We start from the raw sequence: 576,716 nt of genomic DNA, 5'->3' as shown, positions 1-576,716 counted from the left end.
TAAATGGAGAGATGGTTAAATCAACAGATATTATGAAATACTTACCATACAGTGATTAAAATAATGAAATTATGTAGTAATATGGGAAAAAATAAAATATGTTGGTTTTATGGCAAATAGTAGAAAACAAAATGACCTGCTTTATATTTAAAATGCAGTTATTAATACAACTTTTTACTCTTTGAACTACATTAAATGTTCCTGAAGACCATCAGAAATACGTAACACTATGATAATTCTAGATATAAATATCATTTATTATCATGATGATTTGTTAGCTGTGTCATTTGGCACATATTTTGTATGTAGTGTAAAAAGGAGTATCTCCTTCTTTAGGCTGGCCTGAGAGAAGAAGAGGACATTAGTGAGGAAGATCTTGAAGAAGAAGATGAGGATATTGAAAACACCCTTGAAGAGGAGTTTCCAAAAGATGAAGAAGAGATGAGTGAGGAAGATGAAGAACAAGAAGCCGATGCTATTGAACGCCTGAAAAGTGAACTGGGAGAAAAATTTGAAACAGAAATGAACAGTCTGCAAATGATCCAGGTTATGGTTTTTCCTCATTTTTTTTAAATAATTCAAAACATTCACATTTGAGGCTGAGCATCAGAAGTTTCTCAGGAATCTCAGTATCACAGTTAGAAGCAAGCCTAGGCAGACAAATTCATGAGACTGTTATCTCTGATTAACACAAAAAGAAGTTAGATGCAGCTTAAGTGGTAGAGTGCCAGCCTTCAGCCAAAAGCCAGGAGTTCAAACCCTAGAACTTGCATGTATGCATAAACACACACACACACACACACACACACACACACACAGAGTAACACCTAAAACACACACATACAAATTTGATTTAATGCCTTATTTCCTTGTCACATCTCAAACAAAGTGCTTATTTTAGACCTTCCTCTTCTTTGTCAGTACCACTTAACAATTATGAAAACAAGCTTGTAAACCAAGAAAAGCACGGAGGCCCCACAGGGCCAAAATCAGTTGAGCTGTCAAAACACAGCCACTTGCAGACTGAAAATGAGTTGTTTTCTATGCTGAAGTAAACACCAACAGTGCCTGTGCTGTGATTGAATGACATGAGTGTTTTTCCCACTAAATACATTAGGTTTTATGGTTTCTTTCCATCAGGATGAATTTGAGAAGGTCTTGGTACCAATCATTACTGTTAATGGAGCTCGGAAAATCCACATTGTACAATATATATTAAACATGAGGCTGAAGCCACTGGTGGAGAACCGTATAAGCATTTTTGAGAAGTGTTATCCGATAACAGGACAGCTTGCTGAGAAGATGCTCACCTACACCTACAAGTACATAAGTTCCTTTGGCTACTGGGATCCTGTAAAGGTAATTTCAGCAAATGCATGTGAAAGCCAGGTTCTTTCCTCATCTCTTTTTAAAAATTTTTGTTAACATTGAATAGCATCTTAAACTAGCTATGAAAATACTTGAGGATTTGAAATAGAATAATTCAATTTCATCTTTGCTATTGCTACGATGTAACTTGATGCAGATTCCCCCCACATACACACACATCATTTGAATTTCTTCATATCCATAGCATTTACTCCTAGCCATGATTTCATCCCAGCTTAAGAGCCATGATATTCAAGGTACTATTGACCTCTTGTCGACTCTTTTGGTCTAGTTCTTGAGGACAAGCATCTAATTATAAATACCATAGTATTTCATCCCTACTCTCTTAAGTCCGGATGGCTAATGCTTGTCTATCTATCTGATGTGGTAAAAAGGGAATCAGCACCAATTCAAAGACGTGAGATAACTTTGTCCATTCCATTGTACACCCCTACCCTAGGCTACCTTTGGTGGGTATTTTTTCCTTTCATGACTGCTGCCAGTGGTGATATGAGAGGGAATTTATTTATACAAAAATGTGGAAGAGAATCTACTGAACCACTCGACCACAGGAACCCACTTGTAGTCATCTGCTCAGGATATCATAACAAAATACCACAGCCAGTAGTATTTAACCTATGGAGATTTATTTTCTCATGGTTCTGGAGGCTGGAGATTCAGATTAAGAGTTCTCTAGGCCGCTGTCCTGGGCTTGCAGTGAGCTCCCTTCTTACAGTGTTCTTACAGGAACAACTCTTTTTTTTTTGGTGGGGGATGGGGGGGGGGGGGAGATACCAATCCTGGTGTGAACTCAGGGCTTGGGCACTGTCTCTGAGCTTTTGTGCTCAAGGCTAGTGCTCAGTCACTTTGAGACACCATTTCTGGCTTTTTGGTAGTTAATTGGAAATGAGTCTCACACACCTTCCTACCAGGGCTGTCTTTGAACCACGATCCTCAGATCTTAGCCTCCTGAGTAGCTGGGATTACAGGTGTGAGCCACCAACAGCCAGCTCGTCCTCTTCTTATGAGGACACTAGTCCCACTAGACTAGAGCCTTATCTTTGTCCTCTTTTAGCTTTAATTATCTCCTTAAAAGCATGAATGTGAAAAGGGAGACTGGAGGTGGGGACACTAGAAAGAAGGAGAGGAAAAGGACAGTGACCGGGTGACAAAGAGGATTGAAGTATATATGAAGACAGTGTACTGAAACTCACCAAACTCTATTTGGAAAGGGGAGCTGAAGGGAGGAATGTGAATATAATAGAAGGGTGAACATGTTCAACATACACTGTATGCATGTATGAAATTATCACAATATTGTTCACATATGCTATTCTAAAATAAAATAATTTTAAGGCCTTATCTCCAAATAACAGCCAATTGGAAAATTAGGGCTCCAAGCTAAATATTGTAGGGGAAAAATAAAGTCAATCTATAACAGCACTTTAAGAATGGATCTATGTACGAGGACAGATAAGCCTATAAATATATACAAGTGTCTTACAGTCCCTGGATGCAGCATTCACTAACCAAAATCTAAAGCTATGCTAAAGGGTGAAGAACTGTATTTGTTATAGCCAGAAGCCAGTTAGGAAATGTTACCCTGATTGCATCTGTATATGAAGTAATTCATACTTTTTACACATTAATATTTATAGTTTCCTTTATTATGTAAGAAAGGGTTTGTTTCTTATTTTACAATATCTTTCAAATCTATTGGAAAGAAATGGTGTATAAATTGAAAGCAACTTACAAATTCAATTGTATTGCAGCTAAGTGAAGGAGATACACTCAAACCAGTAGGAAATGCACTGAATCCAAGTTACCCTGTAATCCATCGGCAGTATATTTATTTTTTATCTAGTAAGGCAACTAAAGAAAAATTTATGAAGAATCCAATCAAATATATCCGGCAACCTAAACCAAAGGCCACTGTGCCTGTTAGGATTATGATTGTGGGGCCACCAAAATCTGGGAAAACCACAGGTAAGCATGTTTTTGTCTATGTCTTTCTTGAACATGATACTATCTCCTGAAACCTAGCACCGCTTCTCCAGAAAATCGACTAGCAAAACTGAGATGGAAAAGCAGTCATCATTAGATAGGCCAATAACTTGATGAAAAGCTGGTTAGTGATCTTTCCATTACTATAATGAAGTATCTGAGATAATGAACTTGTAGAAAACAGAGATGGCTAGGCACCTGAATCCTAGCTACCCAGGAGGCTGAGATCTGAAGACTGTAGTTTGAAGCCAGCCTAGCCATTAAAGTCGATGAGATGTTTATCTCCAATAAACTATCAAAAAAGTCAGAAGTAGAGCTGTAGCTCAAGTAGTAGAATGCTAGCCTTGAGCAAAAGAAGCTCAGGGACAGAACCCAAGCCCTGAGTTCAAGTTCCAGGACTGGCAAAGAGAGAAAGACAGATAGACTTATTTTGGCTCAGTTTCAGAGGGTTTCAGTCCATGGTCAGCTGGTTTAATTGCCCTTGGACATGTGGCTTGGCAGCAAATCATGTCAAGGAACTCATGATGGAAGACAGCTCTTCACTTTATGACTGACACACACACACAAAAAGATAGAGAAAGAAAGAAAAGGAGAGAGAGAGAGACCAGATTCCACAATCCCCTTCAAAAGCATGACCTAGTGATGTGAAACCTCCCACTGGCCCCTGCTCTTAAAGGCTCTACACCTTGCAGTAGCACCAAGAACTGGGACTAGGCCCTCAACACAGGAGCCTCTGAGCATCAATCCAGACCAGAACTGTAGCATAGAAAGAAAACAGTCAGAAACAAACCCAACTCCAAAATAGCCCAGGATCAGGTAGTTTTAGAGAAAACTTACATCAAACTTTCAAAGAATTAAAGCAAAAGGTAATTCTTCTTCTTCTTCTTCTTCTTCTTCTTCTTCTTCTTCTTCTTCTTCTTCTTCTTCTTAGTAGTAGTAGTAGTAGTAGTAGTAGTTTCCATAGCAGGAGAAAACACAGATTCCTAGTTCATTCTTTATTTTCTTTTTTTTACTAAGGGATATAATCTTTATCATCAAAAAGGAATAAAGAATACAGATCTATTTTATTGTAATTATTAACATACATTATTTATATAAATTATGGCCTTCGCTGTGACACTTCCATACATATCTATTGTGCTTGAAGCATGTCAACTCTCCCTACCTCTCTTTCTTTCATCCTGATTCCTAGGCCCCCTATTCCATTCTAGAAGTTTTGAGAGAGCCTTGCTATTGATGGCACCAACCAGAGGCTAGAAGTAACAGATGAATATGTGAAATGAAAAAGTTGTTTTATGTTTTTCAGTTGCCAAAAGACTTGTAAGTGAGTATGGCTTAAAGCGTTTGTCAATTGGAGAAGCTATGCGTGGCATATTAAACAATTTCCCCCAAACAGAGCTGGCACTTATGTTAAATTGGCATCTTCATAAAGGAATGACAGCTCCCGATGAACTGGCTATTGAAGCCTTAGACATTTCCATGATGGAAAGCGTTTGTAACACTGCGGGGTAAGTGAAAGGGGTAAAGGAGGGGGAAGAGGGAGGCACACCAGTCAAGAAGTTGTTTTTCTAAAGGATTTATTCAGGTTTAGGGATTTCACTCAGTGGAAGAGCACTTGCCTGGTAAGTGCAAGGCTCTGAGTCTGGTCCTTAGTTCTGGATTAAAAAAAACAACTAAAGGCTTCATTCTAATTCTTAAATTCTGAGCAAATGTTTTCTTTTTTTTTTTTTTTTTTTTCCTTTGTCAGTCATGGGACTTGAACTATGGGCCTGGGCACTGTCCCTCAACTCTTTAGCTTAAGGCAAGTGCTCTACCACTTGAGCCACTTCTGGTTGTTAATTGGAGATAAGAATCTTATGGACTTTCCTGCCCGAGCTAGCTTTGAACTGAGATCCTCAGACCTCAGCCTCCTGGGTAGCTAGGATTACAGGAGTGAGCCACTGGTGCCCGGTTGTTTTACTTTTCTGTCAAGGTAAAAGTTGGCTTGAAAATTCACATGTAAGATAAGCCAATGGGCAACATCACTCCTTGCAGCAACCCTGAGTGGAATGAAAACTCCTAGGCCACAGAGGAGGGTACAGCAGTTCCATTCCCAGGAGCACTTCTCACTGCCCCTTCGGAGGAGGTTGGAGGAACAGCCCTCACTTGCCCGGCTGGCTGCTCTCACTCTGGCCCAGATTTCTACCCAGGGAGCAATGTCCTTCTCTTTTTGCTACATTTGGACAACAGAGCTAAGTGCTCAGGCTTTCTTCATTTAACCCTCCACTGCCTGACCATTGCTCCTCCAGTAGAGCCTCTCGCCAAAAGCAATAGGAAAAGCTTTCCCCAGGGAAGCCTAACACTGAGCCCTCGAGCCTAAATAAATGGCCTAGAATCCCCTGGTTTAATTAAGATTATGATAGCCAGGCACTGGTGACTCATGCCTGGAATCCTAGCGACTCAAGAGGCTGGGATCTGAGAAATGCAGTTTGAAGGCATCCCAGGAAGGAAAGTCCATGAGACTCTTATCTCCAATTAATCGCCAAAAAGTGCAACTGTGGCTCAAGTGGTAGAGCACTTGTCTTGGGCAAAAAAGCTCAGGGACAGTGACCAGGCTCTGAGCTCAAGTCCCATGACTGACCTGGAAAAAAAAGTAGACTGCTCTGGAAGATGGAAGACAATGAGAGAAAAGAAATCTGGAATTTTAATTTGTATGTTTCTTTTTGTTAGTGTTGTCATTGATGGGTACCCTGTAACTGCATATCAAATGAAGCTCTTAGAAGACAGGTCAATCATTCCCATGATCATCTTTGAAATGGATGTGCCTTCCAAGGAGATTTTCAAACGATTGATCTTGGATAAAAAGAGTGAGCAAAGGTAATATGCATGATTAAAACAATGACAAAAGGCTGAGCTTCATGTGTTAACAGCCTTTCTTATTCTTCTGTTTCTCTATTAGCTTACTTTACCCATTGCACAATAGTGCACAGATTATAGCTATCAAGAATGCAAAGTACAAAAAAAATATTATTGATATTAGGAAATATTACCAAGAACAGCATCAGAACTGGTATGTGATTGATGGATTTCACAATAAGTGGTGGGTATGGAATGAAGTCCTTAAGAACATTCAGATGGTGAATACATACATGCAGACATACATGGAAAGAATAAAAGAAGGTAAGGAAATATTTGAAAAAAGTAAAATAAAATGTGACTTTATCTGGCCCATATTACCACAATTCATTAAATTTGAATGATTGTCTTGACTATCTTTATTAATATTTTAAATAATACTAACCAATTATCCCAATTATCATGGTGCTGTGACCTAAATGTTTGTGTACCCTCTACAGCTCATATGCTGAAAACTAAACTCCATGCAATAGTGGGATCTTGGGTTGGGAAGGTGACTCAGTGGTAGAATGCTTGCTCTGCAAGCCTGAGGCCCTGGGTTCGATTCCTCAGTACCACATAAGCAGAAAAAGCCAGAAGTGGCACTGTGGCTCAAATGGTAGAGTGCTAGCCTTGAGCTGAAGAGCTGAGGGACAGCACGCAGGCCCAGAGTTCAGGCCACATGACTGACAAAAAAAAAAAAAAAAAGTGGGATCTTTCCTGTAATCCTAGCTATTCAGGAGACTGAGATTTGAGGTTTAAATGGTTTAAAGCCAGCTTAGGCAGGAAAGTTTATAAGACTCTTATCTCCATAGATAGAAAACAGACAGACAGATAATTATGTTAGTAGTTATATGTTAATAATTGTTATAATAATTATATGTTAATAATAGGAATAAATAATCTCCACATATATAATAATTACATGTCAATAATAGGAAAAGCTGCTTGCATCGACAAGTTATGTATCACACCTCAAGAGCTGGTTTCTCGCCTGGGAGAATTTGGACAGTACTGCCCTGTCAGCCTGGGAGAATCCAATGAGTTAATTGACTGCTCTGGAACTGACTCCTTGGAATTTGCTGCAGAATTCAGGGGGCACTATTATAAAATGAGTTCTAAGGAAAAACTAAATGTAAGCTTTCTTCTAACTCCAAATATTTACTAAGAAAACACCTTATTTTTCTTGAAAGTCATCAGATACCAAGGGTTGTCATACCTGGGAACACCCAGCAATTCCCAGGAGCCCCATTACTGCAATCTGTGACTCTGGCCAGTGAAGAACTCAGAAACAGTCCTGAGACTGCATCTCAGAGCACATATTGAAACATAGTAGAAGTGCCTGGTTAGTGATGAACCTTTGACCTTAGCTAGCCTATCACATTGGAAGAGTCTCACACAAAGAGGGTGCTGAGCCTAAAGGGCTCAGCATACAGGAGGCATCCTTCAGGGATTCCACTCCGAATTCAGGCTACAGAAAGAAAGTGAGAGCCAATCTGTTTCCCGAGCTTTAATTTTTTTTCTATTACTAAAATTCCCTAGATACTTTATATACTTGTGCCTTAATATCTGTGGAAGATTGGTTCCAGGATTCCCCATCTTATGTAAAATGAAGTCCTGTTTGTATATGACCTGTGTATATCCTACCATATATTTTAAATCTTCTCTAGATTACTTATGACTGATACAATGTAAATATATTTAAGTGCTGTTATACTGTATTACTTAGGGGAAAGGAAAGGAAACATCTATATATGTTCAGTTCAAGACCAGTTTTGTTTTCTAAATATTTTTATTCTATTTGCTTAAATCCGAAGATACAAAACCCACTGATATGGAGGGACAACTGTTTATCCCACAGATATAGAAAGCTAATGGTAGTCCAGTTTAATAAACTACAAATACAGTTTTACTCTGATGTTGTGATGTCCATAATTGGATAATATACAATAGGCAGTAGTAAAAAATGATTACAGATGCCTCAGCATTTTACTTTCTTCCAAAGAATTAGAAATTTTTTCATTTCTTTATTAAAGGGTCTATTTATGTTTTCCTTCTTACTTATTAGTAATCACAGAAACTTAAAACTAGAAATAAGGGCCAGGCAGTAATGACTTACAACTGTAATCTTAGCCACTCAAGAGATCTGAGGATCTGAGGATCAAGGTTTGCAGCCAGCCTGGTCAGAAAATCTATTATACACACACACACACACACACACACCAACACCAACAAAAACTAGAAGTGACCTTAAAGGTAATGTATCTGCTCCACTCCCTCATCTATATAAAATGGTAACTAATGATGTTGGAGAAGTTAACTCACCTGTCATTCAGTGAGTTAATGCAACCAGTTGATGATACAGCAGGTCAAGAAGATGGGCCAGCAGATAACTGTGCACTTTCCAGTGCTTGTCACACAGTAGAAGCTCAGCAAATCAGTTTTGAATGAATGAATGGGTGAAACAAGAAATTGCCTATTAGAGAATGTTACTGCAATATGGAGGGCAATTCTCAGACAATTCGAAAGTCAGAACACTGCTCCTAAAAAGAACCAGGAGAACCCCTGTGAAATTCTGATTGGCTGTTTTCAATGGTCTTGTTCTTGTGGCTCTTTTTTCACAGAAATTTTTGGAGAACCCAGAATTATATGTGCCTCCTCTAGCACCTCACCCACTCCTGTCTGATGACATGATCCCCAAAAGACTGACAGCATCGGAGCTGAAGAGTCGGTTCCCAAAGTGTGCAGATCTCCAGGGCTACTGTCCAGTGACCTATAAGGATGGACAACAAAGGCAAGTCCTTGCCCCTCACCTAAGTGCAGAATGATAACCCCACTTGCAAGGAGTGCGTCATGCCACAAGCCTAATGTGCTCATTACCTGGGGAAATGTTTCTTCCTTGAGCTGCATAGGCAGGAAAACAAAAACCTTGTTGACATTTTGCTTACCTGTTTCTAAATGTTAATTACACAATAGGGTGTTTTGTTTTGTTTTTGGCCATTCAGATATGAAGCCCTAGTACCTGGTAATAATGAGTATGCCGTAGAATATCGAGAGCATATATACATTTGTGAGAGTGAAGAAAAACTTCAGAAATTTTTGAGGTGAGATTATGAGATCCCAGATGTCTATAAAGTATTCTCTATATTCCGTGCACCATGCTGGGAACTTAGGAAGGGGAGGAGAGTGATATATATATAAGGATATAGAGAGAAAGAGAGCATATATACTTACACATATGGTATATGTAGTATATATACTACGTATACTATATACACTACATATATATATACTACAATATGTAGTATATGTGTAGTTTGTAGCATATAGTATGCATATAATATGTATATTTACATATAGTATGTATACATAGTATATACAGTATACTATATATGGTATATACAGTATACTATATAGTATATATAGTACATATACTGTATATATAGTTGTGTGTATATTATATATACTATATGCTATACATGCACATATATGTATATATATATATATACATGGACACATATATACATACATAAACACACACATATACACACATACGATGGTGAAGAAGGACTAGTGCTTGTCCAAAGCCCAGGGCTTGGGGGTGCTATAGATTTACCTGACCACAACAGAATGTGATGAGCTTCCAGGGTGGGGAACTGCCTCCAGTTCTGGAAAAGTACAGCAGAGAGGCATGACTGAATTGTCCAAATGAGGACTAGAGAGCTTAGAAGAAGGAAAGAGGGACAGATTCCAAACAGATTCCAAACAGAGGGATCTGCAGCCCTGAGGATTAGGGAACCGCAAGAAATTCAGCCTGGCTGAATGTGATATGAAGAAGGTGAACAAACAAAGGTGAGACTGAAGGGAGTGAGCAGAGCTAGAGTGTGGAAGGCCAGTAATACCACCACACTGCTCTTGGATTTAACCATACAGGCAGGACAAATACACTGTCTGGTTTTAAGTTAGGTCAGCGGTAGAATCGAGTTTGCTGAGAAGGGTGATGAGAATGGATGAAGAGCAGGAATACCATTTACAAGCTGATAGAGTAATCCTGTTGTCCACAGGAGAGTTTAGGGAGAGACTGAAACCCTGGGGAGGTGGAAGCAGAGGGGAGACACTCTTGATAGGGACGACAGACCTACAGACTTCTGAGCCGTCAGGCCAGACAAGGACCGAGACAACTGCCAGATGAAGGCGTGAGCAGGTGGTCTTAGCAAAAGTAGTTAAGCACACTGGGGCAGGTGTGGCGCAGTAAGCCAGACAGGAAATGAAGAGCTTTCCTTTCACCAGAGATTACAGACATTACAGAGATTATAGCTGCAGGGCCAGGAGGAAGAGTAGCTGGGGGAAAAGCTTGGATGTAGAACAGAAGTGGTAGCGACCCCACCAGCAGGGGTTACAAGAAGTTATAATGGTTAAATGTTTCTTTAATCTTCCTAGATTTTAAACATTCGTAACTGATTCAATTTCACTACAAAAGTACCATACAGACCAACCAAATGTCACTGGCAGAGAGACCTTGTACAGTGGCTTAGTATTGCCAATGAGGCTTTTTGAGTTTAATTGCACATAGTGGGGAGCTGTTAGTTGCTAGAAGAGATACAAGGAAGAAGAAGTAAAGGTAGACTTCTTCTTGTTTAAGGGGGAAATATGGGCATGTTCAGATATAGAGGCATGAGAGGGAACCAAGAAAGTAGGAAATGCTGAAGATCCAAGGGAGAGAGAAAGAGAAAGTGCTATGGTAGAACCACTGGAGAGAGGGTGCCATGGGGACCCAAAGTATGATCAGGGACAGTCTTCGATGGGAGGCATATCCATGAAAAAGAAGACAGTGCGTGTGGTCCTGTTTGTGATGACAGCTGAGGTCCATAGCTAGTCCTATCCTAGCTAGGTCCATCCACTGGTCCTATAGCTAGAAAGCAATACTCAGAGAGTTTGAATTTCAAGGAGAATAAAGAAAGATTTGGGGGGCTGGGATTGTGGTTTAGTGGTGGAGTGCTTCCTAACATACATGAGGCCCTGGGTTCGATTCCTCCATATCACATAAATAAAATTTTAAAAAAAAGAAAAAAATATTTAACCCATATAGTGGAGCATACTAGTAAGCCCATCACTTGCAGAGACTGAGGCAGGAGGACAGCGAGTTTGAAGCTAGCCTGCGCTAGAGTGAGATCTTGTCTTTAAAAAAGCTATCCCCTCTCCCCCCAGTAAGTGTTGTATAGTTGCTATAAAAAATAAGACAACAATTAAACTGCATGCTGGTGGCTCACATCTATAATCCTATCTACTCGGGACTGAGACCTGAAGCTAGCTAGCTAGGATGGGAAAGTCTGCATCTCCAATTAACCAGTAAAAGTCCAGAAAAGTGGAGTTGTGGCTCAAGTAGTAAAGAGATAGCCTTGAAAAGCTAAAGGACAGTGCTCAGACCCCAAGTTCAAGCCCTAGTACACACACACATACACACAGAGAGAAAGAGAAAGAGGGAGAGAGAGACAGAGACAGAGAGAGACAGAGAGAGAGAGATAATAGATGAGTAGGGATGGCGGAGGGGTGGCTATGAACTTCTAGGAGCTCCAGTCTTCCTTCTCACTTGTATAATTTTCTCCAATGATGAGAAACAAGTGGTGAGCTTTATTGTTTGTCTATGTATATTCCCATTCCTATGCATGCAGAATGAGTATATTTGTGAGCATTCAGCTAATGAATTTTGTGTTCTTAGGTCACCAATGAACTACTGGGATCAGAAGCTTCCACAGAAACTTCCTCCATTAAAGGAACCCATATCCCTTACTAGTCTTCCTTTGCCTGGATATCTGGAACAGGTTTAATTGCATGATTTTCTGTAACACACATTATAAGAAAATGTTGTATCTTTAAAGTAGATTTTTTTTGATAGTGGTGAAGTTCAAGGCTGAGTTTTAAGTTGTATGTGCACTCTTCACCTACTTTGTTTATGGGAAGTTGTTAAAAAAATAAAATGTGAAAAGCTCCAATTTCCATAGCTAATTCCTAAATATCTGCACTAAAGCAAAGAGACAGTAGATTGCTGCAAACTTACTTATATTTGGCTTGAATATGTAATTTGGCTCCTTTTTTAAAAAAATTTAGTGTCTATAAAATTTTTCATAATTTTTTTTGTGTGAAAATACTGTACAGAGTGGTTACAATTACATGGGCAAGATAATGAGTACATTTCTTATCAAGCGTTGTAGCCTCCTTTGTTTCCCCTTCCCATCCCTTCCCATCCTCCCCCCGCCTCTCCACCCAATCCTTCCCACCCCCCTGTCCCCCCACCAAAGTTGTAATGTTCATTTTCGACATAAGGACTTGTACATCTCATTGTTGCAATGGGTCCACCTGTATCCCTATTTAAACGATTTGTTTTTCCCCTTCCCCTCCACAAATTATACCAACATCAAATACAGGGAAAGCAGGGGTTATACTGTGGGGGAGGGAATTTTTTTTCATAATTTAAAGCATGGAGCTCAGTCTCAGAGAGGTTCATTTACTGCTTAAGAGTTGAACTACAGAACCAGAACAGGTGGGCCACAAAACCCTTGTCCCAAATACAGATAAGTTATCTACCCAAGTCACATCCCATTTATCTGAATCTACCTCTTTTTTTAAAAAAATAATAAGCCTTAGGTCAAATCATAGTTACTTAGGAGGCAGAAATCAGGAAGAAGGTGGTGGTTCAAAGCCAGCTCAGGCAAAAAGTTAGAGAGACTTCAACTCAGTAAACAAGCCAAGCATGGAGGTTCATGCCTATGATCCCAGCTATGGAGAAGATTGTGGTAAGAGAATAGAGGCCCTAGGACAGTCTATACAAAAAAAAGGTGAGACCTAACTGGAAGCATAAACTAGAGCAAAAAAGGCTGGAGTTATGGCTCAAGTGAACATGCAAGTGCAAAGCCCTGAGTTGAGATTCCAGTAATACCAAAAGGAAAATTAAAGCTTATCAGTTGTCAACTTCCATTTTTTGTTTATTTTTATTTTTTATTCCATTTTAATTTTTTTATTTTTATAAAATAAATGCCTAAAGGATAATTTTATACTTTTATCACAAATTCTAACCACCTGTCCTTTCTGCTTTCCTAGAAAGTTAGCTGTCAGTCTGGTTTAATATCAAAATGCCAGGTGGAGTGCATCAAGAAGGGAGTGTTCTCATAAATCCACATTTTGTCAGGACAGCTCCTTACCTTCTTCCTTGCTCTGAGCACTTGTCTGTAGTAGTCTGTGGATTCCTACTCAGGTCGCCAAAGATCCTTAGAGTTAGAGGCAGGCTGGCCAGTCCTGAGAATGGAAACTAAGAGGAGCCAAAACAACTCAAAACCCAGCATCCCCTTTTATCTTTTTTGATGTTTTGTTATGGAAATGTCAGACATAAAAAAAGAGTTACATAATAAAGCCCAAGTGTTTATCCATCATCCAGTGGACACTGAGCCAATTTGCCCTTCATTTTTCCTAATCAAATGTAGTTTATGTTTATGACCTGTTGGCTACATGGCCATCTAACTATTTTTCTAAGCCACATCCCCAACTCTGTTTGAGGTGAAGAAACCAAACTCAGATATACATATGATTTAAATTATTCTCTATCTTCAGGGTATCGCAACTTCTCTAATTAAAGCAATGAATGCAGTAGGATGCCTGAAGCCAAAGTTCCCTTTCTTAAGTATAAGGAGATCGGCACTACTCTATATAGCATTTCACCTCAAAGGTATGTATTTTTCATGCTCTGTTGCTCAGAACTGATTTCATACTGGTTGTGGTATATGTGATAAACTGGGTTGTTAACATGGGTTGCTGATTTGGTTGGAGTGTGTGTGTTTGTGTATGTGTGTGTGTGCAAGCATATTCATGCTCACAAAATACAAGTAATTCAAAAATATCCAAACCAAGTTGCTAATGTGTTGTTGTTTGGTACTAACGGGGTATGAACTTAGGGCTTTGCATATGAGCCACACTTTAACTTCAGGTATTTTTCAGATAGGATCTCCAGCTTTTTGCTCTAGGCCAGCCTCATTATAATTCTCCTACCTCTGCCGTCTAAGTAGCTGACACTATAGGTGTGAACCAACATACTCAGCTTGTTCTTTGATTAAGGTTCTCCTTAACTTTTTGCCCAGACTAACCTGCTCCTTCCTATCTCAACCTCCCACTAGCTGGGATTATATGTATGAGCTGTGCCTTTCTAAGTTTCTGTTTTAAAAGTATAGACTAAGGACTGGGGACATGGCAAGCCCCAATTCCACAAAAATGGATGGATGGATGGACAGAAGGATGGACGGATGGATGGATGCATGCATGCATGCATGCATGGATGCATGGATGCATGGATCCAGGGAATATAACAAATAAAGTCAGCTCTCAATATTCTATGCTATGGAAAAAGATGAATACGGGCAATTTATGGTCAAATCTGCTATAGCTGGCAGTTCAATCACACAGTCATTCTTTTTCTTTGATTTAATAACTCACTAACCTAAAAGAAACCATTCATAGTTTGGTGAAATTTGCTGCAGCATTTAATCCCAAAAGTTCTGAATATATAAGAAGAAAGTATAAGAAGAAGATGGACCAGTTTATGGAGAGATGTGAACTCATAACATACCTGGGCGCCAAGATGACCAGAAAATACAAGGAACCTCAGTTTCGAGCCATTGACTTTGATCATAAGTTACAGACCTTTCTCTCTCTAAGAAATATAGACCCAGTTAATAGCTAGTTTGCTTATATTACTGCAATGTGAAGCTCAAGAACATCCAAGTGATCAAAATTGAGAGGCAGATTTGAAAACATGGCCTTCAATCAAGTACATCCTCCCTCCTGGCTCAGATTCCTTAGTTGCCAGACTTCAAATAGATGCAAAGGTTTGCCAACCAGGGAAGTGCAGTAAAGATAAACTTTAAAACAATACTCATGTGTATTATTCTTTGTCTGAACTTTGATACTTTAACAAAATAGATATTGCAATTAGAATTGCATTTAGACTACTTAAATAACTTGCTTAAAAATTTACTACTTATTTTCCCTTTTAACATTTTCAGTAGAATACTCAGCCTCTGTTAAAAAAAATTACTGATTGTTAGAAGGCTTCAAGAAATAAGATCAATATTGACATAAACAAAATGGAAATTTTTTATGAATTGTTTGTAATTTTAAAAACAAAATAACATTTCTCAATAAAATAAATGATTTTGCAGTAACTAATTCGCTGTGTCCTTTCCTTTTCTAAGTATTCACAGAAGCATGTTGTCTACACTATTTTATAATTAGAAACTATCTGGAGTTTTCAAACCACAATCCTCAGACCTTAGCTTCTGGAGTAGTAGGATTACAGGCATTAATCTGTCCCAAGTGCCTGGCTGACTAAACACTTTTTGGTCCCATTAGTTCCTCTACACTCTTTGAAGTTAAATGATCAATTTCTAGCCAATGGCAAGTTCCATTCTTTTAACATACATAAGTAAACCTGAAAATATCACTACCCTTAAAACTATTTCTGATAGCCAGCTTTCCTTGTAAGTGGCGTTTCATTCAAGATGCTTGAACTAATCTATTGGTTTACTCTCCAAAGTATACATCTCATTTGTGGATCTGTGCAGGTTTTACTGTAATCCTGTGGCAACACAAAACAAATGGGCCAGCCAAGTCCTGGAATGTGGCAGAATTCCCCCAATTCCACTTGGTCCCCTTACAAATATGAAAAAAATCTGGAAACAATTCAGGATGAAAGGTATTATGTGTGGCTTGGGATAGTTTTAATAAAAATTAGTAAAACATTCAAGAGTTGAGTTGGGCTGGTAATTATACCTCCAGTTTCAAAATCATGGATGGTATAGATGACATCTTGGGAATCTGGAAGTGGAGACAAAAATACATTATATGCATGAAACATATACAGTGAGAGGGAGAAAATGCTGAAATAAATAGTTGGAAATGGGAGATTAATTTGAGTAAAGCTTGTAGATCAAAATAAGCTTAAAATTTAACCAGTGGGTACATGGAGCCACATCAGATTGTAATTCTCCTAATTTGTACTTGGAAAGTCCTCATATACTCCAGTGTCTTGGGGCAACAATATTGAAGGCCAGGCAACTTAGAAATCCTCAACTGTCTATTGTAGACTGATGCTGAAAGTCGAAGTAATAATAATAGTGCTCATTTTAGTCTCAGCAACCATTCCAGGTGCTCCCTAAACCCATTACATAGTTGATCTTGTTTATCCCACTACAATTCCACCAAGTTGGCATCATTTTGCAGGTGAGGAAAATGAAATCTCTCAGAACCAAATCTCTCAAAACTCTGGTCTGTTGTACCAGAGTGCTCTCTTTGTCCCCTTAGACTAAGGCATTGGAAGGAGGCAGGTGTAAAAAATAGGAGGTAAAATATATCCTAGAAGATGAAGAGATAATGCCTTTAAGACTTTAGCATATGTGTTGATATATTAAAGAGGGAAGCAAGTGCAAAAAAATACATAAATACAAAAATGGTAAAGGCAAAGCATGAATACCAGAAAAAGGATAACTATAAAACATGATCTATAGAACAACATGATATACAAAAACACAATCATGAGTGCCACAAAAGTGGTAAATACAAAAAAATACAAACACAAAAGACATGATAAATTTTTTAAAGATTTTTTTTTGGGGGGGAGTCCGGTCGTGGGTCCTGAACTCTGGGCCTAGGCGCTGTCCCTCAGCTCTTCAGCTCAAGGCTAGCGCTCCACCACTTGAGCCACAGCGCCACTTCTGGCTTTTTTCTTATATGGTGCTTAGGAATCAAACCCAGGGCCTCACGCATGCAAGGCAAGCGCTCTACCACTGAGCCAACTTCCCAGCCCTTAAAGATTTTTTAAAAAGAGGAAGGAAGGGCTAGGAATGTGGCCTAGAGGCAGAGTGCTTGCCTAGCATACATAAAACCTTGGGTTCAATTCCTCAGTATAGAAAAACCCAAAAGTGGCACTATGGCTCAAGTGGTAGAGCACTAGCCTTGAGAGCAGAGAGGCTCAGGAACAGTGCCCAGGCCCTGTGTTCAAGCCCCAGGACAGAGAGAAAGGAGAGAGAGGAGAAAGAGGAGAGACAGGAACAGGGAAGAGAAAGAGGGGAGGGGGGGAGAATAAGTAGAGGTGACTTCATGGATTCCCAATTCATTCAAAACCATATATATGTATTGAAAAGAAGGAAGGAGTAGCTGGGAGCCAGAGGCTCACATCTATAATCCTAGCTAATCCTAGCTACTCAGAAGACTGAGATCTGAAAAGAGTGGCTCTAAACCAGCATAGGCAAGAAAGTCCATGAGACACTTATGTCCAATTAACCGCCAAATTAAAAAAAAAAAAAAAAAGGCCGGAGTAGAGCTGTGGCCCAGGCCCTGAATTCAAGCCCTGGAACTGGCACACACACACACACACACACACACACACCAGGGCCTTCGACTTCCTAGGCTCACCATGATCTCGAGACCTTATGACCAAAGTGGGCATCTGGAAGGGAACAGAAGTGACTTGTGTATCGCCGAGGAGCTACCTAACACGACATAAAACTCCCCAAAGGCCTGACTTACATACCAGCCACACTCACACCCTTCCCAGCTTCCCCGCAAAGGCCACACCCACCAGGGATCACCACGCCCACTCCCGCCTCCCCAGGCCCCGCCCCTAGCGGGGGGGGGGAGGGAATGCCCTCTCGAGCACGTGGTCTCGCGTCGGCGCAGGATGCTCGGTGAGGCGCGCTTCCGGCTCAGTTTTGACTGCGGTGCCGCTGGGGGCGGAAGTTGCGGGGTCGTCTGGGGCAGCGGGGCGGAGCGGGATTGGGGGCCCCGCCAGCCGGCCGGGTGGGCTGGCCGCGACCCAGGCCCACCGGGAGCCCCGAGAGGTAGGTGCGCGCGTGCCCGCGCCCGTGGGCTCGGGGCCCGCGGCTCCCCCTCCCCGCTGTTCCCTGCGGGGCTCCGGGGACCGGAGGAAGGGGCGGAGGGCGCGAGTTGTCTCGGGTCAGGAGGTCCCAGCTCCCGGGCTCCACGGACGCTGTCAGGAGCAGGCCGGGCCCTCAGGCGCAGCCCTTCAGCAAGGCCCCATGCTGCTTTCCCACACGCTCTTCACCATTTTCCTGTGTGTTCCTGCGAGTGAAATAGCCAGTAATACCCACCTTCAAGGGCGCCGTACCCCACTGTAGTGCGGGAAGGACTTCATAAAATGGCTAATCCTGTTCCCTAAGCAATTTCCCGAGGAGGAGACAGACGCTGGTGAGAGGTTTACACGCATATTGGAAATTCATCCAACCAGGTTAATCTTAGACAGGAATTAGAACCCAAGGCCAAGTGTCTAAGACAACTACAAAGTGGGTAATGGTAAAAATTCAATTAGCTACGTGAAGTGAGTTGTCAGAATTTTGTGGCTGGGATTAACTTTGTTAGACAATACTTCCTCCTTTATTCAACATTGTTTTCTTATTTCGGATTTAAGCCTCCTTGGCTCCTGAAGAAAAAAATGGCAGAAACATCAGCAGAACCTTCTGGGCAGCTTGTTGTACACTCAGACACTCACAGTGACACTGTCCTGGCCAGTTTTGAGGATCAGAGGAAGAAAGGCTTTCTTTGTGACATTACTTTAATCGTGGAGAATGTGCATTTCCGGGCCCACAAAGCCTTACTTGCTGCCAGTAGTGAATATTTCTCAATGATGTTTGCAGAAGAGGGAGAGATTGGTCAGTCCATATATATGCTGGAAGGCATGGTTGCAGACACTTTTAGTCTCCTGCTGGAATTTATCTACACTGGTTATCTCCATGCCAGTGAGAAAAGTACAGAACAAATCCTGGCTACTGCTCAATTCTTAAAAGTCTATGACTTGGTCAAGGCTTACGCAGACTTCCAGAATAATCATAGTGCCCCAAAGCCACCAACTTTGAACAGAGCTGGTACTCCAGTAGTTGTTATTTCTAATAAGAAAAATGACCCTCCAAAGCGGAAACGGGGAAGACCAAGAAAGGTCAGTAGTTTACAGGAGGGAAAATCAGAGCTGGCCGCAGAGGAAGAAATTCAGCTAAGAGTGAATAATTCCGTTCAAAATAGACAAAACTTTGTGGCTAAAGAAGAAGGCAGTGTTGTACTGAATGAGCAGATTGCAGCAAAAGAAAAGGAAGAATCTGAGCCTGTTTGTGAGCCAGGAAGAGTGGAGGAGGTGCCTGCTGAGAAAGATGAGAATCGTGACCCCAAGAACCAGGATGGGCAGGACAGCCAGAGTCGGTACAGCAAACGGAGGACTCGGAGATCTGTCAAACTTAAAGATTATAAACTTGTTGGGGATGAAGATGACCAGGGTTCAGCCAAGAGGATGTGTGGAAAGAGAAAGCGCCCCAGCGGTCCTGAGGCGCGATGTAAAGATTGTGGTAAAGTCTTTAAGTACAATCACTTTTTAGCAATCCACCAAAGGAGTCATACAGGTAATTATACTTTTGAAGCTTGGTGCAATACGTTTGGGAATTTGGCATAGTCATAGTAACAGCGTTTAATTATCATGCAACTTCTGTATGATGGACATTGTAATTGAGCATTTGTACATGCTATTGCATTAAATCCTCACAGTAATCCTGCAGGATAGATAATATTACCACCTCCATTGTACAGATGAAAAGAACTTAACTTGCCCAAATTCTGCTATTTCATGACTGCTGGGATTTAAACCCAATTAACCTGATTCCAGAACCCCCTCTTATTTAGAATTGTTGGTCAGAGTTTCATCTTGTCCACTTAGTGAGCTCTAGTCCAATTTACTCTGCTTTATAATCCATGAATATTCTTTATCTTGAACATCATATTGTTTTGCCTGACTCTCTGTGGATAACGTTATAACTCAACCCTCTAGCAATACATAATTTCATCATTTTGGTCTCTGACCCAGTGCTGGCCTATATACCCTTTTGTGGTGATGGAAATAATCTCTGCTGTGTCCTATGTAGCCATTACCTCAAAGGAATTTTGAGCACTTAACTTCTGGCTGGTGTGACTAAGTTGAATTTTTATTTACTTATTTATTTTAACTTTAAACATAACCACATGTGGCTGATGGCTCTCAAGTTGGACAGTTTAGTAGTCAGATATCCTGCCCTCCCTTGAGCCTTTTCTTAGACTGAGATTAACTTGGCTCTGCTTTGGGTCAGGTTATAGTTACCACTTATAAATCCTTTAATGTAAATTTAAGTGGTTTGTAGTTATGTCTTCTGTCATTTAGCAGCTCACTGTCCTGTGGCCCATTTCACAATGGAAATCTGTATGCTGTGTTTCTCGACATATATATTAGAATCACCTATAGAGTGTCTAAAGCTATTCCAAGTTTTTGGATTTGTCTGCAATCTTGATATTTATTTTTAATTTTTTTTATTATAAAGGTGATGTACAGAGGGGAGGTTACAATTATATAGGTCACATAAACAGAACATTTTTTTTTGGACAATGTCACCCCATCCCTTAGTCTCTCCCAGCTGATTTTGTTGGTGGTGGTGGTTGTGGGGCTTGAACTTCAGGGCCTGGGGATTGTCTGTCTCTGAGCCTGTTTGTGCTTTACCACCTGAGCCACAGGGCCACTTCTAGTTTTTGAGTGGTTAATTGGAAATAAGTGTCTCATGGGGACTTTTCTCCCTGGGCTGGCTTCAAACCATGGTCCTCAGCCTCCTAAGTAGCTGGGGTTATAGGCGTGAGCCACAGTGCCCAGCCTTTCTCCCAGTTTTTACTTCCCATCCCCACCCACAGTTGTATCGCTTTTTCAACATAGTGTCTAGTGAGTTTATTTAAACAGATCCTCGGAGTTTTCACATTCATATAGTTCAAACCAGAATTCTGGTACCCATCAGTCATCCTAGCACTTAGGAACAGAGGCAGCATTGTGAGTTTGAAGCAACCTTGGGATATATATATGAAAAAAACTGGATTGAACTTGGTACTTTGAACAAAGAAGATTCTCAAGAACTATTTTTTGAACTATTTTTTTCTGTTATTTTTGTAATAGATTTGATTTTGTATTTTATTTTGTACTATATTTTTTCAAAGGCATGTACGTAAAGAGTTCATTTGCTCTTCAACACTGGTTAAGGGACAAACAGCACATAGAATCTTCCCTTTTTGCAACCCCTGGATTCTGAAATTTTGCATTCACATGGGTATATTTTCATTCATTTGGTAGATACCAGATAAGCCATACAGGTTGGAAACTCCTGTCTTCAGTCCAAAAAACATTTCTTGAATTATTTTGTAGGTGATTTCCTCCCCTTTTATTTTCTGTTCTCTCTTACCAGCTCCTGCTGTTCAACTGTTGAACCTTCCTGAACCAGTCTCTAACTTACTTATCTTAATACCCATCTTTCCATCACTATGTGCTGTACTTGCTGTGAAATTTCTACTGATTTTTTTACTTCTAGGAACTTATTTTATAAATTTTTTGGAAGGGTGGGGGTTGAGACAGTCTCAGTGCGTTGCTCTGGCTGGCTCACACTCGCTGTATAATCCAGGCTGGCCTTAAACAACTTATGTAGTTCTGTCTCAGTCTCCAAGTGCTAGAATTACAGGTGTGCGCTAACAAGTCCAGCAGTGTTCTCTAAATTTTCTAGAATTCGAGGGCTGGGAAGGTCGCTCAGTGGTAGAGTGCTTGCCTTGCATGCATGAGGCCCTGGGTTCGATTCCTCAGCAGCACATAAGCAGAAAAAGCTGGAAGTTGTGCTGTGGCTCATGTGGTAGAGCACTAGCCTTGAGCCTTGAGCTGAGGAACAGTGCCCAGGCCCAGAGTTCAGGCCCCATGACCGACAAAAAAAATTCTAGAATTCGAATCTTACTTTTACTTCATAAGGTATATTCTGTGAGAATAGTACTGATAAAGTTTACTTTTTTTTGTGGGTCATGGGGCTTGAACTCTGCTTAGGTGCAGTCCTGGAACTATTCAGCTCAAGGCAAGCACTCTACCGCTTGAGCCACACCACCACTTGCAATTTTCTGGTGTTTAATTGGAGATAAGAGTCTCCCTGACTTTCCTGCCCGGGCTGGCTTTGAACCACAATCCTGAGATCTCAGCCTCCTGAGTAGCTAGGATTAGTGGCATGGGCCACTGGCACCCAGCTAAATTTATTACTTTTTAACCTTTTCTTCAACTTGCAGTCTGTTTTCTATGCACTGTTTTTCTTTTGTTTATCTTAACACTTAATAGTTCTACTACTAAAAGCATTCCTTGAATATTGGTTTGTTTGTTTCTCTGTTTTCTGGTACTGGGGCTTGAACTCATAACCTCCTACTCTTATGGAGATTGTTGGCTTATAGGTGGTGCTCTACCACTTGAGCCATGCCACCAGTTCCATCTTTTTAAGAGTCTTGAGGATCTGCCTGGGCTAGCTGTGGGCCATGATTTTCAGATTTTTAACCTCCTGAGTAGCTAGCATTATAGGATTGAGACACGGGTGCCCAGTGAGTGCTGATGATTTTTAAAAATCATATTTAGGGCTGGGAAGGTGGCTCAGTGGTAGAGCGCTTGCCTTGAATGCATGAGGCTCTGGGTTTGATTCCTCAGCACCACATAAGCAAAAAGAAAAAAGCCGAAAGTGGCGCTGTGGCTCAAGTAGTAGAGCACTAGCCTTGAGCTGAAGAGCTGAGGGACAGCACCCAGGCCCAGAGTTCAGGCCCCACGACCGGTCCCAAAAGAAATAAAAATAAAAATCATATTTAATCATGTGTAAGAATGAGTTACTAAAAGCTACACATTGCCCTTATTTGTCTTGATATCTGCCTCTACTACTAAAATGTTGGTAATATTTTTACAATTATATTTATATTATATAAGAATAATTTAAAGCTACTGGTAGCAAGTATAAAGAGAGCCTGTAAAACACTGACTTATTGGAGGTATTGTGGTTGGACCTGTGGACATCTATGGCTCTTCTCCCATCACCTTCAAAGAATGTGCATTTCTATTCCTCTACCTGGAGCTACTAAGCTTGGCTGCCAGTTTCTGAATAGAAAATGGGGTCTCACTTCACAGGGAGAGCTTGTAGCCCTGTGGTGGTCCCACAACGCCTAATCCAGAAACCCTCTTTTTCTTTTTTACCTTCTTCTGAGAACAATTTCCATCTTCTCTTGGGAGAGAAGCATCTCCTGGCTGTGAAATGGTTTGAGTCTGTGGTCTACCTAACTTTGAAATAGGCTGCCTTTCCCCTTCCCTCACCCCGTTTTCAGAGATTGCAGGTGCTACCAATTCTTGACCTTTTTAGAGACACAGTCTTAAGAATCAGCTCATTTCTCCTCACTGCTGGCTTTGGATTCATCTGTACCATCTTTCAGACTTTCATTACTGACATTATCTGTCCTGTTCATTAGACTTTGCATGTGTGCTTTTTAGGAGAAACTCAAATATTCTGATTTTTGTTAATCATTTACTGTTGTATATGTTAATAGGGTGGAAACAAATATACATATTGTTGCTTATACCATGCTTCTGGGGTTCTGATTCCAGGAGAGCGACCCTTCAAATGTAATGAGTGTGGAAAAGGCTTTGCTCAGAAGCACTCCCTGCAGGTCCACACCAGGATGCATACAGGCGAGCGGCCATACACCTGCACTGTGTGCAACAAGGCTCTGACCACCAAGCATTCACTACTGGAGCACATGAGCCTGCACTCAGGTAGCGGGGTTGTACCAGAGGGCTACCTGCCACTAGATTCCTGTTCCTTGGGGTGGACTTTCAGTATCTAAATGGTGTTTTCTCAGCTTGATATCATATCCCACATGGTGTCACTGGAAGACAGTACTATGCAGAGTGCAGTCAGTGCAGTTCTGAGCTCTGCACAGCACTGAGCCTTCAACTAGAAGGCTGCTACTAACTGGCTGCTGGGAGTTCAGTGCGCAAACACATTTTGCTTAATAAGAAGAGCTTAGAATGGTCTTACTATGAATTCCTCTTGGGAGCACATGACTGTCCCTTTTCTATCCAGTCTCTGCCACTTTGTATTACTGTTCACACCTTTGCCTATTTGTGTGTCTGTAGTGGATTCCTCAAAATTTGAGATATGTCAACAAATCACTTATATCATTTGTAGACAAGAGTCTGGGCCCAATTTGTTATTTATCTTATTAGCCTTCTAGTTCCCTACTATTTTCAGTGTGGTTTAAGTGTTTTATTTCTTTATTTGGCAGGACAGAAGTCTTTTACCTGTGATCAATGTGGAAAATATTTCAGCCAGAAGAGACAACTAAAGAGCCATTACCGAGTTCATACAGGTAGAATAACAATAAAGGGAGAGAAAATTTGGATTGGTGAGGAAGAAATGCAAATACATTGTTTCGAAATACATTAAGTTCATGTTGTTAGAAGATAAATATCTAGGGAAAAGAGTCCCAAAAGGCAATCAAAATTAGAAGTTGTCATGTTACTGTACACTAGCATGTGGTTTAAATTTAACCTTTGTGCCATAGTTTCAGTGCCCCACAGAACTGTTATCTTTCACAAGTGCCACCTGCCCAAGAAATGAGTCAGTTGATTTGCTGCTAAAGGTGCCTGGCAATGTCCATTGCTGTTTATACATTTGTTGACCTGGGTTACCCATTAGTGTTTTCTCCTTCCAACTGATAAAACAAATGAAAGGGGAGGGAGCTGGGAGCACTATTCCAGATCAGCTGGCGGGTCACACCATGCTTGGAGCATAAAGATCCTATTTATGAGGATTAGGAGGTCCCCAGCTCTCAGGAAACCTAGAGAAATGTTAATTGTTACCAAATTAATTTTTTTAATGTGTTGTTGTTAAAGTACCATATTTAAAGTGATTATTTTTCAGGGAAGTGCTTTAACACAAATCACTGAAGAAATGCAGGGAGAGCATATATACACTGACACTTTTTTTATTATTGCGACAAGGCCACTCATTACCGGAATGCAACCACTGCCATCGCAAATTCATGGATGTGTCTCAGCTAAAGAAACATCTACGAACACACACAGGTAACACATCACCTTGTCATTCTCCTCAGTACACTTGATGTTATCAGCAGAGTGAAGAATGAGGTTCCAAAGTCTCCTCAACCTGTACTATGGAATGTTTGTTAGAAAGTTAGTGAGAGTTCTGTAAGTACAGATTTGAAAAGCCAAGGCAGAATCAGAATACTGTCAGCATTATTCTGTGAGTACCTCCCATCTTTTTGAAGAGTGACAAAACAAACTACTTAATGAAAGCTGTCTATATGTAAAGATTTATCTCATCCCACAGACTAGTTTGAGCCACGATCTTAATTCTGTTTAACACAGCATTAAAGTGATCAAGGTAAGTTGAGGAACCAGACACAAATGTAGCATAGACACTTAGAATTCCTTGTTCTTTTTCCTGTAGCCAGCACTTAAATGCTAAATGCTTCTAGGAAATCCAGCTGCAGGGAGGAACAGGAGGTAGGAATGATTAGGACATGGCAGATCTTTTTGCTTAAGATCAGAAAAATAAAACTATAACTTTTATGCACCTTTTGTTAAAAACAAGCCTGTTAAGATTTTCTAAGAAAAGCTTTTCACTCTGGGCTGATTATTTAATGATTCTTGTCTATTTAAATTGTCTGTCAAAGTGTTTTATGGTACTTTGGACTTAATATTTTAATGCAAGTCCAAAATCCTAAATGTCCCAAAGTACCAAACTTTGAATGCTATTAAGAGTCCACAGTGGAAAATTCCACACCCAAACCTCATATGATAAATCATATTCAAAATACAAGTGCACTAGAAATTCTGTATGCAGTTACTTTCAGGTTGTGTGTATGTGGTTTATTTATGTGAATTAAATGTGTGAATTACTTCTGCATGGACATGGATCACATCCCTTAAATATCTTAATGTATATGCAAATAATCTAAATCTGAAAATCAGAGACACTTTTGGTCCCAAGTATTTCAAACAATGGACACTCAGGCTGTACTAGTTTTTCTTAAAGTTGGGAAATTATTTCATAGAACAATGATGGTGTGTGGTCTTTGTATAGATATTATCATGAATAAGTTTTATGAAATTTAATTCACCCATTTTATTTTTTGTTTTTCTTTCTTTAAAGTATTATTGCTCAGGTCCTAGAACAAACTAATTCTTTGGGGAAGTGGGCAAGGTCTAAGGGAGACAACCACATTAGTTGCACCTAATTGTAAGGCAAAGACTCTAGAAAGAAGGTAGTACTGGCTTCCATCTCTCATTCCCCATTTGCTCTGCTCTATTCTGCCTCTGTGTCCTCACCTTTAATTGCTGCTGTCTCTTTTTCCTATAACAAACTTCCTTCTAGTTCTACTACCACTTAGGCCCTGTATCTCACTTTTTGTCCTTCCCTTTTGTCTGTGTTACCTCCTGGTCCAATAATCAGCACCTTATATTTAGCCTTCTCTAGCAACTTTGCCCGCACCTCACCCTGTCTATCACTGACAAGCTTATTTTATTGTACTGTTAGCATGTAGTCATTCTGCTAGAAAAACAAAGCAAAACAAACAACAACAATGAAAAAAAACCCAGAGTCTCCATGAGTCCTGTGCATGGAATTTACAGCTCTTTCTGGCTTGGCTTATTGGTGAGCTCTGCCCCAGCCCCTCACAGTGAGTCCTTGTCCCTCATAGTCCATACCATGTATCCATTTGCAATACAAATGTTTCAGTCATACTGTTTATATGAGTGCCCTCCATGCTTCTCCAGTCTGTCCTCACACACTTCTACTATCCTGTGTGCACCCTCAGTTCAATGTTTAGGCAAACAGCCCTCTATTTGCTTCCTAAATGAACTGCAACCTCTTTTGAGGCAATCATCATCTCTTTTTCTTAGCTCTAGACTTTGTTAATAGAATATCACTGTTTCCAAATTGAATTAATTGAGCAGAATGGATCACTTAATTGAAGGCAGCAGAGAGCTAAGATATATAGCCCCCATTCGTGTGTTGGAAACTGAATTGCTGATGCAACACTGTGTTAAAGGTAGACCTTCCTGAATTGAGAAATGCCATTAGCACTAAAGTAGATTCCTGACAAAAAAAGATGGGTCTAGCCCCTTCCCTTCTCTCTCATTTGCTCTTTCCCACCATTTGCCAGGAGATGACACAGCGAAAAAGTCTTCTCTAGATGCAGATGCCTTACCTTGAACTTCCCATCTTCCAGACTCAGAAATTTTAAAACAAATTTATCTACTCTCAGGCAATGTTACACCAAAACAAATTAGACTGTAATACCCACATTCACCTTGGCTAGGAAAAAGTCTTCCCTGCTACCTCTCTCAAAGAGGTTTAGCTACAGGATATTATTCCTGGGTAGACTCCCATTATTTTAGCAATTGTCCTTAATCAGAACATTTGCAAACTTTCCTAAATATAAACCAGTTGAATTGAATGATAAATTAACATTGTTATATGTATTTCCAATATGTCTAGAATCTGACCATTTCTCACTACACCACCGAGCAAACCCAGAGTACTTGGTCTTTGAATTAGAAATCTTGGTTTTTCCATAATGCTTTCACCATCTCATATATGTTATATTTATTACCTGCTGCTCCTTTCTTATGTACAATGACTTCTAGGTTTATCTCCTCTTAGTACTTCAGGGCCTAGAATCTGACTTGGTACACAGCTTCAGAAATCCTTGTTGAAAGGATGAGTTTCTCAGCAGTAGACTAAGGCTCTCAAGAAACAATGTTACTGCTCAGATTGCTTCTTGACAACAAGTGTCAATTCAGTGGTAAATCAGCTAAAGTGAGAGTAGTTCCCAGCTCAGACTTAGAAAGCAAAGAACTAGCTCTTAACCTTTGGGGTAAAGACTATGAACTTTTGGAATTCATGATGTGAAGATTCAGATTCATTCAAGTTGTCACATACCGCTGTCATCTCTGCTTGGATGGAGCTTGGCACTGCGTACTTATCCCTTGCTGTTACCTAGCTAAGCAGAATTTTGCTGTTTTTCTCTCTCCCTCCCTCCCCCCCTCTCTTTCTACCCACCCTTCTACTCTCTCTACCCTTTCTACTTCTCTCCCCTCCCTCCCTTTCTCCTTCCCTACTTCTCTCCCTTCCTCACTTCCTCTCTCCCTCATTTTTTTATTCAGACTTCCCTTACCTTCATTAGAATCACTTAATTAGAATCACTTAATTTTGTTTCTAGATAAACATAAACAGGCTGACATATGTGTAGTATACAAATTTAACACTGAATCAGCACTTAATAATGTTAATGAGCCCATCTGAGTAGTCACTTTGATTCTTGTGAGCCTTAATCTGGTCCTGAGAAATACATTCTTTTAGCAAGGATTTCTGGAGCTGTACCAGACTATAGAGATTCTAGGCACTGAGGAGTAGATAAACCCAGAGGTTACTGTGCACAAGAAAGGAGTGGAGGCTGGGAATGTGGCTTAGTGGTAGAGTGCTTGTCTAGCATACATAAAGTCCTGGGTTCAATTCCTCAGTACCACATAAAAAAGCCAGAAGTGGAGCTGTGGCTCAAGCAGTAGGGTGCCAGCCTTGAGCAAAAGAAGCTCAGGGGCAGTGCCCAGGCCCTGAGTTCAAGCCCCAGGACTGGGGGCTTGAAATGAAAAATAAATAAAGGAGTGGTAGGTAACAAATTCAACATACAGTCTATGAGATGGTGACAGCATTGTGGAAAAGCTAAGTGGGAGAAAAGGACTAGGGATTGCTAGGGCTAGAGGTGAGAAAACCTTGCTGCTCCCTTGCTGCTAGTGGACAGCCTGGAAGGAGTGGCTTACGCTGAGCTGAGATGAACTCAAGAGATTCATCTTACAGCCAGGAGTGGGTATGGAGCAGTGGGACAGTACAGGTCTGTGACCCCTTACAGTTCAAGGGCGTCTTAGAACGGAAGTGCTTGTAACTTTTGCAGTGAAGTGATATAACTACCTCAGCTTACTCTGGCTGCTTAAGTGACTGAGTGTTAGAAAGCAAGTGGTCTTTTAGAAGAGTGCACATAGAAGGATGTAGATGAGAAATGATCACATTTTCCGTATATGTGGAAGGCATGTGAGTAATATATAAGTCACCTTGTGCACACAAGTCCTTTCTAAAGTCAAATGGGACATCTAACCAGGCTCTAAGTCAAGTGTGTATGGAAGTCATTGTTAATATCCAAGGGCAGAAAATGCAGGAATAAATACAGTTAGGTCTTTTTGTTTCCTCTGTGTAAACACTTCCTCCTTGTTTCAGTGGCAAGGACAAAACCACCCTGCTTCCTGTGTCTTGGTACTCGCAGAACCGTGCAGAGGAGCAGAGGAGCTGTTTGCTTGTGGTTCAGTGGTTCTCACTGATGCAGAGCTTGCCTTTGTTCTCTTTTCTTTTTGTGAAACAATATAGTCTCGGTATTTGGGGGAAGGAGGTTGTTTTATATTTTCCTAAATGTTGAATGTGTGTCTTTAAAGGTTTTCTCTTTTGTTTTTCAGGTGAGAAGCCATTTACCTGTGAAATTTGTGGCAAATCTTTTACAGCAAAGAGTTCTCTTCAGACCCACATCAGAATTCATCGGTAAAGTTTTGCAAGTACTTTCTTCATGTGGAGACTTCATTCAGCTCTGGTGTTCAATGGGGGTGACTTAGGTTACTCATGTAAAATCTTTTCTCCAAATTGTGACTCTGGAAGAATATTCTATATAGTTTATTATCTTCTCAATAATGAAATTTCTTATTAGGCAAAATCGGTAGTACTACTTCTAACCAGTAAAAATTTGCATTGTTGATTTCATTATTGATTTTTGCTTTGGGTTGAGAACAAGCCTAAAACTTAAATCCTCCATTTAAAAAAAACAAAAAAACATATTTTTTGACCTGGGTGGGGTTGGGCATAGCGGTAATGCTGGCATTCAAGAGGCTAAAGCAAGAAGAACAAGAGTTTGAAGCCAGACTTGGCTACATAGCAATGTAGCATATCTCAATAAAAGAAAAAATAATACTTAATGTTAATATTTTCTGAAAAAAATTTCACAAAAATCCCAAGTTGGACATAGATGTATCTAATAGCTTCACAAATAATTTAGAACTGATTAAGTTTTTGATATTGATATTAAACACATATACCTAGTTGGTCATTGCAGTCTTAAAAACTGAATGTAAGAACCAACAAAAAAAAACTATTTATGTAGTGTGTATGTAAATATTTGCTCTTATCCAAAATGAATACTATAGAATCAAAATTTTATCACACCCAACCCTGCCCACCCCTTTTTGTTTTTTTTAAAATTTTTAACCCTTTTTTAAAATTGCTAATATTAGAGACAAGTATATTGAAGTGTGACTTCCTCCTTTAGTAGGAGAATTCATGACTTGCAACTCAGCTCAGTTTTCCTTTATTCTTCCTGCAATAAACAGAAAGTAATAAATATTTTTGTTTTTAAAATAAAATGTATGTTTTCTTGTAGAGGAGAAAAGCCATACTCCTGCAGCATATGTGGCAAGTCCTTCTCTGACTCCAGTGCCAAGAGGAGACACTGCATCCTACATACAGGCAAAAAGCCTTTCTCCTGCCCTGAGTGTAGCTTACAGTTTGCTCGCCTAGACAATTTGAAGGCTCACTTGAAAATTCACAGCAAAGAGAAACAAGCATCAGATTCTAGCAGTGTTTCTGGCAGTGGTAATGCTGAAGAGGTCAGGAATCTTCTTCAGCTACAGCCATATCAGCTCTCTGCCTCAGGAGAACAGGAGATTCAGCTTCTCGTAACTGATTCTGTGCATAACATCAATTTCATGCCTGGTCCTAGCCAGGGAATCAGCATCGTGGCTGCTGAGAGTTCCCAGAACATGACCGCTGACCAGGCTGGTAATCTCACCCTGCTCACACAGCAACCAGAGCAACTGCAGAGTTTAATTCTTTCAGCTCAGCCAGAGCAAACAGAACACATTCAGAGCCTCAGTATGATTGAAAGCCAGATGGAGCCCTCACAGACAGAACCAGTACATGTGATTACACTGTCTAAAGAAACCTTGGAGCATCTTCATGCCCACCAAGAGCAAACAGAGGAGCTCCGCCTAGCAGCAAGTGCTACAGATCCTGCACAACACCTACAGCTGACCCAGGAGCCTGACCCGCTCCCCACTCACCATGTGGCCCAGCCTACACCACTTGGCCAGGAGCAGAGCTGACCTGGGAACATGTCTGACTGCTGCACTGGGTCCTTCCAAGCCAGCTATACGTCAGGCTCTCTCTTACAAAGATGTAATATCCAGAGATATTTATAATATACTGCTTTGGGGCAGTAAAGTATGTGTATGTGTGGTATGTGTATATGCATGTGTGCGCGTGTGTGCACACATGAATGTACATGTGTGGTACATAAGTGTGTGGAGAGAGAAACATGTCTTGCCTCTAGGTTTGGATTTAGCATTTCAATACTAATGAATGCTTTTCATTTTTGTCTTCTGTATCTCTTTAAGACTGGGATAGCTTTTCTTTGAGGACATTGATTTGGACTTTTAAGTATTGAATTTTCACAGCCATAAGTTATAGTCTGTTGACCTTTTCAGGTATGTTTTTAGAACAAAGGAAGACAAATATGTTGAATTAGATACCATGGTTGATTTCAGTTTTAGGCAACCCTATTGCCTGTCCAAGACAAATTAGGGCTTACTGTCACAGACAATAACATTTAGATTTGTCCTTTTAGAACTTCCACTCCCCTTAAAGAATACTTCATGGCCCTTAATCTTTGTTATATACAGGGGCTAATCAGGTCATGCTTAAAGTAGATTCAAACTCATATCAACTATATTTGTAACTCAAGATTTATTCAACAGGAAAGCCAAAAATTACTTTTATAAGTTCTGAAGTCAACTTTCCTACAAAACTTGAATTTTATATATGTATTTTAAAGGCAGATTGTGGAGATTTTTTTTTAAGTCTATGTAATTTGGAAGTGTAGAGGAGAGATGGGGCTTGGGAGGAACTGATGGCCACACTGAGGTCCTGTCACTAGGGAATGGATGATGAAGGTTAGCACAGATGGTTTTTGCATGGCTGATGTTGAGCCAGGAAGGTGGAAGTCACCATGATGCACTTTGTAGGAAGATGTTCCGTTTGCTGCAGTTTTGTCACTATTTGAGGATAGTCCATGGGTTTGACCTGAGGTGAGTGTACAGGAGGCAGAAGGTGTTGTAGTCCTTATATAGATGACACAAACTGCACTACCACTACATGAGGCACAGAATCCTGTGGAGGTACTAGATTTTCTGCAGCTGGTGGAGCAGCTGATTTCAATACCACATCTGCTTCCATCACAGACATATCCTCTGCCTTGATCTCAGGAGCAGGTGCTATATGCAGCCCCAGATCTAAGGATGGAAATAGATGCATTGTTAATGGAGGGGCTGTGACAGTTGAGGTGGGACTGACCCTTCTGAGTCTCCAACAGAGTAGATACTGGCTATAGACTAACCATGGCAGGACATCTTCCTACACTGGGTTTACTAGTGGTTACAGGCCAATCACCAGCCTGGGATTCTCATTCCATGGGAGCTAGTTTCCAACCCTCCTCACATGTTCTCAGGCACCACCTACCTAAGGACTCCTTTCTCTTTTTGTCTGCCTCTTTGGTCTCCAGCTCAGTGAGGAGAAGGTGTACACGGACTGCCAGTTCTGAGGAGGGCATGTTGAGCAGCACGTAGGCCATCAGCTTATTCAGGTTGGACAGATTGTTGATTTGGCAGAAATCTTCAGGGTACTTGTCCAGCCACATTGCAAGCAAGGAACACATGGTGCTGTGTGCAGGTGGATAGTAAGTAGAATAAGAGCCTGCTCTCTTCTTATCAAGCACCTCCACAGCCCTTATTAGGCAGTTTCCTATGCAGAGACTGCCCATCTTACGCACAGACTTGCATGTTGGGAAGAGGGAGGAGACCCATGTGAGAAGGTTCTATGGCTCCCCCATGATACCTGTTTGTGGATGCTGCTTAGCCTTATTAGGACCAGATAATATACAATTGTTTTTCCATGGGTCTTTCAGCCTACAGTCTCCTCTGCTTCCTGGGAGTCCAGAACCCCACCCACAGCTATGTTTCCAAGCCTTTAGAGAGGCCTCAGGCCCCATCACAAGTGATGTGCTTGCAGGAGTTTCCCACCTTTCAATATATTTAGCTCTAATATTTAGCCACTCTTTAAGGAGAGCCCTTCCCTTTATCTCAAATTCTACTCACTTCTTCACTTGTTCATCCTCCTCACAGTCAGGTTGGAAATAGGCATACCTACCAGAAGAGAAGAGGAAGTAATCTTTTTTTATTTTTATTTTTTTTTGCCAGACCTGGGGCTTGAACTTAGGGCCTCTGCTCTGTCTCTTAGCTTTTTTGCTCAAGGCTAGTGCTCTACCACTTGAACCACAGCGCCACTTCCGGCTTTTTCCATTTATGTGGTACTGAGGAATTAACAGAGTTTCTTGCATGCTAGGCAAGCTCTACCACTAAGCCACATTCCCAGCCTGGAAGTCATCTCTTTAATGTCCCATTTTGCTTACCAACTGTTTCTCTATCCAGGTAGGCTGGCTAAATCCTGCTTGGGAATAAATTTTGGAAGGTTGGGAGATTTATCTGCATAATTCTCTGAATTTTACACTAAGGGACTTGGAATGTGCCTCCCAAATAAATGTTTCATATGTTTCTGCAGTGAGAGCCCATATGATCCTTCCTTACAGCTCAGTAGACATAGGGCCCTCAGGCCACCTACTCTGTTGCTCTTTCTCTGTCTGCAGTTCAGTCGCCTCCTAGATTGGTTTGGGAACTGTGCTTACTGATGGCAAATGTGGTACCATAGGACTTCACATAAATGAGACCTTAGAAAGAATTCTGTTTCAAGGGAAGTAGAATATCCCCTACAGGATACCCACAGTCCTGGGCACCCCACTTCAGAGGAACAAATTGGGGACAGCACTTCTTGGTCTCATCCCACTTTTGGTTCAGAAGATGCCATTGAAACAAACAGTATAGTTATTTTTGTGTTTAGCCAGGAGGGTGGCAACATCCCCTGGGTTTGGAGATGAGGTACTCACCTTTGAAACAGAAGCTCCAACACTTGCCCTGTTGTTGTAAACCTTCTGTAAGTAAACAGGAAGGCAGGGACGAAGAAGGGATCCTCCTTCTGGTAGAGAGGTATCAGGAGGCTTACCATCTTCTCTAGCATGTCTGGCTCCACAGTACTCACCCTACGGAGCCCTTCCTGGGTTGGGATGGACTCAGTTTCATCCTGAAGTGGAACAAAGAGGTAGTTCAAAGATAGAAATGGTAGCACACTTCAGATTGACTCATTGTGATTAAGTCAAGTGAAAACCTCAGAATTACCATTAACATTCACAAGAAAACCTACAAACTCAGGAAGGTCTAATGTTGGCTGGGTTGGCACAAATAAGTTACCTGGACTGAATATACTTGCTCTGGACTCCGGTTTGTTTCATTTGGATTCCTATTGAAAAATGGCCCGAGGCGCTGGAGTCCAGGGTGAGCATTGATCCAGCGACGCCAGGCTCCAATGAGGCAGCCACACCAGGGTTTCCTGGGCATACAACAGGAGAACATCCTTCTGTCTTCAAGGTTGCTCTCCAAGTGAGCTGGCTGCTGTTGACTCTGGAATGTTGTTGCCTGGCTACCAGGATTCCATGGGGTTTGCCCCATCCTTATAGAAGGGGAGTCACTTCCCCAGGTCCCCTTATCCGAGCCCCTTCCTCACACAAGACCTCCCCAGTGGACTCATTGGCTACCGAGACCCCCACTATCTCATCACCATATGTACATATCATAGTTAACAGCACTCCTTGTCCAGTCTCAACATCCTGTCAGGCCTGGCTATAGGTAGGGTTTCAGTTAAAGGCAGATAGCCCTTTCTGTGCTCCTTGACAAGTCATTTTGAGTCTCATGGTCCCCTTGTCACCCAACCTAGTTCCTGGCCTTTATTCTAATATGTGTCTCAGTATTATTAGGTGCCTGGGTCCTTAAACACCTGTTTGATGTGTTGTTAGAAATGGCTCGGGATGTTGGGATGTTATGTAGAAATAAGGACACCAACTCCAAAGGAACTCGGCAAGGCAAAGTTTACTTCTACAGAAGGGTGCGCCATCATCTAAAAATCTGACAAGCAAACAGCAGGCAGGCTGCTACCTTTTTATCCCTAACCCAGCAGGCCTTACCTCTGCCTTGAACCTGGCTGAGGTCAGGTTCTCAATCTGTAAAAGGATGTGGTTTAATTAAGAACATGAAACTAAAAGTTAAGGAACTTATAACAGGTTATGTTAATGATAGTGCAGCAAGGAAAAGAATGTAACTAAAATGTAATCAACAAGGGCCAAGACACCTTGCCAAGCAAGAACTTTTTAGAAAAACAATTCTTAGGTGACAGAAGCAAACTACTTTGATAGAAAAGATACTTACCTAACACGAGCCCATTGGCTGGTGTCAAGTGTAGCTAATTTAAAAACTTAAAGATGGGAAAAATCAAAGGAAGTGGTTGAAAACACAATATCCTTAGATCAGACTTATAAACAGATGCAGACACATACTTTGACATGTGTCCAAAATGAATCAATACAAGTTAAAGTTGACTTTTTAGCTATATCCACATGATCATGTGATTTAATTCAATATCACATAATTGAGTTTACTTGTTTTGACATACATAATGTATATCCCAAATATGAGACGAATAGCTCTTTTTAAATTCAGTTTTATGATGTAAAAATACATTGTACACTATGTGAAGAACATTGGATGAAGAAAGTATTTCTTGCTGACAGTTGACCATTAGCTTCATTTAGTATTTTGACATACTGGTTTCTTGTGCATATCATCAAAGACACCAACACAGAGTTTTCTAGCAAGATAAACATTTCTATCTTGAGTGACATAAATGACATTTCATCACATTTTGGTTAATTTTTATTTCTAAACAAGTACACAGTTCTTCGGTAACAGGTTGAGAACAGATTAAAGATCATAATAACTAAGAGTTGTGAGTCCACTGTGATCTATATGAGGAGATTACATTGAAATACCTATATGAGGAGATTGGTTTCTCATGAAAGAAATCCTACAAACTAAGTTGGGTATGCTGATAATGTACCAAGCCTTGATTACCATCAACTTTTTCTTTTAATCTCTGATGATGTTTATTTTGATCAGCAGAATGAAGTACATGTGACCAGATTTCTTCATGTCAAAATTTCTGTTTTTTACCCTTCCTTTGTATTTAATAAGTAAGTCACTCTGCATGTCACATACTTAAGAAACAGTGTGGGAGTGGGCTGTGCGTGTATCTCAGTGGTAGAGCAAATAATATGTGCAAGGCCATATATACATAGACCTTGCACATGCTACATATTTATGTTTTTTGATTATATTCATCTCTTTACCCTTTTTTACACAAATTATTTTTTCATAGCATACCATCTTACCTTCTGTGATAACGATTTTCAGTGGTAGTATAGACTCCATTTTTTTGTTACTGAATTGGTTTGTTACTATCTCCTTGAAGAGTTTTGCTTTTTATATTAGTAATGATTATTGGTCCATAGTTTTACTTCTTGTTTTGTCAATTGGTATAACCAAATGAAGTGATCTCATAGAATCAACCGTTATGATGATTTGGATGGTTAATGTCCTTTAAGATTCCTGATGACATTTAATCCATATTGTGATCATGTTAAGTAAGGTATGAAGCTCACCAGCTACCTAAGGCTTGGGTTGTTCCAGTCCACCCTTATGCATTAGATCACATGTCTTAGTAAAAGCAGACTGAAGGCAAAAAGTAATAATAATAATTTGGATCAAGACACTCACTCCAAATAAACAGAATTGTGTTAGATATGATATTAGATTTTTCATGAAGTTTCTTAATTAACCTGGAATACAAATTTTTATTCATTGTAACTTGTGTTAAATATATTCTGTTGACTTCTAACTGATCCCTAAAAGCAATAATTTATATATTTGATAACTTCCTAGAAATGGAAACATACTATAATCTATTTTTATTTCACATCAGTTTTATTTCACATCATTTTATTTAGACACATCGGTTTTTAAAAGTAAACATGGAGCCAGTAGCTCTTACCTGTAATACTAGCCACTCAGGAAACTGAGATCTCAGAATAGAGGTTCAAAACTAGCCTGTGCAGGAAAGTTCATGATACTCTTTTGCCAGTCCTGGGGCTTGAACTCCAGGCCTGGGCACTGTCCCTGAGCTTCTTTTACTCAAGGCTAGCACTCTACCACTTGAGCCACAGTGCCACTTCTGGCTTTTTCTGTTTTATCTGGTACTGAGGAATCAACCCAGAGCTTTATGCATGCTAGGCAAGCACTCTACCACTAAGCACTCTACCATATTCCCAGCCCCTCCATGAGATTCTTATCTCTAACCACAGAAAAATCCAGGAGCTCCAGGAATGGCAAAAAAAAAAAAAAAGTGAATAACTTTTTCTACTCTTAAAAAATAATGGGGTAAATGGTGCTGTGACTCAAGTGGTGAGCACTAGTGTTGAGCTGAAGAACATGGACAACGCCCAACCCACAGTTCAAGCCCCATGACCGACAAAAAATAAAACAAAACTTGGGGGCCTTAGACACTTATTAAAATCTATAATGGTCTATAATTTGTGGTTTGTCAACAAAAGATTAAATATGTTTGGGTTATGTTTTCAAGTTTAATGTATTACTGACTTCTTGGACTGCTTTTCTCATGGAACTGGTAAGGATGTTTGACAAAACAGGAGGGATGTTAATATAGCTAAGTTAACATAATGGTGAAAAGGTAGGCTTAAAATTAATACCACTGTCACATAAGTAGTTTTCTGTTTAGACACCTTTTATTTCCATCTAAATCCAGTAAGTTCTTCTGTAGTTAAAGTAATAGAGAATTATTCAGATTTGAGAGAAGATTTATTTTTGGTAAATATCTGTTAAGCTGTAGTATATATTTTATGTATATACGTACATTATATGCATTAAAAAAGTAATATATTAGACCTGACTAGAACAAAGGTATGTTTTATGAACACTGTTATACTTTAACTATTATTTCATGTTCTTAATTTAGTCATTTAAACTGTTTAACTATTCTTTTTATTTTTTCTTATTGTATTTAACTTTTCTTTTCTTTTTGTACCAGCCCTGGGTCTTGAACTCAGGGTCTGAGCACTGTCATTAAGGTTCTTTTGCTCAAGGCTTTCACTCTACCGCTTGAGCCACAGTTTGATTTCTGGCTTTTGGGTAGTGTATTAGAGATAAGAGTTGCACGAATTTTCCTGCTTAGGCTGTCATCAAACCTCGATCCTCAGGTCTCAGACTCCTAAGTAGCTAGGATTACAAGTGCGATCCACTGGGGTCCAATTTAACTTTTTTTAAAAACACAAACTTTTGACCAGCTCTTCAAAGCCTCTTCACACACTTTGTCTGAAGGAGATGCATAGTATTAAATTAATTTTACTTGTTTTCTTTTCCTTAGGTAATTATTTTAAAATATGGTTGCATGGCTGTTTGGTTAGCTAAGGACTACTCCTTAGCTTATTTAATCTATCCATGAAGCTCTATCACTGAGATATTCCCCTAGGTGTGGACTAGGACTAGGCATGTGAAGAAATGATGTCAGTGATAGGACAAATATTTTTGAAGCATTTGTCTCACTGTGTTGCCCAGGCTGATCTTGAGCTTCTGGGCTTAAGTGATCCTCCTAACCTCAACCTCTGAGTAACTGGTACTACTGGCATATGCTAAGACATCCATCCTACATGGCTGCTTGTAAGTCAGGTTTTACCCCCTTTCAACAGTGCAGTAAGAGAAATAAAACATGAGATTATACAAAAAAATAAATGTTCTAATAGCTACATTTAAAAGTGTAAAAAAGAGGAAGGTGGGTCAGTGGTAGAGTGCTTGCCTTGCATGCATGAGGCCCTGGGTTCAGTTCCTTAGCACCACATAAACAGAAAAAGCCAGAAGTGGTGCTGTGGCTCAAGTGGTAGAACACTAGCCTTGAGCTGAAGAGCTCAGAGACAGTGCCCAGGCCTAGAGTTCAAGCCCCATGACTGACAAAAAAAACGAGAGAGAGAATGAAAAGAAAAAAAAGTGCAAAAAAGATGATATTAGTAGAATATTTGCTAAATATTCAACATGTAATTAACATAAAAATAATACTGAGATATTTTACACCCATATTAAATCCCTAAATGTTGGTATTTTTGAAAATTTTCCCATCTCCATTTGATTGTTTAGATTGATTGGACTGTAGTTGATCTGTAGATTTTGTATGATTTACAGTTGAAAACTTAGATCTGCTTATCAAGTAGCACAAACATGACTTTTTTTCAAGAACTGAAACAAGTATTTAACTTCCTACTAAAATTGGTTGAAGTTAAAATGCAGTTCCTCTGTTGCTCTGCCCACATTGCAAGTGCACATAGCCATAAGTGGCTAGTGTCTCCTTCAGTAGGCAGCACAGGCCTACCTATGTAGGGTGCCATGCAGTCCCACATAGAGCTGTAACTAGGCTATCTGGCCAGCTGTCAAAGGGGAAGCAAAAGGTGACAGCATTGCCCCTCTAGCATAGCCCCACTCCCTTTCATCCCAGCTATACGTTCTGTCCTTTGAGTGAAATCTCTTTTTCAAAGCTCAGTTGTATACCCAAAGAAAATGGACATGAAAATGCTTCCCCTAAAGTCCTTGAAAAATCATACAGCTGGTGTTATGTTTCACCATGAATTTGGGGCAGGAGGAAACAATGCAATCCTTAGATTTGCATTTGTAGTAAGAGAGCCATGACTATTATGCACACAAAACCCATTAAATGAAGGCTTACCTAATCTTCATAACAGTCCTGTGAGGTAAGTACTATTGTTATTACACCCACTTTATAGATGAGAACATCGAGGCTCACAGAGGTTTGTGTCTTTCCCAGGGCCATAATGCAAGTGGCACAGCCAGAACTGGGGCATGTGCTTTGCTGATGGTACTATGCTCTTCACCAAATGGCTATCCCTGAAAGTTGAGCATATAAACATTGTGCATAAAGCAAGCAGATATTACAATGTCTCCTACAAAAATGAATTAATTACCATTTTAATTGTACTCATTAGTACTCACTAATACTGACAGACTGATCAAAATTTGCCATATGATGACAAGTTACTACAAAGCTAAAAAATGTCTTTTCACAATTATTGAGGATATTTTATTTTATTTTTTTTAATTAATTTTATTTTATTTGTGAACATACTGTACAGAGGGGTTACAATTACATGGGCAGGATAATGCATACATTTCTTACCAAGCATTGCAGCTTCCTCCTTTGTTTACCCTTCACATCCCTTCCCAGCCTCCCCCTTCCCCCCCCAATCCCAATCCTTCTCCTTCCCTCCTCCCACCCCCCCCCCCCACGTTGTAAAGCTCGTTTTCGACATGACAACTTGTACTTCTCATTGTTGCAACAGGTCCACCTGTATCCTTAAACGACTGGTTTTTCCCCATCTCCACAAGTTATACTGACATCAAATATAGTGAAAGCAGGGGTTATACTGTGGGGGAGGGACATACAAAGCAACAAAGAGATAATCTTATAAATGCATTAGAAACACATGCATGAAAGAAAAAAAACATTAAAATACATATCTAAGGGTTCATTTTCCTAACATCACATTATCTGACCTTTTCCGCTTGACTCATACATATACTAGATATTGCAAATAAGGGAAACCATGGGACCTATGTTTCTTTGGGCTTGGCTTACTTCACTTAATATAATTTTTTCCAAGTTTTTCCATTTCCTAACAAATGGGGAAATGTCATTCTTTCTGATGGAGGCATATAATTCCGCTGTGTATATACCACATTTTCTTGATCCATTCATCTACTGGGAGGCTTCTGGGTTGGTTCCATATCTTAGCTATGGTAAATAATGCTGCAATAAACATAGTTGTGCTGGTAGCTTTAGTGTGGTCTTGTTTGTAAACATTTGGGTAAATGCCCAAAAGTGGGATTGCTGGTCATAGGGGAGTTCTATGTGAAGTCTTTTAAGGAATGAGGATATTTTATTTTTATCATTTGTGGGGCTTGAATTCAAGGCCTGGATGCTGTTCCTGAGCTCTTTTGTTCAAGGCTAGCACTCTACCACTTTGAGCCACAGCACCACTTCTGGTTAGAGTCTCATGGATTTTCCTGCCCAGGCTGGCTTCAAACTGCAATCCTCAGATCTCAGCCTCCTGAGTACCTAGAATTACAGGTGTGAACCATGGGTTCCTGGTTAGGATATTTTAATCTTAGGACGATTTTTTTCATATTAAAGCTAAGTGTTTATCCTTTTTGTTTCCAAATTTAAGACAAATCCTCACAAAGTAAAGGAAACCCCAGAGGAATGACCCTAAAAATAAAAACTCCCTCTGGTATGCCTTGGTACATAGCATGTGAGAAGGAAGGAGTAACATAGAAACAAAGCTGGGATGCCATTGTTGTAGTTCTTTTGTTGTTTGTTTGTATTCATTCTGCCAGTCCTGGGGCTTGAACTCGGGGCCTGGGCACTGTCCCTTAGCCTTTCTGTGCTCAAGACTAGAACTCTACCTCTTTAGCCACAGCTGTACTTCTGGCTTTTTCTGTTTATATGATACTGAGGAATCAAGCCCAGGGCTTCAAGCATACTAAGCAAGCACTCTACTGCTGAGCCACATTCCCATCCCCTCATTGTTGTACTTTATCTTGCTTTCAAATTCTTTACAACTAATTAAGCAGCAAAGTTAACTTTGAGTAACTTGGACATAGGACATATGCCATTCTCATTTGAAATGTGCCACGTTAGAACTTTCAAATTAAAGCTCATCCCCTCATTTCAACATGAAATGTAGGAATTTTCACATTTAGGTAACACTAGCAAGAAATAACTTTTTATGTGAGTCTGAAAAGTGATGTTATATGCAATATGAAGTGTGGAATGAGAAACTTTGAGCACAAGTAGAACAGAATTTCCTGCATCCTAAAGTATGAGTTTATTATTTTGAAATCTTACTATCTGTCATGTGACACTTCATGAATTTGTAGATGATATTCCAAAAGAAGAGCTTGGCTCTCGGTTTTAGTTCAAATTTTTATCCTGTTAGGTAAAGTGTTAAGCCAAAGCTTTCTTAGAATTAAAATCAAAATAACATTTAAAAAATCTTAGATAAGCCAGGCGCTGGTGGCTCACGCCTGTAATCCTAACTACGCAGGAGGCTGAGATCTGAGGATCGCGGTTCAAAGCCAGCCCGGGCAGGAGAGACCGTGAGACTCCTATCTCCAATAAACCACCAGAAAACCGGAAGTGGCGCTGTAGCTCAAGTGGCAGAGCGTTCGCCTTGAGCTGAAGAGCTGAGGGACAGCGCCCAGGCCCAGAGTTCAAGCCCCACGACCGACAAAAAAAAAAAAATCTTAGATAAGTTTTGTAGGATTAAGTGCCTTTTAGAAAAGTATTCCCTATAATTGTACTCAAAGAACAACAGAGATCACATACCAAACTATGAGAAAGTGTTTAAATATAACCTTTTCAGCCTTCCAGGATAGAGTCCCTTACTTTGGAGTCTGTAAAATCATGTTTTGACATATGGAAAAGGAACTGAGTAAAAAGCCACATACAGAGGGATCAGCTGGGAAGGGAAAGTAGGAAAGAAGTAATGGTACAAGTTTGGGACTCACCCACATTAAGCCAAGAGAGAAAAACAGAAGTATTTATTTCTTTATTGAGCTCAGGACCTGAGTGCTGCAACTGGTGTTTTTTGTTTTTTTGTTTTTTTTTCTTCTAAAAATTAGCATTCTACCACTTGAGTACAGCTCCACTTCCACCTTTTTAGTGGTTAACTGGAGATAATAATCCCATGGATTTTCCTGCCTGGGCTAGCTTCAAACCAAGTTCCTCGGGATCTCAGCCCCCTGGTAACTAGAATTACAGGTATGAATGACTAGCCCTGTGTCCCCCACACTAGGAATCCATCACCAAGTTGATTTCTCAAAATCTCTTTTGACTCTAGTCCATCCACCATCCTTACTGTACACAGTCTCTTAGCCTGAGATTTAACCTTTGTCCTTTAGCATCATAAAGAATGCCTTGCTAATGATACCTTTGCACTATTTATCAAAGCAGATATGAACATGTCCTTACTTGGCTTGAAAGTTCCTGCAATTTCCTGCCATACCTACTATAAAATCCCTAACCCCAATCTCTTCTTCTTCCCCAATCTCACTTCCAGCCACATGGCCCTCTAGGTTATTGCCCAACACACCACACTAAGTCCTTTACTGCCAGAAGGCTCAAGGGGAAGGTGGTTTTCAGTCTTAAAGTAGTCTGTCCCCACTGTCTGACTCATCACTACTATCCATCAGAATTAGGACAGGTCTTCTCTGACTCTCTAATCTTAATCAAGCCACTTTTACAATCTTTTATATAGGATTCTTTAAGAAAAATTATAATATGAGCTACTTATTTGATCTAACATAAACTAGCCAATGTAACTCACCACCAGTATATTTTTAGTCTCACAGAAGTATTTAATGTGGATCATGATTCAAGACTAAGAGAACTCTTGTGGACAAATAATAAACTCTTTTACCTTTAATAGAGGTCATTTTTCTTCTTTTGAGGTAATTGTTTTGAGTTTTCTAGCTTGTACATTTTTTAAGGCCAGCAGCCTAATGAATAATAGGCTCAAAACTGAAATGTTCTGAGGAAGTTGAATCACTGCCTGCCTGCATTTAGAGATGAGAAGATTGATGTGTAACTTTTGGAAGCTTCCAGGGTCACTAGTATGAGCACAGCTGGAATCCAACCAGACTTTCTGGATTCCAGACCAACCTATTCCCCCTAGCTTTAAGCTGCAGTGTATGTCTGTAATTAACATAAAAAGCTCCAAGTCAGCATGTTTTTGTTTTATTTTTTGTTAGCATCACTGAATTCATTATTGTTCTATGGTCTTTCTAAAAATAAAAAGTTTTACTATTTGTTGTTCAGAAAGCCACACAATCCTGTTTTGTTGCAACTGAAAGTCAGGCCCAATTCTGCCAAGCCTTTGTAAACAAGTGCTGTTTATTAAGTTGGAGAAGCTACTTGTCATCTGCTAAAGAAAGGGAATGGGATAGTTTTGAAAGTCTGGTGACCCACATATTGTGGACTTTATAGCATTTTTGCACTGTTTTTAAATATGGGGGTGTCTAAATATAGTCATAATTCTCCAAGTACATTTAGGGTAATGAAGTGGGAAACAACCTGTAATCCTAGATATTCAGGAGGCTGAGCTCTTAGGGTTGTGGTTCGGAACCAGCTTAGGCAGGAAATTCCATGAGACCAAAATAACTACTCGAAAAAGCTGGAAGTGGTGATGTGATTCAAGTGGTAGAGTGCTCACTTTGAGCAAAAGAAGCTCAGGGACAGTGCTTAGGCCCAGAGCTCAAGCCCCAGGACTGGTAAAATAAAAAAAGTGGGAAATGTAAGTCTGGAGGAAGAGGCAAAGAAATGGAAGAGAATGATGGGAAGGGTGACTCTGACTCTGAACAAGAAGCACTATGGACGCATAAATGGACAGGTTAATTTGTGCAACTATTTTAAGTTTTAAAAATTTCTAAGCTGAGCCGGGCGCTGGTGGCTCACGCCTGTAATCCTAGCTACTCAGGAGGCTGAGATCTGAGGATCGTGGTTCAAAGCCAGTCCTGGCAGGAAAGTCCACCAGATTCTTATCTCCAATTAAGCACCAGAAAACTGGAAGTGATGCTCAAGTGATAGAGCACTAGTCTTGAGCTGAAAACCTCAGGGACAGCACCGAAGCCCAGAGTTCAAGCCCCATGACCAACAACAACAAAAAAAGAAGTTATATAAAGGTGATGTACAGAGGGTTGCAATTACAAAAGGTAAAGAATACTGTCCTTTTTGGAATGTCACTACTAAGTTAACATGTTTAAAATATATTTTAAAGCCAAAAATAGAAATTGAGCAGTTCAGGTTATTTTTATCCTCATGTTTTTAGTTGTTTCCTTTAGTAGCCACATAAACTGAACCATTTTACTACATATAAAAAATATGGGTGTGTCTGATATTTGGTAAATTCCTTTCAAAGCCAAATGATTTGTCACACTCAAGAGCTAGAATGAGCTCCGTTGGGAGACTGCCCTAGTTTTCCTAGCCAGCCTGGATGAATTGCTGGGCCTCTCCTGGCATTTCCTCCTAATTTCCCTCCTAGCCTGCTTCTCAACACCAGACTGAGTTGTTCAGGTCTTCATCTCCCAGGGTCTCTGGGCAAAATGCAAAGTGAGAAGAAAACATAAAGGAGAGGCATAGGGCCCTGCCCTTTCTGGTCCCAGTTCTCAAGGAGGGTGCCCCTGCCTTTATTCCTTGGTAGCCCTGTTACTTCCTCTGAGCCAGAAACCGCTCTTATGCCAGTCCTTCCCTTACTCAAGTTGAATCAGTCACGTGTGCTGTGTAACCTGTGTAGGTCATGCTGTCTCTGTGGCCTTCAGTTTCCTTGCAGTTAAACAGGACGGTTGTAAACACGGACGTTAAGATAATATTCATAGTGTGACTTTCGACAAACTAGCGCTGATGTTTCATTAATATTAACCAGCTGCCGTGGACAGGGCTCTGGATTGCGGTTTCCTCGTGGGAAACGTGAAGAAGGGGATCTGAGAGGACCTCAGCTTGGACAGTTTCGTGGGTCCTGGTTCTAATTGGTTCTGGAACACGGGAACATTGAGGATGAAGCCTCTTTCCCACACACAACCTCCCATCCCGCCTTTCCTCGCAATAGTCTAACCCCGGCTCCACCCCACTTCCCTTCCTCGGCCTGCGCAGGGGAGGCAGCTGCACACCTGGCTCTCAAGCCCCAGCCTAGAAGTCCGGTCCGTGGGAAGGCGGGCCCAGTAACCCTGCAGGGGGCACCCGGGATGGGGGCGAGGTGAGGACAGTCCGGACAGTCCTGCGCCACGCTCTCGGACCCACCAGTTTCAAGAAACTCCTGTGCGCGCCCGAGCGCGCGCCCGCTGGCAGCAGAGTTGGTACGGCGAGGTGCTGGGGGTCCCCGCCTCGCCCGCGGGTGCGCGATCAGATACGGGGTGCCCCGGCTACTCAGGACCCGCGGCCTCCTTAGGCCGGACTCACTCGGCAGGCCCCGGGACGGACCCCGGGGCTCTCAGAGCCGCGCCCTTGGGCGTCACCCTGCAGAAAGGGGCGGGCCGGGACTGTGTCGAGCTGGGGGGGGGGCGGGATAATGAGATGCTAATGAGGTTCAGATAAAGCCTCCCAGGGGCTCGGGGTCCGCGTGTCGCAGCCCCACCCCGCGGGACTCCCGGGCAGGATCGCCCGGCGCTCGCCCTTCGCACCCGCGCCGCCACTCCTTCCTCCGCCCCCGGGTCCCGGGACGCCCTTCCGGCCGCACAGCCGCGCGGTAAGTGGTGCCGCGGCGCCCGCGGTGCGCTTCCCTGCCGGCCCGGCCCGGGGTGGGAGTGGGGAGCGCTTCCAGGGAAAGGCAGCCGCGGGTCCCCACGCCTGCCCTGCGCAGCCCCTCTCCGGACTGCACGGTCCCGAGTGTTGGCGTCCCCTGCTCCCACCGCCCCCGATGCGGCTACCCATCCCTTCAGCCCGCTGCACTCGTGGCACGTCCTTTGTTCTGGCATTCTACCCGGGGGCTCGTCTTTGTCCCCCGTCGTGAAAGACTCCCCCACACCCCAACCCAAGACTCCTACTCCCAAGACAGTAGGATTCTGTCTGAGGTTCTGTCCACCTTCGTCCTGGTCACTCGCCGTGGGCAACTTTAGCCTTCTCCTGGGAGACTGGCAACGGAGGGCCAGCTGGGGGTGAGGGCTCAGCCCGAGGGACCCGCCCCCAATGCCTCGCCCACCCTCCCTAACTCCCCCTGGGCAACCCCATCCCCCAGACCTTCTCAGTCCTTCCAGCCCCAGCGTGAGAAAGTCTCTACAACACCCTTCTCTTCCCCCCCACCCCCCGCCCCCACTTCGTCTGGGCCAGAGAGGAGGAGAGGGGACAAAGGAACGCCTTGTCTGGCGAGATTCCTGGGAGAGGGGGCGCACCAGCGCACAAGGAACGGGGCAGTGAGGATTGGGGTGTAAGGACTCCGGGGGGCCAGCCCAGCTACTCCTGTCTCCTCCTCTCCCCCCTATGGCCCATGGAAGCAGCGACCAGATCTTAGAGGAAGTGATTTTTTTTTTTTTAACCACACTGAGTCAGAAATAACAGTCAGGCCTCTGTCACATAGTCAGTGGCAACATCCTCTGGTTGCTTTGGAGGAGAAACCTGCGCAAGGCTGTCAAAGAGGCAAGCACCAGTACCCAGGAGGAATCTTTGCCCTTGACACCAGACACATCCCATACCCAGCGTGGGGCTGAGGCCATCAAGGGGCGTGGCACACAGAAGCTGGGGTGAGATGGGGCGGTACATATGTCTAGCAGCTGCGGTTTCCGACAGGAGCTCTCTTGCTTTCTACAGGAAAGGAAACCTTCCTGGCAGCCTGCCCTCTATACCTCTGAGAACTCCCCCAAGCGCTGCTTTCAGGGCCCAAAGAAGGCAGGCCCCCTATGCTTGGCACTCCTAATCCGAGGGTCCCTCACTCCTTGGCAATCCTTGGACAGCCAGACCAAGCTGGAGACTGGCCCTGGTTTCTTCCTGAATTTTTATTTCCAAATTTGGTGATTTAATTTTTTCACTTGAGAAAGTGATAGCCGCCATCTTCAGAGCTGATTCTGGAAGAGGAGTGGACTGGGAGCAGAAAAGCCAATCAGAGGTGGGCCCAGAACTCGCTGGGGGCAGTAGCCGCCTCTCTCTTCCCCTTCCTCCTCCCCCTACTCCCAGTCTCCTCCTTATCTCTTCTTCCCTCTTTCTCTCCCAGCAGCCACTAGGCTCTCTCTGCCCAGCTGCTTCACTTCCCAGGAGCCCTAGGGGGGCCTCCAATGGCTTCACCCACCTCTACCAACCCAGCACATGCCCACTTTGAGAGTTTCCTGCAGGCCCAGCTGTGCCAGGATGTGCTGAGCAGTTTTCAGGGACTCTGTGGGGCTCTGGGGCTGGAGCCTGGTGGGGGACTACCTCAGTACTACAAGATCAAAGCTCAGCTCAACTATTGGAGTGCCAAGTCACTATGGGCCAAGTTGGACAAGAGAGCCAGCCAGCCTGTCTACGAGCAGGGCCAGTCCTGTGCCAGCACCAAGGTAGTTACAGGAGATCTTGGAAGGGCATGGGCAGTGCGGGGAGTTGGAGGAGGGAGAAAGGATGTCATGCCCACTCTGCCCTGTGTGTTTGCAGTGCCTGGTGGTAGGTGCTGGACCTTGTGGGCTGCGGGCAGCTGTGGAGCTGGCACTGCTGGGGGCCCGCGTAGTACTGGTAGAAAAGCGTACCAAGTTCTCTCGCCACAACGTGCTCCACCTCTGGCCCTTCACCATCCATGACCTTCGGGCACTTGGTGCCAAGAAATTCTACGGGCGCTTCTGCACTGGCACTCTGGACCACATCAGTGAGTACCACATGGTGGCCAGTGGCAGGGGGAGGAGGGAGCTGCTGGACAAGCCAAGAGGCAGGATGAACAAGATTCACTTTAGCCCAGTGAGTTGAAGACATTGGTTGGTGCATGAATCCAGATGTAGTTGGACAGAATGAGCACTCAGATTACCTCCAGCTCTGGCTTGGCATACACCAGAAGTAGGGGAAGCTGGCCAGTCCTGAGTCCCTGTTTCTATGTCCTCCCCTTTCCAGGCATCCGACAGCTTCAGCTGCTCCTACTGAAGGTAGCATTACTGCTGGGGGTGGAAATTCACTGGGGTGTCACTTTTACTGGCCTCCAGCCTCCTCCAAGAAAGAGTAAGTACTTCTTTGCTCTTGGGAACCTCCACCCACTAAGGAGATCTTGGCCAGGAGATAAAAGGGGTGGGTGTGGGAGTCAGCTGAGTCTAATAGTGAGGCCTGGGCAACCCTCTCAGCTGCAGTGAACATGGAAATGGAAATAGCAAAATAGGAACATTAGAAAATAGAAGTAGTCAGGTACCGGTGGCTCATGCCTGTAATCCTAGCTACTCTGGAGGCTGAGAACCGAGGATCAAGGTTCAAAGCCAGCCCGGGCAGGAAAGTCCATGAGACTCTTATCTCCAATAAACCACTAGAAAACCAGAAGTGGTGCTGTGGCTCAAGCTGTAGAGCACTCACTTTGAACGCCCAAGCCCAGAGTTCAAGCCCCACGACCCACCCCTCCCCCCAAAAAAAGAAAGAAAAAAAGAAAAGGAAATAGGAGAATTGAGTTCCTTATCTTCCTTTTTGGCTCCTAGGAAGGTATGACTGAGTACTTTATACATTACGTGTTTTCTTTAGCTTGACTGGAGTGTAGATCCTCACTGACTGCTGTACTCTGTGCCTCTCATACTCTCCGCCCCAGGGAGTGGCTGGCGTGCCCAGCTGCAGCCCAGTCCTCCAGCCCAACTGGCCAACTATGAATTTGATGTCCTCATCTCGGCTGCAGGAGGGAAGTTTGTCCCTGAAGGTGAGTGATCACTTCCCTCCCCCACTCCTGAAAAAAAAAAAAAGCAGTGTTTTGGGCTCCTCCTGGACCTTTCTAGAAAATTATACTCCTGGTCCTCCTGCCATACCCATCTGTTCCTACCACTAGGTTTCACAGTTCGAGAAATGCGTGGCAAACTGGCCATTGGCATCACGGCCAACTTTGTGAATGGGCGTACTGTGGAAGAGACACAGGTACCGGAGATCAGCGGTGTGGCTCGGATCTACAACCAGAAATTCTTTCAGAGCCTGCTCAAAGCCACAGGTCAGGCACCCGTCTCCCTCTGAAACCTGTCCTTAGTTCAAGAAATTCCACACTTGTCCTCTTGTCTCCTGACAGCAAAGGAGAAAGACTGTCCCCTCCAGTGACTAAGCAGTCACAGTCCCACTTGGCAGGAAAATTACTGGAATCTCATATAAAATGTCTGGGTGTTTGCTTTGTGCTCCATAAAAGATGACTTAAGTTGAAAACAGAAGTGAACTTCAAGAGCATGCTCTGTTTACTTAAGCTTCACACTGCCATGTGACCATGTAGTACTCGTCTCCCAGCTGCTACCTCATCTGAGTTTCCCTCTTGGTTACAAGCCAGCAGGCCTCCTGGACCAGGGCAGATGGTCCTTTGTGTCACTAGGAATCAGGGGCTCTGTGCATGGAAGTCACTTCAGCCTAAGCTGTGATTCTAGCTCTCCCTGGTCAGCTTTGGCTGGAGTGTTTGAAAAGTGGATATATCATCAGGAGAGGACTCAACTCCTGTCCCCTGTCTTGTCTCCCCAGGCATTGATCTGGAGAACATTGTATACTACAAGGATGACACCCATTACTTTGTGATGACAGCCAAGAAGCAGTGTCTGCTGAGGCTAGGGGTGCTGCGCCAGGTAGGATCAGGGCCCAAGCAGAGAGAGGCTGGATTGGACCCCCCCCTTCCCCTCCAGCCTCTGTCCTAGCATTAACAACACCTCTGCAAGCCCTGTCCCTGCAGTTTACATGGCAGAGGAGTAATATTCTGGGCTAAACAGTTCTACAGATATGAACTTGACGAGAGTAGGGATTTTTGTTGCATTGTCTCTTGCTTCATGTTAATTCCCAGTGCATGGAATGTTTCCTAAAGTACCTAACATGTATTTGGTGAATGTGAATGAGCTACTTGTGTGCCTACAATGTGTTAAGTGCTTTACTGAAGATTAATTTGCATTTTCTGATACAATTTTTTTTTGGGGTCCGGTCGTGGGGCCTGAACTCTGGGCCTGGGCGCTGTCCCTCAGCTCTTCAGCTCAAGGCTAGCGCTTTACCACTTGAGCCACAGCGCCACTTCCAGCTTTTTTCTTTTTGCTTATGTGGTGCTGAGGAATGGAACCCAGGGCCTCAGGCATGCAAGGCAAGCGCTCTACCACTGAGCCACCTTCCTAGCCCCTTCTGATACAATTTTTATGAGTACCCAGTAAGTTAAGTATATGGTCTCCAAATGATAGACAGACTGAGGCTCTGAGCAGGCCTCAAGTGTATGACAGCAGTGAGACAGAGCTTCATGGGCAGAGAGCATGGTCTGAGGATGCGTGCTAAGGGAGGGGCTTGAACATGGGAGGCAGGCTCTGGGAATTCTATTCCCAGGTCAGCTTCCAACTGCTGCTGAGTCTGGCTAATCAACAGTTGAAAGCTGGGCTGGGCCTCATGAATGTGCAGCTGAGCATTTCCCTCTTCTCTGGGCCGTTGTATGTATGACTTCTGCACCCAAGGGAATAGGGCTGGCCCTTGGGATCCTATTCTCAGAAGTCTCAAAGGTTCTGCTCTGTAGGACTGGCCAGAGACGGATCGACTGCTAGAAAGTGCCAATGTGGTACCCGAGGCTCTGCAGCGCTTTGCCAGGGCAGCTGCTGACTTCGCCACACACGGCAAGCTCGGGAAACTCGAGTTTGCACAAGATGCCCGTGGGCGGCCTGATGTGTCTGCTTTTGACTTCACAAGTATGATGCGGGCAGACAGTTCTGCTCGTGTGCAAGAGAAGCATGGAGCCCGCCTGCTGCTGGGACTGGTGGGGGACTGCCTGGTGGAGGTGAGAGTTCCAAGAGGCACTCATGGTGGGGGGAGAAACTGCTGGCTTGTTGAGGGGAGGAGCTAAGGGCTGCATGGAGGAGGTGGCAGCTGCTTGGTGTGATGAAAGGATCTTCCCTTTCTTCCCCACTATAACCTTGCATCATTTGGGTGTGGTTGCTCCCACTGGATTCCTATTGTCTCTTTCCTGTCCTTTGACTCTATAGCCCTTCTGGCCCCTGGGCACTGGAGTGGCCCGAGGCTTCCTGGCAGCCTTCGATGCAGCCTGGATGGTGAAGCGGTGGGCAGAGGGCACTGAGCCCCTAGAGGTGTTGGCTGAACGGTGAGGCCTGAATTGGGGAACTAGTGCAGGACTTGGCACAAGGGTCAGGAAGAGGGGGCAGGGGGAATAGGGGAAACACAAAGTACAAGAAAAGGTCTGGCAGCTCTTGAGGAATGGGTGCTAACAGATACCCTCCCATTGTGCTCCTGCCCGCCACCATCACCCTCTCAGCGAAAGCCTGTACCAGCTTCTGTCACAGACATCCCCAGAAAACATGCACCGCAATGTGACCCAATATGGGCTGGACCCAGCCACTCGATACCCCAACCTGAACCTCCGGGCTGTGACCCCCAATCAGGTCAGACTCCTCTCTCCTCTCTCCTCCTCTCCCCCCAGGATTCCACTAGGCTTCCCAAGTCAGCCCCTTTCTCCAGGCCAGGCCTTCCCTCCCCAATCACTGCCCCTGGGGGCCAGTCCTACCACAGGTGGGCCCCTCCCTCATGGTCCAGGGGGCTGTGTGATCAGCTGCTTTGAGACTGAGGTTGCTGTAGGTACGAGACCTGTATGATGTGATGGCCAAGGAGCAGGTGCAGAAGAAGAGCGACAAGACAGATGCAGAGGTGTCGGCCACAGGTGGGCAGGCTTCTCCAGGGATATACAAACTACGTAACCAGCCACACACAGGTGGAGGCCATGACAGAGTAGCACACTGGAATGTTGGTTTGGTGGGGCAACGTGGGGACCTCCAGAGAAGGAAGATCCTGAATTGAGTGAGGAAGGAGATACTGTAGGCAGTGAGCGTTAGCTGGTGCCCCAGGGTGAGTGGGTCCCTGCCTCATTCCTCCACAGAGGTCCACACTCCATGCGGAAGGTGAAGGGCAGAAGGGGGGCTTGGGAACAGCACAGCCTTTCTTTCTAGGGTCAGCAGGCACCCAGGAAGAGCTCTTACACTGGTGCCAGGAGCAAACAGCTGGGTACCCAGGAGTCCATGTCACTGACTTGTCTTCTTCCTGGACTGATGGGCTAGCTCTCTGTGCCCTGGTCCACCGCCTCCAGCCTGGACTGCTGTGAGTTGGGGAGTAGCAAAGGGTCCCCCAGCAAATCATACACCTAGTGGGTCACTGCCCCTGCTCCTCCCTCTACCACATGGTAATGGACATGCCCGTGTAGGATGCCCAAGACACCCAGCTCCACTTTCCACTGCCTGACTGCCTCCTGCCCAGTGCACACAGCTTGGGAAAGACGTTGTGAGTGGCAGAGGGCCCCAATGTCAGAGAAAGTGTTCTCAATGGGGTGAAGATGCAGCAGAGAGAACAAACCTTTATGCCCTCCTCTCTCCCCCCATGGCCCCCCAGCCCCTCCCTGCTGTCTCTGCCTCTGATGGCTTTAACTCCTCCTCCTCCTTGGGCCAGTTCTTGTTTCCTATTGTCTTCTCTCCTGAATACCCCACAGGGAACCCTCAGAGCTGCAGGGGATGGGAGCTGTGGAAGTGACCACCTGGGCACTGAGGGTGGCAGAGCATGAGCTGGGCATTGCACCAGTGTTGTCTGCACAGGCAGTGGTGGCAGGCAGTGACCCGCTGGGCCTCATCGCCTATCTCAGCCATTTCCACAGTGCCTTCAAAAGCATGGACCGCAGCCCAGGTGAGCAGGAGGGTAGATGAGTAGGTTAGGTTGGGTGGGTATCTGCAAGAAGGACTGGAGTAGAGGCAGCCTCAGAGGGCTTGCCTGGGATGGTCCCTGAGGGCCACATATGACCCCTTCATCCACTCCATCATCTTGACTGCCTACAGGTCCTGTCAGACAAGTCTGTCCAGGGGCCTCCAATGCTGTCCTCTTCCTTGGCAAACTTCAGAGGACCTTACAGCGGACCCGGGCCAAGGTAGGAGTCAACTGAGGCTGGGGTACCCAGTAAGGGTGATGGTGAAGACATCCCACCGGGGGCAAGGGGAGGGCGGTGGGCCAGAGCCTTGGGCTCACAGCTCTGAGATTTGTTGCAGGAAAATGGGGAGGATGCTGGTGGCAAGAAGCCTCGTTTGCAGGTGAGAACAGACAAGACAGATGGTCTCCTCCCCCGTGCTGTCACCTCTTCTTCTATTCCTCTACCCCAGGTTCTATGGCCTTCCATCCTTCTCCCGGCCTAGTCTTACTCCCTTCTCCCTTCAGTCCTTTCTGTGTATCTGCACTCTCACTTCCTGGCTGACCCTGCCTGAGCACTTACCTCCTTAGGTAGAGGCAGAGTCTCCAAATACTGAAGAACCACATGTGCCTGAGCCCAGCGTACCTCTGACTCCCCCATCCCAACACCAGGAAGTAAGAACCAGGGTCCACTCTGTAGGCTGAGGCCTGGGGAGCACAGGGAAGGAAGGTTCCAGGGGATTATCCCTGGGACTGCCCTAGGCTCCAGCTGACTCTGTGTCTTGGGGGGGGTCTGTGCAGTCTGGTGCTGGAGACCTGTGTGCACTCTGTGGGAAACACCTCTACATCCTGGAACGCTTCTGTGCAGATGGCCATTTCTTCCACCGAAGCTGCTTCTGCTGCCACGTCTGTGAAGCCACCTTGTGGCCAGGTGGCTATGGGCAGCATCCAGATGGTGAGTGGGCTTGGGAGATTACTAGTGGGACTTTGGGCCTGGCTCTGATGTGGGGAGGGAGCAAAGAATTTGGGGGTGAGGAACAAGTGGGAGCCTGAGATAGCACTTCTCTTGAGCTTGAAGACTTTCCTGTCCCCTCAAAGCTCTAAATGTGGGATCCTAAGGAACAAAGAATCTGGTAACAGTTCAGCTACAAGTCCATTGTCCTGTGGCCTCATCCCTGGTAAAAATTCTGCCTTGGCATTGGGCTACCTATACCTGATGCCTCCTGTACACCACTGCCCCTTCCCAGGACATTTCTACTGCCTGCAGCACCTGCCGGGCCACAAAGAGGATGAAATTGACGAAATCGACGGGGGACCTAAAAGCCCAGTAAAAACTGTGTGTGTGTGTGTGTGTGTGTGTGTGTGTGTGTGTGTGTGTGTGTGTGTGTGTGTGTGTGTGTGTGTGTGTGTGTGTGTGTGTGTGTGTGTGTGTGTGGCACAGAAAGGAAATTCCAGCCAAGTAGACTTTGCCAGCAGTCGGGGTAGGTGAATGCTGTATCCAGCACAGTGTGCACTACATGGTGTTTAGTGAATGGATGCCAGAGCCTACATGGGCTCTAAAGGGGTGGCCTTGACTCCACACAGGGCGAGTCCCTAACCAGACCACATGGTGTCTTCTTCAGAAGCTTTCCACACCAGAGGAGGATAGCACATCGCCAGCCCTTCCTGTTTCAAGCCCCAAGCAGCCCACACGTAGGAGGATTCGCCTCTCCAGCCCAGAGCGTCTGCAGCTGGCCTCCCTTAACATTACTCCTGACCCAGAAACAGAGCCTCCACCCAAACCCCCACGCAGCTGCTTAGCCTTGGCCCAGAAGGCCCTTCAGAGCAGTTTTGTAGGCTGGGGTATGTCAGTCCAGGTACCACAAGGTAACTGTTCTTTGCACAGATGTGCAGGCTTGGTGTGGTGGTGGGATGGCAGTCTTGGGTTTCCTGTGAAGGAATAGAAAGGGAGATTTGGGACCTCCAAGCCATGTCTCCTTCTGGTCTGCTCAGGTGCTGAAGCCATGGATGAGGAGGAAGAGAGACTATCTTCCAATGATGAGGATGAACAGGAAGAGGAGGAGGAGGAGGAGGATGTACCTTTTGACACAAACTTGGAACAGGTAAGTAGAAAGAATCTGACCAGCTACCCTATCAAGCCAGCAGGCATCCAGCAGATACTCTCCATCCCCATTTCTAGAGAACTAAAGCTCACATTCTCTTTTGAGTCTCCTTCTTGGAAGTCCCATCAGTATTACTTCCCTCTTGCCTAAGCCTTTAAGCCTTCATCTTCTTTATCAGAGCAAACCCACACTTCCAGCCCAGGTTCTTTTTTGCCCTTTCAAACAGCTTCCCCCATTCCTACCTACCAAGGTCTAGGCCCTAGCCATGACTGGCCCAACCCTCCCATAGGCTCTGCTGACATTGGTCAAGAACTCTGGCACCATGAAGAAGTACCCAACATGGCGCCGGACTCTATTGCGCCGTGCTAAGGAGGAAGAAATGAAGAAGTTCTGCAAGGCCCAGGTGAGGCCCAGGGGTAGGCCTTTTAATCGGGTCACAGTGCTGAATCTGAGGTCAGAGCTCCTTCAGATTTCTGGGCTTTCTGTCTTGTACTTTTCAGGCCATTCAGCGGCGACTAAATGAGATTGAGGCTGCCCTGAGGGAATTGGAAGCTGAGGGCATAAAGCTGGAGCTGGCCTTGAGGAGCCAGGACAGTAAGTAGAGATGGGGGAGGGATAAGCAATGGGGCTCCTGACACTGTGTTCAGCCCCTTGAAATTCCACCACACTGTGGCCTAGAGTAGGCTCAATAGTTGGGCCATACAGCTCTGACACCCACCTTTTTCTGGATCCTGTCCCTCAAGCTATGATCCCATGACCCCAGCTTTAGGTTTTATAACCACTTCTGCTCCTCTTCCTTCTTACTAGGCTCCCCAGAGCAGCAAAAGAAATTCTGGGTAGAACAGCTGCTACAGCTTGTGCAGAGGAAAAACAGCCTGGTGGCTGAGGAGGCTGAGCTCATGATCACGTAAGATACCAAGATGGTGACAGTGGTAATGAGCAGGGCCCCAGTCTTGTGGGCACCCTGCAGAGCTGCGCCTCTTCACTCACTCACCTCCACAGGGTGCAGGAGCTGGACCTGGAGGAGAAGCAACGGCACCTGGACCAGGAGCTGCGATGCTACATGAACCGAGAAGGTAGGCAAGTGGCTTCCTGACCTTGTGCAATATGGTCCTCTGATCTATTGTACCTGAGGAAATTCAGGCGGAAACCAGAAGGTGGGGCTTTGAAACCCCCACTCTCCATTCAAATTCAGTCAGACCTGTGCTATTAGGCTTTGCTACAAGATTGCCTTCAAAAATAGTGTGGTTGCCAACTAATGCTAGAAAACCTCTAGGGTCAATAGATCTTAATTTTGCAAGTTAGTAAAGCCTGGGTTAATAAAAACACCGACTGGGATTACGTTGATCTTCCAGCCTAGAACCCTGTTCTCTTAACTTCATTTTCTCCTTTCAGAAACTCTGAAGACAGATGCTGATCGGCAGGCTGAGGACCAGGTTCTGAGGAAGCTGTTGGACGTGGTAAACCAGCGGGATGCTCTCATTCGCTTCCAGGAAGAGCGCCGGCTCAGTGAGCTGGTATCGGGGGCAGCGATCCAGGGCTAGAAGACTGTTGGCTGCCTGCAAGCAAAGCAATCTCTTCATAGGACAGTGTCACCACTTCTTACTCATCTGGACTGCCTTGGAGGAGCCCTTACTGTTTATAATAAAATGCTTCTGTCACAAGTTGGGGACAGTGGCTCATGCTTATAATCCCAGCAACCTGGGAATTGGCCATTAGGGAAGATTATGCTTTGGGTCTAACCCAGATTAAAGAAAGTTACCAAGACTCCCATCTAAACAAACAAGCCATACATAGTGGTTGGTATATAGCTGTAATTCCAGCTATCTGGAATAGATAGAAGGATCTTCAGTCTGACACTGGAGTGGAAAAAAAAATGCCAAGACCCTATCTGAAAAATAAAAAAGAGCTGAATAAATAAAAAAGAACTGGAGGCAAAGCTCAAGTGAGCAATTGCATGGCTCTGAGTTCAAACCCTCATGCCATTAAAAAAAAAAAAAAGAAAGGTTCCTACCACACATGGAATTTAGGATGCATAAAGGTGGGTGGTAGGGATGTGCAGGGACAGCAGATGTGCAGAGTCCTCCATTGTGATAACCACTTGACCTGTGCTCCCCACGATGCCTGGACAGGATAAAAAAGCAAAGCCACTAAAGTGCTACACTTTATTGTTCAACTCTGTTCTCTGCTTGCTGCCCCAGTAGCTCAGCTACTTGAGACTCTAAGCCCAATTCCTGGGTCTTCTTTGCTCTTCCCAACACATGCTGGAGTTCAGCCTGGGCCCGACATAAACCTTTGGCCTCCTGCATGTGGAAGAGGTAGACTGCGCCAGCCCCTAATATCAGTCCTACACTGGGGGTCCAGAGTAGTACAGCCACTTCACTGGTCACTTCTCCTGCCACCAGGACACTCAGCAACGTCAGGACAAGCAGCCCCAGACCAATCACATAGCCAGCAAATGTGGCCCACCAGCGAGCTTGAGCTATGCCAATCCCCAACTCTGTCCAGGCCTCCTTCAGCAGGTTGATCAATGGCAACCTCTCTGCTGGTCCTGGAACAAGACAGAACAGTGAAGCAGAAAAGGTTCATACAGTAAAGGAGCTGCCTTGAGGAAGAGAAGGATAAAGGGAAAGGGTAGAGATGACTCACCTTGGGTAGGGGTGGGGTTTTGCTGAGGGGGGCTGTGCCTCACATATAGAGTAGCCATGAGGGCCTCATGATCAGAAAGTGGAGTGCTACTGTGAGGGTCATGGCCTGTAGTGGTTTGGAGAGTCTTACAGGAGATGCAGAACCCAGAAACCACCTAGGCAAGGAAAAAAGGCAGAGAAAAGCTCCTATTGGAAGGCCTTCTTCCAAATAACCAGCTCCCAGCATCCCACACTCTCGATTTATCAGCTGCCCAAGACCAGCTGAGCCAAACAATAGATGTGCACAGGCTGATGCCAAGAAACACATGTTAGGGGAAAGACCTGACCTTGTAGAGCACGTAGTCAATACGGATGCCACAGGGAAATGGGCCTAGGTCCTGCTGGCTGACATAACAGTTCTTGGGCACCATAGTACAGCCTTCTTCAGAGCCCTAGAAGAAACAGGTGGCTAGAAAGCTCTGGGCATCCCAAGATGTGGGAGGAAGAAGAGGGAGAGAAGTGGAAGTGGGAAACAGGCAGGCACGTTCTCACCTTATAGTCCTGAGTCTCAAGGTAGGCATCATGCAGCCCCGTCCATTCCTTCAGCAGGCAGCAGCCCAAGTCTTTTGGATGCATGTTGAGGTCCCCACACAATAGAACCACATCTGCCTTCTTGGATGTGTGACTGGGGGAGCCAGGTTGGTGAGGAAGGAATTGTGCCCTCTAAGTGGAGCCTTGACCACCCCTCAGCCCCTGGGTCCCTTCCCACTTCCCATCAAGCCCAGGCTCACACACTGGATGAACTGGGCCAGTTCCCAAGCTTGAGCCACACGATGTGCTAGGTAGATGTCCTTCTCTCGACTGTACTCTGCATGGAGCTAAGTGAGACAGATGGAATTATAGCCTCCAGGGTCCTGTCTAAATCAGGGTGGGTCAGTCACCTGGCATGGTGTTTGTACAGAATGGCAAAACTTGCCCACTGCTACCTTAGGACATCCTGACCCCACACCTGACCCCCAGACAGCAGCAGCTGTGGGTCCCAGCCCTTGAATACCACTGGCTTCACTTACATGGGTCACATAGGCATTGAGCACCAGTCCATTGATATGGAGCACCAGCAGCCCCACGGCCTTCCCACAGAACCAGTCACCGTGATGGATCTGCAGGTAGGAGGAAGACACCTCACTCAGCACTGCCACTCTTCTGCCCAGTCCCTGTGCTGCCTCCTGTGCTTTGTTTTAGTTGGGGTGGAGTGGGGTGGGGGAGACTTACCATGTAGGGGTAGCCGTTGAGGGTGTAGACATGCTGGGTGATTTCCTGGATTGGGTGTTTGGAGAAGACACACAGGCCGCTGCCAATGATCCCACTGAAAGCCAAACCTGGCTCAATAAACTAGGCAATCGAGGAGAAAAATACCCAGTCCTCTTTTCCCTTGTCTCTAGTTTAATCAGCAACTTTTCTCTCTATTGCTGGAACCCAAAACAAACATCAGAACAGCTTTTGTAGGAGGATGAGGGACCAAGCAGTGAGGGAGGAATCTTCCTGCTTCAAACCCAGAGGAAGAAGAAGGAGGGTGCAGTGCGCAGGATAGGGAGAGAAAGACCAAGAGCCCTTCTGGAACAGGCTCAGGCCTGTAGGCGGCTCACCTCCGGAAGTAGTGTGCAGCTGGGTAAGTGAGAGACAACTTCTGTCTCAGGTACTGGAAGTCCTGCTCACTCCACACCTGAAGGAAGGGCGGGGATGCAGCCTAGCCTTTCCCCGCGGGGAGCTTCTCCACAGTCCTCCTCCCGCATCCTTCTCGCCCACTCCGCGCCCTCCTCCCAGCCTGGGATCCACAGCAGCACCGCACCACCCCCACCTCCTCCAGCAGAGCCAGGTCAAAGCTCTCCAAGTTCAGTAAGTCTCCCAGGCGCTCCATGCGACCAGCCCGGTGCTTGCTCAAGTAGGGAATGCCCCTAAGAAACAGAAGGAAGGGGGCAAGGGGTGACTATGGGCACCGCCGGCGCTGGGGGCCGAGGTGGGCTTTGGCGTGCACCCCGAGATCGTGGGGCCGAGGGGGGAGGGCGGCCTTCTTCCCCTGGCTGTCCCTCGGACACCACTCCCGGGGCGCACTCACCAGCAGTTGAGGTTGAAGATCCTCAGTCGCAGCGAGAAGTTGGGCTTCATTGTGGGGACGCTACGGGGCGCCGACCGATGGGCCCTCCCGCCTCCGGGCGCGAGTGGGGGCAGGCGGGCGGCGCCGCGTCCCGAGGTGGCGCACACAGGTGGCCCGGGCCCCCCGACTCCCGAGCTCCCCAAGCCCACGCGGTTCCCGCGGGGAGACTCCGGCGTTACCCTGACAACCCGCTTCTCTGGCCCAGATACTGCGGTCTGCCAATCCCGAAAGAAGATCTAGGGCGAAATCCCAGCGCGCTCCAGACCCCTGGGGTTCCCGAGAGGGCACTCGGGAGGGCGGATTCGAGTTTCTCCGTCCTGAAGCTGGTCCCTGGCCGTCGTGGCCCTCTCGCGCCCCTCTCCGGCCCCTAAATCCGGTTCAACAGCAACAAGAGCAAAGTTAGAGAGAGGCTCCGCCCACTCCGTCCACACCGCCCGCCCTTCGCCCCCGGCCACGCCCCCTGCGGGAGATGGGGCGGGGCCTCGCCGTTGCCGCGGCGACGCGCGGTGTTTGTGCTCTGGGCGGGGCGGTCTCGGAGCGCCACCATGGCCACCCCGCAGCCCTGTCGGCCCAAGCCTGTCGTTAGCCGCTTGCAGCCGCCGCCCCCACGGCCGCTGCAGGTGAAGATAGTGGGACTGTATAACTGCTCCAGCTTTCAGGTTGCGAAGATCGCGGCTGAGGTAACCAGGAAAAAGCCCCAAGTGCGGCGGCTCTGCGATCCTCCAGACTCGGGCGCGAGGACTGCGCACCCAGCCCGGGTCTGCGCGAGGACTGCGCACCCTCGCCTGCCCCGGCGTGCGGCGGGCGGGGCGGGGTGGAGGGGCCCGGGAGGACCGGACGAGCCCGGCGGGCTCCGCCGGGACCCTCCTCCGAGCGTGTGGGGCATAAATGCAGGTCCAGGACGCTTGTGTGACTCAGAGAAGGATGACCTGTAAAAGGGAGATCTGAGGAAAGGAAGCGTTCCCAACCTTCTTGGGAAAATGGTGCTCCCCACCCCCTACTCGCCAGTCCACGGTAATTTCTTAAATTGTAGATGTTTGCAATTCATGAAAAATATGGGCGAGCAGTGGAGTCAGCTGCTTTAACACCCCCCCTTCTCCCCTCAAAATGTGATTTTTGAAAATATTCATACGGAAAGGCTCTTTAAATTTTCTGAAATAGTCACTGCATTCTAACAAGTAGATGCTTCGTGGATTTAATGAATGGATAAGTGACTTCAAGATTCCAAATAGTTCTTTGCAAAACAATACATGCAGAATGGTATCAAAGGAAAATACCTGAAGAGAGTGCAGGATTTGGCCTAGTTGGTCATGCGGCTGCATTGCACCTAGAATAGGAGAAATGCGGCAACGTGTGAATGTAACAATGTTGAAATGTAAAATGTCTTTGGAATTAGCTCCAGAAATGATATCTTCACAACCATGTCTTATGTGTGGTTGTGTTCCAGATGGATACTTGGGTAATTTTGGATTGGCAACAACTTTGATACTTGTAACAAAATTGTTCCCACAAAGAATTCCTCTGAAGAAATCTCTGCCATCTTGCCCCTTCCAGAGTCTACAGAGTAAAATATTTTAATTATATCACGTTAGGAAAATGATTTTCAAAGCAGGTTAAGTTTACATCAAGACAAAGAAAACAAGTGTCAGGTATCTATGAAAAAGTGATACATGTGTCATCAAAAGATGTAGAAATTATGGACTGTTGACCAGGCAAGAGTGACTAGCAACACACATATGTAATGAGTTTGAGGAACTTTTATCTCTTAAAAAAAAACACAACAAGATCCTTTAATAAAGGCATATTTTCTATGGTTATTCCACCCTGTAGGGAAAGGATAGGCAGTTTTTTCCCCTACAAAGTCCAGGTAGCAAATACATGGTCCCTAAGCCATAAGATCTCAGTCATAATTTCAGTAGAGTTGTCCTTGTGTTGTAAAAGCAGGTACATAAGTGGGGGGTGGAGGGGTGGACCTACCAAACAAAACAAGCAAAAGCAACCATAGACATGTAAATGAATGATAGTGTTCCAATAAACTTCATTATAGACACTAAATTTGGCTTGCATATAATTTTCATATGACATCAAGTTTAATTTGATTTTCTTTTCAGCCATTTAAAAGTCTAAAAGTTAGCCAAGTACTGGTGGCTCATCCCTTTAATCCTAGCTACTCAGTAAGCTCAGAAGATTTGAGGTTCCTTGTTTAAAGCCTGTCAAGGCAGGAAAGCACATGAGACACTTATTTCCAAAAACCAGCAAAAGCAAAACACAAAAGTGGAGCTGAGAGAGAGAAAAGGAGTAGGGGAGGGAGGAAAGGAGGAATAGAGGAGAATAATGGAGGGAGTGAGGTTTATTGGGATCCATTGTATACATGTGAGGAAATAAACACCCTTTTGCACAACCAAGGTATGCTAATTTTAAAAGAGAACAAAACGTAGGAGCCCCAGTAGCCTAATGGATAAGGCATTGGCCTCCTAAAAGAGAACAAAACCAATAGGTTTTGGCATGAATTGTTAACTAGCAAGAATTTTCTCTGAGACAGACACACGTGTAACCAAAGCATACGCAATATTAAACTTACACTATAAAACTAAACTTATTTGGTATTTATTTCTCATTTTTCTAAGAGATATAACCATAATATCCTTTGGGTCATTTTCCTTACATCAGTAAAATAAAGCAATCACAAGTCAAGCATCTGTAAAGCTCCACTGCAATTTAGCAGGAGTTTAGGAAAAAGCTAGTCCTAAAAGAACATAGCAGATTGCAAAGTGACTGGCATAAACTTATTTACTCCGTTACTATGTATGGGTGGTCTACAATAGGACTGATGTGGAAGTCTACAGATACAGGAAGCCTACATACAATATAGCCCTTGCCCTCGGGAGCTTGCTACCTAAAAGGAAGAGAAAAATCAACAGAAGCCCTAGAGGGCTTGGAATGACTTGAAGCCACCTCTAGGAGCAGTAGAGAGGCTTCTCAGTCAGACTGTGTGTCCTGGGTGTGTGCTGCATGAAACTTCCCAGAGATCCTGAAAAAATTGAGGGAAATGAATGTGACTTTAAAAGAGAATTTGTTCTAAACTTAAATATTCTATTTTAAAATCTAGACTCTGAGGAACAATTATCCATCCAGATTTGAAGATCCTATATTGGTTCCTCTTCAAGAATTTGCATGGACTCAATATCTACAAGAAAAAAAAAGGGTAAAGGATATTTAGCATGTGCATGTGTAGGATACTGGCAACAGGCAGCATTTTACCGGAACGATTTACTCATTTTTTTTCTTTGAGGGAGGGGGAATGGAAGGGTCATTTTAAGGCAACTAGATTTTATTGCTCTGAAGTATGTACTTTTTTCTACTGTATTTCAATCATTTTGCTGGCTGATTTTTTAAAACAGTAATATATTTACAAGCTTTTCCTTTGAAAGGTATGTGATGAAGGTAAGTTTTAACCTCTCAGTGGCGTTAGTTAACCTTCTTTCCTCGTGTGTTACTTACACTCCTTGTGACACCAACATACTCAGGTTGCTGTGGCCTGGCCTTTGCTTAGAAAGTGTGGGTGTTGTACACCACCACAGAGATAGCAGCCAGTTTCTGTGGAGCTGTTGCCCACGGGAGCTCCATTAATCGTCACCAAGCTCTCATGGGATAGTTTGTCTCATTGAAGCTTTCTTCTCCATGTTCTCCCCTCTACCCTTGGAGAGCTCCAGACCTCAGATCCCACAGAGCTTGTCCAGTGTCAAAAATATGTTTCCTCTGGAGTGCCACCCTCATTCAACTGGCAGTACGCTCCTACCTGGAGCATGCCAAAAGAAGGATGCTAAGGGAGCATCTGGCTTACTCACATCTCCTGTTGGGGAGGATGGGATGGGATCCACCTCCTGCTTGTTCCCTATAGTTTAGTCCTGGTTTCTCTGCCTCACCCCATCTTCTCAAGGGATAATGAAATCTCCACATTCCTGATCCAAGCAATGTTGACTGTTCAGAGCTGGGTTGCACAAGGATGTCTTGTGATCCTGTGATTAAGCAGCTCATAAATAGTGTTTTATGAGACTACTTTAGTCTTTGCTTGATCATATCTATGGTGCAAGATTGAATCAAGTACTTTTTTTTTAAGTCTGATACTTTCAGAGCTATGATACATTTTTACTGAGGTTCAAAAGAGCCACAATAAACACCTGCATGTGGTATTTATTGAATGGCAGGCACTATACTAATAGCATCCACATATATACATATGTATATATATACTCACACAGATATTCTAATCCTGAAACAACTATGGTGACCAATGGTTCTGGTTTGTCTAGGCCTGAAGGATATCCTGGGAAGTGGAAATTTTAATGCTAAAACTAAGACAGTCCTGGCAAACTGGGCACAGTTTTCCTTTACATAAAACAAGGTGTCATGTCACGCACTGGTGCCTTACACCTGTAATCCTAGCTATTCAGAAGGCTGAGATCTGAGGATCAAGGCTCAAAACCAGCTGGGCAGACTGGTGTAAGGGACTCTTATCTCCAATTAACCAGTAAAAAATAGATGGAAGTTTAAGGTGTGCTTCAAGTGGTAGAGCACTAGCCTTGAGCTTAAAAGCTAAGCATGAGCATAAGCATAAGGCCCTGAATTCAAACTGCCAGTACTGATGCGTGCACGTGTGCACACATGCGCGCATGCACTCGGGCTCACACACCACACACACATACATCATTCCCTTAATTCCAGCACTAGCGGTGAAAACAGGAAGATTATACATTCCAAGGCCAGCTTGAAAGAACCTATTTTAAGAAATGAAAACAGAATTTTTCTTAATTCTTATTATCAGATTTATGCTGATATATCATCAAATGTATGATGACTACCTACCAGTCACACCTTCTCTGCCTACAAGGCAGCCATGATCATATGATTTATGCATACATCCATTCCCCTTGCAAATTCCCACTGTCCTCTTACAGGCTGACATAGATTCCATTCCCCTACTCAACACCCCTTTCAACCTAGGCTAGCTGGAGAGATTTTTGCTCTCACTTCCTCTTGCCTTTCACATGGTTCCTAAATGAGGCTTTCTAGTTCACAACTGCTGATTCTTGCCACCTATCCTTGATTCTTTTTCTTCCTCTCTCTCCCACCCTCAACTAGATATTTGTTACCTTATTCCTTTCTTCATTTTCAGGCCAGGTTTTTTGGTCTTCAGTGTAAGCCTTGTGTCTTTCATTATACATACGACTTCTTAGCACATTTGGTCTCAGTGAATGAGTTCATTGGATCCAGCTGGTCATACACTTCAGCAAAGTGCAATGCTCCCCTAAGGGAGAGCCCTAGCTCTCCTCAAAAAAAAAAAAAAAAAAAAAGGCAGCAGCACAGGTCTTATTGATAGAAAGTTCTAGAAAGTATTAGCCTCCAAATGTACCTTCTGCATTTTTCCTGACTAAAATTCCACAATCAGGTTCCCTACCACCACTGAACACTCCTGGGTGTATTGGCACATAGGCTTTATCAGTAATTCATAGAAAAGTATCAAACTGATTTTCTGACAGGAAGCAAGCTCTGAGAAAGGCCCAGGAAACAAATGATAGGATATCAGATCTCATCCGAGGAGCTGAAAATGGCACAAGATGGCAAACTTTCCCAAACTAGTATTTCAAGTGCCATCTCTACAGCATCAGTGCCAGTGTCTTCTGGGATGTTATTAGAAATGCCAAGGATTTCTGAGGCCTCATCCCACAGTCAGATGGGCTCAAGTCTGTGATCCTAATGGCCCACTCAAGTTTGAGAATGGCTGTACCAAGTTGTTGATGATTTGCTAGCACTGGATAATATAAGCTAGATTTGAGAGAAGACTTTCCCCAGTGGTCACACTTTACCCTGAGTTGGATTGGCAACATTGTGTGGATGAAAATGCCAACACAGCTTTGTTTTTCTTTTTCTTTTTGTGCTTGAACTCTGAGCCTTGCACTCTGGCTTGGCTTTTTTAATTTACCACTTGAGCCACGCGTTCACTTCTGGCTTTTTGCTGGTTAACTAGATACAAGAATCTCATGAATTTGTCTGCTTAGTTTGGCTTTGAACTGGGATCCTCAGAGCTCAACTGCCTGAGTAGTTAGGATTATAGGTGTGAGTCATGGGCACCCAGCCATACTTCTTTATGGGTTTAGGAATTAAAATGTTGGGGAAGGTGAGGTTTTTTCTTCAATGCTTCTGACTGTTCCTGAAGTTCCTGCTGGCCCATAAGAGGCAGTTCCTATGGTGATCTTTCTGTACCCAAAAATAGCAAAAAATAACATTGTCTTATACCCAAGGCCCTTTTCTCCAGCTTTTCCCAAACACACACACTCACACACACACACACACACACACACACACACACACACGTGCGCACGTGCACACACATATATACACACACATATATACACACATATACAGATATATACATTTTTTTTTTTGGGGTCTGGTTGTGGGGCCTGAACTCTGGGCCTGGGCACTGTCCCTCAGCTCTTCAGCTCAAGGCTAGCACTCTACCACTTGAGCCTCAGCGCCACTTCAGGCTTTTTTCTTTTTGCTTATGTGGTGCTAAGGAATCGAACCCAGGGCCTCATGCATGCAAGGCAAGCGCTCTACCACTGAGCCACCTTTTTCAAGAATGCACAGTAAACTTTTTCTTAGATAAAGGCAAAGATTGTGTTTTGTTTGCAAGTCAATGTAACAAGTGGCTATGCACATAATGATTTTTCCTAGCAGAGGACGACCTCAAAATTGGTATGATTATAATCTATTTTTGGTCAGTCATAGGGCTTAATATCTGAGTCTGGGCTCTGTCCCTGAGCTCTTTTGCTCAAGGCTAGCATTCTATTGCTTTGATCCACAGCATCACAGTTTTCTGGTGTTAATTGAAGATAAGAGTCTCATGGACTTTCCTGACTGGGCTGGATTTGAACCATGATCCTTAGATTTCAGTCTCCTAAGTAGCTAGATTTATAGGAGTGAGCTACCAGTGTCTGGATGATTATAATTAAGATTGCCTTTAAATCCTTTGGTACTTTCAGCGATGTTAGATTCTCAAAAACTCTTGTTTAAAAAAATTTCTCAGCTGGGCGCTGGTGGCTCACGCCTGTAATCCTACTACTCAGGAGGCTGAGATCTGAGGATCATGGTTCAAAGCCAGCCCAGCAGGAAAGTCTGTGAGCCTCTTATGTCCAATAAACCACTAGAAGACCGGAAGTAGAGCTGTGGCTCAAGCGGTAGAGTGCTCGCCTTGAGCTGAAGAGCGCAGGGACAGCACCCAAGCCCAGAGTTCAAGCCCCATGACTGACAAAAAAAAAATTCTAACAGCAGAATTTTGAGTGATGGTAAAAACTTTTTTTTTTTGGGGGGGGGTCAGTCTTGTGGCTTGAATTCAGGGCCTGGGTGCTGTCCCTGAGCTCTTTTACTCAAGGCTAGTACTCTATCACTGAGCCACAGTTCCACTTCCAGTTTTTCTGGTGGTTAACTGGAGAGAAAAGTCTCAGGGCTTTAAACTGCTATCCCCAGATCTCAGCCTCCTGAGTAGCTAGCATTAAAGACACTAGTCACCTGCACCTGGTGTAAAAGCATATTTTAAAAGGACTCTATCCTAGAGATGACAAATTGAATTAGCCTAAAGATGATTCCAAGCTCTGGTTTATGTGTTTTATCAAGTTGTTTGTTGTTGTTTTAGGTTTCTCCATTCAAAATGTCATTTTGTTTTTCCTTTTCCTATAGGAACTCAAGGGTGAAACCTGGGAATATTCTTCCCTTGTGATGTGTTTTATTAATGATCGACTCCTGGGTAATGCATTTGATTTGCAGAAATGGGCCCAAAAGATGTGGGATGTAGTTGACATTAGGCCTTCTGAATTGTATGAGGCTCTAACTTTGAATTATGCTATTAAATTCATAAAAGACACTAAGGCAAGTTGCAATAAATTTTAAAGAAAAAAATATAATGAATTTTTGATTATTTATAATGAATTAGTACTAATTGTTAATATCCTCAACCTATATATAATGTTAATATATTAAAATGTTAATATCCTTGTGTGTGTGTGTGTGTGTGTTTGTGTGTGTGTGTGTGTGTGTGTGTGTGTGTGTGTGTGTTAGGAGATTGGTCTCAGTGATCTTAATTAAAGTGTAGTTGCAAAGATTATCTTACATCAAGATTTGGCCAGGAAGTATGTAAACCAAGTATATATTAAAAAGCAAAAAACAAAATAAGTATGCCTTATAGCAGGCAGACTGCACTGGGAAAACTTCCCTGTTCAAACATTTCTATTCCCCTTTAGAGATTTATATGCATGAATTACTCATTTTTAAATATAAAGACCTCCTTGGTATAAATCTGTAACCCAGCTACTCAGGAGGCTGAAGCAGTAAGATTTCATGAACCCATGATTACAAGGCCTGGCTGGACAAAATAGTAAGACTTCACCTTAAAACATGCCCTCCCCCACACACATACACACACACACACACACACACACACACACACACACACACCTCATTAGACTGAGCTCACTGTCCATCTTAAGTACAAAAATACTTCTCTTTCTAACACCTTAGTGACAGATACTATACTAAAAGATGGAAAGATGGACAAGGTCAGTATGTGTATATGATTTATTTTTTAAACAGGTTCTTATTTTGTCACCCAAGCTAGTTTTTAAGATCTTCCTGCCTGAGCCTTCTTCGTACTGAGATTACAGGTGTGAAGTACCACTCCCCACTAAAGTGACATTTTCAAGCACAGACCTTGATAGGCTATAGCAATCTCTGTGGGAGGGGACAGTAAAAAGGCAGAGAGAATCAAACACCAAGGTAGGATGGCAGTAGAGGTAAAAAGTACTTTATACTTTCAAAGTAATTGGTAACTTTTCTAAGAAACCTTATTGCAGGAACAGCTGTTAGACCTGCTGGTAGTTAGCTCATGCCCACAGTGGCCAGTGTGCATAGAATGAGGATCTGAGCTATGTTAAACTGGGGTTTTCATTTTGGATGCCTCTTCCTAGACCTAAGCAGGGTCTCACATGACCACCTATCAGAAAGGTTACAGATGACAACTGGAGCCCGGGCACCTGTGCACGTGGAGAGCATGACTTCCTTCTCTTCCCTGTCCTTGGCCCTGCAACTCCTGTAGAAAGTGGCCTATTTTCCCACTTGGAAAGGAAATTTGCTGTCTCTGGCTAGCAAATCTGTGTTGTCTTGAAAATCCAGGCCACAAAGTGACTAAATGCATACTATTCACAGTGGATGTTTTCCCCAAAACTACTAAGAAAAGGAAAAAGAAATAGAGAAGAAGACCCAGTCTGTTTCTTTCCCATAGAGACTGCCCAGTGTTCCTTTCCACATGGAGTTGGCAAGGTAGTGGGCATCCAGGCTGTACATCTGCAATCTTGAATATATTAACATTACTCAAAACTTCATTCACAATGAAATGTTTAAAGAAAACAGTGTTAGTGCTGAGGTGTGGCCAAGTGGTAGACTGCTCCTCAGCAAGCTCAAAAGACCTAGGTCAGTCCCTCTACCCCAAATGTATAGTGAAATACAAAATTAAAAAATATAAGCTGTAAAGAGTTTAAAAATAAGCTGGATGCTGGTGGCTCCTGCCTGTAATCCTAACTACTCAGGAGACTGAGATGTGAGGACCATAATTCAAAGCCAGCCTGGGCAGGAAAGTTAATAAGGCTCTTATTTCCATTAACCATTTGAGCTGTGGCTCAAATGGTAAAACACTAGCCTTAAGCACAAAAGCTAAGAGACAGTACCTAGCCCCAGAGTTGAAGCCTCAGGACTGGGCAAAAACAAAACAAAACAAAACAAAAAAACTTGAAGCCCCTCATTAATTTTGTTGCTAAATATTATTGGTAATATCAAAATGTTATTGCTGAAAAAATTGTTTTATTTTTGATCATTTAACTTTCTTACAAGATATTGACCTGCACTGTTTTGTTTTGGGTTTCCTCCCTAATTTGAATAGCATGATTTTGTATTCTTGGATATTTGTATTGGGACTTCACCAACTGGAAGATTGGTTTTTGAGGTAAGAGGATTTTGTAAGGTTTTCTTAGTAAGTTGGAGACATCAATAACCATTGACATGTAACTATTTAATTTTGGACATTGTCATCTTTTTTTTGTAGCTCTACTGTGATATATGTCCCAAAACATGTAAAAACTTTCAGATCTTATGCACAGGACAAGCAGGGTTTTCTGAAAGGGGCGTAAGACTGCATTACAAAGATTCAATTTTTCATCGAATTGTATCAAATGGCTGGATACAAGGAGGAGGTGAGTTGCATATCTTAAATATAATTTAATTACAACATCAAATTGAAATATCCAAATTGTTGTTTAATTTTTTTATATGATCTGGAACATTCTAATGAAGGGGATGCAGACTCTAAGCATTGTACATATAAAGCAACTTTATCTCCAAAATGAGGTCATATTATAAACACTATTATCTAACCTCACTGTTTTTTAAATATGTGCTGCTTATCTTTCCATGTCAATGAACATAAACAACATGAAAACCTACAAGAAATTTTAAGTCTTCTTAGTTTTTCATATTGCTAAATCATTTTAATTTTCCATTGTTTCCCCTTCCCATCCCTTTCCATCTCCCCCCCACCCCCACTCCTCTCTTTCTTTCTTTTATTCTTTTGTGGTGCTGAGGTTTGGACTTAAGGCTATATTTATCTCACTTCTGTTTCTGGCTGACCCAAACTGTGATCCTCCTAGTAATACTTCCCAAAGTGACACACCACATCAGCTTTTTCTATTGTCTCTCTCTCTCTGTCTCTCTGTTTGTCTCTGTCTCTCTCTCTGTGTGTGTCTCTTTCTTTCTGTCTCTTTCTCTCTGTCTCTCTCTCTGTCTGTCTTTCTGCCCCAGCTTGTATTAAGCTACAGTTCTCATCTCTACCTCCAGAGTAGCTAGGAGTACAGGTAGAACAAACTATCACCTGGCTTATTTTCAATCTTCTGTTAATATAAAACAACCCTCAAAGGGAGCCAGTCTGCTTCTGCATTCTGTTTTGGTTTTGGTTTAAATAGGCCCAGAATAAGCCTTGGGAAAATACAGTTCATATTATTTGCTGGGGTTTTGTGTGTGTGTGTGCTTATTTGTTTATTTAATTGAGGTAAAATTGTAAAACAGTAAAGTGTTCAGGTCTTGGTCAGATTTCCAGACATTGAAGCAACATGTTAAAGATAATAGAAAACAAAGATAATGACAAAACAGTATTAAAAGATCTGAGACTGATGCTGATTATGGCTAAGTCACACCACTTTGGTTAAGGCACTTAGCTCTCTGAATCAAAAAAATTTTTTTTGTCATAGCATGACTACAGGAACATCACATTGAGTACTGAGTATTGAAAAGGCCCAGGGGAAATGTTCTTCTTGCAGAGGAGAATTTCCCCCAGGGCACTGAAGAGTTTGACAGCACAGGATCTAAATGTGCTTTTTGTTATTTTTGTTGGTCCTGGGGCTTAAACTCAGTGCTTGGGCTCTGTCTCTGAGCATTCTTGCTCAAGGCTAGCCTTCTACCACTTTGGACCACAGTTCCACTTCCAATTTTCTGGTAGTTAATTAGAGATAAGAGTCCCATGGACTTTCCCCACCCTGGGCTAGAATCCTCAGATCTCAGCTTCCTGAGTAGCTAGGATTATAGGTAAATATGCTTTTGTATTGTTCCTCAGATTGCTTCCAAGCATTGTTGCTTGCCCTGTAGGATAGCTATGTCCTACACAGTCCAACCTCCTCCACTCATGCCCACCACCCAGGTCTTCTGACATGTCCCTCTTTTCACTGTGTTCAATGCAAGGGCCTTCTTGCTGCTTCTCAGGTACATTCAACATAGGTGGGCCTTTGTTCTTTGTATTGGCTGGGATGTGCTCTAGCTATTTTTCCAGCTATCCTTCTCCTTTAACCCCTCATCTGACTGATTTCTTTTTTCCCCAAAGTGTATCTCAGCAAAGACTTCCCAGACAACAAATGTGGGGAAAGAAACTAACATTGAGATTTAAATCAAAGCCATGTGACTTTCAATTTGCATTGCATCACTTTTCAGCATCTCAATCTGTGGTTGGAGAGGTAGAGAGATAATATCAGATCTACAAGGCTGAGTTCAAGACGGTTGGTTATAACCACAAAAATAGCAGACAACACTGATTACAATGGTGTGGATATAAAGTCCTCAGTGGAGAATCCAATGCAGAGGACAAGAGGGGAGTTGGGGGAGGGGCAGGGCAGAATGGGGCAAAGAAGCCCGGACTGATAGGAGGTAAATTAGTAGGGCAGATTTGCCTGAGTAAAGCAAATTCTAGAATCCAACAGAATTGATGCTAGTGGAGCCTTCACCTCCACATTGCAACTTAGCCTCTGCCACTGCAGTGTTTGTCCATCCGCAGGGCTGGGTGATGCAGAGAACAGACCTAAGGCTTACCAATTCACATCTGAACAATCTTTATGAATAGTACAAATTAAATGCTCCATGCCCTTTCCCAAATAGAGACTGAAGATGGGATATCGGGGACAGGCCTGCTTCCTCTTTAGCTGTGGAGTCTTTTTATAGTAGGAGCATGCCTAAATCAAAATAAGTATGTCATATAAGCACCTAAAAAAAATTCTCATTGTGGCAGGTGCGGTGGCTCACGCCTGTAATCCTAGCTGTTCAGGAGGCTGAGATCTGAGGATCACAGTTCAAAGCCAGCCCAGGCTGGAAAGTCCATGAAACTCTTATTTCCAATAAACTACCAGAAAACCAGAAGTGGCACTGTGGCTCAAGTGACGGAGTGCTTGCCTTGAGCTGAAGAGCTGAGGGATAGCATGCAGGCCCACAAGCCCCATGACCAACAATAACAACAAAACTCTCATTGTGTCAAAAGGATTCTCATTCCCAACAGATGGTGTAAATTAAAGTATCACTGTAGATGGATTTAATTTTATTTTTTTTAACCATGTTTGGGGTCAATTCCATGACTAGGCAAGTACTTTACTACTTAACTACAGCCCAAACCCAATGTAACTATAGGAATGAAATTTGAACATGATTTTTTTTTTTTTTTTGTCTGTCTTGGGGCTTGGAATCAGGACCTGGGCACTGTTCCTGAGTTCTTTTGCTCAAGGCTAGTACTCTATCACTTTGAGCCACAGTGCCACTTCCAGTTTTCTGGTGGTTAACTGGGGATGAGTCTCACAGACTTTCCTCCCCGGGCTGGCTTTGAACCATGATCTTCATATCTCAGCCTCCTGAGTCACTTGGATTACAGACATGAGCCACCAGTGCCCAGCAAATGAGTTCTTTTTACAGAACTTTTTATTCCAAAAAGAACTGTGTGTGTGTGTGTGTGTGTGTGTGTGTGTGTGTGTGTGCCTGCTCACATGTGCGCTTGAGTACATACCAGTCCTGGGGCTTGAACTAAGGACCTAGATGTATCCCTGAGCTTTGTTTTGCTCAAGGCTAGTGCTCTGCCCCTTGAGCCACAGCTTCACTTCTAGCTTTTGTGGTTGGAGGTGTTTCACACACTTTCTTGCCCCAGCTAACTTTGAACCATGAGCTTCAGATCGCAGCCTCCTGAGTAGCTAGGATTGTAGGGATGAGCCATTGGCATCTGGCTCTTTCTCTTTCTTCTTTCCATTTCTCTGAAAAGCAAGATAGACTATGGGAAAAGTTGTAGAAAAGACAAATTATATGAACATTAAAAAATTCATAGCCATAATGATAGTTTAATATTTCATTATTTCCAAGATTTTTACCAAAATAAAAGCTACCCATATTAAAGCTACTCATGAAGAGTTAGAAGGAAAACAAAATAGAATTCTAAAAATGCAAATGATTACAAAATACAAGTGAATTTACAATAGTAATATTTTCATGGTACAGAAATTTGTGACATTGGTATAAAAGGATCATGATTGAAAGTGTCTTTCCCCTGTCATTACTAACCATTTTGGGCCTCAGAAATCTACGTATTGTTACTCCTCTCAGATATAGTAGCTGGAAGAGGAGATGATGGAGAGTCTATTTATGGACCAACATTTGAAGGTATGTATCTTTAAAGTTTGTCAGCCATTTATTAATGGATTCAAATTTGAGATGGTTCACAATTCCAAATAAAGTAAAAGTGGTAATACATAGAAAAAGAGGGAATTAAAAATGATGAGAAAAGCCATTCTGGTCAACAGCTTTATACATCCCCCCCCCCCTGCCTAATTATCTTCCTTCGTCCCTTCCTTCCTTTGTTCCTTCGTTCCTTCCTTCCTTCCTTCCCTCCCCCACTTTCTTTCTTTCTTTCTCTTCCTTCATCTCTCTGTCTCTGTCTGTCTCTGTCTCTGTCTGTCTCTGTCTCTCTCTGTCTCTGTCTGTCTCTCCCTCTCTGTCTTTCTCTGCCTCTGTCTCTCTGTCTGTCTCTGTCTCTCTGACTCTCTGTCTCTCTGTATGTCTCTCTCTCTGTCTCTCTGTCTGTCTGTCTGTGTCTCTCTCTTTCTGTTCTAGGGCTAGATCTCAGGGCCTAGGTGCTGTCCTTGAACTTTTTTCCTCAAGGCTAGTGCTCAACTACTAGAGCCACAACTCTACTTCCAGCTTTTTGGTGGTTAATTGGAGATAAGTCTCATGGACCTTCCTGCCAAGCCTAGGTTTGAACTGCAAACCTCAGATCTCAGCCTCCTATGCAGCTGGGATTACAGGAGTAAGATACTAGTGCTTGACATTAGAATTTTTAGGATCCTTTCTTTAGAAGACATTCAATGTGTTCTATCAGATAACAAAAGTGGTGTGAAAGATTATGAGGGTCATGACACAGGCCCTAACAGGAAAATGTTCCCACTAGCCAAATTTGGAGTCATTTGAGCTTTCAAAAATGTGTAATTACAATTGATTGGAACCTGACAAATATCTCAAATCCTTGAGTTCCTAATGATATTATAAAATAAAGCATAACTGGTTCCTTTGAGTGAACAATAGGAAAAGAATGCATTATTTCAAAGCCTGGCAAAATTGGGAGAGAATCAAGCAGTTTAGCTTGTCTTTCCCATGTAAATTATTCCAAACTGTAGCAAAGGGAAAACATTGCTTTACAATACTATTCTGATTAATAAGGGAAAAGGAAATCATGGGATTAGAATAGCACCTATTTTGCTGCCCATAAGGAAGTAGGATCTCACCATTTCTATATCTCTTCACTTTCCAAAGATGGAGATGGCAGCATTCTGCACCTTCTGTTGAAAGGGGCATATGGCTGGCAAAGGAATATTCTCATTGTGCTGCATCATGCAATAAAACCCACACAGGTTTTTCAAAAAATAATTTTTAATTTTTATTACCTTTAAGTGGTTGTACAAAAGGGTTTCAATTCAACATATCAGTTTATGAGTACAATGCATTTTGGTCAATGTCATGCCTTGCTAGGGTTTAGACCTGAAACTTCCTGGTATTCATTTTAATTAAACCATAAGTTAGTTATTCAAAAGAAGTTTTACCATTAGAATCCTCCCTTGTGTCTACCATATTTTAGTCAACTTGCATATGACTATCCTGTAAGTTTTCATACAGTTTATCATTTAGATTTACCTTCTGTGCATGAAGTATATGCACCCTTGTCTCTCTGACCCTCACGTCCTTCAGTTAGCATATTAAAACAAACATAGTTTAATAGAAAGTATCATGTTATGTATGCTATGGGCATTAAAGAGAGACAGAGACACTGAGAGGAGCGGCAGGCTCCCATATCCCTTTCTTCTTCTTTTTTAATATAATTTTCTTATTGTTATTAAAAAGGCAATGTACAGAGGGGTTACAGTTACTTAAGTCAGGTAATGAGTCCATTTCTTTTTGGACAGTGTCACCCCTTCCTTTGCTCTCTCCCAGCCAATATCCCTTTCAAGGACATGCCAAGGCCTAACTTCCAACAACTAGGTCCTATTTCTTAAGAACCCCATCACCGCCCAGGGCTACCACAGTCTTGAGATCAAGCCTTCAACACATGGGTTTTTAGGGGACATTTCAGGTCTAAACTATAAAAATGTCAGGGACAATGGCAGATGCTGCAGGTTAGACTTAAGAGGCATGAAAAATTCATTTTGATTGTTTTGTGGGCTAGGAATCAACCCAGGGCTTTTCAAATGCTTGGCAAGCACTTTGCCACTGAGTTACATGTGCAGCCTAACAGTCTTTTGTTGTTGGTGGTGGTCGTGGGGCTTGAACTCTGGGCCTGGATGTTGTCCCTCAGCTCTTCAGCTCAGGCTGGCTTTGAACTGCGATCCTCAGATCTCAGCCTCCTGAGTAGCTAGGATTATAAGCATGAGCCACCGGCCAGCCTGTCTTTTTTTTTTTCTGACAGTCTTTTATAATAGGAAAGACAAGGCTCCAATATAAGGAAACATTATGATACACAGGAAAATCTGTTGAGTGATTATTTGGGTAAGACAACAGGAACTTGACAGTGTTCTGTTTTCTCAGCCAGGGTAGTAGTTAAAAGGGTATTTTCCTAATAGAATTCTGTAAATAAATATCGATTTTCTATGCCATTTTGTGTATTTTTAAAAGTTAAAAAAATTAAAAGATTAAAAAAAATCTTAATGAACCAGTGGCCAAAGTGGCCAAAAGGTGAAGGAATAGCTAGTTTTCTTCTAAATTTGTGCAAAGAAAAGGATTTATCAAATGAAAACATGCAAATGATACCATTTATTCACTCACTGAACAGTGAGCTAGGTAGGTACCTAGGCACAGTGCTTGGGCCCAACAAATCAAAGACCATGTGACTGGAATTCCTACCCTGAAAGAGTTCAGTGTGTTCTTGCTAATAGATGTTTAAACAGATAGAAGCAGGTGCCTGGCCAGATCCTGTTATGAAGAAGTAGCCTTGAATGCTTGAGAAAAATCACAAAAGAACAGTGTCCTGGGCATTTTGGATTTAGTGGCACAGAGTGGGTAGATTATAAAAGAAGATGCTACAGGACTGAGGTGTGGCTCAAGTAATAGAGCTTTCATGCTTGGAGGGTCAGCCTCAGCAAGAATATGGCCTTCTGTCCTGGGAGGCTGATTTCTTTGGCAGTCTCCTCACCTAGCCCTTGAAACAAGCCTTGTGCCGCTGTTGAAGATCCGACTCCCATGTTGGGTTTGAACTGTGGTTGAAGCCTAGTGGTGTGTTCAGTGAAGCTTGTACCACCAAATTAGAAAGCACCCAGTGAGCAATCCAGTGAAGCAGCAGATTGAGCTTCCAGAGGGAAGGATGAGGGACAGAAAGAGAACAAGGCTAGGTCTCAAAAAAGCTCAAGTTCTGTTACCCTTGGTGATGGTTCATCTCTATGTGTAACTTGATTAGATTGAGATGAACCTAGGAGATGAGTAAAGCAATTCTGGGTGTATGTCTGAAGGCCTTCTTGAGAGAGGATTGACTAGGGATAAGACTTGGCTTATTGCAGGCAATAAGCAGGATCCTGATATGGGATTAAGAATGAGAAAACCTGCAAGTGCAGAATTCAATGCCTATTTCATGGCCACTAGTCTGCTCTGCTATGGGTCTCCCACCATGGTGGGAATGTAAACCAAATGAATATTGCCTCCTCCTTTTAAGTAATTTCAGAAGTTCTGTCACAGTGGTGAGAAAGCTCACACATTCACACATACACACACACACACACACACACACCACACACACATACAACACACATAAACACACAGACTTTCCTGTTATCTCCAGACCTTCCTCTGCTTCACTCTCTTCAGAGCATGAGGCCTGAGAGAAAGACTCTTCAGAGCAAATGATCTTCTCAGATCATGTTGATAGTTTGAAAGAAATATCACTGCCAAAATTGCACAACAGCTTATTGACCTTTACCTGTATTCAAACTATATACTTTTCATTACTAAATGAAAATTAGTAGGAGAAGGGAAAAGAAAGGAAGGAAGGAAGGATTTGAAAACCAAATAGAGTATATATAAAATGAGCCCGTTAACAGCTTTTTGTTACATCTTACAATCAATTGATAGCTTATAGATAATTTAATGACTAATTATTGTCTTTTCTAGATGAAAACTTTTCAATGCCTCATAGTAAACGAGGAGTGCTTGGAATGGTCAACAGAGGCCACCATACCAATGCATCACAATTCTATATCACACTTCAATCAGCTCCCTATCTGGATAGGAAATATGTGGCGTTTGGGTACGTACATTCTAGGTTTGTCCATTACCTGTGTGACAATATTGCTTGTATGGATTTGGATGAGTATTGTACATATTCTGTAAGTAGCTAAAGATAGGGTTTTCAATCAAAACTACTACAATTATAGACAAACACATTTAAAAAATAATTATAAGAATTCTATCCATAAAACACAGCCATGGGCCAGGCACTAGTAGCTCTTGCCTGTAATCCTAGCTACTCAGGAGGCTGAGATCTGAGGATCGTGGTTCAAAGCCATCCTGGGTAGGAGACTCTTATCTCCAATAAACTACTCAGAGAAGCTGGAAGTGGTGCTGTGGCTCAAGTGGTAGAGTGCTAGACTTGAGGGAAAAGATAAAAGCTCAGAGTCAGCACTCAGGCCCAGAGTTCAAGTCCCAGCATCAGCAAAACCAAAAATAACTGGGCTGGGAAGGTGGCTCAGTGGTAGAGCTCTTGCCTTGCATGCATGAAGTCCTGGGTTCGATTCCTTAGCACCACATAAGCAGAAAAAAAGCCAGAAGTGGCGCTGTGGCTCAAGTGGTAGAGTGCTAGCCTTGAGGTGAAGAGCTGAGGGACAGCACCCAGGCCCAGAGTTCAGGCCCACAACTGGACCCCCCAAAAAACAAAACCCAAACCAAAAATCACCACAGCCATGGTGATGTTTTATTTGTGAATCCATCGATCCATTTATTTAGTAATCTAGGTTGCTAACTCTACCTTTCATCTTTAGCCTTATGGTTATTATTAATTCTAAATCACTGTTAGTCCTAATATAGTATATAGTGATATAGATATAATTATAGGTAGCAGTGAAGACAGAAAGCCATTTACTGATTGTCTGGGAACATTATAAGGAGATTGTGAAAGCTCTCCATTACATGTAACTTTCCTACTAAACAACCTTAAGTATGGGAACATCTTGTATTATTATAATTATAATTATTATATTCCCAAGCTAAGTGCTAGTGGTTCATTACTATAATCACAGCTAGTTGGAAGACTGAGATTTGAGGATCTCAGACAGAAGTGGAGGTGTGACTCAAGTGGTAGAGCACCAGTCTTGATTGAAAAAACTAAGAGACAGTGCCCAGGCCCTGAGTTCTATCCACATTAACAGTGCACATGCACATGCTTGCGTGCACGCACATGCGTGCGCACACACACACACACACACACACACACACACACACACACACATACACAGAAAGGATATTAGTGAGATGATAGTGTGCATGTGGATATACTTTCCAGCACCTTGGTGTTTTATTCCTCTGTTTAATTACTGAAGCGAATATGAATATGTTTTCCCTGATAAGGTGTAAAATATTAGATCTTTTTCTGAATATATATTAGACCATTTCAGCCACTCCATAGCTTTTTCAACTCAAGAAGGAGTTTCATGCCACTGCTAATTTTACCCACAATAATTTCCTTTAGTGTAATGGCTCTAGATTGAATATATATTTATGTACATGTATATATGTATCTTATTTTTATCTTTAAGTAGCTCTACAAAAGGATTTCAATTTAACATGTCAGTTTGTAAGTACAATGCACAAGACATATTTTCATTCAAAAGGTATCTTTAGAGAAGACTTAACATTTATAGTTTCAGGCCCTAAATAATAGCTTGTCTTCAATTCCTTTATACTAAATAAACTACATTCTGATTTCAGAAACATATTCTTGAATTAATTTGCAACCAAATAACTCTTTTTCTTGAATCATTTCAATCTGGCTTCTATCATCTGAATGACAATCTTGACTCCTACCACTGCATGTTTGGTGATCCTTTGCATCTTATTAAGGTCACCCCTGCAGACCAATGCAACCATGACTACCTTAAAACATTAATGTCTCCATCTCGTTCCTCCTGCCGACATAGACAGGCTACAGTATAATGTGGCCTTGCACATCTCTCCCACTCTGGCTCCACACCCTTGCTTTAGTTAGCCATCACTTCTGCTGTCTTACAGATTCATTTAACTAGAACTCGCTTAGGCATTTGGACTGGCTAGTTTTTGTGCTCAGTATGGGGAGCATAAAGAAACAAAATTCTGTTCAGAGTGCATCAGGAAAAACAGCTCAAAAACAGGACAAAACAAAACACAAAAAGCCCAGCAACAGACTGGGCTAAACAAGTTCTGCAAAGGGTGTATTGGTAACGTTTGAGGTAGAGTTAACACAACATTCTCTAATTCCTTTAAGAAAATCACATGCTGGAGGGACTAAGGGTGAACAAATGCAGCAGAGGTCCTCACTAGACACTATGTTGAAATGAACTGTTCAGTTTGTGAATGGAAATGGGAGGGAAAAACTGGGAGACTGCAAGGGAGGAGATGTCATTGTCCACAAGGAAATGTACTCATTACCTGACTAGAAAATATGAAACAAAGCAAATATGAGTCCTTACAGGATAATCGTGGAATGGAAGAGTGCTTGGTCTTATTTTCAGTGGGTCCTGGTCTCTCCAGAAAGAGATTAGGAATTTTTGTTGTTATTACTCTTCTGGCCTCAGGGAGGCACTGAATCCTCTTTGTTGTTCTCACCCAACTATGGTCTCATTTAGCCCTGAAATCTCCAGATCAGGTTTGACTGGGCTGAAATACTTACGTGAAACCTTACAGAACCCAATTGGAGCTGCTGTAAAATCAAAACAGGCAACTAAATAATCCAGTTAAACTGCACAAAACTTAACTCTTAGGGACACTTTCCTTTCCAGTGGTAGGGCTGTGTCTTCCTAGCATCCTTTAGCATCCTCAGGGGTTTTTCAGCTAGGGAAGGCTGGGACAGGGGATTAGCAAGGGCCAGAGATACAGAAATTCTCTGTTCATCTGAGACAAGCCCTAGCTTCTAGTCCATGACTGTCTTGACTGTCAAGAGAGACCACAGCAATCCACAGAGCATGGCCTTTGTCCAGTGGCCTCATTAGGAAACGATACCAAAATATAAACTTGTAAGACTTCCAATCGTGCAGACACGTGGTAGAGAGGTAAGGGGTGTATGTTGGGGGATAGTGGCAGGGATGGTTCATTTTATCTTCAGAGGATCTCAAGGTTGGAAGAGGTCATGCAAAGCATCATGAGAAAGTAATAAAGAGTAGAGAGCTGAATAGAGAAAGTAAAGTAGAAGTTAGAGAGGATAGAAATCACAATTAGTCAAATCAGTTTTGTGAAGAATTGAGGAGATCTTGCAAAGAGGTCCTAAGGAACAGAGCGAATCTTGTATGCAAATCATTTGGTTTAGTGCCAAAGAGAGACAGGAGGGAGTAGAAGCTGGAAGAAAGTGCTAAGGCCCCAGAGCCCAGTGAGCCAAGAGTGCTGTGTGACTGGGGGTCAGTCTCCCCGAAGGGTGATAAGCCATGGAAGAATTGTAAATTGTGAGCAACATGGCCAACTTCTTTTGAAAACAACTCTAGCAGAAGTGAAGGACAAACTGAATAGGAATGAAAATGGAGGTGGTGGAAGAAGTTGAGTGGAGAGGAAAATATGGTCCAAATACTGTATATGCATGTATGAAATTAGAACAGTTAAACCTGTTGAAATGATCTTAAGAAGATGGGGAGGGGAAAATAAGAGATATGAAAGGGCAGGTAAGGTTGACCCAAGCACCAATGGCTCACAATTTACCAGCAAAAAGTCAGAAGAGGAGTTGTGGCTCTAGTGGTAGAACACTAGAATGCAAAGCTCTGAGTTCAAGCCCTAGGACTGGCACAAAGCAAAACAAAAACACATGGCTTTTTTGTCTCTCTGGCACATTGTGAACACGTTAAGGCAAGACCTAGTCTTACTTATCTTGTCCCTGATACATCACAGTGAAGATGATCACATTTTGAGTGTTCATTCAATATCTGTGAAACCTTGGGAGACTAGGCTTCTCCCTCTTTGGACAGAGGTGAAATGGGCCCATTCATCTTCTACTCTTGAGCTTCAGAATGTACCATGTTGTCCTTTGTCTTTGTCCATTTTCTGTTACTATAGGAGCACCACAGACTGACTTATTTATAAACAGTGAAGGTTTATAGGCCAGGGATCCAAGAGTAGAGTGTCAGCATCTGGTGTGGGCCTTTGTGCCCCGTCAGGGCATTCCATGCTCAGGGAGCACATGGTAGAAGACAGGAGAAAGAGCAAGACAAGCAAGAGGACGGGAGGGGGGGGGGCTAGAGCTGTCTGTCTGTCTATCTGTCTGTCTCTCTCTCTCTCTCTTTCAGAAGTCTACTTCCAATATAACTAACCCACTCCTGTGAAAATGTCCCAATCAATTGTTGTGACCTAATCACTTCTTAATTAAATTAAATTTTGAAATGACTTCAAACTGCAGCATACTGTGTCATATTTTCTGACTGCCAGAGGCACACAGACAAAGGGATAGAACATGGTCAGGGTGGGCACTGACCATGTCCTGAAAAGACACGAGATAGAAATTCTAGCCATTGCTAAAATGCAGGCATTGACTGAGTCTTATGTCTAGGCCTATTTCTGTACCTCATGTTTCTATCTTGGAATTGAAAGAACCATCAAAAGTCTACACCACTCTCAAGGAGCTATTGCTTATGATCAGCAAGTGTCTGGCAGGGGTCCAAACTTGCATAGTTTTGAGATTTTATTCATGGATTCCATGGATGTTGGTTAAACACCAGTATGTGCCAAACATTGTAATAGATGCTCAACTCTGAGCAAAAGTATGATCCCGTCTCATGGGAAAATTAAAAATTAGCCAAAGGGCTGGATGCCAGTGGCTTATGCCTGTAAATCCTAGCTACTCAGGAGGCTGAGATCTGAAGATTGCAGTTCAATGCAAGCCAGGGCAGGAAAGTCTGTGAGACTCTTATCTGCAATTAACCACCAAAAAGCTGGAAATGGAATTGTGGCTTAAGTGGTAGAGTGCTAGCCTTGACCAAAAGAGCTTAGGGACAGTGCCCAGGTCCCGAGTTCAAGCCCAGGATTCCCCCTTCCCCAGGTACAAGTGTATATACACACACACACACATACACACACAGCCAACGAATATCCAAATAAGTGTAAGGTATCATTAGTGTAAGGTATCACCCTTTGGAATTGCTCTAAAGGCATTGGGAAACTTGACCTTTGCAGGGAGACCTGGGGAATGTCTTCAAGGAGTGGGGCTGAGCTGAGAGTTGAAGGAAAGCCAGGAGGTAGCCAGGCAAGGAGTAGCTGTGGCAGGAAGCACAGAACTCTTGAGGTATCAAAGTCCGCCTGGAGCAGAGAACAAGAGGGCCACCAATGGAAGGGATTTGGGTTTCTATTATAAAATGAGGGGAGTGTTAACAGCAGGAAGGTAACAGCAGACTTATATTTGTAAAAGATCTCTAGGACTGCAATGAAGAGAATGGATGCCAAGAGGAAGGACCAGTGCTGGAGCAAATGTGGAAAGCCAGCTAGGAGCTACTGCAGCTGGCAGCCTCCAGGCAGGAGGGAACTGCAGCCTGGATGTTGGTGCTGGGTGTAGATGTGACAAAGTGGGTGGACGTGGAGCCATTTCAGATATTTATAATTAATGTTAATTTATAAACAGCTGGCTATAGCTGGCTCCAAATCTATTTGGGAAATAAGCTAAATGTAAGAATTTATGACTGACCACAAGTTTTTTTTTTCCTCCTATTTAGGCAATTGGTTGAAGGAACAGAAGTTCTTAAAAAACTAGAAGTAGTTCCAACAGAGAACGAAAGACCAATATCTACATGTAGAATAACTGACAGTGGAAATGTTTGATTTTTTATGTGAATATTTTCTACAATGGTTTATTACTTTGCATCTGATCAATTGTTTATACATCGAATTAAACCATGCTTGATAACCTCTAATTTAAAAGCTGTGGCAGACGCTGTAGGTTGATTCATTTGACATCCAGCCCCTCCCCCTTTTCCTTTCCTTGCTTCTATTTGTAGAGACTTGCAAAAGCAAAATACTTAGTATCCCAGGGTCCTTTGCATCAGGAAATGGCCATGAGACAAGAGTGGAATACCCAAGATCCTGACCCCTTCCCTTCATTCTGGGTAGAATGTAAGGTATATCAGAACTGCAGATGTCACCTTTTGGTAATAGAGGAAAGATCAGAACAACTAGGAAATCAGTCCCAACCTTTTAAGATATGGGACTAATACATCACCTTTTCCTTACTTCTGGACTTCTTATTACGTGAGACATAGCCCCTTGTGTTATGTTACTGATGGTTATTCTGTTATTCTGTTGCCCAAACTAGTGTCACCATCATCACTGTTATGGTATTTTTAAATTTTTATTTTATTGTCAAGGTGATGTACAGAGCAGTTACAGTTTCATATGGAAGGTAATGAGTACACTGCTTGTTGAACATTATTATTATTTTTAATCAAGGTCTCACAACATAGCCAGATAGGCCTCAAACTTGAAAGCCTCCTGCCTCAGTCTCTTAGGTGCTGGGATCACAAGCATTGAACACTATACCCAGGTTTTTTGTTTGTTTCTTTGTATGCTGGGGCTGAACTCAGGGTTTACATATGCTAGGCAATCATTCTACCACTGAGTGCTACATCCCCAGACCCCAAAATATTCTTAATTTAACGATGTCTCTAGTGGTCTTTAAATCTAAAATACTGTAATAGAATTGTATTGTTTGTCAGCACATTTCAACCACGGGAAACTAGATAAATAACCAAAAAGATACAATGTAATATAAAAACCAATTTGGTGTCATGTTTCATTGTTTATACATGGCATTCAGCACCATATGTCCTCCGGATGTTTGAGTTCAGTCCATGGCTCTCTGAGCCATAACAGCCATATAATAATCAGGAACTCAGATTATAGTCTCCATGACAGTGAACTCATGTGACATTACTAGAGTTGCTTGATCGGCTGGTCCTTAATAGAAGGTTCCCACACAGATGTCATCTGAGAGCTTGTCCTGGACCTCCCCAGTCAGAATCTGTAGGTGGGGATGGGTTCTGTGCTCAGTTAGTTCTTCCCCACTGATTCTTTGGACAACTGGGAAGTAGTTGTTTGGGAATCACTGCAGACAGAAGTATCTAGTTTCAGCTTCCTTGGTGATGGCAGCCAAGTGCTGCTTTTGGTGGTCCTGCTCAGCTCCTGCTCCTACCATTACCCTTGTGCCCAGCCCTATTTAGAGCCCTCTGCTCTTCTGGCCCTACACTGAAAGCAGTTTGTCTTCCATGGATCATCTATCCTTTAAGCCAGTCTTAAAGGGCATAGGTTGTGAGTTGATTTGGGGCTTGCCGAAGATAAGGATATGGATTTAAAAAAATAATTATAGATGCATGGGAAATTGCAAAAAACAGCATCAAGCTGTCCTATGTACTCCTCACCTAGTTTCTCTATTGATTGCATCTTACACAACTGTACCAAAACCTGGCAGCTTACCTGGGTACAAGTGTGCACAGGATACCCTTTTATAATGTAAAGATTTGTGTAATCAGCACACCATGAATACAGATGTTTTCCTTCACGCTAGTAATTCTCAACCACTCTTCCTCACCATCTTTAATCCTACTCACCTGGCATGTGCTTCAGTTTTTACTTTGACCTCTTTATTGCTACATACGACACTTTATTAGCACGTATTAGTTATATAAGTGGAGATTCACTGTGACATTTCCACACATGTATACAATGTATTCTGATCAACCTCACCCTGTCACATTCCCTATCAAAGCCATTTCAACCGGTTTCATTGTTCAATTTTTATATATGCAAACAACTTCAAATATAGTCATGTTCATTCATTTCTGCTGCTCATAGGCTCTCACACTGGCACCCCACTCCCCCTAACAGCGTGGTTTTTTTTTTTGCTTTCTTTTCATTTTCTTCTTTTTAATGTGCATTAATTGCACTAAGGAGGTTTCACTATGGTATTTCATATGTGTATTTCATTTTGCTCAGAATAACTCACCCTCCGGCTATCTCTACCCTCTCAACTCCCTCCTGATCAGCAGTTTTGTTGAGGCTCTTTATGCCATCTTTATACATAGTTGCAATGTATTTAGAAATCATTCACACTCCATCTTTCTTTTCCCCTCTTTCGAGTCTCACCCTTATTCCCCTAAACACTGCCATAGTTAGAATCATGTATATAAATACATGTATACACATACATATGTGTCTATGTACATATGTCAAACATAAATGGAGCAGAGCCAACTCCTCTTCTTATATTCAGAGTTCTAGGCAATATAATAATTTAGGATTTTTTTTTTGAGACAAGGATCTCACTATGTAGGCCAGGCTAGCTTTAATCTTATAGTCCTTCTGACTTAGCTTCTTGTGTGCTGGACTTACCATCACACCCAGCTGAACTCTGTCTCTTCTATGCAGCTTCTAGACCCTCTTTCTAGACATTTAGCCAGTCCTTAAGTCATATTGGGGACATCTGAAATAAGAGGGAGTGGGGCTGGTCACCAAGACTCATCAATTAATGAAGCAATCAAATCAAACCGATGCTTTGCAGGGACCATGGTTAAAGCATGTTACTAGCATTGGTCACATTTAACAAGCAGAGGAACAGTTTGAGCAGTTCTTACTGTTGATGAATTTATGTGAATGGCCTTAAGCATTTTGTCTGATACTGTGAAAGAACTGAGCTATTTGCATGTGTGTAAGAAACTGAGTCCATATCACTTTATCTAACTATGTAACAATGTAATAATGTAAAGGTAACATTCAGTTTATCTTCTTCAGGATAAAAGTCCACGGTCCCTTTGTGGTAACTTTCCACTTTCAGAGGACAGAATTTTTTCCCCCACCATGTGTCATGCAGTTTGTTTCCTTAAAAATAAATGATGGTCATGATCCAAGACAGTTAGTAGGCTATATATATTCAAATGGGTTAAAATTAGGTGTATATTACATTTGAAAGTGCAATGCTACTTATTAGTTTTCTAAATTTAGGTTTTAAATTTAAACACATATTTGCTTATGTATTTATAGATTTTTTCATAAATCTTAATGGTGGCATCAAGACATTTTTATCATATACAATGTACTTTGATCATATTCACCCTTCCATTACTGGGATATAGATATTTTAGTGAAAAAAATCTATAGGCACATTGGTTCTTATGCACATCATTTAGAAGGGTAAACAGCAATACTTCTGTTAAAACTGTATGTTTAACCATGTAGTTTGAAGAAACATTGTGATAAGGCATTCAAAACCTTATCCCAAAAACAAATGTAAAAAAAAATATATCAGAAGGCTGACTTAATATAAACAGAAAGGATTAAGATTTTTCTTAGTCTAGAAATAGGGAAAATAAATACATGTTAATAATATATATAAAATGTCAATTATGTGACAAGCTTGCCCTGATCACTGACATGGCAAAGTTAAGTCCATGTGCTATTACTACAGTAGGTCATGCAAATAAGCAAGATTTGTATCAAATATGGGTACTTTGGTGCACACGTGTAATCCCAGCATTTGGGAAGCATGTTCAAGTCCAGCCTCAGCTAAACAGAAAATTCCAGGAGTCTAGACTATTTGGGGAGCCTCTGTTTCAAAAAGCAAATCAAAACAACAAGGGGCTGGGAAGGTGGCTCAGTGGTAGTGTGCTTGGCTTGCATGCATGAGGCCCTGGGTTTGATTCCTCAGCATCACATAAGCAGAAAAAGCAGGAAATGGCACTGTGGCTCAAGTGGTAGAACGCTAGCCTTGAGCTGAAGAGCTAAGGCACAGTGCACAGGCCCAGAGTTCAGAACCCATGACTAACAAAAAAAAGAAAAGAAAGAAAAAAGAATTAGCCTCCACTGCCAACAGTGCCAGTTGTCAGTGTTTGGATTGTCTAGCAACCTCAGGGTTGTAGACTACAAGTTTTTATATTTTCTGTACATTTTTAAGCTAAACATTTATTTTAGAATCACCTTTCCTGTAGTGGTCAAATCACTTAACCTTTTTTTTTATTTTTGTTTTGATTTATAAATAGAAATAACTAAGCTATTCTCACTCTGATCCTTTCAGCAAATTTTATAAAATCAATAGCAACATAATAATTTACTACAGGGTTTCATTTGTATTAGCAAAATAATGTCTAATGTGGTGTGTGTGCCAGTACTGAAGCTTCCACTCAGGGACTTGAAGTCTCACTTGGCTTTTCTCCTCAAGACTGGCTCCCTACCACTTGAGCCACACCTGTACTTCTGGCTTTTGGCTGGCTAATTGGAGATAAGTCTCTTTTAGATTTGTCTGCCTGGCCTGATTTTGAACAGTGCTCTTCAGATCTCAGCCTCTTGAATAGTAGGATTATAGGCATGATTCACCGTGGCTCGGTTTAACTTGTAGTATACCGAAGACTGAGGCAGCCAGTAAAGGTTTCCCTTCAAAAACGTTTCCTTCAAAACTAGTCCACCGACAAGCAGAATGCCACCATTTCAACTCACTAACCTGTTATCCTGTTACGCAAATTTCACTACCACCATAGGAACTTCCAATCTACTAATCTAATTTGAAGGAATCTTTAGTACTTTAAGTCAGTTTTAATTACATTTTTAATGTTGAAAATCTAAAATAGATTTAGTTCAGTTTTATACTTGGTTGCAATCTTTTTTTTTTTTTATTCAGTGATGAGGACTGAACCCCAAGTACACTTTAGGCAAGCATTTTACCGCTGAGCTACACTTTCTATAGAAGGATAAATACGTATTTTTGAGGTGGCATTATAAATGCAGGTCCTTCCCTCCCACCCATATCCCATTCTAAGTAATCTCCCTGTTCCAAACCCAAGAAGGGGCAGAATTGAGGGAACTATTTGTAGTTGCCTTTTGTGGTTCTTACCTACAGCTATTTTTAGTAAGAGTGGACAACTGACTTTTACTCTTCCCCCTTCTGTAGTGCCCCCCCCCCCCCCCGAATCCAATACTGAGGATTGAACCCAGGGCTTTAAATTCTTGTGGTTTGCTTGTTTGACTGGTGCTCTTATCACTTGATTCACATCCTCAGCACAGCACAGCCTTTTTTGATTATTTGGGAGACAGAGTTTTATAAACTTTTCTGCCCAAGCAGGCCTTGAACCCAGGATCCTCTTGATCCAAACCTCTTGAGTACCTAAGGTTATATAGACTGAGTAAGTAGCATCTGGCTACTTATTTTTTTATAAAGTCAATTTAAGTAGCTACTATGAGTCAGATATCATGTCTGGTGCAAAGAATAATTTGGAGAGTGTCCCTATTTTTGCAGTGAAAAAGACAATTGCAATATAATGGGCTATGTAGTTAATTACAGGCAAGTGAAGGGTGCAGAAGAGCACATCAGGAGCACCTGGGGTCCAGGAGTGGAAATGAGGGCTGTTTGGGATTTTAAGGATGGCTTTCTAGAGGCAGTGACATCTTCACTGAGAGACCTGCAGGAAGAAGTAGGAGTTGGTCAGGTGCCAGAAAGGCTGAAAGAGTGGTTGAGGCAGGTGAAATCACATGATCAAGATCCTGATGCAAAAGAAAATCTATGCAGTTGGAATTAAAAGTTCAAAGAGCTCTTGTGCAGATTTCCTGAGATGGGCTAAGGACAGAGGTAAGTAGTGGGCAGTTCCAGGTACAGGAATCATGGGCAATGCAATAGTTAGCTGTGGATGCTAGAGCTGGCCTGATACAATGTTGTCGCAAGCCAGGACCATATGCCAGGAATTCCTCCTAAGTTTTAGATTCCCTTTTGTGCACACATACTTAGTTTCCCATCTCTGAATGTAAAATTTACTTAATATTTAAAAAAATTTTTTTTTATTTATGTTAGGTTTTTAAAAAGAGGTAGGCCGAGTAAGAACAGCACCACGCATGTGGTATTCAGGTAAGGGGTAGGTTTATTCAGTAGACCTGCTGGGACCAGGCAAGATTGGCACTCCACGTAGCTGGCAAAAAGGCCTGGGAAAGAGAGAGCTGGGAAAGAGAAAGAGAGAGAGCTGGGGAAAAGAGCTGAGAGAGAGCTAGAAAAGAGAGAAAATAACTAGAAAAGAGAAGAGCTAGAAAAGAGCAGAGAGAGCAGAGAGAGAAGGGAGCTGGGAAAGAAAAGGAAAGAGCTGAGAAAGCTAGAAAAACAGAGAGAGCTACTTACATATTCTTAATAATGAATCCCTTTTAATATCAGCTAGGTTAAGAGGATTTCCATTCTTTGCCATCTAGTAAGAGAGCCAAACTTTTGATTCCTAAATGTCCACTGGATTCTAGTGACATTACACTGAATTGATAAGAAGGCAGTCTCCTGTTTGGAGAGCTGTTCTGTTTAGGGGAAGGGGTTTATGGAAAGCAATTGTTTTTTTCTGTTTAAAAATTTAGAGGAAGCTTATATGACTAACAGATTCAGAAGAGCCATGCACTGTGACTTGCTGCTTTCAAGAGAAGAAATAGATAAGAAAGTGGCTCCAACAATTAATCTATCAATCAATAATGTTAATTGCAGGCAAAGTATCTAAGAGGAAATAAGCTGTGAGGGCTGACCACAAACAACCTTCTAGGACAAATGGTTCTTTTACCATTAAAGGACTCTTGAAATGTCAGGAATTTTTGGATGTCCCAACGGAGGGGGCTTCTGGCTACAAATGGGTAAAGACCAGGGTTGCCACTAAACAGCCCAAAAAGTACTAAATGGAAGAGTTAGCTAGTTTAAAAATCTCAATAGTGCCGAGTCTGACAAATATGGTAATAAACAGAACACTGCTCCTTTGAAAACTGAAAATAAAGTTTCCTTGTGGACTGGTGAGAATGGCTTAGGATGTCTTTCTTGATCTAGTTCTAGAGATTATGAGGTAGGATAAATAAATGAGGCAATAGGGAAAGGAATACTTACTTTTATAAGTATTTTAAAGGGCCAGACTCGTATATTGAAAACAAACCAGGAAGTAAAAACAATCAAAGCCGTTAAGCTCTTCTCCCTTCACCTTCCAGGGTTAGGTGTTAAATTACAGGGATATAATAAAGAGTGTGCATCTGCCTTCTTTGCAACATTAAGAAGCTGCAAACAATGGATACAGAGAGAAATTTACAGGGTCTCTCGGGCAAAAAGGAGTCCTAAAACTCACATCTATTGGCCAAGTGTTTTGGGTTAAGTCTAGATCACTTACCTCCATAAAGGTTTTCTCCCTTAAGCCAAAAAATAACGCCTTTCTGCTGCCCTTTTTTGGTGGTTTGTTTAGGGCCCAGCAACATAGACCTCACAAAAGCCATTAAATCCGTGTCATTTTATTAGGATAAATGTGTCATCAAATTTTCATGACAAAATAGCGGAAACAGATGGCCACAAACGACTTTAAAGTCTGATTTTTACCACTCGGCAGAAGCCGGCGAATATTTCGTGAGCGTGAGCATCAGAGGGCGCTCACTTACACCGAAAGCCAGAGCAGAAGCCTTACCAAGCACTGAAAAATCCAACTCTGAAACCAGGCAATCGGGGGTCTCGGTCAGGTTACAGTCCAGGGTCAGCTTCCTCGCCCGTGTGTGTGTGTGTGTGTGTCCAGGGTCAGCTTCCTCGCCCGTGGTGTGTGTGTATGTGTGTGTGTCTGTCTGTCTGTCGGTGTCTGTGTGGGCGTCGGGCCGCTTTTGACTCTGACTTCAGTAGTGGAGTTGGAACGCCGCCCGCTGCCGTGGACTGAAAACGAAATTCGGGAGGGTCAGGCTGGTAACGTGGACGGGGCGGCTCAGATTGTGGGGGCAGGAGGCTGCTTTCGGGGCCGGACGAGCAGGAACTCCTCATTACCCCGGAGTGACCCACACTAGAGTTGCTTGCAACACAACCAATGGTCTCCGACTCGATCAAGGGTCCCGCGCGGGGCCGACGGAGCACGGTGGGAAACACAGACCAAACTTTACTCGTGGCCCTGGGAGCAACTTCCGCCCGACCCACTCAGGTCCCCCAGGTCACGTGAGGCCGTGGAAGGAGAGCTGGGTGTGCCGGGAGCTCGGCGGACGTCGCTTGCCACGTCATGTGGGACGTACCAGTCAAACCGGAGTGAGGGGCTTCCCTATCCCAATCGTGAGAACACCTCAGTTGCACCGCGCGTAAGTACTGTGACAGCAGTGAGGACACTCTGTAGCGAATGGAGCCCTTCTTGCTGTACAGTCACTGTAAGGTTTCCTCTGGCCGTCACGCTTACCCCCCCCCGGAGGATTCCAATTGGTCTCTCCCTATCCCCGCCCCTTCTGCGCCGCGCCCCGCCCTCTTGCCGCGGTCGGGAACCCGTCACGTGACCTTTACGCGCTCCCGCAGGGGAGCGGAGTCTTGGCAGTGGCGCCGCGGGGGACGGTGGGGCCGACGGAAGAACCGTCGGAGCTGTTGTGCGCCGCATCTTTGTCCGGGACGCCAGTGCGGAGGACACGATGTCGGGGCTCGCTCGCCTGCTCTTCTGGGCCGCCACCTGCCTGGCTGCGTTCTGCGCGCTCTCTGTGGAGGCGAACTCCACCGTGACTCCCAACGTGACTGAACCCCCGACTCCAGCGCCCACCAAGCCTGTCAGCACCCCGGTGCCGACTCCCTCGCAGCCCACCACCGCCCCAGCACCAGGTGGGCGCCGGCCCAACGGGCTTCCTGCGCTCGCCCGCTCCGACGAGTCGCACTTTTGGGGGGGGGGGGAGCCCTGGGGGGCCGGGGCGGGTGGGGACTCCGGCAACATGGCGGCCCGCCCCGAGACCGGCGGCGTGCGGGCGCGGTGGCCAGGCGGGCGCCGAGCGGCCGGCGGGAGGCGGGGGCCGCGCCGCGCGCTCTTCCGACCCCGGGCCCCGGGGCGGTGCACGCTGGGTTGCAGTTTCCAAGCCCCCCGGTCCCGGACTCCCGGTGGGGCTGGGGAGCGGGGACGTGGCTTCCTTCCGCGGTGGCAGCCGTGGTTCAGTGCTCGGGCGAGGCGACGCGCCTCCGAAGTCGGCGGGGACGGAGAACTTCAGTGTGTGTGTGCGGGGGGGGGGGGGGGGGGGCGGGTGGCCCGTGCACCCCGGCCTCTCCCGCCGGGCGCTTCTCCGGAAGTTAGCCCCGGAGAAACAGAAACTTAACCTACGTGAGCAGCGTTCGGGTCTCTGGAACGGGGCCTAAGAAATTAAGTCGCCGGAAATGTCACCGCGTCGCTTTGGCCGACAGGTATAAGCAAGGTTGGAGCGTGCGGCTCGTGTTGTGAGCGAAAGGAAGACAGCGTGTCCTTGGCGTGTGTTTCGTGCTTACCACAGATTAGCCTTTGGTACTCGAGGCGAACCTGGAGGATGGATGGGGACGCCTAGGAAGTAGACGGAGAAACCCCGGGACAATAGGTTTAGTGGTTGTGGAGTTGGAGTGGAACCCCGAGCGGTCGGTTTCTAGCAACCCACTCAAGGAACATCTTAAACTCTTGCTGCTGAGTACGGTCAGTTGAGGCGTGTACGGTACACGCAGGTACAGCTGAAATTGACGTTCGTGACTACAGAAAAGAGAGGGAAGGGTAATTTGAGATAACTAGGTGAACTATTACTAGACGAGGACGTTTTTAAGCTGCTCAGTGTATTCTGTCACCCTTCGTTTTAGTATTTTTAATATAAAATTCGATGAAATACGTGACGAACTTAATACATCCAGCAAAATGTTAGGGTAAAATTGTAAGTACGGAAAGTAAGTTGTTACAGTATAATACTGGCAATTTCTAACCGCACTGCTTAGAATGACAGAGCAGATTATTTTTGTCTTCCCCTTATTTAGCAGTTTCCCCTCAGAATTACAGAGTGCGGTTGTTTTGTGTCTTTAACAGAAGCTTGGAAATACGAAGTTCATTGCTTTTGTGTAATTGAAGTGCAGGTAGAAGAGATCATTTTTCTTTTCTGGAAATCATAGATAAGATGCCCTAGAAAAGGTTATAAGTTCAGTTTACTGTAACAAACATTTCACTGAGCTACACTCGTGTTCAGGCTTTAAATATGATTTTTAAGTCGTGGGCATAAATTCTGAAGAACTTCTATTTTGTGAATATATATGTTTTCAATAAAGTGTTGAATGCTACTGTAGAACTAATTTTTTAGGCAAGAGGAAAGCAAATGAGACTGTACATGCATCTAGTTTCTAAGATTCTGTAAGTTGATTTCTTTGTGCAGACTTTCAGTTGTAATTGACTTCAAGTTATTTCTGGATCATTTGACTTAGAAAACAATTGATAAACTTCTTCCTAGCATCAAATAATGTATAGATGAGTGTTGCGCTTTTAAAGGTGGTTTCTAGTTGTAGAGAACCCTGCGAAGGGTGAATCATTAAGGCGAAGTATTATTGAATCTTGAGTCTTTGGGAAATTGTTTTTAGTCCTCCAGTATCAGAGTTTCAATCTAACCTGTAATCTTCATTCCTGTTTAAAAAAAAAAAAATTCCTTCCCTTTGCACATAAATTCCTGCTGGGCACCAGCAGCTCAATGCTTGTGATCTTTGCTAACAAGATGCTGAGAGCTGAGGATATTGGTTAGAAGCCAGCTGGTTCAAGAAAGTCAGATTTTTACCTTCAATTAACCACCAAAAAGCCAGAAATGGATCTGGGGCCCAAATGGTAGAGCACTAGACATGAGCTTAATAAGTTCAGGAACAGTGCCCAGGCTCTTGTGTTCAAGAATCCGTACAGAAATTTCAAAAACGCTGTGCTTCTGGGGACAGTAATTTCCCTTATATGTAGTGTTGATCTCATAATCTTTTGTGTGTGTGTGTGTATCTCAGCCTCTGAGTAGCTAGAATTACAGGTATGAGTACCTGGCTAGTATTTTTAATTTTTAAGGACACTTTAAAATGCCTCAAGAGTATGAGTGTGGTGTGTGTGGTGAGTATCTTTCAAATAGTGTTCTGAAAAAAGATTGTTTTATAGGTACCTTAGGGTACTGAGCATCTATCTGGACTCTCTGTTTTTGTACTAATAGCATCTATATATTTGTTGTTGATTAATATATTGAATATCCAGATTACTGTTTTATAAATCTTTCCAAATTCTTTTGTTTATATGCCAAAATTATAAGTATAAAATAGCAATTACTGTAATAAAAGTGTTTTGTGAGGGAAAAGTACTGATGAGCCCACTAACTCAACTTGTTTCTCAAATTTATTATTTGGTTTCATATAATTGGTATTTCTTTAAAAGTTTTTACCATTTCTCTGAATTTTTCTGCTACTGTATCATTTAACGTTTATTGTTCAAAATATAACGAGAATAAGTGCAAATGAGATACTAATTCATCATCTTCATTTGTTTCCTCCTAGAAACCTGTGAAAGCCAGAACAGCTGTGTTTCCTGTGTTAATGCTAGTATTGCTAATACTACCTGCTTTTGGATAAACTGCAAAAAATTAGGTAAGAGATTATGAATTGTTATACTGCTCTAATTTTGAAAATACAAAAACACATTCCTTATAACTTCTTAGAAACCTATTCATTCTTAAACATTTTGAAAATTTCCTTAGAGCCTTTAGGCTAGTTACATTGTTTATTTTGTAAATCCAGTACTTTAAAATGCCAATTGCTTAAACATCCCTTCCTCCCATTTTAGATTTCTTAGACTTGATAATTTAGGGAGATTTTAAGTCTTAGTAAAGTTTAAGGTGCAGTAAAATGTTAGAATTATCTGTGAAGTAGTTGCAGTTTTCTTGTTTTGTAAAGTCTTAAAGTAGTTAACTTTGAACATTTGAAGGATAAAGAGATAGGTGGAAGTAGATTGAAATGTAAGATTTTTATTAGTCATAGGATTATAGCATAAACCATTCTGTTCTCAGTGTACAGTGGTTGCATTTTTTCCTTATCAGCAAAACAGTCTTGCTTAATATAGAAAAATTCACATGTTAAATTGCCTTATTCAGTAAAAATTAAATATTTTTAGAAATTACATGAAGCGCAGAACCTCTTTAAAATTAGGATGTTAACTTGGGTTAACTCAATTTTTCATTATATAATAGTCTCTTATGTTAGGTCATAAAATAGAATTTAAAGGTGTTTGCTCCCATACATAGTGATGTATACCAGATGAATTTTGGAGATTTTTGAGTTTTCAATTTTAAGACTTGCTGCTAGGGATATGTCTCAGGTAGTAGAGCCATAAGCTATAAGCCCTGAGTTTATACTCCACTACTTGATGAGGGGGAGACTTTCTCCAAGTATGCCTGTCTAAGAAAGCTATTTTACAAGGTATAGACATCGAAATCAGGGAAATCTGGAGCATAGTTTCTACTACTGCCATGGTTACTCTTTACTAAGTTTTTTTTATTAAAGGTCTTGAGGGGGTGGAGGTATGGCTTAATTGAGCACTAGACATTGAGCTAAAGTTTCAGGTGCTGAGTTGGTATCTCAGTCCTGGACCAAAGGGGAAAAAAAAAGATTAGAACCACTTGTGCTACCCTTTTTTTTTTTTTTTTGTAGTTTTCTGGCTGGCTCTCAAATTATAATTCTGAATATTTCAGATTTTCAGTGTATTTATGTGGGTTTTTGTTGTTGTTTTATTTTGTTTTTATCTTTTTAGCTAGTCCTGTGGCTTGAACTCTGGGCCTGGGCACTGTCCCTGAGCTTTTGAGCTCAGGGCTAGATCCTTACCACTTGAGCCATAGCTTCACTTCTGGCATTTTTGTGTTTAATTGGAGGTAAGAGTGTCATACGTGTCATATGTTTCTACCCAGGCTGGCTTTGAGCCACAGTCCTAAGATCTCAGCCTCCTAAGTAGCTACGATTAAAGCTATGAGCTATTTATGTGATTTTAGAAGGATAAAATTTGGAGGATCTGTGTAATACCTCTCCAACTGTAGGCAAAACATAACAATATTTAAACAATAGTATTTGTTGGTCTTTGGACTTCTAAAGTATTTATTGGGGCTTGATTTTTTTATTTACAGATGTTTTGGAGCTTATTAAAACAAAGAGACCACCACTACTACCACCAAAAAAAACAAAAAAGTAATTGGTGCTGCTTATCTTTTTGTTTTCCTATGATAGGTAGAACCTACTGTTCAAATACTTCAGAAGTTATTAATTGTACTGTGGCAAATAGCACTGACTCTTGTTCTGGTAAGTTTAAAGCATTGTTATAATTTTTAACCTTGTTAAGAATTTGGATATGAATAGAATATTCATATTGCTAAAAGGATAGTTTGAAACTTGGTTTAGTGATTCACCTATCCTGTGAAGAAGTTCTGTAAGTGTAGATACTTTAAGTCTCCTACTTAAAAAAAACTGCAGTTTAAACTGGTCTTTATTTGTGTTTTCCTGGTCTAGACAAATGTATTCTGGTATGTTCTGTGTTACAGTACTGGTGATGCTCACATTTGAATATCCAGCATAAATAGAGTAAAAGGTTTTTGTGGGGTGTGTCCATAAACTTTGAAGATTAACCTTTGCCTAATTTAACTTTGGTTGGGCTTTCCTCATTCCAGTGTAAACTTTGTAACTAGGAATTTTCTTCTACTTTCTTTCTCCCCGGATCCTCTCTAAGTTATAAAGTTCATTTCTAACATAGTATCTTGTGAGTATCACTGTTGGATTGGTTCACCCTTTGTCTTTTGTCTCAGCATTTTGTTATCTCCTTCCCGTCCCTAAATCAGATAGATAAACATATATGTAAGACACAGGGTACCAAAATAAAAAACGGGATAAACCAAAGCGGGGAAAATGAAGGGAAAAAGAAATGACTACACATAGTACATTAGACAAAAAGAATTTTCTTTAATATTAAATCAGTATTATCCTGTGTAGAATGTATAATATGGGTTAAATGGTACATTTACAAACATTCAAAATATGCATTTTAATATATATTAGAAAACTAAAAATTATCAGACTTGAGTTCATGAAGTTACTTGGAAACCAGATTGCAATATTGAGGTCTTGCACATTCTAGGCAAGAACTTTATCACCCAAAACATTTTTAAAATATTGATTCTAAGAAAAATAAATAATGCTGTTTATTTCCTGCTATACTCATTAGAAATATGTTTAGCTATAAAGGAAACAATGTCCAGTTATGATGGCTTCCACAGTGGACAACTTCATGTAAAAGAAGTCTGATCTGTAGCAAAACTAGATGGCTACATGAACATCTACAACCTAGGCTCCTTTTAGGTTTTCGTTTACTTTCCCAGAATGACCCTGATCATAATTGTCTAAGAAGGATGTTTATGCATGTTCCAACATTCAAATGGTTTTTCTTGCATGCAAGAAAGGAAAATAAAGAGTCCCTATCGTCTTTAAGGTTTGCTTTATAGAAAGTACACCTGGCTACTTTGCTGCAAGGGAAGCTAAAAATTTGTTTCCTATGGAAAGGTAAATATCACTGTAAACCAGTGGCTCTATTTCTAAGGAAAGAGATAATTCTGTTCAGTAGGGGCAACTGTCTCTTCCAAAGGATAGTATTTATGTTGTAAAAATTGTGAAAGTAGTGTTCATGTTTGTAGATTGGGAATTCGTGTTGTAGTTTGTGATATTTTAGACTCATTAGTCTATATCTTTTATTAATAGTGCCTACTGTTACTCCAGTACCAACCAGTTCTACAGGTAAGTTCACTGATTCTTCTACTGTTCTTCAGGATTTTTAAGCCTTCTTGTTGAATAGTTTCTTAAAAGATTTAAAAGACCTTAGTTAAGTATACCAACATATTTTCAGCAATTAGCTTCTTCTGTTCTTTTTCTGTGTGTATACCTAAGTAAGTACATTTCATTTTTGTGAAACTAGATGATACAGTAATGCACTTTTAACTGTATTTTTTTTTTTTTTTGTCTTTTCTTTTTTGGTACTGGGGATCGAACCCAGGACGTTGCACTTGCTAGGCAAGTGCTTTGCCACTGAGCTACATCCCAGCCCCAGTAATGCACTTTTATATTTCTTCTTTTACTATAAGATGGTAGCAGTGCCCAGGTACTGGTGACTCACTGGTAACTGGTGACTGAGATCTGAGGATCATAGTTTAAAGCCAGCCTGCCAAAGTCTGTGAGACTTTTACTTCAATTAACCACCAAAAAGCCAGAAATGGAGCTGTGGGTCAAGTGGTAATGTGCCAGTCTTGAGCAAAAAATCCCTGGGACAGTGCCTAGACTCTTGAGTTCAAGCCCCAGGACTGGCACAAAAAAATAAGGAAAGGGGCTGGGAAGGTGGCCCAGTGGTAGAGTGCTTGCCTTGCATGCCTAAGGCCCTGGGTTCGATTCCTCAGCACCACATAAGCAGAAAAGGCTGGAAGTGGTGCTGTGGCTCAAGTGGTAGAGCGCTAGCCTTGAGCTGAAGAGCTGAGGGACAGTGCCAGGCGCAGAGTTCAGGCACCATGACTTGCAAAAAAAAAAAAATAAGGAAAGATGGTAGCACTATGCTGCCTATTGTGATATTGGTTGGACAGTAAGTTCATTCCTCTCACAAGTGATACCTTAGAGGTATTAGTTAGCTTTGGGTGATTGAGAGACTTTTTGGGTCATTATTTAAGGTTCAACATTGATTACTGATCATTTTCATTTTCATCAACAATTAGAAAATTTTCCACCACCCCCTGAATCTACTAATTCAGTAGGAAATGTAGGTACTTAAATTTTACAAATACTAAATGCATCTCTTCTTGGACAAGTTCTAGACTAGATGTTGAGGATCTAGGGAAGAAGTAAGCCAGCATTTCATTTCTATAGGAATGATGAAATCAGTGAGTACAATGTTTGGTGGAATTTGTAGGAAAGCGTGTGTTGGATGGTACAGAATATGTGATGGCAACTTGGTGCTGTTGACTGAAATGATTCTGGTAAAATGTGAGAAGAGCTTCTCAGATGGAGCAGGCTGGTCAGCACATGAGTGAGGTTAAGTGTCCTGTACAAAGGGAGAGAGCTGACAGTTACAGGTCAAAAGCATGACTGGAGGCATCTATTTGTATGCCCTGCTGATAGACTTAGATGTTATCCTGAAAGATTTTAAACATGTAGGTTATATGATCAGATGTGATTTTGGGACACCTATTGGGGTTCTAAACTCAAGATTTTGGTATGCAAGCACTCTACCACTTAAGTCAAGGCCTCAACCCTTTTGGTGTCAGTTACTTTTCAAAGAGGATCTTACATTTTTTACCCAGGGCCAGTGTTCTTACCTCCACATCCTGTGTAGCTGACATGAAGATGTGAACTTATATTTAAAGAATGCATCTCTATTGATCTATTTTTTCTTTTCATGAACATATAAATACCTCACAGCTTAGGACATTCTCTAGTATGTTTCTGACATAATTTTGTCATTCATTTTTGATAATTACACTATCCTTGGGAAGGGCTATTTGAATTAAAACCACTGCATACCTTTCTACATGAAACGAAATTCGCTGCATTGTTTCCTTAACAGTCCTTAATTTCTTGTTTTGTTTTAAGCAGAATTAATGTCATATGAACAGAGATTTGTTTTCAACTAGGAAGTGCTTATCAGTTAATAGATGTATTTTCTGCAGTCAAGACTTGGCCTTTCATTTAGCAGAACTTGATGTCCTGAGAAATCCTCAGTGACAGCCACACGTTTGTTGTTGTGTTTTGGTTTTTTTAGTTACACTGAAGATAATTGACAAACAACAAAATCCCTGAAGGAATAATGAGCCTTAAACTGTAATCCTAGCTGATCAGGAGGCTGAGATCTGAGAATTGTGTTTTGAAGCCAGTCCAGGCATGAAAGTCTGTGAGACTCTTATAAAAAGTAGTATAGTGTTTATAACACTAGTCCAAGCAAGATGGGAAAACTACACACATGTATTAATTAGTATTGTTAGCAATCATCTTTAAGTTTTTTCTTGGGTCTGTCCTAATAGAAGTCTGGCCAGTGGAAATGGAGGAGTGGTTCAAGTGGTAGACCTGTGAACAACAAAACTCAAGGTCCCGAGTTCAAGCTCCAGTACTGTCACACAAAAAATTGTCCAGAGCTTTCATTAAGCTCCTGTTGACTGTTTTTAATTGACATATACTAGTACATATTTATGGAATATAATGTGGTATTTCAAGACATGTACACAATGAGATTTCTGCCTCCTGTGTCAAACAATAGAATGTTGGTACCAAGAAGAGTTGAGATATTTATAAGCCTTATCTTCTAAGGAAACTCCAAAATGCCATACATTCTAGTTACATACTTTATACCAAAATGAACATATGTTGCCAGATTCTCTTCAACTGTCAGTTCCTTTCTTCTGAAATAGTGCAAAGACTGGATAGCAGCTTACATTTTTCATAGAATAGCACCATGGAATGAATTTTTAAACTGAGAAGCTTTCCCCCAAGAAGAGAGTTACCTACCATAGTAATCAAATCCTGATGGTGAAGCTGCAGGCCTCAACTCTGACTAACCTAATTATGTCTTAGGCATGGTAAGGAATTCCTAGCCAGCTAGTGATATGCAGCCCCTTACCATCCTACTTTTCAAGGAAAAAACAAAAAACTAATGCTCTCACAAATGTATCCAGAGGTCTTTCCTTCCTATTACTAGTATGAGATGAAGCATGTTCATTCATTTCCATGTTTTTGGCATTATACAACATAGATGAAAAGATTTATTGTCTACCCCTTTGTGAAAATTTTGCTAATCCTGAAGTGAATGGGCAAATCTTGGTGTCTATGTAATAATAAATAAGTTGTTTTTTCTTTCTTAACACCATCAGTTTTAATAGTTTTTTTTTTTGTTTTTTTTTTGGGTCCGGTCGTGGGGCCTGAACTCTGGGCCTGGGTGCTGTCCCTCAGCTCTTCAGCTCAAGGCTAGCGCTCTACTACTTGAGCCATAGCTCCACTTCGGCTTTTTTCTTTTTGCTTATGTGGTGCTGGGGAATTGAACCCAGGGCCTCAGGCATGCAAGGCAAGCGCTCTACCACTGAGCCACCTTCCCAGCCCCAGTTTTAATAGTTTTTAGAAGCAATTTTATAAGAAATTTAAAATTCCCTCTCAGTATTCTTGTCCTTCTCATGTGTCTTTTTTTTTTAAACTTTATTCAGATGGATATGTATATTTTGTCCTTAGTATATACAAAAATATTGATACTTAAAATTGTACTTGAATACTTAGTATTGTTGGTTATATCAGTGAAACATTAGTTGAAATTTGGCTTCTAATCTTAAAAATTAGAGGTATGTTAAAGTTAGTAACTATATATATATATATAATTTTTTTTTTTTTGGGTCCGGTCATGGGGCCTGAACTATGGGCCTGGGCGCTGTCCCTCAGCTCTTCATGCAGCTCAAGGCTAGCGCTCTTCCACTTGAGCCACAGCACCACTTACGGCTTTTTTTCTTTTTGCTTATGTGGTGCTGAGGAATCGAACCCAGGCCCTTATGCATGCAAGGCAAGCGCTCTACCACTGAGCCACCTTCCCAGCCCCAGTAACAATATATTTTTTTAAAGTAGATAATAGATAACTGGTAAGTTAGAGACTTAAGGTTTTTAAATACATTTTGTTTTCATTTCAGCTAAAACCACAACTCTGCCTTCCCCTTCAGCTTCTACGACAGTTGTCACATCAGGTAATTGAAGTTTTTTAAACTAGTAGTGATGTAGAATGTTTGCACATGTTGCTTTTACTATTTCAAACACTGAAACTCATTTTTTAGAAGACCAAAATAATAACAAGCTGTTAAAGCAGTAATGGTAGTTCTACTGAGAATCTTAATTTTTTTTAGTGTATAATCATATTTGAGCTGACACTTTATAGTTAAGAAATGATGTTTTCCTAAGACCTTTTTGTAAGTGCAACTTACATATAAAATTGATTTGAAACTATCAATTACTTTGAGGGCCTGGTTGTATGCTATACTATAGGCCATCACAATTTGAGTGATGATAATAGTATCATTTGTACTCAGTGAAGCCTAAAAGGCCAAGATGTGTACTTTTTTAAAAAAAAATCTGTTCCTTCAAATGTTTTGATGCTGAGGAGTCTTTTTCTATGTATTGTGATTCTTATATCTGTATTCTTGTTCTACCTACCTTTTTAGTTCCAGTAAAGCTATTTAATTGTCTTAAAAGGGACTACAAAATTGTTGTGATTGAATTTTAGTTGGGTTTCATTTGCTTTTTTGGTGTTAAGGAAATTGAACTCAGCACTTCACTCATATTAGGCAAGCACTCTACTTTTGAGCAACACCCCTAGGTGTAATAAATTTTGAAGTTGATCAGCTATACAACCACCAGAACCATTATTTGCTTAATATTTTACTTTAGAAAATGGAAGTTGGGGGCTGGGAAGGTGGCTCAGTGGTAGAGAGCTTGCCTTGCATGCTCGAGGCCCTGGGTTCAATTCCTCAGCACCACATAAGCAGAAAAAAAAGCCGGAAGTTGCACTGTGGCTCAAGTGGTAGATTGCTAGCCTTGAGCTGAAGAGCTGAGGGACAGTGTCCAGGCCCAGAGTTCAGGTCCCACGACTGGACCACCCTAAAAAAACAAAACAAAACTGAAGTTTGCTCCGTGTCAATGGCTCACAACTGAAATTCTAGCTACTCAGGAGGTTGGGATCAAGGTTTGAAGTCCCTGAGTCAGAAAAGTCTGAAACTCTTACCTCCAATTAACCACCAAAAAGCCAGAAATGGAGCGAACTAGGATTCATGTGCTATACTGCTTTGAGCAAAAAGACTAAGGGAGAGTGCCCACCCAGGCCCTCGGTTCAAGTTCCAGGATTGGCAAAAGAAAAAGGAAAAAAAGAAATTGACTTTAAATAAGAAGTGCTTTATTAAAATGGGTGCTTTTCCTTGTTCCATAGTGAGTAGTAAGCCGACATGCCAGGCAAGTACTCTAGCATTTGAACCATGCCCTCAACCCTTTTTGTTTTTGTATTTTGTGGGGTTTTGTTGTTGTTTATTTCATTTGGTGCCTGTATTGGGGCTTGAATTTCAGTTCTTGACTTTTTCACTCAATGCTGATGGTGCTTTACCACATGAGCCATACCTGTTCTTTCTCCTTTTTGCTGGGTAATTGGAAATAAGAGTCTCACCGACCTTTTCTGTCCAGGTTGGCTTTGACCCCTGATCCTCAGATCTTAGCCTTTTGAGTAGCTTGGATTACAGGCATGAGCCACCAGTGCCCAGCTTTATATTTCATTTTGACATAGTAGCTCCCTAACTGCCTGCACTAGCCTCAAATTTCACATCAAATTTAGTTCTTCTACTTCCAACTCTAGAGTGGCTGGGATTCTGCACACCATAGATGCTGCTTTCTTATAATCTTTTTGTTCTTGAATTTTTTTTTTTTTTTTGGTCCGGTCCTGGGGCCTGAACTCTGGGCCTGGGCACTGTCCCTCAGCTCTTCAGCTCAAGGCTAGTGCTCTACCACTTGAACCACAGGGCCACTTCTGGCTTTTTTCTTTTTGCTTATGTGGTGCTGAGGAATCAAACCCAGGGCCTCAGGCGTGCAAGGCAAGTGCTCTACTACTGAGCCACCTTCCCAGCCCCTTGAAATGTTTTTACTACCTGGAAAGAAATTTCAATTTTCATGTCCTTTTTCCTTATGATTTAGTGATACTTTCTCACAGTGAAAAATTAACAGACTATTTAAGATGTTTTTAATTGAGTTCTTTTGCTTGTAGAAATAATCAATTTTGAATTCTTTTTTTTTTTTTTGTTGGTCGTGGGGCTTGAACTCTGGGCCTGAGCTCAGCTGTCCCTCAGCTCTTCAGCTCAAGGCTAGCACTCTACCACTTAAGCTACAGTGTCAGTTCCGGTTTTCTGGTGGTTTATTGGAGATAAGAGGTTCACAGACTTTTCTGCCTGGGCTGGCTTTGAACCTTGATCCTCAGATCTCATCCTCCTGAGTAGCTAGGATTACAGGTGTGGGCCACTGGCGCCCAGCTTGAATTCTTAAGGATGCTTTTGTAACTTGAAAAATTAGAACTGAGTTTTTATTTACTTAGATATAGTAAAACACAAATGTCATGAATTTTTATCACAGATAACATAGGAATTAGCCAAAAGTTGTCTTGGAAAATTATTATATATTTGAAAGTTCTTTATAAATTCCTGTGTCACAATTTATATACCAGAAAAAATCCTTTTATTTTCATGTTGAAGCACTATAGTAACATTGACTACTTTGCATCTCTGAATGAGATGAATAGAATTATAAGGGTTATCTTCGGCAACTAGAGTCCTATAAGAGGAAATACTTTATAACATGGCAAAACAGATGTTCAGGTGTGTTTTGATACTGTGGTAGAGTATCATGAGAGTTAACAACTAAGAATTGTTATTTCTTTCATCATATTAGGTGCAACTAATACCACTTTGACTCCGACCTCACAACCTACTCGGAAGTCTACCTTTGACGCAGCCAGTTTCATTGGAGGAATTGTTCTTGTCTTGGGTGTGCAGGCTGTAATTTTCTTTCTCTATAAATTCTGCAAATCTAAAGAACGAAATTACCACACTCTGTAAGCAGACCCAGTAAATTAATGAGAACTGGCAATTCATTTGTGTAACTCACTGAAACCAAAATAATTACTTTTCAAGAAAGTCTCATATGGAAGATGTTTTTCCGGGATCTTTAAATTTCCAAAGGATGCATATAGGATATTTTGAAGCATCATCTTTGAAGAAAAATCAGTTAACCTTTTTGCTGAACAGGAATATTTAAAATATTCTGCATGAATCCTTGTGGCTGTGGTCTTTTTATTTTCATAGCTGCTGCTGTGGAATTATGTTTCTTCTCTTTACATGCCAAATGTCACTTTTTTAAGTGATGGAAAATGTCCTGTGCAGACAGCCTCTTCACTCTTGACAGTTTAAATTTAGTCACCTTAAAGCCTGAAAAGTTAATTTTTTTAAAAAGTCCAACTCAAGATGTAATTTAGTGACCAGAATTGAAAAGGGTGTGCCAAATGAACATCAGTGTAGGTGGGTTTTTGGCTATCATTTCAAAAGCATAATAAATTTATTAATAGTATTAAACTGTATCCTTAGAGTAAAATTTTGTGCTTTGTAAGTTATTTTTAGAAACAAGATGCCACACAGGGAATTACATTCCAGATTTAAAGAAATGAATGGAAAGGTTACAAACCATTATTGTGTATTGTCCATGCTGCAGAGCACCTTATTATCATTGAGAAAATAAGAACAGTGAGTGCCTTAAAAGACAGACTAAAGGTGGGCTGTAATGGAAAATTATGTACGATTTGTTCTTCAACATTTAAGGAAGGTCAAGATCGTCCTGAGGATGTAACTATTGATGTGAGCAGTAATAAACCTGCTTTTAGATATCATGCTATTAATATTTAATCCAAAACATAACTACTTTTTTTTTTCAGAGCTGAGAAATTTAAGCTAAGGAATTTATAAATAAGCTGAAAGCCTTCTATTGAACCTCCCAGGTTTTATTTTAGGGCTGCATAAAGAATACAGAGAAAATTGGTTATCTTTCCTTTGTACTCAAAAAGTATCCTACTACTATTGTACTTTGAAAGAATTTCTTTCAAGCTTTCTTGGAAAGTAACTTCTTTCCTGAGGCAAGGAAATAAGTTTTAGAACCATTTACTAGCTTTTTAAATGTGACAATCATTTTAAGTTTTCAGATAGCAAATATGAAACCCTAAAAATCTTAAGTTTTTTTTTTTATCATATTACTAGAGATCTTTTTAATGATGATTGCCCTGGATGAAGAGAATGGTTTTTTTTCCCTTCCTTTCTTTGGTTAAATACAATAGTCTAATCATGCATATTTTTTGTTTCTATAAGTTTTGAAAGCCTTTCAAAGTGTGGATTGTTTGTGTTTTAGTTTTAGAAGGCTGATTCTCCCTTTGCCTTTGACAACATTGGATAAATTCAGAGACTTAGTTGGAAATGGGCTTTTGCTTTTCTAGGTCATTAAAGTTGTTTTAGTTTATTTAGCCTGGAGTAAATTTAGCAGTTGGTTTTCAGTATTTTATAATTGAAAATTACAAATGGCTTTGGTTCATTTCATAAACTGAAACTTGTTTTTAGGTTGATTGTATTAAAGGTTCTTAAAATTAAGAGTTACTGTTGCTTTGTCACTTGCTGGTGCAGCTAAAGTTTGTTTTACTTGCACATTTGTACATACACCTAATTTTTCAAGTGCCTTAATTGTTTAAATCTCTGACTTCAAAGGGTTTTGGGGAATGGTAGGTTTACCTCACAGTTTTGTGTTGTCATTAGTAATATTCTAGGTACCTCACAACTTATAATGGTGCCAGGGCTGTTAGTTTTTAGTAAGTGCTATAAGATTCATTTGAGAATATATAGAATTTCCGTTCTTCACAAGGTGGCAGGTATTAGCTACAATAGTATAATTATCATTTATGTGGGTATAAATTCCTTGCCACACATTGTCAACACATGTAGCAAATTTTGTCAAAATATAACTTGTTTGAAGATTCTGTACCTTTAAGCACTGTGCTAACAGTAGGAAAGTTAGATTTTGCAAGTCTACAGATGAGCTCTTGCAACAGAACTCAGCCTTTTCCTGCCCCTTCCCCCCCTTACTTTAGCAGTGTAGTATCTTGAGCCATTAACATTTTTTGGGTTTTTTTAATCCAGAAGGTATATAAAAATGTTTTCAGATTTTTCATCTGATTTGTTCATGCAAATGTAGTTCTATCAAGTACCTTATTTTGTCTTACAGATACTTGTTGCACAGACAGATACTGCTGTACTTAGAAATTTCTATTTTAGTTCATTAAAAGCTGAAAACCAATCTGTATCATGTACCAAACTGACTTAAAATAAATCTACCTGTTTATTGAATACTTGCTCTCTTTATTGGATAAAATGTGTTGCATTTTACTGCCCTATCAGTCCATGGGGATAAATGTTCTGTTTTTATTGCTCCTCTAGACCAATCAATAATAACTTAAGAATTAGTCTATAGCGAGCAGAGGCTTATAAATGACAGAGGATGAGCGTGGCATGCTTGCATAAGTCAAGAGGTACCATTCATTGACCATTTTGTGGTCAAATTATATTTTGTATTAAAGGTTACTCAAGGGCTGGGGATCTGGATCAAATGGTAGAATGCCTGCCTAGCAAGCTCGAGGCTCTAGGTTCAAGCCCCAGTTCTATAGGAAAAAGCAAAACGTACTGCTTTGTAAGCCATATTATCTGTAAGGCTATGGTTTATAGTTTGACTTAGAAATCACAAACTTGGTTTCATATAAGCCTTTCATAATTACATAAGACAGTGCTGCTGGTTGCGTGTATCATGTCTGTACTCCTTTCTTTTTCCTCATGAGACAGATGAGATCATAGTTTTAGGTAATCCCTGGTTAAAAAAAAATTCTGGGAGAGGGAGTGGTGGGGGGATGGAATTCTGAATGACTTCTTAAAATTTAACTTAAATTTGTTTTTATCTGATTCATAAAAATGTAAAACATTAATGGAGTAAAATACACTTCTAATGCATTGTACAATGTTTAAATTAGATTAAATATATAACTTCTCAAAAACAAAAAATTCTGGACATCCAGTGTCAACAGAATAAACTAGGTGGTGGCACCTGCCCTCTCGCCTACAGTATGAAGTATAAATAGAATCACAATCTAGGCTCCCCTGGGCTAAAAAAGGGACCCTATCCCAGCAGAACAGAGAGCTAGTAGTGTGGCTTATCAAATGCCTAGCAAAAGTGAATACCTGAGTTCAACTGCCTAGTACCAACAACTTGATGCCAAGCTTAAAAACTCCATAAAACATAGTGCTATTGTTCTTTTGGTAAGAGGGGCAAAATGTTTTGTAGATGAGAAACGTTACATATTTTTAGTTGCATAGTTACCATTTCGTTTGTTCTTTTCATGTAGATGGCTCTAAGTACTTGTATTTTCCTTGGCTGTCCATCCAATAGCACTTTTCATTCAATATTTAATTAATTTGTTACTTGTTGGTACAATAGTTTTTGCATCTGCGTTTTCTAATTTATATTTTGCTTAAAATACAAGAACCAATATGTTATTTATACATGGTTTGTTTAAATACTCTTTGCTCTTGGAAGATTTCAGTTCTGAATTCAATGTTGACATATTTTGCTTTCAGTAAAAAAAATTATGCTTTGTTGGTTTGTTGTCTCCTTATCTGCATTGTGTCCTGTGACAATTCTGTTTTTATCTTCTATTCTATATACTTCTGGTTTTCCTCTGTTTTTAAAAGTGTTTTTCTCTTTGGAACTGGTTTTGAGAAAACTGATTATGATGTGCTGTGGAATATATTGTCTTGTTTCTCATGTTTGGGGATAATTGAGCTACTGGGATCTTTAGCTTTCATATTTGGAAAATTCTAGACATTATCTACAATGCTTTTTTCTTTTTTGTTCTCCTTTTGCCCTATTAAGGATTATACAGACAGCTGGGCGCTGGTGGCTTATGCTTGTAATCCTTGCTACTCAAGAGACTGAGATCTGAGGATTGTATTTCAAAGCCAGCCCAGGCAGGAAAGTCTGTGAGACCCTTATTTCCAATTAACAACCAGAAAACCGGAAGTGGTACTGTGGCTCAAGTGGTAGAGCACTAGCCTTGAGCTGAAGAGCTGAGGGACAGCGCCCAAGCCCAGAGTTCAAGCCTCACGACTGACTGACAAAAGAAAAAAAAAATTATACAGAGCCTACTAGAAGTTGATCCAGTCTACTAAGAGATTTTTTTAAAAAATCTTTCTGTTTCACACTGGACCAATCCTGTTACTGTCTTTAATACTGTCTCATTATGTTAGGACTAATTTACTATTAATGTAAAATAGTTTTTTTTCCCCCAATTTCAGGTCTTCATTTTATCTTTTGTGTTTCTATAGTCATTCTATAGGTTTATTTAGTGTAAGAGTAATAATTTTTAATATCCATATCTAGTAATGCTATCAAATAGATAGTTTCCTATTGATTTACTTTTCTGCCTAATCTGAGTTTTATTTTCTTGTTTCTTTGTGTGCTTGATAAACTTTTGTTGGGTGCCAGATATAAATTCTACTTTGTTGAGTACTGGGTATTTTTGTATTCCCGTACCTTAATCATTGTGCTGAGACAAAGTTAAGTTACTTGAAGACAATTTGATCCTTCTGGATCTTTGAAGCTTCTTGAAGCAAGAACAGAACATTTGTTCTTGGGCTGATTGTTCCCTAGCACTGAGGCAAGACCCTTCTGAGTATTCAGTGTCCCCTAGATTATGAACAGGCTCTGATCCCGGCTTTATGTGAGCACCAGGTACTGAACCTTTTCCTTGATAGCTTCCTTATGTGTGGGATTAGTACTAGTCTGCCCTGTACCAACATTATTTCCATTTTAGCTGTGTTCCTTGCTTCACAAATCTTGTCACTGTTACATCAACTATTTTGTAACTAAATTGAGAATTTAACATCTACTCTTGAATATATAATTAAAGTGAAGAAAATGTGAATGGTTAGAATGTACAAATAAATACATACTAAGAAAATGGAGAGGAATCAAATTGATAATGGCCCTTGTTTATATAAACCTAGGATCTCCCTCCACTACCTCAGGTCTTCTGTGAGGTTCTGATTAGACCTTTGGTTTGCAAGTGTGTTTCTGTTTTTTTGTTTTAGTTGTGGGGTTTGCACTCCGCCTGAGAGCTGTCCCTGAGCTCTTTTTGCTCAGGGTTGGCACTTAACCACTTTGAATCACAGCTCCACTCTGGTTTTCTAGTTAATTGGAGGTAAGAGTCTCATGGATTTTCCTGCCCAGGCTGGCTTTGTACCACAACCCTTAGATCTCAGCCTCTTGAGTAGCTAAGATTACAGTTATGAGCCACAAGTACTTGGCTTGGCCAGGATTCTTTACCTGGTAGAGTGACTATAACCTGCCTGTTGCTATAGTTTTTCATTAAGTTTTACTATTGGGGCATGGAAATACTCAGGTGCCCAGAGAATCCTATGTATCCTCTACCACTTTTGTGCACTTGTAATAAGGTCTCCCTTTGGCAATGAGAATTGATCATTCCAGCCAGTAGAGTGGTCACCTTTTGCTGCATATTGGTTCAGGTACATAAGAATCCTAACTAGCAGTCTTGTCTATTAATGGACCCTTTATGTTCCTGGGTATAATAGTTCCTGGGACCCAAACCTCCATACTCAAAGTTGAAGGGATAACAAGCATAAATATGTGAGGAACCACTCCAATGACTCATGGTTCTGAAGCCCATACCTGACTCAAAGCATATGCTTTCCTTTCAGGATAGTGTCTCCCAATTGTCTGAATAAACCTTTTAATGAGACCAGCCACTTGAGGGTAGTACATTGTGCTTTAAGGATGAGCCTCCTGCAGCATTTCTTTGTTGTAAAATTGAATCCTTGCTTAGAAGCTGTGCTGTGGGAATTAGGATGCCATGCTGTCAGTGGTATTGGCAGGAGCATATGTGTGTGTGTGGGGCTTATATCCAGAATATATATTCCCATGAAGATGGATCCATGCCATTTCATCATAAAAGAAAACCAGTGCAGGCTGGGTATGTGGCATATGCCTGCAATTTCAGCTAAATTTGAGAGGCAGATTGAGAAGGGGCATTGTGGTTTGAGGCCAGCCTAGTCAAAGTAAGTTATCTAGCCAAACCTGGTGGATTACACTGTAACCCTAGCTGTTTGATAGGCAGAGGTGAGAATCAAGATATGAGGCTAACATGGGTAACAAGCCCTCATCTGAAAAATAGCCTACAATAAAAAGGGTTAGAGGCATAATTCAAATTGTAGAAGGCCTGACTAACAAATACATGATGCAGAGTTCAAATCTCAGTACTGTCCCTTCCAAAAAAAACCACCACCAACAACAAAAACACCAATGAAATGAACCTGCCACTAGGCAGGTAATTGTTAACTTTAGCATTGGCCTCGCTTTTGTGCAGAAGAGGCACACAGCAGTAGTGTAGTCAGCCTGGAAAAGAGGGAGTCGTTGCTGTTGTGCTTCTTGTATAACTACCAAGCAGTGAAGTCACAGGGAAATGAGGGTATCTGACACCCTCAGAAGGCTGTTTTGTTGACTTGATGAATAACTGCTACTTTAGATGACTTTGTGTGTGAGTTGTGGGGCCTGAACTCTCGGCCCAGGCACTGTCCTTGAGCTCTTCAGCTCCAGGTGAACGCTCTACCACTTGAGCCACAGCGCCACTTTGGGCTTTTCTGCTTATGTGGTGCTGAGGAATCGAATCCAGGGCCTCATGGATGCAAGGCAAACACTCTACCACTGAGTCACCTTCCCAGCCCCCTTTAAATGACTTTCATTGGGCACTAGCATACACCCAACTATCATACTACCCATCTGAAGGATGCAACCAAACAAATGATCTCATAAACAATTATTAGAGTTAGAGGCATAATCCCTGCTATTTGGAAGATAAAGATAGGATTGTGATCTGAGATTAGCCCTGGCAAAAATTCAAGTCTGTATGTGGGGAAAAAAATGAGCAAAAGAACTCAGGGTGGGGCTGGGAAGGTGGCTTAGTGGTAGAGCGCTCGCCTTGCATGCTTAAGGCCCTGGGTTCAATTCCTCAGCACCACATAAGCAGAAAAAAAAGCCAGAAGTGGCGCTGTGGCTCAAGTGGTAGAGTGCTAGCCTTGAGCTGAAGAGCTGAGGGACAGCACCCAGGCCAAGAGTTCAAGCCCCATGACCGGACCCCCCCCCCCAAAAAAAAAAAAAAACAACTCAGGGTGTAGTTCAAGTTAGTACTTTGCTGAACAAGGCAAGCTCTGAGTTAAATCCCAGTATTACCAAGGAAAAACATTAACCAAAACAAGGGATTAGCATAATGAGTGATTTTTTTGATGAGAATAAATAAAACTAAAGAACATCTGGATAGTAGATTTGAGGTTTAGCAAAACCTCCATGATTTTGAGATCCAGATTTTATTTGGAGAGAGTCTGACCAAGAAGTACACCAGAACTTTCTACAGAGCGGTCTTAGCACCCTCGCCTGACAGTTGGCAGAGGGAAATTTGCAAGGTCTGGGTTAGTTCCGGCAAAACAGACATATAAGTAATACATTGCAGTGTCTTCTCAATTTGAAGTGTTTGAGTTCTTTTTGTATGTTTGTTTTTGGGACAGTGTCTTAGGCCGACCTCAGACATGTGATCCTGCCTCATACTCCTAAATGCAGAAAAACAGACATGGCACCATTCCTCAAGTTTTTGTTTTAATATCAAACTTACCAATATTCCTCTTGGCTTTTTTTTTTTTTTTTTTGCAAGGAGGTAAATAAGTTTGTATATGTATATACATTTAGATCTTTTGTCCATTTGGAATTCTTCGTGTGTGGTAGAAAAGTAAAAAATCAACTTATTTATCCTCTATAATATGAAAAGCCATTTAGTGTTTTATGGTTTGTTTTAGTTTTTTTTTTTTTTTTCTTATCCATTATGAGGCTTGAACTTCAGGCCTGAGTGCTGTTCCTGAGCTCATTCGCTCAAGGCTAGTGCTTTGAGCTACAGCACCACTTCTGGTTAATAGGAGATTAGAGTCTTACAGGGACTTTTTTTTCCCAGAGCTGGCTTCGAACTGTGATCCTTGGATCTCAGCCTACTGAGCAGCTAGAGTTACAAACATTAGCCTACCAGCGCCCAGCTGAAAAGCCATTTATATTTGTATTGGCTAGCTTTATGTCATTATACCAAATATCTGAGCTAATGAAGTTAAAAAGAGGAATTGATTTAAGCATGTCATTTTGGTGGTTGGCCATATTGCTTTTGGAGCTATGGCCAGGTAATTTACATCAAGGCAAGAGAGTATGGCAGAAGAGGATGGGTAAGTCCCTTCATGGTAGCCAGGAAGTAAAAGAGTAGGCACAAGGGGCTGGGCTCCCAAATCCTCTTTGATGTAAGTTCCTACTAATAGACCTCATCTCTTAAAATTTCCACCATTTTTCCAATAGCATCAAGAGTTGGGATTTTGGGGGACATTTAAAATCCAGACAATAATAATACATTTATGTTTGTAAATGTTTCTTTGGCTAATTCTGTTCCATTTATTTACTGTTTTAACCAGAACATATTTTCTTCTTTGAACAAAAAAATAAAGATAAAACTTAGATTGAGACTTTAGTAAAGTATGAGGTGAACTTTGTGGCATTTGTAGGAAGAACTGAAAGACTGCTAGAAGCAGATAGTGCTTTTAGTGAAATCAATCTGAAAATACTTTGTGGATGGATGTCTGTTCAACTGTAGTGGCTTTTCAGCTCAGACAACACAGCCTCCACAGCAAGGCCTTCTATCTTAGCTATCCTACCTGCAGAGTAACTCTGAGACTGAGAGTAGATGACCAGCGATGAAGGTAGCTTGTAGGAATGCAAATTAATGTTGATGGTTAAGATCTGGCACCAAACCCCCATCTCAGTTCTGCAGTACTTTCTTCCAAGATAAAAGATTCAAGGAATTTAGAGCCATTTATTCAAATAAAATTTGAAAAAGTATTACCAATCAGATCTGAATGGGATTCTAGATGGAGCTGTTTGGACTTGAAAAGCTGGAAGTTGCACATTTTCTTCCACACTGGGTTGGAAAACATCAGTCCTTTTTTTGTGCTTAATAGGTACCTGTAATATTAAGTAGATACTGATATATTTTAAAAATAATGGCAAATCTTGTTATAGCATAATAAAAGGCCACTGATATTGAGATGAAAATTATTGGTTCAGACTACGTTAGGCCTTTAATGGGCCAATTTGCACACTTTTTTTTTTTTTTGCCACATGTCATAAAAGGAACATGTCAAGAATCGATTGGGGAAATGAGAGTGAGGAAAGGAAAATTAGATGAGGTACTCAATCAAGTATATTTATGAAACACATGTACAGGCACTTAATAACGCACTTACTGGATGTTAGAAATATGAAACGGGTCCTGTCTGGGGTGTGGGAAATAATAGGAGAGGGAAGGGAGATGGCTAGGATAAAGGAGAGTGAATATGGCCCAAATACTTTGTTTGTGTGTGGAAATGGACTGGTGAAGCTTGTTGAGATTTGTTTGGGAAGCAGGGGGTGGGGGGTGGGGAGGAAGATGAGGAAGAGTGATAGAGACAGTCTGATTGAGGGATATTGTGTGCTTATATGGACATGTCAAAATGAAAGCCCTTTGTGCACTAAATGATACTAATGAAAATTGCTTGGAGGGTAATTTCTCATGTTTTTAAAAATGACATGAAATTATTTCTACTATGCTTAGGAACTCATGAGGGATGGGATTGCTGCTACTGGTGATAGATGGTTAAAAGTGAAATCCAGACGGAATGTAGCACTGGTACTGACTTCCACACCCTTTGATTGACTTGAAATTGAGAAGCTGTCATTGGGCTTATTTCAACATCTAATGTAAATTTAAAGCATAATGTCAGATTTAAGGTTTTCATTGTTTCAGGAATGTAATCAGACTTATTACTTACCGTCTTTGGTCTTTGAATCTGTCTTGTCACTTTACTACCAGTAAGATTAGTTTTCAAAAAGTGTTGGTGGGAGAATCTGGATGATGTAGAAGCAGAATTTAGGGAGTAGTGAGCTTGGGATGTAAGTCCTATAAAGTTAAAAATGTTTTAAATTAGACATCAGGTTGTAATGTTTGGAACTAGACTTAATTTATGAAAGTTAAGACCTTAAAATGGGCCTCTAATTCAACTTCATCAATTTTGAGTTAAGGTTCAAACCTTGGATTGAGATTTTTCCTGAGAGTTACATGACCATGTAAAAGTGGAGCTAGAAGGCAGACGTAGACTAAAAGTTATTAGGGATGTGGTAATTAACTGGATTGACAGGTCAGGACAAAGAGCCATCAAATTTCTCAAGTAACTGGATATTTGGCAATACCATCTGTTGGGACAGCGCCTCCTTTACCCCAAAAGGAATAGGCCTGGAGGAGGAGAGGAAGATGGTTCTGTTTGACCTGCTGAACTTGCAAGCTGGAGATCCCAGGATAAGACATCCAGTTGTCATTGGTTATACGGTCCAGAGCTTGCTTGGAGGAGTTACAAGCTGCAGGTGTAGACTTGGCAAGCAATGATTAAAGCCGTGGGAACAAAAGCAGTTAGCATCCAGAAACAATGAATCCTGAACAGCTCTGGTGTTCAGAGACTGGATACAGGAGCAGAAGCTGGAACAGGAAACTTTTTTTTTTTTTTTACACAGAGATAGCTGTGAAGGCTACCCCTTCCAGGTAGGGAAGAGAGCAGGGCTTATCATTGCTACTTAGTGGACTGTCATGGGCAGATTTAGCATCTAATTTGCCTTGGGGACTGGTAGACTGTGACATATATGTTTGTGATGAAAAAAATATGTTATAAATATGATCTCCAAGAACCACTGGAGTTACAACAATAGACACAAAAAGAATAAAGAATTGACAAGGCCAAATTTACGTCTGCAAAAGGGTGTGCCATTGGCCAAAACTCTGGCAAGCAGAGCAAGACTGCACACAGAGCAGTCAGGTTGCCCATTCCCTCCATTCCTAATGCAGCAGGCCCTGCCCCTCAGGCTCAGATTGTTAAGGCCAGGTTCACAATCTGATGGAGATTGGCTAGTGTGAATAGGGTAAGACATAAATACATAAGGCAACTTTATATTATAATATAATATTTCTTGAACAATTTGAGGTGAGCTTTATTCCATCTTGAGGAACCAGTGTAAGACAAAACCTTATGGTTCAAAAGTTCTTCCTTATCTCAAAGCAGTTCCTCTTTTCCTTAACTAGAGCCAAGCCACCAGCCCAAAGCAGGAACTTTTAAAGATGTAGGGCACACTTTGATAGAAAAGACACTGTCTTCACGCAGTGCCAATATCAGGGCTTGAACTCAGTGCCTTAGTTTTTTGCTCAAGCCTGGCACTATCACTTGAGACATAGCTCTATTTTTGGCTTTTTTAGTGGTTAAATGGAGATAAGAGTCCCACGGACTTTCCTGCCCCAGCTGTCTATGTACAGAAAGCCTTGCATTTCAGCCTCCTGAGTAGCTATGATTATAGGTGTGAGCTGCTGGCACCCTGCCTGGAACCGGAAACTGAAGCAGCAGCTAGAGGAAGAAGAGGAAACCTCAACAAGCAGTACTGTGGAAATGAGAAAAAAGAGTGTAGGTGATGTATGTAGCCATGGTTTGAATGCTGCCAAGACTGGGGCTGGGAAGGTGGCTCGGTGGTAGAGCGCTTGCCTTGCATGCATGAGGCCCTGGGTTTGATTCCTCAGCACCACATAAGCAAAAAGAAAAAAGCCGGAAGTAGCGCTGTGGCTCAAGTGGTAGAGCACTAGCCTTGAGCTGAAGAGCTGAGGGATAGCGCCCAGACCCAGAGTTCAGGCCCCACGACTGGACCCCCCCCCCCCAAAAAAAAAGAATTGGGGTGGAAGCCTGCAGTGACAAGATTTGACTGACTTCCTCCAAAGTCCCAACCCTCATATCCTCAGTCACCTGGTGTAGCTAGAAGACTGAAAGGGAGGCATGGGCTGATCCTGACAACAGGTCAAGTAACTGTTACTGATATTTGGTGAGGTTTTGGGTAGATTTCTTGTAGATCTAGTGGAACTAGTTGAGAGTGATCAGGACTTCCTTGCTGTCCACTAGCTACATTGCCAGAGAATTATTTTGATTGGTCTTTTCACAGAACTCCTTAAGTTCTCAGTACTCACGGATCATAAATACATTTTATAACATCTGAGAAATGTGGTATTTCAAAATTCCGTGGAAGACTTAATATTCTTTAAGTGATCTATTATATACACTATTGTTATTGATAGAAACCTTTTAGTACAGATGCTACCACTCCAAGGTAAACTGAAGTGGAAAATCCATTAGTCATAAGTACGATTTCTTTCATTCACATGTCATTCATTCACTCATTCATTCATTGAACAAACATTGTGGAGAACCCAGGACTAGACACTGGTTGTTGTTAGCCATTGCCTCGGTACTCCCTTCAACTCTGACTGCGCAACTCTTACGGCCAGAGTTGGGTGTGCTTACTGCCTAAGGTGCTCATCTGCCCAGATGGCTGCTCAGCCTCCTTAAGCTGACTCTGTAGCTCCTCCACACGCTGGAAAGCATCCAGCTTCACACTGCGCTCCTGGGCAAGCCGGCTTCTCATCTGAGGGGAAAGGAAAGCAGAGGTATTTTGTGGAGCTCATTTTAGTTCCCTTAGATCCTAGGGGGCTTCAAGGGCCTCCGGCTCACCTACAAAGAGCACCAGCTCTTCAGAGTCCTGGGTGAGGCAGAACTCAGGCCCAAGCTTGTCTTTTTGCAAATGTACAGCTTCAGGAAGACCAAGAACGTAACTAGAGGAGCTAACTGTATCATGGCCCGAAGCTCTTTTTTTTTTTTTTTTTTTAATGTTTGTTCACCAGAGGAGTAGAGGAAAGTTAGGGTACCCAGTTAGGGCATGTACAAAGGACCCTCAGGAACAGAAGGGCAGTTTCCAGTATAGACTTGTGTTCTCTCTCTCTCTGTCCCTGTCTCTGTGTGTGTGTGTGTGTGTGTGTGTGTGTGTGTGTGTGTGTGTCATCACTTGCAGCTCAGCATCTTAGAAGTTTCCTCCCAGGGGGCAACCTTTGGATTTCCTTGAGCAGCTTAACCCTTGCATGATTGACCCCCTAACTCTGTAGTTGGGCAGGAGACGGAAGCAAAGTGCACCTCATCAGCATAGGTCATAGATATTTTCTTTTCCTTTGAAAATGATCATTCCTAATCCTTAAAAATTATTTATAAAAGCAATACATGCTGCTGGATGCCAGTGGTTTATGCCTGTGGTCCTACCTACACAGAAGACTAAGATCTGGGGATCATGGTTTGATCATGGCCATCCTGGCCAATAAAGTCTGTGAGACTCATCTCAACAAGCAAAAAGCCGTAAGTGAAGCTATGCCTCAAGTGGTAGGGTTCCAGCTTTGAGCGAAAAAGCTAAGGGAGAGTGCCAGGCCCAATACTGGCACATGTAGACAAAGTAATCTATGGTAGATTGAATCGTGTCTCCTCAAAATTTATGCCCACTGGGAAGCTCTGTGACTTTATTTGGAAACAGGATCTTTGCACATATAATTAAGTTAGGATGAGGGCATACTGGTTTCAGGGTGGGCCTTAAATCTAACGCCTGTTGTCCCTCTAAGAGGATAGGGTAAAGATACCCTCATACCAAGGGACATATAGGGCCAAAGGCTATGGGATGACAGAGCAGAAATGGAGTTATGTAAATGCTAAGGACTGCTAGCTTTCTTTCCCCAGGAGCGCAAAGAGGGGCATGGAATAGATTTTTCCCCAATGCCTTTTGAAGGAACCAATATTGCCAAGATCTCTGACTTCTAGCCTCCTGAACTGTGACAAACCACATTTCTGTTGTGTTCAGTCATCCAATGTGTGGTAATATCTTATGACAACCTAGGGAAATGAATGTACATGCTAATCGCAACAATTCAGTCACACGTGTTTTCAATCCCTACTCCTGCCACATAGACCCAACCAGAAGGTCCCTGTACATGTGCAGCTGTGACCACAGACTGTCCTAACACATTAAAGGGGGATGCTATATGGGGGAGATGCTCTCAAAAGTAAATTTCAGTGGATTTTTCAGAGCAGCAGTGTTAGGGAAACTTGTGAATATAAATTTGGTCCTAAGTCTTCTGTGCTCCAGTACAGTACTGTGCTCCTGGGTGGGAAAACATATCACAATTTCTTGAACCAGACCAAAGTTAAGTATGAGGAATACTAGCAGGGGAAAGAAGCATGCTTACCCAGGACCTACCCTCACATCAGAGATGGGCACAAAGAACTTGATCAAAGTCATTTAACCAGTTACTACTGCCTTTTGAAGGCTTGTCTGCCTTCATAGTCCCAACAAAATTATAAACACTCATGTTTATGGAGAGCTGGGCACCTGGCCCCATTATGTGTTTATTTGAGTTACTTAATTTAATCTTCTCCTGGATCCTATGAAGTAATTATATTATTTCCATTGTACTGATGGCAAAGTGAAACACAGAAAGGCCCAAAGTCACACAGCTGGAAGGCTTGGGAGATGCACAGGCAGCCTCACTTCATAGCTCATGCTGTCAAGTGAGTTCCTCAGGCACCAGAAGCAGGCTGGGGCACTGGTGCTCTCTGAGACTAGACAGCCGTTATCTACCTCTGGAGGCCAAGGCTAGAGAAAGTTTAAGAGGCCACTGCGGCCTATGGAGCTATTGCTGGATGAGCATTATTTGGAGTAGAGAAGCCCATGGACACATGGGCTTTTAGAGCCAGAGCAGTACATTACAGAAGGTCAAATGCTAGCTGGTGGCTCATGACTACAATCCTTGCTACTCAGAAGGCTTAACTCTGAGGATCGAGGTTGGAAGCCAGCCTAGGCAGAAAAGTGCATGAGACTTTATCTCTCACTAACCAGCAAAAAGACTAGGGTGGAAGTATGGCTCAAGCAGTACAGCACCAGCTAAGGGAATAGCGTGAAGCCTCAAGTTTAAACCTCAATACCACCAGCAAATAAAGGCCAGTGGTTTTGACATACATGTGGTATTAATATTTGTTTTGAGTATCTCTAGAATATCTTCCATTAAATAAATTATTAACTAGAGAGAAGTTAGGAGAGCCTAATCTATGAACCTATTTATTTGTCTGGTGGCTTTTAGAAAAGCATATTTGATAGGACAGATATGGAATGCCAACTTTCTTTAGTGGAGTCAATCATATTTTAGTATTTGAAGGAAACATGAAATTCTAATTTTAAAGCTACTGGTTTCCTCTATTTCTACCCAAATGTTTTATTTGGCATTTTCTCAATTCATTTTGTTTTTTTACCATGGAATTCTCTACTGATTTTCATCTTGAACACTTGAAAACCAATAGTTCAATTTAATTTACTTTTCTGTCTCCTACTATTGCTAGTGAATGAATTGAGGACTTTCTTCATCCTTTGGATAAGCATGAAACACCTGTGTAAGGTTTGATTAAATTACATCCTGTGGTTAGGTTTGTTGGCGCTCAGATTAATCCAGTCCCACATTGCTAATCATCCTCTCCCTCCTCCCCCATGGGATGTAGAAATGAATTGTGTGTTCAGACCACTTTGGCCTTTCATGTTTGTCTCTGCATTTCTAGAAACACTTGAATAAAATCCCCTTATTTAGACCCCTAATAGTACTTGATCCTAGCCTCCTGAGTGGCTAGGATTACAGGTGTGAGCCATCAGTGCCCCACCTGTGCTGAATTTTCTAGAGAATCCCAGATCGAAGGTTCAAGTAGGGTGGAAACATGTTCTTCAGGGGTATCAAGGGTGCCATCACAGCTTGCTTGAGCAAACATACCAGGGTAGTCTAAATATGACCAGTGACTAGAATGAGATTGCTCCCAGAGTCCTCTGGTTGGCGCTCACTGGCATGTACCTGGTGAAGTTCGCGCTCCATTTTCTTCTGCTGCAGCTGGCACAGTTTCGAGGCCCTTGCAGCCTCTGCAGTGAGGAGCTGCCATTGCTGTTCTTTTTGCCCCACATCTTCCATGAGCTTCTCCATGCTGGATGTCCTTATGATGTCCAGCTGCTGCCGGGTGATGGCATCTTGGGTTACTCTGTATTCTAATTCCCTCAGCAGCTGAGCCTATGGCAAAGAAAGGCCAAGGAAGCCAAAGAAGGAGCTGAGCCAGGCAGGCAACACATCCACCATTCCCTTCATCCCAGGCAAGGACCAGTCTCTCTCTGCCATATTTCTGGGTTCTAGGTAACAAGCACAACTAGCCTGTCCTGTGCCAGCCTGCAGTGAGGGCTGCAGGATCTAGTCCAGCTTGGCATTATTTTGTGAGCCCTGAGGCAACAAGCCAGGGGAAAATAGAAGGAACAAGCAGACAGAAAACACCAAAGCCTGGCGGGTGATTAAATCAAATAATTTGATGTTAATATATACGTTAATTAGGCATTCACAAATAACCAGACTATCACAAACTACCTGTGGTTTACTGTGGATCTTTACCATGAGGTGTGGCAGCAGAAGGGTTTAGCTGTGGGGACGCCAAATTGTGATACATAAGCAATGAGCGCGAGGAAGGGAGCTTTGGTTTTGCTGTTTTCACTTTCAAAATGGCTGTGGGTTGATAATTTGGTTCTGTCCCAAAGTGTGTCAAATCAGACTCTAAGTACTAGAGGGCTGATTCTTAGTCATAATATTAACACTTATTCATATTTGTATGGTGACTTTAAAGTTTACCAAGTACTTTCCATGACAAATTCACCTGATAGATACTCATACAGGAATTAAGAGGTCAAAACACACAAATTGTTATTTTGTACTTTGAATCTGCCCAGCTTCCCCAGGTTGGGATATAAACCCAGGTGTTCTCACTCTAACTGTAAGACAAATATGGGAAGCCAACTTTTTCTTACTGGCTCAGTCACGTTTCATGTATTTTCATGAACATTCCTGCCCAGAGGGTTAACACAGTTATAAGAAGTTCCTACTTAAAACCTCTTTATTTTAGTGCCAACATCCATGGAGTAGTAGTGGCTTCTGAAGGTAAGACTGGATGTGGATCCTTAGGGGAGGACCTGAGACTCTCAAGACATCTCAAGACTCAGCTTGGGGTCTAATCTGCGAAGCTGGACCATGCTCCTGAGGCATAGTAGGACCAACCTCTTCTGGGACACTGAGGCAGAAGTTATCCCTAATGCTGTGTTAAATACTGCCAAATCACTTGTAATATTAATGTCTTTATTGTAAGCAACACTTCTCAATATTTAATTTCCCTTTAAATAAGCTAAGGTGTTGGGGGCCAGAGCAATTTGACTCTCTAACTGAACACTGATGTTAGATTCTTGTCTTATGTGCAGGACTAACTCCAAGTAGCTAGCTGGATGCCTTCATGTCAGGTGTATGCTTTGAGTCTTCCATGGATAGCTTGAGGAGGCCATGAAGCTACGTTGCAGTTACCTTGCAGCTATGCCTGTTACAAATAGCTTGCTTACAACCAAACCTTTTGCCATCACAAGACCTGATAAACTCTAGATGTCCCTGCAATCATTTTTACCCAGGCCAGAGGAAAGCACTTGCCCTGGTGGCCCAGCAGAAGGCCTGTGATTGATGCAAATACTTGCCTTCATTTGCATGAAGGTCTTCTGTGATTGGTATAAACACAGTCCTTAATTTGCATGAAATTCTGCTATGAAAGTTGCAAACACCCTTGGCATGTCTCCTTTCTGGTTATATAAGAAGGCTTACTTTGTGAGCTAGCTAGGAAATACACTCCTATGGTGGCTTCTAGTATTACATCATTTAGGATCCTCCTAAAAAAAAAGGGTTCTTTCATGTGATTTTTTTCTTGCTTAGTTTTGATCTTTATCATTAGCAGAGCTACTGCACTGCTAACATGAAGAGAAGATAACAGAAAAAGAAGCAAAAAGGTAGCAGCAGCTAAGGTGGTGATAATGAAGGCAGTGGCAGAGGAAGCAGCAGCAACAAGAGCTGTAGTGATAAGAAGACACTGAAAAGTTTCAGAAAGCAAGCAGGGCAGAGATGACCGGGAGCAGAGAAGAGGAGCCAGTGAGGGCTGTAAAGTTTCAGAACCCAAGGCCTGAATGAAAGCTGTAACTATTAGAAAGTACCACCTGCTATTACCTGCTGCTGTCTGCTGCTGCCACTCTATTCTTCTAGATGCTGAGGATTATAGTAGCTGCCAAGTGACAGGCCACTGGTAGTTAAACCCTAGAATGATAGGCCTCCAACCCAAGTGTCTAGTACCCTAAAGCTCTGGCTTCTAAAGCCTGGATTAGTAGGCCCTTGCTGCTCAATGGCATGAGGCCATAGGCCTTTGGATCCCCAAGTTGAGGCCTTGGGCACTCAAGGGCCCAGCACTGCTGGCACTGGACTGAAAGTGCTTCTCACTTACCCATGATTTCTATCCGTGTAGAGAAAAAGCCTACCTCCCCTGCCAAGTCAGCTGACTGATAGGACTCCCAGGCAGAAGTTGCCGCGTATAGAGAATGTGCTTGGTCTACAGAAAGCCAATATTGGAGGCAGAAGTTGAGGGCCAAAGACATCCTCTAATATGAGGATCCTCAGAAACACGCACACATGCACTCATGTGAGTGCACGCACACTCAGATGATCGTGCATATGAGTAATATTTTATCATCATAGCCAAGTATGAGTAAGGAGACAAGCCTCTTGGTCACTGCCCTTGGTTTCTGGGCTGGAAAGGAGGAGAAGGGAAGCCAGGGGCAGAGCCATCTTTTCCTGGCTCTGCTCTCAGATGGGGGTTCCTTGTGGAGCTCTGATGACTGCTCCTGGCATCTGTAGTGCCTTCGTGTGGCCATGCTCAGCTTAGCAGGCTGAGAGGGGGAGGAGGAGGCACGGAGGCTTCTCAGCTACCTGGATGCCCTGCTGCTTCCGCAGCCTCCCGCTGTCCGCCTGGGCCTTGGCCAGGGCCTGCCGGAGAGCCAGCAGTTGTTGACGAAGTAAACCCACTTCCTGTTCTGCCATGAGCTTGATGCGCAAACACTCTTTTTTACTTTGAATAGATTCCTGTAAAGAGTTCAAGCACAGGAAGGTAGGAAATGACTTTCTGTTCTATAGTCTTAGTTTCACAAGTAATATCCAAACTCCTTCATCATACATCTTTCTTTAAAGCTTCCTGTAGCCTATAGGATGGAGCTCTTGCTGGGATATTAATTAAGAATACAGTGACAGATCAGACTTTCAGAAACAAACAGTAAATGGAAGTTTCCAAACACTAACGATATATGCTTTGCTTTCACTTTTTTTTTTGAGGGGATTGTTTATTGTCTATTATATGCATATATATATATGTAAGCATATATGTACACATGCTTTCAGTTTTCTTTTTTTTTTTCTTTTATTTTTTTCCCACTCTCCCCCCTCCCCCCCACCCAATCATACCCCCCCCCCCCTCCTGCTTTCAGTTTTCTTTAAAGCAGATTTCCCACCTATTTTGTTACTTCATTTCCCTCAGACTATCATGCCTGAAATCCCCAAATAGGCAATCGTCTGACAAAGAAATCTTAAGCTCTTGGTAAATCTCTCTTTCATCTTTTCACTTCCCTTGTGTTCCATTCTCTGATCTGTTCTCCCAAGCTCTGACATTGCCTAGTGCCATAAAAAAATGGTCAACTGTGAGATTCTTCAGTAAGGCTGGCCCTGCCACCTGCCACCAGTGTGGCAGCTGCGTTCAGCTCGGCTCAGGAGCATCTCTGGGGCTCTCTCTCATTCTCACCTTCTCTGCCCTGCTCAGCTGGCCCTGGAAGCGAGCCTGCTGCACAGCTAGCCGCCAGCGGTCCAGGCTCCTCAGTTTGCATACCAGGGCTGCCAGGTGCGCATTGTCCCGCTCTAAGGCCCACAGCTGCTCCTGCCAAGAAGGATCAATTTCAGAGAAGGCCACCCCAACCCTTTTCCCAGGAAGATATACGTCAAAAGCCTGCTTTCCATGACTGTGCGGTGAGCCTCAGTTCTGCTCACTTAAAAATATCTACTCCCTTAGAGGAGAAAGCAGTTGTAACATTCAATGAACTTTCCTATGAAACTAGGAAAATTGTCAGGATGGGTGAGGTTGGGAGGAATGGGGGAGAATAATGAGAGGGGTGATATTGATCAATATGCATAAACTCATAAACTGACATATTGAAACCCCTTTGTAAAACTACTTAAAGATAATAAAAACAGACAGGGGCTGGTGGCTCAAGCCTATAATCTTAGCTACGCAGGAGGCTGAATTCTCAGGATCATGGCTTGAAGCTAGCCCAGGCAGGAAAGTCCATGAGACTCTTATCTCCAACAGCAAAAACGCTGGAAGTGGAGTTGTGGCTTAAGTGGTAGAGCACTAGCCTTGAACAAAGTAAGTCAGAGATAGCACCCAGTATCTGAGGTAAAGCCCCAGGACCAGCACAAAATAAAATTAAATAAAAATCATCTCCCCTATTACTTTCTCAGGGCCACCAAGCCTGGGTTGTTGGTTAATCAGGTAAACAGTGGGCCAAATGCTGGGATGAGCCACTGATAGCCCATTGCTAAATGAACTCACGTACTTTGGCTGGGCTTTCTTTTATTCCTTCTTCAGGCCTGGCAGAGCCCCATTTTTGCTTGAGCTCCTTCATATTGGCGATCCCTTCTGTTCTCACTTCTCTGATGAGCTCACACACTTTCTGGATCAAATTAAGCTGATTCTCATCGAGCTTCTCCTGCAAATTGCAGACTCAGGTCAAGCAAGTATCACGGGGTTGGGTGGTGTGAAGGGCAGTGGAGGAAGAGCTATTTTGCCTACCATTTGAAAGCAATGTCACATTGAAATATCCTCCAACCAGTTTTTCCAAGAAGTATTATTACATGGGATTCACCGAGTAAGCCTTGAGAATTGTCTTTAATCCATTGGGCCTCATCACTTGGCCACCTGCACATCCTTGAGCGTGCTTTGATTGGCAGCCCCAAGGTGAGTAGAACAGGGAGGACAAGTGGATCAAATAGTGGGAGGTTGCAGAGAAAACCTGCTGACTGAATTGCCCCCCTGGGCAGGGTTACTTGGGAAAGTTGAGCTGAAGGCTTTTACTGCCAGGTTGACTCAGAGCAGAATCAGTCCAGACAATACCCCATAGATGAGCTACTACCCAGGAACTCCACGAAATGCAGATAAGTGGAGGAAGGAATCAGGCAGGCTGTCTTCCTATTTAGATTCCAGCAGAAATGTTCTGTTCTGAATAGCTCATGGCTTACCATGAGACAGCTGCCATCTCAGTGCTATGGACTGAATTGTGTTTCCTCCCAAATTTACAAATTGAGACCTTGAGCCCCTGAATGACAGTGTCTGGAGATAGAAGATCTTTAGGAAGTAACTAAGGTTAAAATGCGGTCACAGGGGCAAGTTCCTATTCTAATCAGATGGTGGCATGGTAATAAGAAAACCACAAAAAGGCATCTTTCTCTTTTCTCTGCCATGTGAGGACACTGGAGAAAGGAAGCCACCTGCAAATCAGAAAGAGAGGCCTTACAAAAAACACACTGTGCTGCCACCTGCTCTCCAAATTCCAGCTTCTAGAACTGTGAGAAAATGAATTTCTGTTGTGTAAACCATTTGTCTATGGCATTTTGCTATGGTAGTCTGAGAAGATAAAGACATCCTGGGAGTACCCTTTCATCTCTAAATCAATTCCTCAGAAAAGAGGCGGGGGGGGGGGGCAGCTGGGCAGTTGGCCACACAGTGGAAGCTTCACCATCTTCTTGAGACCTTGGAGTGGGACAGGGAATCTCTATTTTGGAAGGCTTAATAGAACTACTTCTGCTTGGAGAAGTCAAGTCAGGAAACCAGGTCAGAGCTAAAAGAAACCCAAGAAGAAACCCACTTAGAAGATTGCTCAACAAATTTCAGCCCTCACTCCTCATGTTCTCCTCCAGCACCAGGTCCAGAGCATTTTGTTTTGATCTTTTAATATTTTCAAGCACTTACACTTTGCAAGTACAAAGAAATATCTCTTATTTCTGCAATGATTAGGCCAAGACAGAACATTGGTGGGTAACAAAAACTCTAGAGACCATGCTAGAACCCCCAGGGAGGTATAAATAGGTGAGAGCCCAAGTTGGGCTGGCTTTGGGGTGCATCAATAGCAAAGGAGGTGCAGGACTTGGGGAACTGTAGTCTTGTAAGAAAGTCTCTATTTCAGGACAGCTGAACCAAGCTCCCACATTCATCTGTTTGAGGCATGAAGAATCATCTATCTTCCAGTTGCTCAGACATCTAAAGAAAATGACTGGCTTCCACAGTGCTTAGGTATAAGGGAACTTGTCACTCCCATTCTGAGGTGGCTCTTGGTTAACAGGTCAACAGCTCCCTGATATAGGATGTAAAAGGCTGAAGAATGTGTTAGAGTTGGAAAAAAAAAATCATGGAAAGCTGTTTCAGTCCAGCGCGCTCTCAGGAGGTGGTACTACCTACTCCACTGGACTTTGGCAGAGCCTGGGAGCACCAGGCTGGTTCATTTGAGTGGTGGGGGTTTGGAGTAGAATGGCCTCCTCCCAACAACTACCAGATGGCAAGTGTGGGCAACTAGCAATAGAGTGTGAAAATAAACAGCTACAGTGTCCAGTGTCAGACACGAGAGAATAATGTCAACCCACTGCAAACTGTTTCTCTCTCTCTCTGAAGCAAAAACTTACAGCTGGAAAATTCTTGGGCCAAGTGCCATCTGTCACTAATTCAGCCATAGTTCTGAGAAGGCCACTGACAGGGGACACTTACTTTTATGTGTAAACAGGTCATAAACAAAGCTTGGACCAATGATTCGTATTCTTCTTGGACTTCTTTTCGACTCTGCTTTCTGAGATTCACATTCTCTTCTTCCAAGTCTGTGAGTTGGGCTCTCAGAGCAGTGATTTCCATGATCATGTCATGACTGAGCTCTGCAACCTAGCAACAGAAATACATGTATGAAAAACAATGTGGGAGCTCCCAACCGCAACTGTAAAGTAGTTCCTTATAGATGACGATCGAATCTGCCCTTCTTTTAGACTCTAATGGTGAAAATGAATATCTTGCTGCACAAATGTGGGCCAAAGAGTCTCGGGTTGGTTCGAAGCTTCCAGAACAGTTGCAAAACTGTTCTAGATGAGATGAAGAGCACATGATGAGTGGCCACAGAAGAAATGCTATTTAAGCACTTTTCAGTTGAAAGCAATTCAACTGTCTTGGCTTTCCTTAACACATCAGCCCAAATACCATTCCATTTCGGAATGTATTTAAATTGACCTTAAAAGAAAGGAAACAACTGTCACAAAATTCTCTCAAATTACAACAAACACCTCCAAACAATACAAAATAACAAAAACACCCCTCTCAAAAGGAAAGAAAAACACTCAAGAAAAAATGGCCCTAAGAAGGATTGTTTACAAGAAGTAAAAGTATATAACTTGGGTATTTCTGAATGGACTGTTAATGATGGGATTTTTACAGAGGACTCAAGTGAACGATGTTCAGAAGTCCCACTTTGTGTGTGTGTGTGTGTGTGTGTGTGTGTATGTGTGTGTGTGTGTGCTGGTCCTAAGGCTTGAACTCATGGCCTGGGCACTGGCCCTGAGATATTTTGCTCAAAGCAAGTAGTCTTCCACTTAAACCAAAGCTCCACTTATAGCTTTTTGGTGGTAAATTGGAGGTAAAACTCTCATGAACTTTCCTGTCTGGGCTGGTTTTGAACTATGATCCCCAGATCTCAGCCTCCTGAGTAGCGAGGATTACAGGCATAAGCCACTGGTACCCAGCTTCTGGAAGTCCCACTTCTGATGAACTCTGAGAGTCTGGAGGTAAGAATGGAGAAGAAAGCCTTTTTAGTAATTGACCTACCTGACCAGCATGGTCTTCGGGTGGAACTGGACTTCTTTGTAGCACCTCTAATTCCTGAGGAGAAAGCAGGACACAATTCAACTCAAACATTTGTTCCTCTAAACATATTTCAGTTCAATACAACACATAACCCAAACCTGCTTGTGTAAACAAAGCCTCGATCCTGAGATCCACAGGTCCCATCTGAAATGGAGACTATGCTTATCTTCAGGGTTTCTAGCACAACATCAACCACACCTTGCACTTCCAGGTTTCCACACAGAGACAGAGAACCCAGTTATGGAGATAAGCCTACATGAAGGCAAATCCAAGACTCATCATTGGATTTTTTTTGGCTAGTCTTTGCAAGATATGCCTTTTGTCAGATGTAAATTAATATTATACAGAGCAGCTGATGAAATCTATTTCAAAACAATGCATAACCTAGGAGAGGAGGAGAGACTCTTGGATCCTACCAGTGGGGTCTCCTTTTAAGGAGGTACCATCAGTGGTCTGACCCCTGTTATACATCCTAAAGTTTCCTCAAAAACCCTGGCTTATTTGCTAGATCGACATCTTTGTGTTTGTTAAGAGAGGGAAGATCTTCTATGTAACTTCCTCAGCAAAGAGGTCCAGCCTACCTGTTGGTGACCTCTTGCATTGCCCACTGGACCCTTCCAGAACACACTAGTGAGTACTGTTGAGGCCTTAGGCTCTGCAACAGCATATTACAACACAAGAACATAAACCAAGGGGAAGAGAAATTTGGAGTATCTTTCTTCCTCAGTTCTTGCATAGGAACGGATTCCTTTATCACCCCTGCTTAGCTTTTTTTCCCGTCTGCCCTTATGAGTGACTCCTGGCCTCTCCCTCCCCCTCTGCAGTTCCTTTCTCTCTGGACATGTACCTGCTCCTTCTGGCATAGCTTTTGCATGACATGCTGCAATACATGCTCATAACACATGGAGTAGGTCTCAAAGTTGCTGCGTTCTCTTGCCATCACATCACAACCCAGGGAAAGGAGGCAGGTCTCCAGGTGGTCTCTCCTGAAGGTGATCTGAAAGGGCAGGGGCATCATTGTCAGCAGCTCCAGCAGGATTCCTGGCAGCCTCGCCACACGAGAGCTTGGTGCTGTCCTGGCGCATATACTGGCTTTCATTTCATCTCTTGCAGTACAACATTGGCTCTGGTCTTGCAGTCGTTCCTAACTCTGCTCAGAACATTTGCAGGGCCAGAGCACAAATGGAGACTTGCCTACCATATGTCTAAATGCTTAAAGCTTATAAACCAGTTTTTTAAAAGGCCTATTAAAATGTAATGTTTCAAAATGTGGTGCATGGAAGGCCAGGTTTGAAATTATTATTCAGAGATGATTCTGAGTTCTATGCTTAAATCTGGGGAGAGCTCATTTCCCAAGTTTACATCATGATCCCCCCTTCTCTTAACCTCTGGCTGCACATCCTGTCATGAGGGCTCCCACATGCTGTGGGTGACAGAACTCCACCCACTCTTCTTCACAGCTTTCCTCCAGCCACCTCCACACATCATAGGTGTGCTCATCCAAGTAAAGTCTATGCTCATTCTGAAGAAGATGACAGGAAGGAGACTCTTGGAGACCTTGCACTTGGAGAACTCCAGGAGTGTGATCCAGAAAGAAGGCCAGGCCTTGAGTGGACAAGTCCCTGTGACTGAGGGGATTTCTTATCTTGCAGGTAGAGGCAGGACTTCAGGAGGGCCAGAGAGAGGCTCTCTGAGAGACAGGGATGTGGTAGTGGGCCCTCTCTCAGTTCTAAAGACTAGAAGACACACTTCCTCAACACTTCCATTTGCTCTCTCTGGACTGGATATGCCCTTTGGAGAGGTAGCCCTTAAGGAACAGAGGAACAGTCTACCTACCTGCCTTTGGAGAGAAACAGGAGATAGTATGTAGGAGGTAGGAGGTAGGACAGAGCTACCCCATCAGGTCATTGAAACTCAAATCACAGTACTTGTGCAAACAGATGGATAGTCTTTATATTTTTCCAACAAAAATTGATATAGGTTTATTAACAAGGAAAGATACAACATCTAATCAAGTGAAAAAAGTACATTATAGAAAAAAGGTGGTAGACAATAATCTTACTTTATAAATAAAGAGTACATGAATAGAAAAAAGGTTATGAATAAAGTGTGGGGAAGAAATATGCCAACATATTAAAAGAAGTCTTCCATGAGCAGTGAGATTCCGAGTGTATTTTCTAAAACATCATTGCTTTGGTTTAAATATGAAACATCCCCCAGAGGCTCCTATGTTGAATTTTGGGTCCCAAGCAGATGGTGTTATTTTAGGATGAGGTGGTGGAAACTTTGGAGGTAGTGCCTAGCTGGAGGAAGTGAGTCACTGGGGGTGTGCCTATGTCTTTGAGGATTTTATCTGGTCTCCATTTCTCTTTCTGCTTCCTGTCCATCTTGAGGTGAAGAAGCTTCTGTTACAGTGATGATCTGCTCAAGAATATGGGACCAAGAAACCATGCATTGAACTCGGAAGCCATAAGCCCAAATAAATCTCTCCTTTAAGTAATTCTCTCAGGTATTTTGGTTACAGTTACACAAAAGCAAATAATACAGGAAAATGGTAGCAGAGAAATAGAACTGTTGTTGTGACGAACAGATCATATGGTTCTTAAGCTTTTAGAAATCATTTTTGGAAGGACTTCGGGAGAGTTTGGAGAATTGTCCTGGAGAAAACCTAGAAGGTGGTAAGCTGAGCTTAATGGGCAATTCTGGTGGGAGCTTGGAAGACCAGAATGTTTGACAGCAATGTGTGGTCAGTTAATGACTGTGCTTATAACCATTGAACAGGAACTGTTACTGGGAACTGGACTAAAAGCCATTTAAGTTACAGATTTAAAGTAATGGACTAATTAACAAATTTCAAGACAGCACAGCCTTTAGTCTATGGTGTGGATATTGTTGGCTGCTTTTATCCAGGTTTACAGAGAGATTAGGGAACAAAAAACAGAGGAAAAAAGATTCAAAAGAAGTGTAGTTTGGCTGGAAAAAGAACTTTACAGTGCAGACTAGGAGGGCATGCTTGTTCAAAAGATTAGTGACATTAAAAAGAAATCAACTAGTTTGTACCAGGACAATAAAAAAGGGTGCCTTGAGGGCATCAGCCATCCCTCCCTCCCCATCAGGATTTAGCAGGTAAGGTTATTATTCATTTGAAAGGCTTTTCTTTGAGCAGAGAGATCCAGAACAACTTGCAAGTATTGGGCTGCCTAGGAAAGTGCTCAGTTGCAGCCTTCGCCCCAGGGGGCTGATGACTGACCACGCTGCTGACAGACCTTGGCATCAGTCATGCCATGCTAGTTTTGTGGGCATGAAGAAGGCAAAATGTTTTGGGGTCATGGAGTTTTCTACACAGATTTCAAATGAAGGCTTTGGAGACCAGACAATGTTATAGGGTGGAAGTTCCTGCAGGAAGTTCATGGAGAGGGTGAAGCATGACACTTTGAGAGAATCAAAGTGGCAACGGAGACTGTAGGATGTTGGAGATGCTAAGAAAGTGGAATATCAGCCCAGGACAGCTAAAGATGATGAGAGAGGGCCTGATGAGAGGGCCTGAGGGCTTCAAAAATTGGGCACAAAAATTGCCAGACATTAGCTGGGCTCAGGTGGCTCACGCCTGTAATCCTAGCTACTCAGGAAGCTGAGATCTGAGGATTGCGGTTCAGAGCCACCCCGGGCAGGAAAGTCCATCAGACTCTTATCTGCAATTAACCACCAGAAAACTGGAAGTCGCACTGTGGCTCAAATGGTAGAACACTTGAACTTAAGAGCTGAGGGACAGCACCCAGGCCCAGAGTTCAAGCCCCATGATGGACCAAAAAAAGAAAATTGCTAGACACAGAGATGAATAGGACTTACTGTTTTCCCTGATGTCTTTTGAATTTACTTTAGTTCCATTTGTCCAGTCTGTACCTCATTCCTCCCTTTTGTGATGGGAATGTTTACGCTGTGCCATTAACTTACTTTTGAATTTTATAGGGACAGACAGCTAAAAGACTGTCTTAAGTATCGATAAAGACTCTGGACTTAGGTTTTTGAACAATGTTGGAGCTGTTGAGACTTTGGAGACTCTTGGAAATGGACTAAAAACATTTTGTGTTATGAGACGTTGGAGCTCAGGGGTGGAATGTTATTGTTTGAATATCAAATGTCTCATAGCCTAAATCGTTAAATGCTTGGTCCTCAGCTGATGGTACTATTTTGGGTGCCAGTGAAAACTCTGGGAACTGGAAGAAGTGGGTCAACTGGGAGTGATCTTCTTTCCTTCCTTCCTTCCTTCCTTCTTTCCTTCCTTCCTTCCTTCCTTCCTTCCTTCCTTCCTTCCTTCCTTCCTTCCTTCCTTCCTTCCTTTCTCCCTTCCTCCCCCCTTCTTTTTCTCCCTTTCACACTCTTCTCCCTCTCCCCACTGTGAAGTGAGCAGCCTTCTCCTCTACTTGTTTCCATTCCCATGATGGTCTAACTTAAATACATATGGCCAAGAAAACATGAACTGTCTTTGAGCTAAAATAACTTCTTCTTGCCTTCAGTTCTTACATCAGATTATTCAGCACAAAAACCATAAAGCTAACATAATCATATTTCTACTTTATAATACAATCATAGCACACACATATCCTAGATAACTATTTAAATCAAATGCATGCATGAATTAACATTGTGTTATTTGAAAGTCTTCAATTATATCAGCATGATAGGATGCAATACTCCCCAACTTACTCTCCTTCCCTCAAGGGGACCCTTAGTGACTGAAATTAATGATTGGGACCTACCCCTCCCTAGGACACTAGGATAGTAGTTAAACAGTATTAGAACACTGTTTGTTACATTGTTAAAGAACTGCTATATAAAAGGCTCTGTTGTATACACTCTTAAAAAGTGCTTTGACTCAACATAAGACCAATTGCTATGACTGTCACTTCTCCCCAGGTGGAAGGCACTTTTGGTCCAGTAGAACTGTGGTTAGTGCAAATATAATCCTTTATGTGCATAATGGATTATCTCATGATTGGAGCAAACATGAGCACTATTGTGATTGGTATAGATGCCTTTGTCCCTGCCCCCTTCTAGCTATATAAACAGTCACTTTGTGAGTAAATTCTTGCTGTTTTGCTAGTTTTATCAGGTCCCAATGAAGTCTTTTCAGTGCTCTTGCTAGTTACATGAAGAAAAAGAAGAGAGAAGCAGTAAAAGTTCAGGAAGAAAGCTTTTCTGGTATCTGGGCAGCAGCAAAGCCAACACGTTGAGCAGTTGAGTGGCCTAGACAAAACTGACAGGAGTGGAGGGGATGGGCCGTGGCTGGCAGCAGAGAATACTGCCACCGGTCAGCATTTGTTAGTGTAGAACCTCCTCCCACTGTGGGGGCTATAGCACTTAGGGTACTGAACATTGTGTGCCATGTGCTCAGCTGTTACATGCCTCAAGTGCAAACTCCAAGGTGTGTCTATTGTCTTAGTTGTTTAAGGCCTAGCACTGACTATCACTACCCACCATCATTCACTAAGTTGCCTGAAAATATCTAACAAGAGCCTGGAATAACTGGAGGAACTTTTCACCTACCTATGATTTCTATCTGGGTGGGGGAACAAAATTCCATCTAGCTGGTTTGTACCATGGGTGGGATAAGGCAGCGTAGGGAAAGCAGGGCACCCTGTTCCCATTATTCTGACAAATGAGCACCAGGACAGCCCTGTTTAGCTGCTGACACAGGGCATAGGGAACTCAAGACCTCTCTCCCAGAAGTTGACATCCTTGAGGAGAAAAGGACTCAGCCTTAGTAATGACAATGGAACTGTCTTGGTCTGACTGTAATGAAAGCCTGAAGCCAGGAGAAGTCACAAGACCATATGGAAGCCAGCAAGGGTGTGGCTAGTGACCTCACCCGAGCCCAGCTTTGAGCCAGCCACAGTGCCTCATTCTCTATGGTCCTGGGCATGGGTGCCTGGACATTGGCGTGCCCACAGATCCCCCACTGGGTCTCTTTAGCAGGTCAGTCATGTCTCAAGTGGACACCACCACAACCCTGCTGACAGCTGCACCATTACAGCCCTCTGCTATCTTTTTAGCCAGCACTCTCTGGGTAGCTCTGTTGAGTCTTTAGAAAATGGACATGTGGGGCGGGGGGGGGGGGGGGGGCGTCTATGATCAGCTTAAGAATAGCACACAGGGCATGAAGGTGGAAGTGGGGAGTGAACACAAACTGGGGAGAACACCAAGTTAACCTCATTTCCTTTTCTAATGCTCTGCCTGAGCATCCGTGCTCGGCATGGAATGGGAAGTAAGTCTGAGGTGGGGCACATGGGATGTTGCGACTGCGAAGTGGGGGAGAGGGGCAGTGGGAGAGGCTCAGGCACTGGGCCTTCCAGAAACAGCATTTGAAGTTATCTGAGCAATCTCTGCTGGAATACAGTGGTTTCAGTTGGCACACTCTTTGGAGCTCTCAGTAATCCACTCCTGTCTTACTGTTCACTGTAAATGTCACCTCTCCTTGTGTCAGAATGCAGTAGGAATGGGCTTCATCTGATCACTTTCCTTCCAAGGCTCTGGGTGGCATGAGAGCTGAAGTCAGCCCTTGGACTCAATTCTGTGCAGTGCACAACCCCATCCTCCTCTGGGAAGACGGTCACTATTGTTAAACCTGAACTCTGACAGGTAGTGCTGGCTGGAAGAGCATCAGATTGCTCCACAGATTCTTCCAGACAACCAGACTAGGGTGGAGCATGGCAGATGCCAGACCTTATTAAGATCCTGGTTCATGGTAGAGTCCCCTATGCCAATTTGTTTACTCTAAGATCCAGACAGGCATTTGGGAATGCCTGTTTCTAAACCACTCAGCTTGCTGACAATAATTTCATAACTTTCCACTGATTCTGGGATAAAAGGCAGACCCTTGAGAATGGTACACAAGGCACTCAGCATCGAGTTTGTCCCTTTAGTATTCTTCCTTTTTTTTCTGCTATGTTCCCTTCCTAGATCACCCTGCCTTCCCTCCCCTGCTTCCCTCCATCCAGTCAGCTCCTACTTATGCTTCAAGATTTGGCCCCCACACAAAGTCTTCCAGGAAGCATGGGTGGGTCCCCCTTCTCTGAGCTCACTCTGTGCTCAGTGCCTGCTCTCGCAAAGCACTCATTCCTTTTCTGGACATTGCTGATTCACCAAACTGTCTCCACAAGTTCTTTGGAGGCAGGGATCTTGCCTCTTGCCTTTACATCTCTAATAAAAGAGCTTGAAAAGTAGGAAATCTGCAAATGTTTATTTGCTGAATGAATAGAAGATTCTTGGCATATAAGTGGCAATGGTTCTGGAATTCACAAAATAGGTTATTATAGTTAGTTTGCAATATATGGTACAAAATCAGGGAGAGATACTAGAATGACTATGAAAAGCTGGTGTTCTAGAAATTGGAGATAGAAGCAAAGATCATAAGAAGCCTGCATGGGTTCCAGAAAAGTAGCTGGGATTAACTTTGTGTTCTCAGGAAATTAAGCAGATGTAGTACCCCTGGTTTTCAGCAGGACATGGAGAAGGAAAGCCAGGAGGGCCTGGGCTGAGTGGCCGTGCAAGCTGGATGAGCTTCTGGCCTCTGGAAAGCTGAGCAGGAAGATCTGAAGCATGGGCTTGGGGCCTGTGCTCTCGCCACTGCTACTAGTGACTTAAACAAAGCTACCGAGGGAAGATTGACCTTAACTTGAAATGTGGAAAAAGCACATTGGATAACAATAATCCAGCTCTCAAGAGGTCTACAAAGGACTGGGACTATGGCTCCAATGGTAGAACATGTGCTTGACAAGCGCAAGGCCTTGTCTGTGTTCAAACTCTAATGACACTCAGAACCAAAGCAAACAACAACCAAAAAGAGGCCTAAAGGTGGACCAAACGTAGTAAGAAAGAAGCTGTTAGTAATGGCAGTGGTGGGTTTCAGGTGACAGCTGGATGAGTCAGCTATGGCACAGCTGCCAAACCCAGCACATTCATAGGCCCTAATCCAAGTGAAACATCCAAGGTCACTTTGCTGCCAAACTACCTTGAAGGTAAAGAAGGCTAACCCGGGTGGGAAGGATGCGGCTACAGAATGTGGAAGCAAATGGAGATGGCTTAGTCTGCAGAAAGGAGGGCAGCTAAGTGAGGCCAAGAGGTGCTTGTGCAGCTGACCCTGCTCAGAGGCTCTGGGTGAAGAGCCCTCCACTCCATTTTCCATTCCATGTGTCCTGCAGTGGAGCACCATCTGAAGGAGAGTGAACAATGTGTGATCTACCACCCAGAGGGGCATCTCTTTCATTTGTCTATTCCAGAATAGACGACTTGTAACGTACAGCCTTTGCCCACACTAGTGATCCTCTATTGAGCTTTTCTGATTGAATTGCCTCAGACATCTGAAGGCTTGTTTTTAAGGATTAGACTGGGATCTGTGGTGTCTCGGGGACACAAAGAATCCATGATGGAAATGGATATGAGAGGCCGAATCTAGGATAGTTTTCCAGTCCCTACAGATGACAAGAAGAGGCCACCGACAATGGAGGGGTCCAGTATACAGCAGTCCTGTGATAATGGTATGGATGACACCTATCCCTTCAAGTGTTCTCTGAATCTCAGAGATTGAGTTATATTTAATATGGGTCTGCCTTGCCTAGGAATGCCCACATTTCTTTTCTATAAGGTCTTATTCCCAGTCAGGTGTGGTAGCATAGACCTGTAATCCTAGCACTTAGGAGGCAGAGGATGGAAGATGGAGATAAGAAATCAGTCTAGCAACATAGTTTAAGTCCAGCTTGAGTTATATCGTGAGACCCTGTCTCAAAAATTAAAACAACAACAACAAAACATTCTTCAAGGTGGGGAGAGAGGGGCTGAGCTGAAGCTGAGTCACAAAATTATTGCTTTTTATTACAGGAAAAAATAAATAATATAAATTTGTCATTTGAACTATAATAAAAATGGAATCACATGGAATTTGTCCTTTCACTTCTGGTTCATTTTACTTGGTATATGTCTTCAAGGTTCACCTATGTTGTAGCTGTGTTAGCATTTCTTGTTTCTTAAGGCAGGCCACAGCAGTTTGCACAAACACTTCTGAGCATGCCCAGTCCTAAACACCCTCTTCAACTCACAGATGCAACCACTTCACCCCAGAGCACAGTGCACAGTGTCATGTTCGTGTGAAAGTAAACAAATATATGTAAGTCATTAAGCTCTGAGGAAAAAATATCCCCAGCCAAGCCTGGAAAGTCTCTACCTCATCATTAAGAACTGACCTATTTATTATAAAAGTGAAGAACATTTTCCAAAATTTAGAATAATACAAACTTGGAGACAGCAATGTGTTTTTTTTAATGAGCAGAGCTTTCCAGGAGAGTTAAACCTTTTGTATAGTGTTTGTTGTTGTTGTTTGAGAAAGAGTTTACTATGTAACCCAGGCTGGCCTCAAACTCGAATCCTGCCTCTAAATTCTGAGGGTTGGGAATACAGGCATGCACTGGCATACTGGGAAGACAGATTTTTCTTTTTAATAGTCAAGTTTTGGACATTCAAACTTGCTGAAAGCACTTACTCATAATCATAAAACTGCTATGTCCATACATCTGTGCTTACTCTCTTATCCTGCCTTTTCAACGGGTTCTTTTGCTTTAGCAAACACTTCTAGCCTAGGGTAATCATTCTTCACAACTCCAAGGATGGTGTGTATGAGGGTGTGTATATGGTAAGTACTTATCATTAAGGTAGTTGTTATGGATTCAAGTACATTTCTGGAAGGATTTACACAAAAATTATTGATGCAGCTTCTTAGTGGAGGGAACTAGGGATACTAGCATGAGGAAAATATGAAATGTTATCCTTCTATGCTATTGGCTTTTTAAATAGTGTACATTGAAAAATGTTTTCTAATTATAAGTAGTATAGGATGTTTTGATTTTCCTCTTTTGAATTTCTTTTGTTTATTTTCTTATTTTTTTCCTCTTTTGAATTTCTATACTAACAAATCAGAAACTGAAAACGATGCTAAAACCAAGTTGAAAAATTGGGAAATTTTGAAATTTGCCCACATATATTTTTAACACATATTTATAGACAGTACTATTAAATGTAATAAATGACTGCCATTGAAATTCAGCCTAAGTATTCATACCATTATGTTTAACAAATAAGGGAAGCAGTAGAAGATGCATAAAAAAAAAGAAGAAGAAGCTGGGCACTGTTGGCTCAGGCCTGTAATCCTAGCTATTCAGGAGGCTGAGATCTAAGGATCATGGTTCAAAGCCAACCTAGTCAGGAAAGCTGTAAGACTCTTATCTCTAGTTAACTAATGAACAAGCTGAAAGTGCAGCTGTGGCTCAAGTGGTAGAGTACTAGCCTTGAACACAAAAGCTCTGGAATAGTGCCCAGTCCTGAGTTCAAGCCCCAGGATTAGCACAAGAAGCAAAAGAAGCAGCGGCAGCAACAGCCAGGTGCTAGTAGTTCATGCTTGTAATCCTAGCTGCTTAGAAGGCTAGACCAGGAGGATGAGGTTGGTGGTTCAAGGCAAGATTAGCCAAAAATGTCCATGACTCCCATCTCAACAGTGGAAGTGAGGCATGATGGGGCATATCTGTCATCTTAGCTATGACAGGAAGTCTAAAGAAGGTAGATTGTGGTCTAGTACCTAGACAGAAAACACCCTATCTCAAAAATAATCAGCAGCAAAAGCACTAGAGGCATGACTCAGAGGAGGAATACCTGCCTAACAAGCCTAAGGCTCTAACTTCAAACTCGGGTATCACCAAAATAAAACAAAACGACATAATTACTAGTTTTTAACACATACCTCTGGTCCACTGTCCTGGTGATTCTCCATTAATCGCTGTATAAATTTTTCAACTATTTGTGGTCTTACAACTGAAAAGTTCTCTTTCATGACTTGATGTTTCCAAAGATCTAGGAAAAATATACCAACCCTAATATCACAAAACACATTTAAGTAGAAAATGGGCAAATATTTTTTTTGTTAGGCAAGTAATCACAGAATAGAAAGCAGTAGGAGGAAAAAGATGAGGAAAACGTACTCCAAGAGCTTGGAGTATAAAAATAGGGACAGGCTGGGAGCAGCTTCTATCAAGGCAATTTGTACTGGGGAAGCTAGGTTAGGGAGATTCGCTTGAGCTGTAAGCAAATGTCTTTGTTTTAGCTATTGCAATGTTTTGATCTTATCACCCAAACATAGAGACACTGGGTCTGAGGTAATTTCAAAACTCAGAGTCTTGTCACATGAGAGTCTGTTTCTTGTAACCAAAAGAATTGCTATACTTCCATGCATGTTATTAACCTGGGACAAGGTCAGAGAAATTGTAGAGGAAGTGGGTCTTTCACTATAAATTTTAACGAAGGAGGGATGTATTGGAACACATGCATGCATGTGTTCTTCTAAAATATTTAATGTGATGCTTAATTTTCAATCCTTGCAAATCATTTCACCATCCTAGCTCCTGATCCTGGCTTGCTCTGATTCCCATATCATCTGTCACTCTGCTAACCTGTGTTAAAATGGATGATAAAACCCAATCACGCTGGGCAGCAGTGGCCCATGCCTGTAATTCTAGCTACTTAGGAGGCTCAGATCTGAGGATTGTGGTTCAAAGCCAGCCTAGGCAGGAAAATCTAAGAGACTCTTATCTCCAATTAACTGCCAGAAAACTGGAAGTGACACTGTGGCTCAAGCGGTAGAATGCTCACTTTGAGCTGAAGAGCCGAGGGACTGTGCTCAGGACCCAGAGTTTAAGCCCCATGATCATCAACAACAAGAACAACAAACCCCATCAACAACAAGAAAAAACCAAATCACCATGGATTACTAAGTGAAATGGCAAGGTACAGAACAGTGGGTATCAAATGGCACCTTTTATGTGATATGGTATGCACAATATAGTGGGAGGGTATCCCCTCAAGCCTACCCAGTACCATTTCTCTGGAGGTTTCTGTTGTTCTCCTGTGTCATAATTCTCCTCCCCTTTCTTCTCCCCATTCACAATGATGCCATTATTTTCCTCATTTCATACTTTTTTTTCTTGAATCTACTTCTTCAGTCACTTTTTACCCCCCCCCCCCTTTTTTGCACTCTTTTGTAACAAAATTCACAGAAAGAGATGTCTACTGGCAAATGGCTTAGCTTCTCTCAAATACCTTTTCAAATCCACTCCCAGGGTTTTCACTTCCTCCAGTCTGCTGAAACTGTTTTAGCCGCACACTGATGATTTCTTCATGATGAAAGCCAGTCATCTACCAGTACAGCTTTTCACCTAATTTGTTACTCCCTCCTTTTTGAGGGACTTCCAATGGTAGGCCTTGGGATACCACTCAAACTGATTTTCTCCTCCGCTGTTTTATTTTTCTAGGATTCTTTTGCTGGCTAACCTTTTCCTTTTAAGACGTGCAAGAACCCTCTTAGTGTTCCAGGACTCAACTCTTGGCCCACCTCCTTTCTTATATATTAACACCCTTAGATATCTCATCCCATCTTACAGCAAAATACCTACCATCCAACCATGACAATCCTCCAATTTAGATCCACTTCCCACGTGAGGTTTAAAAATCATTTAAACTTGATTTTGCATAACCAAATTCATAATTTTCTCTAATTTGCTGTATAACTTTCCCTCATTTCAGCTGATAGAATTTTTATTTTTCTAATTGCTCAGGCCAAAAACCTTGGAGTCATGATCAAGTGACTCTTCTCTTTCTCCAGCCCCAATAGTATTCAACTCATTACTGCCCCCTTCCAACACAACCAGCATCTATTTGCTATTTACTCTGTTCTCAACTTTGAGCCTGCTTCCAAACTAACCTCTCCATTCACTGTTTATGTTTTCCTCTCACACTATTCTCAATATAGCAGCAGAAGAGAGCTACTAAGATAGAAGTCAGATCATGACAATCAAAATCAGGACCAGCCCCTTCCCCTTTTCATTCAGACTAAACACTCAAGTCCTCATAAGGTTACACATGACCCACACTCCCCGCCCCTGACTTTCTCTCCTATTATCCTTCCCTCACACTCTGCATGCCAGCCACTTTTGGGTGTAACTGTTCTTCAAATATGATAGGCTCAAAGCCTGGGCACTGATTTTTTCTGCTTGGAATGGTCCTCCCCAGAGCCCATCATCTCATCTTTCTCTCATCTCTTTTCCTTACCTATTCAAACATGTACACAAAATATCACTCACACAGCGAGGTCTACCCTGATGACCCTATTTTAAATTGCGATGTGCTCCCTTTAAGCTTGTACAACATCATTTTTAATCGGTTCTTTTCTTATTTCATTTATTGCCTCTAGATTATCAACACTATGGGAATAGAACTACTGCTCATGAAAGTAAAGCTATATCCCTTCAACAGTGTCTAAAATATAGTAGACTAGAACACAGAGGTACATAATACATAGTCATTAAATGATAGAATAAATTCACATGTGCATAGAGACACGATTTTTTTAATTCATGAAAATTACACAGAGATGACAGAAGAGTGTGTAAGAGGTCAATGGTGGTAATGAGGCTTCTTAGTGTATTTTTTATATCATTTTAAGTTTTAAATTACTTGAAAATATACATGTAAAAATAATACTACATTGCTAAAACAAATATGATCATTCTACTTGTATGTTCAGTATTTGAACAAGAGACTCAGTGCACAAAAGAACAAATGCCCAGCAGTGTCTGCCGAGAAATGTGGCTATGACAGACCTGGAGTCTATGCTATTTTCATGTATAATGGTATTTATTAAAGAGCCTTGGGTTGGACAGTGGAATGCCACATTTCTTCTACAATTGGCCACTTCCCATAATGTATATACAAGTGTAGTCTTGAATTTATTTTCTGGAATAAAGGTGAATAGGCATATCACCACTGTCACAGCATAATTAAAATGGAATATCCAAAGGTTCACATGTCCAATGGAAACTCACACTTCATACATCTGAAGTATGACTATAGAAGTCTAAAGAAGACTATATACTATGTATGTAAAGGGCAGGGGCTGGTTCTGATTTTGAGTGACATGATCTGACTTCTATCTTAGTAGCTCTTTTCTGCTGCTATATTGAGAATGGAGTGAGAGGAAAAATAGTGAATCAAGAGGTTGGTTTGGAAGCAATCTGTGTAAGAGAAGATGGTTGAGAACAGAGTAAATAGCAAATAGATGCTGATTATATTGGAAGTGGGCAGTTAGACTATAGAATTCTAAATTTCAACAAGATAGGAAGAAAGTTCAGACAAGAACTTGGATACCTTTTCCAGGGTGTCACTCTATCATACACTAGTGTGGGGAATCATCACTGGAGAGTTTGGAGTTTCACTCTGGGCTTAGCTAGAAGGGAAGCATTTTATCAGATGCTTCCCAGAATGCTGACTTGCCAGCATTCTCCTCACTCATGAGTTCAAGTTCGGACATGCAGCTGCAGCTGCAACCTTAGAGTGAGGAGTCAGGGGGAATGGAATTTGTCCAAGGAAAATAATTCCTGGTAAAAGAGGAGCTAGCTGTCTCCACTCTCACTCTGTGTGTGTGTGTGTGTGTGTGTGTGTGTGTGTGTGTGTGTGTGTGTGTGTGTGTGTGTGTGTGTGTGTGTGTGTGGTCATGGCTTCATTAAAATGAAGCAAAAGATTTGACAGAATTTTGGAAGTGGAAAGGAGGCAGCACCCTTCAAATTAGGATTTTACTCTGTTCCCAGATCCGTAGACTGAAGAAAATTTAAATTTCCTGTTGACCAAATCATTTCCATTCCCCTTCTCTCTGAACAGCAACCTGGCCCAGCCTCCTCCTTGAAGGAAGGACCCATTGACTCCCAGCATTTCAGTCCAACTGCTGTACTCTGGACCTGTTGTGGTCCCTGGGTACTAACCCAGGGCAGACGGAACCTGAAGGGTACAACCGCCACCACAGCTGTTCTCTGAACCAGTCAGGGCCCCTAATAAGTAGATAGGTTGAAAAGCATATGTGCACTTGTCCTGTGCGCCTGTGATTTTTCAGGACACTAATTTAGGACACTAATAATTCAGGACACTAATTCCTTAAGTTAATAGTTTATGGACCCAAGGGGAATAATGGTTTGGCACAAATAAATTTTAGGGAAATATTGTACCTCTGAGCCACTTCCCCAGTTCCAGATTATTGTATTTTCAGTTTCTTTCCTGGACAGAAGACAGTAATATACGATAGGATAGTAAAGGCTCCACGGATTAAAGTAGAGGACTCTTTAACATGATTGACTCTGTGTTTTCTGAATCTATTTTGACATAGAATAAATAAACAAATCCTTTCTCCTGAAAAAAAAAAAAACCTGAAAAAAATACAGAAGAAATCTTCCTATCTAATGTAATCAAGATTGAGTCAGTCAAAAGAAGTCAGTTAAAGCAGACAACGCTTTACAAATGACATACACTATATTGTATTTAATTTGAAAATACACAAGTTTAAGTAAGCAAGGTACTACTGGCAATGCCTGTAATCCTAGCTCCTGAGAAGGATTAAGATTTGAAGCCAGCCTAGGAGAAAAATCCTACAAGTAACCAGTAAAAAACAGAGATGATGATATGGCTCATGTGATAAAGCATCAGCCAATCAAGCTAAGTGAGCTTGAGGCCTTGAATTTAAACCCCAAAGAATAAAAAGGAAAAAAAAATACCCCATAAATTCACAAGCATTCACCAATCATCTAGGTCTTTTCTTTGCACATTCCTATTGGTTGGTATTTATACCATCTTTCATCGATAAACCATATGTTATAACATATAGCCTACAGTTTCTAGTTTTATTTGCTGTTAGAGTAAGCTTGAAGAGTATGAAAATCCAAATGCATTATTTTGTACATTTTGACAATTTTGTCCAATCTTTTCAGTCATCTTTCCCTCAACAAATTTGATTTTTTTTCTTTTCTTTTCTTTTCTTTTTTTGTCAATCATGGGGCTTGAACTCTGGGCTTGGGTGCTCTCCCTTGGTTCTTTAGCTCAAGGCGAGTGCTCTACCACTTGAGCCACAGTACCACTTGCAGTTTTCTAGTGGTTTATTGTAGATAAGAGTCTCACGGACTTTTCTGCCCGGGCTGGCTTTGAACCGTGATTCTCAGATCTCAGCCTCCTGAGTAGCTAGAATTACAGCTACTCAGCTGTAATACTACCAGCGCCCAGCTTGATACTCTTTTTTTTTTTAGCTCTAACAACTGTCCTTTTATTGAGCTTTAGGTTCTCAGCAAAACAGAGGGAAAAGTGCAGAATTTCTCTAGACCCCTGTCCTCACACCAACTCAGCCTTTACCTCTCAGCTACTTTCACTGAGAAGTGGTGACTGATGACTTGGGCTCACAGATTAACTAAGAGCAGGATAAAAGTGAAGGCACTCAGCCCCCACTGTCCTTTGATCTTGAGTATCCTCTCCTACGTTGGGCTCCAAGGAAGACAGGATTTACCAATAAGCATTTTGTAGCAAAAGGCAAAACTGCCCCAAAGAAAGAGAACAATCTAAAAGACCAGAACAGACAACCCACCAGGCACAAGTGACCAGGCTATAGTGACTTACTGACGACAATGAACCAATGTCTAACGAAGTCTGAGATAAGGGTCAATCAGGCTATACTTTGACCAAGACTGTTTTAACTATGCATATTTTTTCTCCTTTATCCCCAGTTCTTTGTCTATAAACCAAAAGTTCACTGGGTACCTATGGCTCAAACCTGTTATACTAGCTACTTAGGAGGTTAAGATCTGAGGATCATAGTTTGAAACCAGCCCCGGGTCAGGAAAGTTCATGAGACTCTTATCTCTAATTAAGCAACAAAAAGCCAAAGGTGAAGTATGGCTGAAGTGGTAGAGCACTAGCCTTGAGCAAAAATGCTCAGAGACAGGGCCCAGGCCCTGAATTCAAGCCCCAGGACATTCCCCCCCCCCCCCCCCCCCCCCCCCGCAACCCCCATGCAAAAAAAGAAACAAACAAAATCCTACCGCTCATTTTGTACCCCTGGAGATAGCTGAAGACAAATTAAAATGCTACTTTCCCTTGGCATGCTCTTGCCATGTAATGTCTCCTTTTTCTCTGCCTTTACTATGGCTCTTTACTAGACGTATAAATGCTCCAATTTCACACTGACACATGGTTAGCATTCAAAATCCCTAGTTTTTCATTGGGATTTATTGGTGTTCTGTGGCTTTGACAATTGTGTAATGACATGTATCCACCATTATAGTAGCATACAGAGAAGTTTCACCACACTAAAAATCCTTGTGCTCTGCCTATTTACCCCTCCTACCCTGACTTCTAACTCCTGGCAATCATTGATCTTTTTATTGTCTCCATTTGCCTTTTCCAGAATGTCATAGGAGGAATTATACAATATGTTTCCTTTTCGAACCGGCTTTTTTCACAAGGAATATTCATCAAGGCTCTCTTCATATCCCTTCATGAGTTGATAGTTCATGTCTTCCTTTTAAATACTGAAGAATATTCTCTTGACTAGATAGAACAACATTGGTCTATTTCAACTTGGCTCTTATAGAAATAATAGATCTCCTTTTATTTTCCTATTTCCTTGGTCTGCAAATTTTTTTTTTTTTTTTTTTTTTCAGGTAAGGGGTAGGTTTATTCAGTAGACCTGCTGGGACCAGGCAAGGTTGGCACTCCACGCGGCTGGGAAAGAGAGAGGAAAGAGCTAGAGACCTGCTGGGACCAGGCAAGGTTGGCACTCCACGTGGCTGGGAAAGAGAGAGGGAAGAGCTAGAGACCTGCTGGGACCAGGCAAGGTTGGCACTCCACGTGGCTGGGAAAGAGAGAGGGAAGAGCTAGAGCAGAGAGAGAGCTAGAAAAGAAGAGCAAGAGCTAGAAACGAACAGAGAGAGAAAGAGAGCGGTCTGCAAAATTTTTTTTAAATAAAATCACTCAAATTCAACAACTAAAAACTACATAAGCAGGTTTAGAGCAAATAATATTCAAGATATTAGGTAAACATGAAAACTCAAAGGTGGTGATTAGTGGTACTTTGCTGGCTTGTATTATCCAGGGAATAGAAATGCAGGAAACCCCTGCATCTGTAGAGAAGGGAGGTTGGGAAAACGAATGTGTAATACCTTGAGGAACTCATGTTCCACAAAGTCTACTACTGGGGAAATAGGGGTCTAGGCCACCTTCTTCTAAATGTTTTCATGTGCTTCCCTGAAGAAAAACATTTCCCACCACTCATCTTTAACATATGCACAGTACATTTTATTATATTAAGTTTCTTATATTTATACTTTTTTCTATTGTGCCAGTACTAGAGTTTGAACTCAGGGTCTGGGCACTGTCCCTGTACTCTTTGCTCAAGGCTAATGCTCTATCACTTCAGCCACAACTCCACTTCCAGCTTTTTTTGTAGTTTAGTGGAGATAAATTACTCATGGACTTTCTTGCCTGGGCTAGCTTTGAACCTTGAGCTTCAGATATTAGTCTCTGAGTAGTTAGGATTACAGTCATGAGTCACTGGACCCTAGCTTAATTGATTCTTTAAATGTATTTATAATTACTCATGTTACTATTACTAGCTAATGTCACAAAGCACGATATACTACATTTAGGATGAGGTTCGTTAACAATGAAAATGTATCCCAATCCACCTCACTAAGTTTCCTTGACATTAAAAAAATGTTTTGTTGGCTTATTATCAAATGTGAATAGATTATCCTTTCTAACTTCATAACATGGCTGACACCAGGATTAGAAAAACACCTGGACTAGTTTCTTACTCACTTCAATACACCTCAGTGTGGGGACTGTGGCATGTGATTCCTTATAATTATAATCTTGTTCCTGTCTAGCACTCTATCCCTTGAGCCATGTCTCTGGTTCCCAAATGTTCTTAATTTATTTAAGTGTTTGAAACTTTCTTCTCACATTTCTGAGATAGATGCATTCCACTTTGGAGACTATTAGACTTATAACTCCTCAAGGAAAATTGGAAAAATAATTTCAATGTCTAAATGTCTAAATGGAAGATGCCAGGACATTTCTGGACTAATGCACTGATCTCTCTGTCACAGACAGCTCAAGCTCAGCAAGTTTGTGCAGACTCCTGTGGATACCTCCCAGTGTGTTTGGGGGGTGGGAACTAGAGTTCAGCTAGCAAGAAGAAGCACCAGGAGCAGGTTAGCATGCCACATCTTTTGCTCTGGATACTCACAGATGCTATACAAGAAGAGTAAGGTCCCAGATGCAGTGGAAAGAGGGGAGGAATATTCTAGACTTCTCTTCCTTTACAAGGAACACAAAGAGCTAGTACGGTAAGTAAGGAGACAGCAAGGATTTAATGCCTTTTTCAAAGGTACCCAGCCTGTAGAGGTCTACTAACCTGGAGAAAGCTTCCTTGGCACACAATGGGTACTTAGTTGCTTGTATTAGGGACTCAGCAGAAAAGGAAACAAAGGCCTGACCATCAAGGTAGACTCAACAGACCAAAGAACAAAGCCAAAATAAAATAAAATCAGAGCCTGGTGCTGGTGGCTCAGGCTTGTAATCCTAGGTACTTAGGAGGCTGAGATCTGAGGATCACAGTTCAAAGCCAGCCCGGGCAGGAAAGACCGTGGACTCTTACCTCCAATAAAACACTCAGAAAACCAGAAGTGGTACTGTGGCTCAAGTGGTAGAGCTCTAGCCATAAACTGAAGAGCTGAGGGAAAGTGCCCAGGCCCAGAGTTTAAGCCCCACGATTGACAAAAAAAAAAAAAAATCATCAGCACTAATAAAAACCTCCTAACTTTAAAAAACATTTTAAAAACTTTAAAAAACATATCTATATCTATAATGCTATGCTGGGGATTGAAACCAGAGTCTATGCATGCTAGGCAAGCACTCTACCACTGAACCACATGCCTAGCAGCAGTTATTTTAAAAGTCTTAACAACATAAAATGCAAACAAGGGGGCTGGGAAGGTAGCTCAGTGGTAGAGTGCTTGTCTTGCATTCATGAGGCCCTGGGTTCGATTCCTCAGCACCACATAATCAGAAAAAGCCAGAAGTGGTGCTTTGGCTCAAGTGGTAGAGCACTAGCCTTGAGGTGAAGAGCTGAGGGACAGTGCCCAGGCCCAGAGTTCAGGCCCCACGACTGACAAAAAAAAAAAAAAAAGAAAAGAAAAGAAAGAAAGAAAAAGCAAACAAGAAGTTAGAACTGGTCAGCCTTCCCTAGGGGAGATAGGGTTTAAAAATGTCAATCAGAGCACCTCTATGCCTCTGTTACTGAGGCCCTTTAGAAGCACAGCTGACAAGCATCCTACCCTGCACCAGGCAGCCCAGCCATAAAACAAGTTAACTATTCCCTTCCCCCTAGAGTGTGAAAAATAAACAAAACAAATACAAGCACTTCAGCTGGTTGCACCTGCCACATGCTTCTGGATTTTCTCCACAGACTCAGAAGGGAACTGCCTGGATGCCACGAACACAGTCCAAACAATAAGAGCTTTGTCTTGTTAAGTATTCTGTAACTGGAGCTCAATGGCACTAAACTCTGATGACATTTAGAGTTGCCCATCAAGGGACTGGTTAGCTCTCTCATTGAACAGTTCTTCCCCCCTCCCTTCCCACCCCCCTCATGCCTCCCCCCACACCAGCCCTGTCCCAGTCCTGTTTATGAAACTCGGCTACTTGAAGCACTGATAAAATGACAGTATCTTTATGCAGGCAGGAAAACAATATCTTAGGCAAGGACTGAGGGTATAATTAACATTCCAGTGTCCATGGAATTTGTTTCAAAGGAAATCCGAATTTGTTTTGCTAGTAGGCAGCTTTTCTCCAGTGCAGAGATTATGAGTTTTTCTGTAGAATTATTAAGGGTTAGGAGTAGATATTTGTAGTTCACACAGAACCAGCTACAAATCTGCAGTCTAGTGCAAGGTAGGGGGAGGAGTGGGGGAGGTGTGGGAAGGAAGGGATAGTTGGAGAACAACAAAGGAGAGGGTAACAATGTTCGACAAGAAATGTACCCATTGCCTTACTCATGTAACTGTAACCCCTCCGTACTGCATCTCTACAATAAAATAAAATGTAAAAAAAAAATTAGGGCCTCTTATTCAAACAAATAGGAGAAGAAGTACTTTGGGAAGTACTATATTGTAAAGCTTTTTCTTTCTTCCAGTCTCTTGATCTGTTATGGTGTGTGTGGGGGAGGGAGATGGTATTTGTTTTGTTTTGTTAGTTTTTACTTTAGTCTTACAATCTCTTGGATGTGGGAACACTTATAGGCAAAGGAGACCCTCATCAGTACCTGTGGCATGAGTACATATGACCCAGCAGCTGCCAGATCCAGGCACAGTGTGCCTAAAATTCATATGGAAACATAATAGACCCTCAATAGCCAAAGCAATCCTGAGCAAAAGATGAATTCTGGAAGTATCACAAAACTAGACTTGAAATTATACAACAGAGTCACACTAACAAAAAGAGCATGGCACTGGCACAAAAATAGACACATAGTACAGAAAACTAAGAAATAAACTCACATCTAATTCTTGGCAAAAGTGCCCAAACTATAAATTGGAGAAAATTCAGTCTCTGAATGGTGCTAGGAAAACTGGATATCTAATATAGAAGATTGAAACTAGATCTTATCTCTCATCCTGTACAAAAATCATTCAAAATGGATCAATGACTTTAATGTAAGGCCTGTAAATTTGAGACTACTGCAGGAAAATACAGGAACTCTTTCTATGCACATGAAAGCACAGGAAAAGACTTTCAGAACAGGACTCTATAATCAGAAAATAAGAGGAAGAATCAGCCACTAGAATTGTATCAAATGAAAAAGCTTCAATACAGCAAAGGAAAGAGTTGCTCTGCAGTATGGAAGAAAATATTTGTTAGTTATTCTTCTGACAGGGGATTAGCATCCAGAATATATAAGGAACTCAAAAAATTAAATAGCAAAAGAACAATTAATAACAACCCAGTTAATAAATAGGAAAGTACACTGACTAGAGAGTTCTCAAAAGAAGTATAAATGGCCAGTAAATACATTAAAAAATATTCAACACCGTTAGCTATGAGGGAAATGCAAATCTAAACTACACTGAGATTCTATTACTTCAGTCTGAATGACTATCATTATGTAAACAAAAACAAACAAATGCTGGATAGGGTATGTGTTGGCAGAATGTGAATTAGTATAGCTACTGTATAAATCAGTATGGCAGTTCCTCAAAAAACTAAAGCTATAATTACCACATGATCGAACCTGGAATACACCTGAAGTCAGCATGCAATAGTACCTGCCATGTTTATTGTGGCACAGCTCACAATAGCCACCTCAACAATCATCTAGGTGCCTGTCAGTGGATGAATGGGTTTAAGACAATGTGGTATGAGTGGTAGGCAGGCATAAAGAAGAACAAAATCATGTCATATGGGGAAAATGGACAGAATTGGAGATTATCATAGTAAATGAAATAAGCCAGAATCTGATGAAATCTTGATTAAAGAAAAAAAAAAAAGCTGGGTGCTGGTGACTCAAACCTACTCCTAGCTACTTAGGAAGTTGAGATCTGAGGACCATAGTTTGAAGCCAGACTGGTAAAGAAAGTCCATGAGACTCTGATTTCCAATTAACTACCAAAAATCCAGAAGTGGCGTTATGGCTCAATTGGTAGAGAGCCAGCCTTGAGCAAAAAGAGATTCAGGAATCGTGCCCATGCCCTGAGGAGATGGCACCAAAAAAAAAAAAAAAAAGACATGAAAATAGAAAGTCTACTATCTGGGAAAAGAGAGGGACCTGTAAGTGGGAAGGGTTAACTGTCACCATTATTTTACAACTTAATATACACTCATAAAAATACCACTTGAGCATGCATGCATTCACACGTGTGCTCGTACACACACACACACACACACACACACACACACACACACACACCTACAGGCACATGCACTCACAGCCTTTTAAATGGAAGAGTATATATGAAAGTGTCAATAGTTATTCTCTCTAGGTCAAGGTATAAAGTGTAACTTTTCTATTACTTTTGTTTTGCTGCAACAAATGTGGAAACTTGGATTGCTTTTGCAATTACAAACACAACAAACATTCTTTTTTTTTTCTTGTCAGTCATGGAGCTTGGGATCTCAGGGCCTGGGAACTGTCCTGAGTTCTTTTTTTCAAGGCTAGTGCTCTACCAATTAGAGCCACAGTGCCACTTCTAGTTTTCTGCTGGTATATAGGAGATAAGAGTCTTGCAACCTTTCCTGACTAGGCTGGTTTTAAACCCTAATCCTCAGATCTCAGCCTCTGGAGTAGCTAGGATTACAGGTGGGATCTACCAGTGCCTGACTAATAAACATTTTCTGAAGTAATAAAATGCTTTACCTGTTGGGAGAGTGTACTCCTCATTGGACTTTTCTGTTAAGACCAGTGTCCTCTCTCTATTAACTCTTCTTAGTACCTCCTGGATCATATGGATTTCAAGATTTTCCAGAAGCTTCTGAAGCTGAAGTAAGCATAGGTTGAGAGTTATTCTCTGGATTTAGTTGTACGCCGGCCCCTCCAAAGTCCAATTCCTGCAGAAGGGCTTTAAACTCTGACTTCTCCCTCAGCCAATCTCTGGCTGGGAAATGGAAAGGGCTCATTTCTTGGGCTCCCAAGGTCTATGGGATTGGTTATACTTCTGTGGAGAACAACAATTTTTCTTCCTGGCCTGTACTCTGATTGATAAAACACAATTACCCCTCCCCCCCCGCCCCTCCTTTTTTTTTTTCGTCAGTTCTGGGGCTTGAACTCAGCCTGGGCACTGTCCCTAAGCTTTCTTGCTCAAGGCTAGCACTCTATCACTTGGAGCACAGCTCTACTTCTGTTTTTTAGGTGGTTAATTGGAAATAACAGTCGCATGGATTTTCCTGTGGGCTTTAAAATATGATCCTCAGATCTCAGCTTTCTGAGTAGCTAGGATTATAGGTGTGAGCCTGGCAATATAACCCTTTTTTACCCTTTGCTGAACTGCAATCTTCCATATCTGAAGTGATCTCATGTAGCTTTGTTTTTCCTAAGAGTCCCTAAATACTCTAAATGTAGCTGGGAATTTTCTTATTTTGAGAGCTAGGAGTTTTCTTATTTTGAGAAAAAGAGTTACAAGGAGCTGTGTTCCAGATTTTTTTTCTACATGGATACGTGTATATTTGATTTTCTGTTTAAAATAGATAGTAGTTATATTTTCTATAATTTTCCTTGTGCAGGTGCACCTCAATTGGAGGAAAAGAAGAATAATGAAAATCAAAACTTACGAAAAGAACTGAGATGCTAAGGGGGTACTTCTTTGCTTAGGCTACCATATGCCTTTAAACACTTACTTCTCCCTCTATAGCCTCTTTAATGACATACAATCCTTCCATTTACAATGAATTTCCTAGAAGAACACACACACACCCACACACACCATTTGGGTCTAGGTATAGTTTTACATGCAATGCCATAAAGCAGATTTTCAAAGGCAAATTTAAAATAGCTCTTGCATACCTGATGAGTTTTTATTTCCACTTCTGAAGCTCCTTTGGGGGGCAGAATAGATTGACTATTTATTATGAGTCCTTCAAATTCATCTTCCTTCCCCATCTGCTTGGCTAAAGCCTTCATGCTGGGGTAGAGAATATCAGTTCTATCAACAAAGAGAGAGAAAAATTAAGGAAACATATTCCTTTTCTCATTCTGAGTCTTTGACAACTATTTTAATTCATTTTCTGTGTCATCGTGTACAAAATTCCCAGCCCATTCACAGACACATCAACATCTAAATTTATCACTCAGTCAGTCAATATTCAATATTCTGACCTTTTCCCATTGCACACTTATATTAATTTCAATCTTCAAAGTAGTGACAAGAAATATGAACAATTCTCTGGTGACCAAGAATACAGACAATAATAATTTCATCAGATCGATAGTGTTTTTTTTTTGTTTTTGTTTTTGGCAGTCATGGGGCATGAACTCTGGTCCTGGACACTGTCCCTCAGCTCTTCAGCTCAAGGCAAGCACTCTATCACTTGAGCCACAGCATCACTTCTGGTTTTCTGGTGGTTTATTGGAGATAAGAGTCTCACAGACTTTTCCTGCCTGGACTGGTTTTGAACCGCAATCCTCAGATCTCAGCCTCCTGAGTAGCTAGGATTACAGGCATGAGCCACCGGTGCCTGGCAGATTGACAGTTCTGGTGCTGCCAAGATGACCCTTCTGAAGCTGCAATAGTGGGTATGGCTTAGTAAGTGCTATAAGACATGGCAGAAACATCATGCCCTTCCTGCCAGCTAAGTCATGGCAGCTGAAGTCTGCAGCCAAGTTCAGCACCATCTCCAAGACCTAAAGCCTCATCTACTTGCAAGTTATTATCTTCAGGCTGCAACAACTCATGTGCTCAGAAACTCATGCTGAGGGTATAGAAGCCAAAGAGAAGAGGAATCCCTAGTAGCTCTCCAGCCAGAGTTCCTTGGAATTATATCACCTCAAGAGCATGGCATTGGCACTGTGGGGTCACTTGATAAGCAGATTGTAGGGACAGATAGTAGACAACATAGTCCAGTGGACTCCAGCAATATCCCTACAGTTACTATAACCCAGCTTTTTCTCACAACACTGTTGGTAGAGTATTGTTGCTGCCACCCAACTTAATGGAAAAGGTTATGGCTTCCATATGTAATGAGCCTGTGGGGGCACAGGCTCAAGGGTTAAAGGCTAGGTTGCCAACTGGTGGCACTATTTTGGGAGGTTGTCCTAACTTTGGTGGTGGGGCCTCGCTGGGAGAAAGTAGGTCACTGCAGGCATGTCTTTGAAGATTATACTGGGTCTCTAGTCTGCTGCTCGATCTGCTTTCTGGCCACCATGTTGTAAGCTGCCTGTTCTGCCAGGTCCTCCTCAGCAAGATGGGTAGAGCTCTCTGAAACTGTGAGTCAAATAAATCTGTCTTCTTTTTAAGTTGTTTTGTCAGGTATTTTCTTTAATCACAGAGGCAAGAGGCTAATACAGCATCCTAGGATCCATGGATCAAATCTCACCCTTCAACAAGGGACAGAACCTGCCAACCCCCAGACTCCACTCACTAACATGAGTTTTTGCTTCTGCAACACTCACTGATAGAGCTCTGAGAACTGTTTGTAGAGGGCGATGGAGTCCATGTCCTGGCCTCGCAGCTTGAGTCTTCCCCACTGTTCCTTGAGCACTTCCAGCTGCTTCCACAGTATCAGAAAGGATCTAAGCAGGGTGAGGGACAGCACAGGATCACACTTGCCCTCCAGCAGAGCAGAGGCCTTTGGGCTGCTTTGAGCCTGATTTCTGAATCCTGGCAGTTTGGACCAATCTGGCTGAAAGCAAGATAGAAGTTAATCATTATTGATAGTGGACCAGGATGGACTAACTTTGTACATGCACCCATGCAGAACAAAACCTTTGGAGACTGAGTCTTTTCCTCAGGAGGAATGGTTTACGGGACTGTAGCACGGTAGCATCTCAAGATGCTGAATACCCTTCCTGAACAGACAGTGCATAGAAACACCAGAGATGAACCCATGAACACTAGAAATGAACTAGAAACCCATGAAATTGGTAAAAAAAAAATCTCCAATAAATAAAAAAATTTACTATAACTTCACCATGGAGTGTGGGGAAGACTTCAATCTCAACTGTGCTGAGCACTTGCCAGACTGCAGAGGCTATATAGAAAAGGCTGTTTTATTGTTATTGTTTAATTTTTAAGGCAGATGAAATGTTGGTGTGCAAGTAAGAGAGTTTTTTATGCCACATCCTATGTAGCATTAGCACAGCCCTGGTATCCACTGGGAGAGGTTATGGGCAAGATGTGGTTCTCTCATCAATCTCTTAAGAAGGTTCTTCAGTACAATAGGGCACTGGCTGAGCATGTAACTATTTGCCAAGAATACCTGTGTACTTTTGTCCTGTGTGTCTTTCCATCCAGAGGAACCCTCCATGATCATAGGGTAGCTGCTCAGAAGTACATCTTCCATTAGCAGTTGCATGCTCACCAGCTCTTCATGAGCCACCTTGCAGTCACGGTCACTAAGCCCACACAAGCACAGCTACAAACAAAGGGAAAAGAAACCCCTTCCATTTTGAGCATTTCCATGTATTCTTTATACATAATCTGAGGGAAGAAAACTAGAAACAACTGTGTTTATAAAACCCACCCTCTCAATTATGAGAACAATCCATAAGAACCAGAGTAGCATGGCTTACGTCCTCATAACCATATTAGATGGTTGACTTTGTGAAGTATGAAGTTCCAGACCCCTTACAGCAGATTTGTGTATGATGAAACACTGAACGAGAACAAGAGGCCTTGTATTCAAGCCCCAGTACTAGTACACACACACACACACACACACACACACACACACACACACACACACCAGAAAAAAACAATGCAGGAGGCATGGCTTAATGATCAGAGCACCTAATTTAGTAAGTGCAAGGCCCTGAGTTCAAAATTCAGTACTGATAAAATAGATAAGTACAAAAATAAAACAAGGCTATGGGCATGGTTCAGTGGTACAGCAATTGCCTAGCAAGTATGAGGCCCTGCATTCAAACTCCAGTTCTACCAAAAGAGAATGTGTGTGTGTGTGTGTGTGTGTGTGTGTGTGTGTGTGTGTGCGCGTGCGCACGCAATCTGAGTACTATATATAAAAATACTATTATAAATAATACTACTTATTTAATACAATGATTGATACTATTTACTTAATAAGATGATTAAAAGAAGTTAACAATTTAAAAGAATTAAAAGAAACTAACAATGACAAGTGAAAAAAATTAAAAGAAATTCTTCAATTCTTCTTATGAGTCCTGGTTAAAAAGTTCCTTTCTTGCCAGGTAGGTCAGGAGTCACATGCCTCTGAACTGCCAACATCTGCAGTTTCTGCAAGAGGCCCAGACCATGACTAGAGATTGGGGGCCTCTTCTCTAGGTCACTATGCCATGGGAACTTCAGCTGAGGCTACAACCAGGTCTCATTCATACTGAGACCTTGACTCTTCTCCACAGTAAGCAAACATGAGTCACCTCAAAACACTGAGTTTACAGCTTCATAATTAAAACATGGCATGTGTCATAAAGGACTAAGCACGGAATGGCTGGCCTGGGCACTTGGTGACACCTGCTTTGCAGCCTGAGTTCAGCTCTCTCTCCAAGAAGGGGGAAGATATACCTACCTGCATATTATACTCTAGGGTGTCTGGGATGCTACTTATAACTGGAAAGGGTCCTCCATCTTGTAAAGATGCTCTCCAAGGGAACAGTGCAAATGCCTAAAGAACCAAATGTTAGTCATGAAATGCTGTGCTGTATCCATAAGATAAAGGCATCTATCTATGAGCCGGATTTCTGCGTCCATATCCCAATACACTGTTGGATGATATATTTATTATATAAAACACTTCTGATAGTGCATCCCAATGATGTAGAGGAGAGAAGAGGAAAACTCACTTCTTTTTATTGCTTTTGCAGCAGATGCTTTCAGTGTAACTAGTCAGTATCAGTCAGCACTAATCCAACAGGACATATTTATTATTAACAAAAAGAAACCTGCTTGAATGCTTGTGGTATTAGGAACCTTAAAAAGTTGGCAATCCAATTTTAGAAATCAACTCAAGACCAATGCTACAATTTATTACAGTAGGTCCCTGCCTTCTCCATAGACAATACAAGTACCTTCCATACCTGTGAGTCTAGGGCAGCCTTTGATCCAGGAGGCCTGCCAATTCCACCCCATTCAACACTTCAAGGCCTGAGTATGGCTTCAATCAATTCCTAAAGACAGAGCTGATTTTGATAGCAAGGACACCTGCGTGCGGCTCATCCCAGGGGAGGCCCAAAGGCAGAAGGAGCAGGAGCAGGTCCAATAGCCCTGACAAGCAGGGCCCTGGCCCAACTCTGTCTTCTGGGTCTAACTGAAGACCAAATGGGCAGAGAGTCATTATTGCATAGTACAGAAGTGTGGTACATGCTTGGTGTTGATGTAGCATCAGTTAATTAATAATTTATGATAGAAAAACATCACATGGGACATTTTGATTTGAAAGCTAGCTCCACAAATTCTTTGGTACTCTATGCATCCAGAGATGGGGTTTAATTTTGCTCCCCTTTAGTGCAGCTGGATTCGGGGACTGACTTCCAGTGAATCAAGTAAGGCAGAAATGATGGGACATTACTTAGGGAAATTGAAGCAATATAGACAATGACTTCCATCCTGGAGTACTGTTCATTGGATAGTTTTGTTCTCTTGGATTGTTTGTTCTTGGAGAAGTTCTCTGCCATGCTGTGAGCAGGCTCTGTAGAGAAGTCTACCTGAAAAATCTTGGAAGTGAATCTTCTGACATCTACCAATAGCTATGTGATTAAGCTTAGAAGCTATTTCTTTCCCTGCCCTAGGATGATCATAGTCCCAGCTAACATCTTTATTGCAGCCTTATGAGGAATCCTGAGCCAGAACTACCCACATTAGCCACTTCCAGCTTCCTGATCCTCAGAAACTGTGAGAGATAATGAATGCTTATGATCTTAATCTGTTAAATATTGGAGTGCTTTGTTCTTCAACAGATAAGTTTGTGACCTGGTGCTGTCATGATTCTCCAGGAGTCTAACTCTCCCTTCCCTGAACCTTGGCCCCTTTCAAAGGTGGATAATATTCCTGCCTGGGAGCAGTAATAGTTGTCAGGATAGAATTTGATAAGCCATATGGTAACCACTGACCTAATTTATGTCTAGTAATTGTGACCATTATTTACTTAATGGAAGGGATGAAAATATTTGCGTTGCTCCCACCTGGGAGCACACAAGCTGTTGCCTGAAGCAGACTGGAGCATTTGTAGAAAAGAGCTGTCTGGGACAAACAGGTGACCTGGGTGGGAGGCAGGAGGCTCCTTGTATGACTGAAAGTTGGGGACAATCAAAACTGTATTACATTATTGAGACACTTGCAAATTTTAAACCAAATGGAAACACATTGACAAAATTCTCTACATGCCACACACCTTTTATAGGTAGAGAACACCTTTAAAACTCACCTGGAGGCCCTGGGGATCCAGTGGTGGAGGCAGGCCGAGCTGTGAAGCAAAAATGCTCTTCCTAAGGGCGTTGCTCAGTGGTGGCAACCCGTGGCACATGCCATCTGTGACAGACTGGTAGGCAGGGATGTTTCCAGCAGCTAAAAACGTTCTTAACCAAAACATGAGAGACACTGTATTTAAAGCAGTTACTGAAGTTTCTAAAACTCAAAACTGTCTTCAGAGTTACTTAGTAGCAAAATCTCATTTTGACAAGATGCTTCTTCCTCAGCCTGTCATCCACACACCCTCATGGTTCACCGCACTTAACGAAACGTTGATGCACTCTAGACTAGAAGTGCTTTGTTTATGTTTTTTATTGGTGGATATGAAACTGTACAGATGAAGGGGTTTCATCATGACACTTTTCTGGTTCAGGAGTTACCGGGGTTTGAACTGAGAGCCTTGCACTTGCTAGGCAGGTGTTCTACTGCTGAGCTATACTTCCAAGGCCATTTTTTGCAATGATTATTTTGAGATAGGTTCTTGCTTCCTGCCTGGGTATGTACCTGGACCACAATCCACATCCTCATAGCTAGGATGACAGGTATGTGACAACAGTGTCAACTTCTTTCTGTTGAGATGGAGTCTCTTGAGTATTTCTGTCTGGGCTGTCCTGGAGCCATGAAACTCCAGATGTCAGCCTGTTATGCTACCTGAATGACAGGCTGGATCCACTATTCTCAAGTATTGGTGGAAAAGGGACTGACCTTTAACCATGATCCTTTCAAGAAGCTAGGATTACAGGCATGAACTGCTATATCCAGCTTTGCCATGATACTTTTATATGTCTGTAAATGTACTTGGATCAAATTTACCTTCTTTAGACTAGCACTATTTTATAGAACTTTCTGTAATGAGGAAAACACTATCTGTACAGAGCACATGTGGCTGTTGAACACTTGAAATGTGACAACTGTGACTGAGGGACTCAGCTTTTTTTTTTTTAAATAGTTGCTTTATTTGTTTTTGTTTATGTGGTACCGAGGAATTGAACTTAGGGACTCAGAGTGCTAGACAAGCACTCTAGCCACTAAGCCACATTCCCAGCCCTGAGGGATTCAGTTTTAAATTTTATTTCGTCTAAATATTAATTTCAGTTAAATAGCTATATCTGACTACCAAGTTGAATACTACACCTGTAACTCTAGAACAAAGATTTCAAATGTTTGTTCAATTATTTTAAATCCAACAGCCAGGACAATAATTCTTGACTTTTAAAACAAGATTTGAAATTAAATAAGAGCCAGGGGTCAGAGAATGAATGGTTTGGTTTTGTTTTAAACAAAAATTGGCTTTGCGTATCAAGAGCCATAAGCCCTGAAGTCTAGAGCATGAAATTTATACCATAAGCAAATGAGAAGAATATGTACATAAGAAATTAGCTTGACTTTGTAGCAAGGAAGAGGAGAGTTCTAATGGATGCCTCAGAAAAGCTGTGACAGATGGTTAAGTTGGGGTGGGGGTCCCATAGCACAAGGGACCTATGGTCCAAATACTCCATGAGTCAGCAATTTTCCCATCAGGCTTTGTGCCAGCAGGCAGACATGTTCTGTGCTTGTGGTCTTGTGACAGACCTTGTGATATGATCTATTGTACAGCAGAGCAGGAGAAGATCTTAGGTGACTCTATAAGGCTGTTGCCCTGTGGTCTTTGATCTGTATCCTTCCAATTCTTCTCCTCCCAGGCTATGGAAATGAACTTCTCTCATCCCGGCCAACTCTCTTTAGTCCTTTCTTTTTCTTAGTGGTGACAGATTATTGAGGCTTGAACTCAGGGCCCAAGTGCTGTCCCTGGACTCTTTTACTCAGCTATCCTTCAACCATTTAAGTTGTAGCTCCATTTCTGGCTTTTTGGTGATTATTTAGAGATTAATAAGAGTCTCATGGGCTTTCCTGCCCCAGCTGGCTTTGAACTGTGATCCTCAGATCTCAATCTCCTGAGTAGCTAAGATTATGGTCATGAGCCACTGGTGCCTGGCTCAGTTCTTTCTTTTTAAACTTTGGAGAAGTCTTCAGCTACATAAGCAAAATGTTCCCTAGGGTAAACATCCCTATTTGATCAGTCTTACAGAGCTCTGAGAAGGTCCAAGGAACTTCCTTAAGCTTCCTGTGTCTTTTGATTATATAAGACTTTCCTTTGTTTGCAGATTCAGTGGTTCATAAAACGATCAAGAGGGATGACATTTATCTATCAGCTTTTTTTTTATTCTCTTACCTTCTGCCTTCTCTCAGAGTTTCCTTCTCTAGCCAGAATCAGCTGGGACTCAGACTTTGGAGCTGAAAAAGCCGTTTCTAATTCTGGTTTACCTCTTACTTGTTATACCATTCCCATCAAATATAACCTGAAGCACTCTGAAGATAAAAGGCCAGGCAAATGCAATAAAGAAAGGGCTCACAGGGGTGCAACACGGGGCTGATGTAGAAGGAGATATGGGTCAGGGTGCCCTCTGTTCCTGCAGAGTGTACTCAGATGAAGTAATCCTGGAAAAGCATTCTAGAGGAATAGAGCAGTTTCCTTGCACAGTACTAGTTTAGTCCTGCATAGCTGCAACCCAAATCCTCACCATGGGTAAGTTCCTTATGAATTCTGACCTTGGGCTTTCAGAGCCCAGAAGCCTTCTACTGAATGGTCATCTAGCTGATCAGAACCTTTATGTCCTATGTGCTTGACTAACCCAGGGAGCTATCTGGCAACAAAAGAAAATGAATTAACATTGTTATTACATTTTTGTCCTACTGAATTCACAGTTAAGAGTCCTGTGGCAAAGTAAAGAAAATGCAGAAAAGAAAGAAAACTTGAGCTCATTCAGTACAATCCCCACACTCACATTCTCCAACCACACCAAGGGTAGAAAACATAATCCAGATGCAGTACCCGAGGCCCTGGTTGAACAAATATGAGTACTATGAATTAACCAAAAGAAGTTGCTGAATTTTGACAATTAAAGAATAAGCAGAGCTAGGTGCCTGGTGACTCATAACTAGAATCCGAGCTGAGACCTGAAGGATTGAAATAGTAAAGACAGTCTGGGAAGTTAAAATGTTAAATGGATATGTGGCTAAACTGAGTAGAGTACCAGCCATAAGCAAGCATGCCAATCCAAGAATACAAAGCCCTGGTTCAAGTCCCAGTCCTGGCACCAAAAACTTAAAAAAATTGAAAATTATACAAAAGGCAGAGATGCCCAGTCCAGGCCCAACTCTCTTCTCCCATATAACATTTATTCTGGGGTCTAGAGGTATGGCTCATTAGCAGACCATTTGCTAAAAACATGAAGCCTAGAATTCAAAACTTCAGTAGGACCAAAAAAAATACCCAGAAACATTGTGAATCTTAATTCAAACTCAATCCAAATCCTATCAGAATCATAATTAATTAGCCAAATGAAACATTCTTTTTTTTTTTGCATGCACAATACTTAATATGATGGTTTTTTTGAGGTCAAGGGAATTTATAAATTTAACTCCAGGAGCCAATTCTAGCAGTTGCAGAAGTGTAGTGAAAATAAGTAAGTAAGTAAATAAATAAATAAGTGTCTTAGGGATTCTAATCTTTAGACATCTAGAATTTTTACTCTCCAAAAAACAACCTGAATATTGGAAGCAGGTAATTGTGATGCAAACTTCTGAAACTACATTTAATAAAACCAGGCATATTGAAATAGATCTCACTAAGAAAGCCTTGCAGCAGGACACAGTTGGTAGCTGGTGTTCTAGAACTGATTGTGCTTCTGACTATTTTAAGCTTATTATCTAATCTTGCCAGGAGTGGCCGCCCTAGCTGGTCACTGAACAAACACTGGCTCAGCAGAATTTGTTAGGCAGGAATAACTCTCCAGCCCTTACCGGACGAGATGCCTCACTGCTGAATCGAACTGGAGCAACATAACCTCCCTGTGGAGCAGGAGGGCCTGTGCCACCTGGGTTGGATCCTGGGGGCTCTGGAGGCTGTCAAGTGTTTTCTGCAGCTCTTGAAGCTCAGACCCTAGAAGATGGACAGCATTGTCAGACAGTGTGAAATACAGGTTTCTACAGCCCACCCAGTAATTCTTTATTGAACCCCCCCAAAGCTGACTGGTCATCTAGACAGACTTCCCTTCCTTTGTGGATGTACCAATTATGTACTTTTGCAAGATCAGCAAAGCTTTATTCAGTAGAACTGGAGATCTGACTTATCTTTCCTTCCTTCTTTCTTGCCTTGGTAAAACAAAACAAAAGAAAACAAAGCAAAACTTGCTGTGCTTATTATCATAGTAAGAACATGCTATTGAAACTCAGTTTTGAAATTTATAAGACACTATGGTCTCAAAATCGAATTAAAATGAGAAATCATAAAGGACTGGGAAAGTATACTGCTCAGGATATTTAATAGGGACTTGAAATTACATAAATTATAATCAGCATGCATTTTCATTGTCACACCAGCCCTCTCAGCCTTCCCTGCCACTGGCTCATGGACCAATTAAAGCATGTAAAAAATACATGCGTTTATATGCACACATATAAATATATATATATGTGCACACATATATTTACACACATATGCATCTTTCTAATACATTCTACTCATTTTAGGAGTAAGCATGAGAGGACACTACTTAGCTTATTTCTTGGGTACCTATTACAAGAGTAGATGCCATATAAATAAATGTCTACACAGTCAAGTTGGAAATGTAACAGGGAAAATTTTTGGAGCACTCAAGCTGTGTTGAGGAATCTGGCCTGCATCTGGACATCTATCCTGGGGATCTATCTATGTTATTTGGCCCAGAAAAGGGAGTGAATCTGACAAAATAGGAAAGCCCAGCAAAAAGTAAAAAACTCTTAAGAAACCTGAGGGGCTTACGCTCTCAGGACTACCAGAATATCAGCTGGTTAAAATGCTGACAGTCCTTCTGAAGATAGTGCTAGTCTTCTACCCAGAAAGGACATTCCTGCTATGGGAAGAAGGATGGCGAAGTTGATCACTATCCCTGCACATGTATACCAGAATTGCTGGAGTTCCTCCCCCTCCCCCTCCTCCCTCTCCTCCTCCCCCTCCTCCTCCTCTCCTTCCTCCTCCTCTCCCCCCTCCTCCTCCTCTCCCTCCTCCTCCTTCTTCTTCATCTTTTTCTTTCTTCTCCTTCTTGTTTCTTCTTCTTCTCCTTCTTGTTTCTTCTTCTTCTCCTCTTTCTCTTTTCCTCCTCCTCCTCCTCCTCTTCCTCCTCCTCCTCCTCCTCTTCCTCCTCCTCCTTCTCCTCCTCCTCCTCCTCCTCCTCATTTAGACCCAAGCAGTATTTCCCCATTTCCCCCATGTGGCCCAGTTCTGGACCTGCTCCAGCACTGGAGGAAAGCAGGGGACTGTGGGAAGGGGAAGCTCTATGGGAGAGCTTGATCAGGGTTAAAGATTGTTCTTAGTGCTTACAACAATTTCTCTTGGCTCTAGGAAGACTAAGCAATCCAGATTCATATCCATTTGCTGTTTTACACACAACAGAAAAATGGATTCCTGGATTTTTTTTCCTGACTCTCAAATCATTGGTTCTAACAGTCAATTTTTTAAAATGAGTACTCTAAATCTGATAGTCCTATTGGGCTCCAAAAAGGGTATACCAAAAGAGAAGTAGCATCAGAGAAGATGGCACAGGGACTTTAGTGATAACTTGTGAGAGGAGGGTGGTTCCTGAGCCCCAGTGGTTCAAGGCCTAGTTTTGTTTTGTCCATAAGGAATGCATGGTCAGTCCAAGTGGCAAGCAGGGAGAAATGTTTATAATTCTCTGCAATGAGGAAAATATAAAGGTACACATACTTTATGATTAAAGCCCTGAGAATGTACATGGAAATGTATTTGGGCAAGGGCTAGAAGGGAGTAAAAATACATCAAAATACTGCACTTGGTGGAGTGGTTGGGTCATGGGATCACGTCCTCTTGGTGCTGTCTGTACACTCTGAACTGCTTTTCCTCTGTTATTTACTGATTTAAAAAATTTTCATTCTGGCCATCCTTTTTGTGGGAATAGGACCCTGTAGGAGGGGAAGTGGCAGACTAGGCAGGGAGAGGCGCCCAACAGATGATTCCCAGGCATGGGGGGGCAGGCAAGGTGGAACACGAGGAAAGGGAAAGTTTTTCATACCTTTCCCCAGGAGGAAAAGAGAGATAGACAAAGAACAGAGACAGAGGAAAGGAGAAGTAGGGAAAGCTTGAAGTATGTGTATGTGTGTGTGTGTGTGAGAGAGAGACAGAGAGACAGAGAGACAGAGAGACAAAGAGAGACAGAGACAGAGAGACAAAGAGGCAGAGACAGAGACAGAGAGAGAGAGAGTGGCAGAGACAGAGACAGAGACACAAAGAGAGTAGAGTCAGGAAAGGAGAGAGAAAAGAAGACAAAGGAGAAAAAGAGACATAGAGAAAGACACAGAGACAGAAAGAGGGAGAGAAAGACCGAGGAAAGAAGAGACACAAAGGAAAGACAGAGGAGAGAAAGAGACTGAGACAGGAGAAATGGAGGGGGGGGAGGTAAAGGCAAGCTAGCTCAGTGTGATTTGCATTCTTATTCCACTCTGCTGCTTCTCATTGACTGCAGAGGGAGTTGCTGGCTTTCAGGGAAAGAGAGAACTTGCAGGGTGGACAGAATGTTTCCTTGGGCTGTAAGAGCCGCCACTTTGGCTTCTGCCTCTATCTTCCAAGGGGGAGGAGCAAAACCCAAAATCCTGAGAATACATTTTTACAATACTGGAAGCATTTAAGTCCACACCACTCATTTTCTCCACCTCCAAGTAGCTCTGACATGGCTTAAAGGAACAGACTCCTATTTCTCTCTTCTTCCTCTAGCATCAGGAACTAAGCAGCCTTTTAAAAAAAAAAAATGATTATCTTAGAGTGGAATTTTTTTCTTTCTAGTTTACTTAACCTTTTATCTCTTTTCAGCAGATCAGAGCCTGCAACAGTTTCCCCATTCTCCCCCAAGCACAAATGTCTGTCCTTACAACATGCTGAACTGTGCATGTCTAAGCACACACCTTGAAAAACCTGCATCCCACAGGGAAACCCACAGGGCTCAGGGGTTTCCAGTTGTCTAGCACCTAAACAGCAGGAAACAGTGGCTTCTAGGTCCTCACATCTGGACCCCCATCCCACAATGTCTCAACACCACACTGTTGGGCAGATGCACTGGCCACAAACAGTTGCCCTCCCTAGTGTCATGCTGAGATGGTCCCTCCTGTTTCCTCCACTATCCAATCCACTTCCCCCAAACTAGGATGCATGCTCCCAAACCACCTATCTGCAGGCTCTTCCCAGCATGCTTCTTGCTCTCAACTGCTGGAAACTTCCTCATTTGGAACCTGGCTCTGAATCTCTCGACTTCAGTCTCACACCCCAAGGACATGATGGGCACTTGTCTTGGCCACTCTCCTATTTTCTGACCTTTGTGAGAAGTCCGGTAGCCAGTAACTTCGCTAGAGCATCTTACTGTATCTTCTGAGTAACTCTCAATAGTCCCCAGGGTGGAAGTGCTTTGGTACTTTCATTTTTCATGCCAGTCTTGAAGACTTGCACGATGCCCCCTCCTCATGCCTTGCCTCAGCTAGTTATCCTTCTTCCTCCAAGCTGATCACTCAAACCCTCCCCTAGGTCCCACAAAAATGTTCAGATTCCTTCAGCATAGATAGCATAATCCAAATCGATTGGCCACTATCCCGTGTCCGCCACACAGTCGTTCATGCACTGGCCACAGAAGAACAGACTCTCATTATATCACATTTTTAAATCACTAGGTTTAATCAGACTCTCTTCTTAGACCATCTCATTCTTTAAATTCCTGGCTACTGTTATATTTTCCTATTATTGACTAACAGTTACATAACTAGTGACTTTCTGGAATAGGAACCAAATTATTAAATTAAGATCAGATTCTCTGTTTCTGATGAACTCCACTCACTACATATGAGACTATTATTTTTTTACAGTCCTGGGGCTTGAACTCAGGGCCTTAGCACTGTCCCTGAGTCTCTTTGTGCTCGAGGCTACTACTCTACCACTTAAGCCATAGATAGCACCACTTCTGTCTTTTTTCTGAGTAGTTTATTGGAGATAAGAGTCTCATGGACTTTCCTGCCCAGGCTGGCTTTGAACTGCAATCCTCAGATCTCAGCTTTTTGAGTAGTTAGAATTACAGGTATAAGCCACCAGCACCTTGCCATATGAGGCTATTACATAGTATCTTATAAATGCTATAAAATATTAATGCTATAAATGGTTAGACTTGTTTTATAATCTGGGTGCTGAGCTAGGACTCACTGATCAGCGGAGAAGACTAAAGCCTTAAACATTCTTACCACTAGGACTATCAGGTGGTATTAGCTAATGTTAACAGGGACTGCTGCAAGTTTCTTAACATTGAGTGTTTGGCTCTGAACTAGTTGCGTGAGTTCACACTGACCAGGAAGGAAAGGGAATGGAAGAAAACTAATCTTTAGTATGGCCTTGTGCATCCTGCTAGAATTCTTACATAGATTCAAATCCTGAGAACATCTCTATGAGACCGATATTGCTATCTTATTTCATGGATGGACAAACAGAAATACAGGAGTGAAGTGTTTAACATCTACTAACTGATGAGCAGAGACAGGCATTGACATGAGCCTCCTGACTCCTCGGTGCCCTTTGTGGTTTAGGCTATCCATGTGGAATCAATCAGGTAAATGTGCAGTTTGGAGACAGTATATACTGGCACTTCTCCTCTGCCCTTCTTACCACTGTCATTTATAAGGAAATACTGTAGTTCTGGCTTTCCAAGTATTAAGAACTTTATAGAATTTCAAATCAATAGAGGAGGCAGTTTTCATCATCATGAATCACTTACCAATGCCCTCAGTTCCTCCCCAATTGCCTCTCGAAGGGCTAGGACTCAGAGGGAATTCAAAGCATGCTGCACAATTGCCAAGTTTAGCAAAACTGAAAAGGTAGGCCACAATGTCATGGAGAGGGCCTATCAGCTGGAGAGTCAGCTTTAAGGCTCTAAAAGCTGCCTGTGGGGAAAAACCAACACAAGGAACTACATTTTAGGAAGTTGCTAAGAAGCAAAATAAAATATTTGAGTAGATTAGGGATAATATCTTTAAACAAGAATACAGTGGTCCCTCGGTATCTACAGGACAGTGGTTCCAGGAGCTCCACTGGTGTGATCATATGCAGATGAGCAAGCGCTTTATTTAAAATGGAGTGGTAGTTACAAGAGTCTCCTTTAAATCATCTCTATGTTACTTACAATGCCTAATGCAATGTAAATACTATGTAAATTATTGGTGTAGTGTGTTGTTTAGGGCATAATGACAAGAAACAAAATGTCTGTGTATATTTAATACAGATAAAACAATTTTTCCAAATATTTTCAGTAAGTAGTCAGTTGGGTCTATGAATGTAGAACCTGTGGTACAGATGGCTGACTGTATATAAATAAATATTTTTACAATGTATGTAGGATAATATGTGAGAGAAAAGAAAACAACAAGCCCAGTGACTCATGCCTATAATACTAACTATTCAGGAGGCTGAAATTGGAAGGACTATGATTCAAAGCCAGCCTGGGCAGAAAAGTCTTTGGAACTACATCTTCAAAATAATCAGCAAAAGCTAGGCTAGTGGCATGATTGGAGTGGTACCACCCTAGCAAGCGTGAAGTCTTGAAATCAATTCTCTCCCCACTTTCCAAAAGAAAAAAAAATCAAGCCTATTGATGAACTTACTTGTTTTAGACAAAGTCACTCCTGTGGGAATAGAGGAGGAGAAAGGCATGCGTTTCTGTTTATTTAAGGTAATGAATGGCTGTGAATTAATGGAAATGTGTTTGTGTGACCATTTGTGAATTATAAAGGCCACAAACAAGCTCACAGCAGGAACCCATATTCAGACAGCATTGTGAATACCTGAGTGAATAGGCTTAAGCAAAACATGGGCATTTATCTCTAAACAGACTCTCATTTACAAAGAAAAGTCAGATTATTGCCCAAATGCCATATTCAACCTTGCAATTCTATTTAACACATGCTTATGTATTTTATGTGTTTCTATATCTATTTTTTGTGGTTATCAATATTATTCTCTAACAGTAAGTTAAGGTTCATAGAAAAAGCCCTCAAAAATTAGTAGCTGGACATCGTGGTACACTCTGTAATCCCAGCATTTGAGAGATTGAGGCAGATGGATTATAAATTTAGGTCTAGTGAGATGGTGTCTAAAAAATAAAAATAAACATCCCCCAAATTCAGCTACTAGATGCAAGTGTAATCCTTATCTCTCATTACCTACAGACAGGGTTTTATTGAAATGTTTGGGGGACACTAAGAGTTAATAAGGAATGTCAGAAGCTCATGTTACTGTTTATAAATGATCAGAAAAAAAACAGAACTTGGGATATAATAAGGCCTGGCAGAAATTACAGAAAAACGTATTAGGAGCTATGAAATGATTTCAGTTACTAAACGTGTCCTAAAACAAACAAGAGGTGGTGTCTGTCATTGCTGTGTTTAACCAGTGAGACGCAAGAAAATAGCCAGTTTCCATTTGGACACATCCAGAAAATACAAACCTTTTCTGGCAGAGTTTTGAACATAACTAGCACTTCTGAAGGATGGGGTATGAACCACAAATTGAGGAAGACTTTTCCATCGGCTGACAACAAACTCCAGGGCCGGGGTTGAAAATGCCTGTAGCATTGGAAGAGAACACCAGTCACACCAGTTTTTCCCCAAACCAGAAGCATTGTGGGCTGCCTGAACTTAGGACACAGGCCGCAGGCTGTAGAGGCCTGTCACCACCTGCCCAGTCCTAGCCCCACAGCAGCGGGCCTCTTTTGCAGCAGCTCCCAGTTGGCCAGAGTTCATTATAAATAACCCAGCAGGAAAGGCAGTTGGGCTGATTTTAGCCTAAGCTATGTGGTAGGGATGTCCTTGAACACAGAGGGAGAGAAAGTGTGGTAAGAAAGGAAAGGAAGGACAGGACTTAGGAGTTTGCCATCCTACCTGGAGCTCCATTCTTTATTTTATATCATGTAATGCTTCTTACAATCTCAGGATGGATCTATTTTTGTTCCTGTTTCACAACTGAGGAAATTGAGGACTTAAGACATGATGCAGCTCCTGCCTACCAACTCCTAAGAAACCAATCTGGGTTCCAGACAGCAGCTCCATTTTTCTGCCAGATACCCCAGCCTCTAGGCTTCTTCTGCTTCCCTCTGTCTCCGTTGTCCAACTCCAAACACCTATCACTTTTAGACTGTCCCTGCTGCAGTTTATATACTACATGCTATCTGCTATGTCTGGAATAAGGATTGACACAAGCCCAGGTGCCTGGCCTGAGAGAGAAAGAGAGAGAGAGAGAGAGAGAGAGAGAGAGAGAGAGAGAATGTCACAAGCATTCCTATAGCCTGGTGCATGCCTCCTTGAACAACCTTCTTGACTTCACACTAACCAATACCTTGTTGTTATTTGTAGTTTTACCCCAAATAGACATACCAGTAAAAGGTACTCTGTTGGGTTTTGGCTGTTTCATACAAATGGAAACCCTCTGTGTACAACACTGCCCTTGGAGGGAGGTGACATGCTGACCTGGTTTCTGATTGTCCTAGGAGTGAGGTGGCCCAGAGCTATCGAACCTGGTTAACTGTGTTTGGCTGGGGTGTGGGTAGTGGTGGCTCACCCAGTTAACAGGGTAGGGAATTTGGCAACGAGGGACCTGATTTTTATTCCAATTCCATCATCCATATATATATATATATATATATATATATTTTTTTTTTTTTTTGGTCGGTTGTGGGGCTTTAACTCTGGGCCTGTCCCTCAGCTCTTCAGCTCAAGGCTAGCGCACTACCACTTGAACCACAGCGCTACTTCTGGTTTTCTGGTGGTTAATTGGAGATAAGAGTCTCATGGACTTTCCTGCCCGGGCTGGCTTTGTATCAGGATCCTCAGATCTCGGCCTCCTGAGAAGCTAGGATTACAGGCATGAGCCCCTGGCGTCCGGCTCATCATCCATGATTCTATGGCATTAAAAACTCTTTTGTCTCTTCATAGTTAATATGAGGGTAACAATTTCTAACTTACAGGACTGATGTGAGGAGAAAGTATTAAAGGAGCACATAAAAAAGCATTTTGCGAGTCGTGTGCTACAAGGTTTGTCATTCTGCTAATGTAGAGGTGTGTGACATTTGGAGCAGTAAAGAAGCCCAGGGTGGGCAGGAGCCAAGGGTGCACAGGGAACCTGAGAGTCATTCGTTAAGAACTGGGGCCTGACTCTCCAGACAGGATGTCCCAGAACTGAGGATCCTGTGGGAAGAGCAGAGAGCAGGACTACTTCAGGTTCACGTGGATTTTGCTGGAAGAGGCCTCACAGGAAATAGCAGAGGGAGTGTGGAGCCCTCACCCCCACAGTCGCCTGGCCACTGAGCCTGGGCTTAGGGAGATGAACCCTCTGTTTGTCCCATCCTTCCCTACGTCATTCTTCTGGCTACAACTACTGTCTATTTGCCAGTGACTCCTACATCTACATAGGTGGGCCTGGCCCCTCCTCAGCCACAGAGTTCCAACCCACTCCTTCTTAGCTGGCAGTGCCTCAGACCAGCCCTGTCAAAAAAAAAAAAAAAAAAGGCAATACTCAAGTTGCTCACCCCTTACAGCCCAATTCTGTGTTTACCATGTTAGGGTTTCACAATGCCTCAGTCCCCAGAAGCCAGGGAGCCAGGGCGATGTTTGTAGACTGTCCCTTCTCATTGCTCCTAAGGCTCTAAGGATTCTATTGTTTAAACCACTCATATTTATACCCAATTTTCATTTGATTTCCACTGTCCCCACAGGAGTCTCATTGGGAGGATCTCATCATCTAGGGGGCATTATAGAGAACTTTTGACTATCATGATGAGGAATACATTATTTCTTAGTCTTGTGGTGACTCAGATGACCCTTCTTTCTTACTGAAGTACAACACAGCTCTTCAATCTTTTACCTGAAGGCAGAGTCTTTTCAGTTCCAAATACCCACCTCCCTTTTTTAGTGCCAGTACTGAGACTTGAACCCAAGGCATCCAACACTTGCATGGCTTTTTTGTTTTTTACTCAAGGCTGACAGTCTATCACTTGAGCCAAACCTTCACTTCTTACTTTTTCCCTGTCAACTGGAGATAAGAGTCTCTTGGATTTGTTTGCCTAGGCTAGCCTTGAATCATAATCTTCAGCTCTCAGCCTCCCGAATAGCTAGGATTATAGGCTTCTGGCTCTAAGTACCCTTGACTAGAAAACATAAAACAACAACAAAACAACAATTTTCTTAATGTAAATCACTGGGCCTAAGGCTACCTTTCAAATCTCAGAGTTTTAATCAGTTAATTCTCAGCTCAGAAATAAAAGCATGGTCTTTACGGAGAACTTCATTTCTTAGCAACCACAGACTATTCCAGTCTTGAAGCAGATCAAAGCCAGCTTAATCCAATCCTGTCTCTATTTTCAGCTTGTAGTGTTTGATGGTGTCAGAAAGAGATACTGAATATAAAAAATAAAAAGGAAGTCTGAGTCTGGGCATGTGGGACTGTGGACCATAAGTGGGCTATGGTGGAACACAGACCTTGGTCTTGGAGAAGCCCTGGGAGCTATAAGGCTCTCTCCCTAGTCCATGTGTGGTTTCCTGTTCAGCAGCCACCTGCCTAGGAAGAACAGGAGCTTGATAGGAGAGTAGCTTGGTGTCAGCCTGGTCTCAGTCTTACAAGGAGACTCATTGCCACCCCTTGTGGGTAGCCTAAGAACTACCTGGCCTTGCAATTCCCTTGGCTTGTTAATATAGTCTCCCTTCTTTATTTTTCTTCAGTTACTGCCTTCTAGGCTACACCTCAACTCCTGGAACCATATCACGTCCAAAGTCTTAACTTTCCCAATTGGAAGCTCTTTGTCTTCCAGTTTGCTCACTCACTCAGTCACTCCACTACTCGCCCCTAGACTTTCCTCATCCTTAGCCCATCCTTCCTATTATCAGCCCACTCCAACCTCAATTCCTTCCTGACCCAGACTGGATCTCAGCCAAGCACTGTGAACTACGCTCTTAGTATTGAGTTCGGATTCATTGTTCTCATAACCCACCCACCTCGCACAACCCCAGCTCCAGATCCCTCCAACAACTAGAGCTTTTGGCTCTAGTTACACACTGCTGATCACAGCTGGAAGAAATCATAGCACTAATATTGACACAACAAGTAAATGACTTCCAGCCTGAGCTCTGTCACTCTGGGATTCTCCTTTCTCTCTCCTTTGATCAGCTATCGAGCCTATTTCCTTGTTCAATAATTCCAAGCCTTCTTTATGCCTAGTGCCAATTCCTGCCAGCAAATGTCAACATGGCCTGCTATTTTGTGGAAGAGTGAAAGGTCTTTGGAATGGAACTCCGTCCACTTCCTTTTGACCCATACTCTCCTTTTCCACCAAAGGCAAAGTCTGAGGGGACCACTTGGTGTAGAAACAACCAGCCAAGCAAACATGGCACTTGGGTAGAAGCACACCCTAAGGGAAACAAATGAAAGTGCAGAGAACCCCAGAAAAAGAAGCATAATAAGCTGCTGGGAGACCAGGGGAAGAAAAATCACAGCATAAGATTTCAAGTTATGAAACTGTGTGTGTGTGTCTGTGTGTGTGTGTGTGTGTGTGTGTGGTACTGGAGCTACACATCAGTCCTAAATACTGTCCCTTAGCTTTTTCACTCAAGGCTGGCACTCTGCCACATGAGCCATTTTTTCACTTCAGCATTTTGCTGATTAATTGGAGGTAAGAGTCTCATGGGCTTTCTTACCTAGGCTGGCTTCAAACCACAATCCTCAGATATCAGGCTCCTTACTGTACAGTTGAGTAGAACTAAGTCAGTTCACACTGTTGTGCATCCATCACTACTCTGCATCTCCAGAGGGCTCTGCTATCTCCTATTTATTCAAGCCAGGACTAGATCCCTCTTTCTCCCTCAGCTCCATATTACATTTGGCACCTGGCCTAGCTGATTTCATCAACTAAATATTTCTTGTCTGTACAATTTTAGGAATCTCCCAAGTGGTGTCACTGACAATCATTTTGCTCCCTTTCTCTCTGTGACCTGAAGGACAAACCCCAGACTTCTGGATCTTGTCCCATTCCTTTGTACACTGCTTTCTTCACAGATTGTGAGGACTTCTGCAAAGAAGTCATAGCCCATCACATGTCTCCGTGACTTTGCTCTCTCTCAGCTCTAGCTGAATTTCCTTCCTTGCCCATGTAGACCACAACTTATCACTCAGACCGAGGTTAAACATCTGTCTTCCTTGAAGCCTTCTTTTCTCCAGTATCTCCAATCCTTCTAATAATACTAAGCATTTCTTGGCAGGTACTTCCATTGAATATTTATTTTCTTTTGTTCTTTATCATGATGTATAGTTATTATTTATCCATTTTTTTCCTGGCTTGGCAAGGGTTATTGTTGAACAGCATGTGGTGGCACCAAACTTGTCATGTATTGTTCACATTGTGACTGGAGCCAATCAGCAGTGTCCAAGACCCTGTACTTTACTTGCCAGACCCTGCACTCACTGTGGAGCTATGTCTGCCCAGAGGAAATGGTACCTGGTTGTAATTTGCACTAAATGGCTGCATTGGATGACAGTGGCTCTGCTTGTTCCCTAGTAAGTGTTCAATTAACCATGACAATTCTGTGTACTCTGTTCCTCTGTCAGGCAATGCTATTGTTCAGAGTGCACCTGAGTGTGTTCAGTCTCCTTTGCACTCATGAAGGGAATGGAAACCTCCCATGAGGAGAATGGACTTTTGGGAAGGAGCTCCTTTTGGTTCCTCTTTGACAGAGAGTTTGGTTTGGGAGGACTCGGGAAATCTAGACATAGTAACTTCGGATTGTTAAAAAAATTAAGTTGCATCTTAGAATATTAAGCCTACAGAACTCATGGGGGCTCTTCTAGTCAAGGAATGACAGATGCATAACAGGGAGGCTATATTTCCTCCTGCCATTCTTTCACCACAGCAGACATTGCCAATCAATTACCATGCTCACACTAACTTGAGAGATCTCAGAATCCTGACTAATGAATTGTTGAAACTGACATTTAAAGTAAAGCTTATCTGTTATCTTTAAAGTAGCCTATCCCCTTATTTTATGAATGAGCTGAGGATCTCTTTCCTTCATGACCCTTATCCTTCGATTCTGCCTCTCTATCTCTAGTTAAGCACAGGGGTGACTCCCATACAATCATAAAATGGCCCCTTTTCAGAAAGTCTTCCCTTAGCAGTCCTATTTCTTGGAATTATGGTCTAGACACACCAGCACTGAAAGTGATAACACGTTCAACTTCAGACAGTTGTTTCAGTTTCCTCACTCATGAGAGGAGGATGAAGTTCAGAGATTGGAGATAAGTGATTTGCCTAAGACCTCAGGGAAATGCATGATTCCAGATATCCCAGTTACCAGCTGATGATTACGGTTTAGATTTGGTTTAATTATGTCCCTCACAAGAAGGTTTCATGTGTTGAGGTCTTGGTTCCTAAGGGGGCATCGCTGAGAGTTAGCGGAACTTTTAAAAAGTAAGGCCCAGAGAGGTTCTTCGGTGCCCTTGGAAGGGATTGTGGGAGCAATGTCTGCCTTCTTGACTTTTGGTGTCATTTTGTTCTTATATGTGCAGTCTTACTATAAGGGGGCACAGCCAAGAGGGGCCTTCTCACCGGCTGATAGTGGGACCATCCCTTTGAACCTCCAGAAATGAGCTAAATAAACCTCTTTATTAAAAATAAAGACATCCTACCTCAAGCATTTTGTTATTAAAACACTTGTGTTTTTAATAAAAAACTGGGTCTATTTTTCAATAGGCCTTCATTAGATAGGACATAGACTTTGGAGCTAGAAAGAATCTTGTACAGTACTTTCCCCAAACTTCTACAAAAGACTGAAATTCCATTTTTCACACTCTTATCAATGTATATCTTAAAAGGGACGTATTGCCGGGCGCTGGTGGCTCACGCCTGTAATCCTAGCTATTCAGGAGGCTGAGATCTGAGGATTGAGGTTCAAAGCCAGCCCGGGCAGGAAAGTCCAAGAGACTCTTATCGCCAATAAACCACTAGAAAACCGGAAATGGCGCTGTGGCTCAAGCAGTAGAGCGCTCGCCTTGAGCTGAAGAGCTGAGGGGTAGCACCCAGGCCCAGAGTTCAAGCCCCACGACCAACCAAAAATAAAAATAAAAAAATAAAAGGGATGTATTAATATGTAGAGAGTTTATAAGCAGGAGATGGGGTAGTGAAGAAACACTGAATCTGTGTCTGTCACAGCCCATCTACTGCCTGCCTATGTGGCTTGGGGCTCGGTGACACCCACTGTGATCATACTTTCTGTCCTGAGACCCTGCCCTGAAACTCTAACTAACTCCACTAACTGACCAGATGGCTCAGAAATCAAAGCTCGTTGTCTTGAATGACCATATTCCTTAGCCTCTAGGAACTATAAACATTTTCAAGACACAACAAGGAAATAGGGCAAGACATACATATTAAAAAGATTCCCTCCCTTAACCACTTTGGAAAGCAGCATGGAGGTTCCTCAAAAGACTCCACATAGAGCCACCCTATGACCGAACAATCCCACTTTTGGGCATTTACCCAAATGATCACAAACAAGACCATACTAAAGCTACCAGCACAACTATGTTTATTGCAGCATTATTTACCATAGCTAAGATATGGAACCAACCCAGATGCCCCTCAGTAGATGAATGGATCAAGAAAATGTGGTATATATACACAATGGAATTCTATGCCTCCATCAGAAAGAATGACATCGCCCATTAGTTAGGAAATGGAAAGACTTGGAAAAAATTATATTAAGTGAAGTAAGCCAGGCCCAAAGAAACATAGGTCCCATGGTTTTCCTTATTTGTAATAACTAGTATATGTCTGAGATAAGCAGAAACGGTCAGATAAGTTGATGTTAGGCGAAATGAACCCCAAGGTAAGGACTCAAATGGTTTTTCTTTCTTGCTATTGTTTCTAACATATTTATAAGATGATTTCTTTGTTGCTTTGTATGTCCCTCCCCCATGGTATAACTCCTGTTTTCACTGTATTTGATGTTGGTATAATTTGGGGAGGGGAAGGGAAAAAACAAATTGTTTAATAGGGATACAGGTGGCCCCTTGCAACAGAGATGTATAAGACGTTATGTCAAAAAATGAACTTTACAACTTTGGTGGTGGGAGGAATGTAGTTGTGTGGTGGGAGGGAAGGGATGGTAAAAGAAAAGCAAAGGAAGAGGCAACAATGCTTGATAAGAAATGTACTCATTGCCTTGCTCATGTAATTGTAACCCCTCTGTACAGTATTTTCACAATAAAAAAAAGATTCCCCTGCCTTCACATCCCTATTTGATTGCTGAAAATTACACAGATCAGAAACAAAAACAGCTCTCCTGAAGACAAATAATCCCCAAAGGCAAATGAAATCATGGTTCACTATCTGCAAAGAAGTTTTAAAGATTGATCCCAGAGGTAGATTGGGCTTACAAATGGTCACCTTGGCTGGAGGGTGGGGAAGTAATGAAATAAGACATTTTAGATGATATGTCTCTGATTCTCCCCATGAGAGAAGCTGCCATTCAGTCTCACTGAGTGCCTGTATCCACTCAAACTCTTCTGCAAAGGAGTCATGGAGGTCTGTCCTCTACGCTTCTCTCAAATGCATTCTTCCCCTAGGAAAATTCTGAAACCTAAAGTGGACCAAATTCATAGAACAGAGACCAAGCTCATAAAACCAAACCCTGCTATTTAGAAGTAGGACACCTGATAAGTAAAAACATAGGAGTGGCCTTTGTGTGGATAGTCAGTTCTTCGTCTGACTTGACTAGCCAAGGGCTTAAAGAATTCAACTTCTTTCAAACTCTAGACTTATATCAATGAGTCCATTTTCTTGCGAAATTCCAACTTTTCTGTGCCTGCTTCTTTGAATTCCTTCCTGAGGCCCTGAGGTAGAGTCAAACATTCCTCCTGTGAACCTTTACATGCCTCTTACTGACCTCTACCACATTACCTCTGAAGTTGTTTGTTACAGAGATTCCTCCATTAGACTGAGTTTATTGCTAGAGTCTATGACTTACTCACCTTTGTACCACCAGCTACATCCAAAGTACCCAGAACTAGGCAAGCACTGGACAAACAATGAACAGTAAGTATACACAAGAATGAGTGAGTGTAAGATGTAAGTGATCTGTCTATTCCCTTCATCTGTTCAGTCTATGATCTTTAAGTGTTATTGTTACTGAAATTCCAAGCTTTAAGTGAGAGAGTAAAGGAAGAGGTAAGCTCACCCTACAGGGTATTTTTGCTCCTTCTTGAAGACCATATAATGCTACCCTCACTTTTAAAGAGGTATGGTTAGTGACTACACAAGTATGCTAACTGCTTTGTCCAGGTGAGTGAATTCTAGGTAGGCCAAGATAAGAACTTTTGTGGTGTTGTGGCTCAAAGTGGTAGAGCACTAGCTTTGAGCAAAAAAGCTCAGGGATAGCTCCCAGTTTGAACCCCATGACTGACAACAACAACAACAACAACAAAAGTAATATGCTTCTTTGGGGTGGGAATGTGGCTTACTTAGTGGTAGAGTGTTTGCCTAACATGCATGAAGCCCTGGGTTTGATTCCTCAGTATCATATAAAAACAGAAGTGGTGCTAGAATGCTTGAGCCAAAGAAGCTCAGGGACAGTGCCCAGGTCCTGAGTTCAAGCCTGAATATTTCTTCTATTCTATTGAGTAGAATATTTGGAGTTAGGATAGTTCAAAATCAAACTTATTTATTTACTTAGTTTTGGTTACTTAAGATAAAGAGAAAAAAGTTACTATATGTGTGCTTGTAGTGAGCATCACACTCAAGGCCTGGTGCTCTTGTTGGCCTTTTTACTCAAAGCTAGAAATCTACCACTTGAGAGACTTCTTTAGCTTATACTTTTAAAGCCTTTGTGTAGTGAGAGTGTTTGGTGGTGCAAAACTGCACACTTTACGGCCAAGAAACAGAAAAGAGGAAAAGACTGGGATTTTAGAATCCCCTTCAAGGACATATCCCCAGTGACCAAAAGGCCTCCTACCAGGCATCGCCTCCTAAAATCCCCAAGAATGTATCTCTGGGGAGCAAACCTTTTCCACACGAACTTGGGGGACACTTAAGAGCCAAATTTTAGTAACAGTGTTTTTATACTAAAGTTACCACATCCCTTCCTGGGGTAGGGTCTAAGAGGTAGAATAACAAGCTCTGAAGGAGATTGCTCACCTTGGGTCTGCCTTGAAGTCCTCCTTAGTGTCCTTTAACCGTTTCTTTTCTTGTGGTTGTCCCACCATGAAAAAAGTATCCCTGATGGTAGGGAAATCTTCCAGCAGGGCCCTCAGACTATTACAATATGCTATGATCTGGCTCCGGAGAGCATAATGAGACATGTGGCGGTTAAAGCTGTAAGTCAGAAAGAGACAAATGATGTTCTAAAGGAGAATCCAAGTTGCTGCACCTCTCACAGAAGTTACAGGACCTTGCAGGGCTTTTCAAAAAGAATGGAGCATTTCTGATAAAAAGAAATTTTCCATTTGGCTCAGATTGGTACTGTATGAAACCAGAAGTATCAACATTTTCAAAGTATCTCCCATCTACTTGTATGTTCCCCTGTATGTCAGAAGACAGGTAACAGTTTAACTTGGATCTAGCCCAGTGGGCTGTGGTTTATTTAAGCATGAGTCACCACGATTCATTGTCTGGATTTCTTCTTTTTCCTACAAAATAACACAATTTTTACTTAATCAAATCTTACATGACATTAGAACCTTCAGATTGGAGACCCAAGGACCTAGGGTATGTGTGTATGCATGTATGTATTTATGCTGGTCCTGGGGCTTGAACTTAGAGCCTGCGCACTGTCCCTGAGCTTTTCTGCTCAAAGCTAGCACTCTACCATTTGAGCCACAGCTCTGCTTCTGGATTTTGGTGGTAGATAATTGGAGATAAGAGTCTCCTGGGCTTTTCTGCCTAGGATGGCTTTGAACCGTGATCCTCAGATCTAGCCTCCTGAGTAACTTGGATAATAGATACAAGCTGCCAACACCAGGCTGAATTATCATTTTAAAGCTGAGAGTCAATGAAACATGGATGTGTAGCAATAGCATTAAAGAAAAGGGAAAGATGGATTTATAGACTTAAGAGAATATACAACTTATCTGTTCAGATTTTTCTTAGCCTCCCTGGGAAGCATTCCTTCCTTTTGAGTGTGGGATAATACCCTTTATGAAATGTACCTTATTTATGTATTGTCTAGATTTTTGCAAAATATGGCTGGTAATCTGGCTTAAAATCAGAGAAGTCATCATATAATATTCACATCTGTTACACTTACTTCTGACAATATTCAATTATAACATCCCTTTTGACTTTTCCAATTTCATCCTGTGATAAAAGAGAATATTTTTATCAGACAGTTGGCTGTGTGGAGTATTCATCCTAGTACATGTGTACAAATGAATGGCCCACTCCTAGCAGGAAAAGGCCACGGAGCTGAGACATTGTTTTGGGGGGCACACTAATTGGGAGAAACCCTTCTGCGAGTCTTCTTTACTCATACACATCTTGCTGAGTTTACCAAAAAATGCCAGGCCCTGGCTGCTTTTTACCCAGATCATTTCTCAGGATTTTGTGTACAGAGAGCAATCTTGAGGGGTAATATCTCCCTCTAAGAAAAATAACCACTTGCTATAGAAGAGGTAAGTCCCCAAGCTCAGTGTTTTTAAACTGTGATACAAAACCATTGGGTGCATGACACAAACTCATTGAACTTGGGAGAGAAGGGAAACAGACATAAACCTGAAGCTCTTGCTATCTCCTCTGTTGTAATGAAGTTCTTTGTCTCTGACCTTGAGGTCTTATGCCATCTGCCACCATCCATAGTACAGCTAACAGGCTAACATTAACTTGCAGGTGGGCTAAAATTCTAGAGCCTTACAAAACACCATTATGTTGCTTGAAGTCTTTCAGATCTGGTAGGTGTAAGAATAATCCTGGAGGTTAGGTAAAGTATTTTTTGGCTGATATTAGTTATATGGGAGGTGGTGGATTTCATTGTTCCATCTCCACATATGTCACACTATATTTCTATCAGTTTCACCCCCTCGATCACACTCCCTGTCTTCTCCCCCTTAAAAAATAGCATTCCCCATAGGTTTCCCTAGGTAAAGAACTATTATATATATAGTTCAGTATGGGTCAATATTGTTTTGAGAACTGCTTTATTGGGAGTGGGGAAATGATGGATTTTGCCTCCACTGTTGCTCATCAATCAATAAGAAGGTCTGGCTATTTTATGTCTTATTGGTAGAACTGGATTGGGCAAATTTAAGTCCTCAGTTTCAGTCACAGGTAAAGTCAAATCTTAGAGATGATAAATCTTGCATTATAACTATCAGTACAATAATTTTAAAAACCCTGTCAGTATAATAACTTCCTCATCAAAGATGAATACTGAAACAATATGCACAAAGTTAAGCAAAGCTAACAAATTAAGGGTTTCAGCTGTATCATATTTTAAACCAATTAGACTAATGTAAGAACCTGTAAACAAGAACATGTCAGTAGTGTTTAAGAAACCAAGGTAACAGGTGACCAGTTACCTTGCCAATGTTACCAAAACTACCTGGGCTTACTCAAGACTAGGCAATATGCCAGTGCAGAAGCTGAAACTAGTCTATTCAGAAGGTGGCAAACAGAAAATTGGCCTTCATTGTATTTTAAAAAAAAAAAAAACATCAACCATAAAGCCAGGTATCAGTTGCTCACACTTGTAATCCTAGCTATTTCAGGAGGCTGAAATCTGAAGATTGTGGTGTAAAGCTGGCCTAGGCAGGAAAATCCATGATTGTTATCTCAGTTAACCAATGAAAAGCCAAAAGTGGAGCTGTGGCTCAACTGAAGAGCACCAACCTTGAGTAAAATGGCTAAGGGATAGTACCTGGCCCTGAGTTCAAGTTCTACTACTTGCACAACACACACATATACATGCACAACACACACACACACACACACACACACACACACACACACACACACACACACACACACACACACACACACCTGTAATCTACTTGAATCAACTACTGATTGAGCTCTCCCTTTTAGTTCTTTACAATATGTTTTCAATATTCTTATCCAAGTAGGTTGAAAGCCACAGATTCCAAGCTAAGAAGTTGTCTTTGCCTAAGTATAGAGGAAAAACAGAGCTTCCGGGAGCTCCTCTCTGTACTCACAGGGTTCTTTGTTTGGTCAGCCATGGTCTGCGTTCTGAGGAGGAAGGCATTGAGCATCATGTCCCGCAAGCCCACCTTCTCTAGTTGAATAGACACAAAAGCCTCTGGAGCTCTGGCAAGTGAAGAGAGAGACATTTGGATCTGAAGTGGGGTGGGGGGGCTGAGTGGACATGTATGAAGAAAACTCATATGCTGCCATTGCAGCTGGAGGGCAGAGGATTGTGTCTCCAGGGGTTTCTGATTATTCTCTGGGGTCAGTGATGGGCCACTGTGCTCCTTGGAGACTCCATTGTACAGCATATATCAGTAGTCTCTCCTTAGTCCTAAACATCACAGCCTGGCCCAGTGTGCAATCCTAGCCTTTGCCATTGGTGTAGCTAGCCTGGGATGGCCTCCCAAAAGTCTTCTTTACTAGATATGCTGACCTTGAATCTTTCATCCACACTCTGGGACTGTAAATTGAAGCCTTATGAAGGCTGGCCAAGTTAGACCAACAACATCTTGAGTCATACAGTTGCTTTGCCCATTATTTTTTATTTGAAATTTGCCATAATTAAATTACCGTGTCATTGGTATGGTCCCAACAATATATTCAGAATAATTAGAATAATTATAATTATTTGAGAATTTTTTTCTCTGTTGTGACAAAAAGAGGTCAAGACATAATAGGACATCCCTAATTCAGAGACACATCCCAATGTATATATATATTAGGTTTGAACTCAAGACCTTGAACTTGCTTGACTTTCTTGCTTACAGGTACCATTCTATCATTTCAGCCACATCTTCTGCTTTTTGCTGGTTATTTAGAGATGAAGTCTAGTGAGCTCCTAGACTGGCCTTGAATCAAGGTCCTCCAGATTTCAGCATCTTGAGTTACAGGAACATGAGCTACCGATGCCTGGTATATTCTTAGTTGACTTAAAATAAGATATGTTTGTTATTTTAAACAATTTTCCCCACTAGGCACAATACCGTTTTGTGGTCTGAAATTTTTCTGAAGAATGAGTATGGGTATCCGGGACTCTTGGCATTGGGGATGACAGCAGGTTGTCCATGCCATTCACAATTCTGGAATTCCTTCTTCTGGATGGACTAATTCCACTATGAGTCCTCAGACTTGAATTGATTTCCTAAAACATTTCAAATCAAAGCAATTGCAGTTTGTTGGGCGTATAAGTCCTTAGTGCTAGATGTAATATTATCGTATAACCACAATTGACCCCAAACATATGGAAATACTTGAGTACACAGGAAAGAGGGAAGGGAAGGAGGATAAAGAGAAAAAATGAGAAAGAAAGAGAAGAGAATGAAGAAAAAGGGAAAGGGAAGGGAAAGGAAGGGAAAGAATGGAAGAGAGGTACCACTTTGCACAACACAGGAATAGGGCCTTACATATGACTATTTCCAGAATACAATTGTTTAAAGTGCTCTGAAAAAAACACTCTCCATTCTCAAAATTGTTAGATGGATTGATCTGTATAGAGTGGTCCAAGAAATATTGCTGATAGATTTCATTGCTATATTCTTTATAAAAGAATTATTGGAAGGATAAATAAAAATCCAATGCAATAATTTATCTATAAAGGTAAGGGCCAAGGACAAGGGTATTTTTGCTGGAATTCTGTGCCTCCATCAGAAAGAATGACATCGCCCCAGTTGTTAGGAAATGGAAAGACTTGGAAAAAATTATACTAAGTGAAGTAAGCCAGGCCCGAAGAAACATAGATCTCATGGTTTCCCTTATTTGCAATAACTAGTATATGTGTAGGACAAGCAGAAAAGGCCAAAAACTATATACATATGACCATATAAGATGACGTTAAGTGAAATGAACCCCAAGACAGGGACACAAATATCTTTTTTCTTTCTTGCTATTGTTTGTAATATATTTATAATGTACCATGTGATTTTTTTTGTTTCTTTATATGTTCCTCCCCCATGGTATAACCCCTGTTTTCACTGTATTTGATGTCAGTGCCCTGCATCTTCTATATACACTTCTTTAATTCAGGGAGGGGAAGGAAAAAAATGAAATGCTTAAATAAGGATACAGGTTGACCCACTGTAACAATGAGATGTCCAAAACACTATGTTGTAAATGAACTTAAAACTTGGGGAGCTAAGGGAGTAGTTGTGGAGATGGGAGGAAAGGGATGGTAGAGGTAAAACAAAGGAGGAGGCAACAATGCTCAATAGAAAATGTGCTCATTACTTTGCTCATGTAACTGAAATCCCTCTGTACAGCATTTTTACAATTAAAAAATGTACAAAAAGAAAAGAAAAATCAAAAGGTAGTATGGTATTGATGTGGCTTACCTAGGTATAGAACAAAATAAAGAGGTAAACTGCCTGGTGGCTGGAGGGTGATGTCTCCAGAGGAGGACATTAGGTGACCACTCACATATAGAAAGGAAGCCCACTAACACAGTCTGACCTACATGGCCACCAACTGTCCTCTTTTTCATTGAAATGACACCTCCATATTATTAGCCCTACAAAATTGCCTGTTCCCATCCTGCATCTGATTCTTTGATGCATCTGAAAACCTTATATAAGGACAGAAGAGGAGAGTAAACTCTATTTTGATAAAATATTGACCATTTCCCCAGCCCTACCCCTGTCCTGAGCACACACCATACATCAACAAATAATCTTTTTGTTCATTAAAGTTTGCCCATAAGATGCTGCTACCCAAAATCTTGGGTGATAAGAGCTGAGAAGTCCTTTCACTATGTAATAAAACCGCCTCCCACTTTCTTACTTTTTCTCGTCTCTGAATTCTTTCTCTGATGATGACAAGAATCTGGAAACACTGGGTGGGTAGAATGCTCTTGCTCTCTCTCTCTTTCTCTCTCTCTCTCTCTCTTTCTCTCTCTGTCTCTCTCTCTCTTTAAGAACTTCTCCAGCCTTCACTACCAGCAACAACATGAGTTATATTTTTTTGGTTTTCCTCGGGTCTTAGCTCATAACTCTCATAGCTCTTATTGATTCCTAAGTGACTAGAATGAAGTTGGGTACAGAAGCAGGTCCCATAAAACAAAAAACAAAGCTGTCTGTCTGTCTCTGTCTGTCGCTCTGTCTCTGTCTCTCCATCTCTGTCTCTCTCACACACATCCCTAGTCTTACTATTTCACCTCCCCCTCTTTGTCTCCAGGGCAGACCCTAGAAATTGGGATTTCTCTTCTCCAGGGCAGGTCATTAAACTCTATTCTTAAATCCTCTGACCCACCTGGTCTGATAGGCGATGATGAGACCTTATTCCAGAAGGAGTCTGCTCCAGGCCTATGAGGAATTTGGACAGAAAGGCTTGCTGGTTCTCCCCATTTAGAATTGAATCACATCCTTTCTGCCTAATCAACTTCCACAGAGTTGTCCAGATGTCAGTCACTCCTATATAACAAAATCTCCATAAAAGCCCAAAGGACAAAAGGGCTCAGAGAACTTCAGGACAGCTGGGCACATGGAGGTTTGTGGAAAGGTGACAGAGAACTTATCCATGTGTGGAGAGGGCTGTACCCCAACTTCATAGGGACAATGGTTCATCAAGAATTTGTCCTGTGTATCTCTTTTCTGGGTGTTTATTTCTATCTTTTAAAGTACACTTCTAATAGACTAGTACAGGTCAATAGAGCTTTCCCTAACATCTGTGAGCCTCTCTAGCAAATTAAGTAAATCTTAGGAAGGAGTGAGAACTCCAATTTGTAGCCAGCTGGACAAAAGTTCTGGAAGCCCAGACTTGTTGAGTACATCTGAAGTGGGGCAGTCTTAGAGCTGAACTCTCATCCAATCAGATTTGACACTTTCTCCAGAGGGATGATATCAAAACTGAATTGAATTAGATGATGCCTAGATGATGCTTGCTTACTGGAAGAGAAATTCCCACATCTTTTAGGGTCACAGAAGTGATCAATGTTGAAATGTGAAAAATGTGAGTCTGTTTTCCCACAGAGATAGAGAAGAAAATGTGAGAGGGAGGGAAGAAAAGAGGAAGAGAGGGAGGGGAAGAGCAAAGAGAAGGAGAGAAAGAGGGAAAGGGGAGGGAGGGAAGGAAAGAAGGAGGTAGGAAAGGAAGGAAGGGAAGAAGCAAGGAAAGTAGGAAAGAAAGAAAGAAGGAAGGAAAGGATGGTCAATATGGCATCAGTGGTAGTTCTGACAGCATGCTTTGGCTTCTCCACCCTACTCCTGACCTTGATGTGAGCAGATGAGCCCATCCGAGGGGTGTGATAGAAGGTCGCCTGTTGAACAGCCACCATCAAAGCATTTTTCTGAGCAGTCTGGCATGCGAGGATCACTTGCATGTGTTCCACTCCTGAATGGAACAAGAGCTAAGGAAGGAAATGTGAAAGGCATTATGAAGTGCTCCATCAGGAAAGAGGTGAAGTTGAGGGTTGAGATGATCACTTAGCCATCCTGTGTGTGAACTTAACTTCCAGATACACTGGGATCACGTTACTCATCCTTTAGACTGAAGCAGGATTTCATTCCAGGAAGGCAGCCTCCAAGCCTGGGCCATTTGGTTGCTGGATGCCGTGGACGGGTTCCCCAGTGGTCAGGAGAGGTGGTGGGCTCACATGAACTTTAAAAATTTTTTAGATATACATATTGGAGCCAAAACAATCAGAATGGCAGAAGAAACAACAGCATCAGGTTTTAAAGACTCGGTAAAAGCTTCAACAAGCATACGTTGTAAAAGCCTGATGTAAAGACGGCTTATCTATATGGATTTCTTCATATTAAACAGAAGTCATTGTTGCAACCTCTGTGGCTCAAGCCAACCTAATGTGCATATCAGCAAGGCCAAGCCCTTGCTTTTATGATGAAGGAGGCTTTCTTGTAAATGAAAGCCCATTTCTTTATTTTGGTGCTGGAACTGGGGTTTGAACTCAGTGCCTCACACTTTGACTTGGCTTCTCCGCTCTAGACTCTACAGCTTGAGCCACACCTCTACTTCCAGCTTTTTGCTGGTTAATTAGAGGTCAGAGTCTCATGGGCTTTTCTGCCCAAGCTGGTTTCAAACTGTGGTCCTCAAGTCTCAGTCTTATGATTAGTTAGGATTACAGGCATGAGCCACTGGCAGCCAGCTATAGAAGCCAAATTTATGCATTAAGTATTGATCTTTTAAAGAACATGAAGGAAAACATCAGCCAACTGGTTCAGGCCAGCTTAACCCCACCCCAATCAGTGGCCACCACCCAGGGGAGGGTCTTGGGTCTGGCTATAACCCAGGCCAGCCCTCCTATAAGCTACTACCCAGGAGAGGGTCTGGCTTGTTTCAAACAATCCAATCACCAAATTGCCAAAAGGGAGGAGAAAAGGTAGGGAGAGACAATACAAAACAGCTGGTCCTCACCACATGGTAAACCATGGTTTCTGGTCCTACTGCTCACTCTTGTGAGTGGCTTTTACTTTCTCCTTACTAAATAAACTCTTTACAACTGCGCTCGTCATTCCTTGTTTTGTTTCTATACTTTCAGAGAACAAGAATCCACCACACTTGTGCATCAAACATAGAGCGAATCCATTTATTTTAACTCCATTTAAAAAATGCAAACAAGACCAAGATGGCGACGGGGCAGTAGGGAAACGCCACAGCTCTCTCCAACCAAAAAGAGAGTTCGAGTTCCAACCTTTAATATCCCCAAGAGACCGACAACAACAAAAAGACGAACACTCAGAGAAAAACCAGAGGTGGAAAATAACAAAAAAAAGAAAGAGAGGAAAAGAAGAATTTCAGAACAGAGAAGAGCGAAGACCCCTCCCCCAACCTTTACTGGTCGCGCGGCAGTGCGCCAAGCCGCCGGCCAGCCGGCCCGGCGGGGGCTGCCGGAGCCCCAGAGACACAGGGGGCTGCTTGCAGATCACCAGGTACCGGATTGCAGAACAGCGGATCGCCAGGAACAGAAAAACCTACCAGCCGGGAGTCTCCAGGAGGATCCCACCCCACCCATCACTCTCCACCGGAGCGGAGAGGCTCCATCCAGCCAAAGCCGCCCGGCACCAGCAGCGCCACAAAGGGACCTGTCCGCAGACCACCCGCCCAATCGCGATCGCAACGACCCGGCGGGGGGCCACCCAACCCAGCCTGCAACCACCCCAACTGAACTCGGACTGCAACAACAACTGACGACCTACAGGGTGAGTACCCATCAGGGGACAGGGAATCCATCAAGGGAGACCAGAGCTGGAGGGAATCCCCAGACCCTGACCTAGACTCCCTACCCCAACACCCGGACCACAGGACCCACTAAAACTGGGAACTGTTCGAGAGCTCCACCAGCCGGTGGAGCACACTCTGCTGGCCAGGCCAGAGCAAGAGCGCCCCTGGAAGGGAGCTTAAATGCTCAAGCCAGGAACAGTGCCCCTGGGTCAAGACTACCAACAGTAGAAGAAATTTGAACTGTGTCCTCCAGGCTGCATAACCAAGGTGGTATACACATTAGCACAGGCCTAACGAGCGCGCTCCAGGCTGGGGCCGGAACCAGGCCAGGGGACCGGCGCCTGAACAAAGCAAAAAGGGTCAGAAGTGGGGCTGTGGCTCAAATGGTAGGGTGCCAGCCCTGAGCTGAAGAGCTGAGGGACAGCACCCAAACCTAGAGTTCAAGCCCACAACCAGCCCAAAACAAACAAACAAAAACACATCAGGAGCCCATAGCAGACTCCAGTATTTGGGAGAGTGCATCCAGAGCATCTGATCTTCCCAAGAGCACCCGCAGGAGCAAACACAAGCAGTCTAGGCTGCTCAACCCTTCCAAAGGCGGGAATTGCTACAGCAGAGAGCTGAGAATCCTAAGTGAATAGCATCTGGAAATAGGCTCCCAACAGAATCCAGATCAGGCACAGACTCTCTCTACCAATACAGAATCAGCAACCAAGCAAAGACAGACACACCAAAACAAGATTGAAGAGCAGTCTCCTGAACCCCCATGCGAAAATCACAGAGAAAAATCACAAGGTTTACCACTACCCAGGACAGCAAGCTCACCTCAAAAGCCAGCAGCCACGCAGGGGAGAGCCCCAGTGGGAGCAAAGCAGGAATGGAAGACAAAAACTACATCCAAGGGTTGCTGGAGGCAATGACTCAAGAAATAAAGCGAGAAATGGATCAGAAATTGAAAGAGCACAAGGATGAACTATCAAAAGATATACAGGATATCAAACAAAAATTGGATGCAAAAATAGAAGCTGCACAAACCTCAGTAAGAAGTGAGATAAACGCCAAATTAGAGGTAATGCATACTGATCTCACCTCATTGAGAGGTGAGATCAGTACTCTGAGAACCAACATTGAATCCATAAAGGGATCCATTTCCACCATGCAAACCACAATAGAAGCCACGGTCAACAGAGTGAATGAAATGGAAGGTAAAGTGTCAGATACAGAAGACAGAATACACCAACTGGACCAAAAAGTGACAGATATGGAAAAATCACTCAAATTAAACCAAAGGGAAATTCAAGAGCAAGCAGATAATGCTAAAAAATTTAACCTTCGCATAATCGGAGTGGACGAAGGTGAGGAATTCCAGAGCAAGGGAATGCAACACCTATTTAACAAGATAGTCAATGAAAATTTTCCCCACCTCAAAAACGACCATCTTAACTACATCACAAAAGCTTATCGAACACCCAACAAGCAAGATCCCAGGAGAAACACTTCTAGGCACATAATAGTAACAATGATGGATCTGAATAATAAGGAAACAATCCTGCATGCAGCAAAAATGAAGAAGGAGCTATACTACAACGGGAAAAAAATTAGAATCACTGCAGATCTCTCCACACAAACAATGAATGCAAGAAAAGCCTGGGAAAGCACCATACGAGCCCTGAGAGCCAATAACTGCCAACCCAGACTGATATACCCGGCAAAGCTAGCATTCACATTCGATGGAGAACTGAAAACTTTTAATAGCAAAGAAAAACTAAATGAATACATAAACATTAAGCCAGCATTACAAAGAATTCTAAGAGGGGGGACACAACCTGAAGAAAGCAACCAGGAACTGGGACCTGCCCCAAACAGGCATTACTCAAAGTCTAACTGAGCAAGCACAGGAGGAAAGGAAAGAAGAAAAACTTAGGAAAACGGAATGGCAGGGACAACAATGCATCTCTCTATACTTTCTCTTAATATAAATGGGCTGAATTCGCCAATTAAAAGAAAACGAACTGAGGACTGGATCAGAAAACAAGACCCATCCATCTGTTGCCTTCAGGAGACCCACCTCTCAGCCAAACATACAAACAAACTCAGAGTGAAGGGGTGGAAAAGGATCTACCAATCAAATTCCCCCAATAAGAAAGCAGGTGTAGCTATCCTGATATCTGACAAAATAAACTTTTCATTAAAATCAGTACAGAAAGACAAGGATGGACACTACATATTAATAAAGGGAACAATCCAAGAGGAGGATATAACCATCATCAACTTATATGCCCCAAATATTGGTGCACCCAGATATGTTAAACAAATGCTCTCAAACTTACAGAATAAAATAGATCCCAATACGATAATACTAGGAGACTTTAACATGCCACTCTCACCAAAGGACAGGTCTACCAACCAGAGGATTGGCAAAGAAGCTACCGAATTAAGTGAGGCCATACTTCAAGCGGAATTAACTGACATCTACCGAGTATTTCACCCTAAAACAACACAGTACACATTCTTCTCAGCAGCTCATGGAACTTTCTCCAAAATAGACCATATCATAGTTCATGCAAGGAACTTAAGCAAATACAAAGGGATCGACATAATCCCCTGTATTCTATCTGACCACAGTGGAATCAAGCTAGCTCTCAATAACAAAGCATACCGCAGAAATTTCTCTAATACATGGAAATTGAACAGCACACTCCTTAACAAGGCCTGGGTAACAGAAGAGATCAGAGAAGAAATAAAGCATTTCCTAGAACTCAATGAAAATGAAAACACCTCACAAAGAAACTTGTGGGACACAGCAAAAGCAGTCCTGAGGGGCAAATTTATTGCCCTCAGTGCCCACATCAAGAGAATGGAGACAGACCAAGTAAATAATCTCATGTTGCAACTAAAACAGCTAGAAAAACAAGAAAAAATGGGACCTAAAGCTACTAGACGAAGCCAGATAACCAAATTGAGAGCAGAGATTAACCAATTAGAAAATCAGAAAACCATAACCAAAATAAACCAAACAAAAAGCTGGTTCTTTGAAAAAATAAACAAAATTGATGGCCCGTTGGCAAGATTAATTAAAAAAAGAAGAGAGGAAACCCATATTAATAGGATTAGGGATGCCACGGGAAACATCACAACACGTACCCAAGATATCCAAACAATTCTAACAGACTACTTTCAAAAGCTATACTCTCTAAAGGAAGAAAATCTGGCGGAAATGGATGCATTTTTAGAGAAATACAAGTTACCCAAACTGAGCAAAGAAGAAGTTAACCAATTAAATAAGCCAATATCCTATAATGAGATACAGGAAGCTATCAAAAGTCTTCCAACAAAAAAAAGCCCAGGACCAGATGGATTCACAGCAGAATTCTATAAGACCTTTAAAGAAGAACTAATACCCATACTCCTCAAGCTCTTCAGAGAAACAGAGAAGGAGGGAGCTATCCCAAACTCATTCTACGAAGCCAATATCACACTCATCCCCAAACCAGGCAAAGACCCAACCAAAAAGGAGAATTACAGGCCAATCTCCTTGATGAACACAGATGCAAAGATCCTTAACAAGATTCTAGCTAACAGAATCCAGAAACACATAAAAAAAATAATACACTATGATCAGGTAGGCTTCATCCCAGAGACACAGGGATGGTTTAACATACGTAAGTCAATAAATGTAATCCAGCATATCAACAGAGCCAAGGTCAAGAATCACATGATTATCGCCACAGATGCAGAAAAGGCCTTTGATAAAATTCAACATTCATTCATGCTAAAAGCTCTGGAGAAAATAGGAATAGAAGGAACATTTCTAAAAACAATAAAAGCCATTTATGACAGACCAATAGCCAATATTATACTTAATGGGGAAAAGCTACAACCAATCCTCCTAAAAACAGGAACAAGGCAAGGATGTCCACTGTCTCCACTCCTCTTCAACATAGTCCTAGAACCCTTAGCCAGGGCAATAAGGCAAGAAAAAGACATTAAAGGGATCCGCATAGGGAAAGAAGAAGTGAAACTATCCCTTTTTGCAGACGACATGATACTATACCTCCATGATCCCAAAAACTCCATCCCCAAACTTTTAGAAATCATAAGTCACTTCGGCAAAATAGCAGGATACAAAATAAACCCACAAAAATCAGTTGCCTTCCTATACACTGATAACGCACAGGAAGAGAGGGAAATAAAGGGAGCAACCCCATTCACAATAACCTCCCAAAAAATAAAATATTTAGGAATTAACCTAACCAAAGATGTAAAAGAACTATTTAATGAGAACTATAAAAAGTTAAAGAAAGAAATTGCAGAAGACACTAGGAAATGGAAAGACCTCCCATGCTCCTGGATAGGCCGACTTAATATAGTAAAGATGGTGATACTTCCAAAACTTATATACAAATTCAATGCAATTCCTATTAAAATCCCAATGACGTACATCACTGAAATACAGAAAACAGTCCAAAAATTTATATGGAACAACAAAAGACCTAGAATAGCCAAAACAATTCTAGGGGATAAAGACAATATGGGAGGGCTATCCATGCCGAACTTCAAACTCTACTACAGAGCTATAATCACAAAGACAGCATGGTACTGGCACAAAAACAGACCCGAAGACCAATGGAACAGAATAGAAGATCCAGATATAAATCCACAGGCCTACAGCCAGCTGATATTCGACTAAGGAGCCAAAGACATACAATGGAAGAAACACAGCCTCTTCAACCGCTGGTGCTGGGAAAACTGGGCAGCCACATGCAGAAAACTAAAAGTGGACCCCAGCCTATCACCATGCACCAACATCAACTCAAAATGGATTAAAGACCTTAACATTAAACCTGAATCTCTGAAACTACTGCAGGACAGAGTAGGAGAGACACTTGAACTAATAGGCACAGGAAGGAACTTCCTGAACAGAGTCCCAGGGTCACAACAAGTTGGAGAGAGACTCGACAAATGGGACTACCTTAAAATAAAAGGCTTCTGCACAGCTAAATCTATTGCAACTAAGCTAGAAAGACAACCAACTAATTGGGAAAAAATATTTACCAGCAATATATCAGACAAGGGGTTAACATCCTGTATATACAGGGAACTCAAGAAACTAATCCCTCCCAAACCTAACAAACCAATTATTAAATGGGCAAGGGAACTAAAGAGGGACTTCTCAAATGAAGAAATAAAAATGGCAAAGAAACACATGAGGAAATGTTCATCATCCCTGGTGGTGAAGGAAATGCAAATAAAGACAACCCTGAGATACCACCTTACCCCAGTCAGAATGTCCCACATCCACAAATCAGCCAACGACAAATGCTGGAGGGGATGTGGAGAAAGAGGAACCCTATTACACTGCTGGTGGGAATGTACACTTATACAACCACTTTGGAAAGCAGTCTGGAGGGTCCTTAGAAAGCTAAAGATTGACCTCCCTTACGACCCAGTCATACCACTTCTAGGCATCTACCCTGAACAACAGGAACCAATATACAAGGACACGTGCACCTCCATGTTTATTGCAGCACTGTTCGCAATAGCTAGGATATGGAAACAACCTAGGTGCCCCACCACAGATGAATGGATCCAAAAATTGTGGTATCTATACACAATGGAATATTATGCAGCCATTAGAAATGACAAAATAATGGCATTTGCAGGGAAATGGATGGAGCTAGAAGGAATCATGTTGAGCGAGGTAAGCCAAGAACGAAGAGACAAACGGTACATGGTCTCCCTCATAAGTGGATGCTAAATCCAAAAGGTTAGGTGATACGACAAAACTAACAGGACTTAAGAAACAAAGAACTCCCGCTCATCTGGTTGAACCACTACTAAATATCCTCATGCTGCTGATCACAAATATGGTATATAACATGTGAACACTGTTATATATTACAGACTGTGGTAGACAATTTGCTCCAGGGAAGTTAGAATGAACTTGTGACTTTGAAATTATGTAATCATTTAATCACAATCAAAAAAAAAAAAGAACCTCGGGGAAGGGAGGGAGGGAGGGGATGGTAGGGGGAAAACAATGGAGGGGGTAACAATGTTCAAGAGGAAGTGTACTCATAACCTCACTCATGTAACTGTAACCCTCTGTATAGTAGCTTTACAATAAAAAAAAAATGCAAACAAAATTATTTACCTTCAGGATGGCTTCTTTTGTATAGAAACTAAATTTGCCGACTTGTGTGTCATCTAACTCAGAGATGGCTAAGACAAGAGTAGTAGGAACATATCTGCAAAAAGAAGGTATAAGGGTATTTTCATCTGACATGCTACCACCTAACATGCCGATCCTATTATTTATGTGTTTACGCATTCATTTATTTATATCAGTATAGGGCTTGAACCCATGACTGCAGGGTTCAAGCACTCTACCACTGAGCTCTACCTCCAGCCCTTTTCACATTTTATTTTGAAACAAGATTTCCTTAATTTTCCTAGGCTAGTCTCAAGACTTGTGATCTCCCTGCCAGTCTACAGAGTAATTGGGATTACAGGTGTGATCCACCACACCTGGCCAAGAGAAACCCAGGCTGATGGAGGAAAAGTCATGTGACCAGATTAAAAACCTGGCAAGCACAAGTTTTATATAAGACCATATTTCACTCTCTAAATGGAAGACTTGAGAGACTTTTCAGCCCTCATTGGACATGATCTCTCTACCATTTGGGTTGTGATGATCAGTCTGTAATGTTTGCAATTCTTTTCTGTTGTTTTTCCCTGACCTTCTTTTTCTTAATCCATTTTTTAAGCATTCATTAGTTATACAGGGGCAGTTTCATTGTGACACTTCCACACATGCACACAGTATGTCTTGGCCTATCTCACTCTCCTCCTTCTACCCCCTTTCTACTTCCATCTCTTAAAAAAATTCTCAACAGGTTTCATTGTTCTATTCTCAAACATGCAAATAGACTACAGTGACTATATTCACACTCTTTGTTAACCCTCCCCATCCCACCCAAGCTTTCCTCACTTTTCAGCCATTTCCTCCTCCTCCTCCTCCTCCTCCTCCTTCTCCTCTTCTTCCTCCTCCTCCTCCTCCTGCTAGTGTGTAGTAACTGTACCATCCTCTAACCTTCTTGACCATGCATGTTCAGGATCCTTTACTAACTCCTTCCTTTGAACATCCTCTAAATGCTGTCTAATTCTTGCTCTCTCTTATGATTCCAACAATCATTCAAACATTCCTTATAGCCAGGTTCCATCTTGGGACACAGTCCTCCATCCATAACTATGAGACTTTGTCAAGTGATTTTGTTTCTTCATTTGTCAATGGGACTATCACCCACTTCAGGATAGTGAAGAATATGAACTGATAATATGCACAAACATGCTTTCCAAAATATAAGTCACCGTATTCATGTTTGGAATATGTTGTTACATGACACTCCTGAATAATAACTTTATAGCAAAGAAATGATAACTTAAGACTCCAGTTCTCTTGATCCCCAGTTAATTCAGAAGGCTCTTTTGTTTTATGGCATCTTTGGGAGGATTAATCACTATTTGATCAGAGTATACTTCATTTAAACAGCTTGTGCTAATTGGTGGATTCTTTCTGAATCAAGATAAGTCATATGTTTACAGCAGAATAAAATATCAGCTCCACAGGGAGGCCGTTAAAGAGCCAGGATCCAACTTGGCTGCCAGTTAGAGGCCCAGCCTCACCTGAGGCCCAATCATACTTCTTGCCCTGGTTTCTGTGACACATCTCTGCATCTTTACCATGCATTCTGGTTTGTGTTTGGCAAGTATGACAGGGTACAGCAGAGAACATTTTGCCTCCAAGGGACTATCTGGCAATGTCTGGAGACATCTTCAGTTGTTAGAAACAAGGGATAGGAACAGAGGTTGGGAAAGATCAAGCATCGATGATGGGGGACAGGGATGTTACTATCTAGTGGGTAGAAGCCAGGAATTCTGCTACAAGACTGCCAAAGGATAGTTACCTCTCACAACAAAGACTTGTAGAGCTCCTAGTTTTCCTAGAGCCAAGGTTAAAAAGCCTGGGGTTACTTTATTCTGTCACCCTAATAAGCAGGATGGCAGGTAGGTCTGACAGAGAGAGAACAATAAAGTGAAAAGAGCCAAATACTAGGTGTTGTACTTGCTGGAACTTTCCTCACCAGATGCCTCTTCTACATCTTATTCAAGTTGCATGTGCCTTCCCTCAAATCTTCCGACTAGAGTCCAAGGGTATCTTTTTGGTAAACCACTGCCCATCCTCCAGTTCTTGAAAATGCACTCCCATTTCTGAAAGGACTACACCCTTATGTACATGTCCCTAGCATAATCTTTAAATTCTACCCATAAAAGCATCTATGATCTAGGAGCTTGGTGCTAGTGATTGCTTGGTTGAACTGCCTGCCCTCTGTTTCCTTTGATTTAGCATTTGCTCCTGCTTCAATAAATTGTGCTCTGTTAAAACTCCTCTGTGTGTCAGCCTCTGAATTCTCTCTTTTTCACTTCTTCGTCTTCTTTTTCCTCCTCCTCTCCCTCCTCCTCCACCCCCACCCCTCCTCCTCCTCCTCCTCTTCCTCCTTCTCTTTTTCCTTCTTCTTCATTTGTGCCAGTGCCAGAACTTGAACTCAGGGCCTAGCACTCACTTAACTTTTTTTGTTCAAATTTGGCATTGTACCACTTGAGGCACACCTCTACTTTAGGCTTTTTGCAGGTTAATTAGAGATAAGAGTTTTATGGACCCTTCTGCCATGAATGGCTTCTAACTATGATTCTCAGATCTCAGCCTCCTGAATAGCTGGGATTACAGGCATAAACTACCAATGCCCAGATTTCTTTTGAGACATCAAGAACCTTTCCATTCATTGACAGTGACACTAATTCATTTCATTCTAGCCCATACTCTTTGGATCCTTTAACCCACTAAAGGAGTTGTAATCAACAGTAATCAACGTCAGCAAAATAAAGGACACTTTTCCTCTTAGGAGTTACCTTTACCTCCTTTAGGGTGGAATCAGTACTGGGAATGATCAGGAATAGAGTTGGGACCCTGGGGAGGCAGGTGAGAAGAACACTTAGGTGGGAAGGAAAGCAGAGAGACATAGAAGAAACTTGCAAAAGCTGACTCTGTATGAGGAAAAAGAAGATGGTCTCTCCTAGTAGGTTCAGGGTCAGCCGCTGGGCAGTGATGTCTTTCCAGCAATAGGGTGACCTAATGGGCCATGATAGGTTTCTTTGGGGTTGGCCTCCAATGAAAGAGTCATCAAAAAGCCTAAAGATAAAAGAAGTTGCTTATATGATACATTTGTGTTCTGTGTTATATGTGAGAAAAAAAATGCCCAGAAACCCTAAATGACTTCTTTCTGGTCTTAAGGCAAGCGAGAGACCATCCATGGTTCTTGTCTCATCAGACCAACCCTTGTCCCCTTTGCTATCTGGAAACAATGTATTCTCCCTGGGAAGTGGCAGAGCCAGTGATTTCATGTGAGTTCACTGACCTGATTTTTTTCATTTCTCAAAGTTTTTGTATTCTTAAATCTGATTATCCTTCTTAAAGTCTTATTTTCTGTCCTCTTACTGGAAAAGGAAAAAGAAAAAAAAAGAATCATGGCAGATAGAATGTAAGGAAGAGAACTTAAAAATGCAATTACACTGGCATGTCCAAAAGTGACAGAATTATCCCTGATTGCTTATTCTACCATTATTTTCATCTTAACCTCTCCCGAAGGCTCACCTGTCTACACGACCATTGTCCTCCAGCACAGAGGTTATAAACACAGGAGGTGGTTGGTCCACCTTGTCCTTGTGTGATGCAAACTCAAAGTGAACAGGTCTCAGATACAAGTGGAATTCTTCAAAACCCATTTCCCATGCCAATTCCTTATAAATCCTGAAAGAAAAAGAGGAAAAAAAAAGGCAAAGACATGTGTTGGTGTTTTCTCCTCAAAGTAAGCAGTAAGAAAACAAAAACAGATGAGTAAGTACTGAAGCAAAATCAAACAAGAGTAAGCCCAATACTATGTGAAGCAAGTGAGCCACAAAGTATAATGGATATTTAGATATTTAGGTGGCAGGCTGATTTAAAAACAAAAGAGACATACCAAGAGAAGAGTATAGAAATATTTATTAGGACATCAGTACCAGAACACAGTACAAGATACAGCAGGCCACTAGCAAGCTTTAGAAATACAACAGTGTTCACTCAGGGCCAGGAGAAGAGTTTAGGTCTTTGGTTAGGCTACTTTTGACTGGATATTCCTTGTTTTATGGAACCTATTGATTGGCTGTCTCTCCCACAAGGTTTAAAATTTTGCACATGGAAATGGCCCTCAGTTTTTTTGTGTTCTATCTAACCCATTTCCTGGTCTTGACTTGGTTCCTCATTCCATTGGGACCTTGGAATTTTGCTGTGCTTCATGTCACTTTCAATATAAAAGTCCTGCTCTCCATGACAGTTATAGACTGGTAGACAGTCACAGTAGAAGACGATGTGCTTGGGCACTTCCCTGTCTCATGTCCTTCTGGTTGGCATCTGTCCTCAGAGCTCTCAATGTTGTCTTCCAAATAAGCTTCATTGCCTTTCCTTAGAGCTCTTCACAGAAAGCCTCTCTGCCCCTCCCTGAAGAATGTCTTTTGGTCCACGATCTCCATGCTCCTGCTACATGATCATTATTTCTCAGTCTTCTTTAGGTCTCCTCATCCTTATTTCAGATAATGGTGTTTTCCAGGGTTATAGATTTGGTTTTCTTTTCATCTCCTACATCCTCTCCTAGGGGAATTCATTCACCCAAAGGATATAAAAATACCCCCCTCATGCAGGAATCTGTGACTCTTATCCTTATCTTGATTCACCTCTGCATTCCAGTTTTGAATTTGTATGACTGCCAGATGTTCCTCTGGCAGTTCAGTGTTGTGTGTCTACAATGCTTTGGCCCACTTTTGCACTCTTATTCTAACCCAGTTTTCATACTGTGGAGCTGGTACATTAAGAGTGAATTCAACTGGGACCTGTATTAGTTTGCTTTAAGAAGGTACAAGAGAAAAACAGAAAGTATTCAGTGGCTCAGATAATAAAAATTGATTATCTCACAATTCTAGAAGATGGAAGAAAGATCCAGGTGTCATCAAGATTGGCTCTTTCTCAGAGCTGTGAGGAAGAGTTTGTTCCAGACCTTTCTCATTGGCCCATGTAAGGCCATTTTCTCTCTGTGAGCTTCACAGGTGTGTGGTGTCTTCACATGGAGTCTTTTATAAAGACACCAGTCACATTGGATTAGAGGTGGTCCTAAAACTTTACCTTACATTATACCCTGAGGTACAAGGTATTCATTCTTGAATATATGAACTTTGGAGAGATGTAGTTTAGTTCATAGCATTCCTTCTTCTATTCAGAATTCCTGATCCACTTAGAACAAACTACTTCCTTTTCAGTACTCCTGAAGTGTTTTGTTCAGATGAGTAGGAAAACAGTACTACAGTGTATTATGGGTAACTCTACATTATGAGGGCTAGGATCATTAATTTCAGAGGCAATAATATTTTCACCAATAGTCTAAATTCTGCTTCTACTATTTTTTAGTTATATGACTTTGCAAAAATTACTTTTCTTTTCTGAGCCTCTATTTCCTTGCTGATAAAGTGTTTGTTTCTATATCACAAGGATACTTAGAGAATTAAATGAAATGATACATTAAATCTTCATAAAGATCCTGATCACAGCAGGCCCTTGATAATGGTTAGTGGACAACTGTACTTCCCATGTCTTCAGGGCCTCTCATGGTGACCAGAACACAGGAGCACTAGCATTCACACATGTTTGCAGCCTCTAGTTCCATATTTTTTTTTGCTAGCAAAACATGTCCACTTGAAGGCTTACCTTCATTTCTCACTTAGAACTAAAATGTTAACTATTTCCTTCCTCCCTCTCTAATTCTCCCTCCTTCATCTCCCTTTCTCCCCTTTTCTTTCCTTCTCCTGTACATGTATATACAGGATCAATGTTCTACTGTTCTCCTATTGTCTGCCATGGAATCACACAACAAGAAGGCTCTAGCCAGATGTGGGTCTATTGACCTTGGACTTCCCAGTCTCCACAATTATTTATTTATTTTTACTTTTTATTTTGCCGGTCGTGGGGCTTAAACTCAGGGCCTGGGTGCTGTCCCTGAGCTTTTTTGCTCAAGGCTAGCACTCTACTACTTTGAGCCACAGTATTCTTCTGGTTTTCTGGTGGCTGATTGGAGATAAGAATCTCATGGACTTTCCTGCTCATGCTGGCTTCGAACTGTGATCCTCAGATCTCAGCATCCTGAGTAGCTAGGATTCAAAACTCTGGTCCTTATAAATTACCCAGTCTCAAGTATTCTGTTATAGCAGTACAGATGGACTAAAATACCAGATCATGGGACATTATGATAAACAACAGGAATAAAACCTTTGCATTCAGGGAGCTTATGCTAGCAGGAAAACCCTTGTAATCCCAGCACTAGAGAGGCTGAGGTAGGAAGATTGTAAGTTCCAGGCCAAGCTGGGCTATTGCAAAACTCTGCCTCAAAAAAAACCCCAAAATTAAACAAACAAACAAACAAATATCCCCTCCCCTCTGCAACAAGAACAATGGGTCAGGAATGCTGATACCTGAGTGTAACCCAGCTCCTAATAGAGATAGGAGCATTGCAGTTTTGAAGCTAGCCTGAGGGGGAAAACATTATTAGATTATGTCAAAAACAAATCCAAGCAAACAACAACAAAAATCCAGGTTGACCGTGGTGGTACACATCTAATTGGGAGGCAACGATAAAAGCAAAAGGGGCTTCAGGGGTAAAGTGGTAGAATGGTAGAACAAATAGGAAGATTCAAGTTCAAACCCAGTACTACCAAAACAACAACAACAACAACAACAAAAGAAACAAAGAAACAAAAACAGGACCTATGCTGAATGGAAGGTGATGGAAAAAGGATGCAGCCCTGATCAGAGTAGTTAAGAGACAAGGCTTGGAGAGGGTGTTCTGCTCCAGGGCCAGAGAAGGGCCAGCCTCGAGGCTTGCAGGTAGCAGACCTGGGGTCTGTCATCTGTTCTCCCTGTCTTGCCCTAGACATAAAGTTCTAGTCTGCTCCTTCGTCCCCAACTGACCAAGCCAGATGAGCGCTCTCCACACTCATTTCTATGAGCCGGTGGCGGATGGTTAGGAGTTCCAGTAGTTTGGAGAACGTCTCCAGGAGCAGCGCATGGCAACTGCGGCCTTGTTTGTGTCCTTCCTCTGCGGCAGACTTGAGTGCAAGCCAACCTAGCTCCTCCACGAGAAAAGGGTCGTCCATCACTTTAGCTGAAAATAGCTGAAAGAAAACAAGTCGTAAAACACACACAAAAAATAAACTTCGTGTATTAAAATATGTATATACTGTCAGAGGCACAGATGTCCTGGGCTGCTTACAAGATACTAACAGGTATAAATTGCTCAGCAGGGTTCAGAGGGTTAGGTAAGCTAAACCATGCAAAAATACTTATCAGTATCACAAATGTTCTGAGCCTAAATAAATGATGAAAATAATGTGAATACAAATAGGTGTCCCTGGTTTTTTAACAGTATTTTAGTGGTTAGTAGCAAAATTGCAGATTCAACATTTTAAAGCATTTCTGCATAATGAGTATTACTAATTTATTTTCCTTTCTACCAGATCCGCATGAAGTGGACATAACAGGTACCACTATCCTTCAGCAACGAGGAAGCTAAAACAGAAGTTATGAAGCTTGAACTCAGGGTCTCTTGCTTCATGTTTTTGCTCAAGGTTGGTACTCTACCCCTTGAACTACACATCTGTTTTAGCTATTTGCTAGTTAATTAGTGATAAGAGTTTCTTAAGTTTATCTTCCAGCACTGGTTTTAAACTAAGATCCTCAGATCTCAGCTTCCTGAGTAGTGAAACCATCTTTAAGTTTTCCAAGGCCACAAGTAGTTCCTAAAAGAATTGAACTTCCCAGTTTTGAGGTCAGTCACTTTCCAGAACATTCACTTGCCTTCCCAGGGCTCCTTTACTCCCAGCTCAGCCACATGAAGTACCCATGTGTCCATTAAGGCCTCTGCACTAACAACTTCCTTGTCTTCTTATGGGCCCCTCCCAGCAAAGACCCAGCAAGAAAGCCCTCTATCTGCCTTTCCTGATTTGGTTTCCCCAAAGTGGACTAGCTCCCTTATGTCTCCACCAACCTATCAAAACATATAATTGCTATGTTCTTAAAGTCCTCTCACATGGAAACAAAGAGAGAGATTAAATTCCTGCATGTCTTCTGAAGCATTTTCTGACCTAATATCAAATATTAATCTGAATATTTAGTATTTCTAGATCCAAATTTGAACACATTTCAAAAACAATAATTAGGACTGTAGCATAAGTAGGAAACTATACAAGTATCTCAGATATTTTTACATTTTGCAAGAGAATTTCAGGTAGGTTTTTAAAATATGGCACCATAAGACAATGTGGAAAGAATTTTCAAGAAAAGGAAGTAGGATAGACATCTGGTAATTTGGAGAGATTTTAATATTGATTTGTACTTTACGTACCATATGAATGCACACACATTCCAGTGAAATAGTAAAGGAGTTAAAATAATCTAAAAATTAAATCATCCTTAAAATTAGACGAAATAACACAAATACGAAACAGCTGGAGGAAGATTCTGCATTTAGGAGGATAGAAGAAATCATAAAGGAATTGTTCAACAGATCTCACTATATGAAAACAAGAATTTTCTGTAAATAAAATAGACAAATGTAGAAAATATTTACAGAAAATGTGACAGGCCAAAACAGTTAAAGCTTTTATTTACAAAAATTTGCATAAGTAAATAGGAGTGACATTAAGACTCCAACAAATGAATAAAGGTAGAAAAAACAAGCTTCAGAAAAATTGCAGCTAGTAACAAAGCATTTGCAAAAATAATTGCATTAAGTAGCAAGAAGGTGTAAATGAAGAGCATAATGCTACCTTTTATGGGCATGCGTATATGCATATACATATATGTACATATTTATGGGTATATACATACTACACATATGCTTATACATGCTATGGGTTCACCTAATACTGCACTGCAGGCCCCAGAAGAACTGGTCCTCTTATATACCAGTGGTAGCATTTTAAGTAGGCATAACTCTTTCAGAAAGCAATTTGCCAATAGGTATGCAAGATTTAAATTTCATTTCAACCATTCTGCTTCCAAGAATCTATCAAAAAGAATCAATTCAGTATATGGAAGTATCTGTAAGCATGATGATGTATTTTTTACCATTTTTAATAATAAAGAAAAAAAGTAGAAACCATTTGGATGACCAGCAGAAGGCAACAGGTTAGGGAAGTTATACGACTCATTGTGTAAGGGAGTTTCATGGGCATGAAGGTGAGTATAAATTAGTTTGTAATGTGGAAAATATATAGTACAATACTAAATGAAAAAAGAAAACAATGCATAAAGATCTGTTTAAAGTATACATATAAAAACTCAAAATATGACAAAAATAATTATAGTGAATTTGAGTAGTTTTACTTAGGTTACATTTTGTTCTGTTCTTTTTTGAGTATGAAAATTCTCTATAGTTTCATATTATGTGAATGAATTTTTAATTAACTTATAACTAAATCAAATGTCAGTTTGGGCAGGAGTAGGAGTTCCAAGATAAACCTAAGGAGTAAATCTTTTTGGCAGTAGCCTTTGAAAGCTTCTTTGTTATATAGCAAGTGTCCACAAAGTAAGGCCAATTTGGAATCTCAGGCTAAACCTTAACAGAAGCCCAGACAGCCTCAGTTGAAAAAAAAAAGGATTAAATAGAATAATAGATATATAAATTATTTGGCTAGTTTGGACCATCAGGCATTAGAGGAAGGGTATATAAAGTCTATTGAACTTACCACCACTGACTTCTAAAATACACAAACATAATTGTACAAAAAAGGAAAATGAGGCTCAGAGAGGCCAAAATATTTGCTCAGAGTCACACAGTTAATGGCAGGTAACTTCTAACTCAAGGTTCTCTCCCCACCACCAAAATTAGCCCAAGACAAAAAGAGCAAATTGTAAGAAGAAAATACATTTATACAATATATTTAGTTAAATGTGCATTATTAAAAGATAAATAATAAACAATAAAACACTTTCACATACCTATGTAATCCCCCTATTAATTATACATTATTGTAGCATCCTTATAAACTGGAAACATTGACCAGAAAAAAAATCATATAAAAATATTGGCAAGGCTATGATTATGTTTTATCTCTGGCTAAATAAGAAGAGAGCCAAAGAGAAAAACATAACTAAACAGTATCATCTGCAAGGAATCATTCTCTTTGATGAGGATCCAAATTCCCCTGCAGAAAGAACCTACATCTTTCTGGAGCTGCATGCTGTACCAGGCCTCAGGCTTGGTTGGGTGGAGCCATAGGTCCAGGGCCAGCTGCAGGATGTGTTGTTCTAGCAAGGCAAGGCCACTGGGTGACATGGGCCTGCAGGCATGACGGGCTTCTCTGAGCAGGTGCTCAAGGGCCCTGGGGAGGAGCCCAGCCAGACCAAGGGATGGGTGGAACTCCAGCAGATAAATGTTTTTCAAAGCTTGGCTGGAAAAGGAGGCAAAACAAATAATGATGGTAAACAAGAAGAAATGCAATCTGTTTCTGAAGATATTTGAACTTTATAATTTAAAGACCAAAAAGGGGCTTGGAAGGTGGCTCAGTGGTAGAGCACTTGCTTTGCATACATGAGGCCCTGGGTTCGATTCCTCAGCACCACATAAGCAAAAAGAAAAAAAAAGCCGGAAGTGGTGCTGTGGCACAAATGGTAGAGCGCTAGCCTTGAGATGAAGAGCTGAGGGCTAGTGCCCAGGCCCAGAGTTCAGGCCCCACAACCGGACCAAAAAAAAAAAAAAAGACTAATAATAGAATTTCTTACAGGTCTAGCATCATAAACTAGTAACTCAGAGAATGTCAGAGGTTATTTAGGGATGTGGCTGGCTTACAAAATGGAAAGAAATCAATGTATAGCCTAAAAACCCAATAAGAATAAAACTATAGCTGGGCTCTGGTGGTTTATATCTGTAATCCTAGCTACTCAGGAGGCTGAGATCTGAAGATCATGGTTCAAAGCCAGCCTGGGCAATAAAGTCCACACGAATCTTATCTCCAATAAACCATCAAAAAGCTGAAAGTAGAGGTGTGGCTTGTGTGGTAGAATGCCAGCCTTGTGTGGAAAAAGCTGAGTAAAAGTATAAGATCCTTACCTCCCTTAAAATAAAAATGACAGTGATTAGACACAAACCTTTATTTCAAATAAAATGAAATCATTTTCAAAATTATTTGTGTCTAGCCGGGCACCGGTGGCTCATGCCTGTAATCCTAGCTACTCAAGAGGCTGAGATCTGAGGGTCACGGTTCAAAGCCAGCCTGGGCAGGAAAGTCCAAGAGACTCTTATCTCCAATAAACCACTAGAAAACTGGAAGTGTTATGGTTCAAGCAGTAGAGCACTCGCCTTGAGCTGAAGAGTACAGGGACAGTGTCCAAGCCCAGAGTTCAAGCCCCACAACTGACAATAAATAAATAAATTATATATATATATATATATATATATATATATATACATAGAGAGAGAGAGAGAGAGATTTGTATCTAGTTTTTCCCCAAGTTTTTTATCCTTTCTCCCACCAAAAACTATTAATAGACAAAGACAGTTTTAAAGTTCTGTATAAAAGTGCTAAGAATCTTCCTATTTGAAATAAGGAGGTTATACTTTTTAATTTAATTTTTTGTGTCTGTACTAAGGTTTGAACTTAGGGCCTAGCATTCTTGTTTAGCGTTTTTGCCCAAGGTTCGCATGCTACCACTTGAGCTACATCCCCACTTCTGAGTTTTTTGCTTGTTGTATTGGAGATAAGAGTCTTTCATATTTGCGTACCTGGGCTGGCTTCAAACCTGGATTCTCAGATCTTAGTCACTTGAGTAACTAGGATTCCAAACCTGAGCTACCGGTGCCCAACTAGAATGTTATAGTATAGAAAGAAATGAAGCTAGAAACAATATTGCTTGCCTGTGACTTACACTTTTATAAATAATGAAAAAGTCGAGGGTCTTTCTATACCTGCAAGGAACTGAAGAGCATAAATATTTCCGTTTAAATCTATGCAAATGGGGTTCTGCTTAGTGAATCTTAAAAAATAAAGCCCAAAGTCCGGACAGTAATCTCATCAAGCAAACAACGTTTATAGTGGAGACTGTGCTGACAGGTTTTACTCCCTGCATAGCCTTAGCCTGTCCTGCCAAAAACCATTTCCTGAACAGCAGACTTTTGCCATAGCACGCTGCACACACAGCTGATGTCTCAAATTCATTACAGTGAACAAATCAGTTTTGAGAAAGATTTATGGCCAAGATGCAGAGCTTTGTATAAAGAACTTCCAGGGCCCTTTTGCAAGAAATGAGGTTAGCAATTCAGCTATTAACTCCTACACTATCCTTTCCACATTCAAGATGATCCAATCAATAACCTTTGCCAGGCATTGGTGGCTCATGTCTGCAATCCTAGTTACTCAAGAGGCTCAGATCTGAGGATCATAGTCCGAAGATAGCCTTGACAGGAAAATTCACGAGAGTTTTATTTCAAATTAATCACCAAAAAAGCCAAAATTGGAGCTGAACATCAAGTAATACAGTGCCAGTCTTGAGCAAAAAAAGCTAAGCAAGAGAGCTAGGCCCTTTGCTTTGGCTAAAGAATAGCGCTTAGGCCCTGAGTTCAAGTTCTAGAACCAGCACACAAAGAGCAAAATAAAAATCAAAACAAAAAACCAAGATAATACCGTAACCTATCACAGCAGTTTCTCACATAAAGTTTGCCTTTACTGTTGGACTGAAGACCCCACAGAGCCCAGGGTCAGGGCTGTGTTCATGCTACACTCAGCTCTTAGCACATGGCCTGGTTTATGTGGGTGTTCATGTTGAATGAGGGAGAGACAATTTCTCTACCCACTTGGAGATAACAAAGAGATCTTTTTTTGGGGAGGGGGGCATCCAGTTGAGGGCCTGAACTCTGGGCCTGGGTGCTGTCCCTCAGCTATCAGATCAAGGCTCTACCACTTGAGCCACAGTGCCTCTTCTGGCTTTTTTTCTCTGCTTATGTGGTGCTGAGGAATTGAACCCAGGGCCTCATGCATGCAAGGCAAGTGCTCTACCACTGAGCCACTTTCCCAGCCCAACAAAGAGATCTTGACCTCAGGGCTACCCAGATTAACCTGAGGCTTGTCACCTGCTTCCTGTTTTCCTGTATACTCAAAGGTGGGAAGGAAAGTTAGTGGTCCTGTCAAGGGGAGGAGACAGTGTGTCATACAGCAAATGCCTTTTCTGATGGTCTCAGGAAGTTGAACTCTGCTCTTTAAAGAGGTGAGGTTATAAGACAAATCTGCAGACATCTCTTTAGCAACACTTAGTAGAAATTTCTTCTCTAAGACACTTTTAAACATTTCTAAGTTTTAGATTTTGGACTTACATGCCTTTCAAGAACAACTTTTTTAAAATCCTCATTGGATTTTTTTTTTTTGGGTCGGTTGTGGGGCTTGAACTCTGGGCCTGGGTGCTGTCCCTCAGCTCTTCAACTCAAGGCAAGTGCTCTACCACTTGAGCCACAGTCCACTTTCAGTTTTCTGGTGGTTGACTGCAGATAAGTATCTCTTGGATTTTCCTGCCCGGGCTGGCTTTGAATCATGATCCTCAGTTCTCAGCCTCCTGAGTAGCTAGGATTATAGGCATGAACCACCAGCACCCAGCTTCATTGGATTTCTTAAAGGGATGATGATTCTGTACCAAATGGCATGCTTAAAATCCAACCACCATTTTTGTTGTTGTTGTTATTTATGAAGCAAACAGAGATTCAATATTTGAGGGAATCTTTCCCTTGTGGTTTAAATTTTTTTATTGTTGTTATAAAGGTGATGTATAGAGTGGTTACAGTGTATTAGTCAAGTAAGGAGTACATTTCTTTTTGGACAATGTGACCCCTACCTTCCTTCTCTCTCAATGTTCCTCTCCTGTCCCTATGTATAAGTGTATAGTTCATTTTCAATATAGTGCCTAGTGAATACCACTTCTGCATTTATTCACCCTTTATCCCTCCATTTCTGTGCCACCCCGTATATTCCCAAAGACATATAAATGAGCAAACAAGTCAAAAAGAAAAGAAAATGAAAACAACAAAGAAAAAACCTCTTACTTCCATTTCCCGGAGTTCATTTCATCCCCTGTGGCTTTTATAGATACATGTATCACCTTTCCAAATCATTGAGAGGTACTTTAAGGGTAGTAATTAGATGTAACACTATATGTTTAAGATTAACTATGTAATGTTTAAGGACAGCACCAACTTACGAGCTGTTGTTGATGGAAATGAGTTGCTTACAAATTACGTTAAGGGGAAGTCCAAATTTATTCCGCTCATCTGGATGTTCTTCCCGCCAGAGCCTCTGGACATACTCCCGCTGATGCTCTATCTGAAGTTGTAGCATAGGCATTCAAATTAGAAGAATAAACTTTCCCATGGATGTGAGTTATGAGCCTTGACAGGAAGTCACCCCTTTGCAGTTTTTTTTTTTAATCATTCAACCCATTTTCACGCAGACATTGTTTTGAAGATTTGTTTGCTATGAGACATGCAGTCAGAGCCAAGGTTCAGCCAAGGAAATCAAAGGCATCCAATTTTAAGAAGCAAAAGAAAACTTTTTTTTCTCTCAAATAATTAGAGTAGGGAAAAAATATCTAATCAGGCAGCAACATCTTCTATCTCCTGCTTATATCATGCCTAGCTTTTCTCTAGAAAACATACCATGTAGTCATTTCTCTCAGTGTCTCAAAAGAAGTCACAAAATCTTTTTGTTTTATTTTGTGTAGTATGTGCACATGTTGTGTGTGCATATGTGTGCATGTATATATATTGGTAGTGGGGGTTGTACTCATGGTCTGTCCTTTAGCTTTCTCATTCAAGGCTGGCACTTTGCCACTTGAACCACACCTCTATTTCTAGCTTTTTGGCAGTTATTTGGAGAAAAGAGTTTCATGGATTTTCTGCCCAGGCTGTCTTTGAACTGCAATCCTCATAACTCAGCCTTCCAAGTAGCTAGGATTACAGGCATGAACCACTAGCACCTGGTATAAAATCTTTTTAATACATTAAGGTCCCAAAAGATGTATCACTGGTTCTTCCTCCACAACTGAAAAACTGCTTCACCTAATCAAAGCAGATGTTATCAATTCCTGTGGACCTTTAGCTGTGATTACAGTGGAATCCTTTTGAGATGGTAGTTACGACTGGAATTCAGCAGTGCCAGTGGACTTACAAATGAACATGCTGCCAGCATAGTGATGCACGTATGTAGTCCCAGCTACTCCAGAGACAGAAGCAGGAAAATCTTGAGTGCAAAGCCAGCTTGAACAAAGTTAGAGACACCCTTTTTCAGAACCAAACTACAAGAACAAAGTGCTGAGCACATGACTCAAATGGTAAAGTTCTTAGTAAGCATGAGACCTTGAGTTCAAACCTCAGTACCACAAAAATGCAAGAAAAAAGAGGGCTCAGAGCATGGCTCAAAACGTAAAGCATTTGCTTAGCATACATAAGGCTTTGGGTTCGATTCCCAGTATCACGAAAAACAAAATTAAAAAAGAAATGCTGCCCGGGCTGGGAAAGTGGCTCAGTGGTAGAGTGCTTGCTTGCCTTGCATGCATGAGGCCCTGTGTTCAATTCTTCAGCACCACATAAGCAGAAAAAGCTGGAAGTGGTGCTGTGGCTCAAGTGATAGAGTGCTAGCTAGCCTTGAGCTGAAGAGCTGAGGCTCAGCATTCAGGCCCCACGACAGACCAAAAGAAAAAAAAATTGCTGCCTAGAAAACCCAAATTCGTATCCAGCAATAAAAGGAGAACAGTCTTCTCATTTCTGGATCATGTTGTCCATCCTCTTTTCTGTACCTTTTTAAAGCCTGACTTACCTGATGGCTGAGGATGCCCCTCACCAGCTGCAGGTGAAGCCTCAGGCAGGCACATTCATCTTGGTAGGCCTTAATGAAATAAGGGTGGCCAAGATCAAACTTGGGGCGCCGATGCATGATGTCAGTCATCACTTGTGCTAAGGCAAGCTTCTGCTCAGGGTCCAGTGTGTGCTGGTAGGCTTCAAAGTAACTATCGAGAAGCTAAAAATAAAGTTATAGTCAGGAAACAGCAGAGGCAGCCCTGGAGCCAGCAAGGAGATGGGAGGCCTTAGCCCTGAACTATACAGGTGTTGAGTATTCCTGGAATGAGCAGATATAGCCCCAATACCAGTTGGTACAGTTAGTAAACTCACAAACCCAGGTGGGTGAGGAAAAGAATGCATACTTTGGAACCAGAAAAACTGCACTTGAGTTTGGGCTGCTTCTGTCTCCTCTTCCTCTGCTCTCACTAATAAAAGGGGACTATATAATGACTAACACAATTCTGCAATAACAGTATGTTCCAATGAAACAATGCATTCAAAGATGCTTCATCAAATGTTTACTAGTCCTAGAAATCCACCCATCTTTTCTTGTCTAGTTACTTCTCCACAATTATCACTCTTGTTAAAATGGTATACATAAGTTTCTGGGCCTAACGACTTCTTTGAGTCCTCTCTGTGAAGGCTTCCATATTTATACATAGACAGTACTTCTGTCAGCTTTATTTTGGGGATCTAGGAACTGAATCTAGTAGGGTACAGGAGAAAAATTTCCCTTCTGTAGAAGAGTTAAAGAATGAATAGCATAAAAGACTCATAAAGTGCTATATTAAAAGATGCTTTTTGTCTGAAGGCCCAATGCTAAGGCTCAAGGAAGGAGAGTATGGGTATTTTATTTATCACTTAGACTTATAGGATGTTTTCTGGGACATCTATCTAAGATCAATCTTAGTAATAAAAGGAAAACACCAGGAGGCTAAAAATTTATGCCACAGAATGCAATCCACAAGTTATATACTCACATCATAGTGTAGAGCAGAAGGTGAGGGGAAATAGTGATCACTTTGACTTGACATGATCTCCAGGGAAAGCAAAGCAAGCAGAGTTATCTAAATTATCTGTTTCCTCCACTGAGCGCAATTCTTGACTCACAATCAATTCTTAGATGGGGAAAGAAGGATGTACTCAGTAGCCCCAGGGGGAGATTAAGAAAGAAATTATTACTTCCCTGATTCATTCTAGACTAAATTGAACCCTTTGGGCTGAGCCAGGACAACTCCAGGAGCTGGCTTATGGTATTTATACTTCCTTGACTGTTTTTGGACAAGGAGCTTAATTGTTTGGTTATTTGGCAGAAGTTCATGGGGAGTTAGTGTATGTGTGTGTTGAGGGAGGGGGTGTTGTTGATGATCAGAATCCACTGATGCCCGATTGTAGAGGCTTATGCTAAATCATTTGCTCACTACTGTTGATAAAGTTGAAAGATTTAGCAAATAAAAAGATGAGAAAAGCTAGGCATGATGGGCCAAAATTGTAATTCTAGCTACTCTGGAAGTAGAGGCAGAAGGATCACAAGTTTTAGTTTAGCATGGGTAAAGGTCATGGGAACCTATCTGAAGATCCAAACAAAAATAAAACAGAAGAGCTTGAGGGGGTCCTTGAAGTGAGGGGCTTTTGTCTAATAGGTGTAAGGCTCTGGGTTCAATCCTCAGTACCACGAGGGGAAAAAAAGGACATCTAGTCAAATTTGAATTTCAGATAAATAATAAATATTTTCTTTGCTATGTCCTAGATATTGCAATATCTTATATGTCACCATAGCTGTTGAGAAGAAGAATGTGTTCTGTTTTTAAAATCAATAGGACTTTTCCAAGTTTTGGGATTAACTTTGAGAAGTCTCAGATGGACCCTTGCAAAATTTTATTATGAATTCTTTCCCAACGGGGGTGGGGCATGATCTTTCTGCTGCACAGTTTTTATGTATCATATGTTTGCTAACTGGCCCATTTCCATTTAAACTCTGGGTTGCTATTTGTGTAAGAAGTCTTTCTAAACTGTCAAATGTCACCCGTGTGTGTGAAGGGCTAACTCTCAAGGCAAAATAATATGCTGAACACATAGATAGCAAGCAGAAAAACAGCAGAGAAAATAAGGAAATAGATAAAACAGAGCATCTCAAACTTCACTGTTTGTATTATTTTTACCTCATTTTTTATATTATATCTAGGATTTAAAATCATTTTAAAATGTATTACAGGTCAAATGAAAGTGAAAAATCATAAAAATCAGTGCTTGACACAGCTTGTCACACAATTTTATTTACTGAATCCTGGAAGAACGTGGCTGTGGAGAAAAGACTTAGCGAGGTACAATGTAGGAGCTAGAACAGCAGATACGTGGCTACTCGAGCCCCTTAATCCACTTAAATTGACATTGTTTCTAATTTTTTAATTCTTCATACATAAAATGATTGTTTTAAGAATTTAAAAGAATCCAGTATGTTCGAGAAGGTTTTTAGTTATGATACCAACATATTTAACAATCAGAAACAGCTGAGGAAACTTGGCAGCGAAATCAGTACTGGGGAAAATCAATTGTACTTGGGATAGAAATCTGGCTTAGCCCTTAAATGCAGGCTCTTTGGACAGAATTTCTGACTTGCAGGCCGTATTTTATAGTTTTGGCACAAAACCCTTTTTCTATAGAGAACTTATTCTCAGCGTAGAAAAAAATGGAGATATTTTAAACAATTGTTTTAAATTAAAATACTTTCATTTACCCTTGACAGAACTAGTGATCTTCTTAGCATAGACTAGAGATACTGGTTTTCTCTCCTCTTGGCTCTTCTACTCTTCTATTGCCTGGGGTCTCCTTAGGCCTAAATATCTCTGAAATGAGGAGAGGGAATGTGTAGGGAAAGGGAGGACTGGACATGGGTGGCTGACTCCTATAATCCTAGCTACTCAGGAAGCTGAGAGCTAGCCAGCTTAGGTCAACAAATTTGAGACTCTTATCTCCAATTAATCTGTCCTTCCCTCCTCCCCCCCAAAAAAACCCTGAAGTGAAGGTTTGGCTCAAGAGGTAGAGTGCTAGTCTTGAGTGAAAAAGCCAAGCAAGAGAGCAAAACCCTGAGTTCAAGCCCCAGTATACACACACACACACACACACACACACACACACACACACACACACAGACTGATGATCTGAAATGATTAATTTACAGACTTCCAGTAGAAACTGGAAAATCAAATTATTAAAATACTAAATTAATATTTAGATACTATGGGCCTAAATCTTTCATTAACTCAGTTGATCCAAGTAAGTAAAGTTCTAATTGGCAGATCAAAATTACAAGCAAAATGTTAGAGATGAATTATCTTTGCAAAAAGGAAAGAATTTTCAGAGCTTAAGGTTTGTGACTTTTAAAGAGAGCCAGTGGTTTAAAAAATACTGGGTGAGCTATATCTCCATAGGGACAGACCACAGCATAGATGAGGTGAGTCACTTACTATTCTACTAGAAAACCAATTCAAACAAACTATCTATTTTTTTTTGTCAGTCCTAGGGCTTGAACTCAGGACCTGAGCACTGTCCCTGAGTTTCTTTTGCTCAAGGCTAGCACTCTATCACTTGAGCCACAGCACCACTTCTGGCTTTTTCTGCTTATGTGGTACTGAGGAATTGAATCCAGGGCTTCATGCATACAAGGCAAACATGCTATCTCTAAGCCCAAAGAAATCATTTTCTTCCCCACCTTTAGACCACATCATATGCACTGCACTCTGTGTTCCACCCCAGCACTCTGTAGATGAGTCTTACTTGGTAGCCACTGGCCACAGCACCGGGGCTAGCACTCAGAGCCTAGTGCTCTTGCTTGGTGTATTCACTTAAAGCTGGTGCTTTACCACTTGAATCAGATCTCCACTTCAGGATTTTTTTTTACTAGTTAATTGGAGATACAGCTCTCAAGGACTTTCCTGCTGAGGCTGGCCTCAAATCTAGATTATAAGTGTGAGCCATGTAGCTCACAGCTTTCTTGACATTTCATTATGTTCCTTACTAGAAAGCATCCTCTCTCATAAGTACAACTTTGTTCTTTGACTCTCATAATACTCTTCCTTCCTTATTTTCCTCCAGTGTATTGGCTACTTCTTGTTCCCTAATTTGTTACATAAATGCAGGGCTACTCAGGACTCATTCATACTCTCCAGAATTTCAGGCTCTTGTGTTTTATTATTGTAGCTGAACTTTTACAGTCATTCCTCAGCTCATCCTTAATACTGAGCTTCAAACCTGGAGCTCCCCACAAAATGTCCATACGTAGATTTTAGCAAACCTCATCAAGTGTTTTGTGTCCACAAGCCAATATCATCTTCCCCTCATGTCCCATGCATTCCGATTCAGTGAATGGTCTCCTCCTTCATTTACTGAAAGTTCTTTAAACTCCACCCTCACTCTCTCACTATGAGATCCAGATACAGTCTTCCAGCCCTGGCATTTCGACTTGCAAAGTGTTCTCAAGTCTGCGCCTCTTTCTCTGCTCTATCCTTACTGTAAGGTGCCTCCTAAATCTTCAGATCACTGTAAGAATAATAACTGTATTCCTTTTTTCCATGGGTTTTCTATTCTACTGCAGTCTCTATTCACACTCTGAGACAGCTGTTGAAAACAGCTATTATCATGTTTCTTGCCTGTGGAAGCTCATCTTATCTGGTTATATACTAAACTGCATAATTCTCAGGTCCTTCATAACTTACACCCAAAACACAGTTTTACCTCATTTCCAACCATATTGGCCCTGTCTACTTATGATTCTAACTGGCCATTCCATATGGAGCCTCTCCAGCTTTGTGTAATAATCTTTTTCTTTGATAGGCAACATCTATTCATCTTTTAAGAGCAAGATTAAATATCTGTGGGCTTCTAGCATTTTCTCCATTCTGACAGCCCCCAGACAAGACAAATGTTTCCCTTCACTGAAATCTATATGCCTCTCTTTAAAGGTACATCAGTTCTCAATGGCTGTTATCCAGTGAATTATATTTTTGGCTTAGGGTTGGATGAATTTACAGATTATGAATGTCTCATCATTTCTCGGTTATTTGTTTATTTGGTGCCAGTACTGGGTTTTGAACTCGGGACTTCAGGGTCTTGCTTAGCTTTTTCACTCAAGAATGACCTGGACAATTGGAGCCACACTCCTACAGGTCAATTAGAGATAGGAGTGTCGAATTGGTCTGCCCTGATTGGCTTCAAACTGTGATCCTTAGATCTCAGTTTCCTGAGTAGCTAGGATTATAGGTATGAGCCCACTTGCAGCTGGCATTTCTCAGCCTTTTTTACTATAACCAAGTATAGACTATAAAGTCTATAGACTATAGACTAGGGATCATTTTATTTCTCATTTATCTACATGTCCATAATGTCCTTAATGTCTGAAACCATGTGTGACAGAGTAAATATTTAATGTTTGCAATAACTAGCAATTAGTGATTATTGAAAGGGCTAATAATTCATGCTCAGGTAATAAAGAGCAGTACCCTTGCAGTATTTCATCTATTATTATTATTATTTTGCCAGTCCTGGGACTTGGACTCTGGGCCTGGGCACTGTCCCTGAGCTGCTTTTGCTCAAGGCTAGTGCTCCACCACTTGAGCTGCAGTGCCACTTCCGGCCTTTTCTGAGTAATTTACTGCAGATAAAAGTCTCATGGCCTTTCCTGCCTGAGCTGGCTTCAAAATGTGATCCTCAAATCACAGCCTCCTGAGGAGATAGGATGAGGTGAGCCACCAGCACCAGCTTCATTTATTATTGAGCTATGAATGTTAATGATATGGTTGGTGCTTTTGTAATTTGCTGTTTCATTGCTTTAACCTCATCCTCATAATTTCCTGCACTCAGTACCACTTGCCCACTACTTTCAAATACCCACAAGTGGCAGATTCTTTTAAAGCTAGGTTTGTCTCAACTTCTGAATAATGAATACTAATGAAATTATCATTCATTCTTACTAAAAACATATGTAAACCCCAAATCAGTACCGGGTACTGGTGGCTCATACCTGTAATCCTCGCTATTTAGGAGGCTGAGATCTGAAGACTGTGGCTTGAAACCAGCCCCAGAAGAAAAGTTTATGAGACTTTTTTGGGGGCCTTGAACTCTGGGCTTGGGCGCTGTCCCCGCACTCTTCAGCTCAAGACAAGCGTTTTACCAACTTAGCCACAGCGCCACTTCCGGCTTTCTAGTGGTTTATTGGAGATAAGAATCTCATGGACTTTCCTGCCTGGGGTTGGTTTTGAACCGAGATCCTCTGATCTCAGCCTCCTGAGTAGCTAGGATTACAGGCGTGAGCCACTGGCGCCCGGCTATCATGAGACTTTTATCACCAATTAACCAGCAGCAAACTGGAAGTAGAGCTGTAGCTCAAATGGAGTGCTAGCCTTGAGCAAAAATGATCAAGGACAGTGCCCAGGCCCGAAGGAAGGAACAAAAGAAGGAAGGAACAAAGGAAGGAAGGAAGGACGGAAAGAAGGAAGGAAGGAAGGAAGGAAGGAAGGAAGGAAGGAAGGAAGGACAGTGGTGCAGCCCTTTAACAAATTATTAATTCTACAAGAAAAAAAGTAGTATTTTGTGGTTTAAAAACATAGTAAAAGGGACTGGGAAAGTGGCTCAGTGGTAGAGAGCTTGCCTTGCATGCCTGAGGCCCTGGGTTCGATTCCTCAGCACCACATAAGCAGGAACACACACACACACACACACACACACACACACACACACACACAGAGTAAAGGCTGGGCCCCGGTGGCTCATGCCTAGCTACTCAGGAGGCTAAGATCTGAGGATCATGGTTGAAAGCCAGCTTGGGCAGGAAAGTCCATGAGACTCTTTTCTCCAGAAAACTGGAAGTGGCACTGTGGCTCAAGTGGTAGAGCACTTGCCTTGAGCCCAGAGTTTAAGCCCCATGACTGACAAAAAAAAAAAAAAAAAAGCACAGTAAAGACAGTAAAAATTATTATTCATATCCTTTTAATTATCTGAGATTATTCAAATTTGTAAAAACTTGCTTTTTTGACAGCTTCCCCTAAAATCATGTCATGAAAAAAAAAACCTTAATAAGTTTGGTAAGAAGAATTTTTAACAGGTGTTTTGTTTTCTGAAAAAAAAAAAAAAAAAAAGTACCTGGCGCTTGTTTTCTAGAAGAGCTTCTTCCCAAATCCACATGTCATCCAGCACAGCAAACCTGTCCACACTTGTGTGGGCCCATTCCCACTGGCTACTCTTTGTCTTGCTGCTGGTTTTGTGAGCTGGGAGAGAAAGGAAGCAATGATTAGAGACAGACCTTCCAAAGAAGCTGTTTCTGTTAGTGTGTGGCCCTAGGATTACAGGGCCCACGTTAGGAATAGAAATTCTGAACCAGTTGCTGGAATTTCTAAAAAAATCAACAACCCATCTACAAAAGTAGGCCTGAATCAATACTTGTTGACTTAAGTTCTTGTTTCCACTTGCTAATTTTAAATACTAATTTTAGAAATAAAACAAAAATTCAGCAGTCATGAAACCTATGCTAAAATGTCCTCAAACTTTTAACTTGGAAGGCAAAGTTTTTACTATGTTTTTGTTTTTTTTGTTTTTTTTTTTTTGGGTCCGGTCGTGGGGCCTGAACTCTGGGCCTGGGCGCTGTCCCTCAGCTCTTCAGCTCAAGACTAGAACTCTACCACTTGAGCCACAGCGCCACTTCCGGCTTTTTTCTTTTTTGCTTATATGGTGCTGAGGAATCGAACCCAGGGCCTCATGCATGCAAGGAAAGCATTCTACCACTGAGCCACCTTCCCAGCCCTTTACTATGTTTTTAAATCACACATTTCTCCTTTTCCAGAAACAGGTCCTTGGTAATTTAGCAAAAAACTCAGGTTCACTTGCTATTTCTCTTAGTGTAAGTTAAGTCCAAAACTTTCATACAAGTCTCCAAAATATTCCTCAATTATGTTAATTACTAACTTAAATCAATAAGATGAATCACTATCATTATTAGTTGAAATAGTTTCCCATTATATTTAATGTCAGTTTTCATTGCCAACATTATTACTGCCCTAAACTTTTAAGTGGCCTATTTCAGAAGAAAATATTTGAAGGCAAGCAATGTTCAGGTGTTGAAGTGTGAGTTGAATAACTCTCATGTAGATGATGGGCACTTAGCAAGAGAAAAGCTTTAATCAGGAGCTTCTCTGGCAGTGGTTGGGAAATCATTTTACAGTGGATGATCATATATTTACTAGTTCAATTAAAATACGTCCATGTGATTATATGTGTTTCAATCAAATTAAAATCTTAGCAGCTACAAATAGTTGCATGGTATCATACATTACTATGACAAAAAAAAATGATGTGCTGCATATAAGATGACCAGTAAAGCTAAAAGCTAAGAGCTGAAATTAAATATCCTGGCCTATTGGATGCCATCATTGCATGATTCAGATATTAATAATGTGGCCATGACAGGGCCTGGAGTTCAATCCCATATTAAATTAATTCTGGGATATGAAAAGTTAGTTGTCAAGCATTCTTCAAGTAACATTTTATAATAAATGAACATGAATTATCTTTAATATATTACATCCTATATATATTACAAAATATCACAAACCACTGCTAAATTTCCCTTTATATGTTTCAGTGTGTCTAGAAATTCTCCCTAAGCTCCAATCAAATGTAATACTAATGCTATCATATTATACCAAAAGAAATATTCTTACCTCATCTATTTCTAAAATTGGAAATGTAGATGCTAATACCAGAAAGAAGAAAAGACACAGATTATGGGTTACTTTATTATCCCAAGTGACGATCCCTCTCTCTGGGGCTTGTCTGGCATTTTCCTAGCCAGATCTTCTTTCATCCTGGTGGTTTCCTGTTAGAAACCCAGAGATGTCTGCTTCTAAATGCAGTTTTCTCAAGGCCAGTATCATGGAGGGGAAAAAAGCCATTCAATTCATTGCTTGCTTTGCTTTTTTAAGGGGCTCAGCATCTTATTGGGTGATGCAAGATGTCCCTGAGCCACAAATAGAGTCTAAGAGCAAGAATTCCAACTGAACCTTTAAAGAGTAGTCATAGTCTCCATCAGCAAGGGGGATGAGCCAGTAACTGAATCATATCTTTTCTAAAGTGAGTATGTGTTGAGGGAAAGGGGTGGCATGTGCTTGCTTAACTTTTTGGTGTTATTGGATATATATTTATCTGTTGGGGTAGAGAGCATTCAGTAAGGCCCTCAGGCATTTTTGTTTGGCCAGTCAATTTTTAAAAAAGCAGACTCCTATTTTTTTGTCGGTCATGGGGCCTGAACTCTGGGCCTGGGTGCTACCCCTCAGCTCTTCAGCTCAAGGTTAGCTTTCTACCACTTGAGCCACAGTGCCACTTCTGGCTTTTTCTGCTTATGTGGTGCTGAGGAATCAAACCCAGGGCCTCATGCATGCAAGGCAAGCACTCTACCACTGAGCCACCTTCCAAGCCCCATTCTTACTTTTTTCTTTCTCGATATAATAGCTAGCCACAAGCAGCAGCTCTGCCTCCAGTTCTTTCATATCCTCCAAGGCTTCCTCATACATGATATATATACCACGCTGGTCCTGGGTGTGAACACAGCCAGCTTCTATGCTGTAAGAGTCATCCTGGCTCTCCACTTCCAAGAATTCCATGAGTTGGACACCATGGGCCTGAGGAAAGAAAGTCAAGCCCAGAAGTTACTAGAAAAGGAAGAGTTATATTTTGCTAGTCTAAATGGCCCAAGCAGCAGGCTTCTACTCACACACAGTGGGCTGTCAGCACAGAGCTGACAGATGTCCAAAGTATGTGACATCACACAGGTAAGGCACATGAGTTCCATAAACATGAACTATTGAAAGCATTTTTGCTTTAATTTTATAAATTCTTCTAAAATGTATTAACACAGTTTCATGTCTTAGTATCATACTGGATTGGATAGTGTCCTCATAATCTATATCCACTTGGAAGCTGTGAATGAGAACTTATTTGGAAACAGGATCTTTGCAGAACTAGGTCAAGATCAAGTCATACTTAATAGGAGTAGACCCTAATTCAATGATCAGTGTTCTTATAAAAAGAAGGAAATGTGGATGCAGACACTTAGGAGAAAGGCTCTGTGAAGACAGAAGCAGAGCAGAATGATACAGCAGTAGGTCAAGAAGTGTCATGGACTGGCAAAGATTGTCAACAAGGGTCTAAAGCTGAAAGAAGCCAAAAGAGAGGAGAAAGGTTCCTCTCTGGAGCCTTCAGCGGAAGCATGGCATTCTCCTCTCACCAAGATGTTCTACCTAAGCATGTGAGGCCAGGCAATTGTGGACTGAACCATCTGGAGCTTGTGAACAAAATAATTAATGCCCCCCTTCCAGTTGCTCTTTCAGACATTTTGGTCCCAGCTATGCAAAAATAACTTACACAACCAAATCACTCCATGCAGGACTACACCTCAGTTACTATAATGTTTCCATACTTCCTCTTTTATTTTTCCATGGTCATGTGGAAGTCCCTCTTTCTTAAGGTTTTGTGGCTAGAGTGTTGATCTTTCAATATTATGCTTGGAGGAGTGGCAGGAAGGGGAGAGAGCAATAATTATCGGTCTGAGTAAGAACTAACAACCTTTGGAATGATTCATATATGTCTTAAGTTTGAATATTAACTGATTCCAAAATAACTATTTGCCAAAAAAGTAACTATGTAAAAACTGTTTGCCTGTTGTTGATTTTCCTCCCTACGGACTCTGCCACTACTCATTAATGTGAATTTTAGGTCTTTTGGCAATATAGACAATCTTACCTGACTATAACAGTAGTCAGCCCAAGATCCAATCCAAGTTGTTTGGTAAATGACTCAACCATTTGGCCCTAATTTTGTGTGTATGTGTGTGTGTGTGTGTGTGTGTGTGTGTGTGTGTGGTGTGTAAGTGTGCCAGTCTTGGGGCTTGAACTCAGGGTCTGGGTGCATTCCCTGAACTGATTTGCTCAAGGATAGCATTCTACCACTTGAGCCACAGCTCCACTTATAGCTTTTTAGTGGTTAGAGATAAGAGTCTCATGGACTTTCTAGACTTGGCTAGCTCTGATCTTTTAAAAAGCAAATCAAAGACATCTTTTACTCTACTTTTTATCCTAGTTCAGAAATTATAATATTATTATTTTAACTAATTGTTCTTCATTTGAACAGTATGTTATAGTTCACAAAACACTTTCATGTATGATCTGTTTATAACCTTACAACTATTCTGTTAGAGCTGAGCTTTTCTCTTGTCAAATAAACATTTATTAAATACCTACTATGTGAAAAACATATATCTAATTCTACATTTTCTTGCCACCTGAACATCTACCAAGTACAAGGTTTTCTGTGTCCTAAATTGAGATTCTGATCATCATCAGAAATGTACTCAAACTTGTATAGCATGTTACTCTACTGAACTCTCCAGGCAATTATGACAGAATCATAAGTACTTGTGTGTCTACACACACCTAAACAGGTTTGTTTGCACCACTATACCCATATAAGTAATGCGTTGTGTTTCATCATTATCAAGGCTACAGTGTTACAAAACACTTGACCATTCTCACTCCACTGTTTTTTTTTCTTTTCAGATACGACCTCTTAGCTGAACACCCTATATTATTGCTGTAGTATCTTCTGTCCATGTCCAATACAGTGGAATGACAATTAAAATGAAAGTTTGGTTGAAAACTTTTCAAGGGATCTCCTCCAGCCCCAAGGTCCTCACAGTGGTCCACAAGGCTATAGGTAAAGAGTATCCTCCATCTTCTATCCTCACTGTTTACCACTTTGCTCATGAGCTATTCTAGTTATAAGGAACTCTTCCTTGTTCCTTTAATTTGCCAGACATTGTTCTGCCTCAGGGCCTTTGCACTGGTCCTTTCTCCGTCTGGTGCTCTTCTTCCAGTTAGTCACCTGATTCACTTCCTACTTTCCTTCAGATGTTTACTCAAATAGTACCTTTCCTGTGAGGCATTCACCACTGCCTACTGCCAACAGCAATGTCCCATCTCACACCTTGGGCACTCTTTCCCTACTTGATCTTCCATAGCACCTATTACCATTTTTCTTAGTCCACAAAGATATATTATTCCATGAAAAGCAGTCCCCAAATTCAATGGACTCCTAAGTTTCTTGCTCACGCAGAGCCCACTGCGGGACCAGTTGCTATCCAGGCTGCCATCTTTATGCAGTGATCCAGGGATCCAGAATGTTTCCATCTTGTGATTGAACCACTTCTATGTGTGCCTTCCACTGCCTGAGACAGAGGAAGAAAGCCAGAAGGTGTCAGCCAGTTCCCATGTGCTTTGGACTGACACTGACACATGTCAGTTCTGCTCACAGTTCTGATTGCAGAGGCTAGGAATTCTGGGAATATCTTAGCACCAAACCACCCAACATTCTATATATGTTCCTTATTCAATTGCTTAATGTCCCTTTCTCTCTAGAAGATAAGTCCCATGATGGAGGAATTTGTTCCAGTTTTGTTCCCCAATACCTAGTATATTTACTAGAATAATTTGTGGAGTAAACGAATGAGTGAATAGATAAATGAATGAATGATAAGCTCACAGACTATGGGAGCAGGTACACAAATAGTCAAATATAGACACCTGCTGAGGACTATGATGAAGGTAGACAAGTGATGAGGTGAGGGACTTGGTTCTGCATAGAGATGTCAAGAAGGCCTTCCAGAGAGGAAACAACTCCACCCATTCAGACACCCAGGCCCTGCTCCATAGGATGGAAGTATAGAGAAAAGGAGGAGGATGAAGTCCAAGAGGCTGGCAGGGGCCAGATTGTGCTGACTTGTAAATGTCATCAAGAAGATTGGACTTTATCCTGTGAGAAACAGGAAATTTGTGATGGACTTCCAGCAAGGGAATAGCATGATTACATTTGGGCAAAGATCCCAGAGAAATGTACTAAGTCATGGAGAGAGGGAGGGGAGAGGGAGAGAGAGAGAGAGAGAGAGAGCCAGAGAGAGAGAGAGAGAGAGAGGGATTCTACTTAAAATTCTTCCCTGTTCCCCTACTACCCTTGGAACTGATCCCACAAACTCAGGAGAGCCTGGCCACTCTTCTTTGTACTTTCTCCCAACAGCCTCTTAGTTACCAGCAAACCACACCTGCACATTCGGAACTCACTACAGGCTCTGAAGCTTCCACGCCTGGGGACAAACACCCAGAAAAAGCCTACTGCCTCTCCTGTGGGACTCTTTTACCCTGCAATTTGTATTTCCTAAACTGGCAAAGTATCTGTGTCATCTTTTATTTCTTTCTGGTGTTGCTGTTCAGTGTTGTTAATATTCACCTAAGACTTTTCTCATGGGATCGAATATGCTGGGCTAAGGGAAAGCACCAAGGAAAGGGTCTTCATCTTAGAAGCTTCTCCTATGCTTGGTGCTTCCAGAGGTCTTGGTCCCACCAGCCTTGAACCTGGCCTGGTGAGATCAGCTTAATCAAACAGCATTTGTGCTGCTCTTTCTTCTACATGGGAAAGAATCACACCATCCAGGGCTGGATGCCCCCATGTAAATGATGACAAGACCACATGCATGGCAGATAGCTAAACCACCTGGTCCTACTGAAGACTGCCAGAAGGCCACTGTTTTGAATGTCTCAGTCTAGCTGCTAGGTAAGGAGGACATTGTTCTTATCATGTATGAAAGACTAGAGAAGACATAGCACATCGCCTGGAAGCGCTCCTTCTACAATCCATGGGTCAGGTTAGGATTTGCTCCTCCTCATCCCACTTTAGTTTTACTTCCTACACCCACTTCAGAACAAACAAATGGGGAGAGAGTTCTTTGGTAAGAATTGTTTTAAAATTCTATTAGTATAATAACGTATCGTAGCTGGGGTAAGATCAATATTACTAAGAGAAATATGTGTGTCTTACATACATGTTTGTTGTAAGTATCTCAGCGCTCCTCCCTAGGTCCACTGAGCCTGACTAGCAAGGATCAGGAGAGGAGGTCAAAAGGGTGAGGGAGCAGAAAGGAAGTCTATATGTAATGAGGGGACAGTGGTTTCAGGATATGTTTTAGAGAAGGAGATCCAAAAGAAGACACTTCTGTCCTGGACAGAACAGAGGGAAAGCAGGGCTCTAGGTGACTGGTGGGGAAGGTATTTCCAATATCTAGATCTGAATACAGCAGCCTCCAGCTATACATGCCTGTTAAGCTTGTTTTGCTGTTGTTAAACTTTTTCTTGCTTCTTTCTACTTTTGTTTTATTTTTTCCTCTGGGGCTTAGAAAACAAGAAAAACAGGGTTGAGGATTTAGCTCAGTGGAAGCACAGTTGCCTGGCAAATGTCCTGAGTTCAATCCTTAGCTCTGGAAAAAAATATGGGGGTGGGGGGGTAGACAAAAAGGGAACTCTAGGGGGCTGGGAAGGTGGCTCAGTGGTAGAGTGCTTGCTTTGCATGCATGAGGCCCTGGGTTCGATTCCTCAGTACCACATAAGCAGAAAAAGCCGGAAGTAGTGCTATGGCTCAAGAGCTAGAGCGCTAGCCTTGAGCTGAAGAGCTGAGGGGTAGTGTCCAGGCCCAGAGTTCAGGCCCCACAACCGACAAAAAAAAAAGGACCTCTAGAACAGCAAGAAGAACCCAAAGGAGCTTCTTCATAAGGACACATGATTCTCTGACCAGGAAAAGTGGAAGAGTCCCTATTTACTACCAAGTCAGAAATCCAAGAGCTAAAATGCTTCCCTTCCCACTGTGACCTCCAGAGCTTCTCTCAAGATGACACTGGTGAGAAAGTCATTTTTACTACTGCTTTTTTCTACTTTTTGGCAGATATTAGTCTTACAAAATTATGGGCTTCACTGGAACATTTCAGACAGACACATAATGTACCTCCATCATATTCTCCACCTCCCCCCTGTTCCCCTTTCTTCTTTTTGCCCCTTCTGCTAGTCTCCTTCCTCTTCCCATATAGCCATCTTTCTATGTCTATATCCTTGTATAAAAATCTAGATTCCACATATGAGAGAAAATGTAAATTTGATTAGTGTAAAATAATTGTACAAATTGCTTTCATTGTATTTTCATAGATGTATACAATATACTATGATCATATTCACCCCCTCTTTATACTCTTAACTCCCCTTTTTTTCTTTCTAGACAGTATTTAGTTTGTTTCCTTATCTTCATAATTATTGTTGTTGTTACTATTATTATTACAACTATTATTATTATTTGTTTAGGCCTATATTCCACATATGAACAAAATATATTTAGCCTTTTGAACTTCATTTATCTTGCTCAAAATGATGATTTCCTGTTCTATCCATTTTCTGGCAAATGGTATAACTTTATTCTTTGTGACAGAATAATGCTCTAATAGATATATTTCACATTATATATATCCCATTATATATAATATGTCCCCTTTTCTTTACCCATTCTTCATATGTTGGGTATCTAGGCTGATTATATAGTACCACAGTAACATGGGTGTGGAGCCATTTCTCTGAAATGTTGATTTACACTTCTTTGGGCATAAGGCCATGAATGGTATAGAAAGGTAATAAGGCAATTCTACTAATTTTTTGAGGAATCTGTATAACTCATTTCCAGAGTGTCTATTCCAACTTACATTTCCTGGTAACTGATTTCTAACTGATTTCTAAGAACAAAGTGGCTTGGGACATGGATAATGAAGGCAGGAAGGAGAATAGCTCACCTTGGGCTCTGTAGGTATCCTATGGACATGGTGTTGGGCTCCTAAGCCTTGAAAGGTGCTCAAGCCTTCTTTAGTCACTGTTACCCATGAATTATCTTCTACCATGGAGACCAGGTTCCCTGAACCCGGGGTGAAGCCTGAAGTATCGAGTGCCAAAGTTCTCTCAACTGATCTGAAATAGTTCAGAACTCCTAGGCATATGCGCTGTAATAGAGAAAGAATGGAGGGTTGGGAAGGTGGCTCAGTGGTAGAGCGCTTGCCTTGCATGCATGAGGCCCTGGGTTCGATTCCTCAGCACCACATAAGCAAAAAGAAAAAAGCCGGAAGTGGTGCTGTGGCACAAGTGGTAGAGTGCTAGCCTTGAGCTGAAGAGCTGAGGGGTAGCACCCAGGCCCAGAATTCAGGCCCCACGACCAGACCCCCCTCCCCCCCCACAAAAAGAAAGAATGGAATAATGTCCCTGCCTTTTGCCTTATCCTACCCAAAAGAAGAAAGCTGGATGGGAACATCCAGTAGAAAGTCAACCCTTCTGTGAAGAAAAGGATCACATCATCCCACAAAGGGGTTGATTTTATACCAAAAAAATCAGAATAAAGAGAAAAGCAAGTATTGGCCACCCATATACCTGTAGTTTCCGGATTCGCAGATAGCGCAGACACAGCAAAGACAAGTAGGCTCCTCTCATCAGGACAAAATTTCTGTCACTGGAGTCATTCCCATCATCCAAGCCCAGCAGTTGTAGGGTCGTTGCATAGTTGTACCTGTAGCATGCAGATACAAAGCACCCTTCACCTCAAAGAAGTTCAGAAAATTCACATACATCACAATGAAGTCGCTGTATTTACTATAAGGGAAATTTGTAATGGCTGCCTTGAAAAAATACCCTGACAGGAAAAAAAACACTCAATATATCTATGAAGAAATGTATCCTAGAAATTACTCTCACTAAAGACATAGTCCTGTCATATTAATTTGTTTGTCTGACCTATTTGTAGTTTTACTTTCATTTTGACTTGAACTAATTTCACTTTAAAATGTAAGCTGCATATTCTTCGGTCATTCAATTTTCTTCACACTTTTAAAATTCCATCTAATTTCTTGAGTCCTCAATAAAATGATTTAATTTTACCTTGTCTCTTTTTTCTGCTTGAGAAATCCATCAGCGTGTTGGCTAAGACTTAATTGTGCAAGACCATTTTCATTTCCTTCCATTGAAAGGTTATCATCCTTCATATTTTCATTCTATCAAAAAATAGCATTAGTTCAATTACATGAGCATATTTAATATTATTAACAAAGCAATAGTCAGTTTATCATAAAAAGTCAACTTCATGATTCAAAGTATGTTTTGATGCATTAACAGAAGAGTCTTCATCCATTCTGACTTGACACATAAAAACATAGTTTTCTATAATAAATCAAAGGGAGCATTGTATTTACTAAGCAAGACTTTGTTGTATGAAAATTCACCATTAAACAGAAGTTGGATATCCCACTCTTTACCTCTTATGATTCATTTTACAAAAAATTGATACACACTTTCTTTTTAAGACCATGTATGCTTGGAACCTTGAACCTCTCTAATCTAGTCCTAATCCACACTAAGAGGTCAATGGATTTCAAACTTCTCTCTACACATAGGCCATATAATTCAGTCATTTAAAAGTCTGGATCCTGTCTCTACATTGGTAAAATGGCATAATCATGGGAAATGATAACTTGCTGTGAGAATCCAGTGATCAGATGTATATAATATGTGCTCAAGGCACTAGCATTCTCCTCCATGAATATCAGCTCTCAATCACTCCCATAGGATCTCCTTGAAATTAATAGTTCACAATTAATTCATACAGTCATCTTTCCTGATGCTGAGAAGGATATGGTTTTGCATCCAGGGTCCAGGGGTAACAATGAAGAAGATAATGTTGCCTGTGGTCCTGTCCCAGCCCTCTCTGAAGCCTCTTTTAGTTATCTTGTTTGCAAATCCCTGGACATGCACTCTGTTCTTACAAGATAAGCTTAGGGGAATAAGACCCCCACAATAGCACTTCATGGCAATGACTATTTGGATACCTGCTCTCTGGGTTACTTATAGTATAATAGTTGGTTCTTGAAATTACAACAAGTCCTTTGGTAGAAACTTCTGCACATTTCCTAATAGTCATTTTCTTCTTTTCCTATAGTAATTGAATATTTGTCTTTGCACTTGGACACTCAGATAAAGATGACATTCCAAGCTTCTTCTACAGGTAGGTATAGCCATATGACTAAAAGAGTAGGGTACAAATACTATGCTGATGCTGTAGGAAATATCCCTGAGGAGGCAGCTTCCCCAACCTCAATTCTCTATCCTACTGTTTAGAACATGATCTGTGACAGACCATGTGGTCTGTCACATTTGTTGAAACTTTAGGGCCAACAGAGCTCTACTGTCTGAGGACTTCTTGGAGCAGCTGCCACACCAGCTCCATACCTCTCACCTCTAGTAGTTCATCTAAGTATGGGGGTTGGGGGAGAGAAGATAAATTTCCAGTTTCTTTAATTCTTTGTCGTGTTGTTTAACCATAACTTTAACTAATATAATTCCCAAGGGCCTAAAGATAGAATACCAGGTCTTATGACTGGCAGTAGGGAAGGGAAGTTTTGACAGGGCTGTCAGGAAGAATAGGTGAAAGATTATGTTGGTTATCATGAGGAAGCTCCCCATTCTGTCTAAGCTGAGATAGCTCCTGTCTGTACCAAGTCAGTGCATTTCTTTGTATGTGTAACACAACTGTAGGATAGGAACTGACATGTGGAAGTGATACAGGAAACTCTAGTTTTGAAAAATAGAAACAAATACCCCAAAGTGAAGAAAACCTGTATCAAAAAAAAGCTGTAGACTCCAACAGGGAGGCTGAGGTTTGATAATTGCTGTGAATTTCATCTCTTGGGCCTGTGGTATGTTTAGGCTGCAGGTACAATACTACCCCTTGTTCCAAAAGGAGAGTTTGAGCCACATCCTTTCTCTGATAGGACTGTGACTTTTTCAGCTATTTCTAAAATTACCCAGAATTATATAGGAAAGAACAGAAAATGATGTCAAGTTACAGTGAAAGAGATTTGAGAGAATGATTGAACAAACCACAAATGTTTTGACCAGCAGACTCTTATGAAGAGAGAAAGGGGCATAGATAGCGTGCTGGGATAGGAGGAGGAAATAGCCTAACATCCTCCAGGAAAGGAGACCCAACCACAGCTCATGAGGGGAAACTGCTTCAGAAATACAAAGCCTGGGACAGTATTCCCATCAGGAACAGAAAATGGTTCAGGTAAGCAGGTGATTAGCAAAGTTACCCAGAATCCAGAATGCCAACACCTCTTTATGGGATCTGTGGTCCTGGATAGATAAATTTTTTTATCTTTACCCTGCTTGTGGCTAGATGTTTCCCAGTATGCCCCCCCAAAATAATGTATATTGAATTATGAGATTTCCATCAACTGTAAATGTTATTTCTTTCTGGAAAGTTGGAAGAGATAGTGAGTAAGGAAGTAGAATGGGAAAAAATAATTAAAGAAAAATTGAATCTTTTATCTATTTTTCCCATCACCAGAATGTCTCTACAACTTATGCAGGCTTATCCACAGAAATATACATATACATACACAATTAGAAGTATATATACAGAACATTTTAAATGGTATAATACTGGGTGATTTTTATTTTCTTCCTTGTGCTTTTTTATTTTCATTTTTATGGTAAATTCATGCTGCTATTGTCATTAGAAAATATTTGCTTTTAAAAAGAGATTTTCTGAAACAAGTATTAGGAAGTAGAATCATGTTTTGAGGGGAAGGGGATTATGGGAGTGGATGGAGGAAGGGTGAGCAAATGTAAGCATCATATTGAATGTACATTATGTAAAAAATGAGCCATGTAACTTGAGTGTAGGACAGAAGGGGGAAATGGAGAAGAACAAGGGTAGGGGTGATGCTGATCGAGAAGCATTGTACTCATAACCTGACTTATAGAATTGTAACCCCTTTGTACAACTACTCAGTAATAATAATTTTAAATAGATTTTTTGAAGTGAGGCACAGGTGGCTTATGCTTGTAATCCTAGCTACTCAGAAGGCTGAGATCTAAGGGTAATGGTTGGGAGCCAGCCCAAGAAGGAAAGTCTATGAGATTCTTATCTCCCATTAACCACCAAAAAGCCAAAAGTGTAGCTATGGCTCAATGGTGCTAGCTATAAGCACAAAAGCTCAGGGTGAGCACTCAGGCCTTAAGTCCAAGCCATAGGACTGGCACACACACATACAAAAACAAGAAAGATTATCTGTTGAATTTCATGAAGAGTGCCAGGAAAGGGGTATTACTTATTTTCCTAAACTTCTTGTATATCAGAGTCACTAAGAAGATCAAAGAAAAGGGTTCCACCAGTGCTCCCTGATGCTGTAGCCTGGATGCAGTATTAGGAATGTGTCCACATGGTGTGACATGTTGTTAATATAGAAAAGTAAAACACAAAATATGTAGGCATGTAAGTGCATTTGAAAAGGCTGAAAGCAATAATAGAATTTATCACTAAGGATGGAATGGGGGCCAGAACTAGAGAATAGAGCAGCCAAGGAGAAATAGTTTTTCACTTATACTTGAATTTTCTACAAGGAGAAAAATGTATGTGTTATATAGCTTAAAGCTAATTTTTAATGCTTTAAAGAGAAAAATGGCAATTACATTGAAAAAACCTGGCCAAGACCACTGACTTAAGTAAGTGAACAAATTCACATGGCTAGTGAGGAGTCATATTGATGCCATGTCGAAGTGCAAGGGCCATTTTTATCTCTGTGGTATTCTTGTTTACCTCAGCTTACACACCTAGTGTAGCACGGAGGCAAACATCAGGTTAATTTAAATTAAAGGTCCTTGTACAATTAGTCTGGCTAGAATGCTTAATAAAGACTGTTAAACAAATAAGGGAAGATTGAGAAACTACCACAGACCAGGGGGTAGTGAAAGGTGGTGCTCTGGGTAGGATTATTGGAGCAGAAAGACAACTTTAATGCAACAATGGATGGAAGTGAAGTCATTTCGTTAACAGTAATGTATTAACATTGATTTCCTTAGACACGATACATGACTCACAATAATGTAAGATGTTGATAACCAGAGAAACTCGGTGAAGAATATACAGAAGGCTCTTTGTAACTATCTTTATGGCTTTTCTGTAAATCTCACACTATAATTAAACTTCTTAGTCAAAAAATGAAAACCCTAAGAGGTTACTGGTGAATAGCATCCACTGAGAAGAGCTGATCAGAAGCTGTTTTGAGCTTATGCTACAGTGAACGATTACAGTCTCTCCTAGCTGTCAAAATGGACAGTGCCATGAGATGTGCCTTCCTTCATGCAGCAGGTCCTTAATAAAGTTATTTGTCATGGGGTATTAATCGCCACCTTGCCAACTTTGGATTCAGAATGCCGAGCAGCATGCACATGCTAAAGTTTGTATTTGACTGCTACATGCTTGAAAAACAGGAATAGAGCTCTAAGATTCCTTCTCAACCCCACTCCTCCAACCTTCCATGTACCTTCTTTAATCTTAATCACATCTGATTCGTATTCAGCACTCAGAAAGACAGAAATACTTGACGGGGTCACAGATTAGCACTCAGGAAAAATGTAAAGGAATGTGGAGAAAATGTTGGCTGTTACCTCAGAATTTTCTTTCTTAAATCTAGTGCTCTTTTCTGTTCTCTGCTTAAAGGCTCTTATACCGGCTGTTCCTGTGGCCGGACAAATGCTGTATCCATACCCACCAAAAGATGCTGGCTGATCTTTAGCAGAATGTGCCTCTCCCCACCCACTGTTCTTGGCCCAGTAGCTTTCTTCATGGCACTTAGAAGTTAGAAATGCAGACTTACTTCTGATCATGTATTTATTGTACGTTGTTCCCAGGGACAAGGACTGGGTGTTTCACCCTCAAAGCCAAGAACAGTTCCATCTAAGACTCACTCAATGTGAAGGAATGAATGAGACAAAAAAAAGAGTGGTGTGTGTGTGTGTGTGTGTGTGTGTGTGTGTGAGAGAGAGAGAGAGAGAGAGAGAGAGAGAGAGAGAGAGAAAGAGAGAGAGAGAGATCTGTCTCCCTCATGTCTCACTCTGAAATCTTGAAATACACAGATTTTCTAAGTGTCTTTATAGTCTTATTTACTGTAAATAAACTTGAATATACAGTGCTCTTATTTATCTCCCCTTGGTTAATTCCAGGAAAAGCATATATGTCAAAAAAAAGTAGCCAGAGAAATGATTTTTCCTTCTTTCTTTCCCTTTTCCTTCCTTCCTTCCTTCTTTTTCTTTCTTTCTCTCTACATTTGGGCAGCCATCTTCCACACAGCTTTGATAAAGGCAGACTTGCATCCCATCATGCCTGACTTTCCATTCCCTCTGCCAGTGATAGGAAGCAGTAACAGAGATAAGAACTGTTGGCTCTCCCTGCACTGTGTACTAGTGAGAGGAAGGCAGGCCCCACCTGACTCCATTCTCATCATGGCTTCTCATGCTATTACCATAACTTGGAGTTTTATGATACTCAACACTTAGCCAAGCCATTATCTTCTCTCATTGTGAACACTCTGAAGTTCCTGGCACAGAGATCCTCTTTTCTGCCTGCTAAATGTCCATGGGCCACTGCCAAACTCACTCATCTGTTGACCTTAACACTTCTGCAAGATTCAAAGCAAGAAGCTACTTATCTGACTCTATGTTCCTTTGCCTCCCACTTTCCCCTCACTCTTAGTTCCCTCCTTTAGTCCTACTAGACCTGCAGGACTTTAAACTCCTCCTGTTCTCTCAGCCAGTGTGGGAAAAAGCTTTGTATTGATGACCACAAATAGATATAGATACAGATGCTAATATCCAAAATCTCAGGTAAAGGACTATTAGTATATCAGAATAAGAGCTGAACTGTCTAGGACCTGAGACACAGAGATGTTGTTCACAGATACCTGGATCTTACTCTTCCTTGCCCCTCCTTACTTTTCCACCAACTTCACCCATTCAGTCTGGTTCAAAAAGCAGGAGAGCCAGATGTAGTAGTATATGCTTGTAGTCCCAGCACTCAGAAGGCTGAGGCAGGAGGACTGAATGTTTGAGGGGAGGAGGAAGAGAAGGAGGAAGAAGGAGGAGAAGAAGAAGAAAGGAGGAGGAGAAGGAGAAGAAGAAGAGAGGAAGGAGAAGCAGAGAAAAGAAAAAGACAACAACGACGAAGACGAAGAGGAGGAGGAGGAGGAAGAGAAAGAGGAGGAGAAGAAGGAGGAGGAGGACGAGGAAAGAAAGGGAGAAAAAAGAAGAAAGTCAGATGTGGAGAGATGGGGGAGAATGATGACATTGATCAAGATTCATTGTACTCATAAACTGAAAATGTTGAATTAAAACCTCTTTGTACAACTACTTAAAGATAGTAAAAATAAAATAAAACTTCTCCTTGTTGACATAATAGCCTTATTATATATCAGCCCCTTTCAGGATAAAGCATAATTAGTGGTTAGTCTCAAATTAATGAGCACTTGCAACCTATCTCCCCCTTCCACTTAAAAAAGCACCAGGTTTCACTGTATTTCTACAAGAATCATCCACCCATCCAAACTGTGTCATACATAGCATCTCCTCTACTATTCCTCCTAAAATATGTTCCATATTTTCCTTTCCACTGCTGACTAAAATCCTTTTCTTACTTTAAGCCTGGCTCAATTCCTTGTTCTTTAAGATGTTTTTCCAAGTAGGACTATCCCTGTGAGGATAGTCCTACTATCTATCCTCTTTTTGTTTTGCACTTAATATTGCTTACTATAAAAATATAAATAAACCTGGCAAGATAATAGAGCTTTTAATGGGAGTATCTTGAAAAAAATTTTCCATGTGAAGTTCCAAGGATTGCACCCAGGTGTCAAGTATAACAGAAAGAGGTATTTGTTCTGTCTTTCTGCTGTACCTGATAGAGGTTGATATTGTTATAAATATTCTCCCAGATGTGGTCATAGTTGCTCTGATGTAAACCCTGGGAAGGCATGGAAGATAGGTGCTGTGAAACCAGTGTAACTGTCTTTGCAGCATGAGTCTGGAGCACTTGCATTACACGCTTGGCGTCAGAGATCTCAGAGAGAACAGAAAGGAAAGGAAATAGTTATTAGAAGCATGATTTCCTTCTCCTCAGCAAGAATTTAGTCATATACATACAGGCAAGAAGGAAGCCCTGAGTGAGACCTTATTCATTTAAAAATAAAACTGCACTCCAACATCATGAGTACCCAAATGTTCATCCATTCATCATCATAAGTATTCAAATATACATAGCATCTCTTTCAAATTTCTATGACAATCCCCATAGGTGAAATCATAAGTTAATTGACTTTAGAGCAAGCAAGTAACTTTCATTTAAATTTTTCTTTTAAAACTATTCACCCATAAAAGACTGAAATTTAATTTAATTTAAATTAGATTATAAAATTCAATGTTTTAAATTTATTTTTCTCAGTCCTAACGTTTGAACTCAGAGTTTCCCATTTGCTTGCTTGCTTGGCTGGTACTCTATCACTTGACCCATACCTCCAGCTTTGCTAGTTAATTGGAAATGGAGTCTAGCAGACTTTTCTGCCCTGGCTTCAACTTCTAATCATTTACACCTCAGCCTCTCTGAGTAACTAGGACTACAGGCATTAACCACTGATGCCTGTTTTCCAAATAAAATTTTTCATAGTGAAATAGCAAAATAAATAGGGAAGAATATTCCTTTTTTAAAAAAAGATTATTTTTAAGCAAGAATATGGTTATTTTCTTACCTTCAAGAACTTTGCTTGGAGTTGCATTAGTACATCTATTCTTCTCCATTCCTTTAGTTTAGTCAACAGTTTCTTTTGCCAAGGATCACATTTTGGCTTGATCTAGTAGACAAAGAAAGTTACAGCCTAACAGAATGGTTCTCTACAAAAGTCACAAACAAAAAGGAGCTCCTATGTACTGCCTGGCATCTGTAATGGAGTGAGGCCTTGGAAAGACTCTGCATGTGATCAAAGGTCCATGGAAGAAGACAGCAGTTCGTGTTAGTATTTGGCCTGGCTGATGTAGAAGCTCTATCTGTGAGAGGATCTGTGAGAAGGAGGCACCCTAACCTCATCAGTTTGCACACTGCACCTTACTCTTGGAGCAAAAGAAAGAGATTCCACCCACAGACTCGGATGAGGCTACATTTGATGCTTCATCTTCCATATTAACACATTGTATTTCAAAAAATAGTTCTGTGATTGTAAATACCATCAATATGCTGGTAACCCTTGGATTTCTTTTTTTTATTGTGAGAATACCGTACAGAGGAGTTACAATTACATGGGCAAGATAACGAGTACATTTCTTTTTTTTCTTTTTTTTTTTGGGTCCGGTGTGGGGCCTGAACTCTGGGCCTGGGCACTGTTCCTCAGCTCTTCAGTTCAAGGCAAGCACTCTACCATTTGAGCCACAGTGGCACTTCCGGCTTTTTTTTTTTTTCGGCTTACGTGGTGCTGAGGAATCGAACCCAGGGCCTCATGCATGCAAGGCAAGTGCTCTACCACTGAGCCACCTTCCCAGCCCTGAGTACATTTCTTAAACCCTTGAATTTCTGCCTCAGCCTTACTTTCTAGCCTGCTATATACCCAATTACTTCCTGATAACCATGTTTGGATGTCAAGGATAAAAACAGATTATTATTTTTTCTGTCAAAAAACAGAAAAATCTGGCTCTTTCTCTACTAACCACCTTAAATCCCATTGATTTCTCTCCTTTCTTTCAGTTTACTGCTCAGAAAGGATTGGATTGAGAACCAAGTTCAATACTGGTAGAACTTCCATGGCCATTCACGGACACACATGGAGTGGAGAGCAATGAGTCCTCTCTCAGTTAAGACTGAACACTTTGCCTTCCTTTTTTTTGTTAAAGGGCTGTATCAATGTGGTTTACTTAGAGCCACATTTTTTCATTCTTTTTTTGGTGATTTCACTGTTAAAATGTTACATAAGCAAATGCTAACTGCTGGCTAATGGCCAGAGTACAAAGAAGGATATGGCATGCTTCTTAGAGAAAATGTTACATGAACTTCACTTGCACCTAAGTCCTTGTGCTATTGGCCATGAGTTCAGAGTGCACAAATCAACAATCCATACATATCAAATAAGGTATCTAAACAGGTAGACACATGAAACAAGGCTCTGTATTGAAGAATGTTGTAAACAGAGATTTGTAGGAATCTAGCCCTGCATTTCCCATAGGGACAACAACTCTGTATCTGGTAAACAAGTGTCCTGATGACTTCTTTTCTCCTTCTTTCTTCCTTCCTTCCCTCCCTCCCTCCCTCCCTCCCTCCCTTCCTTCCTTCCTTCCTTTCTTTTTCTTTTTCTTTCTTTTTTTTTTTTTGCTGGTCCTGGGGCTTAAACTCAGGGCCTGGTCTATGTCCCTGAGTCTCTTTGTACTCAAGGCTAGCACTCTACCACTTGAGCTACAGCACCACTTTAGCTTTTTCTGAGTAGTTTATTGGCGTCTCATGGACTTTTCTGCCTGGGCCGGCTTTGAACCACGATCCTCAGATCTAAGACTCCTGAGTAGCTAAGGATTACAGGCATAACCTACTGGCACCCAGCTTTCTGATTACTTTCTAGAACATAAATTTCTCTAAAAATGAGAGTGTTTGTACTTAGCACTACCTAACATTAGCTCATTGAATTGATGCTCAGGTATTGCTTGTGAGTAGTGTACTTCCAGGACTGCTGTGCCTCATGCTATATGTAACCAATAAATTTTAACTAAAAAGTTCACTTTACAAAAATCAATTACATGTTTAAGTATCAGTTTTTATTCTTGCTCAGTATCTGAGAAGGGAGTCTGGACCCATAGAATGGAGATGTAGATATCCGTCTAGAGAAGTTCTAGAGAAAACAGTTTAGCATGGCTACCTCCAGCACAGAGCTGAGGGGGCAAAGTGTAGGGAGGTGCCAGCACACAGGCAAGGTTTTCTGAGCAGATTCCCCTGGGGACAGGTGGGAACCCAGTGGTCCTAGGATTTGCTAAGAGCATTGAGTAGTAAATAAGGACAGATAGACAGATACTGTCAGGTTGGCTGGCCTGGTAGGAGGGAAGTTTCTGTGATGCTGATGATATCACTGCCAGGTGACTGTCTCCAGAGCTCCCTTACCTTTATAAAGGAAATCCAGTTTGCTTTCTTTTTCAGGGCCATGGAAGGTCTTGACAAACCCAAATTCTCTGCTTTGGCTATCCCAGCGTCATAGTCTGGAAATGTTTGCATTTTTTGTTGTTCCACAAAGATACTCTGGAATTTCTGGGAAACCTAAACAAGATTAAGAAGAGAGAAGGAAAGCCCACAAAAAAAAAGTTATCACGGGTGATTTCTAAAACAGCTACTGTTTACCTTTGCAACAGCTCTGGAGTCAAACTAAGCCAAAAAGCAGGACTCTGTGAGAGTAATAGGACTGGACAGACCTGTGTGGCTCATGTTTTCAGTCAGCAAATTACCTTCACGGCATGTGTTGCTTATTCTGAAGATCTGCTCGAAGACTGGGAATATATTGACATGGTTACTTATGGGTATTCTCAGCTGAAGTCTAAAGACAAGTAAAAAGTTAATTGTCTAACCCTGGAAATCTATTCATACTTTCTTACCACAAAATAAACAAGACAAACTAAGGGTTAAGTAAATCTGCTCTCAGAAGCCCGACTAGAATGTTGCTAGAAGAGTCTGGAATGTAGGACCTGTTAAAGCTTTTTTAGTACCTTGCTGCATTCCCTTCACGCTCACTTTCAGGTTAAGGCCACAGAGTTTTCTGTGATAGAACTTCCATTTCCTCCTTCCTTCTCCACAGGGAGCCTAGTCCACTGGGCCTGTGTTGGCATCTCAATCATTGTATAAGGCCATACTGCAGCATGATTTCCTCACTATATGGTCATGGCTGTACAACAATGGAAATATTCTTTCTCTTTTTTTTCTTATTTTATTTCTTCTTTTGTGAGTTTGGAATTCAGGGATTTACACATTTGAGGTTGGTGAGCTATGACCTGAGCCATGCATATAGTTGCTGGACTATATGCATGGAGACTGAGCCTAGCAAACATTTCTGCCTGGGCTGATCTCAAACTTTGATCCTCTAATCTCAGCCTCATAAGTAGCTAGACTTACAGGTTTGAGCCACCAGTGCCTGGGTAATATCAGTGTTCTTTATGCAACTGAACTGTATACTTAAAATGACTAAAATGGTAAATATACACATACCTATGCACCAAGACCTCAACATTACTAAGCACAGTATGACTTCAACAAAGGCCTCTGGAATAAGTAACTCTGGGAATTTCAGAGCTGAGAATCCTTCCAGACAACACAGGGACTTCTGAGTCTATGCTGTCTAATGTCCCTAATTACATGTATCTATTTCATATTGAATTATGAATTAATTAAAATTAAAAAGCACAAAAAATTACTCTCACAGTTGTACTGGCTGCATTTCAAGTGTGTAACATTATAGTGTGTGGCTAGTGGTTAACATACTGCCCAGAACAGGCTCAAAACATATCCTCCAAGGTAGGAAGTTCAGTGAGACATGCTGGATGAGGGTTGGGCTATAAACTTATCTACTTACAGTGAGATAGTAAATATTTTACCCTTCATAGACTACAAAATCTCTAATGCAGCTGCTCCAACTGCCACTGTAGTGTAAAGGCAGCCATTGAGAATACATCAATGAATGAGCTTGCTCATGCTATGCTCTGAGAATTTATGTTTTCATGAAACCCATGTGTTGAAATCCTAATGCCCAAGGAGATGGTATTAGGAGATGGGGCTTCTTTTGGGAGGTATTTAGTTCTCAGAGATAGAATTTGTGGTCTGTAAAAGAAGCCCCAGAGAGACTCTTGCCCTTCTACCAAGTAAAGATATAACAAGAAGGCCATAAAGCAAACCTTCTTTGATTGTGGAATTCTCAACCTCCAGAAGCTTTTTAAGAAATAAATTATTACAAAGACACCCAATTTATGGTATTTTTGTCATAGTAGTTTAAGCAGTTTAAGACAGTTGTATTCTAATAAAATTTAATTTTGGAAAAACAGGTGGTGGTTGCAGACTGGAGATGACTGAACCTGCTCTAGAGTATCAAAGTGCTAGAAAAAACAGTGCCTAAATATAGAGACCGTATACACACACAAAGAGAGAGAGAGAGAGAGAGAGAGAGGCAGAGAGAGAAAGAGAGAAAGAAAGTGACATTGTAATATTGTAATGTTATTGATCATCTTAGGAGCACAATGAACATTTCAGATAATACATGTATAAAAATCAGAAGTCAGAGTTCAATGCTAAAGCTCCCTATTGTAACTCTTAAAAGAAAAAGGAAGAAAATGAAAGATAAAAACAACAATGGGCTAGTGAGCTTTGAGGTCAGACCATTTTGATAGAGGACATGGTGGCTTTTCTTAGTAAAGAACATTCAGAAACTTTCAGATTAGATCTGTGCCTGCTTGGATTAGCATACCTGCAAAGTTTGACTTGATAGATACCCAGAGCTAGCAAAATGTCTTGGTTGTTGAAATTCTTGGTGAAAATATGTTACTTTAAATTTAAAGTTCTCTACTCACAGTCTTACTTTTCCTTTACAACACATTTTTTTGGGGGGGTGGGGGGGTCCAGTCATGGGGCCTGAACTCTGGGCCTAGGTGCTGTCCCTCAGCTCTTCAGCTCAAGGCTAGCGCTCTACTGCTTGAGCCACAGCACCATTTCCGGCTTTTTTCTTTTTTTGCTTATGTGGTGCTGAGGAATCAAACCCAGGGCCTCATGCATGCAAAGCAAGCGCTCTACCACTGAGCCACCTTCCTAGCCTCTGCAACACATTTTACCATAGTGTTTGACAATGTATTGTTTGTTTTTGTCTTAAGGAAGTATTGTTTTTAGCAGACATTTCATGACTAATCATCACTACAAAATGTATGCTTGATTGAATGTAAAATGTTTTGGCAATCAGGAGAGCTATTGCACCACATTCTGAAAATCAGAGGCTTTCAAAGCAGGACAACCCTGTCATAAAAGTTTGTCAAATCTTGCTACATTTGTATCATTTCCTATAAACTGTATCCTCCCCTCTTCATTTTTTTTTTTTTTTTTGGTCGGTCATGGGGCTTGGACTGGGCTTGGGCGCTGTCCCTGCGCTCTTCAGCTCAAGGCGAGCGCTCTATCTCTTGAGCCACAGCGCCACTTCCTCTAGTGGTTTATTGGAGATAAGAGTCTCACAGACTTTCCTGCCGGGGCTGGTTTTGAACCGCAATCCTCAGATCTCAGCCTTGTGAGTAGCTAGGTTTAAGGCGTAAGCCACCGGCGCCCCAGCTTCCCCTCTTCTTTAAATTCTACAGAAAAACAAATCCCACAATCCCTCTGGGTTCACTATTGGAGAGTCCTATTACTCTCACGGAAATGAAGTTGCTCCTAACTGCTAATCTAGATGTCATTTAATACTGTTTGATCTTAATACTGTCAGAACAAATGTTGGCAGAATAAATATGCAATTTGATGGCAAGTGCTAGTGTTTTCTTTTACTGGCATTTGTATTTGCATTAAGAAAGAGTGTACCAAGTACCAAGGAAAAAAGCTCCATTTCCTTAGCAGAGTCCCTTAGCTCCTGCAGGTCATATGGAATGCAGAAATGGGAGAGCAGAAGCCCCAGTTGAGGTTTTAGTTCTTGAGTGTCTGTTGTGTGCTGGGGTAGATTGAAAGCAGTATGTGTCTTCTTTGGACCTGAAAAAAATCCAAATTTAAGAGCATGAATATCAATAAACACCATAGGGAAAGATGGCAGAGTATCCTTTAAGATGGCTAGAGGTAGACCCTCTTCTGTGATGGAAGCCATTGTTATCCAACCTTCTGGGCCACTACTTTATAGTCTGAGCTACACCTGGCTAGACATGGCAACAAGTCCTCCGGGCTGTGTTTTCTATGGGAGAGTGCAAAGACTCCTCACTATCCACAGCCTTCAGAGAAACACAACAGACCTACTACAGAGCAGACCTGCCCATAGTCCTTTTGATACATGAATTCTACTATTTACAAATTAACCAGCAAAGTTAAAGATGGTGAGAGTTTCAGCTTACTTTCACCTGGCCAACTCCTCTCCTTCATGAAACCTTCCTAGGTCCCCCCAATTGAAGTTGGCTGCCTCTCCAGGTGACAAGATCATACCTTGAGCTCCTGTAACACTGTACACATCCCAAGCAACAATGAACAGATTTTAAAAGGAAATTAGCTTTGAGGAGGAAATTCTTTTGGAATTGTGTGATATTAAAACTGGTAGCATATGCCTATAAATCCTAGCACTGAGAAGGCTGAGGTAGGAGGATGGGGAGTTTGAGCCCAGACTGGGATATACATAGTGAGACTTTGTATTCAAAAAGAGAAAACCAAAAAAAAGAACCCGGGAAGAAAACTTAGAAATTACTTAATCTGAAAGGTTCTTTATGGAGATGAGTAAACTGAGACTCAAGGAGATAAATATGGTCCCAGATGAAGCCACAGTAGAAAGATACTAGAACTACTGGCTTCAAGTCTTTTCCCCAGACTCTTAATTTGCTAGTTTTAAAGATGGAGTTAAAACTGTCTAAAGGAGCCTGTATATGTAGCACATGTCTGTATTCCTAGCTACTCAGGAGGCTGAGATCCAAGGATCAAGGTTCAAAGCCAATAAATCTGAGAGATTCTTATTTCAACTAACCAGCAAAAAGTCAGAAGTGGAGCTCTGGCTCCAGTAGTAGAGCACTAGCTTTGAGCAGTAAAGATAAGCAAGAGTGCAAGGTCATAAGTTTAAGTTCCAGTGCTTGGCTCACACACACACACACACACACACACACACACACACACAGAGAGAGATGGATATACACACACATACATGCACAGTATCTAAAGGAAGTGGTTATATTTTTCAGGAAATAGTAATATTAAGTTTACATGGTATTAAATTAATACTTTATTGACAAGGTATAAATTTTTGGTAAGTAGAAAGTTTCAAGAAGATCATAGGACAAAACAGCACATCCACATCACAATCCTCTTTTCTCCATATTAGCTTAGCAGAAAGAAATGGAGTTCTTACCTGAAATATTGGCATCCTTAGGGTCAGGAGGTGCAGAATCCTGGAGGTTGGGGCTGCTGTCATTGACACAGACATCCTCATTTTCCTGCTCAACTTCAGGGATTTGGTTGTCAGAGAGACTCAGCACTTTAGAGATGGGTAAGTACTGGAGGGTCTAAAGAAGAACATGACCTGATGACATCAGCCTGATTCTCATAGAGGAGGAAGGAAGGAGTGGAACCTTAGTGGTCTGCCCACTGATAAAGGTTGGAGCTTGGAGATCTACTGCTCTTATCAATTCTGTGTGACCTGAACCTTCAACACAAAATGGACAAGGCACTGTATGTCATGCTAAGAACGTGAAGAAGAATTAGACCAAAAGCACCTCCAGGAGTTCACAGGAGGACCCAGATTTATATGCAGATGTTTATACCAGCATATGACTCACTGCAAGTAGGAAGGGGATAAAGTCAGGTGATGGCCAGATTTCTGGTTTGGAGAACCCAGGGAATAGTAGTGCCACTGAGACAGGAGGGAAAAGGAGTGAGAAAAGATTTAGGTAGATGAAGAATAACGTCTTAAAACAGAAACATTATTGTGTTACTCTTTCATGTCACTCCTTCATGATCCTCCAACCCTGAACTAGGGACTCACTCTATTATTCTGTTCTTCCCTGAGTGTCTTCTTTTTGGTATGGCATCTTATTGCAGATAAAATTTATTTGCCCCTTTTCCTAAAGCCTGAGACCTAGTTACTTAGCAGCAAAGACACTGCTAGGCCTAGGACAAGTCTTTAGGACATAGATCACTAGATAATGCTGAATAAACAAGTGGATCTAAACTGAAGGGCATAAATCCTGAAGGTAATGAAAACAAGAACCAAGAACTTATAGAGTGACTATGAAGTGGAACAAACCACAAAACAAACCACACATCCTATTGTTTGTAGGACAGGTAGATTATAGACAGTCGCAATCCAAAACCAGGCAACAAGTGTGAGAAAACAACATAGCTAGCCATAGCTTGGAGGGCACCATAGCAGCACATCAGTTGTATTTCACTTACTTGAAGGTACTGGTGAATAGCCCTGAGGGAGTGTAGGTGACATACTAGCCACCTGGTGTAAATGGTCAGATCTTCCTGCGTCACTAAATGAGGAGGGTGGTTTTTTCCCATAAGGAAGTTTTCTCGAGCAACAGATAATCTTTCTGCTCTCTGAACCGCATCGTTGTATTCCTGAAGAATGTAGCTGACTTGTTTCTGTTTAACAGAGATACAACACAGACCTTGACTATTGTCAAGACTTATTCCCTGTATCATTTACTTCCAAGCATGGGGTGTTGCTGTTGGAGAGCCAAATAGTAGATTTGTGGAATCCTGAAGTTCCATATTCTCATTGATGAATATGCCCTTGATGAACAAGGGCATATTTTTAGGACTTTGAAGGAAAGATACTCCAAATATAATTATTTGTCTAAAGACGTTTAGTAATTGGAGTCAGCTTCTGAGCTTTTCTGTTTATATTAGAGAAGGCCAATCTATAAAGGAAAATCCTTGTTCTATCATGTAAAACTTCCTTCAAATCTCATTAGGAAACTTTCACCCAGTTCCAGTGGCTCACACTTGTAATCCTAGCTACTTAGGGCTGAGCTCTGAGGATTATAGTTTGAAGCCAGCCTGGTCAGGAAAGTTGGTGAGACTCTTATCTCCAATAGACTACCAAAAGAAAAAGGCAAAAGTGGAGCTGTGGCTCAAGTAGTAGAGTGCAAGCCTTGAAAAAAAGAAGCTCAGAGACAGCATCCAAGCCCTGAGTTCAAGCTCTAGGATTGGAAAAAAAGAAAGAAGAAAAAAGAACACTGGCAGAACAGGTAGTAGTTTTCTGTCTTACCAGCCTAGAAAGTGCAAGATCCTGAGTTCAAACCCCAGTGACACCAAAACAACAAAAACAAGCTTATTAATCATTTTGTTTCATTAAAAAAAAAATTAGCCTCAGGTTCTGTTCCTGGGCTTCGTACCTTGTAAAGAGGATACAGTTGTTCCATGGTCTTACTGTGCTGGCAAAACCTCCTCCACCTAAGCACGTGTAAATATTTACTCTGGACCAGCTGCATACTTCTCTCGGTGTAATACTTTAACAACAACAAAAAGAAGCATTTAGAATATAATTAAGGTAAGAAGACTTAAGAACACTAGAAATAAGAAAATACTTCCTGGAAAAAAGTGATTTTCCACATGAAGAGGATAAAATTAGTAATTCTGGCTCAAAACATCATCAATAAGTCAAATATTTTGAAAGCTTGGTGTTCTCTGGCCATGTAATATTGTAAACTTGATTGTTAGTTACTGAACAGCTTTTAGCAGTAAAATTAAGATCTATCAAATTGTCGAATGTTGAGCTTACATTTTTTTTTTCATGATATAAAAGGCTGTTTATTGGAGGTAAGAATCATGGAGTTTTCTGCCAGGGCTGGCTTTGAAACATTTCAGCCTAAGTAGCCAGGATTACAGGTATGGGCCAGCAGCACCCAACCTAGCTTTAGTGTTGTTTCAGGAAGTGTTCTCAGACAACACAGGGAAGCAGACAAACTGAAGCAGTCTCTAGACATTAACACCCTTAATGAGTATGGAGGAGTATAACTCTTAGGGGCTACAGATTTGGGAACAGTCTTTGTTGTTTCTGTAGCCTAGAGCAAAGTTTTTTTCTTTGCCAGTCCTGGGGCTTGAACTTAGGGCCTGGGCACTGTCCCTGAGCTTTTGTGCTGAAAGCTAGCACTCAATCACTTAAGCTGCAGTACCACTTCTGGCCTTTTATGTGGTGTTGAGGAATCGAACCCAGGACTTCATGCATGCTAGGTACCACTAAGCCACTTTCCTAGCCCTAGAGGAAATATTTAAAATACAGAATGAGAAGTCGGGGCTGGGAAGATGGCTGAGTGGTAGAGTGCTTGCCTCACATGCATGAGGCCCTGGGTTCAATTCCTCAGAACCACATAAACAGAAAAGGCTGGAAGTGGTACTGTGGCTTAAATGGTAGTGTGCTATCCTTGATCTGAAGGGGCTCAGGGATTGAGCTTAAAATTTTATATTAAAAGTTGAAATAAAAGCCAGGTGCTGGTGGCTCATGCCTGTAATTCTAGCTACTGAAGAGGCTGAGAACTAAGGATCTCATTCAAAGCCATCCTGGGCAGGAAAGTCTGTGAGAAACTAATCTCCAATTTACTAGGAAAAAAGCTGAAAGTGAAGCTATGCCTCAAGTGGTAGAGCAATAGCTTTGAGCAAAAAAGATTTATGGACAGTAATGCTCAGGCCATGATTTTAAGCCCCTGGAATAGCACAGAAATATATCTATATATTCATATATACATATATTCATAAGTGTATATATGTATATATACATATACACACAAATATATATATATATATATATATGTCTTTTCATACCAAAGAAATAGGATTCAGACAAAAATAAATAAACATGAGGTTTTAGTGCTAGGGATCAAAATTAGGACCTTGAGCATGCTAAATACTGCTTAGTTATACCACTAATTCCCATCACCTGAAGAAATAATGATTGAAATGTATCAAAACAATAAACCTACAGTCCTAGAGTTCAACCAAATCCAAACAAAGAATCAGAAAGAAAACCCCAACAAATGTACATTATAATAACAGTATAAATAATACATCATAACAATATAGCTCAAAATAATTAAGAGAATAGCTTAAAGATAGTCAGAGATGTTCAGGAATAGAAGGTCTGCAAGCCAGAGAATGAAGAAACACCTTTAAAGTAATGAAAGGGGAAAAAAAATACCCGCTCACAATACTGTATTGAGCAAAAAATAGCTTTCTAAAATAAAAGGAAAATATTTTTTATAGAACAACAAACACTGTGAGACCAGAACTACAAAGATCCTGTCCTGTGTCCCCTAGAAACAATGTCTCTATTCTATCTTTCCACTCAGTCTCTCTGCTGAGAACCACTGATAAGCACAAAGGAATGAAAAATGCCAGAAAAAGAGAAAGAAACAAAGAATGTCAGAAAAGAAATGATAGGGAGGGAGAATTCTAAATGAAGACAATGGCAAAAATTTGACTTGCAAATAGAATTTCAATTTCTTTTGTTTCTTTGGAGTAGTTTATGGCTAACTAGTTGTTAGAGAGCCAATTTGTGTGGCAGATGAGAGATAGCACCATAATTCTAAACATTCCAAAATGGTTTTAACAGGAGCAAGGAATTTTAATTATTTTTAATTTTAAAAATGAAATAGTATATGATTATATACATTTTAGAAAAATATATAAAAGTAGGAAGAGGAAACTCATTATCCCACCACCAAATAATAATTGTAATTCTTCTATACATTTTGGACCATTCTCTACTTCTCTTTCTCTTTTTCTCCCTCGCCCCCTCCCTACTTCTCTCCCTAGTACACATTAAATTTTAATTAATATTCCATAAAATATTTTCACGCTAAAATATGTTTAAAGGTAGATAGAATATGAAGTTTTATTGTTTCATTGTTTTCTTTGGGGTTTTTTTGGAGGGTGGGGGTCCAAAATTGATACTTGATCTTGGTACTTGATGCTGTCGCTCATTGGCTTGTGCTCTACCGTTCTAACTGTACAGCACTGTTATCACTGTTTTACTTGACTGCTTTATTGGTAGATATCTAAGTAATCTTTTTAAAGAAATTTTACTGTAATATTGCAATAATGCTATTTTTAAAAACCTATTTTTGGGGGGGGGGGGGTCCGGTCGTGGGACCTGAACTCTGGGCTTGGGTGCTGTCCCTCAGCTCTTCAGTTCAAGGCTAGCGCTCTACCACTTGAGCCACAGCGCCACTTCCGGCTTTTTTCTTTTTGCTTATGTGGTGCTGAGGAATCGAACCCAGGGCCTCATGCATGCAAGGCAAGCGCTCTGCCACTGAGCTACCTTCCCAGCCCTAAAAAACCTATTTGGTTTATAGTTATTGTCCTAAAAATATTCCCAGAACTGCTTTCCTTAAATGCTCTAGTAGCTTTGGAAGGTCAGGACTGTCATCTACATTTTTGCTACAAAATACCAGTAAAAAGTCAAGTGTTCAGTGATTTTAAACTATGATAAAGCTCTAATAAAGAACAGTATTCACAGTTTCTACACACTACTCATGTATAAAAGAATTTACCCTGGACAGAGAATATACCATGAGGCTAACTTGTTTACAGGTTTCTATTAAATTCAAATTTCACAATTACTCTTACCTGCAACAAAAGCAAAGGTAAGTTTTCAGGGGTGTACTCTCTTCTTAGGCAGCTCTCTAGCTCCCTCTGCATGACATCTGCCTGAATTACAAACGGCTTCGACTCGGGCACCTAAACACAAAGAACTAGGTTTAACATTACAAATGAAGAAACCATAAAATTTCAAATATCAGGTTTTTCCAAGGAAATCGTAGCCTGCAGTTATCTAGAATTAAGGTGTTTGTATCCTTTGTTCTCATATCCACTGCTAATAACATCAACTGCTTACAAAAAAAAAAAAGGTAAAATTAATCTTTTCTTGCTAGAAGTTTCCAAGTTAATAAAATTGAAATGGCTGGCTCTCTCACCTGTAAAATTTTCCTCAGTGTCAGTTCCCTTTCTCTTCTAAAGTAAGGAATATCCTTTGGTATTGGAACCGAACTGCAGAAAGACAGATGGAATAGAAGCTGTAATTATAGAAAGCTATAAAAACCAAATTATAGTCAGGCTCGATTAACGTGTGAGTCTTCCCAACTTCTCATTTCTGAATAAATATATCACATTCTACTGGAGTATTGTAGCCATATAAAAACCTTACTGTTCTGTCTTAATTGGCATCTTTCTTTGATATACCTGATGTTTGCCAATTTCTCTCTTCTTTGCCTCATACAGTCTTTCCTTCCACTTTGCTTTATCTCACCATTTCCTACTCCAGAAAACAGAGGGCCACAAGTGAAGACTTTTATTTTCACTGCTGGTATTCCCTTTGATTACTGTATCTCTCTGGGTTTATCAAACCTTGTCCACTCCCCCACCTTCCATATAAAATTAGGATCTTGTAATTTAGACAAGATGTTTTTCTTTTTATTGTACTTGCTGGGTTACCTGGGAGTGAAAATGTTCCTTAAACATTAAATAGAACATACTTTAAAATTATTTGAACCAAAGTTTCTGCCACAATCCTGGCAGGAAGGTATGTGACAAAAGTGTTAGCAACCTCCCAGGCCCAGATATTTGTTCTCTCTGGAAGCTGACGTCCCCAGAACAAGCTATGGGGGTCCCAGAAAGGGGTGGAATTCTGGGCCAGGAAGAAGAGAGCTCTCCACATTTGGCTTAAGCTAAACCAAGATTTGGCAGTGTTGGAAGCCCCAAGGAAAAGCATCCCTAACACAGATGTCAGCTTTTCAAGATGGGATTGGACAGCCAATGGCAAAGGAGTCACAACAAAGTTCTCCAACACATGTGACAGGTTGACTGCCTAGAGAATTTTTAAGGGGAGTGTGTAGGCAGTGAAATTTAGATAACATTTTCACATGACCCTGTCAGTCCCCACAGATGTTTTAAAATATGCTGTGAGGGCTGGGAATGTGGCTCAGTGGTGGAGTGCTTGCCTAGCATGCATGAAGCCCTGAGTTCAATTCCTCAGCACCACATACACAGAAAAGGCTGGAAGTGGTTCTGTGGCTGAAGTGGTAGAGTGCTAAACTTGAGCAAAAAGAAGCTCAGGGACAGTGCCCAGGCCCTGAGTTCAAGCCCTATGACTGACAAAACAAAACAAAATACACTGTGAGTTTGTATGCTTGCTAGAGTGCTAAACTTGAGCAAAAAGAAGCTCAGGACAGTGCCCAGGCCCTGAGTTCAAGTCCTATGACTGGCAAAACAAAACAAAACAAAACAAAATACACTGTGAGTATGTATGCTTGCTAGCAAGTGGTAAAGTTAAAATTGCTCTAGGAATCTGGAGTGTAGCTCAGTAGTTAGAACACTTGCTCAGCATGCACAAGACCCCACAACAAGACCTCAAAAAGCAAAAACAAACAAATCAACAGTAATGGCAAAAACAAAAACAAAGAAAAACAAAAACACCGTTAGATTTTTAGAAGATCCTTTAGCCACATAATCCTAAACGATTCCTTTAGACACTTGGTCAGATTTCCTCTCAGAATGCATCACATACCTCTTTCCTCACAACTTGGCTTATATGTAAAAAGCAGGAGGTAAGCCCAGGAAGGGCCTTGGAGGTAAAAACATCAGTGAAACATAGATATATACATGATATAATACTGCATCATAGCTGCAGCCTTATGGAGATAGAGAAGGAGTAACCAGCCAGAAAGAGTCTCAACTATTAGGTAGGCAGGTAGGAAAGCATAACATTTCCTTTGAGCTCTTGTCTCCTTAAGTTTGGCAGGCTGGGAGACAGGGCAGGGTCACAGGCTTGGCCATTCAACTTTCTCTCTCTCTTTCTTCTCAGTAACCTCCAAGTACCTATAAATGACCTAAAAGAAGCTGGTGAACATAAATGATGTGTACTTTAGCCCACAAAAAAGGGGTTCACTCGGATGTTCAGCAAGCATGACTCACGTGACATACACCCATTCACTTATTCATTCAGCAAGTGTTATAAATCTGTAACCATAGCAAAGAAAGAAGAAAGAAAGAAAGAAAGAGAGAGAGAGAGAGAGAGAGAGGGAGGGAGGGAGGGAGGGAGGGAGGAAGGAAGGAAGGAAGGAAGAAAGAAAGAAAGAAAGAAAGAAAAAAAGAAAGATTTTTTAGTCTAATGGGGAATAAGCATGCTTAAGTGATTTTCAGAAGTGAATAGTGAATATTTGTGTTTTCCTTGGACTCTAGAACCCAGCAAAGCACTTGGCAAACAGAAAGTGCTTAAGTGTTGGAATTGGATTATCCCAAGTGGCCGCAGTGTTTAGCATTTTGAGGGAGGATTAAAATAAGAGTATCTGTGATGGGGCTGGGAAGGTGGCTCAGTGGTAGAGCGCATGCCTTGCATGCCAAAGGCCCTGGGTTCGATTCCTCAGCACCACATAAGCAAAAAGAAAAAAAGCCGGAAGTGGCGCTGTGGCTCAAGTGGTAGAACGCTAGCCTTGAGCTGAAGAGCTGAGGGATAGCGCCCAGGCCCAGAGTTCAGGCCCCATGACCAGACCCCCCCCCCCAAAAAAAAAGAGTATCTGTGATGTCCCGTCATGTGTATGTGTTATAAAAGAGCTTTCAGAAGCCAACCTTCCTCCCTCTGTCCCTTCCTTCCTTCCTTCCTTCCTTCCTTCCTTCTCTTCCAAAAAGGGGTTTCACTATGTAACCTAGGGTGGTCTGGAGCTTGCTATATAGCCCAGATTGACCTTGAATTGGAGATCTTTCTGCTTTGGATTCCTGAGTGCTGGGATTATTAAAGTGCACCATCACATACCCAGGTATAAAGCTTTTATTTATTTATTTTTAATTCTTTTTTTTTTTTTTGGTTGGTCATGGAGCCTGAACTCTGGGCCTGGGCACTGTCCCTCAGCTCTTCAGCTCAAGGCTCTATCACTTGAGCCATACCACCACTTCCAGCTTTTTCTGCTTATGTGGTGCTGAGGAATCGAACTCAGTGCCTCATGCATGCAAGGCAAGCACTTTACCACTGAAGCTTTTATTATCATAATGTATATTCTTTGATATACATTAAGTATCAGTTGTCTTGACACTTTGACATGTAAGTTACAATAACATCAACGCTGGTCTTTGCATAGTATTTTCTAATTTTCAAAATGCTTTAACATGTATTACATCATTTGATCCTTACAACCTTATGAAGTAAGAAAAGGACATTTTTAAGTTCATTTTTCAAATAAACCTAAGTTGAAATTATGACTTTCATAGTTTTGTGATCTTTCTATCTCATCACTCAGCCCATGTTCTATTTTCAATAGCTTTTAAAACTTATTACAAAACATCCCAAGATGTTCAGAATTATCTTTGGAATAAAATACAAATTCACTTGGTTACTGTAACTTTCTCGTATCTTCTCTCCTCACCCCTCCCAAGCACCATTTTGTCTACTCAGCCCAACAGTGTTCTCATTTTGAAAGAAACAAAAAGTTAAGACACAAAGATCTGGGTTAGGAAACTCATTTAGGGGCTGAACTGGCTACCCTGACTCTAGGAACTTGGTAGTGATGAATGCAGTATTTACCTACTAATGAGCTCTTAATAGAACTTCCTTGCCCAGAAGTCATTATTTCAGTTTTTAAAAATCTCATCAAAACTTTAAGTTCAAATTGAATTAAATATTACAAGGTCTAAGATCTAGAAGATAATAATGATTCAAAGCCAGCCCAGGTAGAAAAGTCCATGAGACTCCAGCTCTAAAATAACCAGCAAAAGCCATGTTAGCTCCATGAATTAAGTGGTAGAGCACCAGCAGAGTGAGCAAGAAGGTGAGAGGTTCTGAGTTTAAACTCCAGTACATTAATAATAATAATAATAATAATGATGATGGCAATATTGTTCATAGGAAAACTGCTAGGAAGAACCAGAATATAAAACTTAAAACTTTGTATCTCTTATTATTTTACTTTTCTAATTCTACTTCCAAAAAGTAAGGTCCTATTAACAGTTTGTGATCCCTTTTTTCCACACTATTTTTAAAACAAACATGAAATTACAACACACACAGAGTAGTAAAATGAGTTCTCCCTTTTTTAAAGTATATTATGTAAAAGCGTTCTTTCCACTTTCTTTAGTTTTTTTTTTTTTTTTGTCGGTCGTGGGGCTTGAACTCTGGGCCTGGGCGCTGTCCCTCAGCTTTTCAGCTCAAGGCGAGTGCTCTACCACTTGAGCTACAGCGCCACTTACAGTTTTCTGGTGGTTTATTGGAGATAGGAGTCTCACAGTCTCTCCTGCTCGGGCTGGCTTTGAACTGCGATCCTCAGATCTCAGCCTCCTGAGTAGCTAGGATTACAGGTGTGAGCCACCAGCGCCCAGCTCCACTTTCTTTAGTAAGACATTGCCTCAATTCTTCGTGTGTCTAGAAGTACAGGATGATCTTAGAAGAGGCATATTCAGTTTGGGAAAGGCACCTGGTTTGTGGCCCTAAAACCCTAAATGTACTTGATCTCTTCTGATCTTGGAAGCTAAGTGAGATTGGACCTAATTAGTACTTGGATGCGAGAAAGAAGATCCTCAAAGAGCTGTTGTATACTGTTTTTCTGAACTGGAGACAATGTCAATTGTCCATGTAAAAACAGAAGAGGCCTGAAGGAAATCAGGGGGTGAGTGGGTGGTGAAGCTGTGGAAGACCATGGCTTCTCCCTGTCGCTCCTTACCTGTAAGCTTGGTGAGCCATTCCTGGAAGGACCCTCTGTTCTTCTATCTCAGACCTCAGCTCACTCAATTGTATAGCCAGCTCTCTCTCTAACAGCCGGGTCCTTTCTGTGGAAGTGATTTTATAAACTTTATCCATGATGAGCATTGGCTGTTTTGTCCTTATCCTTGAAAAAGAACACAAAGCTTGTGATTAACTTCCTTGGAGACTTTTACTTGGGATGTGAGACTTTTATCTTTTTCCAAGAGAAATCTCATCAACTTTGTGGAAATGTATGATTTTGTAACTTAAAGGAACAGCCAAATTAAACAGTTTTAATTATCACTGGGTAAAGAGTAGAAGAAAAGTAGGTTAGAATACATATTGATGGTGCCTTTGTGCAGCCTGTTTCATCTTCAAAAAATGTCCCTGTCCCAGCTTTGACTGGTGTTGGGGTGTTATTAAATAAGAGTACAAACTTCTTGTTCCTCCTGTCTTCCCAATTGATTGTACGGATCATACACTGAATGCTGACTGGCAGTTATTGCAGACTTCAGGGGACAAACACCACTGTGTTCAGGATCTCTTCATACACGCTAGAGTAGGGATGGAGTGTTTTAACATGATCATAACCCATGTACATTCAGACTTGGAAGAAAATTATACTAATTCAGAAGGGTTGGGAGGAGAAAAACTGGGAGAAGATGACAGAGAGGGTGACACGGTTCCAAAGAAATGTACTTGTTACCTGACATGTAACTGCAATCCCTCTGTATAACACCTTTACAATAAATTTTTTAACTATGCTTATTTAATAGTGTGTGCAATTTTGACTGCCTACATTCCACACACTCATTTTTAACACTAAGTAAAAATAGTTGGTAATTTCCTACATATATCTTCTACATCTGGTTCACAGTCAATTCAACACAATTATTAAGTACTTTGCATCGATATTCTATTTAACAACATAGAGTGCCAGTATAGCCTATGAGTGCTGGTCCCATAAGTTTAGTTGCAGGAGGTTTAGCACCTGTTTCTGGAAAAATAGGAGATATGTCACTCTTACTATTGCAGAAATTTAAAATACATAAACATTTTCTCCCCCTGACATTTCTGGGTTTTCATTGTTCCTCTCAGAGACACTTCCTTTTCTCAAGCTAATCCTCTACCTTTTTAAGGAATAATTAGGGCTGGGAAGATGGCTCAGTGGCAGAGCGCTTGCCTTGCATGCATGAGGCCCTGGGTTCGATTCCTCAGCACCACATAAGCAAAAAGAAAAAAGCCAGAAGTGGCGCTGTGGCTCAAGAAGTAGAGCCTTGAGCTGAGGAGCTGAGGGACAGTGCCCATGCCCAGAGTTCAGGCCCCACGACCGGACCTCCCTCCCCCCCCCAAAAGAAATAATTAAGTTGTAGATGTGTTTTGTACAGATTTCCTTTGGAAGCCCATTTATTCTTTTAAATAAATATTACAAATGATAATGATCATCTATGTGCAGACTAGGTTGAGAACCTGCCGAGTAATAAATCTGCCACATTTGGCACTTCTGGAGCTTAATAAATTTCACTATTATTGTTCTTAGCCAAAGTCAAATGTTGTTATGAAAGATATTTGTTACTTGGCAGTGTTCTTTCCAGTTGGGCAAACAGTTAAACATCTGCCCCTATGGCTGCATTCCAACTAGCAGCCAAGAAAGGCAGCAACAGACTGGCTGGTTCTTCTCCCTGAGGAACCATATTCTGCCTTTCCTTACCCATCACTTTCAACACTTCACAGCTCAGAATTAGGAACACTTAATCCTGAATCGTTTCTTCTGCTATGTAGTCAAGTACAGTGCACAAAAAAAGACAAGTTGCTCTTGACAACTGTACTGAAATAGATCTAACTCAAGAGGCGAGAAGGGCTGCTGAGACAAATAGTTTACTTGTGTGTTAGGGGTGGGGAAATAGGATTATATTTATTGAGTACCTACTGTGTGTTAGAACAACCAATGGGTCTAACTTCAGTCTCAGAAACTTCAGTAGTGGTTTTTTTAAAGATATATATATATATATATATGTTATATATATATGTATATGTATATATGGGGCTGGGAAGGTAGTTCAGTGGTAGAGTTCTTGCCTCGCATGTATGAGGCCCTGGGTTCAATTCCTCAGCACTATGTAAACAGAAAAAGCCAGAAGTGGTGCTGTGGCTCAAGTACTAGAGTGCTAGCCTTGAGCTGAGGAACTCAGGGACAGCTCCCAGGCCCAGAGTTTAAGCCCTACAACCAACTAAAAAAAAAGGTATATATGTTTACTATTGATTATAAAAATATTTTATGTGTTAAAGTAAAATTTTCACTCTAAAAGATACTATGGTGAGTTTGAGCAGTTTTGTAGTGTTCAGTGGGTGGGAAGTGAAGCTCAAATGGGAGTGGATGTGGAGAAAACAGACATATTCAGAAGAGCAATAATGAATAACTTTATGCCCTGTCAGGAAATGTATCACTAGAAGGAGAAAAATACAATCTAGAGCTTTTCAAGCAAGTGGGAGTGAGGGTTAAGATTTGTATTTAAAAGGCAGAACAAGAGGAGTGGAGAAGGGAAAGGAAACAGAAAGAAATATGTTAAGATATAAGGTCAGTTGAGACATTTGTTATTCCCACCAATTGCCAGGGGTGATTTGGCTGATCTGGCTGGCTGGGAGTGGGTATTCCTCTTCCCTCACTGTTCCATGGTTCTTTGGACATGGAGATCACTCAGCTATGTTCCCCTGCTAGAACCTTCAAATGATCTCTCAAATATGGTTGACATAAATTCAAATACATCAGTAATTATAGTAAGTTTTAGTAGATTAAGATTATTAAAAAAAAAAACCAGTGCAGGATCAAGTGTTTTGAAAATTCCTAAAATTTAATAATGTGACAACTGAATAAAGCCATTTTTATTTTATAGCAAATACCAGAATTTAACTGATAAGCACTCTGGTGGCCTCTGTCACTGTGAGACATTCAGCCTTGCTTATGAAGACATGCCTAGATAGCTATTCTTACAACTCCTAATCTATACATTTATGATGTCTGGTCACTGTAATTAATGTTCTTCAAGTGAATTTTTCTCCTCTTTCAAGTTACTTATCAGCTCTGTAGCAATAGGGATGCGGTTAAGCTGTTTTAACAAAAGGAACTAATCATCAGTGGCTAAAAGAACAACAACATTTTAAGTTTCTCCAGTGTAATTGTGTTCTTATAAATGGTCCTGGGGAGTAGGGCAGCTACTCAGGCATTTAAGGACTCAGGGTCCTTCCAAGTTATCTCCCAGGCATGGTTCAGAGAAGGCACCAGAAATGTTGCCTTCAGTGTGGCTGTAGATAGGTATACTGGATATTATAAATTGAAGTTTTCTTTTTTGCCCTCTTCCTTCTTCCTCTTCTCCCTCTTCCTCCTCTTTCTCCTTCTTCTTCTTGTTCTTCTTCTTTTCCTCTTCCTCTTTCTTCTCTTCCTCCTCCTCCTCTTCCTTCTTGTACTAGGGCTAGAACTCAGGGTCTTATGTTCTTACTTGGCTTTTTCACTTAAGGCTGGTGCTGTACTACTTGAGCCATATCTCCATTACTGGATTTTTCATGATTAACTGGAGAAAAGAATCTCTCAGATCTGTCAACCTGGGTTGGCTTCAAGTTGGGATCTTCAGACCCCAGCCTCCTGATTAGCTAGGATTACAGGTATGAGCTACCAACAACCCAGTACCTGCTTCTATTTCTAATTTTTGAAAATTATTTTTTCTTTAAAAAATTGAATTGCAGGCTGGGAAGGTGGCTCAGTTGTAGAGCGCTTGCCTTGCATGCTTGAGGCTCTGGGTTTGATTCCTCAGCATCACATAAGCAAAAAAAAAAAAGCCGGAAGTGACACTGTGGCTCAAGAGGTAGAGTGCTAGCCTTGAGCTGAAGAGCTGAGGGACAGTGCACAGGCCAAGTTCAGGCCCCACGACAGGACCCAAAAAAAATTAAAAAAAAAATTGGATTGCATCAAGTGTTTTTTTTTCTGCATATACAAAAATAATTGTGTTCTTCCTCACAGAATTATTACTGTGATGGATTTCACAAATTTTTAAAGGTTAATCCAAGATTTTGTTTTTGAAATAAACTCCACTTGGCCATGATTTTGTTATCTTTTCTTTAAAATGATAGCTTAAATTTCGTACTGTATTATTATGGTTTGGATCTTAAGTGTTCTCCAAAACTCCCCTCTTTTTCTCTCTCTTTCTCTCACAAACACACACACACATACACACCCCACACACACCCCATGTATACACATAATAACAGAACAAATTTTTGAAAGACCAGTTCTTTCTGAGATTAAATTAAAATTCAACATTCCTAACCTTAACTGTGGTATTAGAGTTCTGAGGTTTAAATTTGTAGCTTGGTTCATTTTTGGAAAAATTAAGACTATTTTTCATGTATTCATCAATATTTAAAATATGAATCATGTTATTAAATTTTTAAGGTACATTTTTCTTGCTAGAACTGATACATTAAAAAGCCATAAGGCTTCTCAGGAGAGTTTTAAATTTTAAGTGGGTTTCCTGTGTATTAACCTGGTTCAAGTTTGAAATAACACATACAGTGATGAAAAGTGAAATACTTTCCAATTCAACCAGAATATTTTGGATAAATGCCCTGTAAACATCAATCCTGTATTTCAGGCAAGAAATTATTCACATTCAGTACTACTTTGATAATAGGTTTTTCCAAGAAGTACCCTAAATTTAATGTACATGAACATCAAATAACAAAAAAAAACTACTTCCAAGGATTTCCAAAGTCTAAAATTCATTTTATCAAATTAACCAAGTCAGGCCAGAGGTATATTATTTTAGCTATGATTGGGAGGTCAATTTACTTCATAACTCTCTTCTAATAGACTAATATCTCCCACTTTTTACAGTTTAAACAACTGCAGTAATTTGTTGTGGTGAATAAATTTTGTAAGTGGGAATAATCTTGACCCAAATGAATTTCAAATAATGAATTACATTTTTCCTGTCTCTATAGAATTCCTTTCTTATGTCTAAACATAGCCCAGAGCAAAGTGGTCATTTGCATAATTCTGTATAAGTCAATAACAGGTCTCTGGAATAACTTTTTTGTGTATTTTCTGTTTTAGTCTAAATCATCTAATACAGCTCCTCCTCCCTCATTTCCCTCATTGTGTCATACCTACTTTTCTCTCATGCCTTTGAATATGATGTTGGCAATGGCCTGGCTGTGGATAGAATACATTTGAATCTACTAAATGTAATCATCATCTTCGGTCAACAAACCTAATGAAGAGTAATAGATCAATATGGTTACTGGACAAAAAAGATTTGTAAACTATATGTCATGATGGGGGCGTGTGCGTAGAAAACACAGACCAACTCCAAAGAACTTTGTCATCAGATAAATACAAATGCGTAGTAGACAAGAAATTTTTAGGGTATTTGTAGTTGTCATTATGCCTTTTATATCACCTATGGTTTCCATTTTATTATGTTTATATATGTCTTATCTCTCCTAACAGACTATAAACAGCTGAAAGAATACTTAATTTGTCCTTTAGTCTCTCATAGAATTTATCATAGTACCATGAGATGAATACGATAGAGATCAGTAAACATTTGCTGCATGAACAAATCAAACAGACCAATATCTAACTTAAAAAACTCTTGGCTCTCGAAATTCTCCCTCAGAATAGATCATTAAGTCAAAGATTCATTCTGAGTGCCTGTTGTCTGTGAAAGTCATCCTTGCCCTGTCCCAAACAAATAATATTGGGCTATTCTTAACCAGTGGCTGTGTAAAAATAGGTCATACATGCTTCAAAGGTGAAAAAAAAAATAGAGCAGCTAAACTGGTGCTTGAAAAGCAGTACTGACAAGGCCAGTAAGACCCTAAGATTAATATATTTCCATGAAATGTGTTGAAAAACAGATCATATTACATTTAAGATCTTAATTGGTTCTATGATTGAGTTGGGCAACATTTTATTCCATGAAATAGAATAAGCATTCCAGTTGACAGAGTAGAGGAGAAAAAGAACAAAGAAAGCAGAAACCAAAGGTGGACTGGTCATTTCAAAGTTAATCTCCTTATGTTAGGAATGTGTCTCAGAGGTAGAGTGCTTGCCTGGTATGTATGAGGCCCTGGTTTCAATTCCATCCCACAAAAACAAACAAAAAGCAAAACAAAACTCAAGTTATTTTGCTCGTAAGCCAAATAAAACAATAGACTACTGGCTAACATCAGATTTTATTTATTTCTTTGGTAAGGATTAAAGCAAAGGGTATTTTATTATCATGAATTGTCCATTAGGAAAACATGTCTATTTCATTTCCTATTACCTGAAAGGTCTGGTAATGTCTTAGTTTGGTGATTTTATAGGATGAATAACTCCTGCTTTGATATTTAGTCTATGTTGTTTGGATACCATGCAGGAGCTTAGCCCAAGGCAGTAATTTTTATATAATACATGTAATTATCAAACAAGTATTTACTGAGGCTATATTTGGGTCAAGTACTGTACTAGGTGCTTGGGCTACAGGGATGAGCAAGAAAGGACTTTGCTTTCACAAAGCATTCAGTCTACTGGGAGAGCAAATAATAAAGTGTGCTAAGTACAAATACCTGGAAGAGATGGCTATGTCAGATTTGGAAGGAGGCACTTGGGTGAGGAGAGGTAAAGGAGTGCTTTTTGTTTTGGTTTTTTTTTTCAGTATTAGGGTTTGAACTCAGGGCCTTTTGCTTGCTAGATAGATGCTCTACTGCTGAGCAATGCATCCAGCCATTTCTGGCATGGGTTATTTTTGAGAAGGGACCTCACTTCCTGCTCAGGCAAATGGCTAAATATGGTTTTACTGAAATTTTAGGCTTTCCATCATAGCTGGGATGACAGGCCTGTGCCACTACATCCACATACTTTCCATTGAGACAGAGTTTTGTGTACTTTTTTGTGTGGCTAACCTGGAATAATGCTCCTCCTGATCACAGCCTCCCCCACAGCTGGGAAAACAGGCACACACCACTGTAACCAGCTATCTAGAAGGGGTCTTGCATGCCAGGGGTGGCCTTCAACTACAATATTCCTAATCTTAGCCTCGCAAGTATCTGGAATTAGACTTGAACTACTGGTGCCAGCTAAGGAGTGCTTCTAATAGTAAATTGAGAACTAAAGAATGAACAAAGCCATGGAAAAATCTAGGCAGAATATAGCCAATAATTCACCTTTATCTTAAAATATTTTTATAGAAAGCTGATTACAACATTCATAGAACATTTTAAATCTGCCCTTTGATAAATAACTTATGATGCCCTGGAGCCTAACTCCCCTCAAAGTATGAACCAGATTGTTTCTCTGCTTATAAGCAAGTTTTATACTGTCACAGATGGATCAATTGGTTCTCTATTTTCTACTAAAATTGTACAACAGTTACACACTGGTATATACACACATGAATTTTTTTTAATGTTGTGGTAACTTATTTTGTGGTATTGGGGACTGAACACAGGGCATCATTTATCCTATGCAAGAAAGCCACACCCACAGCCCAAGGTTGCTAGTTTATTATTCTAATGATTGCCTTTGACATCTTATAGGATCTTATCATAGAGTATATACCAGTAAGAATATTCTCCATGAGACTGTTAAAAAATAAACCCAATTATTTTTTTTTTGGGGGGGGGGTGTTCGGTTGTGGGGCCTGAACTCTGGGCCTGGGTGCTGTCCCTCAGCTCTTCAGCTCAAGGCTAGCACTCTACCACTGAGCCAACTTCACAGCCCATAAACCCAATTCTTTAAGTAAACAAACTATAGATATAAAACAAACTTTGGCCTAGATATCTTCTTCCTTCTTCTTCTTATTCAGAAGTATCTTGCCATGTACATGCCCAGGGTGGCTTTGAACCATAGATCTTCCTGCTGTAGCTTCTGAGATTAGACACTTGAGCCACTTCATCTAGCTCAGACATTATTTTAAAGCTTTAACTTCATAATTTTTCTATTTTCCTTATATGATAAAATACAAAAAGAGAACTGAAAGAAAAGTTTCACTGAAATAGATAGGTTATGAAGAAACTAAGCTCAGACGCAAACTAGATCTATTTACCAAGACGTAAATGTATTTTCAGATGAGTGATAGTCAATATTATTTTGTATTTATTCTCACCTCACTTTAATTAAAAGGTGCAATGGTACTTGCAAAGAGCTTTTTTATCTCACAGATGCTATTATGCAGTAGAGAGGTTTTTCTTGTCATATGTCTAGTAGTCAGCTGTACTTATCTGAATTTCACATACAATTAAATGTTCCCAGTGTTACTGCTTTAGTAACACCTGACTAGAGTTCCAGAAAGCCCATTAGGAGGCTCATTATTTACTCTGCACCAACAATAGCAGCTGGTGCATTTTGGGCCATAATACATACTCCTTCTACCGAGCGTAACTGATTACCCTTTCCCCCCTTAGATTGATTTTTCATAACAGAAGTCAATTTTTTATTTCAGTTTTTGTATTTTGTTATGGACTAATGAGAACTACTATCTGAGCTATGGTGGCACACACCAGTTATTATATCACCTGGGAGGTTGAGGGAAGAGGGTTGTAAGTTTGAGATCAACCTGGGCTATATAGTGAGAACATATCTAAAAAAATTACTATTTTATAATTAGAATTACACTTTTTGAGTAAAACCATAAAAATCTCAAAAATAAATTTAAGGGCTTGGGGATATAGTTCAGCAGAAGGGCAGTTGCCTAGCATGCATGAGGCTTTGGGTCAACAAAACCCTCCCACCTATACCCATACACCAGTATTTTTCAAGTAAACATCCTAATCAGTTAGCATACTTTATACATCAAATATCTGCCACCTTTATCTTACACTGTTGAAAATAGCATTTCTTTGTAATATTGTTAACTTTAGCTAGACTGTGACAAGAAGTATTGCATTACCAATGATCTATGACCAAAGATAGTTGATTCAAAATTCCAACTCCCATTCTAGTATTAGAATAGTTACAGTACCTGCTGTTTCAAAACACTTGAACTTTCTGGTTTCACAGTTTCATCAAAGTTGAGACTTGCCTTTGCTAGAAAGTTCCAAATCCATTTTTCCCCTTTTCTAATTAAACAAAACCCAAACAACTCTGTTTTTCACTTAGGTGAACAAAATCAATGAAATCATGGCCCATTTCTGCTCGGCAGAGCCCAGCTGTGAGTTGCTACAGCAACTCTTGTACACTGACCATATATGGCCTGTCCAGGAAAGAAAGCCTTTGCTCCACCTACTGAAGACGCAGTGGCCCTAACTAACAGGCACTCATGAGCAAACATTTGATTTTAGTTCAGTAGCTGTGATGGAGCAACAAGAAGCCATTACCAACTCCTAGTAGTAATAAATGTCACCTCAACAACCAAAACAAACTACAAACCAAGCTGCTGTGTGTCATGTGCTTCTAAACTATGGTTTGACTCTGTGTGTGTGTGTGTGTGTGTGTGTGTGTGTACGTGTGTGTTTACCTCTCTCTTTAGAAACCTGGGATTGGAAAGGAGCCAAAGTAATTTCCCTTCAGGCACAGAGAAAAGAGAGAAGACAGAGTAAGAGAGAAAGAGCACATTCCCACTTAGTTACTTACATTCGGGGTTTTGCTTTTAGACTTCAACCCATGCAAACACATTCAAAAACATTTTTTTCTTTTATTTGGCCACTCAGAATCAAACATTCATCAAGTTTTTACTAAATGTCAACTCTTTCGCTAGTTGCTATTTATTTAAGAAACATGGAACTTACTTCCTTTATTCCTCAGGACAACTCTGTGAGGTAGGATTAGTATAATCCCTATTTTACAGAGAAATTAAGGCTCTGCAAAGTTATTTGGCTTGTACAAGCTACTGAACACTACAGTCAGAATTTGGACTCATGTCCCCTCATTCCAAAGTCTTTTTCTAGTATACTATATTAACTTTATGCAAAACACTCAATTCTTAATGTAACTATGCAAGCATTTCTAAAATAACTTAAAATATACTTTAATATATTTTTCAAATAGTCTCAGTTTCAGTGGGTCCTCTAACCCTGGGAACAGCCTCTGTGGGGCCTCTCATGCCAGCCACCAGACATAGCAAGGCCTCTAAAAACTTCACACCTCTTGTCTCCAAGAGAAACTCTTGCTGTACCCCACTCCACCCCCATTGTACCCAACCTAGTCTGTCTGTGTATCCTGAGTAGGGCACAGCAGGTGGAGCACAGTTCCAGGGGTCTGTAACTAGCCAGGCCCCAAAGCCCCAAATTACATTTCCAGATCAGTACTGTCAGATACTTACAGCTGGACTGGGGTGGGGGTGGTAGGAGTCTGCATCCACCTGGACCCAACAGCCTGTACATGCACTCCTATGTGAAGTTCCTCCTGCACAGAGTGAGGGTTGTATCTAGACAGCCCCCAAAACCCTCTGGAGCATTCCTATATAGGATGCCCCACCCTTAGCACTTGGGGTCTGCGCCTAGCTGACTATGCTTTCCCCCATGTGGTGCAATAACCCACAGAGCCAGAGGTCTATGCCCAGCCCTCAGCCCCAGAAACTTGTATGAACATCCTTTAATAGGACACAGCTTTGGTTTGTGCTTAACCAGGAGTAAAAGATCATCTGTGCATCCCAGCACAGGACAACACTGGATACAGTGGCAGAGACAACACTCAGCTGGACCCAAAAGCCTTCCCATGAATCTCTGAGGGACACCAAAGGCAAAGTGCCCATAAGAAAGCTACAGCCCATTACCACTGAACGTAATGTCCAATCTTAACGTCCTCTACAAACCCTGAACCCAGATATATAAATCACTGTGAAAGATGATAAATTCATGAACAAGCAGGAAGAATACCATTCCTAAAAACTAACAACTCAGGGGAGTACTCTCTAAGAGTGAAGAGGGAGAACAAAAGAACCATTAAAGCAATAATGAGAAAAATGGCTGATGAAATTAAAGGACACACCCACAAATACAAGAATTCAGAGAGGAAATGATGAAGAAAACCCAGGACATCTGAGTTGATATCAAGAAGACAGACACTTTGCACAACTTAATGAAGGAAATGAAAGACAAAATTAACAAGTTGAAAAACCATGAGAAATGACAAGAACTTGGAAACATGAAAGGCTTGACCTCCCTATTGCAAGGCATAGTTGAAAGCATAGACAATAGAATAAATGGAGTAGAAAACAGGGCATCAGGAGTTGAGGATAAAGCAGAGGAATTAGAACAAAAAGACATGAAAAAACACTCAGAACATAACAAAGGGACATTCTAGAATTAGCAAGAAATGGCAAAAAGATCAAAATCTATGCACAATGGAGAGAGGTGTGGGAGAAGAATTCAAAACCAAAGGCACTGAAAACCTTTATAACAAAATAACAAAAGAAAACTTCCCCAGAACCTCACCCACCCAACAGAGGTATACAGAACTCCTAGCAGACAGGATCCAAGAAGAAATACTTCTAAACATACTGTTGTGAAAACTTCAGACTTAAAAAACAAAGAATTCATCTTAAATGCAGCAAAATCAAAGAAGGAACTTTATTACAATGGAAAGATTAGAATTACTGCAGATTTTTTGACACAAACTCTGAATGCAAGGAGAGCCTGGAGTGGTATAATTCAAGCTCTGACTGACAATTGCCAAGCTAAACTAGGGTGTCCAGCAAAGCTAATATTGACAATTGATGAACTAACTAAAACTTTTCACAATACTAAAACTTTTCATGAACACTAAACTAGCACTACAAAGGATACTAAAGGGAAGCCTACTATCTGAAGAAAACCAGAGTCAAGGAAACATAGGATTGAATAAAAACATTAGCAAATGAGGAACGAAACAAGCTACAAAACAACAACAACAACAACAAAATGACAGGAAGTACAGTATGACATATTTTTTCCATAGTAACATTAAATATCAACAGGCTCAACTCCCAAACTAAAAGACATAGAACAGCAGTTTGGATCAGAAAAACAGGACCCAAACATTTGTTGTCACCAAGAAACTCACCTCACAGTCAAAGATAAATTTGAATGAAGGGATGAAAAAGATCTTTCATGTAAATGTATTCTTCAAGAAGACAGGAGTAGCCATACTGTTATCTGATGAAAGACTTACTTGTTAAAATCAGTAAAAAGAGACAAGGAAGGTCATTATATATTAATAAAGAGAATAATCCATGAAAAGGAAATCACAGTGGTTAATATCTTTTCACCAAACAATGAAGCTCCTCAATATATTAAACAAACATTCTTTAGCCTTCTAGACATGAGACATCCAACAAAATAATAATCTCTAGTCTTACCAAAGGACAGGTCAAACAAAAGATCAGCAAAGAAGAACCTCTGAATTAAATAACTCCATAACCTAAAGGGTCTTAATAGACATCTACAGAGTATTTTACCCAATAACCATGTAATTCACATTCTTCTCAGTAGCCCATGGAACCTTCTCCAAAACTGATTATATCCTAGGACACACTAGCCTGAGCAAATACAAGAGAACTGAGATAATTCTTTGCAACCTATCTGATTACAATGGAATTAAACTATATCTCAAAAACAAAACATACTACAGAAAACACTAAGCACATGGAGCCTGAACAACACACTGTTGAACAACAGGTGGATCAGTGAAAAAATAAAGGAAGAAATCAGAAAGTTCTTACAATTCAATGAAAATGAAAACACATCATACTGGAATCATTGGGATACTGCAAAAGCAGTGTTGAGAGGTAAGTTCATAGCTCTAAGCATATGCAAAAAGAAAACAAATACCACAAGTAAATAACTGCATGATGTAACTAAAGCTGCTTGAAAAACAGGAACAAACTAAACCCCAAATACTAGACAGAGATAGTAAAGATTAAGGCAGAAATCAATGAAATAGAGACTAAAAAAATTGTACATAAAATCAATGAAACAAAAAGCTAGTTCTTTGAAAAAAATCAATAAAATTGACAGTCCACTGGCTAAATTGATGAAGAAGAGACTCATATAACAAAATCAGAAATCCTAAAGAAAATATTACAACAAACATCCAAAAAATCCAAAAGAATATGAAGGACTACTTTCAAAACTTATTCTCCAATAAGTGGAAAATCTATAAGAAATGGGTAAATTCCTAGAGACATACACACTGCCTAAGGTGAACCTACAAGATGTAAACCACTTAAAAACAGTTCCATAATATGCAATGAGATTGAGGTAGTAATCAGCAGTCTTCTATCAAGGAAAAGCCCAAGTCTTGAAGGATTCACACCTCAATTCTATAAGACTTTTAAAGTTGAACTAACACTGGCACTCCTCAAACTTTTCATAAAATAGAAAAAGGATCATTTCCAAACTCATTTTATGAAGCCAGCATTACTCTCATCATAAAACCAGTTAGGTATCCAATGAAAAAAGGGAACTATAGACCCATCTCTCTGATGAACAGATGCACAGCTCCTCAAATATTAGCCAACAGAATTCAGCAAGTAATTTAAAAAATCATATATTATGAACAAGTAGATTTCATCCCAGAGCTGCAATCAACCAAGCCAAGGACACATGATTATTCCAATAGAAACAGAAAAGCCTTTAACAAAACCCAACATCCATTCTTGTTAAAAGCTTGGAGAAGCTATGAATTGAAAGAATATACCTCAAAATAACGTTATATATAACCAACAGCTAACATTATACTTAATAGTGAAAAATTAAAACCATCTCTAAAATCAGGAACAAGGCAAGGCTATCCACACTCTCCTCTTCAATACAGTTTCGGAATTCCTAGGCAGAGCAATAAAGGGCAAGAAAAAAGATATTAAAATAAGGGGTTCACATAGGGAAAGAAGAAGTCAAACATCACCATTTTCAGATGACTTGATCTTATAGCTAAAGCATCCAAAAGACCCCATCCCTAAGTTTCTCCTAGAGCTAATCAATAACTTTGGCAAAGTAACAGGATACAAAATTAACCCATAAAAATCAATAGCCTTTCTGTATATAAACAATGCATACCAGAGAGAAAAATTAGGACAACAATTCATAACAGCCTTGGGAAAAAAAAAAAAAACATTTGGGAATAAATCTAACCAAGGAAACAAAAGACCTTCACAGCAAAAACTATAAAAATTTGAAGAAACAAATCAAAGATGGAAATGGGAAGACCTTCCATGCTCATGGATAGGTGGAATATTGTGAAAATTGCTGTACTGACAAAAATTATCTACAAATTCAACATGATCCTCACCAAAATCCCAATGACATTCTTTACCGAGATAAATAATAAAAAAAAATTCATATGCTATAATAACAAAAAAAAACATGGTATTGGTGCAAAATAGACCTGAAGATCAGTGGAATAGATTAGAAGACCCAGAAATAACTTACCGTTTTTTGATATTTGATAAGGGAGCCAAAGATATACATACGTGGGGAAAAGATAGGCTCTTCAGTAATTGGTGCTGGGAAAACTGGGTATCCATATGCAGAAAACTAAAAATGGATCCCTGTTTGTCACCAGTTCAAAGCAGATAAAACACCTCAATGCCAGACCTGGAACTTCAAAATTACTGAAAGAAGGACTAGGAGAAACATTGGAACTTATAGGCATAAAGCAGAAACTTTTTGAAAAGAGTCTCAGGGCACAGTAGATAGGAGAGAAATGTGACAAATGGAATTACATCAAAATAAAAAGTTTCTGCATAGTAAAGGACATAGTTACGAAACTAGAAGACAGCCAACAGACTAGAAGAATTTTACCAGCAATATATCTGACAAAGGCCTAATATCCAAAATATACAGAAGCTCAAGAAAATAACCCCTCCCAAAGCCAATAAAGAAAACACTAAATGGGCAAAGGAGCTAAGGAGAGACTTCTCAGAAAATGTAAGAAACATATGAAGAAATGCTCAACAGCCCTGGTCATTAAGGGAATGCAAATCAAAACAACTCTGAGATTCCATCTCACCCCGGTTAGACTGGCCAACCTTGTGAATTTGAAGAACAACAAATGCTGGCAGGGATATGGGGAAAAAGGAACCCTATTGCACTGTTGGTGGGAATGTAAACTAACACAATCACTTTGCACAGTATTCTGGCTATTCCTCCAAAAACTAAACAAGGATCATCCCTACCACCCAGCCATACCACTCCTGGCATCTACCCAGAACATCACAAGCCAGGGTATCATAAAGACACTTGTACATCCATGTTCATCATTACACTATTCACAACAGCCAAGCTATAGAAACAGCCTAGATGCTCTACAATAGAAGAGTAGATCCAAAAAAATTGTGGTACTTATACATATTGGAATTGTACACAGCCATTAGAATAATATTATGCCATTTACAGGGAAATGGACCTACAACAAATCATGTTAAGTGAGGACAGCCAAGCTCAGAGATGAATGGCATAGGTATTCTCTCATGTGGAAGCTAGATCTGGGACATGATAAACTATATAGGACTCTAGACACACACAGTAAGTCCAAAGGGAAGAGAGGAAAAGAAAGGCAAAATACCTTTCTGCCTCTGATGATAGAAAATAATATCTATTGAAATGAACTCCAGAAAATGAAAATGAGTTGTTTCTCTTTTCTTTTTGTTTTGTTTGTTCATTTTTGTCTTTGGGAAGCAAGGAGGGACACTGAAATGGAAAAAAGGTGAACAAAAAAAATGCAGCAGTGGTACTCACTAGACACTATGTTGAAAATGAACTATACAACTTGTAGGTAGGGACAGGAGGGGAAACCTGGGAGAGAGTAAAGGAAGGGTAACATTGTCCAAAAAGAAATGAACACATTATCTGACTTATGAAATGGTAACCCCTCTGTATTATCACCTTTATAATAACAACTTAAAAATATTTTTTTGTGAAAAAAACTGTACAGAGGGGTTACAATTACATGGGCAAGATAATGAGTACATTTCTTATCAAGCATTGTAGCCTCCTCCTTTGTTTCCCCTTCCCATCCCTTCCAAGCCTCCCCGCCCACCCAATCCTCCCCCCATCCCCCACCAAAGTTGTAAAGTTCGTTTTCGACATGACAACTTGTACATCTCATTGTTGCAACGGGTCCACCTGTATCCTTATTTAAATGACTTGTTTTTCCCCTTTAAAAATATTTTTTAAAGAATATATTTTCACACATAACTTTGCTGGTAAGCTAAATATAGTCAACCACTTTCCTAAGTGGAAATAAAGGTACAGAAATAAAAGACTGTATTATGGTCCTGGTGGATTTTTGTTTTGTTTTAGTTAGGCTTAACTTACAGAACTAGTTTCTCTGAGGAAGGCAGATGAGGTAGAAAAAGGGTACTGTGGTAAACCTTCAGTAGAACACTGTGTGGATCATCTCCAGGACTGAGGTAAGTGAGGAAAAAACAAGCCAAAGGCACATAGACTATTTAAACCAGGAGAGAAAAATTTTATCTCTGTCATTTCATTATTTCCAAGTTCAATTCCAAGTCAATTTGCCTATTTTCAGTTACTTCTCCACTTCCAGGTATAGAAAAGCTTCTAATGTCATTTTTCATTATTAGAATGAACCACATAGTTCTTCTCCTACCCAGAAAGGAGTCCACAATTAATTTCTCCAACACAATTATGATAGTTTTCTAGGAAAACAGAAGGATTATCTTAAATGTTATTTTCTTAGCTCCTTAAGATTTTGACCTAAACATCCTTCCATTCCTGTAAGTTAGACATCCTACTCCACTGTGAATCTACCTCAAATTCTACCCCTTGTAATCATTATCTTTTAATCTGCTTTCCTACCTTCTGAGTCTTTGGGTTTCTTATAGCTTTTCTGTCTTCTAACTCTATTTTAGTTGATGACTCTCAGTTCTCTAGTGTTTCAGATGATGTGAGAAGTCAACATTATCATAAGAGATTTAACTAGTTTCCATAGGGTTTTGGAAAGACACATCGTAAGTATAAATTTATTACAAAGCATTCACATACAAAGAAATCCATTGTGACATCACTGATTTTAAAACATAAGAAATACTCATTAAATTAAAAATTGTATATAAAATAAAAACATGTCTGAATCTTTCTGGATGATGTAATTAAATAGCTAACTTCCTCTTCTTGCACTTTCTTAGAAAAATACACTATGCTTTTGGGTCCTACATATCATATTGTCAACTAATATTGATAAACATACATAACAGTAAAAGTTATAAAAGAGTATGATATATAGCTGACCAGTGTTAAAAACAAACTATATTTATAAAAGGGAATGGTAATATCAAAGGGAAGTTTCTGCAGTTGAATTACTGTCTTCTAAAAATTAAGTCAGGCCAGGTGCCGGTGGCTCACGTCTGTAACCCTTGCTACTCAGGAGGTTGAGATCTGAGGATCATGGTTCAAAGCTAGCCTGGGCAGGAAAGTCCATGAGACTCTTTATCTAGGACAAACCACCAGAAAACCAGAAGTGGTGCCATGGTTCAAGCGGTAGAGCGCTAGCCTTGAGCTGAAGAGCTCAAGCCCCACGACTGACAAAAAAAAAAAATTAAAATTAAAATTAAGTCAATATTTGTAACTGGCACATAAAACTTAGGTTAAAGGTGTCTTCATGAAATCTGAATATTTTTCTCCTCCCCCTCACCAAAAAACACAGTCCACAGCTTTAAAATAAGATAGGGAAGCAGCCCCAGGAAAATTAAGCCTAGTAAACAAAAAAGTGGAATGAAACTTGTATCTCAGATTTAACTTGAACTTAAGCATTACCAATCTAATACAATTTCTTCGACTTTATGTAAGATACCTGCAAAGTGAGCAATGCTTCTAAAACATGATGAGGTCAGAAAATTTGGTAAATGAAAATTAATTTGGAATTCTTAGTAGGTCATTAAGCATTAATTTTTAAACATGTAACTTCCTGTTTTTATAGATGCCAGAAACATAATTCAAAATTTCAGAAAGGTATATTAAAAGCATATTAGGTAATTCAAGAGGTCGCAGACAAAGTTCATTTAAGGTGAGAGTTTTGCTATTGTGTTACTGCTCCCACATGATATCATCTCTTCTCAATTTCACTTGAACATTATGAACTTGTACTGGATGAGAGCTGCTGTTTTTCTGAAAAGGGTTAGTTTCATTCAAACATTTCCTGGAGCTGTTTTTTATGTTCTTTGTTCCTTTAGGGTTGCTTTCTTCTCGATGAATACCCGAAGCTTCATTTATCTTTGAGTTTTGAACTTTTTGCTGCAGTTTTTGGACCTGGAGAGAAAAAAACAATCTAATGTTTTAGTTAAAAAAAAAAAAAGCTCTATAATGGATCACTTGGGTTGACAGTTTAAATGTTACAATAAATTAAAAAGTTCAATTTAGTCAGTTATTTATTGGACCACTTTTACATACCTAAACTGTACTAATCAAGTAAAAATAATAAAGTCTTTCCAAAGAGTTTATTGCTCTGTTTAGTAGTAAAAGCATATATACAATAATTAGGGATAGTTCAAAGTAAGATAAATGGTTAGAAAAAAGTATAAACTCCAGTACTGCCAAGAGAAAATAAAAAGTGGATTTAAAGGCTGAAGTCCAGCAAGATCAACGTGGTGTGAAGGACAGAAAAATTATTGAAGATATGAAATTCGTAAAAAACTAAAATCAGAGAAGAGAGAGAGAGAGAGAGAGAGAGAGAAAGAGAGAGAGAGAGAGACTTGTCAGGTGATAATAGCAGCAAAGCAAAGAATTGGTGCTAAGAATGAAATGTGAGTTTATACATTGTGTGTATGTGTGCATGCCTGTATTGTCTTAAAAGTATTTCTAGGGGCTGGGAAGGTGACTCAGTGGTAGAGCGCTTGCCTTGCATGCATGAGGCCCTGGGTTCGATTCCTCAGCACCACATGAGAAAAAAAAAAGCCGGAGTGGTGCTATGGCTCAAGTGGTAGAGCGCTAGCCTTGAACTGAAGAGCTGAGGGACAGCACCCAGGCCCAGAGTTCAGGCCCCACGATCGGACCCAAAAAAAAAAAAGTATTTCTAAAGTACTAGTGAATGTTGAAAAAAATTCAAAGGAAGAATTTTCTCTTTCTGAGTATGTGCTAATAACAGGATAGAATTAAAAAAAAATATTCCTATTGACTAAGTCTACCCTACTACTTAGCTTATTTCACTTACGTATAGCCTACCAGATATAGTTTTAGAGCTAATGCAGACATAGGGTGAATGCATCTTTTTGCCTAAGATGCAATTTTTTTCTTGGTGCCAGTCCTGGGACTCAGAGCCTGGGTACTGTCCCTGAGCTTTTTTATTCAAGGCTAGCACTCTACCACTTGAGCCACAGCTCTACATCTATTTTTTTGGTGAATAATTGGAAACAAGAATTTCTTGGGCTTTTCTGCCTGTATTGGATTTGAACCATGATCTTCAGTTCTCAGCTTCCTAAGTAGCTAGGACTACAGGTGCGAGCAAATGGGAGGTTGGCTAAGAGGCAATTTTTATTACAGATTAAATTTACCATGATAAAATGTTTGGAAATGTATACTGTTACAGCTATTAAGAAATACAAATCCTGACTTTCAAAATATGAGATATATATATATATATATATATATATATATATATATGCTAAGTTATAGAAACATGATTATTCTTCTATTTCTTTCAAGTTTCTCTTATGCAATCTAAAGAAAATGTATACATTGTGTAATCTTTACCCCAAAACAAACATATAAAACTTTTTACTTACTACCTCCTTAAAAGCCAGTAAAGTGAAAATGTTGCTTCAAATTTTTTCTTTATTTCTTGGCCATAAGAATTAAGGCAATCAGGGCTGGGAATGTGGCTCAGTGGTAGAGCACTTGCCTTGTATGCATGAGGCCCTGGGTTCGATTTCCCAGCACCACATAAGCAAAAAGAAAAAAGTCGGAAGTGGCGCTGTGGCTCAAGTGGTAGAGTGCTAGCCTTGAGCTGAAGAGCTGAGGGACAGCACCCAGGCCCAGAGTTCAGGCCCCACGACCGGACTCCCCACAAAAAAAAGAATTAAGGCAATAATGCTCTATATCTTTTATTACTTTTGTATAAAAGTTGGGTGTGTGTGTACATGTGCACACAGTATATTTGCATTAGCCTGCATGAATAGGCAGAGAGCCTATTTACTATAATTATGGTTTCCCTAATTCAACTATGGAGTTATTCTTGGGATAAAATATTATACCTATGATATTTCTGTTAAAATATTCAAATACTACACCACATTTAGTAATTAAGACTTCATACAAGTACAGAGTTGTCCTCAATACCCTTTCCTACTGACTATAGATAGCTGAGCACAAGTTCTTAGGAATGGAGCTCAGCAGCTTTTTTAAAGAAGGAAACTGGTTTTAGGATTGGTATGGTTTGAGGAGCCAGGTGTACTGGAGTATTATCTTAAGAGACCTGAGGACACAAGGGGCATCATTAAAGCATCTGAAGAGAGATGATAGAGAAACCAATGTTATAAAGGATGACTGGTGCTGCTAAGGCTTACTCACAATTTTTCCTAAGTCTGAATATATAAGTGAACTTCATTATTCTCTTGTAATCTTGGGAGAATTATTTCATGGGGGCAGACTTTTCTATGAGAGACCTACTTGAGTCTTCTTCTCCTTTTTTTTATTTTTGTAAAGGTGATGTATAGAGGGGTTACAGTTAACATAGGTCAGGTATTGAATACATTTCTTTTTGAACAGTGTCACCCCTCTATCTTTCTTACTATACAGACCAAACTCACATTTGAAAGGCCATACAAAGATGTAACACTGAATCCAGATATTTTTATTAAGACAATTTTTTCTTAAGCTTTCTTACACTGTCTTGATGCTTCTTCAGTTTGGAGATTTGTTCTCCTTTAATTTCCATTTTCTTGATTAGATGCTCTAGTTCACATTCTATATCATCACAGACTGAATGACTTTGAGATTCCTTCATTTGTTTCAGTAGTTCTTCACGTTCCCTATAACCGAAAAGCAAATATTAAGGCTAGGGATGTATTTCAGGGTTGGAGTGCTTGCCTAGCATGTGCAAGGCCCTGGGCTCAATGACTAGCAACACAATATCAAATCAGACCAAAATAAAACAAAAACCAATTGTTTCTTGTCTGACACATGGCTGATACTTTATATGATGCGATGATATGGCACACATTTTTAATCCTAGTTGTCTGGAGGTAAAGGAAGGAAGATCATGAGTTAAGAGGACAGCCTGGGATATGCAGAGAGGTTTCTAAAAGCAACAACAATAACAACAAAACAAATAATATTATAACAAGTAATATTATAGTTATGACAAAGTATGGGTTTGCTATAATGTTTTTTAATCATAAGTTTTAGAGTTAAGTATTCATCTTCAAGTAGTCTCTTTCTTTAGATTTGTCTAATAAAATTGATGTCAAATATAACCAGGCTCTTGTGATTTGAGAGTAAACACATTTAGAAGTTTCTTAGACTTCAGCTTCTGAACAACTTTCAAAAATTCTGAACTATTAAATAATCAATGCTAAATATCACTGGGCTCTGCGAACTCATGCCTGTAACCCTAACTACTCAGGAGACTGAGATCTGAGGATTGTGGTTCAAAGCCAGCCCAGCAGGAAAGTCGGTGAAACTCTTATCTCCAACTAACTACCAAGATGCTGAAGTAAGCACTGAGCCAAGGCTTTAACTGTAGAACACTAGCCTTGAGTCAAAAGTTCCATGAACAGTGCTCAAGCTCAGAGTTCAAGCCCCAGGACAAGCACCAAAAAAAGAAAAAAAAAAAGTTAAGCCAAGTCCTGTGGCTCACACCTGTAATCTTAGCTATTCAGGCGGCTGATTTCTGAGGATGGCAGTTTGAAGCCAGCCTGGACAACAAAGTCCATAAAATTCTTATCTCCAATAAATGATTGAAAAAAGCCAGAAGTGGTGCTATGGTTTAAGTGGTAAGCCTTGAGCAAAAGCTGCTCAGGGACGGCATCCAGATGCAGAGTTCAAATCTCAGGACCAGCACACACACACACACACAAAGTTAAATAGTTAAATGTCATAAAATGTTCTGATGTCCTTGGCTAGAAGCCTCAAAGAACTCTCTTCAATTACAACTCTAGAATTTAAGATCCTGTCAATAGAACTAGATATATATGTTTCTATAGAGGTCCAGTTCAACTATTAGGGTCAGCCAAAACACAATTGTGGAATTTCTGTTGAATCACATAGCTCTGGAATTTCTGTTGGATACATATTTAAGTGTGGTGTATAATGTCTCCCATAAAGAATCTTCCTTACTATGGATGCTTAAATATTTGACATGTGTATTAGCCAGAGTCTAAAACAAGGAATCACAGGCTTACTTGTCTAATGAAATCATCCATTTTGTTTCTTTTAAAAAAACAAAAACAAAATAACAACAACAAAAAGGAGAATCTATCTATCTATCTATCTATCTATCTATCTATCTATCTATCTATCTATCTATCTATCTATCTATCTATCTATTTATCTATCTATCTATCTTTTGGTGCCAGTCCTGGGGTTTGAACTCAGGGCCTGGGCACTGTCCCTGAGCTTTTGTCCTGAAGACTAGCACTCTACCACTTGAGATATAGCTCTATTTCCAGCTTTTTGGTAGTTAACTGAAGATAAGAGTCTCATGGACTTTCCTGCCTGAGCTGGCTTCAAACTGCACTCCTCATATATCAGCCTTCTGAGTAGCTAGGATTACAGGTGTGAGCCACCAGCAATAGGCAGGAGAATTTATTTTCAAAAGGCTTTTTATGAGTTATACTCTAAGGTCACCAGTTCCTAATGTTAGTATTATTTGTCTGTAGGTTCAGACCTTGGTAAAAGAGAAACTTTCCTGATTCAAAAAGTAGTAATTGCACACAGTAAAACAAACAAACAAAACCCCAATAACCAAACATAAGCAATATAATAAATTAACAAAAACACAACAATATGCCTAGGGATCAAAATAAGCACAAATAGCTAAGAGACTTAAGAATTATAGACAGCATTGTTGTTAAAAGAAGAAGAAAGTATATTTTATTTTCTTGTTGCTACTTGATATTTTGATAAAGAAAAAAAATACATACATATTCATTTGGTCTAGCTCATCTTCCATCGCCATTAAAATTTCAGACAAATTGTCACAAACGGAAATGGACTTTCCTGAGTCACAAGGTACAGTTTTACCCTGGGAAGCTGTTCTGGCAGGCTTGTGGAGGCGTCTTGGCTCAATCACCTGAACAGGTTTCTGATGATGTGGGCCATGGTGATACATCATCTGCAGAAGGGTTTGTATACCTGCATTCACAGAATAGCCTGCACTGGCCGACTTAAAGGGAAAAGAAATAGCTGAAAACAAATTTAAATGGCTGATGGTATTTAAATAGTACTTAACAGTAATTTAAAGCAGAATTTTTTTTATACTATTTTCATTTTTATCCTCTTACCTTTTCAGGTACAAAAGGTGGTGCTCTAAGCTTTGAATACATTTGCTGTGATGGGCTTCTTTTTAAAGTTTTCTAAAAATTGATAAGAGAAAAAGTATACAAAAACATTATTTAAAAGTATTTTTGTGATAAGAACTCTTAAAATTCAATATTAAGCAGAAGTGACTATTTGAAAACAGGCAAAAGACATGGATAAACATCTCACTGGAGAAGACATACAGATGGAAAATAAATGTGAAAAGACAGCCAGTATCATTAGGCACTTGGGAAATACAAGATAAAATTACATTGCATACCTACTAAATGGTGAAAATAAAAAACAGTGATGACATCAATGGTGGCAAAGACACAGAAAAAACTGGATCACTCATATGTTATTGGTGGGAATACAAATGGTAAATAGTCACTTTGGAAGGCAGTTTGGCAATTTCTTACAAAAGACTATGTCCTAAGTGTATGCTTGGGGATTTGTCACAGAGAAATAAAAGGTGATGCTCAGACAAAAACCTGCAAATAAATGTTCACAAGAGCTTTATTTGTACAGTCTTAAATATGAAACAACCTAAATGCCCTTTAACAAGTGAATGGTTAAACTGGTAGGTTCCTAAGATTAAATAGTATGTAGATCTACTGTAGTGAATACCTCGGCTGGATCTCCAGGGAGAAAATAAGCAGAATCAGAAATTACATACTACATGATTCCATTTATAAATTTTTTTTTATTTTGATGGTACTTGGGTTTCAACTCATTGGCCTCATGCTTGCTTGGCTCGCTTCTTGCTCAGCTGGTATTTTACCACCTGAGCCATGCCAGACTTTTGCTGGTTATTTCAGAGATGGAATCTTATAAACTTTTCTATCTAGGCTGGCTTTGAACTATAAACTTCTCAGAACAGATCAATCTCCGGAGTATCTAGATAATCATAGTCATAAGCTACCAGCACCGGGCTATAAAACATTCTTGACATTGTAAGGTATGGCTCAAGTGGTATCGTTCTAGCCATGAGCAGATAAAACCGAGCAAGAGCTTGAGGACCTGAGTTCAAACTCCAGTACTAGCAAGCACAATAGTAAAATAAAATAATCATTCTTGACATTAAAAAAAAAACTATAAAGATGATGAATAGATTAGAAGTTTCCAGGGGTCATGGAGGGGTATATGTGGCTAAAAGGTCTTGTAGTAGTGGACAAGTTCTGTATCTAGATTGCTTCGATGGCTACACACCTAATAAAACTATATAAGACTACCATGGTGTTGTCAGTTACCATTTGAACTGCAGCTTGAATTATGACCCTACTCTCAGAACCTTTCAATAGTTTCCAACTGCTTATAAAAGCTAACATGGCATTGAAAGTGAGCCATAATCTCATTCCAAGCTATATATATTTTTGTTGTTGTTGGTCGTGGGGCTTGATCTCTGTCCCTGCACTCTTCAGCTTAAGGCAAGTGCTCTACCGCTTGAGCCACAGTGGCACTTCCAGTTTTCTAGTGGTTTATTGGAGATAAGAGTCTCACGGTCTTTCCTGCCTGGGCTGGCTTTGAGCCTCAATCCTCAGATCTCAGCCTCCTGAGTAGCTAGGATTACAGGCATGAGCCATCAGCGCCTGGCCAAGCTATAATTTTAACTTTAATTTTTATTATAACCCTATAAAAATCTACGACCAAACTACTACCTACTACTGTGGTAAAACAAACCATTTTCTCAGACTGTATGCTTCCTCATCTCAGTCTATTTTGTTATACCTTCATTAAATTTTATTATACTGTGTAATATTATTTATTATTATTTCTCCAAACTTCCTACCCACCCCATTCATCAAAATGTATGATTTGAATGTGCAATTCAAGATATAGAGAAACAGTTCGGAGATAAGCAGGTTCTCAGAGGCCTCTTAATCTGATCCAACCATCAGCAACTTTACTGCTTTTTCCATCTTTTGGGGGGTTTGAACTCAGAGCCTGCACACTGTCCCTGAGCCTCTCTGTGTTCAAGTCTAGCGTTCTACCCCTTGAACCACAGCACCACTTCTCCCTTTTTTTGAGTAGTTTATTGGAGATAGTCTCACTGGCTTTCCTGCATGGGCTGGCTTTGAACTGCCATCTTCAGATGGCAGCCTCAGTCTCCTGAGTAGCTAGGATTACAGGCATGAGCCACCAGCACCCAGCTTCTCTATTTTTTTTTTTAAAACAACAACAAAACTTTATTACTTGCATACCCTATGAACTTGGGATTTGAACTGAGTACTTTTATAACATGAATTTGCTGTTACACTGTTCTTTTTCAGGAGCTACCTTTCCATTATTTCTTTTGTCTTTTCCCTGTATCATTTACAATAAGTAAGTTCAAATATTTCCACTAATTTCTCAGATAAAGGGTGCCTCCCGCCAACATACAACATGTTAATGGGTGGGGATGAAGCTCAGTGGTTAAGTGCTTGCCTGGAATGTGCTTACATAACACATATACTGACATGTACTGTCAAAAAAGAAAATTATTTGCTTCACTTGTAAATTACTTCCAGTTTTTCTAAACAGCTTAGTTTCAAAGCTCATCGTACAAATAAGATATATTTAAGGAAGGAAATAAACAAAAATACATAATAACTTGGAAGGTTTTCATCATTAGAGTTAGAAAATTCTTTAAAAGGAAAAATATACAAATTACAGCCAGAGTATTCAAAGTAATTGTTTTGGCTTTTTTCTTTCAACAGCAATTCTTATTTATAAAATGAAAGACCAGCTAAACTAGATATGGTGACATATACTTGTAATTCTAATACTTGACAAAATGAGGCAGGATCGTCAAAGTTCAAGACTGGCCTAGACTACATAGCAAAACCCTGTTTTGAAAAGAAAGAAAGAGTAGCAAAATATAGTAGCAAAAATTAAGTACAGCTAGGCATTGGTGGCTTATGCCTATAACACTAGCTACTCAGGAGGCTGGGATCTGAGGATCATGTTTCAAAGCTAGCCCACGCAGGAAAGTGTGTGAGACTCTTAACTCCAATGAATTACCAAAGAAGCAGGAAGTGAAGCTGTGGCTCAAGTGGTAGAATGCTAGCCTTGAGCAAAATAAGGTTGAGGACAGTGCCTAGGTCCTGAGTGTAAGTCACAGGACCATCACAAAAGAAAAAGAAAAAAAAAGTTAAGTATATAATGTGCCCTTATTAAACCCACCAGGTAAGCATTATAATTCTGAAATAGTATCCCTGATGCCCCAAACATATGGTATGCACATTCAGTATATGCATATGCAATGAATTCCATAACTATGAGTAAAAGGGATTAAGCTGGGCAAGGTGTCAAATAGCTGTCATCCCAGTGCTCAGAAGGTGGAGACTGGAGGATAAAGAGTTTAAAGCTAGATTGGGCTCCAAAAAGAAAAAACAAACAAACAAAAAAACAAGAACAACCTTTTTCTACATGCATATATTAAGTAAAACTGCATTCAGGATTTATTGTTATCATCATTTATTGTTCTATTTTTGTCCTCCTTTTAAATGTATCACAAAATACATTTCTTTAAGAGTTTAAAACAGCAAAATGCTTGTCTTTCTACAAAAAACTGAATTGCTTCCTAATATTTTATGAAGACAGCTACCATTATCACTTGACTCATTTCATGGCCTCTTATGAATCCCTTCAAAACCTTTATGAAAATAGGAAGGCAGAAAGATTAAAAGGATGAATAAGTGAATAGTAGAAAATAAGAAAAAGTTGTTTAGGAAAAAAGCTCTACATGTATACCTTTGATGACTTCTTCTTTTCCCTGGAGAGTTTTGAATTTGAAACTGAAGACATTAAAATTTTACTGATTTCAAGCCCAGTTTGAAGCTATAATATTAAAGAAACATAAAATTAATCAGCAACAAGTGTTTTCACATATTATGAAAGGTCAAGTGTCAGTTTATAAGTATAAAAAAGCTTTTTGAGAGACAGGTAACTCTGACAATATGCCTCTAATCTCAGCCAGCTACTTAGGAGACTAAAGTGAAAGCATTTGCATAAGTCTGTAAGTTCAAGATCTTCCTAGGCAGCAGACTGACACTTTACCTCAAAAATCAAAACAAAGCAAACGCCAAAAAAAAAAAAAAAAAAACCTCCAGCTTTGTGAGGATGAAAACTACTACTCTGTGGTGTGTATGTGTGTGTGTGTGTGTGTGTGTGTGTGTGTGTATGTGTGTGCGCACACACGCGTGCACATGTGCTGTATAAAGGTCATAGGTCTATGGTAATTTCATACTTTTTGTTTATAAAAAATATTGTATATATGACATGTAGATATATCTCAAACTGAAAATAATCTGTTGTAGAGGTTATTTCAACTAAGAATTATGCACTAGAAACAACTTTTGGAAATGCTTCCAAGTATATTAATACCTGGTTAAGAATTTCATTATTACAGCAAAACAGATGAAACTAAACATCAAGGAGAGCAGAAATTTAGCATCTAGAATACAGGGTTCAATTAAGTATAGTAAAACAGTAAAACATGTAACTCTACCAGGGTAGATTAAATAATGCTATTTACCTTAGAAGCTTTGTCTTGAAACAGTTTACGATGATGTTCTTCTTCCCTAAGCTTTTCCTCTAGATATTTAATCTTGTCCTGTAGAAGAATAAAAACTTGGGGATTTTGTTGAATGGCAACTCCTTTGCACAACTACTTAATGGTAATAAAAATATTTTGAGGGGATTATTCTATAAAAATTAGAGCCAAATAAATATTCTTTGTTCCCTTCCCAAACAGAATCCCATGGCTCTTGCTTTTTAAGAGTTGGAAAGTTAAAGCAAAGAATAAGAAAAAGAAAAAACATGTTAAAGATTTTTCTTGGCTTTCTTCCTATACTTTCTTACCTGTTATAATATAAGGAGAACAAAGCAAAAACAAAGAATGTATACACCTACAGACTTTCTTAACTTAACTTGCATCAACAAAACCGTAACAATGAAATCTTCAGGGTATTATAGGTATGGAAGGTCAAATAAGTATGGTTTTGGTCTCAATGGTCCATTCAAACAGAAAAATAACAGTGTCTACCATGTGTATGTAAGAATATAGTTCCTGAGAGAAGATGGGCCATAGACAGAAATATAAAATATAATCCTTGTTATTTAAGAGCACATAGGAAAACAAGAATAACTTACATGAAACAATAAAACAACAAAGCAGTGAATGAGATTTGACAGGGGCCATATATCCATATATATGTATATACATATATATACATGTATGTATCATATATATAAAGAATTACATCTTATATATCTATCATGTAGTTCAGAATAGGAGGATAGTATTATTTCAAAAGAAGAACTTTCTGAGTATTATATAACAACGGAAGCTTTCAAAGAAGGAAAAGAACTTTGAGGGAATCTTGTTAAATGAGGAAGGCAGGGTGGGGTAGAGAGGAAGAGAACCTAGGATAGGCATAACTTGACTGCGAATGGTAAAAGATGGTATTTTCAATATATGTTAGGCAAGTTATCTGACAAATGAAAATGTCTTGTCATCTTAGAAGTCAAAATTACAATTTCACATAAAAAAGCAAGCTCATTCATGTCATGACAGAACAGTGGTTCTATATGGAAGAATTAATATCTATATTACTCAAAGTTGTGCATGATGTTTTATAAATCTAAGATTTACTGTATATTCATATACAATGCCAGTTTGTGTGTGTGTTTGATATTAAATCAAAGATTTCTGATCATCACTTCAAAGAAATAAGTAGAAGCTTACCTCAGCAGTTTTTTGAGTTGTTGTCAATCTAATGCATTCTTTCTCTAAGACATTGAGCTTTTCAAGTTTTGCATGTAGCTTCATCTGATCTTGTTCTTTTTCCTTTTGAAGCTGGGCCTGGAAAGATTAAAAATAAAACCTGCATTTGGCAAGTGATACAAATGGATCAGAGTTTCTGAGAATTCAAAGCAATATGAATGTATATAAGAAGCATGCACATACTTGGATATACTTCAAGTGCTTACAAGCAAAAACAAGAAAATCAAATACTTTCAAGGAGAAAATATGTGCAAAAACGATGTGAGACAAAAGCATTGATAGAATAAACTCTTCTATAAGTAAGTATATAATAATTTTACCAAGGACAATTCACAAAGTGGCCAAACCCATTCACTGACATTCTAACAGAAAAGCAACTATCAGAGGATACATAAAAAGAACACAGAATACAGGAAATTATACATATGCATAACTCTGTACTGTTTTGTAATGGTGTTTATCATCACATTAATCAAAATAAGAAGAACAACTACAAAGGGACAGGAAAGAACTTTGCTAAATATTTCTAAACCTAAAATGGTTCTAAAAGATAAGTCTATTGAATAAAACAAAAAAAAACAACCAAATAATGAATCCATCCACTAATGAACAGTCTTAATGATGTATCATTTCATGTTTAGTTTCATAAAAATAGAAAAAAGTGGGACAGAATAATAATTTGAAAGTGCTAAAAGCATTCCAAACTTAATGAAAAATACTGACAGATTAAAAACTCTTGAAAATCCCAAGTGGATAAATACACAGAAACCTTAGAAACATCACTGTCAAATTGTCATTAATGGAACATCTTAAAAGCAGCCTGGAAAGTGTGACATGTTACACATAGAAGAATGACGATAAAATGCTCACTGGACACTATGAAAGCTAGGAAACAACTGAAACAAAATCATTAATGTGCTCAATTTTTAAAAAGCTTTCATTTAGAATTCTATTCTCAGTAAAAATGTCCTTGGCAAGGGCTGGGAAGGTGGCTCAGTGGTAGAGTGCTTGCCTTGCATGCATGAACTCCTAGGTTCGATTCCTCAGCACCACATACGCAGAAAAAGCTAGAAGTGGCACTGTAGTTGAGGGACAGTGAGCCCAGCCCAGAGTTCAGGCCCCATGACCGACCCCCCCAAAAAAATATATCAAAAAATATCGTTGGCAAATGATGGTGAAATAAAGACTTTTCTGGTTAGGTGCTGGTGGCCACAATCCTAGCTACTTAGGAGGCTGAGATCTAAGGATGAAGGTTTGAAGCCAGCCCAGGCTTTTCTGTAAAATTTTTATCTCCAAGTAACCAACAAAAAGCTGGAAGTGATGGTGTGGCTCAAGTAGTAAAGCGACAGACTTGAGTGAAAAAGCCAAGGGAGAGTGCAAGGCCCTGAGTTCAAGACCCCAGTTCAAGCCCCAGCAAAAAAGACTTTTCCAGATAAATGCTAAGAACTTTTAGCATACTCAGATTTTTCTTTAGACTGAAGGAAACTGGTTATCAGATGGGAAAATGAGTCCTACACACACACACACACACACACACACACACACACACACACACACACACACACAAAACAACACCACCAAAGGACTAGAAATGGTAAAAATGTGGAAACACACACACACACACACACACACACACACACACACACACACACACACACACACACACAAAACAACACCACCAAAGGACTAGAAATGGTAAAAATGTGGAAATATAAATATTTTCTTTTATTTTGGGGGGGTGGTGAGCAGTCCAGTCATGGGGCTTGAACTTAGGGCTCTTTAGTGCAAGGCTAGCACTCTACCACTTTGATTCACAGCTCCACTTTTCTTGTAGTTAGTTGGAGATAAGGTCTCATGGACTTTCCTGCCTGGGCTGGCTTTGAACCACAATTCTCAGATCTCAGTCTCCTAAATAGCTAGGATTACAGGTATAAGCCACCAGCACCCAGCATAAATATTTTCTTGCTTCTTTTCTTAAATATCTGACAATTTAAAACAAAATCAATAATAAAAGATGAGTTTCTAATATATGTAAAAGTAAAATGTACAAAAATTGTAGTAGATATGGGGATAAATAAAAGCATACTGTATGTAATAACAATCTGATATGTAAAGTATATTAATATTGTGCATAGCAGATTATGGTGAATTAATACTATGTATTTTAGTTCCTAGAGTAGTTTGTAAAAAAGAGGTCTAAATCTACTAATTGATTGTTTTTTTTATTTTTATCTTTTTTGAGACTAGGTCATCTCACAATGAATCCTTGATCTTTTTTTTTTTTTTTTTTTTTTTTGGGGGGGGGGGGGGTCCGGTTGTGGGGCCTGAACTCTGGGCCAGGGCGCTGTCCCTCAGCTCTTCAGCTCAAGGCTAGCATTCTACCACTTGAGCCACAGCGCCACTTCCGGCTTTTCTTTTTCCTGCTTATGTGGTGCTGAGGAATCGAACTCAGGGCTGCAATCATGGAAGGCAAGCGCTCTACCACTGAGCCACCAGCCTGAATCCTTGATCTTAAGATCCTCTTGTCTCAGTCTTCAGGTTGCTGAGATTATAAAGTTAAGCTACCACACTTGGTACAAGACAATAGAATTTAAAAATCACTGGAGCTGGGTGTGGTGGCCATGGCTGGTAATGGAGCTGGGTGTGGTGGCCATGGCTGGTAATGGAGCTGGGTGTGGTGGCCATGGCTGGTAATGATAGCCACTAAGAAAAGTATGGTAGGAGGATTATGACTTTCTTGGATGGGATAGGAATAGGAATGGGGTAAAACATAGCTCCAATGGCAGAGTACTAGCCTGATATTAAGAAAATTCCTCTCTACGGGGCTGGGAAGGTGGCTCAGTGGTAGAACGCTTGCCTTGCATGCCTGAGGCCCTGGGTTCGATTCTTCAGCACCACATAAGCAAAAAGAAAAAAGCTGGAAGTGGCGCTGTGGCTCAAGTAGTAGAGCGCTAGCCTTGAGCTGAAGAGCTGAGGGACAGCGCCCAGGCCCAGAGTTCAGGCCCCACAACCGGACCAAAAAAAAAAAAAGAAAATTCCTCTCTAAAAAGTCATAAAGGTTTTTCTGCATTTGTTTCTAAAATTCTCACAGTTTTGCGTTTTACACAGAAGTTTTCACATGGAATTGATTTTATGTATGGTATAAGGTAGGAATTCAGTTTTTTTTCCTCTCAGAGTTGAGCTATTTTCCAAGAATCATTTATTGAACAGTCTATTTCCTCAGTTGTCTACAATTGTATATTGAGTTTCTATACAAGAAAGATTGTTTCCAATCCTATTCCATCCCTTTATTCTAGATACTATACATGTGAATACTATATTATTTTTACTTGATAGCATTATAATTTGTTTTAATATCTACTTCAGCAAGACCCTCACCTTGTTCTTCAAAGCAGGTAAGGCTATTTATTCTTGGACCTTTGCTTTTCTGTATAAACACTAGAATCAGCTTAACCCAATAAAAGCCAGTGTTTGTATTTTTGCCCTTTTCTAAGATAATGTAAGAATATTAAAAGTATATTTATTTTTTCCTAACTTATAAGCTATTATCTAAAAGATTTTAATATTATATGTAAAATAGACAAAGAATTTTCCCTCAATATTTGTTGCTTTTTATTCCTTCTTCTACCTCTGTTCCTTTATAGAAAAGAAACCTCTAAGTATGTCCTTTCATTGTTCCCTTTTAGTAACAAATTATCTTTATCTTTTTTTTTTTTTTGGTTGGTCATGGGGCTTGAACTCTGGGCTTGGGCGCTGTCCCTGCACTCTTCAGTTCAAGGAGAGCACTCTACTGCTTGAGCCACAGTGCCACTTCTGGTATTCTAGTGATTTATTGGAGATAAGAGCCTCACAGCCTTTCCTGCCCCGGCTGGCTTTGAGTCGAGATCCTGAGATCTCAGCCTCCTGAGTAGTTAGGATTACAGGCATGAGCCACCAGCACCCGGCTATCTTTATCTTTTTTTTTGAAGATTAAACCTTGGGCTTGAATATACCTTGTTCTTGCTTTTAAATTTTCTTTTTGATTTAGAGTCTCACTAACTTTACCTGGGCTGAGCCTAATGTGCTCAGCCATTTATCTCCTGAAACTTTTTTGCTTCTGTTACTTTTAGGATAAAGTTGTGTGTTTATGCTCAGGCTAGTCTAAACTACAGCTTCCTATTTTCGATTCTCATGTCACTGGAATGACAAGTATGAACTGCCATACCAGCTATTTGTTGAGATGAAGTCTCATGAACTTTTGGCCTCAAATCATGACCCTACTCTGTCTCTACCTTTTCAATATTGAGACTTACAGATGTGAACCACTTGCCTTGTCTGCCTGGTTATCTTTGATTGATAGTTGCTCAGTGTATTGAAGAAATATTGGTAAAACTATTTTTGGGGGGGGGGGGTTGTTTTGTTTTTTGTTGGTCATGGGGCTTGAACTGTGGGCTGGGTGCTGTCCCTCAGCTTTTTAGTTCAAAGCAAGTGCTCTACCACTTGAGCCACAGTGCCACTTCCTGTAAAAATATTTTTTAAAACACTACTTATGTAAGATCACTTTAATCCAATTTCAGGGATGAAGGTTCTTTAGATCACCCTAATAACCTAAAAAAAGGACTATAGTTTGAGTTGTTTTCTTTCTGACTCACCTTTATAAAGCATCTAAAGCATAAGAGAGTTGCTAGGGTTCCTTCTCTTGATAGACCCTGTATTTTAATTTTAATTTTCTTAGCCCTAGATAGCTGTGAAAGGTAGCCCTTAGAAAAAAGGAGCCTTGAAAGGTCAGATCCAACTCCTCAGATGAAAGTCAGGTCCAACTCCCCAGACAAAGGATTTGAATTGGTGACTTTTTACTGCCTTATTTATTATCTAATGCTTTTATGTTTCCTTCTCCCTCCCTTCCATCTTCCTTTCTACTTAAAGCTGGAATATGCGAATTTTGTCATAATAAGTAATCCTCAAAAACATTAAATTATCATTCACTAGAAAATGTTTACCTGTTGTTCTAGGATCATAGTCTTTTCTCGCTCAACATTGAGAACCATTCTCTTTGTATATTCTAGTTGTTTCTCTAGAAGAGTACAACGAGACTGGGCTGCACTTAATTGTATACTTATATCTATAGATAAGAAAATAACAATCAGTCAATTAATTATCCCACATCATCAGAGATTTAGTTATGAGAAATGCACTATGCATATTCAATCACGAGCTAAAATTTCAAGGCTCCTTTTAGCTTTTAATATTGACTTTAAACATAAACTTTGCAAATACTTCATTTATTATACATAAGTGTATATTATCTTAAATGTCATTATCTTAAAAACCTACAGGGCGTAATTCTGAAAGTAGTGATTTGTGGCATGATTAATACCCCGGTTGTTCCTAGGAAACAATACCATCTACAAAAACAAGATGCAGGGAGTTCTCAAGATGGCGACGGGGCAGTAGGGAAACGCCACAGCTCTCTCCAACCAAAAAGAGAGTTCGAGTTCCAACCTTTAATCTCCCCAAGAGACCGACAACAACAAAAAGACGAACACTCAGAGAAAAACCAGAGGTGGAAAATAACAAAAAAAGAAAGAGAGGAAAAGAAGAATTTCAGAACAGAGAAGAGCGAAGACCCCTCCCCCAACCTTTACTGGCCGCGCGGCAGTGCGCCAAGCCGCCGGCCAGCCGGCCCGGCAGGGGCTGCCGGAGCCCCAGAGACACAGGGGGCTGCTTGCAGATCACCAGGTACCGGATTGCAGAACAGCGGATCGCCAGGAACAGAGAAACCTACCAGCCGGGAGTCTCCAGGAGGATCCCACCCCACCCATCACTCTCCACCGGAGCGGAGAGGCTCCATCCCGCCAAAGCCGCCCGGCACCAGCAGCGCCACAAAGGGACCTGTCGCGATCGCAACGACCCGGCGGGGGGCCGCCCAACCCAGCCCGCAACCACCCCAACTGAACTCGGACTGCAACAACAACTGACGGACTGCAACAACAACTGACGACCTACAGGGTGAGTACCCATCAGGGGACAGGGAATCCATCAAGGGAGACCAGAGCTGGAGGGAATCCCCAGACCCTGACCTAGACTCCCTACCCCAACACCCGGACCACAGGACCCACTAAAACTGGGAACTGTTCGAGAGCCCCACCAGCCGGTGGAGCACACTCTGCTGGCCAGGCCAGAGCAAGAGCGCCCCGGGAAGGGAGCTTAAATGCTCAAGCCAGGAACAGTGCCCCTGGGTCAAGACTACCAACAGTAGAAGAAATTTGAACTGTGTCCTCCAGGCTGCATAACCAAGGTGGTATACACATTAGCACAGGCGTAACAAGCGCGCTCCAGGCTGGGGCCGGAACCAGGCCAGGGGACCGGCGCCTGAACAAAGCAAAAAGGGTCAGAAGTGGGGCTGTGGTTCAAATGGTAGGGTGCCAGCCCTGAGCTGAAGAGCTGAGGGACAGCACCCAAACCTAGAGTTCAAGCCCACAACCAGCCCAAAACAAACAAAAACACATCAGGAGCCCATAGCAGACTCCAGTATTTGGGAGAGTGCATCCAGAGCATCTGATCTTCCCAAGAGCACCCGCAGGAGCAAACACAAGCAGTCTAGGCTGCTCAACCCTTCCAAAGGCGGGAATTGCTACAGCAGAGAGCTGAGAATCCTAAGTGAATAGCAGCTGGAAATAGGCTCCCAACAGAATCCAGATCAGACACAGACTCTCTCTACCAATAGAGAATCAACAACCAAGCAAAGACAGACACACCAAAACAAGATTGAAGAGCAGTCTCCTGAACCCCCATGCGAAAATCACAGAGAAAAATCACAAGGTTTACCACTACCCAGGACAGCAAGCTCACCTCAAAAGCCAGCAGCCACGCAGGGGAGAGCCCCAGTGGGAGCAAAGCAGGAATGGAAGACAAAAACTACATCCAAGGGTTGCTGGAGGCAATGACTCAAGAAATAAAGCGAGAAATGGATCAGAAATTGAAAGAGCACAAGGATGAACTATCAAAAGATATACAGGATATCAAACAAAAATTGGATGCAAAAATAGAAGCTGCACAAACCTCAGTAAGAAGTGAGATAAACGCCAAATTAGAGGTAATGCATACTGATATCACCTCATTGAGAGGTGAGATCAGTACTCTGAGAACCAACATTGAATCCATAAAGGGATCCATTTCCATCATGCAAACCACAATAGAAGCCACGGTCAACAGAGTGAATGAAATGGAAGGTAGAGTGTCAGATACAGAAGACAGAATACACCAACTGGACCAAAAAGTGACAGATATGGAAAAATCACTCAAATTAAACCAAAGGGAAATTCAAGAGCAAGCAGATAATGCTAAAAAATTTAACCTTCGCATAATCGGAGTGGACGAAGGTGAGGAATTCCAGAGCAAGGGAATGCAACACCTATTTAACAAGATAGTCAATGAAAATTTTCCCCACCTCAAAAACGACCATCTTAACTACATCACAAAAGCTTATCGAACACCCAACAAGCAAGATCCCAGGAGAAACACTTCTAGGCACATAATAGTAACAATGATGGATCTGAATAATAAGGAAACAATCCTGCATGCAGCAAAAATGAAGAAGGAGCTATACTACAACGGGAAAAAAATTAGAATCACTGCAGATCTCTCCACACAAACAATGAATGCAAGAAAAGCCTGGGAAAGCACCATACGAGCCCTGAGAGCCAATAACTGCCAACCCAGACTGATATACCCGGCAAAGCTAGCATTCACATTCGATGGAGAACTGAAAACTTTTAATAGCAAAGAAAAACTAAATGAATACATAAACATTAAGCCAGCATTACAAAGAATTCTAAGAGGGGGGACACAACCTGAAGAAAGCAACCAGGAACTGGGACCTGCCCCAAACAGGCATTACTCAAAGTCTAACTGAGCAAGCACAGGAGGAAAGGAAAGAAGAAAAACTTAGGAAAACGGAATGGCAGGGACAACAATGCATCTCTCTATACTTTCTCTTAATATAAATGGGCTGAATTCGCCAATTAAAAGAAAACGAACTGAGGACTGGATCAGAAAACAAGACCCATCCATCTGTTGCCTTCAGGAGACCCACCTCTCAGCCAAACATACAAACAAACTCAGAGTGAAGGGGTGGAAAAGGATCTACCAATCAAATTCCCCCAATAAGAAAGCAGGTGTAGCTATCCTGATATCTGACAAAATAAACTTTTCATTAAAATCAGTACAGAAAGACAAGGACGGACATTACATATTAATAAAGGGAACAATCCAAGAGGAGGATATAACCATCATCAACTTATATGCCCCAAATATCGGTGCACCCAGATATGTTAAACAAATGCTCTCAAACTTACAGAATAAAATAGATCCCAATACGATAATACTAGGAGACTTTAACACGCCACTCTCACCAAAGGACAGGTCTACCAACCAGAGGATTGGCAAAGAAGCTACCGAATTAAGTGAGGCCATACTTCAAGCGGAATTAACTGACATCTACCGAGTATTTCACCCTAAAACAACACAGTACACATTCTTCTCAGCAGCTCATGGAACTTTCTCCAAAATAGACCATATCATAGTTCATTCAAGGAACTTAAGCAAATACAAAGGGATCGACATAATCCCCTGTATCCTATCTGACCACAGTGGAATCAAGCTAGCTCTCAATAACAAAGCATACCGCAGAAATTTCTCTAATACATGGAAATTGAACAGCACACTCCTTAACAAGGCCTGGGTAACAGAAGAGATCAGAGAAGAAATAAAGCATTTCCTAGAACTCAATGAAAATGAAAACACCTCACAAAGAAACTTGTGGGACACAGCAAAAGCAGTCCTGAGGGGCAAATTTATTGCCCTCAGTGCCCACATCAAGAGAATGGAGACAGACCAAGTAAATAATCTCATGTTGCAACTAAAACAGCTAGAAAAACAAGAAAAAATGGGACCTAAAGCTACTAGACGAAGCCAGATAACCAAATTGAGAGCAGAGATTAACCAATTAGAAAATCAGAAAACCATAACCAAAATAAACCAAACAAAAAGCTGGTTCTTTGAAAAAATAAACAAAATTGATGGCCCGTTGGCAAGATTAATTAAAAAAAGAAGAGAGGAAACCCATATTAATAGGATTAGGGATGCCACGGGAAACATCACAACACGTACCCAAGATATCCAAACAATTCTAACAGACTACTTTCAAAAGCTATACTCTCTAAAGGAAGAAAATCTGGCGGAAATGGATGCATTTTTAGAGAAATACAAGTTACCCAAACTGAGCAAAGAAGAAGTTAACCAATTAAATAAGCCAATATCCTATAATGAGATACAGGAAGCTATCAAAAGTCTTCCAACAAAAAAAAGCCCAGGACCAGATGGATTCACAGCAGAATTCTATAAGACCTTTAAAGAAGAACTAATACCCATACTCCTCAAGCTCTTCAGAGAAACAGAGAAGGAGGGAGCTATCCCAAACTCATTCTACGAAGCCAATATCACACTCATCCCCAAACCAGGCAAAGACCCAACCAAAAAGGAGAATTACAGGCCAATCTCCTTGATGAACACAGATGCAAAGATCCTTAACAAGATTCTAGCTAACAGAATCCAGAAACACATAAAAAAAATAATACACTATGATCAGGTAGGCTTCATCCCAGAGACACAGGGATGGTTTAACATACGTAAGTCAATAAATGTAATCCAGCATATCAACAGAGCCAAGGTCAAGAATCACATGATTATCGCCACAGATGCAGAAAAGGCCTTTGATAAAATTCAACATTCATTCATGCTAAAAGCTCTGGAGAAAATAGGAATAGAAGGAACATTTCTAAAAACAATAAAAGCCATTTATGACAGACCAATAGCCAATATTATACTTAATGGGGAAAAGCTACAACCAATCCTCCTAAAAACAGGAACAAGGCAAGGATGTCCACTGTCTCCACTCCTCTTCAACATAGTCCTAGAACCCTTAGCCAGGGCAATAAGGCAAGAAAAAGACATTAAAGGGATCCGCATAGGGAAAGAAGAAGTGAAACTATCCCTTTTTGCAGACGACATGATACTATACCTCCACGATCCCAAAAACTCCATCCCCAAACTTTTAGAAATCATAAGTCACTTCGGCAAAATAGCAGGATACAAAATAAACCCACAAAAATCAGTTGCCTTCCTATACACTGATAACGCACAGGAAGAGAGGGAAATAAAGGGAGCAACCCCATTCACAATAACCTCCCAAAAAATAAAATATTTAGGAATTAACCTAACCAAAGATGTAAAAGAACTATTTAATGAGAACTATAAAAAGTTAAAGAAAGAAATTGCAGAAGACACTAGGAAATGGAAAGACCTCCCATGCTCCTGGATAGGCCGACTTAATATAGTAAAGATGGTGATACTTCCAAAATTAATATACAAATTCAATGCAATTCCTATTAAAATCCCAATGACGTACATCACTGAAATACAGAAAACAGTCCAAAAATTTATATGGAACAACAAAAGACCTAGAATAGCCAAAACAATTCTAGGGGATAAAGACAATATGGGAGGGCTATCCATGCCGAACTTCAAACTCTACTACAGAGCTATAATCACAAAGACAGCATGGTACTGGCACAAAAACAGACCCGAAGACCAATGGAACAGAATAGAAGATCCAGATATAAATCCACAGGCCTACAGCCAGCTGATATTCGACAAAGGAGCCAAAGACATACAATGGAAGAAACACAGCCTCTTCAACCGCTGGTGCTGGGAAAACTGGGCAGCCACATGCAGAAAACTAAAAGTGGACCCCAGCCTATCACCATGCACCAACATCAACTCAAAATGGATTAAAGACCTTAACATTAAACCTGAATCTCTGAAACTACTGCAGGACAGAGTAGGAGAGACACTTGAACTAATAGGCACAGGAAGGAACTTCCTGAACAGAGTCCCAGGGTCACAACAAGTTGGAGAGAGACTCGACAAATGGGACTACCTTAAAATAAAAAGCTTCTGCACAGCTAAATCTATCGCAACTAAGCTAGAAAGACAACCAACTAATTGGGAAAAAATATTTACCAGCAATATATCAGACAAGGGGTTAACATCCTGTATATACAGGGAACTCAAGAAACTAATCCCTCCCAAACCTAACAAACCAATTACTAAATGGGCAAGGGAACTAAAGAGGGACTTCTCAAATGAAGAAATAAAAATGGCAAAGAAACACATGAGGAAATGTTCATCATCCCTGGTGGTGAAGGAAATGCAAATAAAGACAACCCTGAGATACCACCTTACCCCAGTCAGAATGTCCCACATCCACAAATCAGCCAACGACAAATGCTGGAGGGGATGTGGAGAAAGAGGAACCCTATTACACTGCTGGTGGGAATGTACACTTATACAACCACTTTGGAAAGCAGTCTGGAGGGTCCTTAGAAAGCTAAAGATTGACCTCCCTTACGACCCAGTCATACCACTTCTAGGCATCTACCCTGAACAACAGGAACCAATATACAAGGACACGTGCACCTCCATGTTTATTGCAGCACTGTTCGCAATAGCTAGGATATGGAAACAACCTAGGTGCCCCACCACAGATGAATGGATCCAAAAATTGTGGTATCTATACACAATGGAATATTATGCAGCCATTAGAAATGACAAAATAATGGCATTTGCAGGGAAATGGATGGAGCTAGAAGGAATCATGTTGAGCGAGGTAAGCCAAGAACGAAGAGACAAACGGTACATGGTCTCCCTCATAAGTGGATGCTAAATCCAAAAGGTTAGTGATACGACAAAACTAACAGGACTTAAGAAACAAAGAACTCCCGCTCATCTGGTTGAACCACTACTAAATATCCTCATGCTGCTGATCACAAATATGGTATATAACATGTGAACACTGTTATATATTACAGACTGTGGTAGACAATTTGCTCCAGGGAAGTTAGAATGAACTTGTGACTTTGAAATTATGTAATCATTTAATCACAATCAAAAAAAAAAAAAAAAAAAAAAAAGAACCTCGGGGAAGGGAGGGAGGGAGGGGATGGTAGGGGGAAAACAATGGAGGGGGTAACAATGTTCAAGAGGAAGTGTACTCATAACCTCACTCATGTAACTGTGACCCTCTGTATAGTAGCTTTACAATAAAAAAAAAAAAAAAAAAAAAAAAAACAAGATGCAAAGTCTCTTAGCTTGGAGAATTCACAAATATGACCTCTACTATTTCCATTTTCCTCAGTTCCTGACTACTGGCCATTTGCCTAATTCTATAGGCATAAACAAACTTTATTTTTTAAATACCAGTCTTGGGGCTTGAACTCGGCCTGGATGCTGTCCCTCGGCTTCTTTGTTTGGGGGAGGGGAGGTTGGTAAGTTTTAAAAATTGTTATTATAAAGGTGATGTACAAAGGGATTAAAATTACTTAAACAGGTAAACAGTACAATTCTTTTTGGACAACGTCACTCCTTCTGTCACTCTCTCTCACTTTTTCCTTCCTGTCCCCACCCACAAGTTGTATAGTTCATTTTCCATACAGTACCATTGATGTGTTTGTTTACCCTTTATCCCTCCATTTGTGTTCCTGAACTAAAGGTTAGTGCTCTACCACTTGAGACACATCTCCACTTCTGGTGTTTTGCTGGTTAAGTGGACATAAGATGTCTCAGACTTTCTTCCCTGGGCTGGCTTTAAACTGTGATCTTCAGATCTCAATCTCTTGAGTAACATGGATTACAGGTGTGAGAGCCACTAATGCCTGGTTACAAACTATTTCTAATCATTTAACACTTTTATTTTCCCCAGCTCTTTCCTCCGGTGCCTTAGGAAAAAGCAACTCTCGTCATTTGTCATTTGTAATGTGAAACACAAACTTTAGCTTTGTTTATGTAGTCAGTATAGTGTTATAAGGAAAAGGACTATAAATTTCTAAGTAAATTATATGAGGAACTTATAGTCTAAATTGTTAAGTCTAATGTCCTTTTTGTAATTTCTACAAAAGCTTTTATTTACCTGCCTATTCTTCTAAATTAATACTTCTTCTCAAGTTAAAAAACTTCTTGTATTTATTTTTATCTTTTCATATTGTTAAATTATAATTATTGCTCTATATTTTAAAGCTTAAACATTAGCATTAACTGAAAATATTTTAATTATGAATTAAGCTGGTTTTGTTGCTTATTCTGAAAACATTCTAAACACATCTATCTAAAAGCAAATTTTATTTTACTTTCAAAAATTTATGAACTGGATGTAATAGAGATAAATTCAAAGTTATATTCATTTCCCACAAATATTAAAATGTCTGAGAACAAGTCTCAAGGTTTCAATTTACATGAGACAAAGATATTGTAATAAACTTTGGTAACCCCTCATTTGTGAGAAGTCTTGTATTTTTTACCCTTTTTCTGCTTTATCAGTTCCTGATGTGCCAGATTTCTCTTATTTGTTTCATTCTCCAAGGCCTTTTTGTATTCTGCTGCTTCTCTTGAGAGGATATTCAGATTATCTTCAGCTTGTGTTCTCTCTAGCTCTAAACGACGAATCTTTTCCTGAAGACTTTTTAAGGCTAAAATAAGAGCTGTTGAAAAATGATTTGCTTGATGTTATAAGTGAGTTTTTCAAAGATTAAAATCATACTAATACAGAATAATATTTTTAAAAAGCAGTTTATCTTTGTTAGTGTACAGAAAAATGTACAATGTATAGTCCTTATAAAAATAAAACATGGCGTGGGCCACCAGTGCCCGGATTGGACTCATAATTTTAATAAATTATTAAATCAAATTTAATTGACAAAATTAAATATATTAAGTTAATAAAATTAAATTTGATTTAATAATTTTAAGATTATCCTAAGTTTATATTTGAAAAGTTATAATGATATTTTGCAGTAATTGTATATAATGGTTTCTAAAAAGATTTTCAAGGATAATTTTGGATTTCTTCCATTTTCAAACCTAATCCTTGAATAAGAGAAAGCCCTACTTAACTCATCTAGATTGTTATCATCTAGCTTAGACCGATTCCAAATCTGGTCTTTTATTCTTCAGAGAGTATTTTTCTTTTTCTTTTTTTTGAATGAATCTGTGATATATATAGTTGGTTATATTAATATTCATCATATAGCTGAAGCTCAAACCAAAAATTTTAAATAACTTGTCTATGATCATTCTTAGAAACTTAGCAAAATAATCAAAATTGGAAGTTTTAGTAATACGAAATACACAATAACATACTTCATACTTAATTCTATATAAAAATCTTTCCTTAGTATTACCTTGGCTATTTGGACTCTGAAGCATTTTAGGAGAGATAACTTCTAAGTTCAGAGGGTAGCAACTCTGAGATGATTCATTCTGGGTGAATGGTGGAGCAAACACTCTTTCTGGAGGTTTAAGATAGCTTCCAACTACACTATGTACTAATTCAGAATCCATTATCTGTAGAAAATAAAGAAATGATACTAGAGTTCATAATTTCCTATTTGAAAAACAAAAGCATTGCATAAAAAATTCAGGTGAAACTTCAATATGGCATCATAATCATATACTATGGATTGTCACAAATTCAACTGTATTAAGCTCAGCAGTAACAGAAAAAATACTGCATAGATAGTATGTATAATTCTGCCTGACTTCTTCACAAAAAGAATGGCTCTAGGGCTTAAAAGGAAGAATTATTGTAACAAACATTTTCTTTTTCTCCTTTTTTTTTAAGGTGATGCTGGATAGAATCCAGGATTATATGCAGATTAGACAAACATTCTACCAGTAAGCAACATCTCAGGATCTTGGAAAGTATTTATTCCAAAAATAATACAGCCTTCAAATATAAGCCAACAATATAATCTAATTCTCAAATATCAATTGTTAGATGTTAATGTACTAGCTTCCTAAGGCATTTTCAAAAGTAATTTTGGCTATATGAAATTTCTGAATGTAATCCTTATTATCTAGTCCTGTTTTGTACATCAGTACATAAATCCACTAGAAGCTTGTTTTACATAAAGAGATGAAGATCCTGGGAGAAAAATAAAACTTACTCTGAAAGAAGATGAAACAAGTCCAAAAAATTCTGATGCAAAAATCTTACGTGGTTCAGGAGAGGAGTGATTCTGTGTTCAGTAAGGTGATGGTCATGCTAATTCTTTGTTAGTCTTGAGAAAAGAGAAGTCTGCAAGTAAAAACATAAGTATTTCATCACTGTATCTATAAATGAGATGGAGAGATAAATATAGAAGAAAGAAGAGCTGGAAGGAAAACATTCTTCATGTTATGACAGCAATTTCTGAAAATAATAGTAGTACCTAAACTCCAATCTCCATTCTTGCCTATCTGATCCAAGGGGCCTAGGTATATGTAATTAAAAAGCCCCAGAAATTCTTGTGGAACTTTTACATACCTGCAAGTATGAGTAAAAAGCTATTTAAAATACAGGCTTCATTTTTTTCCTGACTGAAAAAGTCTAGGGAAACTCAGGCTGTGTTAGAAACCATTTTTGACATCTTATAAACAACAAAGGAAATGATACATTATTATTATCATCATCATCATCATCCTCCTCCTCATCATCATTATTGTCAGTCGTGGGGCCTGAACTCTGGCCCTGGGCACTGTCCCTCAGCTCTTCAGCTCAAAGCCAATGCTCTACCACTGGAGCCACAGCGCCACTTCCAGCTTTTTTTGCTTATGTGGTGCTGAGGAATTGAATACTGGGCATCATGCATACAAGGCAAGCACTCTACCACTGAGCCACCTTCCCAGCCCATGGCACATCATTTTTATGGTGTATAAAATTACTATACCTTAATTGGCTGCAACCAAGGAACTACTATATAAACAAACTATAACTTCAAAAGAATGTTCTAGATGCAAAGCATTTTTTTTTCCTGTTTTGGGGAAAAATATTTTTTCTACTTTTAGCTTGAGTTTGAACTCAAGGTCTCATGATTGTTCAGCTTAATTGCTCAGCTAGCCCCTCTACCACTTGAGCCATGCCTCCAGCCTGGTTTATTTTTGCTAGTTATATTAGTGATGGAGACATTCAGACTTTTCTGCCTGGTCTGGCTATGAACTGTGAGCATATGGACCTCAGCCTCCTGAGTAGCTACGATTACAGGCATCAGCCAAATTCAGTCTTTTTGTTTTAAACCTATAGAAATAAAAGCCTATAGATGGTAGATAATTTTTTTAAATTTATCATAACTCAAGCTTCCCACATCCCAACATTTATGTAGCTAGAGAAAACAGGACTGATTTATATCTATCTAAACAAAAGCAACCTTAATGGATCGTCAAAAGGAAAATATCTCCTAGAGAGAAATAGGATATGAGAAACACTAAGTCAAAAATAGAACCATGTAATTTCATTAAAAGTACAAGGAGGTCTTAGAGGCTATCTTTTCTAGCCCTATCTTTCATTACAAACTTAATCCCTACACAGGTCATCTAAACTCTGTTCATAGTCAGAGAGACAGAGCTGTCTTCAAGTTGAATTGAAAGCTGCCTTCTCTGACTTTTAGACTGAACAGATTTGAGGAAGTATAGCTCCTATACTTATCAATGTATATGTTATACTGAATATTTACAACTATAATATCACACATTAAATTTTATAGCATCAAAAGTAGATTGCAGAAATTAGAATGCTAGATAATTCTTTGCTATTATCATTTTCATCACTGTACAGTGATTGACTGTACAGTCAATCCCCCCCCTTTTCTTTGGCCAGCCGTGGGGCTTGAACTTTGGGCTTGGGCGCTGTCCCTGAGCTCTTCAGCTCAAGGCGAGCTGCTCTACTGCTTCAGCCACAGCGCCACTTCTGGTTTTCTAGTGGTTTATTGGAGATAAGAGTCTCACTGACTTTCCAGCCCAGGCTGGCTTTGAACCGTGATTCTCAGATCTCAGCCTCCTGAGTAGCTAGGATTACAGGCATGAGCCACCAGCACCCATCCTTCAATTTCCTTTTTAAATATCTTTATATATATTATATATAGTATATATATATATATATATACTATATATATTGTCCTTTGATAATTTTAGGAATTGATTTTGCAGTTTGTGGCTTTTGCTGACTTCCATTTAGAGTGGTTGGTTTATTCATGTTTAGTGCTTTCTGGATTTTTTTGTTTTTTTGAGACAGGGTATTACTACATAACCTAGGCTGCTCTTGATTCTTCTGTTTGAGCTTTTTGAGGGCTGGGATTACAGGTATGTACAGTATGTCAGGCTTGTGATTTTTAAATTCACATTTCCTAGAATTAAGAAATTTAGTATTTAAAACATTTTTCATATGAGGATGTAGGTCACTCACAAACTGCTTTCCTAGCATGAACAAGGTCTTGGGTTTGATGCTCAGCATGGCAAACAAGAACACAGAACAAATCAAAACAAAAACCCCCTCCCTCCAAGACATAGCCACTACTTTTCTCCAGAAAAGATTTCTATTTGTTTCAGGCAAGTTCTTGGGACGATAAAAATCTAAAGTACTCAAAAATCTAAATTAAAATCCAGATAGATGTTTTGGGGGAGTGGTGGGGATTTTACATTAACATTTTGTTCTGGGGTACAGTAGAGTGTGAAATCTAACTTCAAATCAACATGAGCAAAGTAAGGACTGTGATGATTTCTCAGCACAAAAGTCTACTCCAAACAAAGTCAAGAGTGAGATGGGAGAATCACTCTGAAGAGCCAGTTATTTTCCAAAATCATTCACAGAAAATTTTACTCTTTGGAGATCCCGGCTTTTTGCTGAAATGTCCAAATGTATCATAATGCTCAGGCTCAGACTTCTCTGTCATTTGCAAACACTTCCTTCTTAGGTTCTGGGACATGAAGGATCAGAAAGCGCCTTTGGGCTAAAAGGATCTCAGGGCTCATTTATCCCAATGGAAATTGGCTTTCTCATTATAGCATCAGGGTAACTCAGCTATGCTATAAAATTTAAAACAAACAAACAAACAAAAAAACCAACCCAAGTGCTGAGAGCTCATGCCTTTAGATCTGAGGGTCATGGTTCAAAGCCAGCCCAGGCAGGAAAGTCTGTGAGATTCCTATCTCCAATGAACTAACAAAAAAAGGCAGACTCAAGTGGTATAATGTTAGTCTTGAGCACAAAAGCTTAGGGACAGGGTCCAGGCCCAAGAGTTCATGCCCCAGCACATACACAAAAATTTTTTTTTCTTTTTTTTTGCTTATGTGGTGCTGGGGAATTGAATCCAGGGCCTCATGCATGCAAGGCAAGCGCTCTACCACTGAGCTACCTTCCCAGCCCCACACAAAAAATTTTATAGAGGTTTTTTTTTTTTGTATTGTATTTTTTTTGTATTTTTTATTGTATTCTTTATCAGAAGTTTCTTTGAACATCTAATCTGCCACATTGCTTGAAACAATATTTGGCAATAGATTCATACACACATTAAAGATATTAACTGTTCTAGAAAAATCAGTTTTAGTTAGACAAACATTTTTGCTTCAAAGGGGAAAAAGTCTGTATCTTTCCATTGTAGTAACAGATTCACAATCTACTTTGTATTGTAAAACTGCTTTCATCAGAATGAATTTAATGATTATTATCTGATCAATAGTTCATTAGAGTTTGTTAGCAGGATTCAAATAATACAGTATATTGTAAACAATCTGTAGACTGAGAATAAGTATCAGACAAAATTCATATTCTAAAGTATATTATAAATTCAACTTTAAAAAATATGCAATGAGGATGGGCACTGGTAGCTCACACCTGTAATCCCAGCTCAGGAGGCTAAGATCTGAGGATCATAGTTTGAAGCCAGTCCAGGCAGTAAAAGTCTGTGAGTCTCCAATTAACCACCAAAAAGCCAGAAGTGGAGCTGTGACTCAAGCAGTAAAGTACTAGCCAGCTTTGGTCAAAAAGTTCAGGGACAGGGGCTGAGAAGGTAGCTCAGTGGTAGAGCGCTTGCCTTGTATGCATGAGGCCCTAGGTTCGATTCCTCAGCACCACATAAGCAGAAAAAAAAAGCCGGAAGTGGTGCTATGGCTCAAGTGGCAGAGCGCTAGCCCAAGTTCAGACCCCAAGACCGGACCCCCTTCCCCCCAAAAAAAGTTCAGGGACAGTGCCCAGGCTCTGAGTTCAACCCCAGGACTGGCACAAAAATAACTAAATACATAAATAAATATGTAAAATGCAATGAATTTACAAAAAGACCCATAGCCATTAAATTCTAAATTCTAAGGCATTATAATATTTCAATGACTACCATGTAAAATGTTGTATGCAATAGCAGCAAATCTCTTATTTAAATACTGATCATTTGATATTCAAAAAATGATTTTTTAACATAAGTTATAATTAACTTTAAAGCTATGTCTTGCTGGATTGGGGGAAAAATACACTATCATTTTGCATCCTGGGAAAAAATCCTAAAGTGTTTTCTCAATGTATTCCTTGTAAGATACAACAAATTAATAACTATATAGTATAAAAACCAACCAGTAACACTTTGATTAGATGATTAAAATGAACATCACTTATGATAACTAGTGGATATCATGTGTCCCTGAATATGAAACCCTGAAAAACACAGTATCATCTAGGCAGCATTACTACCAATATATTACTTGAATCTCAGCATGGGGAAATGCCACACAAGCCTCAGATGAAAAACATTCTATTTTTAATGTAGGGAGGGATGTTTTCATAGGAAATGTTGACATCAGTCAAGACCCCAGTGGCTCATACCTGTAATCCTAGCTACTCAGGAGGCTGAGATCTGAGGATTGTGGTTTGGAGCCAGCTTGGGCAAAAGACTCCATGAGACTCTTATCTCCAATAAACTACTCAGAAAATGCCAGAAGTGGCACTGAGGCTCAAGTGGTAGAGCGCTAGCCTGGAGCAAAAAGCAGCTCAAGGACAGCACCAGGCCCTGAGTTCAAGCCCCAGTCAGGCAATAAAAAGGTTGCTATCATGACAGTATGAATCCAAAAGAAATAAAAAGATACTAAGCTACTAGCTACTAAGAAGGATGAGATCTGAGGATTGCAGTTTGAAACCAGACTGGGCAGGAAAGACTGTGAGACTCTTTATCTCTAATAAATTATTTTAAAAGCTGGAAGTAGAGCAGAGTGCTAGCCCTGAGCTAGGGACAGTGCGTAGGCTCTGAGTTCAAGTCTCAGAACTGGCACCAAAAAAAAAAAAAGAATTTACATACAAAGAATACTATGGAGGACAAGGGAGAGATTGTCTAACTTTCCTTGATTGACACATGTCAGAAACAGTTTATTAGAGGAATTTAGGCAAATATGGCAGAATGGACATATATATGGATTTTAACTTCCTCTTGAAATTCCAGAATAATATTAAAACAATTTTCAAACAAAGATACAAATGTGCAAAGACAAAGGGATTGGGAGAAGTGACAACAAAACCTTGGAAAATAGGAAACAGATGTATAGTAGGTTTAGCTAGTAGGTAGTAGGCAGTAGGTAGTAAGTAGTAGGTAGCAGGTTTAGCTAGTAGGTAGTAGGTTAGCTAGTGCAAAAAAGTAGACTCCTATCTAAGTAAACCAAGTGACTTTTAAATATACTATGTAGAACCCAAACTGTCTCAAGAATTAACCATACATCTATAAGGAGTAGCTAAGGGAGTTATGTCATTAACTAGAGAAGAGATAAAAAGTAAAATTAAGAAGAATTATATGTCTATACAAGCAAAAGAAGTCCATACCCTCTTGTAGAAGATTGGAAGTTTTGTTTTGCTTCTTTTCTCTGAAAAGGAAATTATAGTATATCTCTGGAGTGGGGAACAATAACAGTTGGGTACCAAACTGAAAGCTAAAGATTCAGTTCTCAGAATATGGGTAGTCCATAGATCCAAGTGGTGATATGAGGTTCTATATCTAGAGAATATGAATAGCTCACGTTACTAAAGATGACAAGATAAGTAAGATTGGATGAAGTTGGAGTCTCTATGTTTCTAATTAATTTGAGTGAAGTTTTTTAGTACCCCACTTTTAAATATGTTGTTTAATCAATGCTCACTAGACATTAAGAAAATATGAGAGGCAGAAATCCAAACAATATGAGGTTTAACAGGAATACAAATTTTGGAAATATACGATTAATGGAGCTAACCCTAGTGAATTTGACTGGCACACAGTGAATAAATGTTGACCATAAAAGATAGACTGAAAGGCATTTGAAGGCCAAACCACAAAACCATCTGTAAATATATCACTAAGGAGTTTGTATTTTATCTAACTAAGCTTTGGGGAACAAATGAAAGGCATAAAGGGATTCCTCATTAACACTTTGATTAATGTTTTCAGCTGGCCTTGAGGTGGACAGAATGAAAAGGAAAATATTTTTGGCAGAAGGACAAACTAAAGGGTTGCTGAAAATATAGGCTTAACCTATGCTAGCTAAAATAGTCAGAAATTTAAAGACACAAGATACATCAAAAGCACTTAGTATAGAATCATGATGTTCCCCTCAAAATATATTGAAGCTAAAATTTGTAAATGCTAAGAATCACAGGTTTAGGAGACAAAAAAGGGGTAATTAAGGGCCAGGCACCAGTGGCACACCTGAAATCTAGTTACTCAGGAGGCTGAGATCTGATGATTGCGGTTCTAAGCCAGCCCAGGCAGGAAAGTCTGTGAGACTCAGATCTCCAATAAACCACCAGAAAACTGGAAGTGGCACTGTGGTTCAAATGGTAGAGCGCTCACCTTGAACTGAAGAGCTTAGGGCCAGCACCCAGGCTCAAGAGTTCAAGCCCACAATTTACCCCTCTCCCCCCCAAACAAAAAGAATGCTAAGAGGCAAATGAAGGAAGAAACACCTTAAATGGAAATCAAAGACTACAGATCAGATAAGTGGGGGAAAACACAGGAGAAAGTAGTAACAGAGGTCAAAGTGAGACCAAGTAATACTTCATGTCTAATGTTCTCTGTCCAGTGGAAATAAGAAACACATAAGGGAAGGTTTCTACTACCAACATGAGAGCTACCAACATGGGGAGCTCTATGTTTAGACTTTTGAGGAACCTCCATGCTGCTTTCCAGAGTGGTTGAACACATTTACATTCCCACCAACAGTGTACTAGCATTCCTTTTTGGCCACATCCCACCAACATCTGTTATTACAAGCTTTCTTGATAATGGCCATTCTGAGAGAGGGTTCCTCAGTGGATGAATGGATCAAGAAAATGTGGTATACATACACAACTATATATGTTATGTATATAGAATCCTACTATAATATGTCTATAAATCTACAACTTAATCCAATGGATAGTAAAAGACAAATAATTACATTTGGGCACGATTAAACAGTACTATGAGCATTTGCACAGTGAGAACAAAGGAAGATATTCTTAGGAGAGGATCACAATGGCTCAATAGCTATGACCACTTATGACCACATAAAATAAGGCTTATCGAAAGAACTCCAAGAAATAGAAACAAGAGGTTTTTTATTTCACTGTTTTCAGTTCTTTTTTTTCCTTTTGTCACTGTTTTTGATTTCTGTACCCTTTGTCTTGTATATAAGTTTATCTGATTTGAGGAGGGGAAGGAGAATCAGATATGGTGGGACAAAGGGTGAATGAATTCCACAGTGATACTCAGTAGACAGTATGTTGCAAACAAACTTTACAACTTTGAAAAGAGGCAGGGCAGGAGGGGAAAAAGTGGGAGAAAATGAGGGATGGGGAATACTGTTCAAAAAGAAATGTACTCATTACTTGAGTAATAAGTAACCCTTCTGTTTATCACTTTTGAAATAACAATTAAAATATAAAAAAAAATCATGGTGAAGAACAAAAGGATGTCCACATTTTAAATAACATGGGAGTCTTGCTAGAGCCAGGAATTTCTCTTAGGATATCTGTGGTGAAGTCCAAGACTTTGCATTTCGTACAATCCCTTTATATAACTTTTTTCCCTGCTCATAAACTATTAATATTTTCCTTTTATATTTGATGTTTTGAGATGTCACCAGGAAAAGCAATATAATAAAAATCTATTGATAACGTATTAAAAAAAAAAAAAGACTGACACAATAAGGAAGGAAAAACACACAATGGGAAAGTCAAGAGTACATCAGTAAAACTGTTCATAACTATTAATGGATTTTTTACTGAGAATGTCCCAAGCTCATTTTCTTAAATATGTCTTTAATACAATAAGTACATTGCTACATGAGTACAAGAAGTAGGTTTCTGTTTATTTACTGAGGTGCTGGGGATTAAAACCTGGGGTTTTCACATTAGGCAGGTACTCTATCATTGTGCCACATCCCCAGTCAATAAAAAAAAAAGTTTTTAAAGAATACAATGTAAGGCCAATCTTTTATATTTTATAAATTAAAACATAGCAATTAACTGTTGATGTTCACCACAATCAATCTAACTCAAGTAGTACCTAGATTCAAAGCTAACCTATCAAGTGCTGAATTTAAAATAACTAGGCTTATGAATATTTTCCTGCAACAAATTTGTATCCAGTAAGTTTTAAATTTATATTTAAGATTACTTAAATGATTAGACTTCTATCATCTTTGATGAGAAAATGCTATTTAATATAAAGAGGAAAAATCTAAAATTGTGTAATTATAGCCCATTTTTAAAAGGGACAAAGATAGACAAAGATGTAAATCTATTAGCATGTTAGACAACAGATTTTTACATTCTTATTTCTATCTTCTTATATTCTCCATAATGAACCAGAAACAAAAATAATTTATGAATATAGTTTATTCCTGACTAAATTTCTGAGGTGAAAAGACAGCTGGAGTTATAGGTTAATTATTTAAACATTTAGAACCTCATGCTTCCCACCCAAAACTCAGGAAGGACAATTATGTCCATGTCTTCTATAAATGCTTATACTCTAAAATACTACATTCTGAAAAGGGCTATTATATACTTACAGACTAATAAAAAACGTAAAATGAATTCCTTGAAACTAATTAGGCCAACAACTTTTCTGTACTTTTCTATCCAAATGTTTGTTATGGCTGATTCAGTAAATACCATCCTAACTCTGAAAAACATCATATATAACCTGATGTCTAGCTCATGCCTGTAATCCTAGCTACTCAGGAGACTGAGATAGTTTGTGAGACTCTTATCTCCAATTAATACTGAATTCAAATTAATAGAGCTGGACTTAACCAGCTTGGGCTACATAGCCAGACATCATCTCTAAAAGATAAAGAAAAGTTAACAGTACTTATTTTGCCCTACAGACTGGGCATATGCAATAGAATTAATTATAGGACTGGCCAAGGGGGAAAGGAGCTATTAATCAAGGAAAGTAAAGCTTACCTACTTAAGTACCAACGTTTATTTCAACTAGTTTACAAAGAAATAGTTCTTAAATGTTTAAGCTACTTTTCTTTTGGGCTTACTTTTTTTTTTTTTTTCTGTCTCTCTCTTTTTCCAATCCTGGTGCTTGAACTCAGGGCCTCGGCTGTCTCTGAGCCTCTCTGTGCTCAAGGATAGCACTGTACCACTTGAGCCACAGTGCCACTTCCAGTTTTTTCTGTTTATGTGGTACTAAGGAATCGAACCCAGGGCTTCATGCATGCCACGCAAGCACTCTACCACTAAGCCACATTCCCAGCCCTACTTTTCTTACTTTTAGACAAAGTATATTCAAAATAATTTAATCTTTAGGATAACATATTTAGAGCCACACACTGATACTCCTTGGGCTGTTTCCCCTTCTTCACTGTAGAGTTCCACCCTAAGAGATTTTGTTGCCTTTTTATCCCTTGCTATCTGCTTGTCTGCTTGGTTTCGGCAATATCTTCTTCCTCCCCCTCCTCCACCTCTGTCTTGGTACTGGGTTTGAACTTAGGGCCAGAAGCACTCTATCACTTGAGCCATACCCACTCCTATACCTCTTTGTCTCGTGTGTGTGTGTGTGTGTGTGTGTGTGTGTGTGTGTGTGTGTGTGTGTGTGTGTGTGTGCGCGCGCGCATGCGCGTGCGCTAGGGCTTAAATTCAGGGACTCCCATTCTCACTTAGCTTTATCTACTCAAGGCTGGCACTCTACAACTTGAGCCATACCTCCACTTCCAGCTTTTTACTGGTTGACTGGAGGTAAGAGTCTCATGGACTTTTTTTTGCTCAGGACTGCCTTCAAAACATAATCTTCAGATCTCAGCCCCCTGAGTAGCACTGATTACAGGCCTGAGCTACCAGCACCCAGCTTCTTTGTCTTTTTAAATCGAAAAGCTAACAGACTGTCTAGTTATACTTATCTTCTTGAAAAAAATATAAGTTGGGTAGTAATAAGTATTTAGGCAGAATATATATTCAAAGCTGAGATTTAAAACAATACCCCCCCAAAAAAAATAAGTCCTCAGGCCCAATAAAGACAGCCCTGCTAAGGACCATCACAGTGGTACACACTTGTAACCCTAGATAAACACCATAGGCAGAGATCAGGAGGATCTTGGTTAAAGCCAATCTGAAGCTAAAATATGTCTTGAATGAAAGACATATACTGCTACAGGAGCACAACAGACAGGTTTTTGTTTGTGTCTTTGTGGAGCAAAAAGGTAGTGAGGACCAGTGACCCTATCTTAACAAATAAACACAGAGTGGTAGAATGTACCTATAAGCCATACCAGAGGATAGCTAGAAAGATGCACAGCCTGGGTTTGCCCTGATGGGGGGAGAGGAAGCAAGAACTTACCTAAAAAATAACTGAAGCAAAATAATGCTGAGAGGTATGGCTGAAGAGGTAGAGCATTTGCCTAGAAAGCATAAGGCTGAGTTAAAATCCCAGTATACCAATTTAAATAAATAATTTTTAAAAATAGCTCAGTTACATACATGTGAATCAATACCAGAGAATATCTCTTTTTGATTGTTTTTTCAGTCTATAGTAATTAAGGAACAACAAAGTAATAAAGCTTCGCTCATTATCAAGGATTCAAATTCAGTTTTTGCCAGTCCTTGAAGCATTCACAGTTTATTTATACAGCACAGGATGCTATAGGAATACAGACTCTGGGGATTTCAGAGATGACTTCCTAGAGGAGCTAGGTCTTCAGCAAACACATTGCAAGATGAAACAGGAAAAGAAAAAACAGAGGCTATGGGTAGAGAAGACGTAGTATACAGGCTTTAGACATGTTAATAAAAGTAATGATTGTTTACATTTATTTACCACTTCTTTTGTGAATTCAATCATTAAATCCTCCTACTAATGCTATCAGGCACAATCATTCCCATTTTACAGTTGAAGAAACTATAGCACAGAAAAATTGTTCCTTTCCTAGTCAAGTGGCCAAGTAGGAGTTGGCAGCCTGACTATATAAAGCTCATGCTTTTAATCGCCACAAAAAGATGAAAGCAAGAAAGAACCTAGTTTTCAGCAATCTCATGCAAGTATTTTACAAAAACCAGTAGATTGTTATATGCCTGAGCACTGCAGAGGGGAAAGAGAAACATCTAAGGAGTTTGTATGTCAGACACAGTTCTCAGATTTTATCCTACAAATCAGAAGAGCCATTGGTCAGACGAACAGCAAGATCATGATGCCTTTGATAAAAATTTTTAAGTTAGAATGGCTAAAAACAATCATTATAAGTCAATATCTAAAAATAACATTAGAAGTCAAGGTATGAGAGGTAATAAAAACCTGAACCAAAGCAAGGTTTGCCGAAAGGAGATTGCTATGTGGTTCAGGCAGAAAAGCTTATTGAGGGAGAGGAAACTGCCTGTTAGAGTAAATTAGACTTTGCCAGAAAACCATGCAAACATACAGGTGTAAGGAACAAAGAAAAGGTTTACTGCCAGTAAAGAGACTGGCTAGACCCCTTCTCACAAGAGAGAAGTGAAAGTGCTGGCTATTGTCTCAGGTGACCTTTATAACCTTGAGATTTTGGAAATCTTGCTGCCTTATATGGTTATAGCTGCCCTAATGGCGTGCCCTCTCAGGTGACCCATATGCCCTGTAAGTTTTAGGGGCTCTTGCTGCCTTATATGGTTATAGTTATCCCAAAGAAGAGCCCTCTTGGGTAAAGAGGGTAGGAGCTGATCACTTATTGCCTTTACTAAATGGGCCCAATGTTGCCTAAGGGAAAGAGCATGCTATGAGAGAGGAGGCTATTGGGCTAACACTGCCCATCCTCAAGAGATGGAGGCGTGCAGAGGAAGAGAGGGAACTTATGGTAGAGAGAGATTATATAGGGAATGGAGGAAAGGTGTGACCTCAAAGCCTAGGGAACCTCTAGCTGTCCAAAGGAGGCGTGACCTGGGTAGTTCAGAAAGTGACCTCAGAAGATGAGGAAGTGACCTATGACTATGGGGTCCTTTGTTGACTCAGTCAGGTGATTGACAGTCAGGTGATTACTGGCAATACTAAGTGCTGTGCTTAAGGAAGAGGAGGTGGGGAGAGAGAGCTGTTCTCCCAGGCAGACCTAACAGGGACAAATTAGAGATAAGTAGGATGTTGAATTCACTGGACTTCATACCTACACAAGGAAAATCAGTGATAAGGAGAAAGGAAAAGCATCTGTAACCAAGGCAGAAAACAGGATTCAAGGAGGCTAAGTAGAAGTCTTTTCATTTCAAACATTTGTGAGGAGCTTATGGGATAACTACATAAAAACAATAGCCAATACATTGAGCTTGTTATGCCAGGCACTGGCCAAATACTCAACATATATTGAACCACTAAATTTTCAGGGCAGTTCTATGAGATATTACTATTAACTTTTTATATGAAGCAAATGAGAAGTAACTTGCCCAAGATCTGGTAGTTACTAAATAACTGAGCTAGGATCTGAATGCATGCAGCCTGCATCAGAGGATGTTCTGCCCTTAATTGAGCCATGCCAGTCACACAGATGAGAAGGATTTGGAATAATCAATATATAAAGATGGTGAAACCATGAGTATGCACTTAGATATAGTATATGCTGTCTGCCTCTCTGTGGTCCTTCAATTACTTAGATAAGAATGCCTTAAAGCGGGCTGGGAAGGTGGCTCAGTGGTAGAGTGCTTGCCTTGCATGCCTGAGGCCCTGAGTTCGATTCCTCAGCACCACATAAGCAAAAAGAAAAAGCCGGAAGTGGCGCTGTGGCTCAAGTGGTACAGCTAGCCTTGAGCTGAAGAGCTGAGGGACAGCGACCAGACCCAGAGTTCAGGCCCCACAACCGGACCCAAAAAAAAAAAAAAAGAATGCCTTAAGGATGTGTAAAGTACAGATTCCAAGGCCTCACCCAGGTCATCCAGGTCCATAGAAATAGAATGTCTGGTAGTAAGGTCAGAACATTGTCAGAACTGAGTCTTATGCAAATTAAAGTATGAAGGTCAACAAAGATGCTTGAGCAAAGAAATATATAACAAGGTGTGAGTTTGAGGTGTATACAGTAAGAACAAACAAATTCTAGCCATGTGCTTGGTGTATGCATTTGATCCTAATACTTGATAAGTAAAGGCAGGAAGATTGAGAATTTGAGGCCAGCCTTGGTGATAAGAACCATATCTGGTTTCAATTAAAAAAACAAAAAAAAAATTAAAGAGTAAACAAACTCTGGAAAGGGATGGTATATGGTATATGGTAAGTCTTCGATCAAATCTAAGCTACCTATGTATAATAAAATGCATTATACTTTTATGTACTACAAGAAAAAAATACCCAATTTAGAGAAGCTGGAACAATAGAATGACTATAAAATGCGATGAAAGATAAATAGAAGTAAACTGCCAAGAAAGAAACAAAAAGGAGATTGGCACGCTACCTATTCACCAGCTAGAATTTTATAACTAAAAGGCAAAAAAAATCATACTATTTGTAGAGTAAAAAAAAACAAACCAAAACAAAAAAATAAAAACATGTAAATTAGAAATCTTTCAAGCAGGAAATTTAAAATGGTCTCAATGGTAGCGTACACACTTCATTCGCAGATTCAAGGCCCTGGATTTAATCCTCAGCATCATAAAATAAGAGTTAGGAGGATGGCTCAATGGTAAGAGCCCCCTGTCCTATAAAGTTTGAAGCCAAAGTTCATACCCACCCCCTAAAAATAAAAACAAAATAAATGGTATTATCAGATGCTGATGGCTCACACCTAAAGTCTGAGCTATTCAGGAGGCTGAGATCTCATAGATCACAGTCTGAGGCCAGCCAGGGCAAAAAATGTTACTGGACTCTGTCTCTCAAATAACCAGAACAAAGTGTTGAATAAGTGGTTCAAGTAGTAGTGTGTCACTTTAGCGAGTTAAATTCTTGAGTTCAAGCCCAAGTACTGCAAAACAAACAACATCCTCCCACAAAAAACAAAAGGAAACCAAAACAAGACAAAACAAAATATCAGGTGTCAGGTTGGTATTAGTGTAAATACTGGCAGAAATAAATGAAAATCCTTTCTTAATTGTTATGTCATTAATCCAAGTCATTAATAATTACAAGAAAATTTAAAACTATGAATAAAAATACAAGTTTTAAAAAACTAACACAGTAATTGGAACAACACATACCAAGCTATTGTGAATGCACACTCAGAAAACAGGAAACTACTAAAACTTATAAGATTTTTTTTTCCCAGTCTTGGGACTTGAACTCAGGGCCTGGCTCTTAGTTTATTTTGTTCAAGACTAGCACTCTACCACCTGAGCCACGGTGCCACTTCCGGCTTTTTCTGTTTATGTGGTACTGAGGAATGGAACCCAGGGCTTCATGCACGCTAGGCAAGTACTCCACTACTAAGCCAAATTCCCAGCCCAAGAATTGTTTTTATACATTTATATTTATAATTGCTGTGCCATAAGCAGGCTTAACCACTTACAAAGAAGTACAGAGACAAACAAAAAGAACAAGATCAGACTGCTCATATCTGTACCTTGTAGATAAATGCTTTTACACTCTCTGGGACTTGGAGAACTCAATTGCAAAGTCCTGCATATGCTCTGGTAACTGTCCAGACACAACAGGATGAAGCACAAACTTTGTTCCTGCCAAGGATCATGATGAACAGTTTTGTCTGTCTTGTATTCCTTCCTTAACTCATATGCTATCAACCTAATATTTTCATTATATCCATAGTATTCTGGCTCTTAAGGAACAGTAATCCCTTCTTGAGATGATTATTCACTACCGTGAAAAAAAATCCTATAGCTCTTTTGTAATTTTCAAAAGATCAGTATGTTACTTAATTGAACATACTTTGTATCTTCTCCAAGGGTAGTAAGAACACTGCAAAATCACATTACCATAGTTGTTCTGGGATCTTATACAACTGCAAATTTCATTGTACATCAAGAACATCATCCACAAAAGCTCCTAGAGGATTAATACTGTCTGAGAAAATCATTGCTGGAAGTTCCCTAATTTAAATATGTGATTTGCAAATAAATCAGTTGTAGGGACAACAACTGCTAGCTTTGCCTGTTTGTAGTAATGAGTGTAGGTCCTCAGAGTTCTTCACCTACCACAGCCCTACCGAGAACAACTGATATAGAAATTTTAATTTTATCCTTGCCACTCCTGCCAGAGAACCTCTCTTCCTCAGGAAAGCTAGGTCTTACCCCATGAGGAAATGTAAGCACAGGTATTTTCTAAAATACAAAAGTGAACTAATGATTCCCACAGCTTTATCTGTAAGTTAAAATTCATTTTCATATAGCTATAAGAGAATATTGGTTTTCTAGTGCCACTGCTTTTCTAACCATAACAATAGTATTTCTACATAGATATGAAGAAAATCTCTGAATGTCTATGTGTCAATCTTAACCTGCTCAGTAATTTCTTAGAATAAAATCTATCAGCATAATTTATATTCTACATAATTAAGGTATTTAAAAAGTGGCCCACAAACCCATTATACAGTCAGACCTATTAACAAAGATATAGTGATAGAGCACAAGTGTGAGGCCCTGAGTTCAAATTATAGTATGACCAAAACAGAGAGAGAGAGAGAACAAAACAGCACAAAAACACGAGAAGGCTTTGGTGGCTCACGGCTGTAATCCCCTATAATCCTAGCTATGCAGGAGGCTGAGATCTGAGGATCTCAGTTGGAAGCCAGCTTGGGCAGAAAAGTCACAGGAGACTCTTAACCTCCAATTAACTACTCAAAACCCAGTAGTGGTGCTGTGGCTCAAGTGATAGAGGGCTAGTCTTGAGCACAAAAAGGCTCAGGGACAGCACCTAGGCATTGAGTTCAAGCCCCACAACCAAAAACAAAAAAAGAAAAGAAAAAAGGCACAAAATGAACAGTAAAAAATATTCTATTCCTGTATTGCTGATTCTAAGCTACACCCACAGCTTTCCTATTTCTGAAGATAACCACCATCAACAGTTTTTTAAAGCAGAAAAAAAACCCACCATTATTTATATAGCAAAGCACTTTTCTTTTGGCATCTTTTCTGTCATTTACATCAGTCAGCAGGAAATGCAGGAAAAAGCTCATCAGATTCTTCTTGATTACAGCACTGCTGATTCTTACCATTACAACATTAATAACTTACTATTAAAAATTAGTGTTGATGGACTGACTCTTATTACATATTTCCCTCTTCATTTTTTACAGATTTGGGCAGGACTGGATCTGTCCATAGTCTATTAAGAAATATGATGTAATGGGAAAGGGCTCTGGGTTGAACCAGAAGATATGGGTTGTTTCCTGTTTCTGACACTTATGCAGTATTGTAATCTTAGTCAATGACTTCTTTTCTCTGAGCTCTGAAAATATGAAGTATTATTTAATACACAGAAGCAGAGTAACAGCAATAGTAAACTATCTTTTTATAAATCCTTTCAAATATTAATCTCTGGCATAAACTTCTCTTCTTCTCTGTAATAATTTAACTTCCTGTATGTCTATTTCCCTAATTAATCTGGATTGTCAAGTTTCCAAACCCCCTAAAAAAGCAATGCAACCCATTTTTAAATTAATATATGTATATATATTAAACATATATATTTTCTTGACACTAAATTATTTCTGTATATTATTTACATTTTCTGAAATGATATATTTATGTAGCATCTTGTTCTTATAATGTATTTTCATGTTTCCATTCCATCTTATGAACAAACTGCACTTGTAGTTTATATTATTTTATAAGATATAATGTGGTTTAGGGGGAGGTTCTGCAGCAAGAGTCTTTGGAAATGAATCCTGTGTGATTCTGTAGTTTTTAAAGATTTTCTCTATGAGATGTAAATTACAAGATTACCTATTTCAGAATTATATATGCATATATATACAAACATACATATATACTAATAGAACTTGGTATACAAAAACTGACAAAGTTGATTATATGTTGAATATTTTAATCTCAAATATTTCAAATGTTTTGATGCTCAAAATAAGTTTTGGATTTTGGAGTTGTGAATTAGGAACATGCAAGTGGTAGTCTATGCATATTTTCCCAGATATGGAAAACTGAAATCTGAAATGCATGTAGTCCCACACACTTCAGCTAAAGAACATTCAACCCATGCTGAAATCTAAAATCTTTACATTTTAGATATTATATCCACTGATTTAATCAGTAAATTCATGCCTAATAATACTGAGAAACCACAAAAATTAAAATTCCTTTTGAATTAAGTTATATCTATTTCTCAATATACCACATTATCCTGTCTCTAACAGGTAATCTAAAAATAGTATATGAGACAACTTTTCACAAACTAAAACACTCAGTTCTCCCACAATATTCAACTTCCTTATGTTGCTAATAAACTCAGTTTTTATGCATAATGACTTCTCTATTCCCTGTCCTTGTAAATAATAGTTCTATTGAAAGTCTATCTCATTATGAAGTAAAAGGAAATATGTTCTTATCATTCTGATCATAAAGGAGTCTAGCTACACAACCCTGTCTGAATTATTCTGTAAAAGAGAAACAAACATACAAGTTTGTCATAACATTGCTCTCCTTGGTAATGAGCATTTCAAACTGATAATTCCAATTCTTATAGCAAGCTGCAGTATCTTAACTATGCTGACTTTTGACCCATATGTCTGAAGTAAACAACTGCTCTGAAAGGCTGAAGTAATCTACTGATGGACAGAGATGTTGACAGGCTTATCTGTAAAGAGACACCACTAAGCCCTCACTTTTTTTTTTTTCCAACCTAGACTTGTAGGCACAGCTGTTAAGGTCTTAATATGAGAAATAGCATATGTTGTTACATAGCACAGAGGGCAGAACAAAAAAACCTCTTTTTCCTGCCCAGCTGAGATGGAAGCTTATCAAAACACTTAGAATGTACTACAAAAACCTTAATTACTTCTCAGTGTTCCAGATCTTCATCCGTTTCCAATGTGTCAGATGCTCAAAGTGCCAAGGGCCTTCCAATGTACATCAGCAGCCAAAGTAGGAAAAGAATAGAAAAGACTGAAAACTAAGCATAGTAGTAATCCTGTAATCCCTGCACTTAAAAGGCCAAAGAGGATCACTTAAATACAAGCTAAGAGTTCAAGTCCAATCTGGAAATTTAGTGAGACTTCTTTGTTGAATAGACAAAATTGATAAAAAAAAACATCAGTAGCTTTTGTATATCAACATTGAACAGTCTGAGAAAGAGATTAGAAAAACCATCCCATTCACAAAAGCCCCCAAGTAAATAGGTTGGAATAAATTTAACTAAATAGAAGACATATACAACAAAAAGCATAATCACTTAAGAAAGAAACTGAAGACACCAAAAGATGAAAAGATCGCTCATGTTCATGGATTAGAAGAATCAATATTGTGGAAATGGCTATACTACCAAAAGTAATCTACATATTCAATGCAATCTCCATCAAAATTCCAATAACATTCCTCACAGTGGTAGAAAAATCAATCCAAAGTTAATATGAATATCCTAAAGACCTTGAATAGTTAAAGCAATCTTGAGCAAATGGAGGTATACCTAACTTTAAACTATACTACAGAATAGTAACAAAAACAGCACCATATAGGTACAAAAACAGAGTTTGACCTATGGAATAGAAGGCTCAAATAACCCAGGTAGAAACAGTTGGTTTTTGATAAAGGTGCCAAAAACATAATCTGGAAAAAAGACAACTGCTGCAACAAATAGTGTTGGGAAAACTAGACCCCACATACACAAGACTGGTCCTATATTAGTATTAATTCAAAGTATACCAAAGACCTTAATGTAAAACTGGAAACACTGAAAGTAAAAATTGTCAACTAGTACTTGAAAAGTATTAACATTCATAAACCTTTTACACATAAAAGTTTTAACAACCTTAAAAGTTTATCATATAAAAATCACTTCTAACACATTATCAAAGTCATTTTTTTAAACACATAAGGAACAGACAACATGAGCAGGTGTCTTGGTTAAGGTAACATGTCTAAAAAATTAACAAAAGCAGAATTCAGACTCAAGTCTCCAGATACTACATTAGGTATCTTTTCTGTTACTGCCTTGCTTTCCATAAAGAACGAATCCAGTGTCCCTTATCTTTGGCCTCAGATTTTTTTTAATTTTTTTTTTAATTTTTATTTTTTATTATTGTGAAAATACCATACAGAGGGGTTACACTTACATGGGCAAGATAGTGAGTACATTTCTTATCAAGCATTGTTGCCTCCTCCTTTGTTTCCCCATACCATCCCTTCCCCTCTCCACCTTCCCACACCCATAGGCTCAGATTTTTTATTAACAGATATTTTTTAATAATTTGCTTAAGCCAAAATTAAAATAAGTTTTATATTTCCTAAGGGGATATACTGATAGCTGGTGGGCCAACTAATATAACTGCCCACAGCAGTTAGATGCCAACTTAATTTTAACACTTCTTCATGGTATAAAATCCACACAGAGAAAAATACATTTGGCTGAAGATAATTCAATTTATAAATTTTCCAATAGGCATTAAAACTATTATTTTCCTGACAAACAGACCTACTATAGAGATCACAACTGAGAAAACCATAAAGTACTTTTAAAATGATACTCTAGAGGAAACTATTTTCTCCTTAAAAAGACAAAACAAAAGAAAACAAAACAAAAATGCAAACCATACATCCATAAACACTTCCTTCCATTTCTCACTCCTATCCACCAATCACCCCCAATACTTCTTAACAATGAAATAAAACATTAACAGAAGTTTTTTGAAGTTGTTAGTTTGTAACTTTTACAAAGCCACCATTTATCATTAATGTAACATTATTTTAATGTATCTATTAATTATAGTTAGTGAGTGCTTTCCTAGTGTAGTGCTTTAACAGTTTTATTTTAGCAGTATCTGAAGAATTTACTCTTCTTTGATAGCTCTTTAAAAGTAAGGAACACTCTGTATTATCTACTATCTACTAGTCATTCAATAAGCATTTGTTATTCTTTTTTGTTCATTTTTTTGCCAGTCCTGAAGCTTGAACTCAGGGCCTGGGCGCTGTCACTGAGCTTCTTCTGCTCAAAGATAGCAAGCACTCTACCACTTGAGCCACAGTGCCACTTCCAGCTCTGTTTATGTGGTACTTACTGAGGAATCAAAACCAGGGCTTCATGCCTGCTAAGCAAGCACTCTACCACTAAGCCACATTCCCAGCCCTGCATTTGTTATTCTTAATTCAATTAACCCAACAGAAATATATAAAACAAGATAAACCTAAGACTACAGTTAATCTTTACTACTGTAATGTATTTCACATGTAACATCTCTTAAAATTCGCATTAACCTAAAAACTTAGTGGTAGAGTGCTTGTCTAGTGTGCATGAAGCCCAGGGTTCAATTCCTAGGTACTACATAAACAGAAAAAGCCAGAAGTGGCATTGTGGCTCCAGTGATAGAGGGTTAGCCCTGAGCAAAAAGAAGCCCAGGGACAGTGCCTAGGTACTGAGATCAAGCCCCAGGACTGACCACAAAACACACAGACACACAGACACACAGACACACAGACACACAGACACACACACACACACACACATCAAGAACATTTTTCTCATGCTATTAGATAAACAAGATAGTGTGAGATGTTGATCACCAGTTACTATAATTACATAAAGATGTGAAGGGAATACCCCTTATAGTTGGCTCCCCCCTCAAATTAGCCTGTTAAGAGCTGGAACTGTATTTTATTCATCTTTCTTTCCTGTACTCCCAGGGCCTCAACAAAGATGAACTAAATGAATCAGTGAATAAAAAAATTAATTCTAAGAACAAGAGGAAGGGCAATGAAGACTATAAAGAAAATTATGAAGATAAATTGGTCTAAAGAAATGAAAACTGTTAGGTGCCAGTGGTTCATGCCTGTAATTCTAGTTACCCAGAAGGCTGAAATCAAGAATATCACAGATCAAACATAGCCTGGACAGAAAAGTCTGAGAGACTTCAACAATGGTCAAATAAGCAGTAAAATGCTGAGCTAGATGCATGGCTCAAATAGTAGAGCACCAGCCAAGTATGCAAGCATTTTTTTTTAATGATGTCCTAATAAGCCATTTTCCTATTCTCTTGTTTCAGTAAATTCTTTTATGAATGTGTGACTCAAAAACATGTCAATCACAGTTCAAGGCCAGCTTAGGCTACATGAGAAAATCCTATTGCTTCCCCCCTCCCCCCTCCCCCCTGCAAAAAAATCAAAACAAATAAAAATCTACTACTGTGGAAATTTCTCACACCCTATTACCATTAAGTAATTACATTACATATCTAATTTCCTTTGCTGTTTCCAGATTTCTAGGTAACTTGATTGATTTCCTATGTAAGTTTCCTACAGCAAAAGGGGAAAGATTTAAAAAAATAAACCTGGCAAGGTAATTAGTAAACTATTTAAGAGCTCAAAGTGCATTAATAAACTATCATTCTGTCTAATAAACTCATCAGAGAGACCTGTGAATATAACTCTCTCACAAACCCAAACTTAGCATTGCCAAACTAACCAGTGCCCTCTGCTCTCTCCCTCTGTAAACATTCTTATAAAACAAATGGCAATTCCTTTTCAGTCGCTTAGGCTAGAGAATTTGGAATCATATATTATTTTTTTTTTTACATCTCACCTCTAATCTGCAAAATGTGTGGGCTGTATTATCAAGACATATCCAGATTTTGGCCTCTTCTCACTGCCTCCACTGCTGTGCCTTGGTGCAAACCAGTCATCTCCTATCCAGCTTTTTGATGAGTCTGTTTCTACTCGTGCTTCCTCATAGTCTATGATCAACATATAGTCTAAGAATTAAACAGTCATTTTTAAAAAGTTATATCATTTAGATATAACTATGAAATTCTCCCAGTGTTAACTAGTATAAGCTAATAATCAAACTAATAATTAGTAATAAGTTAGATACTACCCTCTTCTACCTAAAATCTTCCAATGGCTTTCTATCTCAAGCAAATAAAATCCAAAGTCCTTTAAACTACCTACACTATCTCCTACCATTACCTCACTTCTGTGACCCTCATATTATTCTTTACTGAACTCATTGAATATTCTTGCTTTTTCTCAAATATGTAAGCATGTTCCTGCCTAGAGGCCATTGACATTTTGTCTTTTTCTTTTCTTTTTGCCAGTCCTGGGGCTTGAACTCAGGGTCTGGGCAGTCCCTGAGCTTTTGCTTAAAGTAACACTAGAGCCACAGCACCACTTCTAGCTTTTTGTTTATGTGGTACTGAAGAATTGAACCCAGAGCTTCATGCATGCTAAGGCAAGCACTCTACCACTAAGCCACATTCCCAACACACTTTGTCCTTTTCATGAATGTTCTCCCCACAGCTTTAGATGGCTTACTCCTCCTATTTCATATCTTCCCCCAAATCTTTTTTTTTTTTTTTCTTTTATTAATTCTGTTGCAGGGACTCCTCTGAAACAGTCCAATGGGTCTCTATCTAATCTTTCCCCTACTCTTTCTCCCTTCTCCTTCTCCCAACCTTTGGCTAAAGAGAAGCCCTCCACCCAGATGATTAAGATGCTAATTGCTGAGGCTGGAAGTATGGCTCTAGTGGTTCAAGGTCTGCCTTCAAAGCTTAAGGCCTTGTTGAGTTCTAGGCTCCAGTACTACCAAAAATAAATAAATAGATTAATTAAGAAGAAAAAAAGTATTAATTGCTGAATGACCTTTCTTTAGGGCCCAGAAAACTTGGTAATCCTAGTAATTCCTTTTTTCCTTCAGTTCTACAGTAAATAGCTTTTGTTACAGCAACAACAAATTAAAAACATGATTTAACTTGCAGAAAAGTGAAGTGTTTGAAAATTCTGGAGCTGGCCCTAGGAGGTTGTGGTCACTCCTTATGTTTGTGGATGAAAAAAGACAGGAAAGGATAAGTGCCTAGGAAAGCCATCAACACAGACTTTGAACACAGACTTAGCTTTGAAGGTACTTTTTGTCCAATGTCTCGTGACCCTTTTCCTCCTCAGCCTTTTGTCCCTTGTGTCCCTTCCTCAAGCTCTGAGGCAAAAGTGGTTCCTCTATCATCTCAATATCAATCAAAATCATCACTATCATCTCAATATCAAGCTCCAAAATAAACTTAGATTCCTTCCTACAGACACTCATCTTTCTAATATTGGTACCTCATTGGCAGACATGGGCATTTGATTCTGATAATAGGTTTGAACTTGTTCCTTAACTAACCGGTAACTCTTCATTTTGCTTCCCACTTAGTTTCTTCATTTAATTTATATATATAGTTTACATATTTATTTACTATTTCTCCTTAGAATGTAAGCTCTATAACAGGGATATACTGTACTCAATACTGTATCTCAACGTCCTGTTATATATTGTAGGAACTCAAAAGGATTTCAATGCCTATAGAGACTATATAATGGGTATTGCTGTTTTGGTCCTTATTTCTGTGAGATGAAAAGTAACCTGAGTTTCTAACCCTAGGCATCCTACAAAATATAACCAGTATTCTAATTGTGCGTTTAAGCACTAGTTTTTAAAAGAAGATAGGATTATATATTTTTCATTGTTGTATACAATCAATACCTAGGATGTTTAGAAATACATCCGTTTTACAATGTTGAACCATTAAAATCTAATCTGGTGTTGGGAGTGATTGATTAAAATATATTGTAAGTATGTGCGGAAATGTAATAATGAAATTCTCACCCACATAGTGTTAAGCTACAAATAATAATAACAACCAGTCAGTCCATTGATGGACTTTCAAACTCGCGTTTTCTCAAAAGTACCTTTAAAAACAATTTTTAAATAAACCATTTCATTGTTTATACATAATAAATTTGGAGCTTTTTAAAAATAGGATTCTTAAAGCTTTCCAGAATTCATACTTAGGAACACTGGGAGTACTTTTCAGTTTCAGACACAACCGATTTGGCAATCTGGGTTACGATTCCTCGTTTGAGATTATATTTGAAGGAACAAACATCCTCATACAGAGGCAAACCAAGGTGCAAAGATTGCACGGGTATTCCTCCTAATCCATCGAGCTCAGTGTCCACAGGACGGGACAACAGCAGAGGTCGCAGCACTGAGCACAAGTTTCTAAGCATTCTTCCCGTCGGGCCTTACTTAGGCCGCTCCATGGGACCTCACCTCACTACGACTACAGGCTGGGCACCCGTCCTAGTTAGTCCTTCACAAACAGGTAAGTGGAAGAAGTCCCTGGACTACGGGAAGTAACCTTGGGTGGTTTCAAAAGCTCAGAGAAAATGGAGGGAGGAAAATTCCTACCAAAACGATAGGTCACAACCCAACCTACTACGCTTACCGGACCGAAGCTTTCAGTCAACCCTTTCCAACCGTTGGAAGCTACAAGCAAGATCGCGGTGACCTCTGGGGGTTGTAGTTTCTGTCGCAAACAGAATGCGCCGGCAACACTAAAACTACATTTCCCAGAAGCCAATGCAAAGCCAATGCCTTCTTAAATCTGGGGTTTGGCATAAAGACGCTGTCCCTTCTTTTTATGCTGGTCTTAAATATAAAGTAAGTTTCTTCTAAGGGTTCCATCCTACCCTTTACCTGCCGTACCTGTCTCATGTGCCAAAACCTCAGTGTACACACTTGTCACTTTTCTAAACCCGGCCAACGACTCCAAAACGCACAAACGAAGTCTTTGGAGGCGCATGCGCTCTGCCAGCAGCTGCACATGCGCAACAGCTGGCGGGGGGGGGGGGGGGGGGGGGGGCGACCGTGCGCGCGGACTTGAGGTCTGGAGGTATCCAGTCGGAGGGCGGGGCGTTTTCCAATAGCTTTGCCTCGACATGGAAGCAGACGCGGGGCCTGGGGCGGCTCCGGGTTTGTGTCGGGCGGAGAAAGGGGAGGGGCTGGGGGGTGAGGACCCCATCTCCCCTCCCTGCTCCCGCCCTCTGGGCCGATCCCCACCGATGGGGCTGGCCGAAGGGGCGGGCTCTGCGCCTCAGGCCCCGCGGCTCAGACAGCTTCGCGGCCCAGCCGGGCGCTCGAGGACTGCCGGGCCAGCCTGTGCCCTCTGCTTTGGCTGCGGTGGGACAGTGCACAGGGGTGGAAGAAGCGGCGTCTTTCTCCGGGTCAGGAGTCCGCAGTGCTGAGGAGTCTCTCCTTCGTCGCCGCCCGCCGAAGACAGTGACTGGAGCGCCCGTGCGTCGGGCCGCAGCGGCCGGAGGCCAGCATTGGGCGAATCCTAGGCGGGTAACGGAGGCTCTGGGAGGAGCCAAGGGGGGCGGAGTCTAGTACGGGAGGAGGGGTGGGAACGCTAGGGAGGACTCGGTGGCTGCACAGACAAAAAAAAAAAAGAAACCCGAATGGCTGGAGAGCGTTCAACTGTTACCAGGCTTTTTGGGCAGAGCTCAGATTTGACAGCTCCACAACGTGAGGATATCCGCTGACCCCGCGAGACGGAAAACACTTCCCTGTGCCTCCCCGTCCAGCAAAGCCGGCGCTGGAAGATTTCAACTTTCCAACTCTGTTTTTTGTTTTTGGTTTTTCCAATCTCTGTGTTCGCGTCGGAGAGGGCGATCAGTTCGCTAGACTGATTGAAAGCATCCATTTAAAAGACTCTTCTGGTTACAGATGCCACTCGCACGTGTGTTTTCATGACGACTCGATCTCTCTGACTTTATTCTTGTATTTCTCGTGGTAAAAATTGCAAAGTGCTTTTGCGGGCATGCTGAAAGGTAACTGAAGGCTATCAAGGAAAAACTCCCGATTGTCATGGCTGAAGGAGAAAATGAAGTGAGATGGGATGGATTGTGCACTCGAGATTCAACTACTAGAGAAGCAGCACTGGAAAACATTAGACAAATCGTTTTGAGGAAAACCGAGTATCTTCGTTCGCTGAAAGAAGCAACTTACCGTTCATCAGACGGGCTTTCAAATGCTGTTTCTTTGGATGGGTTGAATAAGCTTCTTGCTCATCTGCTTATGCTTTCTAAGAGGTGTCCCTTTAAAGATGTAAGAGAGAAAAGCGAGTTTATTCTGAAGAATGTCCAGGTAAGGACGAGTATTTTAACTACAGTGAAATTTTACTTGCAATTATTTACATGATTTTTGCTTACATGGTTCTAATAAATTCACTTAAAGTGAATTCTTACTATGAATTCACCCTACATTGGGGCGTCTATAAAACATAGATTTAATTTTTATTTTTTGGCCCCGATGGAACAAGGTAAACTAAAACCTATTTTCAAATATAAATACATAATAATTGATTTTTCTAAAGTTTTAGGCAAAAAACTGCATTGCTAGGAGAAAAGTCTTTAGAAGTTATAGTTAATTGTAAGTCAGATCTTTTATGTTTCTTTTACATGTTACTAAGAGTAGCTAATGTGCTTTTCACATGGTTACAGTGTTCTGCAGAAAGTTTTCCATTTAAAGCCTCTAAAATGCTAAATGACTTTGTTTCCTAGTCAGTAAGTTATTGGCCAAACAGCTTTCTCTTGCCTTTTAAAACAAACAAAAGCCAGGATTTGTCCTACAAATGTAACCTTTTCCCACCTAAGAACTTATAATAAAAGCTTAAGTTATAAGCAAACTAAGTATCTTCAGGTTGAAAATAGGTCTACATAAGGTAGTCGAATGCTTTGATTTTAAATTCCTCCACCAGCTTTTTCTGTGTCTGCCTAAATTATTTCTTTTCTTTCTTTTTTTATATTCATACCCATTTAAATTTCAGGTGCAGTAAATTAAAAATATTACAGTTCTCCCATTTGGTCTATAAGCAGTTTATTCTGTTTTATTAGGCTATTTTAGAGGACTGTTCATAGATATGAAAATGTTCAGTGACCCTTTATGCTTGCCAATCTATGTCAATCGAAATATTATGTATGAAAACAATTTGAAACTTACCACGTAATATATATATATATATATATATATATCTGTATACAACATTTATTTATATATAAACATATATATGGGTAAATATACATGCTAAGATTGACTGTATTTTTTTATCAGTTGTGGGGATTGAACTCAGGGACTGAGTGCTGACCCTGAGCTTTTTTTTTTTTTGCTCTACCATTGTGAGCCACAGGGCCACTGCCAGTTTTTGAGTGGTTAATTAGAGATAAGAGTCTCACAGGGACTTTTCTGCCCAGGCTGGCTTCCAAATGCAATCCTTAGATCTCAGCCTCTGGAGTAGCTAGGATTATAGGCATGGGCCACCGGCACCCGGCCTGACTTTTTCTATACCGGCCAAAGTATAAAGCAATAGAAACAACTATATACCTAAAACAAAGACTCCTAAGATCTTAGGATTTTTCTTTTAACAAACACTTTGGAAATAATGATTATAATTCATTTTATGAGCAAATTAATACTTTTCTAGAGTTTGAAGATTTACCTTTTTAAGCATAATAGGTTCTTTCTTTATCAGGCCATAATCAGTATACCAACATTTTCCTTTTATAATGGGTTCATCATGCATATCAAGTACTGTTGTGAAGTGTGTAGGACCATATGGTTCATGGCATTTGAATTTGTGTCTAAGTTTTAGGGGTTGTGTGTGTGTGTGTGTGTGTGTGTGTGTGTGTGTGTGTGTGTGTGTGTGTGTCCTTTCTCTTGCTATTTTACTTCCCTTTGGCTTTTTCTTGACCTTTCCTTTATTCTGCTTATTTATATAAGAGTAAGAAGCTAGATAACCAATGTTGTTAAAAGTTACATTGAAAATAAAAGTAAGCAGACTATTGAGTCAGTATGTCAATTGATTGCAATATGAATGGTATGTAAATGGGCAGACTGGGTATTCTCCTTTATTACTAAACTGTCATAATTTTGAGCAAGACACTTGACTTTTCTTAGCTTTGATTTTTCACATCTTTAAAATGGGCAGAAGCTGTTGTGAAAATTAATTGAGATATAAAGTACCCCAGCATGTAGTGGATGATTCATTCTCCTTCTCAAGGGAAAGAAGGGACTATGTGAAATATTTGCCAACGTTTATTCACCTGGCAAAAAGATTCAAGCATTTCCTTATCCATAGTCTAATACTTTTTCATTTCCACACTTATTGTACTTTATTTCTGCTGCTGTTCTAAGAGGTACATTGCTTATATTGTTCTGCCATCACGTTTATGTGTCTCTCTCCCCTTGTGGGCTATAAATTCTCAAAAGTATTGCTTGGAACCTGGAAGCCACTAATCAATATTCAGTTAATTTGTGTTTTCCTTCTTTGTGTTTCTCATCAGTAGATAAAATTTCCGTTTTAAGGCGTTTCTATCTATACATCATCCATTTGTCTGTGCATTCGTGCAACAAATGTTTAGTGGACTCCTGGTGAATGTCTTACTAAGGATTGAGTATGAGCCGTAGCAATTTTGACTTTCTTCTGAAGAGAGACCATAAAGACGTACAAATAAAATGTTTACTTTTAAATAAGGCAAACTTTCCAGGGCTAATCATATTTAAGCAAAGCCTTGATGGCTACTTTTTTGGGGGGCGGGGGGTACCAAGTATTGCATATAGACCAAGCTGGTCTTGTACTTGAGATTCTCTTGCCTCAGCCTTCAAGTGCTGGCGTTACAGATGTGAACCACCGCACCAAGTTTAATGAATAAATTTTACCTTCACATTGAGATGTTTATATGAATCTAGATGTAGAGAATAATTGGTGTGAAACCTCATGGCAAAAGAAAACAATTGAGTTCTGAAAGTGACAGTTTGAAGATAATGTGAAACTTTAAGTTAGATCCATCTTTCTCAGTATTAAATTAGCTGTATGACTTTGGATAAGTTTCTCAATATCACCTTGACTCAGTTTTTCCATCTGAAAATGAGGGTGATGCTAATACTTCTAGCTTCACAATGTTGTTATGGGAAAGAAAGCTTGCAACGCAAAACAATGCCTAGCACATAAAAAATGATGAGCAGTGTAGGTGTTTTTACTGTTATTATTCAAGATGGCTTGTAGGCCATGCTTGGGATGGTGGATTTTATCCTAGGAATAATGAGTCCTTTGAACAAGATGTTGTCAGGATGGATAGGATTTAATAAGGATCATTCTGGAAGCAAGGTAAAAGTGCATTTCCAGGGTAAATTGTGGACATGCCATACACATCAGGAAATTTTTCCACTGGTCCATGCCAAAATGATGGGGGACTAGGATGTGATGGGGAAAATGGAAATAATGTTAGAAACTACAGGATATAGCTCTGTGTATATGTATGTGTGTGTGTGCTGGTCCTGAGGCCTGGGTATTATCTCGCAACTTTTTTGCTCAAAGCTAGCACTCTACCATGTAAGCAAAGCTCCATTTCCAGCTTTTTTTTCTTTTTTAATTTTTTTATTAATTTTTTATTGTGAAAATACCATAAAGAGGGGTTACAATTACATCAGCAAGGTAATGAGTACATTTCTTCTCAAGCATTGTTGCCTCCTCCTTTGTTTTTCCCTTACCATCCCTGTCCTCCCATCTCCACCACTACACCTTCCCTCCACACACACACACACCATCAAAGTTGTAAAGTTGGTTTTTCGACATAGCATCTTGTACATTTCATTGTTGCAATGGGACCACCTGTATCCCTATTTAAACAATTTGTTTTTTTCCCTTCCCCTCCCCAAATTATACCAACATCAAATACAGTGAAAACAGGGGCTATATAGTGGGGGAGGGACATACAATGCAACCAAAAAAATCACCTTATAATATGATAGAAACAGTAGCAAGAAAGAAAAACCACTTGAGTCCTTATCTTGGAGTTCATTTCGCCTAACATCAACTTATCTGACCTTTTCTGCTTGTCTCAGACATATACTAGTTATTATAAATAAGGGAAACCATGGGACCTATGTTTCTTTGGGCTTACTTCACTTAATATAATTTTTTGTTGGTTGTGGGGCCTGAACTCTGGGCACTGTCCCTCAGCTCTTCAGCTCAAGGCTAGTGTTCTACCACTTGAGCCACAGCACCACTTCCAGCTTTTTTCCCCTGCTCAGGTGGTGTTGAGGAATCGAACCCAGGGCCTCATGCATGCAAGACAAGCACTCTATCACTGACCCACCTTCCCAGCCTCCCCACCTTTTGCGGGGAGTGGTTAATTGGAGATAGAAGTCTCAAGAACTTTCTTGCCTTACCTTCAAACTCCAATCCTCGGGTCTCAGCCTCCTGAGTAGCCAGGATTATAGGCATGAGCCACCAGCACCTGGTGAGAATGTAGCATTTTACTTCGATTTAGGAGATGAGTAAAATAAGAGCAAGAATTGCTCTGAAGTTTCTGACTTGAACTACTTGATAAATAATACAGTCATTTCCTGTGATAGAAAAGTGGGAGAGACAAAAGAGTTCTGTTTTATACATGTTGACGTTTAAGTTGCCTACGAGATATGAGTAGAAATAGTTTCTCAAAAGATTGTCTGTGCTGTTTGTTGCGTTCTGTTATGTTTCATTTCTCCAGCCTTAACCCATCCTCCCTCCTCTGTCCATCATTCACATAGCTACAGAGCCATTTATGAAAAATGAAAATGTTACTTTACTGTGTAAAACCCTTTATAATACAATAGATCTAAAGAATGTACATCATTTTCATCACCTGACTTCCACTTACCTCCCCAGTCTCACTGCCCACTCTGCTTCCCACCACTCTGGCCTCTCTGCTCATATTCTCACATCAGCCTCACATGAGAATGCTCCACAATGCTTCCTGTTATTCATTAGTAAAGCAGAAAAAGCTGAACTGTATGCAGTTCCTGCAGTTATTCCTGTAGGCCCTTAACTGCTTGTGCTGGGTAGATTAGAGGACTATAATCAGGTAAGAGAGAATGATAGAGTCATGGTAGGATGATTCAACTCCAAATGGCTAAACTTGTAAAATATTGGCACATAGGGAAACAGCATTTTCTGTTTATACATTTGTTCTCTATTTACTGATTATATATTAGCAATATACCTACATATATTCAACATATTTTTGAGAACTATTCTGAATCAACTATTGTTCTGGGAACTAGATGATCAATAAAAAATTTTCCCCTTTTGTGTAAGGTCCTCTATTATCATAGAAGATCATTTATGCTAGATTTTTCTAGAAACTTTAATCCCCATACACTTTGTGGTGTGTGTGTGTGTGTGTGTGTGTGTGTGTGTGTGTGTGTGTGTGTGTGTGTGTGTGTGTGTGTGTGTGTGTGTGTGTGTTAGCACTGGCGTTTTAAGCTCACAGCCTGATGCTTGCTAGGTACATGCTCTATTACTTGAACTATGAACCTAGTCCTTTGTTTATGGATATTGAACGCTTTAAGCATTGTTCAAGGAAGTGGCACTGTGGCTCAAGTGGTAGAGCTTGCCTTGAGCTGAAGGGCTCAGGGACAGCACCCAGGCCAAGAGTTCAAACCTCAGGACCGATTAAAAAAAAGAAAGAAAGAAAAAGAAAAACAGAATTGTTCGAGTTGCACTTGAAATTAGAATGTCTTGTTGGTATCCAACTGGGTAATACATAGTTTTTACATCTGAAGTATTATTTCACATAATATATTTGAATGTTGTACAATTATAGGCTTAATTCATTTGTGCCAGGTTTTTATTTTTTAAATATTTTTAATCCCAATAATTTTTGGTGTGGGTGTGGGTGTGGTGGTACTGGAGTACATTACTACTTTTGCTTTTTACCTTTTTTGTTTTGCTTTCTTCAGCAGAGCAAGTGATATTTTTCTCCTCTCATAGTTGCAAGGTTGCTACAGCAGTTACATGCAGTTAAGAAGAAAAGTTTTCTTCCCATGGGTCTATCTATCAGGGAGAAAAATTTTTCCCAAAAGCCCTCCAGGAGACTTTTTTTTTATTGACAAGGACTGGGTCACATGTTCTTTTCTCAGTCATTGTCAAGGAAATTGGGATTTGTATTTTTAGTTTGGGTTAACAAGCATTAAGCCACTGGGGACCAGGAACTGCTTCCCCCACTGCTAACTAAGCAGAATTTCTACCAATGAAAAAAGGATGGAAGACAGTCAAAACTAGTGGTGTCCTTTAAAACTATACCTGTATCTAAATGAATAACACCACATGGTCTATTATAATCTGGACTTTAGTTAGAAGTATATTTAATTTATTTATAATTGGGCTATAAAATATAACTTGTAGCAGATTAGAAGCATTCTAGAAGATTTCATCTTTTTAAATGATTGCTTTATGTTGATTTCTTTATTGCTACAAGTCAAAGTCAGAGGTTTAAAGTAGTCAAACATTCACTTCTGACTTGTATGTATCGAAGTAAATATGAGAGTCCTCTTTCAATATTTACATTAAGGTTTTCTCTTCCATATTCATTATTTTCTGGCTTTTATTGATACAGTAAGAATTCAATTCCTTTCCCTCTGTGGCTTCTCTAGGAACTCAGTGCCTTCTCTGATTCCCTTGACCACTTTCTCTCCTTGCTTTTAAATTTGGGCTTTTTTTGTGTGTAGAGTATAAAAAAATTACACAGGAAATTTGTTTTCTGAAATGGTACAAATACAAATATAGACATAATCTTCTGGTTCTATCTATCCCAGCTCTTCTCTGTAATATGTAAATGCACCCTGTCCTCTTCCTTTATGAGTCTTCGGAAAAATTGAAACTAGAAAGGATGCTCTTCTTTTTTTTTTTGTTTTCATGTTTTATATATTCCTGTCACAGTGTTTCAAATGTCCTTTAGCATGCAAAAAGCATTTAGCTTTTAAAATATTTTCCTAACATGATTATCTATAAATGGCACATGGTATATTATACAAAGATGAGATGTTAAATATGTATTAAATTTCACTTTAAAGTCATGAGTTGTTCCTGACATCATGGAAGAGCCTCTGAAATGATAGTTTAAGCTTAAATAGATTTTTCCCCTGATCTTTGACACTTTAGACCTTAGAGTGCTATTATGTACAAATCATTCATGTATTAAAAGGATTCTAAAATAAGGATCTTGTCTTACTTAGGGTTATATTGATTTTTCTTTTGGAAAACCACAAGAAATTTGCTGTGTTTTTATCATTTGAATAATAATTAGCGCAACCAGTTTAAAGATTTGTTGAAACAGTAACAGAATCTTGGGGGTAATGAAAGATTCTTGATCACAAGACAAGGCAGGTAATATTTGGTATTGTGTATTCATTATAAATATTTCCATACCGCAAATGGCAGTCTTTATGTTGTAAAAATTCATGTTGCCTGAAAGGAACTATTGATAGGGGAACAAAAATTATAGAATTTGTGGGAGGACAGAGTTGATAGTATTGAAGAGCTGATGTATTGAAGAGTAAAAATGCATCAATACCAAACAAATCTTGCTACCTTTTGAATTTCTTCTATGATAGAATTTTTCAGTCTTTTCTCAGCATGATGTTACTTAAAATTTGTTAATCAAAGTTAGTGGAAAATAGTGTTTACTTTGACCCTGCTTTTCTTGCTCTTATTTATTACATTAAAAGAATGACTGTAATTGACCTTGAAGAAACTACCTAGTCATTTAATTACAGTGGCACAATATACTTTAGAAATCAGTTTGGGAGGATTTTTCTGAATATTACCATGTTTGTCTTTCTTCCTGTTGATTACTACACCTGGGTTAAACTGCTGTTGATAAAGCTATTTTTACTCACAAAGTTAGTATACAGGAGGAAGGGCTTTTATTTATTTTTATTTTTTATTGTCAGTCATGGGGCCTGAACTCTGGGCCTAAGCACTGTCCCTCGGCTCTTCAGCTCAAGGCTAGCACTCTACCACTTGAGCCATGGCACCACTTCCAGCTTTTTCTGCTTATGTGGTACTGAGGAATTGAACCCAGGGCCTCATGCATGCAAGGCAAGCACTCTACCACTGAGCCACCTTCCCAGCCTGGAGGAAGGGCTTTTAAAAGATACTTATTTTTCAAAAATGTTGTCTTTCATTGGGAATATTTTGGAAATGTCTGTAGGATGATTATTGAAATCATTTATTGAATGTTCCAAGTTGGCATTTTATTGTTGAATGGTATACTTAGTTTGTGGCACACTTTTCAAGTAAAGATTATAAGTAGAAAAAAACTAATGTGAAATTTAGCAACATAAGAATTATACATCTGCGGTTCAAAGCCAGTCCCGCTTGGAAAGTCCATGAGACTCCTATCTCCAGTAAATCACCAGAAAACCTGAAGTGGCACCCAAGTGGTATAGCCATTGCCTTGAACTGAAGAGGTCAAGGACAGAGCTCAGGCACAGAGTTCAAGCCCCTCAACCGACAAAAAAAAAACAAAACAGAGTTACATAAGTCAGGTAAAGAATTCAGTTTTTCCCTCCTGTCCCCACCCATAAGTTGTATAGTTCATTTTCAACATAATGTCTAGTGAGTACCACTGCTGTATCTGTTCACCCTTTATCACTTACTCTATTTTTAAATTAAAAAGTGAAATCAGGTCTTCTTTGAATTATTAATGATTACTTATACTATAAAATTGCTTTAAGATAACTTCCTAGGCTTCTCCACTCATACCCTCCATGCTAGGGATTGAGTCCAGGCCTTTGAACATACTAGACAAGTACTCTAACACTGAGCTATTTCCCCAGCCCTTCCTAAGCTTTTAAACTATACTAAAAGGAAACGTAATTTATGGTATGAATTTAATGACTAGTATTACACAAGTCAGTTTTCATATATAGTTATTTAATAAATTTATTTAGTAAATAATATTCATTTAGTGTTTTAACTTAAAAACTATTTAAATGGACTGTAAAAATTAACTGTATGGCCAGGATACTTTCTTAATTCTATGTATAATCAGGAAAATAATTTGAATAATAGTCTACTAAAAGTGAACACTTACTCTTTTGATATTTCAGCATTTGATAAGCATTGCACACTTGTCTTTAAATTTTACATGATTTCATTTTCTAGCAAGTTGGCAGGTGTTAGCTGTCTATAATTATAACTGAGCAATTTTTCAAATGCTATTCATAGCCTAAACACAGCAAGAAATTCTTCCAATCATGTGATTAAGAGCAGGCCTTGGAAAATAGTGGTGGAGTGATATTATGTTCAATGGTACTGAAGGGCATATTTAAGAGTTTTCTCAAAAACAAAAGATGATTTACATGATAGGGAGACAGGTTTTCTCACAGAATAAAATCTCTTAGTCATTGATAGTGGTTAACTCAAATGAAGCACCTTTGCTTAACAAGTTGATATATAGATGGAAGATAAATTATGAAATATAACCCGTCTGTATTTGGTTTTGTTGATGAGAGAGCTTCTGAGTATAAGAAATAATTGGAAATCTATTGAGATAGTATAAATTTTACAATTGAACTAATGAATTACTTCATTTAATATTTATTATACACCTACTGTATGCTAAATTCTATGCTTATATGTTCATTGGCATGGTAAAGGCTGGAAATTTCACTTCTTTTTATTATTGACTCTGTTTAAAAGACAAAAGCAGCAGCTTACATTTTCTTTCTTCCTGACTTATAGTTATCTAGTCTAACTATTCATAATCTCACTTTGACTCCCAGAGATATCATTTCAGAGTAGTTTAAAGATCATATAGGGCTTTATTTTCTAGCTGTGTACTCATAATAATAAGCCTCTATATTCTCTTTCTTCATCTGAGAATTGACATTTTATTATCCATTTTGTGATATTATCTGGCTTGTGATAGTAATAAAACATTTTGTAAACTTCAATGTATTGCGAAAAGTTCATTATAAAAAATCTTACTCTGCTTACTTATCTGCACAGTTAGGATAATAATAATAATAATAATAATAACGGCTTCACAAGACAGTTCTTAGAATTAAATGAACATGGAAAACGTAGGTGGATATAGGCCTGGTATATGGTAGTGCTCAGCAAATAGCAATGATGTTTTGTGGCTAATGAATGAAAATCAAAACTAGCCTTACTTTAAGAATGTATAGTCTCAATTTTTATGTAATCGAGTTTTATATATTCCACATTTTATATACAGACACATCAATAATTCTTATTGCCTTCTGCACATTAAATTCAGTGTTCATGCATTGGTTGGTTAATGCTAATGTCTATCTGTGTCAAAGAATGTTTCTAACCATTCACTGCCTCAGGGTAAGTGTTGGACTTTGCCCAGCAGTTTGTAGCCAGAGTTGATTGCAGATCTGTAGTTGTATCTCCATTTCCTCATTGCAGTCCAAGATTTTTCTGAGATGCCATCATGGTATCAGTGGGAAGGGATGGCAGGCAGACAGGCAGGCAGCTGAATGTCATCCAAGTGATCAAATGCACATTGAGAAGTCTGTGGCCAAGTCTGTACTTTACTGCCTGGGCAACATTTGTAGATAATTGTCAAGACCATAGGCTTTTGAGTTTGTCAGACCTAGGTTTAAGTCCTGCTTTACCAAACTCTCTAACTTTAGGCAAGTTACATAGTTACTTAAGCCTCAGAGGTTCACTCACAGCGTTGTGAGGTAGTGTAGGTTTGCTAAAACCCAGCAACCACTCTTAGTGTGTCCAGCTACTTAGTAGTTGAGCCCTCAAGTATACTGTGGCTGTAGGGTCCCCCTACAGTCTCTGGGCAACTGAGAAAGTTTTTACCTACTTTATTGGTTCTTTGGTCTAGGGGAAGTAGAACCTCTAGAAACCATAATTAAAGATTTTTAATAAATATTGTCTTAACTCCTTGGATTCCTCTTAGGTCATATTAGTCTTTTCCACTTAGCAATATTTTACTTTTTGTTGTTGTTGTTGTTGTTGTTGGTTGTAGGGCTTGAACTCTGGGCCAAGGCACTGTCTCTCAGCTCTTCAGCTCAAGGCTAGTGCTCTACCACTTGAATCACAGCATCACTTCTAGTTTTCTGGTGGTTTATTGGAGATACGAGTCTTATAGACTTTCCTGCCCAGGCTGGCTTTGAACTGCAATCCTCAGATCTCAGCCTCTGAGTAGCTAGGATTACAGGCGTGAGCCACGGGCGCCTAGCTTGCTTTCTAATGTCTTAAGTGACAAAATGTAAGGAAGCCAAATGATGGCTCGTATGTCAATGTAGTCAGGAAGAAACTGAATCTTCTGTGCCTGGTCTGTTTATGCCTGTTACTCCAAGAAAGTAATTTATTACAAAGTTGGCTTGCCTTAAAGAACTAGTGGGGACATTAGAATTGCCCTATCAGTTAACTCCTTGCTCACCCAAAGCAAAGACATTTTAAACAAAAGTTTCCATCAAACAGTTCTTTCAAATCTTGCCTGCCCAAAAAGAATACTATACTGTAGAACAAAGGGCCCAAGCAAAAGTTACTTTACCAAATAAAAACTCAAAAAATGTTTGTTACAGGAGTTGAAGATTTTGTTCCTATATTTTATTTCTCGTTTGTTTGAAATGTGTGCTTTTCTTGAGCTCCCGTGCCTGTCCTCCTTATTGTATCTAGTAGATTGGGGTGAACATAGGGTGCTAGAGAAGAAGTAACAATTGACTCTCCTGCTGACTTTCAAAATGGGTCAGTCTGTATGGGTTATACTGCTGCTATTGTTTTGAGGTTTTTTTGGTGCCAGTCCTGGGGCTTGAACTCAGGGCCAGGGTGCTATCCCTGAGCTTTTTTGCTCAAAGTTATTGCTCTACCACTTAAGCCACTTCCAGTTTTTTGTTTTGTGTTGTTTTGTTTTTGTTTTTTGTGTGGGGGAGGTCCAGTAGTGGGGGCTGAAGTCTGGGCCTGGGTGCTGTCCCTCAGCTCTTCAGCTCAAGGCTAACACTCTACCACTTGAGCCACAGTGCCACTGCCAGGTTTCTGGTGGTTAATTGGAGATAAGAGTCTCAAGGATAGCCAATCACTGGTGCCTCACGCCTGTAATCCTAGCTACTCAGGAGGCTGAGATCTGAGGATCATGGTTCAAAGCCAGCCTAAGAAAGTCTGTGAGATTCTTTTTTTTTTGGGGGGAGGGGGGTGTCCGGTTGTTGGGCCTGAACTCTGGGCCTGGGCGCTGTCCCTCAGCTCTTCAGCTCAAGGCTAGCGCTCTACTACTTGAGCCACAGCACCACTTTTGGGTTTTTTCTTTTTGCTTATGTGGTGCTAAGGAATGGAACCCAGGGCCTCTGGTATGCAAGGCAAGCACTCTACCACTGAGCCCTGCCACTTCTAGTTTTTATGGTAGTTAATGGTAAAAGAGATTCATGGACTTTTCTACCTGCGCAGGCTTTGAACTGTTGTGACCCTTGATCCTCAGATCTCAGTTTCTTCAGTAGTTAAGATTACAGGTGTAAACCACTGGTGCCCTGCTGAATATTTCTTAATATAGATAGAATAGACACAATTCAATAGTGCACCATTCTGGTAACCAAACCATTGTTCTTAGCCCTTTTCATATATTAATTTATTAAATCTCAACATTATTTAGACTTAGATTTAGTCTCATTCATCAAGGAAAATCAAGGTCCAGATAAGTTGAACAACTTAACTAAGTTAAATAACTTGATCAAGCTAGTTAAAGAAAGAGTCAGACTCAAACCATAAGGCTCAAAAGTTAGTTTCTCAACATATATAATATTATCTGAATAAAATATCTATCTGAAAATATATTACTTTTCCAAACTGTTTTATGTTAAAAGCAAAACTTAAAACCTGCTGTTTCTGGAGAAAACAAAACACTTCTTAAATGTTATTAAATTACATATCAAATTGTTATTAAAATCTTAGTCATCTTGAAATTGTATTTGAATTCTTCTGAAGTGTATAATTTGCATTACATTATCATAAATTTTAACTGGTAGCTTAGAAAATTTGTGGACTGTGTTGCTGGAAATATAGCATAGAAGGCTTACCTTTACATTAAAAAGATTGAAAGTAAGATGATTTTTTAATACACTGCCTAAAAGAAAATTTGGTATATTTCCATGAGTAATAGACTAAAGATTAGCTTTGAATGTTAAAAGAACATTCTCTTAGCTAGTTCATTGTTGTCATGACAGTACTGGCACTGCAAGTGTTGTAGTAACTCCTTGCAATGATCTTATTTTAGACCCTAACGTTCTGCAGTGCTGAAAGTCCCCTTCCCCGCCCTGCAAGTAACTCTAGTGGAAAAGTACTGGTTTAATAGCTGGCTCCTAACTTTGTAGCTGAAAGACTGCACTATTGTGGGTTTAAAAAAATTGTGTAGGAGTGTTGAGTATTTTTCCTGTGGATTATGAATGTTTGAAATTTCCCAAAATACGGTATTACATTACAAGTCAAACAGTAAGTTGTTTACAGCTTAAGAAAAGGGGCCCCAATTGTCTTTTGAGAAATCAAGCTCAGATTGTATCTTTATATTGAGCTCACATAGAAATGATTTTTCCAGTTGTATGTCTCCCATGCATACTTTAAAGTCTTTGGATTCTTTTTTACTCAGTTATTAAGAAAATTGCCATTAGAATTATTTAAAACAGTGAAGGAAAATTCTTAATATTCTTTCTATAATTTAACATGTATCTGCTTAAATTAGAGCATTTTAATACTGATTTCTTAAATTATGAACTCAACTCAGTTTTATAATGATTAAGAGATTGCCCAATTTTAGCTGGGTATCTGAAATAGCAATAGCTGAGTTTTTTTTTTTTAACTTTGTTGCCTTTATATTGTGAATTAAATTTAGAAAATATAGGGAAAATCTAGTTACATTTACTGCTGACAACTGCTAGCTAGCAATAATTACATTTACTCTTAAACACACACACACACACACACACACACACACACACACACACACACACACACACACACACACACACACACACACACACACACACACAGAACACCCTGTGTTCTATATCATTGTATTCAACCAACTGCAGGTAAAAGAAAATATTTGGGAAAAAATTTCATCTGAATTGAATATATATACCTGTTTTCTTATCATTATTCCCTAAAAAAGATATATAAGTAATCTAGAGATTATGTATGTGAAATAGCCTTTATGCAAATAATATCCATTTTATATAAGGGATTTGACCATCCATGGATTTTGGTGTCCTTGGGGATGGGGAGTCTTGGAAACCAATTTTATGTGAATAGTAAGGGACAACTGTAGTGCATCAGCCTTAGATGATTGGCATGTCCTGAATCTTGGAGTTTCAGTATCATACCAATTATTTTGTTTCTTTTTCTCAGTTTAGAAAAGTAATTTTGTAAACAAAATTTGACCTCAAGCCAGAGTTGTATTTGGCTTTCCCACCAAGCAATGAAATATTAAAAGCCTATTTTATTTTTATTCCCTTTGTGATAATTATTTAGGTAAAGAGTTGTTTAATTCTAATATCTCCAATTAATCACAGAAAAAGCAGGAAGTAGCTCTGTGGCTCAAGTGGTAGAGTGCTGGCCTTAAGCCAAAGGAGCCCAGGGACAGCACTCAGGCCCCAAGTTCAAGCCCCAGGACCAGCAAAAAATAACATACAAATTAGATGAAAATTATATAAAATAATAAATATTATAAGTATATATTTATAGAGTTTTTTCTGAACCCTATAGTACCTTGATAGTTTACCTCCTTTAATTAAGGGTAAGATGAATATACTTTTTGAAAATAAGAATTCTTTTTAAAATCTTTATTTTTTTTGTTTGACACTTCTAGCATTATAAGACATATACCTAGACACAATCTACATTGTATGGAATAAAAAAATGTATCTCTTAAGAATGCTCTTAAAAATTTTCTATGATTTAGAGGAACAAAGTTTAAGAACAAATCAAGGCTGTGGCTAGAAATGTAAAATTTGTAGTGTTGCTAATAGTGTAACTGCTGGTAGAAAGGTAGCAATTTGAACTTTAAAAATCTTAAGTCTATACATAATAATTGTACTTTAAGGAAATTATCTTTAAAAGATTTATGCATGAGTATTATTATAATTACACTATTTATTATAGAAATGCTTTATTTGTATTTTTTTAAATAAGGTCTCTCTTTTGCCTCCAACTCACTATCATCTTGCTCAAGCCTCTTGAGTGCTGGGATTACAGTGTGCATCACCACCCTAGGCCCTATATGTATTTTATGTACAAGTGGGTAGTAATGTAATGTGCAGTGACAGAGTATGATAAGTGTTTGTGAAGGACTGTTAGTAGTTACTGAAAATTGTTAAAATGTGCAAACATATATTTCACATAGAAATGACAAACATAAAATAGTCTGGTATGTATGGTTTTATAGAGAAGAGGAAAATGTATGGAATATTAGATTTTCTTGTACCAAAATATTAACCATAGTTCCTTTTGGGGTGATGAAAATATTTGCTATTTAATTTTTTATAGTAATAACAACTTAATTTTATTGAATGCTTTATACCACATATCACAGTATTTTACATATAATATTTTCAGCATTTTTGTAGGTTATATGTTCTGATGAAGAAATCATCCCTCAAATAGAACAAGTATATAAATGTGTACCTAACCACTCACTTTAAGATTAAACTAATTTTGGGTTTGTTCTTCATTTGGAAGAAGCACTGTCAGGACACTTTGGTGTTGCATTCCTTGGACCCCAGTGTTTCTAGAAGTAGGTACAACAGCTGGTGACACGTTATGAGCATGTTAGGGGGATGCCAGATCTGCAAAAACTCATTTCTGAACTATTGCCTGTTCGTATTTGGAGTGATGTAACATAATCTGGGAGAATTTATACAACTACATACTTTCTTTGAAGACCTATTTCCCTACACACTCTTAATTTTATACCTGCAAGTTCATATGGTGAGTTTTACATTTTATAGATGAGAAAACAGACTGAGAAAGGTTATTTGACTGAGATAGTGAACACTTGGGTCAAGAGGACTAGATCTGTTAACTGCTGATCTGTTTTCCTGAAGTTTCTTCCTCTTTTTTACCTTTTTGCCATGAGGCTATATTACTTTAAATATAAAACTAAATCAGTGTAGAAAAATAGAGAATTATAGTAAGTCAGAGCGAGGAAGAGCAGGATTTGTTGGGATAACAGTGTTTAATAGAGGAAATAAATTTTAATGTAACAACATTTCTTCTCAGCTTATCTGTCTATTTACATAAGCCTGCACTGCTTCTATTCCCAGCATGCCCACACTAAAGCGCCTATGACTGGCTGGAAGTAATTAATACTCTGTTTTTCTTTCCTACAGAGTAAGTTTTGGCCTCATTTTTGTTTCCTTTTTGTGGCCTCCTTTTTATCTTCCTTGTACCATCTGTCATATTATATGTGAACTTGTAGCTATAACTTTTGCCAAAGATCTTTTTCACTGCAGTGTTGTTATACCATTATAAAGATGGAAATGGCTAAAAGAAGTAATAAAAAATAGCATTGCTGGGCACACGTGGCTCACACCTGTAATTCTAGCTACTCAGGAGGCTGAGATTTGAGGGTCATTGTTCAAAGCCAGCCTGCACAGCAAAGTCCATGAGACACTTATTTCCAATGAACCACCAGAAAACCTAAAGTGCACTGAGGCTCAAAGTGGTAGAGTACTAGCCTTGAGCAAAAGGAACTCAAGGACAGCACCCAAGCCCTTAGTTCAAGCCCCACAACCAACAACAACAACAACAAAGATGGCAAGATGGCATCTACTAATATTTCTTTGGAAAGCCATTATAGTTGGCATTCAAATTCATGCATTTATGCTAAAACTTATTAAAAGATGGTAGAACTAAGATCTTGAATCTTGTCTAATTAACTACAGCCTAAACTAAAACTAATGTTCAGCCAGTATGCATTGACACAAAAATACTTGTTAAATTACTGAAGTATTTTCATACCAGTTGGCAAATTCTAGTAACTAGAAACACCACAAAAAATAATAGAAATTAATAATATGTAGTCAAGTGTGGTTTTTATTAGAAACCACACATGTACTTGGATTCTTACCTGGTCTGGTCACTGAAAATGGAGTTAGGAAGTTGTCTCAGGAGTCTTATTATTTATTTTAGATGTTGGGGATGGTGTAAAAGGTCCTTGTTTAGAAGTTAGAGACAGTGCTCATGATTTGGATAGGGAGACTAATCTGTAAACCTTCAAAAGAAGTGTCAGAGGGCTGGGAAGGTGGCTCAGTGGTAGAGTGCTTGCCTTGCATACATGAGGCTCTGGGTTCAATTCCTCAACACTACATAAGCAGAAAAAGCTGAAGTGGCGCTGTGGCTCAAGTGATAGAGCACTAGCCTTGAGCTGAAGAGCTGAGGGACAGTGCTCAGGCCCAGAATTCAGGCCCCATGACCAACAAAAAAAAAAAAAAGGAAGAAAACAAAAGAAGTGTCATTTGTGCCAGGAAAGAAGCAAGGCTTAGGTGGTAACTTACAAAGGCCAAACTTACAAGGTCAAAACCCCTTAGATACACTCCCTCTGGTAGATTTGAAAAGCTTTTAACATTTGAATTACAAAATGACAAATTTTGTACTTTAAAGCAATACACAGTTACTATCTGACTACAGCTTAGTTGGGTCCTGTACGTCAAGCCCCTTCTGAGAGAGTTTCCATAAGGCATTTGTGGAGACTGCAGTCTCATCTGAAGGCTTAAATGGGAAAGATCTATTTCCATGCCCACATGGCAAGATTTGGTTCCTTGAAGGCTGATAAATTGAGGACTTTGGTGTTGTTGGCAGTTGGCCAGAAGCTGCCCTCAGCTCCTTCCATGTGGTCCTCTCCATTTGCTCCATCAGAAAGCATGTAAGAACACCAGAGGGTACAAGCAAGAGAGAAGTTGCATTCTTATGTAACCTAATCTTGGAAGAGATATCTCACCACTTTTTACTAGAACCAAGTTGTCAAGTCCAGCCCATACTCAGGTGAAGTAGATTACTCAAGGAAAGCTTACATATCGTAGTAAATACTAGGAGGTAGAGATCTTTAGAAGCCATTTTAAAAGCAGCTTGCCTTAACAACTTGTCTTTTGGATCTATGGATTGGGAGAGAGGGATTTCCCTACATTTTGTGAGGACAGCTGCAATTTAGAGTATATGCTTAACCACCTGATGAAAAGAAGAGAGTATACTGCATCAGGGGTAGACTAAGCCTTGTCACTGACTCTTCCCCACTCTTCCAAGGAGTCTGGGTACAAAGAAGTCTCATACCACCCTAGGCACTGAGTGTGGGCTGCTTCTCCAGATCCTGCCCCCTCACTAGTTGGGGCCCACCAAGCTTCAGTAGGAAGGACTGGCCTACTCTCTAGCAGCTTCATCTTCCTCTTTCTTCACTTCTTCCACATTATCCTTCCCTCCACCCCTTATTCATTTGCAATTCTAGGAAATTTCTCATTCTTTGCACTTAAAGTGAAAACAGTATTTGTCCAGAAAGTAGGAGATGGAAAACAGCTTTCCTCATTTGATTACCTAATTAGCTGAAAATAAAATCTCACCTGTGTCTATGATTTGATATGAAAAACAAATTAGAAAAAAAAATCAAGTGGACCTGGAACCTTTGACCTTCCTGCCTCAGTGAGTACATCCATTTCTTTTCCTCCCTCTTCCCTCCTTTCCCTTCTCCCTTCTTCTTCCCTCTTAATCTCGCCTTTCCTCTGCCTTGTCTCTTCCTCTTTTTTCCCTTTTCCCTCCCTTCCCTTCTCCCCCCTCCCCTCTACCTCCCTTCCCTTCTCTTTCTCTCCTCCTTTCCTTATCCCTCCCTTTCTTATAAGATTAAATGTGTCCTCAAAGAAAAATACCTGGGGTTAGAGGCATGGCTCAGTTGGTAGAGCACCAGCCTACTAATGAACGTGTCAGATACCAAGTTCAGGTACTGGTTTGGACATAAAAAATTAATAACCCCAATATTAATATTTCTCCTTTAACCATAAGAGATATTTTCCAAGACCCCTTTTGGATAGATGGAGTATCAGATAACTCCAAGCCCCATGGAAAATATGATTTTTGCCTATACATACCAATGGCAGAGTCTAATGTACAAAAATATTAACAATAAGATTAATAGTGTTAGAATAAATATAATCATTTTCTATAATAAAAGTAATATAAATATGGTCTGTCTTCTATTAAAATGTTTTGCTGTACTGTCTTCACCCTTCTTTTAATGATGTCAGATGACACTACAAGGTCTTCATGGTGAGGTGAAGTTAGTTGATTGACAGGCATTTAATATACCAGTAGGCTATATATTATTTGAACATAAGCATTACAGTAACCAAAGCTGATCTGAATACTGAGATAGCTACTGAATGACTAAGTGAATAGTGTATATGATGTGGATACTCTGGGGAGGAAAGGAATGATTCACATCCAAGATTTCATCATGCCTGTCAGGACAGTGTGGGATTTAAAATTATAAATTGTTTATTTCTGGAATTTTCCCTCTAATGTCTTAAGGCCATGGTTGGCTATGAGTGACTAGAGCCACAGAAAGCAAAACAGTAGATAAGGGAAAAATACTGTGCACCTTTTTTGTTCATAAAAGAATGCCCTTTGTGGTGAGTAGAACTTCGGTATACTCTTTGAAACAGGTTTCTTCTGGTAGGGCTTATACTAATTTTAAAAGCTTGCAATTCTTTGATTTCTTTTAGAGATACATATTTTTTTCAAAAACTGTTTATGGAATTTCTTTTTTCCCCCGCTAGTAGATTTTTTTTTCTTTTTTTTTCTGGTCTTGGACACAGGCCCTGGCCTCCATCCCTGAGCTCTTTTGCTCAAAAGGTAGCGCTGTACCACTTGAGCTACAGAGTCTCAGGACTTTCCTGCCCTGGTTAGTTTGGACCATGATCCTCAGATCTCAGCTTCCTGAGTAGCTAGGATTACAGGTCTGAGTCACCAGCAATAGGCTATATTTATTTTCTTTCCTCTGTCCCTGTCTCTGACTCTGTCTCTGTGTCTGTCTGTCTTCTCTCCCTCTCCCCCAGTCTCTGTCTCTCTGTCTCTCCCCGTCCTCTCTCTCTTTCTCTTTTTGTTGGTCATGGGGCTTGAACTCAGGTCCTGGGTGCTGTCCCAGAGCTTTTTTGCTCAGGGCCAGTGCTTTACCACATTGAGGCACAGTGCTACTTCTGCTGGGCTAGATTTTGCATTTGTGTGGACTTTATTCCCCCCTTATCTTCATAAAAAATTTTTGCTCTAAATAATTTGTGTATCTGTCATGAGCACTAGATGGCACTCATGCCCCACTGAAATCTTGTTTATCATATTTTGCTTGTGATCCTCAAGAGAAGACATCCTGTCCAATTTAATAATACTTATTTTTTGTTTTGTTTTAGAGTGAGTTGGAGAGAAAGAAAATGATTCTAAATATCCAAACATTTGGTTGAATTTTTCCATTCATTTGGAAAATAATTGTATTAATGATAATAATATCAGTCATTTATTTCACAAATGCTTATTATTGAACAATTACCATTTTGGGGACTGTTCTAAGTACTCGTATGTATTGGTGATAGAAAAAGAGATAATCACAATTCTCATAAAGCTTGCATTTTAGTGCTTGGATTTTTAATTTTTTTTAACCAAGCACTACTTTAAGCTCTTCTAGCTATTATAAGCAAATATAGTAGGATTCAATTTCAGACACTGATATGGTCTTTGGAGTTTATTAATTTCAGTACAATACTACTTCTTTAAAAAACAAAACAACCTCTCCCAAACTGTCATCTATTATATAATGTGTATCTACCTATTTATAATTATTTTCAAATCTATTCAATTCAAATATTTCTATTTTATTTTAAAAATACTGACTAGACAAATACTTGTATTTTTACAAGATACTTGTACTTTTTAATAATTCTCTATTTATTATCTTATCTTGATAAGGTATATCGTTTCAAAAACACTGGCCATGTTTTAACACACATTTAAGCATTGTTACTGCACTATTTCTTTTTAACCCCTTGTATTACCATTTAATAATTAATTTGGATATATTGTATTGATGAGAGCTCTACTAGGATATGGTTCAATTGTATGACAAAATAAGTAGCATTATGTGCCAAAAGTTAGTTTTACTTGCTTGCTCTCTCCAAGTATCATTAACATAGAGATAGTAGTACCTCCTTTATTTTTATTTAAGCTTATAAAATAAAAACTGATTAAAGTGGACAATACACTATGAAACTGAAAAATGGTCCTGAACCCTAAAACATTTCTTAGTCTCTGTATGCATTTAATGATTTGAGGGGGAAATGGGCAAATTTACCATCCTCTGAAAAGTTATATGTAATTTAGGGAAATTAATACTCGTGTTCCTCAAGAACCAGAGTTTTATTCCAAATATACTTACCCTAAATATACTTACCCTAAACCACTGGAGAATAACTGGAAATCACCTGCAATTGAACAAAAATGTTAGGATTAATTCACACATTGAAAATCAGTAAGTAAAACTTTACTTCAGGGAACTGAGAGGAGTTCTCAACAGCTTATAATAAATGATTCTAAAGTTTATATTTTTTCTCAACTCCTAGTAAAAGAAAGTGCAAACATGGGTTCTTTTTCACTGAAAAAATTGTTTTAGATGACAAAACTAAAATAGATTAGTAATTCAAAAAAGATAATCATCATTATCTTGCCCATGTAATTGTAACTCCTCTGTACAGTATTTTCACAATAAAAAAGTGTGAAAAAAAGAAACAAAAAAAAAAAGATAATCACTTTTGTTCACCAGCAAATAGAAGAAAGTTTCTAAAGCAGATATTTATTCAGCAGATGTTGCAATTGAAGTGTTATCAAATTGAGGATTAGGGAATTTTAGGAGCCTGTGTCTGCCTTCCATTGTATGCATTAGGTAAAGCAACAAATTTTTAACAATTTTTTTAGACTTTGTCATCTTCCAAATTTCAATAACTGCTACATATAAAATTCATTTTTCTTAAACTTCAGAGAAAAAAATTAAATGATTGGAATCTGGGAGTTTTAAACCAACCAAGGGAAAATTTTGTTGATTAAACATTAGCTAATGGCTTTTGAGTTTGCTGATACTCTTGCAGTATCAGCTAAAACAAAACAAAGCCAACCCCTCTAAGCTTATCATTTATTACTTGTGTTTGGGTTTATGATGCTGGTTATAAACTGGATAGTTAAAACATGGCAGTTTACAGGTTAAAAGTTCAAGATTAGATTCCAGAATATAATGCAGAGCTGAGCACAGCAGACTTGGAGTAATTTGTATAACATGAGAAAGATACACATATTAATAAAGAAAATTGTACTAATCAGACTGCCTGTATACACATCCTGGTTCTGCCCAACTGTCTAACCTTGGGCAAGTTGTTTAACATCTTTAACATTCAGTTCGTTGGGTTTTGGATTTGTTTTGGGTGATTTCTAAGTGTTTTAATTCTTTTCTAACTGATAATAAAAGCATATAATTGTACATAATAATGTGTTTTGGCACAGTGTACACTGTTTAAATCAGGTTAAACATACCTACTTCCTCGTTGTCATTTCTTCAAGCCTTTTCAAATGTACATAATTGTTATCTGTGGTCACCATACTTTACAAAAGCACAATTTCTTGCTCTTATCTAACTGTAACTTGCTGTACCTTTCATTTCACCACACTCCCATCTTCAGTTTTACCATCAACAAAATAAAGAGTAACACCTAGAAACCCACTCTGTAGTACTGGGGTTTGAATTCAGGCCTCACACTTGCTAACCTGGAATTCTGCCACTTGAGCTACACATATAGCTATAGGTCTTTTAATGAGTCTTTAGCTAATAGCTAACAGAGTCTTTAGCTAAAGACTCATTGAAAGACTATTGCAGTGTTTCGTCAAAAATAAGACTTAGACTAGTATGATAGTAAAGGAAGAGGCTGTTTTTCTAGCATTTCATTATTATGTAACTTGCATAAACTTATTTTTTCTTAAGAGTTTGGAGAAATTAACCTTTTGGTTTTTGAATATTAGTAAATGTTTTTACCTTGCCCTGATATCATATAGTTGATTAGAAAATTAGCTTAAATCTTTTTCTCTCAGAACTGTGAAACCATGATTCCATGAATTTTAACGTGCACTTAAATGACACATTTCACTCCATCTGATGTTAATTCTTTTTTATGAAAGCTGTTTATCTTTATCCCATTATAGGAACCTTAGTTTTTCTTCAAATTTTTGTGTTAAGCCAACAGAACAGTTCAGAATAAAATACCATATACTCTTCACCTAGATTCACATATTTTTTACATCTTGTCACACTGGCTTTCTCTTCTTTTGTAACTCAAGTTACAAAACTTTACCCCTAGATATTATGTCATGAATCCTCTAAGAACAAGAACATTCTTTTTTTTTTTTTTTTTTTTGCCGGTCATGGGGCCTAAACTCTGGGCCTGGGCACTGTCCCTCAGCTCTTCAGCTCAAGGCTAGGACTCTATCCCTTGAGCCATAGAGCCACTTCTGGCTTTTTCTGCTTATGTGATGCTGAGGAATCGAACCCAGGGCCTCATGCATGCAAGGCAAGCGCTCTACCACTGAGCTACCTTCCCAGCCCCAACAAGAACATTCTTGAAGTTTAAGTTGTTTATCCACAGTGTTTTAAAATTTCATCATTACATTCTGCCATTTTATTATTAATCCCTTGCACTTGGAGCTGCCAGTATAAAGATTTGAGTCTCAAATTGTTCTGTATTTCTTTGGTTATTCCCCATTATCTCTCTTATATCTCTCCTTTTTGGTCTGTAGTTAGATAAGTGTTAGATATCCATCTTAGCTTTTTTCCAAATATCATTTCTTTTTGTTTGCATATTCTATATCATGGACAGTTCCTTGAACTTCAATATATAAATTTGCTCTTCAGCTTAGTTCTATTTAAGAACTCTTTCTCTTGGAATATTCCTTTTTCAGAGCAACCAGGTTTTTTTGTTAGGAGTATATATTTACTATTTACTATTTACTGTTTGGTTAGTCTCTTTTCCTCCCTGTGGAATTGGTTAAGATCTTGGCAGGAAAAGAATGGATGGAACACTTAAAAGGTTTGACTGAAGTGAGTTTAATAAAGGTATTTACAAAGGTACAGACAAGATTAATGGAAAACAATGGTAAACATTTTTGTTTTGTTTTTGTTTTTGGAGATAGGATGAGACTGGACTGAAAATCATTAGGTAGCCCAAGCTATCATTGAACTCAGTTCTCCTGGCCCAGCCTGCTGAGTTCTAAGGATACAGATGTGTACCACCATGCTTGTCACCATGATAAATCATTTTGAGAAAAGAGCATCTTAGTTGAATTCCTAGATTTACCAGGCAAGAGTTTGGAGTAGTTACTAGAGCCCAGTGAGATCTGTGATGAAAAACAGGCTTTCTACCTGACAGAATCTGTGGCCCACAGAAGATTATACTCTTCTTGCTCAGTATGACAGAAAAGGAATTGGGAAATAAATATTCTGACTTCCTTTCTTATCTGTTTCAGTCTGTCAGTGGTTCCCATTAGAAGAATCCAATCATAAGCTAAATAGCAAAGGAGCCCCAATGATGATGCAATACATAGAAGGGACCATTTTGAAACACAAAACAGGATTCAATAAGGCAGAGATGTTTCAGAGAGATGATAGAGAACATTTGGCATATCTATTTCATGTCTACTTCATGGTGTTTAGGAAGACAGCTTGGTGGAGTGAGGTTGTGAAATCTTTAGCACTAGCAGAAGAGAGTAGCTGCAAAAACATATTACTCTGTTTAGTCAAGATGAGTGCAATTGAGTGCAATCTATCTTTAGAAAGATCTTTATTTTTTAAGATTTGAGAACTGGAACAACAGATTTGTTTTTATGATGAGAAATCTAGAAAAGCTTTCTCTTTTAAAAATAGTGTTCATTTATGTCATTTCCACAATATTGGGTGTCTTCATGGACCTCTTTTGTTTTGCTCACATCACACATTCCTTAAAATGGAAGATTGTCTAGTTAACTTCTTTGGCTTCATGTTATTTTTGTTAAATATTAAATGCTGTCCGGTGTTCTCAGTGCTATGACATATGGCCACACCTTAATCAAATTGATCAAAATTTCCTAAGGGAAATAGTGTAAACCTGCACTTACCTGTCTACTTTCTCATTCTAAACAAGAAGAATTCACATTCTTCCTTACTCCCACTGCAGGGAAAAATATAGAAGAAAAGTACTTAAACACACACACACACACACACACACACACACACACACACACACACACACACACACACACACACACACACACACACACACACACACACACACACACACACACACACACACACACACACACACACACACACAAATCTTAGTAACTTGAAAGCAAGCAGACTCCTCTCTCAATTAGACAGCTATAGCAGAGGTTCTAGGGAAAGGAAGATTTAGACAGAAATTGTAGGATTGCATGTTTTTATGTATTTATTTTTAAGCAAAAACCAAGTTCAAGACATAACAAAGAATTCCTTTTATACCCGTCAGCATGAACACTAGAGAGAATTAATTTAAATGGGAAACCAGGACTTATAAGGTATTATATTAGTTATATATTTTTTCCTGTTACAGCCTCTCTCATGGTTTAGGGGATAATTACATTTGCATCTTACATTAGACCAAAAGGAGTTTTTTCATGTGTGTGCTAGGGATTGAACTCCAAGCCTTGTGCTCTTGCTTTTCACTCAGTGATGGCACTCTATCAAGTGAGCTATACCTCCACTTCTGGCTTCTTCTTGATACTTGGAGATAAGATTCTCACAGACTGTTCTGCCACCAACACCCTGTTAGACCAAAAGAATTCTAATCCTTGTGAAATACCTTCAGTGTGTTGGTCTCTGATGATAATTATAGATGGTATTTTATTTTAGAATAAAAAAGTATTATCATATACTAAAGCAAATGAATTTTATTTTTATGGTTTGGGTTTTCTGTCTTAAAATTAGTGGTAGTATTTTAAGACACCAAGAATATTATAATCAACTTGGTATCAGTGAGTTGTGACTGAAATTCTAGCTACTCAGGAGGCTGAGATCTGGAGGATTGAAATTCGAAGCCAACCTGGGGTAGAAAAGCCTGAGACACTCCATCTCCAAATGTATCTGCAAAAAATGAGGCTGGATTCCATCAGAAAGAATGACACCGCCCCATTTGTTAGGAATTGGAAAGACTTGGAAAAAATTATATTAAGTGAAAATTATTTTAAGGTCTGGTGGTTTCCCTTATTTGCAATAACTAGTATATGTCTAAGACAAGCAGAAAAGGTCAGAAGCTATGTAAATATGACCATATAAGATGATGCTAAGTGAAATGAACCTCAAGATAGGTACTCAAGAGGTTTTATCTTTATTGCTGTTGTTTTTAATGTATTTATAATGTACTGTGGGATTTTTTTTTTTGTTTCCTTTGTATGTTCTTCCCCCATGGTATAACCCCATTTTCATTGTATTTGATTCCAGTGCCCTCCATCTTGTATATACATTTTTCTAATTTGGGGAGGGGAAGGGAAATAACAAAATGCCGAAATAAGGATACAAGTTGTCCCATTGTAACATTGAGATGTACAAGACATTATGTTAAAATGAACTTTGCAGCTTGGGGGTGGGGGGGAACTGGGGAAGTGGGGAGGGAAGGGATGATAGGGAAAAACAAAGGAGGGGGTAATGTACTAATTACCTTACTCATGTAACTGTAACCACTTTATACAGTATCTTTACAATAAAAAATATATTTAAAAAGAGGGAAAAAAGAAAAAAAATGGGGCTGAAGGTGTGGCTCAAGTGTGCACCAGTCAAGCAACCAAGCTGAGTAAGCATGAAACCTTATGTTGAAACCCTGCTACTGGGAAAATATATGTAGATTATAATCATCGTCTCCAGAGTCCGAAAGACAAAAGGCTTTGTGATCCAAAGTCTTTTCTACACCTGTGGACACATATATTTTATTTTTTTGCCTTATAGACTTGTCCTTATTAGGATAAAAGAAAATCCAATTTTGATGTTCTTGTGTTAATCCTCCAGCCCTCTTACCTTTGAGGCTATTGAGAAAGAAGAATCACTCTGCTCTAGAGTTTCTTCCTCATGTCCCAATGATCAAATAGGAATCTATGAGGACAGCTAGTTGGTCAAGACTTTTTCTTTACACAATATACCTTTCAATTATTAAAGTTTAATCATGGAATCAAATGTGGTTCATAGTACATTATTTGCTTTTCTAAGGAAACTTGCAATTAGGAAAACTTGTATTGCTTTAATTTTAGATTTTGGCCATTTTAAAGTCATCTTTGAGATATTTCAAGCAGTAAAATGAATTTTAAACAGTAATTTTAGTTAAAGGTGTGGCTCAGTGGTAGAACATTTGCCTAGCAAATACAGTGCTCATTGTTGAAACCTTAGAACTACTAAAAAAAACTCAAAACATCTAGATTACTTAGAGTTAGTAGTTTAACCACAAATTAAATCACCATTCCTGCCTAATTATTGAAGTAACCATTTACTTACTTGCTTGTTTTGAGACAGTTCTATTATGTGTAGCCAGGAAGCCTGCAACTTACTATCTTCTTGCCTCTGCCTCCCAAGTACTGGGATTACAGGTGTGAACCATGCTAGGCCACAAATTTATTTAATTTGAAACAGCATGACAGCATGATGGAGAGATTGGGAAGGGAAGATAAGAGTAGTTATTACAAGGTTTTCCTCTTTAGACCTTGAAAGATACCTGGCATAAGTTTAACAAAGGGAAGGAAGAGCATTCCTCATTTTGTTGATTCTTTGTCTTGGTATACTTTCTAGTAACAAATCTTCTGAAGCTTATTAGTAGCTGTATGAGAAAATCAGTATGGATCTCACTTATCTATAATATAAATGAGACTAAATTATTCTATGTAGTTAAAGTAAAATTGAGCCTCCTACTTATGCTATACTAATTATAGTCGTTGATGGCCTACTTTTTCTGACCCAAAAAGGTAAGTAAGGGAAAAAATAGTCCATACTTTTTACAGATTTTTCCTTTAAAAGTGATTAATTCAGCTTGGAAGCATCACTCAAGTGGTAGAGCCACTGCATGAGTCCCTGAGTTTAAACCCCAGCAAAGAGCTTATTAGTTCATTGTCATTGTTGTTTAGTTTTACATGAGACTTTCATAGAAATTTTCATAAAACTCCATGGTACAGAATTAGTAAAAACGAAGAAATAGCTGGTTGTGATGGTGCTTACTTATAATACTAGCTATTCTGGAGGCCAAAGCAGGAGGTTTGAGGCCAGCCCAGGCAAAGATTAAAAGGAGACCTTATTTCAAAAACAGAAAGCTCAAGTAGTTGCCTCACAAGTGTGAAGAAAGGCCTAGGTTCAATCCTAGTACCATAAACAAACAACAGGAAGAAGTAATCATCTAAAGGGAAAAAAACTCGGCAAGTCCAATTATGCAGGTCATATCTCTCTATTTACTCCAATTAGATGTTTTAAAGAAAAGGTAGGGTGATATACAAATTACATTAGTTTACAAAGCTGTTAATCAGTGCTAGACTTAAGCCTGTGATCCTAGTGATTCAGGAGAGATCTGGAGGGTCTCTGAAGCCAGCCCATGTAGAAAATCTATCTCCAATGACTCTTATCTCCAACTAACCAGCAAAAACCTGAGCTGGAGGTGTGACTCAAATAGTAGAGCACTAGATATAAGCAAAAAAAGCTATCCAGGCCCTGAGTTCAATCTCTGGTATCAATCGTTTCCCTCCCTCCTACCCCAAACTATTTCTTGTGATGCTTGTCTTAAAAGTCTCCAGTTTCTATTCTATGGGAGAGGGGGGAGGAGTGGCAAACAAATTATCCCTTACAAATGTTTTATTTACTACTAAACAATAATTAACAGGGACCACACTTTTATGCTTTCAGGCTAAAAACTAAAGAGGTGATTTGTAGGAGGCCAAAGTGGGTCAAAGAGTACTGTGGTGTGGCAGAAGGGAAGTCTCTGAATGTACTACCATTGTTTCACCTCTGGTGGGGTCTACTTTCATTGTTACGGGCTAGGTCTGTCTTCCTGTGAATGGAAGAAATGTCTCAAGAATACTTTAACTTTTTAAAACAGTATGTTGTCCGTTTTTGAAAGGTCCCTAAGCAGCAGGAGGAGTATAAAAGTTGCAGTAGATTTTTTAATTCCAGAGGTCAAAACCAAAAATATGTATTAATATGACAGCTTCTTGATGTTTGATATAAAGAATGTTCTGTGGGTTGGTACAGCATTCTAGTTGATTTTACTAGCTTTTACCTGCCTGTTCATCTTTTTTATATCTATAACAGATATTTGTAGAAGTGGCCATGTTTTAGAATCAGGGAGCGGTTTCAGACTTAGAAACCAATGTTATATTAGCTTTGAACATGTACAACTGGAAAAATATTAAAAGCAAGATCGTTTGAAAATAGCCATTATAATTCTATTAAGCACCACTTTGTACCTGTTTTACTCTTATAAAGTATTACTGTTAGAACCTACGAATATATTCCAGCTAGCTTCAAAGATCCTCGATTGTTTTGATATACATCTCAACATGATTTTTTTTTTAGGGGGGGGTCCAGTCATGGGCCTGAACTTGGGCTTGGGTACTGTCCCTCAGCTCTTCAGCTCAAGGCTAGTGCTCTACCACTTGAGCCACAGCGCCACTTCCGGCTTTTTTTTTCTGCTTATGTGGTGCTGAGGAATTGAACCCAGGGCCTCATGCATGCAAGGCAAGCGCTCTACCACTGAGCCACCTTCCTAGCCCATGAAATTTTCTTGAAAAGTAAATTTTAAGCTGTGGGCCAGTAGCTCATGCCTATAATCCTAGCTACTCAGAAGGCTGAGATCTGAGGATTGCAATTTGAAGCCAGCCAAGACAAAAAAGCTATGAGACTCTTATCTCCAACTAACCACCAGGAAAAAAAAAAAAATGGAAGTGGCTTTGAGTAAAAAAGCTGAGGGACAGTGCCCAGGCACTGAGTTCAATCTATATGACAAAAAAAAAAAAAAAGTTAATTTTAAGAAATGGATGAAGTGAATTTGATGCAAGTTGCAAATAGCACAGTGAAACTCTTTTGTGTAATTATATTTATTCTAATAAAAATTTTAAAGTCAAAAATAAGAAATGGTTTCCTGAGGTTTGTTAAATGTTAAGGAGTTGCCTATAAATTTTATATATGAAATAATGTATGCAGTTACATAAATTTTAGAAATTGGTGTTTTCTCAAATATAAAGCATGTTCTCTGCTTAAATGTCCTTTCTTAAGTACCCAACCCCAGCCCTTGCTTAGGGCAACAGACTTGTAAGAAAACTAATCTTTTTTTTTTTTTAAGTGCTGGTCCTGGGATTTGGAACCCCGTCTGTATGCTATCCCTGAACTTTTTTTTTTTTTGGGGGGGGGGGTCTGGTCGTGGGGCCTGAACTCTGGGCCTGGGTGCTGTCCCTCAGCTCTTCAGCTCAAGGCTAGTGCTCTACCACTTGAGCCACAGCGCCACTTCCAGCTTTTTTCTTTTTGCTTATGTGGTGCTGAGGAATTGAACCCAGGGCCTCAGGAATGCAAGGCAAGTGCTCTACCACTGAGCCACCTTCCCAGCCCCTCCCTGAACTTTTTTGCTCAAGGCTAGCACTCTACCAGCTGAACCATACTTCTGCTCCAGCTTTTTGGTGGCTAATTGGAAATAAAAGACTCATGTATTTTCCTGCCCAGTCTGTCTTTGAACTGTGATCATCACACCATCCTTCTGAGTAACAGGCACCAGCACCCAGCTAACACTAGGCCTTTTACAGCTCAGAATTTTGTTGAAGTTATCTTCTTTTCTTGTATTTGCCAATAATCGCTGAGAGCTTAAAACCTGTCATATGAGTGAAATACCAGTTGATTAGCTTGTTTGATGATTTTGGACAAATGTAGATCAGAATTTCCTGTCTTTTTTTCTTCCTCTTGTGGGCTGTGTTGCCTCTATCTTTGAGCAATTGTACACTTGGAAAGAAAAAGAACAAAGCAAGGTCACTGGATCTGAATTACTTTTACTTCTGTGCCAAACAAAACTTTTCTCTTGTTCTGAGTTAACAGTTTTTAGCATCTTTTGGCATCTAGAGAGAGAGTTGCAGTTAGGAGAGGGAATATTGGATTTTTAGGAGAGATTTTTCTTAGCTGAACTTTCACTTCATCTGCACTGCATTCAGAGACAGCCAGTCTCTACTCTTGGGCTGAAACAATATATTCTTAGGATCCATACGATAAAACAGATTGTCCTAAAGAGAAACCCATGTGGATTACATAATCCAGAGGCTTAGAATTACTGAACTCCTTGTGTTGGGGGACCGTGAGGGGGGTGTCGGTGCAGCTAAATGATGTTTTTTAAAAGCATGTGTCAAAGGGAGCTATGTTTTAAGAAATAGGCCTTCTGTTAAAAGAATTGTAGGCCCTTGGTAAATGGATAATCCTAACCACTGTCTTTAAGTATTAGGAGTTCCTGTGGGACAGCCTTTATGAGGAAATGGACATCTGGGTTCTAGAAGCATAAATGTCTAAGCAGAAGCAGACCCCTGAATAAAAGAAACCTTTCTTTGGAGAGAGTTAGGTTTGGGGATTGTTGAATCATATAAGTCATATAATTAAAGACCCTACCTACTATGAACAGAAAAGATTTTTCCTCAATATGAAGTCTTAGTTTAGGCATCATTTCTAGATAAAATTATTATTGATATAATTCTGATTTACAAAATTAAATTCAGAAATATTGAGTCAAAATATTCTGGACCTATGGGATTCAAAAGTGTGGGTGAATTTTGCAACTGATAATGTAGCTTAATGGGGCTTACCAATAATTTATTATCCCAAGGTTCATACTATTGAAAGTAACATGGTTACTTGCTGATATGACTGTTGGTGTCCAGAGGATATTTTAAGACCATATTTTAAAAATATCTTTTGTACAGTGTCCATCTCCTCTTATTTTCTTTAGCCTACAAATAATTTTCCCCAACTTATTCTCAATAGTATATTTACTGTTTTTATTTTCATTACTCTAATACCATCATTTCTGGAAGATGAAAGATGATAACTTACCTTCTACACAAGCAGTGGGGCTGATCAACCCACTCCTAGTTCAACCTAGCCCAGAGCAATTTTCTAGTGCTCTGTCTTTGTAAAGTCCTAGTCCACAGTTAGTACCCCCAGAGCCAAAGGAAGAAATAAACCTGTTAAATTTACCTATATTTGAATTTATTTTCAAGGCATTTAAAAGCTTTTATTTATATTCCTATAGTATTCAGACTTGTTCATATTAATGATATAGGTTCCAGAAAACATTTTCAAAACTAAGCAAATATCTGTAGTTCTTGCTTCATTAAATCTCACCATTAAGAATTTTCGCCAGTCAACATTGAGTTAAACCTGAAATCCTAGCTAAGACCTGTAGATTCTCTGGTTGGTAAAAATATGCACAAGAAAAAAAGAGTGTATATATCAGTGGCTTCTTTGAGTATATAAGTATAATCACTTTTGATGAGTTTATATTTTTTATATTGGTATAAGTTAAGCACAGCAAAACCTAGTTTTATATCCAAAATTATTTAAAAACATTCTCAAATATTTGTAGAATTTGCAGATGATTACCTCTTATTTTATGTATCCAGATAGTATTTACTGAGCACTTCCAAGTGTCAAGTGCCAAACACTTTTCTGAGACAAGGAGAGAAGTCCTTGGTCCCTGTGGAATTTCCATTCTGATGTATTTGTAGTGGCCTGACTTGATGTGAAAGTATTCTTCCACATCTTTCCTATTTTGAACGTGGCCCTTCCAAAATTCAGGTACTGGCAATGTACTGTTACAGAGAATGAGGTCTTTACATGGTGATTAGTCTGTGAAGGTTGCTTTCTCAATTGGGAGATTAAAGCCCTTGAGAGGACACAGCAAGAAGAAATCACCAGGAAGCATTGCTGTGGCCCAAAGTGGTAAAGCACTAGCCTTGAACAAAAGACCTCAGAGACAGCACCCAAGCCCTGAATTCAAGCTCTATGAACGAGAGAGAGAGAAAGAGAGAGAGAGAGAGCCACCAGACCAAATGTTGGAACAACAATCTTAGTTTTACCAATATCTGGAGCTATAAGAAATAAATTTCTATTTTTGTTAGAAATGAAGTATTCATTTGTAGTAGTACAAAGTGAAGTAATACAATGGAATCTTAATGATTTGCTGTTTTTATCCTATGTTCGATTGGAGAAAAAATATTTCAGTAACTGTGATTCCCAGTCCTTGCAATTCTATTTTCCTTAGTGTTTTGCATACCTTAGAACCTTAGCTTAGAGGTAATAAAGGAGACCCAGTTTAAATATTCCTTAGGAAATTATATTTTCTCCTTCAAAGAGTGAATTCATGTAGTTAGTTACTAATATACAATGGTACAAACCGGCTGTTGGTGGCTCACACCTGTAATCCTAGCTACTCAGGAGGCTGAGATCTGAGGATCACAGTTCAAAGCCAGCCCAGGCAGGAAAGTCCCTGAGATGCGTATTTCCAGTAAACCACCAGAAAAACTGGAAGTGGTGCTGTGGCTCAAATAGTAGAGCACTTACCTTGAGCTGAAGAGCTGTGGGACAGCACACAGGCACAGAGTTCAGGCCCCATGACCAAAAAAAAAAAAAAAATCTAATCCTTTTTTTGTTAAAAAAAAAATCAAATAGTTTGATTTGTTACATTTTTACTAAAGAGCTATTGTAGTCCGATTGTTCATTGTAGTCAATGTTCAGTACATAGAGAAAAGTTTAAAAATATTTCCAATAAAATAATCTGTCTTCTTAGATAGTTCATAAAACTCTATTCTTATAAAAAATAAAGCAGTAATCAAAAATGGGGGGGAGAGAAAAAGAGGAAATAAAAATACCTTTTTTGTGGTGCTAGAGAAAACAGAAAGCCGCACAGGTGAGGAAAGTGAGCTTATATCCCTAGTCCGCATAGAAAAATATAAACCATTGTGAAGCTAATCGCTGAAATCAGTTTCTCTGTTTTTCTTTGTTTTTGTCAGAGATTTCTCTTTTGCTCCAGAAATTAGTTTACAAATTATTTATTTAGGGCTCATTATTTGTATATGTTATATTAATTATATTAATATTTGAAAAGTCATGAAAGTTGAAAACTTGTTACTATCAGAAACTACCACAGTATTTGTGGATGTGGAGAAATATGGAACCCCCTGTCATTTACTATTAGAAGTTATATTTTTTTCCTTGTCTTCTCCATGCTAGACTGGAATATAAAGACAGGAAAGTGGGTCTGGAAAGGAAAAGAAGCTAGTGATGAGTGATTTGTTGGCACTAGTATCTGTTTTATTAATTCCTTATGCTTACTAAAAGAAGATGGCCCTCTTGGAATGTTTTATGGTCAGAATAGAAAACAGAATTTGTCCTTAAGCTGGGAGATCTTGGCTAAGGATTCTGGAAGACGGTGTTATGTTTTAGGGGGTGGGAGGGAACTTGTTCTACATACTTATTTGTATAGATAGAATATTTAAAAGTTGAAGACTGTTTTAGTGTTTGCCTGCCTTTCTCAGAAAACAAAATTTCAGACTATTTCACTAATTCTTCTTTCAGTGTGTGTATACATGTGTGTGCACATGTGCGTGTGCATGTGGTGTCTATTTTTGAGACAGGGTCTTTCTATGTAGCTCAAGCTGGCCTCAAACTTGAGATCCTCCTGCCTCTACCTGAGTGCTAGGATTATAGGTATGGTGATTTACAGGCTTGTGATACCATGCCTAGTACACTTTAAATAATGTTTATGTAAGTGTATTTTTTTAATATTTAACACTTGCCATATTGTCTTTACCCTTAGAAAGATAAGTTTGTGAGTCACTGTAAACTGAAATGCAATTAAACAAAATAGCATTCTGCATTTCTTTTCTAGGTCAGGGATATGTTCACTGCTTCTAAGTCCCAAATAAATATATTTGTTGCTATTTAGTGGTGCTGTTCAGACAGATGTCTGCCTCAACTGAAAGTACAACTGGGCAGTATTTGAACAGCTCCCAGCTGGGCCACTTATTACTCTGTTTGGATGTGTTTAAATTTGGATTGATGAAATTCCTCCCTTCCATTGTGGTTAGAGCAAGGTGTAACATTTTACAAAGGCTCGTGAAAAGTGAAGAAGTAGTCAAATCAAATGCCTGATAACTTACTTATTCTTTTTTTTTTTTTTTTTTGGGTCTGGTCGTGGGGCCTGAACTCTGGGCCTGGGCGCTATCCCTCAGCTCTTCAGCTCAAAGCTAGTGCTCTACCACTTGAGCCACAGCGCCACTTCCGGCTTTTTTGTTTTTGCTTATGTGGTGCTGAGGAATCGAACCCAGGGCCTTGAGCATGCAAGGCAAGCGCTCTATCACTGAGCCACCTTCCCAGCCCCTTACTTAGTTTTTCTACTGAACCGGTCAGTATGTTAACTTCATACACAGAGTTTCAAACATCAGACTACCTTTTCTTTGTTGTATTTTATAACACATTTTTACTGAAAATTCCCTATTTTAAATTTTCTTTTAAAGCTATTATCTAGATTTCAAGTCAAGATTTCACCTTCTCTGGGTATTTATGTTTTTTTTGGCATTTAATTCCTATGATGAAATTTTCTTTCATTACTAAGTATTAAATCAGCTGTAGGTTTTTGTAGACATTCTTTAGATTACTCCTCTTTTGTAAATTTCTGAAAATTATTTCTTAGCTCCATCTCTGGCTTATTCATGCTTAATTGGAGATAAGAGTCTCATGGACTTTTCCTGCCTGGGCTGGCTTTGAACTGTGATCCTCAGATCTCAGCCTCCTGAGTAGGTAGGATTACAGGTGTGAGCCATCAGTGCCCGGCTATATTTTTCTTTTTGATTTTGTATTGTCTTTCTGTATTGTATCGTCTTTGATTTGTATTGTCTTTCTACTAAGTTCACAAAATGAATTGGAAAGTATTAACACATTTCGTGTAAATAGATTATATAAAATTGATGTTAATCCCTCTTTAAATGTTTGACAAAATTACAATGACTTTATCTGGACTTGGATATTTTATTTTGGATGAGAATTTTCTTTTTGATGGGCTGGGAAGATGGCTCAGTGGTAGAGCGCTTGCCTTACATGCTCGAGGCCCTGGGTTCAATTCCTCAGCACCACATAAGCAAAAAGAAAAAAGCTGAAGTGGTGCTGTGGCTCAAGTGGTAGAGCGCTAGCCTTGAGCTGAAGAACTGAGGGACAGCGCCCAGGCCCAGAGTTCAGGCCTCACAACCGGACCCAAAAAAAAAAAAAGAGAGAATTTTCTTTTTGTTATTGTTATTGAATCCAATATTTTATTTGGAAAATTGCATATTGTGGATTTTGGAGCATGATACTGGTGGGTAATGCCTGTATTCTTAACAGTATTCTGAGGATCACATTTCAAAGCCAGCAAGGGCAAGAAAGTCCATACGAACCATATCTTCAATTAACCAGTAAAAAGCCAGAAGTAGAGCTGTGGCTCAAGTGGTAGCACACTAGCCTTAAGCAAGACACACACACACACACACACACACACACAAAATTTACCAAGATGAGTAAGTAGGAAAAGTAAGCAGTTTAATAGGATATCCTAAGGAAAACAGCAGGCAGTACAACAGCCTGAGGAGGGCTAGTTTGTTACATAGTAGGTAGTAAGAAGCATAGCATCCTGAGGAGGAACACGTGTAGGTTTTATATCCTGGTTTGGGCTACTTGTGATGGACTGTCCTTTTTTGTAAACCTTGCTGATTGGTTGTCTGCTAATTTGGTTGTCCTTTTTTAGTGTGTGGCGTGGGGGGAGTGGGGGCAGAGGGGTGGTGTTACTCATGGGAACATTGAACACCCTTGTTTCTCACTTCCTCATTTCACCTGGCCTTTGGTATTTTGCTTGTACCAAGCCTCCTTAAATGGTGGGGAGGACTCCTCCCCATTTTCCCCCACAATAACAGAACCACTCCTGGTTAAAATTGGGTGAATCTCTCCTTTCTCCTCTCTCTTCTCTCTCCCCCCTGTCTCTCCTCTCTCCACCTTTCACCTCCCCCCTCCCCACCTATCTCTCCCCTCCCTTCCCCTCCCCTCCCCTCTCCTCTCCTCTCCTCCCCTCCCCTCCCCTCCCCTCCCCTCTTCTCTCCTCTCCTCTCCTCTCTCTCCTCTCCCCTCCTCCCCTCCCCCCTCTCCCCTCTCTCCTCTCCCTCCTCTCCCCTCTCTCCTCTCCCCTCTCCCTCTCCCCTCTTCCCTCTCCCCTTCCCTCCCCTCCCCTCTCCCCTCCCCTCCCCTCTCCAGTCCCCTCCCCTCTCCTCCCCTCTCCCCTTCCCTCCCCTCCCCTCTCCCCTCCCCTCCCCTCTCCAGTCCCCTCCCCTCCCCTCCCCTCCTCTCCTCTCCTCTCCATCTCTCCTTTGAGCTGGATAAGATTATGGAGATGTCCTTGCCTTGTGTTCATTGTTAAAGGAAAGGGTTATGGGGAAGTCCACAGAGCTACCAAAGGGTACTAATTTGAACACCAGAGAAATATGTCCGGATGCCTGGTCCAGGGGACTAAAGAAGTACTGGAGAGTAGACAGCAAGGATTGAACCCTCTTTGCAGCCTCTTGCCTTGTAACAAAGCCTGAAGGCAAAAAGAAAGAAATCTGGTTAGAAAGTTAATAAAGCCAGATCTGATGATACAGGTAGTATAGTGAGAAAGTAAGGGTCCCAAGAAGGCCAGATGACTATGGGAAGGTATTGTCTTAGGAGACCCATCCTTGGATGGCTTGTTCTCTTGAGTTCAGAGGGTTGGTAGGTTAATTTATAAATGTTAACTTGAACTAGTCTTGATTTATTAAGCCCAAAGCACCAGTCTTCCCAAGTATATAGCACAGGTTTCTAAAGCCCCCACTCCCTTTGTAGGAATTTGGCTGCTAGAAAGTCAATTTGTCTTTAGAAATTTGTAAGGATTTGGGCTATGTTATATAGAATATTGACTACCTCTAGCAACAGTTTTATTGTTGTTTTTTTACCTTTGTTTTTGTTACTGTTTTAGATCAGGGAGGAAGAAATAATTTCTCCTGTTTCTATCCTTATTCTGGTGTACTTTCAAGGTCTATTAGCAGAGGTATGAGGTAGATAGCTAAGAGGGTGTGTGTGTCCATATATATGAAGAGGCATCTGAAGTTTCCCTATGGAAATAGCTATAGAAATAACATAGCAGGCAATAGAAAAGTAAGGATACAAGTTCCTGTCCAATTGGAAGGTAGATAGTGATGCGCTTTTGCATCAAATCATCATGCTCATGAACCATTTCTTTACAACCTTTATGCTTTACATTGGGAAGGTTTGATAAGAGTGACTCCATTAGGAGAAATTTTTAAAACTTGGTCTCTACATAGTTTCTGATGATATCCACCAATTAGCCATCCTGTAGTTTGGCTTTTAATGGTCACTTTTTTCTGAGATAAGAAGCTCTTTTATTGCTCAGATGAGATGTCCTGTTTTTCTGATCTTATCCTATGTTTGAGAAGAACTGACAGACAAGTCATGTGATAATGTCAACAAAAAATTTTGGGGATTTTAAGCAACAGAAAAATTTAGAAGTGATTCTTAAACTATAGTGGCTTACTTGTCCATTTTTAAGTCTAATTTTGTCTGTTTCATAGGTAATGTTCAAGCATTTTTTTTTTTTTCATCATGGGGCTTGAACTCTGGGCCTGGGCACTATCCCTCAGCTCTTCAGCTAGCGCTCTACCACTTGAGCTACAGTGCCACTTCCAGTTTTCTGGTGGTTTATTGGAGATAGGAGTCTCACAGTCTTTCCTGCCCGGGCTGGCTTTGAACCGCGATCCTCAGATCTCAGCCTCCTGAGTAGCTAGGATTACAGGCGTGAGCCACCGGCACCCGGCATGTTCAAGCATTTTTAAAATGTTGCTCCAGTTGTTATTGTTACAAATTGTACTTCTAGAACTAGAACATTAACTTACAATACTTACCAGGATTAATGAATACAAAACAAAATTAATGAAAGCACTATTTTAGAAAGCTAACTCATTTGACAGTGAAGTACTTGCTAGTCCTTTTCCATGGTTTTGATTATAAATGTTTCAAAAAGGCTAAAACTGTAATGACAAAAAACTTAGAATAGATGTGGTTAAAATTTTGAAAAATGGGTTAGCAATTGACAAAACAAGTCTAGTTATTTCCATTGCACACAGAATTTTAATTATGATTGATGGCATTATATTAGCATGATAAAGCTCTCCTTGTTATAATTAGGAATACATGGACACAGGGCTGTAAAAGGCTATTGTCATTAACAATTTTAATTTGAAGAACATTAGCTTGGAAAAGTTTTTCCTAAGCTTTGCATTTTAGAAAATTTATATATTTGGGGCATAAATATATTTAACATACAAAGAAGACTATTGTAGTTAGCATAACAACTAAGTTGATGCTCTGTATACATACTTAATTTTTTATCTTTAGAGTAAAAATTTGGATTTTTGCCTAGATAATAAGTGTAGCAATTGATACCAGTGAAAACTCTTCGGGTGTCTTACATGTCAGGGGATGGTATTTTTGTTTGTCGGTTGTGGGGTCTGAACTCTGGGCCTGGCCACTGTCCTTCAGCTCTTTAGCTCAAGGCTAGCACTCTACCACTTGAGCCACAGCACCACTTTCCAGCTTAGGTGGTACTAAGGAATTGAACCCAAGGCTTCATGCATGCAAGGCAAGCACTCTACCACTGAGCCACCTTCCCAGCCCAGCCTTATTGTTTTTATATACAAGTGTTTGTCATGTACATATAGTGTCTGTTCTAGGTCTTATATATTCATAATTTATGACAGTCTACTAATGTCACAATTTTACTAGTTAGAGTGAATCATCTTGTTTATGTCCTTTGAGTCGATCCTATTAATATTTGCAGTTTTTTCTCTATATCCTTACAATGCTACAAAATAGTGGCATGAATTTGCTTTTGACTCATTTATTAAACATAATTTAGGAAATATAGGAAGAAGAAAGTATTGGTTTAATATCTTTTTGCTTACCTTATTCCTTCTTTTTTTCCCAATGTTTTAAGTTGCTTGCTTGCTTCCATCTTTCCTTCCTTCTTTCCTTCCTTCTTTCCTTCCTTTCTTCCTTCCTTCCTTCCTTCCTTCCAACTTCCTAATTTCCTTCCTCCCTTAAAGTTATGCCAATACTGGGGCTTGAACTCAGGACCTGAGCACTATCTCTTAACTTTTTGCTCAAGGCTAGCGCTCTACCACTTGAGCCACAGCTCCTCTTCCAGCTTTTTACTGGTTAATTGGAGATAAGAGGCTCATAAACCACAATACTCAGATCTCAGCCTCCTGTGTAGCTAGGATTACAAGCATGAGCCACCAACACATTTAGCATTTCCTTTTTGGTTTTTTAATTTTTTATTGTTAATATAAAGGTGATGTGCAGAGGGGTTACAGTTACATAAGTCAGGTAAAGAGTACATTTATTTTTGGACAATGTTTTGGACAATTTTGGACAATGTCATCCCTTCCCTCACTGTCTTCCCTTCCCTCACTGTCTTCCCTCATTGCTTTTCCTTTCCGTCTCCATCCACAAGTTGTATAATTCATTATCAAATTGGTATTGCAAGTATTCCTTTCTGTTTAAGCATGTTCTTTAACAATTCTGTTCGGGTTGATCTGCTGGTAGCAAATTATCTTTTTTTCCCCTTACCTGAGAATGTCCAGATTACCTCCTTTATTTTTTAAGGGTATTTTCACTAAATATAGAATTGTGAGTTGACAATTCTTTTCTTTCAGTACTTAAAAATGCTGTACAGCTTTCTTTTGACCTCTGTGGCTACTTATGAATAATCGTCTATCCTTCAGATTATTTTTACTCTATGGGAAGATGTCATTTCTTTTTTGCTGCTCTCAAGGTGTGTTTTCTCTATTTTTCAGAAGTGCCTCTATGTCCTTGTGTTGGGTTTATCCTGTTTGTTCACTTTTTAATTTGTAACTGAATCACTCCTCCATTTTGCTATTGAGCCTATCCATTTAGTTTGCCTCTGGTTTATTTTCAGTTTCAAAATTTCTATTTTATTCTTCTGTCTTCTATTTCTTTGCTGAGACTGTACTTGTTTTTCATTTGTTTAAAGTACTTATAAATGCTTACTGAAGAATTTTGTAATGACTACTTTAAAATAATTGTAATATCTGTCAAATTAGCTTTGGTATCTTTTTTTTTTCTCTTTCTATTCAACATAAAGTCTTCCTGATTCTTTTTTTTTTTGGTTGGTCATGGGGCTTGAACTCTGGGCCTGGGCTCTTTAGCTCAAGGCAAGCGCTCTACAACTTGAGCCACAGCACCACTTCCAGTTTTCTAGTGGTTTATTGGAGATAAGAGTCTCACGCAGTTTCCTGCCCGGGTTGGCTTTGAACTGGGATCCTCAGATCTCAGCCTCCTGAGTAGCTAGGATTACAGGCGTGAACCACCGGCGCCTGGCTCTTCCTGATTCTTTATATGATAAGAATTTTTCAGTGGACACGAACATTTTAGATATTTTGTTACAAAAGTCTGGATCTTATTTAAGTATTGTTTCATTTGGCTTTATTTTGATACTTCTCCAGCAGCAGAGGAATCCTTGGCTTTATTACTGCCAGATAGAGACCCAGGACTCTCATTTGGCTTTCTAATGTGGGGAAAACCCTTTGTTATTTCTTGGTAGGGATGCAAATTTTAGTTCTCTACTAGATCTCCACTGAGATACCTCCTTGTCTGGAAGACACAGGAGTACCTTTTTAGTGTTCCCATGACATCCCAGGGTAAGGGCAGCTTCATTACCACTGGGTAATGTTGCAAAATCCTGTATGGAGTTCTTGACTGCTTCCTGGATTTGATCTTTGGCTACATGTTTACATAATGAATGAGATGGCACAACTGAAATGATAAATTCATATGATTTTTCATATTTGACAACTAAAGTGATAGAGAAATCAAAAGATCAAACATTTACATATAACAATTTCAGTGTCCAATTTTCCCCAAACCCTTTTCCTGACACTTCTGTGCCTGATTAATTCAAAAGTATTTGTATAATAAGAAAAATATCTAATTTATATTTTCCTCAAAAGTATATTTAAGTGTAATAAGAAAAATATCTAATTTATATTTTCCTCAAAACCAAAATATTTTGGAGGTCAGGTGCTGGTGACTCAAGCCTGTAATCCTAGTTACTCAGGAGGTAAGATTTGAAGGTTGTGCTTCTAAGCCAACCTAGGCAGAAAAATCCTCAGGACTCTTATTTCCAATTAACCAGCAAACAGTTGGATGTGAAATGTGACTGAAGTGATAGAGCACCTATCTTGAGCAAAAAAAAAACTAAATGAGAGTGGGAAGCAGGAGGCCCTGAATTCAAGACCCAGTACACACACACACACACACACACACACACTAGTGTGTGTGTGTGTGTGTGTGTGTGTGTATGTATTTGTTTTATTTTGCTTTGCTTTGCTTTGGTCGGTCGTGGGGTTTAACTCTGTCCCTGAGCTCTTCAGCTCAAGGCAAGCACTCTACCACTTGAGCCTCAGCACCACTTCTGGTTTTCTGGTGATTAATTGGAAATAAAAGTCTCACAGACTTTCCTCCCCAGGCTGGCTTTGAACTGTGATCTTCAGATCTCAGCCTCCTGAGTAGCTAGGGTTGTAGATGTAAGCTACCAGCACCCTGCTCGAGAGAGTATATAATAAGAAACAATAAACTGAGAGATCTGCCAATCTGAACTGTTTCTTTTGTGAAAAAGAGTTGTTTGTTGTTTTTCATTAGTGCTACAATTGAAGACTAGCAATTCAAATAATCTCAAATGTCGTGATTTCAGATTTTTTGCTAATACTTAGTGCCAATAGTATGTTTTCCCAGTCATGGTTCTAAGTGAACTCAGCCATCCATGTTCTGTCAGTCTGCACATTAACAGTGCAGGCATACTGGTGAACTCTCAGCTATGTCCCATTCTGTGACCACAAAACTATGTTTCCCCAACTGTGTTTTCTCTCTTTTTCATCCCTTCCATTTTATATTTGACACCACAGTAATTTACTTGATTATCTTCTGCATGAACAAAATTCTATTTAGAAAAAAAGCCAACTCACCAGGTTTTTGAAAAACTGAATTGAATGCCCAAAGAACTTTTAATAGAAAGTTAATTCATGAAAGTACATTTAACTCTATTTGGGCCAACCAATTTAGAAGCTGCAAATGTTTGATTCACTTAATAATTTAATGATTTAGCCTTTTTTTTGGTTTGGTTTTTGTTCTGGGCCTGGGCCTTAAACTCAGGGCCTGTGTGCTGTCCCTGAACTTTTGTGCTCAAGGCTAGCAATATAACAACTGAACAACAATATCTAGCTTTTTCTCAATTAGTTGGAGATAATAATTTCACAGACTTTCCTGCCCAGGCTCCCTTTAAACCTTGATCCTCAGGTCTCAGCCTCCTGAGTAGGATTACAAGGTTAAACCACCAATACCCAGCTGACTTAGAGTTTTTAATACTAGTGATAGGATTTGGACCCTTTACTTGAGATGCTTTTTCTATGCTTATCAAGATAAAGATAGCCTGGGTTTCCTGGCCTGCTGTAGGAAAAATCACAAGACAGCTCTGTGATTTGCAAATTTGATGTTCTTCTCTGCAGTAGCTTTAAATTAGGCTTTAAAATAGGTTTCAGTTTGAACTGAAAATAGTAAGATATAATGACACTTTGACATTAACGGTTACTATTTGAGGGGAAAATAAAATTCTCAGTTAATAGAATGTTTTAGCATTTAGAATACCATGATTAATAAGCTTTTATGACTTAAAGGTTTTATGCAGCACATGCAATCTATAGTCTTAAGACAAATTTGTAAAGTAAGGCAAAACTCACTTTTGGTCATGTTCTTCTACCCTCTGTGGAATCAATCCCCTCCTTGCTCTCAGGTACTGAACCTAGTTGTTTCTTGCCCCAAACCTACTCTTGGAAAGGAACTGACTCTCACAATAGAGTTACATCACTCTTACATTTAATTTAAGCATGTTTAACTATTCTTTTTGTTTTTTTTTTTTGGGTCCGGTCGTGGGGCTTGAACTCTGGGCCTGGGCGCTGTCCCTCAGCTCTTCAGCTCAAGGCTTGTGTTCTACCACTTGAGCCACAGCGCCACTTCTAGCTTTTTTCTTTTTGTTTATGTGGTGCTGAGGAATCGAACCCAGGGCCTCAAGCATGCAAGGCAAGCGCTCCACCACTGAGCCACCTTCCCAGCCCCATGTTTAACTATTCTTGTTCTAATATGGTACTGAATATATTTTTAATGTAATTCTGTCCCACTCTCACTCAAGTAGCATATGCTCCCTGAATAAGTGAAATATGAAATAAACAGGAACCTGTTGTTTCCCTGTGGTATGGAGTTCTTGATTGCTTCCTGTGGTGACCAACTAATTGTGCTTTTTTTTTTTTTTTGGTCCGGTCGTGGGGCCTGAACTCTGGGCCTGGGTGCTGTCCCTCAGCTCTTCAGCTCAAGGCTAGCACTCTACCACTTGAGCCACAGTGCCACTTCTGGCTTTTTTTTTTTTGCTTATGTGGTGCTGGGGAATCGAACCCAGGGCCTCATGCATGCAAGGCAAGCGCTCTACCACTGAGCCACCTTCCCAGCCCCTAATTGTGCTTTTTAATACAAGACTTCTGAACATATGCCAATGACTCTAACTAGTACTAAAGCAATTAAAGTCATCTGTTCTAATGCTACAGGACAAAATATCTGCTTTGGGCTTACAAAGTGGTTGGTCAGTATATAGTTTTGTACCTTATAAAAGATTTTTAAGATTAATCTTACATGACTTCTTTGAATTCATTATATAGTTTAATCATTATCATAATCTATTTTGTGTTGGTATAACAAAATAACTGAGGCTGGATAACTTATTAAAGACCTTTATTTAGGTCTGGAGGTTAGATCATTGGTAGAGCACTTTCTTAGCATATGTGAAGCTCTGGATTCATCCTTCAGCATCATCACAGTATCTTTGTCATGCTTATGATTCTGTTGACTAGCAGGTACCCCTGGCTAAGGGGAAATAGAACAATTGGTAGTTGCAGAAGGGGACAAGGCATGGGATGGCTTCACATTTAACAGTCTGCTGTCATGAGAACTAATCTGGTCACAGGAAACCTGATCTACCCCTCAAAGTATTAATCCATTCATAAGGGCAAAGTCTTCATGACTTAATTCATCTCTTAAAGAAGCCAACTGCCATATTGGGAACCAGTCTTGTAGCATATTTAAATCATAGGAGTAGGGTTTTAATTTTACAAGATATTTGTTTTTTAGCAGAAGTCAATGGAATTAATATGCTTACAAAAACTATGGGCATTATTGAACATCCATATGGAAACGAAAGATGAGTAAGTATCATTCTTACTATTTTCATCCCTGACAAAGAATATGAGAGACAATTTTTATAATTTTCTTTTTTAGTAGTGTAATAGAAAATTATACTAAGCAAGAAGACATTTTAAAATTATTTGTATTGGCACATATTAATTGTACAGAATGAGGGGTTTCATAGAGTTATTTATTTATTTATTTATTGGGGTCCGGTCGTGGGGCCTGAACTCTGGGCCTAGGTGCTGTCCCTCAGCTCTTCAGCTCGAGGCTAGCACTCTACCACTTGAGCTACAGCACCACTTCTGTTTTTTTTTCTTTTTGCTTATGTGGTGCTGAGGAATCGAACCCAGGGCCTCATGCATGCAAGGCAAGCACTCTACCACTGAGCCACCTTCCCAGCCCTCATTGTGTTATTTATATACAACTGTGTTTTGTTTTGTTTTTGTTGTACTGAGATTCCAGGTGTATCCTAGCATACCTGACTTTAGCAAATTTTAAGGCCAGACCTGATTTTGTACCTGATTGTCCAAGTGAAAAATACGTTATTCCTAAGATTCTATGTTTTATTTCTGATTCTTAGTTTCTTTATCTGTAAAATGAGAATTTTCCTTTTTTTTTATTTTCTTTCCGGTCATGGGACCTGAACTCTGGGCCTGGGCGCTGTCCCTCAGCTCTTCAGCTCAAGGCTAGCACTCTACCACTTGAGCCACAGCGCCACTTCCGGCTTTTTTCTTTCTGCTTATGTGGTGCTGAGGAATCGAACCCAGGGCCTTGAGCATGCAAGGCAAGTGCTCTACCACTGAGCCACCTTCCCAGCCCCTAAAGTGAGAATTTTCATACTTAAGTATTCTGTGTTTTCTAGCCTCACCTAATTTATTTTACAATTATTTTAACTCTAAAATTCTTTAATTATTACATCATATACAAACTGTATGCTGCGTATAGTTTCATTGTTTATTTCAAGAGGATTTTAGCATCTTGGAGTATACCAGAATCTTCCCTATGAATTAATAATTGCAATGCAAAAATACCAATTAGGAGAGATTTTAAGGTTTCTAGAATCTAATGATGTGTCTAGATGAAATAAAAACACCTTTTCTGCATGCCATAAGTACAGTCTCAAAAGACAGGAAAAGAAAATTAGATTTTCAGAACCTCACTATATAATGCTTGATTTTAATGAAATTCTAATATACATTTTAATAGACAAAAATAGTGGAATATTATTGCATAATCTTAACTAACATGGTTCATACATGAGGTAAGTTGTTTTTCTGGACTTACGGCTCATTGAGAAAGGAAAGATTATGGCTTTAGAATGTTTTGTGCTTTTTTTTATGTTGTATCAGGCATATCACAAGAGTTACATTTGGACACATGTTATTGCCAAGGACCCCGTAGGAGAAAAAGAAGGCAAGAAAAAAAAATCTAAATTTCTTTCTTGAGTACTAAACTAAAGCTGAGGGAAGTTTTTAACAACTGTAAGCCTTTTTGTTAGTACTAATGGGGCAGTAAGCCTCTTTTCTGTCTCAAATTTATTTTGTTTCATTATTTTTAAAACATTTTTTAAAATGTACTAGAATTAAACTCATGTTTGCTTAGCTTGCTTGATTGGCTGGCACATTATCACTTGAACCATACCTCTAGCTGTTATTTTGGAAATAAGACTCTCTCAAACTTTTCATTTTTAGGCTGGCTTTTGAACCTCAATTCTTAGATTATCAGCCTTTTGAATAGGTTTACAGGTGTGAGCCACCAGCACCTGTCTAAAAGCATTTTTATTAAGTTAGAAAGAAAAGTATAAGTGAACATACAATACTTTAGTAATAGAGAAAGGCAGAAATTGAACCCCTTTTTAAAAAAACTATTTTTTTTAAATCTGCTGGGTGCCAGTGTCGCAGTCCTGCAGTCCTAGGAGGCTGAGATCTGAAGACCATGGTTTAAGGCAGCCCAGGCAGGAAAGTCCATGAGACACTTATCTCCAGTTAACCACCAAAAGACCAGAAGTAGAGCTATTGCTCAAGTGGTAGAGTGCCAACCCTGAGCAAAATAAGCTTAAGAGACAGTGACAAGACCTTGAGTTCAAGTGTACGCACACACACACACACACACACACACACACACACACACACACACACACACAGAGCAGAGAATAATAGCTCAACTGGAAATGGTGGTAGCAGTTCCTTCATGTATTTAATTTCAGCAGAATTGTCTGAAAGTTTACAGGAAAAGAAACTACTTATCAAGTGTTAAAACCAAAATTTAAGAAAAAAATCAGATTGTCATATCTAAATATTAAGAACCTCATCTCACAGTCAAATTGTTTAGTAGTATTTAGTAAGTTCACTTCCCTCAAATCAAAGATAAAAACAAAAGTACTAGGTCACAGCAAAAGTCATCAGTTTCTTTTTTATTCTCTTGAGGCATATGTCACACTAGCAGTGGCATCTTTACAATAAACAAACAAAAATGATGCTTAAGCTTTCTGTGACTCACAAATATTAGTCATTTGAAACTCAGATTACTTTTTCAGGCAAGTCCTAAAACTAACCCACAAACGCTGATTTTAATTGCAAAGGCTACTGAACAGCGGGCAGCGGAAATGAACATATCCATTCTACAGAATCTCCTTTTGCCTCAGGGACCAGATCTTCAGATGTAACTTGTTAGTAGAGAACTTATTTTCCTTACATGTGCAAGGCCCCTGGGTCTGATCCCCAGTACTGAATGAAAAGGAAAAGGACAGCCAATCCAATTTTTTTAATGGTAAAACCATAGTGAATAGGCTTCAGGTATAGGTCAGTGGTAGAACACTTGGCTAGCATGCTGTGAGGCCCTGTTTTATCCTCAGCACCATGGGAGGGAAAAAGAGTATTATACCAGGATTCCTCATCATTAGCACTTGATACATTGAATCACATAATTCTTTGCTATGGGGACTGTATCTTCCTACCGCCAGATGTGAAAAGCAGAAATGTATGTAGACATTGTCAAATGTCCTCTAGAGGATAAAATCAACTAGGTTCTCCTACTTGAGAATCATGGTACTATACTGATTAGATCTGAATAAATAAATCTTAAATTGATGAGTCTGTTAGTGAAGATGTATAACACGGAGAACTCTCATACATTGCTCTTAAGAATGTGAAATGGAGCCAGCCACCAGTGGTTCCAAATGTAATCCTAGCTACTGAGGAAGCTGAGATCTTCCAGATCTCAATTTGAAGCCAGCATAGGCAGAAAAGAACATGAGAATCCTACTCCAATTAACCAGCAAAATGCTGGACTAGAGGCATGGCTCAAGTAGTAGAACGCCAACTACACAAGCAGGCTAAGATCTTGAGTTCAAGAGCTGTACCAACCTATGTGTGTGTATGTATGACTGCATGTATGTATGTATATACACATACATATAGTATGTATATGCACGTACCTATTTTATATATACACATGTAATATGAATGTCTATACATATATACATATATGGAATGTGGAAAAATAGATTACATTTCCTTTAAAAAGTTAAATGTATGACTGTTATACATAATCTAGCCATTCTACTCCAAACCAAGAAAAACAAAACTATATTCACAGAAAGCTATTCAGATGCCTTTAAGAGATAATATTTTTCTGAGCTTATACTTCATTTTGTTGTTGTTGTTGGTTGAGGGGCTTGAACTCTGGGTTTGGGTGCTGTCTCTGTGCTCTTAAGCTCAAAGCGAGCACTCTACCGCTTGAGCCATAGCATCATTTCTGGTTTTTCTAGTGGTTTATTGGAGATAAGAGTCTCATAAACTTTACTGCCTGGCTGACTTTGAAGGATGATCTTCAGATCTCAGCCTCCTGAGTAGTTAGGATTACAGTGTGAGCCACTGGCGCCCAGCTTGGACTTTATTTTTAAACCCTTAAAACCTGTTTTCTTTGCTTTCTTGATATTCTTATATGATATAAACTTACAAATAGCCATTTTCTCTCAATTTTTTAAGTACACTTCCATTTTTGAAAATTAGGATGTCAGTTTAGTTTTTCCATTTTAGGTAGTGCTTTTCTCTCTCATAGACTTCACAATTACTCTTTTTCTTCTTTTAGTTTTACCATATGTCAAGGAATGAATTTAATTCCAGTTATCTTTCATGGTATTCATTGTGCATCATGAAAAAAAAATGAGGTTTGGTTTCTGTAATCAGTTCCATAAAACTTTCTCTCATCATCTTTTTTTGTTTTGTTTTGTCAGTTGTGGTGTGCACTCAAGGCCTGGTCTCTCCCTGAGCTCTTTTAATCAAGCCTAATATTTTACCACTTTGAGCCACAGCTCCACTTCTTGTTTTCGGGTGGTTAATTAAAGATAAGAGTCTCCTGGACTTTACTGCCTGGCCTGACTTTGAATCATAATCCTTAGATCTCAGCTTCCTGAGTAGCTAGGATTACAGCCATGAGCCACTAGTGCCCAGTTCTCATCTGTTAGATATTGCCTTTTCTATTCTATTTTCTTTTTCCAAGTAGATTGACATTAGGCCTTCTAATTTGCCATCCATTCTAGACTATATCTTCACATTCATTTATTTTCTAGTTTACTAATGATTTTCTCTTTAGCTATGCTAGATATTCTGCTTGTCCATTGAATTTTCTCTATCATTTTTCTTGTTCTTTACCTATACTTTCCATTTCTTTTAAAAATTGAAACATAAAGCGGTATTCTGTATGTAATAATTCTGTTTGAAACCTTTGTAGGCCTGAGTCAGGTGATTTTTATTTCATATTACATTTTATGATTATAAGCTCACATTTATTAGATTTTTTGGCTCCTTTACAGAAAATTTATATTAATTTTGGACTGAAATTTAAAAGGCAGTACCAGCCCACTTTATTTATTTATTTGTTTGTTTTTATTTTTTTGCCAGTCGTGAGGCTTGAACTCTAGGCTTGGGTGCTGTCCTTGCGCTCTTCAGCTCAAGGCGAGCGCTCTACCACTTGAGCCACAGCTCCACTTTCGGTTTTCTAGTGGTTTATTGGAGATAAGAGTCTCACAGACTTTCCTGCTGGCTTTGAACTGTGATTCTCAGATCTCAGCCTCCTGAGTAGCTAGGATTACAGGTGTGAGCCACCAGCGCCCAGCCCTCCCACTTTAAATCACTGTCCTTTCTTTCATTTATTTTTGCTTGTTTTTGTTTTAAGACCAGTGGGTAATAAGGAAATCAGTAGCCAACTCTTCACAATGTATGTTTATGAATATCCAACAAGATGTTTTTCCTCCCTCTACCCAGAATAAAATTTAAAACGAGCAGTTTTCCATTGTCTTATGTAGATGGAACATTTTTTTCTAATTCATTATTTTATTCAGTGTTTAGCCCTTTGGAGTTTGGCTTTATGATGGTGCTGGTGGTCTGCCTCCCATTTCTCAAATCCTGGAATTGGTCATCTGTTCCTTATGCTGCTTCTCTAGCTAGATTACCAGGGATCCATACATAGCTGCCAGGCTTCAGTGCCCATTACCTCCCTGATTTCTTCTGTTGATCATTTTTGTCCTCTGAGAACTTCTATTGCTTTGCTAGTCCACCCATTCTAAATTCTATTTCTTGCTTTGGTTTGTTTTTTGCAGTGCTGAGGACTGAACTCAGAGCATCACACTTCCTAGGTAAATATTGTACCATTTGTAGCCCTAGAAATTTATTTTGGTATTTTCCCAACATGAGTAGGAAGCTCTATAATGTGGGTCAGTTTTTAAGTAATCTGTGGAAGAGACATTCTTATAGGAGTATTTCTCTTTATAATTAAGGTTCTTTGGCTAATGTGCTACCTAAGATTTTTCTGCGTTTTAGAATTTTACTGATTCTTTCCTCATAATTAAATACTTTGTATCGATTTCTTTACAGCTATCAGTTTGACAATAGTCTCAATTCCCTTCTAAATTTCCTTGGACTTAGAAAGCAGATAAACAAGCTTATTAAAGTTTCTTACCAAATAGGAGTAACTTGTCTCCAAGAAAGGTAGGCCAAGTATTTTCCACTTTGGTACATAAATTCTGTGAATCTATTTTGAGTCTGACTTATACCTGCGCACTAGACTATTCTGAAACTCTCAAAAGAAAGTCAATTCTGGTATATACCTGAATATATTGACTCTATAAATAGTCAACAACTATTGATGTTTGGTTAATATTACTGAGCTTTAAAGGAAAATACTTCAAGGGGTGTGTGTATATATGTGTACACTTGTGCTAAATGGATTTACTTTAATCAAAAGAATCACATTGAATTTATGTATTATTTTTAAGTAGACAATAACATATTTATATACTAAGAAAAATCTTCAGTGTTTTCTCATGTTTTAAATCTGTGAAAATGACTTAAGTGATTATTTCTAATTTGTTGTCTTCTATATTTTTATTTTTCCTTTTATGTAAGATATTTCATTTTCTTTAAACTAAAAGATAATTTTATTTCATTAAATGTGACGTTTTGATAAACCCAAGACTATTGTTTTCTCGCTAGTGTTTTATGTACAACATCTATAATAAAATGAAAATGTATTTTAAAGTACTTACTTGGATAAGGTAGGCTGGTTGTTACTATTTCAAAGCAAGATAGACATATATCCACAAACATACTTCCCCAAATTGTCACATCTGAAACAGAATGTACTCTCAGTGTGGATCAAAGTTGACTTATAAATAAATACTCTGGGCTTGTACCTTAAAACTGCAACAACATAAGCACATCCACACATATTAAGTGTAACTATATCTAAGTTATAGTAAATAGTATGGTAAACTGTCAGTTGGTGCTTTTATATTCCTCAAACAGTGTGGTAAAATTTATAAACTTTTATGCAAGAAAGGAAAATTTTAGTAGACATTTAGGGAAAGTTAGGATAATATATCTTTAGTGAAACTTTAAAAAGAATGTTAAGTGTTATGGAAAATTTTAAAAAATTTAGAGGGAATCCACAAGGTAAATAGAATAAAAGGAAATTGGATGGAATTAACATGTATGAAGAAGGTAATAGCTAAGAAAAACTATTGCGAGTTGTTACAGAGCATTTTAAATTTTGACAAAGGCTCAGTGTGGAGCCAGTCCTGATTTCCTGAAGAGGAATGGTAAGCTAATGATTTGGGTGCAGTGAATGGTGATCCAGAAAAAAAAAAAAAATGCATGGAAAAATAATACAGGAAAAATGGGGAAGAGTGATGGGATGAGATTAAGATTTCTTCACCTTTCTCTTGAAGGGTACACAAATATTTGGGACCAACTTACTAAAATAGTAGAAAGAACATGCCTTTGAGTCAGAGTTGCTTGAGTTTTTTCCTTTACTCGGGCCTCCTGATGGCTATGTGGATTTGACCATACAGTTTTCCATTTCTGTAATGAAGTTAGCATCTACCAGAAGGATTATAATGACAGGTAAATGAAATAAAACGTATGTTAAATGTCTAACAGTGCCTGGTACCTACTAACTATAATATGTTTTAAGTGTTCTGTTGATATTATAAATCCGAAATAATAGAATATAACACATATTAATGTCTAAATTAAACATTATCCTAAAAATCATTTTCCTAACTGCTACAATATCAGTCTCCTTTTTTATCATAACAGCTTTTTGCCAGTTCTCTAAGTCAAGGTTTACTTACAGGACAAAAAACTTGAAGTAAGTTGATCATTATAGGAAATTATAAAAAGGAAAAGAAAGGAAAAAAATACTGATGTTATTCTTAAAGAATCTAAATTGGGGAGAAATGATTCCTGGCCTATAGTAGGTGCCTAATTAACATTTGATACTGTTGAATATATTGGACTAATTAGGACCATATATGAAGAAGTTTGCAAATTTAACCAATCCTTCATATATAGATACTATGTTAGAGAAACATTATTATTTGAAAAATGTCCTAAATTACTAATGTATAAGAGCCCAAAGAAAATATGAACTTGAAAAAAAAAGAAAATACTAACAATGTAGAGTATCTGTTTACCAGGTAATGTAGTCAGTTTTAAATTAACATAACAGTATCTGTGATAATTAAGGAGAAGGAATAAAGCAAAGATCTCACCTATCAATAAAATCTAAAACTAGTGTCCAAAGATTATTTCTTCTCTCCACTCTTGGCAGTCTACAGAATACTATAAAATATTGAGGGAAAATATACATACATTTTAAGTGTATGGTGGGTTTAGGAGATGGTTTATGATGACAAGTCAATCTGATCCACACAAATCATGGTGGGGGAGTGTTGCTGGGAACCAAGGCCTCACACATGCTAGATAAGCTCTCTACCAAGCTACATCTCCAGCTCTAACTTAGCATTTAAGCAGTACTTGAGGAAAAAACTAAAGATGGTTCTTGAAGATTTTCTTAGAAAATATTGAAAATGTATTTCAAATACATTATAAATTTGGTAAGGCAAATGGACAAAAAAATTAACATTTGTTTCACGGTGTTTTCTATTTATTTTGTCAGATGCTATCAATTTGAACAAACACAGATTTGCACTTAACATGACAACAGTGAAATCTGTGGCACTTCGAAGAGCTTCTGGGTCCTTAGGAAACCTTTCAAAGAATATGTACTGTGAGTGATAGGAAGAGGAAAAATGAAATGAAATTGAACTGTACACAGTTCATTCAGTTTGCTTGCTCCTATGCTTATTTTGAAAGTACATAGTTGCTTCTACTCATATTTTGCCCTTTTGGATTTGGATTGTAGCATTAATTTCAAAGTTGATCTTCCCCTTCTGATACTCCTCCATGAATGAGTTGACATACTAAATTAGCAAATTTAAAAACAGAAGAATCTTCTTATAGACATTCATACTCTTATTATCTATCTCCAGAAAGGAAAAAAACAGTGCAAATTTTTAATTAAAATTACTCTAATATTTTAATGGTAACCATGTATGTGTATGCATATGCATGTAAAAATGAAGTAAGTTATTGCCTCATTGTTAATATCTGCTAAATTTTTGTTAAGGATAGGAGATATTACCCTTTATCAGTTACTTGTAACCTGGGACAGTATATCCTGTTTTATAAGTTGCTGAGTTCTGTTCTGACACTATAATTAAAAAAAAAAAAAATTGAAGGTTGGACCTCATTGGTATCTGGAGCAGTTGAGGCCTTACTTGTTTGTCTCCTTTATGATTGGCTGAACCCTGTTGCTAAGCTTGATTTTTTGTTCTTAAGGAAAGTTAAAAGTTAAGAGAGCCCTCTTTGAATTGCATCCAGCTGCTTTTGACTGTGCTCTGCTCCTTCCCAGGTTTTTGGGTTTTTTTTAATTGTTTTTTTGTTTTCTTTTTGCATCTCTTAGATTGAGATTTTTTTAGTTTCTTTTTTAGGTTTATATTTTTAACCCTATTTGTAAATTTAGTGTGCAATATTTTAAGATTTTTAAAGTTTTAATTATGTATTTGTGGTACACAAATTAAAGTACTGTAATTTAAATATTTGAAGGTGATTGAATACTTGAAAGTTGACTGACACAAAACAAGGTTTGAATTGTAGAGTGCAAATACATTTTTTAAAACCTGCCCATTATAAGCACTAAATATGATCTGTAATCAAATATTAATAAGAATGAATCTAGAGTACTTAAAATTTTTCAGCAGAAATGAAATGTGAAATATAATAGTTAATAGATCATGTTTTTAACAATTTAAAAACTATTATTGATCATACTTGCATTTTTGTTACTAAAGGATATTAGTGATACTGTTTTGTCTCTAAAGTATATTTGAGATTAACTTTGTTGACTGGGCACCCCGTGGCTCACAGCTGTTAATCCTAACTACTCAGGAGTCTGAGATCTGCAGATTGTGGTTTGAAGCCAGCCGGGACAGGAAAGTCTGTGAGACTCTTATTTCCAATTAACTACCAGGAAAGTCAAAAGTGGAGCTGTGGCAGTGCCTGTGCCCTTAGTTCAAGCCCCAGAACCCACACAAGAAAAAAAAATAATAAAGATTAACTTTGTTGCAAGTTTTTTTGAGTAGGTCTAATTTGATATTCTTTTTAATTGTACACAAAATCTCAGGACTGGCTAGACAAAAATTCTGTTGGGATATGAGTTTGGTTTGTAATTCCATAGACCATTATGAACAGTTGTGACTCTCTTTCCACCTCTATTTAACAGTTATGGGAATAAGATTAGATTCTTCTAGTGCTCTGCAGGAACCAATAGAAATTCTTCGAGTATTCTTTATACCTTAAATCCTTACACAAGCCTTAATAAAGAGCTACAGATAGCTTAGGTTCTCCAAAATTACTCTGAGTTCTAGAGTACAGATCATAAGATGTAGATATAAAAAAGTGATATTCAAATTTATTTTTAAATTGTCAGCATAGTCTTTAAACACTAGTACCATAATTCTGATATAACATCTTAAAGTGGCATTTTATTAACAAGTGATTTCGATTAAAAATAAATTATTAAACCAATTAGAACAGTGAGGCTTATTTATAATTTAGGCAAATTTGAATCTTGAGGGCTTATGGATGGTAGTTGCAGAATTATGTGTTTCCCTATATTCATAGTGTCAAGAATATTGGATTCATACAGATAAGTAGTTTTGAATAAAACTTTCTGGTGTGTATGTAGGGGTGCACGTGCGTGTGTGCATGTGTATATGCATTCATGCTTGCATGCATGCTAAGCAAGCACACTACCAAGAAGCTACATCCCAGCTCCCAAAACTAAAAAAATAAATACCACAAACAAAAACAGCTTCCCTTGCTGTGCAGGGCACTAGTTAAACTGGCCCAGAAGCTTGAGAGAAAAATAATTAAAAGAAGTACAGATTTCAAAGAACTACTTGTGTTTTCATAAATATAAAAGTTAAACCAAAAAGTTCCCAGAATGTATAATATGCCTAAAACTAAGAATCATGATATAAGATATGCAGTCCATTCCTTTTACATTACAAAAGTTTGATACCCTTTTAGGAGCCCAGCAGATGTGACTAAGTCTCTCATGGCTTTTTTCTTTCTTTCTTTCTTCCTTCCTTCCTTCCTTCCTTCCTTTCTTTCTTTCTTTCTTTCTTTCTTTCTTTCTTTCTTTCTTTCTTTCTTTCTTTCTTTCTTTCTTTCTTTTTCTTTCTTTCTTTCTGTGTGTGTGTTCGCGCGTGTGCATGCGTGCGTGCTAGGCCTGGGCGCTGTGCCTGAGCATTTTTGCTCAAGGCTAGTGCTCTGCTACTTGAGCCATAGCTCCACAACTCGACTTTCAGCTTTTTACTAGGTTTATATATATATATACACAGCATGTGTATTCACATGCATATATGTGCACACATATATATACACATAAACATATGTACATATTTGTATACATATACACATGTGTGTTGTGTGTTTATAAACTTTGAAAACCACTGACTATGTTATATACAAAGAAGCCTGGAATAGCAGTAGAAGAACAGGTTCTGTCTAGTTTAAGGCTTATAACGCTTGGTAAAATCAGAAATAATGGTAGAATTTCAGTGTTGAAATAAAGTTTGAGAGATCATAAAGTTCAGTTCTTATTTTGAATTGGTAGAAGGAGAGGAGTACAACTTGAAGAGTTAACTAAGATTTCCAGAGGACTGGAGCACCTGCCTAAGAAGCATGAGGCCCTGAGTTCAAACTCCAAAAAACAATGAACAGGCTGGACACAGGTGACTTACACCTGTAATCCTAGCTACTCAGGAGGCTGAGTCCCCCCACAGTCCTTATAAGACTGTGGTTCAAAGCCAGTCTGGACAGGAAAGTCTGTGAGACTCTTATCTCTACTAAAAACTACCCAAAAAGCTGATAGTAAAGAAATGACTCAGGTGATAGAGTGCTAGTCTTGAGCAAAAGATGCTCAGAGATAGAGCCCAAGCCCTGAGGTTAAGCCCCAGACTTAAGAAACAAAGAACTCCCGCTCATCTGGTTGAACCACTACTAAATATCCTCATGCTGCTGATCACAAATATGGCATATAACATGTGAACACTGTTATATATTACAGACTGTGGTAGACAATTTGCTCCAGGAAAGTTAGAATGAACTTGTGACTTTGAAATTATGTAATCATTTAATCACAATCAAAAAAAAAAAGAACCTCGGGGAAGGGAGGGAGGGAGGGGATGGTAGGGGGAAAACAATGGAGGGGGTAACAATGTTCAAGAGGAAGTGTACTCATAACCTCACTCATGTAACTGTAACCCTCTGTATAGTAGCTTTACAATAAAAAAAAAAAAAAATGGGTAGTTTCCACGCTGTTGAGTTTTCCTTGCTTTTCCTTTCCCTTTCCTTTCTTGTTGCTTGATTCTTCCTTCCTTTCTTAGAATTTTTCTTTTTCCCTAGCAGAGTTGGGTAGTAAAATAATTCCCCTTAATACTCCCTAACACAATCCCAAGCTATATACTATCTCTGACTTACATGAGAGATTAAGTCTGAATCTAACATTACATTCCCATCTCAAGATATTTCTGTTTACTCAGAGAATGTAAGAAATTAAATGCATATATCTGTTATTCAGAAATATTTCTATATAATGGAATTACTGAATGCTAAAATGTTACATTATATCAAGATTTCTTTGATTTGTGAAATAATAACATTGGTATCATACATAAATTTATATCAAAATGTATTTTTAGCCAGATGAGGTGGCTTAAGCCTATAATATCAGCTTCTTGGAGAAAGATAGCAAGACAGGAGAGATATTATTTGGGGCCAACCTGAGCTAAAAGTTCAAAACCCTATCAACACAAAATGCTTAAGGGCATGGTTAGCAAGTATAAAAACCCAAGTTTAAACCCCAATACTACAAAAAAAAAAAGTATTTTTCAAATTAGAGTTTTAACAAACTAGGAAAAAATATTATCTTTTCCAGTTTCTATTGTTTAAATTTAAAAAAACACAAGAATCAGGGAAATCAGATTTTCTACAGATTACTACAAATGAAGTAATCTTGAATTTCAAATTTGAGTACATGTAAAAATTATAATTATAAATGGCAATAGCTCTTTTTTTCTCTTGAGCATGTAATTTACCTAAGCTAGTAGTGATAAGAGGGGGGAAAATACACACACACACACACACACACACACACACACACACACACACACACACACACACACACACACACACACACACACACACACACACACACACACACACACACACACACACACACACACACACACACACACACACACACACCCCCTTTTGGATAAAGCAGAAGACAAGTTTTATTGCAGCAAGGAGGATTTTGAAGAGCAGAAAAACAGAGGGGAAAGTTCAGTGAGTGGTTTGTTTTTAAAAATGTGTAACATAGTCTGCAGTTCCATAGAAGTTTCCAGATGTGGCCTTGTACTTTGTACCCAAGTTAAGAATCTACTACTTAATACCCTCTAGGAAAACAAAGATATCTCTTAAGAAGGTAAATAAAAGTATTTTAAAGGATTAGAGACCAACAACTAAAGATTTTCACAATGGAAGAGAGGGAGGTTCTTTAAGCTGTGTAATTAAAGCATATATGACAGAATTCTTTTTACCACCTCACAGTGATAATCATGAGGGTAGATGTGCATGGGAGATCAAGATAGTTGTTAGAATGCAATTAGATTTAAAATTTTAGAATGTTGTGTGAATCAAAATTATCTTTAGAATGAATAAGATTTAAAATTTTGTTATGATTAAAGATCATTAATAGGCATTTACTGCAACTTTGCAAAGACTTATTCTATGAAATGAAAATAATTTAAGAGTTTAATTCCACCAAGTATTTGGGGTCAGGATTATTTAAGTAGGCTTGGTTTTAATTGCATTAAAAGATTTTTTGAATAGTCTACCTGAGTAATTCCTTGTGTTTAAAATTATGTTATAGATTAAGCCAGTTCTTGGCTTGTCTTCACAAACAGAAGACAGAAGCGTGATGAGAATTTAAAAAATTTTTAACATATTTTCACATTTTTTAAGGTATAAATGAAATCCAGCAACTTAAAAAAAATTTTTAAAGGCTTGCAAGTTACCATAATTTGTGTATTTGTTTTACAAATTTATAAAATATTAATAGTGATCACCATTTTTTTCATGTAAAATGCTCAGTGACTGATACACAAGAGTTGGTAAGTTACTATCTCTTTTATCATTAGCTTTATCATTACCACACACTTTTAGTACACTGAATTTGCAGTGTAAAAATGACTTTCTAATTTAAAACCACTGACACTTTTTGGAATACTGCTTATTTCCAACTATGGATAGTGGCCCATATTTCTAAATCCTGTGTAAAATACTGTGTATGTTTAAAAGAAGAAACTCTGAATCACAGAAGAAAAACAGCAACAGCAAAGATTTGCCCACATTCTTGTTCCTTTAATTCTAAAAATTGAAGAAGTGAAAAAAGTACGGAGCAACTAAAAACAATTTTAAAGTTCAATGTTAAAGGGATCTTATTGTACCGAAAACATGATGTTGAAAAGGAAAAAAGTGCTTAGCAGACAAGCTATATATATAAAAACAGGAAGATATGAGCTGGAGGAGACAGATCTTGATAAAATTAGTAAGCAGAAGTTATCTTTATAAACCAGCATTTATTCTAAATGAAATGTTTTAAATGACAATAGGGTTTTATTTCCCCCCCCCCCCCCCCAAGAAAGCTTAAACCATATAAATCTAACAAAGCCCACTCCCATACTTAGCCATGTTCTCTGGCTTAAAAGCTGAAACATTGCTGGTTCCCTAACTAATTATTGAATATATTTCTGTTTCAATGTGTAAATTTAAAAGTTGATATTACTTTAACCTTTTGGAAGAAGCTTCAAGGTTTAATATAGAACTAATCTTTCTATTAAAATATTCCTATTCTTGATTATAATTTTAAAAGACCCAAAGGCTTCATGGAAGAGATACTTGGCAAAAAGACATTAATTTGAGAATTATCTCCTAAATTTCAAAACCTTGTCTATAGGAAGTGGCGTTGTGGTAGAGTGCTCACCTTGAGCTGAAGAACTCAGGGACAGCGCCCAGGCTTAGAGTTCAAGCCTCATGACTGACCAAAAACAAAAACCAAAAAACTTGTCTACAATGAAACTTGTCTCAAAAACCTTTAATTACCTTGTTTTGGACAAACAAAATTTGCTATCTTCCCTAACACTTTTCTCCTTTCTCACTGCTCTCAGACCATCCTGTTGCTTTGCCAAGATTGTCTTAACAGCCTTGCTTTTCTTTTCTCTTTTCTTTTCTTTTCCTTTCTCTCCTTTTCTTTTTTCCTTAACCGGCTTTCTAACTCATCTCCCTGCCTCTGGTTTTGCCCCCTTCTAAGAATATATTTTTTCTAAACATTAGCTGAAATTGTCACTATTATCATATAGTATCCTTAAAGAATGAAATTCATATTTCTTAATGAAGTTTGAAGATCCTTCTTTCCCTTCCTACAGTTTATCTTGTACCTAAATTTCTTCCATTAATCTTCTCCCTCTCTGCTACAGACCCAGTGAATTTATTTTGTTTTCCTCGTTTCTGTTCCTAGGCCCTTTTCACAAGCTGAGTTCTTTGGTAAGGACTGTCTCCACCCTCCCTCCCAAATCCTTCTCTGAATTTTCTTGCCAAGGCTTCTACTAATACTCTTAAGTTCCAGCTCACATGTCTCTTCCTTCAGGAAGCCTGTTTTGAACCACCATTCCAAGTCTGGACTCCCTTAATGTTTCATAGTTTTATGCCAAGACCAAGTCATTTGGCCTTCCTCTGCTTTTACCAGGGTGTTCAGCTTGTTTTTGAGGAAAAGAAGGCTGAAAGTAAGTCTGCTAAGAACAGATGCAGAGGCAGTAAATCTCACTTTGACACAGCTGAGTAAGTTGACCAAACATCAAGTTGACCAAAAAGTCAGATTTGCTATTACTTCTCTGATCAGATTCCAGGATTCTTCCAAACAAATACAATATGTTTTAATAGCAGACTTTGTAAAATATGTGCTGGCCTGAACTAATAACCTGTGGTAGATTTCCAAAACATTGTCCTTTGTAATCATTGTTCTGTGCTCAAGATGATCATCTTTTCAGCACATGGTTATTACATGCCTATAGGTGTCCTGTACTGGATACCTTCAGTACCCAGTAAAGTTCTTGGAAAAACTCAAGCGTTTTACTATGTTGAACAAAACATCTCCAGGGGGCTGGGAATGTAGCTCAGTGGTAGAGTGCTTGCCTTGAATGCATTAGGCTCTGGGTTTGGTTCCTGGGCACCACATAAGCAGAAAAAAAAAAGCCGGAAGTGGTGCTATGGCTCAAGTGGTAGCATGCTAGCCTTGAACTGAAGAGCTGAGGGACAGCGCCCAGGCCCAGAGTTCAGGCCCCACGACCGGACTTCCCCCCCCCCAAAAAAAATCTCCAGAAGTGAAGCTATGCAATGATAAATGATAACACGGAGGCCAATTGATATATGGGTTGGAACTCTTCTTGGACATTAAATATTTATTTTGTGGCAATTTTGTGTGTGTTGGAAGGTAAAGAGACTTAATTCTCCAGTACTGTTCTATGCAAGAGAGCAGAAATTAATACTCTTTGAAGTATTTAAATCAGTCTTTATGGAGACCATAAAAATTAACTGTGTTAAAAGGTGCTCAGTAAATGAGAATGTTAAAAATATTTTTCTTTTTATATAAGGTGGCATTAAAAATAGATCTCAAATTTTTTTGGGAGGAGGAGGAAATCTTCACTTAAGATTCCTAATTAATTTCAACATATCTGTAATATTTCTTTAATAAGTATCAAACTGTAAATACCAGTTAATAAATGTATGCAATTTGAAGTTTAAACTTACATTTTAATTACTTTAATTCATTGGGGTCTACTAAATGTACTTTTTTCCCTTGTCTCGCCTAGAAAATAGTAAGCACTGGAGAATAATTTTTATGTTACAAACACGAGGATAATAACTGCCGAATAACTGTTATAACTTCAGAAAAAAGAATCATAGTGCAACTTCCCTGAACCAAAGTTGTCTTTTTTTCTTGTACTTCCCTCATTTTAAAACCAGCTTTTATATCTCACAACTCTATATGCCAAGTGGTTTATGTATCCAAATTATTCAATTTCTTGGATGCTATCTCCTATTGCTGCAAATTGAATGACTTTAGTAGGTTTGTTTTGTTTGTGGTTGAGTGAGCATTTGGTTATGCTGTTTACTTCTGTGGTTTTGCTTAGTGGAAGAGAGCCTAGAAACCTCTGCAGCCTTTTTTTTTCTGTTCATTAATCCCCAACTACTTCTTGACCAATAAAAACTACATGCTGTGTTGTGCTTTTATGTATTTTTTAAAGCAGCTTATGAGAGCATACAAATTTATTTGGAGATAATAAATAAAAAGTAACTATTTTGAACCTGTGACTTTTAAAACATCATGACTGAAAAAACCAGAAGTGGTGCTTTGGCTCAAGTGGTAGAGCTCTAGCCTTGAGCTGAAGAGCTGAGGGACAGTACCTAGGCCCAGAGTTCAGGCCCCAGGACCGACAAAAATAAATAAATAAAAATCATAGCTTAAGAGTTATAAAAGTAATTTAGTGATATTGGCACCTCACTTGTAATACTAAAACCTATTTTCATTTAGTACCCCTAGTTCTGTATCTGTCCATGATGTCCCAACATTTCCCTCCTTAACCTAAGCATGTAACGCATGGGCAAACACAAAAACAAACATGGAAAAAGATCTAATTTAGCAGTTGATTAAAAAAATATAGCTATGAAAGGAAGGAAATTATATTAACATAGGACCTCACAGATTTGGGTTCTGGACCCAACAAGATTAAGTGCTCCTTTGTAACCTCATTCTCCTCAAGTTCCTCATTGATTTCAAAGAAGGGATTTTTTTTTTTCTTTTAAACAAGAGTGCTTAGGAGAGACCATTAGAATTACAAAGCCTTCACACATATTTGGGAAGAGAAAGATAATTCAGATGTTTGCCACCAAGGTTTATTATCTGTGTAGACAAGTACGTAGCTTGCCAAAAATAGATTTTTCATTGAATATAGGCCATGATCTCATACTTGTTTCTGCATTCTGCTGCCTAGTCAGAGTTGTTTGGGCATTATTGGAAAGGGAGAAGGGAAATTTCCATCGTTTATAAGATGTAAAGAGAACTCCATTCCTCTTCTTGCCGTATGGGTCATTCCAGAGATTTGTATGCCTTTGCCCCTAGGTAAATGGCCTAAGTAGAAGAGGGAGGGTTGGCCCTCATCTTACAGCATCAGCACATGCTCACATCCCGGCCCAGCCCACCAAGCCTGTTCTTGACCTCAGAATTAGCTCATCCGGCTTGTTTTTCGCCTGGGCGTGCAGGGCCCCGCTTCCCCCAGCCTCTGCGCTTAGGGGGCGGGACTCTGCGGCAACGCGGGCTGGCATTGGTGTGTGTGCCCGCCAGGGCAGTGGAGAGACAGGCCCAAGGCGGGGCCTGCCGGCTTGTTTGTCGGCGCGGCCCCGCCCCTGCCGTCCGCGCTGTCCGGAGGAGCGCTGCGGTGAAGAGCCTCGGCGTCCGGCCAGCGCTCGCTCACTCTCTCGTCTCCTCGCGCTCCGCAGCCGTCCCGCGCCGACATGCGCTTGGCCTCCGCGGCGAACGAAGCGTACACTGCCTCGCTAGCCGTCTCGGAGCTGCTGGGCTGCAAGCAGTGCGGCGGGGGCCGCGGCCAGGACGAGGTACCCGGGCGAGGGGCTGGGCGGGCGGGCGGGTTACCTGGCCGAGCCGCGGCGCTGCGCGGAGGTCGTGCCGCCCCCAGCATTCTCACGCTAACAGCGCTCGAAAACGCTCCCCGGGAGGGGGCGTCAGCGCGGCGGGCCCCGCTCCCCTTCCGGAGACCCGCAGGTAAAGGGCGGCAGGTGTTGAGCGGGAGACCCATCCTAACGCGTCGACCCTGGGCGGAAAGGGTTGAGAGGCAGCGGTCTGGGTGGTGTAAATGAAGTCCCGAAGCGTGAATAGCTCTAGAGCTGGGGTAAAACAGCCTGTGGATTTCCCCACTGGCGGCTTGTCAGAACAGATTATTCAGTCACCCTCGCCTCCAGCCCCTCGTACTTTAAAAAAGAAAAGGAAATGCATTTGAATCAGTTAAAAGATTACATTGCCTGAATAAACTGTGTTCTGCAAGCTCTATGACGTGATGCTCTGCGATTCCCTGTTCACTAAAGCATCTCTCCCTGTTGTTTCTGAACGTTCAGAAACAACTTTGTCATTTTAACATTTTATTTTTCCGAGTGCAATTACGATGCTATTTGAAAATTATTGATATGAGCTCAGTTAAAATATAAACCTTCAAAAGGCTTTCATTCGAAAAGTGATGATGAAGGGAAAAAATGAATTTCAATTGAAATCAGAATGAAATCTAAAGAAATAATTTCTCTGCAGCTTTACCTATTAAAATGACTCAGGTTTAGTAGTTATATCTTTTTATAAATGGTGTCTGTGTTATCAGTACACTGTATATTCATAAAGACTGAAATGAATCAATCTCATGTGGATTGTAGAACACCAAATATTTTTGTCTAGATTTTTACATTTGTGTATATTATTACATGTTCCTTGTTTACAGATGACAGAACAGCCTTTAAAAATCTTACAAGAGCTGAGGATGTAGCTCAGTAGAAGAGCATCTGCTTAGTATGTAGAGACTCAGCATTTGATCTCCAACATGCATAAACAAATGTCTTATACTATTGCCTGAGAAACTTACCAAAGAGAGAAAATTGAAGTAGCATAAGAGGTTATTTCTATTTTGTGTAGAAATGAGCCCCAATCATCTTGCCTAAACAGCTCTTTCATTTCTGGGTATGGTTATGTGCAGATTCCTGGTTCTTGCCTCATCTAGAATTTCTAAATATAGCCATGTAAACTAGAAGATAGACTTATTAGCGTGTACAGTGATTATAAAATATGTAGATGGTTGGTGTAGTCATTTCATTTTTAATAAATCTAACATGGGAAGATAAGTTAGGCAGTATTGTTTTACAGAAAAACTAGATATTTTACAAAAAAATGACATAATTATCTCAACTAGCAAGTTTCCATAATGCTTTTGAAAACTTTATAGGAATGGAACTCCTGAGCATAAGTGTAGAGCTTGCATAAGGCCAAGTCAGTCTTCTAAATTTTATCTATTTACTTGTTTATTTTGATGCTAGGCATTAAATCCAGGACTAGAACATGTTGGGCAAGTGCTCTACTACTGAACCACATCCCAGCCCCAATACAATACTTTTGAGTAAGTTTTTGTTTTTCTGAAATATAGTTCATAAAAATCACACCTGTAATCTTACAGGCTCACACCTGTAATCTTATCTACTCAGGAGGCTGAGATCTGAGGATCATGTTTGAAAACCAGCCCAGGCAGGAAAGTCTATGAGACTCTTCAGTTAACCACCAGAAAACCGGAAGTGGCATTGTGGCTCAAGTGGTAGAGTGCTTGCCTTGAGCTGAAATGCTCAGGGACAGCACCCAGACCAGAGTTCAAGCCCCACGACTGACCCCCTCTCCCCCCCAAAAAAGTCACAATTTCCTGAACTCCAAATACCCTGGTAGTGTTCTTGACGATTTTAGAAGTACTAGTACATTTTGCTGTAATCACGGTGTTTCTTTCTAAGGCTTCTAGATCTCATTTCTAATTAAGTTTTTTGAACATCAAAAGGCCAGTGCCCAATTATAGGCACTGTGTAACATCTTTTACTTTCTGTGTAACATCTTTTACTTTGTTGAAATGAGTTTCAAAAAGTATACATTGCTTTATAAAAGCTTTTTGGTTGGTTGGTTGGTTGGTTGACTGACTGATGTCTTTCTTTCCTCTCCCTCTCTCCCCCCCAACCCCCCCAACTCAACTTTCTCTACTCTCCTCTCCTTTTTTTTCTCCCCCTCTCTGGTGCTGGTCCTGGAGCTTGAACTCAGGGCCTAGGCCACTGTACCTGACTTTTTTTGCTCAAGGACAGCACTCTACCACTTGAGCCACAGTTCTACTTCCCTGTTTTTGGTAGTTAATTGGAAATAAGAGTCTCATGGACTTTCCTGTCTTGGCTGGTTTTAAACTGTGATTCTCAGATCTCAGCCTCCTGGGTAGCTAGGATTACATGCATGAGTCACCAGCACCAGGTGGTTGGTTGATTCTTAGGCCTGCCTGGACCTCACTGTGTATCCCAGACTGGCCTGAACTATAGACCCTTAGCCTCCCAAGTACTAGTAGGTAGGTGGTGTGTGCCACCAGCCCAAATTAATTTTTAATTTTTAAAAATAAGATTAATGGGCTAGGAAGGTGGCTCAGTGGTAGAGCGCTTGCCTTGCATGCATGAGGCCCTGGGTTCGATTCCTCAGTACCATATAAGCAAAAACAAAAAAGCCGGAAGTGGCGCTGTGGCTCAAGTGGTAGAGCACTGGCCTTGAGCTGAAGAGCTGAGGGACAGCACTCAGGCCCAGAGTTCAGGCCCCACGACTGGACCAAAAATAAATAAATAAATAAAATAAGATTAATACCAATGCTGTGATTATCAGTCCTATACATAAAACATCCAGGCAAGAGTAAAAAAAAAATACAGGTATTAAGTACAGATAAATACAATGACTCAAATGATTTACTTTATTTTCAAATAGTTATGAGCTTTATTTCATTGTGTATGTATAGAAAAATCAGTCTTTCACTTAGAGATACAGATTCATAAATGTCTTTAACATTTTGAAACAACTGATTAGAATAGTCCTTTCAGTCTGCAAATACTGATTTTTTTCCCCCCAGAACTGATATTTGAACCCAGGACGTCATACTTGCAGCCATGCTCCAGTCCTTTTGTTTCAGTTTTCATTTGTAAATAGTTTTAGTTTTTTAAAAGCTTTCAAATAGGGCTTTGAATGTTTTGCCCAAGTCAGACTCAACCTTGATCCTCATTTTTCTGCCTTGCAAGTAGCTGGGATTGCAAGCTTGTACTACATGCCCGGTCCCATATTGATTCATGTAGTGATACCATATATATATATAGTCTTTCAGTGACACTATCAGCAGCCACTAGATTTTCATATTCTGAAAATGGGTGGTTGTTATTATACACACACTGATGAGAAAACATATCAACATTTGAAGCAACCTTGTAATGGTGGCGGCTATGGTCATCTCTTTCAAAAGACAGTAATTAGCACTGTTGAAGGGAGGGGACTTTTCTTCTCATATTTAGTTTGCCTAGCCACACCCTCACAGAAAATCTGTGAGGGTTATACTGTGATTAACATTACATCTGTTTTCAAAAAGGGCATTTGCTGTTAGAAATTCTGCTTCCTGGGATTGACCAAAATTTGTTGAGTTAAATTGAGTTTCTCATCACTACAGGTGGATAAATAATTGAAGTAACCTAAATTGGAAGTTATGAAATAAATGCATATAGTATGGCTTATGATCACTCCATGAGCATAGTATCTGCTTCACAGGCTGATAACAGGGTCATTCTAAGACTGATTTTTATTTTTTTCAGGAAGATCACCAAGTATTCACTTCATGTGTAGCTAACAGAACAATACTGAAGGCTGCAGGCACTATAGTTCAGGTGGTAAAGTGTTGCTCACACTCATACAAACAACTAAAAAGTACATTGATTCTTACTGATAATATTATGGTGTGTATAATTTGTAAACTATAGTTATATAACACGAGATATTGGGAGCAGTGATACTATTGTTACTTTATTATTAAAATCATCATCCCTCTTTCACAAATTAGATCCTATAATTTAGTCAGTTGCATTTACTAAAAAGTAGAGATGTGATTTTAGCCCATACCTTACTGTTCTGTACTTTTCCCTTATTACCTAGGGAGATGGTACATAGTGGTATTTATTTTATTTTGTGCTATTAAAAAAAAAACATTTATAAAAATTCCAGTGAGAATTAGTTCAATTGGGTCACCTGTTTACTTTTCCCAGAAGTGTGTTTGTGTACAATGGAAGGCTGGTTGGAGTGACTCCACTTCCTGTCAGTATCAATCCCAGAGCTCATCCATAACATTTCAGACATAACATTTCAGATTAGCTTTTTGTCTTGTGTTGGACATGAGATTAAGCAGAAAAGATCTTGTCATGTTCTTATGTCCCTGTCATGTACACAGTCCACTAGCCTCCAAATAAGTACATTTTTGTGGTATTCGAATTGGAATAATTGTTTCTTCTTATGTCAGTCCTAGCTAACCTTTTCTGTTTAGGAATTCATCTCCCTTTCTTCCTCATCTAATCTCTTCCCTTCTGCTTTCCTCCAATTTTCTCCCCTCCCCCATACTCCACAACCTCTTCAATTTATCTGGAATATGGTTTTGGCAATACAAGTGTACAAGTGTGAGCTGAGCAAAATTGTGTTTCACCTAAAATTAGAATTAAGATGGTAAAAGGAGATTTTTGAATGCCAGGGACTCCTTTCAGTTTTGCCATTCTTCTGACACAGCTCTCTTGCTATATTGATACCTCATCAAAAAACAAATATAATCTCAACGCTAAGAGGATTGAATAATGTGTCTCTAATCCATACCAAAGAACATTTGCTTCTTTCTTTTTTGGCCTTTTGTGATTATCTATCTTTATCTTCACGTTATAGTGTTGACAGACATAGTGATATCAAAAAGAATATATTTCTAACGATAATGGAGATGCTTCTTTGATCATTGAAGGCTTGAGGAAAAGGGCCTCTGAGTTTGGCAATGTTGGTGGGTTTATAAGTATTTGAGAACTACTTATGACCACTAGGAAAGACTTGTTATGCTTGTAAGAAAAATCCCCACTTCTGGAGCAACCATATCTACCTTCTTGAGATTGTAAAATTATTTTGTAATAATTGGAGTATAAAGTATGTATTTGATATTGAAATAATTCCAGAATATTATAATTTGGCCTAATTGTTTAATACCCATGTGGTATTAATTTGGGCACATTTAAACAAATGCCACCCACAAGCTGCTAATATATTTATAGGATAAAGTCCTAGAAATGAAATTTCTAAGACCTTTTCTTTCTCTTTACAAATAACATATACATATCCTGCCCTTTTTTCTATCCCTTCCCCAAGAAAATACTGTGAAGATCTTTGAAAATATAAATATGTATATATATATTTGTATATTCCATATATAGAATTGCTTTATTCTTTGTAAGAACAGCATGCTATTTTACTTCATTGAAACAGTGCTCTTGATGATCACTTAGCTTATTTTCAAGTCTTATATTATTAGGAACAATGTTGCAGTGTTGACACTTTGAATAGAGTTGTGATTCAAGGAGTATATGACAAGTTTTGATCAATATTGCAACTGTAGAGGTATTGAAGTGTTTATATTGCTTGTGTCTTTATTAGCATATATTAGTTGTACAGGGAGTTCCATTGTTACACAGGTGTATACAATGTATCCTCTCTATCACTTTCCCTTTCCCACCCCCCTTCTTAAGGCAATTTCATCAGGTTTCTTTGTTATATTTTCTACATACAAATAAACTACATAGACCATATTCATCCTCATCATTCATCCTCTTTCTTAGCACCCACTGGTGCCCCCACCCCAATAGGAACTCATGTTACTTTCCTGTCATGCATTTTTTTAGTGTGCATTAGTTGCACAAAGGGATTTCACTATGGTAGTTCAGATATGCATATATTATGTATTGCTCAGAATAACTCCACCCCCATCAATCCTCTGTTGATTAACAACTTTCACGCTGCCTTCATACACAGTTCTGTTTCACAATGACCCTCCATCTTTCCTTTTCCTCTCCACTTATAATAAATAATCCCATATTGAGAATCATGTGTGTGTTTGTATTCTTATGTATGTGGGCATATGTATGTATATACATGTTCATGAGTATGTATGTCGTTTAGTTCTAGTTTCTACATAAGAGCAAAAACATACAATATTTGGCATTTTCCCTCTCACTGAAAAAGCACTCCCATCAGCAATGTATAAGTAATAAATGATTATTTTTCCATTCTACCCATCCTGAACAGAGCCGGTAAGGACTTCTTTTTAATCTTAAGCAGTCTTTTTGTATTCTTTTTAAAAGGTATATCTATATAATTAACTTAGATATTTCATTGTGAATGTTGAGCTTTTTTTTTTTTTTTTTTTGGTTGTGGGGCTTGAACTCTGGATCTGGGCACTGTCCCTCAGCTCTTCAGCTCAAGGCTAACGCTCTACCACTTGAGCCACAGTACCACTTCTGGTTTTCTGGTGGTTAATTGGGAGATAAGAGTCTCATGGACATTCCTGTCCAGGCTGGCTTTGAAGGATGATCCTTAGATCTCAGCCTCCCGAGTAGCTAGGATTACAGGTGTGAGCTACTGGCGCCCTGCTATGTTGAGCATTTTTAAAGCCAGTCTTTACTTTACTTTTACTTTTCTTTGAATTTTCTTTGTTATTTCCTGTAAGAACATTGGTGTTTTCTTATTGATTTGTATTTTGTTTTTTTTTGTTTTTTTTTTCTCCAGTCTTGCGGCTTGAACTCTGTCCTTGAGCTTCTTTTGCTCAAGGCTAGCACACTACCACTTGAGCCATGGCACCGCTTCTGACTTTTTCTGATTATGTGGTACTTAGGAATTGAACCCAGGGCTTCATGCATGCTAAGCAAGCACTGTACTATTAAGCCACATTCCCAGACCTATATTTTGTATTTTTTTTAATATTTAGACATTTGTTTTGTGAATTGTAAATATCTCCCAATTTTCTGTTCATATTGACTCATTTTTTTTTCACATGTGCAAGTATTTTTCATCAGATTTATCAATAGGATTCTTAGACCTACTGTTTTTTCCTAGTATTATAATTTCTTTGTTTTGTTTTGTTTTTTACATTTAGCACTGATTTGTTGTGGAATAAACTATGGCTTAGGGTTCATTTTTTTTAATGAGTGGCTATTCAGTTGTCCCTAAATCTCTTGTCAAATCCATTTTTCCCATATTTGAAGTGATACCCTTTCATAGACTAAAGTCCTAAGTATATCTTAGTTATGAAATGAGTAATAAAACCTTAAGACTGAAATGCATTTTAAGATAATTTTCAGAGATTAAAGAAATGAGAAAGGATAAATGTTGATTTATATACTTTTATACTTTTTAACCACTAAAATTTGTTTAAAAATATATACCACCCAAATTTGTTTAAAATATATATATGTGCTAGATCAGAGATTCAGCAATTAGAAAGGCTAATGGAGTCATCCTTCATATAAAAGGTTGCTAAGTTGATATATTGAACAACAGGAGCATGTTTCCTTCCACCATTTATTATAGGCTATTGATACACATACATGACTAGTGAATTTAGTGTCTCTTAATGAAGTGCTGTCATATACTATAACCATATACTAATAACCAGACTAAGAAATCACTAACCTCTAGTATAAGATTAGACATATTATAGGTTCAGTTGGCAAATATATACCCTACTTTGAATCTAAATCTTGATTTCTCCTGCTAAAAAAAATCAGTTTTGTCATGCAGACTTAATTATTTTCATCTATTCTGCTCAAAAGATTTTCATTCAATTGGAACAAATTTCTGGACCCACTGCTCCCTCTTTTTTTTCTTTAAATGGAAAACATGTGGTTCATATCATGAAGATCTTCTTGAAACAGTAGGAAAAGAATAGAAATAATATTTGCATGTAATGTGAAAAGCAGGGGGTTAATGTTTAGTTGTATAAGCTCTAGAAGTTGTTTTGTTTTTGGTGGTGGTGGTGGTGTGTGTGTGTGTGTGTCCATCCATCTGTCCATCTTGGGGCTTAAACTAAGGACCTAAGCACTGTCCTTGAGCTTTTTAGCTCAAAGCTAGTGAGTCGTGGCTCTTCTTCCAATTTTTTTGGTAGTTAATTGAAGATAAGGGTCTCATGGACTTTCCTGCCTGGGCTGGCTTTGAACTGCAGTCCTCAGATCTCAGCCTTCATAGTAGCTAGAATTAGAAGCATCAGCCACTAGTGCCTGGGCATCCAAAACCTTTTTTTTTTTTTTTTAATGAGACTAGATTAATAAGATATGACTTTGCTAAGGGAATGAGATATTGTTATGCCTTTATTTCTGAAGTACACTGTGTTGGAAAGGAAAGGATCTAACCTAGGTAGTTACTATGTTAATCATGCTACATATAAAATTCTAGATTCACTATGCCAAAAAGGGGGAAAACCATTTCTTTCAGATTTACTTGAGCTCTCTACATACATTATAGGCAAGATGCATAGCATCCCATAAATAAAAAGTTTGAAAGCAAGCCTAGACACAAATTTCTCTAAAAGTTATTTTAATCTTTCTCTTTTGCACTGAACTAGCTAATTTTTATTTCTCATATTTCTGTGCTTACTGTGAGGTGTTATTCTAGATGCAATAATGATTATACTTCCTTTTTAAGGCATCTGTGTGGAACTATGGCCTTTTCATTTCCTGACAAGATGCATGGGGATTGATATTTTGGTTGAATTTTGGATGTACAAACACATCGGTCTTATTTTGTATCACTAACAGCCCACAGGGTTGGCTGCTATGTACTGAACTTTCTGTTCTAGACTTTCTGCCAAGTACTTTATGCAAAACTCTGGTTTTAGTGAAACAGGTTTTATTGTTTTTAGTCAGAGACATATTATAAGATGTTAGCTGTGTCGTGCAAACAGAAGAGTTGGTATGTATATATAGCCATGAAAACAAATTACCACAACGGTCCTGACTTTGTTCAAGTGGTTGTTTTTCCTCCCATTCCTATATCTCAGTTCATGTTGTTTACTGCTACAGGCCTGAGATGGTGTCATTTTCTTTTCTAGGAACTTGGAATTAGAATTCCTCGACCACTAGGACACGGACCAAGCAGATTCATCCCAGAAAAGGAGGTATGTTGTTTGTGAAAGTAGACAGTGAACTGCATGCTTTTAAGGAAATGTTTTCATGACCTACATCTTGGTATTTGAATGATTATTGGTCAACAAAGTGTTTTTTTGCAGTTGATGACAGTTAATCATACTTTGGCAGTGAGTTTATGGGATTAGAAAGCTGTTGTAGACATGTTGATTTCTAGTATGTCATAATGTTTTTTAAACACCCATATTTTTAATCAAATAAAGCTGAGACTTGTTTTTGACTGATAATATTCCACCTGCTTATATTTAGATCTTGCTTAATTAGGTGTGCCTGTAAACTGAATTACTTGTTCTTGACCATCTTCACAGGCTATTTTGAACTCTAAGTCAGGTCTTTAATTCTGCATATGTAAAAGGGTTTATGCTTTGTTTTCATACAGATTGTTGCTATTAGTTAATTTTGGTTCTCTTTAAATGTAATGAAAGTGGGCACTATTATAAGAAAAAGCTTTCATGTCTGCTTGCAAGCTCTGCAAATTTGATAATCTAAATCTGCTTCTTTGTCTGGACTCTGGCCAACTCTGCAAGCAGCCGATCTTGATGGCCTTTAACATTCAGCCTTGGTTGTTTATTCCCTACTGTATAATGTGTCTTCTGTTTTGCTACAAGTTTAAATTCATAACCCCTCTCTTAAGCCAAATTTAATTTGCTTCTAAATGACACAATGCAGCTAATGCACATTATCTTTAACACCAATTTATAATTTACATAACCCTGGCTTTCTTCTCATTTATACAGATTCTCCAAGTGGGGAGAGAAGACGCACAGATGCATGCTTTATTTGCAGATTCTTTTGCTGCTTTGGGTCGTTTGGATAACATTACATTAGTGATGGTTTTCCACCCACAATATTTAGAAAGTTTCCTTAAAACTCAACACTATCTACTGCAAATGGATGGGCCATTACCCCTACATTATCGGCACTACATTGGAATAATGGTTTGTAAACATTTGATGAAAAATCCTGCATGCCTGAAATCTCTAAGAGATAGTTAATTGCTTTAAACATAGGGATAAATACTTACATTCTGACTTGTAATTGGATTCCTATAAGGAAATATCTATTTGGGCTAGAAATGTGGCTTAGTGGTAGAGTGCTTGACTAGCATGCATGAAGCCCTGGCTTCAATTCCTCAGTACCACATAGACACAAAAAGCCAGAAGTGGTGCTATTGCTCAAATGGTAAAGTGCTAGCCTTGAGCTAAAGAAGCTCAGGGACAGTGCCCAGAACTAGAAAAAAAAAAAATCGCTATTTCCTGTTTTTATAACTTTGAACTCAAGTCCAAAAAAAATTCTAACATATTTATACTATGCTGAGAGCCATTTTTATGTTCAATAAAGTTGAACATAAGACCTATCTTATTCTAAATACTTAACATGACACAAGTAGTGTTAAACCTGATCAGTTTGTAAGTTATATTCCATTTTTATGCTCGGCAACTTAATCGAATTTTCTTAAACTGAACTTCTAAAATTTTTTTTTTTTTTTTTTTTTGTCTGTCGTGGGGCTTGAACTCTGGGCCTGGGCGCTGTCCCTCAGCTCTTCAGCTCAAGGCGAGCGCTCTACCACTTGAGCTACAGCGCCACTTCCGGTTTTCTGGTGGTTTATTGGAGATAGGAGTCTCACGGTCTCTCCTGCCCGGGCTGGCTTTGAACCACGATCCTCAGATCTCAGCCTCCTGAGTAGCTAGGATTACAGGCGTGAGCCACCAGCGCCCGGCTTGAACTTCTAAAATTTGTATGTCGGTAAAATTTCTATAGTTCAGATTTATTTTTTTAACAAATATTTGTTCTTGGAATAATTCTGAAGTATTTCCTATGAAGTAGTTGGACCTTTTAGTTTCTACATGAAAACTGTATCTCTGTAGTACACAGAAAAGTTTAAAAGATACTAATTAAAAACAACTTTGATATTGAAACAGATTGGTAATACTTCAAGATTTTCATACCTATAGTTAGAATATCTTTTTGCTTTCTCTTAAGGCTGCAGCAAGACATCAGTGCTCCTACTTGGTGAACCTGCACGTAAATGATTTCCTTCATGTTGGTGGGGACCCCAAATGGCTCAATGGTCTAGAGAATGCTCCTCAAAAACTACAGAATTTGGGAGAACTCAACAAAGTATTAGCCCATAGACCTTGGCTTATTACCAAAGAACACATTGAGGTATGTAGTAATGTATCTTGAGCATCATTTAAAAATTTTTAAAGATAGGCTTACTGACAAAGTGCACATAAAGTACAGAGTTTCCATTTTTCAGCTCCCTCTCAGAGATACATTTTCCTACTATTATCAGCATCTGGGATTTTCTATGGTACATTTGTTGATCAATGTTGATTTGTTGCTATTAGGTGCATCCTTCACAATGGGTTCACTCTTCGTGTTGTAAAATTCCAGAGTTTTTACAAGTGCATGTCATCATAATATGATTGCTATAGAATATAAAGGAGCAAATAAATAGTCATATCCCTGTGCTTCCCCCTAAATGCATACAACTGCTGGTTTTTTCCCTTTCTCGAAAAAGTTTTGCTACATTTTAGAATGTCATATATTCAGATTGGCCTTTATTTATCAAAATGCATTTGATGTTCTTCCTTATTTTTTGATAACCTGAGAGAGCATTTATTTCTGTTTTACTCCAGTGTATGGATATACCATATTTTATCCATTCACCTATTAAAAGGACATCTTGATTACTGCCAGTTTTGGCCAATTATAAATAAAACTGTTACAACATTCATGGGTTAATATTTTAGTAGACAAAAGTTTTTAGCTCACTTGAGCAAATTACTGTTAGGTCTTACAATGAGCTAATTTTCAGCTTTGTAAGAAAACTGTGCCATACCTAAACTATGCCATTCCAGTCTGCATGCCAATAATGGTGAAGAAGCATTCCTTTGCCAGCATTGGTATTGGTGTTTTAAATTTTAGCCATTCTAACTGACACTGCATTGTTAGTAAAAAAATAAATAAATAAATAAAGATGCCTAACAATGTCATCTTAAACTAATTCCTTCTGGTTCTACAGTAAATGACTAATTTTTTGGTTTACTCTTTCTTTAAACATCTACAATAATAGATGATGTCAAAAGGGATATAAGTATTTTATTAATCATATTCAAATTGTATTATATTGTCAAGGAGAAATTGCACAAGATTATAATGTAACGATAAAGACTTATAGGACTTATGCCTGACTTTTTTCCCCCTTCAGGGATTTATGCTTGCTTAGGCAGGTGCTCTACTACTTGAGCTACACCTCTTGCCATTTTTGCTTGGATTATTTTTGAGATAAGGTCTCAGTTTTTTCCCCTGGGCCAATCTGGACTGTGATCCCCTTATTTACATTTCCCATGTAGGGCTGACATGTATACTACCTCACCCAACTTACTGTTGAGATGGAGCCTTGAGGAGCATTGGCAGAATGGCTCAAGTGGTAGAGTACCTGCTTAACAAATTTGAGGCCCTAAACTCAAATCTCAATACCACTACCAAAAATTAAAAACAGAGATGAATCTCATGCACTGGGCTGGCCTTGAACTGTGATTCTCCTGATATTGTCTTCCTGTGTAGCTGGGACAACCCAGTCTGACCTGTCAACACCCAACCTTAATTTATAACTTGTACATAAGTATAATTTGATGATTAAATAGTATTGAAGCCACTTCAGATTATTGAAGTTACTCTCTTACATTTTTTTGAGGAGACTTGATAACAAAACACAACATTTTACACAGTAGCTTCCACTTGAAACATATAAATATTGTTTGAGGGGCTGGGAAGGTGGCTCAGTGGCAGAGCGCTTGCCTTGCATGCATGAGGCCCTGGGTTCGAATCCTTAGCACCACATAAGCAAAAAGAAACAAGCCGGAAGTGGTGCTGTGGCTCAAGTGGTAGAGCGCTAGCCTTGAGCTGAAGAGCTGAGGGACAGTGCCCAGGCCCAGGCCCACGACCGGACCCAAAAAATAAATAAATAAATAAAAATATTGTTTGAACTAATAACAGTATAATTTGTTATCTAACATCTGAAATACAACATATTTCTTTAAAAATGGATTTTGTAACCTGATGCTAGTGGTTCAGACCTATTATCCTAGTTACTCAGGAAGCTGAGATCTGAGGATTACTGTTCAAAGCCAGCCAGGGCAGGAACACTTATCTTCAAATAACCACCAAAAAAACAGAAGTGGAGCTGTGGCTTAAGTGATAGAGTGCTGGCATTAAGCAAACAATCTTAGAGACATCATCCAGGCCCTGAGTTTAAACCACCTGGCACCAAAAAACAAATTGTACTGTTTTTAAATCAATATTCAAAAAATAAAATAAAATCCCAGCCAGGCACTGGTGCTCACACCTGTGATCCTAACTACTCAAGAGTCTCAGGTTTGAGGCTCATGACTCAAAGCCAACACTTTTACCTCCAATTTACTGCCAAAAAGTTGGAACTAGAGCTGTGGTTCAAAGTGTAGAGAACTAGCCTTGAGAACCAAAGCTCAATGCCCAGGTCCTGAGTTTAAACTCCAGGACTGGTGCACTGGCGCACACACACACATACACAAACAACTAATGTGTTATTAGCAGATGTTCTATTTACAAATATATTTTCATAAACATTTAAATTGTAGGTTCTACATATACAAAATTGTTCTACAAATTTCATGTTGAAACTCTACCTTAAGTTTTATGTGGAATCCTGTTTTCAATGGATGATAAACTCTTCATTATTGTTTGTTTTGTACTAGTGTGGTCTTAAACTCCGGGCCTCCCACTCTCACTGAGCTTTCTTGTTCATGACTGGTGTGCTACCACTGAAGCTATATTTATCTCAGATTTTAATGCCAGGGATGTCTTCAAACCCAAATCTTCCAGGTCTCAGCTTCCTGAGTAGTTAGGATTATAGGCATGAGCCAAAGATACTCAAGCTAAGCCATATAATTTTACTGATACCTCCAAGTATAAGATGTTCCTTAATTTCTTTTTCCCTCCTCCCTTTCCTAAGGAGCTTTTAAAAGCTGAGGAGCACAGCTGGTCTCTGGCAGAATTGGTGCATGCCGTAGTTCTACTCACACACTATCATTCTCTGGCCTCATTCACATTTGGTTGTGGAATCAGTCCAGAAATTCACTGTGATGGTGGCCACACGTTCAGACCTCCTTCTGTTAGTAACTACTGCATCTGTGACATTACAAATGGCAATCACAACATGGATGAGATGCAAGTCAACTCAGCAGGAAATATTACGGTAGGTGTCTATTATTATGGGACTGTAATGAGACTATAATCACAATAATTGTTACATTTTCATTTGGCTCTTAGAAAATCCACCTTGTTAAGTCAACTAGACACCTATTCATTCATTAAGGACCTGTCTACATGTTAAGGTATATACAAAGATATAAGCCCCTCAAGGAGATTGCCCAAATGTAATTTTAGGGTCAGGAACCATCAGCATGTACTTCATCAATGCCAGCTAACCTGAATGTCTACAATAGTGAGATAAGGAGAAGCTGAAAATAATGTGGTCTGTTAGTACACACTTCCTGGTGCCAAAACAACCTTTTCTGCAAAACAAACAAGTTGGCTTCTTATTTGCTCAGCTTTTAAAGATTTAGTCAGTACTGATCTGGACATTTCTCCCCTTAAAAAATTATTTGGCCAGGCACTGGTGGCTCACACCTATAATCCTAGCTACTCAGGAGTCTGAGATCTGAGGACCACGGTTCAAAGCCAGCCCGGGCAGGAAAGGTCCATGAGACTCTTATCTCCAATAAACAACTCAGAAAACCAGAAGTGGCACTGTGGCTCGAGTGGTAGAGTGCTAGCCTTGAGCTGAAGAGCACAGGGACAGCGCCCAGGCCCAGAGTTTAAGCCCCACGACCAACCAAAAAATATACATATATTTTTTTTTTTTCCAGGGCTGGGAAGGTGGCTCAGTAGTAGAGTGCTTGTCTTGCATGAATAAGGCCCTGGGTTTGATTCCTTATACCATATAAGCAGAAAAAGCGGTGCTGTGGATCAAGTGGTAGAGCACTACCCTCGAGCTGAAGAGCTGAGGGACAGCACCCAGGTCCAGATCGACAAAAAAAAAAAAATTCTTTTTCATGACTAACTTTATAGAAACATACAAAAGGCATATGGATTGTAAATTTTGTTAATGCTTTCCACCTTTGTTCTTACCATCTTGTATTTTGTTCTTTTTTTAAAACAGATAAGAATGGGGCTGGGAATGTGGCTTAGTGGTAGAGTGCTTGCCTACTATGCATGAATCTCTGGGTTCGATTCTTCAGTACCACATAAACAGAAAAAGCCAGAAGTGGTACTGTGGCTCAAGTGGTAGATTGCTAGCCTTGAGCAAAAGAAGCTCAGGAACAGTGCCTAGGCCATGATTTGAAGCCCCAGGACTGGCAAAAAAAAAAATAAAAAATGAGTTAAGAAAAGTCTTGAGCTATCTGTATGTTTATAATATATTATATATAAATGTATTAAATATAGGTATTGGTGGTGGTCCTAGAATTGGCAAATAAGTACTCTTACTCTCCAGTCACACCCATGTTTTATTATGTTTTTAAAACTTCCATTCTATGAACCATCCTAATTTTTTTTACCATATTTTTGTGTGGCTACTGACATCTCAAAAACAAATATAGAAATGCATCTACCAGAATTTTCAGTTTCATCATAAATATATGTTCCATCATGGAATTACTAAAGAGTTTAATATAGGGTATTTGGCCTGTACAAAGCATATGAAAATCACAGTACAAGTAAGTAGATTATCTTTTAATATAACATTATCCTGACAGTCATTCTGTAACAAATATTTTTCAAATATCTGTTGTATACAGTTACTGTGCTAGATTCTGGATATATTCGAATAAATTGAACAAGTCCCCCATCCTGGGGGAAAGCTGGCTCCTGACAAACTTCATACAAATAACAATTATAAGTTGTGACTGGTTCTATGCAAGATTAATTACAGGTTAAGAAGTAGGAAATAGTTGATTAGAAGAAACATGTAACCTGATACATAAAGGATCAGTCAGTAGAAGCCAGGAAAAGTTGGAAGATAGAACTAAAAACCTTCCTGGCAAAAGAAAGGAAATTTATAAAGGGGGAATTACTAATATTATATCTGAACTTTGAGAGTTGATACTTTGAGACTTACTTGTTTTATAAAGTATATATGCCATAGATTTGATCCAATGTTTAGAGTAAGGATGCAATAAAGTATAGAAGTACAAATCATTTGTCTACTTGGCTACTCTTTATGTGCCAAGACCCTTCATTGTAGATGTGATACTGCTAGTCATCACAGCAAGTAACAGCTGCTAGCCCCATTTGCAGAGGTCAGGTGGCCAACTCCAGCCATGTGAGGACAAGTTTCACTTTTAACTGGTAAATTGTATAAATGGACAGTTACTATTTTAAAGATCATTAGAGGTAGACATGTTGACAATATGTGCAGTATACAGTTGATACAAAAACTATTATATAATACAAAACTATTAAACTTTGTGTAGCTTATTTAACTAATTGAGCAACTAGAAGTTAACTTTTTAAACATTCAGAATTTTTTTTTTTTGCCAGTCCTGGGACTTGAACTCAAGGCCTAGGCACTGTCCCTGAGTTTTTTGTTGTTGTTTTTGCTCAAATAGCACTTTTTCACTTGAGCCACAGCACCATTTCCAGCTTTTACTCTTTATGTAGTACTAAGGAATCAAACCCAGGGCTTCCTGCATGCTAGGCAATCACTCTACCATTAAGCCACATTCCCAGTACATCAGATCTATTTTAATATTTAAAACAACATGAATAGTAATGGCTATTATTGACTTTTAAAGCAATTGATAAAGATCATTTTCTCTTATATTTTAAAATCAGAATATATATATATGTCTGTGTGTGTGTGTGTGTATATATATATATATATATATATATATATATATATGTGTGCGCCCAGTAGGCTAATTAGTATTCTAATTATTTATGCATGTACAATAAAATTATGAGGAAATCTATCTTTACTATATTCTGGTAGGACAATTTTTGGGGGGTGGAGAGCCTTTTACCAGTACCAGTGTTTGAACTCCCAGCCTCATGCTCTTGCTCAGCTTTCTAGCTCAAGACTGAAGCTCATCCACATCTCCAGTCCAGAATTTTGTTGGAGATGAGTTTTGTAGACCTTTCTGCCTGACTTGATCCTCCCAGTTTCAGCATCCTGAATAGCTAGGATTGCAGGTGTGAGCCACCAGCATCTGGCAAGATACAAATTCTTAAGAGACAGACTTAATAAAATTCCATTCTACAACTGCCCTGTGTAACATTGTATTTGTTCTGTCTTCAGGTAAGTGATTCCTTCTTTGAGGTCGAAGCCCTCATGGAGAAGATGAAGCAGTTACAGGAATGTCGAGATGAAGAAGAGGCAAGTCAAGAGGAGATGGCTTCACGTTTTGAAATAGAAAAGAGAGAGAGCATGTTTGTATTCTCTTCAGGTAAAAGCAACATGAACACAGTGGATATAATTTATATTGCAAACCCTTTTTAATTGAAGTAACTAATTTACTTAATTTCAGTAAGTTTTAAAACATCCATCTAAATATCTCTTTCCTTTTAGGGAGGCTACTGCATTAGGTATTCCTTCTTTGAGATAATTTTTAAAGCAGGCAACTAAGGAAAGGTTATATGGGAAAATAGCACTAGACATTAGGTTTGGTTTCTGGCATTAAAATCACTGCTAATAAGCTTTGTGAAGTAAGTCACTTAACATGTGAATGTCCCCTTTAATTCTTTTAAAACGAAGACACTGAATTAATAAGGCCTCAAAATTGTTTTGAGCTTTTCTATGATTTGGAAAAGGAGCTGTTTATTAAATTATCAATAACATTAGTCCTTTGTGCTTAACCTTTATATGCACGCCTTAGAATGTAATATGTAAACCATGTAATTTTAAAAGCTTATGAATGTTCTCTAAATATATTTTGACAAGCACGGAGAAGGAGAATGTGTTACAAACATCAAGTTTTATAGCAAAGAAAAGAAAAAATGTACAAAGAGAGTTGATTGCTAACCTATTGTTCTTAAGGGAAAGTTTTTATTTCTATTCATGCCTGAAGATGTAGAATTTTCATAAATATTGTATTTACTTAAAAACTGTAATCTTACCAGGCACTGGTAGCTCACGCCTATAATCCTAGCTACTCAGGAGGTTGAGAACTGAGGATCATGGTCCAAAGCTAGCCTGGGCAAGAAAGTCCAGTCCATGAGACTTAACCTCCAAACAACCACCAAGAAACTGGAAGTAGAGCAGGGGGTCAAAGTGGTAGAGCCATAGCCTGGAACAAAAAAGCTCAAGGACAGCACCCAGACACCTGAGTTCAAGTCCCATGGCAAAAAAAAAAAAAATACCTAATCTCATAAACTCTTCAACATAATTAAAGGAAAAAGGCTTGCAGATACCACAGGAACTTTTAGATGATAACTGGTTTTAATAGTTATTATCACTTTAAAGATTGGCCAAGGCCAGGTGAATCTGATGGAGGTGCATTGTATGCACAGCCATTTGGACAACCAGTTGTCTTGTGTAACCAATTAATGCAATAAAAAATGTGAGGTGAAAAGATTCTATTTCAAAATGTGAAGCCGTGTCTTCTTGACTTGCTTCTTTATTTAGCCAAGTGGTTGTTCAGACATTGAACTTTAAGCTTACTTATTAAGCTTTAATAAAACCAATATATTAGGGTGGGGACACAGAATGGAAGGAGGAATGAAAACATTAAAAATTCAACTATGAATGTTTTATTCATTCTGGCAGAACTTGGATTTGAACTCAGGGCGTTATGCTTACTTGGCAAGCATACCTCCCTCAGCTTGCGCCATATCTCCAGCCCTATTTGCTTTAGATTATTTTTCAGTGTCTCGCTTTTTGTCCAAAGCCAGTCTCCTATTTATGGCTGGGGCACTACCATGCCTGGATTTTTGGTTCAGGTAGAATTTTGCTAACCTTTTGCCTGGGCTGGCCTCAGACTACCACAGTCCCAGTTTCTTTCTCTGAGTAGCTAATATTACTACAAGTTTGAGCTAGCACACCCAGTATGAATGTTTATAACAAAAAAAAAAATCTGGGGCTGGGAAGGTGGCTCAGTGGTAGAGTGCTTGCCTTGCATGCATGAGGCCCTGGGTTTGATTCCTCAGCACCACATAAGCAAAAAGAAAAAAGCTGGAAGTGGCGCTGTGGCTCAAGTGGTAGAGTGCTAGCCTTGAGCTGAAGAGCTGAGGGACAGCGCCCAGGCCCAGAGTTCAGGCTCCATGACTGGACCCAAAAAAAATAAATAAATAATCTTATTTTACCGCTTCCTATTTACTGATAAGCTACTACTTGATATTGTTTTAAGCCTCCCTCATTTTCTCATTTTGATTGATAGCACTTTTTTTCCAAGAACATGTTATCCCATTTTTATATGTTAGGAGTAAAATGAATCTTAATCAGTATCCTGACTTTTAAAACCTTTCAGTGGCATTTTTTAAAAAATTATTTCAGATGATGAAGAAGTTACACCAGCAAGAGATGTGTCTCGTCACTTTGAAGATACTAGTTATGGATATAAGGATTTCTCAAGACATGGAATGCATGTTCCAACATTTCGTGTCCAGGTAAAAAGTGCAACTTGTTTATGTGCACGATTAGAAAAACTCAGATTTGAGAAAAAGTGACCTAGATTTGAAAATTGCTTCATAAGCATTATCTAAGAAGCAGGACCAGCTATGGCCTCTAGTTCCTGAAAAGAAAACTTGAAACAGTTGAACTGTAAGATTTTTGTTTCTTTGCTTAAAAAGCTAAGTTACTGTTTGAAAGGAATTTTTTTAGGCATTAGGAAGAATTAAACTTGCTGTGAAACAATAGATTAGAAATCATGAAATATAATAGGTTAGAAATCAAAGAAGTTTTTATGAAGGGAGTTAAAGTTTAAAGGATTTGGATGGTCAAAACAAAGGGTAGGTAGATTATAGCTCAGCGGTAGATGACTTGCTTAAACTTGATATTTAAGACCCTGGGTTTGGTCCTCAGCACTGCCAAAAGGTAGAGGAGGGAATAAGCAAAGGATTGTAAGAAGTAATTTGGCTTCCGTTTAGGAATCAGAGACTGGGTTGTACCTACTTCTATGTTAGTGGGAAATTAATTTAAAATTAGATGTGACTGAAATATCAAAACAGTTTGAACGAGGGTTGGAAGTTTTGACCAGAGAGATGCTTTAGAAAAAATAAACAGGGAACAACATAATACTAGGAGCTTATTAGGTTTTGTTTGAAGTAGAAGGGAGGTAAAGAGACTTTTTGTAGGGAAATGAATTAGAAGCTTCATTAATAAGGCTGAAAGGGTGGTTAGGGCTAGGAGAATGAGTGATGAGTATATTGAATTAGAAATTCACTTTTTTATTGTTGACATATATTGAGAGAAGATGTTGCTATGTCACTCAGGCTGGCCTTAAACTCTAGATCCTCCTGCCTTGTCCCCTTCCCACCACCATCGCCAGTGCTGAGATCACAAGCATGAGCTGCTGTGACTGGCTTAGAAATTCACTAAGTTTAAAAGGACTATTTGATTGGCTTCGGTGGGGGAAAATGAGAGGACTGTCAAACTAGGTCACCTCAATAGCCTGAGTGGAAAGACTTGGGGAAGCTAAAATTCAGTAGCTTATAAGTAAGAGGAAAAGACTGCCTTTATTGGTTCTTAAACTCATTGTTACAAAATATAACCTTTTACATGTTGCAGTATGGAAATGGAGATCATCATATTGGAATACAGATTGCTAGGCGCTCCAGGTGAAAGACAGTGAGTTGCAACTCCCAGCAATCTCACCACACTGCAGAGCTGGGGATACATAACTATTTGGCCACATTTTAATTATTTGTATGTGTTCTATTTCTATTATTTAGGACTATTGCTGGGAAGACCACGGCTATTCTTTGGTAAATCGACTTTATCCAGATGTGGGACAGTTGATTGATGAAAAGTTTCACATTGCTTACAATCTTACTTATAATACAATGGCAATGCACAAAGATGTTGATACCTCAATGCTTAGACGGGCTATTTGGAACTATATTCACTGCATGTTTGGAATACGGTTAGTCTGTTTATGTTTAAAAAGATACTTTCCTCTACACCTAAATTACTTGGGTGTCTGGAATGTACCCAAACACAGATAACCATCCTCTCTCCCAGGAACTTATTTTTATGCTTCTTATGCTTCACAGAACAACTTTATTGCAGCTTCAGTTTTCTCCCTCTGTTCTAGCAAGGAAGAGTGACTGGAAGGGAAAAGAAATGACAGATACCTCCAGGGAATGGGGGGGCGGCAAGTAAGATGGTCCCAGAACATAGATGAGAAGAAGCAGTTTGTCACCAAACATCTGGGTCTAATCTCTGTGATCTTCTACCTCTTGGCCCTATGGCTGTTCTCAAGATCCTTTGAAGAGTCCTAATCCCATTAATACTTCATCTAATGGAAAGCTTATGTTCTTACTGTTAGGTTTCAGTAACACGATGTTTTACAGAAAATGCAGTCAGCATACACTCACAAGTGCACACAAACCCCATGCTCTATTGCTTTCTGGTTATTTTAGCTGTAAAACCAGCTTTCACTTATCCCTCAGTTTTATCTATGACTCTGGTCAAAATATACTAGTCCTCTTTAATTTATCTAAACCGCTCAGGCCTTTAAGGCATATCTGACCAGTTTTAAACTAATTTCTACAAATGTGTGGCAGACTGTTGGTTTGAGCTTCTTAAGATAGTTGTAGTGCCGGCTTTGCCCAATACTCTTTTCCTCTGAAAACTCAATAGGCAGTGCCTGTGTGATCTGTAATGTATTGCCTTTGATTTATTGGAGATACTTGTGAGACCATGTATAAGCCAGCCCTCTGCTCCACCCACCTTCCTGCTGTTTTTCTTGTCTGACCTCAGAAACTGCTTTTTACAGTTTTATAACATAATAGTACCAATAACAAATGTAATTGCTGAATTTCTTAACTTCCTCACTGGTTTTTCAGATTTAGTTCCTCACAGTATGGTTGCCTGTTCACTGTAAATATATACTCTTGCTAAATGCCCAGTGTTATTATGTTAATATTGTCATTTTTCAGGAATTGTTTTCTTGAGTAATAGAACATTTTCTCTTCCTCTCCCAAAGTTTACCTTTATGTTTACCTACCACCCCCAGGTGAACGTTATAAAGTTGTCATTTAGGGGGATCAGCTGCACACACAGAGGGAATACAGCATATACTACTACTGTATACTATTGTAAAAAGAGAGCAGATTATACAGCAGATTAAACAGATTATCCTTCTCAACTATGTCTTTTAACAGATATGATGACTATGACTATGGTGAAATTAACCAGTTATTGGATCGTAGCTTTAAAGTTTATATCAAAACAGTTGTTTGCACTCCTGAAAAGGTTACCAAAAGAATGTATGATAGCTTCTGGAGGCAGTTCAAGCACTCTGAGAAGGTATGTACCTACTGGGGTTGTTTACTCTAGTTCAGCATTGATTCTTACTTTCCTTTACCTAATTTAGTGGCTCTCAAACCAAAGAGCATTCCAGGACAGTTGTCTCAGGTACTCCTTAGTCAGGGGAGGGAGCCTCATTTTGACAGAGTAAAAGAATAAAGGCAGGAAGGTGAGTGCAGTTCTGGCATAGCTATCACCACATAGAAGAAAGAAGACTATTTGGCAGGAGCTCCTTTCAGTCATAGTGTACAGGTAGAAATGTCTGTTCTCCTTGAAGCATTCTTATAAAAATTAATGAAAATTTGGCAGGGGGTACTGGTGTTTTGCTAAATCAATATCTAGATTGTTTTTGAAGTATAACACAAAACATCTATCCATAAAGAAATCAGGGAGTTTTCTTTTGAGAAATTAATATCCTGTTCAGCAAACCCAGACTTCTAAGCTATTTGGTGCCCCATACAAAATGTAGTTATTATATATTTGATTCATATAACCACGAATCAGATATTAAGAAAAAGTTGTCTTTGCATTGACTATGTAGACTTTTGCCATTGTTCACTATATTTACATAGCATTATAAATAATGTAGAGATGGGTTGCAATGTGCATGAGGATATTCCACAAATACTGTCTTGGAACTCCAAGAACATCCTAGAACCAGTCATCCATGGGATATTAAGAGCCAACTGTTTGTGATGTTTATTAAATGATTGGAAAAGCTGTGCTCATGAGTGTTTGTAACTCTCCTTTACCTGATGTTGTATTTTATATTCAGGTTCATGTTAATCTGCTTCTTATAGAAGCTAGGATGCAAGCAGAACTCCTTTACGCTCTGAGAGCCATTACTCGCTATATGACCTGATGCCTTTCCTCCATTAAAGATGATTCTGGAATGCTCAGCAAATATAGTCTGCAAGGGGAAGGTACCAAGCCCCAGGACCAATGGTAGATAAAAGAATTCAGAATCCATTGTGCCATGATTCCTTTAGTTTCTGCTATTCTACTGTGGAAATGCCACTGCTGGCACAAGCAGTGAGTGCTTGGCAGCTTAAGGTTTAGAGCCATGAAGAAGGGCTGCTGTTCACAGTATTTTGCTTCTTGACAGTACAAGATGCTGAATAATTGTTATAATACAGCAACTAGTAATTCTCCAAATCCTGTTGCTTTTATGTTAAATAAGATAACAAGAATTGGAGCATGCAGAGAATGGGACTTCGATAATGACTAAGATTTACACAAAGAATTTTAGAAGAACTTGGTGCTGCTATCCTGGCTGGTGGAATGAATTAGATGGCTGTTACAGTTAAGCCAGTAGTGACTCAAGTGAATACTGCTATTATCTGAGCCTACGTACAGAATTTGTGTGGTTTCCAATTAAACTTGCGTACATGAGGGTGGGGGTGCATCTAAAAAAACTATAGAATTATTACAGCTAAGACTGTTTTGATGATAACATATCATTTCTTTCATTGTAGTTTTTAAATTCAGTTATTGGATGATACTAAATTACAGAGGCATTGTTAAATTTTTCTTCAAAAAGCAATCTTAAATGAAATTGTGTGAATTGTAGAAAAACTGGCTGTGTTTTGTTAAGCTGTTTCACAAGATTCTCCAACATTGGAGCAGCTGTCTGTGGGAAATGTCACTGTGGACTGCCGTGCAGTCCCAGGTGCCATGCATCCCTGTGCTCCTCCACCGAATGGTCCCTACTTTAAAGGATGTGCAGCTCCTTAAATAATAAAAGCTGGAAAATATTTTTAGTCAGGTTATCACATTTGATTTACAAAACTGCTAGTCAGGTTATCACATTTGATTTACAAAACTGCTAACTTTGAAATACAAACAGGTTTGAAAAAAATGTATTAAGTACTTTGTATTCTGGAAGCGTGAATTTGCTTTTGAAGTCTGTCAGTATTACTGGTATTTTTCAATAAAGAATAATTTTCTCCAATTTTCTTTGTTGTCTCAATTTCTTAGTCTTAGCTTCATAATTAGTAACAATTCTGGGATTCTATTTACTTTCAGAAAAGCCAAGTAGATTCACATTAACACTGTAATCAGACAAGAGACTGCTATTAAATGACAAAAAGTCCTGAGACCATTTTGGAGAAACAAAGAAGAGTTGACCCTTTTTAGGGTCTTATAAGACGATTTATATTTTGAAAGTGACTGTTGTAGTCCCATGTCTGATCCATACCATACTCAATCAGAATATTTAGTTCCATTTTAGGGTGGAAGGGAGAGGATAGGGAAATACAACTTTGAATAGACAAGGTACTTTCAACTCAAGGATACTGTATTAGTCCATTTTCTGTAGGTGTTAGTAGAATACATAAGAATGGGTAATGAGATTTGATTTGTCTCACGGTTCTGGAGAAGATCCAGATTGGTAAAGCACATCTGATTAGGACCGCATGCTGCTTCAGCTCATTGTAGTAAAACAGAAGAGGAAGCAGGTGCCTGTGAAAGAAAAGGGGGGCCAAACTCTTGCAGTAGCCAGCTCATTCTTGTATGAAAAGTAACTCAATCATAGGATGTACCCCCATAAAACGTCCCCCCACCAAGCTGCACATCTCATCATGCCAATACATGGAACTTTCAAGGGACACAGTCAAGTCATAGTTAATAGACCCTTGAGAGAAGACTATAACCTTAGAAATACCTTCAGTATATACTTAAAGAAATGTATGTGTCTTTCTAGTTAGCTAACTGATACATACATGGTCCTACCCACTGAGTTGGCATCATGCCTATGCCTCTGTTGTCTTTCCATAGCAATACAAAGTGAGCTCAGTAAATAAGACTGCACTGGATATAATTTAGATTTTACTTATTCTTCCATTCATTATTTGCATGTTAATGGAAAATACAAAATTTCTACTACGGGATATTAGCATAAATAAAACAATTATTTAGATTGATCAATCATTGAAGCAAATTTTTAATGAGTAAAATATGTTTATATCTAAAGTAGTATGAGTGCATGTGTGGCAAGAATTCCAGGGAAAAGAAAGCCTTACACTTCTTGGTGAGATTGTAAATCAGTCTGGCCACTATGGAAACCAATCAGTATGGTATTTCCTCAAAAAGAATATAAACCTGCAGGAATGTAAATCACACAGTAGCAATATCTGCACAGCATGTATATAGTAATGCTATTCACAATAGCCAAGTGATGGAATCAGTCTATGATATATATAGACAATGTTCAGCCATAAAGAACAAAATGCCATTTGCAGGACAATGGATGGAAGTGGAGATGATCATGTTAAATAAGCCAAATACAGACTACATCTGGATTTTCTTTTTAAGATGGGAGGAGGGAAGGGAATAGAAGAGGGTAATTGAAGGATAAATATGTTCCAAAGTTCCATTATATACATACAGTATTTGAAATGTCATAAGCCCATTAAAGATGTACAAAAGAAAGACAAAAAAGGAACAGTGTGATACAAAGCTGATGTCTCAATGCTTTTCATTTTCCTGTTACTTGTTTTCTATAAACACAGGATTTTAGTGTCACTAAGTCATGTATATATGGTCATGGGGCCTAACTCTGGGTCTGGGTGCTGTCCCTCAGCTCTTCAGCTCAAGGCTAGTGCTCTACCACTTGAGCCACAGTGCCACTTCCAGCTTTTTCCGCTTATTTGGTGCTGAGGAATCAAACCCAGGGCCTCATGCATGCAAGGCAAGCACTCTACCACTAAGCCACCTTCCCAGCCCCAACTAAGTCATTCTTTAAATGGATAGCTTCCATAAAATAACTGGGGAGGGTAGTATATTCTAAAGGGCATCTAAAAATTCCTTTTTCTAAAATAACCATAAAAAGATTCCTAGTTGTTTTCAGGACTCAATTTTTTTAAGATCTGAGGGGCTTTGCATTAAAATTTAAGGAACTTTATTAGGGCAAACTTAAGTATCTCATACTTAAGAATGGATTAAGTTTCAAACATTTCTATATTCACAGTTATTGAGGTCAACTATGCAAAGGCTGATATTTCTTAAAGGCCAATTCTTAATCTTTTTTGGGGGGGTCCATCATGGGGTTGAACTCTAGGCCTAGCCACTGTCCCTGAGCTCTTCAGCTCAATGCTGCTCTACCACTTGAGCCACAGCACCACTTCAGTTAATTGGTGGTTAATTGGTGGTTAATTGGAGATAAGAGTCTCATGGACATTCCTGCCTGGGCTGGCTTTGAACCATGATCCTCAGATCTCAGCTTCTTCAGTAGCTATGATTACAGGGGTGAGCCACTGGTGATGCCCAGCAGGCCAATTCTTCTAATAATTTAGCTATTGTAGATTTTCTGCTCATGGTGACTCATACCTGTAATCCTAGCTCTTGGGAGGTGAAGAGCAGAAGGATTGAGGTTCAGGGCTAGCCTAGGCAAAAAGTGAACAGGACCTCATCTCCAATTATCTGGGTGCTATTAAAGATAGAGCCGGTTGAACATGATTAGGTCAAGAAGGCTTGATTTCATAAATGGGATTCGGGCCTGTATAAAAGATTTCTGAAGAAGTTTGCCCCTCCACCCTGTGAAGTCACTTCTCAATAGTGTTATCCCTCACCAAACACCGAAACCTTGATTTAATCTTTACCAGCCTCTCAAATTGTGAATAAATGTGTTATATGTCATTACCTAAAAGAATTTTGTTAAAGTATCTTGAACAAATAGAGACAAGATGAAAGAGTTGTACACTGTCAGAAATTCGGAAAGACAGGGATTGAATGACTTACTACAATGTTAATGTTATGTACTCAGCCCAGCCTAAAGATCCAATGCAATCCCTATGAAAATTTCAATGGCATTTTTTTTTTGCAGTAGAAAATGGCATCCTAAAATTTAAACCTCCAAAGACCTTTAAAAAGAAAGGAAGAGTCTCACAACTTTCTGATTTCAAAACATTACAAAACATGCGTAATCAAACCAAGGCAGATATAATGTGGCATAAATACAAACATAATGAGCATAATGATACACACTTGTAATCCCAGCAGTCAGGAGACTGAAACTGTTCATGAATTGGAGGCCAGTCTAGGCTATTACATAGCAAGACCCTGTCAAACTAACTGGCAAACACATAGACCAATGGAATAGAATGAAGAGCCAAAAAAATTAATCCTTATATGGTCAAGGATGCCAAGACTGCTCCGTGAGGAAAGGCAATCTCTTCAACAAATGGAATTGAGGAAAGTAGACATCCATATGCAAAAAAAAAAATCTTTCCTGAAGTCATATACTAAAATTCATCCAATGCCTTGGCAAATCATATATTTTGTAAGAATATTCATATTATAAGTATATTCTTAGAATATTTTACAAGTGACCAGCAAACAAAAGAGATGAAACAAAAAGTATGAAAAGATGTTAACTATAAGAAATTCAAATCAATGCCACAATGAGGTGTTACTTCATACCGTCTAGTTATGATACATAATAAAATGTGTTGAAAAAGACTAGAGAAACTGGAACCACTGTGTACTTTTTTTTACATAGTGGTATTGCCACCATGGAAAACAGGATGTTGGGAGATTTAGTTGTTTGGGTTTAAGGTTTTATTGTTTTGTTTTTGGTCTGTCATGGGCCTGAACTCTGGGCCTGGTCGCTGTCCCTCAGCTCTTCAGCTCAAGGCTAGTGCTCTACCATTTGAGTCACAGTGCCACTTCCGGCTTCTTTCTGTTTATGTGGTGCTGAGGAATCAAACTCAGGGCCTCATGCATGCAAGGCAAGTGCTCTACCACTGAGCCACTTTCCTAGCTCCTCCCTGAGCTGCTTTTGTTCAAGGCTTGCACAATATCACTTAAGCCACAGCACCGCTTCCAACTTTTTTCTGAGAAGTTTATTGGAGATAGTAGTATCACAGACTTTCCTGCCGAGACTGGTTTTGAACCATGAGCCTCAGATCTCAGCCTCCTGAGTAGCTAGGATTATAGCTGTGAACCACCGGTACACCTATCATGCTATGGAGATTTTGTTTTTAAATTAAAAGTTCTATGATCCAGCATTTTACGTGCTATGAGTTGAATGTTTCTCCTCAAAATTAACATGTTGAAGCACTAATGAAGTCTCTAGGAGGTAATTACGTCATTAGGGCAGAGCTCTTATGAGTGGGATTAATATCCTTAAGAGTCTCTCTCATATTCATTCATTCTCTCCCTCATTCTCCCTGCACCTTGTGAGCACTCAGCAGGAAGGCACTTCTGCAAATGAGGAAGAGGCCCTTACCAGGAACTGAATTAGCTAGTACCTTGATCTTAGACTTTACAGCCTCCAGAACTATAAGGAATAAACTTCAGTTGCTAATTCACCCAAAGTATCATGTATTTGTCATTACAGCCCAAAGTAACACTCGTGTGTGTGTGTGTGTGTGTGTGTGTGTGTGTGTGTGTGTGTGTAGAAAAGGCTATCAAGGAACTATTCAAATACCCATATTCACAGCAGCATTATCCACAATAGCTACCTGGACACAACTCAAATGTCTAACAAGAGATGAATAGACAAACAAAATGTGACAAGAGTAGAGGGAGGGAAAGATAGACAAAGGGTGGCAGGGAAGAAGAATGGAGATAGACAGATAACAACTCTGCCCTTAAAGGGAAGGAAATCCTGTCACAAGCTATAACACAGTTGAACCTTGAAGACATTAGGCTAAGTGAAATATGCCAGTTACAGAAGGACAAATACTATGTGGTTCCACTTGTGAGATCTAAAGTAGTCAAATTCATAGAACCAGAAAGTAGACTGGTGGCTGCCAGGCTGGGAAGAAGTGCAGGAGTTATTGTTTAATGAGTATAGAGTTTCTGTTTACATGAAAAATTTCTAGAGACCTATTGCAGAATAATGTGAGTTAACACTATTGAACGAAACGTACCATTGTACTACTTAAGATGTAATATATATGGAGAGAAAGTACTATTTTTTGTACTATGTATATAGTACAAAAGCAAGTAGATGATTTCAAATAGTGCATCTTGCATGAATCTAAAGGGAAAGATTTGATGTTAGAAAATAAGTATAATGCAAAAAAATAAGTATAATGCATTCAAAAAGAAAATAAGTATAATGCATTCTACCATGAGTTGATTATAAATACTGAGGGAGGAGTATGCTTTAGATGAAGACTTTGATTTTTTCCTCACTGAAAGTAAACTATATATACCTTTCTGTGGATAAAATATAAACTTACATTCTTACATATGTGGGAGAGATTAGCCCCTCAGGAGGATTAAGCTATTTCATCTTAGACTGAACCCACTCACATGTACTTATGGTTTGTGGGCTACAGTGAAGTCAGTGTCCATATGGATTGGCAGAGCCCTGACCAGTGATGAGTCCCAGATGATGCACCAGCGTGAAGTCCTATGCAGAAATGTAGGTTACTCTAATGGGCTTCTACAGCCCATCCACCCTGGGATAATAACCCCATGGTTATTTTTAAGGTGAAATATAAGCTGTTAACAGCTTTTTTCCAAGCAGAGAACTAAGCATGCTGTTATTTCTAAATCTTCATTGGACTAGTATAGGATAAAAATAGTAATCTCAATTTCTTTGTCTTTTTAAGTCCTTTATTTGAAGGGAAACATATCCCACAAAGAATGACAGGCTAATTGCCATCATAATATTATTATTTACTGAATACCTACTACAAATCATACACTGGACAACCTAAGTATTTAATATTTTGCCCTAAACTACACTGTAATAAAATAGATAATGTTCTCATTTGAAGTGTAAAGTCCAGATATTAAGTTATTTCCATAAGGCCCACATAGCTAGCAAGGGGAAAGTCTGCCATAAACCCAAGCTTAAACTCTTTTCTGATGTCATCTCTGATAGACACAGAGTAAGAATTAAAAGGACTGAGTCCAGTTATTTTATTTCAAAACAAAAGTAAAATACTCTTTCATCTATTATACTTAATAAAAATAGCTGACCCAAAGCAGAGTTTGTCTATGTATTTCTTCTAACTTAAGGACCAAAAAACTACTGGTACCTAGTCAGAAATTTTATTTGTAGATGTACTAAGAATTAGTACAGTTGTTAAAATAGTTACATATATATGGCACCTCCCTACCATTCTTCCCATGAATAAAATCTAAGTCTTTACTTACATACTTAATGTAACTAATACACTAGTACATGCTTAAATTCTAAAACTTTTAAATTAGGATTTTAAGACCACCACTAATTTATCAGAGAATAAAAAGTCTTTAACTTAAAAATGCATATATTTTCATCGTATACTCCTCATAGCAGAAAATACAACATGGATTTATTTTCCCAAAATACCTAAAAAGAGGAAATGCTTATTTCTTTTAAAATATTTAGGTTACTCACTAAAATCAGTACTTTAAAAACTTTCAATATTTGTTAATACTGAAAAAATGTTCATGTTTGTTACCACTTCTTAAGAACCAAGAAGACCTGATTTCCTGCTCTGCTGGTGATTTGCATCGTGTTAAAAAGAAGGAATAGGTAGAGGCTCCAGGAAGGTGTGGTGACTCTGAATTCGGTGTAGAAGCTGCTTTGCCACAGGTTTGAATTCGGTTTCCCAGTGGATTTTGTGATAGTTTTTTAGGTCCTGATCAGAACTGCCATCCAGTGCTAGTTCTTCATCTATATCAGAAAAATTGAAATTATAGTATTTAGAAATGGAATCCTGCTGAATAGTTTACATTTTGATGATGTGTTAAACTCATCATGAATTTAATAATACCAACAAGATGCACCTAGTATTTGGGATTCAAAGGTTCTTAGGCCAGGCAGGTGCCAGTGGTTCATGCCTATAATCCTAGCTACTCAGGAAGCTGAGACCTGAGGATGGCAGTTCAAAGCCAGCCCAAGCAAGAAAATCTGTGAGACTCTTATCTCCACTAAGCTAAAAAAACAAACAAACCTGGAAGTGGAAAGTGGACCTGTGGCTCAGGTGGTAGAATACTAGCCTTGAGCACAAAAGCTCAGAGATAACGCCTGTACCCACAATTCAAGCCCCAGGACTGGCCAAAAAATAAAAGGGATTCTGTTTTTGTTGTTGACTCTGTGTGTGTGTGTGTGTGTGTGTGTGTGTGTGTGTGTGTGTGTGTGTGTGTGTGTGTGTGTGTGTGTGTGTGTGTACACATACCTACATACATATGATAGGTATTGGTTCTCAGGCTTGAGCTTTTTTGCTTGAGGCTAACACTCTACCACTTGAACCATAATTCCACTTCCCAAATTTTGGTGGCTAATTGGAGTCTCTCAAACTTTCCTGACCAGGCTGGCTTCAAGCCACGATCCTCAGGTCTCAGCCTCCTGCTTAGCTAGGATTGCAGGTGTGAGCCACTGGTACACAGCTAAAAAGCTTTTTATTCTACCAGTCCATTTCCTTTTTTTCTGACTAGTAAGATAGGGTCTTCACAATGTTATCCAGACTGGTCTTGAATTCCTAGGCTCACAAAATCCTCCCACCTCAGCCTCCTAAGTAGGAAATGACCATATGCTGTAAAAGTAAGAAAATAAAAATAAAAAAGTCTTCTTTTTCCTTTTAGTGGTTCTGGGAAGTGAACAGGACTTCACACTTACAAGGCAGGCACTCTACCACTTAAGCCACTCTACCACCTCCTTCAACTCCCTTTTCATAGGTTATTTTTGAAGTAAGGTTTTGCTTTATGCCCAGGCCAGACAGGACTTCAATCCTACTACTTGTGCTTACTTTTCCATGTTGCTGGGATAAGAGACAGATGCACAGCCATTGTGCTTCCCCTGTAGTTGTACACTGTTACACACAACTACTAGATGAGATGGGGGTCTCTCACACTGTTTTGCCTAGGCTGGCTTTGAACCTCAATCCACTTGCCAAGTAGCTAAGATTACATGCTTGAACAACTAGACTGGATTCAAAACACTTTTAATGGTTGTTTTTTAATACCAAGTTTTGAACTCAGGGCCTCAAACTTGCTAGACTTGCTAACTTAGCAGGCACTCTACTACTTGAGCCATGCACCCAGCCCCGGTTTTGTTTGATTGTTAGTGAGATGAAGTTTTGAAGGCTTTTCGGCCTGGGCTGACTTCAAACCATGATTCTTTGGATCTCAGCCACCTGTTATAGGCATGAACCACCAGCACCTGGCAAAAAAGGCTTCATTAAAGGAGTTATTTATTGTCTTTTATTCTTTACAAATATTTTAAAACAAGACTTCTTGTTTAGGCTGTATTTTTCTGAGATGGGATTTTGCTAAACAATAGTCCAAACTAGCCTCAAACTTAAGATCTCCTCCTCTGCCTCTCAAATACTGGAATTTCAGGCATGTACTGACTACTCAGCAAAACAGATTTTAGTCTCTTAAGAAGGCAGTCATTGCCTTTAAAGGGGCGGGGGGAGAGGCTGGGAAGGTGGCTCAATGGTAGAGTGCTTGCCCTGGGTTTGATTCCTCAGCACCGCATAAGCAGAAAAAGCCGGAAGTGGCACTGTGGCTCAAGTGGTAGAGCACTAGCCTTGAGCTGAAGAGCTGAGGAACAGCACCCAGGCTCAGAGTTCAGGACCCACAACCAACCAAAAACAAATTAAAAAAAAAAGGAAAAAAAAAGCCAACTTAAGATTGACTTCTTTTTTTTGGTCCGGTCGTGGGGCCTGAACTCTGGGCCTGGGCACTGTCCCTCAGCTCTGGGCCTGGGCACTGTCCTTCAGCTCTTCAGCTCAAGGCTAGCGCTCTACCACTTGAGTCACAGCGCCACTTCCGGCTTTTTTCTTTTTGCTTATGTGGTGCTGAGGAATCGAACTCAGGGCCTCAGGCATGCAAGGCAAACGCTCTACCACTGAGCCAACTTCCCAGCCCAAGATTGACTTCTTTTAATAATTAATTGAATTTGTACACAAATTTATATCCAAAAGTTGGATTATAATTTCATTTACCAAAGGATTAATAAATAACTTCTTTATATGCATAGTAGAAAAGTTAGTTATTTCGATGACTTACAGAAAAAGGAATCAGGAAATATTTTGGGAAAGTAGGTAATCTAAATTTGACACTTAACTGAAGGGCAGGAATGTAGCTCAGTGGTAGAGCATTGGTCTAGCTTGTGAAGCCCTGAGTTATAGATCCCTAACACTATAAGAAAATAAAAACAAACCTAGCACTGCTGGCTCATGCCTATAATCCTAGCAATTCTGTAGCCTGAGATCAGAGGGTTTGAAACCAGCCTGGGCAGAAAAATCTATGAAAATCAAATATCTTTGTCTCTAATTAACCAGCAAAAAAGCTCAAAGTGAGGGTATGACTCAAGTGGCAGAATAGCAGCCTTGAGTGAAAAACTAAGGCCTAAAACCAGCACGTGTGCGCAAAAGTAAAAAAACAACAACTGCAAATTGGGAATTGAGTGTGGCTTTTAAACTATCAGAATCATATCCCCCTCCACTTCCTCCTCCTCCTGCTCTCTTCCTCTTCTTCCTCTTTTTCTTCTGTCCTGGGCTTGAACTCAAGGCCTGAGTACTATCCCTGGGCTTCTTTTACATAACTCTAGCACTCTACTACATCTTTTACATAACTCTAGCACTCTACTACATGAGCCACAGCACCACTTCTGGCTTTTTCAGTTGATGTGGTACTGAGGAATCGAACCCAAGGCCTCATGCATGCTAGACAAGCACTCTACCATTGAACCATATTCCCAGCTCCCAGAATATACTTCTTTGAAATGCCAACCAACCCTTTAAGGACGGAAATGTAGTTCAGTAGTGGAACATTTATCTAATATAAGATGCCTAGGTGCTGTCCTTGAGCTTGTTTTGCTCAAGGCCAGTGCTCTACCACTCTGAGTCACAGCTTCACTTCTGGTTTTCTTTTGGTTAATTGGAGTTAATTACACTGTCCTGCCTGGGATGGCTTTGAACCACGATCCTCAGATCTTATTAGCCTCCTGAGTAGCTGGGATTACAGATGTGAGGCACCAGCACCTGACTTTTAATTTCATTTTTTTTTTTTTTTTTTTGTCGGTCGTGGGGCTTGAACTCTGGGTCTGGGCGCTGTCCCTCAGCTCTTCAGCTCAAGGCGAGCGCTCTACCACTTGAGCTACAACGCCACTTCCGGTTTTCTGGTGGTTTATTGGAGATCGGAGTCTCACGGTCTCTCCTGCCCAGGCTGGCTTTGAACCGCGATCCTCAGATCTCAGCCTCCTGAGTAGCTAGGATTACAGGCGTGAGCCACCAGCGCCCGGCTTTAATTTCATTTTTAATGCCAGGATACTCTTGAATTCTGTGAATACCATAAACATATCTAATTCAAGCAGAAAGATGAGTGACCACTGAAGTTTCTGTTTATGGTGGGCCTCACCTCCCAACCCAGGTAACAGACTTTCGGAAGGGGCACCAGCGTGCCAGTCAGAAGATTGGCTCTGCCATTTCCTTCCTAGGTCTGTGACCTGAGACAGACTGCTTAGTGCAACCACTAAAATGACCACAAATGTTGCTACTTACATAATTTGCAAACTTTTTTTCATAGGGGCAATTAATATCCTATTATGAAATGCTACATTATTCTGCTTACATCAGATTTTCTACCCTGACTATTTGTGAACGCACCCTGTGTACTTCAGCACTCTGGGTATTAAGGTTACCACCCAAGATAAGGAAGTGTGGAATCCCAGTGTGTACCTTCCCCACCCACCCTCCCCTCACGAGCAAGTAGACAGCTCTGCAGCTCTAAGATAAGTTCCAGGCAGACCCAAACACTTCACAAACCACTCCACAAAGACACTGTAAGCAAGCAAACCTGGCTTTCCCCTCTCCCTCCAGAGATAACCAGAAGGGAGTACAGGGAAGGGAATACTATGTTTGATGACTTCAAAACTCTTCTGTTTGGCTACTGCTTCTGGATAAGAAGAGCCTGCTAGACTCTGAGTGACTTCAGATTTCTACATCATCTTCTGGTTCACCCCTCAAGATATTTTTGGGAGCACTAGAAATTGCTTAAGAAAGGAATTCCCAAGCCAGCCATTGGTAGCTCACACCAGTAATCCTAGCTACTCAGGAAGCAGAGATCTGAGGATCAAGGTTGAACTAGACCAACTGGGCAGGAAAGGCTGTGAGACTCTTATCTCCAGCAAAAAGCCAAAAGTGGAGCTGTGGTTCAAGTGGTAGAATGCTAGACTTAAGCAAAAAGTTCAGAGATAGTGCCCAGGTCCTGAGTTCAAGCTCAGGACTAACACAAAAAGAAAAGAAAGGGAAAAGAAGAAAGGAGAGAAACAGAAGAAAGAAAGCAGCTAGGGCACAGGCTCATGCCTGTAATCCTAGCTACTCAGGAGGCTGAGAGCTGAGGATCGTGGCTCAAAGCCAACATGGGCAGGAAAGTCTCTGAGACTTTTATCTCCAATTCACCACCAGAAAACCAGAAGTGGTGCTGTGGCTCAAGTGGTAGAGCATTAGCCTTGAGCTGAAGAGGTCAGGTACAGTGCCCAGGCCCAGCCCGACAACTGGCAAAAAAAAAAAAAAAAAAAGGAAGGAAGGAATTTCCTTGTTTACGCCCTTCTTTCTACTTAGGGTTTGTGCAGCCACATAATAGTTTTTTGTTTTTTGTTTTTTTTGTTTTTTGCTATAGCTTAGATGAATTTGTTGGTCTAGAATATTTTCTGGTTATTGCTGTTATTTTGCTTTTAATCTAATATTAAAACTTTCTTACCTTCCTTGAGATCCAGCTTGTTCAGAAATTAGTTAATCCATAGTCAGACCACACTCAGTCTAATGGTTAAACTAGATAATAGCCAAATAAATTATAAGTGAAATGAAGTCTGAAGTTTCTAAGAAAAGATAGTGACTATAGAAAAGGTTCCATGTTACACTGTGTATCAAAAATTTGACCTTGTACTGCAGAATAGCAAATGCTGACTCAGTTATAATTTCTACCTGTATTGTTCACAGTAAGGAATACATTTTATATTATGATTCACTGTGTCCATACACAACCTTAGAAATTTATATACACTTTTTTTTTTGCCACTCATGGGGCAATTTCAGGGCCTGGGCACTGTCCCTGAGCTTCTTTTGTGCAAGGCTAGCGCTCTACCATCTGAGCCATAGCACCACTTCTAGCTTTTTCTGTTTATGTGGTACTGAGGAATCAAACCCAGGGTTTCGTGCATGCTAGGCAAGGATTCTACTACTGAGCCACATTCCCAGCCCTACATAAAAAACAATTTTTTTAAGTCAAGCATTGCACATGAAGAAACCTACCTTTACTGCATATAACCTATACCAGGATTTTTTCCTTTGCTATCTTATCTTTAAAAGATATTGGTAATAGTCAACTAAATTGATTTCATAGCCCACAGGTGAAAAAAAAAAAAGCCCTTGATTCTTAGATGACCAACAATTCTTCAGCTTTCTTTATTCAGTGAATGCTTTCAAATACCTAGATTTGAGGTAAGGTATTATAAAGGATTGTAAGACTCAGAACACTGAATCTACCCTAACCATAATAAAATGATCTTCATTATAGTTCCAGAGTCCTACAGCACCTAGAAAAGCTTCTCCTGCTTTGCCCGCTCTCCTGGCAAGGCCAACCCACTGCTGGAGGATCTGTCGTCAACCAGGCCTTCTTGTCTAAGGCACAGGTCTGGTAACTCTGGCAGAGGCTTGATGCTGCGCTTCTCCAGCTGGAACATCAGGCCCCATGGTCCTCCTCACAGAACCCAAGTGCCAGGTCCCACGCACATCACCATGAGCCTACAATAGCCTAGTGTTCTTTATGTTCAAAACACTCAACCGCACACACCCATCTCCATTCGCCAGCTTCCTGAGGGGTACATGGTGGAGGACTAGTGTGCCAGAGCACAATAATGAGCTTGGAAGAATTGCCTACAGCATGCCAGGAACCTTTAGATCATATCCCCCCCCCCCTCCCCTTTCTCTCTCTCTCTCCCCTCCCCCACCTTGTCCTGGGGCTTGAAGCCTGAGCTTCTTGTGGTCTGGGCTAGCACTCTATCACTTGAGCCACAGCTCTGCTTTTGGTGTTTTTGGAAGTGTTTTTGGACATAAGAGTCTCAAGGACTTCTTGCCTGGCCTGGTTTCAAACCGTGATCCTTAGATCTCAGCCTCTTGAGTAGTTAGGATTACAGGTATAAGCCCAACTAGACCATATTTTTTTTATAACACCTTTCCAGAAAGAAGGTCAACATCTCAACCACGCTGAAGACCACAACCCCTTTTCCCCAGTCACTCAGCAAGAAGAAGCTAGGTAACTTTTATTACTATGCCAAATATTATGCCATTATTTCCAAAAACAGCTATCATACTCCATCGTGGGCCGATGTGATTTCATATTTTACTCTGTTCTCAAAAGATCTTGGCTATTTCTTCATTTTTATTCTGAGTTATCATTGCCAAAGAATTGAAATTCAAGTGTACTCTCCTACATTCTCATTTCTTTCCCAAGAATACTGAGTAAACATTTCATTTTCATTTTTAAAATGTTTAAATAGTTGAACAAAGGGGTTTCGACTCAACATGTCAGTGTACAACTCCATTTCACTTCATCTGTACACAGCCATGACCATGGCAGAGGTAAAGGGCAGGCCAGACACCATGGCTGACATGCATGATCCAAGCTACTTGAGAGGTAGAATTAGCAAGATTCTATCTCAACCAGTAAGATGAGCTGCAATGTGTCAGTAATCCTAGCTATACCAGAGGCTATAGGTAGGTCTGAACAAACCCTGGACAGAAAAACAATCTTTATCATAGCTGGAGGCGTGATTCAAGTGGTAGAGCTCCTACCTGGCAAGCACTAGATTCTGCATCATAAGGGTCTTAGAGAGTCTTTTATTGATAGAAAAGCCAAGAAGCAGTATAAACCATATAAACCACAAGGCCCAGTCCTCATTTTTGTTTTGTTTTTTTTTGCCAGACCTGGGGCTTGAACTCAGGGCCTGGGTACTGTCCCTGAGCTTTTGCTCAAGGATAGCACTCTACCTACCACTAGAGCCACAGCTCCACTTCCAGCTTTTTCTGTTTATGTGGTGTTAAGGAATCAAACCCAGGGCTTCATGCATGCTAGGCAAGCACTCTACCACTGAGCCACATTCCCAGCTCATAATTCTTAAGAAATCACCTCTCCCTCCCTTATTTAGCACAATTGTACAAAGGAGTTCCACTGTGGTATTTCAGCGCACACCATAACGTACTTTGATTAAGTTCACCACCTCGACTGAGAGACATCTTGGTTTGCATGAGAAATCTGTCATGTTGTACGTTTGTAACTTGTTTATTTTTATCCTTGTCACCATCTACTCAGGGTGGAGTTAGGGCCTATCAGGTAACAGAACAGCAGCTGAACACAGGCTAGATGTTTATCTTCTGATGGAAAGTCCAGACTTTGTTAGGACTCTAGGCAAATCATTTAACCCTTCTCAACGGACTTTTCTCCTCTTTCTTACATTTAGCTAATGACCTCAGAGACATCTTGTTAGGGTAGAATGAACATTTTGTTTGAAGTACAGCTGGGCATGGTGGTGCCCACTTGTAATTCTTACTCTAAGGAGGAGGCTGAGGCAGGAGGAACAGAAGTTTGAGGCCAGCTTGAGCCACATAGCAAGACATTGTCTCAAATAAATAAACCATAAATGAAAGTATACAGCTGTACTAAAACAAAGGTACCACTGTTAGCTGGATCCATAGCACGGGGAAAGTACCTAGTTTGTATGAGGCAATACCCTGTCTCTAAATAGTGGCTCAGAATAAGTGGGAAAATAAAAGTTATAAAACGGTAGTACAGGAGAAAGCACACAGGCCATAATTAATGGCTAGATAAGAACTATAGGTTTCCTGTGACTATAACCATGGTCTTTGAAAGCTTTAGAAGGGCTTGTGAGGACAGAAACACGCATGGGCATGTGTGAAGGCCAGGGGTGGCCACAAGGGAAAGTTGGGAATGGAGTCTTAGGTGTAGGCCAGCTACAAAGAAATGCCTTCAGGGTATACTGGCCCAGTGGAGAAGATGGCCCCGCCCACAGCCTTGTCTGATTGGTCCTGATGCTGTGTGGCACCACCATCCTTGTTATTTATGGCTGATTGCCTCAGCTAGGTAACAAAGGAAGCCACAGATAGCCTCTCACGGAGGCATATAAAATCTTCATGCCACTGGAGTGACTCACTGAGCCAATCACATCTTCTCCCCAAACAGGAGACACAGAAAAGTGTGCCAGCAACAGAGATGCAGAAAGACAAACACTGAGTGCACCCAGGGGGAGGCCCAAGCTGCAGAAACTATGGCCAAACAGAAGCCTAGAGAGAGAAAAAACATCTTCCACCCCAGTGGATGCAGGGCTGGGCTGGGGCTCTGTTGCTCCCTGCTTTGAGGATTCTGGCTTCTGAGAGCATCACTGGGAGCCTTTAGGTGACCTCTTGTTTCCGGACTTCCTCCTCCCCTGCAAATCTTTAAACCCCTTCATGAACCTCAGTCCTAGCTACCTATCAGCCTCACCTGAGGAACTTTTCAGACCACAGATTCTCAAGCTCACTCCTGGGCTCCTGAATTTGAACGCCTAAGCCTGGGTTAAGACAGGTGTTTTTAATTCCACGGCTGATTTTAATGCTTCCTCTCCCCCAGCCCAGAACCAGATTAAGGCAATCTGAACAGGCACTTTTTGCTTCCTGCAACCAGACAAAGCTTAATGGTCACAAAAGGGCTACAGATGTCAATCATTTACAATCATGCTTAAAACCATTCTTATTCGTACACAAAAGTGTATGTACCTGAGAAAAGCAAACTTCATAACAACCTAGCAACTCTGACTCCTTCCAACACCTTCTGAATCTTGGTTCCTATTCAAAAATGTTTTCATACAACACTTTGAAAAGCACTGTAGCCATCTTTTGAGGTCTTGCTAGATGTCAGGTGCAGTCTACTAGACTGTCAATAGCGGCTCATATACCATCCTCACAACCCTGCAGGGTAGACACCCATTATTCCTAACTTCAACATAATGAAATGTAAATCCAAAGAGTCTAAGCCCGAGGTCTAAACATATGTAAGGGATATAGGCAAAGAGGCAAACTCAACCATCTGACTACAAGCCTACTGAGTTTTCCATTATGTCCTCAGAATGCTTGCTTGTTTGGGCCTCACAATTATCTCCCCCAGGGAAAGTCAGAGCTTATCATATCCATATTTGAGATGGAAACTCAGGTTATCAAAATTTCTCTTGTCCAAATCACAAGCCAAGAGGACTTGAGCACATAGCTACTAAATCACACCGACCCTTTCTAAACAGCCTTGCCAATCCAATGCCATGGCTAGGCACTCCACTCTTAACCAAGGCAGGAAAGAAATTATCCTAAAATGAGGATACTTTTAAACGTGAGAAGTATTCCTCTTCAGTTTGTAAGCCTTTGCTTTCTACTACTTCAGGATATGGAGCCTACTAGGGTGAAAACTAGTTTCACAGCCCTTTTGCCACATGGCAATTACCATAACTACTAATTAAATCATATACATCCATTTAAAAACACGACTTGATGCAAAGTAGCATTTAACCATATTTCCTCAAAGTTATGACAGTGTCTGTATCTTTAAGCAACAAAAAGAGGTTCTTGCTGAAGTCTATTTATGCAGCTAAAAAAACTGGGAGAGGGGGTTAGTTTCCAAGTTTCCAAGGAGTTAAACATTTTTGTTGTCTCCATTGTGAATAAATAACATTCAGGCTCTTCCAGAGAATTTCCAATCATAGTAATCCTAAACATTTTATTTTTTGTTTATAGAAAAAATACCCCAATATATATACCAGTCTTTATCCAAATGGGTCACAGAACAAATTTTGCTTATCTCACTTTGATAAAAACTCACAGATTCACAGTGAAGAATCTTACCTAAAAATGATGACAACAGGGCTAAGAGAGTGTTGGTATCTTCATCTCCAAAACACGAGGAAGCATTTGTGATGTTCTCACTGAAATTCCATAGAGTCTTGCAAACTAAGCAAGCCAGCTGCCAATCATTAGGACCAAAATCTCTTAAACAGTCCACTAACCTGAGTGAGAAAAAGGCAAATTGAAATATTACTCACTTGTACTCTGTCTTTTATTTTTGTATTTTTATAGCATGATGGTTGGTTATCCTTCCACAATATGTGTGAGGTATAACGGAACAATCATTTAAAATAATTTCCTATTTCCAACTTCAAGTGGCAAAATAACTCCTGAATTATTTTGTGTTCAATAGAATCTAAATTCCCTTTTTTTGTGTGCTAGACTAGGACTTTCCAAATGTTGAAATACCTTTGCTTAATTTGAATGAACTAAGGGGTGGGTCAAAATTCTCAGGAAAAACTATATCCTCTTGACTCAGTCAGGACACTGTGCCTTAAACTTACTTTTTAATTCCACCTCCTTCTTTCAGGATGACGCGTTTGTCCTTGTCCACGGTGAGATTTAGGAGAACACCACAGGCAGAAAAGCAGATGTCCTGATGCTTAGCGTCCAGCAGTGCGATCATGAACTTGTGTACTGCGAGGACAGAGAACAAATGCGGACCAGCCAAAGCTCTGAGGCAGGGGCCCCAGATGTATCTTGTTTCCCAAATGGCATATGGGACGTGGGAGGGAGTAGCTTACAAAGCTAGAAGCCTCATTGATGGACTTCACCCATCCTTCCTAGGTCTTTATCCCTCTTCCAGCAATCGGTGTCCCAACACCTATCTCCTAAGTGCCTAGTCTTGGCTTCCCACATCTTCTGCTCCAATATTATCACCAACTCCAGCAGTTCTGTCTCCAGAGCTGCAATAGAGACTCTGGGGGTGAAAAGAAGGAACACAGGAGATATTCATCCCTATTTCGGGTTGTTCTCAAGGGCCTTTGGAACTTCTGGAAACAACTCTTCAGTACATGCTGGTGTGTGGGAGGAGAGAGTCAGTTCCTGATGTAGTCTTACCTGAAGCCTCCCAGGCCTGGCTTGCCCCGGGGGGCAAGGCACCCCGGGGATCAGTTCCCTTCACTCCTAGGAAACAGACCTGGGAACCCTTTGCCCTGTTTTCTCATCCCCCACACCAGAGGATGGAGAATTAACTTAAGGTTTAAGAGAGAGGAAAAGAGGTGAGCTCCGCCTGTGCCTGAGGGTGATGGCTGCCAGGCTCTAGCCTCGGCCCTATTGATTGGGTTGGTCAAATGAGCTCAGCAAAGGCCACATTACATGCAAATATTCTGAACACTCTGAAGAACACATTCCAAAATGTTAGCAGTTCTCGCTGGGGCAGTGGGATCATGGCAGTTTGCTGCTGGGGTCATTGATCTTAAAACTATACTTGTCGGGCTGGGAATGTGGCTCAGTGGTAGAGCACTTGCCTTGCATGCCTGAGGCCCTGGGTTCGATTCCTCGGCACCACATAAGCAGAAAAAGAAAAAAAAGCCAGAAGTGGCGCTGTGGCTCAAGTGGTATAGTGTTAACCTTGAGCTGAAGAGCTGAGGGACAGCGCCCAGGCGCAGAGTTCAAGCCCCACGACTGGACCCAAAATAAAATAAAATAGAAGATCTCAAAAAAAAAAAAAAAAAAAAAAAAACTATACTTGTCATTGTTTTGGAAGTACTGGGGTTTGAATTCAGGGCCTCACACTCTAGGCTAGCAATGATACTGCTGAGCCACACCTCTAGCCCTGTTTGTCACTGGCTATTTTTAGGACAGAGTCTTGCCTCCTGCCTGGGGTCTGCCTGAGCCATGATCTGCCTACTTCCTGAAAGTAGAAATCACAGGCACACATTACTGCATCCATTTCCCTTCTGTTTCACAGACTTTACTGTGTAGGCTGGCCTGATACCATGATCCACCCAAACTGCAGCCCCCGTGTAGCTCGGTTTGACAGGCACACACCATAGCACCCCCACACCATGATTCCCCCATTCTCTTGTAGCTAGGATGATAGGCGTGAGCCACTGGCACCTGGCCAAAATTATTACTTTGACACAAAAGATGTGAGACATATCAAAAGTATGATTAATATAAACACTTGGGTGCATGCTGCCCACCTAAGTTAAGAAATAAATTATATTCAAAGCATCATGTTGTGCCTGACAGATATATACAATTCTTATTTGTCATTAAAATTAATAAGCAAAACCTTATGGATGTGCTTTACATCTTTGACAACCCTTCCAAAAATAAATTGTCTCAGACATACAGCATTCATTTCCAAACATCCTACATATACCAGCCAGGCGTCAGTGGCTCACACCTGTAATCCTAGCAACTCAGGAGTCTGAGATCTGAGGATCAAAGCCAGTCCAGGCAGGAAAGTCTGTGAGACTCATCTCCAATAAACTGCCAGGAAACCAGAAGTGGCACTGTGGCTCAAGTGGCAGAGCACTTGCCTTGAGCTGAAGAGCTCAAGCGTAGGCCCAGAGTTCAAGTCCCACAAACGAAAGACATAAGAAAAAAAGTACACCAGTGGCATCATTCTCTCTCTATTCTCCTATCTCTAGTTTTTTGCTCCCCCTGCACATTTAGGCTTGATCCATGTTGACATACAAACATCTAATTTATTTAAATTGCCATACAACATTTCGTTACACAAGCATACATATTTATACACCAAAATACATTACACATAATTATCATCTAGTCTGGTGGACACTTAGGTCATTTCCAATTCTTGCAATTACAAGCAAAGTCTGACAGACATTCTAGTATGTGTTGGAAAATGTCTCGAGTCCATTCTCCTGGGCAGAAATAATGAATGCAGATTATTTGTTTCCATTTAACACACACACACACACACACACACACACACACACCATTCCTCTACTCAAGGCCATACAGGAGGGAGGGGAACACTGCCTGCTCTACTTCAGGATCCTGAATTCTCATACCCAGAACAGAAAGTAAAAGCCTAACTTAGGTGAAACTACTGAGCCAATTATTACTATCAAGAAGTGCGTGCTTATGAATTTGCCATTAACTTACCATTGTTATGCACAATAAAGTTGCAGACGTCATGGTCCTGGGAGAGATTTCCAAACACACGCACAGCCTCCAGGATTCCGTCCATGTTGTTGCTCACAAGAAGCTTTAAGAGCACTCGATTGGGTAAGCAGAAAAGACAGTCAGTGCCAGTTAAGTTTTAAGTGAATGAACTTGGCCTCATATTAAATACTGACAACTTAAAAATTAAAAGATGATAATAAAATGCAAACTGAAAGGAACATAAACAACAACTAGTAAACTAATTTTTCCCATATTGTAATTTCCTAGAGAGAGACTACTCTCTCAGATATTTGTGGCACAAGTCAGGGGATAGAAATATATCCAGTTATGCATGTCAGTTAATAAAATCAAGTGCTGAAGCACTCAAGGACCCACACTAACTCTGAATCTTACATTCAGCAATATAGAGCTTTTTGTCGTGGATAATGGAATTCTTCACTTGGTAGAAGGACAAATTGTTGATCGTTGCTGTCGTATTGATCACCAGCTCCTCACAGTCATCAAGTGACTTGTATTCTGAAACACAAATGATCAGGGGGTCAGGGACATAATTCAGAAGAAGAACCAATGATACCAAATATCATTAATAGGGTCAGGCAAGATCTTGACCCAGGCAAGATCCCATGCAAAGGGATCGGGAGTACTGTTCGCCACTTTATTTCCTGGGACTCTGCCCACAGGAAAATGCACCATCCCTGGCTAGGGGAGACCTCACACTAAGTTACTCAGTCCCTGAAGTCAGGAGGTCTGGATGCTAGTGGCCCATTTCTGTAATCCTAGGTACTCAGGATGCTGAGATCAGAAGACTTTCAACTCCAGGCCTGCCCCTTGTATGAAACTAGAGTTCCTCAGGTAACAAGTAGAAGGACCATTAGCCATGATGGGGACTGTCTAGCTCCTACATTTTCTGATTTAATGGTCATTCTTTAGCCTTCTTTTTCTTCATCTTTCTTTTGCTTTTCATTAAGGGAGAGAGCCTTTGTGACAAATCTCATTCTAAGAAAACTCAGTCATTTGTTAAACCACAGAAGGCATAGTAGGGCCTTCAGCCTGTGGTCCCCTCATCCTCAGCAACCAAGACACTACAAAGCACACACTTCAGAAATATGGGGGAAATCCCAAAAGGAGATGAGGCCCTAGCTGCCTTCTTTGTAGCCTGAATACATAGAAAATGGAGACATAAATTATCATGGTTTTTGATATTCCTTAGCAAGGAAATACTCTGGGAGGCTCAAGATTTTAGGACCTATGAAGGAATGTCCCCTGTCTTGGGAAAGATAAGGTAAAAGAAGAGAAAGAGGACCCCGGATATATCTCTGCTTATTTGGACCTTGACCTTGAAGTAAGAACTCTGGTGCTTCCCCTCTTCATTCTGTGGCTTTGCTTAACTTACTTAACTTCCCTGGGCTTCAGCTTTCTTGATTGTAAAGCCGAGGTGATGTCTGAATGCTTGCTGAAGAATTGCTATAAACTTTACATGTGTTCATATTCAAAAAAGGACTTAAAATAGTGCATGGCACCCAGTGTGTGTTAGGGATTTGTTGAGTAAATAGATGAAACATCTAGAAGGGCAATTCCTGGGGGAGAGGGGTACTTCAGGAGAATGATCCAATGCCAGGAAGGTCTGCAGCCTGGGTTCCCTTATTTCCCAGTTAATAACACTAGATCTAGGGCTGTACATAGGGATTTGTTGCTTTGTCTTAGAAGAATTCATTACTAGCATACATACATACATACATAGCACTAGGGGGACTCCACCTCTCCTTGGACCACACATTTGAACAGCCAGAAATGGCATCACAGTTACTGAGTAGCCATCCTGAACAACACCGGGCACTTTACATGCATTCACCTGCACTAAAGTTAATTGCGAATCAGGCTTCACATGCATTTATAAGCATTTCAGTTCACAATAGTTATTCTCTAAATGTAATCTCAGACTGCCATCAAAATATACCATGAACTAAGTGGCTTGAGAAATTAATTTTTCCCACAGTTCTGGGGATAGGAAGTCCAAATCCAGGGTGGCAGCACAGTCAAGGCCTAGCATGGGCCTGCTTCCCTGACTTCCTGATGGCCCGACCTTTCTCCCCACCATATCCTCACATACACAGACAGATGGAAACCCAGGGTGTCTTCTCGGTATGAGGGGCCCACCTTGTAACCTTGTCTAGACCCAAAGGGCCCATCTCCAAAAATGATCATACTAGGAATTAGGGACTTTGACAGATGAATTACATTCACAGTGGTATCCTGACATCCCCGTTTTATAGAAGAGAACCACGACATAGAGATGAAATAATTCGCTGGTTTTCACTAATGCGGACATCTAAATCCAGGGCTGCCTGGGCTCCACTGTCCTCCTCTTCACATAGCACCCTGTGTAGGCCAAGACTCTAATTGCTGAGCTCCCATTAGAGCTCTTTGGATGATGATCTGTTTCCAACAAGTGGAGGAATACCATCCTGCCCGCTATCACTAACTCAGGGATGTGAGGGGCTCTGCCATTTGATCTGTTGTCCAGGCACAAATTTCTGATTCTGATTCAGCACTCTTGATGAGAAAGCTTGTTCCTGACTAGATAGGTTGATCATTCTGAAAATGAGACTGGTCTTAATCAGTAAGAGTGACCAGGAGAGGTTAGTCCTGGGGTATAAGCAACTCCTCTGGGAGGATATTAGAGGTGGGGTGAAAGGATAGGACCATGGGAAACCCTGTGACTGACTGTGAGCAGTCAGGCTGACCTCAGGTTGGTGGGCACAACAGGACTGTCCCAGAGTCAAAGGCCACAAGACTTTGGAGGGTTCAGAAAGCCCTCAGCATATGAGCCCCACAAAGGGAAGATGTCAAAGGTGACTCTAGGGAGGTAAAATCTTTCAAGAGACAGAACAGACAAGAGTTCACAATCTGCCAAGACAAGGAAGGTTCAGGAGTCCTGGGCTAGCCACAGAGAACATGTTCCCCACCATCACCTGCCTTGAAGCTTGGACATTATAGACTGAAGCATCCCCAAGGGAGAAGGCCCCACACCTGCCAGAGGGATGGATGAGTTACAACCTCTGAGGGCAGCCCCACGTATATGCATGGGTTTTGTTGCTGTCATTTCCTATGTTTGACACAGGTCTTTCTATAAAGTCAAGGTTGGCCATGAATTTGAGATCCTTTAGAAGACAGGGCTTTTAGAAATAGGTATGGTTAAATGAGGCCATAAAGACAGGAATTTAATTCACTAATCCTAGTGACTTGATAAGAGGCAGAGAAACGACTAAGGGATATAGCTCAGTGATGGTGCATTTGCCTAGCTTGTGCAAGGGCCTGGATCTGATCTCCAGTACTTGGGGGTGGAGTAAAGGGGGGAGGAGGGAGAGAGAGAGAGAGTTCCTATCCCAAGGGCTCCCACAAGGAAGGACATGAGGACTTGCAGCATATTGATCTTCACCTTTTCAGCCTCCAGATGTGTGAGAAATAAATTTCAGTTGTGATCTATGTATTTTGTTGTGGCAGTCCACGCCAACTACTAATACAGGGAGAAGGATGGAACGTGAAGGACTGGGAGGTGTTCCCAGATCATTTAAGAATTGAAAGAAGAAAAAAGAAATCAACTTTAATCATGTGGATTACCCAAAGAAAAATGTAGGGTTTTTAAAACCTTTTGTGGTTAGTTTGGCCAACTTTTGCCCATGTGATTGATAGGATTGTTTTGAGTTGAAATATAATTCACTACCCATAAAATTTACCCTTTGAAAGGGCACGGTTCCATGGACTTTAGTAATGATCTACATTCTTTATTATTTGTTTTTTTTTTCTTTTTAAAGGAACCTGGGTTATATTTGAGGTGGTTGTGAAACAGAAGAGGAATTCTCCTTTATGCAGCTAAGAACGTTTGTTATAGTTGGTCAAATTGTCCTACGCCCCAGCCACAGAACTGTCTTGGGGCCCTGGGATCTTACCCAGCATAGTCAGCAGCAGTTCCACGACTTGTTGGTTGGCAGCTAGCCCGGGGCCAATGCGAGGGTGAATGGCCATATTGGCAAGCACGCGGGTCAGCTTGATGAGCACATCCTCAGCCTCCGAGGGTGGCCCCTGTGGGGGGGGCTGCCCACCTCCAGCACACGCTGGCCTGGGGGATTGCAAATCCAATTGATAGAACATCTGGAACAATGATAACAGAGTTTGGATGCTCCCTTTCTCTTTGAAAAAGTGTTCCCGAGCCTGGTTATTTTTTGCTGTCAGGTTGCCAAGAATAAAAACAATCCGAATGACTAAATCCTGCAAGAAGTGAAAGATTGAAAAAGAAGAAGAAGAAGAAAAGAGTTATAAGTGCAAAGAGGCTGGAGCAAGTACTTGGAAAGAATACAGTTACACTTAATTTATTTGTCATTTAATTGAGAGTAAAATGGAACACATCTGGCTTCTACCAATGCATACAGTGTTTGATTCCCAAGATGGGCACATATTGAAAGAGGAGATTAAATGCAGTTGGGGGAATCTGAAACAGTAACTGATTGATGTGATCAGCGAAGTCTTTTAACTTCAGATCTTCCATTTGAAATTCTGGGTGGCCTTTCTTACTATTTTTTTTTTTAATTCCCAAGAATAACTAGTTGAGTGGTCTCAATGTGTTATGTAAATTTAAATTTTGACACTAACAGATTTCTTAAGTATCCATATCTTTTCCTCAAAAGCTACTTTCTATTGAAGTATTATGTCTAAAAATCAGATATTTCCCAATAGTGGGTTGCATTACAGTAGGGTTTCTTGATTTCAACACCACTGACTTTTATAGCTTGAAAACTCTTGTTTTTTTGTTTGCTTGAGACAGGCTCCCCTTATGAAGCCCAACCTCCCAAGTGTGAGCATTAGAGGCATGACCCATCACATCTGGCTCAGCTAATTCTTTGTTGTAGATAGCTGTCTTGTGTACTATACCATCCAGGGCCTTTACCTATTGGAGTCCAGTAGCATCTCTCCAGATGTCTAAATCTCTCCTAGGGTAATAATTCCCTAGCTGAGCACGACTGTTCCATACCAACACGACATGAAAACAGCAGCAGTCAGTTTTGTTTTTTTTTTTTATCTGAGTGATGTGTACAAGACCAATCTTTGCTACAGTGTGCATCTGAGATTTTTGCATTTCTCTGTACATAATATTTCACAGTAAAATTAGTGTTTTTTGTTTTTGTTTGCTTGTTTTGCCAGTTCTGGGGCTTGAACTCTGGGCCCGGGTGCTGTCCCATAGCCTCTTTGTGTTCAGGTAAAGAATAGCACTCTACCACTTGAACCACAGTGCCACTTCCAGCTTTTTCTGAGTCATTTATTGGAGATAGAGTCTCATGGACTTTCCTGCCCAACCTGGCTTTGAACTGTGATTCTCAGATCTCAGCCTTCTGGGTAGCTAGGATTATAGGCATGAGCCAATGATTTAAAAATATTTTTTAAAACCCAAGCTGAGAGCATTTCTAAAATTAAAAACATGAAGACAATTAGGTTCTTCACTGGACAACAGAGCACAGACATGGGTTGAGATGAGTCTTACAATGGTGGATTAATTCACCTGGGAGGAGATGTTAAAGGAATATTCACTGAGAGCCACAACCCGCCTGGGTGCTGGTGTTTGTCATGCTAGGTACTGTGCCCTTTTACAGACAAGAAAGTGGGTCCCAAGAAAGCTGTTCAGGTCATATGGCGGGTGCAGGTGGAGGAGGACTTGAACCCAGGATTGCCAAGACTCTGGAGTCCTTTCTACACCAGGCTTGGCCTCCCACATAGAGTATCATTTAGCTGGTCTCCTCTTCTGGCTCTCTTGCTTGCTTGAAGAACAGCTAAGGAATTGTCTTCTTTTAAAATACAAATGTGCTACCCAAAGGAATTACCATGGACTTAAGTCTGTTGATCAGATCAATAGTCAGGAGCAGCCTCAAGGAGAGAAGGGCAAAGTACTGGGGACATTTTCATCTAGGTACAGCAGGAGCAGAGGGCCCATTGCAAGGTATTCAGTGTGGAAAGAAACTATGGAGGCTTAAGGGTAAAGGACGACTTTTAGCTTTGCCTAGGACTTCTCTGCCAATACCAACTTGTTCCTGCTTGTTCGTAAAAGAAATTTTCCCTGACACTCACTGGCATGGAAGCATCGAGGCTGCTGTGTGTGCAGCTGGGAGCCATTTGCCAACATTTACATAGGACAGAGCCTCCCACCATGGCAAGAACTGGAGCCAGGCCAAGAGAAACTGTTTTCCAGAACAGGGCATCTCGAAGCCTTCTGCCAAACAATCCAGCTAGGAAAACCTGCTCCTTACTCACCCCACACCCCAGAAAGAGCAATTGCCTAGATAATGCTTGGGTCAGGGAAGGAGTTAGGGGTGACACACATATAAACTAGGAAGAGACACAGTGTGCAGAGGAGTTAACAATGTATTTTAGGAGACAGGGCTAACCTCTGTGAAGAAATAGCCAAGACTGAACTGGTTCCCCACAGAACAAGACAGCAAAGAGGATTAGGCATTCCAGCGGAAGAGCCTGGTAGTCTGGATTCCCATAAGGGATTTAGCTTCTCTGGGCTTTTAAGAACTCACTTGCAAAAAGGGGAAAATACTGTATTGTGAGGTTGAGTGAGGAAAAAATAAAAGACAATGCTCAGGTTGTATTGTGAAATGATTCAGGCATTGCATCCAGCCTTTTTCATGCATTGTCAACAAAACGTTACTAATAGCTAATGGAACAGTCTTAGAAAAATACAGAAAAAGGGGTGCTCAGTGAGCAGAAAAGGATGAGCATAGTTATCAAGCATGAACTTAAGCTAGGTGCCAGTGGCTCATGCCTGTAATCCTCAGGAGGCTGAGATCTGAGGATCAAGATCTGAAGCCAGCCAGGAAAATCTGTGAGATTCTTATCTCCAACTAATCACCCCAAAGCTGGAAATGGAGCTGTAGTTTGAATGGTAGAACGTCACCCTTGAGTTTAAAAAAAAAAAAGCTAAAGGATAGCATCTAGGCCCTGAATTCAAGACCCAGCATACTCTCTCTCTCTTCTTTTCTCTCTCTCGCTCTCTCTCACACACACCACACACACACACACACACACACACACACACACACACACACACACACACACACACAAAATGACAAGTTCATAATTGGAAACAAAGTGCGGAAGGACTCACTAGAAGATATATTTAGGATAATCTTCCTAAGCCTTGTGGTCACCTTGTCCTTATTTGATCACATGGACTCTTCCCCAAAGAACTTGTGGCCTATAAGCCTTAAATCCAAAACAGCACACACACAGTTTATGATACTCAAATCCCATTTCACAGAAAACCAATAGTTACTTTCCCAAAGCAAAGACCCTGCCATGGGCTCTGGAAGGAGGAAAACTTGAAGGCAGTTCACCCAAGTCAGACCTAACAGAAAAGCAACTTTCCAACAGGACAGAGGATTTATAAGAACTAAGCTCCTAATGGAAAATTCTATCTCACATTTTTCCTTCCTCCCTTCCTTCCTTCCTTCCTTCCTTCCTTCCTTCCTTCCTTCCTTCCTCCCTCCCTCCCTCCTTCTTTCCTTCCTTCCTTCCTTCCTTCCTTCCTTCCTTCCTTCCTTCCTTCCTTCCTTCCTTCCTTCCTTCCTTCCTTCCTTCCTTCCTTTTACTTTCTTTCTACAAGTTCTGGGGTTTGAACTTGGGACTTCACACTTGCTAGGCAGGTATTCTACTATTTGAGCACCTCCTCCAGCCCTTTTTGTTTGGTTGTTTTTGAAACAGGGTCTAACCTAGACAGTGATCCTTCCACTTACACTCTGGCCAGAGTTGGGATAATAGGCATGTGCTACCATGCCTAGTTGGTTTCTGATGAGAAGGAGGGGCTCTAAGGCTATCCTGGAATTTTGATCCTCTGGATCTTACCTTCCCAGCTGGGATGAGCTCTGTCAGTCACCATGCTCTGTTATTGGTAGAGAGAGGAGTCTCATGAACTTTTTCTCAGACTGGACCTGAACCACATTCCAAAAGTCAGATCACCAAAATTCACATTCCTACCGGCATCAGTCTCCTAAGTAGCTGGGATTACAGGCATAATCTACCATTCCCAGCTCTGTTCATGTTTTCTGAGGACTATAAGCAAAGTTTTGTGCAAACTTTGGTGTTTTTTTCATTTAGACACCCTATACCAGACTACTTCTGGAAACTGTTCATAGTTATTAGTAATAGTAATATCATCTAACACCGAGAATGTAGCAATATGGCAGCACTGTTCTAAGGCTTTGCATGCACATATTAACTAATTCACTAAAAGGAAAGACAACTTGCACTCTGACATCTGAACACCACCATTGCCAACATCCAAAGCCAAACAGCACATCTGATGGCACTTTTAGGTTAACAGGTTTGTGACTTCACTGCATTCCCTACATTGTGGGGATTTCACTTTCACAAAAGGCAGGAAAGCCATTGGGAGTGATTTTAATTGCCTTCTGAAGGAATTTTGTAAATAGCCAACAGAACTGATCAGTTTACCCCATTCGGAAGGATGCTGGGCTATTTTGCTTTTCTCTTAGTAAACCCAGCAGACTCCTCCAGCCCTGAACCTCCTCCTTCTGCACTGTTGATCTGCCTGAGTCTGGGGACTTTTCCCTGGCTTTAGGAAGAAGCAGGTTTTCTTAGTGGTCACTGTTCTTCAGTTCTCCTCTACCCACTGTCATGTGTGGTCTAATCAGGGAAGACTAAGTGCTTACTTTTCTTTCCCTGAAAGTTCTCTCAGGCTTGTCCACATGTCTGATTCTTTGTCACATCTCTGTGGTTCCTTTGTGGTAGTGTAACTAAGCCTAAAGTGGGGGTGGGGAGGAGGAGTCTGGGCTGTAGGGCAGGAAGAGTTAACACTGTCACCATACCTCCCTCTCCCTGCCTTCAGATGGAGAAAGGAGGGGGTGGTTCCTGGCAGCAGCCGTGCCAACTGAAGGATGGCATGCGAAATCAACAAATGGAAATGGCAGATTGCACTGTTCGCAGCGCCCAGCTTCCAGCAACTGCTCTGCTCACTGTGTCTGTCCTCTTCTTCGGGGTTGGCTAAGGCCTCTTTTCTCTCTCCCTTCTCATTCTCCACAGATCTGGGGAGTGTGAAATGGCCCAAAATAGAAGAGATGGTGTTCCTTTGTTCCCTTGCATGTGCTCGCCTTGGCTCACCTGGAATTCTGAGGCAGGAGGCTGGGCAAAGGGGCTGTGCAAGGCAGGCACCTCACCCCAGGTGGCCTTGGCTTCCACTCCTGAACAAAGTGTCCCCACAGAACCCAGGCCTGGCTTGGGTATTATTATGGAGAGATGATCTATTGTTCCACAGCCTTATCCACCTCGGGTCGACAAAGTGTAATTCAGTTTAAATATCCTGAGGATTTATAGAGATTAAAACTAAGACGAGAATTTCTGATTTAGAGAGACCACCAATTTCAGAGCAGAAAAGTACATTAACATACAATTCTCCATTCCTCTATTTTTACACATCCATAAATCAACATGTACTTTTATACTGTTTTTATTCAATTGAATACAAAGTTGCACATTCACACCACAGCTATGTGGTTTTTGAAAGAACAAAATGAAGATGAATCAGGAGAGGTCCGCCCCGCCCCCAAAGGCAATCTAGCATAACCAGTGCACACTGGCTTTCTAACTTTGCTTAAAACTGAATAGCTTAGCAACAGCTACAGCCAATCAGAACTCAGACAAACAAGTTCATCTATTGTAAGAGCCCTGACCTCAAGTGAGCATGCCAGTTCTAGCCTGTGGGATCTCTGCCTGAGGTTAACAGGCTCTGCCCAGTAATCACGCATGTTACTAAGTGTTACGGCCCCACAAGCCTGAAAATAAAATTACTTTAACTGCAACGAATCAAGGAGCAGAACTCTGCTGGGCAGATTAGTTTATGCCAAGTTCTAGGAACAGCAGCAACTATTGAAGTCACACTTCATATAAGAGGTGTTGGCCTAAAGCCAACTTCACAGAAAAGACCTCATCTCTCCTCAGAGATGTGGAAACTGAGGCTTTAAGAGACTCAGTAACTCCGAAGTCACACCCTGGAGAAGAGGCAGGACTTCCAATAATCGCTTCTGAATGTGTACTCCGTTCTGAATGTGTACTCAGTTTCCAAAGTTGTCCTCAACCCCACTTCTTATTCCTAGTGACTCTCACCTTCCCACTTCTCCAGCCCTGGGACATCTCTCTTCCTCTGGATCTTGCCTTGTCTCCCCCACCTCCAATCACTCCTGAGCCCGTTCAATTCTGTCATCTCAAAATCTCCCTGAAATCCCTTCTTTCCCTGGAGAGAGGCACTGGCTATCTGGGACCTGTCTGTAGATGCTGTCAGTGAGCCTGTGATGAACAGCAACACTACTTCCTAAAGCACAGCTTAGCTCATCCCTCTGCTCAGAGATACTTCCCACCTAGGTAGGTGCCAAAGGCAGTGTCTAATTTGCCACCTGGGCCTGTAGGACCACTTTGGCATTACTTCACAGTGCTTCCCACCCAGGGCCGCCCAAAGCGAACATGTTCCTCCCCAGCTCACACACCCTTCTACCACCTTAAAATAGCTGAGGTGTGATGTTGACCACAGCAATGGATGATATCCAGATGACACAGACCCAGTAAACTCCCTCTGCAGACTCCACTTATTTAGGTAGGAGAGGCCAACCTCTACCCAGCAAAGCAAAACATTGGTGAAAGATTTTTCAAGAATGGATTAAACCTGAAGTGGTTGTAAATGGGTCTAACGTGTGAACCCTTTGTGTAGGGGGGGGGTTGGGGGTTGAACTCAAGGCCTTGCACACTAACTTGGCTTTTTTGTTCAAGGCTGGCACTCTACCACTTGAGACACACCTCTGCTTCTAGCTTTTTGCTAGTTAACTGGTGATAGGAGTCTTGGCTTCAAATCTCAATCCTTAGATCTCAGCCTCTTAAGTAGCTAATTACAGGTGTGAGCTACCAGCATTTGGCTTGAACCCTCTCTTAAACAGAAAATGAAATTCATCAGAATGTCTTCTTTAAACTTGGGTGAGAAACCTCTTGCCTCTGAGAGTTGAGCCAGGTTTTGCAATTTGCATAATATATCCGACTTCCTGCCTATCAGCAAAACTCACAGCTTAGTGATAGGTGGCTTGAAGAACAGATAAATCTGACCAACCCAGAAGACAGACTGTGCACCTCTGGGGAAAATACCATTTCACCTAAGAGCACTAAAGGTCAAGCAATTAATTGCCTAGCTATGTAGCTCTCAGATGTGGGAGGTTCAGAATTGGCTTATTTAAGAAGGTCACTTGAGAACTAGAAGAAGCTATACTGAGTTCCTCTATCCATCTATCCATGCTAGCAGCAACCATTGAGGACCTGCTCTCTGACTGTGATGACCCCTGAACAAGTACCAAGACAATGCCACAATGCCATTATGCTCAGTTCTTCTGTATGTCTCAGACATCAGTCAGGCATTGAGGTTCTGTACTGAGTTCAGGAAGAGCCAGTTCCACAAGGGCAAAGCAGCAGGAGTGAGAAAGGAGGAAACAAATCCAGGGCTTAGAGTGTGTCTGCCTGGTCAGGGGTGCGGAGCGAGGCCAAGGGGGAAATTCAGCCAAGTGCTCTTGGCATCCACTGGGAATGTGCCTTGCAGAGGGACTGGGAAAACAGCCACTGCTCCCTGCCAGAGAGGAGGCAGAGAGCAGCGGGCCAAGCTGCTATACAAAGGCACCAGGGAAGGGGTGGAGGCGCCTTCCTAACCAATCCTCTGACCCCCTGAGAAGATGGAGGGGAAAGAAAGGTCACAAGTTATCTCCAGACTGCCAAAAGACTGGGGTTGCATTAAGGATGAAGAGCTAGAAAATCAGGGTGGTATTGTGATCTGAGCTCAACATGCCGCAGGGCTGAAGGAAGCCCCTCACCCCCAGTTACCCTAAAAGAAGTTGCAATGGTATGAAGGAGGAGGGACTTTAAAAATAGCACAAGCAAGGATGGGGCTGGCAATTCCTAGTGTTTGCAAAGCTCCAGTGATGGTCCTGCCTCTGGAACAAAGAAATTCACCATATCCAAAAAAAAAAAGAAAGTGGAGCCATAGAGTTCAAGAGACAGAGGATCGATGACCATTTGCAGGAAATAAGGATCCACAGAGGATCGATGACCATTTGCAGGAAATAAGGATCCACAGAAGACCGATGACCATTTGCAGGAAATAAGGATCCACAGAGGATCGATGACCATTTGCAGGAAATAAGGATCCACAGAGGATCGATGACCATTTGCAGGAAATAAGGATCCACAGAGGATCGATGACCATTTGCAGGAAATAAGGATCCACAGAGGACCGATGACCATTTGCAGGAAATAAGGATCCACAGAGGATCGATGACCATTTGCAGGAAATAAGGATCCACAGAGGATCGATGACCATTTGCAGGAAATAAGGATCCACAGAGGATCGATGAACATTTGCTGGAAAAAAAGGATCCTCAGAGGATCGATGAACAGTTGCTGGAAATAAGGATCCTTTTTTTTTTTTTTTTTTTTTTGGACCATGTGTGACATTTTGCAAACAACAAAAAAAAAGTTGCCAGTCTTACATAAGTCTTATTTGAGGAGTTTTTAGTAGATCTCTTGCCCAGTAGATATTTACAGAAGAAATGAGGAAAATCCCTTCATGTTCTTCCAAAAAACAAACCCACACGGATTTCGCTGAGCTGCTAAAAATGTAGCAAGGCTGACGTCAGAGGCCCCTGGAAGGAAGGCCGCCCAGCCTCCTCAGCTGATAGCGAGCTGCTCTCCACTCCTCCCTGATTAAGCCCATCTGGCCGCACATTTGGTTTGTACCAAATGTAGTTTACAACATAAAGCAGACAATATGTGCATATTTCTTAAATGAGATTTGTCATTTAATTGAATTTTGGTCAGCGTTTTTTACTTAACTCTTTGAACGTTAGCTTGTAGACTGAAATGCTGTCACAGTTTGAGTTTTTGTGCCAACAGGGACTGGAGTCGTTTCTTGGGACATGGAGTTTGGACAAATGAGCTGCTTTAGATGGAAGCCAAAGAAACTTCCTGTAAAAGTCTCTTATTCTCACTATGGAAGTCCATTATAAAACTGTGAGGACCATTCTTCTTCATGGAGACTGTTGATGAGCCAGAAACCCTGATCAGTAGTAGCTAGCCATGAGCAATGGGGAAATGCAGAGGGAACCTAGAATGGAGGATGAGATTGCAAGGTCTCTGAGAGAAGATACTGAATTAAACCTCTATTGATGCACAAGTCACCTCCGCCCTGTAGACCTGACTTAGGATAGGAACTTCTCCCAGTCAATTCCAATAAGTTCTCAAACCCAAAGGCTCATGGATTTATTCTGACCCTAGAGACACACTTTCAGTATATCGAAAGTATATTTGTAACAGGTACTTAAATTCTTTTTTGCTGCCATGAATTAACTAGAAGCAAGGAGGAAAGCCTGGCATCTGCGCCTCTATTTTGTGTTTGTCATTGTTCTAAGCTGTTCTCTCCATAGCCACTCTGCAATTCCCTTGGGCTCCAGAAAAGACAGAATTGATCAGTAACATCTTTATGATTAAGGACTAAAACTACCCCTAAAGCACAGCCTTGCAGGATCAGATCGCCCCTGAATGGGGGCAGTTACCAATAATGATCAGGTTGCTCCTTGGAGCTGAAGACATCAGCTCATGGAAACCAGATTGCTTCCTTCCAGAGAAGACAGCAATAACTCCTCAGGAAGCTGAGAGAACCACAACTGGGATAATGACTAATCATGTCAAACCAGAACCTGGGACTCTTAACTATGCACATCTTTGCCCCCTGCCCCTAATTCTTCCTGTATCTAAACCTAATGCTCATGACTGTTCCTTGAAGATGGTTGGAAGAAGAACTGCAGTATCATCTTCCTGGGGTATCAAACTATATAACAATCTTCTTTCTTTGGTAGATTTCTTTCCTAATAAACTTTCCTATCACTTTCACAACACTTTGAGTCTAGCCTGAATTCTCTTGCTAGAGGCCAGGACTGAGAAGGACAGCTGTGCTATCTTTTTAGTAAACAAAACGACAAGTATCACATGCAGACTGAAGGCCCACTTTGTCGAGGGCCATGGGCAAAAGGGATTTATAAACTGTGCTAATGAACTCATCACTTTCATGTTGAATTGTCGCAAACTTGTGAAGTTTATACTGGGTATATGCTGCACTTTTTCAGAACAGGAATACTGCCTCAGCCTTCCAAGAGTTAATGTTATAGGCATGCACTATCATAACTGGTACTAGGTAGTTGTTTTAATAATAAAACTTGGTGGCTGTGTTTAACATGCCTTCTCCTGTCGTAGACAGGAAGTTTTGTGGGTCCCAAGGGCCTGTGCTCATTCCTCCTTGAATAGGGTCTCAGACAAGGTAATTTGGGGTAGAGGCTAACATACTGTTTTCTTTAGCTAAGGAATTTGTCTTTCTGGCTGGGTTACAGCTTAGTGATAGAGCACTTATCCAGCTTAAAAGCCCTTGGTTAGATCCCTAGTACTGCAAAAATCAAGAACAACCACACAAAAATAACCTTCCCCAAACTGACATCAGAGACTGTCTTGAGCTGCTGGTTACCACCCGCCACTTACTGGGGAAAATTATCTGGATACCTAGGTTGGTCTTGTCAACTTGTTTCCTACTTAGTCAGACTGAAAATGTTTTTAAAATCTCTTGAGGCTTTGTGGGAAACTCACTGCTATCAACGCTGGAGGAAAGTGTTTTAAGAAGCCACCTTAGTAACACACAGGATAGGTTTCCTAACCTGGTGCTCATTTGAATCCTCTGAGAAGTATTTTAAACATAGGTTCTTGGGCCACACCTCAGCTCTGGATCAGGATCTCCCAGGGTAGGTCCTGAGAACCTACACTTCTAAAGCTCCCCCAACCGATTCTGAAAATAAGACAAGCATGGGAACCATGGATTTAAATCAAGAAAACAATTAGAAATTGTATCACTTAAACAGATAGGTGTGGTGTCACTCCTGTAATCCCAGAACTCAGAAGGCTGAGGCAGGAAGACCTCAAGTTCAAGGCCAAAATGAGCTCCCAAGGGAAATTCTGACAAAAATAAAAACAAAAACAAACAAACTCTCATACAAAAGAAAATCTTATTGCTTTAAAACCCACAATCTGCTTTTAAAATAATGCTTTAGGGCTGGGAATGTGGCTTAGTGGTAGAGTGCTTGCCTAGCATGCATGAAGCCCTGGGTTTGATTCCTCAGTATAAATAGAAAAAGCCAGAAATGGCGCTGTAGATCAAGTGGTAGAGTGCTAGCCTTAAGCACAGAGAGGTTCAAGGACAGTGCCCAGGCCGAGTTCAAGCTCCAGGACTGGCAAAATAATAATAATAATGCTTTAAAAACTAAATAAATGCACATTTTTAGAAAATAAATCTACCCCTCATTACTGATGGACTTGCTACAGGCATATTAAATATATTCAAACAGATAGCTTCTTGTGTGTTGAAATCAGACTTGACCTTAAATAATATAAAACAATGGGAAAGTCTCTTTTGGTAGTTTCTCATCATTTCTTTCTCTTTTTCTGTCCCCCCTTTAATGGAAAACAGCAGCAGAGGGAGAGGAAATACTTTATTTTCCCCAACAGAAGTTGGCCCTGGTGCTACCTGATTCTAAGCAGGATTCCACCTTCCCACCCCCAGAACTGTGGAAGTGACTGGCCACCATTTCCTGTGCAGCTCCCTGACTGGTCTGATGAGATCACTCTAGAGCTGTGTGTGTGTGTGTGTGTGTGTGTGTGTGTGTGTGTGTGTGTGTGTGTGTGTGTGTGTGTTGGTGACATTTTATTTATCAGCATAAAGGGAGTTTTCAATTTCCTTTTTTTTTAATGCTATGTATTCCAGGCTGTCTTTGAACTCTTAATGGTCCTACCTCAGTCTCCTGAGTAGTAGGATTCTAGATGTGTACTGGCTTTTTCTTTTTCTCTCTTTCCTTTTTTTTCTCCTCACATTTTTTTTATTCTTTGTCATTTAAAAACACAGCAAAAAGATCAGGAGTTTGAGGCCAGCCTGGCCTCTATAACCAGCCTGGCCTGTAGCAAAACAAAAGAACAAAACCAAAACCAAGAACAACCATCCTTAACAACAACAAAGCCTGTTGGATTTGTCTGCCTAGGCTGGCTTCAAATCCTGATTCTCAGATCTCAGCCTCCTGAATAAGCTAGGATTATAGATGTGAGCCACTGGTGTCTGGCTACAAAAAGATTTAATTTTAACCCAAGTCTCAGTGATAGGCTGAGGCCTACTTGGAAGCATAGAGTGCGCAGTTTGTCCCAGCTGCACACAGAGTTAGCAGTGGATATGCAGAAGGACATTAGATGCTCAAAGCAGTAGCCAACGATGTCATCTGAGGGAGACTGTCACACAGAAAGTGAAATCAGATCTGGGATCCAATCACATGTCTAGGATGGATACAGATACAGAGTATTGTACATGGAAAGGACAAAAAAAAGTTGGCTTTAAAATGTTTTGTTTTTTTCTGGTGCTAGAAATTGGACTTGTGGCCTTTCCTATGTGAAACATGGTTCCACCATGTGAATATGGTTCTACCTCGTGAAACATGGCTCTACTTCCCTGGAGATACCTTAGTGATTTTTGATGCTCATGAAACATTGTAGTTTAGGGAAATGTCTTCATCTGTACTTGGACTTATCTTGCTAATATTTCTCATTGTTTAGAGCTTTTGATTTATCATATGGACCTTTGGAATACAAGTAAATACATATGATTTCATTTTCAAAGACACATTATACTTAGGTATCTGTTGACACTTTGCATAACAATATTTTTTGTTCAAGTACATGACTTTTAGTTTAATTTTATTAGATATGTAATCTGTCACAGGGAAAGTTAAACTTGCTTCTCCAAACCATGGTTACAATCAAATCCGAAAATCATCTAGGGTTCTTGTTAAAAAAAAAAATTGAAGGTTTCACCAGTGGTTCATGCCTTTAATCCTAGCTACTCAGAAAGCTGAGGCCTGGAGGATAGAGGTTCAGAGCCATCCAGGGAAGAAATGTTTGCTAGACTCTATCTCTAAAACAACAAACAAAAAACGGGTTGGAAGCATAGCTAAAGTGGTAGAAAGCCAGTCTAGAATGCACAAGTCCTAATCCAAAACTCTAGTTCTACCAATGAAAAAAAAAAAACTTAAGTAAGCTTTAGAGCTCTTTGATAGTTTTAAGTTCCTTTGGAACAGAACACACACACAAAAAAAGAGTCTAAAGGTAGAGTCTAAAGGTAGTTCCCAGGATTTAAAGGTAATGCTCTACAGGAAGTTTTACAGACCAGAGATATGGCCTTCAGTTCTTTATGATATCACTTGGTGATAGCTGTGTACATTAAGGACTCCAAAAACTTCAAAGTATATTTCTACAACACAAGTTCATCTTGTAGAAGCATTTCCTAGAGCTGAAACAAAAATTATTGTGGGAAGTATAATTCTATTTAAGCAAGTTCCTGGGGGTAGGAATTTTTGAATTACGATTCAAAAATCAAGTTCTAAACGTCAATGTCTAAGTCAATCTCAGTCAGAGTAAAATGTTTTTAAGCACTGCAGATCAATACCACCACCCCCATCAAAGTGTAGTCTGGGATTTCTGGACATTTTTTTTTTTTTCAAAGAAAAGGAAGGTAAACAAATCACACTTAACTAGCTACCTGGACCCAGGGATACAAGCTGTGGTTTCTGTTTTGCTGTTGTTTATGGCAGCTCATCCAAGTGAAAAGTATGGGGAAAATTCTCCTCATTTCCTCCTCCAAACTAGGAAGAGGAAAGTAAATACAGAAGGAAGAATACTTGAATATTGGGGGAGGGGGCATTTAATAACACTTTACAGATTCCAAAGCATTTTTACATGCTTTAAATTCTTTCTTCCAGGACCTCAAAGTCTATTCTGGTCAGAATCACTCAGGTTTCTCAAGACGAAGTCTGAGTCCCTTAGGAATGCCCAAGAGCGCGTGAGGTGACTGCCGAAAAACTGACCGCTTGCAGAACCACAAAGAAGATACTTTTACATGGATGTATGGGAGTTTTGGTTATGATTTTAGGAAGTAGTCAGGACACATAATTACCACCTTGTAGCCTGAACTCTCTCTGCTCCTCCAAAGTATTTTGGTTTTGAGGGAAATACTACAAGAGAAATCAAAGTGATTGCTGCAAACCATTAACATTTTTAGAAAATGTCTAATGCTCTGTCGAGATATAGCTCAAACTGCATGTAAAATACAATGAGTTTGCCTCTCCAAAACAAAAACAAAACCTTGTGACATTTTAATCTTTCATATAAGCAAAAGAACAGAGTCAAAATTTTATTTAGGCTAAAAATATGCCCCCTATTAAGATAAAATCAACACATTTAATATTATCTATCTCATTAAGGAGAAACTCAATGTGATAACAAAATTGACTCCAAAAACAGCTGTAGTCATGGATACACTACTTAGGTTTTGGTGCTCGGTCTCCATTCAAGTCCTTAGGGATCACTGTATATTTTTGTTTGTGTGCCCTAATCGTTAAAATGAAACCAGTGCACCCCAACTTCACCCCAGATGACTCATGTAGGTGATCTGTAGACCACCAAGAGGAACAACACTGGCAGTCTTGTCCCTCCATCCCGAAATCAGGACTGGATGCTAGGTCCTCTCCATCCCAGGCAGGAACCTCATTCTGGACCCCAGTAGCTGCCTGTTGGGCAAGCCATTTATATCCAATAACAGCTTCTACTATCACTACCAGATGAGGATTTTCACCACAATGATGATAACACATAAAATCAACCAGCAGCGGCTTGCACGGACACCAGGGCAACCACACTGAAGACGCCCAAGCGTTAAATACAAAGGGGAACTGACCTGCTTCTTCTGGTGTGTGTTTAATAGAGTCAGAAACAAGGCATAACATCTGGAGTAGCTGGCCAGGGCTGCGCAGCAGTCACGGTAAGAAGTTAGCTTGCTGCCGAAATGCCAAATGAGAAACAAAATGTTATTTTTCTACAAAATTCAAATACACAGTATGATTTAATGCGAAACTTCAAAGCACTGCCCAGTTCATGGAAAGGGATCCGGAAATACAATTCCAGCCTAGAGAGGCTGCAGAGGGGCTTGCTGTCAACTCTGAGGCTGGTGGGTGGGGAGGGAAGATAAGAGAATTCAAAATAAAAATCCTCTGTAGCTGGGGGTGTAGCTTAGTGGCAGAGAGCTTGCCTAGCACGTACAAGGCTCTGGGTTTGATTCCTGCCCAAACAATCATTCACTCAATCAATCGAACAAGCAAAGGAATAAACACTTTTTTTTTGGGGGGGGGAGTAGGGGGTCGGCACTTAGCTCAGTGGGAAAGTGCCTGCCTATCGAGCCCTGAGTCTGGTAATGGTGTTGGTGGTATCCTTTGAAAAATAGAAACTTTTAGGCTGTAATACATTTGATGCTGTAAATTTACACTATCCCATAAAGGCTCAGAAAACAGAAGCTAAGAAATTTACACACTATCCATTGGATGACAGTGAATTCCCAACTGTATCAGAAGGAAATGTAAAACTGTTTTTGTGTTCAGTGGAGCTCATAGCTTTATATGTACTTGCCTGGCAGGTGCTTTACTGCTTTTGAATTGTGTCCCAGCGGAAACTGTTCTAACATAGCGGGCTAACCACGCTACCCAAATATCAGGAGAAATGAACATTAGGGCAAACAGTTTCAAAATGTGGAGCGCAGGCAAAGAAACCAGACCTAAAGGCAATACTGACAATAAGGAGATGGCCATCACCTTTTATTAATTAGTAGACCAAAAGGTAAAACATTCCAAATAGCTTTAAAATCTGACCATGTGGCAGGCCACAAATAAGCCTCCATACATTTTCAGAGAGCTGATCTTCCTCAGCTGGGAAGATGTCTTGAACTCAGGAGCTTGAAATTAGCCTGAGCAGCATAGTGAGAAATTACTTCAAAAAATAGATAAATACATTAAAAAGCAACTAAACTAGACACTAATTTAAAAAATTAGTTTAAAATGTATCTTTAGGGCTGGGAAGGTGGCTCAGTGGTAGAGTGCTTGCGTTGCATGCATGAAGCCCTGGGTTCGATTTCTCAGCACCACATAAGCAGAAAAAGCTGGAAGTGGGGCTGAAGCTCAAGTAGTAGAGCGCTAGCCTTGAGCTGAAGCACTGTGGGACAGCGCCCAGGCCCAGAGTTCAGGCCCCATGACCAACAAAAAATTAATCAATTAATTTTAAAAATTCATACACACACATATCTTTTGAAAATTAAACATACCTATTTTATGGGTCACAAAATAAGAAAAATCTAAAAAATATTTAATCTGAATAATAACAAAAAGACTTCAAATGAAAACTTACAGGGCACAGCTAATGCAGTATTTAGAGGATTTTTTTTTTTCAATTGTGGGGCTTGAACTTAGGGCCATGGCTCTGTCCCTGAGCTCTTCTGCTCACATTGAACTATGTGCCACTTCCAGTTTTTGAATGGTTAATTGGAGATAAGAGTCTCACAGAGACTTTTCTGCCTGGGCTGGCCTCAAACCACGATCCTCAGATCTTAGCTTCCATAGTAGCGAGGATTACAGGCATGAGCCACTGGCGCCTGGCTAGAGGGAAATTTGTAGCCTTAAGAATACCAGAAAGAAGGGCTGGGAAGGTGGCTCAGTGGTAGAGCGCTTGCCTTGCATGCATGAGGCCCTGGGTTCGATTCCTCAGCACCACATAAGCCAAAAGAAAAAAGCCTGAAGTAGCGCTGTGGCTCAAGTGGTAGAGCACTAGCCTTGAACTGAAGAGCTGAGAGATAGTGCCCAGGCCCAGAGTTCAGGCCCCACGACCAGACCCCCCAAAAAATAAATAAATAAAAGAATACCAGAAAGAAAAGAGTTGAGTTTCTAACTAAAGAAGATAGAAGGAAAATATAAAATACAGAGAGCAGAAGAAAGTAATAAAGATAAGAACAGAAGGAATAAGAAAACAGACACACAATGAAGTTTATTAATAAATCTGTTGGTTCTTTGCAAAAACTAATAAAATGGGCAACTTTGGTAAGAGTTTTTAAGCGATAGAGAATGTTCATAAATAATTCAAATTAGGAATGAAAACCAGTATCAGAAGGACATGAACATAGTGATTAAAAGAATGAATTCTGAAGTCATAATGTCTGATTTGAACAGTAGCTCTCTGAATTACTTATAATCTTAGGAAAACTACTAAACTATTCTATGTCTCAGTTTCCTCACATGTCAAACAAAGATGATTCTAATCTTAAAAAGTTGTTATAAGGATTAAATGAATTAGTATTTGCAAAGTACCTAGAATAGTGCCCAGCATAGAGTAAGTATTGCACCAGTATTTAAGTAAGTAAAATAAATAAAATAGAACATAAAAATACAACAGAGGCTGGAAAGGTGGCTCAGTGCTAGAGTGCTTGCCTTGCATACATGAGGCCTTGGGTTCGATTTCTTAGCACCACATAAGCAGAAAAAGCCAGAAGTGGCGCTGTGGCTCAAGTGGTAGAGCCTTGAGCTGAAGAGCTGAGGGACAGTGGCCAGGCTCAGAGTTCAGGCCCCATGACTGACCAAAAACAAACAAAAAAAAAACAAAAAAACAACCAATAACAACAACAAAAAACCAACAGAGCTAAGTGCCGGTGGCTCATACTTGTATTTCTAGCTACTGAAAAGGGTAAGCTCTGAGGATCAAGGTTTGAAGCCAGCCCGGGCAGACTTTTAACTCTAATTAACCACCAAAAAGCTGGAAATAAAGCTGTGGCTCAAGTGATATCCTTAGCTTAAAAACTCAAGAGACAGTGCCAAGGCTCTGAGTTCAGGACAGGCACAATAGAAAAATAAAAGTACAAGAGAGGTTGAAAAGATAATATGAGAACATCTGGAATAATTAAGTTATTTAGCTCTTTTGTTGTCGTTGTTAGTCATGGCGCTTGAACTCAGGGGCCTACGGGCTGTTTCTGAGCTCTTTATTACTCAAGGCTAGCACTCTTACCACTTCGCACCACAGTGCCACTTTGGTTTTCTTGGCGATTAATTGGAGATAAGAGTCTCATGGACTTTCCTGCCCTGGCTGGCTTTGAACCATGATCCTCAAATCTGAGCCTCCTGAGTAGCTAGGATTACAGGCCTGACCTACGGGCACTGGCTTTTGTTTACTGTTTTTTAAAGACAAGGTTTCACTATGTAGCCTAGGGTTTCCTTATATTCTCCACCTGCCTGGCACAGCCTCCTGGCATGGAACATATGCTGTTTGAAAACTTAGAAAATGTTTGAAGTTCCTGCAAAAGAACAACTTTTGAAACAAAAATGCAAACTTTTGAAATATGACTAAACATACAATTATTAAAGAACATGATTAGCCAGGCATAGTGGCATGTGCCTGCAATCCGAACTACTCAGGAGGCTGGGGTAGAAGTCCAAAAAGTTTGGGGTCAGTCTGCATAGCATAGACTGGTGAAAGAAAGGAGGGAGAGAGAAGAGAGGGAGAAGGGAGGAGGGAGAGAGGAAAGGAAAGGAAAGAAACAAAGGGAAAAGAAATTAAACAGGAGCCAACAACAAAATACATAGAGAATAAAAACGCACTCATAGGTAGAGGGGAGGGAAAGTAGGAGAAAAATGAGGGAAAGAGTAACAAGTTTGACAAGAAATGTACTTCTTTCTTATGTACCTGTTACCCCTCTGTACATCACGTTAACACACACACACACACACACACACACACACACACACAACACACACACACACACACACAATAAGAATAACTTTGAAGCTGAGTGCCAGTGGCTCATACCTGTAATCCTAGCTACTCAGGAAGCTGAGATCTGAGAATCATGGTTTGAGGCCAGCCCAGGCAGAAAAGTCCCTGTGAGTCTCTTATCTCAAATAAATTACTCAAAAAAGCTGGAAGTTGGGGTAGGATTGTGGCTTTGTGGTAGAGCACTTGCCTAGCCTTCATGAAGCCCTGGGTTTGATTCTTCAGTACCACATACACAGAAAAAGCCAGAAGTGGCACTGTGGCTCAATTGGTGGAGTGCTGGGAAGTGCCCAGGCCCTGAATTCAAGCACCAGGACTGGCAAAAAGAAAGAAAGAAAAAAAAAAGAAACTGGAAGTGGTGCTGTGGCTCAAGTGGTAGAAAGATAGCCTTGAGAATAAAAAAAGCTCAGTTATAGCACCCAGGCCCTGAGTTCAAGCCTTCAAGTCTCAGGACTAGTGCACACGCACACATACACACACACACACACACACACACACACACAACACACACACACACACACACAACATTGTGTGAACTTTACCTACTTTTAAAAAATAGATACATTTACTGTAGTTTTCAAAAACTCTTCTAAGAAAACAAAAAAGTTTGAATACTTCCTAACTCATTTTATGAGGCTGGTATAAAGTTTACACTAAAACCACACAAAGACAATAGGAGAAAGAAAAGGAAAGGTCAATGTAACTATGACCAAAGATGAAAAATCCTAACAATATACTGAGTAACCAGATTTAGCCATGAAAAATTGTTCATGTAATTTGCCACAGTAATGGACTGAAAAAGTTAGTTCATATAACCAAAAGAGATCCAAGGCCAGCATATGAGATAGTAACCCTGCTTCATGACAGAGAATCACTTTCTAAATGGTATCTATAAAAATCTACAATAAATATTGTTTTTGACAAATGGCCATAAAAGTAATTTAAAGTCAGGAGAAAGCATACTCAACCTTCTCCCAATTTTGTATTAAATTGCTAATCAATGTGACTGCAAAAAAGATGGAGATAGGTGGGTATGAGTTTCACCACTGGGGAAAATAAATCTTATTTGCAGCCGGAGGATTGTGGTTTGAGGCCAGACCAGGCAGAAAAATTAGTAATGATTCCATCTCCAAAATAATCAGCAAGAAGTTGACTGGAGGTATGGCTCAAGTGGTCGAGTATCAGTGTATCAGCCCAGCAAAGGAGAGACTCTAACTTCAAACCCCAGTACAAAAACAAAAACACAACAACAACAACAAAAACCACTCACAAAACCAAAGGTTCCCAGATACAAAGTTAATAGGTAAATATTGATACTATTAAAATACATTAGTAACAAGCTGTGAAAAAATAACTCTTTTTTTTGGTGCTGGCACCAGGGCTTGAACTCAGGCCCTTGCGATTTTGCTCAGCTTTTTCACTCACAGCTGGCACTCTACTACTACTTCAGCTGCATTCCCCATCAAGCATTTTTGGTGATTAGCTGTAAGTAAGAGTCTTGAGGGCTTTTCTGCCTCAGCTTGCCTTAAACCTCATTAGATCTCCGGAGTAGCTAGTATTATAGGCAGTATTATAACCAGTGCCTGGCTGAGAAAAAATATTTTTGTAAAGATCTGCATTCATAATTGCAGCAAATACCATGTAAGATCTAGGAATTTGTCTAGAATATATGTGCAAAATCTTTATGGGGATAATTATAAAATTGTATAAAAGGGCATAAAAATTAAAAAGGCCAAGTATGGTATCCAGCAACTCGGGAATCTAAGGCAGGAGGATCTCAAGTTCAAGACCAGTCTACACTACAAATTGAGACTGTTTTAAAGAAGAAAAAGCTGGGTGCAATGGCTCAAGCCTATAATCTTAGCTACTTGAGAGGCAGAGATGTAGGCAATCACAGCTTCAGGCCAGAATTGGTCAAAAGAAGTTTGTGAGACACCATCTCAGCCAATGGCTGCAAGCTCAGTGACACGGGAAAGCATAAGCAGGGAACTCACAGCCCAGACCAGTTAAGCATGAAGCAAGACACTACCTCAAAAACAACACCACAAAAGGGGGTTAGAGGCCTAGTTCAGGTGGTAGAGCTCCTGCCTAGCAAGCACCCTTTAACGAGCAGTAAGCAAGAAATATAAATGCATAATTTAAAGACAGCTCTAAACTTTAACAACATCTTGCTTTGAGGCAACCTAGGTCTAAATGATCATTTCTTCTAGAAGAAAGTATTAGAATGATTTGTGAGTATGTGAGCCCAAGTTCAAACAATAGAACTAACTAAATCTCTTACTAACTAAATCTGACCAATGATCGATCTTGGTTAAAACTCTTACATCCTGCTTCTGAGTCTACCACAGAGTTTCCTATATGACGCTTTATCTCCAGGGAGCTGAAAAAGAAAATGGAAACAAACAATCAAACCCTCTAGGTTAGTTCACCGCTGGCCTAAGAAATAAGGTGGCTTACAAGTGTATGAATTTGGAGTTGTCATACAATCACACAGGAAATGAAATCTGTTTAAATCATGTTCTTTACCCTGGGGCCACTGGATTTAAAACATTTTCTATGACACAAAGTAAAGAGCAAAAATGAATAAGTAAATAATAAAAGAATTCCTAGTCAGTTACCCAAAGGAACTCCAAAGGGAAGCATTAGCACTTTTCTCAGGTTCCTGCATGCCCGCCATCTACCCACCTGAATATTCTGGCAATATTAGTACACACGTCCTTGTCTCCCATGTACTGGCCAAGCACCATGCAGAGCTGGGGCAGGGCGCTGACACTGAGCATCTTACTTCTCACTAGCGACGAATCGACCATGTTTCTCAGTGTAGCAGTGATCTGCGGTAAAAGCAAGTATGTGTGTCAATTTTTGAGAGTTTCTTTGTTTTTTACTCATATACATATATATTTTACTCCAATATGGTAGGTGTATAAAGGGGCATGTGTGCACGTGCATATAATGTATCCTGATGAACCTCGCCCTCTCTATCATCCTCCCCTATTCCACTCCTCTCTTCCCTAGACATGGCGCTGTTTTTTAAGCTGGAGGATATAGCCATGCCAGGCTACACACCACAGTTCACCCCATCACCCCCATAACTCCATCAGTAAATCAAACCCCTTATGATTCTCTCACAGGAGAATACATCCCCGCACAAGTAACATGAAATGAAAAGACAGAAAGCCTATTTGGGTTCAAAGGTAAAGAATGGAATAATAAATAGCCACAAATGCTGCGACCATGGGATATGTAACATTTTTCTTCTAGTCTCATTGTCTTTGGAGGAGGCAAGACTTGAGATCTTACACACTTGTGCTACTTTGGGGTTTTTTTTTTTTTTTTAATTAAACAGGAAAGCTATCAACTTTAACCTTTGTCCAAGAGAACAATTTAGAGCCAGGCACATGGTTGCTCAGGCCTGTCATCCTAGTACTGAGATGGGAGGATCCCTGTTCCAAGCCCACCTCCCTGGGCAGTCTGTGAGACTCCATTCACGGAGGAAAGTTGGTCGTCACACTGTGAGCCCAGCAGTGCCCCGGAGACTAAAGACGGGATTGCAGCTCAGGTGCGCCCCCTGGTGGGGAGCTAGATCCCATCCTAATATCAGTGCAAAACAGGGTCAATATCTGCCTGCCTAGCAAAAACAAGTCCTTTACCAGTTCTAACACGAGTACTGCTAAGAGAGAAGAGGAAGGAAGGGAAGAGAAAGGCAAAATGGGCTTTAAGATGCTTTTGAAAAAAGCAGACTAAGGAAATAATGCTGCATGAAAGAAACACGAACTTTCTGAAGGGGTCCTGGTGGCCTGTGTGTTTATACCCTGTTCTGTTTCATTCAAGACTGCAGCTCCTTCTCAGGCTCTGAACTCCACACCTGCTCCTTCCACACCTGATTGATCTCCTGTCTGTCTCTTCTCTCCATCACCACGTCCCTGCAACTTCATCTCTTCCCCAGACCCTACAGAGTCCCTGGAAGAACTTCTACAGTCTCTCTCTCATCCCCCCCAGGGCTGCTCGCTGCTGCTGCAGAGGGCTTTGGAAACCCAGCCTTCCTGCTCAAAGGCCAGTGAGATAAGACTTAGGCAAAGAATTCAAAACTGGTGTGTTGTGGACACTGACAGAAGGACCTAAGACATACAGTACAGTCTTGCCAACTTGCAGCTCTCTAAGCCTATGGGAAATGACAGGCTTTGGTTTGACCATGCCAGGCCAAAGGCTCCCGAATCTGATGTGTGAGAGGAATTGGTTATGTTTATTTGAATATCTGGCACTTCATGATTCATAACCTAGTTTTCCAGGAATGACCACCTACAAGTCTGTAGTCTCCAATAAAGGCTTGAGGTCTTGGGACCAGCAACCTAGGCTGCTCCTTCCTGAATCTGCCCCTTATGTGGAAGATGAACTTTTGCTTTGCTTTCACTTTGCTTTGCCTTAATAAACTTTCTCTTTCAAGACTAAGAACCTTCTGCGTAAAATCCAGGAAGCACAGGATTAGGAGGCAACACTCATGTAAAGCTCCTTACTCTTTTTCATTTTGCTTTGTTTTGTTTTGCTTTGCTTTTATACTAGTAGTGGGATTTGAACTCAGAGCCTGGGTCACTGTCCCTTAGATGTTTTGTTTAAAGCTGCCACTTTGCCATGTGATCTACACTTATACTTCCAACTTTTTGGTGGTTAATTGGAGATAAGAGTCTCACAGACTGTTCTGCCCAGGCTGGCTTTGAACTAGGATGCTCAGATCTCTGCATTCTGAGAAGATAGGATTACAAGCATGTGCCACCAGTGCCCAGCTTCATCCGTGTTGACATCCATCCTGCCTCTCCCATCCTACCACAGGATCATCATCACTGATTTATTATGTGTATGTACTGGTCCTGGGGCTGAATTCAATGCCTGGGCGCTGTCCTTGAGCTTTTTTGCTCAAAGCTACTGCTTTACCACTTTGAGCCACAGCTCCACTTCTAGCTTTCTGCAGTTTAATTGGAGATAAGAGTCTCGTGGACTTTCCTGTCCAGGCTGGCTTCGAACCATGATCCTCAGATCACAGCTAGGATGACAGGGGTGAGCCACTGATGCCCAGCATCATCACTGTTCTCATCCCCCTTCATGGCAAACCTCTTTAGTCTACACAGCACTTCTTCCTCCAACTACTCAGAAGCAATAAAATGTGCAAGCAAAAACTCTTCAGTGTTCAGTTACTCACTGGCTGAAGCTAGAGGGAGAAGGGGATGGAGCACGGCAGTGGGGAGGAGGAAGATGAAAAGGAGAAGGGACAAGCAAGGATTTTCTCTTTAAGAAACCTAACAACAGGCTGGGAAGGTGGCTCAGTGGTAGAGCGCTTGCCTTGCATGCCTGAGGCCCTGGGTTCGATTCCTCAGCACCACATAAGCAAAAAGAAAAAAGCCAGAAGTGGTGCTGTGGCTCAAGTGGTAGAGTGCCTTGAGCAAAAAAGCCAAGCAAGAGCACAGGCCCTGAGTTTAAACCTCAGTACCAGCATACGCGCGTGTGCACTTGCGCACGCATGCACGTGCGCGCGCGCGCGCGCACACACACACACACACACACACACACACACACACACACCTTGAATTTAAAAAGTTCAATGGGCTGGGATGTAGCTCAGTGACAAAGCACTGGCCTAGCAAGGGCAATGTCTTTGATTTAACCCCTAGTACCAAAAAAAAAAGACAAAAAGTACAATAAACAAATAAAAAGAAAATTTATTCATAACTGCTGGGCACTGGAGGCTCACACCTGTAATCCTAGCTACTCAGGAGGCTGAGATCTGAGGACTGTGTTTCAAAGCCAGCCTGGGCAGGAAAGTCCATGAAACTGATATCTTCAATGAGTCACCAGAAAAACCCAAAGTGACCCCGTAGCTTAAAGTGGTAGAGTGCTAGCCTTGAGCAAAATAGCTCAGTGATAGCACCCAGGACCAACTTGAAAAAAAAAAAAGTTCAAGGAATTGGCAGACATCTTGGTGAACCAGTACTTAATACCTTGAGACAAAAAAGTCTGGAAGAGGCTACCGGGCAGATGCAGCTATAAAGATTCCCGACCTTGTGAGCAGCCTCCAGTCTTTGGGAGCCTCTGGCAGCCAAGATGAGGGGGAGGGGTGCTGAATGCTTGGACTAATAATTTTCTCAGGGAAAAATGCAGAAAGCTGAGTGGGATGAGAGAAGGTACAAAGTAGAGAGGAAAGGCATTCATGTACCCCAAACTTGAGATGAGGAAATAGAGTCAGAAAGCCTAGGAGCTCCCAGGTGGGCTGACATTTCTTTTATTTCTCCATCATCTGGAATAGCCACAGCCAAACTCCCTGGGGCTTTGTCTCAACTGAACTGCCAATGGCAGAATGGTTCACATCTCACTGATGATGTGAAAGAAGAAATACAGCCACCAGAGACCACAGACAGTATCAAATGATTGAAAACCAAAGCCACACCATTTTCCAACCTCAGTGAAACCTTCTCCTTCTAGTAATAAAAGCAAGTTTCAGGGGTTTTTTTTTGGATTTGTGCCCAGATGAGACCACATATGTGCCCAAATCACAGCCGATGTGGTAACCCAAGAAGTTTCATATTGGCTTAACTATGATTAGTGCCATTCTGCACACATGAAATGAATGGTATCAAAAATGCCAAGGTGCTTTGTTTTTATTGGGATCTACTAAGATATATGCTATGAATGCATTATTCATTCGTAATTTTTGATAATACTCGGTACCTGGCTCCTGAGGTCTCTTTGGCACATTTCAGACCGTGGGTGTCCTATTTCAGCAGGAAATGGTGCTAGCCTCAAGCCGGATGTCCTACTTTGAGCCTCAAACACTTGCCTGCTCATTGTTCTCTTCATATTCTGCCTATATGCCAGTTACCTTAGTAAAACTAGGAGAAAGCTACTATATATTTTAACACAGAAGCAATCTTGAATGGCATATAAACTATATAGAATGCCAAAAAGAAAAGGAATGTAATGAGGGTTTATAAGATCTATCAAGGTGCTGGTGGCTCACGCCTGTAATCCTACCTACTCAGGAGGCTGAGATCTGAGGATCGGATTCAAAGCCAGCCTGGGCAGACAAGTCTGAGAGACTCAGCTCCAATTAACTGGCAAAGAAAAAAGAGAGAGCAAAAAACAAGACAACAAGAAGAACAGAAATGGAGCTACAGCTCAAATGGTAGAGTGCTAGCCTTGAGCAGAGCAAAACAAAACAAAACAAAGTCAAAAGCCTGGGACTTGAATTGAAGTCTGGCTGGCGCACACACACACACACACACACACACACACACACACACACACACACGTCCACACACACATAAGAACTATCAAGTGGTAGAACACTTGCCTAGTATGTGTGAGGCCCAGGGCTGAATCCCAGCACTACAAGAAAATTTAAAAAAAAAAAATGAGCTAACTTAATCACAGGGATTTTCACAACTATCCATTAAAGTTAGTGATATCTATTCATTGTACAATGCATAACGTCCCCAGTTCTGTGAAGAGATGAGGCTGAGCAGACAGAAGTGATGAAAACTAGGGAGACCTAGTTCCTATGCTTGATCTTCCTGTAAGGAGACATCATTAGCATAATCCACCCTTCTAGCTTCCTTATTGGTGAGTGAGGATTGCTTAAGCATCGCATCCCAGCCCTTCCTCCAGCTCTCTTCTCCCTTCCTCTTGCAGGGTGTTTTCTTCTGTCCCTCCAGGGACCAGGGACAGACAACCTGTGACTTTTGATTCAGGATTGGAAAACAAGCTGGCCCTCACCTCCTCTAACCTCAGTGACAACCTCTCCATTCCCACATCCCTTCCTAGTCCATTGTTTCCAAGTTCACCTCCCAAAGGCATTGCCTGCTTAGGGCTCTGGGTCTCCCCACGGCTTCAGATCTGTTGTCTCTGGAGAATCTGGGGCAATCATGAGTTTCCCAAAAAAGGGCAGAGAAGGGAGAAGGAAGAGCTTGGGCTCTGAATGCCTACTTTCCCATGATAACTGTGAGTGGTTAGGATTTGATTTTTTTTATTATGCTGTTTACTGAGATTTGAACTCATGGCCTCAAGAGCTCTTGGGCCACAGTTCCATGCTTAGCTTTTTATTGGTTAACTGGTGATAAGAATCGCGCACAGCCTTCTTCTTCTTCTTCTTTTGGTGGGGGAGGGGAAGATGTTGGGGCTGGCTTTGAACTGTGAGCCTCAGCTCTCAGCTTCCTGAAGTAGGTAGAATTACAGGCATGAACCACCAGTAACTGGTTAGTTTTGCTGCTGGGTTTGGCATTTCTTTATAGGAAGGACAGTTCCTGAAAATAGTTGTCTCCTTCCAGTCAACAAACACATCATTAAAATTGTTTGTGCCATGAAAAAATTAGCAAGCTTAGTAACCAATGCCATGCATTGTGACCATCCAACCTCAGGAACGGTTCACTAAGCAAAATAAACTAGACAGTACTTGTATTAACTCTATTCTTTGCGTATCTATTTCTTGGTTTTGATAACTCCTAGAGTTATGTAAGTTGTAACCATCATGAGACCTCTCTGTACTATTTTTGCAACATTTTGTGAATTTGTACTTAGTTTGAAATAAAAGCTTAAGAAAAATAAAGGGCCAGCCACAAAAGCACCCTGTATATTCCATTTGTATTATGCAGTAGAACAGGAAGAGCTTTCAGTGTGGTGAAAGAGATCAGAAAACTGGCTCTCTTTGGGGGACAGAGAAGTGGGGATTCCTGGGGAGATGTGGGGGGAAGGTTTCTGAGGTAATATGTATCTTGTGTGCCTTGATGAGGATGTCGGCCAGTCACATGACAGTGTACTTTCGTCAAACAGTGTACTTTTGCCAAACAGGCCAGATTTAAGCATTTCACTATATGCCAATTTCTACTCAGTCAAAACTGAAAGAAATCCTCACCTGCTGCCTCCTCTTCAACCCTTCAAAAGAAATATCTCCTTTTTTGTGGTTTAACTGTTAAGTCTCCAATAATCTTATTTTCCAAAAATTATAAAATCAGAATGAAGGAACAGAACTAGAACCCAGGGAGTAGGAAGACTGGCCTTCCTGAAAACTTTGAGAAACCGAGGGGAAAATGACATTGGGATAGAAGGGAGAGAGTGGGACAAGGACTTGGGTTGGGGTGAGTCTCTAGGTTGATGCTTGAAGGCTTAGAGCCAGAGAAGCAGAACAGGATGAGAGGAAAAGAACTCCAGCCAACCATGCTCTGACACAATGCGCCTAACTTCCAAAATGGCCTATTAAAAGCAGGAAGAATTAGACGTTTCTCTAAGGATTGAATTCAAAACAAGAAACAACACAAAACCTTCCAAGACAATACTTGAGTGTTTTCCTCTATGCAATCTCAAGCCATCTGCTATGAAGGAGCTTTCTATCTACACCCATTCCTTCATCTCTATTAGAATCAGTCTAAAAAAACAAAAACAAAAACAAAAAAAACGATAGCAACATCTCTCACTGCATCTGAGATCTGGACTCTCCAATCTCTCTGGCCACAAACACATTCTCCTCCCATCACTTTTCAGCTGTTTGGGCTTGATGATTTAGGATCCTCTAATCATCTTGCTGCCATTCTGATCTCATCTGGTCCTTCCTCGTATTGATCCCAATGGCTCTTACTGCCTTGAGGCCACATTCTGCTGCCTGGCATTTGAGACCCATCATCATGATACCTTCTGCCTCCCTCCCATGACTCCCTACACAGCATGAGGCCCTCAGCATCTCCCAAGACACTATTTATTCCTAAATTAAATATTCCTTTCCCACCTTGTCAGTTTCCCAAAGCCTACGCAGCCTTCAGCCTCCATCCAGCTGCAAATGCTTTCCATCCGTGAAACTCTAACAGGCAGCTGGAGGAAACAGGATGGTGCTTGCCCTAGCCAGATGTTGAAAGTTATTAGGAGGACCCCAGAAAATGCACCAAAACTATTGAGTTCTCTGAGTTGCTGTCATAAAAGATAGCCCATCATCATAACACATAGTGTGGCCTGTTTGTATGTATGTATGTGTCATAGGGCTTAAACTTAGGGCCTGGGCTTTGTCCCTGAGCTTTTTTTGCTCAAGGCTAGCAGTCCACCCTCTTTGAGCCACAGCTCCACTTCTGGTTTTCTGGTGCTTAATTGGAGATCAGAGTCTCACAGCCTTTCCTGCCTGGGCTGGCTTTGAACCTAGCTCCTCAGATTTCAGCCTCCTGAGTAGCAAGGATTATAGGTGTGAGCCATCAGTGCTGGGCTTGTTTTTTTTTAAATCTTTGTAATGTTCTCTTTCTCTCTGGCTTGAAGATATTGACTAATACAACCTCAAGTAATTTTTTTTCGTTTTTTCTTTTTTTTTGGTTGGTTGTGGGGCTTGAACTCTGGGCCTGGGCGCTGTCCCTCAGCTGTTCAGCTCAAGGCTAGCATTCTACCACTTGAGCCACAGCGCCACTTCTGGCTTTTTCTGCTTATGTGATGCTAGAGGAATCAAACCCAGGGCCTCATGCATGCAAGGCAAGCACTCTACCACTGAGCCACCTTAGCCACCAGTAATTTATTTTTTTCTAATTGAACAAGATTGCTTTTTAAAATGTCCTATGGCTGGGACTTAGCAGGTTCTGGAGGGTATAAACAAAGAATTGTGGTTCTGCCCAGGACTTGCTAGTGATACACAGTCCCAAGAACCCTCCAAATCTCTCCTTCCTGTCCTCTCTCCCTTTTCCCCTCCTTTTCATCCTTCATTTCATTCTTTTAGATCTCTCCTTCCCTCCTTCCCCCCCTCCTTCCCTTCCTTCTTTCTTTCCTTCTTCCTTCGTTGTTTTGAGTCTTGCTACATAGCCCAGGCTGGCCTCAAACTCATGATCCTCCTGCTTCAGACTCCCAAGTGATGGGATTAGAAATGTTCCATCTCAGTTGCAGCAGTTTTTATACTCTTCCCTATACTCTTTTACATTTTAACAGAAATGATGATCATTATGTAATGAGCAATAACAATTGTTAATAAGGAAAAATTTGAATCTGACTCAAAACACTGGCAGCTAGAGAATAGTATTTTCTTAAGTTTTCTTAGCCAAAACATAGCACGCCAATAGAACTATGCATCATCCATGAACACAAGAGGTTTTTACCATCTTCTTTAAAATAGATAAAGACCAAAATCCAAAATTAATAATCCTCATAAATATTTTTAAGCATCTTGAAGTCAGGGTGTAAATCTAATTCTGAACATTTTTCTAATGGCTTAGAGCACTCTGAATGCTCAATCAATCATCATTAATTGACAAGCACATTTCAAATAGCATGAGTTATTATATCAAGAATGCTATTTTTCTATATACAAATGCTATTAAGAGTAAAATCTCATCTAAAAGAGAAGATGAGAGCCAGAGCAGCTCCAGTGAAAATAATTGAACTATGAAATTTAATCTGTCGTAAAAGCAGTAATAAAACTCCAACACATAACAAGATTTTCCTTCTTGCTCTGGTCATATTAAATGTATCTAGTTTTGTTCCCTGTGTGCCATTTACATGCCCCGGGCCCGCTCTCTCCGGGGTGTCATTTGCTTCTGCTTCTTGTTGTAGGTAGAAGCGTCATAGCCTCAGCTACCAGTCATCTTAGACGATCTTAGGCCATTCTCATTTCAAAACTCTAAGCACTCAACTCTTTCGCAAAGAGTTGCAACTTTTTCATTCAGACTTGCCTTCTTCTTAGGGCAGTGGAAATAGATGTCCACAAGCTGTGTGAAGGGCTCTATAAGAGCCACGAGTTAGCTTGAAAGGGCACATGGGTGCCCAAGCACATGCTGGGCAGAGGTGGGACAGTGGCTGCCATCCTTGTTCCTTGAGGCTTGGGGCCATTGTTTTGAATGGTAACAGAAGGAGTCATTTTACATAGCTAACTGTGTGTGTGTGTGTGTGTGTGTGTGTGTGTGTATGTGTTGGTACTAGAATCTTGAACTTAAGGCCTCTGGCTCTTTCTTGGCTTTTTCACTCAAGGCTGACCTCTACCACTTGAGCCACATGTCCACTTCTGGCTTCCTGCTGATGAATTGGTGATAAGAGTCTCAGACTTTTCTGCTCCAACTGGCTTCCAACCATGATTTTCAGATCTCAGCATCAACAGGCATGAGGGATGACATGCAGCTACATAGTTAACATTTTTAAGCAAAGCACTTACCTGAACCAACAAGTGGTCCAAATTAGGCACACATGTGCCACATTGCGCAGTATGCTCATTCATTTGCTGGATCAGATTCAGCAATATTTCCACAGCACCTTTGCTGATCATTTCATTAAGGAATCTTGGATTTCCAGAAAGGAATTTGATTGTCCCCATGCAGTATAAAAAGGCTTCAGTGTTAGTTCGCAAGTCTTCACTTCTCAGTACCTCCAATAATGATTCTGTCAAAAACATGAATTACTGTGAGTGTCTAAGTTTTCTTCTAATAGCTGGAAGAGAATATATCAGAGCACTTGTATGTGAGCATCAAATATGATTTGGAAAATATGATCGTCCAAAGCTACATGCAAATGATTGTTACGGGTTACTTAATACACAAGAAAGTATTCTTTAAATTAAATGCTGTCCTCTGCCTCTTACTGATATTTTCTTACTTTGGTTACAAAAATTTTGAGTTATTAATTTAAATCATTACGGGAGTTTAAGAGTTAAATTTCAACAAACATAAGGGTATATTTGTTGCTATATTAAAGGAAAATAAATCAAGATAGGAACTTAAAAAAAAATCTCATTTGCCATAGAAAGGGATAAATGGAATATGACACTCATCCTTTCCTAAGACAACATAAGAACATCTACCCAAATGACATCCAACTACTAGAATAATCCCGGCAACTCTACTCAGGGTAATAAATAATCTCCTATTAAGTTTATCAATGTCAACATTATTGCTTGTTTTCAGTCTACAATTCTCAATTAGGTGACTCATTGACAGACATAGATTTTAGTACTGTTTGGTCTACTGATTATGAGGAGGAGGAGGAGGAGGAAGAGAGGTTGAGATAATTTATTCTGTAATCAAAAAAAAGGCAAAGTCTTTTTTCTTGTGGTGGACACTCAGAGCAGAAACATTAACTCACAGCTGTTCATTTAGGTAACTGTGTAAGCATACAAATTATTTAGGGTATGTCAAGAATTGGTATTCCTTACAATAAGTCTCCATCTATGTTGGCAGCATTTCGATGGCAAACATACAACAGAGCTGTCTCTTACATTTTAGTCATTTCTTGGACATCAAAATAAAATAATTTTTAAATTATATATATATATATATGTATATAGCATGTACACACACACTCTTCTATACTGTCTACTGAAGAAAGGCAGGGAAGATAGGAACTAAGCACTATCACCTACAGTTTTAGGGTGGTTGGGCAGAAAACAAATGGGAGTGATAGAGGGTGAGCCATATTTCTCCAAGTATATATTTTTGTCTATTTTTCTAGCATCTTCATCAATGAAGAAAAGAAATTTGACAATGTCAAAAAGTGACTGCTTTGGGCTGGGAAGGCGGCTCAGTGGTAGAGCGCTTGCCTTACATGCTTGAGGCCCTGGGTTCGATTCCTCAGCACCCATAAACAAAAAAAAAAAAGCTGGAAGTGGCGCTGTGGCTCAAGTGGTAGAGCGCTAGCCTTGAGCTGAAGAGCTGAGGGACAGCGCCCAGGCCCAGAGTTCAGGGCCACGACGGACCCAAAACAAAACAAAACAAAAAAGTGACTGCTTTGTTTTTTTTCTAATAGGAAATGCACAGTTGTGGTTGTTTTTACTATCAATCTGTAAAGCCACTTAAGCATTATAAAAGGCACCTGCATGAATTTTAGAAACAAAAACAAAAGAAAACAACAACAAAGCAACTTGTCACACTGGACTCCACATGAGGCATTAAAGTGAATGTTAGAAACAGAGGAGGGTCAAAAGTCATCCCTACAGCGTCTGCATTTCACTAGAAAATAAAATATCCCTGCTGTTGATAGCTTTTTTTTTCTCAAAGTTTTCATCGTGCTCAGGTGCAACATTCACTCTGTAGCGGCACTGCCAAGACTCACCCAGAATGTTGTCATTGTGAAACAGAGAATCGTTCTTCTCATTCCTACTAATTTTAAATATAAGCTTGCAGATATTAAGCAGATTCTTTCTACTCACTTTAAGCTGCAGAGAAAGAAAACACTTTCATTTCTATCATAGAAGGAATAAAAACATGCCATTAAAAACACATCCTATCAAAAATGCAGCAAATATATTTTTAAGTATAAGTACAAGTTCTAAAGAAACAACTTTGAAAGTTTTAGGCTACATATTTGGCAGCTATAATGTCCAGTTAACCCAATTATACTTAGTACAATAACAAGTTTTGTTTTGTTTTTTGGTGGGTTGTAAGGCTTGAACTCTGGGCTTGGGTGCTGTTCCTGCTCTCTTCAGCTCAAGGCTAGGGCTCTACCATTTGAGCCACAGTGCCACTTCCGGTTTTCTAGTGGTTTTTATTGGAGATAGGAGTCTCACAGAGTTTCCTGCCCCAGCTGGCTTTGAACCGTGATCCTCAGATCTCAGCCTCCTGAGTAGCTAGGATAACAGGCATGAGCCACCAGCGCCCAGGTAATAACAAGTATTTATTTCTTCAAAATATTGTGTGTTTGGGGTAGGGGGGCAGTTACTGGGGCTTGCACAGTGGGTCTTGCATTCCTCACATGGCTTTTGTGCTTGAGGCTGGGGCTTACCACTTGAGCCATACCTTTACTTCCAGTTTTGGGTTTTTTTTCTGATTAGTTGGAGATAAGAGTCTGTCTGATTTGTTTGCCAGAGATGGTTTCAAACCCAGATTCTCAGGTATCAGTTTCTTGCATAGCTAGGAATACAGGCATGAGCCACTAGCACCTGGTTTCAAAAATGTCTTGTTTTAGGGCTGGGAATGTGGCTTAGATATAGAGTGCTTGCCTTGTATTCATGAAGTCCTGGGTTCGATTCCTCAGTACTACATAAACAGAAAAAGCTGGAAGTGGAGCTGTGGCTCAAGTGGTAGAATGCTAACCTTGAACAAAAGAAGCTCAGAGACAGTGTCCAGGCCCTCAGTTCAAGCCCCAAGACTGGCAAAAAAAGTTTTAAACATAAAGTTATTAATTATTTTTAGAAGAGCATATGGGAAAAAAGATCAAAAGCGTGCCAGGGAGAAAGGGAATAGGACATTGCTGATTGAATTGAACAGAGTCATTGCTTGAAAACACAAAATTAAAAAAAAATGAGAAACCAAAATTCCAGAGTAAACTGATTTAGAAAAGAACCCATGGCAGAGATGGGGAGAAAATAACAATGATATCATGTTCTCCTCTGTCATTTGCATTAAAGAGAAAAGGAACACTTTGATTAGATTATACACACATGTTTATTTTTAAGGCAATTCTGGGGTGCCTTATGATAATCATTAATGTTTAAAGTTGAAAATTACTTTCTAAGTCATGCAAAAAATCCAAGTAAACACAGAGCAATAAGGAAGTATACTTTCTTTTCAAGAAAAGCATGACTTGGATGATTAGCTGAATCAACGGTCTAAATTAGCTGAAGTAATAAAATAAACACACAAAAAATTAAAATGTCCAATGTTAGATAAACCATTACATTAAGCACACATTAAGGCACAAAGGCCTATCTTGAGATCCCTAAAGAGAACATCTTTCTCATTACTGTTAGAACAATATTGTTTAAACCTCAGAAAATAAGCTGACCTAATAGGAAAAATAAGCTGGTGTGGTGGTAGTCTGCAATCCCAAAGCTCTGGAGCCTGATTCAGGAAGATCATGAGTCTGTGTGTTTGTACATCCTAGGACTTGAACTCAGGGCCTGCATGCTGTCCCTGAACTTTTGTGCTCTAGGCTGATACTCTACCACTCGAGCTACAACTCTACTTCTGGCTTTCTGGTGGTTAATTTGAGATAAAGAATTTCACAGATTTTCCTGCCTGGGATGAGTTGGAACTGTGATCCTCACAAATTAGCCTCAGGAGCAGCTAGGATTACAGGCAAAAGCTACAAGGTTACAAGTTTAAGGCCATATTTAAGCTATATTATGAGACTCCATTAAAAAAATAAACATACAAACCTAAAAATAACCCCTTCTCCCCCAAATCATGTGATCACATGTATGACATGTGATATACTTCATCCATGAATGAATACAATGACCCAGTGCCCAAGCCTTACGCATCTAGTGAAAAGTGGCAAAGAAAATGAAAATGTTTGAGGTCAGCAATACAAGCAAAAACAGAAAAACAAAAGAAAAAAGGGAACAAAGAAAGAAGAAAGAGGGCTAGGAAGGTGGCTCACTGGTAGAGTGTTTGTCTTGCAAGCATGAAGCCCTGGGTTTGATTCCTCAGCATCACATAAACAGAAAAGACCAGAAGTGGCACTGTGGCTCAAGTGGTAGAGCACTAGCTCTTCAGTTCAAGGACAGCACCCAGTACTAGAGTTCAAGCCCCATGACCAACCAAAAAAAAAAAAAAAAGGAGAAGAAGAAGAAAGAAAAAAGGAAGGGAGAGAAAGAAGAAAGCAGAATGATAGCCTATGACAGTTTATATTCCAAAGCCAATTCCTATAACTTGATGTATTGATATCACAGGCTATTGAAAGCTTCTCATAACACGATGATGAAATTATATGTAAGGACTGTAGACTGAGTCATCCAATTCTGCCCCCCTTCCTTTTGTCCCCAGGGCTCCCTGGGCCCGCGGGCACTGCCGGTCCACTGCTTCTCCCTTCTCAGCCAGGCCCAGCCTATCACATTCAGTGTGTTCCCAGGGGGAGGCAGGATTCCTGACAAAGGTTTGCATGGCAGGGTGCTTTTCTTTTTATGTTAAAAATAAGACTTTATTTGAGTTAAAGCAAGTTTGGCAAAAGTAAGAAAGGTAAGAGAGGTTGACAAAGGGTTTCTAATATTATCTCTCTGTATAATCACAGTTGACATCAGGGCTCCTCTGCTTCTGTCTCTGTGTGAAAGCAGCTAATTTTTTTTTCCCCTCTGAATATCGTGGTATTCATACCCATACCGGATGATATATGTTCATTCTTCTGAAAAAAAAAATCTTAATACAGACTGACGTATTTTTGAAAGATTTCTTTTATGGATATAAAAGTTAAAATTAAGATGGCTTTCTAGAAATCACCATGTAACCGAAAAATATGAGAAATCAGAACAATGTTCACGGAATGCTTTTAACTACAAATATTTTTAAATGTCTGAATGATAATATTAAACTAGCAGCTAAGCTAACTAATGGCAGAAAAAAAAGAGACATAGAATCATAAAAACCAAAACAATAACAAGGAAAAAAATCCTTAAAGTTCCATTTGTCTTTCCTAGTTTTTCTTTACTAGTTCTTAGGCTAGGGTCTTTTGAAAATTTACATAGAACTCCATGACCAAAACCCACCCTAAACAGGATCTTGCCTGGAATGGCTTTGGACATTCAAGAACTAGATATAAAGTTGGATTTTGATGGTTTTGAAGAGCTTCTGGTTCTGTGGCTAACCAGAAGGCCCAGCCTACTTCAGTCTGTACCCTGCAATTTAACCCAGAGCCCTGCCTTGATTTCAGCAAGGCAGCTGATGTCCCCCACAGGGCTTTTCCTCTCACATAGCTTGTTCATCTCACGTGTCTTTGATGCTAGCAGATTATTTAGGCTTTTGCCCTAAAATAGTTAAATTGTGTTCTGTATATAATTAGCTTGAATGACCTTATCAATAGCCAAGGTAATATTTTCTCTGCAAAGCATTTGTGATTTCCTGCCTTGCTCTATCTTTTCTTTCTTTCTTTTTTGACTTGGTGCAGAACAAGATGTCTAGAATCTAGCTGGTAAAGCACAGTCAATTCTTGAGCTCTAGCTCAAGGGTCTTGCCTGGGGTGGCTAGCTACACCAGGAAAGTAAAATCATTTTTTTCTGGTGGTGCTGGGGATTGAACCCAGGGCTTTATGCATTTGAGGTGAGCTCTCTACCACTGAACTATACCCCCAGCCTAAAAGCTGGTATTTCAAATACATCTTGTACTCAGAGTCATAGATCTCAGTTTCTAAGAAGGGAATGTGAACAGTTTAGGATAACAGCTAAAGAAGAAGAATGTAGCCTCCACCCAAAATTGCATGGATTATGCTGTTAGTATATTCTGTTTTATGAAAGGCTTCATTATAAAAAATAAGACACAGTGGACACTTTGACTACACTATTAGTAAGCATGCCAACGCTCTCTTTCACTGTGTGCTTTACGATATGAATTATGGAGCACTAACATAAAGCTTTGATTTTCATGACACCACATAAACAAAGCTTCATTCATTAGTTTCTGTGGCTCTCTTAGAACATTCCATAATGATTAGGGCTTATCTCTTGGTTCCAACTGTTTATGGCTGTGACAACAAAGCGTTCCACTCAAACAATGATATTTTGTTCCAGGCAGTTTCTACAGACTTTTATTTGGTGTCCGGCCTTTTCTTCTAACACTTTATTGGGCCTTCCTGTGACCACATGCAGCTGGTTTCCTCATTCACACTGGTTCATAAAGCACCTGGCCTTTGTGTCTGTGACCCAAATTAAGTTATTTCTTTAATCACATGACAGAATTGGCAGCTAGCCAACTACAGGGCAGAGACCTTGCTTGTACCATCTCAGCCTGTGACCCCAATCAAGTCACTTTAGTAACTGTTCTGAGTAGATTTAGTGTTGTTGCTTTTTTCTTTCTTTTCTTGCCTTTTATTTTTCTTTCTTACTATCACTAGGAGCAGGTGGCTCACTGGTAATCACAGCTACTGAGGAGGCTGAGATCTGAGAATTGCAGTTTGAATTCAGCCTGGGCAGGAACATGGGTGTGATTCTTTATCTCCAATAAACTACTAAGAAATCAAGAAGTAGAAGCTGTGGTTCAAGGGGTAGAGCATTAGCCTTGAGCAAAAAGAAGCTCAAGGACAATGCCCAGGGCCTGAGTTCAAACCCCACGACCAGCAGGTAAGCGCGCGCACACACACACACACACACACACACACACACACACACACACACATTATCCATTTATAAGTTTACCTGAATATTTTCTATGCACTCAGCCTTAATTCTTTAGATAAAACTCTCTAGGTAAAATTCTGGGGTGCCAGTTTATCACCTTCCATTTTTGTTCAAGATTCTAAACAAATATACTGAACTTCCAATCCTTTTCTAAAATAAATACAGATAAAGCATTCAGTAAAACATGTCTGTTCTTTGGTCTACTGGACCAGAGAAAGGAAGAACTTACTGCTAGGATAAGTTTGGCAAGTTTAAGGCTGAGTGAGTCTGAGCCAACATCTACTAGTTTGTACAATGTCTTCAGCAGAATACTTCTTCTCTTAAACTTGTGTCCAAGCAGGTTTCCTTCCTCTAAAACATGATGGAGCTGTGTACAAGCAGCACACACTGTCCCAATGTCTTCTTCTGTCAGAGCAAAGAAAGCAAAGCAACACTTGCTCATTAGGTTCCAGTTCCCAGATGTGTCAAACTCAATTTAAGTAAAAGTAGAACATAACAATAACAATAAAAACAAAACAACCCAGTATTTCCCTGGACATTAAATTCCTGAACACTATTTTCCCTTTTCATATCACTTCTATTTACTTAGTTTTGGGTTGTTTTTTTTTTTTCATCTCTTTGATCCACCTCCTACCACATTGAGTTATTTACTAATCAGGCAGTTAAGGTATCTTGAACCCACAGAGCATATTAACGAATGTGACCTGCACCTATTTTGGTTGCTGCCATCTGTCTCCACCCGTGATCTGCATGGTCTCACAGAAATATTAACATTTGCATCTTCATCTCAACTCTAGTTCCATTAGTCTAGAATGTCCTCCTTACCTTTGTTCCTATTTTTATTGTTTTGGCTCCTCAAGAAAAGAGACATAATTCCACACTCAACACCAATATTTGCCCTGTACTGGTATTTACAGTGCAGGTGTAAATGTGTGTGCTGTTCTTTGTACCCAGTACCCACAAATTGTGCCATGCTAAGGGAGTGGGGACCCTATCTTAACTATCTTTGAATCAATGGCCCAAAATGTGGCAGAACTGCTACACAATCCATAACACAACCTCATGCATACTCATTTTTTAGTATATTGAGCAATGAACATAAGCAATGAACATAATCTCCCTAGGAGAACAATGATTGTCAGTGGAAAAAAGAGGGCCCTTTTTTGTGTGGAAAGCTCAAAAAGTCCCCAAACCCAAAAAGAAAGTTTTCATTAGGAAACGGGGAGATGGAGGACATTTTCTTTCATAGTTATGAATGTGAGGAGGGCAAATTTGAAGGGTGGTCATGATGAGAGTAGGCAGGCCTGGATAAGGAAGAACACAAAAGAGGAGGATGAGGAGAATAAAAGAAGTCAAAAGGTAGGTATCCTGTGTAAAAAAATATTATCTCTGCTAGATTTCCATCACACAATTTAAAACTAGGAAACCAATCTTAAATAAATATCATAATGCGCTCTTAGAAGCCCACATGGAGGAAGTGATGCCTGCGGGGGGAAGTGACTCAGGCCATTTTTAGCTCTGTTCAACAATAACATCTAAGACAAATATTTTAAACCTCAATAGTGAGGCCACCTTCAATGCCTTTCAGTTATACACTTAAATAAATGAATTGATGGGAAATGATTTAGACCAACCTCAAATAAAGGGAAAAGACTGAAGTCTATCGTATGAAACACTTTGGTTATGTCGTTTTGGTCTTGTGTGACTGGCAGTTTCTTCACAAGTCCCAGGTCCCGGGGCTCTGGGCCGGGCAGTGGTTGCAGTCAGTGATTGATCCTCAAGATATTTTTCTACCACTTTTCCTCACAAGAGTCTGCAGCTTACTAGGCTCTATGCAAGAGTGATTGTTTTAGCTTAAAATTAAAAGAGAAAGACTCCAGGGTCAAAATTTAAACTATGGGTCAAACAAACCTATACCAGTTTATCATTGGTTTAAGAGTGTATGGCTTGACAGATAACTTGGCAATACTAAGCTCTCAATGGGCCAATAAAAGTTTGGGGAATAAGCCAGGAGCCAGTGGCTCACATCTGTAATCCTAGTTCCTCAGAAGGCTGAATTCTGAGGATCTTAGTTTGAAGCCAGACCAGGCAGGAAAGTCCATGAGACTCTTATCTCCAATTAACCTCCAAAAAGCCAGAAGTAGAGCTGTGGTTCAAGTGGTAGAGTACCAGTCTTGAGTGAAAAAGCTAAAGGAAAGCATCCAGGCCCTGAGTTCAAGCCTCTCAGTACTAGAACATACACACAAAAAAATGTCTGAGAAATAATAGAGAATAATATAATCTCAGGGCAATTTTGCTTCACAAGCTCCTTAGTAATTATCAAGGGGAAAAGAGCAACTCTGTTACAGAGGATGAGGCTGGTACATACCACCTGGCCCAAGAGATCAAAGGTCACATCTCCAGGAAGATACTAGTCAGCATCAAGGCACTGAGAAGAACTCAGAATCTTCTTGCAGATGCTGACCCAAAGGCTTAGTCCAGGTCTCACTGTGAGAGAACACCAGACAAATCAGTTAATGGGCTGCTTTGTTCAATTAAATGGCCTGAATTCTTCAAGCATATCAAGATCATGAAGGAGATGTGACAAATGATTGGAACTTGTGACCAGGATTTTGTTGTTCTATCAAGGACCTCCATGGGGGCCTTCAGACAAATGGCTCAAGTAGTAGAATACCTGACTAGCAAGTATGAAGTTCTGAGTTCAAACACCAGTACTACCAGGGAAAAGAGAGAGAGTGAGTGACTTTAAAAGAAGTCACTGGCAAAATCTAATTAAGATTTATTTAATATTGCATGATAATTTCCAGGCATGGAAGAAAATGCTCCTGTTTCTACAAAACACAGGTCAAAGCACTTAGTATATCAGTAACTTGTTCTCAAAAGGTTTAAAGAAGACAATGTGGCTGGGAAGGAGGCAGAAAGAGAGGGGAAGAGAAAAGGGAGAGAAGAATGGTAAGAAACTAGGATTGGTATTGGTATTGGAGACTCTTTTGAAACCACTCTGCAACTTTTTTGTATGCCTAAAATTATGTCAAAAGAAGTTACACCTAATCCCATGGTGCCAAGTAATCCAGCCTTGCCATCATCTGTATTTCTTAAAGTCATTTGGGAAGAAAGGACATGTAGTCATGTTCCAAACCCCACCACGGGGCCCTAACTCCTCTCTATTTGGTGTCCAAGATGGGAAGAGCACTGGTAAGACACACATTTCCTAAATAAAGAGCCAAAGCTCACCCAGCACACTAACAGAAGGAGACAATGTAGACACACACATACTCTTAGGATGTGGGGATGCAAGAGACTTTGCAGGTGATCCAGTCTCATCTGCCTGTGGCCTGGCAGGTGAAGACACTACTGCACACAGAGTGTAGGTGACTCCCCACCGCCAACACCACATTAGGAGCAGCTCCAAGACCAGAGATCCTGTCCAGGACTCCAGCATTACTCTGAGCCCAGCCCAGCAGAAGCAGGATGCCCTCAAGGATGAGCCCTTGGGAGACTCAGGAAACAGGGCTACTGCATACCTCCTGGCCTACTTGGGGCAACCCTTCTCATAGGGCATCTGCCCATACCTGCCACTGGTTTGCATATCTACACAGCATTCACGCAACATTTACCATGCGTGGGGGGGGTACTGTGTGCCAGGGTACCAAGCACTGGGTTGGGGCCTGGGGCTGGGACTTGAGCTGGTTCATGTTCAGAGCTACAAAGAGGGAGGAGAGCGGGGAGCCATTCTCTGAGCAGCTTCCCATAACCATGTAGGGCCTTCACCCCAGGCCACTTCCTAGGCTGCCAGCTAGATCAAGAAAACTGTGGGCACAGCTGTGAACCTCCAGCGTCTGCCTTGAGATCTATTTGCAGCTTCCACTTTCTAGAATATGAATGGTCTCCTTAGAGAGGTGAAAGCAGCACTTCCTCCACAAAAGGAGAGATCATTAATGTGTGTCATAAGGGGAACCATAGAAGTGGTTCTCTGGGTGGAAAGTATAACTTGATTCACTAAAATTTTTGGTTTATATGCAATATTTAACTTTGTGCATATGTACTGGCAGTGGGACTTGAACTCAAGAGACTGAGCACTGTTCCTTAACTTTTTGTACTAAAAGCTGACATGTTACCACTCAAGCCATAGCTCTACTTCTGGCTTTTTTTTGGTGGTTAATTGAAGATAAAGTCTCATAAACTTTTCTTCCAGGGCTGTCTTTGAACTGTAATCCTCAGTTCTCAGCCTCCTGAGTAGCTAGGATAACAAGCATGAGCCTCCAGCACCTAGCTATAATGTAACATTTATTATACTAATTCTTGGGTAAATAAATAGATGCCGTCTCGGTGTGTGTGTGTATGTGTGCCCGTGCGCACATGTGTGTGTATATGTATTGTATGTGTATTGTGTACACATGTGCTCACAGGTCCTGGAACTCAGGGCCTGGGCACTGTCACTAAACTTCTTTTGCTGAAGGCTAGTGCTCTACCACTTAAGCCACAGCTCCACTTCTGGCTTTTTTTTTTTTTTCTTAAGATCCTCAAAACCTCAGCCTCCTGAGTAGCTAAGCTTACAATCATGACTCACTGGCATCTAGCAACTTCATTTGTTTTTTATTCCATCCACATGATACTCAATGGAAATTAAAACTATCAGGCTAATAGAGAACATACAAATAATCACAGATTTTTTAATTTAAAATAAGAACTGTTCTCTTACCCTTTTCTAATTCATGCAAAATCGGCACAACCCTTGTATTCCAAAAGAGTTCATCAACTTCTATTTCTGCATCCTTTTCTTTCAAGTTGGCTTTTGAGACTGTGAAAGAAACCCAGAGAAGAGAAAGTGAAATGAGAGAGAAGTGACGGTGGTTATGGACAAGGGCCTTTCCTACTTATTTCTAAAATCAACAAGGTAAACAGTTACATTTTACCTGGCCTTCTGCACCCTCCACCAAGCCTAACTAACTCTAATTATAGCTACAAGTCTTTTAGCCAAAGAACCCCAAATAAAACTCAGATGTTGCAAAGAGACTAGAACTTTAAAACATGCTAGTGCTTTGTGTTCATCAGTCACAGAAACTGTTTTGAGTTTTTAAAACATATTCCACGGAAATATAGTACAGATAAACTATAGATATATAAAGAATAAAGACTTTGAACATCTTTTTATTTTTTATATTATATTTTGGCAATATTGGTGTTTGAATTCAGAACCTCATGCTTGCTAGGCAGAATTCTACCACTGAGCACCAACCACAGCCCGTTCAGATAGGTTTTGCCCAGAGATGGCCTATGAACAAGATTGCCTTACCTACACTTCTCACATGGCTGGGATCACAGGCACAACACATTGTTCCCAATTAATTTGTTCAGATGCGGTCTGGCTAACTTTTTGCCCGGGCAGACCTCAAATCTTAATCCTCTAGAGCTCTGCCTCTTGTGTAGCTGGGATTACAGGTATGAACCACCTCACCTAGACAGATACTTTCAATACTTAATGAAATTTCTTCTAAAAGGACTGGAAAAAGAGCTTGTTTTCTTGTTTGTTTTTCCAGCCAGTAAAGCATAAATTTTAATCCATGCTATTTGCCCCTGATTTCGGTAAAAGGCATCAAGTTCTCTTAAAAATATTTTAGAGTTGCTTCTTGTGGGCCTAGTATTATGTCCGTTGTTTCATGCACTACTCCGATAGTAAGCTTTGGATTTTTTTTTTTTTTCTTTTCGGAAGATTTCAACACAAAACTTGTGTTAGGGCAGAGGTCTATGAAAAGTTTCTTTTCTTTCCGTGTGTGTGTGTGGGGGGGGTGCGTTGAAGCTTGAACTCAGGACTAAAGAGCTTATTTTCTATAGCAAATAAAAAGTCTAGATTAGCCTGACACTGGCTGGTGGCTCACGCCTGTTATTTTAACTACTCAGGAGGATCTGAGGATCGCAGTTCAAAGCCAGCCTGCACAGGAAAGTTCATGAGACTCTTATCTCCAATAAACCACCAAAAAACTGGAACTGGTGCTGTGGCTCAAGTGGTAGAGCTCTCTCCTTGAGCTGAAGAGCTCAGGGACAGCACCCAGGCCCGAGTTCAAGCCTCATGACCCAAAAAACAAGTCTAGATTATATTGGGCCTGTAACATCAAAGCAAGTAATTTCCTGTGGGGTATGGGGAAAAGCCTGGGTTTTCCCCCACCCCTTTCTGTCACTGGTGCATTGTGTGACTGAGGTCTAATCTCTGGTCCTTTCTGAGCCCTGGTTTCCTCATCAGCAAAACAGAAATGAGAACATTTGCCTTCAGGGTTATGAAAACTAGAAGATATGGTCAAGGTGAAAACTAGAAGACATGGTCTAGGTGAAATGCTGTGTCTGGGATCATGCAGCTAGCAACACTCAAGTTCCATGGAGTCCTTTTCCCTGGCTGGTCACTAACTACAATGTGCCACAGCTGTGACATGAGAAGTCCATGCTGCCAGTGCAAGAAGCTTCCAGAGCAATGCTGCCAGGCATGGCACCCACTGGGTGCTGCAGCCTCTATTCTACTTTTACAGACAAGGAAAGTGAAATCCAGACTATTGAGTTATCTGTCTGAGTTTATAATGCCCTGAAACTCTTGCATTAGGTCTCTAAGATATTGTACCCACACCAATCCAGCAAACGAGTATGTGGGAAATGTAAATCAATAAACTCCTAGTCATGATTACCATTCAGAAGAAACCCAAGATCCCAAACATTGCCTATGTCCTCTGCAGGGGGCGCTACTGGCTGATGTGCAGAGGATCCTCAGCAGTGAGAAGTGAATTCCAGTTCTTCAGCCATCTCTGAAATCCATTGGAAGCTCCTGGCCTGGCAACTAGTCTCTATTAGGGGGGAAGAATCTAGCACCTCTGAAAGTGAACCAGGTACCACAAAAACATCAGACAACGTTAGAAATCATAGGGGCAACCACAGAGTTAAACACAGACAGACATATAGACACACACACACACACACACACACACACACACACATCCCGGCATATTTTTAGTTTGACCAAGAAGTCTTGTTAAGAGCAGTGTCTGGGGGCTGGGAAGGTGGCTCAGTGGTAGAGTGCTTGCCTTGCATGCCTGAGGCCCTGGGTTCGATTCCTCAGCACCACATAAGCAAAAAGAAAAAAGCCGGAAGTGGCGCTGTGGCTCAAGTGGTAGAGAGCTAGCCTTCAGCTGAAGAGCTGAGGAACAGCGCCCAGGCCCAGAGTTCAGGCCTCACTACCGGACCCCTCCCAAAAAAAAAAAAGAAAAGAAAGAGCAGTGTCTGGATCTGAACCACAGCTGTGCTGTTTGACCTTGGTCAAGTGAAGCAACAATGATCTTAAGCATTGGGATTATGGGGTGTTAATTCTTTATGTGTTCCTCTGTATCTTCTAAAACTCTTGATGAGGAAAATAAAACATCAGCTATTAAAATATGTGTGCACATATCTTACCAAATATCCATATGAGAATTTCCTTAAGAGTTAAAATAAAATTGTCTGCAACAAGAAATCCCATAAAGTCCCTTCTCAATTATCTGTATAAATAGCAGAGAGACCCATAAAGGCACATATTAAAAATTCACTTGAATTCAGAGATGTCTGAGATGAGTTGCTATTCCATCAAATGAGAAATGTTCTACGCACAGAGTGCAGCTGTTTCCCAGGAAAATCAGGGAAGCTGTATGATTCCCTCCCGGTCAACACTCACCCCAAATCTGCTTCACCTCCCCACTGTGTTCTAGAGACAGCCACACCCCGTTGCAAGTCTAGGCTTGCCTCTTAGCAGATTTCTCTGTGCCAAGAGTGTCCAGCCACACCCAGCATGGAAGCAAGAGCACTAGGACAGCCAAGGTAAGTAGGAAGGACTTGCCAACGAAGCTGTAATTAAACCGTGAAGGAATTGTGAGTAGTCTTCTGCAGATCAAAATCAGTTCCTAGCAGCATAGGCTCACAATCCTCTATTCAAAACTTTTGGGAGCAATGTCTGGACTTTATATTAAAAAAACAACACTCCAATAGAATCTTCTGGGGAGAAGAGCCTATCACCTTATATTTGTAAATATTCATACTAACAAAACAAATGATTGGTTTCCCATCAGCTCAGATCTGGTATTGCCATTCAGTAAGACTGAAAGATACTTCAACCTCTAGAGCTCTGAGATTTCAGATTGCAGATGAAAGAAAATTACAGCCCAACTCTGTCACTCTCTTGGATCAGTATTTTTAATCACTCTATCTTAACTTTGGTATATGTGTGTGTGTGTGTTATTTTAAAAATAAATGTGAATATTCAGGCACTATAAAAGCATAGTTGCTCATACTCCTAGGGAGCCAACCAATTCAAAGTATGTTCTCAAGACAAGCCAAAAGCCAAAAGATAGCAAGTAAATAATAATCAATTTAATCAACACATACTTTGACCCACTTGAATTACTAGAAATACTGACTTTAGCCCCCAAAGTCCAAATCACCATTGTGTGTGTGTGTGTGTGCGTGTGTGTGTGTGTGTGTGTGTGTGTGTGTATGTGTGTGTGTGTGTGTGTGTGTGTGTGTGTGATGGTACCAGGATTTAAACTCAGGGTCTGGGTGCTGCCCCTTAGCTTTTTTGCTCAAGGCTGGTGCTCTACTATTTGAGCCATACCTCCACTTCCCACCTTTTGCTGCTTCACTGGAGATCAAAGCCTCACAGACTTTCCTATCTGAGCTGACTTCAAACCTTGATCCTAAGATCTCAGCCTCCTAAGATTGTAAGTGTGAGCACTGGTACTAGGCCCAAATTATTTTGATCTTTTCTGTAATATGTTCCTTGATAAAGAGTGCCAGGAAAGGCTGTGATCATCAACCTGTTTATCAAGACAATGGGACAGTCCAGAAAGAGTAGACCTCAGGCAGCCTTGTAGTAGAGGGGTGAGCCAGTATCACAAAACAGCAGATTTAACACTGCCAGGCCTTTGCAAAGTTGTATCAGGCTATGGCTTTTTACCTCTTTGCCTCCACCCCATGCATCTCCTCCTTGCAATCTCCTCCTGCACCTCACCTTCATTCCAGATACTGTCTCTCATACTTGCATGTATGCATGCATACACGTATATTCATATCCATGCATGCACACACACATACACACACACACTAGTAAGGTTTGTCTCGGTCTTAGGGAAGAACTCAATATTTTAGAAAGCACTTTCATCATGATTTACAGTTTGCTAAATATAAAAACTATGATTCAACAGGAAATTGAGTAAGTCAAGAAAAAAAAAATTCTGCCTGTGTTTGAAGGTTTTGCTGTCTAAGAGGTTATATCTGTTAACTGCAGCTCTGTGTTCTGAACACAAAAGCCTGACACAATGATAGGATTGGCTGATGTTTTTAGCATGTAAATGCCAGGTCCTTAGCAACAAATGCTGTCTTGGAAATCAGAATATTAGCTTCTTCCTGAGTATTAGAAGAATTCCTAGTAGTCACAAAAAGTATTTCATTAATATTTTAAAAGACATTTAACCAAGTACTACTTTTATATTATTACTGTTGTTGTTGAGACAACGTCTTGCTACCTAGCCCAAGCTGGCCTCATGATTCTCCTGCCGCAGCCTCCCGTGTGCTGGGATTATAGATGTGCCCCATAACGTTCAACATAAAGATTATCCGTACCATAAAAAGGAAAAAATCCGAGGAATATAAAAATATTTGTGTACCCTGATTAGTTTGGTCAGATATTAACATTTTGCCATATTTTTGTTGTTCCCCTCATTATAAAGAAATAATGCAGATATAAAGCTCTCTGCATACTTCCCTCTACACTTCTCCTGTAACCCCATGGGGTTATATTATTCTCAATCAGTGGTATTTGGGATTTTACATGGTTTCACAGGTTACCATATAGATCCATAACCCAGGATTTATGCCCTTGACTTTGAAACTTTTTTTAAATCTATGTCTTTAGTCATTACAGTCAATATTACAAACACACTTTTGTTCATTTTTCTACCTGCCTTATTTTGTTGTATGAACACATTTTGTATCATTTTTCTAGTCTATAGTTTATATTATGTATTTTTCCCAACTCTACAGTATTAAGCTCCCCAAACACTATCTTTTTATAGTTAATAGAGTTTCATTTAAGGAGCAATGTTTTTGAACTCAGGTGATGAACCTTAGAGCTACTTAATGTCAAGTCTGGCAACCTTCAGAATACTTTTGCTACATAATTTCTGTAAAATTGTTAAGACCATCATCAACCCACATTTGAGGCACCAGAGCTGGCTAATGGCAAGACTGTTATGAAACCACAAAAAACGGATCAAAGTAACTGTTGACCTTTGACCCTGCTGGACATGGTTGCTGGAATTTTCTTTCACAAGCCAGCCAACAGCAGACATCTTCCTGCACAAGTTTTTCCTACCAATGTAGATGCTGCAGCTGGCGTTTTGAGAACGTGGATGGAACAGGAGCTCCTCACCTGCTTTGATTTCCAACCTGCTCAGGTCTGAGCTGCTGGGGCATGAGGACGCCCTTGTGCGCCTCTTCCCTGGCTCCCTAGGAAAAAGCAGAATTCGTGTAACGCAGCACAAAACACCAAGGCTTCTGCAGTTTTGTAAATTATGTCTGTGTGGTCCGGTTTCTGAAGAAACCACAGAGAATTGGTTTCTAAAATGAGGTTTGATGCTCTGTTATCTTGCTTTCATCAACCTTTAGTTTCCTATGGAGATTTATCTTGGGAAAACAATTCATTGGCATTTCAGTATAGGAACTATGTTTGCTAGAAAGAACAAGAATCCAATCTTTGCAAAACAGAATTGGTTAAGGATATGGACCACAAGAGGTCACTGTTAGAATAAGAAAGAGCCCTGGTGGAAGATCTCAGGCCAGGCCAGCAGCCTCTGGGAGGTGGGAAAGCTAAACTCCCCTCTACAGTCAGGAGGGAAGGAGGCGGTGCTGAATCTCCAGATATGCCCAAGGTCACACAGCCGGCTCAGTTTTGGAATTCAGGTCTCTTAATTTCCCATTCTTTCCACTACATCACAGAATGTCCTGTTTCCATTTTAAAACTTAATTAAATTATTATTTTTCCAAAAAAATATTTTCTTAGGAATATTTTAAAAGTTAAAATATAAAAAACCCTAAAGGTACATTCCAACAGTCCCGGGTGGGCGAATATTTTGTGCTCCACATAAAGAGTTGTGCTGGCTAATGGCAGGTCTTAATGCTTATGGTTTTACAGATATAGTTCATGGAAAGCCTTTCTTGGGTGGATACTTCTCTTAGAGCTGATACTTAAAAGTACTTAGTTATAAATAGCTGCATCAAATTCCAAGATTAAAAAAGCACTGGAAGAATGTGAGTGAAAATTTTACAACAAGGCTTTTTTGCTGATGTAATATATGTGCGCACTCATAAAAGTGCACCCACAAATGGCCCGGGCCTGCACTCATTGTTCCTGCTTCACTGGGGAGCAGTCAGCAACCCAGAACATGTCATAGCCCTCTCCCTTTGCCGCTGTCCTAGAGTGCAGATTCACCAAGTTTGTTTTCCCCCCATTAACATGCCCTTTTAACGTACCTGATATTTTCTCTTGTTATAAAATATGGAAAAGTCAGGCACCTGGTGGCTCATGCCTGTAATCCCAGCTACTCAGGAGGCTGAGATCTGAGGATCAAAGTTCAAAGCCAGTTTGTGCAGAAAAGTCCATGAGACTATTAGCTCCAAGTAAGCAGCACAAAGACAGAACTGGAGCTGTGGCTCAAGTGGTAGAGTGCTAGCTTTGAGCAGTAGTAAAGCCAAGTGAGAGTAAAAGGCCTTGAGCTCAAGCCCCCAGTACCAGCATAAGCAAATAACAAGATTTAAAAAAAGATAAAAATATAAACAAATAAAAATATAAGTAAAGAGATACAGTAGTATCTACTTCTCTGAAGCAATTGCTTTATTGTTGTACATAATGAAAAACAGATCTGATAGTTAGATATACCTAGCCAACCAAAGAAAGAATGTGGGGACTGGATCCTCATGAAGGAACAGGTATAAAAAAAAACTCAACCTTCTGAAAAGATAAAATACTAAAACATCAATAGGATGTTAATGTTTTAGTATTCCCCTATTCCTTGAAAATACTAGGAAGAAGAATTTTCTTTCGATGTGTAGATCTGCCCTACACAACTGCCTAAAATGTCAAGCAAGCTAATTTTTAACAAGTGGCATTTCTGAGTCACTGGTCCATTCTCCCTATAGATACATGTGTCCATCCTCACTTCCTGGAAAATGAAAATTCACAAGGATCCTTATAAGATACAAAGGCTTGGGAGTGCCCTATCCTAGCAGTTCTCAGGGAGAGCACAGGAGATGTGTCACCCCTTCTGCAAATAATTAATTGATGAATCGTAGTGGTGATGGAGTAGGTGAACACACAGACAGACATCTGGGCGCTGGGCCCACCTGCTGTGTGTCCAACTCCTAGAGAAAACTCTTACCAGCTCTGTGACTTACTTAGTTTTGGTTTCCTCATCTTATAATGAGGGCAGAGCTTCTATTTTTATGCAATGATTGGCACATTCACTTAATAAATTGTCATTAGTGTGCTTCTTTTTCTTCTTAATCACCCAACACCTATCTGAGCAGTTTAGTACTAGACCTGAACATATATGGTCTTCTCTGATCAAGTTTCAAAGCTAATCTCAGAAATTACAAAACTCTATTTTTCTTGAGGCAATGGGAATTGAACCCAGGGACTTTGTGCATTCTAGGCAAGCATTCTACTGCTCAGTTATATCCCTAGCCTGTGAACTACTTTTAAAAATAATTCACTTTTTTTGCAAATAGACTTTGGGAGAAGAGTTCAATAAAACTCAAGGGAAGCTGACAGGAGAATGATTAGCAAATGGGAGAAATGGACCACAAATGTAAGCCTTAAAAGACTAAAAATCACTCTCTGAAGAGGAGCAGCATGAAGGAAGGAAAAGGACATGAGAAGCATAACCCTTAAGGCTGGGTTCAATTGCCTAGGTCTAGCAAGACAGGCACAGAGGTTTCGGCTGGGAAGAACTGGGAACAGCTTAAATTGGGTTGAGTAATGGACTCCATTTGCTGGACAGTAAGAAACTTCATAGGCTCTGATGCTAGGAAGTAGTGGGACTTAGAGTGAAGCAACAACAACAGTAAAAGGAGAGGTAAAGGGCACCAGTCTTTTAAGAATACAGTGGATCTCTGGGCTGGGAAGGTGGCTCAGTGGTAGAGCGCTTGCCTTGCATGCCTGAGGCCCTGGGTTCGATTCCTCAGCACCACATAATGCAAAAAGAAAAAAGCCGGAAGTGGCGCTGTGGCTCAAGTGGTAGAGCGCTAGCCTTGAGCTGAAGAGCTGAGGGACAGCGCCCAGGCCCAGAGTTCAGGCCCCACTACAGGACCCCCCCCCCCCCCACACACACACACAAAGAATACAGTGGATCTCATAAGTAAAAAGTTGACAGAGTGGTGGGTAATTTCAAGCCTCCACAGAATAGGGGGATGACCTGGACAAACAGGAGGCCAGGGTTGCTGCCAATTGAAATGGGATGGTGAGGTAGGGAGGGAGAAGAACCATTTGGAGGTTCAGGCAAATTTGGCATTTACCTAGCTGAGTTTCTGATGACCTAGGGAACAGCTGCAAATATGTAGAAATTGGTAAAAGGGGTCTGTGTGAGACTAAAATGGCACAGAGGGACCAGAAGGCTGGCTCTGAGACTTGGAACTCTTTAGATGCTCATGGGTAAAGACTAGGAAGGCACAAAAGAGGCCCAAAGGAGGAGAGAAGTAATCTATGCCCTCCCATAATCCAAGCCCTGCTGGAAGAGAGGGCACTGTACACAGGAGACAGCTGTTGGGGACTGGGGAAGGTCTAGCCTGGCCTAGCCAAGCAGCAGAGTCTCCATGGAATAGTATGGCTGAAATCCCACAATAGGAATAAGTAGGAAAGAGCTACCAAGAAAAGAAAATCCCTCCTTCGCTGGAGAGGGGGAAGAGCAGCCTTACGTATACCACAGAAATCCATCTCACGGGCCTTGTAAACAAATCTTTTATCCCTTTTCCGCTCTGACAGTTCTTCAACTTGCACTAAGACCCTGCCCACATCACCCGGTGACTAAATCACTTCCTATGGTTTATGTCCTGGGGCTCCAGCCTAGAGGGCTGTACGATCGCTGCTAAGTTTTAACCTAAGCTTTGGTTTTCTGTGCATGAGGGGGTGGTAAGTAATGGCACCCCACATAAGGTTGTTGTGAGGACATCATATGCCTGCTCGCTTACTCTGAGCAAGTGTCAGCTGGGATACTTGGACTAAGGCAGCTAGAAGCACTGGTGGTTCTAGGGTGATCACAGAGCCGGTCACATGCAGTGAAGGCAGGTGGTCTTCATCCAGGTTGGACCTTCGCTCATTCTTATTAAATTCCCGTTTTACATTGGCAACCAGTTCCTGCCTGTCTGATGTTTGCAGATTTCAATTCAGTCATCTAGTATAATTGTTCTCCCCAGCTTCCCGTTCCATGTTATTAGAGATGATAATTAAATTTTGTATGATTTTTTGATGTACTAAAAATAAAACAATTCTTGAAATGAGCTCTTTTCTGAAATTCATCTTAGAGGTGGAAGAACACTCTTTTGTTAGGATATTAGCTAGGAAGTCCCAATATACAAATACTAAAAACCTAATTCTCCTGGCTTTAAATGACAGAGAGAATCTATTGGTTGATATAACCCCAAAGTGGCCACGCAGCTGGCGAGGAGGGGGGGGGTGATGGGGGGGGGGGGGGAGAAGGGGCAGGACTTTAGGCCTGGCACGATCAAAGCTCTGGCTCTGGCCTCTGCAATTCTGTTCCCTCTAGCTTTCTTTTACCTCTGTCTGTAATCAGGCTGGAGTCCTGATGAAAGTAAAATGTAGGTAGGTAGGTGCTCCCAGGCTTCCCTTCTGTAGCCCTTGAGTCTCATGGAATAAGCAAAGTCTCTTCCCGTCACTGACCAGAGTCCCACATTTCAGTCCGAACATAGAATCAAGCTCAGTAGCCAAGGCAAACTACACTCCCGGTGATGGAATTACTACTGCCCATGAATCAGTCCATTATGTTGGCAATATTGACTACTCAGACATATATACTCAAAAGAAATAAATTTATAGTTCTTTAAAGATATTCTACAAGGTATATTTTGCTATATAATTCAGGTCGGTCTTGCAATGATTATGACTATGCTTCTTTAGCTAAGATTGACCAAAACTTTGATTTGGAATTAAGAATAAAACCAAACTAATTTTCATTTTGGAAAAATTTTAAGGGGTATTTATGGTAAGGAACTGTGTAGTGTAGCTCAATGGTAGGATGCTTGCCTGGCATGCATGAAGTCTTGGTTTCTGTCCCAGCACAACAATGCTTACCAAAAAAAATTAAGTTTTGGGCTGAACTTTTCTTTGTTCTAGGAAAAAGACATTTCATCTATTGGATACAAGTCGTACAGGCGTAAATCAGATAGTAAATATCTAGCCATTGCACCCATGTAGACTCAATCACAACTACTCTGCTCTGCTATCACTAGTGCAAATGCAGCCAGATTCCATAGGCAAATGAGTGCATGTGGCTGGGTTCCAGAAACACTTGATCTGTAAAAGCAAGCCACAAACTAGATTTGACTCTTGGGGTTTAGTTTGTTGATCTTTGTCCTCTTGATATTTTCATTCCAATTTGGGAACACCACCAAAATAGTGATAGTCTTTCTTATGTCTTCATGGTTTGGAGACATAGCTTCAAGACAAATTAACACTCTTTCCTAATAACTAATCGTCAAAACAGAATCCTGCTCAAATAGGAACACACAACACAATGAATTTAAAGGATATGATTTTAAAGGAATGTTCATAAGATCAAAAATTTAAGGAAGGCCTCTAAGTTACTCATAGTGTTGGGTTATAGCCCAAGATTAAAAATACACACACACACACACACACACCCCACTATAATAATTACTTCAGCAATTAGTACTGGCTATTATCCAAGTTGTTTCGATACAAATTTGATTAGAAGTTGCTTTGTAGATAACCATGCTAGCTTAATTTAGCTAACCATAAATTTCCTTAAGGTAGAACAAAATCTACAGATTCATGTTTCCCTTAACAGTCAAAGCTCCACAGTTTGATGACACCCCAGGTGAAAGGCCTTCATAACTGCTCAGTGGGACAGCTTTGAGGAAGGACTTCAGCCCAGGGAATAATTACCGTGAGACTGAAGCCCTAGTAACTTCCATGGCCAGTTGGAGTACTGGCTTTGCCTCACACATGGCCCTTGCGCACCTGAGAGGAGGCGGTTTACATGTGTCCTAGGGGCCTCCTATGTTCCAGGCTCCCTCTTCCAAAATTGTTGAAAACCTCTGACCCCCATGCCAACCACTCATCTGTCACATGTCCCTCACCTCCATCCAGGAATACCTCCAGGAATGTGCTCAGTGGCATACAGCTTGTGATACTTCCCAACACCTTATATCAAGTCCTCCCTCTGGCTGATGCTGCTTCTGATGAAAACTAGCCCACCAGAAGCACTACAAATCAAATGTACTCTTCAGGAAAAGTCATCTGACCCTCAGAACTATGAACCCTAAGCTCTAAACCTCCTACCCCCAGCCACTCTCTTTCAGTTCTCCTTTCATTCTTCCAGCATTCAAGTAAATCCCCCAAACCTGCTACCAACCTTTTTGTGTGCATTCAAATCACATGGAGATCTCATAAAGGGGGATTCAAATTCACAGCTCTGGGTTCTGCATTTCCTAACAGAAATGTAGCAAGGGCTGATAAGCTAAAGAGCTTCTCAAGGCCGGAGTCCATTCCTATATCCCCAATAGCCTCACTCAGGGCTTTGCTGACAAGAAATGGGGAACAAGGGTAAATGATCAAATTAGATGGGCTTTTACAAACTCATTCTGCCCAATGCTCCTGTCTTTTCCATATGACAAGTTTTGCCACCACATAATCCTTAATTTCTTTCTTTCCTTTTTTTTTAGCTGTGGGGCTTGAACTCGTGGGCTTGGACACTGTCCCTGCACTCTTCAGTTCAAGGTGAGCACTCTAGCACTTGAGCCTCAGTGCTACTTCTGGTTTTCTGGTGGTTAATTGGAGATGAAAGTCTCATGGACTTTCCTGCCCAGGCAGGCTTTGAACCATGATCCTCAGATCTCAGCCTCTTGAGTAGCTAGGATTATAGGATGAGCCACCAGCACTGGGCCTTAATTTCTTTTTTAAAATTAATTTACATTAGATATTGCTTGGGGATTAGAAGATTTCATCATGACCTTTCCACATATCACCCCCACCCCCCACACGCCTCTATTACTCTTATTTATTTATTTATTTATTGCCAGTCCTAGGGCTTGAACTCTAGGCCTCGAAGATATCTCTGAGCTTCCCTTAAGAGTACTCTACCAATTGAGCCACAACTCCACTTCTGGCTTTTTTGAGTAGTCTATTGGAGATAAGAGTCTCATGGACTTTCTTGGACAGGCTGGCTTCGACCCTTAATCCTCAGACCTCAGCCTCCTAAGTAGCTATGATTATAGGCATGAGTCACTGGCACCCGGCTTAATTTCTTTTTAATATTTTTAAGTAGTTGTACAAAAGAGTCTCAGTTCAACATATCAATTATGCGCATAATACGTCTTAATTTCTTTAAAAAAATGACTTCATTGTTTTTGAAAAATGACATATTTATTATTATTTCTTAAAGACTTGGTAATATAAGTACAAAGAAGTTGTTTTAAAAGTCATCCCACATCCCACCACCCTGAAATAAACATCATTAATATGTGTTAAACATCATTCCAGATGTTTTGTATATATTAGGTGGAAAGAGAGAATGAGAAACCGGAAGGAAGATCGGAGGAGGCAGGGAGGCCAGGTGAACCAATAGATATAAATGGAATCCTGCCACACACATTATTATAATGAAAAGTGTTAAGTATATATTTTACTTGATTTGAACAGAGAAACAGAAATAGAGATGAAACTGAAGAGATTGTAGGGCTTCAGATGAATGGGTCTTCACAAGGTATTAGTTCCTAACCGATCTCGCTGAAGTTAAGAAGAAAAATAATGAAAACATTAGGATGCTGAAACCATCACTTTTTAAACCATTTCCATTTCAGTCAGTAAACACTGAAAAAATCCATTCCTTATTATGAAAATGAAGAAATTAGTATTCACGTTTCCTCCCAAGTACTGGTTTTAGTAACTTATATTCAACTGCACTGTTGAGGTTTCTTTTCCTTAGTCATCATTTTCAAGAATTGTTCAGTTTTAATTTGCTATGAAAACAAAGCCAATACCGTGATGATTTTACAATAGACTTTCATTTCTGAGCTTTGAATTCTGATTCAGTTGTCTAAAGGTGTTCTAGAAGGTGCATGACTAGTGTGTTCCTTTAGTCTTGCCTCTTTGAAAGTGTCTACCTACTACCACTTGACTGGTGATATAATTTTTGGCTATTCCTTTTTATGCTGAGGATTTCAAAGACATTACTCCACTCTCTTCTGGAATTGAGAGATATTTTAATAAAGTAGGAGGCTAGCTTGCCTTTCTCCTTTTGTATGACTTGCTTTCATGGCCTGAATGGTCTTAGGATAATTTCTTTATATGACAAAAAAGCAATCTTTTCTGTCACACGAAAATGTTGCCATCTTATAACCAGTTACCATTCTGTCCTGACATTTCTTGGTACTGATAGTTCCTGGAATTATTTGCTTTTTGACTTTAATCATGACTATCATCTGTGTGTTCATAATAGTCAGCCATGTCAAGGGTATAAGTCTCCCCTAGAGTGGGAACTTTCCGCTGACTTTACCAAACTCCTCCAACTGTGACCATCAGCCAGCCTGTTCCCAGCTAGCTGTGATACAACAAACCCCATTTGAGAGGGCTAGAGTGCTATCTAACTTCCATGTATTGTCCTAACACCCTGGAAACCAATTCTAAAACAATAGGACCCTGACTCTTTGACAGGGTAGCTGGATAGCTTGGGTTAGGATAAAAGCCAAGCAGATCACTCCAGCAAGTGTGTCTCCCTAGCTCTGGGGAGAGTGACATTGTACCTTTCTGTGCAGAAGTAAAGTGCATTGATGAAATGTCCTATATCTCTTGTGGGTCTATTCACTTCTTGACATCAGAGGGTCCTGTGCTTCCAGTATCCAGATATTCACCCCTTCCACAGTCATTGACCATGTGTGGCATACTGGGTAGTGTTCCAGTGCTAAACACTGCTGGAAACATAACATCTTAGTGTAGATTATTCCATACCAAGTTTTGTTGGACACTGTATATTTAGGTGCTTTTGATATAAGGTCTTATTTCAGAAAGTTTTCTTCTAGTACATCTTAATATTTTTCTGTTTTGTTCTTGTTAATCTGACCTCTTCGAGTCTCCATTGGTTATTGTAATATTAAATGAGATAATATGTATAATCACTCAGAAGACTGCCTGCTCCTCAATTCCATATCAGTGCTAGGAAAGATTCCCTTCAGGAATTTGAATTTCATTCTTCCATATCTCTCCCAATCTCTCTTTCACAGCTGCTTTCTTATTCATTTCTTTTTGTGTATATCTTCTGCCTGTCCTCGTTACATTTTCAATTGATTTTTATCCTACTTAATGTCATTTTCTCCTCATATGCATATTGTTTTCTTTGATCTCTTTTTTGAGAACTGCAAGTTTATTTTGATCACCTGATATGGATTTATAGTCTCTAATTTGAGTTCCTGTAACCCAAAGAAGAGCTCTTATTCCTTTTCTGTAAAATGGAAGGTTCACATTACCTATGAGACCAAAGAGAACTGTTTTAACTCTTCTCACATTGTTTTGAGGATACTGTCTTTTGTGATATATTTTCTTCATCTGTCATTTGTCATACTATTTTTTCTTTTCTTTCTCTTTTTTAGGCAATTCTGGGGTTTGAATTCAGAGCCTTGCACTTGCTAGGTAGGTGATTTACTATTTATTTAAAGGCGTATTTCCAGGTCTTCTCTGCACATTTTTTTTTTTTTTTTGCTTTAGCTATTTTCCTAACAGGATCTTGTTTGCCTTAATCACAATCCAGCCACCACTCCAGCCTGTCTTTTGTAATATTCTTTACTTATCTAAGCTGAGTCTTAGTTTAGTTTTTTGGTTTTTTTTTTGGGTCCGGTCATGGGGCCTGAACTCTGGGCCTGGGTGCTGTCCTTCAGCTCTTCAGCTCAAGGCTAGCGCTCTACCGCTTGAGCCACAGCGCCACTTCCGGCTTTTTTCTTTTTGCTTATGTGGTGCTGAGGAATCGAACCCAGGACCTCAGGCATGCAAGGCAAGTGCTCTACCACTGAGCCACCTTCCCAGTTTAGTTTTTATCCTGATATAATTTGTCTTCATTTGTTGAAGTTGAATAAGATCCACAGAAAAAGAGAACTTGGGTACTGTGGAGGTGAAGTTTTTGAATATCCAATGATAAAATCTATTTTCTTTTACTCTGAGGAGTATTATGGAATAGAGTGTTGTGACTCACTAAAAAGCCACTTTACATGATGCACTGCTTGAATTCTAATCTGTTAACCCCTTCGCCAACACACACACATATACACACAAATTTGCCAGCTCACAGGCAATAAAGAGAACATGTCACCCTCAGCTCTACCATGTCCCCCAACATTTCATAATATGTATCTTGAACTGAATTCCTGTAGGCATCCTCTCTTTCTTTTAGGCTACCCACATCCTTAGATCTCATCTCTTTCAACAGGCTACTGGATATATTCATCTGAATGGAAAACTCTCTTTTTGTAAAATCTGTTTCTTGCTCAAAGTCTGAAAAGGTATGTATCAACTCTCAGATCACCCCTTATTTTCACAGTAAAGAAAATGAACTAGACTTTTTGATTGCCACATTCCAAGTAACAAAACTTAATCTGAAATACCATGACCAGAAAAGAGAGATGGAGGAGAGAGAGAGAAAGAGAGAGAGAGAGAGAGAGAGAGAAAGAGAGAGAGAGAACAAAACACAAAGAAATGGAGGAAGAAGAGAAGGAAGGAAGAAAAAGAAAAAAAGTAAAATATGGAGAGTAGTCTGCAATGCTGAAGTGGTAGCTTGAAGCACTGGATCTAGGACTTAATAACTATTCTTGAACTGGATTGCTCTGATTGTGTATTTCAGAGCCTCCCTCTACAAGGCAGGGAAAGGGCCTCTGTCAGCTGCAAGACTACATTATCTTTGCAGCCTGGAGAAAGACCCCATTTCCCAAAGGCCTTGGGGATAGTCCCAGGGAAGATCTCAGTCAGCCTCACTTGAACTATGAGCCCAGCCCTGAACCAGCCACTAAAGCTGGGTCACCTGGCCACCCCTGGTGAGAGACAGGAGGAGGGCGGGGTCAGACAGAGCAGCGTTTACTGCACATGTGAGAGGGCTGCTTCCCTGTATAGGGAAGTTTGCCAGGAAGATAAAAAACAATCAAACCCAGTACTGCAATATAAGCTTTACTCCATGTTTTATAGTCTGGATTGGAGCCATTTCTTCTGTTTCATTGACATTTATTTCTGTTTTTCATTCTTTGCTGTTTTCATTGGGTTTCTGCAGAGTGCTTGACTTTATCATCTTTAGTCAGAAGCTCACTTCCCTCATTTTTTATTTTAACCATATTAAAGGCCCTTGTTAGTTTACAAGTAAGGCTGCACAACCTGAGTGCTCATTCTACAACCTGCAATTGGGAAGGTAGAAGAGATAAAGGAGGGAGACGAGTCTTTTTATCTCCTAGGTTAGGAAAAAGCCCCTTAGGGGGAATTAGGAAACTTGGTAGAAGGCATACAACTAAATGGAGTGGCTGAGAGACAACCCAGAGATCTTGGCTCCTGGGTTGCCCTGAGACTCCCCTCCAGGTCTTAGATCCTAACTAGGGCATGTAGAATATTCACACAGAAAGCCTTAGTGGTATTTATGCAGATGTATAAAGGGCTCATCAGATAGGACCACTGGCTGGGCGGAGATGTACATACTCCTTTTTTATTCTTTCCTTTCTCATCCTTTCTTTCCCTCCCCTCCCCTTCCCTCCTCCCCTTCCTTTCCTTTCCTGTCATTCTTTTGTGCTAACACTGGCACTTGAACTCAGGGCTCACACGCTTGCTTAGCTTTTTCACTCAAGGCTGACCATTCTACAATTTGAGCTGCACCTCCACTTCAACTTTTTACTGATTAATTAGAGATAAGAGTCTTGGGGATTTTTCTACCCAGGGTAGCTTCAAACCATGCTTCTTAGGTCTCAGCTTCCTGAGTAGCTAGGAAGTAATCCACCAGCACTCAGCTCACCCTCCTTGTTAATGTCAGTGTTACTCTTTTCAATCATGTACTACAGAGTGAGAAATAGTGACGTGCTACCAAGGAATCAACTTTCCAAACTTCAAATTGATTCCTCAGTGGACACAGGATTGAGGATGGCAGCCTCATACAAGCTGGAGAATCTCTGGGGAAGTTACCTCATCCCTAATATCTCATTTGTAATGGCACTTTGCTTAGCGAATCTTCCCCCATCGTAACTGGTGTAAAGTTAAACTTCAGGCCATGCCATGTCTTAACTATCCGTATTTTAACAGGAAGGAAAGCCCACTAGACCCCACACTGGGAGCAAGCTTGTCAGCACATCACTTACTCTGTCTCCTGTCACTGTCCTCTCCTACCTCTACCCTCCCTCTGCCAGTCCAGCTTACTGCCAAGGGCCTTAATTTTCTATTTCGGGTCTCCTGATTGAGGGGGGGGAGGGAATGTTCATTGAGGGGAGGGCTTTTACATCAAAACTGGGAATAAGCCACCGCCTAGCAGAGATCATTTCTTGGAATTATTCCTTTAAATGTTTACAAGAAACAATTATCAAGTGTCCCTGACTGATTCCCAAATGTACTTGAAGGGAGAATTGCTAAGAGTTTCCATTTTCTGGTTTGTTTTAATCCTACGGCATAAACTTTTTTTTTTCTTTCTGGTTGTTGTTGTTGGAATTCCTTCAACAAAATTCCTCATAAAGATGAAAGGAGGGGAAAGCTTGTTACTGAAAGTTAAACTTCCCAGGGTGCACCACAGACTCCATGCCAGCCGTGGCTGTGTGACATGAAAGCTGTATTTCCAAAACAAAGGGACAATCAGCAGTGCTGCCACCAACACCTCCTCCCTTTGGATAGTCGGAAAGACTATGTCCGGTCCCCTAAAAGAACCTGTTCTTTGCTGTGTGGGGGATAAAATCTTTAACTACCAAATGCCCTTGTTGTCCCTGAATGAAAAAGACGTGATGAACTCTGGCAGGGTCGGGTTGTTCTACAACATCTGAAGCTTTACAAAAATAAATAAACAAATTAAATAGCTTTTGTCTGGTTTGCCTCGTCAGCTTTCATTACTGTAAGGATGGATGCAGCAAAAGAAGTGTTTCCTTCTTTTACTCCAGGATGGAACGAAGCACAGCTTGTCCTCCTGCCCTCTATGGTTCAGGGCTGAGCTCTGTGGCCTATTCTTACTCACCCACTGGAAAAGATTCGACGGCAAAGGCTACTTTGATGGGCTCAACTCCCAGAGTCCCAATTTGAAGTTGTTCTTTTCCACTTAAGGAGACATTTCATCCCTCCCCCCACCTTTCATTTAAAAAAAATGTTTTGAATGCGAAGTGACATCACAAGGACCTCAAGGTAGCTTAATATATAAATTCTGCTAGTTGACACTCTAGGCTGTGTCAGCACACAAGGTCAGCTCAGCTAAACTAACCAGCTGCCAAACAACGACTTCAGGGAAACATTTTTGGATGTACATGTGGCTGAGCCAAAGGCAAACCCAAAAATCTCAAGTGAGAGCATAAGTACTTGGGCTTTAAAAAAAAAAAAATAGGCCATGGTATTTAATCTTGTTAAGCAAGTTTGAGCTGGGCATTTGTCCATGATGGACAATGGAGAATCCTAGAAAAAAGTATCTTTAACTGAGTGACCCTGCTTAGTCCAAGGCCTTGTGCTTATCTCAGCATCGCTACTGGCTGAGATTGGGAACCGACCTGCTCTCCCTGCTATCTTCATGCCTGCCTGTTCAGTAAGATACCAGGGAAAAGATGTATGCAGACCATAGAGAGAATGTTTGTCCTTCTTCAAGTCCTTCAAGCTGTAGGAAGCACACGTCTTGAAGAAGCCTGTAAGAAACTGCCAACATGAGGGGCTAGTGGAGGGCTGGCACAGATAGCTGAAATCTACAGATCTGCTGTGGAATTTACAATATAGTAACAATATATGCACTACCCCCAAGTATGTAGTAGGAGTTTCCAGGCCAGACAAGAGTCTCAAATAAGACACATACACAATGATCAGTCATCATTTGGGCAATGGCTGCCACAGCCTCATTGAATCTTGTTGTGACAGCCCCAAGGAGCAGTATGTTGGCAATTATTAATAAAATGGTCCCTGGGGATTACATAGAGAATGATCAAACATCTATCCAGCTGTGAAGGAAAAAATATCTCTTCTAGTCATGCATTCATTTAAAAATTGCTCCTATAAAAGGGAAATAGAACATGAATCTTCTACATACAATGGGAAAAAAACTCATAAATAACATAGTTACTCTACCAGAAAATTAAATGCAAAGTATACTGACCCTCCTCTTCTGAGATGAGATGGTATAGGTGGTGCTTCTTTGAACACTTCTTGGCCTTTGATTTCTCTGAAGCCTCCATCATAAGTTAGTTGGACAGGGTGACTTTTTAAGTGGTCAGTGGCATTTGGTTCTGTTAAATGAATCCCATTGATTTTCACCGTAGAGTTCCCCATCATAACTGCTTCTTTGTATTGTGTTATCTTCTTTGCTGTAATAACAAGAACATGTTTTCTCAAAGTATTTCTTATTTCAGGAATTAGTGCCTTCCAATGTTATTTTCTATCGTAATTTATAGAATTTTAAAGTTATTTGTTACTTATGTTTTATGGCCAAGCCTCCCTGAACACAAGACTGCACCACAATGACAAGTTTAAATCATCACTTCTGCAGCTAAAAATGAATAGGATCTTAACTCCATTGGCTTCATGTCTACTGGAAAGAAAACAGAATTTAGGGTATGGACTATTTAGTCTACCTACCTATTTCCATGTTCCCTAGTCATATCTTTTCTCATATGTTACATTGTTTCATCTTAAAATAGTTTATCAAGTGCCTCCTTGAGGTCAAACTCTGCCTTAGACACTTGGCTGAATTAGCGGCAAAACAGAGATATTTTGCCTCAAAAATAGTCCATCCTCATGGGTGTAAAAATACAACAGTAATACACCATAATAAATAAGATTTATGGTCTGCTATAACATAATAAGCATGACCAAAGAAAGCAAAAATAGCAGAGAGTAGAAAAGGGTAAAAGGAAGTAGGAAGAGGGGCAATAAGGGGTCATGGGAGCACAAGGGATGTTAATATGGAGGCTGGATGGCAAAAGAGTACCTGGGCTGGGACAGGAACAGCAGGAAAGCAGTGTGGGAGGGGAAGGGGAAAGAGGTGGTCAGAGGGGCCCAGAATGGTACGGCTGGGACTTATTTATAAAGTTTTCTAGTGAGGCCTGAGGTAAAGTTGCACGAAGACATTCTACTTCTGAAACAAAACACAATGAGTTTATAAACACAGACTCTTAGACTTAAAATACCACACTTTTATCATCAGTCAATTGACCATCGAAGTTTTGTCTGGGCTGCTACTGGATTCTATCTAGTCTGTGATAAAATATTTTGTCGAAGGAGAAGAGAAAGTAAATCTGCAGTATGGCAGGAAGGCAGGGGCTTGGGGAGTGAAATGAGCTGCATATAGGAAAATAGTATTTTGCAAGTTTTTCCAAAATGACTCAAGGTTTCTTTTTCTGTACTTATTTAGAAACCAACAAACCCATAAAAGCTAACAATAACAAAACCACCTATTGCAGACTGACCAAGTTCGCAGCTTTCAAAACACTAAACTTTAAACCTAAAGTGAGCCCAGCCCTCATTTTGATGATGAGAAAATTAAGAACTCAAAAGACTAAATGACCCATCTGAGGGCACAGAGAAAGCCAGGCCTACAAGGCAGAATGAACACACACTTCCAAACCCATCAGTTATGGGGTGGAGCAGGTATCTGAACACCACTCAGTAATGTGGGCAAGCTGCTTAACTTTTCTCTCACCTCTTCAATGGCCCATCCCTTCTCTTGTGCCCCATTCTTGGGAATAAAATAAGGATTAAATGATGTGGCCTAGCTGGGCATCAGTGGCTCACACCTGTATCCTAGCTACTCAGGAGACTGAGATCTGAGGATTATGGTTCAAAGCCAGCCCAGGCAGAAAAGTCTATGAGACTTTTATTTCTAATTAACTAAACACACACAAAAAGAGCCAGAAGTAGAGCTATGGCTCAAGTGGTAGAGTGCTAACCTTGAATGAAAAAGCTAAGGGACAGTGCTCAGGCCCTGAGTACAAACCCTAGTACCAACACACACACACACACACACACACACACACACACACACACACTTTGGAGATGTTGTCATTGTTATTGGAACTTTGTCTTCTGGTCCAGGTCCCTGTAACCACACCACTGTACACAACTGTACTACTAAATTACTCAGCACACATATTGTTTTGATTACAAAGCACTTTTAGTCTATTGCTCTTTTAGCATTTCTTTCACTCGTATTTATTAAACACTACCATGTGCCAGGTGCTGTTCTGTACACGAACAATCCTATAGAGAACAAGATGTCCTAGCCATCATAGAACTTCTAGAAGGGGAAACAGAACCATATGTTCTATTCTTCCAGCTACTGGGGTGAGCAGTGGATCATTGCTAACATAGAGCACTACCCTGGGCCCATTCAGACTCCTGATGGAGGGACATCAGTAAAATAAGCATGTATGACAAAGCTTGGTGTCAAAGCTTGTGCACATATATGTAGCACAATGTGGTAATTCTGTCATGGATGTTATGGACATGTCCAAAGGAGACAGCTACGTGCAGCACTGCCACATGGAAACACTGACCTACAGACATTTCTTTCATATCTGCTATATGCCACAACCTGTTTTAGGTTCTTGGGCTACAAGTAGAGAAGTACACATTTCCTTCTGAAATTGCTCAGTGCCGTCACGGAGACAGAGAGGGCAGACGAGAAAAGGGATGAGTGCAGTACAGTGTGGACCCAGCCAGGTAACAAGGAGGTAGAGAGTAGAGAAGATGGGAGTTGATCAGGGAAAGATGTGTGAAAGAGCTGCAGCCTGAGCAGCGGCATCTGGATGGTGAATGGGAGGCAAACAGAAGGGAATGGAGCAGAGTCCAGGTAGCTGCAAGGGCTATTTTGAAATTCTTACTGTCTAAACAAAGAAGTCCACATTTTTCACTGAGCCCAGCAAATTATACAGTGGGTCCTGTCTAAATCTTGAGGTAGAAATGTGGGTGTGGGAACTACAAGGGCTTCCACAGTGCTAGTGGCCCCCTCTGGGTAAGGGGACAGAAGGAGACGGGAGAGAAGGGCTTGGAATTCAAGGCTGGAACCAGGTACCCATAGAGCTGAGCAAGCAACAGAACTGGGACCTCACCCCTTCAACCAGGGGTGAGAAAACTACTGAACCAGCAAATCTAGCCTGCCTCATATTTTTATAAAACTAGGAACTAAAAATGGTTTTTACATTTTTGATTAAAAAAATCAGATGAAGAGCAATGATTTATGACAAGTGAAAATTACATGAAGTTCAAGATTCAGTGGCCAAAAATCAGCAATGGCTGCTTCTATTCTCTACTGCAGTGTTCAATGTGCTGGAGAGAGACTACATGCTCATAGGGGCTTAAGATGATTACAATCTGACTCTTCACAGAAAAATGGTGCTGTCTTCTATGGTTTTCCAAACTGTGTTCTCAAGAGACAGATCCTTCAGTCAAGCAGGTTTGGGAAATGTGGGTTGGACTTAAAGTAAATGGATTTCTTCCCTGGATGGTTTTTCATACCCTTTAATGTGTTTTGGAAGGCCAGGAATGGCCGGTGTTTCCATGACTGATTTAAATGCTGGATCCTTTCCCAAGGAAAATCTGTCCACATTTTGCCTACACTGTTCCGAGATTTCTCTGGAACTCAGTTTGGCAAGCATTCCTGGAGCCATGGGGTGGGGAAGGGGTTGAAAGGTGTTCAACAATGGGCTGCGAAGGTGGCTCAGTGGTAGAGTGCTTGCCTTGATGCATGAGGCCCTGGGTTCGATTCCTTAGCACCATATAAGCAAAAAGAAAAAAAGCCAGAAGTGGCACTGTGGCTCAAGTGGTAGAGCGCTAGTCTTGAGCTGAAGAGCTGAGAAACAGCGCCCAGGCCCAGAGTTCAGGCCCCACGACTTGACACCCCCCCCCCCCAAAAAAAAGGTGTTCAGCAAGGGGATGATGGCATGTGGGTTATTTCCTTCATGACCTCTTATGCTTCATGGGAGACAGAACATGCTCATTTTTCATGGCCACATCTGGTTGGATGCTCAACTTCCCTAGGCTCTGCTTGTAGCTAGCTCCAAAGGCTGCAGACAGGGAAGAGGTAAAAAGAGACACAGGGCAGTGGTGAGGAAGGAGAATGCAGACTGTGAGAAGTAGAAGAGGCCTTGATGACTGAAAGTGTGACAGGCAGGTCCTGAGGTCTCTCTGCAGCTTGAATAACAGGGAATACATTAGCCACAATATCATATCCAGTTTACAAGCAGTTCTGAATTCAAAGCCATACAACTGTGGGCCTAATTGAGATGATTGCCCCATCCTTTCCCCTTCCCCTTTTCAAACCAGAAGGTCCAAACCTGCCCCCACACCCTATGCCCGCCCTTATCTACTGACTTTCAACTACAAAGAACTTTACACTAAGGGCAAGGCTAGGCCCTTTCTCTCCAGGCATAGATGACTTTGGGGCCTTGGTGTGAACAGAACACTTTTTAGACAATAGTGCCTTGGAAATAAAATCCACACAGCTTGTACACAAATGACAGATTCCAAGGCACAGAGCGCCAGTATTTACTTTAAATTGATGTGTGCTTTTAAAACGGCAATGACTATTTTACTGCTGTTATTTCCTGTGTAGAGCCATTGGCCTTTAGGGATGTGAGTTCACTGCTAACAGGTGGATTAGAAGAACCACATTGAAGATATGTTTCACTGCATGTAGGCACGTAGGTGGCGGCTGGCCTCTGTACTGTGACTATTAATGGAGGGAGGGAGGGAACTGAGCTGGGGAAGGAGGGCCTGAGGTTGAGTGGGGGGGAGTGGGGGGGGGGCAGACATTCATCATCCAGTCACTTTCCCATCACCAGGAACTTTTTGGACTCATAGTTTAAAAAAATCTATTTATAATTTGACCCTGAACATAAACTGACAGCTGAAGTGACGTTTCTTGAAGCAATACTTACCATTATGGTGTACCCTAATATTTTCCATTATTTCTATTTTTTAAACAATGCTCATATGGTCTGCCAAATTGTTTTTTATTCTACTAACAGATCTTTCCCTGCAGCTTGGAAAACTCTGTGCATGATCCCACCCATGGCAGGCAGTCTTTAGAACATGGAGTCTCCTGGATTAAGCTCCAGACAACACTGCTGTGGCAGGAGGAAAAATCCCATTCAAGTTTATTTGTTTGTTTGCTTGGTTTTTAACAATAAAATAGGGGCTGGGAATGTGACTTAGTTGTAGAGTGCTTGCCTAGCATGCATGAAGCCCTGGGTTCCATTCCTCAATACCACATACACAGAAAAAGCTGGAAGTGGTGCTGTGGCTCAAGTGGTAGAGTGCTAGCCTTGAGCAAAAGAAGCTCAGGAACAGTGCCCAGGCCCTGAGTTCAAGCCCCAGGACTGGCAAAATAAATTAAGTAAGTAAGAAAGTAAATAAAGTTCTGTTTTAATTTACTGATTCAGATCATTGTAAATATTCAACAATAAATAAGACAGAAGGGGCTGAGGGTGGAAACCTCGCTAATGTCATTCAAAATACAACCCGATCATTTGATACTTGGCTATAAAATAAACATGGGGAGAGAAAGCAAATTTTAAATCATCACCAACCAACCAAAGGAGATGGCAGAGAGAAAGAAGAAAGAAGAAAAAGTGCTCCAGTAACTGGCTTTGGAGGGGATTGCGATGCTGGAGAGTGAGCCACACCCACTCTCTCATGTGGTGGGGGGAGGGGGCTGACACACTCGGGTTTAAAGCTTAACCCTGCTCTGGGAACTTGGCAGGAGCAGCCTGTAGTGGGGAGGAGTCCTGACCCTTAACCTGGAAGGAAAAGGAAGCTTGGAAGCAAGGCCTGGCTGCTTGGTCACAGGGTTAAGCAGCCCCATACATGGCAAGGGACCCATTCAAGTTTTGCTTATGCAGTTTCAGGAACAAGAAAGGTATTAAATCAGAGGATTAGTGTTCATGATAAGAATCTTATCATTCTCATTCATTTTTTAATTGCAATTAATTGTGTGTGTGTGTGTGTGTGTGTGTGTGCACGCGCGCTCAGGTGTGCCAGTCATGGGACTTGATCTCAGGATCTGGGGGCTGACCTTGAGCTTTTGTACTCAAGGCCTAATGCTCTACTACTTGAGCTACAGCTCTACTTTCAGTTTTTTTGTTTTTTTTTTTTTTGGATAGCTAATTGGAGATAAGAGTCTCATGAACTTTCCTGCCTGGGCTGGCTTTGAATCATAATCCTCAGATCTCAAGACTCTGGAATAGCTGGGATTATAGGTAGGAGCCAATGGCATCTGGCTCTCAAATAGACAACTTTTCAAATTCTAAACATTATTCCTTCCTGACGTATGCGAACCAAGTCTTTGGAAATATTTCTCCTAATATCCTTTTACTACACAGAAATGTTTATTTTAAATAAAACTCTGTGTTATTTAGATATTCTTTGTAAACACCTGGGGAAAATACATAAACTACATAATGCCAACTTTTACCCAACATTAACTCTTAGTTTATATGTTAAAAAAACCCCAAAGTTATGGAAAATCACATAAAAATAACTTTTGTAGCAAACTTAAGCAGCATGTCTGTCCCCAGGGTTGAAAGGACATGGCACGGCTTACACTCAGCTGGAGGAAGGGATCTGTCGGGCAGAAGAGCCCCCTGGGAGGCTGCCCGGAACAAGCGTGCCCGGGCACTGCTTATTTTTCGAATCTTTGCAGGGTCCAGTGGGGGCTTAGGCAGGCAGAGGTCCTCTTCTGTGGTGTAAGATGGTGGAGCCTTTGGTTTCTGAAAAGAGAATTTAAAAACCAAAAAGATCGGCATCAGTCTCTGCCTCTCAAGGCTCATTCACTGGAACTAACCTCCTGCTTTCAGGGGGGCACAGGGCTTTGTTTCTTTCTTTCTTTTCCTTCTGGCATCATAGTGGATCCTTAGCTCTACTAGCTCATTAGCCATCAAAATTACCAGGCATCTTTTAAAGTTCCTAAATCTACTTCCATACACTTCCATAAACACTTGAACACTCGTGAGATTATCCATATAGATAGGCCTGTCATCGTTAATTGTTTTTGTCAATTATTTGAATAGACCATTCTGCTACATTGCTTAGCCTATTTGAAAGACACAAGTTACTCAGGCTTGCAAACAAACATGAGCTTTATGAGACGATGAAATTAATATAGTCAACTAGCTTTGTAAAGTACTATGTTCAATTTAGTTCAGAAAAATATGTATTGGACACCTATATTAGCCAAGACTTATGTGAACTATGAATACCAATTTTAGATACCATAGATTCCACTAAAGTTAGGGGTTTTTTGTTTGTTTGTTTGAGATAAGGTCTCTGCAGCCTAGCCTGGCCTTGAGCTCACAGTTCTGTTTTAGCTTCCTGAGTGCTGGATTTTAAGTATGTTACCACTATGCCTCCCTTCAAAGAAGTATTTTTTAAATGATATTAAGAAATTTTAAAGCAAATAGCCTATTTGCGATAAGCCTATTAACCCTAGCCATCATGGACTGCAATCCTCATATTTAGGCTTCCTGCCATATGTGGGATGACAGGTGCATACCACCTGAGAAGCTAGGATTATAGGCATGACCCACTAGCGCCTAGCTTTTTATAATAGACAAGCATCCTTGTATTGAAGCCCAGTAAATGCTAGTTCCCTTCCTTACACACTCAGTTCACTCCCTATTATCAGATTTGGTTCTCAGTCCCTTTGAACTCTTCCCACAAATCAAGACCCTGGCCTATGACATGACTCTAAGGAGGGTACACTAATTTGTCTACACAAATACTGCCACACTTGCTCAGGGCACAGTTGCTTTACTTTGTACTCTCCCCAGTTTGTTGAAAAATAGTTATGAGTGTGACTTGCCCATGAAGCTAATAGTAACAGAAAAGCAAAGAGTATCATATAGGGAAGTAAGTACTTTATATAGTTACGAAAAACAAAATTCATAATTTCAATACTGAAGGTGCAATATAAGGTTTCCTGCACTCTGCAGCTGTGATGTGTCGTCTTCATTGATGGGATTGAGAAGGCTGAGGAGATTAGATTAGTAAAACACAGCTCTGGGCATATCAGTGAAGCTGCTTCCAGTGAGGACTCATTAAAGGAGGTGCCCTATCCCAAATGTGAACAATACAGTCCCATACCATAAGCTGGAGACCGATGGAATATAAGCAAGAAATAGAGGGAGCCCTCTAGCTCAGGCACTCTGACTCCCTGTCTCTCAGGAGCTGAGATACTTCATTCTATCATGAGTTCCTGCCAAGACATTCTTCTACAGCACCAGCCTAGAAGCCACCAAGCGTAGAAACCTCTGAAACTTTGAGCCACACAAATTCTCCCTCCTTTAGGTAGTTTTGCTCAGGTATTTTGTGTGCCACAGCAATGAATAGCTGACCAACAAAGCAGCATATAAAACAAAACAAGTTTATGAAGTTTGCCACATAATAATGTCAATATAGCAAACGGTCTATTTTACAGATACTGAAACTGTTATAAATGTGTTTGGTAGTAAATAAAAGAACTTATTAAAAGGAAAATTATGGTCTGGAGGGTTAATTTTTCCCCAAAAGACGGTAACCAAATTATCTCTGGTGAGCAATATAGTATAACTAACTGTTCCTTGACCAAAAGCATTATTTGCCTGGCACAAAATTACTGTTTATAATAAAATTCATTATGTATCTCACTAGATTGGACTATAAACTAATATGTGTAAGGCATTTTTAATTCCTCAAGAGAAAACTACAAGTCTGCAAATGTGTTTGTGTGCATGTGTGTGTGTGTGTGTGTGTGTGTGTGTGTGTCTGTGTGTCTGTGTGTGTCACTGGGAATTGAACACAGGGCTTTACATGTGTGTCTACCCCTTAAGCCATGCACTGAGCCTTACTCTTTTTTTTTTTTTTGTCAGTCATGGGGCTTGAACTCTGGGCCTGAGCGCTGCCCCTCAGCTCTTCAGCTCAAGGCTAGCCCTCTACCACTTGAGCCATAGTATCACTTCCAGTTTTCTGATGGTTAACTGTAGATAAGAGTCTCGTGGACTTTCATGCCAGGCTGGCTTTGAACCGCCATCCTCAGACCTCAACCTCCTGTGTAGCTAGGATTGTAGGCATGAGCCACCGGCGCCTGGCTGTATTTTACTTCTGAGATCAGGTCCCTAACTTAGCCTGGACTGCCATCAATTTCAAGATCTTACTGTCTCTGCCTGCTGAGTAGCTGGGATTGTACACATTATCACCATGCTCAGCTAAAACTTTATGAGATTTTTTTTTCTTATGAAGTGCAAATAATCTTAGAAATCAGAGAATGTTGTAAATAACTACTAATCTTCACTTGAGAATCTCTCCTCACGGGGTTTTCCTTCTCACTAAACAAACCAACAACTTAAGTAAAATCAAGTACACTGGGAAGGCCAGATTTTAAGACTTGATTTGGCCAATGGAACTCCAGATTCACTGAAGATACAAAGCCAGATTCATTGAAGACACATAGACCATTTTGATGCAACAAACTAGACAAGGAAGGTGTAATTCATAGTTCACTTAAAGGATTAAGCTGGCCTTGATTCATCCTAGAGCCTGAGCCCTTGACTAATCTCTGCCCTTGATTCCTCAGATCCAGAGACTGAAGGCAGGGTCTCCCCAACTCTGCATAAAGGCTGGAAAGCAATTAATGACGTTCCACTCAGAAAGTTGATAATGATGTAATTTATGAGGCAACAGAATGCACACATAGAGTATAAGACCTCTTAGAAGTCAAAAATTAAAATTCTCCTTAGACTAATTTTGTTGTTGTTGGTCATGGGGCTTGAACTCTGGGTCTGGGTGCTGTCCCTCAGCTCTCAACTCATGGCGAGTGCTCGACCACTTGAGCCACAGCGCCACTTCTGGTTTTCTGGTGGTTTATTGGAGACAAGAGCCTCACAGAGTTTTCTGCTCAGGCTGGCTTTGAACTGGGATCCTCAGATCTCAGCCTCTTGAGTAGCTAGGATTCCAAACATGAGCCACTAGTGCCCAGCTAAGATTAATTTTTTGAGGTGTCAGTTCTGTGTGCATTTCTATCACTAAAATTTTCTCCACAGATTTTCTGGATTCCCATCACCTAAAGCCTGTGACTTGCTACTGTATAGTTGCCACACCGTTCAGAAACGGAAGGAAGGAAGGAAGGAAGGAAGGAGAGGAGAAGGAAGAAACAACAATGATCCACAATGACAACATAGGGCTGGGAAGGTGGCTCAGTGGTAGAGCGCTTGCCTTGCATGCATGAGGCCCTGGGTTCGATTCCCCAGCACCACATAAGCAAAAAGAAAAAAAAGCTGGAAGTGGTGCTGTGGTTCAAGTGGTAGAGCACTAGCCTTGAGCTGAAGAGCTGAGAGAGAGTGCCCAGGCCCAGAGTTCAGGCCCCACAACCAGACCCCCCAAAAAACAAACAAACAATGACAACATAGCACGGTAGTTATTCTGGGGAGGCAGTGGTTGGGTGAGGGTAGGGTCAAAGGCTACAAATGATCTCATAGATAGTGTTATAGACTCCATTTTCTTTCTGAATTGCTGACTTCTGAGTGCTTACTTTGTAAATGCATCATGTTGCCTTTTCATGATCTGTGTCTTTTCCGCCAGTCGAAAAGTGGCTAAAAATATTAACTGGGCTTGGTCAGTTTAGGAAACAAGTGGACTGATTCGATGATGGTAAAGATAAAATACCATTTCTCTAATTATTCTCATGATCACATTTCTGTCAATGTTATCCACTAGAAAATAAGAGAACAATTATTTCTATGTATCTAAATTTGAATGCCAGTTAATAAAGCAGAGAAATAAGCCAGGCGCCAGTGGCTCATGCCTATAATCCTAGCTACTAAGGAGGCTGAGATCTGAGGATCATGGTTCAAAGCCAGCCCGGGCAGGAATGTTCCTGAGACTCTTATCTCCAATAAACCACCAGAAAACTGGAAGTGGCATTGTGGCTCAAGTGGTAGAGCGCTAGCCTTGAGCTGAAGAGCTGAGGAACAATGCCCAGGCCCAGAGTTCAAGCCCCATGACCAACAAAAACAAAAAACAAAATAAAGCAGAGAAATAGAAACTGGAATAATCACCCTTCCTATGCATCCTGTCTCACAAAGCTATGGAAGGGAATGGTCCACTAAAACATGTGTGAGTCAAGAAAGAGAAGGACCTGGGATATAGGAAAGAGGAAGAAGCCACAGAGGGGCTGGAGCTGCCTCCTGGGATGATGGCGAACCGTTCCCAGGACAAGTGGTTGGGCTGAAGTTGGAGAGCTTCCAAATGAGGTAAATTCATAGGACACCTCTGGTACCTGAACACACAAAGGCAATTTAGATTTCCAGTAAGAAAGTTGATGACTAGCTGGGAAGGTGGCTCAGTGGTAGAGTACTCGCTTTGCATGCATGAGGCCCTGGGTTCAATTCCTCAGCACCACTTAAGCAGAAAAAGCAGGAAGTGGCGCTGTGGCTCAAGTGGTAGAGCGCTAGCCTTGAGTTGAAGAGCTGAGGGACAGCATCCAGGCCCAGAGTTCAGGCCCCATGACAAAAAGAAAAAAGAAAAAAAAAGAACGTTGATGAATGAAAATCCTGAAAGCAATACAATTAACACCCTAGGGAAAAAACATTGGTGAAGGTAAGAATAAAAAGAGAGAAGCATTATTAGTTATCATCAATTCAAAGCTCAGCTATGAACAGGTTTTATATAATTACTGCCCAAAAAAACTGATCTAACCAGTTATCATCCACTTATATTGGAAAGACAGCAGTGGGGAAGAAGAAGGGTAAATGTGTGGTGACAGGAAATGAGAAGACATACAAGAGTGGGATTCCTATTGTCCTTCAAAGTCATAATTCTTCTAGCTCATAAGTCAGAGAACAGCAAGACAACGTGCTATTTAAAACCTGGACACACACACACACACACACACACACACACTGAAAAAAAATACCAAGAGACTGTGAGAATGTGTTAAAAGAAGTCAAAAGAAGAAAAAATGAAGAATTAGGGACCAGGAGACTGCTTGATTTGCTTTTTGTTTTTTTTTATAACAGGTCTCTCTCTTTCTCTCTTTCTCTCTCTCTCTCTCACACACACACATACACTTAAAGAGTACATGTACAATTTTCACAAATTTTACATATAATATGTATACATAACTGTTAAAAAAAAGGAAATAATATGTATAGAACTGTTTCAAAAACAAAAATATTGTGAATTATTTGTTTACCAAATGACTTTAAAATTCTTTATTATCAGGTAGGTGCCAGTGGCTCATGCCTATAACCCTAGCTACTCAGGAGGCTGAGATCTGAGGACCACGGTTCAAAGCCAACCTGGGCAGGAAAGTCCATAAGACTAATCTCCAATTAATCACCACAAAGCTGGAAATGGAATTGTGGCTCAAGTAGTAGAGCACAAAAGCTCATAGTTAGTGCCGAGACCCTGAGCTAAAGCCCCAGGACAAGTACATGCAAAATAATTATTATCAAGGTATAGGTAAGCTCTAGAAGTGTTTCCCGAGCTATTAGCCATTATATTTGAAAAAACATAAGAATATGCTTTCATATTAAATTATTACTCCATGTAGGCCTAGGTGATACTTTTCTTCTATGCACTTCTATGTGCCAACTGCCAGTGTTTTTGGAAGCCACTTTGCAACAGTGGTGGGGATGTGCAGTACTCACCAGCTCCAGTGGACTGAGACGAGCACTTGAGATAGGCCTGGAGTCAGGTAACTCAAAACTGGATGCATGAAGGCTGGCATGAGAGATGGTGCAGTTATTAGTTTGGGATGAATTCTACCTTTTGTTTCTAATATATGTTAGTAAACTCTAGTTGAAAAGCAAGTATTCAATACATAAACCTTAAGAAGAAAAAGCAATTTAAAATTTTACAATACATGTTTTATTGACAGTTCTTTTTATTACCTAAATATATTGAATAATTAAGTATATACAGTGATTTTTTTCAAAAGCTTTGTTCATATCATTTTATAAAGTTGGTAGAACAATCACTATTAAAATTTTTATTCTAAGGTAGCTGCTGGAACTCAAGGACTAAAATTGTTTTTAAGAATCTTGAACAAGGGCTGGGAAGGTGGCTCAGTGGTAGAGCGCTTGCCTTGCATGCCTGAGGCCCTGGGTTCGATTCCTCAGCACCACATAAGCAAAAAGAAAAAAGCCAGAAGTGGTGCTGTGGCTCAAGTGGTAGAGCACTAGCCTTGAGCTGAAGAGCTGAGGGACAGCGCCCAGGCCCAGAGTTCAGGCCCCATGACTGGACCCCCCCCCCCTCAAAAAAAAAAAAAGAATCTTGAACAAAAGTCAAACTTTAAAAAGTAACTATTGCCAGGCGCTGGTGGCTCACACCTGTAATCCTAGCTACTCAAGAGGCTGAGATCTGAGGACTGCAGATCAAAGTCAGCCTGGGCAGGAAAAGTCTGTGAGACTCTGATCTCCAATAAACTACTCAGAAAACACGAAGTAGCACTGTGGCTCAAGTGGTAGACGGCTAGCCTTGAGCTGAAGAGCTGAGGGACAACACCCAGGCCCAGAGTTCAAGCCCCACAACTGACCCTCCCCCACAAAAAAGTAGCTATTGAGGATGGTTATGATCTAGAAGCACTGTGTACATAAATACTCCTGTTCAAATAAAACCCCCTTTTACAACTACTTGATATCAATAAAAATAAAGAAGTATCTACCTTAGAAGAACAACCCTCCCAACTATCTTGAAAATCAATTAGAAAATCTATCACACCAACAAACTAAAGAAGAAAAATTTTAACCAGGTGCTGGTGGCTCATGCCTCTAATCCTAGCCTGTCCCGAGGCTGAGATCTGAGGATTGAAGTTCAAAGCCAGCCCAAGCAGAAAAGTCTGTGAGACTCTTGTCTCCAATTAACAACCAGAAAACCAGAAGTGGCACTGTGGCACACAGTGATAGAGCACTAGCCTTAAGCAAAACAAGCTCAGGGCCCATGCCCAGGCCCTGAGTTCAAGTCCCATGACCTACAAAAAAAAAAAGGGAAAAAAAGAAGAAAAATCTATGATTTTATCAATACATTATGCAAAGGAAGAAAATGAGCATTTGTAAATTCCAATACCCATTCATGGCAAAAGCTCTTAGTAAACTAGGGCTACAGTGAAACTTCTCCAACTTCAAAAAGAATATCTACAAAAATCCTACAGGTAACATCATACTTTATGATGAAAAACTTGAAACTTACTCACTAAGGTCAAGAACAAGGCAAGGATATTCCTTTCCATCATTGGTTCTTAACATCATACTAGGTATCCTAGCTAATGCACTAAGACAAGCAAAGGTATGAAAAGGTGTACAGATTGAGAATGAATGAAGAAATAAAACTATCACTGGGTGGGGTGTCATTTGCCTGTAGTCCTAGAACTTGGGCCATATAGCAAGGCCTTGTTTTAACACTCCCCCCATACCCAAAAAAAGAAAAAGAAAAAATGAAAATCATTTTTGCAAATGATATGATCATCTATGTGGAAAAATCCTAAAGAATGGACATAAACAAAACTAAGAAGCTCCTGGAATGAATAGCTGATTATAGCAGGTTACAGGATAGAAGATTAATACAAAGCCAATGCCTTCCTTATATGTCAGTAATGAGCAGCAGAAACTGAAATGAAAACACAACAGCATTTAAATTAGCTATTCCTATAAAAAGAAACACCCAGTTATAAATATGACAATATATATACTATCTATGAGGAAATTTTATGAGCCAATGGAAAAAAATCAAAGGAAAACTAAATGGACAGACATTCCATTTCCATGGATAGGAAAACTAAATGTTGTCAAAATAGGAGTTATTCCTAGCTTGATGTATAGATCCAATGCAATCTTGTCCAAAATTTTGTCAAGTTATTTTGTTGATACCAATAAACTGATTCTAAAGTTAATATGGAGACAAAAGATCCAGAATAGCCAATGTAACATTGGAGAAGAACAACAACTGTAATGATATAGTAATCAAGCACTATGATTCTGGCGAGAGAAGCAGATCAATGGAACAGAGCCCAGATAGATCCATAAAAGTCCCCGTCTTTGACAGAGGAGGAAAGACAGTACAGGTGTTCCTTGACTCACGGTGGAGTTAGGTGCCAACAAACCTATCGGAACTTAAAAATGTATTCAATCTATGTAACCTAGCTAGACCATAACTTAGTAACCCAGTTATTTGCTCTCATGATCCTGTGCCTGACTAGAAGTTATATCTTGCCAGTGCTGATCTCTAGCTCAGAAAAAGATTAGACTTCAAAATTCAATAGCCCAATTTCTACTAAACAAACATCACTTTCACATTATTGTCAAGTAAAAAAAAACACCTCATAATTGAACTACTAAGTCAGGAACTTTTCAGTGCAAAAAGATACATGCTGCTCAGACAACTGGATATATGCAAAAAATAAGGGAAGAGGGAGGAACTAGATAGACTTTACATGCTTTACAAAAAGTAGCTCAAGTCAGGCACCGGTGGCTCATGCCTGTAATCCTAGCTACTCAGGAGGCTGAGATCTGAGGATCACGGTTCAGAGCCAGCCCGGGCAGGAAAGTCTGTGAGACTCTTTTTTTTTTTTTTTAATTTTTTTTAATTGTGAAAATACCATACAGAGGGGTTACAATTACACGGGCAAGATAATGAGTACATTTCTTATCAAGCATTGTTGCTTCCTCCTTTGTTTCCTCTTCCCATCCCTTCCCATCACCCCTCCCCCCACCCCCCCAAAGTTATAAAGTTCATTTTTCAACATAATGATTTGTACATCTCATTGTTGCAATGGGTCCACCTGTATCCCTATTTAAACAATTTGTTTTTTCCTTCCCCACCACAAATTATACCAACATCAAATACAGTGAAAGCAGGGGTTATAATAAAAACCACTAGAAAACCGGAAGTGGTGCTGTGGCTCAAGTGGTAGAGCGTTTGCCTTGAGCTGAAGAGCTCAGGGACAGGGCCCAAACCCAGAGTTCAAGCCCCACAACTGACCAAAAAAAAAAAAAAGTAGCTCAAATTTATTCACAGATCTAAATGTAAGAGTGAAAACTATAAAATCTGACAAGATAACACAGGAGAAAGTCTAGATGACCTTAGATTTGGATAAGGTATGACCCATATATAGTACCAAAGGCATGATCCATGAAAGGATTGCTAAGCTAAACTTCATTAAAATTAAAAGTGTCTTCTCTGTAAGTAAAAACAACACTAACAGAAACAACCCCGTTAAAATAGCAGAAAGAATAACCATAGTCTGATAGAAAATATTTGCAAAGCATATAGGATAAAGGATTGTTATCCAAAATACCCCCAAATACTTGAGACTCGACCACAAGAAAACAAACAACCCAAAACAACCCAATTTAAAAATAAAATGGACTGCAGACCTTAACATATGCCTGACTGAAGAAGACATGCTTAAAAAAAAAAAAAAAAGCGTATGTAAAGATGCTCCAAACCGCATAGCATCAGGGAAGTGCAGATTAGAGCAAGAGATACCATTAGAATGGACCAAATCCAGAACACTGACAATGCCAAGTATGAATAAGGGGATGTAGAGGAACAGGAACTCTCGTTCATTGCCAATGGGGATATAAAATGGTATGGTCATTTTGGAAGACAATTTGGATTTTTTTTTGGTTTGTTTGTGTTTTACCACATAACCTAGAAATCATGCTCATTAGTTGTCATCCAAAAGAGCAGAAAACTTCCACCCACCTAAAAATTGGTTCATAGTTATTCATAGTATCCATGTATATGCCGCAAATCTATGTAACTGCCCAAACTTGAAAGCAAGTGAAGTACCCTTCAGTAGGTAAATGGATAGACTGTGGTATATTCAAGTAACGCAAGTGCTAAAATGAATCAAGCTGCCAGGCTATGGAAAACCATGATGGAAGCTTAAATGCATGTTACTCAATGAAAGAAGCCAATGTGAAAAGACGACATGACTCTTCCTGTATGACATCCAACATGACAAAAGTATAGAGATAGTAATAAGATCAGTGGTTGGAGAAAGGAGAACTACTAAATAGGTAGAGTAGAATGAAGGGGAGATGTAAGCTGGCGGTTAGAACACCTGAGTGTACACAAAAGGGAAGTGTCTATACCTGAAGGTGGAAGGAGGTCTGTTTTCTTGTGTTCTTGATGAGGAAGATCCAAATAGTTTCCTCTGGTCTTCCTGAGGTGTAAATGGTCGTTGGGTTTTCAGGGTTCTTAACGCATTCCGAGCTTCACTTATAATTTCTGCACTGGTCTTCAGCTTGGCCACTGAAGGTTGATAAAATGGATCCAGTTTTTCTAACTTTTTATCACTTGAAGATAGCATCTTTCCTTTTAAAGTAAAATATTCTTCAGCTAGACACGACACCCTGCAAATATATGGTACAATAAACAAACACCAACTGTTTTGTGTGTGTGTGTGTGTGTGCCAGTAGTGGGGCTTGAACTCAGGGGCTGGTCACTGTCCAGCTTTTTGCTCAAAGATGGCACACTACTACTTGAGCCACAGCTCTACTTCTGGATTTTTTTTTTCTGGTAATTAGAAGTAAAGAGATAAGATGTTGCATGGATTTACCTGTCTGGGCTGATTTTGAACTATGAACCTTAGATCTCAGCCTCCTGAATAGCTCACAGTCATAAGTCACCTGTATCTGGCTAACACCAACAGTTTTTACTCAATAGTTCAGAAAGGAGTGCTGAAACCCGTATGTATGTACCAAACAATTCCTCTATGGCAAGCTTGAAAAATATAATGAGCAATTTGTAGGTAACAATACGAGCATATATAGGGCAAAGATGAGAGAGCAGCTCTCAAATGATGGGCTGTAAAGTTGTGTCCATATTCCATTGAGAGAAAGATATGTACAGGGAACAATCAAACTCACACATGCTGGGCAAATGCTCTACCACTGAGCGCTGCTCTCAGCCCTCGTCTCATAGTCTTCAACCTATAGGAAAACACTGATGGGTATCTGTTAAAACCTTCTAAATTTTCCTTTTCTTTCCCACTGTCCTGCTCAAAACATGCTAGTGTAAGGCTAAATTTTAGATAGGGCCTACTTTGAAACCACATTTGTCTTTACTCTGAAAGGTTTAGTTCCACAGTTGTCCACATTTATGAATGAATTGATCCAAATCACCTTCATTTTGTGATCATATCCTAGATGAATGAATACCAAAGCTCAATAGCAAATGTTTCTTTGCCCACCCATTTTGCTCAGCTGAAATCACATGTAAAGAGCCATGAGGATGCAGATCCTGTTCAAGTACTATTGTAGCCTACAATCACAAACTAATTTGGAAATGGTCCAGATTTTTGCTTTGCTTTTGCTTTGTGGTTCCAGGGCTCAAACCCAGGGCTTTACACATGCCAGGCAAATAATCTACTAGTGAGCTGCATCTCCAACCCTTTTTTCAAAACTTCATTCTAATTGGTGTAATTTTTTTTTGGGGGGGGGAGTCCAGTCGTGGGGCCTGAACTCTGGGCCTAGGGGCTGTTCCTCAGCTCTTCAGCTCAAGGCTAGCAACTCCACCACTTCTGGCTTTTTTCTTTTTGTTTATGTGATGCTGAGGAATGGAACCCAGGGCCTCAGGCATACAAGGCAAGCGCTCTACCACTGAACCACCTTCCCAGCCCTCTAATTGGTATAATTTTAATACACTAAATTAGTATAAATAATGGGACTGCTAGGGGAAAGACTTCACCAACAGGAGAAATTTTAAAGCTGAAGTTTTGGGGGTTTTTTCTTCCTAGTTTGGGGAAAAGTTCAGCCATAATTTCATGAAATTTATACTTAATTGAAAATGACAATCACCTGGTGCCAGTAGCTGACACCTGCAATGCTAGCTACTCAATAGGCCAAGGTTCAAAGTCAGCCAGGTAGGCAAGTCTGTGAGAGACTTGTCTCCAATTAACTTTCAAAAAGCCAGAAGCAGAACTGGGGCTCAAGTGGTAGAGTGCTAGCTTTAAGGAATAAAGCTCAAGGACAGTGCCCAGGCCCTGAGTTCAAGCCCCAGGACCAGCACAAAAAATAAATAGCAACAAAACATTTGTCTTTTTCTTTGCTAATACTCGCCTGAACCAGATCCTTCTTGCTGAATGCAATACTGAGCTATGAGGGTATGACAGGGGAAAAGGCTGGGCACTGCACACTTGTACTAGGCAAATGAAATTCTCAGGACTCTTTCCATGACTGAATTTCTTTGGTGTTAATACAAGCATCTAAACAGGCCACTTGTAGCTCTGTGACCTTGAATAAGACCTTGAACATCTCTAAACCTGTTTCCTCCTCTATAAAACATGGACAGGGGGCTGGGAAGGTGGCTCAGTGGTAGAGTGCTTGCCTTACATGCATGAGGCCCTGGGTTCGATTCCTCAGCACCACATAAGCAGAAAAAAAAGCTGGAAGTGGCACTGTGGCTCAAGTGGTAGAGCGCTAGCCTTGAGCTGAAGAGCAGAGGGACAGCGCCCAGGCCCAGAGCTCAGGCCCCACGACCGGACCCCAAAAAAAATAAAATAAAACATGGACAGTAATAATAATACTCTCAAGATCTGTTTTGAGAATCAAACGAAATGATTCAAGCAAAGTGCTTTACCATAGTGCCTGATCCTCAGAAAACATTAACAATTCCTGCCCAAGTGATAGCTGATAAAGGATGCAGACAATTTTCTCCCATGCCTGCAAAGTGCATTTTAAAAAACAAGAAATGGCAGAAGATAATGACAGGTTAAGTGTTTCACGTATTTTGTTAAGTTTTAAATTTTAAATACAGGTGTTTTCCTCTCCGAAATCAGTGATATTTTATTAAGTATTTTATTGATATCAGCTATGCCAAATTAACACCAACAACGAATCAGATTCACAAAAACAGGATACAAAAGAAGTAAAGTGTAAAAGTTAAAAGAAATCTGAGGCAGGGTGGGAAGACCTGCTGTTACGGTAACTCGTGGCAAGTTACTCACAGATATTTTAATGTATGGTAAATATTGTCACAATGCACTTCACTGAGGTTCTACCCGCGGCATAAGAGAGCCTAGGCGCGATCGTGTGACCTCGGTCGCCGGCGTGACAAAGCCCAGTCTACCACACTCTCACGGGGCAAACACTACGGAACTGTTACATACCGGGCATGAGACTCGGGACCAGGGTCTACAAATCGCTGCCCGCACCCAACCGCACGTGGAGACCCCGCACGGCCCAGCTCTCCCGCTCCGAGCACAGGAGGGGTCCCCGGTGAACCCGCGGGGGTCGCCTCACCTCCCGCGCGGACAGTGGCACCTCACTCCTCACTCGGGGCAATGGCCGCTCCTCCAGGGGTCCAGGCCAGGGCCGAGCGCCCCAGCATCCTAACCCCGCCCGCCCCGGGCCCCCGCAGCGCTCCGGCTCTGCCCCGCTGGGCACGGTCTCCATGGTAACGTACACAAACCACCTCTTGGAGACGCCCGGGCGGCCCAGGCTGCACGGTGAGGCCACCCTGGGCAGGCGAAGGGGCCGGGGAATGAATCTGGGAGTGGGTACAAGAAAAGGGGCTTCTAACCTGACCCAGAGCACCTGTGATGAGCACTGAAGACAGGGACACCAGCCGGGATCAGCTCATCCACCCGCTTTCCGAAAGCCGCCAAGCACCCGCAGGGCTGGAACAGGTGTGGTGGGGCGGGGCGGGGCGAGGGTGCAACCCCTCCCTCTGGGCCTGCGCCAGTCCCAGTCCCGCCATCCCAACGCATGCGTAGAGGTGCCAAGGCGCCCCCCCCCCGCGGGGGGAGATGCAAGGGGAGGGGGAGGGGTGCGGGAGTGAAAGCCTAGGGCACCAAGCACAAGAGCTGGTCTTCCAAATGAGCAGTTTTCCCCAGTTCGTTAATCCTCGGCGAGATTCTCCGCACCTTGATTGAACAACTGGGGGACGACAGCTTAGGGTTTAGGAAATAGAATTTACTGGTTACAATTAAGCCTCTGGGTATCCCCAGACCCAGATCCTTAACAGCTCCGTTTCCTCTTCTGTAAAGTGGAGGGCAATATGTAATAGTGCCTCCCTAGGTCTTAAGACTGCTACACAGATTGAATGAGAAAATAAATATAAAGCAGTATGGACGTGGCAATCCATGCATATTAACTGTTATTAAGCCTCGGCATTTGTGCAACAAAGTGCATTAACCCATCTCTTAGAGAATCTCTGCCCCTGGAGGTGGGCAGCCTGTGTTCCCCCTCATAGGAGAGGAGCTCTCAGGGAAGCGTCAGAGATTGGGGTGTAGGTCCCCCGGGGTCCAGTCATTTTTGTTGGGACTGCAATGTCATAAGAACCCCCACTTATATGTTATGTCATTTGAATTCTGTTCAACAACACTTTACAGTGCTAAGTACAAGTGAGACCATAATCACTCCCCATTCAGGTTTGCACCGCATTTTATAAATATAAAGTAGTGTTGTCAACATTGGAAAAATGCCACATCCCTTGGTGATAAATATATTGTAAAGAATAATTAAATTGAAAATAGTTTTGAACACATACTACGTGCACAGTGGGAAAGGATACCTTAACTAAAGGTTATGTAAAAATTCTTCAAAATACCCAATAGGATTTTCACCATCATAGACAAAAAGAATACTTGATTAATTGTAGGATCACAAATAAAATATCCATGCTTTAGGTGGTTGAAATGTTTTCTTTGTTTCCCTCTTTTTTGTTGTTTGAAACCTTCTCTAATGACTCAACGTGAATTATCATGTATCAACAGCAATACACTGGCCACTCCATTGGACAATGTGACTGTTACCCGTTTGACATATAGGCAATATTTTAATATATAGCTAGTATTGTAAGATCACATTTTGTGAGATGTAATTCTTCTGTGTATCTTCTGTCCCCAGATGGAGAGTTAAGTAGAGCCCTAGACTTTTTTGCTTATTTTTAGATAGTTGACAGACTGATAGTATCTACGTTTCAGCCACAGCTTCAGTCCAACTTATGTTGTATTCAAAACATAACAAATATGTCAAACTTCACTTGAATTACAGGCAACTCAATCTGCATCTCCAAGGCTTAACGTCTATGACCTTCCTTCCCAGAAGAGATGCAGTTGGCTTAGGCTGAGCCTCCCCTAGTCCCTAGAGGATCTTTAAGACCCAAGAAGGCAAGGAAGAAGAAGGAGGAAAGTAAGGAGGTGAAGCACTTCCTTTCAGAGTTGACTGGCTTGGAGCTCACTGTGCTGGACCATGATGGTTCAATGAACTCATGTGGGTCTGTTCTGGGCTCTTGGTAGTTTTCAGGGAGGAGAATTTCCTGGAGACTCTTTGTTCTGGTAGATGCTTTGGACTTCTAAAAATCTAAATTTCATTCCATCTTCCACTGCCCTCTAAGATGAAACCCAAGGAAAAGTCTATACAACCTTTGCTGTCTGGCCTCTCAGCATGCAGGCTTATCCTACCCCACCCCCTGCAGCCATAGGAAATTGATGTCTGCAGGTCCACCCAAAAAGCCTTTCTCACTGGTTTGAGACGAGCTAGGGAGCACACACACACACACACACACACACACACACACACACACACACACACACACACACACACACACACACACACACCTTTTCCCCAAGGGATTCCTCATCAATCCTCACTCTCTGAGACCTTATTTTCAGCCTCAGTTGTGCTAAGGGGTGGTCTCTATAGCCTTGCCTTCATTTGGAATTGGAATTGATGATTATACAATTATCATCTCAGTTGAAACAAGTTTTAAAAAAAAAACAACTCGGACAACAAGTTATTAGTGATGGTCTTGTACCTAGAATTTGGGGCTACATTGCATCTCATAAATCCACTGAAATCTGAAGCTATCCAGATGAGTAGATCAGAAGATGTCTGCCAGACAAGTTATAACAGTTAAAAAAAAAAAAAAAAGACAAGGACAGAATGATAGGAAGCAGTTATTTGAAGCAATAAAGCTTTGTGACTTTGCTCACTGAAGGACACTGTAGGGAAAATATTTATGTTATAACAGCAATGGCCCATTAAACTGAGATGGCTGTTACTCCAGCTACATGATGGCGATTGAACAGATTTTTCCACTTGTGGGCTTTGTAATTAGAATTATATCAGAAACATGATTGTTGATGTGTTTCATATACCTTAGACAAACAACATTTATGATATGAATTTGATATTTATAAAGTATTTCAGGGTTTCCAAATGGATTTCATTCAGAACACTTTATTTCTCTTGCTTGACTTAGAGTTTATAATAAGCCTGAAAGGTTTGTTCAAGGATTATTATCCCAATTTGAAAGTGGAGCTTCAGAGAAGTTAAGTGATCTGTGTACAAGTACATGACTAATAAGAGGGTCTGAGACCTGGTGTTCTTGATACCCAAGTCCAGTGCTGTGCTGCCATTGGAGGTGAAGGCTTCCATTCCTCATAGTGAGGAGCCACCTCCCCCCACCCCAGGCTGTGTAGAACTATGGAAGAACTTCAGGCTCTCTAAAGTCACTTGAAAATACCTGTAGGATTTCTGGATTTTGAGCAAACAAGCCCAATTATGTGGGAAGTAGATTATGCAATGAGATATATATATATCTTAGTCACAAATGCAAAAATACAACAAAATGATAATATTGTAGGTGCTTTTTTTTGGGGGGGGGGAGGTCCAGTCGTGGGGCCTGAACTCTGGGCCTGGGCGCTGTCCCTCAGCTCTTCAGCTCAAGGCTAGTGCTCTACCACTTGAGCCACACCACCATGTCCGGCTTTTTTCTTTTTGTTTATGTGGTGCTGAGGAATCGAACCCAGGGCCTCATGCATGCAAGGCAAGCGCTCTACCAGTGAGCCACCTTCCCAGACCCACCCCAGTGATTTTTATGGCTATAACAAATATGTGACTTACAGGAATAAAAACCACTAATTTATCATTTAAATATTCACTTCAAGATATTCTTTCTCAATATGAAATTTCAGTGCTTTAATCATGTTTATCATATAATCCCTGTGAGAAGTTCATCAATTGATAGCCCATGAAAGCTTTGCATACAATTTTAAAAAGCACAAAAATCCCATTCGAATGCAACCTTCAATGCAAGTGGAAATTTACCGTGCAATGAAAACAACTTCCTAAGACACAGACTATGGAACTGAACTAAAACATCAGCTGAAAAAGAGACCTGAGCAGGTCACTTCTTTTTTTTTTTTTATTGTGAAAATAGTGTACAGAGGGGTTACAATTACATGGGCAAGATAATGAGTACATTTCCCATCAAGCATTGTAGCCTCTTCCTTTGTTTCCCCTTCCCATCCCTTCCCATCCTCCCCCTGCTCCCCTACCCAACCAGGTCACTTCTTATCTCTAATTCATAACCAAAAAGCTGGAAGTGAGCTGTGGCTCAAGTCATAGAGTGCCAGCCTTGAGTGACAAAAGCTAAGGGACAGCACCTAGGCCCTGAGTTCAAGCTCCAGTACCAACACACACACATTCACACAAAGAAGTGACATGAAAAGTAATGGCTGAGAGGCTTCGCTGTTACCTCTGTACTTAAAACCATTTTACTGTTAAGCACATTTTATCCCTCCCACCTCCATCAACTCTACCAGCCCACATTGCACTCTCATTCTGCTCCAAAACCATCCTCTACTCAACCAAGCAAGTGCTACAGCATTTGAACATGCCCTCTCAGCCGCATTTCTCAGGTGTTCTCAGTGTCAGCCTGTGGGCCTCCAAATTCAGTCTCAGATCCTCACATTCTGCATGAGAGCACATGTTTGCACCTTGGAAGAATGACAAGCATTTCTCTGGGGGTTATGTGCAATAGGCCCCATGTTAAGATCTTTGCTTACTTTAAATCAGTCATTTTTCTTACTCTAAGCTACTAGAATTCTCATTTTACAGGTCTAGAAATTGAGACTGAATTTCTTTTGTCTCTTTCTTTCTTTCCTTCCTTCCTTCCTTCTTTCCCCCTTCTCTTTCTTTTTCTTTCTTTTTCTTTCTTTCTCTTTCCTTTTTTCTTTTTCTTGCTTTCTTTCTTTCCTTCCTTCCTTCCTTCCTTCCTTCTTCCTCCCTTCTCTTTTTCTTTCTTTCTTTCTTTCTTTCTTTCTTTCTTTCTTTCTCTCTCTCTCTCTCTCTCTCTCTCTCTCTCTCTCTCTCTCTCTCTCTTTTTGCCAGTCTTGGGACTTGAACTTAGGGCCTGTGCACCTGTCCCTGAGCTTCTTTTGCTCAAGGCTAGCACTCTACCACTTAGCCACAGTGCCACTTCTGGCCTTTTCTCTTTATGTGGTACTGCAGAATCAAACCTAGGGCTTCATGCATGTAAGCCACATTCCCAACCCGAAATTGAATTTTTTTATCCAAGCCACACAAGTGATAAAACTGGATCTGGTATCCCAGGTCAGATCACTGGAGATCATGCTCCTACCAATAGCTCACACTCAGCTAATGTGAACAGCCATGGTTCCCTGGACACTCCCTGTGTTTCCTCTTCCACCCTGTCAATGCACACCCCACACCCTTTGTGCTTTGGCTGGTCCCAGATCCAGCATACTCAGCAACAAGGTCTACTCAGTGCTGGCCATCTGGAAGAGTTGCAAAGAGGAACTTCCCCACCCCCACTCCACCCCCCAATAGTGCACAGGAGAAAAGGGAAGAACAATGTTATCTGCCATTCGCTCTGAGGAAATGCCTCCCAGTTTCCCACTGAGTAAATTTATGGGGAATCCAGCTGACATTCACCTTTCAGTACTTTATGTAGCGATGTTCTGTGACTCAGGAGGAAGAGCAGAAGTATATTGCATGTGTGAGAAAGACAGACAGACAGAGACAGAGACAGACCAGAACTGGTGATAACTGAAGAACAAGGTCTGAAGTGGCAAGCTACAAGGCTAGGCTAGATGGGGAAGTAAAGGAGAGGAAGCGATGGCCTGAGAGGTTAGAAGGAGGCTTAAAGGGTCATACAAGGTCACCTAAGGGCACAGGGCGCATGAGGCATGTTGAGAAAGGGAAGTGAGAAGTGTAGTTAGTGGAAAGAGCCCTGGACAAGAACCCAGAAGACTTTAATTTAAATGCTCTCTCTGTGTCTCTGTCTCTTGCCCATTAGCTACAGCTGTCTTGAGAGATGTGAAAGTTGAACTAAATGGCTGTCAAAGCTCAGCTGAGCTCTAGAATACCATGAAAAGGGGATTCTAGTCAGAGAAGGAGGTGGCTCAGTTGTAGGGCTGATAATGTGCATCAAGGGGGCAGCCTGGCTCTTCTAGGAAAGCAAAGGCAGAAACCCAAGGAGGGGGGTGGCCTGCCTGCTGCTGATACCACAAGACAGTTGTACTGTGCAGATAACAGCAGTGTGTAGAAAGCCCTGTGAATGTCACCCCACAACTTGGCAGCCACAGAGAAAGCTGTGTGCCCTTATTTTCCTGGGTCATGATAACTGTGAATTGCCCCTAGAAGGAGCCCCCCCTAAGCTGTCTGGGACTTAGAACTTGTAGGGGGCTCCCCAGGGTACTTATTTGTGTCTCCTTAGCACTCTCATCTTTTTTCTTCTCTCCAAAAATGTGCTAATGTACTGCTGAGTTACTAGTCCAGGAATATATTACCTTAGCAATAGGACAAGAAGGGAAATTTAAATAGAGAAAAGAAAGGTTGAGTCTAACTACAATCACTCAAGGAATTGTAGAATTCTGTTTCAGGTTTAAATCCTCATACAGGGCTGGGAAGGTGGCTCAGTGGTAGAGAGCTTGCCTTGCATGCCTGAGGCCCTGGGTTCGATTCCTCAGCACCACATAAGCAAAAAGAAAAAAGCCAGAAGTGGCGCTGTGGCTCAAGTGGTAGAGCGCTAGCCTTGAGCTGAAGAGCTGAGGGACAGCGCCTAGGCCTAGAGTTCAGGTCCCACAACCAGACCAAAAACAAAACAAAACAAAAATCCTCATACAAAAGGAATCTCAGCAGACCTCAGATCTGGCTGAACGAATCTATTGGTAAGATCATTCAGATTCAAAGATATGAAGCACACATGTATCCAAAGAAATTTAAGTCAGTGTACCAAGAGATGTTTGCACACCCATGATTATAGCAGCACTATTCACTTAATAGCTAAGCAAATGGAATCAACCTAGGTGCCCACCAACCAATGGATGGATGAAAATACCACACACACAGATATAAATCCACAGGCCTACAGCCAGCTGATATTTGACAAAGGAGCCAAAGACATACAATGGAAGAAACACAGCCTCTTCAACCGCTGGTGCTGGGAAAACTGGGCAGCCACATGCAGAAAACTAAAAGTGGACTCCAGCCTATCACCATGCACCAACATCAACTCAAAATGGATTAAAGACCTTAACATTAAACCTGAATCTTTGAAACTACTGCAGGACAGAGTAGGAGAGACACTTGAACTAATAGGCACAGGAAGGAACTTCCTGAACAGAGTCCCAGGGTCACAACAAGTTGGAGAGAGACTCGACAAATGGGACTACCTTAAAATAAAAAGCTTCTGCACAGCTAAATCTATCGCAACTAAGCTAGAAAGACAACCAACTAATTGGGAAAAAATATTTACCAGCAATATATCAGACAAGGGGTTAACATCCTGTATATACAGGGAACTCAAGAAACTAATCCCTCCCAAACCTAACAAACCAATTACTAAATGGGCAAGGGAACTAAAGAGGGACTTCTCAAATGAAGAAATAAAAATGGCAAAGAAACACATGAGGAAATGTTCATCATCCCTGGTGGTGAAGGAAATGCAAATAAAGACAACCCTGAGATACCACCTTACCCCAGTCAGAATGTCCCACATCCACAAATCAGCCAACGACAAATGCTGGAGGGGATGTGGAGAAAGAGGAACCCTATTACACTGCTGGTGGGAATGTACACTTATACAACCACTTTGGAAAGCAGTCTGGAGGGTCCTTAGAAAGCTAAAGATTGACCTCCCTTACGACCCAGTCATACCACTTCTAGGCATCTACCCTGAACAACAGGAACCAATATACAAGGACACGTGCACCTCCATGTTTATTGCAGCACTGTTCGCAATAGCTAGGATATGGAAACAACCTAGATGCCCCACCACAGATGAATGGATCCAAAAATTGTGGTATCTATACACAATGGAATATTATGCAGCCATTAGAAATGACAAAATAATGGCATTTGCAGGGAAATGGATGGAGCTAGAAGGAATCATGTTGAGCGAGGTAAGCCAAGAACGAAGAGACAAACGGTACATGGTCTCCCTCATAAGTGGATGCTAAATCCAAAAGGTTAGGTGATACGACAAAACTAACAGGACTTAAGAAACAAAGAACTCCCGCTCATCTGGTTGAACCACTACTAAATATCCCCATGCTGCTGATCACAAACATGGTATATAACATGTGAACACTGTTATATATTACAGACTGTGGTAGACAATTTGCTCCAGGGAAGTTAGAATGAACTTGTGACTTTGAAATTATGTAATCATTTAATCACAATCAAAAAAAAAAAAGAACCTCGGGGAAGGGAGGGAGGGAGGGGATGGTAGGGGGAAAACAATGGAGGGGGTAACAATGTTCAAGAGGAAGTGTACTCATTACCTCACTCATGTAACTGTAACCCTCTGTATAGTAGCTTTACAATAAAATAAAATTAAAAAAAAATACCACACACACAGACACACACACACAGACACACACACACAAACACACACACACACACACACACACACACACACACACACACACACCCAAAACAGTACTATTGTGCCATAAAGAAGAATGAAATTAAATATTTGTAGATCAATGACTGGGGATCATCATGTTAAGTGAAATAAATCAGAATCAGAAAAGCAAATATGTTTTTTTCTCATATGAAAATTTTTATTTACATATATAGGTACATGTATGTGTATATGCATATGTATATTATATGTTTATATATGTATTTTTACCACATGAATACATATATTGTCTATGACATGAATGTGAAATGGAGACTGTTTTGGAAGGAGAACCATTGGGATGGGTGGAGAGAAGAGAGAAGGTAATGGAGGTGAATATATCTGAAGTTCATTATTGAATATATGAAAATAACATAAACTCATTTACAAAGGAGGGGTGAGGCAGGAGGGAGCATAAGGAATAATGGAGACTGGTGGTCTATACCTGTAATCTAGCTACATGGGAGACTGAGAATGACAACATTAAGGTTTGAGGCCAGCCCTGGCACAAAAATTTGCAAGACCCCTTTTCCACCCATAGCCATGTGCAATGGCACGTGCCTGCCATCCTATAAGCTACATAGGAGGCTGAGATCCGGAGGATCAAGTTTCCAGGACAATCTGGGGCAGAAAACTTAATAAGGCAAAATCATAACAGAGGTAAGCTGGATCCAAGGGGGTTTTCCTACCTTAAAAAGGCAGGAAATTAAAGTAAGACTCTATCTTAAACTATCAAGAGCTGAGCACCAGTAGTTCAAGCCTGTAATCTTAGGAGGCTGAGATATGAGGATCCAGGAATCAACCAAGGCAGGAAAGTCTGTGAGACTCTTATCTCCAATTAATTGTCAAAAAGCTGGAAATGGAACTATAGATCAAGTGTTAGGGCACCAGCCTTGAGCACAAAAGCTCAGAGACAGTGCCCAGGCCCTGCATTCAAGCCCTAGGACCAGCACACACATCCCTAAAATAACCTCCAAAAAGCAGAGCTGGTGGTATGGGTTCAATGGTAGAGGACCTGCTTACTAAGCGTATTTGAATAGCAAGCCAGAGGCCCAGAGTTCAAATCCCAGTATTTAAAAAAAAGAGGATGGGAATTTGATCATAGTATATTGTTTGTATGCTTGTATGGATATACCATAAGCCTCAGTACCAGCTGAAAAAATAAGTTATTTCATAAATAGAGTACATAATACCTTTAACAAGAATGCAAAAGTGATTGCCAAAGAAGATTAAGACCTCATGATCATCTCTGTGTAGTAGCAAAGCACTTTTCTTCATGGAGCTCAAAACATCTCATAGTTCAGAGAACTAAATACATAACACACAAGAAGCAGGAAGATCTGAAGAGGTGTGGGTTGCATGCATGGTATTCTGCCCGTGCTTGGGCACTGCGGCTCTTCAAGGAACTGGGCCGCTCAGGACACTTCTCTGTTTTTTCTTACAATTGCACATTAATATTCAATGATCTCAAAGTAAAGAAAACCTCACTCTCGACAAGGCTCATAGGTGCAGGGTTGTGACGCAAACACAGAGGAAAGATCATTTCAGGAATAAAGAACATGCTACTCCTCCCATGCAGTATGCATGAGTAAGTTTCTCGCTAAGACCTAAGAGTCAATAGTCTGGCCTGAACTATCAGAATAAAATGACTTTCCATTCTGAAAGTCATTCTGTCAAATCATTCTTTTTAGGCTTTTATGTATTTTTTTAATTTTTTTCACATTCAGACACTCAACACTACTAGGGATAACAGTTTTTATTAGCACATGAGAGCAAATAATTTTTTTCCTGTTTTCATTTTGATTTTGAGAGCTCAATTCAAATTCAGAATGTCTTGGCACAGGCAGCAAGTGTCCAAATGTCCAAAGCAACTCCCTTTCTCTCAGAAGTGAAGAGGCCCTGGCCTGGCTGGCTCCTTGCTGCAGTCCATTGGGGGCTGCAGCTGCCCCAAACCACTCTCTCCTCTTCGCCCTGCCCTCTGATGACGTGACAGGGCCACACTCTATCACCTACTGTGGCACAACCCACCACAGCCCAGTCAGTACCCATTGGAAAAGCTCGGTTCTGAGGAAGCTGCAGGATTATGTCTGTGACCAGCAGGCCTCCCAAGTGGATCCCCAGCACATACAGGTCCCCCTTCCTCCCCCTCCCCCCCCCCCTCCGCGGGGAGCCAACCTAAGATCCAGGTCAGCAAAGGGAAATTCAAAGCTTTTCTCTGAGGTCCTAGGCAGAGGCTTAAGCCTGGCTCTCCAGAACCTGGGCTAGAAGAAAGAGACGTGTCTCTGGAGGCATTTTCCAAAGCTGCCCCGCACCATCCTCCTGTCATTGTGTTTCCACTGTGTGTCACATTTCTCTTCCCTTTGCGTCAAAGTGGAAAACTGGGGAAGAGTCCAGACGCGCACAGCTATGCACCAAGGGGACACCTTGGGAGCAAGATGAGATCTTGTGGTCCTTGTTCTGTATTCGGGGTCACGGTCTCACAGACAGCCCTGGGTGCTGGGGCGCAGCTGCGTGGGCACTCATGGCCGCTCCCTCCCCACCCCACCCCTGCAGTGTGATCCAAGGTGGGGGGTGCCTGGACTCAGGATGGCAGCGCCCGCCCCAGGGTGCACGCCTGTCCTCAGCGCACGGCCTGCCGCGGGGCGGGCGCCACCACTGCCCCTCACATTTTCTAATCTCTCCATCCATGTCTTTCTCTGGCCACCAACAAACTCCCTGCTTTCCCCTCTGTCGGAATCTCTCCGGACAGACACCTGCAGGGGTCACCAGTCCCCCAGATGTGAAAGGTAGCTAGGCTCCCAGGGGTGGGGAAGGGAGGAAGCCTGGGATCCCAGGGGAGCCTTAGTCCCTGCTACCCCTTTAGAGAAGTCGGTGGTGCACGTGGGTTTCAGGAATGGCCTGCGGTTCCCTAAGATCAAGAGAAGGGAGTGGCAAGAAGCAGGGGCGACAGATCAAAGATGGGCCACCGAAAACACAAGGGCTCCGGGCACCGCACCGGAGGGAGGAGGAAAGGGCAGCCGACTCACCCAAGCTGAAGGGTGGACACATAGCCAAGGCCAGGGAGAGACCCAAGTGTCTCAGGCTACCAGAAAAGAAAGACTCGGGCAGAACTGTTGGCTTCCTCTCTAGTTCCGGCGGTAAAACGCAGCCGTGAGTTTTGGCACAGTTTTCCAGTTTGATGTAGAATTGAGACCTAGCTTTGTTGGCATGAGGGAGGGGAGAAACTGAAGTTGGGGTGACCCTCTTAGCAGGACAGACTACCGGCAAAAGTTTAAGGGCTTAAGAAGGAGCTTTGAGTCATCCCTTCCTCTCCCCTTCCTTCTCTCTTTCCCTCCCTCCTCTTCCCTGTCTCTATCCCTCCCTCTTTTCCTGTCCAGTCCTTCTCTTTCTGCTTCTTAGTTTCTCTTCTACCCTCTTCCCCTTCCTGCTTAATGAAAAATGTAGCCCAAACCGCACACTTGACTTTCTGTTCCGATCATTCATCCTTAGCTATTTCCCTAGATATATAAACCCTCCATTTTGGATTATTTTTCTCATAATATGAAGAGACATTTTCCTGCCTCTTTGATTGTTTTGCCTTTTTGAGACAAGGTCTTGCAGCTTGGAGAAGCTCTCTAGATCCTGGCCTCTAGGTTTTCATGAAGACTGGGTCTTCATACATAGGCAGGGTCCCTGGGGGAGCATTTCGGCCTCTCAAGTAGCTAAGGGTACAGCCTTGAGCTCCTGGGCCTGACTTTATACTTAACATCTTAGAGAACCATCAAACTCTTCCACAGTGGTGATCAGCAATGCATGAAGCTCTGATGTTTCCACATGACTTTGACTACTGTTATAGCAGTGGGTGTGAAATAGGATCTGAATGTCATCTTAGTTTGTATTTTCTTAGTGACTTGTGATGCTGAGCTTCTCCTCATGCAACCAAAGAGTTTTAAATTTCTATGAAGTCAGATTTGCCCTTTCTTCTCCAAGTGCTGTTTGAAATTTTGACTTTGTTTCCAAGAATCTATTACCAAATCCAAAATTATAAAGTTTTCTCCTAAAAGTTGTATAGTTTTACTCTTACAAGTAAGTCTTTGAACCATTTTGAGTTCTATATATGGTATGCGGAATGGTGAAGCTTTTTGTTTGTTTGAGGATGTTGAGAGTTGTCTCAGCTATTTGAAATAAAAGGAGAAATAACTTTGAGACAATACACTCCTAAATGTCCTAAGTGTCCTTTGTTGCAGGTCCAGGGGATCTGGAGTAGTTATTTTCAGGTAAAGAGCCTGGGATATGAGTTTCTGAGACAGTGGCTGTATGGCACTTTGTGTGACAGGCTGAAGAAACAAAGCCCTCCCCTCCTCTGCTTGGGCAGTGCCAGCAGAGGTCTGGCATGAGGGTGGGACAATGGCCTGAGCCACTGAGAAGTGGCTCTTTAACATCAAGGTCAAATTATGCTCAGGCAGGCAGCAGCAATGAGAGCCTAGGACCACTAGGGGGCGGACCAGAGACAGGTACCAAGTGGAGAAACATTAAATGGCCACTTGAGTACACAATGAAACCAGAGGGGTGTCTTTCTCTACCAGGAATAAAAAGGACTTAGAGGCCGAGGGGGTCCGTGTGTGCAAGGGTGGATGCTTAGAGACCAAAACTATTCTGTTACTTTTTGCTTGTCTTCCACCAGGAAGGAAGGCATAGCCTGGAAAAGCAAATGTTACAATTAATTTCTCTTTTCAAAAATGCAGTTAAAAAAATAAAAGAACATTCCGTTTCTAGGTTCCAGCTTTCTGTGAGAAATTCTACACCAGCTTTCAAAATTAAGCCATGTTTGCCAAAATGTAAATTATTTCAATGACTCCTTTTTTTTTTTAAGTGACTGCTTATATTTGTAACAGGGAAAGTGTGAGAAGAAAGGAGGAGTAATTTATTTGAACAAAAATTAGCTATTTTATTTATGGGAAGAGATGCCACCAAGAACCAGTATAGTTCTGTAATATTAATCTATTTCCAATTTTTCAAATGTCAGGACTACAGTTTACATTTACGCAGGCACATTTGGTGGACATTTTTCATTATGCACTAAGCAGAAAATCTGAAATTAAATGCTCAGCAAGGTTCAGACAAATGAAGAAATCCCCTCCCCCAGGCCTTCCGTTGACATAACTAGGACAATCCAATATAATAACCCTCTAAAAGGATTAATTCTGCCTAAAACCAGCTTCCGAAGAAAACCACATGGTGCTTTCTGAAACATTCTTGATAACACATCTTTATTACATGACAGCCCCTGAGCTTGGTGCTTTCTGTCTCTGAATGGCAGAGAATGACGGTGCCACCACTTGGCAATGTTGTAGTAGGGTGTGTTTCTAGTCAGGATCAACAGAAAACTTCAACAACAATACGAATTCATCAGATAAAACAGTATTAAAGATGGTGTTGTTGTTGTTGTTGTTCATGGGGCTTGAACTCTTGGCCTGGGTGCTGTCCCTGTAAGCTATCACTTGAGCCTGAGCAACCACTTCCAATTTTCTGGTGGTTAATTGACGATAAGAGTCTCATGGACTTTCCTGCCCGGACTGGCTTTGAACTGCAATCCTCAGATCTCAGCCTCCTGAGTAGCTAGGATTACAGGTGTGAGCCACTGACACCCTGATTAAAGCTGTTTTTACTTGAAAACTATTCTTTGCTTGCAATGATCTAGTGAAACTGGTCAGTATACATTGTTGAAAGAATACAAAGCAAACCCATTAGAAATAGTTGGATGTTTCAGTGGTTAGCATCATCCAAAAGAGTGAAGTTTTATGTCCATTTAATTAAAAACTTAATAAATGAAGGTTTGTAAGCCAGAAGTTTCCTTAATATCTACAGTGAAGGTGGTGGCATTAGGGTAAAATATATTTTACTCACTTAGGGAAGATAGAATCAAGAAGAATTGCTAACAAGAGGCAGGAGATGCCCCACTGAGTCAGGTGGTGAGCAGAATTGCAAATGTGGTCTTTCCTTCTGCCATGTCAAGTGCCATAATGTTGCATAATTTTTGTTATGTTTAATGAAAATGCAGTTATCTGTAAGAGGATACCAAGTCAAACCTATACATATTCCACTTTTAAAATTTTTTAGATTGAATTTGGCTGGCTTGTGATATACCTAACCACATCTACACCTAACCACATCTACTCCTAACCACAGGGTCAGGGGCCTTGGGGTGTCAAGCTATTCATTGAAAAAGCATAGGGAGAGAGACAGGAAGGGCAAGCCTCCAGAGGAACGACTTAGAGCCATCACAAAGAATGCAGTTATAGAACAGATGCTGAATTCAGCAATAGAAAACTACTTAAGTGGCAACTTTCTCATACTCTGTAACTGGACACTGTGGACACTGGTGACAACCCAACGGGAGATGCCCTGGAGATGATGATCGCTCTTGGTGTTTGTCTCGTGCTAACTGATCCTCTATGGTCGTAAACAGTTTTCCCCTTCTTCCTTGTAGAATTTCTGCTAATGGACAGCGGAATCTTCTCAGGCTAATTTAAGCCAGAAGAGGATTTATTCATGGACACAGGGAGCTTAGAAGTCTCTGGAAATAAACACACTAGCTGGGAAATAATGACTCAATGGGTTGGAACTATATCTAAACAATCCCAGAAGAGGCTCATGTCTACTGTCACTCACAACACAGAATCTATGCCTGGGACGTCACCACTCAGCTGCCTGTGAAAAGTGCCCTTCCTCCACCTTCTCTTTATTTCCTCTGTAAAGTGGATTGTACCTGGCACCTAAATCTTCACTTTGGTCCAACCTGTATTTAAGCCTTATGTAGGCGCATTGGATTGACATACCTGCAAAGGTAAGTTCTTCTTTATGATTAGTAAGCCTGCTCATAATGTAGGAAATTCCTCAAAAGAGGAAGCCACAAATGTGACAAATACCAACAACTACAAACTAAACCTTATCCCACTTGGTCCAGTTGTCCAATTTACTGCCGCATGGCCATGAGCTTTGTGGAGGCTGGCCCCATTCCCAGCTGTCTGGATTAAGCCAGCTGTAGAAATTCCCTTCCCCCTGATAGAAACTCATAATAAAAGAGGCATGTGACCCAGTTGTGACCAATGAGTCATGAAGGCATATCACTGAGGGATTTCCCAGGGAAGCTTCTTAGTTGTTTCAAAGATCTGTAAAGACACAATAAGCCCTGTGTTCAGTGTTGGTGGTGGGGAGAGGACTTAAAGCCTGGATCTGGGGCACCCATTGGAAGAGGCACCCTGCAAATGGCTGAGTAGAAAGATAGAACTGAACTGGATCCTTGGTAACATCACATGGTCACTGAATCAACTGACCTGCCTCCTTCCTATCTTGGCATTACTTCTGTGGAAGAAGACATTTCTATATCATTCAAACACGCTGACTTCAAGATTTCCTGTCACTTGCAGCCCAAAGCATCCTGTCTACTCACTCCTGTACTAGTATTGCACAGATAGCAACCTAAGATATGGCCTTCTCTTTGGGCCCGAAGAGTCTTATTTTCAGTGAAAATACAATTGCAGTAGTAGTGTGGCCATATTCACACCTTACACCTGTAACCCTAGCTACTCACGAGGCTGAGATCTGAGGGTTGCGATTTGAGGCCAGCCTAGGCCTAGAAAGTCTATGAGTCTCTTATCTCCAATTAGCCACCAGAAAGCAGAGGGGTGGCTCAAGTAGTAGAGTGCTAGCAAACAGAGCTCAGTGACAGCATCAAGGCCCTGAGTTCAAGCCCCAGGATTGGAACACACAAAAAAGGAGGGAGAGAAAGAGAGAGAGACAGAGAGAGAGAGACAGAGAGAGACAGAGACAGAGAGATACAGCAAGAGAGACAGACAGAGAGAGACAGAGACAGAAACAGAGACAGAGTCCCTGAATAGCTGCCCCTCTCAAAATTGAACCTAGCAGCCAGTTGCCAGAGACTCATGCCTGAAATCCTACCTACTCAGGAGGCTGAGATCTGAGGATTGAGGTTCAAAGCTATCCCAGACAGTAAAATCATGAAATTCTTAATGCCAATTAACTACCAGAGAGCTGGAAGTAGAACTATGGTTCAAGTGGAAGAATGTCAGCTTTTAGTGAGAAAGCTAAGGGACAGTGCCCAGGCTCTTAGTTCAAGCCCCAGGACCAAAACAAAAAAACCCTGAAGTGGACCTGGCATGTGTTGTTCCTCTCTGCAGCAGCCCCATCTGTCTGTCCTCTGTGAAATCTCCTTTCCTCCATGTGTTCAGTTACTGAACATAACCATCCTATCATTGAGAAGGTGTAAAGGGTTTCTGGGAATTGTGTTTTTGGAAGATACTTCCTGTCACCTTACCCCAGGCAGGTTCAAGACTTAAGCAGTCAGTCAGATTTTCTTTCCAGACTTCATCTTGTGCCGCTGGTTCAAGGGTAGAAAAATAGTGGCAGAAGTGGGAGGGTGGCACACAGTGGTTGAGCGCATGCTTGGGAAGCATGAGGCTCTGAGTTCAATTCCCAGCGCCTCTGCTGTTCCCCTAAAGAAAATACTTGTGGCATCCATTCATGTCAGCACCCTTCCCCTAGGGCCCACATCCCTAGCTAACACTGCTGAGCTATTCTTGCTGTCTGGTTCTGGAAATTGTCCTAGAGAGATCTATGCCCTGATCCTAAATCTTCACGTTCTTAGAAAGCAGACTTCAAACATTTCAACATGGGAGTTCATATACTTCAAGAAACTCAAAATTTGGGGCTGGGAAGGTGGCTCAGTGGTAGAGAGCTTGCCTTGCATGCCTGAGGCCCTGGGTTCCATTCCTCAGCACCACATAAGCAAAAAGAAAAAAGCCAGAAGTGGCGCTGTGGCTCAAATGGTAGAGCGCTAGCCTTGAGCTGAAGAGCTGAGGGACAGTGCCCAGGCCCAGAGTTCAGGCCCCATGACCGGATCTCCCCACCCCCCCATCCCCCCCCCCACACAGAAAAAAGAAACTCAAAATTAGAACCTTATAAAAATTCTAGATTAGGAGCATGGATCAAGTGGTAAGAGCATTTGCCTAGGAAGTACAAGGCCCTGAGTTCAGTCACCAGTGCCCTAGAAAGAAAGAGAAAGAGGGCTGGGAAGTTGGCTGGAAAGGTGGCTCAGTGGTACAGTGCTTGCCTCACATGCATGAGGCCCTGGGTTTGATTCTTCATTACCACATAAGCAGAAAAAAGCCGAAATGGCACTGTGGCTCAAGTGGTAGAGCGCTAGCCTTGAGCTGAAGAGCTGAGGGACAGCGCCCAGACCCAGAGTTCAGGCCCCACGACCGAACCCCCCCCCAAAAAAAAAGCGGGGGGAGAAGAACCTTATAAAAATCAAGTTTTGCAATCCTACCTTTTTCTTTAAGGATTATTTTGATGACTTTATATTGAAGTATTTTAAAAAAATAAATCCACTCTATTTCTTTTTGGAACCTGCTGGCATCGGTGTGTTTAAATGATGAAATAAGAAAGCTGATATAAAACAAGCTGTTCAACTTGAACTTACCAAGAAATTTACAGATGAACCAACTGTTCATGAAATGCTAATGTTGATAAATTTCAGGGAATTATTGGTGCCCCAGATTGTGGCTTGTTGGGAATTAAAGGACAATTATTTGAAATATTTTTCCCAAATATTCTGTTTCTAGGAACTGTAATAATGAAATCCCACGTGGCATCCAATGGATGTGGAAAAGAAAACTAAGCTATTCTACTCCCTTCTTTGAATTTTTAAAATCTACCTACGTTTTTATAAATTATGGTAAAATATACATAACATAACATGCACCATCTTATAAATTCCTAAGTGTACAGTTCAGTGGAATTTTTTTACAATTAGGCAATTCAATATTTTAGAACTACCAAATATATTTTCTTGTAGTTTGCTAATGTAAGGGCTTGTGAGTTTTAGAAAAATACTTTCATTTAGTCTCTGAAAAAATACTACTTATAAAGCTCTAGACTGAGAGCACATTGCAGTGAGGACTTCTATTTCTGAACCTGAAACAAAATTTACCCAAGAAATGAACAGAGATGGATGCTGCAAGCATTTAGCTTCTCATCTTTAACCTCCAGCCAACTAAAAATAGTATATCTATTGTAGTCAAAGGGAATTATATATCAGCTATTATATAGTTACAACTCTTAAAGCATACAAAGAGGACAGTAAAATGAGCCCCTATGTCTCCAACTCCTAGTTTCAATAATTACCAATATTATTCCATTCTTGTTTAGCCTATATCTATGCATCTACATACACATACTTATCATTTTTACTGTTCTTTTAGGCAAAATTTCTACATGTCAACTGCATTTTTCTTTCTGGTCAGGCCTTGAACACAGGGCCTAGGTACTGTCCCTCAGCTTTTTCTGCTCAAAGCCAGCACTCTCCAGCTTCTAGCCTTTTGGTGGTTGGAGGTAAGAGGCTCATGGACTTTCCTGCCCAGGCTGGTTTCAAACCTTGATCCTCAAATGTCAGCCTCTTGAGTAGCTAGAATTACAGAATGAGCCACCAGTTCCCTTCTTTAACAGCAACTTTGATGAATAAATATTCCTATTAACTCATACCTCATCACAACATAGAACATTTCTATTTTCCCCAAAAGTTCCCTCAAGATTCCTCCTACCCTCTTTCCAGTCAGAAGCAACTACTGTTTTCATTTGTTCCCTTTCAACGATCCTTGACTAGTCTAGAACTCTTACCTCAACGGAACCATTTACATGTTATTTTAGATCTGTCTGCTTTTGCTCAGCATGGTATGTATAAAATTCATCTATGCTATTGAGTAGTTCTTTTCCTTCTTATTTCTGAGTAATATTCCATTTCAGAAATAGTCTTCTCAGTATCCTTATGGGCTTGATTACAGGACCACTAATGGACAGCAAAATCCATAGATGTTCAAGTCCTGTATAGAAGATTGCATGGCATTTGCATCTGGCCTACATACCATAAATCATCTCTAGATTGCTTACAATACCTAATAGAAGGTTATCGGGTTGTTATATTGTATTGTTGAGGAATACTGGCAAAAACAAAAGTTAGTACATGTTCAGCACAGCTGTATTTTTTCCCTAAATATTTTTAATCTTCCCAAAGGGTGAGATTATGGTGAAGTGCCAATCACACCCAGCAATGGTTCTTTCTTTTTGCCAGTCCTGGGGCTTGAACTCAGGGCCTGGGCTTTTGCTCAAGGTTAACACTCTACTGCTTGAGCCACAGCACCACCTCTGGTTTTTTCTGTTTATGTAGTACTGAGGAATTGAACCCAGGGCTTTATGCAAGCTAAGCAAACACTTTACCACTAAGCCACATTCCTAGCCCTGGTTCATTCTTTAAAATGTAGATACCTAGTTATTCCAGCACCATTTTGAAAATGCCCTTCACCTCTGGGAAGATGTAGGCCTCCATTTCTGATTCCATGGTTTCACTGATATGACTATCCTTCTATCAAAAACACACTGTCTACATTACTGCACTTAAAATCTATGTCCTTATGATAGATGAATTAGTATCTTAATGTTAAAAACAATCATTATGAGCTTAGTTACTTATGACAAATTTTCTCTCTTGAGGTTCTGGAGCTCAGAAATCTGGGATGAGTGTTAAGGGGGAAAAATTTAGTTGTTGGTTAGACTGATTCCTTTGTGTGTGTATGTGTGTGTATGTATGTATATATATGGATATATGGATGTAAACTCTCCATTCATTTAGTAGTCTGAATATTTTTGGCAATATTTTGCAGCTTTTAGTATAGGATTTTTCATTCATGAAGAAATATTTCATTAACTTTACTACAAATATTTCATAAGTTGCTGCTATCATAAATAAAATCGTTTTTATTTTTGTTCAATTACTTTCTGCTAGAAATAGATTGTTATTTCCTGCTAGAATATAGATTGTTGTATCTTGATATCTTGCTTAATTCATTGTTTTGTTTTACATTTTTACTTAAATTTTTTTTTTTTTGCTATTTTAAATTTGGGGGATCAAGGTTATGCTAGTTGTGAAGTATTTCTCTTTCCATTTTCTCTTTCCTTTTTGTGTGTGTGTGTGTGCCAATACTAGTGCCTGGGCACATTGTCCCTTAGCTTTTTCACTTAAGGCTAATAAACTGGAGTTAAGAGCTTCATGGACTTTCCTGCCCAGGCTGACTTTGAACCAGGATCCTCAGATTCAGCCTCCTGAGTAACTAATATTACAGGCGTGAGCTCCCAGCATCTGGCTCACCTTTCTTTACAATACTCATACAGAAATCATTTCTGCATCCCACCATCCATCAGTATGCAGTGTTAACTACATCCAAGGTATTCTCAGCATTCTGGAGATGGGGAAAATAAGTAATCTCAGTTCTAGCCCTCCAATAGCCTGCAGGGTAGGATTGGAAGGTGGTAGGTGTGGGGAGGAGAATAGAAAAATAAGTAAGTTCATGTACTTTGAGACACAGTGACAGGGATGTGGTTGAGACAGACAAGCCCTTTGGAAGGAAGGCTTGTTCTGATTTCCACCTGAGGTGGAAAGCAGGCTTCTCAAAGGAAACACATGAGATCATCATTTCCCTTTGAAGACTTGGGAGAAAGAACAGCAAGCTTGTTGGCGTGGCTACAGAGATACTTGGGCCCAGCGAGAGGTTTTGGGTCTCAATTTTCCAGAAAGACGCTGATGACCCTACCAGTGGAGAATGGTATGTTTAATCTGACACTGAAGAACTTTTTATTTAATTTTATGTAGATATCACATACTTCTAAATTAGGTTTGATGTAGTTTATGACCAAACTATATTTTTTTTTTCTTTGCCAGTCCTGGGGCTTAAAATTCAGGGCCTGTGTGCTGTCTAGAGCTCTACCACTTGAACCACATTGCCAGCTTTTCTGAGTAGTTTATTGGAGATAAGAGTCTCACAGAGGGCTGGGAAGGTGGCTCAGTGGTAGAGCACTTGCCTTGCATGTATGAGGCCCTGGGTTCGATTCCCCAGTACCACATAAGCAAAAAGAAAAAAACCGGAAGTGGCCCTGTGGCTCAAGTGGTAGAGCGCTAGCCTTGACCTGAAGAGCTGAGGGACAGTGCCCAGGCCCAGAGTTCAGGCCCCATGACTGGAACCCCCCCCCAAAAAAAGAGTCTCACAGACTTTCCTGCCCACACTGGCTTTGACCCACAATCCTCAGATCTCAGCCTCTTAAGTACCTAGGATTACAGGTGTGAGCCACCACCACCCAGTTAAAACTATTTTTTTAAAGGAACAAGTGGAATAAAAGTGTAATTCCCATGGAAAAACTTGGAAAAAATTATATTAAGTGAAGTAAGCCAGGCCCAAAGAAACATAGGTCCCATGGTTTCCCTTATTTGCAATATCTAGTATATGTATGAGTCAAGCGGAAAAGGTCAGATAATGTGATGTCAGGAAAATGAACCCTTAGATATGTATTTTAATGTTTTTTTCTTTCATGCATGTGTTTCTAACGCATTTATAAGATTATCTCTTTGTTGCTTTGTATGTCCCTCCCCCACAGTATAACCCCTGCTTTCACTATAGTTGATGTCAGTATAACTTGTGGAGGAGATGGGAAAAAACCAGCTGTTTAAGAATACAGGTGGACCCGTTGCAACAATGGGAAGTACAAGTTGTCATGTCCAAAACGAGCTTTACAACGTCGGTGCGGGGGGGTGGGGGGGGGTGGGGGGGAGGGGGGAAGGAGAAGGGTTGGGATTGGGGGGGAGGGGGGAGGCTGGGAAGGGATGTGAAGGGTAAACCAAAGGAGGAGGCTGCAATGCTTGGTAAGAAATGTACGCATTATCCTGCCCATGTAATTGTAACCCCTCTGTACAGTATGTTCACAAATAAAATTAAATTAAATTTAAAAAAAAGTGTAATTCCCAAATTACACTCCTGCAAAATGAGAACCAGTCTATCTATGCTGGAACCATCTTGGCCTTTTGATCCTATGAGGCACATAAGATCACAAAGAAGTAACAAGTCAGAAGCATGTTCAGGAGGGCAGTTCCCCAAGCTAAGCATGGAGACATTTTAACATCCTTGCCTTCATTTGGAGGGCCTGAGTCTACCTCCAAGAGGTAGTATCCTCTGCTACTACCAACTGAGTCTACCTCCAAGAGGTAGTATCCTTTGCTACTACTAACTTCCTTGTCAGAAATAGCCTTTACATGACTTCTAGGACTTCTGAGTCTAAAGTTAAGGAAACAATATGGTTTTAATCCTTAGTTCTTATTCTGAAATATGTTTACTAATGATCTGCATTTATATCCTAAACACTTACCATGGCTTTCCTACAATAATTCCATTACTATTAACAAAATGGATGCTTTTAAGTAAACATATTTCCTTGATGGACATTTACTTAGTAAAGGAAAAAAATAAAAGAGGTGGAGGGGAAATGAGAGATAGGAAATAAGGTCAGGTACAGAGAGACTATCGAATATGATCTAAAACACTATACTTAAGTGATGATTTATGTATCTAGGTATCTTGGATGAAAGATAGGCAGGCAAGTAAGTACCCATTTAAGAAAACAAGAAAGGAACTGAGTACTCATATCTAACGCCTGTAATTCTAGCTACTCAGGAAGCTGAAGTGTAAAGACTGCAGTTGGAAGCCAGTCCAGGCAGAAAAGTCTGACTCAGTCTCCAAAATAATTGGCAAAAAGCTGGGCTGGAGGCATGTGGTAGAGTACCAGCAGAGCAAGTAACCATTAAGAGAGTACCACCTGAGCAAGCATATGGTCCTGAGTTCAGACTCTCTCTCTCTCTCTCTCTCTCTCTCTCTCTCTCTCTCTCTCTCTCTCACACACACACACACACACACACACACACACACACCATTTAGTTTTATAAAGTGTCCCGTGGAGACAGAGTCTCAAGAACTTTTCAGCCAGGGCTGGCCTAGCACCACAATCCTCCCAGTCTCAGCCTCCCACCTAGGCTGGTGACAGGCACATACCCCCGCACCTAGCTAGGGGTTGAAGAGGGGTCTCGTGACCTTTTCTGTCTGAGCTGGTTTTGCATTGAGATCCTCCTGAGTAGCTAGGATCACAGGTGTAACCTGGCCATACTCAATGTTTATCTAGGGAGGAACAGGAGGTGGAGGGAAGGACTGTGGAAGATTAGGTAATTGAAGCACAGAGACTGAAAGAAGCCTAATGACACAACATTTAAGCCATGGCATTGGACTAAGTTTTAAGCTGGTTGGACTCAGTCTAGTTCATTGTTATCACTACCCACTGGGGAGAGGGCTCACCAGGACCATGAGAGACATTGTCTACGCATATGTGAGTGTAGTGAATCCAAAGTTCTGTTTTACCTGAGGAAGCACCTGCACTAACCCGGCATCATCATCCTATTTTTCCACCATTAGCCACCTCCTGTGTCCATAGTGGAGAAGCCCATGGGGCCCTGGGGTGCTAACAGCTGGAGATGACTTCCTTGGGACCTTGGGAGATGCCAGGCTCTCTCAGGTTTCTTGTGCTCCTCTCTTTCCAAGTTCTACTTCTACACAGTTTGTTCATGAGGCACAGGGACCTCCAGTTGGGTTGCAGAGGACTAAAGTGGGGGTGTAGAGCAATGACAGATCACACGCATACATTGCAGACTGAGGGTTGGCCCCCAGAGCCCAGCCAGCCTGATTCCCTTACTTAAACATACTATGGAGACTCAAGATTTGAGTCTCTGCTCGAGGCTCTCTGTTCTTTGAAGCCTTCCCTTGGGAGAGGGAGCAAGTCACAAACAGAGCTCCCAGGGGCCTGTGTGTAGTAGACCAATTCTTCCCACTTTTTATTTTCCTTTAGGCCATCCCTATGAATGGAATTCACTTCCATTTCCTTGGTAGAACAAAAAGTAATGAAATAGCTGAATGCTAGTGACATAGGTCTGTAATTCTAGCTTCTCAGGAGACAATGATCAGGAGGATAACAGTTTGAGACCAGCTTAGGAGAAAAAAAAATGTTCACATTACTTTGTCTCAACTAATAAAAAGCCAGGAATGGTGGTGCATACCTGGCACCTTAGTATAAAGGAAGCATAAATAGATGATCAAAGTCTGGACCAACCTGGACTGTTAAAAAGAAAATAGGGCTGGGAATGTGGCTTTAGTGGTAGAGTGCTTGCCTTGCATGCATGAAGCCCTGGGTTTGATTCCTCAGTACCACATAAACAGAAAAAAACAGAAAGGGAGCTGTGGTTCAAGTGGTAGAGTGCTAGCCTTGAGTAAAAGGAGCTTAGAGACAATGCCCAGACCCAGAGTTTGAGTCTCAGGACTGGAAAAAAATAAAAATAACAATCATAAATAAAAAGAAAATAATTGAAGCAAAATGGATCGGGGCATGGTTCAAGTGGTAGAGCATCTCACTAACAAGTATGAGGCTTGAATTCAAACACCGATACCACCAAAAAAAAAAAACACCCCAAAATTAACATTACAGTTAGGTGCTGGTGGCTCACACCTGTATTCCTAGCTATTTAGAAGGCTGAGATCTAAGGATCAAGGTTTAAAACCAGCCTGGGCAGGAAAGTCTGGGAGATTTATCTCCAATAAACTACTTTTTAAAAAAAAGCGACAAGGGATCCTTGAGCAAAAGTCATTCAAGGACAGAGCCCGGACCCTGAGTTCAAGCCCCAGGAATGTCACAGGTGTATGTGTGTGTGTGCACGCGCGCGTGCGCGCACACACACACACACACACACACACACACACACACACACACACGAACCATTAGTTTTATGTAACCTTTCTCACTATTTGGTATCATCCTAGTTCCTTGGCTTTTGCATTTTCTTAGCAACAGATCACAAGGTTTGTCTATTGATCAGCTATAAAATCAAACCTTTACAGCCTATTAAACCACACCAGATTGATAAGGTTGCTGTAGCAAAGTCAGCATTTTCTGCAAATGCCATTTCTTCCCATCTACCAGTTTGGGAGCTGGAAAGAATTCTCTCCCTAGAGGTTGTGGACAACAGAACTGGCCATATTTAAGGCTCCAGGCTAAATTTAGCCCTCCCCAGCTGGTTATTATTCCAGAAACTAAGTATGGGCTTGCCCAGCTGTATTTTAAGCTGAGCCCCCAAATTTCCCTGTTTTGTTTCTTTGGGTTCTGCACAATTTTGCTTTAGCTACCAACAATATAGAGCACTTTTATTCTCAGGTTTTAAGTAAGTAAGTTGAACCAGAGTAAAGCAAGAACAAATGCTCTGCAGGGCCCTGGGAATCTGTGATGCAAAGTGACCTGCCAATGAATAGAGTATACGTCTGACCATCCAGAGTTAACTGTCTCACATCATGGCATGAGGTGTGTGTGTGTGTGTGTGTGTGTGTGTGTGTGTGTGTGTGTGTATGCATGTGTAAAAGTCTTGATGGCTCATCTGTACATTCAGAAAGCTTACTGTAAAGAAGACTTCCAAGCTGGGAGCTGGTGGCTAACCCCTGTAATCCTAGCTACTCAGGAGACTGAGATCTGAGGATCACGATTCTAAGCCAGCCCAGGCAGGAAAGTCTGTGAGACTCTTACCTCCAATAAACCACCAGAAAACCAGAAGTGGTGCTGTGGCTCAAGTGGTAGAGCACTAGCCTTGAGCTGAAGAGCTGAGGGACAGCACACAGGTCCGAGTTCAAGCCCCACGACTGGAAGAAAAAAAAAAAAAAGGACTTCTAAAATATTCCTAGGCGTACGGACAGAGCAGTATGCATCATAGGCTCCAAACTGCATAGGAAAATGGGAAATATGTGTTTGGTACACAGATAATATTTTGGGAAACACCCACAGCTTCGGCAATGCTGGTTGTCTCAGAGAAAAATGAAAAGACTGAAGGCCAGAGGGTCATGTTCGAATGTTTTACTATGTCTACGCACTTCTGCTTTTATACTATTTGAGTTATGCTAATGTACAGTGACATATAAAAATCATGGCTTCCTAATTCCATTTTGTATCAGCACCTTCCCACAGGAACTCAGGCTGGGAAGGCGACAGGTCACAAGGGGGTGTGTATATGCTTAAATCCACAATATACAATACACATGCACACACACACACTGACATGATTCACAGTTTTCAACACACAACTACACTTTTTTTTTTAATAAAGGCAATGCTTTGTAATTGTTTAAGTGTCTTGAATACTTTTTATTAGACCACTAGATGCCTTACAGATTTTTTGTTGCTATTTCTGTAGATAGCAGTTTTTAAAAAGTAATTGTTAGAATAATGTTTTGAGTTTCTTGTATATTCATTCTTAGTGGCCTTTCCTAAGTCTAATGGTGTATGGTGTATGTGTGTATGTGTGTGTGTGTGTGTGTGTGTGTGTGTGAGAGAGAGAGAGAGAGAGAGAGAGACAGAGACAGAGACAGAGACAGAGGGAGACTAGGATTTGAACTCAGGGCCTTATACTTGCTAGGCAAGCCTCTATCCCTTGGGCTACCCCTTGAGTCCATAATTGCACTATTGTAGGTTTTAAAAATAGAATATTGAATCAAAGTGACAGAAGCAATATATCAAAATGTTAATAGAACTTAGTTCTACATGGTGGGGATATGAGGTAGCTATTTTCTCTTTGTTTTTGTGTACAATAACATATTTTCAACCCATAGTTTTCTTCTAAAAATAGGCCCTCATGCTGTGTTTCTAAAAAGCATCATCTTATTCAGGAAGTCTAGAAGGAGTCCACACAGGTTAATTCAAGTCCACACAAGTGTTACTATTTGGTCTTTTATTACAAGCACCTAGATTTCTTCTAATTTTTACTTATTTGACATCATCCTAGAATGATTGATATTTGGCTAATGTCTTACCCTTATGTCATCTCATTTTGCTTTAATAAACACTGAATAAGTATTATGGTCTCATAGTGACCTGGAAGCTCAGAGTACCAAGATAAAAGAGGAACACAAAGGTGTAACATCTCTGAACACTGAAAATACAATTTCTTGAAATGAACTCCAGAAAACAGAAGCATGCTTGTTGTTGTTGTTATTGATGAGGATGATGTTGTCATTGTTGTTACTATTGTTAGTGGTGGTGGTGGCTGTTTTGGTTTTTGCTTTTTTTTTTTCTGGGGGGCAAAGAGGGGCTGCTGAAAGGAAAGGGAAGGAGGCAGGTTGAACAGATGCCTTCATGCCATTCAGTAGACACTATGTGGAAACTGACCTATGTAACTTGTGGGCAGGGATGGGAGGGGGAAACTGGGAGAAAGGAAAGGAAGGGGTGACATTGTCCAAAAAACAGAAATGTACTCATTACCTGACTTATAAATAGTAGCCCCTTTGTACAACACGTTAATAATAACAATAAAATTAACAGAGATTTGATGTAGCTCTATTCATGTGGCAAATAATCCTTTCTCCAAGAATATTCTGAGGAAGACATTTTCATTGACACTAAGTTTAATATAAATACCTTCAGTGCCATGGGGCCATGGGGTACATCTTCCTTCTGGGATCTCCCCATACAGGACCATTATTTCAAATACCCTTCTTGCTAGAAAAGGCCAGAGAAGATGACCTTCAAAGACCACTGGCTGTCTCTCTTTTGGTCGAATCCTACAACAATAAGAAGACCAAATAAGCAATGAGGTCAAGAAAAAGACAACAGTTAATCCCAGAAATTGATAATTAAATCTCTTAACAAACAAATTCTACTTCAGCATCTTAATCCTCTGGATTAAGATTGTTGTGAACTTGAGGCGAGTGTACTGAATGGGTCAGTAACTCACTCTGAGTACTATCTGTAAAGGGGCCAAACACCTTCTATCACTGACCCCTTTCTTATTCTGCTCTAGCCACACTGATCTCCTTGCTGTTTCTCTAAGCAGCACATTTCTACCTTGAGGCCTCTGTCCTTTCTGCTCCATCCGTCTGGATCTTTCTCCAGAATTCATAGACCTCTTATGCCTTCTTGATGTCCTGTGCTCAAATGTCATGACCTACGTGGATTGACCCTGTTGAAAATTGCAACACTCTTACCCAGCATTCCCTTTGTCTTGTCCTTGTTTTACCTTTGTCTCTAATACTAGAGCAGAAATGCTATATCTTATTTGCATAATCATTAATTGGTATTGACTAACACAAACTGCTTAAGGGTAGAGACATTTGATTTTATAGTTCATTTCTGTAGCATTACTACCTGGTAGGTGTTCAATAAAATTTACAGGTGAATACTGTTTTTTGTTTTGTTTTGTTTAAAGATTTAGATTTGAGCTGGGTGCTGGTGGCTCACACTTGCAATCCTAGTTACTCAGGATTGTGGATCAAAGCCAGCCTGGGCAGATAAGTCCATGACATTCTTATTTCCAATTAACCACCAAAAAAAGCCAAAACTGAAGCTGTGGCTCAAACGCTAACCTTGTGCTAAGGGACAGTGCTAAGGGACAATACCCAGAACCTGGGTTCAAATCTCAGTCCAGAAACAAAATAAAACTAACAAAAAAAAAAATGGATTTGGCCTTGAAGAGATGATTAGGGTGGAGACTAGAGTGAACCAGAAAGCCCATACTTCTATTCAATACAAACAAATTTGATTCTACTTCACTGAACCAGTACCTGTATTTCTAACCTCCATATTTCGAGCTGCTCAAGAATGGATTTGAGTTGATTCTTCACGCGGCATTCTTGTATCTGTTGTTTTAAAAGCAATTGGTCATTACACACCCAGTTCTGGTAGGGCAAAGATTGCTAATGCTTGCCTAAAGGTGGATGTATTCTGCATTCTCTGCCATACAGGAGGCCAGAGACTAGCAGTCAGGGCCATACCCAGTCCTTTCCTCAAGGAGCCAAGTTCATTGCAATGTGTTATGATAGAAAAATGTACAAAGTGCTGTTGTTCATTTTTTTCCAAAGTAGAAATATTTGCTTTGTGATTACTTAAATAGCATATGTTCCTTGAAAATAAACAGTCTGACTAAAAATGACTGCAATATGAAAGGCATCTATAATCTTGAATTCAAGAGAGAAGTTATGCATACATTGATGTATATTTCTCTAGACATTTGTCTACCATATTGAAAAATAGCTAACACCTGTGGGCTTGTTAGGACTAACAAGTGCTCAAATGAAATCATTCTCTACCTTACAGTGATCCTGGGCAGTAAGTACTATTTTCCTCACTTTATAAACTAGGAAACTGAGGTTTCATGTAGTCAAATCGATTCCATAGGTTGTACGGTGTCTGTAGACTGAGCTGTGCTGGCAACAAGCAAATCCTGCTGACAGGAACAAAGGTTTTAATTCTTGCCTATGCTAATGGACCGTGTTGACCATGAGTCAGCTCTGGCTCAACTCCAAGTTGTCTTTGTTCCAGGCCCAGGCCCCTGTATCTAGGACTTGACTGGTCATCATAAAACAGTGGAAAGAAAACATGGGAGAAGCAAATGGTGGCTTTTAAAGCACCCATTTGGGAGGAATATACATCTCTTCTGCTTTCTTGTCATTAGCCAAAGCAGGGCATACAACCAGCCTGGTAATTAATGAACAGCAAAAAATAACCTTCCCCTAGGGAGGAACAGTAAATATTTTTCAACAATAACACCATCCACTGAAAGTACTGAGCTGGGATTTTAACACAGACTGTCCTTAGAGTTTAAAAAGCTGAACTCATATACATAGATACACTTTCAACCCTATCAGCAAGAAATTTCCACATTATTGCTAAGGAAAACCCTTTTTTCCTGCAGCCTATATTAGATCTAATGTTATACATATACGTATATGTGTGTGTATAGCATATATATGTATAGATAGATAGATATGGTCCTGCACATTTAGAAGATGCTGAATATTCCTCATTTTGTCTACTATAATCCTCTGTAGCCAGGGCCCTCACCCCTTTCCCCACCCTGGGGTGAGCCCTGCTCAGGGCCTTGGATTTACCTTCTCATTTGTCAGGTGTGTCTCAGAGTTACTTGCATGTGTCTGTTTCCTTCACTAGATGTTGAGCAGAAATCCCATCGATCTCTACAAAAGGGTTTTTATTTTCTCAGGCCTGGGAGTGATCAGCAGGGATGAGATCCTAGTTCATCTGGGGATCATGGAGTTATTTCCTTTGCCATCTTTGCCGCTTCATTGCCTGCCCTGGCTCTTTTGGACCATTTAAATCTGGTGACCTCTTCAGAATTCATATTCAATTTGTTAGACGAAAGAGTCTTTGAATAGCTCTGCTTGCTTACACTCATTAAAATTATGACAGTAATAAAATATCAGTGAAACAAAATTTCAAATAGCTGTTAATCACTTCCTTCCTAAAGGAAGAATACTGCAGGTACAGCACAAACCAAATATAATGAATGGCTGTAAATCCATGTCATCATCAAGTGTCTACACAGGTAGTCTACAAGAACAGAGTTGTCTGAGGTAGGAGCTGGTAGCTTATGCCTATAATCCTAGCTACTCAGAGGTTGAGAAATGAGGATCGCAGTTCAAAGCCAGCCTGGATAAGAAAGTCCATGAGTCTTATGTCCAATTAACCACCAAGCGGAGTGTAGCTCGAGTGATAGAGTACCATCCTTGAGTGAGAAAGCTGAGACTACACCCAGGTACTCAGTTCAAGCCCCAATACTGGCAGAAGGGAAGGGAGGGGAGGGGAGGGGAGGGGAGGGGAGGGGAGGGAAGGGAAGGGAAGGGAAGGGAAGGAAAGGGAAGGGAAGGGAAGGGAAGGGAAAGGGAAAGGGAAAGGGAAAGGGAAAGGGAAGACAGAGTCACTGGAGCAAAGGAGGGGCTGAAGTCTGGCATAATGGCACAGTGCCAGGAGCACTTGCTAAGAGAGCATTCTTTTTTTTTTTTTTTTGCCAGTCATGGGTCCTGAACTCTGGGCCTGGCGCTGTCCCTCAGCTCTTCAGCTCAAGGCTAGCGCTCTACCACTTGAGCCACAGTGCCACTTCCAGCTTTTTCTGCTTATGTGGTGCTGAGGGATCAAACCCAGGGCCTCATGCATGCAAGGCAAGCACTCTACCACTGAGCCACCTTCCCAGCCTCTAAGAGAGCATTCTGTCTTATACACTCCAACACACATGCACGCATACACACACACACCACCACCACCACCACCACCACCACCACCACCACCACCACCACCACCACCACCACCACCACCACCACCCTAAGAGTTGAGCTCACTTTCATGTGTTCAGAATGTTGTGGGTTTTGTTTTGGTTTTTTTTGGGTCTGGTCATGGGGCCTGAACTCTGGGCCTGGGCGCTGTCCCTCAGCTCTTCAGCTCAAGTCTAGCACTCTACTACTTGAGCCACAGCACTACTTCCGGCTTTTTTCTTTTTGCTTATGTGGTGCTGAGGAATCGAACCCAGGGCCTCGGGCATGCAAGGCAAGCGCTCTACCACTGAGACACCTTCCCAGCCCCTTGTTTTTTTTTTAAGAGTGGCAATTAAAAATGGATTTCTGATGAGTATCACAACCCAGGAGCATCACAAGTTTGCTAGAGATCCCCTCTCTGCCACAAAGGCCATGGCCATCTGGAGGAAAAGCCACCCTTGTGAGCAGAGCAGCTGCAGGTTCCCTGGCACTGGGGCAGATCTGCTTAGAAACAGGCGTCTTGGCCTTATTCACTTAGCCTGTCATTAACTGTAATCCTCAACGTCCTCTCTACCTAATTCCCTATATGTGGCACTGTAGCCCCCTTCCTGAGAGACGCTAGGACAAATGCTGCCTCTTTTCTTGTCCCAAATCCAACTCTGTTCCCAGGAGGGTTTTTGGAAATGTGTGCTGGTGTTCTGTCAAGTCCTGGCCTCCTCCTTCTTCCTCATGGCCTGTCCCCCTCCCTTGGGCCCTGGCATGGCCAGATTTCCGCCCCCACCCTGCAGTGTGACAATACTCTGTGCTCCGAGTGCACTCCACTGGCGGGACCCAGGCTGGGATGTGAAACAGGCTCTCTGCCTGGCCACAAGGACTGTTATCACCACTCACCACGACACTTCCTGTCATGTATCCTGTGCCAATGCTGTGTCAAGCCCATCTTGCATTTTCAAGTGTCTTTAGCCTCATTTCCTGAGCGAGAACATTTGCTCAGGCTGCAAAACGGCCTCCAAGCTGAGAACTTCTTTCTTTCTCTTTCTTTCTTTCTTTCTCTTCCTTCCTTCCTTCCTTCCTTCCTATCTTTCTTTCTTTCTGCAAAGTTTTGCTCAGACTTCCAGAGGAGGGAACAAACATGATTCTCTTATCAGAGACAGCCTTGCTTTCCTGTGACAGCCATCATTTGCAAGCCAGAGCAGGCTTGCATATGTTTCTCAAAGTTGAAACTTGCTTTTTAAAATAAACCCACTTAAGCAAACAATATATACACATAAATTCTACGTGCTCACTTTGAACATAGCTAAGACAACTAGGTGGAATACATATAAGTGAAATCATCTCCTATCCCCACATAATTTAGCATCGGATGCTTTTTGTGTCATGGCTTCTTTCTCCAGGGCTGGGGCAGCAGGATGAAGGTGCTAGGAGTTTGGCTCAGTGCACAGGTTGCACTGTGAGTGTCTGCTTAGCCTCAACCCAATGCACCGTAAATAATGCAGCCTGACAAGATTTCTCCTTTCCTTTCTCCTTTCTCCTAACTCTTTTAGCCCTGCTGGCTTACATCATCCTGCTTGGATTTAAATAGCTAACTGGGCCACGTTCTCCTGGATACAAACTACCGGATTAGCTACTTCCCCAGCCAGTCTCTACCTACTGAGAGACAGGAGATGGGGCTTTGAGGCCAATGGCTGCCCGCGATTCACTGTTGCTGGAGTCTATTGGGTTTTCTGTCACTGAGGGAAGGGAAAACATAGAGGCATAAGAGATCTGGCCAGGTACATGCCTGGGCAAGGAACTGTGTTGTGTTCCTATTACTGCATCCTGGACATGCAGGGCAAAGATAGTGCTTTATCCCTTGTATGCAACAGCTAGATTATACAAGCTCAATCATGATAGGATAATTCCAGCTCAAGAGAAAGACAGAAATAAATGATAGGAAATCTGTGGGAAGCACAGCCTTCCCTCTTAATTTGAATGATAGCTTCATTCTTGGGGCCGTGAAACCTGACCTAAATACCAGTGGCTCACACCTAAGCTACCCAGGAGAATCATAGTTCAAAACCAGCCTAGGAAGGAAAGTCTGTGAGGCTCTTATCTTCAGTTAACCACCAAAAAGTGGAAGGTGAAGGTGTAGTTTAAGTGGTAGTAAGCCAACCTTGAATGAAAGAGCTAACATAAGGTCATGAGTTCAAGCTCCAGTATTGGTACATGTGTGTGCGTGTGCACGCATGCACACACATGATATATATATATATATATATATTATATCTGAGTTTCCAATCCACTGTACTCTGAAATGAAGGTTTGTAATTACTTTTTTTTTTTTTGGTTGGTCATGGGGCCTGAACTCTGGGCCTGGCGCTCTTCAGCACAATGCTAGCACTTTACTACTGGAGTCACAGTACCACTTCTGGCTTTTTCTGCCTATGTGGTGCTGAGGAATCGAACCCAGGGCCTCATGCATGCAAAGCAAGCACTCTACCACTGAGCCACCTTCCCAGCCCCTGTAATTACTTTTAAACATTTTTAAAAGCAATGAATTATGAGCTAAGCTGTTTGCTAAAATGTTGTCTTCACTAAAACCTTTTGCCAAAAGAGGGATGGCTTGAAAAAAGAATTGAGGAAGGAAGAGTGAAACTGACATAGCCCATTGGAATCGTATCATGCTAGGATTTTAATTAAGTAGATTTAAAGGCACCAGAGAGTCATCTAGATGTGGAATAGGCTAAACATTCTATGGCTGTGTCAAAGACTTCCACCATGGTTCAGGAAGAAAATGCACAGCATAGGAGCAGAGATGGACAGAGATGATGATTTCTGGCTCCAAAAACAGAAAAACATTATTGAGATCTTTGAAAAAGATATGAGGTATCAGAGAGTATTACAGAAATTATACGAACACATTAAGCCTTTCCAAATAAATCCAGCCACAATCAATGTAAAAGACACAAATGATATTTAAAACTCTATCCCATTGTATAAGGAATAAAACAAATCCCATGAACTCACTTCCTTGTAGGCCTGGATACTTGGGGTAGGCTCTACCTGAACTGAACAATCATCTTGTAGCTAACTCAGGCCTTGGCAGGCCAGGCCCAGGAACTTTTCCTGATTAATGTTCACCAAGGAAATACATTCAGGAACAGATGGGGGATTGGTTAGAAAACACAATTCACTTTGAACACAGCTAAGGCAACTAGATGGAATGTATGTGTGCATGTGCTTATAGACAATCCTTGCAACATCCGAATACGGGCTCCCAGATCTTAAGGTAAAATTACATAATTCCTTTATTTCAAATACTACATAATCCATGAGTTAGTGACTTAATACTTAAGTGTTTACTAAATGAAATATGATCTTCTTTGTTGAGATGCAATAATGTTAAGTACAGTATTAGTTACATTATTTTATGCTTTTTGTATATTTAATCTATTTCACAGTTCTAAGTCTATATACAATTTAAGCAATTAATTGTACTTGCAGAGATCTGCTCTGTAGATGTGCTTATGTATAAGCATTGTTATAATGAAACATTCAGATAGCCTTAAAGTTCTTTTGAAAGCATTGGTGTCACTGTCCTGATATACTCACACAGGGGAAATCAACACTGCTCCCAGCCAAAGAATGAGGCAGTTTTGGTCATATTGATATGGAACCATCTTTCAAATGCATTAGTAAGAGAAAAGCAAACTGGCCGTGACAGCACATTCTTGTAACCCCATCATTCAAAAGGTTGTGACAGGAAACTGGATTTGAAGCCCATTTAGGGGTTATATAATTGGGCTATATAGTGAGGCTGAACTCAAAGCTCCCCCTCAAGAGAAGGGGGAGGAAGATGGAGAAATAGGAGGAGAGGGAAGGAGGGAGGAAAAGAAGAGAGAGAGAGAGAAAGGAAGACAGAGAGAAAGAGAGAAAAGAACGAGAAAGAAAGAAAGAAAGAGAGAGAGAGAGAGAGGGAGGGAGGGAGGGAGGGAAGGAGGGAGGGAAGGAAGGAGGGAAAGAAAGAAAGAGAGGAGAGAGAAAAGGGAGGGATTGAGAGAGGGAGGGAAGGGGAGGAGAAGCTGACAGATGTTCTTTAGAGAGTGTAATACACACGTGAAGGAGATATCTGTAGAAGGCTATGTCCACTTCACTCTTACTAAATATTAACTCTCAAGAAGAGTTAAAGTACCTAGGAGGATAAGAATGTGAGCAGAGGCTGGGAAGGTGGCTCAGTGGTAGAGCGCTTGCCTTGCATGCATGAGGCCCTAGGTTCGATTCCTCAGCACCACATAAGCAAAAAGAAAAAAGCCGGAAGTGGCGCTGTGGCTCAAGTGCTAGCCTTGAACTGAAGAGCTGAGGGACAGCGCCCAGGCCCAGAGTTCAGGCCCCACGACTGGACCCCCCCCCCCAAAAAAAAAAGAATGTGAGCAGAACCTGATTTTGTGTGTGTGTGGTGGTTGTAGTGGGATTTGAACTCAGGACCTTGTGCTTGCCCAGCAAGTTTTCCACCACTTGGGCCATATTCCTAACATTTTGTGCTTTTGTTAGGGTCTCACGTTTATGCCCAGAAGAGCCTGGATTTTAGTCCTTCTATTTATACTTCCCTGACAGTTAGGATGACAGATACCTGGAGATGGGGGTCTTGTGAACTTTTGCCTAGACTGGCTTTGAACTGAATTCCAAGACTGGCTTTGAACTGAATTCCAATCTCCATCCTCCAGGAGCTAGGGTTACAAGTGTCAGGCAATGCTCCCAGTCAGGACATTGCTTTTTATGTCATAATTGTTTTTATCAACTTTACTGAGATACATTATTTGATGAATTTTGACAAATGACTGTTTATGCTCTTTTATATTCTAATTTCATGCAATATTGCAAAAAGTTAAAGGGAAAATGTCTAAGCTATATTCTTTGACAGTTCTATAGAATGAAGTGTATGCATTGAATACCTCCTTTGGTCTATGAATGAGAAGAAGTCGCTTTGGGAAGATCAGTTATCTTGATCTGAAAGGTCAGAACACTGTCCTACACAGCAATGAGTCTCCTGGGAAAGGTAGTGGGGGAAGAAGGAAGCGATGGGGTGGGGGCCACTCCAGCTTCTAGAAGGTAAAGCGCCTCCATTTAGATGGGGATTGTTTTATAATCACACTATGAAAAGTAAAGAGGTTTTATGTCTGTCTGTCTATATATCTGTATATATGTATTTACTTATTGCCAGTCCTGGGGCTTGAACTCAGGGCCGGGGTTCTGTCCCTGAGCTTTTTCTTTTTAAAAAAATGTTTCCCCTCAAGTCTAGTGCTCTACCACTTGAGCCACAGCTCTAATGCCAGCCCTTTTGATAGTTTATTAGAAATAAGAGTCTCAGGGACTTTCCTGCCTGGGCTGGCTTCAACCCACAATCCTCACATCTCAGCCTCCTGAGTAGCTAGGATTACAGGTGTGAGCCACCAACTTCCAGTTGTGGTGGAACATTTCAGGAGCGGGACCAAGAAAAGTTTGAGGTCATTAGAGGCATGCAGTTGAAAGAGACCGTGGAATTCCAGTCTCTGTGTCTCCTTTACAACCAGGGTTAGAGGCTTTTAGCTCTGCTGTAGTTCCACACTATGATGTGCTGCCTTACCACAGGCCCAAAACAATGGAGGCAATCTATCAGGGATGGACGCCTCCCAAACTGGGAGCCCAAACTAAACCTTATCTCTTGATGATTTTATCATCGAAGGATTTTGTTGTAACACCTAAGAGCTGACTGGCACACTTCTTCCTCTTCCTCTTTCTCTTCATATCCCCACAGTATTTAGCCTTTTGGATAGCAGGAGAATTATACACTATACAGTGAGTAGAAACATGGCTTCCACACATCAGTTCACTCTGCAAATCACTGAGGACAGAAAGAAAGCCTTCAGGTCCTGCCTAGACTCTGCATGTTTACGTGGTAAAGGAAAAAGCACTTTTCTATTGGAGGCAGTCTGCACAGATATGCTTCCAAACTGTCTACACACACACACACACACACACACACACCACTGCCTCAATGCAATGCACAATCTAAAAGCAAGTTGCTTCACTTCCTGTGCTTAGTTTTCCTCATTTAGATAAGGCTAAGTTAGGCGTTGATGATCATACCTATAATCAGGAGGCTGAGATTTGAAGATTCAAAGCCAACCTAGGCAGAGAAATCCATGAGACTCTTATCTCCAAATAGCCAGCAAAATCCTGGACTGGAAACATGACTCAAGTAGTAGAGAGCTACCTTGAGCAAGAAAGCCAAGTGAGAATATGCGTTCATGAGTTCAAGCCACGATATCGACATGCACACACACACACACACACACACACACACACACACACACACACACAAGGAGACTTATAGCAGTTATTCTAAAGATTATACATACATACAAATATGTGTATATTAATATAGGTATGATTTTAGTGTAATATCAGACATACAGATAGTATATGTGAAATATTAACTATTATGATTATTTATATCCATGTTCAGTAGATTCATTGGCTCAAGCATCTCTGTGCTCTGGTTAATGATGGCATGCGCAATATTATATCACAGGGAGTAGTCAAAATAATATTGTTTATTAAGAAGAGAATATTTGGGGCTGGGAAGGTGGCTCAGTGGTAGAGTGCTTGCCTTGCATGCATGAGGCCCTGGGTTCGATTCCTCAGCACCACATAAGCAAAAAGAAAAAAGCCAGAAGTGGCACTGTGGCTCAAGTGGTAGAGCGCTAGCCTTGAGCTGAAGAGCTGAGGGACAGCGCCCAGGCCTAGAGTTCAGGCCCCAAGACAGGACCCAAAAAAGAGAAGAGAATATTGTTTATTAAGAAGAGAATCTGCACTCCAAGGACAAGACCTGAATGGACTGCACATACAGGGTGTCAGTAAAACTCGATTTGTTCTCATGAGCAGCGTAGAGAAATGATTCATGAGGACAGCCTAGTGAGCACATTTGCTATCACATGCTAAGCAGAAGGTGGCTGCACCTTTTAGAGAGATTGCTGTCCCTCCCCAGGCGACTAAGCCCCGCATGGGTAGATTATGTCCTTCCAGTGGCTCATCTAGCTAATGTGGATCCAATTTAGGGGATGCTGCCAGACAGAATTACATAGATTAGTTTGAAATTGTACAGAAAATGTGTGCTTATATCAATTCTGCTTGGATTGAATCAATTTTCTAAGCATTTATTTTTTTAAGAGTCCCGCGTTCCTTCTTACAGGGAGTCCGCCCTGATAGACTTTGCATATATCATATACAAGAAAGGAAGGTCCCCAGAATGTCTCCTGTGAAGCCATCAATAACTGTCTAAGGGGACTGGTGAGGAGAAAAGTGCGTGAAGTATCAATTACCACAGATATTTCCCCCAAGTAATTACTCCATCACTTACTTGGATTAATTATTAATTGTCTATTGTAGGAAGGTCGGGCCCCAGGGAAAGGGTTCTGATGTGATATGACTAGTGAGATTTCCAATACTAAATGAGGATAACCACATGACAGCACGGGTTCTGGTTAAGATTCTTATGTAAGAAATCACGTCAACACTTCATGAAGTTCCTGTTGCTGCCCAGGCTTTGCACATGGCACCACACCTTTGTTTCTTCATGACAATACTTATGGATTTATTCTATCCATGATGAAATTAAGATGTAAAAAACTCCAAAACCTCAGCAAGGCTAAAATTATTTGTCCAAGTCCCATAACTCTTGAATAGCAAAGCTGACATTTGAACCCAAGACTCATCAAACCCAAAGCCTATGCACTTTTGCATCCTACAATCTGTTGTTTAAATTGTTGGATGACATTGGGATTGTGAGTTGTAATCATGAAAATGGTAGCATTTTCCAAGCATAATTTTCAGAAATATTCTCTTAAATCTAATCATTGCTGTTTAAAACAAAACAAAATAGCTGGGCACCTGTGGCTGGCACCTGTAATCCTAGCTATTCAGGAGACTGAGATATGAGATTTGCAGTTCAAAACCAGCTCAGGCAGGAAAGTCCATGAGACTCCAATAAATACTCAGAAAACCAGAAGAAGCACTCTAACTAAGAGAGCGCTAGCCTTGAGCTGAAGAGCTGAGGGACAGCGCCCAGGCCCAGAGTTCAAGCCCCACAACCAGAAAAAAACAACAAAAACAAAAAACAGCCACCTTAGTTAGCTCTAAAAAAAAGTGATTGACGGGGCTGGGAAGGTGGCTTAGTGGTAGAGCGCTTGCCTTGCATGCATGAGGCCCTGGGTTCGATTCCTCAGCACCACATAAGCAAAAAGAAAAAAGCCGGAAGTGGCGCTGTGGTTCAAGTGGTAGAGTGCTAGCCTTGAGCTGAAGAGCTGAGGGACAGCGCCCAGGCCTAGAGTTCAAGCCCCACAACCAGAAAAAAAACAACAAAAACAAAACCCAGCCACCTTAGTTAGCTCTAAAAAAAAGTGATTGAGGAAATCTTTTTCAATGGAAGTGTTACGGTCCCTCTGAAACTCCAGTTTCCCTGTTAATATTTCATTTTTTTTTGAGGTGAATTTATTCTTTGTTTTGTATTAAATTAAAAAGTGTAAGAGTTAGAATATACAATTGAAAAGATTTCAAAATATACATCAGAGTTTTACACTAGAGATTTGTTAGTGACAAAAGTCAGGATATTGAGAACACAAAACCTATAGGAATTCTAGAAACCACAGCACTGAGAGTGATGACGGGCACTTATAATCCCAGCACGTGGGAGGCCAGAGGAAGAGTATGAGCTACAGAAAAATCCCATCTCAAAAGAAAAAAGAGAAGAAAGCCAGATAGCCGCTTGGGGGTACGTGTACACAGGCAGGAGGGTTGTGGTCTGAGGCTGGCTCCACACAAAAATACCAGACCCCATCCAAAGCATAAGGAAAGCTAAAAAGGGATAAGGCCAAGATGGCTCAAATGGCATAGGCTAGCCTAGCAATTACAAATCCTACTACTGCCAGAGAGAGGAGGAGGAGGGAAGAAGGGAAGAGAGAGAGAAGGAAGGAAGGTTCTAGAATTGAAAACAAACATATTGGATGGAAAAAATAATCCCCATGTATTACAATAAACTGTAAAACTAAAAAAAAATAAGCTTTATAACAAAAATACAGAATACAAGGTACATTGTCTACAAAAGAACATTTAGAATTGAAAAAAAACAACCATTTCGCTGAGAATGACATCACAGGAGCAAGAATTTAAGGACAAAATATAATAGGAAAATAGATTCAGAACTACTGACATGTAATTCTATATTCAATTAAATCAATATCCAAGGTGAACATTGAGGGTGAAATAACATTTTCAGACAAACTTCTATTCACAGATTCTTTTTTGAAAGAAATGAATCCATATGAGTTTTTTTTAAGTAACTTAGCCATGAACAGTTTGAAAATAAAATTAAGAAAACATGAAAGTATAGTATATAAAGTAAAATTTAAAACTGCTCAAGAAATATAAAACTTATCTAAGATATTACTGAAAGAATTTAAGGAATTGCTAATAAATGGAATTCTAAATAAATGTCCATTGGTTGAAAGAAAAATGTTCTTACTTTCATATTCATCTGGATTCATTTTCTATCAAAATTCCAGATAGTTTTTAGAAGATAATAAAGTTCATGTTTATTATGTAAAGGACACAAAATATCCACAGTCTTAAAAAAGGAAACCCAAGTTACTAGAATCACACGTCCATATTTCAAAACTTACCACAAAGTTACAGTAGTGGAGACAGAACAGAACTACCTTAAGAATGGACACATAATCAATAAAATGGGCCAAGTCCAAGAGTCCAAAAATAATGTTTGTGTGTTTGTGTGTGTGTGTGCGTGCACATGTGCGCACACGCATGTGTGTATGTGCTGGTCCAGGGGCTTGAATTTAGGACCTAGTAGCTCTCTTTAGCTTTTTTGCACAAGACTGATGCTCTGCCACTTGAGCCACAGCTCCACTTCTGGCTTTTTGCTGGTTAATTGGAGGTAAAAGTTTCGTGGACTTTCCTTCTGGGGCTAGTATTCAACCTCAATTCTCAGATCTCAGCCTCTTAAGAATAAGGATTACAGGAGTGAGCCACTGGCACCCAGAAACCTATGAAATAATAAATAAAAATAAATAATAAATAAATATATAAATAAATAAATTAAATAAATAAAAATAAGTGTGAAAATCAGAAACATAACTTGAAGGACCATATTTATTAAGTTGCATAAAAACCAGTATTAGAAAAAGAAAAGAAAGAAAACATGACAACAGAAAGTACAAAATAAGATTAAAGTATAAATCCAGTTTGGTGCCAGTGGCTCATGCCTATAATCCATAGCTATTTGGGAGCCTGATAATGGGAGGATCATGAGAAAAGTCTCCATTTCCACAAATGGAAGCTGGATGTGGTGCTGCACACCTGTCATCTCAGAAACCATAGGAAGCCTAATATATGTGGATCATGGTCCAGGCATACACCTGGGTGGGAAATGAGACCCTCTCCTAAGAACAATCAGTGAAAATTGAGGCTGGAAGTATGGCTCAGTGGTAGAGCACCAGCCTAGCAAGTGCAAGCTCTGTGTTAAAACTCTAGTACTGAGTCAGGTGGCAGTGGGTCACATCTGTAATCCTAGCTACCTAGAAGGCTGAGATCTGAGGATCAGGGTTTGAAGCTAGCTCAGGTAGTAACGTCCATGAGAATCTTATCTCCAATTGACCATCAAGAAAAGCTGTAAGTTCAGCTGTGGCTCAAGTGATAGAGCACTAGCCTTGAGCAAAAAAGCTTAGGGACAGTGCCCAGGCCCTGAGTCAAGCCCTGGGACCGACATAAAAAAACAAAAACAAATAAACAATCCTCTAGTACTGCAAGAAGGAGGAGGAGGAGGAGAAGGAGGAGGAGGAGGAGGAGGAGGAGGAGGAGGAGGAAATTCAAAGTATATAAAAACAATAATGTAGATGGACTAAATAAAATACTGAAACTCATATTTAAATAAATTGAAAGGCATATAATTTAAATAAATAAAGCTATACATTGTGTTTTTCCTTTAATTGAATTTTGGTTGTTCCTAGTAATTAGGGTAAGATTGTATTAGATATTTTTCTTTGTCTTGTTTCCAACTTTGAATGAGATGCTTTTGAGAATAGTGTTTGCTTTAGGATTGGGGGTAGATGTTTTCCTTCTATTCCTAATTCTCTAACAGAAAATATATTCAGAATGCTTCTGGATGACAGATGCATCACATTATCCAGCTTGTCTTCATTGACTTGGAGTTTCAAAGATTGTTTTTTTCTGCCTATGCTGGCCTGGAACCACAATCCTGCCAATTTCAGACTCTCATGCAATTTAAAATGACAGAGTCATGCCATGGTACCTGGTTACAGATTGAGAAGGCCCTGATTGGTCTTGAATCACACCCCTCCCCATCTCAGCCTCCCATGTAGCTAGGATTACAGGTGTGAGGTATCAGTGCCTGGTAGGGAGCCCTCTGAATCCTGCTGTCCTAATGCCACATCTACAAGGGGCCTTTGAACTTAAACTTCATCAAAATTTTGTGTTTTCTTTTTCAGTGCTGGGAATCAAATCCAGGGACCTATGCATGATAAGCAAGCTCCCTACTACTGAGCTATAATCTGCAGTTAAAAAGATGAAAACAGGGCATTATTTATGTGCTCTGTGCAAAAAACCCTGGAGGACCTTCAGTGGAACTGGTGTCAGGTGCTAGTTCCTCTTCATTCAGGAACCTCAGCTAGTCCTAAGCTGCTGAGGCTGGCCTGGCTCCTGGATGCTTCTGGCTTGCTCCCCTCACCCAGTTTGGTTTACAATAGAAAAGACCCTCTCTGCTTCCCCTGGATTCATTCTCAGCAGAACCAGAGGCCTGGCACCCCAAGTTTTACCTGATAATTTCTGCAGAAAGCTCTATCTATACATGATCAATGTCTATTTTCAGGTGCTGCTTCCCCAGGCTGCTTGTGCCCACCATGGGCTGATACCCAGTTGAGGCTTAGAGGGTCAGAACCCTAATCCTTCCTGAGTTCCTTCATTAAGCATATATACACATATGCATATATGCACGCACACACTTTCACATACAAACACACATTTGCAAATACACACTTACATGCAAATGCATGTACACACAGTGCATAAACTCAGTCACAAAGAAGCCCAGCTAGAAACACTGCCTCAACTCAATCCTTAAACTAGTCTCTTCTCTACAAGAGGAGCAGGGACCGTCTATAATCACTCCAAATCAATATTGTATAGAAACTGTGAGGTAGATCTGATTTTGTAATGGAAGACAATAATGGCTTCTCTTGTCTACCCCAAACATAGATCCATCTCAAATATCAAAATATGACACCATTATAACCTGACAGCCCTCCATCTACTTGCCCTCAGCTCAAATTCTGAGAACTTTCCTTTTCACCTTGGGAGCAGAGTTGGTTCTTGGCTCATCCTCACACTGTAACCATGTGTGAGGCTCCTATCTACTTTTCTTGTCACTTCATTTCCCTTTTGTGCCTGATTCCACTCTCATTTCCCACCCACCCCTCTCCCCTCAGCCAGAATCCATAGTGATGGGTTTGCTATTCATCCCAATGGTTATTTTTCCCATTGCTTTTTTACTGCATAGGTCCAGTGAGATGATATTTATCTCCAACTCATTATGCTGATCCACTTTTATTAAGCAGTCATAAACTTTTAGGTGCTGTATGGGAGCAAGGTCCATTGTGGAACCACCCAGACAAATGATGTGAACATCTGTTTATTGTTTTTTTTAAATTTGGCAGGTGCTAGGGTGGGACCCAGCTAGACAAGCACTGTACCACTGAACTATGTCCATGTGTTCAATTTTAGTGGTGGATCCCTATTGTATTCTTTTCTTATCTTCCTCTCTTCCTTCTTCTCCCTCTCCCTCTCCCTTTCCCTCTCCCCCCCCCCCCCTTTCTCTCTGTGCTATAATTGGGGCTTGAACTCAGGACCTCAGGATCTTACCTGGCTTTTCTACCTAAGGCTGGTACTCTACCACTTGAACCACACAGGTTAATTGGAGACAAGTCTTAAGTACATTCCTGCCTGGTCTGGCTTCAAACCTCAATCATCAGATCTCAGCCTCCTGTGTAGCTAGTCCCCCAGCACCTGGCACATTCTTTACTTTTTACACCAAACTAAGCTTACAAGATGTCTTGTGGGGGGAGGGGCTCTAATTTAAATCAGAAAAATGTTCATCTGTTGCAAATAAATTGGGTGTTTTTTGCCTGCAAGCAGTGGGAGCGGCGGGTAACTGCATCTGGCAGGAAGGCCAGGAGTAAGGCTCCTGGAACCTGGCCCATAGGTGGCAGCCTCCCTTCATGGATCCTGGACCAGGGCCCTGGAGAGCAGCCTGTGGGATACCTGGTTCTTTTGCTCCCTTCTTTGGGTTTCTAATACTCTCCCCTCCCCTCTCTTACTCACCCTTTCCTTCCCCATACATATTGAGTAGAGACTAGAAGACTGGAGCAGAGGGAATGACAAAAGAAACATTCAATTGGGACCCCTCCCCCCCCCCCCCTGCGCCCCCAGTCAGAAACCCAGGAATCACTCCTCCTCCCATGCACCTGTTTTGGGATTCCCTGAAGCCCTTTTTGCAGAAATGCTCAGTGAGTGGCAGGCAAGGAGTCTTTCACTATATTCAGAAAATACAGGCTCCACACACTGCTTTTGCAAAAGCAACTCTGTTTTTTCTTGCCTTGCCACCCTGTCAATACAGTCCTGGAGAATTTGTGGTGATTCTTTGGTATTGGAGAGTCATGGGCAGGCACTGCCCCTTAAATATGCCCATCCTCCCTAGCCTGTCACAGAGCCTACTTACCAATGGACACATCAGACCTAGAGGGAGGGAGGGAGGGAGGTACAGAAGAAGGAAGAGAGAAAGGAGAGGAGAGAGGGGAGAGGAGAGGACAGGACAGGAGGGGAGGGGAGGGGAGGGGAGAGGAGGGGAGAGGAGAGGAGAGGAGAGGAGAGGAGAGGAGAGGAGAGGAGAGAAGAGGAGAGGAGAGGAGAGGAGAGGAGGGGAGGGGAGAGGAGAGGAGCGGAGGGGAGAGGAGAGGAGAGGAGAGGAGAGGAGAGGAGGGGAGGGAGGGGAGGGGGGGGGAAGGGAAGGGAAGGAAAGGGAAGGGAAGAGGAGGAAAAAGAAGGGAAAGGAAGGGAAAGGAGAAGTCCTTCTATTTCTCAGCTGGGAAACCAAGAAATCAAGAAAAGGATGGGCTGGGAAGGTGACTCGGTGGTAGAGTGCTTGCCTTGCATGCCTGAGGCCCTGGGTTCGATTCCTCAGCACCACATAAGCAAAAAGAAAAAAGCCAGAAGTGGTGCTGTGGCTCAAGCGGTAGAGCGCTAGCCTTGAGCTGAAAAGCTGAGGGACAGTGCCCAGGCCCAGAGTTCAGGCCCCACGACTCGACCCAAAAAGAAAAAAAAAAGAAAAGGAGTACCAGACACACATGGGTGGCTCACACCTCTAATCCTAGCAGCTAGGAGGCTGAAATCTGAGGATCACAGTTCAAAGTCACCCCAGCCTAGGCAGGAAAGTCTGAGACTCCTATCTACAACTAACCAGCAGAAAGCTGGAATTGAAGGTGAGGCTCAAGAGCTAGCCTTACACAAAAAGCCAAGCAAGAGCACAAGGCTCTGAGTTTCAGCTCCAGTACCAGCAAGGAGGAGGAAGAAGTGGAGAAAAAGGTGTATGTGGGAGGGGCGGGGGGGACAGGGAGGGAGAGAGGAAGAGAAGAAGAGTATCACCTTCTCTCTTCCATCCATCTACCTGTCAGGAAGGGAAGGCAGGTAAGCACTAAGCTAGCCCCAGGCCTTGTGGGCAAACCTGCCCAATGAGTTTTTAACCAGCCACCATTGCATGTCTAGCCACCACTGTTTGTGGAGCCAAAGAAAGATTAAATCATTAGCAAATGTCAAAATGTCTGAAGATGGTGTTTGTTTAAGAAGCCAAATAGTGCAGCTCATTAGCATTTGTGAAAAGTATCTCAACAACCACCACCAAAATAAAACATTGAGTGGAGTGGATTTTGTGTGTCCACTTGAATTAGCAAGTAGAATGCCTTGCAAACCTTACCAACAAATGGGCTCTGAAAAGCTTGCCCACTAAGGGAGGGGCTTATCTGATCCAGGTCCTTCTCAGCCTCTAAGTGGAGCCCCGATTAAATGCTTGATCCCTCTTCTTTCTGCAGGAAGGCCTGGAACAAAGCAGATATGGTGTTCTTAAGAATTCTAACTCAGTTAGCCAGCCTTGAAGCATATCTTATAGAAACTTACTCAAGTAGCCTTGACCATGACAGATGGGCCTCTGCTACACAGAGGGTCTCTGAGAACCATCTTCTGTCCTGTGGTAGCGGGTTGGGTAGTCTCACAGGGACCAAAGCTGATCTGTTAATTGGGGAGACAATCCCTCCTGCCCAGCTAGACAGAGTTCTGTTTTATTTAGTGACTTGGTACCTGTGAGATGGGCCAGATATTCAGGTATACTACTTCTGGGCTCATACTCAAAAAGGAGCTGAGGTCACCTCACTTTGATTAACCCTAGTTAGCTCTGAGGTGAAGAGAACTGCTCATTTGAGAACAGAAAGGTGCCTAGTCTCAGTGTTATGTCACAGGAATTATTGCTTAGAATTGAAAACAAGGGAGAGGGTAACACTGTTCAAAAAGAAATGTACTCATTACCTTATTTATGTAACTGTAACCCCTCTGTATATTACCTTTACAATAAAAAGGTAAAAAGAAATTGCAAAAACCACTAAGGATGACCAGTGTTAAAAATAAAAAAGCCCAGGGGCTGGGAAGGTGGCTCAGTGGTAGAGCACTTGCCTTGCATGCCTGAGGCCCTGGGTTCGATTCCTCAGCACCACATAAGCACACAGAAAAAAGCCGGAAGTGGTGCTGTGGCTCAAGTGGTAGAGCGCTAGCCTTGAGCTGAAGAGCTGAGGGACAGCGCCTAGGCCCAGAGTTCAGGCCCCACGACCGGACCCAAAAAAAATAAATAAATAAAATAAAAAAGCCCAGCTGTGCACTAGTGGCTCACACCTGTAATCCTAACTACTCGGGAGGCTAAGATCTGAGGATCACAGTCCAAAGCCAGCCTAAGGCGGAAGAGTCCCTGAGAGACTCTTATCTTAATTAACCACTCAAAAATCAAAAGTAGAACTGTGGCTCAAAATGGTAGAGCACTAGCCTTGAGCAAAAAGAGCTCAGGGACAGTGCCCAGGCCATGAGTTCAAGCCCCACAACCGACCAAATAAACCCAGTATGGTGGTTTATGCCTCAGGAGGCTGAGATCTGAGAATCATAATTTGAAGCTAGACTTGGCAGACAAATCTGGGAGACTCTTATCTCCAATTAACCAGCCAAAAGCTGGAAATAGACATATGACTCAAGTGGTAGAGCATTAGTCATGAAGGGCCAACTAAGAATAGTAGCCCTGAGTTTGATTCTTCTCTTTTCAGGTTCTGTCTGTTGGAAACCAGTGCATTCAGATTTTATTTTCTTTTTCCTCCCTGGGAGCCAGTAGCTCACACTTGTAATCGTAGCCACTTGAAAGGCTGAGATTAGAATATCATGATTCAAAGGCAGGTTAGGCAAAAATAAAATAAAATCCATGAGACCTCTTTCTAACCACTAACTAAGTGCAATGGCATATGCCTGTTATTCCAACTACATGGGAGGGTAAGGTAGGAGGACCAAGGTTCCAGGCCATCCTGGGCAAAATAATTGTGAAAAACTGGGTATGGGGCACACACCTGTCATCCCAACTATGGTAAAAGTCTAAATGGGAGAATTGCCTTTCAGGCTGACCCTAGCAAAGATTGAGACCTTTTCTCAAAAAGAACCAGAGCAAAACATGCCGGAGGCACAGTTAATGCTTTAGAGCACCTGGCTAGTGAGCACAAAGCCAAGTTCCAACCCCAGAACCACCAAAAATAAAATTCATATCCCCTGTGTCACTGTATTTGATTTTGGTACCCTGAATTGTATAGACATTTATTTGAATTAGGAAAGGGGAACAACAGAATGGTGAAACAAAGGACAAGGGGGAAACCAATGCAAAAGCAAAATACACAAGACAATGTGTTGGAAATGATCTGTATAACTTGGGGGTGGGAGAGTTGGGGGAGGGAAGTAGGAAATGTAGGGGAGGGAAAGTAGGAAAATAGACGAAGGGGTAACAAGTTTGACAAGAAATGTACTTATTACCTTACTTAGGTAACTGTAACTCCTCTGTACATCGCCTTGACAATAAAAAATTAAAAAAAAATTTAAAAATGCTAAAAGTACCAAGTGCTTTTAATCTATAAAACATATAATATGAACTATTATAAAATATATAAATCTATAAACTATATAACATTTTAATCTGTCTTTATGAACTATAGAGATGTATATACTACTATATAATATGTTAATATATAATATTGGTGGGGTATCGGGACATGAGTCCCACACACCCCACTTCATCTCCCATCACATGCTTCATCTTATGAGTTCCAATAAATTGGATAGACAGATACAAAGACAAGGAAATTATATTATTTTAATAAACATTAAACACACCAGACTCAGAAATTAGAATCAGAAAGTAAACTGAAAAAAATCAGCTCCATTCCACCACCTCCTTTATAGGCTGAATTATAAGAACAGGGTAAGGGGCTCTCCACACCTGCCTTCTCCTTTTACATGTTAAGAAGCTGCCAGGCTCCTTGAAGAGGCTGAGAGACAGGAAAAATGAAAGGCCCGTGGGACAAATGGAAGTTTTGAAGGTTTGGGGGAAGGCCTTACCCAGCCAGGACCATTGTCTAAGCATCGGAGTTGCTAGATGAAATGAGCATCTGCACTCTCCCAGCTCAGAGATAATAAAAGCCTCAGATAGGAACCTCCATGTGGAGTCTTTAGCCCCCACTTCCTTTATGGGGAATAGGAAATGTGTCTGTCCTCAAGGGCCTGTGACTTGGTGGAAAAAAAATGGGGAAGCTGAGGGAACCACTTCCTCCATCATCCAGTGACAGCAGTTCTTGAAAAGCAGACATCGCCATACCTCCACAGCCCCTGTCCACCCTTGCCCAGAAGCTCCTCTCCTGATTTGTTGGAAACCTTTTTTTAATGACAGTACTGGGGCTTGAATTCAGGGCCTGGGTGGTGTCTGTTAGCTTTTGCTTTCTTTCAGGGCTGAACTACTTGAGCCATAGCTTTTTAGTGGTTAATTGGAGAAAAACATCTCTTGGACTTTCCTGCTGGGGCTGGCCTCACACCCTGATCTCAACCTCCTGAGTAGCTAGGCTTACAGTCATGAACTACCCAGTGAAGGGATTTTTCTTATTCCTCCATGTCTGTCTCCCAAGTCATCCCCTCCATGAACCCAGAGCCATCTGGAGCAAGTTCCTTGCTTTGGTAGACTCTTGACAGCTCATGGCTCTGAAGCTATATGGACATCTGCCTTTAATAAGGGAAAAAGTAGGAAGTAGGGATTGAACCCAGGGCCTTGAACATCCTAAGTAAATGCTCTACCACTGAACTACAGGCTCAGCCTCATAAGCCTATAGTGTTTCTTCTGATATCCAACACAATGGCTCCCCATTAGTAAGGTTCAGCAATTGTTGATAGGATTGGGAGTCAAACAAGCATCAGGCCCAACCCTTCTTCATGCAATGGAAGAAGGAGAAGAAAAATCGTTTGCTAATAAGGAGAGAGACAAAGAATGTTCAGTCTCTCTAGTAGTCAAAGACTTGTTTGTGAAAACAAGGAAATTCAACTTTGGCAAATGAAATTAACAAATTTAGAGGAAATGACATTGGTCATGATCCCAGAGTCACAGTGAGATACGCCTTGCCAGGGCTTCAGGAAATGCAGATGAGCACAGCACTTCTTTTTTTTTTTTTTTTAAGTTTTTTTTGGATCCGGTCGTGGGGCCTGAACTCTGGCCTGAACTCTGGGCCTGGGCGCTGTCCCTCAGCTCTTCAGCTCAAGGCTAGCAACTCTACCACTTGAGCCACAGCGCCACTTCCGGCTTTTTTTTTTTTTCTGCTTATGTGGTGCTGAGGAATCGAACCCAGGACCTCATGCATGCAAGGCAAGCGCTCTACCACTGAGCTACCTTCTCAGCCCTGAGCACAGCACTTCTGAAAGCAATGTTCCAATCACAAGAACCTTAAAAAAGTAAGCTTATACTTGAGGTTCCATTCGACTTCTATATGACAAGGCTGTGTTAGAAAACTGCATTTGAAAAAGACGAAAAAAAAAATCTCTAGGAGAGGTCATCTCTGGGCTTCAGAATTACGGGAGATTTTAGTTTTGTTCATTAGATCTTACATGTTGTAAATTCTGCACTTATTACTAACAGTTCACTTCTTTGGGGGAGCCATTCCCAACTTTCTCTTCTTGGAGGTATCATGACCCTCTGTACCTTTTCGCTCTAGCCTTTGTAGAGTCTGAAATGCTACATCTGGTCATTTCACCAGATGTCCACTGGACACATACAAGCTGGAACTTGTGTCTGTTGGTTGGATGAAGAAAGCGGCTCACACCTGTATTCCTAGTTACTCATAAGGCTGATATCTAAAGTTTGAGGCCAGCCCAGGCATGAAAATCCATGAGAATCTTATTTCCAATTAATCACTGAAAGCTGGAAGTATAGCTGTGACTTAAGTGATTGCCTGGAGCAAGAAAGCTAAAGGACAGTACCCATGCCCTGAGTTCAAGCCCGAGGACTGACATCCACACATAAAGTATTTGACCTTTTAGCAAGAAAACTTACACCTGAATCTTCAATATGGTTAGATCTCCCCAAAACTTGGCAACTCTGAATTGCTTATGTAGCAGCTCATAACACCAAAGGCAAGTCTCCCAGGAGAACCCAATAAAATCTGTATTGTCATGTAGCATCAGAAGGCACATGTGTAATTTTCATCTTATTCTATGTGCCCATCAGTCACCAAAGTTGAACAACTTATCACTAAGCCTCAGGTTCAAAGTGAGGGAATATATACCCTACCTCTTAATGATAGAAAGTATCAAAGAATTTTCAGAATGTCTTAAGCTATTATGTTCTCATTGGGAACCAGGGAAACTCTGTGTGTGTGTGTGTGTGTGTGTGTGTGTGTGTGTGTGTGTGTGTGTGTGTGTGTGTGCCCATCCTCCTCTCCTCTCCTCTTCTCCCCCTTTCCATTCCTTCCCTTCGTTCCCATTCCCTCCTTTCCCCTCCCAGGATAAATGCTTGGAACTGATCTGGGCATGGTGGCATATCCCAAGCATAGTTCAGAGGCTGAGGCAGGAAGGTTGCAAGTTCAAGGCCAGCTTGGGAATCAAAATGTGAGACCTTGGAAAGAGGAGAGGGAAGGGGGAGAGAGAGGAGGAGAAGGAGGGAGAGAAGGGGAAGGGAGGGAGAGGGAGAGAGAAAAGAAAGGAGGGGGAGAGAGAGAGAGAGAAAGAGAGAGAGAGAGAGAGAGAGAGAGGGAAACAGACATCAGTGTCTTGCTTTGTCTAGAATCCTGAGTTTGAGAATTGAGGCCATATAGGGCAGAAAAGTTCATGAGATGTTTTCTCAATCAATATCTGAATGTGGTGGTATGCACCTGTCATCCCAGCTACAAAGGGGAAGCCTAAAATGGGTGGATTTTGATTCAGGCATGTGACCTGGTAGAAAGCAAGATCCTATCTCAAAAACAACCAGTGTTAAAAAAGGGCTGTAGTCATGGCTCCAAAAAAAAAAAAAGAAGGGAGAAGGGAGAGAAGGGAGGGAAGGAAGGGAGAGAAGGAAGGGAAGAAGGGAGGGGGGAGGGAGGAAGGGAGGGAGAGGAAAGGAGAGGGAAGAATATTTAGTTTTAACACTTGCAAGGAGCACCTAAAGCCATTTTGGCCTGGATCCTTGAGATACCTGTCCACTCTGAAATGGGAAGAGCTCAGTGACAAATTGTGGTGACTTTCCCTGTTGTAGTGAGGTGACTGTCAGCAGTCAAGGACTTGAGCAGCTGGCAGAGGGGTTGGCACAAGGTAGACAGAGTCTATTTCAGACTTAAAAGTAGCTAGATTGGCAAAAAAAACAAAACAAAACAAAACAAAAAACAACCTCACAGCTCCACTTCCAGGTTTCTTTGGTGATAAATTGGAGATAAGAGTCTCATGGACTTTCCTGTCCAGGCTGGCTTCAAACCACCATCCTCAGATCTCGGATTACACGGGTGAGCCACCAGTGCTTGGCAATACTAAAACTATTAAAAGAAGTTCAGTTCAGTCTATTGGCTGATTTTTCAATATTTTGGATGGAAATCTACAATATCTGCCATTCAGATAATTGGCATGCTTTCTAGACTGTTTAACAAATGAATACTCTAAGGCTGTGAATCTTAGCTATCTTTAGATGCTATATGGTTATATTTTAATAGCTTTATTACCTTTCACATTCATGACTATAGTCCATGTGAAATATAGTTTTGTGTATAATGTGGGGTAGAGATCAAGGTTCATCTTTTTCATTTTTTTTTCTTGTTTTGTTTTTGGTCAGTCAAGGGGCTTGAACTCTGGGTCTGGGTGCTGACCCTCAGTTCTTCAGCTCAAGGCGAGTGCTCTACCACTTGAGCCACAGCGCCACTTTGTTTTCTTTCTGGTGGTTAATTGGAGATAATAATCTCACGGACTTTGCTGAGCAGGCTGCCTTTGAACCGTGATCCTCAGATCTCAGTCTCCTGAATAGCTAGGATTACAGGTGTGAGCCACCAACGCCTGGCTCATGCACATTTTCAATTGGCTTACCATGTTATTTATTTAAAAGGCCAACATTTCTTCATTATATTTTATTTACACCTTTGTAGAAAACCAAGTGTCAAGATTTCTGTGTTTAAATTCTTTCTTTTGTTCAATTGGTTTGTCTCTATATGAGGCAATGCCATTCTAAACTTTGATATTTGGTAGTGTTAAGAAAATGTTTTTTTTCTTCAAGATAGTCTTTGCTATTCTTAGACTTTTGCTTTGACCATATACATTTTTTAAGTTAACTTGTCATTTTCCACAAAACTCTAGGATTTCAATGGAACTGTATTTCATTCCATCAGAGATCTAGTCTCCTGCCCCCACAAATCCTTGGTGCCTTCACATTTCTCCATGCTGTCAAAGAGCTGTGTTGTTTATTTTATGTTTTGGTGGTACTAAGACTTGAATTTAAGTCATCATTCTGCCAGGCAGACACCCCAAGTGCTGAGCCACACTTCCAGCCTGACGTTATGTTCATTATTTTTAAGGTAGAATCTCATTTCTCGATTACAAGCGTGCATGATTATAACTCATCTACTTATACTTCCCAGTATCTAATAACAAGTCATGTGCCACTGAGTCCAGTTCTTTGTTGACAAGAAGTCTAAACTTTTTCCTGCCCAAACTGACCTAGAACCATGACTCCAACAATCTCTGCTTCCCAAATAGCTAGGATTATGGATGTAAGCCACTGGCATCTGACAACAGCTGTGTCTAAGTGTAGCTTTCATGATTGCTCTTGAGGGAAGAATAGACTTAAAGTCACTCCATTATAGTCACAATCAAAAGCCTTTGCAAGCTTTCCTGACGTAATGCTACATAAGAAAAGAAGTTCTGTGAACAGAAATCTATATGACAAACTGTAACTGCAGATTACTGTTTACGTAAAGTTAAAAAATCTTACTGTATGAAGCAATACCCATTTTTCTGCAATTGGAAGAAGCCAAACAAAAATGATTGGCTCACATAACTGAAATATTTAGGAGGAAGAGCATTGTGTACAAGATTTCAGCTGAAGTTTATCAGGATTATCTCCAGCGCTTTTCTATTGACTCTCAAATAGGGTCCCCCAGACCATACCCTAGGCTCACATCCACAACCAACAGAAAAGGAACATCTTTGTTTTGAAATATGGAGAGGAAATCCTACCAGATCTAATTGGGCCACTCCAACCACTTTGCTGATGTTGTTTTTATGGACTGTTTAGCTTAGGCTCAGGTCAAATTCTTGATTCCTGGTCCAAGGGAAGATTTAGCTCCTCTAGAAATACATGGACTGAGAATGAGATTGGTGGCAATTCCCAAGCCAGAAATTGGGGTATGGCTACCAGTGAATAGATGCTGAACAACTAAAAAGGCAAAGGTAATTCTCTGAGAAAATTCCATGTCTAAACCCACACCACACGAAGGTACTTCATCCTCTGACCCTCCAGGATACTGCTAGAAGGACTGTGCCACCCCTCCCCCCACACACACACTCCCATAGCACACTACTGTGTGCTATACCTACACCCTAGAATGCTCACATTACTCTTCCCATCCAGCAGGCCCCTAGCCTCATCTGCTCTTTCCCTGATACCCCGTAAGGATTTGGGTACAGGGAAGAGATCAGGGGGCTTAGATGGGCTTTACTCCCTCATTGTCACCATTTCCTGTGCTTTTTCTCTCTTTAACAGGACAGGATCAGGAAGATCAGGCTTAGCCATTTACTACTGTGGTTCTGGAAAAAAATCTTAATAATGTCCACCTTTCCTCTTTTGAGGTACTGTCTCTAATAGAGAAAAAGAGGATGATGTGTCTATAGACTGCACCCCCACCTTGGCGGGGCTTGAACAAAGGACTTCAGACTCTTTTAACTCTTTGCTCAAGGCTGGTGCTCATCAACTTGAACCACACCTCCATATCTGGCTTTTTGCTGGATAATTGGAGATAAGAGTCTCAAAGATTTTCCTGACATGGCTGGCTTTGAACCATAATCCATAGATTTCAGCCTTCTGAGTGCTAGGATTACAGTCGTGAGCCACTGGGGCCTATGGAGTGGTTGTTGGGACTGCTTCTAAAGAAATCTTAAACTATAGCATAGTTCTTTTTTAAGAATGTCAATGATGAAGGTTCGATGAGCTATTTTGAAAGGGTTTGAGCATCTCAGCTCTAGAGAGCTGCCGAATTGAATGGCATGAGGGGCCCCAGACAAACCACTGGATAGTTCTTGTTCTCTCCTAAGTGTTGTGTGTTGTGATTGTTAACGGTTTCTACCCAGGGGAACAAAAGCACAGAACTTTGCCTGAAGTTCTTGGGCCTAATCCTCTCAAGAGTCATTGAAGCCTCTCAGAATGGATCAGCTGTTGTTGTCAAGGACCTTCTTATGACAGGAGGCTTTTTCAATTATTTTTTATTGCTCCTCATGCAGCCAAACCCACTCAAGTCTCCTTGTTCCTCCATCACCATTGCCTACACACCACTGTGGGCCAGAGACTTTGCCTAACCAAGATCACAGAGGCAAGCAGTGTCTCAACAGGTAGCTTTCTGGAATTTTCCCTCCTCCTATAGAAACAGGCGGAACTAAGACTGAACCACCACAATGAGAACTAAAGGGCAGAGTTTTGACTTAACCCTGCAAGATGAGCATGGTATTTGAGCAAAGTCTTTGTGGACAAGAAGAAGGAACAGGTCTGGAAATGAAGCCAGGAAAATCAGCTGACACAGGTGCCAAATCTCAAGATTAAAGTATTGAATCCAGATGCCTTAATGATCTTTGCATATGCAGAGCCTAGTACGGTGCCCGACTCAGCAGATATTCAGTTGAATGGATGGTTGAGATAGAAACAAAGAGATAAATTTAAACAATGTCATTTATAGTAGGCAGATAAAATGTTAAGGAGAAAGACAATAAAAATCAATTATGGCTTTAGACACTGGGACGTTATAAATTAGAAACTGGTGAGAACAGTAGGATTTCATTGTGGATTATGGAATGTAGTTCAGTGGCAAAGCACTTGCCTAGCATGCTCATGGCCTTGGGTCCAATCCCCAGGACCCTCCTCCAAAATTCCATGTGTAGCTTTAGTTGGAAACAATCCTAAGTCGTTTAGGAAACCCTATTAGAGATTTTGCAATATGATGTAGCTCCTTAATGAAAAGATTGTGGGAAATTCAAATATATTTTGATTATAAAATGTTAACCCAAGAAAATATTTCTTACAGAAATTTTCTTTTACATATTCAGCACCACCAGCTAAAAATCTACTCTTCTTTAAGTAGTTGTACAAAGGAGCTTCCATTTAACAAAGCAGGTTATGAATACAATATGTCTTGATCAATGTCATCTCTTTCAACATTCTCACCCTTCCTCCCCTACCCACTCCTTTCCTTTGACTGCAGCTTCCCCCTCTTCTCCTCTTCATTCACCTACCCTTTCCTCTTGATGTTACCCCACCCCAACCCTTTGAGTACCTGCTTCCTGGTGTTTTACTTTGCTGAATCTTGATTTTGCCTTTCTAAGGAATTACACTATTCGATTTCTCCCTTGAATTTACTCTATTTCAGTGAATGCATTTATATATACTTGCATGTATTTACTTAGAAGTTTATAAGCTCAATTTAATTTCCACATATAAAGGAGAACATGTATTCTATGTTTCTCTGGGCTTGGCTTCACTTAAGATTTTCCATTTCTCTACAAATGATATAATATCACTCTAATAGTCAAGTAAAATTCAATTGTGTATTAATACCACATTTTTTTTTTGATCCACTCATTAAGGGGCATCTGGGCTGATTCCATACCTTGGCTATGGTGAATAGTGCTGCAATGAACATGGTTGTGCTGGTATCTTGGTTTGTAATCTTTTGGATAGATGTCCAGGAGTGCAGTTGCTGAATTATAGGGTAGTTCTACATTTTAATTTTTTAAGGAACCTCCATACTGCTTTCCAAAGTGGTTCAACAAGTTTCCATTCCACCAACAGTGTATTAGGGTTCCCTTTTGGCTGCATCCTCCCCAGTATCTGTTACCCTTTGTTTGGGGGATAATGGCCATTCTAACTGGGATGAGGCAGAATCTAAATGTCATTTTGATTTGATTTCATCCTTTATGGCCAGAGATATTGAATATTTCTTCCTTACTTAGTTTGGACTCTAATTTTGCCAGGAGCAGCAATCAATCTTGCTTGCTATCTGCATAATCCAGCCTCTTGTGATATGACATGGACTAAATCTAGCCAAAGAGATGAATAGAAGCTGCTAGGTATGATTTCCAAGAAAGCTTCTTTAAAAGGCAGAATTCACTAACTAACCCATACATTTTGTTTTCTGCCCTTTTGGATTCAATGTGCAATGTAGAGTTGATGGCTAGTGTTTCAGCAGCCTTCTGAGGACCATGAGGCAGCTGTGAGGATAGAGACTGCATGATA

The 576,716-nt window shown here is 40.5% G+C and overlaps 11 protein-coding genes, 1 long non-coding RNA gene and 1 other non-coding gene across 25 annotated transcripts in view; 7 read left to right on the top strand and 6 right to left on the bottom strand.

Moving 5' to 3' along the window:
* Ak9 (adenylate kinase 9) overlaps positions 1–18,425 on the top strand; it is a 91,233-nt gene extending 72,808 nt beyond the window's left edge. Inside the window, exons 31-43 of the mRNA XM_042693545.1 lie at positions 337–546; positions 1,141–1,359; positions 3,141–3,354; positions 4,679–4,880; positions 6,082–6,228; positions 6,311–6,531; positions 7,185–7,381; positions 8,871–9,040; positions 9,252–9,350; positions 11,966–12,068; positions 13,852–13,966; positions 14,772–14,969; positions 17,968–18,425. Coding sequence (XP_042549479.1) covers positions 337–546; positions 1,141–1,359; positions 3,141–3,354; positions 4,679–4,880; positions 6,082–6,228; positions 6,311–6,531; positions 7,185–7,381; positions 8,871–9,040; positions 9,252–9,350; positions 11,966–12,068; positions 13,852–13,966; positions 14,772–14,969; positions 17,968–18,425 — 2,553 coding nt within the window. The remainder of the gene's footprint in view (positions 1–336; positions 547–1,140; positions 1,360–3,140; positions 3,355–4,678; positions 4,881–6,081; positions 6,229–6,310; positions 6,532–7,184; positions 7,382–8,870; positions 9,041–9,251; positions 9,351–11,965; positions 12,069–13,851; positions 13,967–14,771; positions 14,970–17,967) is intronic.
* On the top strand, positions 18,038–31,623 carry Zbtb24 (zinc finger and BTB domain containing 24). Of its 3 annotated transcripts, none has more exons than XM_042675161.1 (7): positions 18,038–18,128; positions 18,709–19,694; positions 23,741–23,908; positions 24,421–24,504; positions 25,139–25,222; positions 29,666–29,747; positions 30,637–31,623. In XM_042675161.1, the coding sequence occupies exons 2-7, from the start codon at positions 18,740–18,742 to the stop codon at positions 31,355–31,357; spliced, it is 2,094 nt and encodes a 697-aa protein (XP_042531095.1). In that variant the 5' UTR covers positions 18,038–18,128; positions 18,709–18,739; the 3' UTR covers positions 31,358–31,623. The 3 variants fall into 3 exon arrangements, with proteins under 3 accessions (XP_042531095.1, XP_042531262.1, XP_042531183.1); XM_042675249.1 differs by having other exon boundaries at positions 18,045–18,128; positions 18,716–19,694; XM_042675328.1 differs by lacking the exons at positions 29,666–29,747; positions 30,637–31,623 and having other exon boundaries at positions 25,059–25,169.
* Positions 31,624–31,980: 357 nt separating this feature from the next.
* LOC122105311 (ral guanine nucleotide dissociation stimulator-like) lies at positions 31,981–37,348 on the bottom strand. The gene is made up of 4 exons (XM_042676551.1): positions 34,610–37,348; positions 34,249–34,442; positions 33,404–33,451; positions 31,981–32,968 (listed from the first exon to the last, which is right to left on the bottom strand). Exons 1-4 carry the CDS (start codon positions 34,865–34,867, stop codon positions 32,713–32,715), a joined length of 756 nt encoding a protein of 251 aa, XP_042532485.1. The 5' UTR covers positions 34,868–37,348; the 3' UTR covers positions 31,981–32,712.
* A 9,117-nt stretch (positions 37,349–46,465) lies between these two features.
* On the top strand, positions 46,466–57,456 carry Mical1 (microtubule associated monooxygenase, calponin and LIM domain containing 1). 3 transcript variants are annotated; one of them, XM_042674738.1, is made up of 26 exons: positions 46,466–46,623; positions 47,682–47,976; positions 48,085–48,400; positions 48,495–48,702; positions 48,942–49,046; positions 49,615–49,719; positions 49,846–50,001; positions 50,511–50,611; positions 51,529–51,786; positions 51,992–52,107; positions 52,279–52,405; positions 52,599–52,680; positions 52,967–53,114; positions 53,500–53,690; positions 53,840–53,928; positions 54,047–54,088; positions 54,276–54,359; positions 54,486–54,639; positions 54,932–55,020; positions 55,307–55,550; positions 55,677–55,786; positions 56,076–56,189; positions 56,287–56,380; positions 56,594–56,693; positions 56,789–56,862; positions 57,182–57,456. In XM_042674738.1, the coding sequence occupies exons 3-26, from the start codon at positions 48,143–48,145 to the stop codon at positions 57,328–57,330; spliced, it is 3,198 nt and encodes a 1,065-aa protein (XP_042530672.1). In that variant the 5' UTR covers positions 46,466–46,623; positions 47,682–47,976; positions 48,085–48,142; the 3' UTR covers positions 57,331–57,456. The 3 variants fall into 3 exon arrangements, with proteins under 3 accessions (XP_042530672.1, XP_042530627.1, XP_042530756.1); XM_042674693.1 differs by having other exon boundaries at positions 48,082–48,400; XM_042674822.1 differs by having other exon boundaries at positions 46,467–46,623; positions 48,082–48,400; positions 54,932–55,011.
* A 481-nt stretch (positions 57,457–57,937) lies between these two features.
* Smpd2 (sphingomyelin phosphodiesterase 2) lies at positions 57,938–60,615 on the bottom strand. 2 transcript variants are annotated; one of them, XM_042676161.1, is made up of 10 exons: positions 60,530–60,615; positions 60,272–60,368; positions 60,060–60,136; positions 59,686–59,779; positions 59,484–59,573; positions 59,205–59,291; positions 58,966–59,136; positions 58,761–58,865; positions 58,436–58,589; positions 57,938–58,337 (listed from the first exon to the last, which is right to left on the bottom strand). In XM_042676161.1, exons 1-10 carry the CDS (start codon positions 60,577–60,579, stop codon positions 57,952–57,954), a joined length of 1,311 nt encoding a protein of 436 aa, XP_042532095.1. In that variant the 5' UTR covers positions 60,580–60,615; the 3' UTR covers positions 57,938–57,951. The 2 variants fall into 2 exon arrangements, with proteins under 2 accessions (XP_042532095.1, XP_042532170.1); XM_042676236.1 differs by having other exon boundaries at positions 58,966–59,098; positions 59,209–59,291.
* A 495-nt stretch (positions 60,616–61,110) lies between these two features.
* Ppil6 (peptidylprolyl isomerase like 6) lies at positions 61,111–84,760 on the top strand. 2 transcript variants are annotated; one of them, XM_042676353.1, is made up of 8 exons: positions 61,111–61,248; positions 63,678–63,773; positions 68,309–68,497; positions 70,560–70,622; positions 70,722–70,869; positions 74,573–74,629; positions 78,614–78,749; positions 84,376–84,760. In XM_042676353.1, the coding sequence occupies exons 1-8, from the start codon at positions 61,114–61,116 to the stop codon at positions 84,479–84,481; spliced, it is 930 nt and encodes a 309-aa protein (XP_042532287.1). In that variant the 5' UTR covers positions 61,111–61,113; the 3' UTR covers positions 84,482–84,760. The 2 variants fall into 2 exon arrangements, with proteins under 2 accessions (XP_042532287.1, XP_042532360.1); XM_042676426.1 differs by lacking the exon at positions 78,614–78,749.
* An 8,173-nt stretch (positions 84,761–92,933) lies between these two features.
* Positions 92,934–108,376, top strand: Cd164 (CD164 molecule). Its single transcript, XM_042676656.1, has 6 exons — positions 92,934–93,245; positions 95,928–96,017; positions 97,644–97,715; positions 99,162–99,197; positions 103,103–103,156; positions 105,888–108,376. Exons 1-6 carry the CDS (start codon positions 93,062–93,064, stop codon positions 106,052–106,054), a joined length of 603 nt encoding a protein of 200 aa, XP_042532590.1. The 5' UTR covers positions 92,934–93,061; the 3' UTR covers positions 106,055–108,376.
* Positions 108,377–114,967: 6,591 nt separating this feature from the next.
* LOC122119380 lies at positions 114,968–253,730 on the bottom strand. Its single transcript, XM_042693468.1, is given in 47 exon segments — positions 114,968–115,136; positions 115,982–116,094; positions 118,496–118,658; positions 121,939–122,148; positions 124,909–125,061; positions 125,771–125,902; positions 126,579–126,731; positions 128,780–128,947; positions 129,878–129,931; positions 130,764–130,913; positions 140,703–140,812; positions 153,234–153,354; positions 154,377–154,515; positions 155,982–156,211; positions 156,788–156,943; positions 158,075–158,170; positions 159,929–160,079; positions 163,816–163,954; positions 168,813–168,978; positions 170,538–170,655; positions 176,679–176,681; positions 180,264–180,440; positions 181,372–181,421; positions 183,272–183,383; positions 184,247–184,404; positions 187,462–187,599; positions 195,586–195,679; positions 199,144–199,299; positions 202,543–202,745; positions 205,796–206,024; positions 209,815–209,936; positions 211,428–211,628; positions 218,588–218,712; positions 220,926–221,118; positions 227,148–227,351; positions 227,773–227,908; positions 228,277–228,389; positions 235,124–235,285; positions 235,971–236,072; positions 238,352–238,504; positions 241,788–241,945; positions 243,294–243,447; positions 244,337–244,531; positions 245,287–245,400; positions 248,516–248,626; positions 248,863–248,935; positions 253,594–253,730. Coding segments are annotated over 47 exon segments (6,618 nt in total). The 3' UTR covers positions 114,968–115,013.
* A 17,344-nt stretch (positions 253,731–271,074) lies between these two features.
* Positions 271,075–322,523, bottom strand: Cep57l1 (centrosomal protein 57 like 1). Of its 3 annotated transcripts, XM_042675867.1 has the most exons (12): positions 322,465–322,523; positions 297,849–297,979; positions 297,084–297,246; positions 296,205–296,384; positions 287,790–287,911; positions 282,772–282,888; positions 281,560–281,637; positions 280,776–280,862; positions 277,028–277,099; positions 276,668–276,909; positions 274,411–274,555; positions 271,075–271,838 (listed from the first exon to the last, which is right to left on the bottom strand). In XM_042675867.1, exons 3-12 carry the CDS (start codon positions 297,241–297,243, stop codon positions 271,617–271,619), a joined length of 1,425 nt encoding a protein of 474 aa, XP_042531801.1. In that variant the 5' UTR covers positions 297,244–297,246; positions 297,849–297,979; positions 322,465–322,523; the 3' UTR covers positions 271,075–271,616. The 3 variants fall into 3 exon arrangements, with proteins under 3 accessions (XP_042531801.1, XP_042531890.1, XP_042531975.1); XM_042675956.1 differs by lacking the exon at positions 322,465–322,523 and having other exon boundaries at positions 297,899–297,979; XM_042676041.1 differs by lacking the exons at positions 280,776–280,862; positions 322,465–322,523.
* Trnat-ugu lies at positions 273,394–273,474 on the top strand. Its single transcript has one exon. It is a non-coding gene; the product is annotated as a tRNA-Thr (tRNA).
* Positions 322,524–322,968: 445 nt separating the features above from the next.
* Positions 322,969–412,607, top strand: Sesn1 (sestrin 1). Of its 5 annotated transcripts, XR_006146980.1 has the most exons (12): positions 322,972–323,363; positions 323,506–324,164; positions 397,050–397,115; positions 397,881–398,081; positions 399,127–399,309; positions 402,143–402,385; positions 405,488–405,635; positions 407,681–407,793; positions 409,078–409,268; positions 410,512–410,656; positions 411,432–412,421; positions 412,456–412,607. XR_006146980.1 is itself a non-coding variant. In XM_042675683.1 (11 exons), the coding sequence occupies exons 2-11, from the start codon at positions 323,886–323,888 to the stop codon at positions 411,882–411,884; spliced, it is 1,617 nt and encodes a 538-aa protein (XP_042531617.1). In that variant the 5' UTR covers positions 322,969–323,363; positions 323,506–323,885; the 3' UTR covers positions 411,885–412,607. The 5 variants fall into 5 exon arrangements, 4 of the variants coding, with proteins under 4 accessions (XP_042531617.1, XP_042531470.1, XP_042531515.1 ...); XM_042675683.1 differs by having other exon boundaries at positions 322,969–323,363; positions 411,837–412,607; XM_042675536.1 differs by having other exon boundaries at positions 411,432–412,607.
* Positions 335,909–350,016, bottom strand: LOC122105480. Its single transcript, XR_006147046.1, has 3 exons — positions 349,951–350,016; positions 346,419–346,422; positions 335,909–335,934 (listed from the first exon to the last, which is right to left on the bottom strand). It is a non-coding gene; the product is annotated as an uncharacterized LOC122105480 (long non-coding RNA).
* A 5,525-nt stretch (positions 412,608–418,132) lies between the features above and the next one.
* On the bottom strand, positions 418,133–519,065 carry Armc2 (armadillo repeat containing 2). Its single transcript, XM_042675029.1, has 18 exons — positions 519,016–519,065; positions 515,999–516,259; positions 511,553–511,625; positions 505,474–505,639; positions 499,033–499,240; positions 484,869–484,945; positions 479,133–479,231; positions 474,660–474,835; positions 469,438–469,540; positions 467,549–467,772; positions 458,086–458,231; positions 451,499–451,598; positions 436,545–436,863; positions 432,988–433,110; positions 432,574–432,687; positions 429,996–430,128; positions 429,493–429,653; positions 418,133–419,273 (listed from the first exon to the last, which is right to left on the bottom strand). The coding sequence occupies exons 2-18, from the start codon at positions 516,214–516,216 to the stop codon at positions 419,116–419,118; spliced, it is 2,598 nt and encodes an 865-aa protein (XP_042530963.1). The 5' UTR covers positions 516,217–516,259; positions 519,016–519,065; the 3' UTR covers positions 418,133–419,115.
* Between the last annotated feature and the right edge of the window lie 57,651 nt (positions 519,066–576,716).

This window comes from Dipodomys spectabilis, unplaced genomic scaffold, assembly GCF_019054845.1.
Source record: "Dipodomys spectabilis isolate Male_0828 unplaced genomic scaffold, ASM1905484v1 ptg000001l, whole genome shotgun sequence".
Lineage (NCBI taxonomy): Eukaryota > Metazoa > Chordata > Mammalia > Rodentia > Heteromyidae > Dipodomys > Dipodomys spectabilis.
This window is presented reverse-complemented; position numbering and strand designations above follow the sequence as displayed.

Bases quoted from the DNA above. Each gene is read 5' to 3' on its own strand.
- Mical1 (XM_042674738.1), top strand. From the start codon at position 48,143: ATGGCTTCACCCACCTCTACCAACCCAGCACATGCCCACTTTGAGAGT. The intron at 55,021-55,306 runs GTGTGTGTGTGT...TGTCTTCTTCAG, and splicing joins CTAAAAGCCCAGTAAAAACT to AAGCTTTCCACACCAGAGGA. The intron at 56,863-57,181 runs GTAGGCAAGTGG...TTCTCCTTTCAG, and splicing joins ATGCTACATGAACCGAGAAG to AAACTCTGAAGACAGATGCT.
- Zbtb24 (XM_042675161.1), top strand. From the start codon at position 18,740: ATGGCAGAAACATCAGCAGAACCTTCTGGGCAGCTTGTTGTACACTCA. The intron at 19,695-23,740 runs GTAATTATACTT...TTCTGATTCCAG, and splicing joins CCACCAAAGGAGTCATACAG to GAGAGCGACCCTTCAAATGT. The intron at 29,748-30,636 runs GTAAAGTTTTGC...GTTTTCTTGTAG, and splicing joins ACCCACATCAGAATTCATCG to AGGAGAAAAGCCATACTCCT.
- Cep57l1 (XM_042675867.1), bottom strand. From the start codon at position 297,243: ATGGATTCTGAATTAGTACATAGTGTAGTTGGAAGCTATCTTAAACCT. The intron at 296,385-297,083 runs GTAATACTAAGG...ATTTTTCAACAG, and splicing joins TCAGAGTCCAAATAGCCAAG to CTCTTATTTTAGCCTTAAAA. The intron at 282,889-287,789 runs GTAAACATTTTC...TAATCTTTCCAG, and splicing joins CTATGATCCTAGAACAACAG to GCCCAGCTTCAAAAGGAAAA.
- Cd164 (XM_042676656.1), top strand. From the start codon at position 93,062: ATGTCGGGGCTCGCTCGCCTGCTCTTCTGGGCCGCCACCTGCCTGGCT. The intron at 96,018-97,643 runs GTAAGAGATTAT...TTCCTATGATAG, and splicing joins GATAAACTGCAAAAAATTAG to GTAGAACCTACTGTTCAAAT. The intron at 99,198-103,102 runs GTAAGTTCACTG...TTTTCATTTCAG, and splicing joins AGTACCAACCAGTTCTACAG to CTAAAACCACAACTCTGCCT.
- Ppil6 (XM_042676353.1), top strand. From the start codon at position 61,114: ATGGCCACCCCGCAGCCCTGTCGGCCCAAGCCTGTCGTTAGCCGCTTG. The intron at 61,249-63,677 runs GTAACCAGGAAA...TTTAAAATCTAG, and splicing joins TTGCGAAGATCGCGGCTGAG to ACTCTGAGGAACAATTATCC. The intron at 74,630-78,613 runs GTATGTATCTTT...TGTCTTTTCTAG, and splicing joins TTATGGACCAACATTTGAAG to ATGAAAACTTTTCAATGCCT.
- Smpd2 (XM_042676161.1), bottom strand. From the start codon at position 60,579: ATGAAGCCCAACTTCTCGCTGCGACTGAGGATCTTCAACCTCAACTGC. The intron at 59,780-60,059 runs GTGAGCCGCCTA...TTTGGCTTTCAG, and splicing joins GCTGCACACTACTTCCGGAG to TGGGATCATTGGCAGCGGCC. The intron at 58,866-58,965 runs GTGAGAACGTGC...TGTTTCTTCTAG, and splicing joins TTGAGACTCAGGACTATAAG to GGCTCTGAAGAAGGCTGTAC.
- LOC122105311 (XM_042676551.1), bottom strand. From the start codon at position 34,867: ATGGGGCAAACCCCATGGAATCCTGGTAGCCAGGCAACAACATTCCAG. The intron at 33,452-34,248 runs GTGAGTACCTCA...CTCTTCTGGTAG, and splicing joins TTGGAGCTTCTGTTTCAAAG to GTATGCCTATTTCCAACCTG. The intron at 32,969-33,403 runs GTGAGTAGAATT...ACCTGCACACAG, and splicing joins GAGGATGAACAAGTGAAGAA to CACCATGTGTTCCTTGCTTG.
- Sesn1 (XM_042675536.1), top strand. From the start codon at position 323,886: ATGGCTGAAGGAGAAAATGAAGTGAGATGGGATGGATTGTGCACTCGA. The intron at 397,116-397,880 runs GTATGTTGTTTG...TCATTTATACAG, and splicing joins GATTCATCCCAGAAAAGGAG to ATTCTCCAAGTGGGGAGAGA. The intron at 402,386-405,487 runs GTAGGTGTCTAT...TTCTGTCTTCAG, and splicing joins ACTCAGCAGGAAATATTACG to GTAAGTGATTCCTTCTTTGA.
- Armc2 (XM_042675029.1), bottom strand. From the start codon at position 516,216: ATGCTATCTTCAAGTGATAAAAAGTTAGAAAAACTGGATCCATTTTAT. The intron at 505,640-511,552 runs GTGAGTACTGCA...TTCTCTTTTCAG, and splicing joins GTCTCAGTCCACTGGAGCTG to AAACCAAAGGCTCCACCATC. The intron at 429,654-429,995 runs GTAAGTTTAAGG...TTTCTCACTCAG, and splicing joins GAAGGAGGTGGAATTAAAAA to GTTAGTGGACTGTTTAAGAG.